The sequence below is a fragment of the Polypterus senegalus genome, chromosome 9, assembly GCF_016835505.1.
Source record: "Polypterus senegalus isolate Bchr_013 chromosome 9, ASM1683550v1, whole genome shotgun sequence".
NCBI classification, from domain to species: Eukaryota; Metazoa; Chordata; class Cladistia; order Polypteriformes; family Polypteridae; genus Polypterus; species Polypterus senegalus.
This window is the reverse complement of record NC_053162.1, coordinates 172,301,492-172,878,207: the sequence shown is the minus strand read 5'-3', so window position 1 is coordinate 172,878,207 and position 576,716 is coordinate 172,301,492. Positions and strand designations below refer to the sequence as shown.

At 43.1% G+C, this 576,716-nt stretch overlaps 3 protein-coding genes across 6 annotated transcripts; all 3 read right to left on the bottom strand.

Annotated features, from left to right (window-relative positions):
• Positions 1–80,434: 80,434 nt before the first annotated feature.
• ass1 (argininosuccinate synthase 1) lies at positions 80,435–228,164 on the bottom strand. Of its 3 annotated transcripts, none has more exons than XM_039764262.1 (15): positions 227,905–228,164; positions 224,675–224,787; positions 211,404–211,472; positions 209,410–209,598; positions 209,011–209,067; positions 196,069–196,143; positions 189,803–189,873; positions 188,718–188,748; positions 171,322–171,412; positions 162,010–162,094; positions 159,834–159,898; positions 127,724–127,855; positions 113,623–113,779; positions 85,340–85,405; positions 80,435–80,684 (listed from the first exon to the last, which is right to left on the bottom strand). In XM_039764262.1, the coding sequence occupies exons 2-15, from the start codon at positions 224,780–224,782 to the stop codon at positions 80,636–80,638; spliced, it is 1,245 nt and encodes a 414-aa protein (XP_039620196.1). In that variant the 5' UTR covers positions 224,783–224,787; positions 227,905–228,164; the 3' UTR covers positions 80,435–80,635. The 3 variants fall into 3 exon arrangements, with proteins under 3 accessions (XP_039620196.1, XP_039620194.1, XP_039620197.1); XM_039764260.1 differs by lacking the exon at positions 227,905–228,164 and adding an exon at positions 226,447–226,559; XM_039764263.1 differs by lacking the exons at positions 224,675–224,787; positions 227,905–228,164 and adding an exon at positions 216,743–216,876.
• Positions 228,165–258,661: 30,497 nt separating this feature from the next.
• On the bottom strand, positions 258,662–480,759 carry LOC120535995 (hemicentin-1-like). Its single transcript, XM_039764259.1, is given in 82 exon segments — positions 258,662–259,697; positions 260,637–260,763; positions 262,076–262,195; positions 263,405–263,719; positions 264,687–264,815; positions 266,530–266,655; positions 274,588–274,707; positions 274,812–274,946; positions 283,448–283,567; positions 283,718–283,777; positions 283,982–284,222; positions 289,773–289,894; positions 295,665–295,802; positions 296,026–296,178; positions 298,061–298,231; positions 298,725–298,806; positions 301,891–302,081; positions 302,204–302,338; positions 307,314–307,527; positions 311,252–311,442; positions 314,411–314,680; positions 316,779–316,913; positions 317,190–317,324; positions 317,438–317,545; positions 331,403–331,567; positions 332,547–332,668; positions 335,192–335,348; positions 335,551–335,678; positions 337,855–337,999; positions 343,966–344,107; positions 344,399–344,547; positions 349,914–349,995; positions 353,862–354,034; positions 354,652–354,930; positions 355,030–355,127; positions 362,269–362,452; positions 362,744–362,868; positions 363,174–363,333; positions 364,528–364,668; positions 366,385–366,516; positions 370,883–370,964; positions 371,234–371,430; positions 373,395–373,508; positions 375,754–375,915; positions 377,159–377,255; positions 377,888–378,075; positions 378,422–378,535; positions 379,130–379,281; positions 379,283–379,346; positions 379,858–380,008; positions 385,389–385,534; positions 386,515–386,793; positions 386,890–387,047; positions 387,475–387,601; positions 392,533–392,680; positions 393,219–393,349; positions 394,319–394,510; positions 396,026–396,109; positions 398,124–398,390; positions 398,526–398,653; positions 401,798–401,957; positions 405,392–405,551; positions 407,446–407,558; positions 411,914–412,058; positions 415,053–415,180; positions 415,260–415,355; positions 415,621–415,803; positions 417,731–417,889; positions 421,858–421,971; positions 423,429–423,556; positions 424,466–424,607; positions 426,466–426,738; positions 426,830–426,951; positions 431,558–431,702; positions 431,796–432,059; positions 436,317–436,437; positions 438,758–438,864; positions 438,968–439,139; positions 457,162–457,284; positions 461,958–462,116; positions 465,395–465,465; positions 480,029–480,759. Coding segments are annotated over 82 exon segments (12,627 nt in total). The 5' UTR covers positions 480,297–480,759; the 3' UTR covers positions 258,662–259,324.
• Positions 480,760–495,389: 14,630 nt separating this feature from the next.
• LOC120535994 (neuronal calcium sensor 1) lies at positions 495,390–563,726 on the bottom strand. Of its 2 annotated transcripts, none has more exons than XM_039764257.1 (9): positions 563,416–563,726; positions 546,569–546,975; positions 527,221–527,245; positions 504,121–504,259; positions 503,514–503,592; positions 501,873–501,961; positions 501,697–501,774; positions 501,187–501,306; positions 495,390–499,687 (listed from the first exon to the last, which is right to left on the bottom strand). In XM_039764257.1, the coding sequence occupies exons 2-8, from the start codon at positions 546,630–546,632 to the stop codon at positions 501,208–501,210; spliced, it is 573 nt and encodes a 190-aa protein (XP_039620191.1). In that variant the 5' UTR covers positions 546,633–546,975; positions 563,416–563,726; the 3' UTR covers positions 495,390–499,687; positions 501,187–501,207. The 2 variants fall into 2 exon arrangements, with proteins under 2 accessions (XP_039620191.1, XP_039620192.1); XM_039764258.1 differs by lacking the exon at positions 563,416–563,726 and adding an exon at positions 557,716–557,898.
• Positions 563,727–576,716: the final 12,990 nt, after the last annotated feature.

Sequence of the window (576,716 nt, the reverse complement as noted above, 5' to 3'; positions counted from 1 at the left end):
CCACCACCTACTCAAAGCATCATGATGCACCAACATTGATGGACTGAAAGCCAGAAGTCTATGTGACCATCATCATCAGGTCCTTCCATGAAAACCCTAAATACAAAGAGGACTGTTTGATTTATGTTAGGTAGATTGCCCAGAGGGGACTGGGCGGTCTCTTGGTCTGGAACCCCTACAGATTTTTTTTTTTTTCTCCAGATTTTGGAGTTTTCTTTTTGTTTTTTCTGTCCACCCTGGCCATCGGACCTTACTTATTCTATGTTAATTAATGTTGACTTATGTTTATTTTTTATTGTGTCTTCTATTTTTCTATTCTTCATTTTGTAAAGCACTTTGAGCTACATTTTTTGTATGAATATGTGCTATATAAATAAATGTTGATTGATTGATTGAACTCACAATGAAACAAATAGACGTACCCTTAGACAACAGCACTAATCAAGAGCTTAAATTGCTAACTGAATTAACTGTGAAGAAAACACCTGTTCCTGTGGTCTTCGATGAGACCCTTCTTTGGCAAGTACAAAACTTTGTGTGTGGGAGTAACAGCGTTCTTCCATCAGCCCCAGCTCCCTCCTGCTGCCTGATGGGAATTGTAATCCCTGCATTGGCGCTGGTTTTTGAGTTGTCCCAACACCATATAGCCTATACAGTATATTAAGTTTAACCAATGGCAACAAACACACATTTCCTGAAAATTGTTTCAGTAGACAAATTGATTACAGTTTTATTTACATAAATGCACCTTTTACAGTATGATAAAGAGCCTTTCAAAATAATCAACCTGTATTTTATATCTTTTACATTGGGCATTTCACAAAATTGCTTTATAATACCTAATAATTCATGTTTGTTTTATTTAGCACCACTTTTTGTTGTGCATGAGCATTGATGCTGGAAACAGTCAGACTTTATTTTATATAGTGCCTTTCACACATTAACTTCAGACATTCAGATCATTCGATCCTTTACACAGACAGTAATAACAGAGCAAAGAGAGAGAGAAAGACATGCACCAAGATCTCCCAGGTGATATAATTGGAACAGAAGAATCCATTTTGATTATATATGGATTATATATACAGACCTGAATATGATGGCAGAGTTGCTTCTCGGGCTGACACACCAGAGCAGTTGATGCTTTGAACTTCAGTGCAGTGCTTACTCGGACATTGTACAGACTGGGTTACTTGGCTATTAATTTGACCTTCTGGGACCACCTGACACTGTATGGGATGGCATTATTTTTCCTTTTTGCCCCTCATCTAGTGGTGGTCTTGGTCATTAGCTGCACAGTTTAGTCAGAAGATTGTGAACCTTCACCCTTATACCTACTCTAATCCTAAAGGGAGGCATGGGGTGCTTTCACAGAGATGTGATTCTACTAAACACGACATTGATGTTTAAAGCTGTCCGCCCACATAGCCCTCTCTGGTGCCAAGCCTTTTCTGCCAATTTGGCATGTGACACTTTAAGCCCCGTCACTACCTTTTAGGCTTGAGATGCCACTGTGCCAAAGGAGTCTAAGTGAAGAGACCGTGGCAACGCTGACGACAGTCTGTTTTCATACTGGTGAGTCTGTGAGCACCGTGCTGATGTCTCAGCTGGCTTTGACAGGCAGCCCAGTGCCACGGTTATTTTCCCTAATGGAATACACACAGGGGAGCTGGGGAGAGAGTGGCGGAAAGCTCTGCCATTGACAGCCCAGCCCACCCAGACACATATTGGTCTGACAGATGGGCAGGTTCAGCCAGAACCCTGTAATCCTTTCATATCTCCAGGCACTGGACGCATTTAAGGGTGTCATAACCCCTCTCTATTGATCCCTTCTGCTTCTCATCCAATCGAGAAGCAAAAGCAGAAAATTGCTGGGCTCTTTCTCTATTAAAGGGGCTGAACGTCAAACCTGCAAGAATAACAGGAACACTGTGGACCTGTCAGTGCAGGGTGCTTTCTGTGTCCATTCACCTGCCTCTCCCCCATCACCAAAGTCGGACACCAAGGGAGAAGAGAGGAAATATTTCATGGACATTTCTTGAAACCATGCTTATTCAGTGGTTCATTGCAAGCAAAAAATGTCCACAGACTTAGTCTGATCCAGTCAGATTTAAGAATCCTGTGCATCCTATTGGTCCTGTTGTCACACACGTGTGCATGGGAGGCAGCTGAAGGGCTTAGAGAGGACTGATGATACATCTGCCCCATTTGGGGTACGCTAACGCTCTTTCTGAGTTCTCTACAGGTCTTTCCCGGGAAATCCCACCAGGAGCCGACACATCGAAGCGGGACACATCACTTCCGGTCCCGGCCCCAAGGACGACATCACTTCCGGTTCCGGCACAGAGGACGACATCACTTCCGCCCTCCGTCCTATAAAGCCTCCTACCTTTGCTCTGGCAGGCAGTTCTGTTTTGGACTCTGTTGAGTAAACTTGACTCTGAATGAATCAATTATGTTTGTAGCCATTAAACGGGTGGCTGCCCCAAACCTTGCCATGCCTCAAGTCTCTTCTTTCTACACTGTTAAAGCATAATAAAGATAAGTGTTCCACCTTTGAGAGTGATCCTGACAATCTTCAGAAGCTTCAGTTTAATTGGCTTGGAGTAAGAATTTGTTGGGTTTACTACCATGGAATTTGACATGTCAGAAAATATAAACTTGTAGCTTGAAAGCTTTGGACTTTGAACCTGTTGGGTCTAAGAGACCTGCACAGCCATATTATGATGAAGGCTGAACTTTCCTAATGTTATGTAAATTTACATATTACTATTTTTGAGTGTGATCTTATTAAACTTGACAGATATGTCGTGTTACTGCTTTAGAGTCCAATCTTGTTGCATCTAAGAGGCCTCCACATCTATATTATGTTGGAGGCTGACCCTTTGCCAGCCACATCATGGAATCACAGCTTTCTTGTGCATTAATCAATTACTCTGATTACGTTAGGAGAATGGGACACTGCTGCAAATTGCCTTTTTCATGTTTGCAAAAACGTGTTGTTTTTGTATGTATACCCAAACCATACGAAAGTGCATGTAGTGCCTCACCAGTCGGTTAATGGCCTTAAGTACAAAAGGCAAGATGGAGTCAAGTGTGGCTGAGATACTGTTGATCTGTTGGCCAGTTCCCTGAGAAGTGACAACAGGTAGCCAATATAAACTGACTAAAAACCATAAAAATTCTTCAGTGCAAATATGTAGCATTGGCCTTCCTGAAAGGGAATTGAAGTAGAGTCTACACATCATATTCAAAGAGCTAGAAGAACTTTGACGTTGCCAATATTAAGGTACTGAAAAATAGGTCAGTGTGGGCATCAGGAGTTTCTGTGCCAACTTCCCTTGCAGCTTGGGGCTTAGGCATGACCATGTAATGTCTGCTTTGCTTTTAGGCCTAGTCACTCACTGGGTAATGCAATGCGCGGTTGACGATGAACCAACACACATCAGGTAGAGGTACTTTTCCTCCCTTGAAGACCTTGGTTTTGCTAATGGCCTTGTCTTGCTGTTGCATATGCACCATCATAAGCAAGGAAAAAAAAAAACACACGGTCTTAAAACAAATTGATGGAGGTCATGACAGGTCATGGATAGTCTAACAACTGTTAAGGTTGATGGAGAAAACCTATCTGGCTGACACTTTCACTTATCTGGGCAACATTGTAAGATAGGATGGAGGAGCAGGCAATGACATCCAGAGCCAGACTATAAAGCAAGCAACAGCTTCTGGACTCTCAACAGTGTGTAGAAATCCCAACAGTAGAGTACCCACAGTAAGCCGAGGCAGTACCAGAGCTGTGTCTTATAAGCTCAGGGTCGGAGTATTGGAGGATGGCAGGAGGTGTTATGACTAATCTGGCTGCATTCCACACAAAAAGCTTGAGAAGAATCCTGGTCAAGAAGGGTCCTGGCTAAGAATCATCTTGAATGTAGAAGTCCTCGCTGAATGCCATCCAAAAAGTATGACCTCCATTGGGATGAGGAGATGATGGAGATGGACTGGTCATACATCAGAAGCAAAGGCATCGTACGCTCCAAAACTGCCTTGCATTTGACTTCTGAAAGGAAATGAAAGAGAGGGTGGCCCAGGAATACATGGCAGTGCACTGTGAAAGTGGAGCTGACCCTTGAACCACAGTTAACGTACTACTGAAAAGCTGGCCCAGGCCAGACAGCAGAGAAAAGCCTTTGTTGATGCCCAACATGCCAAAGAGGCATGATGGACAGTATTAGTATGGATCAGGGCAAGAGTAACAAACCATTTCTAAAGCTTAGAGTGTTCTGAGGAGCACAGCAGCCTCAGGAATTGTGAAATGGAAGACATTTGGAACCAAACAGACTCTTTCCAGGGTTGGCAATTTGGTCAAACTGAGTAACCGAGGAAGTAGGGCCTAACACAGCTTCTGAAGTTGTCTGCTGAGATGGGAGAACCTGTCAGAAGGACAACCAACTCAGCAGCACTCCATCAGTTAGGCATTTATGGTAGAGGGGCTTGTTGGAAACCACCCTTAAATAAAAGACATCTGTCAGTTTAAAGGATCTGAGAGCATGAGGAAAAAAATAAATACTTGGGCAGAACTCCAAGGACCATGTCTAACAAAGACCAGACACTACTCATCACCTGTGTAACACCACCCCTATGGTCAAGCATTGCGATGGCAGCATCATGCTGTGGGGTGCTTCTCAGTAGCAGGTCAGAATTGAGGGAGTGATGAATGCATAAAAAATACAGAGGGGTCCTTGAAGATAACGTGCTCCAGAATGCATGCAGTCACAGACTGAGGTGAAACGCCAAGTCAATGCAGCAGTGGCATTGGGACAGGACTGTGTCTGTCCTTGAGTGGTCCTGCCAAGGCCCACACTTAAACCCCATAGAACAACTGTGGGAAAACATGAAGGTCATAGTTTACATCCAGTGTATTGGAGCTTCAGAGAATTTCTCAAGAAAAATGGGATCAACTGCCCAACTAACCCAAGAAGACTCAAAGCTGGAATTGCAGCCAATGGAACTTCTGCAAAGTACTGAATTAAAGGCCTGAATACTTCTATGAATGAGAGATTTCAGTGTTTAATTTTGAATAAATTTGCAAACCTTTCCGAAAACATGTTTTCACTTTGTCATTATGGGCTATTAAGTGTAGATTGATGGGCAAAAATGGTAAAATGGTCAGAATACTTTCTGTGTCCACTGTATATATAGTACAGTGTCACTGGGTAGGGGATCCAAGAGAGAGAGGAATGGACTTCACACTCGGACAATGCCTTCTTCTATGTTCACTCTGCACAGCCGCTTCAACGTCCTGTCCGCTCTGTCCGCTCTCAGCTGCCTCCTCCTGTGACAGCACATGCACTCACTTGGGGTCAGTGGCTGCACCATCTGTCACACTATTCCCAACTCCATGAGCTGATCCAAAGCTAGACATCACTTACTTCTGCTGTTAACATTGCTATCTGTGCCCAGTGAATCCACGATTATTGGCCAGCTTATACAGAAAGCCTCACCCCTTCGGATAGTCTGCTGCCACCTGAGAAACTTTTCACTCTCGGGTCCGGAAAAAGACCATTACATTATACTTTCTAAAAATCAATTTTCTCAGAGGTTTATCTAACTTGTAACTGCAGTCTACCCCCCTCGTCCTCTCAAAACTCTATGATTTAATCCCCCTCCACAAAATCTTGACTGATGACAGAATCTCTATCTAATTAAAGTATGATTAAGGCAGATATGCCCATGCGCAGTTTTAATGATGTCCATTTTTACATCTATCATCTGGTACCTTTTCTATCTATCCCTCATTTTGTAAAGGGTTTGATTGTTTCAGATTGTGATCATGTCAGACTGTGCAGATTTTGATCTTTTCTTGACTCTTTGGCACTTTTGCTGTTTGAAGGACTGATGGCCCAAGGCACTGCTACTCAGTTTGGCCTTGAATTATGAAGTTTGCATGTTCTCCCCATGTCAGTGTGGGTTTTCCCAGTCTATTCCAGTTTGAATGTTAGGTTAATGGGTAATTCTAAACTTGGCTAAGTGTGCACTGCCAGTCAAAAGTTTTAGAACACCTCAGTTTTTCTAATTTTTCTTAAAATGTAATCATTTTGAAATGCAACGAATGACCTAAAATGGTGAAAGGGTAAGCAGTAAACTGCTAGAGGTTTGAATTTAAAGTTTAGGATAGCAAATACTGGAAAAAAAGGAAATTTCGGGAATATTACATATGGGCCTTCTTCAGGGAACAACTCTTATGTTACAGTCCACAGATGTGCTGCAACAATTAAAGTACATTAAGCTTTGAAAGTTGAAGCAAACAATTAGCACAGGTGTCCCAACATCTGCATATTGCATAAAAACCCTCTGTCTGTCATAAAGCGGAGTTGGAAAAGACTGTTACTACACCCTCTGAAGTACAACTTGGACAATATTACACTGTGTAAAGTTGTAAATTCCTGTAATAATAGCAAAAAAATGTCAATTAAGAAATGAAATGAGACAGAGCCTTATTACCTTTAGAAGCAGCAGGCCTTTCATTAAGAGAAATTGTTAAAATCAAACTGTCAGTGAGTCCAGTGGCTTCCTACACAATCCAAAAGCAATTGGAAACTGGAGGAAACTCTGATAGGAGGAGACCTGGCAGACCCAAAGTTACCACCCAATCAGAAGACAGGTTTATGAGTATCACCAGCTTGTGTTATAGGCATTTAGAGCACAACAACTTCAAGCACAGCTTAGCAGTGCAGGTCGATAAAAGCAAATCTCAGTTTCCACTGTGAGGAGGAGGCTTTCTGCTGCAAGTTTGTCAGAGCGAGTGGCAGGAAGAAAGCCTTTCCTTAAAGGACAGAATAGGGCCTTGAAATACAAGCTGTGGACTACTGCAGACTGGAAGAAAGTCTTATTGACGGATGAATCCAAATTTTTAATCTTTGGTTCATCACACAGGGTGTTTTGTATGTTGTTGAGTTGGTGAAAGTTTGGTTCCTCAGTGCAAGTGTGATGGTCTGGTGTTCTTTTGCTGGCGGCAGAGTTGTTGACTTGCACAGAGGGACTGATTCTGAATCAAAAGGGTTACCACAGTCTGGCTGTTGGCAGCAAGCGTTGAATTTTAATAAACTTTTGTACACTTAATGGTTCCTTGACTTTTTTTTTGGTATTGTTCCCTGCCTTGATTTCCTGAAACATTAAGACATTAAACTGCATGCTTTCCCATTTAAAACTCAAAAAACTGAAACTGGTGTTTGAAAACTTTTGACCAGTAGTGTATGTGAGTGGACACTGCCATGGACTGGTGTCCTGTGCAGATCTGACTCCTGTCTTGAAGGTGCCAAGATATCTTTGAACTGGATTAGGGGTTTAATATTTAATTGAGAGATTGGTTATGATAGATCAGCAAGCTTCATCTTGGTAACTGGTGTCTTTTTAGTTTGTCTGGTCACTTTTGTGCTGAATGCACTTAGGGAAACCTTCATTATTCAGCATTTTAAAGCAGAGAAACCAAACGGGGAAAAAAAAATCTTTACACCATCAGAACACACAAAAAAAGAGAGAAGCATGTCTGGCTTGGTCAGTGTTTTGCCGATTCACAGACACTCCATAGTCAATGTTTCAATAAAAGTGAAATATTTAATTGTTAGGATCAGTTAGGGGGGACTGCGTCTGTGAATTACACTTACACCGCACAAGGCGTCAGACGAGAATAAATGTGCAGTGGTTTTGAGACGCTCGGATTCACACCTCCATAGGGATGGGGATTTCTTTATTTGTTTGGTGGGGACCCCAAGAATGTACCCAGCCTTGGCCCGACTTGCACCACTCACACACAGAGACATGAAATAACAGAATTAAACTAGTAAATCTGTATATTGCTTGAAGAAAAATATAAACAAATAAACATATAACCTTCCTGTTCCCCCACAACAATATTAAATCCCGACACAACAATAAACACCTAACAAGAAACACTCGTGACAAAGTCCTCAACACAGTCCAAATGCAGCAGTAACGTATGAAGTACAATGAAGGAAAAGATAACAATCCAGGGAACAGCTTTCTGTAAGTAATATACAGTGGTGTGAAAAACTATTTGCCCCTTCCTGATTTCTTATTCTTTTGCATGTTTGTCACACAAAATGTTTCTGATCATCAAACACATTTAACCATTAGTCAAATATAACACAATTAAACACAAAATGCAGTTTTTAAATGATGATTTTATTATTTAGGGAGAAAAAAAATCCAAACCTACATGGCCTTGTGTGAAAAAGTAATTGCCCCCTTGTTAAAAAATCACCTAACTGTGGTGTATCACACCTGAGTTCAATTTCCGTAGCCACCCCAGGCCTGATTACTGCCACACCTGTTTCAATCAAGAAATCACTTAAATAGGAGCTGCCTGACACAGAGAAGTAGACCAAAAGCACCTCAAAAGCTAGACATCATGCCAAGATCCAAAGAAATTCAGGAACAAATGAGAACAGAAGTCATTGAGATCTATCAGTCTGGTAAAGGTTATAAAGCCATTTCTAAAGCTTTGGGACTCCAGCGAACCACAGTGAGAGCCATTATCCACAAATGGCAAAAACATGGAACAGTGGTGAACCTTCCCAGGAGTGGCCGCCCACCAAAATTACCCCAAGAGCGCAGAGGCGACTCATCCGAGAGGTCACAAAAGACCCCAGGACAACGTCTAAAGAACTGCAGGCCTCACTTGCCTCAATTAAGGTCAGTGTTCACGACTCCACCATAAGAAAGAGACTGGGCAAAACGGCCTGCATGGCAGATTTCCAAGACACAAACCACTGTTAAGCAAAAGAACATTAGGGCTCGTCTCAATTTTGCTAAGAAACATCTCAATGATTGCCAAGACTTTTGGGAAAATACCTTGTGGACTGATGAGACAAAAGTTGAACTTTTGGAAGGCAAATGTCCCGTTACATCTGGCGTAAAAGGAACACAGCATTTCAGAAAAAGAACATCATACCAACAGTAAAATATGGTGGTGGTAGTGTGATGGTCTGGGGTTGTTTTGCTGCTTCAGGACCTGGAAGGCTTGCTGTGATAGATGGAACCATGAATTCTACTGTCTACCAAAAATCCTGAAGGAGAATGTCCGGCCATCTGTTCGTCAACTCAAGCTGAAGCGATCTTGGGTGCTGCAACAGGACAATGACCCAAAACACACCAGCAAATCCACCTCTGATTGGCTGAAGAAAAACAAAATGAAGACTTTGGAGTGGCCTAGTCAAAGTCCTGACCTGAAACCAATTGAGATGCTATGGCATGACCTTAAAAAGGCGGTTCATGCTAGAAAACCCTCAAATAAAGCTGAATTACAACAATTCTGCAAAGATGAGTGGGCCAAAATTCCTCCAGAGCGCTGTAAAAGACTCATTGCAAGTTATCGCAAACGCTTGATTGCAGTTATTGCTGCTAAGGGTGGCCCAACCAGTTATTAGGTTCAGGGGGCAATTGCTTTTTCACACAGGGCCATGTAGATTTGGATTTTTTTTTCCTTAATAATAAAACCATCATTTAAAAACTGCATTTTGTGTTTACTTGTGTTATATTTGACTAATGGTTAAATGTGTTTGATGATCAGAAACATTTTGTGTGACAAACATGCAAAAGAATAAGAAATCAGGAAGGGAAATAGTTTTTCACACCACTGTATTAAACAGTCCTCACCAGTAGTCCTGATGCGGCGAAGGGTGGCGTGATTAGGGAACGCTCCCTCCAATGATGGCGACAGTAAATCAGACACACTACTCACATGAAAGACAGGTAAAAGACAGTCCGTACATTCATACAGACCACGATCCACAAAAAAGCGATAGTCCAAGGCAGATGATGTAGATGGCAAAACAGACAGGTGAACACAAACACAAAAACTCACCTTTTTCCTACTGCTTAGTTGGCTCCCTTTTAAGATTCCAACTAGCCCCTCTTGTCCCCAGCAGCCCCTGCATTCTCCTCAGACGTCCAATTGGGGCCATACTCTTGGGGCAGCTGGGAAATGGAGTCCTTTCATTTGTAGGGCTACTTTTGGGGCTACAGGACCTCTTCTCATGGACTAAACAGATCAGCATCTGCCCGGGCTGATTTTTCCCTGTCTTCTTTTTGGCTGTTTTCTCTCCTTTTAAAACGGTGCGCTTTATGCAAATTGCTCCCAGAAAAAAGGAAAACCGGATGTCCCTCCTTTTGGGGGCACCGCTGTCAATCACAGTCTGTAAGTACTATCCACACAGGCAAACCTGATCGACAGCAGAAAAACACATTACTTCTATGTATGTGGCAGAGCTACAAATGTTATGCCATTATTTAAATCTGCACAGAAGCCCAAACGGAAACCCCTCTTGCTCATAGATTTTATATACAGGAATAACCATGCAGAACTATCACAAACAGGACTAAGACCCTGATATGTGCAAATCCTAGAAATGTCTCTGCACTGACGGACGTGAGGGGTCCCCTATGAGCTACTCCACTGGAATAGACATTTGCAACTACAGAGTTTGAAAGGGGACCCCCACCCCACCCTCTAAAATATTTACATTTAGAGCAAGAGTTCCAAAAGTGGTTGATATTGACTCCCACGGGTCGATTTGGTCTTTCTAGGGGTCGATAGTTTCAATTAAAAAATTTGGGGGTCGACGACAGCAAAAATAGACCCCCTTACTACTGCTATTTGTTTATTACTTCCAAATGTGTATGATTCCAATAGGTACCTAATTAAGAAGTAAAATAATTCAACAAAACACTTTTTTGATAAAAACACATTACATACCAAACTTGCGAACGAAAAGATAAAATGTGTCATTAAAAGAGTCACACGAAAGAATGCGTGAAAATACATGTAGCACAAACATGTCTGTGCATTGTCTTATCGAACATATCAAAGCGAGTGTGGACATGAAAAACCATTGCATGTGACTAGGGGGTCGACGGTTTTAAAGGTTTTTGGAAAAGGGGTCTGCGGCTGAAAAAAGTTTGGGAACTCTTGATTTAGAGGCATGGATGCTAACTATGAAAGGGGATGAATCCATCCATCCATTTCCTAACCCGCTGAATCCGAATACAGGGTCACGGGGGTCTGCCGGAGCCAATCCCAGCCAACACAGGGCACAAGGCAGGAACCAATCCTGGGCAGGACACACACAAACCAAGCACACACAAACAAAGCACACACTAGGGCCAATTTAGAATCGCCAATCCACCTAACCTGCATGTCTTTGGATTGTGGGAGGAAACCGGAGCACCCGGAGGAAACCCACAAGGACACGGGGAGAACATGCAAACTCCACGCAGGGAGGACCCGGGAAGCAAACCCGGGTCTCCTAACTGCGAGGCAGCAGCTCCACTGCGCCACCGTGCCGCCCGGGATGAATCCTGATCTCCAAAATTCTAATAATGAAGAGAATATATAATTTCCCATTATTATTCCTGATTACCCATTTCAATTCAAAAGAATGCACATTCCTTTAATAAAATTGCATCCATCCAATGACCATCAACAAAAGCCGAGTGACTAGGAAAAGCAAGAATTGCTCTATTGCAGGAATGTTTTACTCCTGGCCATTTGTGTATAGCATGTTCAAGAGTAATCAGCTCTAGTGACCCAATGATATAATTTTTACTTATCTCGCTGGCGCCATTATCCAATGTGGCTTACAACATGTTTCATTGAAATGAAAACACATTTGAAAGAAAATCACAAAATTGGGCAATAGAGAAAATGACTCCCCATACATGAGGCCCATCTCACCTGCCTGTGTACGCTAAAAGAATGAAGGAATTGTAAATGAGCTACAGATTATGATGACCCTCAGAGTGTCTGAAAGCAAGCAAGTACCTTGTCTACTACCATAATGGAATAGTCTTCATGTAGTAGAGCACCATACATACTGAGCTCTATACTGTATATATTTAGAGAGTGGTGTTGACAAATCATATTTAAAACAGAAAGGTGCACGTGAAATGTATATACTAGATAGATCAATATATACTTGTGAAAGGCACTCTATAATAGATAGATGTGAAAGGGATAGACGAGAAAAGCAATCAATAGATGTGAAAAGCACCAGTTTCAAGATCTAAAACAGGTAAAACGCACTATACTAAAATATACTGTTTTGCTTTACGGATACCTTTATTTTAAATTATTTAAACTACAATACATATTTAAGTATTTCTAACCTAATCTGCACATATTCTCCAGTTATAGTTTCCAAAATTTCTTCTTTAAGTGTCATGGCGTGTTACTGACTCCCAACGCCTCTCTGAACGTGTCAGTTTTAGTATGTAAATCCCACCTGTTTCCCCGTCATATGTGTTTTTATTTTCTTTTGTTCTTTATCGGCTCGTCAGTATCTATTACTTATGGAAATCGAAATGATTTGAAAGGTCTTTCAATGAAGGCCAGTAATTTAACAACGTTCAGAAAGCAAAGGTATTTTGTTTGTAGTTACGTTGGATCCTTGTAGGTAATTCAAACATGATCTAAGCCGTTCGTTCAGATATTCAGCGTGCTTAATTTAACGTTAGGCGGTAAATGCAAAGCTCGCTTTTCCGATTGAACTTTTTCGCTTTTCCCGATTTTGCACAATTATCACCACAGTAACAGAATTCACTGTGCATAGCGAGAGATCACAATTCACCTTTTTGCTACCTAATTGACTCGTATCTGCAGCGCTGTAATTGTGTTTCTTTTCCCCGAGGGTCTCTTCCACTTGAGCGACTCCACCATTAGACCTGAAAGCGACTAAACGCGGCGCCCGTCGGTTTGTCAAGTGTTGCCCTCATTACCGCAGCCGAGTCGTCCTCTCTTCTGTGGTGGACAAACTTTGGTTTAAATGTAGCAGACATGAAGCCACAGGTATGTAGATCAAGAATAAGAAATCACAGACCCGTATCCCCATACCCCGCGCCTCTTTGTCAGGAATACGAGAATTCACTCAATCGCGTGTTTTATTTGCATATAAGCGCTTGTCATTTTAAGGGTCCTACTCAAAGGTGTGTTTGTTGGTTCCTGCTGATTAGCCCCGACATTCATACGTGTACTCAAACACTACGCCTTTGGTCGCTATAACGCATTTCCTGTCTGCATCTTTCGGTAAGTCCGATCAGTTTTATATAGCGCCTTTCGTAACGCTTATGAGGAAAGCACCTGGAAACGACTTGACGTCGACTATGCGCGCTTTACGACCATGTTTATTAACACAACGAAATGCATACGAACTTGTTGAGCTTTGCTTATTTTCGACGTCCTAGCAGTTAATGAGTGAATAAATGATCGATGGTGACGAATTGCTGTGTTGTCGAACGGAGAGACATAAAAGAAAACGATGGCGAATCCATGTTTTAGTGTCCCATTTTGAAACAAAATAAACGAGTTCGCTAGTACACGCGGAATTACCTGAAGTGCAAAAACTGCCCTGCTATAAAATTGCTTCATGATGATGATGGGGATAAATCAGCTTAGGAGACGAACGCCCTGCACTCACTAACTGATGCATCTACAGGCGTTTTATTGGGTTGTGAGGTTTCTTGTGGATTCATTGCTTGACGAAGAGCGATTTTAATGTGAGAATGGTTCTTGGCATCTGAACTTGGTTCTTTGGGCTTTAAAACGGTTATGTGAACAAAACAGAGATCGTTAATGTATAGTAGGCACTCAACAGATCAAGAAACTTGAACTCAGCCTGAGTGTATACAGTGAGAGTTCTCTTAAAAGAAGGGAACCCTTTGGTATTTCACAAACACCTGTAATTCATTGTTATTGATGGAGCCTCTTCTTGGTTAAAGAAGTTTTTCTGGATCCTTCGGGTGTTGGTTCTTTTGAAAACCATAATAGTTCCAAAATGTCATCCCTATGAAGTATCGCTTTGGCACATTGATTTTGAAGAGTGTGGGGTGGGAGAAAATGAGCAGCTTGATGATCTCGCGCTCAATGATTCGGTGTGCTTGTCTCTTAATGCTGCTTTCCCGCTATACTAGTATGAATAATAATAATAAATTATAATAATAATAATAATAATAATAATAATAATAATAATGTGCATTTTATTGTTCATTTCGTATATCGATGCTATATTGCAATTGCGTTTGACTTTTCAATTATCCTACGATTTTTTTTTCATATACTTCAGTTTTCAGTGTCCATGATGAGTCTATTATTTTTATTATAATATATTAACGACGGTTATTTTATTAATTCTCAACAGCAGTACCTTCTTTTTTTATTATTTTTATCCGTTATTGTCCAAAGCTGCTTATCCAGAGCAGTGGCAGGGTAAGCTGGAGCATATCGAACCATCCGATTACTGGGTGCGCAGTTCATCATAAAGTGAACACACAACACACACATTATTATTATTATTAATTATTATTATTATTATTATTACAGTTTACTATGTTTTAGTGAACTCGATTTTTTCAATGTAAAGTCACGTGATATCAAAGCCAATGCTGGCACTGTCCATGTACAGGGCATAAACTAGCCTTGAACATCACGTTACCCTCAGAGACACAGCGGAACCTTCCGTTTAAAATCCCCAAGTACCCAGCATACACGGTAACCGGAGAACGTGCAGTACACTCAGAAAGTAACCGGGCAGGGCATGGAACTTGTAGACCACGGATGGTTTAAGGCAGGAGGCCCTACAAAAGTGGAGCCACGCTATATTATTATTATTATTATTATTATTATTATTATTATTATTATTATTATTATTATTATCCATTCAACCTGCCCCAGAAAACATCGGGCAGAAAGCGGGAACCATTCCTAGACGGAGAGTCAGACCATCGCAGTGTGAACATACACATTATTATTGCAGTGACTTGCATGCTTTAGTGAACTCGCTTTTTTAAGGGGTGCCGTGGTATCCTTACGGACTCCGTTTGGAGACTCCAATCACCTTACATTTGTTTTTTTTTTTTTTTTACCTTTTTTGAGTAGGAGGGGAAACAGCAGTACCTTGAGATAAGCAGTAGACCTTCACGTGGAGAAAGTGCACTCTGTATTCAGAAAATGACCAGGCAGGGAATCGAAGACGTGCTTCTGGTGGTTTAAGGCAGAGGAGCGTACAAAGGCACCAGCGTGGAGCCACATGATTATTATTATCCATCCATTTTCCTAACCTGTTTATCCAGGGCACAGGTCACGTGATAGCTCCAGCAAGCATCGGGCACAAGGCAGGGACATCTCCGGTTGACCAAACACAACCAGACACATACGGACACGTCGTTGTTGTTGTTGTTATTATTAGTATTATTTTCAAATTATGAAAAGCGATTTTAACGTATAACTACTTCATATAACCATAACAGAAGGGTCAGTTCTTTTAAGTTATTTAAATTAAAAAAAATGTTGACAAGAAACTCGACGTCCACAGGCTAATATTTAAATGAAAACAAGTTTGCGTAATGTCACAATAAAGTTTTGCAAAAATTTTCATTATTTTAATACATGCTTAGAAAAAAAATAAAGATCAATAAAATGCATTGACGGCTAAATGCATGTATAATGTGTATGGATGAATGGATGGATTAACGCTGTTAACGCTGCAAAGAACTGTCTTATATCAGTTAAATTAGTATGCGATTACGGTGTGTTTATGGCTAGAATAATGTAAAATATTTTAGTGTAAATGTATTTGATATCAGAAAGGCAGAATGAGACATTATGGTTGATAAATGAAGATGGAACAGCGGGGGACAATAAACCAACAATCAATATATTCATAATTCGTAAAAATTATTCCAAAATACTATAAGAAACCGGAGGAGTAAATGTCTGAAAATCATCCAATCCTGGACACGCACGTTTTACTTTATAAAGCGTCTTTCATGGCGCGAAAGATTTCAAGACATGAAAAAAATTTGGAGACTATGATATGCAAGAAGAAAAATCCTCTTGAGGAAAAGTTATAGGCTGGGAAAAAGGCCTGTACTCGACTGACAGTATTATGCCTTATTATACAACTGCCATCAGGTTAGGAGTGAATAAAGATATAAAAAAAACATTCAGATGCAATTCAGTAAGCCACGCGTATTGACACTTGACAAGGAGTTAAATACAAACAGTACGAGTGTCTGCTGCACCGATCGATTCGTTTCAAGCCCCTGATTTGTTGTGCGGGGCGCGCGCTCTCGACTCTCTTCAATTCGCTGCGCGACCCCCCACTGCAGTTCGACTTGCGGATTCGGGTTACTTACATCACGCATTTTGACGTGCGCCGGAGCTGAATGCCCAGACTCGATGGTTTTCCAAATCGAGGTGGCATCGCATATAGCCCAACAAATGAGGATCTTGAATGTAAATCAGTATAAAGCCACCCCATCCGCTCAGATGAGTTATATTGCCGTAAACATTCGCCTACGCCAAGGTAAATTCTGTTAAGAGGGTGTAGTAACTGGCTCTTGGCCGGTCCCATTTTTTTATGTGCGCTTTCATTCCAAGTTCCACAACAAAATTAGCATGCCTGGCAATACTGAATTGATCTGTTGTGAGTGGACTTCCCTTGCAAGCACCGTATGTATTTACGTAACTATCGAGTCACCCATTTAATTAATGTATTATCCAATTTGTTTTCCAGCTCATTCCATTAAACCTCATTGTCGCGGAAAGTAAAGCTCATCCTCTGACACTGTCCAGGGATGCTCACTACGTCGTGCCCACTGCCAGAGAGAATCCGTAAGCTTCCCGAGACTTTGATATTAGATAGAATGGGCTGGACAATGGGCAAATTCTATTATATAGGTGGGCACAGAAATACCGACACATTCATTGATAACATGTCACCCTCATCAGATAGTTCGTTTTCTGGCAAAATATTCTCTGTGGGAAATACGACTTCACGGAACTGATCGGAAGACATGAATGGCAATTTCGGCTTTCGCGTTAGTAATGGAGTCCTCGGACGGAGCGGTGCCTCGCAAGGGATGCTGCGGATACAACGAAGCGCAAACCGTAGCTGCATTTGATGATGATGATGATGATGATAATATCAGTAACGTTATCTATGGGCAACTTTCATAACTCTAGGACTTGTAAACTAGTTTGTTTTTAACAAGGCTAGCCAGTTTCTTTTAGTTAAATGCTTATTTTCTTGTTCTTTCATGTCTTTCTTGCCACACTCACACATTTGCAAACATTTTTAAGGAATAGACAGTGCATTATGAACTGCAACAACAACACCAATAATAATAATGATAATAATATTTTTTCGGTAATGTGCAAACAGAATATAAATTAACGACCTCTACGCGATCGTCCGGACTTGTGTAACATTCACTTACGCGTCAAGTTACATATGAAAGGAATAAGAAATAGATTAAAAGACATAGAAAAATGTTTGTTAAATGATTGATATTATTATTATTATTATACACATATACATGAAAAACCGTACATAACAAGGAGAATAAGATAGATAAATAGAAAATGCATTATTTAAAACATTGATAGAAAAAACACAACATAACAGATTAGGATAGATCTATAAATAGATAACGTGCATTTTAAAATATGAACCGATACATATAAAAGGCACTACATAACAGAGATTATATGTAATGGATTTCATATCTGTATAATTTATATATATTATTAATGTAAATATATAATATAGAGAGGCGCTGACATTTTCTATTAAGTGTCAAAGCTCCACGTGCTTCGTGAGCACTTGCAGAAAGACATACGCCCAGACATTATTACATTTTTGCTGTAAGATACGAATGTAAAGATTTTGTTTAATTTTTTTGCACTTTATTATGTATTTGTGACAGGGGGTCCGTGATCTGTTTAGTGTGTATATCCTATACATCTAAGAGCAGTGTGTCGTCAGGCTCCAGCCTTGGCTTTTATTCGCTTAAGCGCCATTGTGTTCGTCTGCCTGTGTATTCGTGTTTTTTTTTTCTGGGTAACTTTAGATCCATAACTCCATTTAAGGCACTAAGATGACCACTTTATGAACATTACTCCTTTATGTTTTTAAACATCGGTCCTTTTTGTCCTTGAATCCATTTATATTTCTTTACAATCGGAGTCGCTTTAGAATTCAAATGGCCTTTTAATGGATGTTTTGTTCTCGGGTTTTTCTCCCCAAACTCGTGTGGTCTACCGCTTGTGAACGCGCACACACTCTCACGCACGCACGCACGCACGGTTTTTGTGTGTTTTTGCACAGTTCTTAATTATCCGAGATTGTCTTTGAAGTCCCATCTGCTAATTGCCAAACACCTGAATTTTTCGAGCCATTAAGAGCACATTTGTCCATTCAGCGTATTGTTGTTATTCTTTTTTGTTATTCCTGAAAAAATTAAGTGCATCGGTTTGAATAAGCCCATGTCAGATGTGCATGCAAGAAGTGATAAGCCCCCTAATGCACTCTTGTATGTTTTTTTTCCTTGAATCCCTTTGGAGGGCTCTCCAAAACCCAACATTTTCCACTCAAACAGCCACTTAAAACACAATCCTCTACTGAGCGGCTCCTCGTAAGAAAGCAGCCTTGTCTGAGCAAGGAAAGGCAGTCGCGGCTCGCCGTTCTTGGCCGCACGCAGGCAATTTTCTGGATAGAAAAAAAAGTTTTCAACAAAACATAAAAACAAAAATGAAGAGGGCGATGTGCTCTTCCGTGTTTAACACACTCGGGATAACACGTAATGGTACTGCCCTTCCGCAGCCACAGGTGTAAAGGAAAGTTGCTTGGAACTAATTTCAGATATCGCCTGTCACGGTTTGTCGTGTCATAATGTGTAACTTACACGTTCATATTACAAGTCGCAATAATAAAGGTGACACGACGTGTCAAAATGTCCAATCAATTGTTAATCTAATGTTTAATGTTGTAGGTGGCTGAAAACTAGCAACGTTACAGATGTTTAAAACGAGGCCGGCAAAAAGAGAGAGAGAAAAAAAAATCAGTGTAGAAGAAGAAAACGGGGGTTCTGGGACTGTAGCGTCAGTTTGAAACTACTTGATGAGAAAAGGGGTGTGAATTAAATCTGTCACCCTGTACTGACATAAAATAGACGGGGAGGCGTCTTTCATACAGAGATAGTAGCAACATAACATCATGTCCTGCAACCTGTTTAAACCAATTCATGGTGGCAGATGGCCATTGCCTATCCCTACAGAAGTAGGTGCAAGGCAGGAGCAGGAGACCGTTAATCATCCCAGGGCACCTGCATGCAAACACTAAGACAGGGTCAATGAACTCACCCTGCACATCTTTGGTGAGGAGGCAGGAAAACAGGAATAACTGGAAGAAAGTCTACAGAAACCAAAGAGAACATGCAGAGTCCATGCAGATATCACAGCAGCACCGGACTCTAATTGGAGACACAAAAATGTGAAGCAAATAAAAGTACTGCTGGACAACAGGCACTCCTCATTTAAAGCACATTACGCAGCTCACTCTGAATGTGCAATTAAGTGTAATTAGGGCACCAACTGAAGAAGCATTGATAATACTTATAATGAGTCAGAGCTAAAGATAGAAGAAAAGGGTCAAAAGCAAGAAAAGCTAACCACAGGCAATTATCTATCTATCTATCTATCTATCTATCTATCTATCTATCTATCTATCTATCTATCTATCTATCTATCTATCTATCTATCTATCTATCTATCTATCTATCTATCTATTATATAGTGCCTTCTATCTATCTATCTATCTATCTATCTATCTATCTATCTATCTATCTATCTATTATATAGTGCCTTCTATCTATCTATCTATCTATCTATCTATCTATCTATCTATCTATCCTTCTATCTATCTATCTATCTATCTATCTATCTATCTATCTATCTATCTATCTATCTATCTATCTATCTATCTATCTATATAGTGCCTTCTATCTATCTATCTATCTATCTATCTATCTATCTATCTATCTATCTATCTATCTATCTATCTATTATATAGTGCCATCTATCTATCTATCTATCTATCTATCTATCTATCTATCTATAAGACGTGTCTTACCGACATAGCTTGTCAGCCAAAACTCATGCTGAGAGCAGCAGAGAGATCAGAGGACCTGAGTGGCACTCTTCACCATGTCCTCCTACTATGGCTGAGATCATTTCACACAAATGCAGTCCATGGCCTCGACTTGAATAAAGCACTTTTTAAAATGTGTGTATGAATGTATGTACCTGACATTATCCTTAAAAGCCTGCACATGCCAAGACATACAATTAAAGCCAATCTGATTTGCATTTCAAAAGACACCGAATGCCCAGGGCTGCTGCAGCAGCTTTACTTCAACACAGTTTCACTTTCCTTTCTATTTTTTCAGCCAGCTGAATCACTGAGTGGCCCTACTGGACATGGCACCCTTACTAAACTGTAGCTGTTGCTTGTGGGCCAATGTTTCTGAATCCATGTGCTTCTTTCTGCTTTGATTCTCTTTCTTTCAAGTTTTTTCTCTGCTTGTTCAAGTCCATTTTTGAGTCTTTTTGAGTATGGAATTTTGAATTTGACACCATTCATTCCTGCTGTTCTCCAAACTATTTGTTTTTATTCCTGAAATGTACATTATTTGTATGACTCTCTTGTCATGTATATGATTAAAGTTATGTGTATTTTATGTTTTACTGTTGTTTCTGCTAAGTTTGAATGATTATTTCTTGTGTGTTTCATATATGATTTTGTAATAGTGTACTGTCCCTTTAAATGCAGTTTTGTTCCTTGTTCTTTGAGGGTGGAGCCCCCCCAGGAGGCAGGTTCACCTGTCAGTACTCCTGAGTCCCCTCTCTGGCTATTTAAGTGAGCTGAGAAGGCCTAGAAGTGCGAATCACTTGTTGTTTTGGGGTATTACAAGAGTAATACTGTGTTATTGTGGTTGGATTTTCTCATTATTTTTCACCTCGTTTCAATGATTCTGATTACTGGATTGTTTTTTGAACTTTGCTGATTATTCCATTTTAGGCTGTTATGGTTTGTGTTTCTTATTAAAAATTCATTTCTGTTTTGTTTGCTTCTCTGCTGTTTACACGTGACATGCTTGTGAAATACACAGGACCTGTGCGTCATGAGAGCCATTTGTGTCTCGCTCTTTCAGTGGTGCTTCGGTGCCTTGTACTTCCTGCTTGGTGGAATTTTCTTGTGACTGTGGGTCAGGCCAATTACCTCTGGGATAAATACTGCCAATATCCAGTATCCCTCAGTGGATTAAAGCAAACGTTTGTTCATTAGTTAGTGGGGAATGTGGTGTGGAAATTGTGCAGTCAGATGGTAATTGGTTCTTTTTGGTTTATTGACTCTTCTTTTGTTTTACTGTTTACTTCTCATGGTTTTCCCCTTTTTTATTTCACTCTTTCCTTTAGACTTTTCTTTGGAAAAGTATTCTCAATCTTCTGGCAATTTTTAAGTTTGCAATAATTCCATACATTGTTGTCCCTTATCATAGACGACCCTCTTTTTGCTTGTTTTGCTCTGTTGAACTTTTTCTTTGTAACAAATCTTTAACTTATAAAAAAAATTATTTGTTGCCCTTTTTGTGCACAAGCCAAAGCTTGGAGGTTATCCTCCTCCTTGTGGTTAAAAGCAGAGTCCAAATAGGCCTGGTGTGGTTCAACAGCTTTTACAGTCCAATTCAAGTGATATAAAAATGGTGTCGACTGATCTGCCGTTGTTAGTTGTGTAAGGTCTGTGACTAATTGTAGTTCAAGTTTTTTGGCTGCCTCAGACTTTGAAGGAAAGCAGGTGTGGAGCTGTGCCTAAAAAGTTATAATGCCATAGAAATGTGCAGATAATGCAGCCATAAGGTTGTTTTTAGTGTAACAGAAACGCTGAGGACGCTCACAGACTTTCCTCTTACCTTAATTTCTTGTTAAGTGACTTCTTTTTTTATCTGATGTTACAGGTAACTTACTTCCAATAGCCAGAGAAGTGAGCAGGTGAAGCAGAGGTGTAGCTTGAAAGCCACTCCTGGCATTTGACTACATTTATATTGGAGATCCGTTTAAAGGAAGATCTGCAAAAATGTACAAGATGAGCTGACCCCTGTTAAGGTCAGCAACAAACACAACATTTATTTCTATAGCATATTTTCATACAAATAATGCAGCTCAAAGTGTTTTACATGATGAAGAAAGAGAAAAAAGGACAAAGCAAAAATTAAAATAAGAGAACACTAATTAACACATAATAAAAGTAAGGTCCAATGTCCAGGGAGGGAGGACGAAAAAAACCAAAAAAACTCAAGAAAAAAATAAAATCTGCAGGGGTTCCAGACCATGAGACCAGCCAGCCCCCTCTAGGCATTCTACCTAACATAAATGATCAGTCTTCATGGTAGTCAGGGTTCTCATGGAAGGACTTGATGATGACGGTCACGTGGACTTCTGGCCTTCAATCTATCAATGTAGGGATATCACGGTGCTTTGATCAGGTGGTGGTGGCACAGATCTCAACAACACAGAAAACCAGAAAAAGAACAGAAGAGAGAGTAGGGGTTTGTACGGATTTTGGAGCCACCATGAATAGTAATGATAATTAATTGAATATACAGAGCATCAGGATTAAACTAAGATGGAGTTGTGAGAAGGCCATGTTAAAGTAATGTGTTTTCAGCAGTGTTTTAAACTGCTCCACTGTATCAGCCTGGTGAATTCCTATTGGCAGGCTATTCCAGATTTTAGGTGCAGAACAGCAGAAGGCCGCCTCACCACTTCTTTTAAGTTTTGTTCTTGGAATTCTGAGGAGACACTCATTTGAGGATCTGAGGTTACGATTTGGAATATAAGGTGTCAGACATTCCGATATATATGATGGAGCGAGATTATTTAAGGCTTTATAAACCATAAGCAGTATTTTAAAGTCAATTCTGAATGACACAGGCAACCAGTGTAGTGACGTCAAAACTGGTGACATGTGTTTGGATTTTCTTTTCCTACTTAAGATTCTAGCAGCTGCATTCTGCACTTATTGCAATCGATTGATGTCTTTTTTGGATGGTCCTGAGAGGAGTACGTTACAGTAATCTAGTCGACTGAAAACAAACGCGTGAACTAAGTTCTCAGCCTCTTTCAGTGATATAAGAGGTCTAACTTTTACTATGTTTCTAAAGTGAAAAATGCTGTCCTAGTGATCTGATTAATATGCGATTAAAAATTCAGGTCAGAGTCAACAGTTACCCCTAAATTCTTTACCTCCGTCTTGACTTTTAATCCTAAAGCATCAAGTTTATTTCTAATAACCTCATTATATCCATTACTGCCAATCACTAAAATTTCATTTAAAAGTCACTAAAAGGTCAATATAAAATGGTAAATGAATCTTTAATTTAAGTTGCATTACACATTTTTCTGTTTAAAGCAGTTGGAAATTAAGATAGTGTTCACAAATTTGCCAACGGTTTTCAGTGAAAGATTTCAAATTTTCAGAAATGTGTACAGAGTTCTCTATTGCCGATATCTTAGTGAATTGTCCTAACCAATTACTATGTCGAAAAACTATAACCTGTAGGGAACATCAGTAAGCCCCAAACCCAAGATGCAGACTCAAGGTCTCGGCTCTAATAAATGGTTTATTATAACAAACTATCTTTAAACAGGTTTATCGTTGAGTTCCAAACACAAACACAACTCTCTTATCTCTGTCTTCTGCCACTCCTCCCAGATAATTTTGTTCTTTACTTTCTGAGTCCAACTCTCCTGGGTGTGGAAGAACATCTCCTTTTATACAGGACATAGGAGTATTTCTAATGGTAGGATGTTGTGTGTAGAAAGTACTACCTGGTCAGGTGTAAGCCCTGCAAAATACAGACTGCTAACCTCTGCTGCCCCCTGGCAGCACACATAGAACACAGCAGTGCTACCCCATGGGACTACAGCTCCTGCCTAAGCAGAGAACGTCTTGCTTTTCTTCTTGGTCACTTGTTATCTTGATCTCCCTGCCAGGTATGGAACTAGGAATCATCTTGGCAGAGATGCCAGCCCATGCCTGCAGTTCATTCATAAAGTGTGCCAAATCTCAACAAAATTGAACCATTGGGAACTGGAGGCAGACTGATATGACAACCACAATAGGTGCTTATATTCAAATGTCCCTAAAACCGTGACTGAGACTTTTCCTCTTAAAGGAGTAACGTTAACTTTTTTTCTTCTGGGGAGAAGTTGGAGGATGTTATTCTTGTTATGTTTCAGCCACTTCGTGGCTTATTTTATTTTAATTTTTTAAGTTTTCATTAATTCTGTAAATTTTGTTAATATTGTGTTTATTATTTAGTTTCTGTGTATCTTGTATGATTCCACCATGTCCCTTGTCAATCAATCAATCAACATTTATTTATATAGCACATATTCATACAAAAAAATGTAGCTCAAAGTGCTTTACAAAATGAATAGAAAAATAGAAGACACAATAAAAGATAAACATAAGTCAACATTAATTAACATAGAATAAGAGTAAGGTCCGATGGCCAGGGTGGACAGAAAAACAAAAAACTCCAAAGGCTGGAGAAAAAATAAAATCTGTAGGGTTCCAGACCAAGAGACCGCCCAGTCCCCTCTGGGCATCTACCTAACATAAATCAAACAGTCCTCTTTGTATTTAGGGTTTTCATGGAAGGACCTGATGATGATGGTCACGTAGACTTCTGGCTTTCAGTCCATCAATGTTGGTGCATCATGATGCTTTGAGTAGGTGGTGGTGGCGCAGGCCGCCACCACAAAGAAACCGGAAAAGAAACAGAAGAGAGAGTAGGGGTCAGTATGGATTTTAGAGCCACCATGAATAGTTATTATGAAGAATTGAACATACAGAGTATCAGGATTAAGTTAAAGTGAAGTTATAAAAGGCCATGTTAAAGTAATGTGTTTTCAGCAGTGTTTTAAAGTGCTCTACTGTATTTGCCTGGCGAATTCCTATTGGCAGGCTATTCCAGATTTTAGGTGCATAACAGCAGAAGGCCGCCTCACCACTTCTTTTAAGTTTAGCTTTTGGAATTATAAGGAGACACTCATTTGAAGATCTAAGGTTACGATTTGGAATATAAGGTGTCAGGCATTCCGATATATAAGATGGAGCGAGATTATTTAAGGCTTTATAAACCATAAGCAGTATTTTAAAGTCAATCCTGAATGACACAGGCAACCAGTGTAGTGACATCAAAACTGGAGAAATGTGTTCGGATTTTCTTTTCCCAGTTAGGATTCTAGCAGCTGCATTCTGCACTCGTTGCAAATGATTTATGTCTTTTTTGGGTAGTCCTGAGAGGAGTGCGTTACAGTAATCTAGTCTACTGAAAACAAAAGCGTGAATTAATTTCTCAGCATCTTTCAATGATATAAGAGGTCTAACTTTAGCTATGTTTCTTAAGTGAAAAATGCTGTCCTAGTGGTCTGATGAATATGCGATTTAAAATTCAGATTACAGTCAACGGTTACCCCTAAATTTTTTACTTCCGTCTTAACTTTTAATCCTAGTGCATTAAGTTTATTTCTGATAACCTCGCTGAATCCATTATTGCCAATTACTAAAATTTCAGTTTTCTCTTTATTTAGTTTGAGAAAATTACTATTCATCCATTCAGAAATACCAGTAAGACATTGTGTTAGTGTATCGAAAGAGTCGGAGTCATCAGGTGCTATTGATAAGTACAGCTGTGTGTCATCAGCATAGCTGTGGTAGCTCACGTTGTAACCTGAGATAATCTGACCTAACGGAAGCATGTAGATTGAGAATAACAGCGGACCCAGGATAGAGCCTTGTGGAACACCATATCGGATATCATGTGTCTTTGAGATTTGATTACCACAACTCACAAAGAATTTTCTCCTGCCAGGTAGGATTCAAACCAATTTAAGACACTGCCAGAGAGGCCCACCCATTGACTAAGGCGATTTCTAAGAATATTATGATCAATGGTGTCAAATGCAGCACTCAGATCTAAGAGGATGAGAACAGATAAATGGCCTCTGTCTGCATTTACCCAAGTCATTTACTACTTTAACAAGTGCAGTTTCTGTGCTGTGATTTGTTCTGAAGCCTGACTGAAAGTATCAAGAATAGCATGTTTATTTAGGTGGTCATTTAACTGCATAATGACTGCCTTCTCTAGAATTTTACTTAAGAAGGGCAGGTTAGAAATGGGTCTAAAATTTTCAAAGGCAGAGGGGTCAAGATTATGTTTCTTAAGAAGGGGTTTAACTACAGCAGTCTTAAGACAGTCTGGAAAGACCCCGTATCTAATGATGAATTTACTATGTCCAGAATATTGTCAATTAGCACGCCTGATATTTCTTTGAAAAACCTGGTTGGTATTGGGTCAAGGATGCAGGTGGAGGTTTCAGTTGAGAGATTATACTATGTAATTCAGGTAAATCTATCCTGGTGAAAGCATTTAATTTGTTTATAACGGAGTACCGGGCTTTGGAGGTTCTGCAGTGTTGGGGAGATATACTATGTTATCTCTAATATCATTAATTTTTGAGTGAAAAATACAGCAATGTTCTCACAGGTTTCACTGGAAGTATTCTGGGGGCATTCCTTTGTGTTACCTGGGTTTAACAGACGGTCAATTGTTGAAAATAAGACTCTGGGATTACTAGCATTGTTATTTATAATATTAGAGAAATAGCAGTGCCTCTCAAGACGGACAGTGTTATTGTATTCTGTTATTTTAACTTTTAATATTTCATAGTGGATAGTTAGTTTAGTTTTCCTCCATTTACGCTCAGCTCTACGACATGTTCTTTTTAAATCAGACACTCTTTGGGTCTTCCATGGAATAACAATACTAGAAGATTTTTTAACTGTCTTTTCAGGTGCAACTATGTCAACAGCAGTTCTTACTTTAGAATTAAAGTTTTCCACTTTACTATTTACATTATCCTCGCTATTATAGCTGGCATTATAAACGGACTGATTGCTTAGAATGTTTGTAAGTTTTAAAGCTGCTGATGAGTCAAAGAAGCGTTTTTTAACAAAATGCTTCTCATGAGCGTTTTCTATCTTTATTTCTATATTAAATAGTAGAAGGAAATGGTCTGATAGACCGATATCAGTGACCTGCTTTATATCAACTTTAAGTCCTTTAGTAATCACTAAGTCTAACGTATGACCTGCTTTATGTGTAGGCTGATTACGAGCTGCCTCAAATCAAAAGAGTCCAGGAGGTTCATGAATTCCTTTACTTTTGGTCACACTGATTGTCGACATGAAAGTTAAAGTCGCCACTATTAAGAGTGCATCATAGTTTGTAACTAAAATTGACATTAAGTCAGAGAATTCCTCAAGGAAAGACGCGTTATATTTAGGAGGTCTATACACGGATAATACGAGAACGTGAGAATCTCCATGAATAACAACGGCGAGATACTCAAAGGACTTAAATTTACCAAAACTAACATCTTTACATTTTAATCGCTCGAGTAAATGTTTGCCAAACCGCCCCTTTTTCCCTGGCGGTCGCACGAGTAAAACTGTAATCCGAGGCGCAGATTCGATTAAAACTGCCGCCCATTGAATTAAGCCATGTTTCATTTAGCGCAATAAAATCAATGTTTCTATCACTAATAAGATCGTTTATAAAAAATGTCTTGTTAGTTAAAGCTCTAACATTTAATAGTGCCATATTTAATGTTTCTGAAGGGCAGAGCTGAATTTTATGCGTGTTATTGGTAATCGGAACAAAAATTAAGTTATTTTTGTTAACGCCGCTCTGTGTGTACTTTTTATGTAATCTACAATCCGTTTTTATAGTCTTAATGCAGTGTTGATCTGAAGTAGTAATTTCAATTAAATTATTGGTGTTTTTGCCGCACTGCCTAGATTTTTTACGTGCGTTAAGATTTGTTATTAGATTATTAATGATGTGCACTTTAACGGAAGACTCTGTTAAGCCATTATGTCCTATCAAACCAGTAGCATTACGTAAGGGGTTAGCAGTAGAAGTAGACAGTCAAGATAGACGAATTACCTTAGCGATGTTTTCGGAGAGGACCCGGGCGCCAGATCTATTCGGATGCAGTCCATCCCGCTTGAAGAAGCGCAGCCTTTCCCAAAAAAGATCCCAGTTGTCTATAAACCCGATGTCTTGATTCTCGCAGAAGCCTCTCAGCCAGTTGTTTAAACCCAGCAGACGACTGTAGTATTCATGCGATCGTCTGACGAGAGGTAGTGGACCCGAGATGAAGATTTTTGCGGATGGGGTCCTCTCCTTCGTGTCTTCAACTAGTGCTGCGAAGTCAGCCTTGAGAACCTCTGACTCTCGGTGCCTTATGTCGTTTACGCCGGCATGTAGAATGATGGATCCAATTGCCCTCTTGTGCTTCTGGTAGAAGGTCGGCGCCCGCCTCATCACATCTCGAACTCGAGCACCGGGAAAACAAGAAACAAAGGATTTTTGATTAGGGCACGTGATATTCAGGTTTCGTACAATGGAATCACCTACCACGATTACATCACCCGGGGTTGAAGGCAGACTGGGGACGCGGAGAGGGTCGAATCGATTTTGGATTTGTGGGCAGAACCTGTCTTGACTTAAGAGCTCATAAAGCAAATAAGTCCCAAAAAGGCACCTCCAAAAATGGCCACTAAAACAGGCCTGTGTAGTAACAAGGGCAAAAACATAACCTTATCAAATAAAAATGGTTTCCACAAAAATGCTCTGTAATGTACATAAGTAATGCACATTACTTTAATATGGCCTTCTCATAACTTCACTTTAACTTAATCCTGATCTATACTAATAAAAGGCAAAGCCCTCACTCACTCACTCACTCACTCACTGACTCATCACTAATTCTCCAACTTCCCGTGTGGGTGGAAGGCTGAAATTTGGCAGGTTCATTCCTTACAGCTTCCTTACAAAAGTTGGGCAGGTTTTATATCGAAATTCTACGCGTAATGGTCATAACTGGAAGCAGTTTTTCTCCATTTACTGTAATGGAGATGAGCTTCAATGCCGTGGGGGCGGAGTTTCGTGTGACATCATCACGCCTCCCACGTAATCACGCAGTACATAGAAAACCAGGAAGACCTCCAAAAAGCGCTGAAGAAAACATGCATTATATAATTGAGAAGGCAGCGAAACAATAAGAAGCGAGCGAGTGACATATACAACCATATTCATGAGTTCTGCTACTTCGGAAACAAAGCACGATGTAAACCTACACTTTAAATTAAGTTCATAGACAGGCTGCCGCTGGCGTTTGTAATTTAGTGCCTGCCCATATAAGGCCGTCCGTCAGCGGCAATCCAATAGCAACTGCCACGGATAAATATTCACGGGTGAAGGACTGTGCTTATGGAGAGGAAGATGAGATGGTCAGGGTGGTGTTTGACACAAACTCAGCGAAACTGCGAGAGAAAGTTTTAAGTGCCAGGACTAAGGTAACATTAAATACAGCCATGGACATAGCACGAGATGGCACCAGCACAGCTGGGAACCTTCGATGCAAGTACACCGAGTGGCTCACGTGAACTGACGCAGTCAATGTCCCGCTAAAGGAAGACAGTGTAAAAAAAACCCGTGCATGCAGTGTGTCAGGTCTCAGATAAAGAAGAAGACGAGCTGTTTATTGATGCAGTAAGAAACGAATCGATGAATGAAACTTGTCATCTTTACAACGATTGACAAACACGGAATGTAACTTGAACACAACACATCCTACAAATACGAACCTGATTGAAAGAAATAATGATAATCAAATCCTTGATGACAGCAACACTCAGCAACACTCACAAAACAAATACTGTATATTGACAGTCATGTTATGTTATTTTCAAAATGTTTCCTTTTCTTTTTCATTGCTTCTTTAACACACTACTTCTCCGCTGCAAAGCGCGGGTATTTTGCTAGTACTCTATATGTTCAATTCATCATAATAACTATTCATGGTGGCTCTAAAATCCGTACTGACCCCAACTCTCTCTTCTGTTTCTTTTTCCGGTTTCTTTGTGGTGGCAGCCTGTGCCACCACCACCTACTCAAAGCATCATGATGCACCAACATTGATGGACTGAAAGCCAGAAGTCTACGTGACCATCATCATCAGGTCCTTCCATGAGAACCCTAAATACAAAGAGGACTGTTTGATTTATGTTAGGTAGATTGCCCAGAGGGGACTGGGTGGTCTCGTGGTCTGGAACCCCTACAGATTTTATTTTTTTCTCCAGCCTTTGGAGTTTTTTTTTTTGTTTTTTCTGTCCACCCTGGCCATCGGACCTTACTTATTCTATGTTAATTAATGTTGACTTATGTTGATTTTTTATTGTGTCTTCTATTTTTCTATTCTTCATTTTGTAAAGCACTTTGAGATACATTTTTTTGTATGAATATGTGCTATATAAATAAATGTTGATTGATTGATTGATTGAAACAAAACCAAGCTCCTTAGAGCACATAAGGCAAAATGGAGTTGCCTGAAACAAAAGACAACTTAGGTGAACAAGAGAGCAATCCAGAGCAAGGTCTAAAACAGCAAACTGGTCAAAAAGCCAGTCATTCACAAAAGCAAAGAAAATGGCATAAATAAAGTTACCACTCCCAGACAAGTTTGACATGAACCCCCAGGAACTGTGGGAGACCCTCTAAGTTTATAGGGCAGACATGCTTTTCTACTTTATTTCTGTTTTGCTGTGTCTGTTAAACAATGCAACCCAGCTGGTGCCCCAGCATTCATTTTTGGCTTTCCTCCATCTGCTCACCTGGTCAAAGGGGTTCTTCATATTTAACAGAGGAGGGAAGTAAATATTCACTTTCTGCTAACAGCACAGAAATACTAACATCAATTGAATTGAATCCAGTTCAGTTGTTTTTGAAAAGTACCCTTCACTTAGTTCAGGTGCAGACTACTGTGACATGTTTTCCGGAAAAATGCAATCAAACTTTACAAATTACCAAAAACTTAATGAGGACATTTAAAGAGACATAGTTGTTTAAATAGACAGGAAATCAAAGTTGTTTCAAACTGATTAAGACAAATGGAACCCAACAATGTCTGTCCATTAATTAATTATTGATGAATGGCCAGCTGACAACAGAGGAGAGAATAAGAAAGTCTTCAGTCAGCAGGATCAGTCTGGAAACTACACCTCTGTGTCTCCACTGTTATTTAGAGAAGAGAAAGTCAAGTAAAGTCACAGTGACGTAGACCTTGGCTAACTTGTCATCCATTTGACCTCAAAAACTTCAATAAAAGTCCTAAATCATTCAACTCTCAAAGAGAACTGAGGCCTACAACTATCACTTAACAAAACTATTAGTTGCTTAATTATCTTTATTAAATTAAGAAATATTCAAAAGCAAACCAGGACCCAAAAATGGTCAAAGCAATAAAATAATAAAATAATAACAACACCTGTGGTGGGTTGGCACCCTGCCCGGGGTTTGTTCCTGCCTTGCGCCCTGTGTTGGCTGGGATTGGCTCCAGCAGACCCCCGTGACCCTGTAATTCGAATGTAGTGGGTTGGATAATGAATGGATGGATGGAATAATAATAACACAATACTCCCAGACAAAGGAAGGCAATTTTTTATAAAAAGAACCAAGCCCACTTTTCAAAAATTAAAGTCAAACACCACATCAGACATGGTGACAGTCCTCGGGACCTCGGCAAATAGGCCTATACTGCACATACAATACACTAATGACATTATGGGTACTGATAATGCATAAATATTTAGGTCTGGAAACAACAAACTCGGACAAGTAAAACAATAATCCTGTATGTGAGCCCTAGAAGTCCACACACAAGAAGAAAAAATGGGAAACAATTTCAGTCACACCATAGGTGCAGTGGACAAATTGCCACAAATGAATGTATTAAGTAAATGTGTTTGAATTAACTGTCATATACTGTTTTATAAATTAACACAAGGACATTCAAATATAAACAGGAGTTTATGAGCTACACTTTATTTATTGAAAACAATGAAACGACTTGCACACCTTTTTTCTATGTAGGCTCCGGCCACTGCAGTACTCTTGTTCCAGCGCTCGGGAAGCTTCTTAATCTCAGAAGAGTGCAAGTCTTTTGACTTCATGTTGACCAATTCTTGCACAGCGTCAGTAACCTCCTCATTCGGCTTGAATTTGTTCCCTCCTAAAAATTCTTTAAGTGGACTGAAGAGATGACAGTCCCCCTCTGAATGACTTGCACCAATCATACACTCTAGGCTAATAGAGGCACTCATCCTCAAACTGAGTTTTAAGTCTCTAATAAATCTGAGATGGAATGACTCCTTCTTTTGTCAAAAATGTAAGAATAATCTGCTGTGCAACACTATTGTGTAACTTCTGCTCCGACGTGTTGATTACAACTGACAGGAAGGAGAGAAAGAGCAGCCAGCACTACTAACGACAAGTTCAAACATGCATGCACTCTTTATAAGAACAGAACATGAAAATTCCTGTTTATAATTGAACACCCCTTGTATTCCACTGTCACTCTGTAAATGGTTCATTGTGTGTGTGTGTGTGTATCTACAGTGGGATGCAAAGGTTTGGGCAACCTTGTTAATTGTCATTATTTTCCTGTATAAATCGTTGGTTGTTACGATAGAAAATGTCAGTTAAATATATCATGTAGGAGACACACACAGTGATATTTGAGAAGTGAAATGAAGTTTATTGGATTTACAGAAAGTGTGCAATAATTGTTCAAACGAAATCAGGCAGGTGCATAAATTTGGGCACCATTGTCATTTTATTGATTCCCAAACTTTTAGAACTAATTATTGGAACTCCAATTGGCTTGGTAAGCTCAGTGACCCCTGACCTACATACACAGGTGAATCCTATAATGAGAAAGAGTATTTAAGGGGGTCAATTGTAAGTTTCCCTCCTCCTTTAATTGTCTCTGAAGAGTAGCAACATGGGGGTCACAACACAACTCTCAAATGACCTGAAGACAAAGATTGTTCACCATCATGGTTTAGGGGAAGGATACAGAAAGCTGTCCCAGAGATTTAAGCTGTCTGTTTCCACAGTTAGGAACATATTGAGGAAATGGAAGACCACAGACTCAGTTCAAGTTAAGGCTCGAAGTGGCAGACCAAGAAAGATTTCGATAGACAGAAGCTGAATGGTGAGAACAGTCAGAGTCAACCCACAGACCAGCACCAAAGACCTACAACATCATCTTGCAGCAGATGGAGTCACTGTGCATCGTTCAGCCATTCGGCACACTTTACACAAGGAGATGCTGTATACGAGAGTGATGCAGAGGAAGCCTTTTCTCCACCCACAGCACAAACAGAGCCGCTTGAGGTATGCTCAACCACATTTGGACAAGCCAGCTTCATTTTGGAATAAGGTGCTGTGGACTGATGAAACTAAAATGGAGTTATTTGGGCATAACAAGGGGCGTTATACATGGAGGAAAAAGAACACAGCATTCCAAGAAAACACCGCTACCTACAGTAAAATATGGTGGTGGTTCCATCATGCTGTGGGCTGTGTGGCCAGTGCAGGGACTGGGAATCTTGTCAAAGTTGAGGGACGCATGGATTCCACTCAGTATCAGCAGATTCTGGAGACCAATGTCCAGGAATCAGTGACAAAGTTGAAGCTGCGCCGGGGCTGGATCTTTCAACAAGACAACGACCCGAAACACTGCTCAAAATCCACTAAGGCATTCATGCAGAGGAACAAGTACAACGTTCTGGAATGGCCATCTCAGTCCTCAGACCTGAATATAATTGAAAATCTGTGGTGTGAGTTAAAGAGAGTTGTCCATGCTCGGAAGCCATCAAACCTGAATGAACTAGAGATGTTTTGTAAAGAGGAATGGTCCAAAATACCTTCAACCACAATCCAGACTCTCATTGGAACCTACAGGAAGTGTTTAGAGGCTGTAATTTCTGCAAAAGGCGGATCTAATAAATATTGATGTCATTTCTTTTTTGTGGTGCCCAAATTGATGCACCTGCCTGATTTTGTTTGAACAATTATTGCACACTTTCTGCAAATCCAATAAACTTCATTTCACTTCTCAAATATCACTGTGTGTGTCTCCTATATGATATATTTAACTGACATTTTTTATCGTAACAACCAACGATTTATACAGGAAAATAATGACTATTAACAAGGTTGCCCAAACTTTTGCATCCCACTGTATGTATGTATAGTATGTGTATATAAATATAGTGACCAGGTAGACAGAAGAATTGTGATTCACAATTGTAATCATTTGGAAAGGGTCGAGTTAGGTTTGTGTAGTGTTTTGTGATGGGTCGTCTTGGGTATTTTAAGCAAATGCCATTGCACTATTATGACATGCATTGGCAATTACCCAGGATGAGCGTTGATGGTGATTTTTCAAGGGGGAAAGGGGATGATTCTGGGTCTCGAAGTGGCAAAAAAGGCAAAACTGGGTCATGAAAAGAAACATTAAAAAACCACTGCTTTAGACTGTGGAAAGTTGTTCTTTGTTCTGTGATAACAATATACCGTATATGAGTGCAATACTGTATATAGTGACTTCAGAAAGTATTCAGACCACTTCAAGTTTTATGTTGCAGCATTGTGTTAAAATAATTTTAATGTATTTTTCCTCTGATCAAGCAACACTTAACACCTAAAAATTATAAAGTGAAAACTAGACTTTAGAAAACTTTCAAAATTAAAAACAAATTCCTGAAATATCTCATTGACACAAATATTCTTTACTTTGACAAGTGAAATTTGGCTCACATGCATTATATTCTATTTATCATCTTTAAGATGTTTGGAATCTACCTGTGGTGAATTTAATTGATTGGACACAATTAGGAAAGGCTCATGGCTGTCAATAGAAGGTCCTACAGTTGACTAAAACCAAGGACGTGATGTTTAAGGAATTGCCCACAGAAGTTAGAGACAGGATTGTGTTGAGAAACAGATCTGGGGAAGACTACAAAACAAATCTACAGCATTGAAAAGAACAGTGGCCTCCATAATCCTTCTATGGAATAAGTTTGGAACAACCACAACTTCCTAGAGCTGGGACACTTGGCTAAACTGAGTATTTTTGGGAGAAGTGCCTGTGGTGTTATGGGTCCACAGCTCGTTGAGAAAAGGCCATTCATTTTAAATAATCACTGCACCCAGGCGCTTCGTGAGGGGCGTTGTTAGCGCAGCCGCTGGGCAGTCGCCGATGTGGGCGCTCACCGTGTGCACAGGTGAGGAACTGCCCACATTCGTGATTGCTCCCGTGGCTAATGCTACAGCTGTGATGGCCCCTCACGTTTTAAAAAGAAGCGCGAGTCGGTGTGGAGGGGGGAAAAAAAATGGAGAGAGAAAAAAGGAAAGGAGAGGACGGAGGTTACCGGGAGCAGGAGAGGAAGCAGGCGGTGCGTGAGTGTGGTGAGCGCTGATCGAGCCGTGGACAGCTGCGTGGAAGCTGGGTGTTAGGCCGACACCCAGGCGTTTGTGTTGATGTCGCTCCCGCTGAGCGATCAGGTAGCGGGAGTGACCAGGGAAGGCGACTGGCCGCAGAGAGGCCATTGAAAGGCAGCGAAGTCGGAGACTTGGTGGTGGGAATCCCCAACGTGAGCGACCTGGCCGTTGGTGGAAACCAAGTTCTCCGGGACTGGGATGAGTGCCATACCGGAGCCAGGGATCGGGAGGTCTCCAGTCTCGTGTGTGTGTCTAGAAGAGGGCAGCTGCAAAGAGCGTCTTGCCTGCTGCTTGGCCCAACCGGGATTAGCAGGCGAGACGCTACCAGAAAAGCACCGGATTTGTTAGTGTTTTAAGACTGCTTCCATAAGAAGATTTAACCTCTCGTTTTAAAGGATTGTCTTTTCTTATTGTTGTTTTAGCCTCCACGTTTTTTTCATTTTATGGATTTATTTATTGAAAAACTGCACTATTTATGGAACACTGTTTTGATTGTTTCTTTTAATAAAAGCACTATTGCACTTTTTGCACCACCCCTTGCTCAATTGTTTATTTGCCTCCATTGACTAGCTCACTCGGTAACATTATCGACGGTGTTGGGTTCAAGTGCTTCCAACAGCGAAGGGAGTGTGGAGCCAGAACCCACATCGTCACAGTGCCTTGTGAAGAGAAATGACCAAGAACCCAATGGTCATTTTGTTTGTGTTCCCAAGAACCTCGGTGGAGATGGGAGAAACTTCCAAGAGGACAACCATCGCTGCAACACTCCACTAATCTGGGCTTTATGACAGGATGTCTCTCCCCTGTAAATAACCCACTTGAAGCTTGAGAAAACAAGATTCTCTGCTCTGATGAGACCAAAATTAGCATAATGTCTGGAGGAAGCCAGGCACCATTCGATATGTATGCAAAACCATTCTAGAGGTGAAGCATGATGGTGACAGCATCAGGGACTGGGGAGACTAGTCAGAATTGAGGGAAGCTGAACAGAGGAAAGTACAAAGATATCCTTAATGAAAACCTACTTTGGAGTGCTGTGGACCTCAGTGTGAGCCAATGGTTCACCTTCCAACAGAACAATGGCTCTAAGCACAAAGCAAGGACAGCACAGGAGTGACTTAGGCAGAACTCTATGAATGTCCTTGAGTGGCCCAGCCAGAGCCCAGACTAGAACCCAATTGAACATCTCTGGAGAGACTTGAAAGTAACTGCCCACAGACATTCCCCATTAGTCCTGTCAGAGCCTGAAAAGATCTGAGAAGAATGGCAGAAAAGCTTGTCACGTTAGACCCAAGAAGACTCACGGCTGTAATCTCTGCCAAAGGGGCTTCAACAAAGTACTAAGTAAAAGGTCTGAATACCTGTATAAAAAGTCAAGGGGTCTGAATACTTTCTCAATGCACCGTATAAAGATATTTTTGTTTATCCGTGTCCTCTCAAGTCAAAGGTTTTACAGTTTTCCCTCCCTTGTATGTTATTTCTGCTCCCAATTTTTGAGCCTGCAGGTATTTGAAGCCTACCTTTTGAATCTGGCTGCCTGGGTTGAAGCCTGTTTTGGAGGCTACTTAGTGAAGTCCTGGTCAGGTTTTTCTTTAGTGTGAGTGCAGTTTGTCCCTTTTTACCATTTTGTGTGGTGCTTATGGCAATATATCACAGGCTTAGAATGAAAATGAAAGTAGCAAATAAATTCAAAAAATAACAGAACTCAACACATAATCATGATAGCAGCAACATTCAAATAATCATTATGGAGTTGAATGAAAGACCCCTTGAGAGACAAGTGTTTGAGTAAACAAACAAACAAGTAATTCTGATGACGTTTGCGGTTCAGACTTTTGCTTTGCTTCTATGTCGCTTTGGTTTTGTCTTTAAACTTTGATGATCATTTAGTGCAGTTTGTGTATTTTGACCTTTGTTTGTGTCAATCTCTGTGTCTCTGGGCCTAAATATGCTCTTTCAATACGTGACTATCACCAGGGTCTCGCTAAACTTTTTCCATTCTTCTGATGTTCGTTTTTAAAACTGTTGAAAATTCATGCTTCAGATGTTGTTCTCTGCCCCCACCCCTGTTTTACTCCCTGCCATGTCAACAGATCACCACAATTCATTTGCCGATATGGCACCACAGGGCAGGACTTTGTAGCTTCACATCTGCAGGAGAATCCGGATTAGCTTGGCCTGGAAGCTTCCATATGACTTTTTAATTACTGGTCAGGAAGGTCTGCTAATGGAGGCAGCCTAACAGATGAAGGGTCAGAGGTGGGGATTTAAAGGTCTGGCAAGGTGACACCCTGCTGCACTTGCTGGAGCGCCAATGGCCGTGTGATCCCATCAGAAGCCCCTGTGATGACTGGACATTGACGGACCCGAGAGTTGTACTGCCACATGCATGATGAGGAGACGGCACCTAATCCTCCTTAATCCTTGACCAAAGCCTCCAAACATGGTGGCAGCTGGCCTGTTGGGAGATCTGTCTCCTGTTTTAAGTTTCTGGTTCTTCTGAAAGCTTTTTTGGGCTCTCTGACAGAGAAAGCAGTATATTAGTAGTGCTGGCTGAACTTTCAATCTTATGAAATAGTGCTTTTTAAGGTATGAAATAGAAACTGTGGAGCTAATCCCAAGCACCAAAACAAATCACCAGACCAAAAAAGAATTCTAAGCAGTGCTTTATTGAGGTTAAAGGAGCACATGGTGAGAGGGATGAAGCAGACCATATTACAAAGCTCCCAGCTACCTGGCCTTCCATTCCACTCCATTACTATCCCAACAAACCTCTCACATCCTGGTATTCTGGACCTCCTTCACCTCCACTTGCCACCCCTCCCATCTCATAGCTCACCCATCTTAAGGTTGGAGTTCCTTTTCAAAGAGCAACCTAAAACCATTTCTTGGACGAAACCTAACCAACCTGTCATCTTTAACCCCTTATGAGACATGTAGTCTTCTCTTTAAAAAGTAAAGTGCTCACACCAGTGGCCAGACCATAGCTGCTGCCTCCTTCTGCTCCTGAGTGGAGTGGAGGACTCCAACCACCTTTAATACCCCATCTGGAACAGGACTTGCTGCAACTACCAGGTGACTTGTGGCATGTTGTCCAGTCAATCTCTTGAATAGCTCCTTGGCCTGCCATTCATGTGGTGTTCCATTCCAACTCCCAGATGGCTCTTTAGCTTCATGTCCAGGCAATACTCCTAAATGGCTCATTGTCCTCATTTAGGATATAGTCTAGTCCAGGTCACAGATGGCTCCTTGGTTCTAGTCCAACTACTGCATAGCTTCTTTGCCTCTTCCAGTCAATGTCTCAGTCCATCTCTCAGATGGCTTATTGGTCCAGCTCCTAGGTGACTCATTGGCCTCATCCAGGTGGTGGTCCAGTCCAGCTCCACCATAACTTGTTGGCCTCTCATAAAGATGATGGACAAGTCCAACTGTCAGATGGCTCCTTGGCCTTCCATCCATAGTGATGGTCCTGTCAAACTCCTGCATGGCTTTTTGGCCTCCCATCTTGGTAGCAGTCTAGTTCAACCTCCAGATGGCTCTTTAACGTCCTGCCAAGACAGTGGTCCAGCCCATCTCCTGCATGGATGTTAAAAACCCCCTGCAGTGTGTCACCACATCCTGACATCTTTGACCATCTATTTTCATTCATATTATCTTTTAATATAATACCTGATTGCTGATCCATGTCCTTCTGTCTCATGGAGGCATACGTAAATACACAGCCATACCCCATTGGTCAGCCATCCACATAAGTGAGATACATAAATAAAATTCAAGACAAATAGACATTGATCTTCATGCATGATGTCTCTAATAACAGCTACCTGCTTAAATAACCCCATTTTGAGCAAATATGAAGAAGCTTCTAACACTGGGGGCTGCTTGTGTTGCCTGCATGCATATAAAAGATGGTTCAAGTGGCAAGATCACAGATGGACAATTACAACAGATCCATGATTTATCCAAGTCTCAAAAGTACAAGAAGATGCCATGTCCATGCCAACAAACCACAGGGCAGAGTGGCCAGGATGAAACATCTGCAGCTCCACTGGTGTCAGACTGCCACTCAAAGTGGAACTCACTGAAGTGGTCACTGACCACAGAATTCGGCTTTGGCAGTGACTTACTGGCCAGCTCATTCCGGTATGATATGGTTGCTGGGTGGGCACCTATTTTCTGAAAATCATTAAACTTCAGTTTTGAAAATTCCTTCTTTATTGATATCCTAAAGCAGGGGTGTCAAAGTAGATGGCTGCAGTGACCACTTTCTTAATTTTAGCCAATTACTGCTGCTAATGGTGCAGGCTTCCACATTAATTAACTTGCTTTTTAAGATTAAAAGCTCTTAGTTTATTTTCCTTAACCTGCTTACTTTTGGGTCTCAAACTCAGCTCCTGGAAGACCACCATTTTCATTCCATCCACTTTCTTAATTAAAAGAAGCCAATTTTTCCAGTCCTGTTATTTAACAATATCTCATATGCTGACACTCCAAACATTCACCAAACTCAGCATTTTCTTTATTTATGAGACCACCGTCAAAATGTTTTGTTGACTAGGACGGATCAATATTTATCAACCCTTTACCGTTTTATTTTTCTTTAAATCCTTTATCGAGGCGTGTATGACGAGCCGAATCGTTCAAACGGGATCAGCGTGGCTGATCATCAGTTTGGCTTGTTTTGCATCCCATGCTGGTTAAAAAAAAAAACAACGAAGGGGTTTGAATGTTAAAATGGAACTTAATTAAAATGAAGAAGAAAGATGTCTGTGTGATTAGTAATTGGTAATTAAGTAACTGGTTATTAATTAGGGAAGGGGCCGCTGTATCTGACATTCTCCATGCTTATTTCGAGTCCCCAGCCCGAGGAGCAGATGATCGCAGCAGCCCTTCACAGTCGGCTCGGCTTGACTCTCCTTGTGTTTGCGTTGCCTTAAGCTGGTTTATCTTTAAATGGACACCCTGGCTGGGGCGAGTACCGCGCGATCATCCCCAGCATGGTCAAGGTGACTTCAATTTGCTAGGAATGAAAATGAACTTCTCAGTCTGCTCGTTGTACCCTGGCGTTTTGGCTGGCCGCACTTTCCTTGTCGCACTATCTGTGCTTTGAATTCACAGTTAGACGAGGCTCACGCGTGTGCGGTGACATGAAGATCTCACACTGACATCGGCCATAGTAAACTCGATCAGTAACTCAAAAGAAATTAACGGCAAACTGCAAACCTGGACCGCGGCATGGACGGGACGAACTACGAGGTTCAACAGACACTCGGAAGAGTTAAATGACCTGGGGCCACGTCTCGTTTTACAAGTAGACCCACTGTGCTTCAAATTTGAAGGGTATCTCCGTGTCAAGAGAGCTCGGGTGGGTTGACGAAGAACTCAATGGAACAGGAGCTCCCAGAGCGTTTGGATCAGTAGGATTTATAGGAGAGTCAGGAAAAGAAAACTCAGAAAATAATCTGCGATGGTCCATGCAGAAAAGCCGTGCGTTCTAAACGATGCTGACAGTCGTCGTGCAAAGTGATTCATGACCGCAAAGGTGACTTTGCCTAATCAATGCGCAGATAGTGACAGCTGGCCATTATTACTGCTGCAGAAATTACAAAATGGAAACGATAAACACTTATTTGTGTGCCTTTTTTTAATATATATATATATATATATATATATATATATATATATATATATATATATATACACCCACTCACACAGAGGTCTAAGTACGGATGCTAAATCTATTGAATATAGTGCCTATCGTAAGTAAAAAGAATCTCAAAACCCATTAAGCTCTTTATACAAGTGCATTAATGCAAAATAAATTAATTTTTTGAAGTTCAAAGTGTTTCAAAGCACTTGAAATGAGCATTCGATCTAAATAAATTTCTTTGTATACAGTGCCTTTCATAATTGAATCTAAAGGCATTCTAAATAGACACATGCGCTAAGCAAATTATTTTATATAGTGCCTTTCATAAATGAAAAGAATCTCAAAGCACTTTAAATAAGCAGTCATGCTAAATACATTAATTTTATATAGCGCCTTTTATTAGTTAAAAGATCCTCAAAGTATTATAAATAATCACTCATGCGAAATAAATGTATTTTATATAGTGCCTTTCATAAATGAACAGTATCTCAAATGATTACAAATAGGCAGCAATGCTAAATACATTAATTATATATAGTGCCTTCCTTAAGTGAAAAGAATCTCAAGGCTCTTTAAATAAGCACGAATGCTTCATTTACTTCGATACAGTGCCCTCCATAAATGTGAACAATTTAAGAGCACATTACGCTAAGATCCATTTAAAACCAATTTATATTTAAATGTAGTGAAAATAAAAAACAGATTTTGAAAGTCTTTATTTCATATAATTGCTTTAACAGGGTGAACACTCTGTAAGCATATTAAACATATTGTAATTAAAAAATTAAAATACATCAAAAATAAAAGGGATTGAAGGCAAATCAAATTATTTTCATAGTATAGTGCCTTCGACAGTGAGAAGAATTACACCGTGCTTAAGCAGGTAACTCAAGTTAAAATGTAAAGAATATCAAATTATATTTGAAAGCTCTAGAAAAGGGTAAGCACGGAAGCTAAATCAGATAATTTAATTTCTCAACAACTTGAAAGAACTTTACCAGGCCGCTCAAATCAAGTTACTTTTTAAAATATGCAGACAAGGGTAAGCACGAGCGTCTCAAAACACTTTAAGGAAGCACTGACGCTAAATATAGTGACATAGGGCGCTATGGGGTAATGCCTCCCACAGTGAGAATAGTTTAAATTAACTTACATTAAAATTCCAATAAAATTAATGTATATATTAAAATAGGTAGAAAAGAACAAGTACAAATACTAAACCGTTTTCTTTTCTATGTAGCGCCTTTCATGGTAAGAAGTATTTTAAAGTACTTAAACAGTTGCTCATGTTAAAATTCAGTGGTATTTTAAAAATGCTTGAAAGGGTGGTCGCAGGTGCTAAGCCTAGCTGTATTTTAAATAGCGCCTTTCATTTTCGACGTTGCAGACTGCAGCACATAATGAAAGCCAAGATGTTGGACGAGGGAACGAAATTTGTGCGGGATTTGCGAGATTCATCTTTACAAAAGCCGCATTTTAGAATTCCTCCCGTTATATAGCGCCTTTCAAGGGGACTTAACAAGACCGCCTGATAGCACAGTACTGCTGTTTCTTCTTTGACGCAGACATTGTCGGGGGCTCCCGGATGCGGCTTAACTCCTTATCATTAGAAGTCCCTCCTGAATCTCCTCGGCTGTTTATCGCTCTCACTCACCCGCATCAACGGCTGAGATTTGAGTTTATTTACTCAGGGAGCCGACGACAAATTCGAAGCCGGCTGATGGACCACATTGGAGGAGATTGTCTCAGGAAGCTTGATAACATATTTTGTTTTAAAACTCCAGTTTTACACTGCCTTTGCTGGTGAAGGAGGAGGAGGTGACGGCGGTTAAATTGGACTCCACGTTGACCCGAAAAGAGATCTGGCCATTTAAAAGCTATTACAGAAACAAATCGAAGACCTAATAAGCAGTGCTTGCAAACAAACAGTGAGGCCCCAGGGACGGGAGTCATTTGAAGAAGAAGAAAAAAAAAAGCTGCAAGTCTCTATTGATTAAGATGAGCGCGAAGTGCATTACCGCTCGCAGGGTCCACGGGACAGCTGGTTAGAGACCTCTGGGTGCAGATCTTTAAAAAGTTTGTCAGTTTTATTTCTGTTTAAAACGCAGCAGCAGCAGCAGCAGGCGGGACCCGAGGGGGATGTATGGGGGGGATGTTGCAGCCACTGAGAGCCGCAGCCCCCCCACCTTTTGTTTCACTCTGTCACTCTTACTTTGACCTTGGCGATGTTTCAAATCATCGAAGTCACGTCGCCCTGAAGTGGTTTGCTGTGATCTGACAAAAGTATGAAAATGTCACATCTGTTGTCTCTTTGTCTTTCAGAAGACCTATACATACACACGACATCAGTGGGATAGATGGTTATGTCAACCCTCCCACTTTCTCAGAAAATTATGTTGTGGGGTTTGCCTATAAATCCTGGATCAGAACCTCACTTCTGGTACTGTATTTATATCAGCTTGATAGAGTGAACTGTATACCAGACATAGAGGGCGTGGTTCTGAGTCAACTCTCAAATATAGAGCATTGGGCATAAGACTGGCATCAACTCTGGATGCCAGTCCCACCAGCCTGGAACAAGTGCCAGCCTAGACAGCAGGGCATGAAGCTAACATAACAGACTCTAATCTAATCCTTAATAATAATCTCATCCTTAATAAAAAGTATAAATTTGTGTTCGTCTATCTGAGTGTCCATCTGGTTACTATGTCACTTCAACAAATCACACATTTGTAGTATGTATTGCATTTGTTATTCCAACAGACGGCTCATCACATATATTAACACTGTTTTTACGAATCCCATATCAAGCAACATAAAACAGACACATAAGACACAAAAGACACAATTCATTGTTTTATATATATTTGTTTTACAAATGTTTGTGATGTACCTTCTGTTGGAAAGACAAAAGCAATGCATTTTATTACTACACGTATTACAAAATACATTCCAATAGGTAGTGCACTGCAAATTTGAACACTGAGGTTGACATTGATTACTTAGATTTCAACCCTTCTTAGACACATAGCACAGCTAGTAAAGTAATATAATATAATATAATATAATATAATATAATATAATATAATATAATATAATTAATTTAATATAATATAATATAATATAGTGGCACGGTGGCGCAGTGGGTAGCGCTGTTGCCTCGCAGTTAGGAGAACCGGGTTCGCTTCCCGGGTCCTCCCTGCGTGGAGTTTGCATGTTCTCCCCGTGTCTGCGTGGGTTTCCTCCCACAATCCAAAGACATGCAGCTTAGGTGGATTGGCAATTCTGAATTGGCCCTAGTGTTTGTGTGTGTCCTGCAGTGGGTTGGCACCCTGCCCAGGATTGGTTCCTGCCTTGTGCCCTGTGTTGGCTGGGATTGGCTTCAGCAGACCCCCGTGACCCTGTATTCGGATTCAGCGGGTTAGAAAATGGATGGATGGATAATATAATATAAGTGTTTGTGTATAGAGGGCGGCACGGTGGCGCAGTGGTAGCGCTGCTGCCTCGCAGTTAGGAGACCCAGGTTCGCTTCCCGGGTCCTCCCTGCGTGGAGTTTGCATGTTCTCCCCGTGTCTGCGTGGGTTTCCTCCGGGCGCTCCGTTTTCCTCCCACAGTCGACAGACATGCAGGTTAGGTGGATTGGTGATTCTAAATTGGCCCTAGTGTGTGTGGATGTGTTTGTGTGTGTCCTGCAGTGGGTTGGCACCCTGCCCAGGATTGGTTCCTGCCCTCTGTTGGCTGGAATTGGCTCCAGCAGACCCCCGTGACCCTGTGTTTGGATTCAGCGGGTTAGAAAATGGATGGATGGATAATATAATATAAGTGTTTGTGTATATGTGGGTCTATCTGATTGATATGTCTGTCATTCCAACAGATGATACATCACATCACAAACATTTGTAGTAATGCATTTTATTGCTGCATATGTTTGTGATGCACCATTTGTTAAAATGTCAAATGTGTTGAATTTTATCACTACATTCATTACAAAATACAGTTCACTGCAAACATTAATGTTGAAGTGTACTGTACATTGACTACTTAGATTGCACTCGGTCTTATATGGGTAGCACAGCTAATATAATATAATATAATATAATATAATTGCAGGGAAGCCAAAGCCTATCCCAGCAATAATACAAGACCATAATATAACTCAACAACTCCTGAGGATGCTGGAGCCAGCCCTAGCATCAGTGGGCATTTAAATGAATGAATAACTTGGTCCACTACAACAACAAATGCAGAGAGATTTGGATGGCACCTGATTGTGAATTTCATCCTCTATATTTCGCAGCACCACAGCCTTAAATAGCTGGAGGAAATTTAAACAGGAAAGTGCATTTCCAGACCTCCCCCAGTGGGGTCTCTTAAGGGCCTACTTACAATCTGTAGTATGTGTAAATTGAGAAGGAGCCCGGGAGGAAAGTCATTAACCTCCTCATTTGAGTAACACTCAACAGAAGGCCAAATATTTCTATTTTTACATCAATATTTTATCACCCCTATTTTGCTCCTCTGTGCCATGTCCTGGGCCACCATCTGTTGGTTGCCAAGGGGAAGAATAAATCAAGGTCTTATTTTTTAAATGTTCATAGAAGTCAGCAGTTCTACTAATCAGTGGATGAGTGTGCAAAAAATGGAAAAGGAATACACAGCCATGTCCTGTGCTAACTACATTAATATCCAGGTTACTGTCAATCAGTGGATGACCTATCTGGAAGACATTCAAGTGTGGATGTCTATTAATGTACAACACTGTTGTTTTGGGATGTCCAGCTTGTGCTTCTTAATCCCGGTGTGATGAATCCTTGTTTGGCCATCAATGCCAACCCAGACGTATTGAGATGGCAGCCAGCTTCCCTGTGTGAGGATGTGAAGCAGACCAGAAGTGAGCCCTGATTGACTTCTCACAGGTCACACAAGCTAGAAAATGTCAGCTTGGTGTAATGTTCAGGTGCATTTAGGGATTTAGTGAATTGATTTGAAAGTAGGACCTTATAAAAGGTATTAATGACTTTATCGAAGAGTCAGTTATCACATTTTTTATTTATAAAATGTTTTGCCTAACAGTAAGTTTCATACAAAAACAACAGCAATGACAGACTGTAATTTTGGTGTTAGTAGGCTACATTAAATTCACATTTTATAACAGTACTTTACAATGTCATGTAGATAAAAATGGAACTCAAATAGGCTTATGGTGGCTCAATAGCTTCGTAGACAGCAGAGTCCAACTCAAGTGATGTCAAAATGGCACTGAGTGATGTACTCTTGCTGCTTGTTGGCTGTTTAGGGTCCGGGTCTCATTGTAGTTGATGTTTCTTAAATGTAATATTTTTGAAAGAAGGACTGGATGAAGAATTAAAATCTGTCTTGAGGTAAAATTGTTGGCTGCGTTGGACTGTGATGGAGAGCAGCTCTGAAGTTTTGGCGATAAACAAAAGTGGCCGAAAAATGTTGAATTACTATGACGTGCAGATCATGAAGCTGTGAGGTTGTTTTTAGTGTAAGAGAAATACCAAGCATGTACGATGGATTCAATTTAATTTTAATTTCATTTACCATTTTTGCCCATCTACGAGGTGTGGCAGAGAAGTAATGAGACTGGCAACACTGCAAGCGATCTGGCAACGCTGCGCTGCTGTCCTTGATAGATCACACGTATCAGTCCCCTCCCATAGCTCAGTGCGAGTTTCAACTCCTTCCGTTAACTACGTGATTTTTGTGACTGCTATTAGCGAAGTTGTGTTTTTGGTTGTGCGTCACGCAAATTTGGAGCAACGTTGTGCCATTAAACGGCAAGTGTGACGTTTGAAAAGTTAAAACAGGCCTATGGGGAACATTCTTTATCCCGAGCTCAAGTTTTTCGCTGGCACAAATCATTTTTGGAAGGCAGAAAACACGTTGAAGATGAACACCGTTCAGGGAGGACTTCAACTTTGAAAACCAATGAAAACATCGAACGTGTGAACACTCTTGTGAGATCAGACCGTCGTTTAACATTAAGAATGTTGAGTGAACAATTAAATTTGAACAGATTTACCGTTCATCAAATTTTGACTGAACAATTGCACATGCGAAAGGTCCGTGCCAAAATGGTGCCGAAAAACCTCACAATTGAGCAGAAGGACAATCGAAAAAACGCATTCCTGTGGTTCCCCAGCCCCCTTATTCACCTGACCTCAGTCCGTGTGACTTTTTCTTTTTTCCTAAACTGAAAAATGTCCTCAAAGGACGTCATTTCGGGACTTTAGAAAACATCCAAAAGAGTGTAACGGACATGCTGAAGACCATACCGGTTGAAGACTTCCAGCGCTGCTACCAACAGTGGGAACAACGTCTCCATCGGTGTGTAGCTGCCCAAGGGAACTACTTTGAAGGGGATAACATTGATGTTTGAAAAAAATAAAAACTTTGGTAAATAAAAAAATCAGTCTCGTTACTTTTCTGCCACACCTCGTATCTATGCTCATGATGACAAAGTTAAACCATGTGCTCAGAAATGTTTGATATTTATTCAAAATCAGAACCTGAAATCTCTCATTCCCTTTGCTGTGAAAATCCAAATTGTGATCAGGTCCATTCTGTTTGTTTTAAATCTCCTTGAATTGAATGGACATTATTTAGGAAGGCAAGTGTGTACCAGAGTAGGGAAGAGCCCACAATTCATAATGCATGCCATGGCCAAAAACAAACTCATGAAGTTTAAGGAACTCTCTGTAGATCTCTGTGATCATATTGTGGTGAGTACCAGATCAGGACAAGAGATAAAACCATTTCTAAAGCTTTGTGTGTTCCCAGAAGCACAGTGTCCTCAAGACTTGTGAAATGAAAGAAGTTTGGAACCACTTCCTAGTGTTGGTCATCTTGCCAAACTGAGTATCCGAGGAAGAAGGGCCTGGGTTGGGAAGGTGACTAAGAACCCAGCAGTCAGTCTAACAGAGCTTCAGAAGTCCTCTGCTGAGATAGGAGAACGTATGGGAAGAACAGCCATCTTGGCAGCACTCCATCAATTAGTTATATGTGGTAGAGTGTCTAGGCAGAAGCCCATCTTGAGTAAAAGGCGTATGACGCCATTTAAACGACTCTGATTGCTTGAGGAAACATATTCTGTGAAGCTAATGAGACCATAATTTAACTTTTTGGGCAGAACACAAAACACCATGTCTGATGAAAACCAGGCACTGCTCATTTTCTGCCTAATACCATCCCTATGATGAAGCGTTGTGGTGGCCACCTCATACTATGGGTGGTGTTTCTCAGTGGCAGGGACAGGGAGAATGGTCAGAATTGAGGGAAGGATGAATGCAGGCAAATACATAGAGGTCATCAAAGAAAACCTGCTCCAGAGTGCACATCACTTCAGACTGGTATGAAGGTTCATCTTTCATTATGACCATGACCTGAAGTATGCAGCCAGGACAACACTGGAGTGGCTTCAGGACAAGTCTCTGAGTGTCATTGAGTGGCCCAGCCAAGGTCCAGACTTAAAACCCATAGAATATCTGTGGTGAGACCTGAAGATGGCAGTTTACAGATGCTTCCAATCCAATCTAATAAAGCTTGAGAGGATCTAGCAGGAAGAAATGGGATAAACTACCCAAGGCCAAGTGTGCAAAGCTTATAGAGAATTACCAAGAAGACTGGAAGCTGGAATTGCTGCCAAAGGGGCTTCTACAAAATACTGAATTGATTGAGGGTCTGAATACTTCTATGAATGAGAGATTTCAGGTGTTTATTTTTAATAAAATTGCAAACGTTTTGTAAAAAACACATTTCCACTTTGTCGTTATGGGTTATTGAAAGTAGACAGATGGGCAAAAATGGAAAATGACAAGTGTATGTAAACTTCTCACTACAACTACATATACTAATCCACCCAATAAAAAAAGCAAGCAAATAATAATAATAATAATAATAATAATAATACACATTTTTTACATTTTGCTTCCTGAAAAAATGTGGTGTTTATGATAGACTAGCATAATGCTGAGCACAAATATAATTTTATATCTAGTGTATCACATAGGAATACAGAGAAACTATTGAATGTAGTGTAATGATGCTTACACATTGCATTAGAAAACTTTGCCGGTGATGTTTGTTTGTGCTCATCATCTGTTGCTTCACATTTCAGTGTCCAACAATAGTCGGCCAGCATTAATGGATTCCACTTGTCCTCATACCACTTGTCCATCATTGGAGTGTCCTGCTGAAGCCTTTAGCAATGTTTGTCAAAGACTGCACCAAGATTAGCAGGAAGACGTCCGAGTGTGAATGCAGATGATGAATCTTTAGCGCCATGTTGTACTTTATGATTTCGTATGCTTGAAGCATGTTGTAGACCAGCTGGCCATGGTTTATTGCTTTGTAGATGCAAAGAAAATTTTCAACAATACCTTTAAATACCATCCATCCATTGTCTAACCCGCTGAATCCGAATACAGGGTCACGGGGGTCTGCTGGAGCCAATCCCAGCCAACACAGGGCACAAGGCAGGAACCAATCCTGGGCAGGGTGCCAACCCACCGCAGGACACCCACACAAACACACCCACACACCAAGGCCAATTTAGAATCGCCAATCACCTAACCTGCATGTCTTTGGACTGTGGGAGGAAACCCACGCAGACACGGGGAGAACATGCAAACTCCACGCAGGTAGGACCCGGGAAGCGAACCCGGGTCTCCTAACTGCGAGGCAGCAGCGCTACCACTGCGCCACCGTGCCGCCCTACCTTTAAATACCTTCCATGCAATTTCCAACGGCCCCACTACCAGATCTTCAGATTGTTTATCATGGATGAAGTGTCCGATATGTGGACCAATAAAAATGCCTTTCTTATTCTTGGCATCAGTTAATCCAGGAAATGTCTGTCTGAAATATTGAAATCCTTCACCTTCCTTGTTCACCCTTTTCATGTAATGTTTCAAAATGGCCTGTACAACAAATAAGGACTCATGATGCCATTAAAACTAGTGGGATGCTTTTTGTTGTTTGATCAAAAGTGAGGATGTCTGGACAGACAATGACTAAAATTACATAAATGACCTGATGTGTCAGGGGCATAGCCACAGCAAACAGTGTGAGTGTGACTACAGAAAAGCGATACAAAATGGTGTCAATGTGACATCACTAGCATAACAGTGAAGTTGAATGACTTCAGAAATAAATACAAAAATCAAAGTAAATAAATCAATAAAAAACTAAGAAACCTGATATCGCTAAGGCACAACAGTAATCTTGGTACTAACCACTACACCACCGTGTAGCTCCACTGTAAATTATGCCATATAAAATTAACAGTTTATGGAGGTTAGTATGTTTTTGATGCTCCATTCTCTTTGTTTTGGGCAGTGGGCTACTGTATGCAGGTGAGTTTTGATTCTTTTGCTCACAATCTTCCATTTGCTTCTTCCATGTTCATCTTTATTTCTACAGTACATTCCTTTGTGGAAGAAAGCCCTCATCCTTCTGTATGCCACTGTAGTTTCTGGGGTCCTGCAGCTCTGTTGGCCATTAGCCACTCAATCGGCTGCATTAAATCCTAAACTTCAGTTAAAATGTAAAGAGTCAAGCTGAATCATAGTGGAGGGGCTCTCTTGGGAGATAACGTCAGACATTGCAGAGGTCAACCCCCCGTTAACATGTCTAGTCCATTAGCCAGCTTGGGGGTCAGGGGGATAGATTTTATGATTTAGGGCCTTCCGTGCTCCTCAGCACAGCTTGCTGGGCACTGAGGGCAGGGCGCACAAACCAAAGTGCCAGAGTCTTAATACAATTACCACTAAAGACCTCTGGGCCTTGTTTACAAGCAAAACCACCCAGAGGTGTGTTAAAAAAAATAAATAATAATGTCTAGGAAGATGTTTTAGAATTGGAGGCTCAAAGCCCACCTAAGAGAGAGACGGTGAATCGGGAGCTGGGGACACAGATGGCAGCCTTCATATCACAGTGGCGGTGTCTGTCTGTGGATGGGGGGTTCTTAACAATTAAAGAGGCCCCTTCAGGTATGAACTCCTCCAGGTCATTAACTGCTTGAAACTAAGGAAGTCATAACATAACATAAAATATCATAACATAACAATGGAATGTATTATACTGTACAATATAATGCAGGATAACATAACATGTTGCGTAATATGTTACATTATGTTATGTAACATATTACAACATAACATACCATAATGCAATATAATGTAGCATAATGTAACATAACATGACAATGCATGATATAATTTACTGTGAAATGTAAAATAACATAATGTAGCATAGCATAACAAAATATAACATGACATGACATAACATAGCATAATGTTTAATGTAACACACATAACATAACATAGCATACTATAGTGTAACATAACATAATGTAATACAATATTTATATAATACAACACAATGTAGCATAATATAACATGATAGAATTTCAAATAACATGATGACATAACATAGCAAAGTTTAATGTAACATAATATAACATGGGTGGCATGGTGGCGCAGTGGTAGCGCTGCTGCCTCGCAGTTAGGAGACCCGGGTTCGCTTCCTGGGTTCTCCCCGTGTCTGCGTGGGTTTCCTCTGGGCGCTCCGGTTTCCTCCCACAATCCAAAGACATGCAGGTTAGGTGGATTGGCGATTCTAAATTGGCCCGGGTGTGTTTGTGTGTGCCCTGCGGTGGGTTGGCACGCTGCTCAGGATTGGTCCCTGCCTTGTGCCCTGTGTTGGCTGGGATTGGCCAATCTGTGACCCTGTGTTCGGATTCAGAGGGTTAGATAATGGATGGTTGAATAATATAACATATCATTTAATGTAACAAAATGTAATATAATACAACAAAGTATAGTGTGAAGTAGTGCTGGGCGATATGGAAAAATCATATATCACAATATGGACTATTTTATATCACAATAACGATATATATCACGATATACCACCCACAATAAAGTATGTTTCCAGTTATTCTCTGAAAAGTTTGACAAAAATATCATTGCATACTTTTTTTTGCAACTTTATTTTGAAGTGACATTTAACTGTACTGTCACAAAACCACAAGATGGAGTTTCTTCGCGAAAAAGTTCATTTTTATTCTTGATTATCACTTATATAAAGGGTAGAGTATGCATTGCATAGCGACAAGACATTATCATTCATTTGTCATAGCCTATTTAATGCAATATTTTCTTTAGTAATTGATAAAATTAGGTTAGAAACGATAGAAACGATAGAAGAGAAATAGGACGATAGACACTTTTCTATCGTCCCAACGATATATATCGTCATATCGCCCAGCACCAGTGTGAAGGTGGATGGTTTAGTCCTCAGACAGAAAGCCAGAGCGGTACCAGAAACGGATTGGCCGGCAAGACAAATAATGAACAGATCAACAGAAGCCAAGAGCCAGCAGCTGTTTCATCTCCCATACGCCTGAAGGCAGTGGTCCTTGTATGGTAGCCCAGCTGGGATACTCACATTAGTGCTTGGGAATTGAAGTCCGGAAGTGCAACCCTGTTGGGGTCCTTGCTGTCGTGGTAGGACTGTTCTACTTTCTTTATTGCCTGGAAGCATTCCCGGGTCCAGTTTATTAAACAGGCCGCTGCCTCACATCAATGAGTCAAAGTCGGCAGGTAGAGGGCAACAGTCATCTGGAGGATGAGAGGAGAAAGGATTGTTTTCTATTTTGTATTGTGGCTAATGTTTGTAATAGTGATTCTTGAAGAGGTGCTGTGGATAAATACATATCTTTTATTTTATTCTAAAGTGTGTTTGCCATTACTGTGTCTTGGGTTTGGGGCTCAGTGGCTCCCTCTGGTCGTTACTCACAGCATAACATAATAAATGACATGGTGTGATGCAAAATAATATTGGATAATGTTTAACATAGCATAATGTAATACAATATGTAATGCAACATAGCATAACATGGCATATCATATAATATAATGTAACATATTGTAAGATAACAAAAAGTAGCATAAAATGACATTGCATAATACAATCTCTATATATAATCTTCATTTGGATCTTGATCTTTGTTTGTCTGCGAATGAATTAGAAGACGAAGCACAAGGTGGCAGTAGAGAGACAGCTAAAACATAGGCATTGCATTAAGAATCTCCTCCAGGCTTATACTACTGAAGACTGTAGTACGCCAGTCACACCTCAAAACACAGACGTTCAAACTAAACAAATTGTTGTGCTTTAAATTAACTAAAGAGATCTTCATTTAGATCTTGATCTTTGTTTGTCCGCGAATGAATTAGAAGAAGAAGCACTAGATGGCAGTAGAGAGACAGCTAAAACATAGGCATTGCATTAAGAATCTCCTCCAGGCTTCTACTACTGAAGACTGTAGTCGCCAGTCACACCTCAAAACACAGACATTCAAACTAAACAAACTCTTGTGCTTTAACAACAATGTGCCAGAATAACGAAAGGGGTGGTGGACAGTGTTACGCTGGTTAGCTCCTGAGGCCTGGTTAGAGAATGAGATTGCCGAAGATAAAAGGTACGTGCCTATGTAACATATGAATGAAAGAAAGACAGTGGGGTAAAATGAATGACAACGTAACAGCACGTTCCAGAAATTATTATTGTTACGTTGTATCCGGCGAGTTGTACCGTGGCTTGCTCACATGTCAGTGAAGTGTTTCCTATTTATGCTTTAAAGAGCCTGGATACCTATGTGTCCCCCTTTTATAACCATTGCTCCGTGTATATTGCCTTACTCTTTGGATTGCCACAAAGCAACCTGCGAGATTGGAGAAAGGTTGAGAAGACATCGTGAGAGGAAACGACAGCGTTGTGAAAACGAGACGGACTGTGAACGGACAGAAGCAGAAATGCTCCTCCACCACCACATAATTACGATTCGGACAGTGATTACGAGTGGGCCGTTCCTATTGAATCAATGTCCAAGGGGTTTTCTTTTGTAGTTTTGTTTCCCTTATAAAAAATCATAATGCTGTGCGATGAAGGGCCCAGTTCACGACTGGCAGCCGCGTTTAAACAGGGAGCCCTTTACAGACAACTTTAACACGCGCAACGTAGTTGGGTGCACATGGCTAGTATAGTATAACATAAAATAATGAAACAATATAATGTAATATAACATGATGTAGAATAACATAAAAGAGCCTAATATTAGGTGATATAATGCAACATGGCATAACATAATGTAACTTAACTTTATGAGATAATATATTATCTATATATCTATATATCTATTATATATCTATATATATATATATCTATCTATATATATATATATAAACTCCAGCCTTTGGAGTTTTTTTTTTTTGTTTTTTCTGTCCACCCTGTTCATCAGACCTTACTTATTCTATGTTAATTAATGTTGACTTGTTTATTTTTTATTGTGTCTTCTATTTTTCTATTGTTCATTTTGTAAAGCACTTTGAGCTACATTTTTTTGTATATATAAATAAATGTTGATTGATTGATTGATTGATTCTAACATAACATACATACACACGTTCTTGAACCAAAAAAGAATGAAGCACAGAAACCGGTCCCAAAGAAGGGAAAAGTTCAAATGCTGTTGTGCTCCTATGAGAACGAGTGTGGGAACATATCAGTCCATGCAGCGTTTAGGTTTTACCATCTGCATTACTAGTCGTTGCACCTGCCAGCTGCATGCCAGGTGGCTTAGGCATGCGGGTGTTTGTGCTTATAGATTTATTGGGTCTCTAATGACATATGTTTTACCTGTACTTGTTTGTATTTCGCTCTTGCCTGCTTTGTAAACTGCCTTGTTAAAGTGGTGTTAAAGGTGCTATGAGCATCAAAGACTGGTAGATGGAGAAAGAGTTAGTGAGTGTGTGTGTGATAAGGACACCACAGCAAAAGTCTTTGCAGATTTACTCCTGTTTTGTATATATCTGGGGTTGCCACAAGGGGGAGCACTATTTCACTTACCACTCCCCTGTGGGCAAATGCTTCAGCAAGGGCTTAGTCAATAATCTTGAAAGTGTCCCTCAAATCTTCAGTCCCCTCTGCCTGCCCCCGACCTGTGGAAGGCTTTAATGGAAATGATGTCAGTGTAGCTGACTGACGACTGGGCCTCAGGGAGCTATACTGATCAATGCATATAAAACATGTGTTAACAGCCAGCCTGGGGTTGGCAGCCTGATACTAGGAGAGGAGGGGGCGTCCTGTGATGCCATGTCCAACATGGAAGAATTATTGTATACAGTGGATTCAGAAAGCATTCCGACCCTTTCACTTCCTGCACGCTTTATTGTTTGGTAGATTTCATTTTACATGAATATGGCCATTTTTGGCTCTCCATTTACACTCAATAACCCATCAAGACAAAGTAAAGACATGCTTTCAGAAAGGTTTACAAATGTGATAAACATTAAAAACTGACATCTCTCAATCATATAAGTGTTCAGACCCTTAATTCAGTACTTTGTAGAAGCCCCTTTGGCAGGAATTCCAGCTTCAAGTCTCATTGTATAATTCTCTACAGGCTTTGCACACCTGGATTTGGGCAGTTTGTCCTTTTCTTCCCGACAGATACTCTCAAATTCCATTAGACTGGATGGGAAGTGTCTGGAAACTGTCGAGGCTTTGACTGGGCCACACAAGTATGCTCATAGCCACTCCAGAAATGTCTTGACAGCTTTTGTTCATTGTCATGAGGAAAGGTGAACTGTTTCACCATTCTGAGGTGACATTCACTCTGGAGCAGGTTTTCCTTCAAGGACCTCTCTTTATGTAACTGAATTAATCTTTCCTTCAATTCCTACCAGTTTCCCTGTCACCTACATCCACAAAACATAATGCTGCTACCACCACGCTTCACAAGAGGGATTGTATTAAGCAGTGTCTGGTCTTCAGCACACATGGTGCTTGGAGTTCTGTCCAAAGGGTTCAGTTTCCATGTCATCAGACCTGAGAATCTTTTTCCTCATGCTCTCAGGATCCATTAAATGCCATTTTGTAAACTCCAAACAGGAGCTATGCACTCTGCTGTAAATGCCTGATTGATGGAGTACTGCTGTGATGATTGTCTTTCCGACAGGTTCTCCCATCTCAGCAGAGAACTTCTGAAGCTTTCTTAGAGTGACCACTGGGTTCTTGGTCACCTTCTTGCCCAGTTACTCAGTTTAGCCAGACAGCCAGCTCTAGGAAAGAGTCCTGGTGGTTCCAAATATCTTCTATTTCATAACTATTGACACCGTGCTGTTGGGAGCACTCAAAGCTTTAGAACGGATTTTACGCCATTGCTCTGATCAGTGCCTCACCACAGTTTCATCATTGAGGTCTCCTTGCACCTCATGGCTTGGTTTTTCTCTTGACAGCCAGTATGAGTTGTGGGACCATCTACACACAGGTACACATGTGATGACCAGTCAATTCATTTTGCCCATGTGGACTCCAATCAACAACAACAACAACAACATTTATTTATAGAGCACATTTTCATACAAACAGTAGCTCAAAGTGCTTTACATATTAAAGAATAGAAAAATAAAAGGCACAATAAGAAAACAAAATAAATCAACATTAATTAACATCGAATAAGAGTAAGGTCCAATGGCCAGGGGGGACAGAAAAAACAAAAAAACTCCAGACGGCTGGAGAAAAAATAAAATCTGTAGGGATTCCAGACCATGAGACCGCCCAGTCCCCTCTGGGCATTCTACCTAACATAAATGAAACAGTCCTCTTTGGATTTAGGATTCTCACGGAAGGACTTGATGTCCAAGTTCTGGACACATCTCAAGGAGAGCTAAAGCAAACAGGATTGACCTGAGCACAATTTGAAGTGCCACAATAAAGGGTCTCAATACTTCTAGGAATGAAAGATTTCAGTTTTTTGATGTTTCAATAAATTTGTAAATCTTCCTAAAACGACACTGCTATCGTGGGCTGCATCAGGAGTGGACAGGAGGAGGAGTATAGGAACCTAATCAAGGACATTGTTAAATGGTACGACTCAAACCACCTAGAACTGAACACCAGCAAATCCAAGGCGCTGGGGGTGGATTTTAGGAGGACCAGGCCCCTCCTGGACCCTGTGATTATCAGGGGTGACTGTGTGCAGAGGGTACAGACCTATAAATATCTGGGAGTGCAGCTGGATAATAAATTGGACTGGACTGCCAATACTGATGCTTTGTGAAAGAGAGGACAGAGCCGACTATACTTCCTTAGAAGGCTGGCGTCTTTCAACATCTGCAATAAGATGCTGCAGATGTTCTATCAAGACGGTTGTGGTGAGCGCCCTCTTCTACGCGGTGGTGTGCGGGGTAGGGAGCATAAAGAAGAGGGACACCTCACGCCTGGACAAACTGGTGAGGAAGGTAGGCTCTATTGTAGGCACGGAGCTGGACAGTCTGACATCCGTGGCAGAGCGACGGGCGCTGAGCAGACTCCTGTCAATCATGGAGAATCCACTGAACAGGATCATCTCCAGACAGAGGAGCAGCTTCAGCGACAGACTGCTGTCACCGTCCTGCTCCACTGACAGACTGAGGAGACCCCACACTATGCGACTCTTCAATTCCACCCAGGGGGGTAAACGTTAACATTATACAAAGTTATTGTCTGTTTTACCTGCATTTTTATCACTCTTTAATTTATATTGTTTTTAATCAGTATGCTGCTGCTGGAGTATGTGAATTTCCCCCTGGGATTAATAAAGTATCTATCTATCTATCTATCTATCTATCTATCTATCTATCTATCTATCTATCTATCTATCTATCTATCTATCTATCTATCTATCTATCTATCAGATAGTGCCCTTTACTCTATCTATCTATCTATCTATCTATCTATCTATCTATCTATCTATCTATCTATCTAAAACGCATGCTTTCCCTTTGTCGTTATAGGTGGTTGAGTCTAGATTGATGGGCAAAAGTGGCAAATGTATCTATTTAAAACTAAATCTGCAACACAAGAAAGTGTACAGAAACTGAAGGGGTCTGAAGACTTTCTGAATTCACTGCATGTGAAGGGGTCACCTTGAAAATGTTCTGGATCAGGTGCCACCTTGTGGCACCAGTAGTGATTGCAGTCTGGGCTAGCAGACTTGCTGTTGTGGCTCTCTGTCTCTGCAGCTCTTACCTAAACAACTCTTGTGAAAGGCGGTGATTAAATTGCACAAGGCCATGCAGTAAAAAAAAAACAAAAAAACAAAACTAATGTTTACTCTGTTTTATTTGTAATTTTTAAATTTGCAGAGCTCTGAGTCAAACTGTTGGGGAAGGTGCTATATAAAACACAGCAACTTGAGTTTTGCTTATAGGGAGAGCCATTCTAGCCTTAACCTAATAAGGGCTGAGATTATTCAGCCACCCCTCACCTTTATCTAGCCTAACCCTCTAAGGGTTTACCCCCTTATCACAGGTTTATTCATCTTCCACCTGCTCCCCCCAACCTCATGGACTTACCCCCAGGGTCTTAGATCATTTAGCCCTCTCAATCTGTTTTATTCAAGCCAGTCTGTCCAGTCTCGGGTTTATCCAATGCTCTAGTTTACTCAGCCCCACATGTCCCTCATCTCAGGTTGAGCTTAATCAGCCTCCCCTCCTCCATTTCAGGTTTATTAACCCCAGACGCCCAACAACTCCCACCTTCCACACACTGACATCTTTATTTTCTTTCAGTTCGATTGCATCTCCTCCTGGGACCAATGGATGTCTCAGTGACAGCAAACCTCCAAAGATCAGAGTAAAAGAACTCTCAAACAGTGATGTGACAGCCCATCCAGGTGAAAGGGGGTCCGAGTAACTGAGAGGGGTCAGGGAGGCTGCCCCCAGATAAGCATCTCATCGCTTCCATCAGGAGGACTTTTTTTTTTTTTCCCAGTCAGAGTTTTGAAGGCACAGAAATGTGAGCAGGGTCCCGGAGGGCAGATCCCCCGATGTGATAGAGCGAGGCTCCAAACACGGGGGTCAGCCATGCCGAAGCCACTCTGGCTTGACACAGGAACTTGAGTGACAAATCTAAAAACAGCCACCCACTGCCCCCACCAAGCAAACAAAGGCAACCCTAAATGGCCTGCTATTGTGTGGCTGAGATTTGAGCCGTATCTTTTTTTTATATTCATTATCCTCCGATTCCCAATGTGTCATGGGTGGGAGAGGAGGGGGCACCTCATGGGAACAAGAACAATTATGGTAGGTCTGCTTTGGCCTTGGAAGGTGGATCTCAATCCTGTTTTTTTTTTTGGGGTGGACACCAGTCCCATCCTCTAGAACTATTGTCCCCAGCCCTGTCCCACTGGGTGGTGGTCACTCATATCCTTAAACACCACTGCACCACAGATAGGGCTTAACTGCCCCCAGAAATAATCAACGGCCCTGATGGCACTGAACTTGTGTTCCCATCATCAACACCAGACAAGAGTTACTGTAATACTCCCCTTTTGAAAGCTAATCCTTCATAGAGAGTGTTGCTTCAGTGCCCTTCCAGGTGGTAGTCCCCATGATGGGGTGTCATTCTTCTCCCCAAGTATCATCACACTCTTCTCCTGCAAATATATACTACCTAGCAAAAAGTCTTCACCTGCTTAGAAGTTTTCACAGTGGATTGAATTTGGCTGTTTTAGCACGGATCAACAGAAAAAAACTCTTTAATGCCAAAGTGAAAACAGATCTCATCAAAGTGATCGAAATTAATGATGAATACAATCTCACAAGTGTTCCCCCCTTTCAAGTCAAACTTCAGTAGATGGCAACTATGACAGCCTTCAGTCCGTGTCCTCAGACCTTTCTCTTTCAGTTCTGCCATTTTTCTTTCATTCCTGTTGTCACCAGCTCTGTCAGGTGTCACAAAGGTCATGAGTGGGCAGATATTGTTATGTCCAGCCACAAGTTCCACATTGGATTGAGATCTGGATTCAGACTTTGCCACTCCAGGACGTTCACATTGTTGTCGTGAAGCTATTCCTGTGTAGCTAGGGCTCATTGTCTTGCTGCTATACAAATCTTCGCCCAAGTCACATGTTTCTTGCAGACACCTTCAGGTTTTCCTCCAGGATTTTTGCTGCATTCGTTTAACATTCACAAGCCTTCTGGAGGCATCCACAGCCTGATCTGCCACCACCATGCTTCATGGTGTTGTTGGTGTGTTTGTACATATTATGGCAGTGTAACGTGACATTTAAAGTGACTCAATTTTGGGTCTCTTAAGACTCCAGCTGACTCCAGAGTCTTTCATGTTTCCTCTCCCATAAAGCTGTGACTCCGGGCACAGTTGTTGTCCGCAAAGCCTCTCCAATCAAAGTCACTGTAGCTTGTCACTCCTTCAGAGTTCACAGAGGTCTCTTGGTGGCCTCCCTCACTCGTTTTCTTCAGTTTTTGTGGACAGCCTGCTCTAGTAGATTTCCGCCTCTGCCATACTCTTTCCCTTTCTTCATTATCGACTTAACTGGATATTCAGTCACTTGGAGATTTTCTTGTCTCCATCTCTCCTGACTTGTGATCTTTGAGAAATTCTTGCTTTTTTTTAAAATTTTTTCTTCATTGTGTGCAGTTTAGGCCGCTATATTGACTCACCACAAGTTGGCCCTTTGACATGCAGAAGCATTTAGCTGACAAACAACTGAAGCCTCCAGTGAACTAATCACATGTATTTGTGTGGCCATTATGGGGCACTTGTGTGTGGATCCCAAAGGTCCAGTGCAGACTGTAAAAAGTAGCACAGTCCTTTGTATAAGACACCCAACTGGGGTCCTGACTCTCAGTGGCCATGAAAGATCCCTGGGCATGTTTCAAAAAAGAGCAGGGTCTACCCTCATGTCCTAGCTAAGTTGCCTGCCATGGCCTGGTCATTCTGGCCCCCTAAACATCCCCTAACTATCCATCCATCCATCCATTTTCTAACCCGCTGAATCCGAATACAGGGTCACGGGGGTCTGCTGGAGCCAATCCCAGCCAACACAGAGCACAAGGCAGGAACCAATCCTGGGCAGGGTGCCAACCCACCGCAGGACACACACAAACACACCCACACACCAGGGCCAATTTAGAATCGCCGATCCACCTAACCTGCATGTCTTTGGATTGTGGGAGGAAACCGGGCGCCGGAGGAGACCCACGCAGACACGGGGAGAACATGCAAACTCCACGCAGGGAGGACCCGGGAAGCGAACCCACATCTCCTAACTGCGAGGCAGCAGCGCTACCACTGCGCCACCGTGCTGCCCCCCCTCCCCCTAACATGGTGAATGCACTGACACAAGAATGGCTGCCTTCCCATCATGCAGGCGGAAGCTGGACATTGGTGGTGGCTGAAGTGGCACCCCATTGTACTGTATATGTAAAGTGCTTTTAGTAGTTAGAAAGACAAACTCTGTATAAATGCAGTTAATGAACCATGTGACTTCTAAAACCAATCAGCTGCACCAATAAAGATTTGGGTGTGTCATATTAAGGGAGGGGCCGGCATGGTGGCGCAGTGGTAGCGCTGCTGCCACGCAGTTAGGAGATCCGGGTTCACTTTCCGGGTCCTCTCTGCGTGAAGTTTGCGTGTTCTCCCCGTGTCTGCATGGGTTTCCTCCCACAGTCCAAAGACATGCAGGTTAGGTGGATTGGCGATTCTAAATTGTCCCTAGTGTGTGTTTGGTGTGTGGGTGTGTTTGTGTGTGCCCTGTGGTGGGCTGGCGCCCTGCCCGGGGTTTGTTCCTGCCTTGTGCCCTGTGTTGGCTGGGATTGGCTCCAGAAGACCCCCCGTGACCCTGTAGTTAGGATATAGCGGGTTGGATACTGGATGGATGGATATTAAGGGAGGATGAATACTTATGAGATCCATTATTATATAATGTTATATTTGTAATTAACTGTGCATAGACCTGTCTTCACTTCTTTTTCAGTTGATGAGGTTGAAAACAGACAAATGAATTCCATCAGGATCAAATGTCGTGTTACATAAAATGTGAAAACTTCCAAGGATGTGAGTAATTGTATTAAACACTGCATTACAGGGACTTCACACCTATCTCTAACTGACACTGTCTCCTGGAGTGGTGGTAGTCACTCATTTTCCCAAAGGCCTCTGCACCACAGGTGGCACTTATCACTGAGGCTGGTCGGCTGTGTTCCCATGTGCCAGTGAGCCCTGGATGGGAGTCACCCTCAAGTGCTTCTGCCCCATGGATAAGGGTTATTCTGTGTCTCCTCAAATTGGTGAAATCCCTCAGGTGGTGCAAAGATGATTTCTGATGTCTTTAAAAATAAAAAAATATCTTCCAACTGGTGATGGGGTTCTATGGCGGCAGTTTCCAAACTTTTTCAGTCAGGGAACCCTTCAGAAAACTAACTCTATATCCCTGATTTTTACTAAGCATTGCGAACCCACACCATTCTTCTTTCTTTCATCTACTCATTGCCTGAGTGCTTTGCATAACATAGCCATAGTAGGTTTGGAAATAAAGTGAAAACATTTTAAATATAACCACAAACCATTATTTTGGTACATAAAAACATTGAATATAACTACAAACATTGATTTTAGTGTAAGGAATTATTGGACTTGCATCTAATGTGATGAATGAAATTGTTTCACTTTTGTACTTAAAATAGTTTTGAAATTGGACTTTATGTCCTAAGGCTGAATACATAAATCTGGGGCAGCATCCAACTTACTCCTACATTTGCTTTTGGTGTAAGCATAAGCCGAAAAGCCTGATTTGCATCGATAGGTAGACACGAAGGGGAGCAGAGCTCAGACAGCCTTGTTGGCTACTGATGGGTATATGTCTATCAGTTGTGGCACCAGGGCTTGTACCTCCTCCAGACCGCGAGGGGGCGTCCGTCCTGGTTACGCTGGTGGCCCAGCCCTGTAGGGGCCCGTGGCCACTGCCAGGCGGCGCCCCACTTCCAGACCATCATCTGCCACATCCGGCCGAGGCAGGAGCCCAGCCGGGACGCCCAGGAGGACCAGAGGAGGGCCTTTACCTCCTCCAGACCATGAGGGGGCGTCCGTCCTGATTACACTGGTGGCCTCGGGCAGGGGGCATGGAAGCCCAGCCTTGTAGGGGCCCGTGGCCACCGCCAGGCGGCGCCCCATTTCCAGACCATCATCTGCCACATCCGGCCGAGGCAGGAGCCCGGCCGGGACGCCCAGGAGGACCGGAGGGGGGCCTGTACCTCCACCAGACCACGAGGGTGTGTCCGCCCTGGTTATGTTGGTGGCCTCGGGCAGGGGGCATGGAAGCCCAGCCCTGTAGGGGCCCGTGGCCACCGCCAGGCAGCGCCCCGCTGCTTGAACAGCCCTGGAGCCCAGCACTTCCGCCACACCAGGAAGTGCTGGGAAGACAGGGGACACCGGACGGCTTCCGGGTGCGCAGCCGGCACTTCCGCCACACAAGGGCGTGTCTGCGGAGGAGTGCCGGGAAGCAGCTGGAGCCTATCCGGGTTCCCATAAAAGGGGCCGCCTCCCAGCAGTCGTGGCGAGAGTCGGGAGGAAGTGAGGACTGGAGGCGGCCAGGAGAGAAAGACAAAAGGACTGTGTGGCCTGGACTTTGGGGGATCGGTGCAGGAGGCACTGGGGTTGGTAGTGCACGATAAAGACTTGTAAATATTGTAAATTAACGGTGTGTTGGGCGATGAACAAGATGTCCGTCTGTCTGTGTCCAGGCCAGCGTTCACACAGTCTTACCCAAATGTCATTCAGTGGCACAGATTTAAATTTTGTTTTTAAAGCAGAGGTACATTGAATTTCAAAATGATCCTCATACTCTGGCACAGACATCACATGAGGTTTATTTCGGTTGACAAATGGGTTTTGCACCCACTCGATGTCTCTGTTGGTGTCTGAGAGGTACTCTCACAGGGATTTCACGAGGTTCATTAAATGCTCACAAATGTTTTTGTGCACATCAGTTTCCAGCTTGTTTTCCCTCAGAAACTGGACCAGTAGAGGAAAGCATTTGAAGTTTTCCTCATTTACACATTTGATCCAAAAGTTAAGCCTGGTTTTCAAGAATGTTATTTGATCTTTCACTGTGAACGTGGTTCTTTCCGTTGCAGAGATGTAGTACCTTCATAAAGTTTCCCGAATATGTTGGCGACGTAAGCACATTGCATGGGCTTCTTGTTTTGTAAAACGTTTGTAAAGCTCATTGCGCTTCTGCCAGCCAAGACTTTGCCTCTTGAAAGCCATCTGACGTCCGGGTGAATTAAAAGCGATTGATTTTGACTTTTGATCTGTTCACAAGCCTTTGCAAAAAGACTTGACTGGAGTGGGCGAGACTTTATGGAACCGAATGAACCCCAAAAGCTCACAAGTTCCAAAAGCACTTCCAAAAAAGCCTACTAGAGGTGGAAATGCCACTGAAAACCCTGGCTAGATACAAAAGGGGCCATGCAGAATCTATATAAAGTAAAAGATGTATTTTCAAAGGGCTCTGGTAAACAGTGGCACTCTGTAGAACTGAAAAAGTAGCTGCCAGCAAGACAATTCAAGGTGAACAAAAGTCCCAATAGAAAATTCCAAGAGTAGTCAAATACAGAGTGAGGTCAAAAATCCAGTAAAACACCAAGCGCGTGAAAATCACAAAAAGCACAAGAACTCATCACTGCTCAGCACATTCAAAAGAACTACAAGACCCTCCGGTTTCATAGGGCAGATGGCAGTTTGGTGATTGGCAAGTGGCCCCACCGCTTGGGGGACCACCCATAAAACACAAGGAACATAACACAGGCAGACAAGACACAGAAGATAAGTAACAAAGGTAACATTAACATAAATGAATGGCTCAACCAAGAAGAACAAGGACATGAAACAAGCATTCAAACACCAGCTTGGGGAGAACCCTGTATAAAATACAACGCCAAGGTGCACCTGGCAGCCAAAAATGAAGAGTAATATCTCATTGGAAATCTATAGAGCAGTTCCTGTGTTCCAATGAAGGAAGTCAGATGGCGTCTTGGACAAGAGTTAAAAATGAATCTGGTGTCTTTAGAAATATCAACCACTTCTGAATATCTAATAGGAATGTGAGGAACTCCAGAGGTGACTTCTGGGAACCTTAAATAAATGGTGTCTTCTGATATTCAGCAGAGATTCTAACACCCCAACAGCTAATGTCTTCCAATTGCAAATGAAAATCTAAAGAATATTTAAGAAAAGGGTAGCACCTGATGCCCCATCTGGAGCAGAGGGAGATTCTGAGACCTCAAAAGCTAAAGATGAATCCTGATGCCCTAAGCACAAGAATGCAGTAAAATATCTAATATGAATGTAAGGAACCCAAAAGGTGGCTTCTGAGAACCCTTAATGGTTGAGTGTCACCTGAGGTGGATTCCTGCACACCATGAGATAAAAATGAACTCGGTGACCCTAAAAATAAGAATGGCTTCCAATAGGGCAGCAGTAGCTCAGTCGGTAGAGTGGGTGGTCCAGCAATCGGAGGGTCGCAGGTTCGATCCTGGCATGAGAATGCAGCTGTTGTGTCCTTGGGCAAGACACTTAACCTACCTTGCCTGCTGGTGGTGGTCGGAAGGATTGGTGGCGCCAGTGTTCGGCAGCCTCACTTCTGTCAGTGTGCCCCAGGGCAGCTGTGGCTACATAGTAGCTTATCATCACCAGCGTGTGAATGGGTGAATGACTGTTGTGTTGTAAAGCGCCTAGGGGGGTTCTTGAACTCTAGTTAGGCGCTATATCAAATACAGGCCATTTACCATTTTACCATCTAATGAACATCTAAGAAACCCGCTAATGAAATGGTATGTGTCACCAGCCCAAAGGGAAAGGATCGTCCTTGGTGACGAAGCTGGAGCTGAGGAAAATTCTAAGCACCTGTCACACCCACGTTCTCAGGAATTATCTTCAGGGCCTCAATGCTAACTGTTATTCCACCCTGAGCTACGCTTTGGTGCTTTTGCTCACATCGTTCCCTGTTGTGTCCTTAGATCTGAAGACTATAGGCTGGAGGATCACCAATGCCAGCTTTGCTCATCCTCCGGAGGTCCTGCCTCTACCACCCTGGGACCCGTTTAGTTAGAAGCACAACCAAAAGGAGTCAATCATTTTGGGCTTGCCTCTGAACAAGAAGCCACACTAGATCAAAGGCCTGGCACCATTATTTATTTTGTATTTTTCTCTGGCACACCATCTGCCATTAAACAGGGTTCACTTTGTGGTGCCCCAACCCTTTTTACTTGGTGTTGTCTTTCTTACAAACAACAAAAAATGTAAGAGGAATCCTGAAGTCCCAAGAATCAATATTGGCTTGTAGCACATCAAGGTGGTTTCAAGGAACTAACCATGTTAAATGGTGGAGGGTGCACCTGAGAAAAAAAAGGTGCCAACTAAAACTCGAGAAAAAGAAAAAAACAACCCTAATGTCCCTTGAAACAAGAATGACTTCTAGCCCATAAGCAGTGGCACTTGGCCGGTTTGAGCTTTGTTTCTGATGTTCTTGACGCTGTAGACACCTGTTTCGTGATGATCCCAGGCCTCTTAGTTTGCCCTGAGGGCCGAGGAGGTCTTGTGTTACAGGTGAGGACACAATGCCAGTCTCTGTTGCTGCTTTTTTAACATCCTCACATACTAATTACTCTTTCTTTTGTGTGTAAGGGGGCCAGAGGTGGCATTTTGACATGAGCCCAGGTCAGTGGCCGCCAGTATTGAATGACCAGATGGACAACTGCCTCCCCTTATGTCAAAGGAGCTCATTTTGTCTTGTCTGCCTGCAAGGCAGGCCTTCATCTTCTTTCTCTAAGTGGCTCACCTTACTTCGATAAAACGGAACGCGTCATTGTTGGGGAGGTGATGGGGGGATGTAAATCCAACACAAGAGGTCCTTTCATTCTTTAAGAGACCCTCAAGAGCCAAACAAAAGCAAAGACAGCAGATGATCAGGAGAAAGTCTGTGTGCTTAACTTTGGCCTTTTTATTCAGGACCACCAAATCACCCCACCCCACCCAAGACAGCCTGAGTAACTTTCTAAAGGCCGGATAATTGACTTGGGTCAAGGATCATTAATTTCATCTTTTTTTATTTAGTCTTTTTTTTAAGAAGAAGGTGGTAAACAAAGGCGCTCCTTTTTTTGGTAACAGTTCTCACTGGCCTTTCGGGGACACAGAGCTATTGTGTTCAGGTCACTCTGATCCTGCTGTGTCACCAGATGAGAAAGTGCCCTTTAAAAATTGTAGATAGAGAATGTACAAGTATATCTGATGGTCTCATCCAGAATGTGGTAATTCTTAAAAAAGGTTATAAAAATAATTAATGTCTTGGAAAGGCTCATCCAATACTTGATTTGGCTCCTGTCACCCATGCAGAAATGGGCGATGCCAGCTGTTTTGTCATTGGGAGATGTTTCAACCAGGAGCAGAGGGGGATTCTAAAACCCCAAGAGATAAAGATGAATCTGCGTGTCCACAAAATGGCTTCTAAAATGTAAATGAAGTTATAAAGACCCCCATAAAGAAACGTCTTGGAACTCAGAAGGGAAGGGTGTCTCATGAGGTGAATTCTTACACACCATGAGATAAAAAATGAAACTGGTGTCTGTAAAAATAAAAATGTCTTCCAATATCTAATGAAGATCTATGAAACCACCCTAATGGAACTCTAAAGTGGTGTATGGCACCACAAAAGGAAAAGGTGGCACCTGGTGTCCATGAGGACCAGAGGGAGATTACAGCATCCCCAATGTTAATGATGAATCCTGATGTCCTGAGAGACGAGAATGGCTTTGAGCACATAATAAAGGCAATATAAGGAACCAATCACACTTTATCAGAAAAGGGGTGCGCCTTGGAGGACAATAGGTGCCATCTAACACCCTATGAGATAAAGGCCAACCCTGCTGTACCCTTGATACAAGAACAGAGCAGAGGAGTGGAGGTGGATTCTAACACCCCAAAGGGTAAAAATGAACCTGCTGTCCATAGAAATAAAAATGGCCTTTAATATCTAATAGGAATCCAAGGGACTACTAAGGAACTGCAAAGGTTGCTCGTTGGTAGTCTTAAAGGAAATTGTATATTCTGATGTCCCACTAGGACCAGAGGTGGATTCTGACACCCAAAAAGGTAAAAATGAACCTGGTGCCCCTACAAATAAGAATGGCCTCCAGCATCTAATGGGGAATCCAAGAAATCTCAAAGGTGGTTTCTGGCACCCCGAAAATTAAAATCGACCCCCGATAGTCTGTAAGCAGCAAGCTGAGGTGGACTCCAACACCCCAAAATTTCAAGATGTACCTGCTGTCCCTAGAAATAAGAATATCTTCCACGGGGAATCTGAGGAACACCCTAGGGGTGGCTTGAGGGAACTCTAAGGACTTTTAACCCTAAATAAATACTGAATATTAGTTGAGCCCCCTTTAAGACATCAGTAGCTGATGATTTCATTAATTATTGTAGTGGATTTTATGAAATACCTCTTTGCTTATAAATGGTACTTTTCATCTGGTGACAATGTAGAACAAGACTGACCTGAATATAATGGTCAGTAAAAATATGCCAAAAATAGTCAACTGACTAGTGCCAAAATATTAGGAAGTGGCCCTTGTGAGCCAATAAGAGAAGAGAACTCAATTATTTTTATAGCGCCTTGCTATAGATCATGCGACGGTACAAGACTACTAAATAAAGCTGCGGTGCTTCAAATATTGAGTACCTCAATGACACTTGACGTATAACACTGTCACAAAGCACTTGAAAGGCAATTACAGTATCAATATTTTTATAGTGTGTTTCACTGTATCAGTAATCACTGACTAGACTTTTATGTATCAATTTTCATAAAGAATCCTATCAAAATAGCTTTATATAGCCCCTTTCATATATAGCAGTGTGGTCAATGAACACGCTACAAACTTCTTACAGCTGTTACTTTTGTCGTTTCTCTGCTTTCACACCATGTGCCCAATACCAGAATTCCAGCTTTATCTCAAACACACAGGGGTTCAAGCAGTCGGAATGTTCTCATCATAATGAATTACTGTAAATAACTTTCTTTAGTGATTAAGCTAAACTTTTGGACAACAAACCCCATCAAAGTTCAAATAATCTCCTTATGGCACCTGTGTAGTTCCCGGTTGGCAGTGCCAAAATGATTCAGTCTGACCTTTCAGTACAAGCTGCCCACCCAAAGTAATCCATGTGCCACCGTTCTGATAGGTGCAGTTGGCCGATCTCTCATTATGACACCTACTTTTGAAGGTGCCCTCTGGTGGTGACACAGCATTTCAGCAGGTGAAGCAGTCAGTCAGAGACACATGGACAGCGGCATTTGGATTCCTGAAGTCTTTCCTGGTGAGTGTCATCATCAAGAGCCTTTTGCAGCACATACCATCACCAAAGCAGTGAATCTTTATCTTTCTCGATAATGCGCCACCCTGGCTATTTGTTTGTCTGTCCAGGGTTTGAAATCACCTGTAGCTCCACAAACCGTTTGACCTGTTGACCTGAAATTTGGTACACATATACTACATGGCGTCTACTATCCACTATCGGGGTGATGATTGACCTCCAAGGCTATTCCTCTTTTCATTTTTATTTTATTTTATTGTAGAATCAACTCTCGGCAGCGGCCAGCAGGGTGGCTGTGCGGCGCATGTGTACGGGTACCGTTCTCATCCCTACCACTTCACCGTCACTTACCCTACCTCTTCATACCATCATTCTTTAGGCAGATTGAAGACTTCAGTGCCAGCTTAGGTGAAAAATGAAAGAAAATGTACTAAGTAATTGCAACACAAACAGTGACTTAATCAGTTTTAACGCGAAAAGATGCCGACGGAAGAAGAGAAGCAGCGGGCCGCTAGGGTGGAGAAAAGAAGAGCTGCTCAGGAAGCAGGAAGCCATCAACCTCTGAGCAAACGAATGCTAAACGTCCAGAGAAAGAGGATGCAAACTAGGAATGCTCAAGTCAAGTGGATTCACTGGACGTTATCGTGCAGTGCGCTGTTACTGGTATTATATATTGCCTTTTGCAGCGGGCATTATCACAATGCACTCACAAATCAGGCATTCATTTGTTTTTTATATTAGGTTGCATGCTTTCAAAGCAGGTGGCACAGTGGCGCAGTGGCGCAGTGGTAGCGCTGCTGCCTCGCAGTTAGGAGACCCGGGTTCGGTTCCTGGGTCCTCCCTGCGTGGAGTTTTCATGTTCTCCCCGTGTCTGCGTGTGTTTCCTCCCACAGTCCAAAGACATGCAGGTTAGGTGCATTGGCGATTCTAAATTGGCCCTAGTGTGTGCTTGGTGTGTTTGTGTGTGTCCTGCGGTGGGTTGGCACCCTGCCCAGGATTGGTTCCTGCCTTGTGCCCTGTGTTGGCTGGGATTGGCTCCAGCAGACCCCCGTGACCCTGTATTCGGATTCAGCGGGTTAGAAAATGGATGGATGGATGGATGCTTTCAAAGCTAAAAGTGTGAGTAAATATAATGAAAATGACTTACCCAAGTTGTACTTTATATAGCACCTTTTATATGGAGCACTGTCGTAATGCACTTACAAAGCAATCAGGTGACATCGTACAGCCTTTCTTGTATACGGTACCTTTCTTCAGAGAGCACTATCACAAAGCAGTCACAAAGGAGTTGCACTAGCTTTCCTTTATATATTGCCTTTCATATGACGCTTTCTCATAATACTCTCACAAATTAGTCACATGTTCTTGATTTTAGGTTGTATTTTTCACAGCTTACAGTAACAACATGTTTTAGGGTTAGGGTTAGGGTTACATAATAATTACACAATCTTTGTTTTATATTGCATTCTTCCTAGGGAGGCCTATCACACAAGGCGGTCATTCATTCTTTATATTAGGTGATCTTTTTCACAGCTAACAGTATCTGCAAATACTTTAAGAATGAATTACAATGGCTATAGTTTATATTGCACCTTTCATATAAGCATCATCATAAAGCATTCATGAGGCAATCACTCCTTTATCAACTGTCAGTATTGAAGACTATTTTACAAAAGAGCTACACACATTTTATTATGTATATAGCACCCTTGCCACACACTTGCAGAGAAATGTTTTATATTTTGATATTAGGTGGCATTTTTCCCTGCTGACAAAGGAATTAAACAAGCTTCAATTTACATAGCACCATTCATGTAAAGTACTGTCATAATGCACTCGCAAAGCAAAGCGTCAACGGTTCTTTCTGTTAGGTGGCACCTACTCAAGCTTTATTCGATATAGTGCCTTTTATATGGAACACCATCACAATTCGCTCACTAAACAATCGCTTCTATTTTAGGCAACTTTTTTTTACAGCTAACAGGAGTCAGGTGATGGCAGCCTGCTTGCGAATTCTTGCTCTCTTGGTGACCTCTGGCCCTTGTGCCTGTCCTCTCAGGCCACGTGTCCTGGCACACCTGCTAAGATGAAGTACATCTGCACCAGATTAGCCTTTCCTTCCACAAGAGAGGAGCCATTTCACCTTTCAAATAGTCCCATCACTTCCGCTAGGACAGGCTGAAGATTGCATATCGACCGTCTCTGACCCCCCGGTACACCTCCGTCAGAAGCCCAGCGTGAAGCGCCTGCCTGAGTGGAGTACTGATGAGCCCCCTGCAGGCCGGCCGACCACCACTTAACAGCTGGCTCAGTTATGTTACGAAAGGTGAGCAGGGCCTTCATATCACTGTTGCCTTAAATGGTAAATATTTAATTTAATAAGCAAATGATTTAACTGCTAATTAATCTGGGGTATTGGACGGCTGGTGGGCCATACTGTCAAGACTATTATGAGCTGCTTGTCAAGCTTTTTAATGCTTTCTATTTTGAGTGGGATGTTCATTACTATTGAAGATGCTACACATCCTGAAAAGATGCGCCTCGCCGGGACCCCCAAGCACCAGTGGAGTTTTTTTTTTATTTTTTTTATTTAAACTACTTAAAATTTACAAGAATGAGGACTGAAGCATCTCTCGAATTTGATGATCCAATTGATTCAAAATCTGAGTAAAAGTTTGACGCTATGGTGTCAGCAGTGGGATGCTTTCTCTTTTTCTTTCAATTACACCTTTACCCATCTTTACTTAACTGTTTTAGTTTCTTTGTTTCTTACCCACACTTCTCCCTTTACTCATCCCTCCTTAAGTCTTTCTTTTCTTCTTTCTTACGTACATTTCTCTCTACTCATCTCATTTTAAGGCCTTTCTTTCTTACAGTTACATCTTTACTCATTCCTATGTAACTGTTTAAATGTCTTTGTTTCTTACCTACATTTCTCTCTTTACTCATTCCTCCTTTAGATTCTTCTCTATTTTTCTGTAATATTATCACATATCCAGAATGCAGTGGAATGTTTGCCTGTGCTAATCAACACACAACATGTCACAACAAACATTTGTGAATGATCTTTACCTCCTTCAGAATTCTTATTCATTTTTTAGCAAATGATTCAAATGAAAATGTCTAAATGCAGAAACAATAAACAAGTCCCTTTTTGTAACGTGCTGTCTGGTGGAGTGAGCACTATATGAACTACAGTACACTATACTATACATCTACAGCACGTTCAGCCACACTTTTTTTCTTTCTTCTTTCTTCCACCCTCTCGTGGCACATAAACTGCAAGACACCAGACAAACGTGCTTCTCTTCTGTTTGTGAGGTCCAAAGCCCCTGTGATTCTTATTCCTCATCACTGCATTCTGTGAATTGCCCTTCCAGCTGAGCGTTTATTGGTTGTCAGTTCTCTTGTACGCAGAGCTCACCGTCACAACGAAAGAAAAAAATCAAGCCTGTGGAGCAAGTCAAAGGCAATTTGGAGTGAGTCACTGGGTGTGTCACATTGTGTGAAGGACCTTCACTAGAGTGTGTCACCAACTGCCTCTGATTATGGAACTGAGGCTAGGACCCTCACATTTTTTACACTTAATAACACATGAGCTGGTACTTACCATTTGTGACTAATGTCTTCAATCAAGCAGGTGAAGTATCAGGCAGTGCGAAGCACCAATGCAAGGACGACAAGCGGGGGATTCCATCTTGTAGTTTCAGGAGCCATGGGTGCACCACCAAAGGGTGAGTGGCTGGATAACAGCTGTACATGCACGCACCCACACAACTTAGAGGGAACACTGGCAAGGTAATGTGACATGGCCTTCAGCAGACAGGTAGGTGCCTCGTTTTGATGATCCAGCACTGACACTGGATTCTCTCAGGTGCACCTCGTGGCATGCTGCTCTACCAAAAGATGGAAAATTGCAAGCCACGGTAATGACGAGATTAAAACAAGCATAGACGAAAGCAGCAAATCCAAACCAAACAGATGTCAAAAACTATCAATGTCACTACTCAGGTGTGTAAATGTGTTGCCTGGAATCTGTAACCTGGAACTCTTTAAGGCACAGTCAAGAATTAGTCAAAGTTGGATGATAAATGTACTGCTTCACCGGCTTATAAACCATCGCCTCAGTCACGTCACTCGGTGCCACCTCTGGGGCTGTCGCCTAGCAAGTGTTACGAGACTCATGGTGTCTTGTTTTACTGCAAGCAAAGCACGGACTGGAAAATGAAGAAGGTGAAACAAAAGTCACAGTTGAGGACAAGCAATTTTGCTTTTAGTTAACAGATTTGAGCAAGTGAGGCCTTTTCTTTGTCTTTCTTTTACTTTTATTTTTTATTATGTTTCAATGAAACCATTTCTTAAGATTCTTCATTGGCTTTTGTCATTTCAAGCCAGTGATTTAAGCAAAATTTTTTTTGTGTATTTGGAGCAGTTAAAAGTATTTTGATATATATATATATATATATATATATATATATATATATATATATATATATATATATATATATGTGACGGACAGCGGGTCCCATGCCCGGCAGGGACGCCTCCGTTGCATACGTCCCGGGGGAGCCATCATGGACATGGCAGTACCTCCCCCGGGGCGCTTGGGGGCAGTCTCCCTGGCCGTGGATCTCTCCTCAATCTCCCCCGTGGCTCCATGGGACATGTAGTCCACCACAGCAGCCCGGTTGGGAGATGGGGTGGCCGCTAGGGGGTGCTGCAGAGAACCAGTCACCACACTGGACAGTTTATCAGCCCCACCCGGAGGTGCAATTAAGACCAGCTGGTCAGGCACCTGGAACACTTCCGGGTGGGGTATAAAAGGGCCTGCCTCCCAGCAATCAAGGCCAGAATCGGGAGGAAGAGGACGAGGTTGCCTGGGAGGAGTGGCGGAGCAGAAAAGTTTGCATTGTGTTTGGGTTTTTGTGCTTGGACTGTGTTGGGCCTGTGGGACACGGGGAAGACGTGTGCCCACGGCTGAAGAAAATAAAAATAAAATTCTTGAGTGTGAACACATGCCTCTCGTGGTCTGTGCGGTCGGGCTATAAAGCGCCTTTTTCATAATATATATATATATATATACATACATATATACACAGGGAGTCCCCAGGTTACGTATGAGATAGGGACTGTAGGTTTGTACTTAAGTTGAATTTGTATGTCAGTCAGAACAGGTACATTATTTTAATAAATGCTATTGTTGACCGACTGTAAGCAAGTGCTCTGCCAGTGAATGATGGAGTTTCATCTCTCTGACCTTTTTATTATTTCTACTTTATTTTCCATGGTGATGGTTTTTCTTTTCTTTACTGTATCACCAGCACTTTCATCAGATTTGTGTTTCAGAGACATTCTTGAAGGATGAAGACAAAAGGTTAAGATGAGCTCTTCTACACAGCACTGTAGACGCCATCACAGCAGGCAGGCACCCGTCGTCAACACGTCTGATGTACTGACAAGAGACAACTTCCTGCTATGTGTGTAACAGTACAAGCAGGCTTGGTATTAAGAATGACTGGGGGTGTCGAAGGGCGATTCACCACCCGCCCACCACACGGTCACATTCACTACAGTATGCTGCCTGCAGCGTCTGCCCACCGAGAATGAACACGGTGCAGCCAAAGGCCGGAAGTGAATCGGCCACCACCGCCCCCATTCAACAGGCAGCCACCTGAGGCACAGTACAATGCTACCCCCTGCCGTCCTGTTCACCCTCAATGGCTTCTGTTCAGCCACAACCGGGCCACTGCTTGCAGCATTACCAGCCGCCCACCAAGAACGAACGGGGCAGCCATGCGTGGTGGGCAGGCAGTGAAACACCCTGCTCCGCTCCATCCAGCCTAAGTCCAGTCAGGAGCAGTAGCTGTGGCAGCATAGTGGCTGGGCAGCAAACCGCCCCATCAAGCTTTTATCCTGCACACGAGTGACAGGTGTGGCCCCGGTGACTATGGAACATGGATCACCGCTTGCTGCCAGGAGCTGCCCGAGGGACACTACACTGTGCGAGCAGCAAAATCGTCCCCCTCCAGCCACCACTTGCAGCGTCCTCAGGCTGAAGGTGACGGAGTGGCAGTTCTGAGGCGCATGTATCGCAGCTGTGGCCCCGTTCGTAAGTCGTAGGGGACTACCTGTATATATATATATATATATATATATATATATATATATATATATATATATATATATATATATATATATATATATATATATATATATACTAGCGACAGGGAGCCCGATTGAATTGGGCTACAAATTCAACGTTTGTGAAATCCATACTTTCTCTGCAAAGCATTATTTGTTTTGTTAAGTCATTGAAATGATTTTGTTATCATGGCACTGATTTGTGAGTAAAATAGACCTTTTCTTCCGCCGCAATGCATGGGCTGCTCGATTTCTTTCAACCTGTGCTGCATTTGCGGCTGCTCGAGCTTCTTCAGTCACTTGTGCACGGCTGGCACGATGTCTGTCAGCGTTAGTAGCATTCTGTAGCCGTACGCTGCTCATTCGTATGTTGTGCTCGTTGTGTACGTGTGGTCACATTAGCAAGTCTATGTTCCGCGTCAGTCATGTGAGTTTGTTTCCTACGCATCGTTTCTGTGGCTGCTGCTCTTGTGGCTGCTCAAGGTATTGCTGCGAACACCATACATACGGATAGTATCAAATTATATATAAGGATATGTATATACTGTATATATATATATATATACTAGACATTAAGCCCGTTACAATAATAGGCGCTAGAACAGCAGTCCATAAACATTAGTAGGAACAGTCTATATTAAATGGCAAGGGACCTTGTATGTGGCTGTAATATGTGTCACTGTATTGTGTGCCTTTAATTTTCTCTCTCGGTAACACTGGTTTGTATTTCCGTAAAATGCCTGTAATTTTCTCTAACAGTAATACAGTGGAACCTCGGTTCACGACCATAACTCCCAAAACTCTGGTTGTAACCCGATTTGGTCGTGAACCGAAGTCATTTCCCCCATAGGATTGTATGTAAATACAATTAATCCGTTCCAGACCATCTGAACTGTATGTAAATATATATTTTTTTAAGATTTTAAGCACAAATATAGTTAATTATACCATTGAATGCACAGCGTAATAGTAAACTAAATGTAAAAACATTGAATAACACTAAGAAAATCTTCAACAACAGAGAAAGTTAACACTGCAAGAGTTCGCGCTATAGCTTTATGACCCGCTCACTAAAAACACCTTTATTAATGAGTTTTAAGCACATGGAAAAAAAATGAACATTTGAAAAATCTGTAATTTAATAAAAAACCAAGAAAAGTAACATTGCAACAATGCACGCACCTGCCTGTGTGTGTGTGTCTGTCTCTGTCGCAGGCCTGCGTGTGTGTGTGTGTGTGTCTCTCTCTCTCTCTCTCTCTCTGTGCACACACAGGGAATGCACAGGAAGAGACTGAACACGTGCCGTGATGCCCCACGCATGCACACTTCACCAGAAGACACACACACACACACACACACACGGACACCTGGACACACACAGGGGTTTTATTAAAGAGGATGATTATATTTATATATATATATATATATACGGTGCATCTGGAAAGTATTTACAGCGCGTTACTTTTTCCACATTTTGTTATGTTACAGCCTTATTCCAAAATGGATTAAATTCATTTTTTTCCTCAGAATTCTACACACAACACCCCATAATGACTTGAGGTTTTTGCAAATGTATTAAAAATAAAAAAACTGAGAAATCACATGTACATAAGTATTCACAGCCTTTGCCATGAAGCTCCAAATTGAGCTCAGGTGCATCCTGTTTCCCTGATCATCCTTGAGATGTTTCTGCAGCTTCATTGGAGTCCACCTGTGGTAAATTCAGTTGATTGGACAGGATTTGGAAAGGCACACACCTGTCTATACAAGGTCCCACAGTTGACAGTTCATGTCAGAGCACAAACCAAGCATGAAGTCAAAGGAATTGTCAGTAGACCTCTGAGACAGGATTGTCTTGAGGCACAAATCTGGGGAAGGTTACAGAAAAACTTCTGCTGCTTTGAAGGTCCCAATGAGCACAGTGGCCTCCATCATCCGTAAGTGGAAGAAGTTCGAAATCACCAGGACTCTTCCTAGGGCTGGCCGGCCATCTAAACTGAGCGATCAGGGAGAAGGGCCTTAGTCAGGAGGTGACCAAGAACCCGATGGTCACTCTGTCAGAGCTCCAGAGGTCCTCTGTGGAGAGAGGAGAACCTTCCAGAAGGACAACCATCTCTGCAGCAATCCACCAATCAGGCCTGTATGGTAGAGTGGCCAGACGGAAGCCACTCCTTAGTAAAAGGCACATGGCAGCCCACCTGGAGTTTGCCAAAAGGCACCTGAAGGACTCTCAGACCATGAGAAACAAAATTCTCTGGTCTGATGAGACAAAGATTGAACTCTTTGTTGTGAATGCCAGGCGTCACATTTGGAGGAAACCAGGCACCACTCATCACCAGGCCAATACCATCCCTACAGTGAAGCATGGTGGTGGCAGCATCATGCTGTGGGGATGTTTTTAAGCAGCAGGAACTGGGAGACTAGTCAGGATAAAGAGAAAGATGACTGCAGCAATGTACAGAGACATCCTGGATGAAAACCTGCTCCAGAGCGCTCTTGACCTCAGACTGGGGTGACGGTTCATCTTTCAGCAGGACAACGACCCTAAGCACACAGCCAAGATATCAAAGGAGTGGCTTCAGGACAACTCTGTGAATGTCCTTGAGTGGCCCAAGCAGAGCCCAGACTTGAATCCGATTGAACATCTCTGGAGAGATCTTAAATGGCTGTGCACCGACGCTTCCCATCCAACCTGATGGAGCTTGAGAGGTGCTGCAAAGAGGAATGGGCGAAACTGGCCAAGGATAGATGTGCCAAGCTTGTGCCATCATATTCAAAAAGACTTGAGGCTGTAATTGCTGCCAAAGGTGCATCGACAAAGTATTGAGCAAAGGCTGTGAATACTTTATGTACATGTGATTTGTCAGTTTTTTTATTTTTAATAAATTTACAAAAACCTCAAACTGTTGTCATTATGGGTTGTTGTGTGTAGAATTCTGAGGAAAAAAATTAATTTAATCCATTTAAATCAATATATATTGTGAAACCTGGCCCGGACACAGACAGACGGACAGCATGTTTTGCACCCAACACACTTTATTTACACTATTTACAAGGTCTTTGCTTACGTGCACCCCCAGTGCCTTCTCGCACCGAATTCCCCAAAAGTCCAGGCCCACAGTCCTTTGTGCCTTCCTGGCCGCCTCCTGTCCTCGCTCTCCAGCTCAGTCTGCTTCCTCCCGACTTCCACCAATGACTGGAGGGAGGCGCCCTAAATAATGCCCCGGATGAGCCCCAGGTGTTTCCGTCCTTAGCCACGCCAAGCGTGGCGGAAGTATCGCCGTCTTCCTGGCAGCTCTCCGGTGCCACACAAAGTCTTCCCCGGCACTTCCTGGTGTGGCGGAAGTGCCGGGCTCCCGGATAATTAGGCACGGGCGCCGCCTGGCGGTGGCCACGGGTCCCTACAGGGCTGGGCTTCAAAGCCCTGTCCCCGAGGCCCCTGCCTAACCAGGACGGACGCCCCCACTCTGTCTGGAGGAGGCACTCGCCCTCCTCCGGTCCTCCAAGCGTCCCGCCGGGCTCCTGCCCGACCGGCAACCGCACGGGATAAACCGGCATCGGGGCGCCGCCTGGCGGTGACCACGGGCCCCTACAGGGAAGGGCTTCCATGCCCTCAACCCGTGGCCCCAACAGAACCAGGACGGACGCCTCGCGGTCTGGAGGAGGCACAAGCCCTCCTCACGTCCTCCTGGGCGTCCCGCCGGGTTCCAGCCCGGCCGGGGCCACTATATATATTGTGAACGCTGGCCCGGACACACACAGATGGACAACATAGTTCCACCCAACACACGTTTATTTATACAATATTTACAGTTCAGTGCACTCACAAACCCCAGTGCCTCCAGCACCGATTCCCCCAATGTCCAGGCCACACAGTCCTGTGCCTCTCTTTCTCCTGGCCGTCTCCAGTCCTCACTCCAGCTCCGTCCTCTTCCACCCGACTTCTGCCAATGACTGGAGGGAGGCGGCCCCTTATATACAGCTCCCGGATGAGCACCAGGTGTTCCCGGCATTCCTCCCTTGGCCACGCCCCAGCGTGCCGGAAGTGCCGGCTGTCCTCCCAGCAGCTCTCCGGGTGTCTCCCAAAGTCTTCCCCCCAGCACTTCCTGGTGTGGCGGAAGTGCTGGGCTCTCGGGATATTTAGGCAGCGGGGCGCTGGCGGTGGCCACGGGCCCCTACAGGGCTGGGCTTCCATGCCCTCTACCCGAGGCCACCAGAGTAACCAGGACGGACACCCCCTCACGGTCTGGAGGAGGTACAAGCCCTCCTCTGGTTCTCCTGGGCGTCCCGGCCGGGCTCCTGCCCCGTCCGGGTGCCACAATATATATATATATATATATTAAACCTGGGACCTATTTGGACCTGTGCTGGCCTTGAAGCCTGCCTTTTAAGTTTATGGCTAGGCTGCCATGGATGGGGCCTATTCAATCAGAATAGTTCTGGTCTGAGTTTTTTGCCATAGTATTTTAATATTGATAAGGCACACAGGGGGGCAGCGGTGGGATCGGTGAGGCATTCAGGGCACTTTCCTCTCATCAGTTCCAAACGTCATCCGCATTACCTGTCGCACACAAATCGATGGAATCCAGAACACCTTGAAGGTCACCCCAGTTCTTTTATTTTCCTTTCTAAACCCTAGCGGCAGGTATGTGTCAACTTTTAACAAAGCTCACCTGACAATGCAGCACTTCGACTCCACATATTCAGCAGCCAAAGCTGCCCCATCAGCCAAGCAGTGGCCTTAACCCGGTGGCCCGCTGCACGCCATTTAGGAAAACGTGAAAGAAACAAAAACACAAAAGTTAGTCTTTTCAGAAGGCGCCCCACTCAGCACCATGACTGGGAAAGAACGGCAGACAGAGAACCGCAGTTGTCTCTTTTATTGTGAAACGTTTTCCTTCTAAACTCACCCAGAAAAGGCGCCTCTTCAGTGCCCCCCCAACCCCACCAATGGCTGTTTGTCCTTCACATTCACTTAAACTTCTCCAAGCGCACAATAGGCAGCCAAGCTGAAGGGCCCTGAAGCAAAAGCTGTTACAAAGGAGACGCAGGGCCATTGGGGAGGGTTTCAGAACGTTTAATTTTTCAAAAACATTAATTGAATCCCCCTCTCTGCAAAGCAATTCTATTGCCAAGGACCCCTCTAATTACAGCAAGAAGAAGGCAGTGTTTTAAATCAACAATCGGTGAGGATAAAAAAAAAAAGAAAAAGATGCACACCCCAAAGGGGTGACCAAGACGAGGCGCAAAGTGCAGTACTCCTCATTGCTTCAGGTCAGCCATCTTCTGGAGGCGATGGAACTCCTTCAGTCTGCAAAATACAAAAACTGAATCAATTAGTGAGAACACGGAAACAAAAAGGACGGCCGCTGGTGCAACTGCCACCTGGCCGGCCGACACCTGCAGGAGGCAAAACAGCTGCAATATAGCGCCCTGTCAACAAAAAACATGACAGACTGCGAAAGGCACTATATACAACTGAAGATGTCATTCTGGTGGTAAAATGATTCAGAATGGCACAAAACACAAAGAAATCCACAACGAAATTCTGATTGGTGAAATGTTTCTGAAAGGCACTATATAAAAGTGAAGAAGACCAAAACATAATTCTGATTGCTTTGTAAAATATTTTGTGTAAGGCACTATATACAATACACCAAAAATACATATAATTCTGATTGCTTGGTGAAATGTTTAAGAAAGACACAATTAAGGAATACCAAATATAATTACAAATGGTAAAGGGTTTATGAAAGACAGTATTTTTTTTTTTTTTGTTCTTTATTTCGTCTTATACAATTTTGTGTATTAGGAATTTGTTAGTTTTTGCATATCCCTTGGGGTCAGAGCACAGGGTCAGCCATTGTACAGCACCCTGGAGCAATTGAAGGTTGAGGGTCTTGCTCAAGGGCCCAGCAGAGTAGGATCTCTTTTGTCAGTGACGGGCATTTGAACTGGCAACCTTCTGGATACCAGCACAGATCCTTAGCCTCAGAGCCACCACTCCGCCCCAAATATGCAAAAGATAAAAACAAAATCTGATTAGGGTTGGTAAAATGGGAAAAACACTATATACAGTACAACTAACAAAAAAACAATCTGTCTCTGATAGTCAGGTAAAATGTTTGTGAAAGGCACTATATACAATGAAAGAAGACCAAATATAATTCTGTTGGTAAAATGTTTGTGAAAGGCACTATATACAATGAAAGGATTCTGCAATGTATTTCTGACTTTGTGGTGACATATTTACAAAAGGCACTATATATACTCAGCAAAAAAAGAAACGTCCCTTTTTCAGGACTGTGTATTTCAACAATAATGTTTTAAAAATCCAAATAACTTTCCAGATCTTCATTGTAAAGGGTTTAAACAATGTTTTCCATGCATGTTCAATTAACCCTAATCAATGAATTAACATGCACCTGTGGAATGGTCGTTAAGACCTTAACAGCTTACAGAAAGTTGGCATTTAAGGTCACAGTTCTAAAAACGCAGGACACTAAAGAGACTTGTCTACCGACTGTGAAAGATGCCCAGGGTCCCTGCTCATCTGCGTGAACGTGCATTAGGCATGCTGCAGGGAGGCATGAGGACTGCTGATGTGGCTAGGGCAATAAATTGCCATGTCCGCACTGTGAGACGCCTAAGACAGCTACAGGGAGACAGGAAGGACAGCTGATCATCCTCGCAGTGGAAGACCACGTGTAACAACACCTGCACAGGATCGGTACATCCGAATATCACACCTGCGTGACAGGTACAGGATGGCCACAAGAACTGCCCGAGTCACACCAGGAACACACAATCCCTCCATCAGTGCTCAGACTGTCCGCAATAGGCTGAGAGAGGCTGGACTGAGGGCTTGTAGGCCTGTTGTAAGGCAGGTCCTTACCAGACATCACCAGCAACAACGCCGCCTATGGGCACAAACCCACCTTCGCTGGACCAGACAGGAGTGGCAAAAAGTGCTCTTCACTGATGAGTCACGGTTTTGTCTCACCAGGGGTGATGGATGGATTCGTGTTTATCGTCGAAGGAATGAGCGTTACACCGAGGCCTGTACCCTGCAGCGGGATCGATTTGGATCGATGGCTAGGGCCATTCCCCCCAGAAATGTCCAGAAACTTGCAGGTGCCTTGGTGGAAGAGTGGGGTAACATCTCACAGCAAGAACTGACAAATCTGGTCCAGTCAACGAGGAGGAGATGCACTGCAGTACTTCAAGCAGCTGGTGGCCACACCAGAGACTGACTGGTACTTTTGATTTTGAGCCTCCCTTCATTCAGGGACACATTGTGAAACATTTTTAGTTTATGTCTTATGGTGTTGACTCTTTTAGTGTTCATACAAATATTTACACATTAAGTTTACTGAAAGTAAAAACAGTTGAAAGTCAGAAAACGTTTCTTTTTTTGCTGAGTATATAATTAAGGAAAACCAAAATATAATTCCAATTTTTTCAACTCTATACACAATTATCCATCCATCCATCCATTATCCAACCTGCTACATCCTAACTACAGGGTCATGGGGGTCTGCTGGAGCCAATCCCAGACAACACAGGGTGCAAGGCAGGAGACAAACCCCGGGCAGGGCACACAATTAAAGAAAACCAAAACATAATTCTGAATACTAAAATGTTTGTGAAGGGCGATATGTACAATTAAAGAACACTGTAATACAATTTTGATTGTTTAGTACAATTGTTTAAGGAAGGTGCAACATACACTTAATGAAAGCCACCATATAATTGTGATTGTTAGGAAAATCGCAAGATGCAAGCAAAGACCAGCTGAATATTTGGCAGACTGCTTGACAAAGTGCTTTATGCCACTACTAACTGTGAAAGGAGCTATAAACAATAAAAAGAAAACACAATATAATGGGAATTTTTTACCAAAACATTTTTTCACTGTGGGTGTTATGAACATTCCTATAAACAGAAGATGGAGTAGCAGTGCAGATTTACAGGCTGGGTGAAGTAAAAGCACTAAAGACTGTGAAAGGTGCCACACACTGTGACCTCCATAAGAGGCTGATGACAGCACACAACCAATAGGCTTTCTAACTGTTTAAACGTTGTGCTGTATTTGCACATTAAGGCATTATATATTTCTAAACCCCTTGTCAAAGTGTTTTCTGATAGTGCTGACTAGAAATGGCACTATACACACAATAAGACCAAGTAGTATGTTTCCTGTTTATTTGAAAGCGTGTTTTATAAAAAAGGCACTAGACATCATTAGAAGCTCACTAAATGTTTTTCATACTTGCTTGCCAAAGTGCTTTGTGACTGCAAAAGTCACTATATATCACAAAAGCACACTTTTTGGTTACCTTGATTTTTTGTGGTAGTCAGGACTGTCAAAGGCACTTGAATTTTTTCATAAATCAGCATTTCTATGTATGACAGCCATTTCATTTTAGTGTCTGTGGTAGAATTCTAACACAAGCACACCTCATTTAACTTGACCTCATTTTACATGAGTTAGTGATTAGGTGATCATCTGAACCAAATCTGTCATCTTCTCTGGTGTGTCCATCACCTGGTCATCTAATGGTTACACAGAGACCTGGAGGGGCCTACAAGCCACAGGGTCTCAAAACCACTGTAAAACCTGGTGGAGAATCGGCGATGATCTGAGGTGGCTTCAGCAAGACTGGAATGGGGCAGTTGTGTGTTTGAGAAGGATGTACAGTAGGAATCAAGCCATGTACAAAGTTGGTCTGGAGGAAACATGGCTCCCTTTTGCTCTGACAGGGTACCCTAACTCTGAGCAGTGGGTTTTACGGCAGGACAATCGAGGTATACCACTAGAAAAAGACCCTGTCATGGCCAGTCCAATCTCCAGACCAGAGCCCCATTGAAAATGTCTGGAAAGGAATCAGGAGGAAGATAGATGGTTACAGCTGAGCTGATCGGATTTTTGTGCCAGGAGTGGCGTAAAGTCACCCAAGAGCAGCGTGAAAGACTGGCAGAGATCATGCCAAGATGTATGAAAGCTGTGATAAAATGTCAGGGTTATTTCACCTTTTTCTGAATTCTTCCCAAGTTCAAACATTAATATTGTATTCTTTAAAATTGAATATGATCTTCATATCTATGCATTATTCAAGGCCTGAAAAGACTGCATTTTTTTGTTATTCTGAGCAGTTTCAGCAATTAAATGTAGTATTTTTATGTGAAATTGGGGGAAATGTTTATCGAAAAAAAACAAAATTGTGTATATATTGTATATATATATATTTGATATATATATATATATTTGATATATATTTGATATATAGAGATATATATATTTGATATATATTTGATATATAGAGATATATATATATATATATATATATATATATATATATATATATATATATATATATATATATATCCATCCAAACTGCTATATGCTAACACAGGGTCACGCTGGAGCCAATCCTAGGCAACACTGGATGCAAAACAGGAACAAATCCCCGGGCAGGGTGCCAGTCCACCAAAGGGCACATGCAAACCCCCCACACACACTAGGGACAATTTAGGATCACCAATGCACCTAACCTGCATGTCTTTGGACTGTGGGAGGAAACCCATGCAGACACGGGGAGGACATGCAAACTCCACGCAGGGAGGACCCGGGAAGCAAACCCAGTCTCCTAACTGCTAGGCAGCAGCGCTACCCACTGCACCACCGTGCCGTCCTCTCTCTCTCTCTATTATATATATATATATATATATAATACACACACACAGTTGAGCCTAGACACTGTTTTAGAAAGCATTGGGGCAGTGAGCTCCTTGAAAGGCGCTATATACAGTCAACTTTCCCCATTGACTTTCCAGATCTGACTGTGACAACTGCACACTTACTGTTTGAAAGCCCCTCTGAATCCTTGTGCTGATTGCTTGACAAGGCGCTTTATGACAATTCTGACTTCATATAATACAAGGCACACGGACTTGTCTCCTCACCTGACAGCATTGATTTTGATAAATCCTGAGGCATCACAAGGGTCGTAGTCTCCTAGAACGTCCATACTGCAATAAAAAAAAGACAAGAAGTGTGACGGGGAAAATCAGAGACATCCAGAAAGCGGCGTCACCCACTGCCTCTGTCACCTTTGTATGCCATCTTCTCCAGAGACCGCCATTAGCTCTACCCATCTATAGCTGCATGGGATTTATATTGAGCGCTAATGGGCACCCCACCCTGATGCTTATCGTGAAAGACACTATATGAAATAAACACTAGTAATATAAAGAGGGAGTGAATTCCAAACAGATTCAGGTTCTCTTGTCATTGTGGGGGGTCGGCCCGCTTCCCCTGTAGTTGCCTATTCTTTACTTAATTTTTAAGTTAATCGATCAGTTCTTTGCCCTCCTGCTGTGTAGAAGCTGATGCCCACCCGGCATTGGTGAACGAAGTAACAAAGCACAGCTACTCAGTTACCGTACTTCATTATGTTTTGGGAATATTTCTGCTTTACTTGAGTATAAAATGTTGTGTCTACTTTCACTTCACGTCCCTACATTCACAAATGCAACTGGTTACTTTTACTTGAATATTTATTCATTTTTGCAGGACAAATTTGTGACTTCATTGTTAAACCAGAGCACTGAACAGCAAATGGCGTGCAGAGCTTGGCTCAGTTAGTTATCTACGTGCGCTAACTGGCTCTGATATCCCAATTTAGAGCCTCGAAGCCAAATGTCACAGCAGTTTCCTTGATTAGGGTAATTTATGGTTAGAGGTTTGTGTGGTCAGCTTGTAGCACAGACGTGAGGTAACATCACTTCCGCCGTGAAACGCTGCTCATTATATTCAGTGATTATATATTAATGTATATATAATATATATAATATATATTCATTATATTTGCAGCCTTTGTCGATTATCGTAAAGCGTTTGACTCAGTTGATCGAGCTGCTCTGTGGGACATCTTGAGGGTTCGCGTGATCCCCTCGAGGTTGCCGGCCTGTACACTGGTACTGCGAGTGCTGTGCAGAGTGGAGGCAGGACCTCTATGTTTTACCCAGTTTTTCTGGAGTTCGTCAGGGGTGTGTTCTGCTCCTACTCTGTTCAATGCTTGTATGGACTGGGTGGTGGGCAAGGTCGTGGGTCCGGCGGCTGTGGGGCATCTGTTGGTGAAGAAAGATTCACGGATCTTGACTTTGCTGACGATGCTGTGATCTTTGTGGAGTTAATGGAGGCTCTGATCGGGGCTCTCAAGAGACTACGTGAGGAGTGCGAGGGTCCTGATAAAAACCAAGATCCAGGCCTTTAATGACCTCTTGGGCACGGCCATCAGCATTGTGCCTGTCTGCGGAGAGAGTGTCGACCTCGTCGAGAGGTTTACTGACCTCGGCAGTGACATTCATGTCTCTGGTGACTTTTCCTGTGAAGTCAATAGACGGATTGGGAGAGCATGGGGGGTCATGAGGTCGCTGTAGAGGGGTGTGTGGCGCTCCAGATATCTCTGCAAAAGGACGAAGGCCCAAGTCTTTAGAGTTCTGGTGCTTCATGTCTTGCTATATGGTTGCGAGACATGGGACGATTTTTCCCATGACCTGAGATGAAGAATGGACTCCTTCAGTATTGTGCCTCTCTGGAAAATCCTTGGGTCCCGCTGGTTTGACTTTGTGTCCCGAATGAGGCTCATTACCTGCATTGTGAGGGAGCATCAGTTATGGCACTACGGCCATATGGCGTGTTTCCCTGAGGGTGATCCGGCTCATAAGATCCTCATTGTTGGGGACCCGAGTGGCTGGACCAGGCCAAGGGGTCGCCACGTAACACCTGACCTGAGGGTCATTTCCGGAGGGTGGGACTGGACCGCGTGTCTGTCTGGGGGGGTTGCCAACTGGCATCCCGAGTTGTTTCATCGTGTGGTGGGTACGGCGACCCGCTATACCAGTGCATGCTCCCCAACTTGACTTGACTTGACTTGTCAAGAAACTGCCAAGTATGCAGTGACGTAAGGCTCTGTGGTTTTAAAGTTTAAATGACAATATGTAAGCATAATAATTGATATCAGCGTGCTGTCATTGTAATGTGTGTTGATGTGACAAACAAACGAACTTGAAATGTAATGCATGTGCACATGGTGCATTTACTTTTGGCCTGGTTTTATCGGGTCATAGTCCAAGACATACCAACCAAATATGATCGGTTGCTTTTTCAGCAAAACACCCATTTTTCGTGCCAGTTAAAATGCAGTGCTAAAGTGCGTTGCATTTTAATTCATGTCCATAGTTTGGCTGTCATAACTTAAAGCAAAGCAGGTGTATTTCATTTCACTCAGCAGCTACTCTGCGTGCATTGCACTTTGACTGGACATTAATCGCGCCAAAAGTAAAACGTAACCAAATGACCAATCAGCGTCAAAAGGTGGAGCAAAGGGTGTCAACAGCTGGTTGGGGAGAGACGTTCCACTGCGAAACATTCCTGTGTTCCGGAAGTGTGCTTAATTTTCATCAATGTGGTCTATGGAGTGGTAAAAGGTTCGAGGTCTCGCCAAATAAAAAAGTTTACTCTTACGTAGTGCTGGGCAGTATGACCAAAATTCTATATCACGATATTTTTTGAAAATTCCATCGGTTTCACGGTATTCGACGGTATTTTTTTTCACCAAGCATGATTGGATGTTAACCACATTTTCCAGTGCAATTACTGCAGTAGACTGGCTAAGAATTGTCACGAGAATTGAACATTATACAAAAAAACATTTTAATGTGCACACAAGTATTAAGACTGGTTTGCCTGGCCCCATAAAGGGATTAGTGGCACTAATGGAGAGAAGGAATCACATTGCATGACAGTTGCGGTCAACATATAGAACCTTTTTATGGAACAAATTTTGCAGACAACTGCCGGTTAGATTCAGAATCGATTTTAAGATTCTCCTCCTCACCTATAAGGCACTAAACGGTCTAGCCCCCCGCCTATTTGAGTGTCTTGCTCCATTGTCACAATCCCCCTCGTGTTCTTAGATCCGCAGATCAGCTGCTCCTCACCGTTCCCAAGGCACGTTTTAAAGCTCGTGGTGAAAGGGCTTTCTCCGTCTGTGCATCCAGGCTCTGGAACTCCCTGCCCTTAGTGGTTAGGCGAGCCGCTTCAGTCGCCACATTCAAATCTCGCCTAAAAACGCACTTCTTCACATTGGCTTTTAATTCTTAACCTGTTTCATTTTCCACTTGCCTTTTGCTATTTTCTCTATTTTATTTGGTCCCCTGACCTGTTTTTAGTATCTCCGTTTTAATTCTCTCTTAATGTTTGTTTTTAACATTTTGCTTTTAGTCCTGCTTGTTGTAACTGTACAGCGCTTCTGTCAGTTGTAATGCTGTGTTTTTAAGCGCTCAACAAATAGATATGGTATGGTATGGTAAACTCTAATTTTGACAACATATTTTCAACCATCCAAAGAGGCATTTAGACTTAGTAAAATATCCAGAGGGCGGCACGGTGGCGCAGTGGTAGCGCTGCTGCCTCACAGTTAGGTTCGTTTCCCAGGTCCTCCCTGCGTGGAGTTTGCATGTTCTCCCCGTGTCTGCGTGGGTTTCCTCCGGCGCTCGGTTTCTTCCCCAATCCAAAGACATGCAGGTTAGGTGGATTGGCGATTCTAAATTGGCCCTAGTGTGTGCTTGGTGTGTTTGTGTGTGTCCTGCGGTGGGTTGGCACCCTGCCCAGGATTGGTTCCTGCCTTGTGCCCTGTGTTGGCTGGGATTGGCTCCAGCAGACCCCCGTGACCCTGTATTCGGATTCAGCGGGTTAGAAAATGGATGGATGGATGGATGGAAAATATCCAGAGGTGCTCGTCAAAAGTTGTATTGCACTGAACATGTCTTAGAAAAGGAATAAATAGTAAATATTTTTAGTAAACCAACCGCACTTTCTGTTAATGTTAACAATCTCTGTCCACTGACACGTCAGCTATATGGATTGTAATGGCGGTGGTTATCTCGATCCACCGCTTGCTTTTTTGGTCGCAGGCAGTACCTCCAGTAAAGGACGTCTGACTCGAGTGTCCTCCAGCTTTTCCAGTCTTACCCAAGGACGTGGAGTAGTTCCATACACTCATGGTACTCCAAGGCAGGTGTACGGCTAAGGTGGTGCAGCAAATTGCTCGTGTTGCCTACTCTGGCGCCACCTTTAGCTTGACAGCATTTGCAGTAAATAGTTGTTTGGTCCACATCCGACCTTTTAAAACCAAAGTATCTCCAGACAACAGACACGGCTCCTTTTTTCAGCAAAAGTTTTTCTGTGTCATCATGTTTTAGCGGTCCGATGCCGCTAAGATTCACACCGTCAAGATGACGGCGATTTATTTATTTTTATAGAGGATCCCAGGGATACTCCCTGCCTTGGCCCGACCCACACGCACTCACAAATAGAGACAACATAAAGCACACTGGGAACTAACAACAATTAAATAATATAATGAAATGAAATAATATAAATGAAAACAATAATACCACCCCAGTACCCCTACGGTGATATTACATTAAACACAAAAACACAACTCCACACAGCAAAGTCCATGGAATACCACACCAGATGTAATGAGAGATAGCGAGAGTTAAGTCCAGAGATCTGTATGTTGAAAAAAACAGTCCTACCGGTAGACACTGTAAGGGTGAAGACGGATGGATGGTTCAGGAGCGCTCCTACACTTGCAGGGAAGCCGTGTATCCACAATCAGTCCTCAGCACACAGGTAGACAGAAGACGATCCAGAGCCCAGCAACGAATACAATCCAGGACACAGCGACTAAATATGGCTTAATTAACAGAAGGCAGTCCGACAGGAAAACGACACACAAAATACAACAACAAAAAACACTTCTCCATCTTTCGGACACCTGCCCTCCTTTTAAACCCCTCTGACCACCTGTGACCCCAACAGCCCCTGCAGGGACTGCTGGGAGATGCAGTTTTAACTACTAGTAGCACCGCTACAATGTTCAACTTTATCGTCTGCTTTCTCTGTCCGTTTTCACTGCTTGATACCTCCACTAATGCATGTACTCCCATAGACATAGAACTACCAGACGCCGCATGACGCATGACGCATACATCAGCGTCGCCGCCATATTGCGAGTGGCACTGCTGTGGAGTGAAATAATGAATAATGCGCTGCTTGGGATTGTGCAAACTGCTGTACACTCCAAATCAGATCCTGGGGGGAATACATTTTATAGGTAAGGCTGAACAATTGTTTTGGTTATATTTGGCCATTAGAAAATCTTGTTTTATAATCTCAGCAATCAGGGTTACCTTACAATAAAATTAAACCATATTAGTAAAATTAAAACAAGAGAATGATAAATCAAAAAGTAATAATTAGCAAACAAACAAAGATAACTGACAGTAACAGTGCAAAATTCACAATTGGTATGCCAGATTGAAAAGATAAGTTTTGAGAGCAGTTTTAAAATGTGTTATTGAATCGAGCTGACGTATATGAGAGGAAAGAGAATTCCCGAGTTCAGGAGCACAATGAGAGACGCTCGAGCTCCAATAGCACAGAGTCTGACGTGTGGTACAGAAAGTCGAACTGCAGATGAGGATCTGAGTGCGCGAGAGGAGTGCAAGTCTGGAGGAGATCAGTGAGGTTGTGGAGAGCTTTAAATGTTCAGAGCGGTATTTAGTATTGTATTCTGTACTTAACAGGGAGCCAGTGAAGTTGAGAGAGAATCGGTGTAATATGTTCAGTGGATTTAGAACAGCAGGTTATTATCCTGGCAGCACAATTTTGAAGAAGTTGTAAGCGATGTATAAGTTTTTGTGGGATGCCAGATAGAATAGCATTACGGTAATCTATATGTGAGGTGACTCGGGCATTAACCAATACTTCAGTACTGTGTTGCGTAAGAACAGGATGAAGGCAGTCCGAGAAATGTTACTTATATGGGAGGAATTATTTAATATTTATAATAATAATAATTATTATTATTTAATAATTGCCATTATTAGTGTATAAATGGATATAAATAATTGCATTTAAACAATTCGCCAAAATCTGTTGTATGTAAACGATACTGTTTTAAACGTTATTGTTTTTTCATCAGAAAACCCGGTTTCCACGTCTACCTGTTTAAATGGCCACTCGCAATAGGGTGGACGCGCTGACGTATCGTGTCTACTGGGCGACACAGTGAATGCAGTGTCTATCTACATATTATGTCTATGTGTACTCCGTCGCATGTGTGTTTTAGCGGTGTAGCAGTGTAAAAGGTCCCCCCTTAAACAGTTTCCCGCTGTACCACGTTCTGAATGTTGTTTAGGCTATTTGAACCGGTGGTGTGGCATTAGAAAAATCCATATCATAACAAAAATTACAAACAGTTTTCGGTATGAACTGGTATACCTCCCAGCACTACTCTTGCATTAAGCTGGCTAAAATTGTTTTCTTCTTATACATGTTAAATTAAACAGTACGGTAACATCTGACGTGTGTGTTATTAGTGGTTTGACTGTAATATTGAATATGGTGAAACGTTTGTTAGCGTCACCAAGTTCGGTTTCTTCATAGCTTTTTTATTCATAGCCTCTGTAAAAAAAAACATATTTAATATTTTTCTGTTTTTTTCGACACGTAAGAGAATGAAGTCATGTAGGTCACCAGCTTCCACCCCTGCCTATCAACTCTCTGTTCAGCTTCCTTTCAAGTGCAACACACTCGTGATGGGAACGCCTCTTAGCCCAAGTGTTGACGCCCCTTGCCTGCCACGTTTTGATGCTGATTGGTCATTCTGATTAAAGCGCGGTCCCAAGTGCAATGCAGTACGTCTGCTTTGCTTTTAGCTATGACATGCGATCAATGAACATGACTGAAAATGGAATGCGCTTTTGTGTTGCATTTTAAACTGGCACAAACACTTTGGTTTGATATGTTTTTGACTATGACACGATAAAACCGGGCCAAAATGAAGTGCACCACGTACACATGCATTGAATTGTAATGTAGTGAATACGTTGAATTGCATTTCATTTAGGCACAAATAATCTTCCATTGATGATACTAGCTGTTCCCCGCGAAACAAAAAACAATAAAACAACGAAAAAAAAAACCGTAATTCTAGCCAGGTGGAAGGTAAGTACGTTCCAACATCAAACACTGGCACTGTATCTGATCGTGTTCAGCTCTGACAGTAGCTGTCATCTCTCTGTCAAAAACATCAAACGTTACTCCTTAACAGTCTCTAGATGATAATGAATGAATTGAATAAACAGAGTATCACTAGCCTAATGGGAGGCAAGGTGCGCTCCAACACGTGGCGAGAGGTAGACTGATTCAACGGAAGCTGGCACCACCCCCCTCCCCTTCGGCCCGCAGCGTCTCTCTCGGCTTTGCGAAAATAAAGCAGTACCGCAAGCGAACTAGGATACTTAGCACGATGACAGAAGTCGCTAAATGTTCAAGCTAAGAAAAAAACCCGATCTACATCCATTAAGTAGTTCTCTCGTGAAAAGTAAACAGACAGACAAATGCCGGATTTAATATATACATATTGTGGCCACTGGCCCGGACACAGACAGATAGACATTGTTAGTTCACCCAACACACGTTTATTTACAATATTTATAAATAAAGTGCCACACACAACCCCAACACTTCCCCAAAGTCCAGGCCTCTCACACAATGTCTCTTCCTTACTTCAGGCCACCTCCTTTCCTCTCCCGCGCTCCGTCTCTCTCCACTCCTGACTCAAGCCATCTAATGGAAGTACTCCGGGTGTCCCTGGTCTTCTTCCCCCCAGCACTTCCGGGTGTGGTGGAAGTGCTGAGGGCCAGGGCTCCTCAGGCATTGGGGCGCCCCCTGGCGGTGACCACGGGCCCCTATAGGGTTGAGCTTCCAAGTTCTGCTCCCGTGGTCCCCAAAGCCACCAGGGGCGGTCGCCCCCTTGTGGTCTGGAGGAGGCATAAGCCCTCCTCCGGTCCTCCTGGGTGTCCTGGCTGGGTACCACCCCAGCCACTCGCCACAATATATAGATATAGATGATGAACAAGACTGCATTTTAGTTCCATTTTAAGAATGCCAATGCTGCATATTTGCACTGAAGAACTCTTTTGGTTATTCCTCAGTTTATATCAACTGCCTGCTGTCAAGTCTCAAGGAACTGGCCAACAGTATGTCAGCCAATCTTTACTCCATCATGCCTGCAGTGCTGGAAGCCATTAACCGACTGGCAAGGCACTACATGCCGTCACTTTGTGCTGTAGCTGCACACATATATAACATGGCATGGTTTTGCCAACATAAAAACTAATTTGCAGCCATGTCCAGGTTTTCCTGACATAATCAGGGGAATTCACCGCACTCGTATTGCAATAAGGGCACCTAAGCGAGAACGACGCTGCTTTTGTTAACCATAGGCATAGTCAGTCTGTTAACACCCAACTCATCTGTGACATCATGATGTGGCAGGAAGTCGTCATGGCTTGGTGTTCTAGGTCAACTCACAATTCGTTTGAGGCCAAGTAACACTGGCAAACGACTTGTTGATGGTGCTGTATGCAGTGGCTGGCATAAAGTGACTCTCCGTACCCTCACTTTTTCATGTGGCCTGTACTATTTATTGTAACAGTGATCCCGTCATTACATGTGCCAGGTTGTAGTGGCTGCCAGCTCAAATGCTCACCCCTTATGCCTTTCTGTAACCCCCAGAGGCGCTATAATGCCACACATGCTCTAAGTGCTCAGTTGAGGAACGTGGCATTGAAGTCCTCAAGTGCAATTTGAGGTGGCGGGGCCTCGATGCATTAGGTGGAAGGCTGTTCTACCAGCCAATGAAGGTCTTCAGCATTGTGATTGCATATGTAGGAGGCCCATTAGCATACTCCATGTACGGTTGTATCCAACCAGGCAGGGTTCGAGGCACATTTACATACACATATTTACAAGATGATTGTGATTTATCGAGGGTAAATTGCACAGAAGTACTGTATGTGTATGTCAGGTTGTATAAATTGGAGTTTGTTTTCTATTGGCACACGCAAACGTTTTATAAATGAGACCACCGGTCATCTACAGAGTCACACCAAGGACACTTGGTTGTGGTCCCGAAAGTATGGGATGGACTTTGGTGACATACAATCTCAGTCTCAACCAATTTTTCAACTGCTGTTGCCACAATTCTGTCATCATGGCAGCCACTGAGGGGGTGGGGCTGGACATTGGTGACGTGCAATTGCAGTCTCAGCCAATCTTTGAGCAGTTGCTGCCACGTTTAGACACTGTTGTCATAGCGGCCACAGAAAGGGGTGGGACTTGTCATTGGTGACATGTATTTGCAGTCTCGGTCAATCTCTGAGCTGCTGCTGTCACATAACAACCAGCATCTTAGGAAAATGTGCCTGAAATATTCAATCCCTTCAGCAAGAAGTTTCTAGAGTTCTCAGTTTGCAGCTTGTAACATCTCAAGAAGGCCCTGCATTGTCAGTCAAATTCAAGAAGTTTCTCTTTCAGAATTATTCATCATGGAAGGTTTTTAAAAGAATCTTCATTTAACCAAACGTCACTGACTTAGGTTACCGTTTTTGGGTAACTACTTGAAGTGGGAGTTCAGGGTGATGTTTTTAGATGGGTACAGAATTGGCTCAGACACAGGAAGCTGAGGGTGATGGTGCGAGGAACCTCATCAGAACTGGCCGATGTTAAGAGTGGTGACCAGCAGAGGGCAGTTCAAGGGCCGCTGCTATTTTAATATATATAAATGATTTAGACAGGAATATAAGTAACAAGCTGGTTAAGTTTGCAGATGATACCAAGATAGGTGGATTGGCAGATAATTTGGAATCCGTCATATCATCACAGAAGGATTTGGATAGCAGACAGGCTTGGGCAGATCTGTGGTAGATGAAATTTAATGTCAGTAAATGTAAAGTAAAAATGTTAGGTTTGAATACACAATGGGCGGTCGAAAATCGAGATCCCAACTTATGAGAAGGATTTAGGAGTCGTAGTGGACTCTAAGCTATCGACTCTTTAGGAGTCATAATGGACTCTAAGCTATTGACTTCTCAGTGTTCAGAAGCCATTAAGAAGGCTAACAGACTGTCAGGTTATATAGCGCCTTGATGTGTGGGGTACAAGTCACAGGAGGTTCTGCTCAAGCTTTATAACACACTGGTGAGGCCTCATCTGGAGTACTGGGGGCAGTTTTGGTCTCCAGGCTACAAAAAGGACATAGCAGCACTAGAGAAGGTCCAGAGAAGAGCGACTCGACTGATTCAGGGCTTCAGAGGTTGAGTTATGAGGGAAGATTAAAAGAGCTGAGCCTTTACAGTTTAAGCAAAAGAAGATTAAGAGTCGACATGATTGAAGTGTTTAAAATTATGAAGGGAAATAGTCCAGTGGATCGAGACTGGGACTTTAAAATGATTTCATCAAGAACACGGGGACACAATTGGAAACTTGTGAAGGGGAAATTTCACATAAACATTAGGAAGTTTTTCTTTAAACAAAGAACGATAGACACTTGGAATAAGCGACCAAGTAGTGTGGTAGACAGTAAGGCTTTAGGAACTTTCAAAACTCGACTTGTGGATAGGACTGGAGAGCTTTGTTGGGCTGAATGGCCTGTTCTCATCTGGAGTGTTCTAATGTTTTTGTAATACGACTCACACAAAGAGAAGGGAGTTTGAATTATTTTAAGTTTGTAAGAACCTTTTCTCACTATACTGTATGCATAGACCCTACATTTACTTGGACTCTTCCTACCTAAGAACATCTAATAACAGAGTCTTGCAAACGTCTGAGTGTTTTCAGAAAGGTAATTCTACTTCTACTCAAACATGGCGGTCAGGTACTTTATTTAACATGACATGAAGAGAAAGCGATTTTGTTTTGGCCATTTCTGAAACTCATCACACATGCATGTCACCTTCTTGGCTCATCTTTAGTAAGCAATACCACCCTGTGATGAGAGGGGGCGCTGTTGCTAATGGTATCATCTCTTTCTGTTCCCACAGCATAGAGAAGATGCCCAAATGACTCCACCCCTTTCGGTTGGAGGACCACAGGATTAAAGGTGCTCACAGAAGGTGGCGTCTCATTGTGGACTGACGCTCGACAGAGACGGAGCTCCAATCCAGACTAGTAAACAGAGCAGCACGGATGATGCAGATCTGCTCAACAGGAAACACCCTGGCTGAAAGCTTCACCTAGCTGGAGGAGCCTCTTCCCATGCTGGGTTATGAGTTAATGTTGAAAAAATGAAATACACGTTTAAGAACTCATCGCAACAAGAGCCTCATGTTGTGAACAACAACGACTTTGAAAGAGTCACAAGCTTCAAATATCTGAGCTCCATTATCACAGAACATAGTAACGAGGACCGCCAGGAGATACAAGCATGCGGAAACACTGGCATTAGAAGCTATCTGAGCCTACAGCACCTCCTAAGGTCACAACTCTTGTCAAGAAGAAGGATACCTAAGAGCATCATTCATACAGTTGTACCCTCATGAATATAGGTGAGGAGGTCCAGGCTTGTTGGGAACGTAAAGTGCGATATGGGGCACAGTTGGAGACTTGTTCAGGGTAAATTTCACACAAACATTTGGAAGTTTTTTTTTCACACAGAGAACCATAGACACATGGAGTAAGAGAACAAGTAGTGTGGTAGACTAGGTAACCCTAACCCTAACTCAATTTGATGTTAATTGGATAGGACTGGTGAGCTTGGTTATGCTGAATGGCCTGTTCTCATCCAGATTGTTCTAACGTTCTAAAGGACAATGGCCGAACCAGTGCTGAACTGTACAACCTGTATAAAGATGTCCCTATTGTCATTGAGGAGAAGAGAGGGCGACTATGATGGATCAGCCATTCAGAATGCATGCCTAATGACAGGGCACCTGCAAAAGTCTTCCATCAAAAACCAGAAGGATACCCTAAGGTCAACCATCTCCGAGATGGATTGATGATGTGGAGGTGGATCTACGCAGGCTTGGCATGCGAGGCTGGAGATGTTGAGCCCAAAATCGGGTTGGTTGGCAAAGCTTGGCAGAGCAGGCCAGACCTCTTCAAGGGCGCCATAGTGCCACTGGGTACCCCAGGTAGCAAACTGAACTGTGCTTTACTGTATATGGTCCAAAATATGTGCAGTCAAGGATCATACGGGGCCCATATGTGTTGATGCACCATTACCGACTGCCAGGTACTGGCATGCAGGGCGAGAGGAAAAACCAGGAGGGGTTCCCAAGGACTCCCTCTTTTTTAGATAACATACACCTAAGCCTGAAGCAATCATTTAAAATAATGAACTTACATGGCTGATAACTTTACTCAAGGTGACGTAGAACATCTGAGATACGATTTGTTACATTTCTTTTTGGAGCATTGGCAAGTCAAGTGTCCCGCTCAGGGTCACACAGTGTCCGTAATAGGATTTGATCCCAGAGCTTTAGGGTTGGGAAGTCCAAAGCCTTAACCACGATGCCACACTGTTTAGCTAAAGAACATTTAACTTTGCTCAGACTCAAAATGTCATTTAAATTGCACCAAACTTTATACCAAGAAAAGCTCCTTAGCCTCCGTACTTTGCAGATTTGTTTGAAAGATACAGAATAACTGGTTTTAAAAACATCTTAGTTTATGTGTGGCCTAGCGGTTAAGACTTTGGACCTTGAAACCTTGAGGTTGGGGGTTCAGGTCCCATGCACTGTTGACACGCGGTGACCCAGGTCACGTCACCTGCCTCCTGTGCTCCAAATCAGAAAAACAAAAGAAATGGAGCCAATGGTAACTCAAATGGTGTAGGTTGTTTTGTATAAAGCTGTCAGCCAAATAAATAAATGCAAGTTAATAAATCTTACATTACTTTAAATGATTGTTTCAAGCGTAGGTGCAGGTTATCAGACCCCAAACTGTCATGGATTTTGCTCACTCCCAGTACACCTGCACCAGGCAATCAGTAAAAGTCCTAGTAACCCATATGAGCCCCTTATGATCCTTGGGGGCCCAATTTGATGCATCCCGTATAGGCCACCCATGCAAGACACAGTTGGGGTCCGTAAAGAACGTGTAACGCATGTGTAACGCACCGTTCATAGCCCAACAATAGCGGGTGATAACACCGGCTCTTCTACTACTTGGGGGTCCAACAAAAAGTTGCAAGTGAGAAACCCGCCTGAAATTAGCTAACCACCCCATCCCCACCACCCCCTCCACAATTCCAAAATAAAGGCAGACAAAAAAAAAAAAAAATAAGATTGGAAGGCCTTAAACAAAGTGTTTCCATTTCTTCGGAGAAAACAAAGGACTGCGCGCCGAAGGGTTAACATCAGTCAATATGCATTCAAAAAGAAACGCCACCATGCTTATCCATGCTAATCGTCTGGCTGCATGGAATTTAAGAAAAACAAGCAATTTGAAGTGAGTTTACAATAATTTTCTCCTGATCTCTCTCCCTCTTTATTCCTTTTTTTTCTCTCTAAACCCCATGCTTTTATTTTTGTGCATCGCCGAGGCTTTTTTCTTCTTTCTCTTCTTGCCTGTGCCTCCTCTCTATAATTACGGTACTTTCTACCTACTGCGCCAAAGCACTTCCACCCTCCGCTACCTCTCACCGGCATCTCAGCTGCTAATGTGACGCCGTCACTCAAAGGCTCTGCCAAGCAGCGGCAGAGAAGTCAAAAGAGAAGAGAGAGAAAGAAAGAGAGAACACGAAATAATAAAAAAGAAATAAATAAAATAAAGTAAAAAGTGAGAGGAGCTCGGGGAGCGCAGCACGAGGGCGATCGCTGGCACGAAGCTCGCCGTGTGGCCGCTTCGCTCAGCGCCCGCGCTGCTCTAACTTTCTATTATTCGCCTCCCCGTGTGTCGCGTGGCCATAGTGAAGCCTTAATAATCCCAAAAGAAAAAAAAAAAAAGAAAAAGCGAAAAAATGAAGAAGGCGACACCAGCTTGACGGAGTGACTGACAAAAAAGAGAAGAAGAAGAAGCAGCGGCGGTGGCAACGATATTGTGACATTTACCCCTCATGAGCTAAATCAATGCTGGCGTCTGCTGTCTATTTGCGGAGTTTAGAGAATAGGACTGGAGGGGGGGATAGCATGGGGGGTGCTTATCAATGAAAAAAGGGCCAATTTTAAGAAAAGGCGCATCCCTCCCGTTTTTATCGGCATCATCGTGTCTGAAATGACAGCCAGCGCTTGTGCCTTGTCATTGATGTGCCTGAGCTTGGCGCGGCTGGCACTTGGTGGCCCATGTTTGCGTTTGTGAGGGCATTAAACAGAACAATAGTGAGGAGAACTGGCCGTTCGGACCAACGAGCTCGTCCATCCTGCCGATGAGATTGTGCAAAATAACATCAAGTCGAATTAGGGGAAGGGGGAGAAAGAATAATAGCCTGGACTGGCGGCCACCTTCAGGACGAGTTCCTGCCAGAAGCACTATTCCCAAAAATGTGAGAAATGGAAACATTGATAAAGATACAGAAATAAACAGTTAGTGTGAAAGAGAAAGAGAGATGGGTTGGCTTCCCTACAGTATGAGTTCCATATTTAAACCCACTGCTCTAGTCATGTGTGTGGGACAAATGCAGTGGCGACAGGACCCTGGGCAAAGCAGTGCACTGGAGCCCCTACCTACACAACCACTCAGAAAGTCACAACATACATAGATTAGCATGGGGCCCCTATACCCGTGGGCACCGGGGCAACTGCCCAGTGTGCCCATGTATTAAGATGACCCTGGATAAATGGCTTTAAAACAGTGGGGTTAAAGCCCATTTGGAGTTCTAGGTGGGGCTGGCAGACGTTGCCCCTCGTTGTCCTTATCAGGTAGTCAGTATTATGAGGCTTCAATGACCTGTATGGAGAGGAGGGGTCCCCCTTGATGTACGGAGCATGCACACTTTTATAACTCATAATTCATAACATGACTTTCATAACTGGCATTCATTATTATTATAGTCTGATGACCAGTTAGGGGAAGGGGTGCCCCCCTCTGTGTCTTTAGTGTGTGCCCCTCCAATAGCACAAACTGCACCTCCTTTGTGCGTATACCACATACTTTAAGGAGCACGTCCCCACTGGTGTATGGAGCATGCTCACTTTGACTTTCATAAATGGCACCCAATTACTATCATAACAGTTTGATGACCAGGTGGTTGGAGGGGGCATCCACCTTGGTGTCCAGAGCATGTGCCTCTTAACTTTCTTAAATGGCGTCCCTCAGATGATGGCACCCTAGACAGCCACCTATGTTGCCTAATAGACTTCTTGAAAAAATGGATGGCTTTATACTGGCACATATTGTAAAGACGGGGGCCGCGAGAGATGGAGGAACGCACTTTGCAGTCTGGCCCTCAAAAGTCTCATTGGTTCCTTTGTGGATGAACCCACAGTCTCCTCCTCTCTGTGGCTACACACACTCCCGGCTGCCTCGCACCGCGCCCGCTCATAAGCACCAGTGGCTCCACCACACACCACTCACTTGAAGTCAGCCGTCACCATCTGCCACACTTTCTGCGACTCTGTGAAATTATCCAAAGCCAGGATCATAAATGAGATCCGCCAGTGGACACACATCCAGGCAGGTGGTTCTGTAGCATCAAGGAGACCCCCCTGAGCTCTTCTCTTAACATCTCTAACCTGTACAAGGGATCCACGGTTGGATCTAACCATGAAAGTAATGAAGCTTAAACTTCATGAAGCCCGAATCCTGAAGGGGCCCCAGAGTGGACTTTAGTCCACATTGCTTAAAAATTATGGGTATCTACAGTATGAGAAGGTTTTTAAATATAAATACATAAAATAATAATAATTAGTGCAATTCAATACAAATTAATAGTTAAATAAAAATAAAATGGTTATTAAGGTATCAAAAAAAGTTAGCAACCCCAGTGAAGAAGATAACATTACAGGTTACCCAAACCCCACTGCTGGCTGCAACAGTTCAGCCTTCAGGGCTCCAATACTGGACGCCCACCACTGCCTAGGGGCTGTTTTTATTGGCTGGCTTCTACAGGTACCCCCACACCTTCGTGTAGTCCATTGCCACCGGAGAAACATGTCACTCACAGCTCGGGGACAAGGATGTTATGAAATATAGACATACTATACAGGGTGGTCCAGATCTAATTATGCAGATCCCGATTGTCTGGATGACTTTGATTTATGCTGGGATGATTCCAGTTCGGCGCAAAGACGATTCTTCTCAATGGTCAGGGATTTTTCGGGTGATTTTCTATGTAATAAACTTAATAAGTTACAACGTAATGAAAATTGCATAATTAGATCTGGACCACCCTATATGTGTATGTGTGTGTGTGTGTCTGTGTATGCGTGTCATGGCACAGCCCTAGCTCAAAATAATTTCTTGTTCCTTTAGACTTCATATTGTTTAAATATAAATTTTCATATTTTGTTACCAGTTCAGTTTTGTTTTTTATTTGTCTTTTATTTAAGTAATATTATTCTTTTATTAATATGACATTGCTTGGTAATTGTTTTTCCATTTTGAATTGCATTAAGAGTACAGTAGTGCTGTGCATTGGTTTCAGCTGTCAGTGGAGCTTCAGGGGGCGGAGCTGCCTGATGACGCGTCAGGGGTGTGGTCTGAGCTGTTGGAACTGAGGCTTTGGCATTGCCAGATTTGACTCCGTATTTGGATTTATGGTTTTTGTTTGGATTTCCTGGTTGTGACCCAATTTTTGATTATAAGATATTGACTTTGGGTCACTGCTTGTGAGGTTTGTTTGCTTGTCAGTTTTTGCTTTACTGGCCAATCTGATTTTTTTCACTTTCTGCTGTTTTCTCTGGATTGCCTTTTTGTGTTCCTTTCTTTGAAATTCTTTATATGAAATACAAGTGTGAGGTCTTTTCGGTAGGCTCAGATGGGACAGTTTTTTTGAATGTGTATATGGTACATTGTGTAATGGATGGCAGGTAGGGACTGATATCCCTGCCAGAATGGACTCCCTTCTCATACCTGGCCAGAAGGTATAGGTGGCAAATAGGCATGAAAAATGGCAGGAGGTTCCCTGCCTACACAAGGATCTAGGCATAGGATGCCATCTGAAGAGTGGGTACGCTGGTATCCTGGCAAGATTAGACAGAGAAATCTGACCTGGCTGGGAGACCATCTTGAAGCAAGGACAGAGGGAGCTGCATTGTCCAAGATACATGCTTACCCAGAACTGCTAGGTGGTAGTTCACCCTAGATCCATGTACACCAGTGGACACCCACAGACAGGGCTGGCACCACCTTTGAGGCAAATTAAGCATTCGCCTACTAGGATGCACATAATAAGGGGGAAAAAACCCAGCCACACGGGTTAGCTACCGAACAGTCAGCTGGCATACTAATAAACTTGGCCTAGGGAGCAAAACAACCTAGCACCAACACTGCCCGCAGGGCATGCTGGTAGTTGTAGTGCCATAGAGCAGCCCTGTTGAGGTCCCTGGGTACTGCCAGGAGATGCTACTAGTTGCTGTGCTCCTTGGTGTTTGGGACTTATGCATGACCTGGAACTGCTGCTATTGGACCATGTCTTAGCCCCAGAAACACTTACAGGTCTTAGATAAAAGGAGCCGCTCTGCCACATCCAGACGGGACAGAGTCGGGTGGAAGGAGAACAAAGCTGACCTGGAGGTCTGGATGAGAAGAAAAAGAGAAACAAAGAGGAACTGTGCGTGTTGGGAAAAAAAACTTGCTAAATTAGTATTGTTAATAAATAACTTATTTGAATCCAGGACTTGTGTTTGTGTGGTGGCATCTGAGGATTGGGGTACTGCAATGGTCACAATAGTTATATACATATCTCTATATATGTAAAATCCAATATCTGTCTGTCTGTCTGTCCGCAAGAGAATTACTTAACAGATTTAGATTGTTTTTTTTATTTATTTGTGCGAATCTGAGAGACATGCAGTGGGCTGAGGGGAGGAGAGCGGGGCCCTCCTCACTCACGTGCCAGCTTCGTGGCATTCCCTACCTCCGCTTAGCTAGCGAACGAGAGAACTACTTAATGGATTTAGATCAGGTTTTTTTTGTATAATTTGCTTGAACATTCCAGTTGATTTTGTGACTTCTCTCATTGCGCTAAGAATCATAGTTCACTTGCAGAAGCGATATATTCACGCTAATCTGAGACAGAGGGAGCCGGGCAGGGCCATCCTCACTGTCCTTTTTCACTACTACATGGGCGGAGCCATTGGGGACAGCTAGTATATATATATATATATATATATATATATAGAGAGAGAGTATATAAATGTTTATATAATATATTTATTAATTTAATGTTTATATAATGTTTAGTATATACAGTATATATGCAGTACTTTCAGTATATAATTGTTTATATGTTATATATATGCAGTATGTACAGTATAAGTTTATTTATATTACACATATATACTATATCCATCTATCCATTATCCAACCCGCTATATCCTAACTACAGGGTTATGGGGGTCTGCTGGAGCCAAACCCAGCCAACACAGGGCACAAGGCAATAAACAAACCCCGGGCAGGGCACACAAATACACACCCACACACCATACACACACTAGGGATAATTTAGAATCTCCAATATACCTAACCTGCATGTTTTTGGACTGTGAGAGGAAACTGGAGTACCCGGAGGAACACCACGCAGACACGGGATATATATATATATATTTGTGGGTGGTACTGTGGCACTGCTACCTCACAGTAAGGAGACCAAGGTTCATATCCAGGGTGCCCCCTGTGTGGAGTTTACACATTCTCCCCGTGTCTGTCTGCATGGGTTTCCCCTGGGTGCTCCGCTTTCCTCCCACATTCCAAAGACTTACAGGTTTGGTCCTTGTGTGTGTGTGTGTGTGGTGTGTTTGTGTGTTTGTGTGTTTGTGTGTGTGTGTGGTGTGTGTGTGTGTGTGTGTGTTTGTGTGTTTGTGTGTGTGGTGTGTTTGTGTGTTTGTGTGTGTGTGTGTGTGGTGTGTTTGTGTGTTTGGTGTGTTTGTGTGTGTGGGTGTTTGTGTGTTTGTGTGTGTGGTGTGTGTGTGTGCCTGTGTGTGGTGTGTGCGTTCATCCTGTTCTGCCTTGTGCCCTGTCTGCCTTTATCAATATATCATTACTTTGATTTTATAATACAGCCATGACATCAACAGTGTTTATAATGATTATTACTGTTTGAAGTGTCTGATTTTAATTTATAATTCACATATGGCTGTAAAGCCCCATTTTTCAGCAGTCATTCCTTCAGTGTCCCGATGGCTTATTCGTATTCAGCCATCTGTAAATTGATTGGTTATTAGAGAAACATTTCTAACTGCATTAGCACTGCTGAAATCTGTTGTTCTGTTCACTTGGTCGGTAAGGTCCTGGCATTCCTAAAACTCAGTTCTGGGTTCAAAAATGGCCAAAATGAATCAGTCAGTATCCAACCCGCTATATCCTAACACAGGGGTCTGCTGGAGCCAGTCCCAGGGCGCAAGGCAGGAACAAATCCCTGGGCAGGGCGCCAGCCTACCGCAGGGCACACACCCAGGATAATTTCGGATCGCCAATGTACCTAACCTGCAAGTCTTTGGACTGTGGAGACAAGAGGAGAACATGCAAACTCCACACAGGGAGGACCCGGGAAGCAAACCCAGGTCTCCTTACTGCGAGGCAGCAGTGCTACCCACTGCACCACCGTGCCCAGAATGAATCCGATTTCTTCAAGATATGTCTGTCTATTTTGTTTTTGTCAGAGTGAAGGTTATTCAAAGTGACAGGCGGCCAAGAAACTAAAGATTTCATACAAAGGTGGGGGATCGGATTGGGACAGAAAAAGATGGGAAAGGCTGAGATGGACAACTGCATAGGAGGACAAGGACGTCAAAGTGTGTAGTCTGAGAAACAAATGCCTTACTGGTCCTCAGTTGACTTCTTTAAATGCATGCCAAATATCAGTGTCGTCTGGCTACAGTACAGAAGGTGAAACAGGGAGATGGCTTTCAGACCGATTCAGACAACGCATTTGAGCCGCTGAAGACCTTATAAAGCCCATTGCAGAACACTTCACGCCCCCTTGATCACAGCCACACTGATCGCTCTGTTTGTGTTCTTTCACAGGACTTCAAAGATACCTTTAAGAAAAAAACAGAAGTACTGTAGCTCAGCTCATTCTCAGCCTGGGATCCCACATTTCTCCAGGTCTCAGTGGCTAACTAACCTGTTGAATCTCTCATTTCATCTTCTTTAATGGCAGATTTTTGTGAGGGCATCTGGCGCCACCCATTCAGGTCAGAGAGCTATAAAGCCTGGGAAGAGGGAATCTACTGTTGGACTGAGACGACCACAGAGCAGAGGTCCATCTGACAAAGGCAAACACCAAGGAACAGCTAAACCTTTGCCTACCAAGGCTATTTCTTTGCATTTACCCGTTGCCGGTAAGATGGCGCCAGTGCACGATGTTTTTGTTTTCATTTTGATAGAATTACATAGGACATCACGGCTAGCATCCCAACTTTTCACATATCTGGGCTGTGACATTCTCCCACTCGATGACAACAGCAATATTGCTAGTGATAAGTCAGCACTTTAAGTGTATTTATATATAAGGGTCCACACTTTCCATATAAACACTTTTAAGGGCTACTTTTAACAGTTAATGTAATGCTGGTGGTTTTGCTCTAAGTGCTCTTTAACTGGACTTACGTCAGCCATTTCAATTCCCAAATATGCCTGAGCAACATGTCTCTTTGGCCGGGTGCAGAACTGAAATCTGCAATCCATACCCCCATAAAACATTAAACAAACAGCTTTTATTATTATTATTATTATTATTTTAAACTATACTATGTCATAGTCACAGTTGAAGGTTCCAGGACCTGCTTCAAACTTTTCTTTTAGCCACCCCTTTAAGAAGCAGGCCAGCATCTTCACGTTAACCGCCTCTTTGTGTACAAACTTAAATGGCTGAAGAGGATTGGAACACGCCAGCGCCCCCTACAGCACAGCTTTTTTTCTATGGGAAAGACCCCACCCTGTTCATTCGAGTATTCATTTTATTCATCCTAGGGACCCGACACAAATACAGCTCTCCAGTTAGGAGTCCACAGGCCAACTGACGGGACCTCGCCATGTGTGGGCATTTGCCACCCCAAATGGTGTGGATTATGTGTTTTGAAGTCAGTGGGTAGAAGGTAATCCTTTGCTTCCATATTTTAAAGGAGCTCATCCCATGCTGCCTGCAGATGGTGGGACTGCCCAGGATTTGCTTCTGGAAAAGATCCTGACCCGAGAGAGCCAATCAATACATTTGAATGGCTTATTAATGAGGTGCCATCTCCTGGACATCCAATCAGATTGAAGAGTTCAGCGCTCAGCTAATGAGGTGAGGACGTGAGGTTAAAGAGTATGACATCAGATAAGGACTCCACATCTTCCAGTCAGATTCAAGAATTCAGCATCAGGTGAGGTTTCTAGCAAGTCCAATCAGATCGAGTAATATCCAGGGTGAAATCAAACAGATTCAGGAATTTCATTGAAGGTAACTTAGAGTGGATTGGGCAGAAATGTATTTGTCTCCAGAGGGCACATTTGGCACCTCCCTTGTCCATTGTATCAGAGTTTAAAATTCAGTAGTAGGTCACATTTCTCCTCTCACAGCCCATTAGACTTAACAATTTAATTTCAAGAATCAGAATGAAGAATTCAGTGTAAGGTGTGGCAAGATGCCTCGCACGGCCAACCAGATTAGACGGTTTATAATGAGGTGAGGCTTCCTGTGCCTCCAATCAGGTGAAATCTCCAGAGCGACCAATCCGGATTAAAAGCAATCAAGACACAAGATCTCTTATGTATCTAATCAATTGGACCGGAGATATCCAATATTTTAATCAGATTTTTAAATAATTACAATGAGCTGTGGTCTCCCATGTGTTCAAACAGATTGAACAAATCATTTGTGGAACTGTCTCCAGTCTCCGTCCAATCAAATTCAAGAAATCATTATAATGTGCCCTCTCTATATTCATATAGCTTTAAGAATTAAATGTGAAGTGAGATCACAAACATATCCAATCAGATTTAAGAATTTATAATGATACTGGCCTCCTTCTTTCTTTGTCCAATCAGGTTCGAGAACTCGAGTTGTGCCAAATCTCTAGTACAGCCAATCAGATTCAAGAGGTCAATATAATGTAATATCTTTACCTTCAGCAAGCCCTTAAGCTGCAATTGTTTTGTCCTGGGTATGATGTTAATCTGCATCCAGGTTCTCCAACGTAGAGGGAAAACTTGGGGGTTGGTAGCAGGATTGGCACTCCAGCCACCATAATTAACCTCACGCTGTTGTAGTGTGGTACTGAGGTGTCACCCGCTGCATTTGGGTCCCAATCCAGGTGGCTCATTGTGTGATGGGTGTGCAACGCAAGATCAGCACAAGCTCCCATCCTGCTTTCAAGCAGCTTCAAGAATTCAATTGGAGGTGACATCACAAACATGGCCAATCAGATTTAAGAATTTATAATGAGGTGTTGGGGATGGTGGGTCCTATGTGTCCAATCAGATTTAAGAAGCCATTTTAAGGTGAACTTTTGTTAAATTTAAAAAGTTACAATGAGGTGAGATTTCCTGCCTGTTTAATCAGATTCAAGAATTCAGTTTAAGGTAACCTTTCCTGTACATCCAATCAAATTAAAAAAGTGAAAGTAAAATGAGGGAGTCCTTTAAATCCAATCAGATTGATGAAGTTATGGTGATGCATTGTCGCCTGCATACCCAATCAGATTTAACAATCCAGATTGAAATGAGGTGTCTGTTATGACCAATCAGATTTAACAATCCAGATTGAAATGTGGTGTGTGTTATGACCAATCAGATTTAACAATCCAGATTGAAATGAGGTGTCTGTCATAATCAGATTTCAGAAATCACAGTGGGATGCCCTCTCCTGTGAGGATTGCATTGTGTCCAATCACATTTAAGAACACTTGGTCTCAGGTAAGCTCTTCTGTGCAACCAATTAAATTAAAAGGTTATAATGAAGTGAGGTGTGCTGCATAACCAATCAAATTAAAGAATTCCAGTTTTAGCTCCCCTGCTGGTTCTATGTAATTATTTTTTATGTTGGGGAAATGCATAGCTTTGTAAGTGATGACAGTTTAATTAACAAAGTTACAAAGTAAGATCCACATCTGACTGCTAATATAGTGCCACCCAAAGTAATAACTTTGACAATAAATTTTACCATGAAATAAAGTTTTCACTGTGACCGACCAAATTCAAAATGTCATAAAGATTCAAGATCACCCGCATGTCCTGTTCACTCCAAAAGTTAAGTCTGAGATTCAACACGTCCAATTAGATGGAAGAAGTTATTATGAGGTGAGGTAGGGTCTCCCTCATATCCAATCAGATTTAGGAATTCACTTTAAAGTGACATCTTTAATGTGACCAATTAGATTTTAAGAATTTGACTTTAAGAGAGGCATTCACCGTGACTAATCAGATCCCAGAAGTCACCTCCGGCATATCTATTCCCATTTAAGGTGAGGGCTCCATCATGTCCAAGAGTTCTGGTTCAGCTGAGCTTCCCAGTGTGCCCCCTACTGATGTTTGGTTTCTCACATATCCAATCAGATTTGAGTAACGGCGAGGCGTGGCCTTCTGCTTATGTGATCAAGTTTATAAGTTTGACCAATCAGCTTCAAAGAATCAAAATGATGCGCGATCTCCCGCATGTCCACTTAAATAAACCACGAGATCCACATGCTGTCCAATCACATTCAAGAAGGAAGTTTGGAGGTTAACATCCTAGGCGTGTCAAATGACAATCAAGACGTTCTGATGAAAGGAGGCGCTTTTCATACCCCACCATATTCATGCGCACAAAGTTGTCCCGGTGAAGGACACGGCCGTGGAGATGCACCCGGTGACTTGTGAGAAGATGTCTTCACCGCTCGTGCCGAGCTGGCAGGAAGCCGCCTGAGGGTGTATTCACCAAACTCAGCACGGGCCCCTCGGTGGAAAGAAATGAAATTACCGGGCAATCGCCTCCCCGCGGGCGCCCAGATTACTGAAATGAAACTGAACTTTCCACACAGAGGAGAAGAAACAAAACACAAATCATCCCCCCCGTCCTCCTCCCGGGGTACGCGCGGCCAGAATTAAGGCAGCGCGCAACGACGGCTATTGATCTGTTTGTCAAATTTCTCCCCTTCGTTTACTCCAGTAATAGCTCTGGTGCTTAGAATATCGATCCGCTCTGCTTAGAATGAGCGCAGCTGTGCACAGAATAAACATGGAGCCGGCGAAGAGGAAGACGACGAAGGCTGGCGGGCCGGCCGGCCGAGCGAACGAACGAACAAACAAACAAGTGGACCGCAAAGCAAAACTTTACTGCGGCCTCGTGGTCCGCTACATCGTGTGCTCCGTGAAGAGGATCTGCTGCTGCCGGCTCAGTCAGCAGGCTCCATCATGAGCGCACCACGTCAAGGCGCTATAGGACACGACGATTCGAGCTGCTCTCACTAGGCTCCATCGTAAAAACACACTTTTCTTCATAAAACGTATTTTACCGGGTCTCCCATCCCGAGGCGTTGTAGTAAACGACGACTCGTTTATTTGTAACTACCGTTGTTACACCTTAGCTTTAAAAAAAAAACCCAATGAATATAGGCGCTATAAAAATTAAAACCGATCTATTTCTACTATTGCTAGATTTCACCATTAATTAATTGGATTTTAAATTTTATATAGCGAATACCATCAGAAGGCGCTATATAAAATAAAGCCTAATTTACTCTAGCTACCGCTAGACATAGGATTTATTCTAGGACTCTACCATCCCAAGGCACTATAGTTTATTTCTAACTGCTATTACTAGATTTATTATCAAAATATACTTTGTTTGGTATAATACATTTTTATAGTGAACATCATTCCAAGGTGCTACATAAAATAAAGATCTTTTTTTATCTACAGTTATGACATTCTGTTGTGAAAATGCACTTCATTTGATTGAGTGTTGTCTATGGCGAATACTATTCCAAGGCGCTATATAAAATTAAGACTGGTTTATTTCCAGCTGCTGTTACTAGATTTCATCATTAAAAAACGTACTTTTATATAGCACTGTTAAAACGTACTTTTATATAGCACTATATAGCAAATGATTTATTTCCAGCTACTCTTAAAAGACTCCATCATTTATAAAATGTATTCAGAACGGTAATTGTTATAGTGAACACCAATGCTATATAAAAATAAAGATTGATTTACTTCTGGCACCGTTACTAGAGTCGGTCAGTGACTGTCTAACCTGCTTCGTCCTGAAAAGGGTTTTGGGGGTCTGCTGGAGCCTATCCTAGTGAGTATAGTGTGCAAGGCAGGAACAAACCCTGGACAGGGCGCCAGTCCATCACAGGTGAGCACACACAGAAGCCAGGGCCAGTTTAGGATCGCCAGTCCACCTAACCTGCATGTCTGTGGACTGTGGGAGGAGACCCACACAGACACGAGGAGAACCTGCAAAGTTCACGCAGGGAGGACCTGAGACACAAACCCTGTGAGTCAGCAGTAGTGATGGGAAGTTCGGATCATTTTACTGACTCGGATCTTTGAGTCTCGTTCAGCAAAATGAACGAATCATTTTTCGAGTCATTTCGTTCAATTCTCTTTCCGGCTCAGACTGCATAGGTTAAGCTTATGGGGCTGTCACGTGATGAATGAACGACTCAAACCCGAAGACTCGAAACAGGTGAATCAATTCCAATACAGAAACTATAGAAAGTTGCGCAAATGCGCATGCGCGACTGAACGAATCACTCCCACGAGACGACTCGTTCTTCCCGAGTCACATTAAAGATTCGTTCAAAATGAACGAATCGTTCAAGAACGACCCATCACTAGTCAGCAGCACCCCCACTGCACCAAAGTGCCACCTAGAGTTCACCATCAATATATACTTTATTTGATTTAGCATCTTTCATAGTGCCATACCATCCCTAGGCGCTATATAAAATTATAATTCATTTATTTTTAACTGCTGTTGCTAGACTACAGAGGTAAGAAAAAGACCCTCAGTATGTGATTATGCTCTATAAAAATTAAGACCGATGTATGTGTAACTAATGCCACTAGACCCCAGGCTTAATTCACGAGGCGCTCTATGAAATGAAGATCACTTTATTACTAGCTGCTGTTAGTAGATTTTATTGTAAAAATCTGATACTGTATCTTCTATAGTGAACATCATTCTAAGGCGCTATATAAAACGAAGATCCATTTTTTATCTACTTTTATTACATTCTGTTTTAAAATCCACTTTATCTGCTACTGTACCTTCTATATTAAAGGCCTTCCAAGGCGCTATATAAAATGATGTCTACTTCATTTCAGCCACTGCACTAAACTGCACCACTTGCTGTTGTATCTTTTTATAGTGATCAGCAGCCCAAGGCGCTATAAAAATTACACACTGATTTATTTCCATCCATCCATTTTCTAACCCGCTGAATCCGAATACAGGGTCACGGGGGTCTGCTGGAGCCAATCCCAGCCAACACAGGGCACAAGGCAGGAACCAGTCCTGGGCAGGGTGCCAACCCACCGCAGGACACACACAAACACACACTAGGGCCAAGTTTAGAATCGCCAATCCACCTAACCTGCATGTCTTTGGATTGTCGGAGGAAACCCACGCAGACACGGGGAGAACATGCAAACTCCACGCAGGGAGGACCCGGGAAGCGAACCCGGGTCTCCTAACTGCGAGGCAGCAGCGCTACCACTGCGCCACCGTGCCGCCCTGATTTATTTCCAGTGGCTGCTATTAGATGTCCTCATTAACACTTAACTTTATATTCCACCTTTTTTGGGGCTTACCTAAATGAAGCGGCTACTGTTACCAGACGCCACATTTATGAAGTGTATTCCATGTGGTATCTAAGACAGTGAATGCCATCCCATTGCGCTATACAAATGGCTACGCCATGACCTCTGAAGCGCATTTGATTTAGTATTCGTTATGCTGTCTTATGCACTAACGGAGCCCACCTATGTTGAGGTCCTCAGGGGCTTCCCGTCTCCACCCTGTCACGGCGACATCCTTCTCTTTGAGTTTAACAGGATTTCTACGGAGTGTCTGTCTTCTGGAGGCCGACGGGCCGTCCCGTAGCCTGAGGCGTTCATTCCCAAGCTACAGCAGTGCGAAGCATGACGTGGTCCCCGTGTGAAAGGCTGAGCGCCATCACTGCCCACTGTTGCCCCCCAATCCAATCTTGACAGTCACTCCTCTTTAATTAAGGTGTGAGGTGCAGAGGAGAGGAAATCGTCCAAAACTACACATTTGGCCTGTGGCAGGAGAAGGGGTTATGGGGGTTAGTTGGTGGCTGTGGTGGTTGTTTTGGGGGGTTGCCGCTTTGTGGCATGTCTAAATTACTCTCTTCAAGCTCCTGCTACATCTTACAACTCTTCAAGTGACACTTTTGAAACTGAAGCCCGAGCCACTCTGGCATTTGGACTGCGTGATGCCTACCAGTGTCAATAGCAAATAGCCGCAGCCAGCCCCCCTACAGTGAGTGCAGTGCCACAGAGTCTGAATGGCGCCAAACAACATCCGCGTGTCCTAAAAAGAGGACCGCCGCACCGTTTTAGTGGCTGTCTGGAATTCTAACAAACAGACTTATCTTATATAGTGCCTTTCCATATTGAACACAATGGCAAGGTCATTATAAATGGGTTCATTTTGTGAAGACAAGTCCAGTCACAAATAGGTATCAACGGAAGGGACTGTGTGTTAAACTGTGACATTTCATGTGGCTCCTTTCCTTATTCACGGGACCTTCATGTGCTCTGGAGGTTCAATTCAATTATTTTCATAGTTGAGGAATGTGAGGGGCAGCAGGGTCTATTTTATTAAGAGGATGGGATTGAACCTCCAACCACGACCGTTTATATAGCGCCTTTACTGGGACACTACTCCTGGGATGAATTGATTTCTACAGTTCTACAATGGAAGACCCGTCAGGATAAACAATAAAGCTGATGGCAGAGGTGACAGAACCTGTGTGGCATTATAAAGCGCCTTTCACATCCTGAAAGTGACGATAAGAAACTAAAAACATTTATAGCATCTTTTGTTACCGTAGCACACTACAACAAATGCGATTACAGCACAGGAGTTCATTTTGTCGTTTATCCTGGAATGTGGTGGACCATCTCAGTCCGGATCGCTTGGCCCCCCTGAGACATTTCGGTCTCCAAATGCCATCCTGTGTACATAACTCCAGTTCAGCACCTTTTAAAACTTGACACAAAGGCTTACCTGACCAGCGTCTCGTTGTACAGGGACTTGGGAGACTCACGGCCCAGGATGGTGACGGCCCCCTTAAACACAGACAGCTGCACCTTGCCCTCCACGTTCTCCTGGGATCGAGTGATGCAGTGGCGCACAAAGTCGCACTCCGGGCTGTACCAGAAACCTGCCGGTGACAGGACACAGGAGAGAGAGTGAGCGTGCCCAGACCAGGAGGGTGACAACCCCACCCTGGGTAACCCCCACCCCAGCACCACCCTTTTACCCTCAATCATCATGTATTGGTGGGTCATCAGTGTCTACTGCTATGCTGTTCAATGCTTGTAAAGCACTATGAAAGGTGCTATAAAAAATGACAAACTCAGTCCCCAAAGAGAGATGTATGAGGATAACTGGAGACCCCCCAAATTCTTCACCTGTAAGCGGGTGAGTGTGTGGGTTGTGTAATTGGGGGCTGTGATGAACTGGCATCCCGTCCATGGGTTGGCACATGCAGCAGGACCCCAGGGACACTGAGCTGAGAATATAGAAAGCACTGGGTGACACGCTTCAGTGAGAAAGGCACCATACAGAGCGCTTCGTAAATGGGCTCAAAGACAGACTTCATTACGTCAAACACCTGAAAAGGCGCTATATCACATGCTTATAACAACTGGAATGATTGCTTTACAAAGCACCTTAAATAAAAGCTCAATATATAAGATAATGACTATCATATAAAGCACCTTGAGATGGCGCTTATCACAAAAGGCGCTATATTCAGACTGCAAAGACCACTTTATAAGCCAGTTTAAAGCAAAGTTGATTATATTGTATAAAATAACAGCTGTTATATAAAGCGCCTTGAGACAGTGCATATCATGAAAGGCTCTATAATCTGCATGTAAGAACTCTAATGATCGCTTTACAAAGCAACTTTAAGGTAGAGCTCATAACATTAAACAATGAGTGTTTATGTAGCGTGCCATGAAAGGCGCTATATTTTATATAATAAGGCTGGATTGCCCGCTTTGTAAAACAACTTAAGACAGAACTCATTACAGTATATAAAAATTACTTATATAAAGTGCCAGGACACAGTGGCTATCGTGAAAGGCGCTATATTCTGTACATAACAACTACTTTGTAAACTACCTATGACAACTGACGGCTGTCATATAAAGCGCCTTGAGACAGTGCTTATGATGAAAGGCACTATATTTTGTATATAAAAGCCGGAATGATGGCATTGTATAAGAACTTAGGACAAAGCTCGTAGTTTAAAATAACAAGTGTTTATATACAGTAGAGTGGCATGAGACAGTGCTTATCATGAAAGGCGCTATAATCTGCGTGTAAGAACTCTTAATGATCGCTTTACAAAGCAACTGAAGGTACAGCTCATAACATAAAACAATGAGTGTTTATACACTGTGCCCTAATGTTGTAAAAAGCTGGAATGCCCGCTTTGCAAAAAAAACAACAAGACAGAACTCCTTATATAAAAATCATCTACAGTATATAAAGTGCCTGGCCACAGTGGCTATCGTGAAAGGCGCTATATTCTGTACACAAGGACTACTATGTAAACAGCTTTAAACAGACACCATTACATAAAATGATGGCTGTCATATAAAGCGCCTTGAGACAGTGCTTATGATGAAAGGCGCTATATTTTGTATATAAAGCCTGGAATGATGGTTTTGTAAAGTAACTAATAATTTAAAATTACGAGTGTTTATATACAGTAGTGTGGAATGAGACGGCGCTTATCACGAAAGGTGCTATATTCAGACTGTAAAGACCACTTTATAAGGCAGCTTAAAGCAAAGTTGATTCTACTGTATAAAATAACAGCTGTTATAAAGTGTCTTGAGGCAGTGCTTATCATGAAAGGCGCTATAATCTGCAACTTACGCTAGAGCTCATAACATAAAACAATCACAGTTTATACATCCATTATCCAACCTGCTATATCCTAACTACAGGGTCACGGGGGTCTGCTGGAGCCAATCCCAGCCAACACAGGGCACAAGGCAGGAAACAAACCCCGGGCAGGGCGCCAGCCCAGCGCAGGTGTTTATACAGTGTGCCCTAATTTAGTATAAGGCTGGAACGCCCGCTTTGTAAAACAACTCGAGACAGAACTCATTGTATAAAATGACGTATATAAACTGCCTGGACACACAAGCTATCATGAAAGGCACTATATTCAAATACATAACGACTACTTTGTAAACTAACTTTGACAACTGATGGCTGTCATATAAAGTGCCATGAGACAGTGCTTATGATGAAAGGCGCTATATTTTGTATATAAAGCCTGGAATGACGGCTTTGTAAAGCAACTCATCTCTATAATAAAAAAATGTTGGGAACAGGGACGAGACGTGACTTTCTCAGAGAGGGTCGGAAATAAAAGACAAAGAGTAGATGACAAAGTAGAATGTTGTAAAGAATTCAAAAACATTGGTGTGATACACATGCAGAGCAGGCTAGAGCTAATGGAAGTACAAAAATATGAAAGTCTCAAAAAAAGGACAGAAAAAATCACATTAGTGCAAACAAATGGAAAATATTACAGCGAAAAGAGATTGAATATATTGTTGGGATTAGTCAGAGACTTGTAGATCGTCTAATTCATGTTGCCATCAGGGAGAAGTAGTGTTTCTTCCAAATGAAGTGGCCTACCCGTGAGAATTAAAAGATTTGTTGTTTGCGAGCAGCAGAGACACGAATTTGCTGGTGCGTAGCACAGGCAGGGGGGTTGGCGAGTGAAGCGAGCAGGGGGCAAAGCCCCCTAGTAACTTAAATTAACGAGTGTTTATGAACAGTAGAGTGGCACGAGGCAGTGCTTATCATTAAAAGGCAATATAATCTGCATGTAAGAGCTCTAATGATCGCTTTACAAAGCAACTTTAAGGTAGAGCTCATAACATTAAACAATGAGTGTTTATGTAGCGTGCCATGAAAGGCGCTATATTTTATATAATAAGGCTGGATTGCCCGCTTTGTAAAACAACTTAAGACAGAACTCATTACAGTATATAAAAATTACTTATATAAAGTGCCAGGACACAGTGGCTATCGTGAAAGGCGCTATATTCTGTACATAACAACTACTTTGTAAACTACCTATGACAACTGACGGCTGTCATATAAAGCGCCTTGAGACAGTGCTTATGATGAAAGGCACTATATTTTGTATATAAAAGCCGGAATGATGGCATTGTATAAGAACTTAGGACAAAGCTCGTAATTTAAAATAACAAGTGTTTATATACAGTAGAGTGGCATGAGACAGTGCTTATCATGAAAGGCACTATATTTTGTCTGTAAACACTGCTTTGAGAAGTAACTCAAGCTGGATGTCTCTGTAAGGCTGGTGAGGCTCGCAGAAGTGTCCCCAGTTCCGCCAATCCTTCCTTTATTTTACAGATCGCCATTGTCGGCGTACCACAGCACACCAGTGCACATCACAAACTAAACTCTGTCAGAGGAGTCTGAGACAAAGTGGAGGGGAACATCGGCCTGAACATTTGTCCCCAAAGGCCACACACACCAAAATGCTGGAAAGGACTTGGCAGGTGGTGGCCACCAGGAGGAGTTCTTAAGACTCCCACTGGGCATGAAAGGCGCTATATGCAGTAGGATGAACCTGATCATCCGAGGGCGAGGTCACCCTGAATGGTGTTCCATAAAATATCGATGCTGCATACTCACACTGAGACAGGGCTCAGTTTGTAAGGCACTATAAACAAAAAAGAAGGAATGACTGCTTTAGAAAGCGGTTTGAGTACGCAATCCCCTGACAGGCACTATACATCATGATAAGGGGATGCTTATTACCTGTGGGACCCTCCGTAAAACATAGTGACTGATGTCTGACAGACTTTTGAGATGGTGACTGCTGTGAAAGGCGCTATATACAGTCATTTTGGAATGATTTCCTTACAAAGCCCGTTCAGGCCATCCTCATCATACTCCTCGTCACTTTAAGTCATTGCATAAAATAAACTTGGTTTATTATTAGGGCTTGTTACACAAGGTGCTATGTACCATACAATAAAGATGGAACGACGGCTTTGGAAAGTGAATGAGCAAAGTGCTAACTGAGAAACTAGGTGGTCCGTTCTGCAGGTGGGCCGCAGGTCACCACACACACACACACACACACACACAGGCTGGCTCTCCTCTAAAATGTAATCCAAATCGAGGACAGAGTTCTCTTTTTCTCCATCTATGAAGGTTGAGCCCCCCAAACCCTACAGTGTTTCCTGGCCCCACTTGGACTCTCACCTCTGCTGGCCCATATGCTGATGGTTTCAGGAGGGCCTCACCGATCCTCGGCTGGACAGCTGTGGCCTCCTGCTCGTCTCTCGTGACATGAAAGGGTCCTTTATTTAACTCAGACCCCACATATCTGTCCACTTCACAGACTTCCCTTCATCTCTGCCCACCTTGGCTGCCACACCTGGGGGTCTCCCCTCGGTCAAACACTTGTGTCTGTGCCATGTGTAGTCAGCAGTCTTTGCACAAATGTAACCCAACGTTTTTCTTTTTTTTTTCTTTAATGGGGGATACTGTATATAGTGCCTTTCGTAGGCAGTGCTGTCTGGCTAATACGATCAGACTACACAATAGCAGACTAAATATAGGCAGCACAGTAAGTGAATGTATCTGGGGGTGTTTATAGCGCCTTTCAAATTTAGGAAAAACACATCAGATAGAAGTTAACTTTCTATGAAAAGAAACCAAGAAAATGAGAAAATATCGAGATGTGGAGATTAAAATCAAACGCATGTGGAGTACAAACATGAGAACAGTGCCAGCTGTCACTGCAGCACTCAGAATCCTGAAAAGGGGCTTGAGTGGCAACTGTGAAAGCCTGCTGAAAAAAAGTGACACCCTTAAGGGGTGGACACAAGAGTCTCATGAAAAGTGACACTTAGGAATCTTGATGAGACCTGCCACCTTGTAAACATGACCTAAAGGCCAGGAGTAGTAAAGAAGAAGAAGAATAAGAACAGTGCCCCCTCTGGCCAGTTTTGGAATTGCATTGCTCCATACTGGACCCTCTACAAGTCTGACATCAACACAGCAGATTGTCAGCCCCAAATTGTCTAACAGGCCCCCTGTCCCACCATCAACAATATGTTTCACCCCTCAAGACAATATATTAGGTGCCAGGCAGGGAACATTTTGGGTCTTTATCTCATCAGTTAAACTGCTGTAATAAGAACACACAAATCCTAACGTGGACCTTAAGTGGCACAGCTGGCAGCTCTGTGGTAAGCAAAGTGAGGGCAGAAAGGCAGGAAGACCATCAGCTTGGCCCGTCTAGGCTCAGTGCAGAAGCCAGGCCTATGTGGCAGACTGATCCTTGGGCAACTGTGTTTAGGGTGAGGAGACGGGCACACAGAGGTGCCAACGCCTTGACTTGGGCATTCCCAGGGAACTAAGGGCTGGACATTACGCAATTGAGAGCGCCTGAAAATGTGGTGTCTGTCAGATTGATGTTTATTATCCCGGAGGTCTGTGCCTTAGTGCTGTAGACTGTTGGTACTTTGGCTCACCGCAAAAGGCACTATATGAAATATTACTTACAGGACAAATCTAGACTTGCACACACACAAATACTTATATATATATACTGCACATACTGTGCATACTGTATATATATGATACATATAAACATTAAATATATATGTAGTACATACTGCATATATCTAACATATAAAAATGTACTGTTCGTACTGCATGTGTATAATATATAAGTATTAAATATATATGGTACATACTGTGTATATGTATAATATGAATAAATATACTGTACATGCTGTATATATATATAATATATAAACATATAAACTGTACATACTGCATACATATAGCATATACTGTATAAACATTTACATACTGTGCATACCATATATATACATACATATATGAGATACTGTATAATGTTTAATTATAAATATATAAGCACGGGTGGCACGGTGGCGCAGTGGGTAGCGCTGCTGCCTCGCAGTTAGGAGACCCGGGTTCGCTTCCCAGGTCCTCCCTGTGTGGAGTTTGCATGTTCTCGCCGTGTCTGCGTGGGTTTCCTCCCACAGTCCAAAGACATGCATGTTACGTGGATTGGCGATCCTAAATTGTCCCGTGTGTGTGTGCTTGGTGTGTGTGTGGTGCCCTGAGGTGGGCTGGCACCCTGCTCAGGGTTTCTTTCCTACCTTGCACCCTGTGTTGGCTGGGATTGGCTCCAGGTGACCCTGTGTTAGGATATAGCGGGTTGGATAATGGATAGATGGATGTAGTACATATGGTATATATGTGTAATATAAATAAACTTATACTGTACATACTGCATATATATAACATATAAACATTTATATACTGAAAGTACTGCATATATACTGTATATACTAAACATTATATAAACATTAAATTAATAAATATATTATATAAACATTTATATACTGAAAGTACTCTCTCTCTATATATATAATATATACAAACATTAAATATGTATACTGTTATATACTGTATATTTGTATAATATATAAACATTCTCGTATACTGTATACTGAAAGTACTGCATATATATAAAATATACACATTTATGTAAAAGAGTAAGTACACCCCATGATATTTTTTTTCTTTCTTAACATATGTGGACACATCAAGTTTTGATCTTCATTATCTTTAGATAAAGGTGATGTAATGAAAAAAAAACAAAACCAATGAACATTTGACTTTTCAATAAGTAAATCAATGAATGTATTGTCATTAATATTTACTAGCGTGCAGCTGTTGTCTACCATGGCAGCACTTGGCACAGAATGAGAGCCAACCCTGGCACCAGCTGATTGCAGAGCTTTGACATGTTCACCTTCTGATGTCCCCGTGTTCCTGTTTAAGAGCCTAGCAGTTCTATGCAGTATAGCACCTTTTAAGGGGGGCTCTCCCCTGAGCCATTTAAACTGACAGTCAATGACAGCTCTCAGAGGTTCCTCTTCATTTCTTTGCACAACACAACTCTGTTCTGATGCTGATGCTCAGACTAGAGATGGACCAGCTGTTAATCTTCCTTTATATAGCGCCTTTCATGGTGAATGTACAGTACAAGAAAACTTAAAGAGGTTCACCTTATTGTCCTGTGATACTAATGAAAAGACCAAATTTGGCCCATCACATATTATATAGTGCCTTTTATTGGATCCCCTTTACTGATGAAAGTACAAGCCCACTCAGAGCGACACACACACACACACACACACTTACCTGTGGAGTGTTGTAAGGATTTCAATCTTTAGCCCCTAGGCTAAAGGTACCATGATTTTCTGTGAAAAGTGATTTATGTACGTACTAGGCTTGAAAGGCACTATATAGCTGGTTAACTTTCTGCTGCCTGCCTGCTTAGCTCCCCTGTGTTCCCCACCTAAAAACACAATCACCAAACCCCCACCACACCCCAGCATATTGCTACAGGAAACTGTGTCACGTTGTATCAACATACTGCTAAATATCAGTGACTTGGTGACAGGTGCCAGCCTAGTAAGGGGGGAGGGGGGTATCTGAACAGATGTCGGCACTGTGAAGAAAAGTGTCAGCCCTGCTTTGGACAGCTGGTCGGGGAACAGCCCACCTGTCAAGCTAACCTGCACAGGTAAACCAGGACTTGATGGAAGGTGACTCCTTGGGGGGCTTCCAGTGGGGCAAACCGAGAGCTCCATGTGTGGGCAGAGGGGGTGTGTGCTGGCCAGGCTAATGAGCCCAGGCAGGTGGGACCTGGCCTTTGTTCTGCACCACCACAGGCTCACCTAATTACCAGGCTAACCACAGGCGGCTATCTCAGCCCCTTAATGGCCGCCTACCTCCCAACTGCCCCACCTCCTCATTAAGGGGCGGCTCCTGCACCGTTGTCTCCCGGAGAGTTAATTGTTTTAGAAAGTGAATGAGGGGCTGAGGCAGGACTCAAAAACAAATTGGACCCCCCAGTCTCAAACCTACCCACCCTCCATCTTTGCAAAAAATTGGCGGCCCCTTCAACACCTGACCCGCCCTCCTTTAAGCCCCTCTCAGCCGCTGTGGTGTCACTGAGGTTTGAACGTTCAGTCCTTGACAGTCACTAGTTGTGAATGGCAATTCTGTGACTTATCAAGAAAGAAAGGCGCTATATTGCACGCTTCAGATTCACTTCACTTCACTGCCACAGCGGATCATCTTCTTCCATATCTTTCTGTCCTCTCCATCTTGTTCTGTTACCCCCATCACATTCATGTCCCCTCTCACTATATCCATAAACCTTCTCTTAGGCCTTCCTCTTTCCCTCTTCCCTGGCAGCCCCATCCTCATCATCATTTTCCCAATATACCCAGCATCTCTCCTCTGCACATGTCCAAACCAACACAATCTCGCCTCTCTGACTTTGTCTCCAATCCGTCCCACTTGAGCTGACCCTCTAATGTCCTCATTTCTAATCCTGTCCATCCTCGTCACACCCAGTGCAAATCTTAGCATCTTTAACTCTGCCACCCCCAGCTCTGTCTCCTGTGCCACCCTCTCCAGCCTACATAACATAGCTGGTCTCACTGCCATCCTGTAGACCTTCCCTTTCACTCTTGCTGATACCCTTCTGTCACAAATCACTCCTGACACTCTTCTCCACCCACTCCACCCTGCCTGCACTCTCTTCTTCACTTCTCATCCTCAATCCCCATTACTTTATACTGTTGATCCCAAGTATTTTAACTCATCCACCAACTCTACTCCCTGTATCATCCTCACCATTCCACTGACCTCCCTCTCATTCACACACATGTATTCTGTTGTGGTGGTCCTACTGACCTTCATTCCTCTCCTCTCCAGAGCAGAACTCCACCTCTCCAGGGTCTCCTCAACCTGCTCCCTACTATCACTACAGATCACAATGTCATCAGCAAACATCTCAGTCCACAGGGACTCCTTTCTAATCTCGTCTGTCAATCTGTCCATCAAAATGTGCCCAATCCGGATGTGTCCATACATATACGCTATGGATGAGCAGTGTGGGCTCCTGCCTTGTGCCCAGTACTGCAGAGATGGGCTTCAGCTTCCTGTGACACCGAATTGACTTACGATGTTGTTGTGAGAATGTGATGTCACACGATCAGAGCATGCCTATGCATGAGGCAGTTTAGCTTAAATCGTTATGAATAATGCAATGTGAACCTCAGACAATATCACGAGAAAGGCGCTATATAAGATTGGATCATTATTCTGTTAGAACTATTAGTCCAATCATATTTAATTTATTTTTAAGCATATGATAGCCCAGTTAGGTTCCAATTGAATTTTATCTTAAAACATACATGCCCTGCGATAAGGACATTTAACAAAAGGCGCTATATAACATAGACCAGTTCATTATTATGTTAGCTCAATTGTATTATTAAGTTCGATGTATTGTTTTTTGTGATCAATTTTTGTAAAATTTCCATGTAGCTGATATCTTAGTTTGCTTCTTTTTGTACAATAAAATGCTAACTTATGGGAGAAGGCACTTTGAGAGGGGGCTTAGTGCAATAGAGCTATACAGTACAGCCGTGGGCAAAAGTTTTGAGAATGACACAAATATTAATTTTCACAAAGTTTGCGGCCTCCGTTTTTTATAATGCCAAGTTGCATCGACTCAAGTCTTGTGTCATTCTTGTTCAAGAATGTAATCTGAATTTTAAATCACATATTCATCAGACCACTAGGACAGCATTTTTTCACTTAAGAAACATAAGTAAAGTTAGACCTCTTATATCACTGAAAGATGCTGAGAAATTAGTTCACGCTTTTGTTTTCAGTCGACTAGATTACTGTAATGCACTCCTCTCAGGACCACCCAAAAAAGACATAAATCGTTTGCAACGAGTGCAGAATGCAGCTGCTAGAATCCTAACTAGGAAAAGAAAATCAGAACACATTACACCAGTCTTAGCGTCACTACACTGGTTACCTGTGTCATTCAGGATTGACTTTAAAATTCTGCTTATGGTTTATAAAGCCTTAAATAATCTCGCCCCATCTTATATATCGGAATGTCTGACACGTTATATTCCAAATCGTAACCTCAGATCCTCAAATGAGTGTCTCCTTAGAATTCCAAGAACAAAACTTAAAAGAAGTGGTGAGGCGGGCGGCCTTCTGCTGCTATGCACCTAAAATCTGGAATAGCCTGCCAATAGGAATTCACCAGGCTGATACAGTGGAGCAGTTTAAAACACTGCTGAAAACACATTACTTTAACATGGCCTTCTCATAACTTCATTTTAGTTTAATCCTGATGCTCTGTATATTCAATTTATTATAATAACTATTCATGGTGGCTCTAAAATCCGTACTGACCCCAACTCTCTCTTCTGTTTCTTTTTCCGGTTTCTTTGTGGTGGTGGCGCAGCCACCACCACCTACTCAAAGCTTCATGATGCTCCAACAATGATGGACGGATTAAAAGGCAGAAGTCTACGTGACCATCATCATCATCAAGCCCTTCCGTGAGAACCCTAAATCCAAAGAGGACTGTTTCATTTATGTTAGGTAGAATGCCCAGAGGGACTGGGTGGTCTCATTGTCTGGAATCCCTACAGATTTTATTTTTCTCCAGCCGTCTGGAGTTTTTTTGTTTTTCTGTCGCCCTGGCCATTGAACCTTACTCTTATTCGATGTTAATGTTGATTTATTTTGTTTTATAATTGTGTCTTTCATTTTTCTATTCTTTATTATGTAAAGCACTTTGAGCTACTGTTTGTATGAAAATGTGCTATATAAATAAATGTTGTTGTTGTTGTTGTTGTTCTGACGAGTGATCAGAGGAATTGCAATAAACTGCAAAGTCCCTCTTTGCCATGAAGAAGAACTTACTCCCAAAAAACCACTGCATGTCAGCCCTGCCACCAAAAGGACCTGCTGACGTCACTTCAGTGATCCTCTCATTCACACAGGTGAGAGTGTGACAAGGACAAGGCTGGAGGTCATTCTGTCACGCTGATCGAGTTACAATAGAGAGGTGAAGAAGGCTTCAGGGCGCCCAAGAAAGTCCAGCAAGCGCCAGGAGCGTCTCCTAAAGTCGATTCAGCTGCGGGCACCACCAGGGCAGAGCTCGCTCAGGAATGGCAGCAGGCGGGTGTGAGTGAGGCGAACACTTTTGGAGGGTGGCCTGGTGGGTATCAAGAAGGCCAGCAAAGAAGCCCAGAAAAACATCAGGGGCAGACTGATATTCTGGGATTGGACTGCTGAGGACTGCTGGGGTCAAGTCATTCTCTCTGATGAATCCCCTTTCTGATTGTTTGGGGCATCCAGAAAAAAGAAAAGGTGAGCGGCGCTACCATCAGTCCTGTGTCATGCCAACAGTAAAGCATCCTGAGACCATTCATGTGTGGCGTTGCTTCTCAGCCAAGGCAGTGGGCTCACTCACAATTTTTCCTAAGAACACAGCCATGAATAAAGAATGGGACCACAACATTCACCGAGAGCAACTTCTCCCAAACATCTAAGAACAGTTTGGTGACCAACAATGAGCACTGGGCCATAAGGCAAAAGTGACAATTAAGTGGCTCAGGGAACAAAACATCGAAATTTGGGTTCCATAGCCAGGAAACTCCCCATTGAGATCTGGTGGTCAATCCTCCTGAGATGGGTGGACAAACAAAACCCCCCCAATTCTGACAAACTCCAAGCATTGATTCTGCAAGAATGGGCGGCCATCAGTCAGGATTGGGCCCAGAAGTTGATGGACAGCCTGCCAGGGTGAATTGCAGACGTCTTGAAAAAGAAAGAAGGACCAACACTGCAAATATGGACTCGTTGTATAAACTTCATGTAATTGTCAGTAAAAGCCTTTGAAACTTCTGAAATGCTTGTCATTCTACTTCAGTCTACCATAGGAACATCTGACAAAAAGATCTAAAAACACTGAAGCGGCAAACTTTGTGAAAACCGACACCTGGGTCATTTTTCAAAGTTTTGGCCACAACTGTAGACACGTTTATTATTCAGTTATTTCTCTTATTCCTTCTGTGTTCAATTTAATTCTATGCATATAATCTTGTAGTTTGGTTCCTTTCCAATAAGAACATTTTTAGTTACCACATACAATATGTGAGATGAGGTTAATTAAGAAAGGCGCTATATAAGACATATCAGTTCATTATTCTGTTAGCTCGAAGGCTCCTATCATATTAAATTTATTTTTATACTTATGATAGCCCAGATAGGTTCCTACTGAATATTTAATTTGAACTTACCACATACATAGCCAGCCTTAAGGCTATTTAAGAAAGGCGCTATATACGATAGGCTGTTTCATTATTTTGTTAGCGCTGTTATTCTTATTTTATTCAATTAAGTTCTGTGCATATGATCACTTAGTTTAGTTCCTTTTTAATAATAAAATTTTGATTTACCATATATGGTGAGATAAGTCTAATGAAAAAAGGCGCTATATACGATATATCAATTCTTTATTCTGTTAGCTCTACTGCTCCTATAATATTAAATTTATTTGTATGCACGTAATAACCCAGTTAGGATTGTATTTTAAACTTTAACTTACCCCATACATGCCCTACAATAAGGCTATTTAAGAAAGGCGCTATATAATACGGGTATATTTCAGATCATTATTCTGTTAACTCTGTTATTCCCGTTGTATATAATTTCATTTAACAGCTTGGTTTGGTTCCCCTTTAATAATAACATTATAATAACATTAATATAATAATCTGATTAATATAATGCTGCAGGGATAAGGTTAATTAAGAAAGGCGCTGTACAAGATATATCAGTTCAGTTCATTATTCTGTTAGCTCTGTTGCTCCTATTGAATTATGTTTTGAGAAGGGACTTAATGAGATAGGCGCTATATAACATCACTTGTTGCATTCACTCAGTTACTAGGCACCCTGTCCACGGTTTGTTCCTGCTTTGCGCCCCATGCCACCTAGGTGGGCTCCAGCAGACCCCCGTGACCCTGTTCAGGACAAAGTGGGTTAGAAAACATCTGACTGTCTGCCCCACTCAGTCACTCTGCTTCTATTCAATGCTGATCGCTGTAGGCCTTGAGATAAGGCTCAGTAAGAACGGTGCTATATAAGGTAGATTGGTTCATTATTCCATGAACTCTGTTGAGTTAGTTTCTTGATAGCTCGGTTTGGTTCCTTTTGAACAATAAAATTGTAACTGAAGTCATAAAGCTTATTTTAGCACAGGGCTTACTAAGAAAGGCGCTATATAATATCAAGATTGATTCTTTATTCTGTTGGCTCTGCTGATCTGAGGCTCGTATTCGTTTCAGAGTGGCACAGCAGTTAGTGCTGCAGTCTCACACATCCAGTGGCCAAGGTTGAAATTTTCCGATGCTGAAATTGATCTGAACCTTAAGAGACCAAAGGGCCTTTCTTGGACACTTTCATGATAAAACAGGAATGGTAAAATGTAAATGTACCCCCAGAGTCCAGTAGGAAAAGCGCCATATACAGTAGTGTGGGTTCTGTTTGATTTCTATTCAGCGCCTATGGCACCCTTCTTCTAATTCTTCTGAGGATTGGCACTTTTTTTGCTCTTGTAGAATACTGGCACAAAGTTCTCCCTGAGAAAGGTGCTATATAAGTATATAAGACTAAGGTCAGCCATTTGTAATGTTGGCTCTTACTAGATAAAGATCAGATTAGCTGGTGGAGGAGAAAAGCAGTGGCCAGGGACACAAAGCAGGACGCTGCTCTGCCATCGCACGTTGTGTGACCAACATGAACAACACAACCAAGAGCTTTGGACAGGGGACCTCTAGCAGGCAAGGTGACGACTTGGGGGGTGACTAGTGACGTGGGGCTCTGACAAGACAGAGTGAGGACCAAGCTCTTGACTGTGGTGGGTGACACCAGTAGTTAGGAGTCCAAAAAGTAGCTGCTGAACACCAGCGGACCCCACTGTATGTGCTCTAAATGAGACCAGCGGGGGTCACTCCTGTCACACACTCCACCACTCTGAGGGTGTGACCCAAGTGTCACAGAACTTCTCAAATCTGCCAAATGTACAGAATGCCCACCCTGCATCATCCTAGGTCAGCACAGGAAACTGGGTGCAAGCCACAAAAAAGGCTTACCATTGTAGATCTGTTCGGAGAATTGCACTGCCAGGCTCTGCTTGATCTTCCTGACTTCACGGTCCAGCGTGAAGGCCTCAATGTCCAAGTGGGCCTGCCGCAGAATGGTGCTACCTGGGGTCTCGTATATACCTGGGGAGAGAGAAAGCGACAAAGTGACAAAGACATAAGTGATGCACCAGAGGCCCTAACACAAAGATTGTGCAACATGCCAGGCATGCGTATCCAGATTATTGCCCACTGTAAGGACTTTCTGCTGGTACAGTGCCACCTGAGTGCCCACTGTATTCATCTACTTACTGGCCACTGTGATTGAACCTGACACTGGCAACATGTCACATTCTTCCTGAATATTGTGGTTACAGTTCAAGCTAACAACCACAATGCCAGTGCCAATGTGATGCCCATTATACCACATAACTTGCAACTGTAATGCCACCCTACTAACTACTGTCATTACTGCCATTCTGTCCAGCATGCAGACTACAAAGCCACCTTGATGCCCACTCTGTTAATTTGGTAAAATAATTACAGTGCCAGCTTGATGCCCACTGTATTATTTTTCTTACTGACCAGCATATTTACCATTGTGTTGTTTAACAATAAAATAGAATGCCAGCTTGATGCCCAAAGTATTTAGATAATTATTGACTGCTGTGATAATTACCATGCAATTTATCCTGGCAACTGGAATACCACCCTGATGCCCACTCTGACCAATTTAGTCAACATCCTGCCATTTGGCATGCTAAGTATAATGCCACCTTGATGCCTGCTGTATTCATTTTCTTGCTGACCAGTGGTGCACTTATCATCATGTTGCTCACCATGCTATCTACAATGCCAGTTTGATGCCCTACTGACAGTAGTGATCACCAGCGTGCCTTTGACTCTGACGTTTAGAATGCCATCTCTATTTGTTTATCTTATTGACACTTGGCATACCCACTACAATGCCTACTGTGTTAACCTCTTACTGACCACGGTAGTTACTCCCATACTGCACAGCCTGAAAATGGCACCCTCATGCCCACAGCATTATTGTACCTTCCTGCCGCTCGGCGTGCCCACAGGGGTACAGTGCACAGCCCCTGAATCCGGCCCACCCTCTGAAATGCAGCCCCCACCCCCATCTGCTCCCCCTCCATTTTCTTCCTTCTGCTCTTAAGAGGCTCGTGTCATTATTTTCATGCTGAGGCTCAGACGAGTCCACTCTGCGGCCTGCGGAGAAAATTTTCAGATTCCCCGCCGCTGAGCAGCACTCCGAGCGGCTAAATGACAGGGTTGGGCCGCTCACACTCCGAATGCCGCGGGCCTGCAGGCCTGGCGCCTGAAAGACCCTGCAATTAGGCCACCGCTGTGAGGATGGGGGGAGGGGGGCACGGAAAGACAAAAAATCCGCAGTGAAAATGAAGCTGTCATTTAGCTGTCTGTGGCACTCCGACGGCACCCCCATCCCCCACCCCCTCCTCTGCCCACCAAGGTGAGAGGAGCCCCCACTTTGGGCTTTACGTCACCTGTAAAATGTCGGGTATTTGAAAGTCTGACCAGATTGGCACCTGACAGCACAAACTCGTGGCACAGATGGCATTTGCCGATCCCCTTAGATTGAAGGCTTAAAGCCCCTCCACCATTTTTTCCCAGTTGTTGTGCTGTGCTGTTTGTGGGATTCCAGGAACTGAAAAAACTTGGAGTATGTCTGAAGGAGATGCCAGTCTGTTTCACGTGGGCATTGCTGACCCACATACCACCAGAATCCAATGAACCGTGTCTACGGGTAATGCCATCATCTCAATGGCTATACAGATGGCACTCTTCTGGAGCCGGGCAGCTGGGTGACGACCTCTTGGTGCCTTTATATTCTCTAGTTTGTCTCCTAGTGATCAAGTAGGTAAACCACAGGGGGCCTGGGGGTCCCAACCCAAATGACCACATCGGCCTTGCCGCTCCAAATTTAGAAATGCACCAGGATGGGCAAACACTTGGCACAATGATATGGCAAACAAAAATAGTTAACCTGTTTTGAGGAGTTAAAAGGGTGGCGTTTGGAGGGGAGCACACCAAGGCAGCCCCCCTTAATGAAGTCCACAAGCCACCAGGTTCTGCCCACGTCAGGACAGGTGCCTAAACTGGGTCAGCACTAGGCTTCCCTGTAGACCTTAAGGGACGCTGGCATTGTGCCACCCACTGATGACTTACTAGGCTCCATGTTTATTATCATTATGCCAACAATAATGTCAACTTGCTGTCTACTATATTCATTTTCATACCACCCTTCACACCACTGGGTTTATTTCCACAATATTAAACATCCCACCAACATCATCCCTTATTACCCACTGTGGGAATATTCTGCCACCATACTAAATGCTTGCCAAAAGAAGTGCCACCTTTCTACCTATTGGGTGAACTTTAATGCCACTGGAGTGACCACCATGTTTATGAATTTGCTAACTTCAGTGCCCTGTTTTAGACCCCTGCGCCTTCATTTACAGAGCCCTGTTGAATGCAGTGCTGCGCTCACTTCAGTGCTACTATGTTAGTCAACATGCCAACCATAATGCCACCCTTCCACCCACTATACTGATTTGTATGGTAATCTCTTAACTGCTGGGTTTACTTACATGCTGCCACAAATACCAGCTAAAATAGCACCTTGCTGCTTCCTGCACCCATTTTCATGCCACACTTCTGACCAATAGGCTTATTAATGTGCTAGCACAAATGCCACCTAAAATGCTATTTTGCTGTGCACTGTAAACATTTTCATGTCAGATTTCAGATTGCTGGGTCTATTGACGTGCCAGAAGTCACCCTTGTTGCCCACTGTCCTAAAATTTCTGCCACCCTACTGAGCACACTTGTCATAACATGTACAATGCCACCTTACTGTCCATCTTTCTTGGTGCTTTGTTGAATTCTGTCATCATGACTAAACTATGACTTCACTGCCACCGTGGTGCCCACTGTATTAATTGTCATTCAATTATTCTGAACACTGTGGGCACTGCTATGCCACAGCCCTACACAACATGCAAACTACATTACAAGGTTGCTGCCCACTGTTTTAACCTTAATGCTTCTCTACTGACCACCAGTGCCCTAGTTTTGCCCGTGAGTTGAAACTGAGTCTTACAGTGTGACTGCCATCTGCCATACCACCTTGCAGCCCACTAATTTTCATGCCACTCCTCTGAACGAGTTGGTCACTAATATGCCGCCATGCTGCCAAAAAGGACAACTTCATTCCCACCTTGGTATTGTTATTTTTCATGTCACTCTTTTGATCGCTGTGAACACTGCTGTGGTATGCCAGCATGCCAACTATGGCACACTGCCACCTTTTTGTCCACTGTCTTAATTTTCTTGCAACTCTTCTGAATAGTGTGAACACCTCTTTGCTATCCCAACATGCATCTCAACATGCCAAATATGGTACATTGCCAACTTGTTGCCCACTGTCCTAAGTTTCATGCCAATGTTCTAAGCATTACCATGCTATGTCAACATGCCTCTCAGCATGCCAGCTACAGTACATTTCCTCCTTCTTGCCCACTTAAAGTACCTTTTATGCCACAAAGCATCTAAAAACACAAATTACAATGCCCTTTTCTGTTCTGTGCCACATTTCGAGTACTGTGGTCACTGCAGTGCCAACATGATGCCCATCACTCCTAAGAACTTTTGGAAGCTGTCCATTAAACCACGCTCATGATAATTAAACCACACTCACTCATGTGAGGTCCCCTCCCACAGCCCACTAATGGGTCACGCCTGCTATACTGCCATGCCACTGAACCACACAGTGTATCAGCCTCATGCTTTGATGCCACATGGATACCTACTGCCTACCCTGGCCTACTGCAGTGCCATCTTTCCTTAGACTTAAATATACTAAGATAATTAAAATGGCCAAAACCTCACTAGGACCAACAGTTTGCTGACAGTGTGCCCTGCTAAAGCCTGGTGACTACACCTTGGCATCCCCTTACGGCCTCCACAGTCTTCTGTGGAAACCCCGGACCCCAAACAAAGTGCACAAATATAAAGAGTGAAAAGTGGGCACAGTGGCATTCAGGGCAAAGTGGTGAGTGACTGACTGGCTGTTTGTCACCCTGGACCTGGCAGTGAGTCCCTGCCTGGCATAAATCCAGAGGTTTGTGTATTGGTTCCAGAAACTGGCAATTTGGAGGGCATAGTGGGTGATGTAGGCTTGTGCTGTGCTAAAGAATGAGTCAGTGTCTCACCTCATTTGCTCCTGTTGCTATCCAGCACCCACTAGCAGGTTTGCTGTTAACTGTCTAAATGGTGGACTCCATCTCTTATTTGGTAAGTAAAGACGCATTAAAAAATCTTGAAAAGCTAAGCAGACCCACCAGCTGCTCTGGGCCTGGGTGAACTCTTGGGGCTTCCTCTTCATTGCATTGCAAACAAATCATCATCATGTTCAGTTCCTTAACTTGAGGTCACTTTATGGATGCCACTCTTTGATGTTGTCTTCCCACCTCTTCCTCTGCCTGCCTCTTTTCCTTTGTGCTGGCGTGGTGCCCCCAAGACGTTTTTTGTGAGGTTGGATGTTCTAGTGCTGTGCTCGTACCACCAGAGCTTCTTCATCTTCTTTATAACTGACAGCAGATCTATGCTTGGCCCACTGGTCTCTTGAATTTGTCCACGCACGTCGTCACTGGTGATATGGACCTTGCAGGAGACATGTACCCCCTCACGATAACATCTCATCTCTAGGGCTTTGGTTGTTCTTAGGAGGTCTGCAGCCAGGGTCTGTGTTTCTCAAGCACAGAGAAGGACAGACGTTACAAGTGTTTGCGTCACTTTTGCTTGAGAGCCGAGAGTGACGTTCTTGTCATTCCAGGTGGTCTTGAGCTTTGCAGAAACTATCATTGCTTGTGCAGCTTTTGGGTCCTTTCATCTGTCACAAGTGAAGCGAGACCCTTTCGGTCAGGTCAGGGAATTACGCCCTGCTACTCATCACAAGTGGGCAGGTGGGGCTTGGCTGCCCCCCCATCTAGGAGAAGGCAACTCTAAAAATCAAACCCCTCGGCTGCCCTTTTCATGGGAAGCGCTTTGGGAGCAAACCTCGGAGAAGGAGGGAAAATGACCCTAAAATTCAACTCCCCTTTGGGTAACTAAAGCCCCCTTAACCCTCCAAACTGCCCTCCCCGTCCACGTGGCTACCTAAGGGTGGTCACGTCAGTAACTTGTGTGCAGTGATGCATGTCCTTGAGCAGCACCCTTTAGGGCTGGTGAACATGTGCACATGTGGGGGGACCCCAACTTGCTCCCCTGAGGCGGACCCCAACGTGGAAAGCACCAAAGCACAGCCCACTGGGCGCAGTGTCCAGCTTGTCTCTGTCGCACACAAAAACCTGACGGTCCAAAGACTCCATAAAAGACACAAGCCAACTACACGAGGGGTGGAAAGAGACCAACGTCCATTTCAGGGGGCTTATGGGGGCAGCCATGACTTCCCCGGCTTGCCAGTTCTAAAGCTTCGGCAGGCTCTGTCTAAAAATAAAGGTGAAGAGCAGACGGAGTGTATATTTTTCTTTAATTGCTCGCTTAGTCGCTTGACTCATCTGAAGTACTTGCCTTTTTATCGCAGCTCGCATGCAGCTCTGCGGGGGCTGTATAATGGAACAGGTAGGAAACGCATTTATTAAATTTGCCTTTATTAAAACGTGAATTTTAATGTGAGTCCTCACAGGGTGGCTTTGCTGCAGACCGACATTCGCTCGATTTCTTCTTCTTCTTTTTTTTTTTTTTCCTTCTAGAAATCAACAACTGTACACAGCTGGCTGCTGACACGGCCCCCTGAATACTGAGGGGGTTAAGGGGGGCACATGCACGTCATTGCTGCTGCTGCTGGCCACAAACCCAGCACTGGTGCCACTGGTCCCATTTCCTGATGCCACCCCCAGAGATAGACGTCATTTGATTTCTTGTCCTGGCTCGCTGGCGTACTGCGGATGGCTGCCTTGCTAAGCCCACTTCCTTTTACAGTTTCTATAGAGTGGTTGTGAAGTTTTTGGGGTTACCGTGGCACCTGGTGGTCTGCTTTGGGACCCCAGAGGGGTGCTGTTTGGGTTTGTTTCACGTATTTTGAGATTTTGATTACTTTTTGACTTTTGCAGTGGCGTCTCATCAGGTGAGTGTGCCGGCTTTGCCACTTGAGTAGAATGAGGCAGGCGGCGCCCCCTAGAGGCAGACACGGGCACTCTTTGTCCTTATTTCTTTTCCTTTATTTATTTTAACCCTTTGAGAAAGTCAGTCAGCTGGTAGGGATTATATAATGCCTGCTATAGACTACCCCTTGGCCAATTCCACAGGGGGATGGTTATTGTCAATCCAGCAACACAAAAAAGTCACAAATGGGGTGTCAGGTCTTGACAGACACCAACACTTAGGGGACACCGTCAGGGCCCAGAAGGGGGTACTGTCACCAGTACTTTGTCTACAGCCCCCTGCAGTCCTCAGTTGTCCCTCCTCTCCTGGAAGATGGCCTCCATTAAGGGGCCAGAGAGGACAGGAGGCGGAGCTTCTTCTGTGGGGCAGTGACATGCCTGGGCCCTTGTGTAAAGCGGCTGGGGCTGTTGAACTTTGACTTGAAATTCTTACTTTAACTTTTATTTATTTTTTTGCACCATTGAAATAAGGTTAATTGTATGCCTACCCCAAACCTTAACTGCGTCTCATTCCCTATGCAGCCTCAAAATGGCCACAAGGATCAGAGCCAGATGAGCGGACCTAAAAACAGGCCTCACTCCGGGCAGCCTGGTCCCAAACTCAAATGGCAGGCCTTCTGCCTGCTCAGGCCTAAAAACGAGGCTAAAGCCAGTCACAAAAACAGGGACAAAGGAAAACAAACTTACTTTATAATTAAGTGTTTTTATAATTGTAACTGGTAACGCCTGACGTTCGACAGGACCGCTGACTCCACATCGAGCTGCTCGGTGAGGTGCAGTGAGATTTCATCGGGTGAGACCTGCTGCTTAGCCACTGAAACAGCTCCCCCTATTGGCAGATGAAGGTAGTAACCGAATCCGACCACTTTGAGGAAGGAATGGACTAAAGCAAGCTTTTTTTTTTGTTCTTTATTTTGCCTTATGGGCGGCACGGTGGCGCAGTGGTAGCGCTGCTGCCTCGCAGTTAGGAGACCCGGATTCGCTTCCTGGGTCCTCCTTGCGTGGAGTTTGCATGTTCTCCCCGTGTCTGCGAGGGTTTCCTCCCACAGTCCAAAGACATGCAGGTTAGGTGGATTGGCGATTCTAAATTGGCGCGTGGGTGTGTTTGTGTGTGTGGTGGGTGTCCTGCGGTGGATTGGCACCCTGCCCAGGATTGGTTCCTGCCTTGTGCCCTGTGTTGGCTGGGATTGGCTCCAGCAGACCCCCGTGACCCTGTGTTCCAATTCAACGGGTTGGAAGATGGATGGATGGATTTTGCCTTATACAAATAGTTTTTGCATACCCCTTGGGGTCAGAGCGCATGGTCAGCCATTGTACAGCACCCCTGGAGCAATTACAGGTTAAGGGTCTTGTTCAAGGGCCCAGCAGAGTAGGATCTCTTTTGACGAGTGACGGGGATTCAAACTGGCAACCTTCTGGATACCAGCGCAGATCCTTAGCCTCACAGCCACCACTAGAGGCAGGTGAGGGTATTAACCTATGACAGACCCCCTAATACTAAGGTTTTCTTTTTTTAATTTATATTTCCTTTCATTCCCCCTCAAAGGCCGGTGTGGTGTAAATAATCCCCCCTACTGTAGAGCCCCTCAGTGCACCTTGTGCAGGTAACTGAGTTGCAGTGAGACGTCATCAGCTGAGTCCATCTGCTCAGCCAGTGATGCAGGACCCCCCTACAGGCAGAACCCCAGCACAAGGCTGAGCGCAGCCTGCCCGGCCGGATTTCATCTTTAATTTCTGTTGTCCCCATGGAAGGCTGTCAGCTGGAAGTGCTTCTGCCACGCCTGCCATGCTAAAGAGCTCCCCGTAGTCCCACCTTGTGTAGGTGATGAGGGATTTCACCGTCTGTGCTTTGGTTTACCAGGCCAGCTGCTTGTGTTGCATTCACATACAGGAAGGAAAAACCCGGGCAAAGCTTTACACGAACACCCAAGTCTGAGAGAACAAAGGTACCTGAATGATGAAGTAATGCTGACCGCCCACCAACCCACCTACCCACTAACCCACCCAACCATCTTCTAGATCTACAGGCTAACAGGATGGCTGGAGCCAATCAGCCATCATCAGAAACAACAGCGGGACGGAATGCCAGTCCATCACAGGATGAGCACACACACACACACACAGACACACACACACATAAATTCGCAAACACGCACATGTGCACACGCACACACACACGCAGACACACACGCAGACACACACAGGCCAACTCACCTTAACTGCATGGCATTCTCCTCAATACGTTATTTTCCTTCAACTTTTGCTGCAGTAATCCTCAGTGCTCACAGTTTCCCCTTCAAACAAGCAGATTTGAGAAGGGCACACCATGACAGTCACCAACTTGGTGGCAGCAGTGGGATGCCTCCTGTTTTTTTTTTTCTGCCTTGGAATGAAGCAGATTCACATGAACATTTAACTTGGGCTACACGGTGCAAACAATGACCGTCTAAATACATCAGTGCAACGGAAGGCCTAAGGCCACCAGCCCCAAGGCTAAAGGTTCAGATTCTACTGGCGCCTCCAAACTCACACGCAGACTCTAATAACGTCCATCTGCTTGAGCTGCTTTTTGTTTGGAGATGATACTTGGCAGGGGTTAACAGAAACACGCACACATCCACTCACACGCACACACATACACTCACACACACACATGCACACACATATGTGCACACACATACACTCACACGCACACACATGCACACACACATACACTCACATGCACACATGCACACACACACATACACATACATGCACACACACACACATACACTAACACGCACTAACACGCACACACACTCATGCATACACATGCACACAATATGTGCACACACATACACTCACATGCACACACACACATACACACACATACACTCACACGCACACACATACACTCACACACACACATGTGCACACACATACACTCACACACATACACACACACATACACACACACACAATAGGGCTAATTCAGTGTTCCACCTTCACGTCACTGGACTTTGGCAGCAAACCGGAGCACCAGGAGAACACACACACGCTCACAGACACACAGGGAGCATCTCCTTACCGCAGGACTACCACTGTGCCGCCATGCCAGTCCTGACCTTTGACTTCAGCTAATGATATAAAGTTAATAAAATAAACTGGTCAGGCAGACATCGTATTTTGATGGCTGAATTCTATTTGGAGTGACATGATGTACTTCCAATGTGTTTACTTTGCTCTTCACATTCAAACAAAAGCTTCTCTTTAAACACTTTTGGTGAAGACCAAGGTATAAATCAATAACAGTGACCTCGCGTTTCTGCCGAAAACCCAACTGGATATTCACGTGAATGCTGCAAAGTGGGAATAGGAGACATCAGGACTAGGAACTCCTGGGGTTAGTTAGCACAAGAAATCCCAAAGAAATACCTCAGAAAGTCCACTAGAGGGGGAAAGAACATCAAACCCTGGCTGGGAATGAAAGGGGCAAACGTAGAATCTTCATGAATAAAAACATTTATTTTTACAAAAATGTTCTCTGGTGCAGAAATAGGCTCTGAGGACCACCAGGAAGTTGCCTAAACCAACAAAGGCAATCCAAGATAAACAAATCCCAATACACAAATTACAAAAATGGTAAAAAAAAAACAAAAGCACAGAGGTCAATCTCAAAGATTCAGTGCAGTCAATGAACCGCAAGGGACTGTGGTCTTTCCCTCAGCCTTTATGGGAACGACTATCCCATGATGATCATGGGCACATAGCCCCGCCTCTTGGGGGACCACACACAATACACATGAAATGTAGGCAAAGACATAGCAATAAGGAAACAAAATACTGAATATTATTAGCATTAAACTGAACAAAACAGACAAAAAAGAGACATTTGAACCCAAGACCCTGGCTGTGATAGATCACCCATGGCTTGTGAATGCAGCATTAGCCTCCTTATACCGGGATGGAGTCACCGGTGATAAATCTCTCAGTTTCCCAACTCCTTCCATGTCATATCAACACAGAGAGTGTGAAACAACTTGGTGGGAGCCACATGTGGTGCCAGCGATGGGATGTCATGCAATGTCATTATGTATTTCCAAATCCAGTTATTTGGTTGCTTGCTGCTAGGAAGGAATGGACTGAAGCAGGCTCCCTCTGGTGGAAGAAAAGGGTACTGACTTAAACTTCTTTGTTTTATGTCTTTTATTCTCTTCTAATAATAAAAAATCTGGATGTGCGTTCGTCTGGACCATACATCCACACCATTGCCAAATTTTATACAAATTCCCCATTTGTACCAGGGACCACCACAGGCTATGGTTTCTTCAAACACACCCCTCCCCCCAGGGTAATTAATTTAGTGACCCCCACCTGCACTTTATTCCGCCCCGGTTAGTAATTTCTTATCAGTTAAAAGGCTTTATAGCGCCTGGCATGCCAAATTCCACTGCCGTCGGCACTTACAGTTTATTCAGAAACGGGACAAAGGCGACTGAAGCTGCTCAACGATCACAGCTTTATAAACCAGCGACTGGGAGTTGAACCCGTCGCCTTCCACAAATCTGACATTCAAAACCAACAAGCCCTGCGGGCGACGGTTCCAGAAAGGTCTCTAATTGTGGCACCCCCACTACATTCATCCGGCGCTGGCAACTCGTGGTGGTAGTGGGGGTGGGGGGCATACAACACCGTGCAAAAGGCTAGCGGCTGGCTAGAGCGAAGAGAGCGCCAATCCGCCCGCCCGAAGATCATTTGCCATTGTTGGGACGCCAGCTCTTCTGTGACGGCCTGACAGCCCCGTACGTGCGTGTGACAGTGGGAGCTGTCAGCTTCCCGTCTGACTCTTTGGCTTCTCTCTAAAAATAATGAGGCGTATATGAAACTTCCTTTCGGCGCTCTTTTCTCTGGCTTGTATTTCAATCGGCGCGATGAAAAGAATTCCTGTCATGCGGAGTCTATAGAGAGGGAAGGAGCGAGAGAAAAGCTCTAATCTGTTGAGCACTCAGAGAAAATTTCGACGCACATTTTCCAATTTGTACCTGCCACCGTCAAGCCGCAGACTGTTGTCGTACAGCGGGCGCGCCGTCCATTACCTCCTTTCAGCAATTTGCAAAGCCTGCTGACAAAACGGCTCTTCAAAACGAAATGGACCTGACCACTTAGCCATGCCGGGAGAAGAAAGTGGGGGCCGCCGGCCACCCCGTCCTACTGACGCATTCAGACGAGAACAGGAACCTTTCGAAACCCCCCACTGTCCCTACACCCCCACCTCTCTAGTGGAAACCCATGGTGACATCAATCCCACTGTCTGCAACCGTAACATGTCGGAGGGGGCAGTGACCTTAAATACGACCCCCTTTCCCCCGCCTGAAGCCATACCTTAGTGACAATGTCCTCACCCTAAATGACAAAAAAAAGTATAATGACGTGCACCCTACACCTCCAACGACAGCAGCCCCTCATCATGACATCAACGAGCAGCACTGCTGCCAGTGTGAAGCGCAGTAATAAAATAATTAGCCCGGCAGATAGAAGGAAAAAAAGACCCCAAAGTCAAGTTTAATGTCGCCGTACGGACAAGAAGTCAAAAGGAGGCAGCAAAAGGCGACGGAACCCTCACAATAAAGGTCATCCCTAACATCGGCTGAAGAGACATCAGCCGCGCCGGGATTTAAAGTGTCCCGTCAGGCACGTCACAAGCCCCGCCCCCTAGCAACCGGCGTCGGCAGATTTAGGAGAAGGCGGAGCCAACATACACAACTACAAGTAACACGAAATAAGAAAGATCAAAACATACAAATATGTGCCGGAAGGCAAGAAATGATTAATAAAATACAGACGGAATGTTCTGTGACACTCAGAAAATCCTCTAAATCTATGCGTCGGATTTTCCAGAAAAATTAAAATTACCTCCATAATAAAGTTCAAAGTGGCCTGACTGGAAACAGCCGCAGTCCCTGATGACTTCCACTTATGTCCCTAGCTGTGTGCTTTCAGAGGGCTCTAAAGTCCTGTTGCATGGGGGGCTTGTGTGACTGAGAGTGGTGACTACAATACCCACCACTTCCATTCAACAAAATAAAACCAAAACAACAAAAGGGAGAAGACGAACTTCATACAAAACACCCTGAGCGGTGCGCCAGTCACACTCACAATCACACAGAACGGCAATTCAACAAACTCTCTGAGAGCTCACAGTGCTTACTTTTATGTGCAAAACACTAGGACCCCAAAAACCTTCATGAGACCACCGGGTCAGGGTGTGCTGATGTTGCTTGTCTGAGTCCCTGGTTGTCTTTGAGGTCTGCTCTTCAAAAATCAGGGGGTCATGGTGGTCCTTCAGAGCAATGACATAGGAGAACCATTTTAGGTTCCCCAGAGACCCACCCATGTAAAGCTTCCAGAAAGACCCCTTAATTTATTTAGCACTGTAGCTGGCTCTATACAGTAAATCACCACAACCAGATGGTGACAGATTTGTGAAGTGCCAATCAATCACACAGGCCGAGTGCCCATTGTTCTTAATCTTGTTAGTGTCCTGCTAGGTAGCCCACCACGCATGGGAGATTACAGGGGTTCATTTTCTATATATTTGCAAGATTTTGAAAGCATAAAGGACCAACTTCATGTGCAAAGAACCTGTCCCAGAATGAAATGGCACTTGGTCAAGCAAGAGGAACCACATGGCCCAGTGACGGACCATTGAGTGCCATTAAAGAACCAGCAGTGCGCTTTCTTGGGTTCAATTTTTGAGTATTCCATCCTGTCGGTTCTGAACTCTTTCAGTTGTTTACAGCTGATTACACAGTCCAAGGGTTTGGGGCTTCCAGCAGTCCCCCTCATTGCCTGGAGTACGTGTCCTTTTGTGTGTATACCACAGAATGTGAGTACTGCGTGCCCCCCGTTGTATGGAGTGTGCCCACTTTTACTTTCATAAATGGCGCACAGTGGGTAAAAGCACCCAATCAGTACCATTAGAATTTAATGACCTTGGCTCCCTTGGTGTCTGGAGCTTGAAGCCCTTAAGCAGCACCAACAACCCCCCTGTGTGTATGTGCTGTAGACTTTAAGGAGTGTATGCCCCTTGGTGTCATCACAGTCTGATGACCTTGTCCCACTTAATGTTTGGAGAGTGTGCCCTTTCAGTAGCACAAATGGTTACAAGGGACGGCCTGCGTTCTCACCTGACTGGGACGCCCTCAGCATGGAACCACCAGGGGGAAGAGAGAGAGTGCACAGGGCATTATCTCCCCAGAGTGCTAGATGGCAGCCCCCCCTAGGTTGTAGCTGTGACTCGGATACCCACAGGGCAGCATGGGATGTTGAGTTCTTCAACTCAGCCCGACTGGGTTCAGTGGGTGCTGCAGGGACTAGGGAGTCCCACTTCATGGGGTGTCCATCTCAACCAGAAGTGCTTTTGGACCACATCTATGGAGCACCAGAACTACTCCCGGGTGGGAGATAAAAGTAGCTGCCTACCTCACATGGACAAGCCAGAGTCGGGAGGGAGGTGGACGAAGCTTGTAAGGAGGAGTGGAGGAAGCGGAGAAGAGAAAGAAGGAAGAAGAGAAAGTGCTGTACTGAGCGGATATCTGCTCTTATTGCATGTACTGTGCTTGTGGCTGTGGTGGGAAACACTTGAAAAAGAAGAGTTTCCCACAAATGAAGACTCTTTTAGCCTTTTACACTTGAGTCCACGCCTGCTTGTGTCAGGAGTTTGGGTGAGCTGGAGCACACCCCCCTCTGGTGTCCAGAGTGCACATACTGTTGGACTTCAAAGAGCACAGGCCCCTTGGTGTATGGAGCGTGCCCACTTTCACTTTTTTAAACGATGCCAGAGTTCGAGCACCTTGTCCAGCTCAGTGTGTGGAGCACATGGCCCTTTAGTGGCACAAATGGTACCCCTTTGTGTGTTAACTGCAGACTTTAAGGAGCACACATCCCTTGCTGTACAAAGCGTGCCCACTTTAACTTTCATAAATGATGCCCTGTGGGTAATATCGCCCATTCAGTATGATCAGAGTTTGACGACCTTGTCCACCTTGGTGTGCGGACGTCATGGCCCTTTAGTAGCACAACTGCGGACTTTAAGGAGCTTGCGCCCCTTGGTGTACGGAGCGTGCCCACTTTTACCTTCAAAAACAGTGCCCAGTAGGTAACAGTGCCCCCTTGATGTCATCAGAGTTCAACGACTTGAGGTTCTGCCCAGAGCACTTACTCATCAACTTTCATAAATGGTGCCCCACAGATGACAGCACCCTAGGTGGCTGCCTAATGGACTGAGCGGCCCTGATTTCCATCATCTGTATTCGATTCAATTCTATTCTCTACAAAAAGCTACTAATAGTAAATATTACAAAATATTGTCAATAAACAAGCCTTGTTGTAAGTGTTTTACGCTAAATCATCATTATTGATCTTGTTATCTTTTCCCTTTGCCGGTTCTTTAATGATTTGCAGGGCCACACTGCTTGGCCCTAAAGAGGGGACAGTGGGTCCCAAAAGGTGCAGGCTTTACTACTCGGTGGTGGGCTTTTTCATGAACTGCACAAAGCCTGAAAGTCTCCGAGGTGCCGTTTGGCTCAAGATGGCCCACCTCCGGCATGGGGATGGGGGTGGGCTGCTTGAACTTTACGGCCATTTGTTTAATTGTGAATGCAGTTGTTGGGCTTCTCAGTGTATTTTTGTGTTTTTCTGTAAAATTTAGGAGTGATGGAGGTTTCAGTGGGTGAGCTCTTCCTGAACCTCTCTCTCACGCGTGGTGGTCTCTCGGCTGTCCTGTCTTCCCCCAGCAGGTGGGTCCCCCCCTTCTTGAGACAGTTGCTGCCAGGAGTTTTGATGGTCAGAAGCAACCGTGGGATCTTGCACTTTTTTTAAGCATGGAGTGTGGTATAAGGTGAGTAACCTGATTTTTTATTATTTTATTACCACGCTTAATTTTCACTTCACCTGTTTGTTGTCGGGTGGCACAGCCGTAGCACTGCTGCCTTGCAGTTAGGAGACCTGGGCTCGCTTCCCGGGTCCTCTCTGTGTGGAGTTTGCATGTTCTCCCCGTGTCTGCGTGGGTTTCCTCCGGGTGCTCCAGTTTCCTCCCACAGTCCAAAGACATGCATGCTAGGTGCACTGGTGATCCTAAATTGTGCTTGGTGTGTGTGTGTGTCCTGCGGTGGGCTGGCGCCCTGCCCCGGGTTTGTGCCTGCCTTGCGCCCTGTGCTGGCTGGGATTGGCTCCAGTAGACCCCCATGACCCTGTGTTAGGATATAGCGGGTTGGAAAAAGGCCGTCTGACTGAATGTTTGTTGTCTGGTACAAATCTTGTCATCGATATTTAACCCACTTGCTATTGTCCAAATGACTTGAAATTTTGCACACTTACTTCTGATGACAATACATGAATCAATAATCAGTTTCACCAATTGATCAATCTATCCATGTTAATTAAGAAATGAAATTTTCATATGAAGAATAGTTAAAGATTTCACCAATAGATGGCGCTGCTAACGGATAGAATTATTAAAAGTGTTAAAATATTGATTACAAAATTATACTAAAACAAACTCGACTAAAAATTTGAATATTATATATATATATATAAAAATACCTGTAAAAACCACGCTTATATTAAGTTAAAAAGTGTACTAAAAAGTGAAAAATAAGTCGCTCATACATCACTCGTAAAATAAAATCAACATTCAAAAAACATTTCTTAAAATCTTAGCAAAAGCGCCCACGCTTTTATTTTACTAGTGATCTATGAGAGACTGAAAACAAGTCTGGGGGGCCTCCAGGGTGGAGAATGTTACTTTCAGTCACATTAACGCATTATTTAGAAATAAAGCACCTAAATATGTGACACAGTTAGTGATCATATCAAAGAGCGCACGACATTGCGCTGCGTTTTCTCCATCTGAGTGCCCACCATAGCCCACACATGACACTTCGTGAAACGAACCACAAGCACGTCAGTACGGTTTGTCCCGCATGTTGCGTGAAGTAAATCCCCTTCTCACATCCTCCACCTTAGCCCCCGATGGCTGGCGGTATATGAACACCGGCCGCCGCATCACAAGGTAGCGGACAGCTGGGTAAGAACTAAACGGACGCGTCTTTATTTATATTTACGTGCAGCTCGGCTGTGTAATTGAGCCCTACAGAGGGGGCGCCGTACCAGTAGGCGTGCTTCATGCCTCCCACCCGGCTGCGCAGGAATAATCAATTAAGAGCGCAGAAAGTTTTACTTCAGTAAGATGAAGGCTTGCGTTTGGTTACTCATTACTTTCATACGTTACTCGCGTCACTGCTCTCGAGATTGTGCTGCTGATTTAGGGGGAGACGGAGCCGTTCATTTGCAGCCAGCCGATAGTAGTGTTAGTCTTTTTTTTTTTGCTCATTTTAATCAGATTGTAAAAGCTAAAAACAGCCCAGGGATATATTTTGTTAAGTTTCATTGAACTGTGGACCTGAGAGGTGGGGAACACCGACACCCCCAGCCAATCAAATGGGACGCTCCAAAATCTAAAGGGCCTGCTCGGTTCTGTGAAGACCCTCAACAAATGTCATATTACAGCTAAATAGACCCTCACAGACGTGTTGGGTGAAAACCTTTTGTGGCCTCGGCCTTCACCGTAAAATCACAATGCAGTGGGCCACCCAAGATGGGGGTGACACTACCAGAGTACCTTCAGCTCACCGAATGAGCGACTTCTGAAATACCGAGGCAGGGAGATGGAAGGAGGCGACTTGCCTCAGGAAGCTGATTGGCGTGGACGGTTAGGGCCGCCAGCTCTCTTTCTCTGGAAATGAGGACATTTGGGTCATAAAATGAGGACTTTTGAGGACGCCTTTCTATAGGATGCTACAATATGCCCTTACTCTCTTATGGTTTTTAAAAATTATATAAACCTTAAGTAGCAGATTATTACTATAATTATGACATGATGGCCACGCACAATCACAGTCACTGGCAAACTAATAAGCTATTAAATATTTTGAATATGTCAAGCCTCTTAAATGACAGACTTTATTCCTTCCATTCTTATTTGGATAGACTGTCGCAAACCCATAAAAAACGATACACATGGTAAATTAAATTTACTTCTAGTGAAATAAAAATAATTTTACCCTTTTCAATTTAGTTGATTTGCATTTATCTACATTCTTTTATATTTTTCCACTGAAGCTATTTTTCCTCAGTAAATCTGGTTCTTGGATAAATAAGAATAGAAATCTTTACACGCTACTAATATTTCATTTTGTGAATTTTGTGAGCTTTAGCCCCTCAATTGAATCGAAAATGAGGATATCTGTGGTTCAAGTGGTCTATGGACTTGCACTTTCTTTTCGGCATAATGGATATTCCTGAATTCACGTAAATGAAAGAATTATGAAAATATTAAATTACTTGAAGAAGTGGCTTTCTACTTGATCAACTGATAACTAAAATGATATTGAATTTATATGACAGAATAAACGTGTGATTTTTGAAAAATTTAAACTGAAACTTTAATAGTTGACTCATTCATGTACAATTATAGATCCATTTTGAAACAACGGATGGTAATAACAACATTTTCCATTAAAATATTGCAAAGCAGTACTTACTCGCACTTAAATACGACGGACTGTCCCTGCAGGTATAAAAGTTCTTGTTTAACCAAAATCCTAAACGAAGAATCGAAAGTAAGATCTCACCTACGAGGGATGTTCAAAAAGTTTCCGCACTTTAATATTTTCGGTTTAAACGATGAGGGTGGGAGGAGTACGAATTGGGTACTAAAAAGTTGGTACGACGCTGGGAAAAATTGCATCGCAAGGGAAGGTGACTATGTAGAAGAGTGATATCATTTGTTTTTGAAATTCTTAATAAAATGAGTTTTAGAAAAGTGTGGAAACTTTTTGAACGACACTCGTAGAAAATATTAAATTGTAATTTACATTTTGAATAAATTCACTTAGTTACGGTGAATTAGGATTACAAATAATTAACGAAAGGAACAACATCAATAATGAGCTGTCTACTCGCCGAGAAGATAAAGCTGAATGGAAAAGATGAAGTGAGTAAAAAGATTACAATATGCAAGTTTTACAACACCCTAATACTAAAGAGGAAGTGAAAAAGCGCAGCTGGGCACACACATCGACTATTCTCGATTATTCTCTTCCGTATCTGCGCTGTTTACTACCAGAACGGAAGTGGAGATTCTGCTGTGCGCAGCGATTGCTGACTGGCTTTCAGTTTTTACTAATGATAACGATATGGAGGTTTCAAATTTTAGGAGCTAAAATTTCGGAGACTTTCAAACTTTTATAAATTCCCCCGGACAGTCCATGGCGCGTTAAAAAGGAGAACGGTTAGCAGCGATACCTGCGGCCGCTCCTGCCGTCTTCTAGCCGTGGCTGCTGGGAGTGCGCGCGAGGCTGACCTGCGTGAAGCTGTTCGACTTCACTGTAAGCCGCTTAACGATTTGCTGGCCACATCATCAGGATACCCGCGACGAAACGCGCTTCTCTGAGACCAACACCGCTGCTTCTTTAGGCTTACATGGCGCTTTAGAAAGTGTCTGTCTGTAAATGACACGCTTATTATAGTGCGCGATCTCCACCGGGTTTCGACTTCGCTTCCTTTGCCCTCCCGTTGAGCGTCGACCAGGACTCTACTGGGTAGCCGATTTGGGGGCATCCTGATTACCTGCCCCGGCTATCTTAGGTGGTCTCACTTGGTCGGCATACTCATAATGACACACGCCGGTTTAACGCAAATAACGTAGCACCCCCCACCCCCCAAATTATACAGATACTATTGACCCACAGTCATAAAGGACATCATCAATGACATGACCTCCCAGTGACAGCCACCTCAATGATAACAAGCCTTGTGACAGGAATCCCCATAATGATGGACCCACTACCCAAGTCCTGAAGGCCTTTCCAAATGACAACCACCACGCAATGACAACAGCCCCCCAATGATATCCACCACATTACCTATCATCCGATGACAAGAACCTCCAGCTCAGTGACAAACCTGCCCACCCCATCATCATGGTGGTAGGCCGCAGCCCAACTGCCAAAGACTGTCACACAAGAACATGTGGAGCCTGGCAAACAAGAGGAGGCCATTTGGCCCACCGAGTCGGTTTCTTTAGCTCATAGCTAAGCTGACCTCTCCTCCCCAATCTCCTCCAGAAACTTCTTCAAGGTTGGCAACGTGTTTGCTTCCACTTGATGTCCCCATAGTTCCATAGTTTGTTCCCGATTTCCCCAAGAGGGGACCCCCCCCCCTGCCTTTGGTCCTAAATTCACGCCCCGTTCATAACCCATGGTGTCCTCAAGTGTGTGGTCCACTGTTAAAATGGAGGAATTCTGCTGCTTCTGCTTTATCAATGCCTTTGAGGACTGAGAAGTCCCTCATTAGACCAACACACGCAGGCTCCTCTGCCAGTACACGACACAGGTTTCCTTCTTGGAGTGTGTCAGAGTGGGGGGGACATGTACTTCAGTCAAACCTCGGCTGAGCTTCAAGTGATGACAACAGCCCCCCCCCGCCCCATTGCCTATCACCCCAATGACAACAGACTTCCTTCACAATGACAGTCCTCCCACCCAAGTACTGAATGGCCTATCACTTTGATGTTCCCCCTCATGATGGCACTTGTCAAAGACCCTTACAGGCCAATGACAATACCCTCACAATCTCAAAAAATATAATGACAGCAACCCCATTATTTATTATCCCTGTGACATCAACCCCCACCCCCCAACATGACAGTGGCACTAAAGACAGACCCCTTCCACTATGACAACCCTCCCACCCAATGACAAGGACTGCAAAAGGCAGGTACCCCCCACTGATGATGCCACCACCCCAAATGACCACCTCCAACAACAGCAGCTCCCCCCATTTTGACAATCATCACCACGATAACAAAGACTCCAATGTAAATGACCAAACCCACCCCCATGACAGTGACCCTAAAGACAGAAGACCCACCCCACAAACCTCCAAAGTGTGACAGGCCCGCTGCCATAATGCCAAATGGCAAAGTCCTCACTCACTCCAACGACAAGCATCCTCCAGCTGCAATGAGAGCAAGCTCACCTTATGACCCTCCCCAATAATCAACCCCCCTTTAGTGATAAGCCACCACTACAATGAAAACAAGCCCCTGCACATGACAGTGACACCCCCTACCAGAGACCACCCAAACCAGACACGTTTACCTCTTGTCCCGTACAGCCACACCTCAGTGACCCCAACCACGTCCAATCCTAGCCCCCAGTCCAAAAGATGGACATCCTCCACCTGCCATATCATAAAATAATAAGAAACACAGGGGCGACCCCCACCTCAACCCCGGAGGGCTCCCCCAAGACAATACCAAGTCCCCCTCCATCCCAAATGATAATGAGCCTCCATGATGACACCAACCCAATTGGTATCACCCTAATGATGACAAGCCCCCACAACAGTGATCTCAAAACTGGCCATCCCCCTAGTGACCTCGGCACGCTGGTTGCCTTCCAGCTCTGCAGACCCGGGTTCAAATCTTGCCCTGGTGAGTCTCTGTGGAGTTGGCACTCTCTCCCCATGTCCTGGCAAATAAGCCCAGATTAGGAAAACTGGGAACTCGAAATGGCCCTGGCCCAGTGGGCATTGTTATGGCCTGGCATCCCAATCAGGACCAGCTCTTATGCTGTGCCCAGTGCCACTTGGGTAGGTCCTAGCTCCATGTGGCATTAAAGTGGGCCAGCTCTGCAGACCCGGGTTCAAATCCACGCCTGGCCACACATTCTCTCCGAGCCCTGATGAATTCTTCTTTGGGTTTCTCCAAGCCTACAGCGCTTTGCATCAGTGGGCACATGTGGAATGTGCCTTGTGATGGACTGGCTAGACTGATTGCTGCATTGTACCATAAACTGGATGAAATGGGCATGGCACCACCCTGAAGATGTGTGCATTAGGCAGTGAGAGAGTTAGTGTTATATAGTGCCTTTCACAATGTGTGTGTGTGTCATAAAAATGATTGAATTAGCAGCACTACGTTGAAGCCAACTGCGTGTGGGCATCCCATCCAGGCTTGGTTCCTACATTATGCCCATTGCTTCCTAGTATATTCTGCAATTCCTCACCATTGTGATCAGGATAACTGGGTACAAAAATGAATGGATGGTCTGGCCTATATTGCGCCTTTCACTGTAACCACTACAAAACAACTTTTTTAAATTTAAAGTGCCTTTCCCAATGTACAATGTTTTCTAAAACCAACATCCTTTCAGGGAAATATAGAAATTTACTTGAAAAGGGGTACAAAGGGGCAAATAGCAGCCAAAATTCAGGAGGCTCCATTCAAATCATCCTAAATTGAATGATTAATAAAGCAAAAAGTCCAACCGTATTTAGTATGGGGGGCCTAAATTATCAAGAAGCTTACTTTAACTGATCGACCTGAATTCAGTATAGCGCCTTTCAAAACAAGTGGACAAAGAGGGCAATGCCACCGTCTTCCTCCTTGAATGATAAATTTAATCGAAACGCTTCATATTACGGGTCAGGGGTGGGGGGATACGATCTTTAATCTTTAAAAAAAAAAAACATTAAAAAGATCCCCTCATGTACTCCACCACGACTTCAATTTTGTACACTTAATTGTCCCACCTCCTGGGCAAGAAGGCATAATTTGATAATGAGGGGGCGGTCTGGGCTGACAGGCAGGAAGGTGTGAGCGCTCAAAGCTCCGCTCGTCCCAGGCAGCGATTTCACACTCCGCGCAGCTCCAATTGTGCTCAATAATCACGGCGAGCCCACTCCACACCTGATATTAAAAAGGGGGGGAGCGCGCGCGAGAGAGACAGAGAGAGACGCCTGCCATCAATACAGAAAGCAGCGGCGGCAGCTCGGTGGGCCACGCAAAGTGACGGCTTTAATGAGTCTCACCGCTCCGCGCCTCTCGGTCCCCCTGCCAATTAGACATTAATCTGCATCAGAGGAAGAAAACACAGTTAAAACATCTCACGTGACTTCACATTATCCTAGGCTCCATTTAGCCCTCCATTGGTGGGGAACTGGGCTTTAATTATAACATCGGGATTAGAAAACAAGTAAAAAAGAAAGACATAGAAGGGGGGGGTTCGTGTAGGATGGGGGACCATGTGCCACTTACAAAAAAGTGACAGAAAAGCACGCTCGCATCTGACCTTCTCCTTTCCACCGGTCTGTTTTATGGGCATGTAGCGTAAAGGACCAGGAGATGACCGCAGCACTGAGTTAGTCAAAGGGGGTCCAGCACGGGTCCAAAAGCCAACTAAAAGAAGAGGGCAAGACAAGGGTCGAAATCACAAAGGAAACCAAGTTGAAAAGATAGAAACTTAGACGCGAATCTTAACATCCAGGGGTAACTTGATGTAATGCAGTGTCTGATACCAAAGGTGGGACGATCGCCGTTATGTCCCTCACTTTTCTGCCTCAGAGAGACCCCAAGGGTTTTTAAGGACGAGCCTTATGTGTGCATATATTTATCGAGCGTCTCTGAGCGACTTCCAGGAATTGCACTAAAAGTCCGATTAGAACACGAATTTGTCCCACCTCAAGAGTTATTAAGCGTCCTGCACCCCCTCTCGGCCACGAGTAGTGGGGTGACGTTTGAGAATGAATGACGTCGCGTTTTTTCTTTACAGCTCCCGGAGCTAGAAAGTGGAGCTAATGGAAGCGTTTTGTAGTTTCATTGGAAATCCTGATGACGTTTTGTAGTTTTCTGATACTAAAGCTTTATTCAAATAATAATATGCAAAGGCAAAGAAGGGCAGCATATTACAGCGGGATATTCCACAAAGCTACACGGAATTATTGCCGCGTCCCAACAATGAAGACCGAAATGGAAAAGCCGTTTGTCGTATTCTATTTCCCAAGAAGGTCGAAGCTGGGAATGACGTCACACGCGAATTCCAGAAAAACCAATATGGATTCCTCCAGGACAAGCTTTGTTGTGCTCGCCCTTTCGGAATTGAAAGCAGTTGATGAGAACGCATTGAAACAACTGAAGCAGCAGGTCGCTGGACAGCGCCGTGTGTGCGACTCATTTAATGAGACAGGAGCTGACAGAAGTGCTGGTATCCGGACTGTAGAAAATCCGACTCATGAGGGCGTTCCAGTTGAAAATTCCTAATAGGAACTCGAAAATTCTGACTTCCCAGTTCAAAAGGAACGCAGTCTGAGACACACACAGGCACACACACACCGAATGAGAGTTACGCTCGATAACGAGGATGTTTCTTTAACATTGAATGATCCACAGTCCCACTCTTCTGGCCACGTGGAACATCTCGTAATGTAACGGTTATGACAATTCTTGTGCTCGGTCTCCTTCTCCCTTCCACTGTTCCCGATGTTCTTCCCCAGTCGTTTGCCACATCTCTCTCCAAAATTCTCTGCCCGTGGAGTCTCCACCTGCCTTCTTGAACCTTCCCAGGGGTTCATGGACCATAGAGCTCTACCTGTGTGGCTGTCAATCACCCAGACAGCCCCGTCCACTGCAGGGTCATCTGCAGGCTACACCCCGGTGACCGCGGGCCTACTTCTTTACTTTGGGCGACGGCCTCATGGGGGCTTTGAGGTCAAGGCCTATATGGAGGCCTAGATTTGGTGGGGGGGGTTTAGGGCGGGGTTAACGTTTGGGGTGTGTGCCCCTTTTAGTTACCATAGTGGGGGTGAGGGAATTTGCAGGTTATGGTGTGTGTGGTTTTATAACTGATGCCCCCTGATGTCTATAGTGCGCTATCAGTGTTATTAGACTTTGGGGAGGACCCCCTTCATGTGTAATATGTGTAATGTAAAAGGACGCAATGGCACGGCCAGGAGATAGGAAATGAATGGGGGGGGGGTGTTTAGGGGGGTTAACAATTCATTGAAGCCCCTCACAGGGGAAGCGTCATGATTTTAAGGGTAGAACAGACTTTATGTCTGTAGTGTGCCCCCTGAGTTTCCAAAAGGTATGGAATGGGCACCCCTTGGTGCTTCAAAGATGGGGGTTGCGGGGGTCCTCATCCATGTCTGGAGGGTGTGCCCCTCAGTGTCTGTGGTCTGCATTCAGTATTATTAGACTCTGAGGACCTGGCGGAGGGTCCCCCTTGGTGTCCAGACACACGCACCCCCTTGACTGTCATCCTTAACTTTTCGTAATCCATCAGGTGCCTATGGGCAGGGTGGGCGGCATGTCGTTTTGTTGTGTCATAGATTGCTGTGGTCCGCACACGTGTAGTGGTACTCGATAAAGCCGTGACGACGACTTCCAGGCAATTTGTTCTAAATTCAGTTCAGTTTGCTGCAAATCATGAGGCCTCACTGGCAAGGAGCTCTGAAATGACATCTGCTTCGTCACAAGATGGATCTGAATAAATGTCTACCGCCAGGAAACTACAAGATACGCGTCCCACGGTAATTACTTTTACTCGCTCAAACACGGTGCCCTCAGATGTTAAATTTCTACCATCTCAGCAAAAGAAGAAAAAAAACGAAACTTCGTTGTGTTTCACTGTGGCTTGGCGATGGCGCGTAGTTTGGGTTTTCTTATCACACGAGTGAAAATCGCCTAAAGCTGAATGTTGATTGGCATTGAGAGTCTGCACGATGTATGATGTGCACGCAGGAGGACAAAGGCGCTCACTTGTGACAAGAATGTAAGGCCCTGCCCTGATAAACACCCACTGGACACTTTATTAGGTACACCTTGCTACTGCCAGGTTGGACCCCCTTTTGCCTTCAGAGCTGCCGTAATTCTTCATGGCGTCAATTCAACAAGGTGCTGGAGACATTCCTCCTTGATTTTGCTCCATATTGACATGATGGCATCACACAGTTGCTGCAGATTTGTCAACTGAACATCCATGATGTGAATCACCACATCCTAAAGGTGCTCTACTGGATTGAGATCTGGGGACTGTGGAGGCCATTTGAGTCCAGTGAACTCATTGTCAGGTTCAAGAAACCAGTTAAAGATGATCTGAGCTTTGTGACATGACGTGTTATCCTGCTGGAAGTGGCCATCAGAAGATGGGGACACTGCTGTCATTAAGAGATGGACGTGGTAAGCAACTATACTCAGGTAGGCCGGGGCATTTACTCGATGCTCAGTTGGTACTAAGGGGCCCAAAGTGTGGACCCCATTACACCACCAGCAGCCTGAATCGTTGATACAATGCAGGATGGATCCATGCTTTCATGTTGTTGACGCCAAATTCTGACCCCACCATCTGAATGTGGCAATAGAAATTGAAAATCATCAGACCAGGCGACATTTTTCAAATCTTCTCTTGTCCAATTTTGATGAGCCCATGTGAATTGTAGCCTCAGTTGTCTGTTCTTATCTGACAAGAGTGTCACTAGGTGGGGTCTGCTACTGCTATAGCCCACCTGCTTCAAGGTTTGACGTGTTGTGTGTTCAGAGATGCTCTTCAGTTATAAATGAGTGCTTATTTGAGTTACTGCTGCCTTTCTATCAGCTCAGACCAGTCTGGCCATTTTGGCCAGTCAAGGCATTTTCACCCAGAGAACGGCCCCTCGCTGGATATTTTTCTCTTTTTCAGACCACTCTCTGTAAACCCTAGAGATGGCTGTGTGTGGAAATCCCAATTCTCGGAGCAGCCTGTCTGGCACCAACAACCAGGCCACATTCAAAGTCACTTCAGTCTCCTTTCTTCACCATTATGATACTTGGTGGGATTTATTACCTGTACAGAAGGCCAGAGTGGAACATCAAACGAATTGGCCGGTGGGAGGGAGAAATAACTTATCATTTGTCGGACGGACAGACGGCTGCTCCATCCCCCATACACCAGGGGGCAGTAGTCCTTATATGGGATCCCAGGTGGGATACCTGCAGTGGTGCTTGGGATATGGAGTCTGGAAATGCAGCCCAGCTGGGGTTCCTACATACCAATAAGTGTGTGCTGTCGGAGAAGGACCTCCTTCCTTTTTCTGTGCATCCCAGAAGACATAGCGTGGCACCAGAAACATTCCCAGGTCTGGCGTAAAAGATAGTTGGGAGGCAGCGGGCAACACTCAATGGAGGTAGTCAGGAGGGTGAATTTTGCAGTCGTTGCTGATATTTGGAGAGAAGTGGCGTCTGCAAAAAAAAATCCTCTTGGGTTTGGGGCTCACTGGCACACCCTGGTGGTCACAATAGAAAAATCATGTGACATTTGTAAACAATGCACTGCACAGCCAAAGTATTCCATAAAAAAACAAAAAATCAGTGACTTTCATGTCCGTCTATAAGCCGATGTCACTCGATTTTCACTGCCTGACCTCGTGGAGAACTAGTGAGGACGTTACGCAACTTTACTTAAAGATTTATTTGACAATCGACGTAACGCTCTGCTCTCCTCGAAGGGTAAGCGTCCTTCCTGGCTTTGACCCTTGTTTGGTTTGTCACTTTGTCCTCACTTTCCTTTCCACCCTGGGGACAGAAAAATGGTGGCCAACTAACATCCCAGTAACAACAAGAAATTGAGCGACTCGGTCAAAAATACACAAAATAACATAAAGTCCGTTCTAGCTTTAAAATCATGACGCCACCCCTGCAAGGGGCTTCACTGAATAGTTAACACCCCCTACTCACTTGCTATCTCCTGGCCGTCCCATTGAGTCCTTTTACGTTACACGCACTTTAACGGTGACACCAGAATTTATTTCACATTACTGAATCTCAATTTACGGAGGTGAAGAATCCCCTCTAAAGGATCCCCCCCTTTCCCTCCCTCTCCTCGGTTGTTTTGTAAGCCTAATAAACATTTCAGGTGCTGTTGGTGTCTGATTAAAGACCCCTCATTGTCCCCAAGCCTGAAACCGAACCTTCCCTAAAATGAAATATCCTGCCCACAATAACGAATTGTTTGCACAAGTGAAGTGGCCGATTCAGCAAACCCTTGCTGGCCTTACAGCCTCAAAGAAGGTCACGCGTGTGTTCTGGAGCTCCTCCAGGAGGCTTTGTCAGGCAGCGACACTCGGCTACAAAAGGCGTTTAATTAGAGTCTTTGTTAGGGGAAAAACAATGGCGTGCACCTTGATGCGTTAATGTGCTTTTCTCGTTATTCCGATGTTATTTTTGTTAAGCGGCCCGATCGCATCTTTTTTTTTTTTATGGGGGCGCTTTGTTGGATGTTGCTTGATGTTTGAGGCTTTATTTCATTGTGCTCTAATTCATCACTTTATTACAATGTTTTTCCACACATTTAGACTGGGAGGAAGGATGTCTGTCGGTACAAAGGAGTAAAAGAAAAACAACAAATGGATGTTAATTAACTGGATGAGGAAGGGTTAGCACTCATCACCGGCCACAAAAAAAGAAGATGCACAGCTTCAATGAGTCGACCCTGAAAAAAAACGAAAGCTACTCGGGTCAGCATTGTGTAGTTTTGGTCATTTCTCTTTTGTAATGTTTTGTGGAGTTCTGAGGAGCAGCTTCACCTTTAATTTTGAACATTCATTTTGTTTTTGTTTAGTCGGTTTAGGTCAGGGGGGCCAAATATGCCAAATATCTCCATCCCTCGGCTGGACTGAAGACAACGTGAAAAGAGTTACAAAGTCCTGAGTGGTAGTCTTAGTTAGTCTCGGCTTAACTTCTTGTGTTGTCTTCTACCTCCATTGAGCTTTAGCAGGAGTTAGTTAGCTGTGGCTTCGACTTCTTGTCTTGTTTTTAGGTTTAGTTTAGTCCTCGTTAGCTTTGGCCTCGACTTCTTTAGTTCTCGTTAGCTGTGGCTTCAACTTCTTGTCTCGTTTTTAGGCTTAATTTAGTCCTCGTTAGCTTTGGTCTCGACTTCTTGTCTCATTTTTAGGTTTAATTTAGTCGTCGTTAGCTTTGGCCTCGACTTCTTTAGTCCTCGTTAGCTGTGGCTTCAACTTCTTGTCTCGTTTTTAGGCTTAATTTAGTCCTCGTTAGCTTTGGCCTCGACTTCTTGTCTCATTTTTAGGCTTAATTTAGTCCTCATTAGCTTTGTCCTCGACTTCTTTAGTCCTCGTTAGCTGTGGCTTCAACTTCTTGTCTCGTTTTTAGGTTTAATTAAGTCATTGTTAGCTTTGACCTTGACTTCTTGTCTCGTTGTTAGGGTTAATTTAGTTCTCGTTAGCTTTGGTTTTGAGTTGCTCTTTCATTTTCAACCTCAATTTAGTATTACGTAGTTTTGGGTTTGACTTATTTTATTTTCGATCTCAAGTTAGAATCAGTTAGCTTTAACTTTCTTGTTTTATATTCGGTCTCAAGTTAGAATCAGTTCGTTACGACGCTCGTTTTCAACTTCGATTCACACTTAGTTGGTTTTCCCTTTGCCTTTTTGTTTTGTTTTCAGCTTTGACTTAACGTAAGCGTTGACCTGGTCCGTGTACTTTTTGGTATTTGAAATTTCATTTTAGAAGCAAAAACGAAAATGAAAGGAATTTTCAGATTTAGATTTTTGATTAAAGAATAAAATGAGGAAAATAAAGTATTTTTTTAATTTTATGGTAACATACAGTAGTCATAAACTTAAAATTACGCATACTTTTCTGGATTTATTTTGTGATTCAGATAATGAAAGTGTTATAGCTCAAAAACAACAAAACAGGCGCATTTAAGTTGTCGGAAACCTGAAGTTCTTCATGTTCTGCGTGATGTTTGATGACACGTGTGATCAGTCCTCCTCACAACACATCGACCTACGGCCTTGAACTTACACTGGCATCAGCAGAGGAAGGACATTACGTTGTTTTGCGGAACAGTAAACGAGTGACACTCCGGGACTTATAAGCCTATATAGTGCCTTTCATACTTACTTTTATATCTACAGTGCATCCGGAAAGTATTCACAGCGCATCACTTTTTCCACATTTTGTTATGTTACAGCCTTATTCCAAAATGGATTAAATTCATTTTTTCCTCAGAATTCTACACACAACACCCCATAATGACAACGTGAAAAAAGTTTACTTGAGGTTTTTGCAAATTTATTAAAAATAAAAAATTGAGAAAGCACATGTACATAAGTATTCACAGCCTTTGCCATGAAGCTCAAATTGAGCTCAGGTGCATCCTGTTTCCCCTGATCATCCTTGAGATGTTTCTGCAGCTTCATTGGAGTCCACCTGTGGTAAATTCAGTTGATTGGACATGATTTGGAAAGGCACACACCTGTCTATAGAAGGTCCCACAGTTGACAGTTCATGTCAGAGCACAAACCAAGCATGAAGTCAAAGGAATTGTCTGTAGACCTCCAAGACAGGATTGTCTCGAGGCACAAATCTGGGGAAGGTTACAGAAAAATTCTGCTGCTTTGAAGGTCCCAATGAGCACAGTGGCCTCCATCATCCGTAAGTGGAAGAAGTTCAAAACCACCAGGACTCTTCCTAGAGCTGGCCGGCCATCTAAACTGAGCAATCGGGGGAGAAGGGCCTTAGTCAGGGAGGTGACCAAGAACCTGATGGTCACTCTGTCAGAGCTCCAGAGGTCCTCTGTGGAGAGAGAGAACCTTCCAGAAGGACAACCATCTCTGCAGCAATCCACCAATCAGGCCTGTATAGTAGAGTGGCCAGACGGAAGCCACTCCTTAGTAAAAGGCACATGGCAGCCCGCCTGGAGTTTGCCAAAAGGCACCTGAAGGACTCTCAGACCATGAGAAACAAAATTCTCTGGTCTGATGAGACAAAGATTGAACTCTTTGGTGTGAATGCCAGGCATCACGTTTGGAGGAAACCAGGCACCGCTCATCACCAGGCCAATACCATCCCTACAGTGAAGCATGGTGGTGGCAGCATCATGCTGTGGGGATGTTTTTCAGCGGCAGGAACTGGGAGACTAGTCAGGATAAAGAAAGATGACTGCAGCAATGTACAGAGACATCCTGGATGAAAACCTGCTCCAGAGCTCTTGACCTCAGACTGGGGTGACAGTTCATCTTTCAGCAGGACAACGACCCTAAGCACACAGCCAAGATATCAAAGGAGTGGCTTCAGGACAACTCTGTGAATGTCCTTGAGTGGCCCAGACTTGAATCTGATTGAACATCTCTGGAGAGATCTTAAAATGGCTGTGCACCGACGCTTCTCATCCAACCTGATGGAGCTTGAGAGGTGCTGCAAAGAGGAATGGGCGAGACTGGCCAAGGATAGGTGTGCCAAGCTTGTGGCATCATATTCAAAAAGACTTGAGGCTGTAATTGCTGCCAAAGGTGCATCGACAAAGTATTGAGCAAAGGCTGTGAATACTTATGTACATGTGATTTCTCAGTTTTTTTATTTTTAATAAATTTGCAAAAATCTCAAGTAAACTTTTTCATGTTGTCATTATGGGGTGTTGTGTGTAGAATTCTGAGGAAAAAAATGAATTTAATCCATTTTGGAATAAGGCTGTAACATAACAAAATGTGGAAAAAGTGATGCACTGTGAATACTTTCCGGATGCACTGTGTGTATTATATAGTGCATTGCATGTCCATCTACCACTCTGTCTATTATTCAATCCCTTTCACATTTTATCTATTATCTGACCATAATGACCTTATAAACCTATTATATAGTGCCTAATATTTACCTTCATATCTGTCTATTGATTGCATAGTGTATTTCATATCTATTTGTTTATCAGTCTATCATCTGTATATGTGAACATACTGATCTTATAAGCCTATATAGTGCCTTTCATACTTCTCTTCTTCATATATATCTTCTGTATATTGCCTTTCACATGTGTCTGTCTATTATACCCCACAGGTGTCCCGCAGTAAGGTGGTCTTGGGTTCATGTCACTGGTCCACTGTGTGTGGTAGTGCTTTGAGTAGTGAGAAAACTGCTATGTAATGAATTATTATATTATTATTATACTGTGTCTTTCAGATTTATCTTCATATCTGTCAATTATTAAAAAAGTGGCTGTATAGACCTGCATAGTGTCATTAATATTTACCTCTTTATCTATTTTATCTGTTTATTTCCTTCTTTATTATTCAGTACTTTCATGTTAGCCTGTCTGTATAAAATGTGGCCCCCTAGTGGTCACAGCACTGCAATATAAAGCCCAGGTTTTTTGCTCAGATTTCAGCGTTGGCTCACTGTGTGCCCCCCCACATTCTGTGAACACAGGGGCCATTGCACTGCTCAGCACCAAGTCATCTGCATCGAGATGCGTGGCACTGGAGAAAGGCGCTACATGAAATCCTCATCAGAGACTCACCGTTTGACTCACTCGGCAGGCTGCTGTTCCTTTTCTCTGAACAACATACATGACAAACTGCAGCTACTTAACCTGATTCAGGGTGACAGGGGACTGGGTCCATGGCGGGTAGCAGCACTGATTGGGGGTGCCAGTCCACCACAAGACCCTCTGACACACACACTTAAAATCACACTGGGCCAGCTGGGAATCAGCCATCAACCTAACCTGCACATCTTTGGTGACGTATAGGGGGGCACCCAGAGTACCAGGAAGGTCACAGGGAGGATATGCCAACTCCACATGGATAAGTAGAGAGCCACTATGCTGCTGTGCCAAGAAACATAAAACCACAGAGACCTGTTTCCTTGGCCTGTGGCTAATACGACATGCGACGCCATATGCAGGCTCTGCCATCCCACTACTGACACCAATGCAATCACGTAATTGGCCGGGGTTTGTGTTTGTCTCCTTCATTCATTCATTCACTTCTTCAGACCTGATTAGTCCAGTAAGTGGTCTCTGTGAACAGGCACAAGGCAAGACCCAGCTCTCAAAGGGGATGCCCAGTCATTGCAAGACCCGTCGAACAAATACAAGGTCAATTCAAGAAGCAGGAGTTCTCGGAGAAAACCCACCCTGGGCTGGACCTGCGAGGTGTCTACTGGTCCAACATGCCTCCCTGCTTTTAATAAAAACACTTACATGAATTTACTATGGAAAGGTGAACGGCTGAAGAGGGTGGGCCACTGCTTACCTCTCGACTTCATGCCAATGAAGCGGTTCTCCACAATGTCCATCCTGCCCACTCCATGTTTGCTCCTGCCAAGAAACGGAGAAACAAATGAATCATTCAGGTGAATGTGTACAGCGCCTTTGATTGGGAGCAGAATCCTAAACGACTTTACCAAGCAGTCAACAATTCAAAAAGGGCAGCGAGCTAGTGGGATTTATATAGCGCCTTTCACAGTGCACACATTACAACGTGTAAAGCATTCTGTGAAAAGATAAGAGTCAGTTTAACTGATTAGTACAATGGGTAAAGTCTGAAGGTGGGCTGCAGAGTCACCAGGGTGGCATGTCAGGAGATAAGGGCTTGCGCACCTCGGTACAGGTACCACCAGGGGGGCCGCAGATCGCCAATGCTGAGCAGCACATATTTCAAGTGTTGAACTGGAAGTGTATGCAGGGTGCGCATCCGTCCTTCTGTCTGTCCAGCTGTAGCAGTGCTACTGGGGAATGAAACTTCAACTCCCAGCAGTCCCTGCAGTGGCTGTGATTGGTGGTCTGCTGAGGGTGCAGAAGCTACTGGGGACAACATTTAAAAAGGGGGCCAGTTAGACAGAGAAGGGAGGAGAAGTCTTTTGTGTTTCGTGTCTGTTTGCCTTCACGTTTTGCTACCTGTGGATTCTAGTCTTGTCCTCGATCATCTCCTGTTTTGGGAGTATGGACTGTCTGGTGTCTTCCTGCTGCATGAGGACTGAGGATTTCAGAGCACTCCTGATCCCATTCATACGCCATCATCCCATCAGGAAATGCCGGTAGGACGGACCTTTACATTCACATACAACGAGCAGATCTACCGCCATCATTTCATTTCATCAGTTGCCGTTTTCATGGAGTTCATCGTGTGTGGTTTTTGTTTGTGGTTTGTAATTGTCGAACTCGTGTTTATTGTACATCGCCGTAAGGGGAACTTGGGTGGGGTTGTTGTTTCATTTATGATTGTTTAATACAGTCTTTAATTGCTGTTTTATTTCTGGTTTCTTTTGTGTCTTTGTAAGGGAGTGTGTGTGAGTCGGGCCAAGGCTGGGTGCATCCCTGGGATGACCACCAAAAAAATATTGACGGTGTGAATCTTAGCTGGGTTTTTAGTCCACTACACAGCTGTGCGTCCATTCTCTACTAATCAGGGACTAATACTTGACAAAGACCCCCCTCTGTGCTCAGTGCTGCCGTTCGCTGTGTGCCCATCATTGGGCTGATGTTGCATTTTTTAACTTGTGTATTTTCTCGATATTAGTTTAATTTCTGTTGATTTTGAATTATTATTATTTTTTTTGAGTTTTTGTAATAAATACATGATATTTAAATATTATTAATTAGGTATATATTGTGTTCATGTGTCTCCTGGCTACAGTTCTTGTGCTTTGTGGGTGGAGCCCTAGGAGGCGGGGCCACAGGGCAACACTGCTGACCGCCCCGCCCCTTTATTTGCTGACTTGATTTGCTTTTAGGTTTGATTTATTGTTTTAATTTAATAGACTAGGGGGCTCCGCCCCCTGCTTGCTTCGCTCGCCCACTCCTGGGTTTGGTTTTCCGGATATACAATGTAAAGAATTAATTAATTAATTATTTTCATGTGAATTGTTTTCGCTTTTACTTTAAAACTTTTGTAAAAACAATATTTGTCCTTTATTTCCTGCCCCGGGTGTGGTTAAATCTCTTTCTCGCAGGACGTATAATGCTGCTCGTGTTGTGAAGGTGGGGAGCTGAACGCATGCTAAGGAGATGCGGATGGATCAGCTGCTGTCTTGCTGCTGCTGCTGGCGAGCTGCGTGTTGTGCTTGTTGCGCTGCGCGTCGATCATTTAAAAGCCTGTGCAGCAGCTGTCCTTTTTTCTCACTGCCTTGTCTCGCGGGACGTCAAATTGTCTTCCGAGAAGATCATGTCTCGTCTCCCTGGTCTCCCTGCCAGGATTTTTTTTTTTATAATAGAGAGATGTGTGACAAGATAAAGGGGCTTTGGCTTTTGTCATTTGGGCCAGGGGTTTTTGTGATTCCCCTCTTCCTTTAAGCTTTGGCCTTTTTTAATTGTTTTGGCCTCACATCTGAGATGCTCGGCTCTCATTCCTGCCACTCACAAGCTGCAAGGAAATGAATGGGGATGAGGCAGGTGGACAGAAAGTTGGCCGTCATTGTGAAGGGACTCACCCGATATGATTGAGGAATGTTAAAATGTCCAGAGGTGACTGAGCGCTGGTCTGATCTGTCAGGCTTTTCACATTCACAGGTACCCCTGCAAGAAACAGAAAGGAGTTAGAGAAGCTGATAAGTGCAGTGGGCTCGAGTGCCACAGGTAGCTCAGGGCACAAGCACACTGATGGTGACCTGGCTAGGGGGAGTCCTAGTGGCTGTGAGGCTGGCTACCCAGAAGGATTTACAACACAAGGTAACTGGCAGCACTTTGGGGCAAAGCAGGGACCAGCCCTGGACAGGAAACCAGTCCATCACATCATCATCATTATGAAGATGGCTGGCACGGTGACATTATGTTAGCACTTCAGACCAGTACAATAATCAACAACTAAATACCATCACATCATGATTGGCCTAAAGACTAAAGACCACCATGTCAAGCTGCAGTTGGAGATCATCCACCCAAGCTTAAGCTGAAGACCACCTGACCAAATTCATATGATTATCAAGCCATGCACCAAGTGAAGGCTACCATGTAAAGTTCCAACTGAAGCCCATCTTATCAAGGATCTAACAAAAGACCATCAGTCCAACATGCAAAGCTTTAATTGAAGGTCATCATCCCAAATATCAATTGGAGACAACCAGGCCAAGCTCCAATCACCAAGTGAACACCACCATGTAAAGTTCCACTTGAAGCTCACCTGATCAGGGTTTAACTTAAGACCACCAGTATGTCTTCAAACTAAAGTCCCCATGCAAAGCTCCAATTGAAGACCACCTGACCAAGCTCAAACACCAAATGAAGGCCACCATGTGAGGTTCCAACTGAATCCCATCTCATCAAGGATCTAACTAAGGACCAACAGTCCAACATGCAAAGCTTCAATTGAAGACCAACATCCCAAATATCAGCTGAAGACCACCAGACCAAGATCCAAGCAGCAAGTGAAGATCAACATGTAAAGTTCCAACTGAAGCCCATCTCACACACCATCAGTCCATCATCAAACTAAGACCATCAAGCAAAGCTTCAATTGAAGACCATCATCTCAAATATCAACTGGAGACCACCAGACCAAGCTACAGTGAAAGACCATGAAGCCAAGCACCAAGTGAAGACCACCAGATTCAGGTCTAACAAAATACCTCAAGTCCACCATCAAACTAAGGGGATCATGCAGAGCTCCAACCTGAGACCATCATGCCAAGCTCTGACTGAAGACCACAGAGTGTTAACTAAGGACCACTTTGCCAACTGCCATTTGAAGACTACACTCCACCATCACGCAATGTCTAAAGTGAAAACTGCTGTGCCAAATACCAGCTAAAGACCACCACATCAAGCTCTGTCTGAAGATCACAACTCCACACTCCCGCTGAAGACGATCAGACAGACAAAGCACCAACTAAAGACCACCCCACACCACCTCACGATTATCACACCAAGTTTCAACTAAAGGCCACCGTGGAAAGCTCCATCAGCAGAACAGAATTCCAAAGGCCAACTCAAGACCCCCAGTCCAGCTTTCGACCGACCAACACTGCAGTAAGATGACCCCATGAGATGTCTAACCGAAACTTCTAGCTCATTTAATGACATTCTCAGTCAAGCCTCTAGTCCTTAACCAGCCTCATCGTAAGGCCGAAGACCCCAAGGGAGATCCCACTGAGGTTTTCCTAACTACCTTTCGTCCCCTGCAATCCCAGTGTGCCTTTTATGCTTCTCCAGACAGACGGGTGGCACTGTGCCCTCTGTTGGTGCTTTTTTTTTCACCAGCAGTGTTTCCATTTTGAGATTAAAGCTGAGACCTGACAGCCGCACCCCTGCCACACACACATCCCACCCCCCCAACATGTTTCAACTATAAACTTGACAGATATACATGAAGATGGGGGGACTAAAGAGCGGTGACTAAATGGCAGGGGACACAGAACTGTGGCTCCTGGAATTGAAGTGAAACCCAGTTAGGCTGCTCCGATGGTCTCAGTCACCTCACGGACCACCACACAGGCCCCGTCATTCTGGTGTGTCCACCATGGACAGTAATGAGACTTGTCCCTCAGGCCAGGCCTTTTATGAGAAGACACTGGCCACTGAGTGGACTCAGCAACTGCCTTTCAATTCTGAACACTATCAGCCTTAACAGTGCCCCCCACCCCACCTGACCCCACCTCCCCTACCGCTCAGACAGAGCAAGGTCTCCACTGCAGTTATGTTGGCTAAGCAGGATGTGTTGTGTAGTCTGCTTCCCCTCATGGCTGACGTCTGCCTTTCTCACGTCTCCTCACCCATACGGGCTTAAAAGAAAGTTGAGGAAGAAATGACAAGAATCAGAAAAAGGTGAAAACCCCCCACTCGTGTGCTTAATGTCCTCTGAAGGGCACTATATAGGGTCCTGTGAAGGGGAAATATGGCGCGGTAAGTGAGGTGAACTGTATGGTGTGTTATGAGGGGAGTGCACCATAGGGGGCTGTGCAGTGTGTTATGTGAGGCAAGCTATATGAGGTGCTATAAGGGGACCTTATTATGGGTGAACTAGGAGGTGGTATGTGGGGGCATTATATGATGGGTTATGAAAGGGGTGCACCATATGGAATGTTACATCAGACTGCTGAACGTGGGCACTCTGTGGTATGTTATGCGGTTGAATATGTGGTGGGTCAGGTTGCAATTCTGTATTGCGTATTATGTGGGAGATGCACAGTGTGTTATGTCAGGTGAGCTCTATGAGGTGTTATGGGGGGGCATTATACATTGTGTTACGTGGGGGCGCTCTATACATTGTGTTACGGGGCACTCTATACATTGTGTTACGTGGGGGCACTCTATACATTGTGTTACGTGGGGGCACTCTATACGGTGTGTTACATGTAGCCATCTACATGAGGTGCTACACAGGGATGTTATGTGGTGTGTTATGAGGGGGTGCACTATAGGGTGCTGTATAGTGTGCTATGTGAGGCAAGCTATAATGAGGTGCTACATGGGGGATGTTTTATGGTATGTTATGTGGGGGGCAATATGGTGTGTTAAGAGGGAGTTTGGTATGGGGGCACCATATGGTCTGGTTTTGTAGGCGAGTTTAATGAAGTATTACATGGGGGCTTTATATAGTTTGTTATGACGAAGCACTATAGGGAGCCATATGCTGTGTGTGGCAAGCTATATGAGGTGCTAAAAGGGGGGGTTGTTACGAGGAGGTGCTATATGGGGACACTATAAGGTTTGTAATGTAAAGTGGCCTATATGGAGTGTTAAGTGGAGACATTATATGGTGTCTCATGGGGGACACTACACGTTATTGTACAATGTGTCATGTGAGGCTGCGATATGAGGTGCTACAAGGGGGCCGTATGATATGGTAGGGTGCCATATGGTGCTGTGTGGGGTCTGTTGTGTGAGGTGAGCTATATGAAGTGTTAAGTGGGCCTTATCTGTGGTAATTCTACAATGTGTTACGTGTCGAGGCTGTGTGGTGTGCTCTGTGGAGTAAAATAAATGCTGTGTTATTTTAGGGGCACTATATGGTGTACTGAATAGGGGGCTACCATATGGCGTGTTAAGAGAGTGCATTGTGAGTTATGAGGGTGGTGCACTATATGGTGTGCTATGGGGGGCTACTATATGACATGTTATATGAGGCACACTGCATAGCGTTTTATGGTGGGCTGTGCTGGATGGACTATATGCTGGGTTGTTTTGGGGGCACTATATTGGGATGGTGTATTGTGAGCTCTGAGGTGGTGTGCTATATAGTGCTATCATAAAGGGGGTGTTAAGTGCTGTAACTACATGGCTCTTTGCTAGGCACACCACAGAGTGCATAAAGCAGGGGGTTTCTCTTTGGTGTGCTGTGTGCAGGCGCTATATAACAGGCAGGTAATCTAAAGTGCCATGCTGGTGTGTTATGTGAGGCGCTATATAATCTACAAAGCAAATAACTACGACTTCCTAGGAATGAAGTAAAACAAAGGAGTTTGATATGAGTGAAGTGGCCAATAGCAGGCAGAGTGAGGGGGGACAGACAGACGGGGTGGCGGGCAGGCCAGGGGGAGTGAGATTGGTGGTTAGGGCGTCCGCTCATAAAAAGCCCCAATAAATTAAAAGGCCTTCTTTCATTTGAAGGCTGTGAAATTGCGAGCAGGCCCTTTGCTAATTGAATTTCACGCTTGGGCTTTGTCTTTTGCCACTTTGCCTTCTGTCCCAGTAGCCTACCCAGGTGGACAGAAAGGAAGGGGCTGGGAAGAAGTGCGGCGTGAGGGGGGCACGGGGGTTCAAAGTTTCCTCAAAATAGCTTCCTTCTCCAAGTGTATAGACAGAGCAGCAGCCGCTCGCACTACCCCCCGCCCCCGTCACCACAATGCCAACCCTACCGGTCACATGCCTTCGATTGTCCGCCCTCCACCCGCCACCAAGGCTCAGATCAAGGGAGCAACCTCCATGAATTAATCATTGTCCCCCTTTGCCAATAAAAGGGAGATGTCACTCGCCCACTCATTAACAGTGTGAAATGAGCAGTAAAGGGGATGGGGATGTATGGCCGGGGGGGGGCAGAGAAACTTTGTCAACTGGACCGGCGGGGCTAATCTTCTCCCCATCTGTGTCTCATTAGCATGTATCACGCCTGTGGATGCCAATCACGGGTAAATAGGCTCATTCTGGAGCCCTTTCAGGGCGCCAATGTAAGCCCTGTTATAATGACACGTAAAGACCTGACAAATATTTTTGGACGAGGGCATTGTCCCCGAATATCCAAACTCCACCCATCCCACCCACTCCACTCGCTCCCCAGCTTTCCAGCCACCGGAGCTCTTCGAAGTCCTGAGCTTATCAAATCCTCAAAAGCCTCTTAGCGTCCAAGTAGTTAATAATTAGATTAAAACTTCAAATAAATGAAGTGGCAGGATGAATGTGGCGGACCAGGCTGAGCCTTTTAGTGTTGGGGGGTGGGGGGGGTGTGCGATCGCAGTCTATTAATATGGAGCAGAGGCCCCAACCAAACCAGCCTGCTTGGGACACAAAGGGGTGCAGACACAGTTGTAGGAAAAATTACAGCTTTTAATTCTTCTGGGGGTTGGGGGTATGGGATTTGTGTTGGGGGACACCAGCGAGAAAACACCTGTGGTTAAGAGGTTTAAATACTTCTTAAAATTCTTTTTAATTGCTAAAGCAAGATTTTTTTTTTGGGGGGGGGGGGGCCAGCCTGTTTTAAGGATTTTTTTTTTTAAAGGCAATGCTGTGAATCTTAATGGCCGATTCGGGGCTCCTCTGGGCCGCCTTGAGCTGCCGCTTTGTGTCCTCTACCTCGCGCTTTTCTCTCTCCGTCTCACTTGCGACTTTTAAAGCTTGCGACCAAATCCTTTGAATCACAGGTGGGATTTCAACTCAGCAAAAATGGCCTCAGCTGATCATTTTTTTAAAATCTCATACAAAATATTAACAATTGAAACAGTGGGTGTGGATGTTTTTGGAGTTCACTTTAATGCCCCCTTTCTCAGGATTCCCTCAGGCAAACCCAAAGAACAAACAACATCACACACACGGCCACCTACCCTAACAGGACCCACCGTTGCCCATGTAAGTCATTTTGAGGCACATCTACTGTGCCTCACTTCTAATGGGCAGCAGAAGACCCTTCAACATCTCCAGTGTATTTCTTAAATTTATTTTAGGGCTCAAAACCCTAACTTTGATATAAAAGTAACAAGGCACCCCTCCGGGTTCTAATTTGGGGCATTCTGGACAGATTATGTCTCTCAGCTGGCATGGAACACCTCGTACCCACCCAAGGGGAGTTGGAGGACCTGGTGGGAAAAATGGACATCTGGGCGATTGCTTAAACTGTGGGACGTGTGACTCAGACCCTGATAAGCGGCAGAAAATGGAAAGATGGATGGATGGAGTAGTTTGTCATCTCAGTTCTCACAAAGTGGCATATGAGTGCGGAAGTTTGTTGAGATTGGACCAGGGGTGTGGAATTGTATAAAGAACAAACGCACTTTACCGCTCACATTGAGCCTTATATATGGCATTATATTATAGCCTTATACTGTACACAGTCCTATGAAAAAGTTTGGGAACCCCTCGTAATTCTTTGGATTTTTGTTTCTCATTGGCTGAGCTTTCAAAGTAGCAACTTCCTTTAAATATCTCACATGCCTTATGGAAACGGCAGTAGGATTTCAGCAGTGACATTAAGTTTATTGGATTAACAGAAAATATGCAATATGCATCATAGCAAAATGAGACAGAGATATGACATCAATACTTAGTTGAGCCTCTAGACGCTATCCTCCTATAGCCTGTGATGAGTGTCTGGATTCTAGATGGAGGTATTTCTGACCATTTTTCATACAAAATCTCTCCAGTTCAGTTCAATTTGATGGCTGCCGAGCATGGACAGCCTGCTTCAAATCATCCCATAGATGTTCGAAGATATTCAAGTCAGAGGACTGAATTGGCCATTCCAGAACATTGTACTTCTCCCTCTGCATGAATGCCTTTGTAGATTTTGAACTGTTTTTTGGGTCATTGTCTTGTTGGAATATCCAACCCCTGCGTAACTTCACTCATTTCAAGACACCTTGCTCACCTCCTGTCCACTTTTTGACTACCGCCAATGGTAGACGGACCCCCGTAAATATATTGCAGATATTTACAATGCGCCATTAGTTGGAATGACAAATGCAATGCATTTTATGACTACAAATGTTCATGGTGCACCATCTTCTGGAATGTCAGAGGCATAGTAGGCATACATAATAATTACTCTTTAATTTAATATTGTTTATTGTTATCAGTATGCTGCTGCTGGAGTATGTGAGTTTTCATATCTATCTATCTATCTATCTAATAGTACCTTTCATATCTATCTATCTATCTATTATATAGTGCCTTTCACTATCTATCTATCTATCTATCTATCTATCTATCTATCTATCTAATAGTACCTTTCATATCTATCTATCTATCTATTATATAGTGCCTTTCACATATCTATCTAATAGTACCTTTCTCTATCTATCTATCTATCTATCTATAGTTGGACACACAGATACACAGGCACACAGACGCTCTCCTTTTATTAAAGTGGTTAATTTAATATAAACGTTAACTGGCACTTCTATATCGACCCTGTCTGTGTGTGAAGGTGCCTTTCAGTGGACTGTCACCCCAAGCATGGCTGGTTCCTGCCTTTTTCCAAACGCTGCCAGGAGGGGTTCTGGCCAACTGTGACCCTGAATGTGATTAACAGATTTGAGATTCTACATTCATATGAAAAAGTTTGGGAACCCCTCTGAGCCTGCATAATAATTGACTCTCCTTTCAACAATAAAGATAACAGTGGTATGTCTTTCATTTCCTAGGAACATCGGAGTACTGGGGTGTTTTCCGAACAAAGATTTTTAGTGAAGCAGTATTTAGTTTAGTATGAAATTAAATCAAATGTGAAAAACTGGCTGTGGGTCCCCTTGTCATTTTGCTGATTTGAATGCCTGTCACTGCTCAGTGCTGATTACTTACAACACCAAATTGGTTGGATGAGCTCATTAAGCCTTGAACTTCATAGACAGGAGTGTCCAATCATGAGAAAAGGATATTTAAGATGGTCAGTGCAAGTTGTGCTTCCCTTTGGCTCTCCTCTGAAGAGTGACAGACAGCTTGGGATCCTCAAAGCAACTCTCAAAAGATCTGAAAACAAAGATTGTTGAGTCTCCTGGTTTAGGTGAAGGCTACACAAAGCGATCTCAGAGGTTTAAACTGTCAGTTTCAACTGTAAGGAATGGCATCAGGAAATGGAAGGCCACAGGCACAGTTGCTGTTAAACCCAGCAGGTCTGGCAGGCCAAGTAAAATACAGGAGCGGCATATGAGCAGGATTGTGAGAATGGTTACAGACAACCCACAGATCACCTCCAAAGACCTGCAAGAACATCTCGCTGCAGATGGTGTATCTGTACATCGTTCTACAATTCAGTGCAATTTGCACAAAGAACATCTGTATGGCAGGGTGATGAGAAAGAAGCCCTTTCTGCACTCGCACCACAAACAGAGTCGCTTGTTGTATCAAATGCTCATTTAGACAAGCCAGATTCATTTTGGAACAAAGTGCTTTGGACTGATGAGACACAAATTTAGTTATTTGGTCATAACACAAAAGTGCTTTGCATGGCGGAAGAAGAACACCGCATTCCAAGAAAAACACCTGCTACCTACTGTCAAATGTGGTGGAGGTTCCATCATGCTGTGTGGCTGTGTGGCCAGTTCAGAGACTGGGGTCCTTGTTAAAGTCGAAGGTCGGATGAATTCAACCCAATATCAACAAATTCTTCAGGATAATGTTCAAGCATCAGTCACAAAGTTGAAGTTACGCAGGGGTTGGATATTCCAACAAGACAATGACCCAAAAAACAGTTGGAAATCTACAAAGGCATTCATGCAGAGGGAGAAGTACAATGTTCTGGAATGGCCGCCACAGTCCCCTGACTTGAATATCATCGAAAATCTATGGGATGATTTGAAGCAGGCTGTCCATGCTCGGCAGCCATCAAATTGAACTGAACTGGAGAGATTTTGTATGAAGAATGGTCAGAAATACCTCCATCCAGAATCCAGACACTCATCACAGGCTATAGGAGGACAGCGTCTTGAGCCTCAACTAAGTATTGATGTCATGTCTCTGTCTAATTTTGCTATGATGCATATTGCATATTTTCTGTTAATCCAATAAACTTAATGTCATTGCTGAAATCCTATTATTTCCATAAGGCATGTCAGATATTAAAAGGAAGTTGCTGACATTCCAGAAGATGGTGCACCATGAACATTTGTAGTCATAAAATGCATTGCATTTGTCATTCCAACTAATGGCGCATTGTAAATATCTGCAATATATTTACGGGGGTCCGTCTACCATTGGCGGTAGTCAAAAAGTGGACAGGAGGTGAGCAAGGTGTCTTGAAATGAGTGAATCTGAGATGCAGTCTTCACAGGAATGTGATTGTGCGAGAAAAGTCCGGCAAAGGTGGTTGAGACATGTGAGGAAAGGGGTAAGAGGAATACTGAGGGTACACATAAAGAAAGAGATATCAAATATCAAATTTTTTTAAGAAAAACAAAAACTAAAAAAAAATGGCCTATTACTGTTTGTCTGAAATCCCACCGCTGACTCAGCGCCAGTGTCCAAAAGGCTGACCACCGCTCCACCATACTGCCTAAACAACACTCAGCTGGTAGGAAATCAACATTTGCACATCTCAATGGCGGGTCTGCAGCATCACATGGAACTTTCCGGAAGGCGGCACAGATAAGTCTGACACAAACCTCGCTTGAACTCTATCTCCAGCGCGTCTGAAATGTTGGGAGACTTCTCGGGGTCTTTGGTCATCTGGTAAATGCCTTTAGGAGCGTGATTCTGGAAAAAGGCAAAATGAAGAAGTCAGTACATTCAGTGTAGCACTTAGACCCGGGCTCAGCTGCCAGCGGGGTACCCTCTGTGTGGAGCTGGCATGTCCTCCCCACTCACGAACTCTCATAAGTTTGCTGGAAAAGCATAAGTGTGCCCATCATCCCACCAATCTCCTGGAGTCTGACAAGATCACGGGCACATTTATTTATTTATTTATTTGGCTGACGCCTTTATCCAGGGGGGCTTACAACATTTATGATGCAATTGCTTCCATTTCTTTTGGTGTTCCAATTGCTCAGGGTCACACAGTGTGTCAGTAAAGGGATTTGAACCCACAGCCACCACACCGCACTGCCAGCCTTAAGTGACTGCATAAAATGTTCACCCCCTCGGACATTTTCACATACACAACATTGAACCACTGGGGATTGAATTAGCCTTTTTTGACGTTGATCAACAGAAAAAGACCCTTTCATGTTAAAGTGAAAAGTGGTCTCTGCAAAGTGGCCTAAATGAATGACTGATATAAAATGCAAAATGATTGGCCGCCTAAGTATTCATGTCAGCCTGTAGGCTCAGGGCTTTCTCTGTCATCTCTTTCATTTTCTCCATTCGTCTTCTTCTTCTTCTTCAAGCTCCTTCAGCTCTGTCAGGTGTCCTGGTGCCTCTGTCACGCCCGGCCACAAGTTCTCCATTAGACTCAGATGTGGGCACTGACTCGGCCACTCCAGGACAGTCACTTTGTTGTTATGAAGCCATTCCTGGGCAGCTTTGATTTTCTGATTTGGAAACAAATCGTCTTTCATTCTTGTGGGGTAGACGTTGACGTTTGTCGACACGTAACCCTGAGGGAGGATGTCATAGGGGTGGAGGGTGACAATCAGCTGTAAAAAACTCACCGTTATGTTTCAGGCAGACTCTCTTTGCTTGAAGAATGTTGGACCCGTTGACTTGACGTCGAATCCCTGCGTGTGCGAGGACAGCGTAGAGTAACATAGTGTCTAGAATGGCAAGGGGAAGCAAGTGCGCAAAGCAAAATGCTCCTTGCGCATTATTAATTCCATCCATCCATGATCCAACCCGCTATATCCTAACTACAGGGTCACGGGGGTCTGCTCGAGCCAATCCCAGCCAACACAGGGCGCAAGGCAGGAACAAACCCCAGGCAGGGCGCCAGCCCACCGCAGGGTACACAGACACAATTTAGGATCGCCAATCAACCTAACCTGCGTGTCCTTGGATTGTGGGAGGAAACCCACGCAGACACGGGGAGAACATGCAAACTCCACGCAGGGAGGACCCGGGAAGCGAACCCAGGTCTCCTTACTGCGAGGCAGCAGCGCTACCATTGTGCCACCATGCTGCCTGCATTACTAATTAATTTATTTATTGTGGACTCTAACTTATTGAACTCTGGTGCAAGCGATCTAAAGATCGAAAACGGAAGTCAGCTAGCCGCATCAGCTGACTGGTCCCGAGCTGACGCACCAGGCCAACGTTCATCCTGGGAGGACTACACAGACACATATCGAATTCTGATTTTGATACAAACGAAATGGAAATAAAAAACGAAAGTCGACTACGTGCATCAGCTGATCGTTCCCCAGCTGATCGTAGTGCCGAACATACTGGTGTACCTGACGCGCCTACGCCAACGTTCACCCTGAGGGGACTACAGAGACACTTATCGAACTCCGATTCTGATGTAAACGATGTGGAAGTCAGAAACGAAAGTCAGCTACCTGCATCAGCTTATCATAGTGCTGAGTGTGCTCGTGCAACTGACGTGCCTACGCCAAAGTTCACCCTGGTGGGACTACGAGCATCGATCAGCAAGCTGGCTACCGGACTTCATCAAACAACGCGGTGTGCTGGTGGGCTCTACAGATCACCAGCTCCTCGACTACTTTTTGGTTTTTTTTCCCCACAAAGTGCCTTTCAGCTTATGAGTGATGAGACAAACACGTACGTAATAAGGATGTGAATTCCCGTGCTGTAGTGGCTCATGGCACATAAAGCAGAGTGACATTTGTCATAAAGAAGTATTTTATGTTGATTTATGCGTGAAACCTTTGCATTGTGTGCTTTTTAGTTTTTTGGAAAAATATTCAGCCCTGGGACAAAAGGAAAAAAAAACTATTTAGCCTTAAAAGAGTTAAAGTTGAAGGTTTCTTGCAGACTCCTTCAGGGTTTCCTCCAGGATTGCCCCATACTTTGCTCCATTCATTTCTCCCTCACAAGCCTTCCAGGGCCTGCTGCAGAAAAAACATCTCCACAGCCCGATGCTACCAGCACCAAGCCTCAAAGTGGGGATGATGTGTTTGTGAGCAGATGCAGTGTTCAGACATGGCTCTTTGTCTACATTAATGGCCAAAAACCTCAACATTGATCTCAGAACCTTCTTCCAGCAGACATCAGAGTCTCCCATGTGCCTTCTGACGAGAAGTCCTCTGTGTGTGTGTTTTTCCTCTTTGCTTCTAGGAAACAGTTGTTGCCTCTCTAGTTTCAGTCACTGTAGCTTATCACTCAGAGTTCTTTTGGTGTCCTTCCTCACTCGTCGTTTTCGGTTTCTGTGGACGGCCTGCACTATTAGTTTTCTAGCTCTGCTGTACTCTTTCCAGTCCATCATGTCACACAAGTGCGCTTGGGAGACAGTTTAAGGGCTCAGATAATGGTGTTTCTTAGCCAGACCAGGGGTTGGTGCTGTCATCTGATGCTTTCTCCTATTTTCCCCTCTGCCGACCATTGGAATATTCCACATCTCAATGACATCACTTCCAGTCCTGGTCTCCCTGACCCCGCCTCTTAATGACATCACTTCCAGTCCTGGTCTCCCTGAACCCGCCTCTTAATGACATCACTTCCAGTCCTGGTCTCCCAGAGCCCACCTCCACATGATGTCCTTTCCAGTTATGTATGTACTCCATCTTGTGTTATACTCTGCAGTTCCATTCTGAACTCGTGTCTGTAAAGACTTATTTTTCTCTGTCGTATTTTCAAGTACAGTTGTGCTTGAAAGTTTGTGAACCCTTTAGAATTTTCTATATTTCTGCATAAATATGACCTAAAACATCATCAGATCTTCACTCAAGTCCTAAAAGTAGATAAAGAGAAACCAGTTAAACAAATAAGACAAAAATATTATACTTGGTCATTTATTTATTAAGGAAAATTATCGAATATTACATATTTGTGAGTGGCAAAAGTATGTGAACCTCACGGATGATCAGTTAGTTTGAAGGTGAAATTCAAGTCGGGTGTTTTCAACCAATGGGATGCCAATCAGATGTGAGTGGGCACCCTGTGTTATTTAAAGAACAGGATCTATCAAAGTCTGCTCTTCACAACACATGTTTGTGGAAGTGTATCATGGCACCAACAAAGGAGATTTCTGAGGACCTCACAAAAAGAGCTGTTGATACTCATCAGGCTGGAAAAGGTTACAAAACCATCTCTAAAGAGTTTGGACTCCACCAATCCACAGTCAGTCAGATTGTGTACAAATAGAGGAAATTCAAGACCATTGTTACTCTCCCAGGAGTGGTCGACCAACAAAGATCACTCCAAGAGCAAGGCGTGTAATAGTCGGCGAGGTCACAAAGGACCCCAGGGTAACTTCTAAGCAACTGAAGGCCTCTCTCACATTGGCTAATGTTCATGTTCATGAGTCCACCATCAGGAGAACACTGAACAACAATGGTGTGCATGGCAGGGTTGCAAGGAGAAAGCCACTGCTCTCCAAAAAACATTGCTGCTCGCCTACAGTTTGCTAAAGATCACGTGGACAAACCAGAAGGCTGTTGGAAGAATGTTTTGTGGACGGATGAGACCAAAATAGAATTTTTTGGTTTAAATGAAAAGCGTTATGTTTGGAGAAAGGAAAACACTGCATTCCAGCATAAGAACCTCATCCCATCTGTGAAACATGGTGGTGGTAGTATCATGGTTTGGGCCTGTTTTGCTGCATCTGGGCCAGGACGGCTTGCCTTCATTGATGGAACAATGAATTCTGAATTATATCAGAGAATTCTAAAGGAAAATGTCAGGACATCTGTCCATGAACTGAATCCCAAGAGAAGGTGGGTCGTGCAGCAAGACAAGACCCTAAGCACACAAGTCGTTCTACCAAAGAATGGTTAAAGAAGAATAAAGTGAATGTTTTGGAATGGCCAAGTCAAAGTCCTGACCTTAATCCAATGGAAATGTTGTGGAAGGACCAGAAGTGAGCAGTTCATGTGAGGAAACCCACCAACATCCCAGAGTTGAAGCTGTTCTGTACGGAGGAATGGGCTAAAATCCCTCTAAGCCGGTGTGCAGGAATGATCAGAAGTTACCGGAAACATTTAGTTGCAGTTATTGCTGCAAAGGGGGGTCACACCAGATACTGAAAGCAAAGGGTCACATACGTTTGCCACTCTCAAATACGTAATATTCGATCATTTTCCTTAATAAATAAATGACCAAGTATAATATTTCTGTCCCATTTGTTTAACTGGTTTCTCTTTAGGTCATATTTTTTATGTAGAAATATAGAAAATTCTAAAGGGTTCACAAACTTTCAAGCACAACTGTATGCAGGGTGGAATTCCCCAAATCTTGTGCTTTGTTACGCTGGGTATGCTGCACTTGGATGTTTTCTCGTCTTCATCTCCTGACTTGTGGTCTTCATGGAGCTGCTTGTTGTGTGCTTTTCTCATCATCGTGCAGGTTAGCCCACCATACTGATCTGAGACAAGCCGGACCTCCCAAAATTCACATGGATTTAGATGACAATCAATTGACACCCCAGACAGGTGACCTCCATTGAAGTACTGATGGGCCATCTAAAGCCCATGTGCTGCACCAGTGAGGATTTAGGGGTGTCACATTAAATGGGGGGGGGGATACTTACAAGATCAGTTATTTTGTCTTTTACATTTGTAATAAATTTAGCCCACTTTGCCGAGGTCTGTTTTCACTTTGACATTAAAGCGTCTTTTTCTGCTGATTGATGTCAAAAAGGCCAAATTGAATTGTTGTTGTGCAAAAAGAAAACCTGAACATTTCCGGTGTGAAGACTTTTTATAGGCGCTGTACCTCAGCAGCAGTCCGGGGAGGGGGTCCTGCAGAGTTGAGTTGCTGGTCCCCTTAACCTTAGAGCTGTGTTGGCCATCTAGGAAGGACACCCCCTACTGGCAGATAAAACTCACACAAACAACGGCAGGGAGATTGAGCTGGGGTCCTGGCACGGTAAGACAGCAGCAGCACATGCCAGTGTACACGCCCGCCTTATCTGTTACTCTGTTCATTATTCACTCTCGTCATCTGTGCTCACATTTTTGTGTATTTATGTCAATGTCACTACAATAATAAAGTGCCTTTGAACTGAGAATAGCAGAAAATGGGGGCACTGCGTGGGGAGTTGGGGGGTTAGGGGGGAATGAATAAAAAAAGGAGAAATGGTAAAAGTTTAAGGAGGAAAAAAACAAAAAGTTGAGAAAGTCATCAAAGAGCAAAGCAGATGCGCTGTGCCATTTTCTCCTGTAGCTGGTTTCATTTCCCCCTTGACCGGCTCCCAGCGGGCAGCAGAATTGTCACTCTCTGCGTCAAGTGAGGCAGCTAAGTGACTATCTGTCAGTCACATGGAGCGCCCGCCTGTCCCTTCCAGTGCGCGTGCATTGGCACACGGGGCAGGCTCTGTGCTGACAAGCCGGGCCATCTGGGAGGTGCATGGTGGCTCAGGACATGGCACTGTATACATGTGTGTGTGTTCATAACGCTACCCAGGGACCAAGTGGTGTGTCTAAAGGCCCGGGCATCAGGTGAAATTCAGCAAGTGAGAAAAAAAACAATTGTAAAATAAGGTGGGCACAAGATGGGCATGAGGCTGGGAGAGCCCCCTGAATGGCATGCTAATCTACTGCCCTGGCATATTTCTATGTAGTAAAGTCGCACCAATGCTGACAGCACCAGCCTGCACCTCATCTTACAAGTGAATTATGGAGGAGAGCCCACAGTGTCAGTCTTGATCGATTATATAGCGCCTTTTATAGCAAACCTCATCACAGGGTGCTCTGCAAAGAACACAAGAAGAAGACAAAAAAGCAAACCATACAGCACGTTCGCCAAGCCTTGGTATTCCTGTTCTAAAACCCCAGACTCCATTCTGCTATTTTCAGATTTCACTTTTTGTATTTTATAAACGTACCTGTCTGTTGTCACGCGTGTGCGCATAGGGGAGAGCCGAAGGGCTTTGGTGACTGCAATTCTACTTCAGCTCCAGGGGTTGGCGCTGTGTCTTAATGCCATGCTCTCTTCCTTCCTTTGCAGACTAGATGATTGACAGCTAGAACACCTCTGATGTCACTTCCTGTGTCTGTCCCTCCTCTCCCTTGGACCTGCCTCTCACTGCCGGAAGTACTCCAAGCTGGAAGCTCCGCCATCTTTGTTAGTTCTGTTTTGAACCTTTCTTTGTTTGTGGACAAACCTTCAGGGATACGAGGTCACCCAGCTGGTACCCTAAGTCTTTATCATTGTCTCGACCTTCTCTTGCACGGTCCTTGAATTTGATCATCTTTGGCATTTCAGTTTATTTTAAAATGAGACGGGCAACATGTTAAAGGGCCTGAACGTGTGTGTAAGGCTCAGTGTGTGTGTGTGTGTCTGTGCATGTGAGTGTTTACTAAAATACATGAAGGCTTAAGTGTGGAAGTGTGAACACGTAATGAAGGTGCACAGTGTCCACATGTCTGTGTCTATGAAGGTGCGTATGTGTAAATGCACTGTCTGTGGGTCTGCATGTGTATGCATGTGTGCCATGTACAGTATGGGTGGCATATACGAATATACATGAGACCACCTTCTATGGTGGGGGGACATGGACTGAAGTCCTGGCTGGGAGGGACGGCATTCCCTCGCCTATTCAGGACTGGGGGAGACAGTCTTCCAGAGCTGTATGGGTCCCCGATACACTAGGGTGCCAGCATCCGATGCACAAATGCACAGGGCATGCTGGGAACTGTAGTTCAGTTGGGCGGCCCTGTTGGGTCCCATGGGTGCCACCATTGCAGGGAATGGTCGCCTGTACTTTGAGGGGCCTCCGTCTTACCCTGTCATACAGTGCTGTGGCCCTGAAGGCACTTCTATGTCTGGAATAAAGAGGGACTCTGAGCTGGGAGGTGCAGGAGGAAGGGGAAGAGGAGGAGGAGGAGGACAACAATTGCTGGAGGAGATATGGGGGAAAGAAAAGGTAGGAAGGATCTGTGACTTGTGTGTTGAAGGTACAAACTTCGAATAAGAAGGACATTTTAATGCGTGACTGATGTAAATGTGTAGTGTCAAGGGTTTGGGGGTCCTGAGAACTGGCCACAGTATGTACACATGGGTTTATGTGCATGCATGTATATTTAGAGGCAGATATAGATATAATATACTCTCATTAACATGTACATGATGTTATGTCTGCCTGTATGGAGGAAGTGTGCGTGTGTGCTTTTTGTTTATTTGGATATCGTATGTACTATATGTATATATACTGTATGCATGAGTGTTCGCACACGTGAATGTATTGATAGGTAATACACAGGTGTTTACAGTAATTATGCATACTTGTTGTGGACGCCCTGACTATGGAAGGACAGTTTCTCCCCCGGACCGTCAGAGGGCAGCCCCCATAGTTTCTAGGGGGCCATGGGTCATGAACATAGAAACTCAACCCTTTTTTCAGGGCCCTATTGGGCAGCACCCAGAAGTGCTGTCAGAAGAAGCTCATTGGGCACCGGGAGTCCTACCAGGTGCCCTATAAAAAGGCGCCAGTCGCCAGAAGTCATTGGCCAGAGTCGGGAGGCAGAGGACAAAGCCTGTAGGGAGGACTGAAGGCGACGGTGGAAAGACTGCGCTTGCCTTGTGTGGAGTGCAGAGAAAAGCGCTCGTGACTAGGATGAGTGTCCTGCCTGTCTGTGTCGGGGTGGCAGTACGCACCCGGGCATCACATTGTATGTGAAATTTTGAATGCAAGAACAATATCTGTCCGTATGAAGCTGTGTGCGTGTGTGCGTGTATCTTATATTATGATATTCAGAACATGTATGTAGATTTTCAGATATGTATGTGTTTATGTATGTACAGGAGATATGCGCGTTTGTATGCATTAAGGTATTTATGTCAGTAGCTGTGTGTACAACACGTAGGGTGGCACAGCCGTACAGATGGTGGCAGCAGCACTGCTTCACATCTGCATGTGTGTATGTACGAGTATGTTCAGTATACACAGTATGTCATGATACACGTGTGCGTTTGTACGCCGTACACTCAGTGATGCACATATCCACGTAATGTCCGCGTATTTCAATGTAAGGGTAAGTGCTTGATGATGTGAATTACGTCATGTATGTACACACACACGCGTCTATACGCACACATCTGGCACCTTCAAATGCTCAGACGACGTCCGTTTCTCGTCCCGTTTCAGATGGACTCCTTAGGTGAGGCCCAGCCTGGGCCTGCGAATTTCTGCCTCCCTGCCCCGTGTTAACAGCGGACGCCACTTTGTTTCCCGTATTAACGAGTCAGCGAAGCTCCTTGAGCCGTCCTCGTGACAGACGCTACATTTCCATTTAGAGCCGGGCACCCCATTCCAATTGCCAGTGGGAGTCGGAGGCCAGCCCGCTCCCGTGAGCGCCGTGGCGGCCAATTACAGCGGCATTAGGAGCAAATCGCTGCCGATGTTTCCTGAGCTGAGCCAAATTGCAGAGGAACTATGCAAAATAACAACTGCGCGCATTTAAATGGAAACCTTTACCAGACAAATCATGATACAATAACTAATCTCGGCCCGCGGCTCTCCCCGGACCCCATCTTCTCTTCCTTTTAACTAAACACTGAAATTGACTTTGAGTTTGGAAGTTTCCGCCTCAGCGCTTTGTGCAAATGAATGAAGTGACAGCAAGAAGGTCCATTTGTGTTCCTTGATTACATCGATAACAAACATCGGCTTCGGGCGGCGCCTGACAGCTTTAGAGATTCAGCGCGTTAAAAGACAATAAACTCGGCGGGCTTCTGGAGACGTTCACCCACCGGGAGCTCCAGTGACCAGGCCCTGCTGTCCGCCAGCTGGACCTCCATAACATAAGAGCCCTGCCACCCAAAAGCAGGACCCTCACAAAATAACACCCTGCTGTCCGCCAGCTGGACCCTCACAACATGAGACATCTTGCTGCCAACCAGCTGGACCTCATAATACTGCTGTCCATAAGCTGGACCTCCAAAACATAAGAGGCCTGCTATACACAAGGTGGACCCCCATAAAACCACAAGCCTGCTGTCCACTAGCTGGCCCTTCATCACTGTGTAAATCCTAAGTATCCATCAGCTGAACCTCCATAACATAAAAGCCCACCTACTCAAAATTAAGACCCGCACAAAATAACAATGTGACGCCCATCATGACATGAGACCTCTGCTGCCCACCAGCTGGATCTTATAATACTGCTGTCCATCAGCTGGACCCTCACAACATGAGAGCCCTGCAGCCCACAAGCTGGACCTCCATAACATAAGAGGCCTGCTATACACAAGGTGGACCCCCATAAAAGCACAAGCCTACTGTCCACTTGGTAGATAATCACAACATGATGGCCATGCTGTCCACCAGCTGGACCTTCATTACTGTGTAAATCCTGCTGTCCAGTAGCTGGACCTCCTTAACATAAGAGCCCTGATACCCAAAAGCAGGACCCTCACAAAATAACACCTTGTCGTCCATCAGCTGGACCACCACAACATGAGAACCCTGGTGTTCTCAGCTGGACCTTATAATGCTGCTGTCCATAAGCTGGTCCTTCATAACTTGCAATACACAAACTGGACCCCATTTAATTATACTTCTGTCCACCAGATGGACCTTCATAACTTTATAAACGTGCTGTCTATCAACTAGCCCTCCATGACATAAGAGCTTTCCTGTCCACAAGCTGAAACTCCATAAAACAACAACCCTACTGTCCATCAGATAGACCATCACAACATGAGACCCCAGCTGTCCACCAGCTTGCACTTCATAACCTTATAACCCTGCTATCCATCAGCCAGTCCTTCACTCCATAGAAGCTCTGTTTTCCACAAGATGGACCCACATTTAGTAAGAATTCTGCTCTCCATCAGCTGCACCCCCACAACATAAGAACCACGCTGTCCTTGAGCTGGACCCTCGTAAAATAACAACCCCACCTTTCACTAGGTAGATTGTCACAACATGAAGGCCCTGGAGGGCCCTGCTGTCCACCAGCTGGTCCTTCATCACTGTGTAAATCCTAACAGTCCATCAGCTGGACCTCCATAATATACTGTACAATATGCTGCCTTCAACCTTCATAACATCTCATCTTACTGTACTTCTCTACCAGGTGTGATCACCAGACATGCTGATCTCTGAATTCTTTTAACTGGGCCACCCTATCTTTAATAAATGGACCACCAGTATGTAACCAACGTGAAAAACAACTAGTGGTCAATGCGCCACTGTGTTCCATTGGCCGAATGTACATCTCAGCGACAGGCATGTTATGGAGGGCTAGTTGATAGACAGCAGGGTTATAAGGTTATGAAGGTCCAGCTGGTGGACAGCAGGGAGTCTCATGTTGTGATGGTCCAGCTGATGGATATCATTGACGTCAGGTCTGTTTTCTGTGCTCGGGCGCATTTAGCGATCAAATTGTCCCTGAATGTTACTGGGCACACCACTTCCAAGGGGGCAAGGGCACAGAGCGATCACACTAGTCAAATGAAGTACACTTTTGGGCAGGGGAGGCCACATGGAGGACAAATGTGCCAGTGCCAGTGTGTGTACACCGAAAGTCCTGGGGTGTACCTGGTGGGTCTCTTCTGCACAGCTTCAAGTGCTTCTCTGTCCTTCTTGTTCTGTGATGACCAGAACTGCACACAACACTCTAGATGAGGTCTCACTAGTGTGTTATATGATCCCTTGAATGAATTTCAATAGTTTTAGGATATTCTGCTAACAACTGCTACCTACTCAATGAGTGTACTGCATTTTTAAAGACTGGCTGAAAGAGAGGTCCTATCCATCCATCCTTTTTCCAAACCCACTATCCCTTAATAGCATTGTATAGTCTAAGTATAACATCCCATAACATACACCTGGTTCCTGTCCTCTGCACAGCTTCAGGTGCTGCTATGTCTTTTTTGTGCCATGGTGACCAGAACTGCACACAACACTCGAGATGCTGTCTCACTAGTGCATTATATACCTTGAGTATAGCGTTTCTTCCATCCATGCATCCATCTTATCCATCAATTTTCCAAAGCTGCTATCCCTTGATAGTGTAAGCATAAGACCCCATAATGAATACTTGGTTGCTTTCTTCTACATAGCCGCAAGGGCTGCTCTGTCCTTCTTGTACTGTGGTGACCAGAACTGCACACAGTACTCCAGATGCAGTCTTACTAGTGTTTAATATAGTTTGAGTATAATTGTCCCATCCATCCATCCATCCATTTTCCAAAGCCGCTCTCCCTTCATAGAACTGTGCAGTCTAAGCATAACATCCCATAATGTATACTCGGATGCTCTCCCCTCTGCACAGTTTCAGGTGCTGCTCAGCTCTGTCTTCCTTGTGGCGCGGGGGCCAGATGTTCACAGAGTCCTCCAGATGTGGTCTCACCCTAACCCTGACCCTCTGCTGTTATTTCCTATCCCCCATAGTTTTCTAGGTTGTCACCTCACTTCTTATTTGTGCACGGATTAGACGATGACAACGTTGTGTCAACATGAACCCCCAAATCTATTTCAGAGTTTGCTTCATGTAGGCCAGCGTCTCCCATCTTGTACTGATAATCGATGTTCCTTTTCTCTAGGCCTGGACCATCAAGCCTCACTTGACGCATTGCATTTTCATAACATCAGATCCATGAAGTGAAACTCCAGACCCCAAAAACCCTGCTAGGTGGGTGTCTAAACGCTGCATGTCATTTGGGGTCCCACCATGAGATTACAATCCAGAACATCAGGATTTGGACAGTTGTATTTAAAGCCCAGACCATTATGGCCTAGACCATGAAAGACCTCATTTGATGAGCCGGACCACCATAAAACATCAGCAACCTGAAATCCATGAAGTGAAACTCCAGACCCCAGAAAGCCTGAAGTCTCCGAACTGAACTGAATGGAGGTCCGTGCTCGCCGTGACACGATTAACCGTGACATCCATACAGCAGGCCACCACAACATTCATAACTTGCAACCACATCAAGTGGCCCACCCTACCATTGCATCCATACATCCAGGCCACTTGGTTTAATGGCAGAGCACCTTAAATGTCATCAAGACCACTGCTGTAACGTTACACACCTGAGTGCAAATGTCCTAGGAGGACGACGGTGGGCAGTTATGACCATGAAAGCCTGGATTGTGGATAACCATGAAAGCCCTTATTGAACGAGATGGACCACCAGAGCGTCAGCATCCAAAAATAAACGAGGTGGCATTCCAATCCTGCATTCTTATAGAAGGTCCATCCTGTCCACCAAAATGACATCAAAACACAACCTGAGGGTCCCTCAGCGTCCAACTTGGTAAAACTATCAGGATCCTTCTAGCTGGATATGCCGGACGTTTCCATACACTCCAGCTCTCCATTTATTTATTTATTTGTTAAGAGGCATCAACAAGAGATTTTGGAACATCTTAGCTATTAGCCAAACAAATGGTCCTGATGCCCCTTTAGCTTTTCCTCTCACATGTCAAGTCTCTTGATCTTCGTATGCCACCCCGACATTAAGGCCTGGCAGAAACATAGGCCGCCATCACTGTAAAAAAATAAAGACCCTGAACCCCACAGCGGGGAAATCCAAAGCACCTCATTCAGCGAGTTGGAATGTCCCAGGAAATGGAATAACAAATATCCTAAGATGGTGGGTCACGCCAGGAATTGTGAATGGCTGACATTCCACCAGCAAGGTCGTCAGGGACCCTCTAAGGCCCATCCAGGAGCCTGCTGTCCACCTGATAGCATACAGAGAAGTCGTCAGTCCATCGAAATCTTTGTGCTGGTGCCGCTTATCCTGCCTACTACGCTATTCTTATATTGACCAATATCAGTGATGATTAGTGAAACCAAAGCCATCAATCAACAAAGCACAGAAAACTAAGGAAAAGTGTGCAGCGCCACACAAGCACGGTCATAGAGTCAGCTGACCGCCCCCCCAAGCCCCCCACCAAGGCCAGCATGGCTTTATCTGTATTCCTGATTAAACTGTACGACTTGCTCTCTCTCTCTCTCTCTTTTTAAATACAAGAAACAGTTGAAGAGACAAATTGTTTCTAGCGCTGTATCAATGCATTTCATTTAGACCTCCCCGCAGGAGGGCCCGGCCCCAAATGTCATCCTGAAAGAAACGAAAAGATAAAAATATGCCAGGGAGAAAAAGTAGAATATTGGAGGCAAATGGGCCGTGAACTGAAGCATCATGTTGAAACACAGAGCCGGCTTGCCGGCTTTATTCACTCGGCCGATATTGTTGTGCTCCGGGTGGCTGAATGCGCTCTTTGACGAAAGGCTGCAGCATGAACTTAAAGCAAGTAAATTTCTATCTTTCTGCACATTTGCTGCCTCACTGCTCCTGAATTGAGTCTCCAAGAGCAGGAAGAAAAGACAGAGAAGGACGTGGAAGAGAAAAAGACGGAGAGAGCGAGAGAGAGAGAGAGAGAGAGAGAGAGGGGCCAGACGAGCCCGGCCATCTGTTTCGGGAAATTACTGCGAGGAAGGAGCGTTGATTAAAAAAGGGGAAAAAAACGGCAAAGACGACTGTAGGAACAAGTGTGACAACGAAAGGGGAGAGGGGACGCGAGGGGACATGCGGAAAACCGCTCAATCCAATTCAAGGGAAAAAGAAGTGAAAAGGCTGCCTCAGAGTCCCGGGTACAAATCATAGCCTGGGTGTAATTGACATATTCCCGCCGTGTTCTTTGCTGGGGGCTCCAGCTTTTCTTGGTACAAAATCCAGACTGTGCCCTGCCAAGGACTGCTCGGTTTCTGTCTTGTGCCCAATGCTGCCAGGGTAGCCCCCAATCCCCCCAAATAACAGAGTGTGGCATAGTGGTTAAGGCTTTGGACCTCAAATCCCACTACTGACCCGGTGTGACCCTGAGCAAGTCACATGACCTGCCTGAGCTTCAAAGAAAAAGACAACAGAAGATAAACCAATTGTATGGCACCTTGAATGATTTATTAATAAAAGAGGACACAGAGTAGGGGGCACATCCTCATAACTCTGTAAGGGGATGTATGGTGAAAGGCACTATATAGAATAAGAACTGACAGAGAGGGATTTAACTTTATTCATGTGCCTCATGTTTACTTCATCAGGTTGACTTAACTGCCACCCACAACACTGAATACAGAGACACCCCCAAAAGACTCCAAAAGGGTCAGCCTGGCATAGTGGTGAAGGATCTGGACATCACAGTCTGAGGTTGTGAGTTCAGAGCCCACTACTGACACGGTGTGACCCCGAGCAAGTCACTTCACCTGCCTGTGCTCCAATTGAAAAAGAAAAAAACAAAACAAAAGGAATGGAAACAAATGTATCTTAAATGTTGTAAGTCGCCCTGGATAAGAATGGCAGTCAAATAATAAATAATAATAATAGATAAATGAATAAATCAAAGAATACAGAGTGTAGTGGGCATATCTTTAGACTGGTGCCTTAAAACACCTGAGCAACACTCGGTAAAAGATAATATAATATAATATAATATAATATAATATAATATAATATAATATAATATAATATAATATAATCCCCCTTCCACCTTAATAAAAGGATAATACATTTTAATCTTAACCTTAAAAAAGGATTCTAACAGATGGCACATCACAAACATTAATCCTGCTTATACAAAGCCCATACAAAATGGCATACAACAGAGCCTTATACATTGCATTTGTCATTCCAACAGATGGTGCACTGCAAATGTTAATGCTGAGGTCTACGTTGATTACTGAGATTTCAACCTGTCTTAGGTGGGTAGTACAGCTAATATAATATAATATAATATAATATAATATAATATAATATAATATAATATAATATAATATAATATAATATAATATAATAAAAGGAAAAGTGTCTGTGTGACTTTGTATCTGTGTATCCAGTTACTATATTCCTGTCATTCCAAGAAATTATGCATCACACATATTGACAGTGCTTTTATGAATCCCAAATTCCATATAACAGACACATACTCATTGAATTTGTTATACTCAATACAATCAACACCTAAAAAGTGTAAGAAAGAAAGAAAGAAAAAGTTAAAGGAGAAGAGCAAGAAAGAAAGAAAGAAAAAGTTAAATGAGAAGAGCAAGAAAGAAAGAAAATAAAGGGAGAAGTGTAAGAAAGAAAGAAAGAAAGAAAGAAAAAGAAAGAACGAGGAATGATTAAAGAAAGAAAGAAAGAAAGAAAGATAAGGAAAGAAAGAAAGAAATTACAGTCATTGCATGCTCTATAATAATGTCCAATAAAAAGACGCTATAAGAAAGAAAGAAAGCATAGGCTGGCAGCCACTTTCAGGGGCACCAGTTGCCCGCTGGGCCTCATCTGCCTAATTGACCCTTTGTAGAAGGTGACATTTTATGGTGTGGTGTCACGCCAAGATGTGTCCCCTCCCATGTTGCTCCCGCCGGCGATATTCTGAAACAAAGGGTCCTAAAAGCGAGGCGCGTTTGCCACCAGCTGAGCCTCGCCCGAGTGTTTTCTCCTCTCGCTCCCATGAAATTGGAAATTACGTGCCTCTCTAAGAGGGCCGCGGAGGACAAGCTGCCGTTTGTCATCTCGCGGACCTCCGCCATGCACTCCTGGCCAAGCGCTCCCACTCCAGTTGGGCTTGTGAACTTTAATGGTCGGCCACAACCCAAAGCTGTGATTAAATTTGGGGATATGGGTGGTGGTGGTGGTGGTGGGGGGAAGGGAACGGGGTCCATTGACATCCCCTCTAAACTGTGTTGCCCAGCGGCCAAATCTGATTTTAGTGCTATTGTTCACTTTCTGATGGTGGCAGGTGGTCCGAGCTGCTTATCCCAACCACTGGCATCCATGGAATCCATGGCTGTGGAATTTGGGGACATAAAAGCTCAGCATTATTTCACAAAAAATAAAATCAAATGTCACCAACTAATGACATCACTGGCCACGCCATACCACCCAAACAGTAACGGCAGACCACCACAACCCTTTAGGTTAAATGAGGAGGACAAAACCTGCTAAATGCAAACTACTGGAGCCCTTGAGAAATTTCTGGAATGGTGAAAGGTGCTATATAAGATTAAAAGTGTCCAGAGTGGACTGAAAGGCGCTATATAAATGAGAAGGCTGGGTGAGACTCAGTGAGCTCTGCAGTTGACAGTAGAGAGCAAAATATGGAGGACAAAACCTGCTAAGTGAAAGCTAGTGGAGCCATGAGAGGTTTGTGTAATGGTGAAAGGCGCTATATAAGATTGGTATGGCCAGTGTTGCATGTTCAAGTTTGATAAATACTTTTAATTAACATTACGACATTAAGAAGTTGACTGCAGAGTGGAAAGGTGCTTTGTAAATTCAGTTTTGTTTGTTCAGACCCCATCACTAATCCCCCAGTGTGTCAAATAATGCCCTGCTATACTATAAAACACCTTGTCATGGTGTTCACTGTGAAAAGGCGCTATATACTGTACAATAATCGTTATTCAATCCCCAATACTAAATTCCTGTGCGACCCCAACCGTGTCAGTTCACCCGCCACTGGAAAGGCACTATATACAATAGAGCTCATTCGTTCATATTTGTGTCACCCTGATGTCTCACTAAAATGCTGGCGGTTGACGCACGCTGCTGGGTCATATCCTTAATAACCGCTTCCTTCAGTTGACCTGTGGCACGTGATAAACTGACTGACCCAAATATATAAAGCACCCTGAGACTATTTTCAGTATAGAAAGGCGCTATATATAACATTTTGTTTGTATGTATAAATTTGTGCCACACTTCGTCAGGCACAAATGTCAATGTAGAAAAAATGTGCCATATACCCTGAAGGGCCCTGGGGTGGTGTTTGCTATGGAAAGGCGCCATGTCAAGTAATGTGGTCACTTTAGTCCCCAATGCTGTGTTACCATCAGACCCTAACTGAGTGAGCTCCCCTTCCAGCTGTGATCTGTGGGGCACTATAAACAGCACCAGGCATACCTGCCAGTGTAGGTTGAGGACCCCTTACTAACCAGTGGCCTTTTAAAGACACCGGTGGGATAAGAAATTAAGAAACAGCACGCTGTCTTACCTTGGGGTTTTCCAGAATTCCCGATTCATAGCTACAAAATAAAAGAAAGCAGCAATGTTAGTAAAGACTGGCACAGCTGGCATCAAGAGGTGACAAAGTCATGCCGGCAGAGAACAGGTGAAAGGTGCTATATAATATCAAGATGGATTAGTAGAGAGTGGCACTGGCAAATCATCAAGACCACCTAACGAGGTACGTGGAAGTTTCAATTGAAAGGGGAGACCATAAAGCCAATTGGGCACTCAATCAAGGAGGTGACGGTGTATATAGCGCCTTTCACGGCACCACAAACCTGTCCAACCACCCTATGGCAGTAAGACATCCTTAAGTCCTTACGTGTGGTTCCACTAGCTCTTACACTTCAAAATACTCAACCCCCAACTTTTAGTTTTAAACTAATGGGGGGCATAGAGGGTGGGCTTCATGAAAGTTCACTAAAGTGCCCTCCTGGTACTCAGATTGTGCTATGAGTGGTTGGCAAACTTCACAGTTTTGGTAACAGACACCTGGCAAAAACCTGTTACACCAACCTTGGCACACTATCACTGTGGCTAATACAGGCCTGCACAACATTGTCATGCCAATGGACCCGGGCAAACATGCCCCTCACATTGCGGATAATCAGCATTATCACTAATCAGTCTGTAGTTTATATAGTGCCTTTCAAATGTAGTCCCTGCCCTGACGTATGCCATTTCAGTTTATATAGCACATTAGTAGTTAACTCAACACCACTAATCCAGATGTTATATAGTGCCTTTCAGGCTCAATGTATAAACAGCATGCCAGTAATAAATCTGTACTTTATATAGTGCATTGCAGGTCTTACTCTGCCCTAGGGATATGCCATCTGAATTTTCTGCATTGCAATTAGTTATTCATTTTCTAATAAACTTCCATTAATCAGTCTTTATTATATAGTGCCTTTCAGGCATAATCTATTCCCCAAATCTTTGCCACCAATCAGTCCTTCTTTTAAATAAACATAACACTCTCAAACCCGTCGAATTAAATTTAGGGTGGCAAGCTGAAGCGCAGTGGGCACAACAACAATAAACAAACAAATGAATAAGAAAGGTGTTCACCTGATGTGCATTAAATTGGCATCCATACTCCACGGATCTTTAGGTGTGACTGGCACTGCGATGCCATGATTCTGTGAGCACAGAAAGAAAGAAAAGCAGGTAAATGAGCAGCACGTCCTTTCACAGCATACTCTTAGTGAATCTCCATATAGTGCCTTACACCTTACATGAGCAGCCATCCATTTACTAAATCAAACCTTAGGAGGGGTTCCAGTACACCATGAGACCCACACTTACACCCACAAGGACCACCTCTGCATGTTTTTGGGATGTAGGGGCAAAAATGATAAAAACAGGCTTGGCAGGGGAGACATGCAGCATACACAGATGGGTGAGAATGACAAAGGGGTCTCTGGGAGTTGGCAGCACATCTTTACTTTATATAGTGCCTTTCGTGCTAAAGCCCATTCCAGACTCCTTCAGCTCAGCAGCATCATTCATTCATTCAAATAGTGCCTTTCATGGATGAATTCAGCACACCGCTGAGCCGTCTGTATGCTTATATAGTTACACCAACCCAGGGGAGCCCAGACACGTATGGACAGTGTGCCATTCCTCAGTCGGTCCTTTATATAGCGCCTTTCAGATCTAAACCTGTGCAGTATTTAAAAGTCTTCACTTTATTGAGGCTTTTGAAATAACTGTGTTTGGAGAGCAAGTCATGGTCAGGTATGCTCATTGTACCCAACTGGCACTTAGGGCAGCAATAAAGTTCACCCTCCCATGTTTATCCTTGGCTGGCATCTCCACGGCTCCTTCAGCCTCGGCAGCTCCTTTCCAACTGTATGCCTCCATGTTGTTTTAGGGTGGTCCCTTCTTCTTCTGGTGTCTTCTGGTGTCCAGCGTAGAGCAGTTTTGGTGATGGAATCCCTACATGGCCTAACCCCCCATCGCCTTGTTTTCAGAATGGCACTGGGCAAGGAGTTCTTGGTTGGAAAAAGACTCAGTCCATACAGCAGCGCTGACGGGACACAACTCTTTTGGTGTGAATGGCATACTGAGCTCATCTGCACACCACCACCTCCCTCAAAGACCTAAAAGGCTTTGCTGATGGGAGCTACGTACAGTATGCGCTCCTGGAAGGACCACCCAAGCCTGGTTAGAGGGCCTTAGGCTTTGGGCCAACAACCCAGCCTTGTAAAAAAAACAATTATGTTCCAGAAACGGCCACAAAGGGTCCCTTTACACCCGCGTTTGGAGGGCACAGCACCCTTAGTCAGTCTTTACTTCACATAAGACCCAACAGGTTTCATTTCAGATGGATCACACAGTACTTCATATAGCGCCTTTTGTGTATACTGCCTTTGTAAAGTCTGTCATTCACCAGCCTTCAATTTATACAGCGCCCTCTGCAGTTAACGTTTGTCTAATCGGATTTCCATAAACGCAATGCCGCTTCTCAGTCTTGATGTTATATAGCGCCTTTCATGACACAATCTAATCACCAAGGAGCCCTCCACAATTTATATAGTGTCTTTGTATCTAATGCCGTTCTGAAGTACGCCATTTACTTAATATTCCATTTCCTTTTCTGTTAACGTTTCCCTGCACTCATTTCCATGAACACAGCGCCATCCAGCAGCCTATTTTAAAAGGCGCCTTTTGGGCTCAATTCACTAGAAGCCATTTTACACACATGCTATTCATGAATGTGTACTCCATATAGTGCCTTTCATGTCTAAAGTACATTATTTATCACTCTTCAATTTCTATAGCGCCTTTTGCTCTTATTGCTTTCAGTAAACACGGCACCAGTGCTCAGTCTTTATTTTTTTTTGCCCCTTTTAGGGTTAATCCATTATAAAAAGTTCTACAATGACAGCATTCCATTACTCGTGTTGTACTTTATATATAGTGCCTTTGCAGGTCTAACCCCGTCCACCATTAAGCAGCTGTTAATTTATATGGCATCCTTACCAGCTCATTTTCTTCTAAACTGCTTTCAGTGAGCAGAGCACCCTGTACCCACCTTTATTTTATTTGGCACCTTTGATGGCAAAGTGTTTGAGACAAAAGCCCATCATTAGCCAATCGGCACTCCATATAGTGCCTTTCATGTCCACTAACCAGTCATCAATGTACTTTACGCCGTTAGCAGTTGACTTTCTCTTAAACTCTCCTAAGTGAAGAGAATGTCACAAATGAATCTTAATTTATATAGCGCCTTTCAGGCTTAATGCCTTCCAAAGCCTATTGGCTGAACAGAATGCCACTAATCAGTCCTGATGTTCAGTATGCCTACCATAACATTCCCAAACTTGCGTAATCAATTTCATGGTGGAAGGGACTCAGAGACCACCTTGACAGCTTCAGGTGCAAGACAGGAGCCAATGCTGGATCTCCAGTGGACCCTCGCAAACACACAGCCATGGAGGGTCACTTGGTGATAAAGGAGGAACACAGAAAACCTGGAAGGAAAACCCAAGGACTCTGGAGAAGATAGCAGGAAGAGCAGAGCCCGGGGGGAAGGTGGTGGAAGTGCCATCAGGTTGGGAGTTCTCTGTGACTCTGAAAAGGCGCTATATAACAGGAAGAGAGCTAGAGACAGACAGATGTGGAAGAACCTGTATAATAATAGGAAAGGCATTACATGATAGAAAGATACATGGATGTGAAAGGCACTATATAATAGATAGATAGATAGATAGATAGATAGATAGATAGATAGATAGATAGATAGATAGATAGATAGATAGATAGATAGATAGATAGATAGATATGTGAAAGGTGATATATAATACTATATAGCACTATCATATAGCACCTTTCACATCTATCCATTTTAAAAGGCCATTCACATTTATCTATTATATAGTGCCTTTCATATATCCATCTATCTATCTACCTATTATATAGTGCCTTTCACATATCTATCTATCTATTATATAGTGCCTTTCATATATCTTTCTATTATATAGTGCCTTTCATATATCTATCTATCTACCTATTATATAGTGCCTTTCACATATCTATCTATCTATCTATATACTGTGTTGTCTTTCACATTTGCCTATCTATTGATATGAAAGGCAGTATATAATGAACAGATGGCTGTGTAAGGCACTATATATCACAGAGAGCTATGAAAGGTGCACTATCAATGGTCATAGGGACTGAACAGTAGGGTACGGCGCTCTGACCCTTTGCTGACCCAGGAGGTGCCCACTGGCACTTTGACCTGACGTGTTCCTGTAAACTCATTAAGCTGGTGGGGGTTAACAGGGGGCCTCCACTGGTTCTTCTTCCCTAAACACACCTGCCGGCAGACTTTTCTTTTTCTTTTCCTTTTTTTTTGGCCTCTCGGCTCATTAGTTTTTTGTCAGGCCTCAGAGGTCACTCAGTGGCCAGACCTTGAGCCTCTGGCCTGTAGCCCCCATCTTAAGGAGGCCAGTGGTCTCACTACTCTGCTCATTTAGATGAACATCGTACTAGATGTGGGAAGATGCTGATCACGAAAGGCACTTTATCAGTTTGTCTGCCTTGCTATTCTATGGCACATTTCTCAAACAGGTCCATCAGAAGCCCCCACCCCCCACTCACCCCAAGTCCAGTTGCCCTCCATTCCCAGCCGTTGGCTGTTGTCTTTTATTTGATTCTTATGATATGAAATGAAATGAAAGAAAGCAGAAAAAGTGTCAAAGCAGAGATGTGGGGGGCAGGAATAGGGGGTGTGGGTGGGGGGGGGTTAAAGAAAAAAAACGCAAAAGAAAAGAAAAGAGCAGAGCAGAGCTGTCCAGTGCCTCAGCGGGGGGCACTGTGATTGCAACATGTCTTAAATGGTCCTGCATAATCTGCGGCACAATATCAGAGTGAAAGGAGAGGAAACAATCTGCCCACCCGCCCGCCTGTCCACCTGGTGACTCCGGCCCACTCCGAGACGGGGGAGGTGGGGTGGGGGGGCGTATGTTCTATGATATGTCAACTGGCCAGCACACAGTAATCAGAGACCCCAATAATTATCAGGGAAAAAGGAAATGAGGCGTCCAACATGTGATGGCTGGGGAAACGAGTGCAGGTGAAATGAGAGAAAAAAACCTCAAAGGATCTGAGGGGTACTAAAAAGAAGACCCCATCTGAAAATGTCAGTGCTCTTGATGAAGAACTGCAGCTCCAACGTGTGCAAGATGAAATAAATTAAACTAAGTGGTGTGAAAGGCACTATACAACTGATGAAAGGGGGATAAGAAGGACAAAAAAGACACTAGATAGATAGATAGATAGATAGATAGATAGATAGATAGATAAGAAAGGCACCAAGTAATAGATAGATAGATAGATAGATAGATAGATAGATAGATAGATAGATAGATAGATAGATAGATGTGAAAGGCACTATATAATAGATAGATAGATAGATAGATAGATAGATAGATAGATAGATAGATAGATATGTGAAAGGCACTATATAATAGATAGATAGATAGATAGATAGATAGATAGATAGATAGATAGATAGATAGATAGATAGATAGATATGTGAAAGGCACTATATAATAGATAGATAGATAGATAGATAGATAGATAGATAGATAGATAGATAGATGTGAAAGGCACTATATAATAGATAGATAGATAGATAGATAGATAGATAGATAGATAGATGTGAAAGGCACTGTATAATAGATAGATAGATAGATAGATATGTGAAAGGCACTATATGATAGAAATACAGCTGAATTGCTGTGAAAGGCACTATATACAGTAGCAGATGGCACATGTGTTAGGTAAGATAGATTATATATCCTCTCAATAGACACTACATGCTATAGATGGATATGAAAGGCACCCTATAATGTGACACATAGATAAGGTTGTATACGGTACAACTAGTGGGATGGTATAAAAGGCTCCATTAAATATTAAAACGCTCAATGAACCAGTAGAAATGTAATAGAAACCCCGGCAGGTTAATGGGGGCCTCAAACGACATCTCTATATAGTCCAGTCGTCCATCAGCCCCTCAGGCCCGCGAGTGAAGCCGCCCTTGGCTGCTGCACACGGCCGCAGAGCTCGTCCACCGCTGGCCCGCAGCGCCCCTATCGACAGATGACGGTATGAGCCTCATCTCCACTTACTGTAACACACTCATGGTGCGATCCCAGCTCGTACTTGTGCGCCACACTTGAAAATGCGTCTTGCCCACCATGATAAAGATCACATCATTACGTAAATCGAGAACCTGGTGAAGACACTTTGGATGCCCCAAATGGTCCAGGTAGACCAGGTTACAACTCAGTACAATACCTTACACATCTTATATAGTGTCTTGGATTTCTATGTAATCTGCAGTTCTTTTTTGTTTGCATATCAGACATGTCTGTCTATCATTTATGGTGTCCTTCATGCCTATTTGATATCTATATATAATGCAGTACCTCTTAGATTTATAGAATTATTATTTATAGTGCCTATCTATTATTCAGTACCTTGTGGATGTCTCTGTCATACAGTTCATTTTTGATCTATCTTATATAGTGACTTTCATATCCCGTTTGGTGTACTTCATACCCTTAGATTGTGGGTTCAGATGCCACTACTGACCCTGAATAAGTCAGTTCATCTGCGTGTTCATAATTGAAAAAAAATACCAATTGTATTTCTCAGATGATGTAAGTCGCCTTGGAGAAAGGCATCAGCCAAATAGCCAAATGGAAATTATATAGTGCCTTTTAGGTCATCTGTCTACCGCATGTACTCTTTAGATTGATCTATTAAATATAGCGCTTTCTATTTATAGTATTTTTGATATCTGTTTACCATTTCCCTAAACTATTACACTTCATAGGGAACCAAAGATACGAGAAAAAATATTAAAATAAAGTCTTCATTTTATACAGCGCCCTTCAAGCAGACAAGGGAACAACTCAAAGTGAAGAGGCAGGGCTGGCAGTGGGATTAGTGAGTCCCCCGAATTTATCAACGGGGCATTATAGCACCCTCTATGCTCTCAGCACGCCGTCCATTGGTGCCCCCAAACCCAATCGTGCCCACTCTTCCACTGTATATAATAACAGTTTATTATACATGGGCAGGCAGGGTGGCATGGTGGTTAATGCTCTGCAATTCAAAGCCTGTGTGACCCTGAGCAAGTCACTTCGCTTACCTGTACTCCAAGCGGAAAAGCAAACCAAATAATATAGCGCCTTGTGGGACAGCATAGTGGTCATTTGGCTTGGATTTGATGTGTGTTCGTTCGTGTGTGGATATAGCGCCATAAATAACAAGCACCATCATGCAGCTGAGAGGCACCAAATGCAATGTCGTACCTTTGCGTACTCCATGAGGTCCTTGCGGCCCTGGAAGCGCTGGTAGAACTCCGGCATCCTCCATGGTGCGATGATCTGCAACCAAGAACGAAAGAGACGGGGGTTGATGATTGAATTTATTATTACTATTATTTATTTAGTTACTTAAGACATTAAATGCCTGCCAGCCCTGAGAGACCTATGAGACACAGAAGAGCGGGGGTGGCAGCCGCGTAACAAAAAAAGGTCTTTTTGTGTTTGCACAGCCAGTCCACACTGAAAAGAATTCAAAGAAACAACTAATATAATTCACTGCAAAGTCATTTTCTTACCAACTGCACCAGCAATCCCAGTCCCCCCACTCACACAAACACGCACACACCTCGGTGTCAGCTTGGAAAAGAAGCAACGAGCCGCAGCTTCCCACGACACGATTCACGCGTGCCCTCTAGTGACCAGAGAGTGAACACGCAGTTCAAAGTGTGGACTGCGCTGGCACAAGCGTTACATTCTAGCGGGTCACTGCCGAAGTTCATCACGTGAATGGACTTCTTGATCTCAGGGGCGAAGCTGGCCCACCTTAAATTATGAGACATTATTTTGCATCTGTTTAATTATCAGACGGTGCATCAAGATTTCGTGAAAACAGAAAGCACGTCAACTAAATCATAAAACGCTCATGTCCGCGTGTGTGTAAGTGCGTGTGTATGAGAGAGCAATGTGATTGCTCAGTCTGTCTTTGGCGATGCGATCGAAAGAGGAAGACGGACTCTGAGACACACCATTTGAAGTGAAGGCGTAGGAGGCGCGCTGACAGTCGCCTTCAAAGACCGCGCGTGTAAAATCGGACAGATCGCGACCCGGACAGAGTTTGAGAAGCTGGACAGATGAGCGCCGGACAAGAGAGGTTCGGATACACGAGGAAGCCGAGAAATAGAGTTGAAGGTACAGGTTGGGATAAAAATTGCAAATATTTTAAAATGGTTTGTATTATATAACGTGACTAGTAGGGGGCGGCACGGTGGCGCAGCTGCTGTCTCGCAGAAAGGAGACCTGGGTTCGCTTCCCGAGTCTCCAAAGACAGGCAGGTTAGGTGCATTGGCAATCCTAAATTGTCCCTAGTGTGTGTTTGGTGTGTGCGTGGGCTGGCAGCTTGCCCGGGGTTTGTTTCCTACCTTGCGCCCTATGTTGGACGGGATTGGCTCCAGCAGACCCCGTGACCCTGTAGTTAGAATATTGCAAGTTGGATAAAGGATGGATGACTAGTAGGTGACATCTTTTGAAAAGTTTTCGCGAACTCCCGCTTTCGGTGTTATTTTAGGCTTCCTCGTTTAGCGGTTTGCTGTCAATGCTTCCGACTCACTTTGGTTGGTCACATTCGCTCCATAATAAATTTTAGTGAATTTTCGAAACGCCATTAATGGCAAATCAAAACACATTTAACACGTTTTTCACCAAGAAAACTAAATCTGATGAGGCAAGCCCTACCGCGTGTCTCGCGCCTACGGTACAGCGGAATAAAAAGCGAGTCCGACGCCTTACCGACTGCAGAAACGCCGCAAACTCGACGAGTACCGCCAGAAAAGGCGATTAGCTCAACTCCGCCATCCGCTCGCGGTGTCAGGGCTGGGCGCAGAAACCCCCTCTGTGAAAGGTGGTCACATTTCAAATTAGCACAACATTCGTGCTGGAATACAGCGCCGTTAAAGTGGTCTGTAAATTATGCAGACATCTTTGCGAGTTACACATGCGGTCTGCAAACTAAACTCGTGAAAGACGCATTCGGAGAGGGGAGGCATCTCAGTCGAGACTGCTGTGAGCGGCAGGGCACAAACCCCCGAGCATGACGTGATTTGGGGCCTCGCCAATGATTCGATCTTTTTTTGATCGACTCTCTTCAGTGGATCAGACGAATCGATTCAGCGGCGGCGCAACGGGAGTGCAAAAGCGCATGCGTGCACAGACGGGCGCATAGTAACGAAGGAAAACGAACAATTTTAAATCATTTACGTTTATTTATTTGGCCAACGCCTTTATCCAAAGTGACTTACAAGGTTTGAGATACAATGAGTTACATTTCTTTTTCCAATTGGAACACGGGCGGGTGAAGTGACATACTCAGGGTCACACTGGGTCAGTGGCGGGATTTGAACCCACAACTTCAGCATTTGAAATCCACAGCCTTAACCACAGTGCCACGCTGCCCTAAAAGAACTCAACTGCCCAGCGTGGGACCCTGAGATTAAGAGTCTCTAACAACAGAGTGTCTCCACTTCCTTGAAATACTCCCGCCCCCCTCCCATTCTCACCACCTTCTTGTGAATTTCCCCTTGGGATTAATAAAGTATCTATCTATCTATCTATTTATCTATCTATCTTCTATCTACAGTAGTACCAGCCAGGACCATCTTAACGTATGAGCACTGGTCAGGGGGCACCAGGAGCATAGGGGCCCACAATGTTTTGGATGCCTACGTATGTTTCTGTTTTACTATCAAAACAGGGACCCCAGTCCATTACTTTGCCCGGGGGCCTATGATGCTGGTAAGATGGTCCTGATTACCACCAAGGGCGTTCTGACCAGCTGCAACACTGCCTGGTTTAGAAGCTTCGGGGTCTCTGACCGTAAGGTCCTATGATGGGCAGTGCACACGGCAGAGCAGATCATCAGGACCACTCTGTCCTCCATTAAAGACATCTTTATAAAGCGATGTGTCTGCTCCGCCTATAGGACCACTCCCAGCTCTCCCATGGTCTTTTTGTCCCACTGCCATCTGGCAGAAAGCTGTGTGGCATTCCAGATGAGTCCTGCCAGGTATTGCAACAGCTTGTACCCCTCGGCTGTCCGGAACCTGAACTCTGTGCCCCCCAACACCCTCAGAACTACTCCTAGCTGTTTATTTATATGCAGTGCATGTGTTACTGATGTGTTTTTAATTTCAGTTGTTTTCATTATCTATTTATTACTATCTCCTTCATATTATTACTATTTCTTTATTCACTTATCTATTTATTCATCTGTTTACAGCAGAGTTTCTCAACCTTTTTTCTTTTTCTCCTGATCTAATCTTGTCTTTGAGAGCCCGTCCATGTCTACATGAATAGAGGTGTGTGAGGGAGAGGAAGGAATTGGGGGTCGCTGGGGGTACAGCTGGGTGGGATCAGCAGTACAGAATAAGGGGGGAGTGGGGAGGAGAGGTGAGGAAGAGAGTGCAGGCTGGGCGAAGGAAGAAGAGTGTCAGGAGTGACTTATGACAGACGGCAAGAGGAAAGAGTGAAGGGTCTACAGGACAGCAGTGAGACCACCTGTGTTATATGGAATGGAGATGCTGGCACAGGAGACAGAGCTGGAGGTGGCAGAGTTAAAGATGCTAAGATGTGCATTGGGTGTGACGAGGATGGACAGGATTAGGAACGAGGACATTAGAGGGTCCGCTCAGGTGGGACGGTTTGGAGACAAAGACAGAGAGGCGAGATTGCATTGGTTTGGACATGTGCAGAGGAGAGATGCTGGGTATATTGAGAGAAGGATGATGAAGATGTAACTGCCAGAGAAGAGGAAAAGAGGAAGGCCTAAGTGAAGGTTTATGGATGTGGTGAGAGAAGACATGAATGTGATGGGGGTGACAGAGTGAGATGATGTGTAAGTCTGTGTGTGTGTGTGTGTGTTTCTGTCTGTCTGTCTTGTGTGTGTGTGTGTGTCAAGACTGGCAGAGATCATGCCAAGATGCTTGAAAGCTGGGATAAAATGTCCGGGTTATTTCATCTTTTTCTGAATTCTTCCCAAGTTCAAACATTAATATAGTGTTCTTTAAAATTAAATATGATCTTGATTTCTATGCATTATTCAAGGCCTGAAAAGACTGCATATTTTTTGTTATTTTGAGAAGTTGCCATTTTCACCAATTAAATGCATTATTTGTATGTGGAATTGGGGGAAATGTCAGTAGTTTATATATATATATAGCCATGAAGCCAACCAGCCGCCATGGAGCAACATCAGAGGCCTCACCTCAGGGGCGGGAAGCAAAGGGTGAACTCCATGTATTAATTGGCAAGTACTGTATCATATATATATATATATATATATATATATATATATATATATATATATATATATATATATATATATATATATATATATATTACTGTATATATTTATATATGGAAAATGTGGGAGGTAAGGAACACAATAATCCTAACAAACTATTAACTATTATTATTTCTGTTATTACTATTATATATTATTATTATTATTATTATAGCATTATTTTTGTGTGACCACACTTTAAGTGTGTGTCACCTATAGTATAGTAGAGTACAGTGTAGTAGAGTGTAGTGTAGTAGAGCACAGTACAGTATAGTAGAGTATAGTAGAGTGTAGTAGAGTGTAGTGTAGTAGAGTACAGTACAGTGTAGTAGAGTACAGAGAGTACAGTAGAGTATAGTACAGTATAGTAGAGTACAGTACAGTAGAGTGTAGTGTAGTAGAGTACAGTACAGTGTAATAGAGTACAGTACAGTAGAGTGTAGTGTAGTAGAGTACAGTACAGTGTGGTAGAGTACAGTACAGTATAGTAGAGTACAGTACAGTAGAGTGTAGTGTAGTAGAGTACAGTACAGTATAGTAGAGTGTAGTGTAGTAGAGTACAGTACAGTGTAGTAGAGTACAGTACAGTAGAGTGTAGTGTGGTAGAGTACAGTACAGTAGAGTGTAGTAGAGTACAGTACAGTATAGTAGAGTACAGTACAGTGTAGTAGAGTAGTAGTAGAGTACAGTATAGTAGAGTACAGTGTGGTAGAGTAGAGTACAGTGTAGTTTAGTAATCCAGTGTTTCCTAAACTCTGTCCCCGGGGGCCACTGTGTCTGCAGGTTTTTGTTCCAATCAGATTCCTAATCAGTGACAACAGATGATAATGCTGATCTCATTTAATTAGCTGGGATTATTTATCTTGTATTCTACATTCAGAAAAGCACAGCAGCGTGACTTTTACATTTAGAAATTTTAGAAAGACATTTAGAAATACTTCTGCTTATGCTATATATTTAAATGCTTAACTCTCTTTTGTTGATTTCATTATATTTTCCCCTTTGTTGTATCTTATTAATGACAATTAAAAATGAGCAGCGCAGACACACGCTGGCAAACAACACAGAATAATCCAAGGGTGCAACTACTTTAGTATCAGACCCACCAATTAGTAACTAATGGATTCAGTAAACAATTAGAACACACGGAAACATAGAATGAAAATCAAGATGAAAATATTGTTAAAAAGAAAAACCATACATTATTCCAATTTAACTGCTTGGCACATTTTAATATATATATATATATATATATATATATATATTGTGGCATCTGGCTGGGGCTGGAGCCCAGCCGGGACACCCAGGAGGACCGGAGGAGGGCTTGTACCTCCTCCAGAACGCGAGGGGGCGACCGCCCTGGTAACGTTGGGGGCCACAGGTAGAGGGCTTGGAAGCCCAGCCCTGTAGGGACCGTGGCCACCGCCAGGCGGTGTCCCGGTACCTGAACAACTCTGGAGCCCAGCACTTCCATCACACCAGGAAGTGCTGGGGGGAAGAAGACAGGGGACACCCGGAGGGCTTCCAGGTGCACAGCCGGCACTTCTGCCACACTGGGGTGTGTCTGCGGAGGAATCCCGGGCAGCGCCTGGAGCCCATCCGGGTTCCTATTTAATTGGCCGCCTCCCTTCAGTCAGGAGCAGAAGTCGGGTGGAAGAGAGACGGAGCTGGAGAGAGGACTGGAGGCGGCCAGGGGGAAGGCACAAAGGACTGTGAGGTCTGGACATTTGGGGGAATGGTGCAAGAGGCACTGGGGAGTGCGCAAACTGTAAATATTGTAAATAAACACGTGTGTTGGGTTAACTAACGATGTCCATCTGTCTGTGTCCGGGCCAGGTTCCACAATATATATATATATATATATATATATATATATTTATTTTTTTTTTTAACCAAACTTAGTTTTCTAATTTCTATATTGTTCCCAAAAAACACAAAACTTGGGAAATAACACATCACTTAATTAGCCCAGGAGTCCAATTAAAAATTGAAACTGGTGGGAACAATAACCAACAGCCATGGGGGGCACAGGACCGAGGCTGGGAAACACTGGAGTAGAGTACAGTATAGTAACATGGAGTATAGTATAGTGTAGTATGATACAGCATGGCAGAGTATAGTATAGTAGAGTATCGTGTGGTATAATACAGTATAGTAGAGTACATTATAGTATAGTGGAGTAGAGTATAACAGAATAGAGTATATACAGTTCACTTTAGCTCTGTCCCTGTCCTGCACGTGTCCCCCACTTATGGATTTGTTGCGTTGCTCTTTTGTGCCGCTGTCTGACTGGTGTGCCAGTAAAGTCACTTGACTTGGCTGGATTCATCTTTTACACAAATAAACTACGTGGATCCTGAGGAGGTTCATTCCAGGAATGAAAATGAAAGGCCTATCATCTCTATACGTATAAAATCCAGCGTCTGTCTGTCCGCTCTTCACAAGAGAACTACTTAATGGATTTAGATCGGGTTTTTTTTTTTGTATAATTTGTTTGAACATTCCGGTTGATTTTGCGACTTCTCTTATCGCTAAGTATCATAGTTCACTTGCAGGAGTGATTTAATCGCGCTAATCCGAGAGAGAGGCTGCGGGCGAGAGGAGGGGGGGCAGCGTGATGTCAGGAGTGGGCAGCCGGGCAGGGCCCTCCTCACTCACACGAGTCGCTGTGCCTCTCGCCATGTTTTGCCTGCTCTTAGTTAGCGATGCCCGTTTGTTTATTGACCTCACCCACTAGAGCAGGCGCCTGCACCCCAGCCTTGGCAAAGCTCATTCAGAACGGAATACCAAATAAAGCTGATTGATTTTAAAACTTTGTCCTGTTTCACTGCTATGCGGGGGGAGCCATGGGGGATGACTAGTTCTTAATATAACGCTAATCTATTATAATAGACACTAACTAACAAGGTGTAACAGTAACATAAAAAGAAACATGAAACACAAGATGTGCTTTTTGGATGTTGTCGGTGTGTGTTTTGTTTCCAACAGAAGTAGCCACGAGTCCTCTCTGAAAGACATTCAAGTGGTCCTCTTCTTCTTCTTCTTCTTCTTTGTGTGTATGGTGGTCCGTATCCCACTTTGAAGGTGCACTGGAGTGTGAGACAGCAGCGGCCAATTCATTGTCGTCCAGCCAGCCGTGTTCTGCAATTATCGCGCGCTTACCTTATTTGGCCCAAGTGAACTCCTAATATGTCTCACTCTCTCTCTCACTCCAAGTCTTTCTGTAGCCCCCCATTACTCACTTCAACAAGTCTGCTCTTTCTGGGTGTGCAGCCCATCCCTCCATCTAACGACTGTCTGATTTCCTAGTAGCCAGTGACAATCCCACTCGTTGGGTATGTCATATTAGACGACCATCTTCATGGGAGGGCACGCCACCCACCGCCTCCGACCGGCTAAGTGAAGGCTACCACACTCTTAAAATTCAAAGTGCCCGAGTGGTTCTTCAAAGCGATGCCATAGGGAAACCATTTTTGGTTCCCAAAAGACCACCCATCCACACAAAGGACCCAAAAAGAACCTTTAATGTATTTAGATCTGTGAGAGGCTCCTGACAGAAAACGATCCTGAACAGATCTGTGGACCACCAGCGGGTCGTGATGTCAAAAGGACTCTCACTGCATGCCCTAATGCAGGCTCAGTTCAGGGTCTCTTAATCTGTTTGTGACCTGCAAAGTCGCTTACCGCATGTTATGGTGTATAAAATCTGTACATTTTGGTTTAATTTTCCATTATATTTTGGTCAAGATAAGACAGCAGATAAACTACAGTACATTCAGAACAAATCAAAGCACGTCGTCTTCCCTTACACCTCACTTTTATAACAGTTGTTCACAGCATAGTGTTAAAATGGTATTACAGCCTGGAAAAGGAAGACTGAGCCATTCCTCAGGCTATTGATTACTTTACGGATTGGACATCTGGGACAACAATTTGGTTTACGGCATTGGAAAGGAGGACATGAGGCAAAATCAAAGAACGTTATTATCTGGGAAGAGTTTGAGCAAAATTCATCCATCATATTGACAGCCAGCCAATCAGGTGCATGTGTTGTGAAAGCACCGCATGACATTTCATAATAAATATGCCTCATTTTGAAAGAAACGTCAGAAGAAGAAAGTAAGGATGTAGGGACGTAAGGAAGGAAGGAGGAAAAAGAACGGATGAAGAAGTCACAAAGATGTCACTGGTCGTCAGAAAAGCATCATGAACATCAATTGCTAAATCAAACGCTGCCCTGGGACATTCATCCTTGTCATCTCTAATTTTTTTCGTAAGCTTTTAAGACTATATATATTCAGACTTTCCTATCAGTACCTATTTTCTACTATTCTTTGTCCCAGTGGTATTATTATTCTTGTAATAAACACCATGCTGCTTTTAACTTTCTATGCTTTGTCTTAATGTCTAGAGTGATTGAAGTAATCAGCTAGATTTCTTTGAGCACCTGGTGCAGCCGGACATTTGCCATTACCTCCGTGCTGCGAGGTTTATTAAGGCTGAGGGTGTGAGCTCCACTCAATAGTAGGAACAGGACATAAAGATGGTGTTCTTGGCTGATAAATGGCCTATAGTCAAGAGTGCTGAGTCTTTGTATGTTTAAATGTATTCTTGTAGACCAAAAGTAATATTTAGGTCTGAGATATCATTAATAATATCATATGTTGTTCGTGCCGATAATAAGTAAGTCTCTTGAAGTGCTGAGAGAGTGACAGGCTGTGTAATTCCTAAGGCACTTGTGTGGTTTAAAGTGCTAGAGATTAACCAGTGTGTGTGTGTCATTCATGGGGCAATGATGTGGTTAGGGTCTGTTTGTATGTGTGTGTTCATCTTAAAATGCAACAGTAGACCAACCCGATAACGAACTTGACGAGTACATGTACCATTGAGGGGAAAACGGGTAAAGGGTAAGTAGAGGGAAATACTACGATAATACACTGCACTTTAAAGATTTCAGTTTTCTTTTCTATACATTAGGAGGTTTTTCAAAGCACAAAGAGCCAACTTCATACGTAGAGACCCCGTCCCAGAATGCAGTGGAGCTACAAGGAGCCACACAGCCCAGTAAGGAACCATAAAATGCCATTAAAGAACCAGACTTCTTCAGAAAATCACTAGAAACGTCACATAAAGCCCACGTCACATGATGCAGTTGTGGCCTTCATTTACATAATTGTCACCTGGCAGACGCTCCTGTGTCATCTAATGTGACATACCCAATGAGTCTGCCACCGGCAGCAATAAAATGAAACTTGCTTCATTTTCCCGTTAGCAGCAGGGGCGGGTTGTGTACGCAGGATGACTGACAGCCAAACAAACCAATGAAGTACAAAGCAGAGAATGTAGCTGGCAGGAAAACTGTGAAGCTCACAAACAGAAGAGAAGCTCGTCTGTCTGACGCTTTGTGTTTTACCACCCTGATATAACAGAATGGAAGAAAAAAAAATCAAAGGGCTGAGATTGACGCTGAACTCGCTGCCGCTGTTAACCCTTCGTGGAGCAGCGGCTCTGTCACGCTATTGTTGTCAGAAAAAAGCGCAAGTGAGGCTGTGCTGGCAGATTGGCACCTGGTGGTTAAGTGTGATTGTTCAGTCGTGTGATTTGAGAAGTTCAGCGACCGCGATTGGCAGATTTGACTTACCCTGTGACCAAAAGTCTTGTAACCTGACATCAGTTTAATGGGCTTATGCAAGCAATTGAATGGTGTCACCTCCAGGTCCCCTTGGTCACCAAAGACTCTTAGGTGTAATCCTGGGGACATATCGCCTTCATAATTTGCCAAAAAATGTAAATTGATGTGCAAAACGATTTGATTGAGTCTGCTGCTTCCCTACTCAAAGAAAAATTATAATATAAAGAAAGAAATAAAAATTTGCACGCACACCCGAATAGCTATTATGCTACTATTTCAAAAAGAGAGCATGAGGTTGCGACATGGAGGCGTCGTTAAAGAAAGACCCCACTGTGTTTGTGGGGGGGGGGCACCAGACCCCATATGGACTTCTTGTTGCTGCCCGTTCGATCGGCGCATCAAAGTGTCCTCGTCAATAAGTGACACTGTTTGGTAAGTGTCGCATATCTTAACAATGTCACGGCAGAGGATGTGAGATTCAGCTGATGGAACAGTCGTGCCTGCTGTTACTGACTTTAACAGGAAGAAAAGGAGAAGGGGGAGGGGGTCAGACCTGTTGACCACCAGAGTATGGGGGGTCTACATGATGGGAAGATGCGGTTCAAATATTTTTGCGTGTCCTCCTTTGCTTTCTGATGAGCTGTTGCGTCTTGTCCCGCCCTTCGTTCGTCATTCTGGCTCTCACGTAAGCAGCCTCGCCATTTCGGACAGACGGCCACCGAGTCCGCGAATACTTGGCCTGAAACGTGGGCGTGTCTCCAAAATCTGACGTCATTTTAGGCGCACGGCAGTCACGTCAAGTATAAACGTGCCACTAAATGGGCACTAAATGGGCACTCTGTGCTTTATTTGGTATTCCGTTTTGAATGAGCCTTGGCAAGGCTGGGGTGCAGGCGCCTGCTCTAGTAGATGCTGTTTCTATTACTTAATGGAGGTGGTCGTACCCGAAAGTTATGCCGACTGTCTGTTTAATATTTGCATACTTAACACTGTAGATGAACGCGTTGTTGTTCATATCCTATTTTTTTATCTAATTTCATGATTTTTGTATCTCCAGATTATTCATACGAACTAACATTTCTGTTGTTTAGACTTGTGCCCACCCAGTTGTTTCCAGACTTTGCAATTTCTGACTTCGTTCTGCCTGATATAGCGCCTTACACGAAAAACATGTCGACTCCGTGTGTTCAGCCCCCGTTTTTTCCTTCCGTCTAATTGGTCGGCCTCGGGGATGCCACAATTACCGGCTTTGGATGAAATAATAATAGCGCGGGCTTCATATACATGCCATACATACACCCATGTGTGTGTTTTATACTTCTGCTACCTGCTCATTAAATTTCCAAAACTCCGGCCCCCTGCTTTATACCTTCGAGCTGGAGAATGAGAGTGTCGACCCTCTAATTAGGTGTTATTTAGCAAATGAAGGGATTAAGCAGGGATTATCATGGCCCCCCTATCGGAAGCCCCTTCTAAAATTAATCCCTCCAAAGAGGGTGACTTTACCTGGGAGGTAACCTGAGCTCAGGCAAGCTGCCACTAAATCACTGGGGGGGCGTGTCCCGCACACTTGGGGGGCATCCGGGAGCGCGTCTGCAGATGGGGGGGCAGATTAAAGCTGATACATTGTACACGCCTTGGGGGGCCGTGGGGGGGCTTGCGGGGGTCAAGGCGCTTTATTCGCCCCACGGTCTTCTAAAACTGCGCAGTTGTTACGCTTTCCGGCTTTCACAGGTTGAGGACACGTGGGAATTTCACCAGTGGGCTTTTTAATTTACTTATTAAGCGCGTTTTCTCGAGGGTGTAATTAGAGCCTCACACGAAAACGCACGTCGTCGGAGGGGCAGCGGAAATAATAAAGCGCCTTTCAGAATTAACGTCACCCCGAGGTGCGACACAAGAGCAGCGCCGAAGTCTCAGCTATGAGTCCAAGAAATTCGGGGTCGCTCGTGGTGATTAAACCTTGCGATTTTATATAGCGCCTTTCACAATCTCCAGCTCCTTAGGAAGAAAAAAAACAAAAAACAGCCAGTTGTTTTTATATTCATGTGATGTCAACTCTGGCAGATCAAATGACACACTCCGTAGTCACGAAGGTTAAACACTGTCAGTCAATATGGCGCCTTTTATTATCAACAACTCTCCGCGTCTGTCCACATTGGGGTCATAACGTGAGTGAGGTGTGATGATTAGACAATGTGATTTTATATAGCGCCTTGCACCATGAACGTGAGTCCAAGGGGCTCAACAGATACACTCGAACTGTTTCCATTTGTCCACATTGTGAACACCATTATACAAACTCAGGATCACAACGTTGTGATGATTAAACATTGCAATGTTATATAGCGCCTTTCATGAAGAACACCAGTCCAAAAGGCTTGCTAGACACAAGACAGCTTTCTCCACATTGTGAACTCCATCGTGCCAAACTCAACAACACAATCTGGAGAGCAAGACTGGGGGTAACCCGTTCAAAGTAACGCGCGTTCCGTAGTTCGATTGCTTTTTAAAGTAACGAGTAACCTCACGCAATACTCTTTTTATTGAAGTACAAACGTCTGCATTATTATTATTATTATTATTATTATTATTATTATTATTATTCCAGCAGGGCCGGGTGTAGGGCGAGATGCACACGTCCCAGGATGGCGATCCTTTGCTCAGTCGCACAGCCAATCAGAAGAGAGTGAGGCGCGTGTATTCCGGTAGCAGAAACCTATAAATCTGACTAAACAATATTTACAAAACACAAGAAAATGATCTCAGCTGTAAGGCTATTTTGGAGTTAACGGTTGCCGGTGACGACATTTAACTTTTTTTTTATTTTTTTTGCGCAGTTTAATGACGTCGGAGCGTTTACTCCGCTAGATTACTTGCACATGTAAACGCGCATTATTAAGAAACCAGGATTCTGCCTTTACCGGGATATTCTCATTTAGACCAGTTTTGCGTCGGCATGTACACGCACTAAATGTCACGTTTTTCCATGGTGACGGCTCGGAGGTTAGGGATCAGCACTGGACGGATCGTCACTGTCGCGCAAGGGGGTACTCAGGTAGACCCACGTGACAAAACACTCCCACACCGACCCACTCCATTTATTGAAAGGTCGCTGGCTTTGGAGGTCTGGAAATAAGGCGAGACCAAAATGTGTGCGGGATGCCAGCCAATCACAGGGAGGCCTCATAGCCAACGGAATTCGTTTTCACGCAGCGCAGATAATGCGGGACAGTCTTACCTTCACCTCCGGGTACAAGGCGTAGCAGGTCAGCTCAAAGCGTATCTGGTCATTACCCTGTTAAAAAATAAAGTAGGACAGGAGGTTACAAGAAAGAGTAACGGCAAGGCGCTAAATAAGTAAGTGTTCAGTTTCTGCAAAGCTATCTGAAAAGCTTGCATTGACGTTGTCATTATGGGTTATTGAGCGTAGTTTAATGGGAAAAAACTGTCAAATGTGTCCATTTAAAAAGGAATCTGCAACATAATAAAGTGAAGGGGTCTGCAAACTTGCTGAATCCACTGCATGTCGTCACTCGAGACCCAGAATCCATTCTCTGTTCTCTGTCGCCACCCAGTGGTTAGCCCTGGTAGTGCCGATCAACAGCGGTACTCGCGAACAAACGGGGTTTCAACTTGCCTTTCCGGTGGCCCCATGGGAGATGTAGTGCGCCCCCTCTTGTTTGGCGATCTCCACCTGACGACGAGCAATGCAAGGCCGGGCGATGGAGGTGCCCAACAAGTAGCGGTCCTCGTAGATGGCGTTAGCCTGCACCGCAGGCCAGATGAACTCCTCGACAAATTCTTTGCGCAGGTCCTCAATAAATATCTAGAGGACAAAAAAGGCAAGACGAGAGAAAGAAACATCAATGAAGGGTCTCTAAAAACTGAGTTACTTAACAAACAACTACCCACCGGTAACTACATGGGTGGGCTGGGGGGAAACACGAGGTGGTCGAGAATTGAGGGAAATAACGAGCATCTGGTGCTGGGGGGGCACAGACAGCAATTTGAGGAGGTGTTTATGGTGAAAAGCGCAATAACAGTAGATGCCCATGCAGCTGGGCATTTAGATTTACAGGCGAGCCCTTTCAGTTACCACCTTTAGACCCCATCGTTTAGACATCGACCACCTGTGATGCGGCTCCGTTAGCCCACCATTCAGACTTCAATTTGTGCAGCCCCTCAGATAAATGACTACAAACAACAAAGACCCCCTGCGACAGCAGCTGACCAACAGACGGAGGCGGCGAGTGCCAAGCGAGTTACTGCGCCCCCTTGTGGCCCTCGGTGGACCAGACGGAAGAAATCAGCGGCCATGTGTCCTCCTGGAGAAAGAAGGTGGAAGCGGGTGAGCCCCCAGTTCAGACCACGACCACCTGTGATGACCATGCTGCCATCACTAAGGCCACTCCGAACCACTTGGTGTTCAGATCAGAGAGTGACAGCCTGTGGTGAGCATGGGGTCCATTTGCTAGACCCCCACCCCCCCAAATTCAGACAAGGATGGTCTATAGTGGCTACAAGACCCAGTAGCTAAAAGCACTGACCACCAGTCACCCCCTAGGTTAGGCAGTGGCCACCTGTGACAGCCATGTGGCCACATCTTCAAAGGGACTGATAACCAGTCTAGGTCAGACAAGGACCACCTGTGGTGACTGCGTGGTCCAGTCATTGCCCCCAGTTCAGGCAGTGAACACCTGTAGTGACCATGTGGGCCAGTCACTTAAAGGCCTGACCACCAGTTAGCCCCCAATTTCAGACAATGACCTCTGTGGTGCACATGTGGCCAAATCTGCAAAAAGAGAGACGGATAATCATTCACTGCCAGGTCAGACAATGACCACCTCTGGTGACCATGTGGCCCAGTCACTAAACAGCCTGACCACCAGGTAGCCCCCAGTCTCAATCGATGACCTCTGTGGTGACCAGGTCACTAAGGACACTCATAACCGGTCAGCTCCCAGTTTGGCCATTGATACGCCATGTCACTCTGTGTGCAGGTGCCTAAAGACATTAGAGGCCCCCTATTAGGTCATCCCCCAGCTGGCCCTAGTGGTCTGCACTGAAGGGCAGGGGGTCCGATCAATAAGGACACTGAAAACAAGTCAGGCCAGCATTCAGAGCCTGTGGTGTCTGCTTACAGAGTGAAGGAGCAGCTCGGTCAGTGACAGCGAGAGGTCATTTGGTCAGGTGACAAAGGACACGTTCAGACACTGACCTCTTGTGCTTTCCTTGTGGTCCGTGCAGCTACAGAGCTAAAGCCCCCCCAAACTGCCACCCCCTTGTAGACCTCCAAGAAGGCCACATAGTCCAGTGACCAGAGGAACTGAAAACCAGTGTTGTCCCAAATGACTATCTGTGGTGACCTTGTGGCCATAAAGCCTAAAAGCCAGTTAGCTTCCAGTTCAGAAAGTGCCCCCCAGCCCCCCAGGTGTCTGTCAGAGAAGGCTGGTGACCCAGTGGCCAATCCAGTTAACTCCCAGTTCAAACTTGGGGGTATACGGGATCAGCCAGGTCAGTGTGCTGACCCTGAGGAGACACTGGTTGGTTGGTCGTGTCACCAGCAGGTGCCCATTTCCTGCCCCCAGAGAGCCACCTGTCAGGTCCCAGTTCAGTCGTCCTTTCCTTTACCTTTTTAGCTCCAAGCGTCTCTGCTTTCTTTCGGGCCTCCTCGAAATCCTCCTTCTGCCCGATGTTTGCCTGTGAGGGGACAGAAGATGTTCGGAGTTAGTCACACAGCTCCTCCACCAGGGGGGCACTGCCAGTGGTGCCCCCCTAGACCCCCCCCACCCTCCAACAGTCAGGTGTCTCAATCAGCAGGCCTCAGGATGGCTTCCTGCACAGAAAGACGCCGGCAACAGAATGGCGGGACCCCAAAACACAATTCAAAATTAGGAGTCAAAGGGCGCCCTCTAGTGGAGCACATCAGCGCCAGGCCAATGTCGGGTAATGGAGGGCACAAAAGACTTCAGAAAAGCACAGAAAAGATGAAATCTGGAGGGGCTGTCATGAAGTCATCAAATTATATCAAGCAAGGGACCCGGGCACATGGCACAAATGAATAAGACCCCAGAGCAGGACCTTCTTTCACACACGTAGGGTGAGATCCTTGGACACCCAGCCAGGCACGTGGAGGGCTCAACAACATGCCCAAAAGAAATCAGCCACCAGGGCACACACTTTAACAGGACATCTGGGCACATGCCCGCTTGGAATAAGACACATCATGGGCAGAGTATAATGAGACCCTCACTCTTTTTCCTTATATAGTGCTTTGCACACAGTCGCAATGTAATGTTGCACAAGGGATAATATGGCGCCTTTTCCTGACAAAAGTGACCACCCTTTTGTTTCTCCCGCCAGTGATTTCCTGAGTGATGCTTCACATACATGGCAGGAACCAACCCTGAGCGGGATGCCCATCCACCGGTGGGCACACTCTCTCATACTTGAGGGGGCTGCAGTCTGAAAGCAGGAACCTTACATGAAGATGCCACCCAAGCACATCAGCAAACAACCTCGGGCGGACATTGCAGGAATTTGGGGGGCAGATGACAAGTTAACCAAGTAGTTGATCTTTTATGGCACCTTTCAGAGAGACTACAGGAACTGGAGACCACCTGAGGAGAGACACAAAGTTGCTGGTCCATGCTGCCAAGTTCAGAAGGTGTCCACGTCACCCCATGAAAAGACGGGCAGCGCCAGCCAATTAAAGGTGCATTCAGAAGATGAAGCTTCACCCATCAGGTAAGGATCCTTGGATGGAGACATCAAGACATCCTGGACCATGAGCCCAGAGAGACCCCTAAGTACCCTGAGAACCCTGAATGGAGTAAAGCCAGCGTACCCCTGAAACACTGCAGCATTCCCAGAGTGGCACTGAGAAGACGTCCTACACCATGAAATACATGCAGAACAGCTGCCTTTGGGACCACTGGAGCCACGGCTCTGCTGAACTGGCGGCAGTAGTGCTGGACTCTCCACCAGGTACCCAGGAGGCACCGGACCCCACTCCACCAACCTCAATGCTGAAGTAGCACAGCCCATGATGAGGACAGCCCTCCAGTATACAGACGTGAAATCTGTCAACGTCAAAGAAGAGACCCCCGGCCCAGTGCCCTCCCCTCCCACAGTCCTCCTGCGGTGGATTCCTTCTCACTGAGATGCAGAAGACACCAAAGCCTTTGAGACTTCAGCAAATGGAGGGTCTACAGATGGGCAGGATGTCAGATCTACAATACCACCCTCCAAGAAGCCAAGACCACCATCAACCGAGTCACCCGGCAAAACAGCCGAACCGTGGCTTCTTTGAATTGTCTTTGCACAATGTCTTGTTTGTGTTTTAATTTTTAATTTTAATTGTAATTGTAATTTTAATTCTTTATTTGCACTTCACGTTGTTACACTGTGAACTCTGAACGTCACAATTTTATCTATCTGTATACTTGTACAGCATATGGTTGAGATGACAATAAAGTTCACTTTGACTTTGCTGGCCAGGTGGGCGCAGATGGCCATCTTCAGGCTGTGGACAGGTCACAACCCCTGTACACCAAACAGAGCGATGCCCATGCCAGGCAACCAGCAAGGGCATCCATACAGGTGCTTTAAGGCCATCCATTGGACAATGCCCTGAGGAACCAGATCTGGACGTAGAGGAGATGCCAGGGGAAGACGTGCAGTGTATAGTGGCATTCGCCAGACTGACCCGTGTGTTGATTTGAGTGAATGATGAGGAAAGTCTTCCTCAGTTTTACATACTGTACTGTATATCTTGTCATATATATATATATATATATATATATATATATATATATACACATCCCTCCAGTGTGGCACAGACATTTAGAAAGAGACCCACAAGCCTTCATGCCATCTTCATTCACAGAGGGGCAAATCCCAAAGCATCACACAGTGGCATCAAGCTTTACTTTACGTGGTGTTTTCTTTTATATAGTGCCTTTTCTAAGCAACTCACTGCCCAGAAGCAATGGAGAAAGAATCTGAGAAGCCCTGGTTTGCTATTCTTAATTTGGCATGCATTCAACTAGTCTGTTATATAGCGCCTTTCACCACAGCCACCACAGGTCACTAAACAAAGCAGTCACTTGGCCTTCATATTCTAATATGTGTATAATTTAGATTTTCTGGAGAAGGCACTGCCACACGGCACTCAGAAAGCACTGGAGCCTATCTCAGCAGCAGCAGCGGGCACAGATATGGCGCCAGTATTTGAAGTGTACACTCAGACACGAAGCTGATGGAAAGGCACCGGGTGGACAGGTAAAGTTTATATTATATAGCGCCTTACACCGTGGGCACTTTGTCAGTGTATTTTAGAAGGCAGTCCCTCAGGCTTTATTATATATAGCGCCTTTCATTGTGGGCAATTATGTCAATGCATTTTAAAAGGCCGTCACTCGTCCTTTATTATAGATAGTGACTATAATTGTGATTATTATTGCAGTGCATTTTGAAGGGCAGTCACTCATTCTTTATTTCATATACTGTAGTGCCTTTCACTGTGGCCATTATGTCAATGCATTTTAGAAGGCAGCAACCCAGTCTCTATTTCATTGTAAGCTCTGTAACAATGCATTTTGGATGCCAGTCACCCCTCCTTGTTGTGCCTTTTACTGTGGGCACCATCTCAAAGCCTTTACTTATATATAGCTCCTTTCCTGCCCCAGTGCTCTGGTTGTATGCGCCCTCTACTGGTTTCTTTAATTCAGGGCTATTGGCCATCATGCTGGCAGCGGGCACCGGGCAGCAGTCCTCTGTGGTGTGCCATTCACTGTCTCACTCAGAGGTGGTCCGCTTAGGGTGACCGGAGTGTCACTGGGATGTGGAAGGAAACTGACAGAAACGGAGTAGCCGGTGATTGATTGGCACTGAGCTTTTGCTGGGCGGGGGTTCAAAAGGCACTTTATGGGTCAAGATTTGTTCCAGAGGCCTGCAGTACTATAAATACAGTATGTATGCTCTATATGGATCTCTCCGTAATAATATCTTAATAAAAGGAATTCCCCTTTCGCTTTCGAGGTGACATTTGGGTTTGATCAATCCAGATAGTCAACGACGACGCCATCTTTGCTCATTGCGATGTATGAGTCAGGAGGTCGGAGAGCCCGTCTTGTCTTCAGACTCTCAAGTTCCTCACTCGGTTCAGCAGTTGCTGTTCATACCGGCAAAGTGGCGTCAATTGTCAGCCACCGACCGAGCCCATCCCAGCACCTCTTCATTCAGGAGAATGTCCTCTGACGGCGTGACTCTGTAATCCCCGAGTGTGCACAGCACACCAAAGGGCAGACATGGTTGCAGTAGTGGGATGTTGTGGGAGTGCAGCAGGACCTCGGAGAACTGCTGAGAGTGAATTGGACTCCGAGTCGGTCAGATGGAGTGAATGAGGACCAAGCGGATGGCCATTATGAACAGCGATGTCAGCACATCCTCTTTGAGATGCACACCCAGCACCGAGGACTTTTAGTCAGAGTTACTGTGTGTGTGTGGCAAGAAATGCTGCTGGGGCTCCTCACAGCGACAGCAATGCGCCTTCATGGTGCCTCGCTGTCCTCGGATCTTCAGCCAAGTCATTTGTTTTAATCTTTCTTTGTTATTCTTGTGTGTGTGTTGTTATTATCTTTATACTGTGTATAAAAAATGAAAGGAACTCAACAAGATCCTGCTGGCTACCTCTCCTGCTATGGACTGGCATGGTGATGCGTTAGGAACGAATGGGTGGCAGCCATATTGAGCTCTGCATTGGCGTTCTGGCACAGCCACTGCAGTGTTCTTGTACGACTGTTGTACATTTCAGCTTTGGTATAAGAATCTTTTGTATTTGTGTTGGTACGTATTGTTTTTACCAAATAAAACTAGTTTTAGAGTAAGCAAACCTGTTTATTTCTTATTAATAACGTGAACTAAAAAATGATACTGGAACAGGTCTAACTGGCAACCTAAACAGGCTATAGCTAAGTAACTCAGTGAGGTGCATTTTTTAAAAAGTTTATATAACAATTGTTAAAATGTTATGCTTCATGGGTGGCACGGTGGCGCAGTGGTAGGGCTGCTGCCTCGCAGTATTCGCTTCCCGGGTGGGTCCTCCCTGCGTGGAGTCTGCATGTTCTCCCCGTGTCTGCGTGGGTTTCCTCCCACAGTCCAAAGACATGCAGGTGAGGTGCGCTGGCGATCCTAAGGTGTGTGGGGGTATGTGGGTGCGTGTGCCCTGTGGTAGGCTGGCGCCCTGCCCGGGGTTTGTTTCCTGCCTTGCACCCTGTGTTGCCTGGGATTGGCTCCAGCAGACCCTTGGGATCCTGTGTTAGGATATAGCGAGGTGGGTAACGACTGACTGACAATGACTGATTATGTTTTATTGACATGTTTATTTAACATAAAATAATTAATTTAACAGCCAATAAAAAAGTTTCATTCATTTTATATAAAAATATCATGTTGTTTCGGGACATATTCATTTAGTGCATTAAGCATAATTAAATTATTTTTGATAAAAACAATTTTATTATTTGCAACCTGTAGTGGTCCGGTGCCGCTAAGATTCACACCGTTAAGAAGACGGCGATTTATTTATTTTTATGGCGGGACGCTCCCAGCCTCTGCCCGACCCGCACACACACACACACACACACTCGCACACACACACACACACACACACACACACACACACACACACACACACTCGCACACACACACACACACACACACACACTCGCACACACACACACTCACACACACACACACTCGCACACACGCACACACACACACACTCGCACACACACACTCGCACACACACAACAATTAAAGAATATAATGAGATCAATGAAAACAATACCACCCCACATAAACACAAACACCGCCCACAGCAAAGTCCATGGCAAACAGCACCGGATGTAAGGAAATGACAAGTCCAGCGATCTGCACGTTCAGAGGGAATGAACAGACAGTCCTACCGGTAGACACTGTAAAGGTGAAGAATCCACCATCAGTCCTCAGCACACAGGCAGACAGAAGACGATCGAGACCCCAACAACGAAACAATCCTGGACACGACGACTACGTACGGTTCATCAACAGAAGGCAGCCAGCCAGACAGGTACACAGAACACCGAATACGACCAAAAACAAACTCCTTTGACCCCAACAGCCCCTGCACCCCAGACAGAAGACCAATCAGAGCCTCTGCAGGGACTGCTGGGACATGCGGTTTTAACTAACAGTAGCACAGCTCCAAACCGAGGCGGCGCTCTGAAACGCTTCTGGCCGCTTGAGGTCATTTCGCAGTTTAGAAGCTCCTGTTTTTTGGCTGAACACCCCCTTAAAGTTCAGTACGGACTTTCGAAAGGGTGGACAGACAGCTAGGAGCAGATAAGCCGGCGAGACTCCAACAGAACCGAAAACACTTGAGCCACAGGAATACAAGCGAAGGGCCTGCCTGCCGTCTGCTGCTCTTTTAATACTGATAAATACGGATGAAGCTGAAACACGGCCAGTAATGATGAGATTTGCGGTGGCAGTAATAAGAAATTACAGTTATCACATCCCTTAAAAATGTATATTATGCAATCCACTGTATCCTAACTACAGGGGTCTGCTGGAGCCAATCCCAGCGCACAAGGCAGGAAACAAACCCCAGGCAGGGCGCCAGCCCACCACAGCGCGCACACACACACCAAGGACAATGTAGGATCGCCAATCCACCTAACCTGTATTTCTTTGGACTGTGAGAGGAAACCCACGCAGACACGGGGAGAACATGCAAACTCCACACAGGGAGGACCCGGGAAGCGAACCTGCGAGTCTCCTAAGTGCAAGGCAGCAGCACTACCCACTGCGCCACCATTCAGTCCATGACTCAGGCCCCGCTGCAAGTGGCAGCCTTTCCAGCAGCTCTGTGTGCGACTTTATTATTATTATTATTTACCATTTTCTCAATTTTACTGATCACTCCTATCACTTTCTTTTACTTGGACTTGTCCCCTGGACACTTTTTTACTACTTTTTACTACTATGTGAATTTCCCCTTGGGATTAATAAAGTATCTATCTATCTATCTATCTATCTATCTATCTATCTATCTATCTATCTATCTATCATGTAGTGCCTTTCCTATCTATCTATGTGCCCCCCCATACATTATCCTTATTCTCAAATGCATAGAAGTTTCAGGGAGGTTGCAGCTTTTGCAAAAATATGTTTTTGTCAATGTGGCTCCTGAATAGGGCAAGGCGAAGTACAGCTGGCATAGAGCATTAGAAATCTGACAAACGAGAAGAGGTCATTCAGTCCATCAGGCTAGTTTCTTTAGCTAATAGCTACGCTGGCAGAGCGACGGGCGCTGAGCAGGCTCCTGTCAATCATGGAGAATCCACTGCATCCACTGAACAGGATCATCTCCAGACAGAGGAGCAGCTTCAGTGACAGACTGAGGAGACCCCACACTATGCGACTCTTCAGTTCCACCCAGGGGGTAAATGTTAACATTATACAAAATTGTCTGTTTTACTTGCATTTTTTTCACTCTTTTAATTTAAAATTGTTCTTTATCAATATTCTGCTGCTGGAGTATGTGAATTTCCCCTTGGGATTAATAAAGTATCTATCTATCTTTCTTTCAGGTTACTTCTTGAAGGTTATCAAGGTTTCTTGACTGCACAAAGCCACCTGTGCATCGGACCTCAGAGCTTTATAATCACACAAAAGCACATAACAACCTGTGCTGAGGGTCAAGCAAATCGCAGAGAGTGGCAGGTACATACAGGTTACATCAACTCCTACAAAGTTATCGGGGTTCACGTGTTTGTTATGGCTGAACCTGCTGGTACTCACAAGTTACTGAGGGTAAAAGTTTGTTGCTGGTCTTCAGTGGAAAAGTTATGACCTGATAAATTAAAAAAAGTCAAAAGCCCATCTGTAAGCCCCCGTGACACGGTGCATACGTCTTTCACATTCATAATTATCTTTAACTGTTGTGTTTATGGGTGGCGCAGTGGTGGCGCTGCAGTCTCGCAGTTAGGAGACCCGGGTTCGCTTGCCTGGTCCTCCCTGCGTGGAGTTTGCATGTTCTCTCCGTGTCTGTGTAGGTTTCCTCCCACAGTCCAAAGACATGCAGGTTAGGTGGATTGGCGATTCTAAATTGGCCCTGGTGTGTGGATGGGTTTGTGTGTGCCCTGCGGTGGGTTGGCATGCTGCCCAGGATTAGTTCCTGCCCTGTGTTCAGATTCAGCGGCTTGGAAAATGGATGGATGTTGTGTTTATTGATTATCCACCATGACAAAGAACTCCAGAAGAGGAAGAAAGATTAAAGAAGAGCAGCAACATCTGCTAAGCGTCCATCACATCCCAGGAGGAGCTTAATGCAGGTTGTGGAAAGCAAGAATGAGAACAGAGATATGAATTTTCTTATTATTTGACAATGGGGGGGGGTCCATGTGTTTTTCTAGGTTGTTATATTTCTTGAGTTTCCATAAGAGCTCAGTTTCCTTTTGAATTAAATCAAGTGCTATTTGTCTGTTATATAGTGCCTTTCACATCAGTCTATCCATTACGATGTTAGGATGGCTACATAACCTGACAGCCGGGTTGGCCTGCTGGACCGTCCGTCACTTCATAATGTGTCCGTAAACAGCCCTTCAGACACTTTTGATGACGACTCAGTGCTGGGAGGATCCCGTCCGGTAAATATTCCAGCTGCCTGTTGCCGGCATCATGTTTCCATGACAACCGAGAGGGGAAAGGACGTTTCGGCGGGAAACTTTTTCTTTTTAAGGGGAATGGCGGGTCAAGGAGGAGGGAGAGATGTTGGGAATCGACTTGATGGGACCACTGCCATCTTCTACCACCAGGAAAACGATTTTGATGGTGGTAGTCGACTATTTTTCTAAATGGTGTGGAAACGACCCGGATACAGACAGGCGGACATGTTGTAATTCACCACCACACGTTTGTTTACACAATTATTTACAAATATGGTCACTTAGACCTAGTTCCTTAGTGCACAAACCCCAATAATCACACTCAGTCCTGGCCACAAATGCCTTCTTCGGGCCGCCTCCACACCTCTTCTGCCTTGTCCTCCTTCCACCCGACTCTAGCGCTGAATGAATGGAGACGGCCCCTTTTAAACAGTCCCCGGATGAGCCCCAGGTGTTCCCGGCATTCCTCCTCTGGCCACACCCCAGCGTGGCGGAAGTGCCGGCTGTTCTCCCGGCAGCTCTCCGGGTGGCGTCCTAATTCTTCCCCCCAGCACTTCCTGGTGTGGCGGAAGTGCTGGGGTAACAGGTCCCCAAGGCATTGGGGCGCCTCCTGGCGGTGACCACGGGCCCCTACAGGGTGGAGCTTCCATGCCCTGTACCCATGGCCCCCAGAGCAACCAGGAAGACGGCCCCCACGTGATCCAGGGTGGGCTCTGACCCTCTTCCGGTCCCTCACGGCGTCCTGGCTGGGTTGTTGCTCCTGGCATCCCTGACAATGGGTAGAGTTTTTTTGCTCTGCCCAATGCTAAGACTCACAGGATCTGCGCCCTCATAAAGAATGAGATTTTCACTCGGTGGGGGGTCCCCAAGTTCATTGTATCGGACTGTGGTCCTCAGTTCACCCGTGAAATAATGGTTATATTTAGCTTGGGGGGTAAAGTGAAGATTGACAGCAGCATACCATCCCCAGAGGAATCTAACTGAGAGGGTGAACCGGACCCTAAAAACGATGGTTGCATCCGACATTGGATTTTGTCATCAAGACTGGAACAAATGGCTTCCTGAATTACGGTTTGCCATTAACACAGCGGAGCACGAGGCTTTGGGTGAAACTCCTGCACTGGTTGCCCAGGGTCGTCAAATCAGAGGCCCACTTGATGGGTTACCAGAATCCGCCGCTTTGCCAGCTATCCCGTATCTGCAGTTGCTACAACGCAGTGCCGTTCATTATCTGCCTATCATGTCCTTAGGTGGATCAGGCAGCAAGTCAATGAACTCAAAACACAAACCCAACACACCAGAATGAAGTAAAACAAGTGAAACTGAAGCTTTGGAGCGGAGGAGTCACAGTCCACACCTAAACCCACCGGAGGGGCCGTGGCAGGACCTGAAACAACACATGAACATCGAAGGAAAGCACTCCTGCCAGGGAGAGTGGGTGACAATTCACAACAGCGATGCCCTCGACTGATGTGGAAGTGCAGCTAAAGGTGGTGCAAGCGCCAAGGTGAGATCAGGTTGGGGGGCATGCGCTGGTACAGCACATTGCTACACCCACCACAAAATGAAACAGCTCAGCAACCCACCAGACAGACACGTGGTCCGGTCCCACCCTCCAGAAATGACCCTCTATCTACCGCAGCCAGGTGTTATGTGGGCATCCCCTTGGCCTGGTCCAGCCGCTTGGGTCCTCAACAATGAGGGTCCTGTGAGCTGGATCACCCTCAGGGACTCGCGCCATGTGGCCGTAGTGCCATAACTGACGCTCCCTCACAATGCAGCTGATGTGCCTCACTGGGGACTCCATGAGCAACACAAAGTCAAACCAGCGGGACCCAAAGATTCATTGAAGTGACACCACAGGAGTCCAGTCTTCATCTCAGCTCACTGGATAGCGTCCATGTCTCGCAAACAGAAAGCACCAGGACTGTAAACACTTGGACCTTCGTCCTTTTGCAGATATCAGACACCCCTTTCTAGTGACCTCATGACCCCCCAAGCTCTCCCAATTCGTAGGAAGAGTCACCAGAGACATGCATGGCACGTAAGCCTCCCGACGAGGTGACACTCTCTCCGCAGACAGACACACTAAAACGCCAGGGGTTGCTGGATTGACGTGTTCAAGTAATAAATGGTTTGATGTGCCCTTTATTTAATACTAGCAAAATACCTGCGCTTCGCAGCGGTGAAGTACTGCCCTAAAAGTTTTATTAAGAAAAAAATTAAACCATTTTAAACTGAGGGAAAATATACCAATAATTATTTGTTAAGGATCTCTTTGTGTGTCACATTGTGAGTTCGGCCCTCCGGTTGTAATATGACCAAGCTGTGCGCTGAGCTCACTCTTGAGCATGTAACGTACAGTCGGCCATGTGAACAGTAATCTTGTCTCAAATCTCACAGCTTTGATTGCTGCTGTCATAATCGGTTTGAGTTTCATGGTTTATTTCAATTACGACAGTATTTGTAGGACTTGTTCTGTTGAAGTGACATTTGGCATCTGTCAAGCGTTGTAAGCATACGACCGGTTTCATCGACAACTTCACATCCAGCTTTTGAGAGTTTAAACATTCATAAACATCAAAGTGTCCACTACTGAAATCGTCACCTGGGAATCTAAGATGTTTAAGAGGCACTGGCGGTTGTCCAAAGGTGTAAAATATTTGGCCATTTCGGTACACTTGAAAGCGACAACCGAACAATTCAGCGGCAGCCATCAACTCACATGCAGATGCATAGGTGAAGGGCTTAAGCATTTCACTCTTCTAGTGCTCCTGTGTAGTCTAATTATCTCCTGTACCGTCATCAGTCCACACCTTGAACCTGTCCCAGTCATTCAATACATAAGACACAATGTTCCTCAAGAGTGAACCTGATATGGCCGTGCAATATGTCACAAAGAGAATGGAAAAGGCAGGCACCATCTCCGGGCATGGAAACCACTCGGTAAGTGACAGTTCTTTGATCGATGGTGATCACCTCGATAGACATGTTAATGGGGGTACGGTTGGAATGATAAAGGAAATGGGTACCTGAACAATGTAAAGTAAGTCTAAAATACCTACACAATAACTATAATCGTAATAAACGAACAATAAAACAGCGGAGAAGCCGTGGATTAAATTAAAAGGCTGTAGTTATCAGCAGGGAGACGTGAATCCTGTGGCGAAGCAAGGAAGGGAATGAAGAGACCGGAGTGACGGACGGCCTTATATAGGCGGGCAGCCAACAACGTGGGAGGTGTGGGGATGGGGGACTCAATGCCACCTCACAACGTGAAAGAGCTGCAGGCTATGGACGTATATATGTACGTAAGTAGGATTGAGTTAGCGTTGGGAACCCGCGTACCAAATTTCTTGAAGATAGGCCCATAAGTAACAAAGACTGTTGAAAAGTTCAATATGGCGGCTGACAGTGGCGTCATACCACCAAAAAAAGAATGTACATCGGTTTCGTTAGCGCAGGGAAGCCGCCTACCAAATTTCGTGAAGATGGGGCCATAAATAAGAAAGTTCAACATGGCGGACGTCGACCGTTATCGACCGTTATGTGTAGAATTTCAAAATGAAACCTGCTTAATTGTTGTAAGTAAGTTGTAAGGAATGAGCCTGCCAAATTTCAGCCTTCTACCTACATGGGAAGTTGGAGAATTAGTGATGAGACAGTCAGTCAGTCAGTCAGTCAGTCAGTGAGTCCGTCAGTCAGTCAGTCAGTCAGTGAGTCGCCTTTTATTAGTATAGATTAGAATCTGATGGAAGACCCAAACACATTCAGTGCCAGTTTTTTTTTTTTCCAATAGTAGAAGGCACTTGTAAGAGGGGCAAATTCTTTTTCATGGCTCTGGGACTGTTAAAAAAAAGTCAAAAGACATGGGGAGGTTGAGTTGAATACTTTTATTAGGCTTCTAGTTTCCCTCACGGGTTTCAGACTCGAGTGCCAAGATGCCGCAGCTGCCTCACAGCAAGGAGACCGGGGTTCAAGTCCTGGGGGCTTCCTGTGTGGAGTATGCATGTTCTCCCCATGTCCACGTGGGTGTCCTCCTACAGTCCAAAGGGTTAGGTGGATTGGCATTGTGTGTGCGATTTCACTCTGTGATTGACTGGCATCTACTCCAGAGATCGTTCCTGCCTGGCACATAATGATTGCTGGGATAGGCTCCCCCTTCCCTGTGATCCTGTGCTGGATAAGTGGGCTTAGAAAATGGATGGATGGATGGTTTCAAACCCCCAAGGCCACAATGTCACTCGCCACAATCAGAAAGGACTACAGGGGGCGCTCTAAGACGCACCAGACAGGAGGTTGAGCACCCTGTGCTTCACAGCGGCGCCACTCGCCCAGTAATATAGTTGCCCGAGTGAATGCCACAAATCCACTCCCATTGCTTATTTTTTATGTGCCAAGTTCTCTGCCACCCTATGACGCACCAAGCCATTAAGAGCAGCCACGCGGCAGACAAAAGTTGCTTAAGCGGCAGCTTCTGTACAAAACACCCAAGAGCAGGGGATGGCAGGCTGCTGACGCCTCATTAATCCCACTGTAAACACCACGTAGAGGGGGGCTTCATGGGAACAAGGAAGATTTAGTTGGTAGGGCATAATTTACAGATGCTTGCATCGTGGGTAGCACTAATATAAACACGGGGGGATGCCAAGCACAGACTGAGGGGATCAGACGTCCCTCATCGATCAATCCCCCTGCTTTGTTTTAGGGGATTCGAGGAAGCCTTTTATAGCTGACCACATCATCACGACATACTCATCAAAGCACAGAGACCACCAGACAGGCACTGTATACACCAAATCCTAAGGCTGATCCCAAAGGCTTACGCTCCACTAGCTGGTGCCCAAACACAAAAAGCATCCAGGGAGTGGGCACTTAATGTGCCAGCCTTCAGGGGGGTGTGCCCCACTGAAATGCTTTGCACGACTCTCTATGTTCACGGTCAGGACGTTTTAAGTTACTGAAAGATGACCCTGGGGTTTCGAATAAGCTGGCACCAATGAAGTTGACGCACGCTGGGGAAATCAGTCAACTGGCAGACGGAAAACACTGGAATCAGATCCGGACAGCAAGGCCCTTCTAGCCTGGTGCACTGTACAAGGCGCTATATAAAATAAACTCAGACAAATTAAAACCCTTGAAGTAGGCGAGCGCTGACCCGATGATGAAGAAGAGTGCAGGTGGGCTTACCAAGAAGACGACAACATCATAGCCTTGTTCCTTCAGCCACACAAGGATACAGGAGGTGTCCAGACCACCACTGTAAGCCAGGACCACTGTGCCTTTGGATTGGGACATAGTGTCTACAGAAAACAGAGAGTGGAAAGGTTAACAGCATGCCTGGCAAGGTGCTACATTCTAGTTAGTGAGGAAGGGGCGCCCACCCTACACCCTGCGGGCATAAATAAAGGGCATCTCTCAGGTGATGTGTCAAGCCAGTAGTGGGCCACCTGTGACTGGCACCCAATACAAAGCAAGCAACATGAAAGGAAGAGAAACGAGGATCTGAAGGGGTCCCCAGGAAAACAGAACCCACCAGAGGAGTGACAAAGAGACTTGAGCGCCACACATTCCACTCATACCCACCCGACCGAACCCGATGAGACTCTCCACCTGAAATGCCTCATTAATCCCAATGTTAACACCACGCAGAGATGCAGGGTGTCTTCAAGGGACCAGAGGAAGCTTTAGTAGATGGGGCATCATTTACAGAGACTTGCATCATGGGTGGTACTTCTTTAAATATGGGGCTACCAAGCACAGACTGAAGGGCTCAGCAGGTTGCTCATCAGTCCAATGGCACATGCCACACACAGTAACAATGCTCGTTATTAGGGGATTTGAGGAAGCTTAGATTGGGAGGGTCTTTAATAGTCGACTACATCATTATGAAATATTCATCCTCCACCGGAAAAAGAATGAATCATGAAGCAGAATCAGAAACAACTCTGCCAACCATGTCATCGCCAAGCAGCACCGTGCCAACCCTGCAATGTCATCCCCTCTGCTGGGGCCGCAAAAAGCTAAAGAGCTTCCACCTAATGTCTGCCGTATTCAATCCTGCAAACTCCAAGGGGCAGCCTGCCTGGGTGCTGCACTGAGAGGGCACCGTGGAACAGGTGGACACTACGGGTGCAGGTGGACTGTACCAGTCTGTGAGTCTGGTTAACTTTGGGTCCGACATACTGTGTCTACAGTTTGCAGGTCCAGGGACTGGCATTTGTCTTTCAGAAGGTTTGTGTCCCCCAATTCAGACCCCTGTGCTGCCAGGATGGGCTCCGGCGATCTCCAAACGTACAACGTGATTAAGGGGTGCAGACTGTGGACAGATGGTGTCTGCACTGGGGCATCGCGGACCACGCTTGCAAGTCCCAGCTGTGTGTCACTCGTGTCTCTCCCTCAGACACTCGTTTCTGTGACTGGACATTAGGGTGTCACCAGTTTCTGTGCCTGGACGATGCCCATTTATTATTAGGCGTTGCTTTCTCTGCCAGGTCATTGCGTGTCACTCGTTTATTCTTACTGATTGTGTTTGGCGTCGCCATGCGTTACTCGTTTCTTTGCCCAGAATTTTTGTCACTGGTTTCTGTGTCTGGACACTATGGGGCACCGCGGTTTGGTAGCACCCGACCTCTCTTGTCTCACTCCTCCCGGACTCTGCTGCGCTTTGTGAGTCCAGTTGGCATACACTGGGCACCGCTCGTTCCCAATTTATAATGATACTGGCTCTGATTATTTGATTCGAGTAGTCGTGTAATGTCCGATGCGGGCTTCCTGTGGTTAAAAACTACAAGACTGCAAATGAACACGGAAATCGAACTGACTGGCATGAACTGGGAGACTCCGCAATTCCTGCTGGCATCACGACCTGGGACCGGGGCCCGATGCCATATTCCTGCTCGGATGCCGCTCCCATCAATGCGTATCCATTGGGTGAGTGGACCCTCACGGACACGTCTTACCTTGTTGTGCCGCGCCGTCCAATTCGTCTTCGTCTCACGCGCTCTCAGAAGCCGCACTCCCGAAAGACAAGCGGCGTCTCCGCTGGGCGTGCAGCGCCCGGCTAAAGACCGCGTTACCGGTGGGCGGTGCCAGCCTCTCATCGGAACGCCTACGCAGCAACACGCGATTGTATTGGTTCATCGGGCTGGGAGGCGTTCCCTTCCCGTCGCGAATTGGAAGTCCCCTTGTATTCCCCAGCCCACTCCGGCCTCAGACAGTGACGTGTTGTGCTTGAAAAGGTGACGGGAACTGTCGCACGCGCAAGAATCGTCCAACAGCAGAAACGATATTGTTTTTCCATAAAAGTAGGTTTTTACATTAAAGGTGTGTCCATTGTTGGAAGAACTTTTTATTTTCCGTACTACTGTTTTTGCTTGTACTACTTTGAGCTAATCTTCCGTCAAAATGTCAGCCTTTATCATCAGTTCTGCCCTAATTAGTCATCAAAGCAGTCCAAGGTACTAAAGGGTTCCTTTGAAGATCATTCCTGCTTTTGCTTCAGAAGTTGGCAGCATGACTAGGGCCATCTTACCAGCATTACAGGCTCCTGGGCAAAGCAGTGCACTGGTGCTCCTACCTACACAACCACTCAGCAAGTCACAGCATACATAGATTAGCATGGGGCTCCTATGCTCGTGGGACCACCGGGCAACTGTCCAAAAGGCGTAACTGGCCGAACCACAAGCTCTCATCACACGTGCTTTCACACTGGCAGGTGCTGTCGGCTTTTCTTTATGGAGTCTACCTGACTTTCCTTTGGCTGATCCTGTTTACCTTCCTTTTCCCTCTGTGTGCCCAAGTGAGCCTGGCACTGGACTAGCCTTCCGTGCACTGCTGTCTTGTCCCCGGTAGGCTCTGCCAACCCCACCGACCAGGAAATAGTCGCTTACCATTAGTTTCAATACTGAGTTGAACAAAGTAAACCACGATAGGCATTTTGATTCACTTGAAAGATTTGATTCTTTCAAACTACCTGATTAAGAAAACTGATTAATTTGATTTGCTTGATCCAACCATATTAAAAAATAAAATGAATAGCAAATGAACTATTTATTCAATTTAAAGTATTTATTAGATTATATATTACACATGCAGTTCATTCATATTGTCAATCAGTGCTGTGCTGGCTGGGATTGGCCCCAGCAGACCCCCGTGACCCTGTGTTAGGCTATAGCAGGTTAGAAAATGACTGACTGACTTATTAATAACAGTACGTGCATTTCAGCTTATGGTTAAACCTTCACTTCTTTTGGCATGTGCCGTAAAGAAAAAAATAAACAGTTGTTTGCTATACACCTTGAAAAAGTTATACCAAAGACCAAAAAATACTGCCATCTTATATTTTACGGTAAAAGCCTAGCAACCGCAGCTACCAGTTTTTTAAATCGTAAATTTAAGTTTCTTTTTTCCTTTTTTACCGTGTAGTGTTCTTGGCTCAGTTCCCACGGCTGTGCTGTCTGCTTGGGTCTCCTTCTAGTCCTCCGCTTTCTCTTTCGCACCAGCAGAAAGGTGCAGGTAAGCGGCGACTCCGAATGAGCGAACCGCGAGACGCGTCCTGCGCCGACTCCGACTTTGTGTTCGTTGCTGTGAGAAAGTTATGTTCTGTCAAGCCCTTTGATCACACAGCCATTTTTCGATTTTCGAATAAGGGGTTCCTTATAATTCCAAGAGCTAAACTCAAAAGAAGTGGTGAGGTGTTGTTACGTACCTAAAACCTGGAATAGCTGACCAATAGAAATTCACCAGGCTGATACAGTGGAGCATTTAAAAAAAAAACTGAAACTAAAAACTCTTATTTTATCATGGCTTTCTCATTTTAGTGTAACCCTGATATTCCGTGTATGCGTTTAATTATCGGTATCATTCATGGTAGCTCTGCAATCCATACTAACCCCTGCTTTCTCTGCTGTTCTTTTACTGTTTTTCTGTGGTGACGATCTGCGCCACCACCACCTGATCAGGGCACCGTGCTGTCCCTACATTGATGGATTAAAGGTCAGAGGTCCACATGACCCTCATCTTCTAATTCTTCCACTCGGAGCCTGTAAACCATGAGGACTGATTGAGATCATTGATGTCAGGTACAATGCCTGGGGGGCTGGGTGGTCTGGTGACCTCGGAATCCCTGCAGATTTTTATTTTTTGTTCTTCAGACCCTGGAGGTTTTTTTTTTTTGTTTGTTTGTTGTTTCTGTCCTCCTGGTCATCGGACTTTACTTTATTCTTTGTTACTTAGTATCTCCCAATCTGATTTTAATTTTTTTATTTTTTCTGTCTTCACCTTGTAAAGCACTTTGACATCATTTGTATGAAAATGACATGTATATATATATATAATATTATTCAGTCGGTACCAGAAGAGAAGCCCCGCCCAGACACCGCACTCGGCCCCGACCTCTGAACCCTAATTTGATTTTTCTGCCTGCAGATTTCATCTTCTCTCCTGAAGCTTCTCGAAGGCTCAGATTTCCTTCTCGAATTCCGTATAAAAGTTGGCAGGCGGCTGGCACAGCCCTTCTTAGAAACGCCTGGTTGAGCTGACGAGACAACCCGCGAGCGCCACCCCGCTGTCACTGCTCACTCCCGTTGTGGTGGGCTGGGTGGGATCGGCGTAGGGGTCTCAGAAATACGCACCAAAGTTCGCACCCTTTCATAACATAAATTTTACCCCAGCTGACCCGGGACGCCGGGAATTCCGGGAACGCTGCCCTGCGGGAATGTAGCGAGCGTACAGGGTGCACGGCGTTTACTTCCTTCTTGTAATCACTCGGATAATCCGACCCCACGGCCCACGGAGCGCACTGAATGCAATTCCTGTAATATGGGAGCCTTGCGTAGTCACGTAGTCACGCACCTCAGACCCCGGTGGTCTTCATAGTGGCGCCCCTACAAGCACCTCGCGTGACAAAGTTTCATTGTATGCCCTTTTACATAAAAGAGCTACGCGATGGCCAAAATGCTCGGAAGCCCCCCGTGATGTTAGACGGAATGTGGCCAACCCCGTATGACGACACGCACTGCACGTGAAATTCCAGAATGGCCAGTCAGACAATATGGGCGGCTTGAGCAGATTTATGATGGGTGGACTGTCCAGCGGGGGGCTATCTAGTCTTTAGGCCCTGGAGCCAAGAGTTTTTAATTATCTTGTTCTCCTTGGCCGTCTGACCACAACATCTGATTTACTGATAGGAGACCCCAAAGGCGACTTTATTTACATAAAAGGGATTTAAGGCATGCTGACGGGGTCTTTTCTTGTTTGTTTTTCTGTATGGTGTACATTTTGTATTTATTTAATTATTCATATATATATTTCCTTTGTAACTGTAGTTTTGAGTTACATATTTTGTATGAAAACGGGCCACATAAATAAATGCTGTTATTTAATACACATTTAAACAGTGAACGCCAAGTTAATAAGGCCTAACTGATCCGTAGAAGAGCGAAGAAGTTGTCAAACTCGGGGTCACACTCCCATTACAGTAACTGTTCAGAGACAGAGTGAGAAAGAGAGAGAGAAAAAGAGAGAGAAAGAGAGAGAGAGAGTGAAGGACAGCACAAGAGAAAAAGAGAGGTGGGGAGAGTGAGAAAAAGTGCAAGAGAGGTGGGGGAGTGAGTGTGAGACAAAGTTTGAGGGAAAGAATGAGAGTGAGTGAGAAAGAAGGAGACACTGCGGGGTTCAGAGTGGCAGGAAGAGAGAAACAAAAAGGTAGAGAAAGAGAGAGGGTGGGAGGAGTGAGAGAGTGAAAGACAGAGTGAGAGAAGGTGGGAGGAGAAAATGACAGAGAAAAAGGCAGAGTGATAGAGAAAGAGTGAGAGTGAGTAACAGAGTGCTAGAGAGAGAGAGAGACCCCTGTGGTTGAAATGAATCCCACCCAAGCCCACCGGCTGCCCATTGCATGTGACCTTGAGCATGACAATGCAGATTTACAAAGTGATGGGTGAACAGAACATTTAAAAGTATGTGATGTGATGAAGAAAGAAGGAAGACGTAACAATCATCAGCACAGCATATCATTTGTTTAAAGTGGTTAATAATTTTGCTTTTGATCGCGTCTACCTGCCCACTTTATAGCGCCTTCTCTAGTGCCTTTTCTCTGTCTATGTGCTTGAGATGTCATCTAATTAATCACCCAGCCTGTTCTTTATAAAATCCCACTCCACTGAGGCTTACTTTTTTTTAAACCCATGATGTTCAGGGGTCCACATGGATGGCTCTGCTGTGCAGTGGGACCCCCCTGCTTTCTGCAGCCTCCACTATCCTGCTATCAGTTATGCATTCGCTTGCTCTTTTGTGTATCCCAAAAAAGTGTCTCAAGTTAACTCTTCTGGTCTCTTTCTCTAGTTCAGCGTCTCGGGGGGCCAGTATCCACCTAGAATAGGACCCCAGGCCATCCCTATGCTGATCACACAAAGACACTGAGCCAGTTAACTTAACCCACACACCTGGGGACCTGATAACAATCACTTTACTGAAGTAAGGAATTGTGAAGCAGCAGAGGACAAAGAAAAAATCCCCCCCGGAAAACCAGGAAAAATAGAAAAAGTCAGAGGCACAAAGTCCAAGAATATGAAAGAAAGAAAAAGAAAGGAAACAAAAGAGCGTCTTCTTCTTCTTCTTCCTTCTGGTAAGACAGGGAAGCACCTTGTGCTGATAAAGGGCGGGGCTTGTGCAGGTAAGGGGAGTGGCTAGTGCTGACAAGGGGAGGAGCTTGATGCTTGTGCATTCAAGACAAATCGAGACCGCCCTGACTAGGTGGCACACCCTTCACCCACCTGCAGCTGGGCAAGTTGTTGCTGGCCTCAAAGTCCCCAAACCACTCACATGGCAGGCAGCCCAGAAGTTCGGGGGTCTGCCCTTTGTAAAATTACATGATGCTAAAAACAGACTTGCTAATGGCTACAAGAGCAGCACCACCTTTAAAAGCCTTCTGCTCCTTTTACATTACAAAGTGAAAGTGAAAAGAGATCCCTGTAAAGAGGTCTAAATTATAAAACGCCAGCTAGCTGATCTCATAAGTATAATGTAACACCCCTAAATCTTCACGGGGGGCAGAAAACCCGCCACACAGTTCAACGTCACCTGTCTGGGGTGTCACTTGACTGTCATCTGAATGTGGAAGGGCCAACTTGTCTTGTGTCAGTATGGTGGGCTAACCTACACTGGTGGGCTAACCTACACCCGCTCTCCACAAGTATAACACACAGTCCAAAGCGCAGCACAATGCGCAAACCATTAATCCCTTCCTTCACTCCTCAGGTCAAGCTTTGTCTTCCTCCTCCCGACTCTGGCTCCCGAGTAGTGGCTGCTGGCTCCTATTATAACACACCCAGAAGTGCTGATGTGCTGGAAGTGCTCCCTGTTGGTGTGACATGGACGCTCTCCAGTGACCTGAGATGAAGACTGGACTCCTTCAGTACTGTGTCTCTTCAGAGAGTCTTTGGGTACCACTGGTTTGACTTTGTGTTGCTCACGGAGTCCCAAATGAGGCAGAGAGTGACGTTACGGCACTACAGCCGTGTGGTGCGATTCCCCGAGGGTGATCCGGCTCATTGTTGAGGACCCGAGTGGCTGGACCAGGCCAAGGGGACACCCAAGTAACACCTGGCTGCAGCAGATAGAGGGTCATTTCTGGAGGGTGGGACTGGACCGCATGTCTGCCTGGGGGCGGGGTTGCCAACCAGGATCCTAAGCTGTTTTGTCATGTGGTGGGTCCACGTATCCAGCAGGGGGCGCTAGCTCGCATGTCGGAATGAGTTCTTTTGTAATTGTGCCGTGTTACATAACCCAAATCTATATAGATATGATATTAAAAGGCGATACCCCTCCCATAGTGATATGATGGTAAGAAATCACAAAGGAGAAATAAGTTTTCTTTAATGACGGCTTACGCGGCATAACAGGTGAAGGAAGCCAATGGCAAGAACCCAGTTCGGGAGTGGGGGCCCGATGTGTAGAGTCTGACATTTTCGCCACTGTGTTGGAAGGATCTTCAGGATCGGATGACATTATCTCCCATCTGTCTGTCGGCTTCAAAAGGTGTGCCGGGCAATGTTCTAAGGCTTTATACTCTTTCTTCATGTGCAGGCCCCTACTTAGGTGAATCATGCCATTCCAAACAAGGCAAAGAGGATACAATTTCATGCTGACTGTGACAGACGAAAAATAGTGCGTGATGCCCATTCGGCAGTTGTGTCTATCTGTCTTGCCTTCTAATGCTTGCCTAGCAGTTCTAAATGATGAGCCCCCTGCGCTAAATCTGGCTCTGTGCATGTGAGTAGCAAGAAAGTAGATTTATAGAATATATTTGTACAGAGCACAGTGACATATTAAACATATACACTTATTATGGTGTGGCGATGTGTTGTACTAGTGCATGCCCCCCAACCTGACCTGACCAGACCTGAATGTCTCACTTTAACGCACTGTTCATTACTGGACAGAGCTCTTCATCTTCAGCCTGATAAACCTCGCAGCTCAGATCATATGGCACTTCCTCACTGCTCCAGGTGCTCTAAAGTTTTATCTTATTACTTCAGTCAGTCTACATATGAAGACAAAGTACAGAAAGTTAAAAGCAACGTGGTATGTGAATAATAATACTAGTGGAGAAAAGCAGAAGGGAAAATGCGGATAGCAAAGCCTGGATATTGTGACAGATTAAGTGCTTTCTTGCACCCTTGCACCCTCAGACACCACATCAGACACCAGGTAAAAGTCCAATAATGAAATTTATTATAACACTAATGTGCACAAAGCACCCTCCACTCCCAAATACTCCAATAACAATAATAACAAATCCTCCAAACTCCCAGACGCTTAGCCACCCTGCCTCCCAACTCAGCTCATTGCCTGGGAGTTCCCACAGTCCTTTTATATTCCTTGACCCGGAAGTGTTTGTCCCTCAGTCCATGTGACTTTCTATCACTTCCGGGTCAGGTAAAACAAAAGGACTCCTGGCGGCCCCCATGGTATCCAGTAGGGCACCTCTACGCTGCAAGGAGGGCTCCATCTGGCGGCCTGGAGGTATTGGCCGGGATACATAGCCGGCCATATCTTACAATATATACAGTCGTTAGAAAAGAGCTTACGAAAAGTTAGATGAATGTCCCAGGACGGCGTTGATTGAGCAATCGATCTCCACAATTGCTTCAGCTGACGATCAGATGGAAACGGCCACACGTGACTTCTGCCCTCGCCTGATGTTGCTCTGTCTTCTCCCACCTTATGTCACTTTCACCCTCGCCTCACGTCGCTACCTTCTCGTGGTTTAGCCCATCATTTTTATTTTGCAATTCCACGGGAGGTTCGCCACATGTGATTTCTTACGTACACCTGCCTGGCTGGCTGTCAATATGACGGATGAATTTGCTCAGACTCTTTAATCTGCTTGATGCGGAAGAATAATTTTAGGGTAACATGACATTCGTCATAAGAAATAGCACGAAGGGTTAATAAATGTCAGAAACCTGCTCAGGCCCACCAGGAAATCAGATAAAGGTCAAATGAAGAACAAAATGTACACGGAAACAGAAGAATTGGTTTAGGAAAAATGCTGAGGTGGTCAAGTAGATAAAGAATGTGCCAGAAGAAAATGTAATATACAAAAAGAACTGAAGATGACTAAAATCAGCAGATGTCCTGTAAAGGAGAATGGACAATCGTTACGTACACAGAAATGTCAAGGGTGGTGGTGCAGCTCAAAAGGTATAAGAAGAACCAGAATATAACATAACAGACTTTTATTTTATAGACTAGGGGGCTCCTCCCCCTGCTCGCTTCGCCCGCCCACCCCGGGTTTGGTTTACCGGATATACAATTTAATGAGATTGTAATTTTCATGGGAATTGTTACATATGCATTATTTTCATTTTTACTTTAAAACCTTTTGTAAAAACAATACTTGTCCTTTATTTCCGGCCCCGTTCGTGGTTACATCTCTTTCTCGCCAGACGTATAACGCTGCTCGCGTTGTCAAAGGGGGATTGGCTGAACGCACGCTAAGGAGATGCCGTCGGATCATCTGCTGTCTTTCTGCTGCTGGCTTGCTGCCTGTTCTGCTTGTCTCTTGTCGGCGCTTTAAGAGCTGGGAGCACATGACGCGTGTCTGTCAAAAGCAATCCAGCAACTGCTAGGTCAGATGTCCGTGGACTTGTTTTAAATGATGGCTCACTGCCTTGTCTCGCGTGACGTTGTACAAACAATTCTTGTCCTTTATTTCCGGCCCCGGGCAGAACATATAACGCTGCTCGCGTTGTGAAGGGTGGGCAGCGTCGATCATTTTAAAGCCTGTCCTTTTTGCCACTTCGTGTGTCTGCTGCTCGCGTTGTGCTTGCTTCTCCGTCATCATAAATATACACCTGACCGAATTGTGTTTTCTTTGAAATTAAACTTGTCGTTGCTTTAACTGTTGCGAGACCACAGGCTCTCATAGCGTGTGGTCCATTATTGTGCAAATCTACATTTTGTGTATTGAATGACGTGACAGCGAAAAGACTTTGTTTTCTGCTCTTTGCCTTTTATTTCTGACCTCGCTTTGTCCTGCTATTTTTGGTCCTGATGATTCTTTCCTTTTGTTTGCGCTAATGCGATCTTTACTATCTTTTGTTTTGATACTGTAGCGACTGACGTAATAAAGCGTCACACAACTTTAAATCAATTGCTGACTTTGTAACCCCAAACACAACTTTCTAGCACCTTCTCCAACCCCTCATGCCCCGCGTCTCGCCCCCCCCCTTACCATATCAATCAGTACCCCGCTATCAGTCTTCTGTGCTGCACTCCACCCTCCCTCAATCGGACCTAACAGTCACTTAAAACAAAAAAGGCTTCAACACTTTCGAATTTTACTGCTTTCATGTTCTGTACCTTTCTCGCGCCATCATTTGTCTGAACCTTTCCAATTCCACTGCTTTCATAATCTCTTATTTGCCTTTTTTTCTCTCCATCGCTTTTGGGTCTCTTTTCTCCACGCTGCTCTTTCTTCTTTGCTTAGTCGTTGACGTCCTTATACGCTTTATGTGTGCTGAGAGCACAGGATCTGTGTGTGCTACGTGCCTTTACATGACTGAGCGCTCTTATCTGATATTGTTTGTGTCTCGCGGGTCTTTTAAGTGTCTTCCGAGAAGATCACGTCTCGTCGCCCTGCTTTTCCTTTCCAGGATTTTATTTTATAATAGAGAGAAATCATTTGGGTGTTAACCAATGAACCAATCAGAGCAAAATGCATGCATTGATTGACACTGTTATGTAAATTCAGCAGGTTATAAAATGAACCTCGAATTCTTTCTTTTCTCTCATCAGGCTGTTTTTGATGAACGCTCCCTCTGAGGTATTTTGCCGAGGAGTCATTAAAAGACACCATGAACAGCTTTTCTCCTGCCTGATTACTGATCTGTCCCATTGGAGGATGAGTTTCTTTCTTTAATAAGACCAGGGGGCTTAGCCCCCCATTCACTTCGCTCGCCAACCCCCCTGCCTGCGCTGCGCACTGGCGTCATTGAGGTTCTGCCGCTCGCGTATGAGGAAGTGGATGTACAATTTAAACAGATTTCTATTTTCGTGAGAATTGTTACATATGCATCGGAGAGACAGAGACAGGCGTTACGAGCACGCACTGATACGGTGCATTGCCGCACAAGGCAACATATAACTGCCCGCGATTGAATTTCGTTTCTTTTTTTCTCTATTAAATAAAATGACTTTTTCAAATATTTGTCTCTGTGATTTGTTAATTGTCTTTGCAAAAGCTATTCTAACGGGAAACTGGTAACGTTTTAATACGTGTGGCATATCAAGATCTCCTTTGGTGTCTAATGTTATCCGCATTTGGACGTACGGATTTGTATCCATTATTGGCTGTAGAATTTTTAATTCATCCGATCGTTTAACTCTTGAGATTCTATGTTGCATTGCTTCTCTGTGATCATAAATATAAACCTGACTGAATTGTGTTGAAACTTGTTGTAGTTTTAACTGTTGTGGGACCACAGATTCTCATAGCGTATGGTCCTCCATCCATCCATCCATCCTTCCTCTTCCGCTTATCCGAGGTCGGGTCGCGGGGGCAGCAGCTTGAGCAGAGAGGCCCAGACTTCCCTCTCCCTGGCCACTTCTTCCAGCTCTTCGGGAGAATCCCAAAGGCGTTCCCAGGCCAGCCGGGAGACATAGTCCCTCCAGCGTGTCCTGGGTCTTCCCGGGCCTCCTCCCGGTTGGGCGTGCCGGAACACCTCACCAGGGGGCGTCCAGGAGGCATCCTGATCAGATGCCGAGCCACCTCATCTGACTCCTCTCAATATGGAGGAGCAGCGGCTCTACTCTGAGCCCCTCCCGGATGACTGAGCTTCTCACCCTATCTTTAAGGGAAAGCCCAGACACCCTGCGGAGGAAACTCATTTCAGCCGCTTGTATTCGCGATCTCGTTCTTTCGGTCACTACCCATAGCTCATGACCATAGGTGAGGGTAGGAACGCAGATCGATTGGTAAATTGAGATCTTTGCCTTACGGCTCAGCTCCTTTTTCACCACGACAGACCGATGCAGAGCCCGCATCACTGCAGACACCACACAGATCCGCCTGTCGATCTCACGCTCCATTCTTCCCTCACTTGTGAACAAGACCCCGAGATACTTGAACTACTCCACTTGGGGCAGGATCTCTCCCCCAACCCTGAGAGGGCACTCCACCCTTTTCCGGCTGAGGACCATGTCTCGGATTTGGAGGTGCTGATTCTCATCCCAGCCGCTTCACACTCAGCTGTGAACCGATCCAGAGAGAGCTGAAGATCACGGCCTGATGAAGCAAACAGGACAACATCATCTGCAAAAGCAGTGACCCAATCCTGAGTCCACCAAACCGACCCCTTCAACACCCTGGCTGGCCTAGAAATTCTGTCCATAAAAGTTATGAACAGAATCGGTGACAAAGGGCAGCCCTGGCGAGTCCAACTCTCACTGGAAACGGGCTCGACTTACTGCGGCAATGCGGACCAAGCTCTGACACCGGTTGTACAGGACCGAACAGCTCTTATCAGGGGTCCGGTACCCCATACTCCCGAGCACCCCCACAGGATTCCCGAGGGACACGGTCGAATGCCTTTTCCAAGTCCACAAAACACATGTAGACCGGTCGGGCAAACTCCCATGCACCCTCCAGGACTCTGCTAAGGGTGAAGAGCTGGTCCACTGTTCCGCGACCAGGAAAAACCACACTGTTCCTCCTGAATCCGAGGTTGACTATCCGACGGACCCTCCTCTCCAGAACCCCGAATAGACTTTTCCAGGGAGGCTGAGGAGTGTGATCCCTCTATAGTTGGAACACACCCTCCGGTCCCCCTTTTTAAAGAGGGGGACCACCACCCCGGTCTGCCAATCCAGAGGCACTGTCCCGATGTCCATGCGATGTTGCAGAGGCGTGTCAACCAAGACAGTCCTACAACATCCAGAGCCTTAAGGAACTCGGTATCTCATCCACCCGGGGCCCTGCCACCAAGGAGTTTTTTGACCACCTCGGTGACTTCAGTCCCAGAGATGGGAGAGCCCACCTCAGAGTCCCCAGGCTCTGCTTCCTCATTGGAAGGCATGTTAGTGGGATTGAGGAGGTCTTCGAAGTACTCCTCCCACCGACCCACAGCGTCCCGAGTGAGGTCAGCAGCGCACCATCCCCACTATATACGGTGTTGACACTGCACTGCTTCCCCCTCCTGAGACGCCGGACGGTGGACCAGAATCTCCTCGAAGCCGTCCGAAAGTCGTTCTCCATGGCCTCTCCAAACTCCTCCCATGCCCGAGTTTTGCCTCAGCAACAACCGGCCGCGTTCGCTTGGCCTGCCGGTACCTATCAGCTGCCTCCAGAGACCCACAGGACAAAAAAGTCCTATAGGACTCCTTCTTCAGCTTGACGGCATCCCTCACCGCGGTGTCCACCAGCGGGTTGGGGATTGCCGCCACGACAGGCACCGACCACCTTGCGGCCACAGCTCTGGTCAGCTGCCTCAACAATAGAGGCACGGAACATGGCCCATTCGACTCAATGTCCCCACCTCCCTCGGGGCGTGGTTGAAGTTCTGCTGGAGGTGGGAGTTGAAGCTACTTCTGACAGGGGACTCTGCCAGCCGTTCCCAGCAGACCCTCACAACATGTTTGGGCCTACCAGGCCTGACTGGCATCTTCCCCCAACATCGAAGCCAACTCACCACCAGGTGGTGATCAGTTGACAGCTCCACCCCTCTCTTCACCCGAGTGTCCAAGACATATGGCCGCAAGTCCGACGACACGACCACAAAGTCGATCATCGACCTGAGGCCTAGGGTGTGCTGGTGCCAAGTGCACATATGAACAACCCTATGCTTTAACATGGTGTTTGTTATGGACAATCCGTGATGAGCACAGAAGTCCAATAACAAAACACCGCTCGGTGTATGGTCCTGAATCGGGTAAACCTACGTTTTGAGCATTGAATGATGCGAACGCGAACAGGTTTGTGGATTTCACTTTCACCAAATAACAAATCTTTTAATTCTCATGGATACGTCTCTTCATTAGGAAGAAACACTACTTCCCCCTGATGGCAACACGAATTAGATGATCTACAAGTCTCCGACTTAAACTTTAAAGCCTTACAATATCTTCATACTTCTGTCATATCACCTATGTCCATATATTCGATTTCTTTTCACTGGTCCATTATTTCACTGAGTAGTAATTTCTGTTTGTTAGCACTAATACGATCTTTACTATCAGTTTTTGAGACTTTCGAATTTTCATACTTCAATAATCTCTAACCTGCTCTGCATGTGTATCACACCGACATTTTTGAATTCTTTAGGATGTTCTACTTTGCCTTCTACTCTGTGTCTTTTATTTCTGTCCCCGCTTCGACCAGCTAGGTTTTCAATTCCACTTGGTCCGGGCTGATTATAACTTCCCTTATTTTTCGAATTTGCAGTTAGATTATTATTATTCTGTTTTGAACTCTTTTCTCTGCGTTTTTGAACCTCTTTACGATGTTCTACTTTGTCTTCTACTCTTTGTCTTTTATTTCCGGCCCCACTTGGACCTGTTAGGCTTTCAATTCATCTCTTGGCACAAAGTCTCGGCTCGCAGAACTTGAAATTGTCTCTCTGATAAAGTCTCGTCTCGTCCCAAGATTTTTTTATATAAGAGAGAGATGTTAAATTTCTACCACATTGAGTATGTCCGTTTACCGATAAATGATAAAGTTGTCGATATTTTAAGAGCCTTCCTGCCTCAAGCTGTTTGGCAATTTCTCGTCCCACAGCTCCCCCTTCTGTTGGCAGGCTGTGAAGTAGTCAGATACATCGGGCCTTCCCTTCACAAGCTGTAAACCAATGTAGTAGGCGGGGCAGCAGATGTCACTGGGCCTTGATTAGTTCACGAGAACAAGATACTTTGATGTTAAGACTGCCCGGGCAAGCGTCCTGTATTTAAATTCATCTCGATGGGCTCAAACAAAATTTAATGGAAATATAGACAGAGAATTGCAGATTCTGCCCACCGGAACAATCGCCTTAGTCTTTGTCAATGGGTGGGCCTCTCCGGCTGTATCCTAAAGGGGTAAAAAAATACTTTGTCAGTTGTGGTGATTGTACTTCAGAGACCCCTGATATTGTATATGGTGGGTCGCCATGCTCCCCTTCGGTCAGATTATCTCAAAGCACAAGGTGAGCCACCACAGCCACACAGCTTTATGTATCGACAGCATCTGATGGCCCTGACGCTCGCTTAGCACCATCTGAACTAGTAGAAACTTTCTCAGACTAAGTAAGAAAAAAACGAAAATCCTACAAATATGGAAATAGTGAGGACATTAAACATAACGTTGATCCCTGTTTTGTCTTGGCAGAGCTCTCTATTACTCGACTTTCCCCATTTGCATTAATAACGTGTAGCCTTTGTCAGAATGCCTCAGATCTCACTCTTTATAAGGTATTGTACTTTATAACTAATTATTTCCCCTTGGGATTAATAAAGTATCTATCTATCTATCTATCTATCTATCTATCTATCTATCTATCTATCTATAGTAAACACAAAATGCAGTTTTTAAATGATGGCTTTTATTATTTAGGGAGAAAAACAAATCCAAACCTACATGGCCCTGTTTGAAAAAGTAATTGCCCCCTTGTTAATAAATAACCTAACTGTGGTGCATCACACCTGAGTTCAATTTCGTAGCCACCCCAGGCCTGATTACTGCCACACCTGTTTCAATCAAGAAATCACTTCAATAGGAGCTGCCTGACACAGAGAAGTAGACCAAAAGCACCTCAAAAGCTAGACATCATGCCAAGATCCAAAGAAATTCAGGAACAAATGAGAACAGAAGTAATTGAGATCTATCAGTCTGGTGAAGGTTATAAAGCCATTTCTAAAGCTTTGGGACTCCTGAACCACAGTGAGAGCCATTATCCACAAATGGCAAAAACATGGAACAGTGTTGAACCTTCCCAGGAGTGGCCGGCCGACCAAAATTACCCCAAGAGCGCAGAGACGACTCATCCGAGAGGTCACAAAAGACCCCAGGACAGCGTCTAAAGAACTGCAGGCCTCACTTGCCTCAATTAAGGTCAGTGTTCACGACTCCACCATAAGAAAGAGACTGGGCAAAAACGGCCTGCATGGCAGATTTCCAAGACGCAAACCACTGTTAAGCAAAAGAACATTAGGGCTCGTCTCAATTTTGCTAAGAAACATCTCAATGATTGCCAAGACTTTTGGGAAAATACCTTGTGGACTGATGAGAAAAAAGTTGAACTTTTCGGAAGGCAAATGTCCCGTTACATCTGGCGTAAAAGGAACACAGCATTTCAGAAAAAGAACATCATAGCAACAGTAAAATATGGTGGTGGTAGTGTGATGGTCTGGGGTTGGTTTGCTGCTTCAGGACCTGGAAGACTTGCTGTGATAGATGGAACCATGAATTCTACTGTCTACCAAAAAATCCTGAAGGAGAATGTCCGGCCATCTGTTCAACTCAAGCTGAAGCGATCTTGGGTGCTGCAACAGGACAATGACCCAAAATACACCAGCAAAATCTATCTATCTATCTACATTTATAACCTCAGGCAATTACATGGAGTAAAAGACAAGCAGGAGTTAAGTTAGAACTTTAAATAATGTATTATTGATAATATTCATAAAATAATAACAATAAGTAAAGTACAAGTGAATACTGGAAACCATACAACCTGATAAATGCTGATGTGTGGTTTCAGGCGGCACACAAAGTTGTTAGTTACTTAAAATGTCTCCAGTTAAGGCATCATTTGTGGTCGGCTTTCTTCAGGACGGGCCACATGTCTCTCTCAATATGGCTGCCGAGTTGTGCTTCTCAGTGGGGTCTTCTTTTCAGTCCATGGTGTGTGTGAGAGAGAGAGGGGGAGAGAGGGAGGGAGTGGTAAAGCAAGCCAATCGATAGACTCTCTGTCCAAACCCTACAGCCAATAGGACGTCATGGGACTTAATTGCTTCAGGCAACTTTAGACCAATGGGGGGCACACAGTACCTTTCACATGTGCCCACCAACACCATTTGCTGAGCTGATGTTTGCCAGCGTGGCAGTCTGGCTGAGAGGATCCTGCAGAGACTCACTTGCTAAACTGGTTTGGGGCGCCTCACCCGACCTGCTCTAAAATTACAAAGAGACTCAGTCCCTAGGGGGCTTGGGTGGGGTGGGCGAGTACTCAACCATACAAATAAAGACATATAAATATTTATCAGCAAATTTTCACACCACAACACTCCCTAAGGTGTACAAGTCAAAGCAGAGGTAAAGAGTTCAGGGCAGAATTCTGTGATATCATCTACTGTTGAATCCTGCTCTGTACTTGTAATATTTTTATTTTTATATTTATTGAGGATTACGTCTGCTCTGTTCTGTGTATTGTGTTGTATTGACCCCCTTCCTTTGACACCCACTGCACACCCAACCTACCTGGACAGGAGTCTCTCTGCCTTTCCCAAGGTTTCATCCATTTTTTTGGGGAGTTTTTCCTTGTCTTCTTAGAGAGTCAAGGATGGGGTTTTTGGGGGGTCTGGTGTTTTGTGGGGGGATGGGGCTCAGGTCTCAGCACTCCTTGTCTGATTTTTGGGCTATACAACAATAAAGTGCATTGTAATCATGGACTCTGACCTAAACTTTTTTAAATCACATATTAACCAGAACCAGGCATTTTTTATAGCAAAAGTTAGACCTTTAATAACTTAAGAAGATGCTGTTTTCAGTCAACTCATTTACTGTGCAGGACCACCTAAGAAAGGCGTCAGTCGGTTACAACTGGAGCAGAATGGCGCTGCCAGAGTCCTAACTAGAAAACATCACCCCAGTCCTAGCGTCGTTACTCTGGTTGCCCGTGTCCTTTAGAATGAACAGTTTCTAAAACCTTAAATGATTTGCTCCCTCCTATATTTCAGAATGCCTGTCCCCCTACACTCCTCGTTGTAACCTCACATCATCTAATGGTGGTCTGCTTATATCCAAGAGCCGAGCTTAAAAGCAGTGGTGGGACGGCCTTCTGCTGTTATGCACCTTCATAGCTTCATTTTAGGAGTATTTCCTGGTAAACCGTAAGGGTTTAAAATTCTCCTATGGGGGGCTGGGTGGTCTTTTGGCATTGGAGCCCCTGCAGATTTTGTTTTTATTCCCAGCCTTTTTGTCCTCCCCATATTTATTTTTGTTACTTATTCTTTACTATTATTGCCAATCTTAATTGTTTCCCATCCATCCATCCATTTTCTAACCCGCTGAATCCGAATACAGGGTCACGGGGGTCTGCTGGAGCCAATCCCAGCCAACACAGGGCACAAGGCAGGAACCAATCCTGGGCAGGGTGCCAACCCACCACAGAACGCACACAAACACACCAAGCACACACTAGGGCCAATTTAGAATCGCCAATCCACCTAACCTGCATGTCTTTGGATTGTGGGAGGAAACCCACGCAGAAACGGGGAGAACATGCAAACTCCACGCAGGGAGGACCCGGGAAGTGAACCTGCGGGTCTCCTAACTGCAAGGCAGCAGCGCTACCACTGCGCCACCGTGCCATAACTGTTTCCCTTTTCTTGTAATTTTCTTTTTGTTATTTTGTAAAGCCCTTTGAGCTACACTGTTGGATGAAAATGTTGCTGTTTCTCTTATATGCCATTTGGTATGGGGTTCATAAAAGCAGTGTTGGTGTTTGTGATGCACCATCTGTTGGAATGACAAATTCAACACATTTTTATTATTACAAATGTTTATAGTGTGGTGCTGAGGTGTCACCCATTGCATGGCATGGATTAGGGTCCTAATCTGGATCCTGAGTTGGTTTGTCGTGTGGTGGGTGCGGCAATGCACTGTATGAGCGTGTGCTCCTAACCTAAATGTTTATGATGTGTCATCTGTTGGAATGACAAAGACGCAGCAACTGGACGGACACAGATACACAGACACCTCTCCTTTTATTAACGGGGATTATACGAGGTCTGTCTGGAAAAAGTCCAGCCATTGTTAGTATAACGAGAACAGGTTAGGCAGCAAGTGGACTGAAATGTGAACAACGACGACTTCACTGGACCGGTCAGTGGGGGCGCTAGACGCTGTCGCGTGAGCACGTGTACCGCGTGGCCTGTGCGTTCAAAATGACTGCCCGTGGAAACTATCCGTATGATTCAAAAGGGCATTTCGGGGACGACGCAAAGATAAAAGTGTGGCACAAACACTTCAAAGATCCCCCCAGCGACTTGCGGCTTTTTCCCCAAAACTAAAGAAGAGAGATTTAAAACTGTCGGCGAGATTCAGTAAAATACGACGAGGTAGCTGATGGCGATTCCAACAAAGGATTTTGCGGAGTGTTTTGAACGGTGAAGGAGATGCTGAGTGAATTGTGTGGGGTCCCAAGGTGCCTACATTGAAGGTGACTGAGGCGTCATTGTCCTATGTGCGAAGTTCCTTATATCTCGTTTCTTCTTCAATACATGTACAAGTAGTCCTCAGGTTATGGACATCTGACCTACGACTTACGAACGGGGCTGCAGCTGTCCGCTCCGTCATCTTCAGCCTGGGGACGCTGCAAGCGGTGGCTGGATGAAGGCTGGAGGGGGACGATTTTGCTGCTCACGCAGTGTTGTGTCCCTCGGGCAGCTCCTGGTAGCAAGCGGTGACCCGTGGTCCATAGTCACCGGGGCCACAACTATCGCTCTTGTGCAGGACAGAGGCTTGATGGGGCGGTTCGCTGCCCACCCACTACGCCGCCGCAGCTGCTGCTCCTGACTGGGCGCAGGCTGGATGGAGCGGAGGGTGGCATTTCACTGCCCGCCCACCACACACGGCTGCCCTGTTCATTCTCGGTGATGCTGCAAGCGGTGAATTGGAGGCCACTGATGGTTAACAGGGCGGCGGGTGTTAGCATTGTAGGGTGGCTGCCTGTTGAATGGGGGCGTTGGTGGGTGATTCACTACCCGCCTTTGGCCACACCCTGTTCATTCTCGGTGGGCGGACGCAGCAGGCAGCATAATGTAGTGGAGGTGACTCTGTGGTGTTCACTACTCGCCCCTCGCCGCCCCCATTCATTCTCAATAGCAAGCCTGCTTATACTGTTACGTACATAGCAGGAAGTTGTCTCTCGACGTGCTGACGACGGGTGCCTTCCTGCTGTGATAACGTCTACAGTGCTGTGCAGAAGAGCTCATCTTAACCTTTTGTCTTCACCCTTCAGCAATGTCTCTGAAACACAAATCTGATGCAAGTGCTGGTGATACAGTAACAAAGAGAAAAACCATCACCATGGAAAATAAAGTAGAAATAATAAAAAGGTCAGAGAGAAGTGAAACTCCATCATTCACTGGCAGAGCACTTGGTTACAGTCGGTCAACAATAGCATTTATTAAAATAATGTACCTGTTCTGACTGACATACAAATTCAACTTAAGAACAAACCTACAGTCCCTGTCTCGTACGTAACCCGGGGACTGCCTGTATCTGTTTTCATATTTCATGGCTGGCAACTTTCCGCACAGACCCATAAGGTATACTGGGGACAGAGGGGTCAAGTTTATGCGTTTCACATTATCGTCTCTTGCACGGAGTCCACTGAAATTCTGACTTCCGTGGGCTAATCAGCATGCAACACGACACCACGATCGGTGATACTGTTACCTCATCTCAAAACTTCCCGCTTCCTTACCAGAAACAATCTTCGACTGGATCACCAAGTGCACGGGCGGTGCGCCTCCGCCACCTTGGAAAGCAAACAGAGAATCGGCTCTGAGAGAAAGACATGAGGAGAGGCCGCCGACGAGCAGGCTGCACCATCGCGCGTCACTCCTCTCGTGTTACAAGGAAGTTCTGCTCGCGACGAGCTGCCGGCACAATGGCAACCAGCCATGGGAGTGGAGATGATGGAGCCTCACAATGGGCTGGCAGGAGGAAACGCGTCTGTGTCATCAGATGAAAGGGTCCGGGGTGTCGCGAACACGTGAGTGCGGCGCGGTGGGGCTCCGAGCTTTCCTGAGATGTCATGCATTAGTTTGCTTTTTTGTTAATTGGTTTGTAATTGTTAAAGTACAAGATGGAGCCAGTCCTCACGTTCTTAAGGCCTCTTCAAATAGTGTATGTAAAAAGCACTTAGTTACTTACATGGCGCTTCTGAAACATCAGATGAACCGACGGCACGGTAATTAATTAGTATTAGGAAATGTCCTGGGCAAAGCCATGTAACACATGTGATTAATTACTGCAAATATTGTGTATATCAGCCTTAATAAAATGGACACGTCTGTGTGTCTGTATATCCGGGTGTCCATCTGGGGTTATGTCTCAGATATTTTTCATTTGTTATGGGATTTGTAAAAGCAGTACTAATGTTTGTGATACGGCATTTGTTGGAATGAGAAATGCAACGAATTGTATTATCACAAATGCCTCTCGATGCACCATCTGTTGGAATGAGAAATGCAATCCAGCCATCCATTATCCAACCCGCTACATCCTAACTACAGGGTCATGGGGGGCTGCTGGAGCCAATCCTGGCCCACACAGGGCACAAGGCAGGAAACAAACCCGCAGGGTGCCAGCCCATCACAGGAGAAATGCAATGAATTGTATTATCACAAATGCTTCTCGATGCACCATCTGTTGGAATGAGAAATGCAATCCAGCCATCCATTATCCAACCCGCTACATCCTAACTACAGGGTCATGGGGGGCTGCTGGAGCCAATCCTGGCCCACACAGGGCACAAGGCAGGAAACAAACCCGCAGGGTGCCAGCCCATCACAGGAGAAATGCAATGAATTGTATTATCACAAATGCTTCTCGATGCACCATCTGTTGGAATGAGAAATGCAATCCAGCCATCCATTATCCAACCCGCTACATCCTAACTACAGGGTCATGGGGGTCTGCTGGAGCCAATCCTGGCCAACACAGGGCACAAGGCAGGAAACAAACCAGCAGGGTGCCAGCCCATCACAGGAGAAATGCAATGAATTGTATTATCACAAATGCTTCTCGATGCACCATCTGTTGGAATAAGAAATGCAATTAATTTTATTCCAGAATATACAGAAATACATTCCAAAAGATGGTGCACTGCAAATATTAACACCTAAATGCTGATTTCTGTGTTAATTGCTTAGATTTTAACTAGAACAGCTGGTTTATGAATCTGCATATATACAACAGAATGCCTGTCTTTTTGTTCCCTCTACAATCCTACACCCTTTGAATGATTTGAACCAATTTGGCACAGTTGCTCTCTACGACCATATGGGCAAGATGGACCACTTTGGAGCTCAAAATTTGGACCGGGGATCCCACTGGCTATTTCTTTTTGTGTGTGTGTACAGTTTGCACATTACTGCCACCTAGTGGCTCAGTGCAAGTGAAACATCTGAACAGACTAAAGTGAGAAGTCAAGCAGAATGACATTTTAATAATAATAATAATACATATTATTTATATAGCGCCTTTCCCATGCTCAAGGCACTTACATAATATAAGAAAAAACGGCAGGGTATACAGCGTATAGCATTGTACAAACCAAATAAATAAATTAAGAAGATTAAGACAGTAAATTCATAGAAATCCTAACAGACAACAGAATTGATGGTCTGGCACACACACACAGGTTACATGAGCATCTTGACAAGGAGGTAAACTGAGAGAAGGGTAATAACGTCAAGTAGAGCTAAAAGCCTTCCTGAATAGATGTGTTTTGAGTTGTTTTTTAAAAGAATTCATGGAGTCAGCTGGCCTAAATTAATTTCGGTACGTCATTCCAGAGTCTGGGCGCTATACAGCTTAAGGCCCAGCTGTCACCCATGGAGTGTAGATTAGTGTGGGGCACAACAAGATGACCAGAATCAGAGGACCTCAGTGAGCGGGCAGGCACATAGTGATGGAGAAGGTCACTGATGTAGTTTGGCGTGAGGTCGTTTAAGGCTTTGTAGGTTATTAGTAGGATTTTATATTCGATTCTGTAAGACACGGGGAGCCAGTGAAGACGGAGCAGGATGGGTGTGATGTGCTCGCTGCTGCTGGTTCGAGTCAGGACTCTTGCAGCCGAATTTTGAATAAGCTGGAGCTGTGATATAAGATTAGAAGGGGTACCTGCCAGCAAGGAATTAGAATAATCAATGTGGGATGTGATAAAAGCAGGGACAAGTTTCTCAGCATTAGAAAAGGAGAGGAAGGAGCGAACACGGGATATGTTACGGGGGTGAAAGTAAGAAAGTTTCTTAATGTGATTTATGTGGGCAGAATAAGAGAGGGAGAAATCAAAAATGACACCAAGATTTTTGCAGTAGAGGCAGGACTGATGAGATCACCGCCAAGATGGACTGCGAAGGAGCTCATTTTATTAAGTTGCACTTTAGTCCTAATTTACAGGAGTTCAGTTTTGTTGCAGTTTAATTTTAAAGAGTTCTGCTCCATCCAGGTTTTAATTTCACTAAGGCAGGTTGTGAGCTGAGAAAGCTCTGATGAAGTTCCACTTTTAACATTGAAGTAGAGTTGAGTATCATCTGCATAAAAATGATAGCCCAGTCCATAGCTACGAATAATATGGCCAAGGGGAAGCATATAAATACAGAAGAGAAGAGAAGAGGGCCGAGGACACAGCCCTGAGGAGCTCCTTGTGTGAATGGCGCCAAACTGGATCTGCTGTTGCCAAGACTAACAAACTCTTGCCTATCAGTCAGATACAGTAGGACTTGAACCACTAGAGGGCAGTGTCAGAGATACCCAGCATGTTCTCCATTCTCGACAGTAGACTGTCATGTCTGACCTGAGTGTCAAATGCTGCACTGAGGTCTAATAGAATTAATATGCTGGTTTGTCCAGAGTCTGCTGCCATAAGCAAATCATTGGTTACCCGTAGCAGAGCAGTTTCACAGACTGAAAGGGTCCCATCAAGTTATTAGTGGTTAAGTAATTGGTGAGCTGGGAGGCTACAACACACTCAAGAGCTTTTGACAGTAAAGGTAAATGAGAAATAGGCTGGAAATTGTTAAGATTGTCAGCATCAAGACCAGACTTTTTTAACATGGGGGTTACAGAAGCGATTTTAAAAATGAGCGGCACAGAGCCAGTGTCAAGGGATGAGTTTATTATTGTTGTAGCAGTCGGGATTATGGCATGAAGGCAGGATTTAAGTAGTGTGCTAGGGATGGGGTCCAGGACACAAGTAGTCGGCCTCATCTTACAAAGCAGGTTATTAACAAACGCAGATGTGACTGGTGAGAACTTAGAGAAGGAGCTGGATGGAGTGGGAAAACAGGGAGGGATAGAAACAGATGGTGTGTTTATGTTAGATGAATTATCCATCCATCCATCCATCATCCAACCCGCTGTATCCTAACTACAGGGTCACGGGGGTCTGCTGGAGCCAATCCCAGGCAACACAGGGTGCAAGGCAGGAAACAAACCCTGGACAGGGCGCACACACACACACACACTTGGGACAATTTAGGATGTCCAATGCACCTAACCTGCATGTCTTTGGACTGTGGGAGGAAACCCACGCAGACACTGGGAGAACATGCAAACTCCATGCAGGGAGGACCTGGGAAGCCTAACTGTGAGGCAAGAGTGCTACCCACTGTGCCACTGTGCCACCGTGCCACCCTAGTTGAATTATTTAGATCTTTAATTTTGTTACAGAAAAAATGGAGGAATTCCTCACAGACTTCAGTAGAAGAGGTAGTTGGGCCAAATGCAGGTTCGAGTAGTTTATTAACTACAGAAAACAAAACCCTTGGGTTATCGTGGCCACTTTGTATTATTCTGCCATAGTGGGTGTTCGTAGCAGCAGTTAGTGCTTCTCTGTAAGCTCTTTGGTGGTCCGAGAAAGCCTGGATGTGCACGGTGAGGCCAGTCTTACATGACGTTCTCTCAAGGCGTCGGCCAGCGGCTGCTTTTATAGATCGCAGTTCTGATAGATCGCATGTTTTAAAGGAGCTGTTTTATCTACTGCTGAATGAAGGGCTGACTTATCGCGGTCAACAAGACTATCTAGTGTTGGTGGAGTAGGTGCAGACAGTAAAAGGTCAGAAATGGATCCAGAAAGAACAGAGGGGCAGACATTTTTAAGATTTCTGTAGAAATTAGTCGTTTACAGAGGTAAGAGGAGGTAAAGGCAGAGAGTCCCAAATCAGTGCTGTAAATGCTCGGAGGATTTCATCAGCAGTCGGGGTACTGTAGCCTGGCACGTGGGGGTCTGTGCGACCCTCCCCAGATATACCATCACTGACCCACCGCCATACCAGTCCCACTGGATGCTGTCACAGGCAGCATAACGTTCACCACAGCATCTCCGGACTCTTCCATGTCTGCCACATGTGCTCAGTATGAACCTGCTCTCATCTGTGAAAAGCACAGGGTGCCAGTGGTGGACCTGCCAATTCTGGTATTCCATGGCAAATGCCAATCAAGCTCCACAGTGCCCACTAGAGGACATCAGGCCCTCATGCCACCCTCATGGAGTCCGTCTGTGACAGTTTGGTCAGAGAGTTGCACACCAGTAGCTAGTGGGAGGTCATTTTGAGGGGCTCTGGCAGTCCTCCTCCTCTTCCTCGCACAAAGGAGCAGATGCCAGTCCTGCTGCTGCACTGATGCCCTTCTACGGCCCTGTCCAGCTCTCCTGGTTTCTCCTCCGTGCTCTTGAGACTGTGCTGGGAGACGCAGCAAACCTTCATATGAGGATATGTATGGATGTGCCATCCTGGAGGAGCTGGAATACCTGTGCCACCTGAATGGGCTGCAGGTGCCACCTCATGATACCAGTAGTGACAAGGACATAAGCAAAACAGAAAACTAGAGAAGAATCAGTCAGGAAAGATCAGCAGAGAGCAACTGTCTGTGGCCACCATTCCCGTTTTGAGGGGTGTCTTGCTGTTGCCTCTCCAATGCGTCTGTTGTCACCCTCATTGGCACCAAAGCAGGTGAAGTTGATTCAGAGTCACTTCTGCTTCCTAACTGGACAGACTGTCATCCCTGAAGCTTCACTGACTTGGTGTTAGACTGGGATGATTACGTGTCCCCTTCACTTTTTTCCAACAGTAAATAATATAAACTGCTCAAAAAAATGAAAGGACCCGTTTGTAATGAGAGTTTAGTATCAAGTCCGTGAAACTTCTGGACTGTCGGTCTGGTCAGTGAAGTAGCAGAGGGGCTTCTTCATCAGTTTCAGCTGCTTTGGTGCACTAGAGGGGCCACAATGAGACGACCTCCAAAACAGGAATGAATGGGTTAACAGGTGGAGGCCATTGACATTTCTCCGTCCTCATCTGTTTTGTCACTCGTTTTGTATTTGGCTACGGTCAGCTGTCACTACTGGTAGCATGAGGCCATACCTGGACCCTACAGAGCTGGCACAGGCAGTCCAACATCTCCAAGATTTTGCCAGAAGATTTGCTGTGTCTCAAGGGCATGGAGGAGATTCAAGAAGACGGGTAGTTACTCTCAGAGAGCTGGACAGGGCCCCTCGTAGAAGGTCCTTAACCCATCAGCAGGACCCACCGGTATCTACTCCTTTGGCCAAGGAGGAACAGGATGAGCACTGCCAGAGTCTATAAAATGACCTCCAGCAGGCCGCTGGTGTGAATGTCTCTGATCAAACAATCAAAAACAGACTTCATGAGGGTGGCCTGAGGGCCTGACGTCCACTAGTGGGCACCGTGGAGCTCGATTGGCATTTGCCATAGAATACCAGAATTGGCAGGTCCACCACTGGCGCCCTGTGCTTTTCACAGATGACAGCAGGTTCACCCTGAGCACATGTGACAGACGTGAAAGGGTCTGGAGAAGCTGTGGAGAACGTTACGCTGCGTGTAACATCGTTCAGCATGACTGGTCTGGTGGTGGGTCAGTGATGGTCAGTCTGGGGAGGCATAACCATGGAGGGACACACAGACCTCTACAGGCTAGACAACGCCACCTTGACTGTCATTAGGTATTGAGATGAAATCCTTGGCCCCATTGTCAGACCCTATAGTGGTGCAGGGAGGTCCTGGGTTCCTCCTGGTGCACGACAATTCCCAGCCTCGTGTGGCGAGAGTATGTAGGCAGTTCCTGATACCAATGACTGGTCCTCACACTCACTTGCCTGACCTCAATCCAATAAAACACCTCTGGGTGGGACAATATGTGTCGGTCCATCTGACCCCTCAGACTGTCCAGGAGCTCAGTGATGCACTGGTGCAGATCTGGGAGGAGATCCCCCACGACACCATCTGTCGCCTTATCAGGACGTTGTCAGTCATGCATACAAGCACGTGAGGGGAGGTGGTGGCATACAAACTACTGAGTACGATTTGGAGTTGCTGCAGTGACGTTTCGGCCAAATGGACTCGCCTGCCTGCCACATCATTGTTTCCCTTTGATTTTCGGGGTGTCTTTGAATTCAGCCCTCTGTAGGTTGAATTTTTTCATTTCCATCAAATGATGTGGCTGCCATCCTTTCGTTCCTAACACATCACCATACCAGTCCATATCAGCAGAGACAGCCAGCAGGATTTGTTTTCCCATTGAGATCTGATGTTTTTTAAAGTGTTCCTTTCATTTTTTTGTGCAGTTTCTATAGAGATATTCAGTGTATTCCCACTGCTGGCCCATCCTAAGTGAGTCCCTTCACCTGTCACTTTGTCCTCTGTCCCCTTGTGATTTGTAAATTCCTTTGCATTAAAGGCCTGAACTACATTAAGTAAATCATCAGGTCCAGTAAACCCACTAAGTATACCTGGCCACTGGCCCACTGGTCAGTTTCTCCTTAAGGATATGTGACCTCAGCCTGGCCTGCAGTGTAACCGGACGCTGCCGAGAGTCACCGAGTGATGCTAGCTGTTCATCTTGGCTGCTCAGTTTATTTCATTCGCCAGAGAGGTGTGACCTCCGTGTTGAGAAGCTCCTTCACGGGACTCCAGTCGGGTACTTTCTGTTTCTGGTGTTTCTGTCTGCATATTGAATTGGGCTCTTGGCCCCTGACATCTGCTGCCCCCTTGGTGCTTTTCTCCATTATATTTCGATCAGTGCACTTTTGGCACATTTAGGCTGAGGTTGGCTGAGGACTCTGCGCTCTTGGTAGTCAGCATGTTGTTCACGGGCCTCATGTTTCTGGCAAGTGTTGCCTGCTGTGAGGTCACAGACTTCTAAAAAGAGCCTGGGGCACCATCTGCATGGCAGCTGCGAGGAATCAAATGGGCAGAGGCCACATCCCTGAGAGCACAGCTGTTGACCTCCAGGGTACGGGCTGGAGTGACAGTCCTGGGTGTGGACCCTCTTACGATGGCGCTGTGGTGTTTCAAAGCTTCAGGTTCAAATCCTGACCTGGCCACGGTGTGTGTGTTGAGCCAACATCTTCTCTCCGTATCTGTGTGTCGTTATTCCCAAACACCAAAGACGTTCAGGGTAAGTTGATTGGTGACATCGTGTGCATCCTGCCCAGGGAAGATTCCTGCCTTATGCCCGGTTCTTGAAGTCAAGATGCCAGCTCTCTGCCACTCAGTACTGAAGCCCTGCTGTCAGGTGGTGGCCCAACACCACGTGACTCCAGACCAGTTTCACTTACTCAATGCCATCTCCAACACCCAAGTGAAAGATATCACAGCTACAGTTCAGAAGAATTTTAAAAAATGAAAAAACAAGAAATCTTGAGATTAATAAGGGACCCCCAAACTCAGTCAGGTGTCAGTGCCCACCATCTCCATTGCAGACCCTGGTCACTGGCTGTGCTCAGTTGTAATGAGTGGGATTAGTGAAGCTGTTCCTGGTCCATTCATCCCCTTGCTTGGCAGAGCAACTGACAGCTCACAACTGACTCTGGGTGGCCTGCCGCTTTCAAAAGATCTCAAGGATAGAGTTGTGGGCAGACATGAAGCAGGAGATGGAGACAAAAAAGTCTCATAGGCTTCATCAATCCACAGGAGCCCAGTAAAGTCCATCATAAAGAAGGACCCTCCCTGGATCCCCCAAACTGGATGGAAGAGCAAGAAGAATACTGGTAAGAGAGGCGACCAAGGGGAAAATGGCTACTTTGAAGGAGTTCCAGGATTTGATGGCAAAAAGTGGTCATTGTGTGCCTGTGACAACAATTTAACATGCGCTCCACAATGGTGGCTTGTTCAGGAGGGTCGCAAGGAAAAAGCCACTTCTCAAGAAAGGCCACATGAAGGCTCGTTTGATTCTTGTGGTTTCTGTTTCTTGGATTGTGATTTGGGACTTATCAGTTTTGGGTTGCCTTTTTAGGCAAAACCTTTTTTCCTCAATTTGCATTTTTCTATTTTACAAATGCATTTCTTCTTTAATAAAGATTCTTCTTTGGTCTTTTCACTCAAGACAGAGGTTTTGATGTTTCCTCTTCCTCGAGGAGCATGTTTGATCTGTTGTGGGACATTTAAATTATTTTTTAAAAAATGTCTCTAGTCAGGGCCTCAGTTTAGGTTGGTTCAAGCCAAAGCTTTAAAAGCCATAAAGCAGGTTTTGAGAGTATTATGCTGCAGACGGGTGAGTGTGCCCTTCAGATCTGCTCCTATTATTGATATGCAGTGCATTTGTTACACTTGTTACTACTGTTGTCTTATACAGTATTATTAGTTGTTGTTATTATTTATCACTTTTTCAAATTATTAGTATTTATTCATTTACCTACTGCATTATTTATGTATTTATCATATAGTATAGTATGGTATGGTATAGTACAGTACAGTATAGTATAGCACAGTATAGTATGACATGGTAGTATAGTATGGCATGGTATAGTACAGTATAGCATAGTATGGTACAGTACAGTATGATATAGTACGATATAGTATGACATAGTAGTATAGTATGGGATGGTATGGCATGGTATGGTATGGTATGGTATAGTTCAGTACAGTATGGTATAATATAGTATGATATGTTATAGTATAGTACAGTATAGTATGGCATGGTAATATAGTATAGTATGGTACAGTATAGAATAGTATGGTATGGTAGAGTAACCCAGCCACAGGGGATGCACAAAACAGTGTATTTCTTCATGCCAGTCCCAAGCCCGGATAAATGGGGAGGGTTAAGTCAGGAAGGGCATCCGGTGTAAAATTTTGGCAAATCAATATGCGGACAAGATGATCCGCTGTGGCAACCCCTGAAGGGAGCAGCCAAAAGAAGAAGAAGAAGTATGGTATGGTAGAGTACAGTACAGTATGGTATAGTACAGTTTAGTAGAGTATAGTATGGGATGGCATAGTATGGTATGGTATAGTACAGTACAGTATAGTATGAGATGGTAGTATAGTATGGGATGGCATAGTATAATATGGTAAAGTACAGTATAGTATGGAATTGTATGGTATGGTATGGTACAGTACAGTATAATATGGTATAGTATAGTATGGTATAGTACACTACAGTACAGTATAGTAAATAATACAGTAGGCTACAGTATAGCATAGTATTTTATGCTATAGTACACTACAGTACAGTAAAGTATGGTATGATATAGCACGGTATGGTTTAGTATAGTTTTTACCATCTTGCACCTGTCCTGCTGCTATGGGGAATGTTATTTCATGCCATATGGTGTATGAATGGTATGACTGGACTTAACTGGTACTGTTGAGAATTAAGATTAAGGTTCAATATGCTTTATTGTTAGTTTTAGTGCCATTAACTATGAAAAGTCTAATCCTAAGGCAGCTTTAAAAGGACACCATTTATTTTAGCTGAGGGACCCTGGCCTGCCTGTCTGCCTGCCTGCCTTTTCACCTGCTTTGTGTTGAACTTGTGCGAGTTCGGTTCGCTACGCTCTCTGAAGAAGCAAGCAGGCAGATTTTGCTTTGGAAACGCAGATGCTGAGCGTCTCAATGCCTGACAGAAGACGAAACAAACTGCGTGCAGGGCCTTTGCCTGTGTGAGTACTAGGCATGCTCTTAGGGTAGCACATGAAACATATAGGCGCTTAAATGGCATTTAGATTTATGGCTCATAAATGGCTCATCAATACTTTGGGCAAATGCATTGTGATACGTAGTTAGTCTGAGCTACATAGGGGCTGATTATTGAAGATTAGGGACCTTTCTCTTGTCACACACGTGCGCTTAGGAGACAGTCAACAAGCCCAGAGGTGAGCGAGTTGTTACCAAATGGAGGGCTGTATTGTGGTGTTGATGCCTCTCGCTGTAATTTTCTAGAAATAAAGAAGACAAATAAACAATTACCTTCAGAAAATGGCTCCTCATCCACTTCCTCATCGATGACACCGCGTCCGGTTCCCGATGATGACATCACTTCCGGTCCTCAATTGATGACATCACTTTCCATATTTCATCATTTCCTGTAGCCATTTCCTGATTGTATAAAAACGATGATCCACCATGCTTTGAGGTTGAATTTTTTGATATTTTCTCATCCTTTGACCAACAATATTGCACCACAGCAATATACGGGGCAATTCCCCAACTCTTTGAAAGTGTTTGTGAGTTTAATTAATCACACTCTGCACATAGGTGTCCGTGAAGTAAGCAGCAGCTTAGCCCTGTCAGACAAGTGTACAGCTGCACCGCTGTCTGCCTTCACAGGCCTTTAGATTGGCACACACAGATATATACTGTAAATATAGTTTAGGTTAGCATTTAAGTTTATATGCCAATGCTTCTTTGTATATCCTAATGATCATAAATAGTTACAGCAGAACATATTAGTTAGCTTATAGAATCAATTATTAAAGGCTCGGCTTCTCTCCTTCTTTCAAGCATGAAGCACCATGTCCACAGCTTGGCCCTCATCAGTGAAGCTGCCCACTGCTGCTCACTGGCACAGCTGCCTGCTATTTTAGCCTTACAGGGATGCTAGTGCAACAAGTAACCATTAACTGAATTACCAGGCAGTCCCCGGGTTACGTAGATAGACAGATAGGGACTGTAGGTTTGTACTTAAGTTGAATTTGTTTGTAAGTTGGAACAGGTACATTATTTTAATAAATGCTATTGTTGACTGACTGTAACCAAGTGCTCTGCCAGTGAATGATGGAGTTTCACTTCTCTCTGACCTTTTTATTATTTCTACTTTATTTTCAATGGTGATGGTTTTTCTCTTCTTTACTGTATCACCAGCACTTGCATCAGTTTGTGTTTCAGAGACATTGTTGTAGGGTGAAGACAAAAGATTAAGATGAGCTCTTCTGCGCAGCACTGTAGACGTTATCACAGCAGGAAGGCACCCGTCGTCAACACGTCGAGAGACAACTTCCTGCTATGTACGTAACATTACAAGCAGGCTTGCTATTGAGAATGAATGGGGGCATCGAGGGGCGATTCATCACCTGCCCACCACACGGTCACCTCCACTTGCATACAGTATGCTGCCTGCACCGTATGCCCACTGAGAACAAACAGGGTGCGGCCAAAGGCGGGTAGTGAATTGCCCACCACCGCCCCCATTCAACAGGCAGCCACCCGAGGCACACTACAATGCTGCCCCCTGCCGCCCCATTCACCCTCCATGGCCTGCATTCAACCACAACCCGGTCACTGCTTGCAGCATCACCAGCTGCTCAATGAGAATGAAAGGGGCAGCCATTTGAGGGACACTGCAAGGCCGTGTGGTGGGCAGGCAGTGAAACGCCCCCCTCCGCCCCATCCAGCATCCATCCAGTCAGGAGCAGTAGCTGCAGTGGCGTGGTGGGCGGGCAGCAAAATGCCCCGTAAAGCCCCCCGTCCTGCATACAAGCGGTAGCTGCAGCCCCGGTGACTATGGATCCCGGGTCACCGCTTGCCGCGCACCCAGTCGCCCACTGAGAATAAATGGGATGTGGCCCCCATCGGCCCATTTATCAACCAGAGCCGCCCGAGGGACACTACACAGCGTGATCAGTGGAATCGCCCCCTCCAGCCACCGCTTGCAGGGACCCCAAGCCGAAGATGACGGAGCGCCAGTTACTGAAGGAGCAGCTGCGGCCCCGTTCGTAAGTCGTACGTCCGTAACTTGGCGACTACCTGTCTATTAATTAGGTTGCCCACTTTTCGCGTGTGGGTCCTCCTGATTCCAACTTAATTGTAAGAATTGCTTAACCAAAAGGCCATCGATCTTTTAACAGCTCAGGATTAGGACGTGAGAGCGAAGGGAGGGGTAATCAGGTGACGCTCCCCTCCAGGTGGCAAATCTGTGGCCATTCGAGGCACAGTGGTTGTTATGAGAAGGCCTACTGTGGGGGGGAATGTCCACGGGGGGGCACAGGGGATTGCTATGAGAATGACTGCAGCATCAGGTGAGTGTTATGAATGAAGGGGCTGAGCGAGGTCTTCATCATGAGAAACCCTGTACAGTAGATGTTGGGAAACTGGTGTGAAGGGGGGACATTTTGTGATAAGAATTATAATAAATTTGGGGGCTCACTTCATGAACGGTGACGAGCTTTATGTGCCCTGCAATTGTTTCTACATTCTGACTGCCCTTCGATTTCTCCACAACAATACCTCATCCAGCATCGGCTCCTGCCTTGCACCCAGCGTTGCTGGTATAACCTCCAGTCCTCCGCGACTCTCAAAGTGGGTGAAATTGGCTGTAAGATAAATGGGTGCGTTTGTAGGATAAGTAAATGGACAGAAATGCCCTTCACGTTTACACGTTAAAATCAGTGCCTGCTGCCAGTGTGGCACACCACAACCTAAATGAGCAAAGATAAATAAATATGAAGGTGAAGTAAAAAGGGGAAATTTAATGGTATGGATAAGCCACGTCGTACAAAAATAATAGGAGCTTGAACGGTTCAGAGTGGTGGCATCTTGGATAACTTACAGAATCAGATAATAGAAATAAAAATCAAAATGACAATGAGGGCCGAGTTAGATTACATTACATGAAGGTATTAATCAATATTCACTGATGTAAAAAAAAGAAACCTGATAGAAAAAGACACAAAAGGAATTCTATACATATAATTAACCGTGAGTTTAAAAAATAACTTTACAAATAATTCCACATTCCTTACGTGCTCAGTAATCAAAAACATAAAAATACAAACTGTGTGTAAAAAAAAAAAGTTTTATTTAAATCCTGAAATGCAGACGGCCATGTGAGGTGCCACTCGCCCCTCTGTCGGCTCTAACAGCCCTCGCTTTACCATCTGTGCTTACAAAATGGGGCAGAGTTTATTATGTGGGTGGCACCATGCCAGCTGCAGTCCACTCCATTCCCCCTGAGTGGAGGTCACCGATGCCACACAGGGTGGCACTCAACCCTGAGCCATGCTGGCCACCTTGAGGTCCTGCATACTTTGTTTTAGTGGAATCGAGTGTCAGTTAATGATGTGGGACAGCACGAGGCACTGATCTGGGTGGCAGCGGGCACCCATCCCCTGTTTAGTAAGGGTAATGAGAAATCGCAATGTATATGACAAAAACACTCTGGTATTTGACCTGGCCACCATCACTGTGTGTCGTAGCCTGCACCCGGAGCTGAGCCAGGCCAGCGGTCTGAAGAAGACGTAGAGTGTAGATGATTCCTCGGCCGGCCTCATCTCGGATTCCAAACAACGCTCCTCCAACCCCGTGACCATCCTGCTCCAAGATCTGGAACGTTGTGCGCTCCTGCAGCAGCCCCGCTTCAGAAAAAGCAGAAAGCCGGATGACGTTGTGATTGGCCGGAACACCAAGGGGCAGGGTCAGCAGCTTGTACTGAAGGGTCATCGGCCCATCTTTGGCACAGTCCAGGGTGCAAGGTCTGAAGCAGGTCCTGTCAGATAAGCAGAGCGTTACACTGGCACTCCTGATGGGTTATTAAAAGGAGTGTGTCTTGGCTGATGTAACAACAGAACAAAGCCAAGGCAGATGCTAAGTCAGTTAATGCTAACTAGAGTTGTAGGCCACTTAATGCCATGCTTGGGTCTAAGATACCAGTTTACTGGCAAGCTAAATTCTAGGCCATGTAATTCCAGACTGGCACCTTGGCCACGTAATGTCTTCCCATTTTCTAAATTCCGTATTGTCATAACTCAAGTTCAGTTACATATGGCCAAAGTGGGCACAAAGTCACTTAATATAATATAAGTTACCTAATGTGTCCCCTAAGTCACTAAATGCTATCCCTGCTTCAAAGTTGCTTGCTATCAAGCTAAGTTCTAAGCCATCTTCTGCCAGTCAGGAACCTTAATTTCATAATGCTATCTCATGTTCTAAGTTCCTTATTTCTACCATTTGGATTCCAAGTGTTGTCTTAATTCTAAAACACTTAATGTCACCCAGAGTTCTGGAACACTGAATGCCATCTCATTTTCTAATCAATTACGGGCAACTTATAGGCAGGTCAAGGTCTAAGCCTTTTAGTGTCAGCTGGGAATCTAAACCACATAATGACACCCATTGTTGTAAGTTCATTATTCCTACAGTAAATGGTCCCAGTTACTCTTAGCACTTACTGCAAACCTAGAGACTTCTCTTTTTAGATGTTATCCTGTACATTTACTACATATTACAGTTTAGACAGCTGCAAAGTGCAAAGGGAGTGGCATCTAAGAAGCCCTCCATTATCACAGCCCAGGATATTCAGCAAGCCATCTTGGGTTGACACTTTTAAATTTTAAAGACATTACACTTTTAAACACCCACACTACAGAGTGAGGACAGCCTGGCAGGAGGTGTGTTACAACTAAGGACTGCTATAATAGTTCCTCACCCAGGACTGGAGCCCTTCTGGTAGGTGGCAGGACATGGAGTGTCTAGACATTGGTAGCTCCCCCGTGTGTTGAAGCACATCTGATTGGGACCGCACCTTACATCCTGCTCCAGACATTCATCAATATCTGTCAAAAATATGAAAAAGCTGTTTTATTATATCAACAATTCTGTACCACCTAACAAAAAAGGACACCATAAAACATATCAAGTGACTAAACGTCAAGAATTTATAGTAGATGAAGGTTGAGAACCCCTCCAAACAAAAGCATGAATTTATGTTTCACTAAACACATTCAGATACTCAGGATATCTGCACCCAACCTCAGGGGATTGAACTCTAGGTTGTTATGTATTGAAATAAATGTAACAATGATTGGTAGTATTCCCGGGCAGCAGGGGGCGCCAGAGTGGGGTTAAGAGATATCTTGGACAAGTGGTTACTGAAAACGTCCTTAATAAAAAAAAACTACTGTGCAGTAAACATAACTTCTGGCCTCAGTGTCTGTCATTGAATATCAGTCTCAAATTACCTAACATAGCAAAGGTGAAATGGACAGGAAACAATAGTCATAAAGCCCAAAACTCACAGTCTGTCAGATTTTGTCATTTTCATCTCCTCTTTAAATTTAGATTCATAATAATGAAAAATAGCCCAAGGATAAACATTGGATTCACATTTAGTGACCCCTGCAGTTTGTCTCCTACCTGTGGACTGATCCTGACCTTCTGAGCTCACAAATGACACGCAGAGGATTTATTTGGGGTCTCAATGTGATTCAGTTGGAACATCCAGTAACTGTGTTATCTCAGGACTCTGTGTAGTTAGTGCCTTTCTATATTGAACATCCTTCAAAAGCCCCTTACAAGCGCCACGCACCAGCTGTTTACACATTTCTGTGCAAACAGTGTGCAGTTTTGGTCTCCAGGCAACAAAAGGGACATAACAGCACAAGAGGGGGTCCAGAGAAGAGCGACGAGGCTGATTCAGGGCTACAGAGGTTGAATTATGAGGAAAGATGAAAAGAGCTGAGCCTTTACAGTTTAAGCAAAAGAAGATTAAGAGGTGACATGATTGAAGTGTTTAAAATTATGAAGGGAATTAGTCCAGTGGATTTAGACTTGTATTTTAAAATGAGTTCATTAAGAACACGGGGACGCAGTTGGAAACTTGTTAAGGGTAAATTTCACACAAACATTAGGAAGTTTTTCTTTACACAAAGAACGATAGACACTTGGAATAAGAGAACAAGTAGTGTGGTAGACAGTAAGACGTTAGGGACTTTCAAAACTCGACTTGATGTTTTCATGGAAGAAATAAGTGGACAGGACTGGTGAGCTTTATTGTGCTGAATGGCCTGTTCTCGTCTAGAGTGTTCTAATGTTCTAATATTGCAGCTAAAAGGTGTAGTTGACTGACAATAAACCAACTCTGCTTACCTTTGCAATTCCTGCCATTGGAGAGAAGTTGGTATCCTGGTGGGCATAGGCACTGGTAACTGCCCTGTGTATTCCTACACTCATGTTGGCAAGGTTTCCTTTGTAGGCACTCGTCCACATCTATAAAATGAACAACCAGGACTTCAAGAGTTCATCCTGACCAGTACATTTTACAGAATTAAAACAGTGAGATTTTTCTTTGATGAAATGGATCAAGAGATGAAATGTAGTCAAAAAGTCAAGCTGATGTTATTAAAAAATACTCTAATCAACCTGTTGGCAAGTTTAAGACAATAATCCAAAATAAAAGACCTTAGCACCAAAAGCAATTCTCTTAACCAGGAGCAGTTTTAACAAGAATCACACAAACATTTAACCTACTCTCAGACTTTCATTTTAGTCATTCATTTATTTATGTAATTATTGAGCTTCTGTGACAAGAAAGATTTAACCCAGGGGACAAATCAAGTTCATTCGTTTGTTCTATCTATCTATCTATTATATAGTGCCTTTCATATCTATCTACCTATCTATTATATAGTGCCTTTCACATCCATCCATCTATCTATCATATAGTACCTTTCACATGTCTATCTATCTATCTATCTATCTATCTATCTATCTATTATATAGTGCCTTTCATATCCATCTACCTATCTATTATATAGTGCCTTTCACATCCATCCATCTATCTATCATATAGTACCTTTCACATCTATCTATCTATCTATCTATCTATCTATCTATCTATCTATCTATCTATCTATCTATCTATCTATTATATAGTGCCTTTCATCTATCTATCTATCTATCTATCTATCTATCTATCTATCTATCTATCTATCTATCTATCTATCTATTATATAGCATGACATTTACCAGTGATTGATGTTTGTTAGTATAATGAGCCATGTTAGTTGAGTTAAGTTCTTTCAGGGGTAGTGAATCTTTTTAAAATGGTGCAGCATATTACTCTACAGCCAAGCTTTTGGACTGAACCTAGAATTTTTGGTGATTTTGATAGATTCAAATGTAAAAAGAATGACAGGTTTAAGACTTTCTGGTTTGGATTTCCTGAATTTGAATCTTAATTTGTGTTTTGAACTTTGACACATTCATTTTTGTTATTGCTTTCACTCTTAGCTTTTTAGTTTTGTTCTGTGGTTATTTTCCCACTGTTTAAGTATTTGGACTTTGCAATTTTAAATCTTGGAGGAGATTTGGTTTGAAGCCATCAGGAGTCTTTTCCCACACTTGATCCACTTCCTTAAGCAGATAACGTAGTCATAGGACAAAAATGTAAAGGCATGTTTGGTGCGTCCCACTTACCCACACAGACTCCACCTCTCTCTGTGTACCCCAAAGGACATGTCCTCCTTCTGCCTTCTAGCAAATCCTGACCATTTGGCTGAAACAACAAACTGGTGAACAAGGGGCCACCATGAGAAGATACCAGCTGGGGTCGCAGCCTGGTCAGCACCCCCGTACTGCTGTTTGAGCCTGCTGGCACCCTCTCCAGCCCAGCACATGAGCGTCCATCTCCCAGCAGGGCAGTGCCTGGTGGACAGAGACATCTGTAGCTGCCAGGAATGTTCTGGCACTGATGGGCACATGGCTTTGGTAGCTGCTGGCACTCATCAATATCTAAAAGAAAGAAAAATGTTGATATTGTCTGATATTCTGGAATTGGCAGGTGTCACGTCTGCACCCAAAGGAAGTTCTACGAAGTCCCGAAGGTGTGTCCTGCCAGATGAACTTAGACTACATCCACATTAGTACATTTATGTTCAAAAACTCATACATTAGTCTCGATTTTCACCTAATGTCCACACTATCCCAGGGTGTTTAACTTCCTGGAACAGAGGCTGTTGGAAACATTCTCCAGAGCCGCATACTTCTGAGAACACCAGGTTGGCATTGCAATGAGGAAGAGTAAAAAAGTGCTGATTTTTGAAAATGCGAATTCTAATTGCACCTGATTTTCTCATTCTTGTTATGATGCCCTTCCCTCATTGGGTCCTGCTTATTACAACATCTCAATCCCCGCTTGGTCACCCTTCACAGACGTAAACCATAATACAACACAGAGGACATTAGAGGAGTTGCTTTTTAAATGGCGTTTTCTACATTTTGAATGTAGCATACATGCCTGACATGTAAATAATTTGCTGGTTGCTACAGTTTTGTGATGAATTCCATGGCTGTCAGCATTACTATCCCTTCAAGGATTTTTCCAAGGATGTGTGCATGCCCAGTGTTGGCGAACATCTACCTCATATGTGTTTTCGGATGTTTTAATGTGGGAGGAGTTACTTTTGTAAAAGGATAAGGAAACACTAGATTGCTTTTGTTTAAAAACACCATTTTAAATGAACACATAGTAGTGTGGATGTAGCCTCAGAAGAAGTGAATGGATCAGTGGACAAAGTGCAGATAACCAAAGTGAGAGTAGCAGATTACAATTAGAATACTGCCATCTGGTGCCCTATAATGCAATGCCATGCACTGTAACACTGCACTCATTAGTGTGGGCCCCGTTGACCAACCCCTAGTGACTTCAACACCAAGTACCACTGCTACCATCATAAAAGTGAGTTCCATAGGATCTTACCAAGGCATGGTCTCCCTACACCCTGTGATCTGTACCCTCGTGGGCAGGTGCAGCGGTATCCTCCAATGCTATTCTCACAGACCTGATTGTAGCGGCAGTGATGGCTACCATCCTTGCATTCATCGATATCTGGAACACAAAACACAGGGAAGAATTCTTTGGATATATGTGCCGATGACAAGTACTCACACACGGGATCTGGTTTGGCTGGTGATCTTTCCAGCTAATTTCAGCATATCGACCCATCACAACAGACGCAGACCTGCGGGTTAACTGGTCTACCTTATGTCTATAACATCTGATAATAAGAGACTCTGAGGAATGTAAAGTGGGGTATACTGTGTGGGAGATGGCCGGCAGTTCAACCCGGCCGGGACACCCCAGAAATGGAAGGATGGAGGAAGGTGGCTACTTGTCAACACTGCCTCCCCCAAAACACTAGATGGCTGCTCCTCTGGAATGTAGCGGTGCCCTGGATTCCCACAGGGCATCCTGGGACTTGGAGTTTGGATTCTCAGTACCTGTTGGGTGGTGTTGGTACCACTAGGTGGAGCAGTCCAAGGACCTGGGGAGTCCTGCTTTCCCTATAGCCTGGACCTACTAGTGGATCAGGAAGACAGAAGCACCAAAGTACTTCCGGGCTGATTAAAAGAACCTGAATTCTCCGGCTGACCCAGAAGTGCTGGCAAGTCACCTGGAAGGAAGAACAGAAGCAGTTCCAGGTCAGGAACGATATAAAGGACTGCTGAAAACCCAGCAGGTGAGCCAGAGTTGGGTGGAGGTGAACGAAGCTTGCTGGGAGGTGTGGAGGAGAAAGACAATTGTATTGTGTTGATCATCCTTCCATTTTCCAAACTGCTATAAGCTAACTACAGGGTCATGGGGGTCTGCTGGAGCCAATCCCAGCCAACACAGTGCACAAGGCAGGAGACAAACCCCGGGCAGGGTGCCACCGCAGGGCGCACACACACACACCAAGGACAATTTAGAATCGTCAATGCACCTAACTGGCATGTCTTTGGACTGTGGGAGGAAACCCACACAGACACGGGGAGGACATGCAAACTCCACGCAGGGAGGACCCGGGAAGCGAACCCTGGTCTCCTTACCACAAGGCAGCAGCACTACCACTGTGCCACCGTGCCGCCCTGTGTTGATCATTGAATTGTTTATTGGTGGCTGTTGTGCTTGAGGGCACTGGTAATAAGAGGAAAAGCAATTACATTTTTCTTTTTGCTTCTACTTTTTGTCCTGAGCTTCTGTCTGCTGGGGTTAAAGGGGCAATAGTGACCCCCAGCATCTTACAACTGTATTAAATATTCCCGTACTCAGCTGGTATCAACATGATTATTGTCGCTTAATGAGCTCTGTTACACTTTATCAGAGGACAAACTCACCTGAAGATGCCAAGGGTGAAGATCTGGAGCAAAGATAAAGGTAAGGTGGAAAGGACTAAGAACTGGCCTGCTTCCACAAATGTGGACCATTTCATCGCTTTTAAATAACAGACAAAAAACACATGGAGAAAGCACCTGCATTAGTGTGTCTCTGCACACGTATAGGCGCAAGTTAGTATGTACTGTAAGTCGCCCCACTGCAATCAAACAACACCACATAACTAACAGAAGACAGAGAGGGATGAATTAACTAACAAAAAGAACTACAAGAACATCATTAATACATAATAATCAGCAGAAAATAAAATACTTACAAAAAAAGAGATGCAAAAAATCAAAATTCCAGGATGACAGCCACAGCATTAGGAAAACAGAATCCGGAGACATGTGTGGCCTTCAGTAACAAATTAGAATATTTGGCTGCGTCAGCAGATGTGGAGACTCACCTACGCAGGCTCCATTTTCAGCTGGCGTCATGCCAGCCGTGCAGCTGTCTAGGCACTGGTAGCCACCCTCTGTGTTCTGGCAGCGCTTGTGAGCTGGGCAACTGTTCATCGTGCACTCATCAATATCTGAAAAAAAGGGGAAAAGATTAAAAAAAAATAGTGGCAGACGACCAGGGATCCTGCCCCACCGGGACACCTGGAGCAGGGAAGGACCGGGAGAGGGGCAATCTATTTCCCAGGGCGCAAGAGGGCAATCCCCTTGGATTCCATCAGGGCCACAGATATGGAGCTGGGAAGCTCAACTATGTGGGGGTCAGTGGCCACCACCAGAGGGCGCCTGGATGATCTTGGAGCCCTGGAGGACAGCACTTTCATCACACCAGGAAGTGATCATCAGGGAGCACCTGGAGCACATCCGGGTGTGCCATAAAAGGGGACGCCTCACTCCATTCAGCGAGCCGGAGTCGGGTGGAAGAGGACAGAGCCTGCAGGAGAGGAGAGGAGAGGAGAGGAGAGGAGAGGAGAGGAGAGGAGAGGAGAGGAGAGGAGAGGAGAGGAGAGGAGTAGAGGCAGCAATAGCGAGAAGAAAATAAAGAAAGGAAAAGACTGAGTTATTGTGAGTCTTTGGGCACTGTGGTTGTGCTGTGTGAGCGGAGGAGAATAAAGCGTGTGTTTTGGACATCTGGATGTCTCGGTGTCTGTCTGTTTAAAAATACAGCGTGTGGAAACCTGGTTGTTTCATGCAATTACCAATTTTGGAGTCGGCACACAAATGTTTGTTTTAACTACAACGTACTCACGTATAAGTTAGGTCTTGAAACCAGAAAAATCGATCATAAAATTAGACCCCGACTTATACACCCGTTCAAAAATGCAATGCTTAATTCTTCTTGCTTACTCCAATCTAGCTCCAATTTCTCAGACACATCAAATTTTGCTGCAGCAGTGCAGTTACTAGGGAATCCATTAGCCCGGGATCACGGACATTTTTCATTCCCCCGAAACCAGGAACGGCAAAGCTTGCAAATATAGCATGTAAAAGTGTAAAAACTGATCAAGAAATAACAGAGTTATAGTTGAAAATAATTATGTGCCATAATTTTTGGCCCACGGTGTAGTGTTTTGCAGATTAATTTAGTCAACCAGCAGCAGTCGTCAGTCTCCCAGCTCCGACTAAGACTGAGCACAGTGGACTGGGAGGAGTCTGCACTCTGCAGCTCATGAATGCCGGGACAGGGCAGACTTCATTGACGTCTGTCAAACCAAAGGCTTTGAACAGCAAATTGAAATTGCAATGCGTCAGTCTGTTGAATCCGCATTATCTGTGCCAAGAAACTTAGCATCATAGAATGATGACAAGAAACTGGATGCATCAGTAAAAGCTGAAATGGCGGTGTTTCAGAGCAACGGCAAGCGCAGGCGTTGTCTAGAACAAGTGTATCAGTATCTGATCAGGTAGATCGCATTGCATTCAAAAAAATTTTTTTTTAAACGTTAATCTATCATATATCCTACCTGTGGCATTTGCCACTTGATTGACATACAGGGCGGCCAGTCTGAGATTTTTTCCTTCTAACACACTGGTCATCCCACATGTACATATACAATCAGATTGTGATTCAGACTACGAATGGTATGAATGTAATTACACCGATGTACATGCTGTCAAATAAACGAACCACACGCCGTGTCTTCGCCTCTGACGCTGACGTGCAGTGAGTGTGTACGCCTGATGAGCCCAGAATTAGGGCGAAACACGCGTCACGTACTCTTTGCATTATTTGACAGTAAAACTTTGCAACATTCTATGATCTGCTTTTCGCAACTAAAGAGGGCACCATGGCGGATGTTTGCCTACACAAGCGTTACCTGGTAGGTAACCACCCATACAATCAGATTGTGATTCAGACTACGAAAGCCATGAATGTAATTACCTCAATCTACATGCTGTCAAATAAACGAACCACATGCCGTGGCGCAACATAAAGGGTGAAACATGTGTCGCATACTCTTTGCATTATTTGACAGTAAAACTATGCAATATATATATATATACTAGCAGGATACCCGCGCTTCGCAGCGGAGAAGTAGTGTGTTTAAAGAAGTTATGAAAAAGAAAAGGAAACATTTTAAAATAACGTAAGATGATTGTTAATGTAATTGTTTTGTCATTGATATGAGTGTTGTTGTCATCTATCTATCTATCTATATATATATATATATATATATATATATATATATATATATATATATATATATATATGCTTATATATATATATATATAAATATATATATATATATATAGAAAAGGAAAAGAAAAGGAAAAGAAAACATTTTAATAATAACGTAACATGATTGACAATATAATTGTTTTGTCATTGTCATGAGTGTTGCTGGCATATATATATATATATATATATACAGTATATATATACAGTATATATATATTTATATATATACACACAGACACACACACACATATATAAACATATATATATACACATCATATATATATTTATATATATATATATACATATACATACATATATACATATACACACATACATATATATATATACACACACACACACACACATATATACATATAGATACATATACATATCTACATATATACTACATATATATACAAATCTACATATATCTACATATATATATATTAGGGGTGGGACTCGATTAAAAAAATCAATCCAATTAATTAGAGGCTGTGTAAGAATTAATCTTGATTAATCGTATGTAATCGCTCACGTAAATTTGCCCCAAATCTCAATTTTTTTTTTTAATTTAAAAGGGTTTTAGTGGGCGACATAATTCATGATGCAAAACCAGAACCAGTAATGGAAAATCTGTGCATAACTCATACCAGTATGGGAGCAAAAATGGAGAAGTAGGAGACAAGAACAATGCAGCCGAGGGAAGACTGTGTGAGGTTTAGATTTTCTGGCCCTTATTTTCTTACTTCTTTTTAACTTCCATTTACGATACGTCTTAAAGGAAAATGGTATCTTGCTATCCTCTCTAAGCTCTTTTCATCCAATCTTTTGTGTTTAGTGTCTCCAGATTTAAAGCCAGTAGTGGTCCTGACTGCAACTACACACAAGATGTCTGATACTCTGGTAAGAAATCTTTTTCTTTTGATTTTTTCGATTAAAGATATATAACCTGTAACTAATGAACTGGACCATCTAGGAAAGGGGTGTCCAACTTGGATCTTGGAGAGCTGCAATGGCTGCAGGTTTTTATTCTGGCCACTTTCTCTATTAATCATCAATTACTAATGCTAATGGCATATACTGCATTGCTTTGATTAATAATAATAATAATAATAAGTTTTATGTATATAGCACTTTTCATACACTCAAGGACACTTTACAATTCAATAAACACATTAACAAGACAATAGAAATTACATACAAGAAAATGAATAAGACTCATTAAAGAGATGTGTTTTTAACAGGAGTTTGAAATGAATAATAGAATTTTCCTCGCGAAGGCATTCCAAATTTTAGGGGCTATCACACTGAAAGCTCTGCCACCCATAGTCACTAACCTGTATTTACGTAAAGTGAGTAAGGGGGCGTCCGGTGATCTTAATGCATGGGCAGGAGTGTAAGGAAGCAGCAACTCAGACAGATAATGAGGGGCTAAACCATGAAGGGCTTTAAAGGTGAGAAGAATAATTTTATATTTGATTCTTGAAGAACCTGCGGTGGGCTGGCGTCCTGCCCAGGGTTGTTTTCCTGCCTTGCCCTCTGTGTTGGCTGGGATTGGCTTCAGCAGACCCTGTGACCCTGTGGTTGGGATATTGCGGGTTGGATAATGGATGGATGGATGGATTCTTGAAGAAACTGGTAACCAATGCTAATCATAGAGGACAGGAGTGATGTGAGCAGATTTTTCATTGTGTGTAAGTAAACGAGAAGCAGAATTCATAACATACTGTAATCTGTTGATATAGTAAGTCAGGAGGTCATAAAACAATGCACTGCAATAGTCCAGACGGGTGGTGATGATGAAAGTGTGAATGAGTGTTTCAGTATCCTTCACACTGAGGAAAGAAAGCTGATGAGCGATGTTACGAAGATGAAGAAAAGCTGTCTGTACAATTGAGCGAATGTGTGATTGAAAAGTAAAAAGCTGATCAAAGATGACACCCAAATTACGGACTGATGCTGAGGGTTCAACCAGGATGCCATCAACGTCAATTTTTATCCCATGAAGGGTAGAGAGGACGGATTTGGTACCAACTAATAAGATTTCTGTTTTATCAGGACTGAATTGTAAAAAATGATCTGTCATCCAATGATTGATTTTAATTGGCTTTCATTTTAACTGTTTCTTTTCATCTTTAACGAGTAGCTAATTGACTCCAAGCTGACTTAAATTTCATTTGGACCAGTGTCCCTCGTACAATATCTATCTCAATTAAATATCTGAAAAGTATATGATGAAGGTCTGAGAAGTACTCAGGTTAAGACCAAAGCAACAGAAAGGGTGGTACAGGCAAACCATGGAGGTATGAATGTGATTCAACATGGGGCCGATCCAACTACAAAAAACACTGTGCATTATGGGTGAAATTATATATGCTGTGGTAGTACTGTATTTCCCCAATGATAGGCCGCGTCTTATACGTTAATTTTACAAACCTGCGTATTGGGTGCGGCTTGCTTAAATGGGGCGGCCTATCTAAAAACATTTCAGTCGACATTCCTCATGCCTTCATTTTGATGGCTATTGTTGAAACTATCCGATTGTTCTCACCCTGCGCAAGAATCCATTTTTTAAGTCACTTCTCCAAGTTTGGCCAATTTGCTTCCCTTGTACACCTTGCATGCCTATGTGGCAGAAGCACATACAAAGCTTCCTCATCTTTCCACCAATTCCTCAATTGTTTTTCATCTACTTCAAAGTTGCGTCCAGCTGCACAATTGCCATTTTCCTTCGCGAAAGCAACGACCTGGAGCTTAAATTCTGCAGCAGAGGACTTGCGTTGCGGGACGATATCAATAAGTGTAAATTGTTATCGATTTAATTTTCCACACTCAACTATAATGTCACTATAGAGTTGGGACAGCCTATAATGTGGGGTGGCTTATCGTTGGGGAAATACGGTAAAGCTAAGTGTCTGCTGTTGGAAGTGAGAGCATTTCATTTACAGCACAGTCGAGGGTTAACATGGAACGTTAAAAACAATTAGAAGGCAAAAATCAACACGTACAAATATAACACAAATTGCATAAAACAACTTGCATGATTACCAGTCAATCAGAGCAAACCTAGAACGTGATGCATGCCCCTTACGTGTGCAATCAAAGGAAATAAAAAAAAGATGAAAATTCACTTGTGATTGGGTCAATGAAACACATACAGAGGAGGGCAGAAATAAGGAGCAGTGGCCTGTGGGACCGACAATCAAAACCCTCTAATCTTACACCACGAAAGCTGATGCATGAAGTTGGAGGCGTCCACTCAATGAAATCACTTTTTGGGTGCAATGTGGATACAGAGGCACAGTAACTTTGACACACGTAGCAAATGTTAATCAAACTTTATGAAATTAACACTATTAACACATCATTATAAGAGCTACAACATTTGACAGGTGAACCTAACTTGAGGTTACATGCATAGGGCTGGTACTGTAGAGAAAACGCGCAACATCACACATTTAAAAGAAACTTGCCGTTTGCTATGCCTACTGTCATTAACTCAGTGGTTCTCAAATTGTGGGGCGGGGGGCGCGAAGTAACAAAAGGGGGGCTGGAAGATGTGAAAAAAAGAAAACAAGATTCGAAAATATAAAAAAAAAACATCTATTGAAACCAAAAAAAATTAACTTTCTGATACTAGAAAAATAAATAGAGAGTTGGCTAAATGTCGATAAAAATTAAGTAGGTATAATAAAATATGCATCTATGATATATCATTAATTAAAAAAGAACACATTGATATTAGTGGGCTCCTTTCAAAAAACCGTTAGGTGGGCACGATTAAAACTGTTATGAAAACCTGGGTCGCAATAACTTAAAGGTTGAGAAACGCATGCATTAACTGAAGCACAGCGGCATGTGCCCTCAGCAGAGATTGCCTTCCTACTTTTGTACACTCAGCTATTTGAAAAATATTCTTTTTATCCATCCATCCATTATCCAACCCGCTATATCCTAACTACAGGGTCACGGGGGTCTGCTGGAGCCAATCCTAGCCAACACAGGGTGCAAGGAAACAAACCCGGGCAGGGCGCCAGCCCACCGCAGGTCACACACACACACACCCACAAACCAAGCACACACTAGGGACAATTTAGGATCGCCAATGCACCAAACCGGCATGTCTTTGGACTATGGAAGGAAACTTTTCTTTCATGAATAATTAGTGATAAACTGGGCTGAAGTATAAGAGTGAAGATAAAAGACAGTCCCAGTCAGTGAACCAGCCTGCCATTACAGGTGCCTAAGGTTGAATACAGACTGTAGTAGAGTGTTCTTGTAAGGGGGTCTGTTTTTCTAACTCTGGCCCTGTGTAGCTTTGCATTTTATAGAGAGGGGATCATGACATCTGAGAAAGTATCAAGGAATTCTTGAGAAGAACGTCAGCCCATCAGTTCAACAATCCAAAACTTTGAAGTAAGTCCACTAAATGATGTCTTACGAGGAAGAAGTTCCACATCCTGGAATGACCAAACAGATGCCCTGTTGTGATGTGGGATTTTGCATATAACTCGATAAATGTTTTGTATGCCTCTATTTATAATTTAGGCAAACCAATGTAATTTAGAGGTATTCATGTTTGCCTTCCCCCCACCCCCCTTTTTACAACTGTCTCTTTGTAATTTTATGACAGGATTTGGGGGGATGTCTTAAACCAGTTTTCCCCCACACAAAGCCAGGTTAGCTTAACATATGGTCTTGGGGGGTTGAGGTGTTAAAATGTACTATTTCTCCCATTGGTCTGAGATATGGCTGTTTGGAATTGGCTTGTCTCAGAGGCCTTTAAGTACCATGATGTCCTATTGGTTCTAGGAATTGGAGAGAACATCTATAAATGTACTTGCTCAACCACATTCTCTCTCTCTAACCAACATATGATGAAGAAGCATCTCTCTCTCTAACCAACATATGATAAAGAAGAAGTATCTTTCTCTTGCTAACAACTGATGAAGACCATCACACCATGAACTGAAGACAACACAATGAAGAGCACAGCTTCAGCCATTTTGAACAGACATGTGGTTGAAAGCTGAGCACCAACGATGCCTTAACTAGAGACATTTTAAGTAACTGCAAGTCTGTGTGCCACCTGAATTACACACCACCATTTTATCAGGTTGTATGGTTGCCAATATTCAAATGTACTTTGCATTTTGTTATTATTTATGAATATTATCAATAATACATTATTTTATGTGTAACTTAACTCCTGCTTGTCTTTTTACTACATCTAATCGCCTGAGGTTATAGATATAGAAGGGAAGGTGGGGATAAGTTATATACAGTGGTAAGTCTGTGAGATTAGGCATTCTAAGGCTACATATTAATAATACAATAGGGGAAAGTAGAGCAATATATATTACTCTACCAAGATAAAACATGCCCTAACTTGAATTCTTGAAGAAATGCTGTTCATACAAGGCATCTTTCAAACCACACAGAGCTGGTAGAGTTGTGTAAAGAGGAACGGGGAAAATCCTCCCAGCAAGATGTCAGAGACTGATAATTTGTCATACGAAGTGAGGTGTGAAATTACTGCTGCTAAAAGAAGGGCCTCAACTTATTGACTGAAAAGGGTTCATTTACTTTTTGTACACAGGAGTATCTGAAGATTTGTGAAGTATCACAGTCTAATAATCTAATAAAGTTGAAATCTGTTCTAGGGTTTGGGGAGTCTATTCATTTTATACATCACGAAGAATTCAGGTTCATAAAATATTTCTATAATATCTGAAATAACGACCACCTTGAAAGGCTCACAAACTAGAGAAGGTGGTTTTCTTCCAAACCCCTTTGCAATTCTTGAAGTTCTCAAGATATTCCTTACCTATGCAGCGTTTGCCAACCAGCTGATATCCAGCATTGCACGCACAGCGAAACGAGCCCAGAGTGTTCAGGCATCGCTGGTGGCAGGGAGAAATGGACGACTCCTCACATTCATTAATATCTGGAATACAGAGAGAGCAACAGCAGGTAAGGTGAAGCAGCGTGAGCCTATGGTATCAAAATGTCAAATCATAGGAAGGCATGCAGAGAGATCCTTGTACCCACCTTCACAGCTGCTTCCCTGACTGCTGGGTTTGAATCCGGGTCCGCACTGTGCGAGGCAGCGATAGGCCCCTGGGGTGTTGATACACTGCTGGTTGTAGTGGCACACATGCGAGCCCTGGGAGCACTCGTCAATATCTAGAAGGTAAAAGGCAGACTGAACTGTCAGATTCACTCAAAACAAAAAGAACAAAAAAAAAAAAAAGAAAATGGAAATCCAGGATTTTATATGTCAATGAACCAAATGTGACCAAAGAACAGTGGTTAACACGCGGAACTGTGGATCCATTATTAGCAGTGACTTAGAAGAGTCATAGGGGAGCGCCACTGTGCTGACAACAGGGGCTTCCCTCAGACTGAGGGTTGCACTATAAAGAAGGAGACACGCATGTAATGAGATATACACCAAGTGGCCAATTTTTAATTCCACCATCTAGTAAATTTGGCCATCTGTCTGGTTGTTCCCAGAGGGTCAGGCTGGGTGCCCACACCTCTACTGCTCTCAGCCTCAACACCGGGACGCCGCAGGGTTGTGTGCTCAGCCCACTCCTCTACACCCTCTACACATATGACTGTGTCCCACTCACCATAGCAACAAGATCATAAAGTTCGCGGATGACACTTCGGTGTTCGGACTCATCTCGGGCAAGGAGGGTGAGCTGGCATACAGGGACGAAGTAGAGCGGCTGTCAGAGAGTCAATAACCTGCTCCTCAACAGCACAAAAATGAAGGAGCTTGTTATTGACTTTAGCAAAAACAAAACTGACATCCAGCCACTCATCATTGGCGGGGCCTGTGTGGAGAGGGTCCGGGTGTTCAGGTTTCTGGGCAATGGGCTGGAGGATGACCTGACCTGGAGCGCCAACACCAAGAAGTTGCTGAAGAAGGCGCAGCAGAGACTGTTTTTTCCTGAGAATCCACAGAAAGAACCATCTCCCCAGAAATCTGCTCCTTGCCTTTAATCACTGTTCCATCGAGAGCGGGCTCACGTACGGACTGTGTGTGTGGTACAGCAGCTGCACTTCCTCAGAAAGGAAAGCACTCCACAGGGCCGTCAGGACAGCGGAGAGAACAATTAGTTGTAGCCTCCCCAAACAAATCTACACCTCCCGAAAAAAACAATAGATGCTAAATGTGTTGTTCACAAATATTGTACCATGCAGAAGTGAATGATTGCATTACACAGATTTCTACAAACTGGACAACTGTACAGTTTTGCTGTCAACAATCCTCACTACCTCATCCCGTAAAACCTTGACAGGGTTGAGATCAATGATTGTGCACGCCACTGAAGCAATGAAATCTAAACTAAAAATCAATGTCAGTTAAAGTGGAAGATCAGCTTTTGGAAATATGGACTAACCAGTAATGGCGAATCCCCTTGACTTGAGCACTCCTAGTTTTCTTACTCTTTCTTTGGACATTTACCATTTGATTGCTTAGAGGCTGATGTGCTTGCTGCTTCCTTGAGCTCTTCTTTTCTCCACCCTAGCGGCCCGCTTCTTCCCCTCTTTCGCTGGCATCTTTTCATGTTAAAACTGATTAAGTCATGTTTGTGTTGCAATTACTTAGTACGTTTTCTTTAATTTTTTACTTAAGCTGGCACTTAAGTCTTCAATCTGCCTCAAGAATGATTTAAGATTCGCAACTGAACTTTTTTCTAAAATAATCGGGGGCGACTTTAAAGCAGAATCTGAGATAGCAGCGGCTTACGCGTCTGCTGATCAAACACCGTCAGACCCGACCAAGATCTTTTATAGTCCGTTTTGAACGATTATCATTTAAGTTAGAGGTGATGGAACTCCTCAGGAAAAAAAAGGAAGATATTAAATATGAAGATTGCCAATTCGCGTCTTCCCTGACTTCTCTCCAGCAACAGCTATCAAACGCCGCCTTCTATAATATTAAACAGCTGCTACGGCAAGCCAATGTCAAATACGGCCTCCTGTATCCGGCAAAACTGAAAGTGGAATGGCAGGGGCATTTCTATGTTTTCGCTAGCAAGGAGGAGGCAGAAAACGAGTTAAGAAAGCTGATCCCGGGACTATTCTGATACATAATTGTGAGTCATGGCGGTAAATGATAAAGCTAGGATTAATAATCTACTGTCTGATCTATTTGTTTTTAAAATACGGGTTTTTTATCAGCATATATTCTCATATTCTTATATTATTATTACTTACTTTTTACTTATCATTACTTAGTATTACTAGGGCGCTAAATGTTTGTGTTTTATTGTGCTTAATTACGTTTTCCTCCTCTTTTTTTTTTTTTTTCTAATTATTTCATGTGTACCCTAAATGAGACTGTTCAATATCATACCCTTGGTTTGCTGTTATTGCTATTACTGCATTAAGACTTGTTATGCTTGTTTTGGACACATCTTTAACACCATCACCTGGGTTTATTATCTGGGGATATCATCTTAATGCACTAAAATTGATGAAGATTATATGTATGTATGTATGTATATATATATATATATATATATATGTATATGTGTATGTGTATATATATGTATATATATTAAGTGCAAAATTCTTTTCTTTTTTTTTTCCTCTTTTAAAGACTATATTGGTAACAGATATCTCTATCTTTTAACCTTAAAGCGCCACTGCATGGGGGCTTGATGTGCTTTGGGCGTGCTCTGTCTCTGGGTATGTCAGAGGACTGGGACTGCATGAAGTGGGTTTTAGCCTCACCTGGGGAGGCAAAAGGGAGGGTGGGGGTTAAGGGGGGAAGAGAAAGAGAGCAGGCTTGATCTATATCTAATCTATCATCTCAATCTTTATAATTATAACTATCAACGTAATAATAAGCTGCATGGCAACAACTCTTGGGGGAATAGGAAATTAAGACCTAAACTATTTCACTTCCAGTTAAGACTATAATATGACACCAAAAACTCAGAATCAGTGTCTCCATGATGGGACAGTTAACTTCGTAAGCTGGAATGTTAAAGGCCTGAATCACGAATTAAAGAGAAAGAAAGTACTTTCTCACCTAACAGGTCTAAATGCTAAAATAGTATTTTTACAGGAAACCCACTTACTAAGTAAGGATCAGTTCCGCTGCAAAAGACTGTACTGGCCAAATGTTCCATTCTAGTTTTACAAAGAAAACTAGAGGGGTGGGAATTCTCATACATAGAACAGTACCATTTGTAGCATCAGATGTAGTATTGGATCCTGAAGGGAGATATGTGATGGTCATGGGAGACTTATCTAACTGTAAAATGATTTTGATAAATGTTTATGCACCTAATGTTGATGATAAGGAATTTATACAAAATTTATTTGCATCCATTCCCAATCTGAACACTCATAAACTTATAATGGCTGGGGACTTTAATTGTGTTCTAAATCCACTTTTAGATAAGACTTCCTCCACAGGGGAACGCAACTAACACCGCAAAGATAATTACAAAGTTTATAACTGATCACAACTTATCAGATCCCTGGAGGTTTTTAAACCCAAATTCAAGAACATATTCTTTCTACTCACCAGTACATCATTGCTACTCAAGGATTGATTACTTCTTTATAGATAATAACTTCTTGCCTAAGATTAAATCTTGTAAATACGATGCTATTGTTATTTCAGACCATGCTCCGATGATCTTGGAGCTGAAATTACTAAGCCCCATACACTCACCCGCAGATGGCGTCTCAATCCGCTTCTATTAGCTGACGAGAATTGTACTGAATTTATATCCAAACAAATTGAATTCTTTCTAGAGACAAATACATCCCCTGAGATCTCTGCAGGAACACTCTGGGAAACTCTTAAGGCCTTCTTAAGAGGACAGATTATCTCATATCTTTCCCACAGAAATAAATCCGCGAAGAAAGTAGCAGAGATAAAAAGCGAAATTACTAAAATAGATGAAGAACATGCCAGACTACCAAGCGAGACTCTACATAAGAGGAGGCAGGCTCTACATTCAGAATTAAACCTCTTGACAACTAAAGAAACCGAACAACTAATTTACAAATCCAGACATCATTATTATGAACATGGAGAGAAAGCTAATAAGCTTTTAGCGCAACAAATTCACAAGCAAGAAGTGCAACGCAATCTCGTAATTACTAACACGAATGGAGATAAAATCATCGAACACAAAAATATAATGTACACTTTTAGAGACTACTATAAATCCCTATATACTACTGAGTTTAAAGAAGACAATATACAATCTAATGCATTTCTGGATAAATTACAGATACCACAAATTGACGCTATTAGTGTGGAGGAGCTCGATAAACCTCTGTCATTATCAGAATTACTGGATGCTATAAAGTCACTCCAAGGTGGAAAAGCAGCAGGCCCTGATGGCTACCCTGCAGAGTTTTACAAGAAATTCTCCGCTCAGCTAGCTCCCTCCTATTAGCAACATTTACAGAAGCCAGAGATAACCAATCTCTTCCACAAACCTTTCGCCAAGCACTAATCACTGTCTTTCCAAAACAAAATAAGGACTTATTACAATGTGCATCATACAGACCAATTTCACTTCTGAATAACGACGTTAAAATACTCTCTAAAATCATAGCTAGAAGGATGGAGAAAGTGCTCCCTCAATAATATCACAAGACCAAACTGGATTTATTAGGGGCCGACACTTATCTTCAAATCTTCGACGCCTGTTTAATGTAATATACTCACCAACTAAATCAAACACCCCAGAAATATTATTATCATTGGATGCAGAAAAAGCATTCGACATGATTGAATGGAAATACCTTTTTACTATTTTGGAGAAGTTTGGGTTTGGCCCGAACATTTGTGCATGGATTAAATTACTGTATACTAACCCAGAAGCTTCAGTTTGCATCAATAACATTTGCTCAGACTACTTTAAACTAGAACGTGGCACAAGACAAGGATGCCCTTTGTCACCACTGCTGTTTGCAATTGCCATTGAACCACTGGCAATACATTGTCGAAATACTGATCAGATAAAGGGGATTAGCAGAGAAGGACTGGAACAGAAAATCTCATTATATGCAGATGACATGGTACTGTATATATCGGACCCAGAAAATTCTGTGCCTGCAGTCTTAGCAGCACTCACAGAATTTCAAAAGCTCTCTGGTCTCAGAATTAATCTGAATAAAAGTGTACTCTTTCCGGTGAATTCGCAAGCATATAATATTAGATTAGACACCCTTCCTTTTATCATTGCAGAACAGTTTAAATACCTCGGGGTAAACATCACAAGTAAACATAAAGCTCTTTATCAACAAAATTTCGTTGTCTGTATGGAAAAAATTAAACAAGACTTGCATAGATGGTCAACCCTTCATCTCACACTAGCTGGAAGAATTAACACTGTTAAGATGAATATTCTTGCTAAGCTCCTTTTTTTTATTTCAAAACATACCAATATACATTAATAAATCGTTCTTTAAGCAATTAGATTCAACAATAACCTCATTTATTTGGAATTCTAAACATCCACGCATCAAAAGAGCGACCCTACAAAGACAAAAGGCAGAAGGCGGCATGGCTCTACCTAACTTCCAGTTTTATTACTGGGCGGCAAATATACAGTCGATAAGAACCTGGACACAAATAGAAGAACATACACAGGCATGGACCGCAATAGAAGTAAAATCCTGCAGTACTTCTTTGTATTCCTTGCTTTGTGCTCCAATAAACACACGTTATCGGCAATACACTAATAACCCAATTGTGCTCCACTCACTTAGAATCTGGAACCAATGTAGAAAGCATTTTAAGACGGAGAAGCTTCTTTCTGTGGCACCCTGCAAAAGAACCACCTCTTTCAACCCTCACAAACATATGCAGTTTTAATATCTGGAAAAATTTGGAATTAACTTGCTTAGAGATCTTTATATAGACAACGTCTTTGCATCCTATGAACAATTACGTTCCAAATTTAACATTCCAGCTACAAATTTCTTTCACTATCTTCAAATCAGGAACTTTGTTAAACAGAACCTTCCAGATTTTCCTCATCTTGCACCCTCATCCACGCTGGAAAAATTATTGCTCAATTTCAAGGAGTTAGACTCCATCTCTACAATATATAAAATCCTTTTACAATCCCTTCCTTTCAAAGATCCAAGAGGACACTGGGAAAATGACCTCTCAATTAATATATCAGAAAAGGAGTGGAAAGTAGCAATGCAGAGAATTCACTCAAGCTCCATATGCAAAGCATATAATTATACAACTCAAAATTATATATCGAGCACATCTGTCTCGACTAAAACTCTCCAAAATGTTTCCAGGGCATGATCCAACCTGCGAACGTTGCAACCAAGCCCCAGCCTCACTAGGTCACATGTTCTGGGCCTGCTCCAAATTAACATTATTCTGGACAAAAATTTTTAATTACCTCTCAGACAGTCTTGGACTCACAATCCCTCCTAACCCATTAACAGCTGTGTTTGGGGTTCTTCCAGAGGGTCTTAAAGTGGAGAAAGACAAACAAACTGTGATTGCATTCACTACACTGTTGGCACGCAGACTTATTCTGATAAACTGGAAGAACCCAAACTCTCCTCTTTAAGTCAGTGGGAAACTGATGTGTTATATTATTTAAAATTGGAAAAATCAAATACTCAGTTAGAGGATCTGTGCAGACTTTTTCAAAACATGGCAGGATCTAATCAGTAATATTTTGAAATGATTTTATAAAGCACAGAGAATTTGTTGATTTAGGTATTTTTAAAAGCCTTAAATTTTACACCGTTTGGCTTGCTCTCTCTCTCAAGGGTGGGGATCGATCTGTTCTTAGCATAATTCTTTTTTTTTGTAAAACTTGATTGCTATGTATTGATTGTAATAAAATTAATAAATAAATAAAAAAAAAAAAAAAAGAATGATTTAAGATATGAAGAGGTAGGGTAACTGATGGCAAAGGTGGCAGGGAATGAGAAAGGTGTCTGTACCCAGGCGCCACACGGCCACCCTGCTGGTCACTGCTGAGAGTTGATTCTACAACAACTACTACTATTACTATTATTATTACTAAGGTGTAGTGGTGCCAAAGTGATTACCACTGTCTCCTTATGGGTGCAACATCTTGGATAAGAATCCCACACCCATTGCTCTCTGTATGCAATTTCAGTGCTCTCCCATAATCTCAAAGACATGAAGGTTAACTGCTATCTCTAAACTAGCTCTATATGGGCAAATGCAGGTGCAGCAATGGAGTGGCATTCTGTCCTGGGTGAGGTCATTTGATGACTCTGTCATGCAAGTGCACATCATGGCCATCTTTTGGGCTCAGAATAGGTAAGCAATAACACCTAAGTCAAGTGGGGTGTGGTCCCCGGCCAGGGCTGGAGCCCGGCCGGGACGCCCAGGAGGACGTGAGGAGGGCTTGTGCCTCCTCCAGACCGTGAGGGGGCGTCCGTCCTGGTTCTGTTGGGAGCCACGGGTCGAGGGCATGGAAGCCCTACCCTGTAGGGGCCCGTGGTCACCGCCAGGCGGCGCCCCAATGCCGGTTCATCCCGTGTGGCCCTCGGCCGGGGATGGAGCCCGGCCGGGGCATAGAGGACCAGAGGAGGCGTGTGCCTCCTCCAGACTGAGTGTGGGCGTCCGTCCTGGTTATGCAGGGGGCCTCGGGTACAGGGCTTGGAAGCCCAGCCCTGTAGGGACCGTGGCCACCGCCAGCGCGCCCAGTGCCTGTTTATCCCAGGAGCCCGGCCCTTCCGCCACACCAGGAAGTGCCGGGGGGAAGACGACCGGGGAGACACAGATGGCTTCCGGGTGCACGGCCGGCACTTCCGCCGCACAGGGGTGTGGCCGCTGTTAAGTGCCGGGAAGCAGCTGGAGCCCATCCGGCTCCCCATAAAAGGAGCCGCCTCCCTCCAGTCATTGGTGGAAGTCGGGAGGCAGAAGGACTGAGCTTGTGGAAGGACTGGAGGCGGCCAGGAAGGCACAAGGACTGTGGGCCCTGGACTTGGGGGAATCAGTGCAAGAGGCACTGGGGTGTGTGAGTGCACGAGACTTTTATATTATTGTACATAGTGTAAATAAAAGTGTGTTGGGTGTGAAAATGTTGTCCGTCTGTCTGTGCTGGGGCCAGCGTTCACAGGGGCAACTCATCATCACCCACAGTTTAGAGGGATGTCACCTGGAGGACATCAAGACTCTGCCTTATTCAGGAGGCTATGATAAAGGCCAAGTATGTGATAATTCGAGGACCTGCGTCTCTAGATATCAGAGCTCTGTGAAGAGCCTTTAAAACCTTTGCATGTTTTGCTATCTTATTCTGGCTTATGCCAGTACTTTTACACCCTTGTGCATCTTTTCATTTAAACCTCTGTCCACTTATTAAACAGGACTTCCTGGTTGATGCCCCAGACTCTTTGGGCTGACTCTTCTCATTTATTTTACAACTTTAAATTTGCCTTGGTGTGACTGTGGGTGTTTGTGATGGGCCTTGCATTGAACTGGCACCTCATCCAAGGTGTTTCCTGTCTTGTGCTCTGTGCTGACAGGATGGGTCTCAGCACAGATGTGATTCTGAAATGAATTATTTAGATTTGGGAATGTCCGTATATGTGGATTATTATTACTGTTCTCCTTGTTTCTTTTAGTATCCATGTTAAAAGGGACATGCTGGCACAGAAGTACTCTGGACAAAAATAACCTTCCCCACCTTCACAGTTCCGACCATCGGCCGCGATAAGAAAGCCACTGGGACAGGAGCAGGAAAAGCCACCCATGAAATTGTGGCAGGAGTGTGAACAGGATGACAGGGCAGCACATTCATTCTCATCTGAGCAAGAAGTAGGAGAGAGAGAGAGAGAGAGAGAGAGAGAGTGTCATGAGTAGCCAAGAGCATCTGAAGAGTACAGAATCCAATTACCATCATGAACTTGACCCAGTGGCACATACTCAGACCTGAACTGGGAAGCACTTTTATTACCTGAACAGTAGGAGGCAGAGTCGAGGACAAAACCATCTGGGCACTGGTCTCCACGGCCATCTGTGGAGGCAAAGCACATTAATGTGAATGTTCTAATAGTCATGTCACTCACATTTAAACTGGGAGAATAACAATCTGAAGATGTTCCTCGCCATCATACATCAGACCTGTTCACTTTACACCACAATGCCAGCCTTTACTCATGTAGCACCTGGAATAACCACTAGGAGGATACCCATTTGGGTTTCTAATACCTAAACTGACCTGGAACATGAAGTGAGGTGCTAAACTGGAAGTGCACTTCCTGGCTCTGACGGTGATAGTTTGCAGAAATGCTGCGGACTCGCAAAGTCTGTAGCAGAGGACCCCGAAGTCCTACACTCTCCTCAAAGATGATGGAGTGATTGCAGCGCAGGGATAAGAAGCTGCGGTCCAGCAGGAGGCGCTGTGTTGACCAGGCATACAGCTGACCACTTCCAGTCTGGGTGTACGATTCGCTGAATTCCTGGAGGACAGAAAAAACAAATAAAAATTGAGATCAGGTAATTAAGCAGGGATTTGTTCTTTTTGGTGTGTCAGGAATCAATGGAGGCTCTGATCGGGGCGCTCAAGAGACTGAGTGAGGAGTCTGAGTGTCTGGTCTTGTGAGTGTTCTGATAAAAACCAACATCCAGGCCTTTAATGACCTCTTGGGCACGGCCATCAGCAGGGTGTCTGTCTGCGGAGAGAGTGTCGACCTCGTCGAGAGGTTTACTTACCTCGGCAGTGACATGCAGGTCTCTGGTGACTCTTCCTATGAAATCAGTAGATGGATTGGGAGAGCATGGAGGGGTCATGAGGTCACTTGGAAGGGGTGTGTGGTGCTCCCGATATCTATGTAAAAGGATGAAGGTCCAAGTCTTTAGAGTCTGGTGCTTCCTGTCTTGCTCTATGTTTGCAAGACATGGATGCTATCCAGTGACCTGAGATGAAGACTGGACTCGTTTGGTTACTGTGTCTCATCCCAGGAAAATCCTTGGGTACCGCTGGTTTGACTTTGTGTTGCTCATGGAGTCCCGAATGAGGCACAATACCTGCATTGTGAGGGAGCGTCAGTTACGGCACTAAGGCCATGTGGCGTGTTTCCCCGAGGCTGATCCAGCTTGTAGTATCCTCAATGTTGGGGATCCAAGTGGCTGGACCAGGCCAAGGGGTCGCTCACGTAAAACCTGGCTGTGGCAGATAGAGGGTCATTTCTGGAGGGTGGGACTGGACCACATGTCTGCCTGGGGGGTTGCCAACCGGGATCCCAAGCTGTTTTGTCGTGTGGTGGGTACGGCAATGCAATGTACCAGTGCATGCTCCCCAACTTGACCTGACTTGGTGTGTCAGGAACTTGGGGCAGATGTGATTATCATTCACCCCCCACTTTGTTCAAGGCAGTGAGGTGGAACCCAAGGTGGTACTATTTTGGCTTGCCGCCCATTAAACACATTTTTATCCCATTCTATTTGTCAAAATGTCTTTATTTAGCTGTAATAGTGACCTCCTGGCACAGAACCATATTCCACAAAGCAAGTTTAGAGAGAAATCGACAGACTGGGTATATTTCAGCATGGTTGGTAACCAAAGCAATTAAATGTCACCTCTTAGGTCACTCCATAACAGACTAAAGATGAAGCTTGGTGTAGTGTAATGTGATGATGAGATTTCATACAACTCACAATCAATGGGAAACTGAAGCTTTGGTAAAGTTTTTTTAGCATATCTAATGTAGTGGCATTATTAATTACACTGTTGTTTAAATTGATTTGATATGGTAATTGGAAAATGGTGAAACATTAAAAGCTATACTGTCCATTGAAAAGTGACAAGAATTAAAAATACATCACATTAAAATTATTATGGTATTGTTGGAGGCATTTCTAGAAGGAGCAAAACATTTCTTTTATCATTTAAAAAATGTACAAAGTGGAAAAAACTACCGTATATATTCGGGTATAAGTCGGGTCTTGAAACCTGAAAAATCGATTATAAAATCAGACCCCGACTTATACGCCCGTTCATAAATGAGACACTTACATTTTTTTTTTACATCTTATTTCTTCCTCCAATCTCACATCAGTTTCTCAGGCACATCAAATTTTGAAGCAGCAATGCAGTTACCAATTTCTTTCGCTACCTCAACAACTTTTCATTTAAAACCAGCTTCATATTTCCTTCTCATCAAATGCTCCAACGTAGATAAGGGATGCTCTTACGATAACCTTACATTAAAGATTACCCTTAGATCTTCAAATGAGTGTCTGCTTATTATTCCAAGAGCTAAACGTAAAAGAAGTGGTGAGGTGGCTTTCTGCTGTTCTGCACCTAAAATCTGGAATAGCCTGCCAATAGGAATTCGCCAGGCTGATACAGTGGAGCTCTTTAAAAAAAACTGCTAAAACCTCATTAGTTTAACATGGCTTTCTCATAGCTAAATTTTAGGTTAATCCTGATACTCTGTATATGCATTTAATTACCAATATCATTCCTGGAGGCTCCGTAATCCGTACTAACCCCTACTCTCTCTTCTGTTCTTTTTCCAGTATTCTGTGCTGTTTTGATCTGTGCCACCACCACCCGATCAAAGCACCGTGAGATCCCTACATTAATGGATTAAAGGCCAGAAGTCATCATCAAGTTCTTCCATGTGAACCCTGAAAACCATGAGGACTGATTGAGATCATTTATGTTAGGTAGAATGCCTAGAGGGGACTGGGCGGTCTCGTGGCCTTGGTACCCCTGCAGATTTTATTTTTTCTCTCCAGCTGTCTGGAGTTTTTTTGTTTTTTCTGTCCTCCCTGGCCATCAGACTTTACTCTTTATTCTATGTTAATTAGTGTTGTCTTATTCTACTTCTTACTTTGTCTATTATTTCTCTTTTCTTCATCATGTAAAGCACTTTGAGCTGCATTATATATATGAAGATGTGCTATAGAAATAAATGTTGCTGTTGTTGATAAAGGTGTATGACGGTGTGAGATGCAAAAAACACAAATCAGTGCAAACGTCGGTTCAGAATAGTTTGGGTAGTACCGTGTGGTCACGTAGGCACAATACATAGAAATAAAAGGCTGTGTGCTCTGTGGTGACTCTCTCAGATTGGCGTTAGCATATCATAATCTCTTGGACTAATAATGTGAGTTTTTCGCATTCGACTTATACGACCGACAATATAAAATACCAGAAATTATACGGAAAAATCAAGGCCCGACATATCCGCTGGAGAACTTATCTGCGAATATATATATGGTATGTGAAATGTGTAAGTGTAAGGTTTTGCTTAGCTATGAGTGTGTCGATAGGAGATGAGAACCATTTTAAATGAAATGTACAATGCAGATCTGTTACCATAATGCCTGTATGGTTTCTTGTACTGTTTCTAAGCTAAACAAGCATGCTGTGTTGTTGGCTTCCATTTATGATGTCAGAACTGTGAGCTAAAGCAGCTGGTTTTGGAAACAAGATTTCAGCTTTACAAACTTTGGAAAATGGCAAAGAGATTTATTAGATCAGTAATGAAGCTGATTAGAGGTGTTTCTGACGTGTTTCTGATCGGCATCTGCTTATAGAACTACAGGACAGTCTAGGCAGTACTGTATGGTGAAATGCCACATTCTATTTGATTTTGTTTATGACACCAGCTACTTGAAAAATGCTTAAAGATTACAAGATTACTGCCACAATATTAGTAAAATCTGTAAATGTCCAAAAGAAAAATGATTATCTATTGGAGTCAAAATCACAAAATTCTATAAATATGTAAAAGAAAAATGAATTATTATTTAATGGAGTACAAATCATGTAATGAGAATAAAACATTTACTCTCTTACCGATTGGAGTATTCCTGAGGTCCACTATGCTCGAGAGACTAAATAAACGATCTACTCATTTTAACTGACAAAAACCACGGCTTTCTTGATATTTTAGTTTATAATTTAAAAACAGAATAAGAATTTGAAAATCTAACAACATCATTAAAGTTCGATAAATTCTGAAAAGAATGATACCAAACATAGATATGTAGGTTTTAAAATTAGCCCGAATTAAAGCGTGACAAAAACATCACAAAAAATCATTGCACTTTTAGGCTTAGGATTTTATTAAATATACTAGACATTAAGCCCGTTACAATAAGGGCGCTAGAACAGTAGTGCATAAACATTATTAGGAACAGTCTATATTAAATGGCAAGGGACCTTGACCTCATTCTGTTTGTTGTCTTAATTTTTTTGTTAAAAATATTTTTGCAAGAAGCCTAAAGTAAAATAATATTAAAAATAAAATAGAACCGTATTTGACAATACAGTAAGTATAATTAATATTGCCTTAGTGTAAAACTTTATAACAATCTGTAATACACAATATCTGAAGAAGATATTTAGGAAAATGTTTTTATTTTTTTACCTCAGGAAATTTTTCAATAAAATTTCATTATAGACAACATTTTTTGTAAACACTCTTGTTCAGGACCATCTACAACGTTGACAACAACATCTGTAAAACTTCTAACTCTTGATAATGTAACATATAACTGACCGTGGCTGAATACTGGTTCTGGCAAGTAAATGGCAACTTTTTCTAAGGTTGTTATGGCAAAGGCTAATGTAACTGGAAATTGTCGCCTTCTTATGGTAAAGGGTAAATTAGTAGAGGATGGAGCCAAATCAATACGGGGAATATTCTGACGCTCATTTTCTTTTTTACAATCGATCTATTTGCTCGTATTTTTCTTTGTCTTTCAGCCTTTCTTTTGTTGATGTTTACTTGCTGAGCTGACCGTTCTTCCAGGAGATGTTACTTATATACGATTTGAGTGTCTGTGTCTTTTGTCCTACTTGATGTGTCCTTTTTTTTTGGGTGGCATGTTGTTAGTAGATAGTTAGTTAGTAAACATGCACGCAGCAGTATGTGTGGCGTCTCCCCAGCAATGGATTTTATGTGCGTGGCCGCGACTACCCAATCAGCACTCTCCCCAGCGATGCTGTCCTTTATTTGCTTATCATGCGAGGCCGCGGCTACGCCATTCACTGTGTGCCCAGCTTCTGGTGTGTTTGCGTCCACGGTCTCCCCAGCGATGCTGTCCTTTATTTGCTTATCATGCGAGGTCGCGGCTACGCCATTCACTGTGTGCCCAGCTTCACTGTGTGCTCACGGTCTCCCCAGCGATGCTGTCCTTTATTTGCCATCATGCCGGTGCTCACTGTGTGCTCAGGTGTGTGTGCATCCACACTGAGCGCACTGAGCCTTGCGCATGCGCACTTCACCAAAAGACACACACACACGGAGACCTGGACGCACACAGGGGTTTTATTAAAGAGGATATAGAGTAGATATGGTAAATAGATTATGAAAGGTGTGTTCCATGAAGTCGAAATCACTAATTATAAAAAGTACCAGCTTGTAAATCAGTAAACCTCTAACATTAATTGGCACCAAGATGTTCAAAGCAATTTAATGTAGACGGAAAAAAAGGCTTCACGTCAAGATCTTTTAGGATCACCCTGGTCTGCTGCTTCTCTTGAACGTCTCATTGAAGTAAGAGCTCAGATACTACATGCAGCTTTTAACATGCCAATAAATAATGATCATTCAATTGCACACCTCAATAATTCATTGCATTCAGCCTCTTATTTATTCCTATAGTGTTCGCTTTTCACTAGCAAGATACTAAAGATACAAAACATTTTGTAATTGAGATCTACCAGCCGAATAGAAACAGTTAGTATACAAATTGGCAAGTATGGTCTGGTACCCGTAAAGCTGATTTTCATACTGTAGCTTTGAAGTGAGATTTAATGCTTAAAAAGTCAGTTTGCCTTCAACAACCCTGTGGGATCATCCATGATGTGACCAGTCCTTGAACACCTGATGGATAAGGGAGCTCAGATTGTATGTTGGGTTTATTTACAGTATATACCAGCAACAAATACGACTACAGGACAGCACAGACTCTTGGCAGTTCTTTCCAAGAAATCTGAAAGAGTAGCAGTATGTATGAATACAGAAGAGCCATTATGGCAACAGACTAACCTGCAAGGCCAAATTGGCATCACTCAAAGTTTCTGAAACAAACCCATTCAGAACTACATCCACTAGAAGTACTCCATCTGAATCCAGGCCTCGAGCCACATGCGTCAACTTCAGGATCTCCCCTGTTTAGAAGAAATTACAAAAAAAAAATCAGAGCAGGGCACTTGAGCAACTCCTGTAGGATTATTAATGGTCAGTAGGAGGCGATGTTTAAGTCAAATTCTGTGACAAAAGGAGCCAGCAGTCCGGTAGAGGGATAACAACTGGTCAACTAGTAGGATGATATGGTGGTGTTGTGGTTAGTGTTCCTTGCCTTATAACGGTGTGGCTACATATCCAGATGCCCACCTCAGGATGACGTCCTATTAAAGCTGTTGCTTCCTTACAGTTCTGGAGTCCTGGATTCAAATCCTGGCCCGGTTGCTGTCTCTGTGTAGTTTGCTTGCACTACTCAGGCTTTCCCAGATTTACTCCTGGGAGATTTGTAACTCTAACTGGCCAGGTGTGGGAGTGCATGATGGGACCCTTCAGTCGACTGGTATCTTGTCCAAGTTTGGTTTCGTATCTGGGATGCTGAATCTGAAAGTGAATGAGTGACTGATCTTAAGGTGCAGTGTAGTACTGTTGTCTTACAGCCAGGGTTTATTCACTGGTTAGTATTTGTTTTCCTTTTATATTTACATTTTTTGAAGAATTTTTCATGTTTTTATGTATTTTTTAATAGTATTGTTATTTTTTACTGTTAAAAATGTATGTAATGTGTATTCAACATGTATTTACATTGCGTGTGTTTTATGGGAGGAACCCCAGGAGGTCTGACATCACTTTATATTGAGGGGGATGACCTCTGCAGTGGTTTATTAGCTTTATAGATGGAGCACATTGTAAGTACTGATTTTCTGGTTCTGGATTCTTCTCTTACTGTTTTTTGGAATTTAGTACTGGATTGTACTTTTTGACTTGTCCACCTTGAATTATTTCATTAAAAAAATCCTTTTTGTGCTTCTTTATATTTAATTTTAATAAATTCTCATACCATGAATACCTTCATCAGACTGTCAGAACTGCTTTGTACCCTTAATGCTGTCTCTTTTGATAACAACGTTTTTCACCAGGTCAATGGAGAGTGGTGGCTGTGAGGCTAGGGATCTGCACTGGCAATCGGAAGGTTGCCGGTTCGAATCTCGTAAATGCCAATAGGGACTCTGCTCTGTTGTGCCCTTCAGCAAGGCCCTTAACCTGCAATTGCTGAGCGCTTTGAGTAGTGAGAAAAGTGCTATATAAATGTGAAGAATTATTATTATTAATGGAGTTACAATGGGTAACTGAATGGGACCTACTGTAGCTATGGCAACACCTTTGTCAACTGGGTTGAAGAGTATGGCTTTTCTTCCTACATAGGTTTTGCACTGAATGTGTACAAAAAAATATATTGATGATTGTTTTGGTTCCATCTCCTGGTCCAGAAGCCGGCCAGCTATAGAAATTATTCATTAATCATTTTGGTAGGTTCTATCCATCTCTCAGGTTTACAGCAACCACAGCTCCATCATTTCTAGATATCAGTCTTTCCATCAGTTTTCCATGACTTCAAACGTCTGTCTATCACAAGCCAATTCACTCACAGTTCAGTTCCTTCCATCCCTGGCATACTGAAATCTCTCTACCCCTTTCACAGTTCAATAGACTCCACTGCCTCTGCAGTGGTGAGGTTGACGTCTGTAATAAAGGACTCAGTATGAGGGGTTTCTTCATTGACAGATGATACCCTTCTCATATTGTGTTTAGGGCCGTCAATTAAGCCAGGATTAGTTAGACCTTGTAACATCCACTCTAAGAAGATCCACAATAATGAAGCTCATCCTGTTGGTCCTTCCTTTCCAAACTAACACTATCTTTCTCCCACCAGTCATTACATGAGCCTTCCCCACTTCCCAGATTGATCCTTCCACAAGAGCTTTTTTTTAACCCTCCCTTGACCTAACCAACAAAAGCGCTTTGTCCAAATTTCACTTGACAGAGGAGAGCCACATTCCTCATCTGGCACTTTGAACTGTAACAGGAGCCATTGTGTCATTTGCAAATATGTCACTAAGAATGCCATTGTGTCTGGTCCCTTTGGTAAATTAAATATCACACAATGTACCTTGTGCCAGCCTGAAAACCTGACTTACTGCGTTTCTTGTAGAAAGTGTTCAATCATCTACAAAGGTGAAGCAGGGGGTCAGTTAACATACCGTTTCAGAGAAGTTCAAAGGTCTATTGTAGAACACTTCACATACAGTAGCTTGAATATAGCCTGATTGATCTCGTTTGTATTCCTTCACAGGGCTTCAAAGACACTTTCAAAGATAAGCAGAAGTAGCTCAGCTCATTCTCAGCCTGGGATCATATATTTCTCCAGGTCTTTATGACCGACTAACTTTTTAATGTGTCCCTTCTCTAATGGCAGCTTCATCTCATCTACTCTGACCTTTTCTCCTTTCATCGGCACTGACTCTGTTCTCCTTCCCCTTCTATATACTCTGTGTTACCTGTTTTTCCCTTTTCAGTTGCATACCCGATGAAGTCAAATGGTTGCGTCTTTTATTGTCTGTCCTTTTCAGCATGGAAATAACCTTTAACATTTGTTTTCCATTACAGGTGCAAACCGACGCACTAATTCCATAAATAAATTCTTGCATTCATAAGGATTGCTTGTTGTACTTGTCTTATCGAGCCAGAGGATTTACACTTCCTCTCCAATGAAAATAATTTTTGTATCTTTTTAAGGACATTTAAAATATTTTGAACTTTTAAAACCTCTTCAACATTTTGGGCTTGTGCAGGCAAAGAATATTAATGGTGGCTGGGGGCTGACTGCCTTGGTTGAGGCCTATCTTTGGCAGGCTAGTAAAGGTCCTGGCCTGGTTTGCGGATTCCCTCTTACACACCTTTTTTGTCATGTTTGTGACACCCATCTATAATAAGTACATTATGAAAAGTATGAAAAGCACAGATATACAATCAAGATAAAAAAGGCAATTGATAAGATAACATAGTGAAACCCACTTAATGTATTTCACTTTAGAACATTGGAGACCAGAGCCTAGCCCCACATCATCAGAGCCCACCCTGAAGTACATAGGAATCAAACGAAGCAACATATTACACATGGCAGGAAGAAACAAGTTAGATAATGTAGGCATGGAGTAACATTCCGGTGCATTCAGCGACAAACTTAACTGATATGAAAGTTGGACTATTTTACATTTATTGACTTCATCCAACAGTCAGTTATTACATTTTTGTTTATTAAACTAGGCCTGTTCGCTTCACTCGCCAACCCCTGGGTTTGGTTAACCAGACATACAATTTAAAGAGATTGTTATTTTCATGGGAATTGTTACAAATTCATTATTTTCATTTTTACTTTAAAACTCCAGTAAAAACAATATTTGGAATTATCTTTTCTTCAAGATCGCATTGAATTTTGATTCCATGTTTGGACTTACTGCGGTGGGCTGGCACCCTGCCCGGGGTTTGTTTCCTGCCTGGTGCCCTGTGTTGGCTGGGATTGGCTCCAGCAGACCCCCATGACCCTGTAGTTAGGATATAGCGGGTTGGATAATGGATAGATGGATGTTTGGACTTACATCGTGACAACGCAATGTATAACTGTCCATGAGCGAATATCGTTTCTTTCTCTCTAATAAATAAACCGAGCTTTTCGAATGTTTGTCCCTGTGCTTTGTTAATTGTCATAGTAAGAGCTATTCTCACAGGAAACTAACTGTAAATATTTTAATACAAATGGCATATCAAGATTTCCTTTGGTGTCTAATGTTATTTGCAGAATAGATGTATGCTACATTACCTTTCTTGTCACCTGTTAAAATGAAGTTCTGCTTTGTCTTTTATTTCTCACCCCGATTGGACCTGCAAGGTTTTCAATGACTGATTTTTACTTTCCTTATTTTCAGAATTTGCACTTATTACTGATTATTATTGTTCTTTAAGGCATTTCTTTCTCTCCATCTCTTTTGGGTCTCTTTTCGACATGCTGCTCTTTCTTCTTTGCTTAGTTGTTGACGTGTCATCTAAAACGTATAAAATTATTGTCCTGATAAAATTTATAAGAGCTGAGAGCGTAGGAAGTGTGTCTGCCAAAAGCATTCACGTCACTGAGAGGTTAGATGACCGTGGTCTTATTTGAAAATGGTTGTAAGTATGACGTGACTTGAAAGAACTGCATGTGAAAAGGCTCCGTCTCACGGGACCTCAAAAAGTTAGGTCTTGTCCCAAGATTTTTTATTATAATAGAGAGATAGTTTTGTGACAGTGATTCAGATTCAAAAGTAATAATGATGTGTTAGCAGACTACATTAAATATATTCTTTATAACTGCACTTTATAGTGGAGCTACTGTAAATATGGTGCATAAATAGTCTTGTGGTGGCTCAGTATTTTTTATAAACAGCAGACTGTAATTCAAGTGATGTGAAATGGCATCGATTGATGTGTGCTACTGGTGAAGGGTGTGGGTCTAATTGTTTCTCAGTTTTCTTAAACATTATATTTTTGAAATTATTCCCAATAGAGTCAGTCATTGTCCAACCGGCTATATCCTAACTACAGGGTCACGGGGGTCTGCTGGAGCCAATCCCAGCCAATACAGGGTGCATGGCAGGAACAAACCCCAGGCAGGGTGCCAACCCACTGCAGGGCACACACACAACAAGCACACACTAGGGACAATTTAGGATCGCCAATGCACCCAACCTGCATGTCTTTGGACTGTGGGAGGAAACCCACGTAGGGACACAGGGAGAACATGCAAACTCCACGCAGGGAGGACCCGGGAAGCGAACCCGGGTCTCCTAACTACGAGGCAGCAGCAGCGCTACCACTGCGCCACCGTGCCGCCCTTCCCAATAGAGTATTATCCAATAATTAAGAATTGAAAGATATCTATTAATACAGGCAACTGAATTAATTCTCTGTCTAGTTATTAATATTAGTTAAAACACAGTAGTTCACTAAAATTATATAAATAAGTAAGAACTTGAAAAGGAACTGATATATTGTATAATGGCAAGACAAATGGTACACGATGGGCAAGAAGATCAGGGGCTGGCTGCAGTTGTTGGTGTATATCATGAGGGGGGCTGAGTGCAAGAGATTAAGAGCTTAGGACACTGGAGCCTCCCACCTGCCGATGCCACTGCCGTTGTGTTTATATCATTTAGGGCAGCTGTGCCTTTCCCACGTTATTAATTAAGTCAAATGCCATTTAACTGCAGGTTGATAACGTCAGTTCTTTACAATAATAATCTGCAGATAATGTACTTATATAATTGCTTTCCCCTTTTTATCACCAGGGAAGTGACTTTTTTGTGCTCTATTCTAAAGCAGCATGAAAATGAATGGTGCTGCTGTGTGAGCTATTTGCATGTGCACACTTCCCGCCATTTGACTCACTTGCATCAGGCATCCAAGCAGATGTCAGCAGAGTAAAACAGAAAAATGTACAAAATATGTAAGTTCAGCCAACTGCTCTCAAGATCAAACTGAAACAGTAAAGTAATTTCTAGTTGAAGGCACACGGAATGTTTTTCCATTTTAAGATGGACAAGTTTACCAATTTGCCAATGCTTTTCAATAGGAAATTTTAAAACTTCACACAGTGCTGTCTGTTCAAGATATCTGAACCAGAACTGAACTCAAATCTCAAGAGGTTTCTCTGAAGAATAACTGTGCCACATCTCAACAGAAGTGGTCAACACGGGGCTGAGTTGTTTCATGTGGACAGACGGGCATTGGCTTTTCCAATAGGTGCTTTGCGCATTATATGCAAATGCACCTAAAAAAGCAAAAAATTGAAAACTGATACAAAGACATGTGCCCACCCACCTGTGCCAAACTCCACCTGAGACTCCTGTCGAAAGAAGCCTTTGGTGAGTGAGAAGCCGTTCCTAACATCACCAGCCTGGAATACTGTAGTCCAGTAGACCGGAGCAAGGACAGTCAGCAAAACCGGCATTAGGGGTCCTGAAAAAGAAAGTTCAAAAGATGAGGAGAACGCCAGATGGATCACTGTGAAATGAGTGAGTGTTTGGGGGAAGAGGTCGATCTAGGCCTCAGAATGGGCAAATTGCTCAGAGACTGGCACCCTCAAATTCCAAAAGGCTTAAATTGCATTTCAAAATGGATGTCTCTGTCTGATTAGATCAGCATCTGCCGAGAGTACAGCTGCTGTGCGCAAGATGCTCACCTACAGAGGGTGGGATGTTATTTATCGAGGCCCGCACAGTGCTGATGCCAGCTTCTGGATCCTCTGAGATGTTAGCACTAAGAAATGCCACGCCAAATTCCCTCTCATTGATCATCCCAATCATACTGACGCGAGCTCTTGTAGGGACAGAGCCTGAAAGAAAAAAAGGAGTCATGCATTAGAAACGCAAACATTAAATTACAAAGGTACTAGTTTAACATTTTAACGTGAAACAAGAACAAGAACTTAAAGGTTGTTAATAATTGTTAACAAAAGGATTTTCCATAAATGTTAATCAAAACGGTCAAACGTCTGTGATCTGGAAAAGTTTAAATTCAAAGAGCAAAACACTATTCAAAATCAACAACAACTAAGAAAAGTCACTAAATACTAGACATGACAGCTGAAAAACACCCGTGCAAAAAGCAACTAGTGGCACAGCAAAAAGGCCGTAGCAATAGGAGTCTTAAATAGCCCTCAGGTAACTGCAACCCTAACCACCACAGCACCTGAGGACTGTAAGTTTATAAGAGGTTCCATCCATCCATCCATTATCCAACCCACTATATCCCAACACAGGGTCGCGGGGGTCTGCTGGAGCCAATCAGGAAACAAACCCTGGGTAGGGTGCCAGCCCACCACAGGGCGTGCACACTCACACACCAGGGACAATTTAGAATCACCAATGCACCTAACCTGCATGTCTTTGGACTGTGGGCGGAAACTCCTGCAGACACGGAGAGAACATGCAAACTCCACGCAGGGAGGACCTGGGAAGCGAACCCGGGTCTCCTAACTGCAAGACAGCAGCGCTACCCACTGTGCCACTGTGCCACCGTGCCACCCTTCATTATCATTTTCATTATTATTATTATTATTGGTATTGTTTATTATACTTCCTACACTTCTGACTTTATACTTTTAGTGTTTTGAACATTTTACAGTAGAAAGATGAGATTTAATAAAAATGTAATTTTTTAAAATGTTTTTTGGAGAAAAAATGTAACGCTAAGGAGGTTAAAAACCCTAGAAAAAATGACATTTCGGGAGTCACGCCACATTACTATAACCAAACTGGTCGCCAGCTTCTAAAATAACACTAACAAAAGCCAGTGATAAATAAAATGATGGTGAAAATGAAAATAACAATAAACTGCATTAGAAAGGAAGAATAATAAAAACTACAACACCAAAGACCCAAAAATAATTTTATAAGGAGAAGGAAACAAATAAAATGATTTATAACAAAACTGTTAATTTTACAGTGATCCAAATCTAGCATGTCGACTTCTGGGTGCCACCCGTGTATATAGCTCTGGTATGACAACATCAATCATTGACATCATATGACTAGCAGGGGGCATGGCAACTGTAAATAATAAGATTGTAGCCGTTGTTGTGATTGCCTGACTATTTTCTGCAATATTTTTGTCTTGATTTTACTATTATGCCATTTCAAATCATTATTGGTGTCACTATCTTGTTGTATGATGAACATAATGCTGCCATTTTGTATATGGTTGATGGTCTCATGACCTGAGGGTGGCCATGTGCTGGACTGCATTATCACTTCCTGCCTAAAAAAGATGGTGGCGCAATACTGTGCAGATCCATGTCCCAGTAGTACTAGCGAATATACGACCATGCCACTTTGTACTCATTGATCACTAGGTAATTTCACAAGTAAGAGCAGAACGCATCTGGATTTAACGTACCGACTGGTCTTCTAAGGGGCAGTGCAGTGGTTATCACTGCTGCCTTACGGATCTACTGTGCGGAGTTCAGAGTCCAGATTGGTTGCTAACCGTAAGGTGCTACTCTGACTTTCCACAACAAGTCACCAGAAACTCTAAATTTGCCCTGTTTGAGTGTGTGTGTGCAAGTCATTAGGCCCTTTAATGGACTGGCATTTCATCTAGGTTTACACCCAAACTCCTGTAACCCTGAACTGGACTAAGGAAGTTAGAGAATCTATTTTAAATGATTAGGATGAGAAGATGCATTTTAAAAAACACAGATCCTATTGAGATCTCACCTGGGCACAATTTGCTGTGACACATCCGTGTCTCTGTGTCCTTCCCTTCACATGGCCGGCCACCGTTGGATGGAATAGGATTATTGCACAAGCGTGTTCTCTCCTGCACACCCTGTCCACAGGAGGCACTGCACGGGCCCCAGGCTGTCCAGTCAGAGTAGCCACCTGGGACTGCAAGAAGGATGAAGTGATTAAAAAATGCTGAACTAATTTCTTACTGGCATAGATTTCCACGTGGTGTGTCCATGGCCTGCCTATCTTCACGTGGATTACACTGCACAATTCAAAGAAATACTGGCTGGCTGACTCTTACATTTAAATTGTGCTGTGGAAGTGTATGTGGGGTTATGAGTGAGTGGCGCCACCTACAGGGCAGATTACTGCTTTGCACCACTGCTGTAAAGGAAACACCCCAACTTACAGCTTCCTTGAACTGTACAAGTGAGTTAGAAAATGGATGCATGGCAGGGAAAAACTACTTATACTGTGTAATAAACTGATGACAACAAATAACCAGAAACATTCCTACATCAATTTACTTCGGTTTTGCATCTTAAATTCTCCTCCTTCCTTTTGTGGAGTTACTTATTCAAAGAGCATATCTACTTGGTGGTCAAATCCTGTTTGAAGCATTAGATGACCACCTAAGCCAACTGCCACTTACTCTGAACCTTCAGGATGACTGTCCTCTCTGCCACACCGCCCTCATTCTCTGCCACACATTTGTACTCTCCGTCATCTCCACTCTGCGAAGAGAAAGGATTAAAGATATGTAAATAGGTAGGACACCACAGACAGACAAGACGTGAAGGGCACTATATGATAGAAAGACTGGCCCTGCTTACAGTGAAGGTGACATTTTACTGTATGTCGGTGATTCAATTTAAATGAAAGGGTCAAAAATGGCTATGTCTATTTTCATGAAATTTTGTATTTACATTATTGTGCATGCAATTTAAACTACAGGCTTCATGGAGTTTCAAAAATGTTATAGGGGAGTCATAAAGAGAGGGCCAACTCCGCCTGAACCGCACATTATCTCAAAACAGCTGAGTGGATGTTCATGAAATTCTGCATGCATATCATAGCTAACTGAGCTTAACATGGAGAGATTATATGGGGTTTTAAAAATATTATCATCCATAAAAGCCTAGTATTGTGAACAACACAAAAATCAGCAGTTTTGCCCAGCTTACATGTTGTATCAATGATTCACGTATTCAATAAGCCATCCCGTTTATTCATGTGGGACTAAACAGCAAAAAAGGAAATACAAAGAAGTAGCATTCATGATTCCAAACCAAGAAGGAATTGCAACAATCATGGAATCCGATTAGACACAAAAAGGACAAATTGACAACTGATGAGAACAAAGAAGTAGACTGTGAGGTAGTGGAGGTGCTGTAGATGAAGGATAGGACAGACAGCAATGACGAAAGGGTCAGCATTTAAAGAACACATAAACATTTACTTTCTTACCTTAACCCATTATACAAATACAAACTGGCAACACCAGATACTTTGACTAGTAAGGAAATTAACTGTTAGAAAGGAAATGTTATTAATAAGTAAGATCATTAGATATCAATAAAATGCATTGCATAACAGATAAAGACAGCTAGATTGAAAAGGCGCTTTAAAAGACAGATGGGGAGGTGCCATATAAAAGAGACAGCTAGAAACGGTTCTATATAAAAGACAGATGGGAAAGGTGGAATATAAAAAAAAGCTCAACAGACAGAAGGGGAATCTATACTGTGTATATGTGTATATATATATATATATATATATATATATATATATATATATATATATATATATATAAAAGTCAATGCATGTGTATGTATGTACTGTATGTTCCAGCATCACTTCTGATGTGAGTGAGTGATTTTCATGAAACTTGGTACACATGTTTCCTCATTTGTCGACTAAAAATGCTGTAGGGTGAAATCAACCCTAACCCACCCCCTTCTGGGTAGGCTTGGGGGGAGATCTTGCAGTCATGTATACATATTATCATTCAGTTGATACTCGGAATGACCACCAGAGGGCGAACTGGAGGCGACTGCCAGCATTCTTTATGTTTGAGCGCCACCGCACCCCCGCTGCTTTTGAAATTAAACAGAGTTGGCCGGTTCTGAGCGTCAACTGGATGATAGCATACATACAAGACCGCAAGACAAGCACATTAGTGAGTCTTCATTGTTTGTTAATTTATTTTTATTTTTAAAGTTGTGTTTTTTTAATTATATTTTTCTCAAACAATTAAAAAAACACTTTATTTTCTTCCCGGTAAATGCTGGGTATTTCAGCTAGTATATTAATAAATAGAAATTATACATAAAGATAGAAAAGAAAATATCCAAGATATTTTGCTAAACTGAAAAGAAAGACTACTATATAATAAAACACTTCAGTGTGTCTGTGTGTGTATGTAAGAGAGAGAGTGTCCAATCCCTCCAAGCAATCTAATTGGTTACTTTGGTTTTGGTTTGATAGGTCATTGGTTGCTCAGTGGTAGGAATAATGACACAATACTTTAGGGTGCAAAGTTCAATTGCCTATTGCAACAATTAAATGGGAGAACTTCAACAACAACAAATTGAATAATTTACTGAGCAACATTGGTTCCCTAAATACTAATGAGTTGCAACCAGAGTCGCCTTCAAAGGTGGGAAGTATTCGCAAGAATGATTTTATCACAGGGTTTAATGGAGAAAGTTGTCAAAAAGCAGACAAGAGGCAAGCAAGGCACCAGAGTCTGAAAAGCAGGCTTTATGGCAATGTGATTAAGAGATGAAGCACTGGGCAAGAGAGGTTCAGACACACAATGATACCAAGGAAAGGCATAGCAGGAATGCTGAGGGTACAAGTTAGGCAACAGACATCAAATATTTTTAAATTCTATTACCTGTCTTTGACATTTCAGCATAGCTAGTAATAATAATATAATAGATACAAAGGAATGTGCTTTACAAGAGACAGAGAAAAGAGTGAGATATTGACTGATAAATAGGGGAGGTTCTATATGAAAGAAAGAAAGAAAGAAAGAAAGAAAGAAAGAAAGAAAGAAAAGGCATTATATTATAAGTACCATATATATTTGCGGATAAGTTCTCCCATGGATAAGTCTGGACTTTTATTTTACAGTATAATTTTGGTATTTTATAATGTCAGTTGTATAAGTCAAATGTGAAAAACTCATGCTATTGGTCCAAGCGATTACGATCTGCTAACGCCCACCTGAGAGAGTCACCACGGGGGCACACTGCCTTTTTTTCTATGTAGGTGTGGCAATGCGCTGTATCAGCGTGTGCTCCTCACCTGTCTCTGTCTCTCTATTGTGCCTACGTCACCACACGGTACTACCCAAACTATTCCGAAGCTACGTTTGCACTGATTTGTGTTTTTTGTATCTCACACCCTCTTACACCTTTATTGTATGAGCATCCCATATCTACGATGAAACGTTCGATCAGAAGAAAATATGAAGCTGGTTTTAAATTAAATGTTATTGAAGTAGCGAAAGAAATTGGTAACTGTGCCGCTGCAACAAAATTTGATGTGTCTGAGAAACTGGTGTGAGATTGGAGGAGGCAAGAAGATGTAAAAAAAAAAAATGTCGTATTTTTGAACGGGTGTATAAGTCAGGGTCTGATTTTATAGTCAATTTTTCAGGTGACTTATACGTGAATATATACGGTAGATATGAGAATAGACAGAGAGGTGAATATGACTTTCGCAAAGAGCCAACATGGTGTAAAGATGAAAGGCAGTCAGTTTCTTCTACCCTAATGTCCCCCTCCCTGCTAGCCCCTTTGATATCTTACCCCAGTGTTATAGATGGTCAGTGATCCATTCTGCAGCTGCCAGAGCCTATGGGACGTAGTCAGCAGATGTCCATCCTTGTGCCAGCGTATTTGTGGAGTTGGATCTCCTCGGACTGCGCAATGCAACATTAATGTTCGTCCCAGTGGCTCTGTCTGCAGCACATGAGAGGTCCCTACTAGAATCGGAGGCTCTGGGGAGGAACAGTTAAACAGCATTACGGTCATCATGTTGACATTCAAGATTGGTTTATTACATTCTAGGCACATGTAGTTTAAGTTAGACGCAGAGTTTGAGAGACGCAGAGCTGCCTACCCCTAATGCGCACAAAGGAGATGGCCTTAATGACTCCGGCGACATTTTCAGCCTTACAGATGTAGGTGCCAGCGTCTTCCTTGGAGGCGTTTTCAATAACCAGGGAGCTTTGGCCTCCTTGGTGGGACTCAGCGGCTGCAAAAATAAGGAACAGAAGAAATCTGAAGAGTGCCAAACACAACACACTGAATAATCTGAACAGTTTATGGTGGAATGGGGCACAAATGTTTGTGCAGCTGCCTGACACCTTCAGGAATCTGGCTTCAATTGCTGGCCAGAGGATAATCTTTACGCAATGTACGTTCTGTCTGGATGCAAACCTTTGTTTCTCTGTATACTCCAGTTTCCAGCCACATCTCAAAAGACATGAAAAATAAATCAGACTGAGTCCCAAAATGAATAATCAAGTCATCATTTCCATCTGCTGGCATCTATTAATCCTTCTTCTCAAGCCACAAAGTACTGACACCCCTTTGACATCTGTGTGACAGTCCATAATAGTCAGAAACCAAACACACATCTTTCAAATGGCAAAATAATTAGGACAGCCGACGGCAACATATTCACAACTCACTGTTTAAATAACCAAAGAGGACGGTGTTTGTAAAGACCCCAAGGTCCATGGCGCTTGTCAAGCCTCACTAAATATTTTGATAAGGGAGTTGACTTATGAAAAATTGAAAATGTATCAATGGAAACATGAGGATTCATGCAGATTCCAGATTATTTTAATATGGGAACTGTGGCGTTTGAAAATGAGATGTAAAGGTAGGTAGTCAGTCAGGACGAGCAAACCAAATCTTCATTTTGTTATATCTCAAAGTTCATTATCATTACATCACAATCTGAGAACCCTTAATCCAAGACAAGGTCATGGGGGCTTTAGACTGTAATGGTGACATAAAAACAGCATGGATAAGGAAGGCATCAGTCCTTCACATGAGATCCTCACACCAACAATTGAAATTGACAAGTTAACCTAACACACTCACATCTCTGGGAAGGAAAAGCCCGTTCAGACATTTCCGTCATTTCAGTGATTCAGATGGGACTAAAGTTACAGAGGTTCCCTGGTAATAAATACTTTAATCAGTGCTTGAATTGGAAAAATTGATCTGGTAGTCTTTGGTGTAAGTACTGAATAATGAATTGTTGGGATGGAGTATCCCATCGGCGGTCTGAAGGCACAATGACATGCACAATTTACTTCAAGGTGCTTTCCCCCCCGGACATGTGAATGGACGTCTGTTGTTATAAATAAGGGTTGCTAATTTAGTCTGACAGTACACACTGGTATGCATATATTAACTAAATGTCAGTATGAAGTACCAGTATGTACTGGCCATCTTCAACCACTGACTTTACCCCAGCTCCTGGTGTAAAACTATCCATCCATCCCCGCTATATCCTAACTACAGGGTCACGGGGGTCTGCTGGAGCCAATCCCAGCCAACACAGGGTGCAAGGCAGGAAACCAGTCCACCACAGGGCATATACACACCCACACACCAAGCACACACTAGGGACAATTTAGGATCACCAGTGTACCTAACCTGCATGTCTTTGGACTGTGGGAGGAAACCCATGCAGGCACGGCGAGAACAAGCAAACTCCACGCAGGGAGGACATGGGAAGAGAACCCAGGTCTCCTAACTGTGAGGCAGCAGCGCTACCCACTGCGCCACCGTGATGCCCTAATACATCCATCCATTTTCCAACCCGCTGAATCCGAACACAGGGTCACGGGGGTCTGCTGGAGCCAATCCCAGCCAACACAGGGCACAAGGCAGGAACCAATCCCAGGCAGGCTGCCAACTCACCGCAGGACACACACAAACACACCCACACACCAAGAACACATTAGGGCCAATTTAGAATCACCAATCCACCTAACATGCATGTCTTTGGACTGTGGGAGGAAACCGGAGCATCCCACGCAGACACGGGGAGAACAAGCAAACTCCACGCAGGGAGGACATGGGAAGAGAACCTGGGTCTCCTAAGTGCGAGGCAGCAGTGCCACCCACTGCGCCACCGTGGTGCCTTAATACACAATCATTTAAATCAAATATCCATCCATTAATTATCCAACCCACTATATCCTAACTGCAGGGTCACGGGGGTCTGCTGGAGCCAATCCCAGCCAACACAGGGCGCAAGGCAGGAAACAAACCCTGGGCAGTGTGCCAGTCCAACGCAGGGTGTAAAACTAGTGTTGTCCAAATAAAGCTAAATGGTTTCATGCTTCAGATATATTCAGATATGGAAAATAAATGACTAAGTGAATGAATGTATGTATACATGATGAAATTAATTATTTGTATATATCATACATATCTATCCATTCCCTAAAGCTAAATGTCTAGTGGAAGGTTGCAAGGACCACTGGATCAGGATATGAACCCAGAACCTTTAAACTTTCCAACCATGCCACTGCCAATATAATTTGTGTTCCTAATACATGTAAATACATCCATCCATCCATTATCCAACCCGCTATATCCTAACTACAGGGTCACGGGGGTCTGCTGGAGTCAATCCCAGCCAACACAGGGCGCAGGGCAGGAAACAAACCCCGGGCAGGGCGCCAGCCCACCACAACATGTAAACACAACAGAGCATAATACATCATAATACAGAAAACCACAGCAATATAGAAAAAGATAATATAACACATCACCTTGCAACATAACACAATATGATTAAATACAACTCAACACAACACAATAGCATATCAGAACTCAACATAACACGACAGATGAACTGCGGTGGGCTGGCGCCCTGCCTGGGATTTGCTCATGCCTTACGCCCTGTGTTGGCTTCAACAGACCCCCGTGACCCTGTGTTAGGATATAGCAAGTTGGACAATGACTGACTGACTGACAATAGATCAAAACACATCAGAATACAGTACAGCACAGTATAGTATAAGTACATCACAATGCAACACAGCAAAACACAATACATCACAGCACAGGACAACTTAACATGCAATGCAACATAAAACATCACAATGAAACAAAGAATAACGCATTGCAGCACAACACTGCACAGCCCATCACGTCACAATACAACACAGCACGACAACAGAACTTGACACATCCACCATAACAAAACACAGCATAGCATAACCAACATAACATGACAAATGTAACATAGTAGTCTCCGACCTGATCAGTCCAATTCACAGTTGAGTGGGGGCTCAGATCCCATGCCAAGTTTAGGAACAGGCTGGGGACAGGCACCATTAGGTCAGCTTTTTTGGGATTGTTAACTCAGCTTTATTGACAGATGAACTTAACCTCAGCAACCTACTGATTGATTCCTGGGATACCCTGAGTGTGTGTAGGAAGCAGTTATCTAACCTTATTTCAAGTAAAGCTTTCTAACGGTTCTCATTTCTTTAGCTCAAGACTTTAAGCACAGTTCCATTTTAACTTCCTCCCATAATGCCACCTTTAAAGAGTGCTCAGCTGTCCGACCCTCGTTGAAGACATCGTTAAATTAACATTGATTCTTCCACTGTGCTGGTAAGGCAGACCCTGAATTTGACCAGTAGACTTTTGACACACAGGGATTTACCATAGAAAGTGGAAGAAAACAATAAGAAGAATACCCTTTCTGAACAACAAAAACAAAATCCAGTTGATACAACTGCTTTCAATAGTAAAAAATATTCTAATAAGGAGATACGGCACAATTCTGGGATCACTGGCAGTACTGAAGAATGAATCCTGCAATTTACTGTCAATGCTGCAGATGTTCTACCAGACGGTTGTGGTGAGCGCCCTCTTCTACGCAGTGGTGTGCTGGGGAGGCAGCATAAAGAAGAAGGACACCTCACACCTGGACAAACTGGTGAGGAAGGCAGGCTCTATTGTAGGAATGAAGCTGGACAGTTTGACATCCGTGGCAGAGCGACGGGCGCTGAGCAGGCTCCTGTCAATCATGAAGAGTCCACTGCATCCACTGAACAGGATCATCTCCAGACAGAGGAGCAGCTTCAGCGACAGACTGCTGTCACCGTCATGCTCCACTGACAGACTGAGGAGGTCATTTCTCCCCCACACTATGCGACTCGTCAATTCCACCCATAAACATTAACACTGTTTAAAGTTAGTGTCTGTTATACCTGCATTTTTATTACTCTTTAATTTAATATTGTTTTTTGTATCAGTATGCTGCTGCTGGATTATGTGAATTTCCCCTTGGGATTAATAAAGTATCTATCTATTTATCATAGTCAGCAGCATCTCAAGATACTTTATACATCAAAAAATCCATCATCATCATCTTACGTTATGAGTTATACAGACGAAATGAGATGTCAAAGACACTGGGAGCAAATGGCAGCTGTCACTTTTGGGATAGTCATGTGACTTTACAAAGCAGCAAAACATGATAAGTAACCCCAAAGAACATTATGAAAATAATTATTACTCGCCTCTGTTTTTCCATTGGGGGGTGGCCGCTCTGCTGAATTTAGAGAGCACCTTTCCAGAAGCATTGGCACAGTGGTTAGCCTCACATTGCCAAATTCCAAGGTTTGAATTCTAGCCCAGTCATTATCTGTATAAAGCTTGCGCATTCTTCCTGTGTCTGTGTCAATTTTCCTATGAATACTTTAATTTGCCTATGATATCCCAAAGATATTTTAGTAACATGTAACCTTTATATTCCCCAAAAGTGCAAATTTTACTAACTTGTAACCTTTATATTTGTTTAATAGGAATGAGTGTAGGTATGTGCGTCAATGAGACTGTACTTAGTTCGTCCTAGTGGAATGCCAGTGCATTTCCCAGGTCATCGCTAGTGTACTGTTTGTTCCCAACTTTTGTCCATCTTTGCCTATGACCACAAAATAGATCAAATAATAGATAAATGGATGGACCGCTCGTGCTGAATGGTAAGCCAAAACACTTTATGATCAAATTACTTTTATATATACATCTATCCTCGAGTCCTTTCACGTGCCAGCTGGTGTATTGCAGCCCCATGGTTTATTATCATGGGGGACATACTGTCTGCCAAACCCCTGTACATTTAGGGCTAAGAGTAAGTATTATTCACTGCCAAAACCTCAGCTTCATGGTTCTTTACTGGGTTGTACCTGGAATGGGCTTGTTATTGACTGTCCAGCTGACAGCTGGAGTCGGTGTCCCCCCTGCCAGGCATGACAGTGTGAGGCGCTGACCAGTGTTCAGCGTGACATCTCCAGGCAGTTCAATGAACGTGGGACGGACGTGAACTGAGAGGCGAATGTCCCGTCGCGCTGTTCCTGCCACATTTTCTGCCACACAGGTGTAGAGGCCAGCGTCGTCTGCCTGAAACAACAAAGAAAATAAAAGAAACACCGTTAGGTAGCAACATATGGGTCATCTAAATCAGGGTTCTGAAGATAACAGACTAGGGTTCTGTCCTCCTGTGTGGACTGGCCAGTGTGTCCATTACCTTCAGTGAGCGCAAGCAACTCTGCTCAGGTCACGTGGAGGTCTGGCATCACTTCAAATACTGAAGAGAAGAGCCAGCAAGAATGGTGTAACTGTTTGTGGGTGTAACGGTGTAAGAGTGCATTACACAAATCAGCAGATGAGTTAAATGCTAGCCAGACTTAGACAGCTGCGTTTGCACTCGAGGGAATCAAAACTCTTACACCATGTAATCTGATCTGAGGACACTTTCACACCAAACTTTTAAAAACTCACCATTGCAAAGAAAACTTTTATTTTAACAATGTAGATCAATATTCAAAATTGTAGGTAAGGACAATTACAAAATAATTATGTAAAATCGAATGTTACAGTGAAAGAGTTAAGGGCATTGTAGAGAAAAACTACTATGGCATGCTCCCTTGTGGTGCACTCCATTAATATGGTTAATGATGATGCTACGTTCCATTTACCACAAAAGTTGGATGTCAGAGAGCTGGGAAGGATGACACCCGAGTTGACCACCTTCCAGTAAAACATTTGGTAAACCAATATGGACACCTCCAGGACAACCTTTGTTATGCTTGCTCTTTTAGAAATACAGACAACTACTGAACAAGTTGATAACAACTTATGCAGTATTTTGTGCATCCAAACACTGAAGCAGCATGTCCACGGATAGAAGCTGAAGAGTGCTGTGTGGATGACTGATTTGGTGAGACACCGACAGACAGACAGACAAACAGACAGACAGAAGTGTTAATAAACAGTATAAAACTGCAGCTTTCATTAACTGTTGATACGCGGTGCACCCATCCTTCATTTTGAGGTTGGGGTTGGTGAGACTCTCCTGACTTTCCGAGTAGGAATTTCGACTTGTGAAGGGGAGGGTGGGAGTTCTTGTTGAAACTTTCTAATTGGAATTCTGAAATTCCAACTTCCCAGTTCATATTGAGGACACAAAATTAGACACATAGCCTTTTTAGGATAAAGTGTTTTGATATGCCTTCCGTATTAAAAAATAGCATTCATCTTTAAGGAAACTGCATAAAGGGTTAATAAATGTCAGAAACCTGTTCAGGCACATCAGGAAGCCAGATAAAGGTCAAGTGAACAACAAAGACCAAGATGTAATGCACAAAATGTACTGAGAGATTACTTATAAATCAGCAGATATCCTATAAACAACCAGAACGAACAGTTATTACTTACAGAAAGCTCAAGGGTAGTGGCCCATCCCAAAGGGTATAAGAAGATCCAGAATATAATAAAAGAGACGTCTATCTATTATATAAAAAAATCTTGGGTCGAGACGTGACCTTCTCAGAAAGACACTTTGACGTAACATGAGAACAACCAATTTAAAACAAGATCACGGACGTTTAACCTCTGAGTTGTTGGAATGCTTTTGGCAGACACACTTTATGTGCTCCCACCTCTTAACAATTTTATACTTTCTAGATGACACGTCAACGACTAAGTGAAGAAGAAAGAGCAGCTTGTCGAAAAGAGACCCAAAAGTGTTGGAGAGAAAGGAATACAAAAAAGAACAATAATAATCTATGTGCATCCATCCATTATCCAACCTGCTATATCCCAACACAGGGTCATGGGGATCTGCTGGAGCCAATCCCAGCCAGCACAGGGAGCAAGGCAGGGCCAAATCCCCGAGCAGGGCCCAGCCCACCACAGGGCACACACACCCACACACATACATACCAAGCACACACTAGGTATAATTTAGGATCACCAATGCACCTAACCTGCATGTGTTTGGACTGTGGGAGGAAACCCACGCAGACACGGGGAGAGTATGCAAGCTCCACGTAGGGAGGACCCAGGAGGTGAACCCGGGTCTCCTAGCTTTGAGGCAGCAGCACTACCACTGCACCACTGTGCCGCCCACCTCCATGGTTATTCTATTGTAGAATCAATTTTCAGCAGCCGCCGAGTGGCGCATGTGTGTGGCCGCTGTTCTCATCCCTACCACCTTTGCCGTCACTTCCCCTACCTCTTCATGTCTTAAATCATTCTCATGACAAAATTGAGACTTAAGTGCCAGCTTAAGTGAAAAATAAAGGAAATTGTACTAAGTAATTGCAACACAAACACTGACTTAATCAGTTTTAACGTGAAAAGATGCCGACGGAAGAAGAGAAGCAGCGGGCCGCTAGGGTGGAAAAAAGAGGAGCTGCTCAGGAAGCAGCAAGCGCATCAACCTCTGAACAAACGAATGCTAAATGTACAGAGAAAGAGGATGAAAACTACAAGTCAAGTGTATTCACTGCACGTTATCATGCAGTGCGCAGTTACTGGTGTACTAATAATTTTTGACCCAAATACATTTATACATTCTTTTTGCACCGTACCAGTAATTTATAACTTTAATGCACGTTTTGTTACTCAAGAAATTTATTGTGCTCTTAGTCTAAAACAGTCAATCAGTCTACAACTTAATGGGGGAAACAAATGGACACTTTTAGATATTGTACAGACACCTGCAAGATCAAACGTTTTGTGCTGAGCCACCAATCACTAGGACAATTAGCCAATGTATACGTGTGTAATGTCACATGTCCTGAAATCTCACGTGTAATTTTAACATACAGTACATATGGCTCATCTGAGGGACCAAAAGAGGAACGACATAGAAAGAGATGTCAGAGACTGAGACACATCAGAAAGAGAGACTGACCATTTCATGTGGATCAAAAAGAATAATTCAAGCATCACGCCAATGGCTGAATCAAAAATCCATCCAGAACAGACATTTGCTGTCTCTTTTAATCTCATTTTTATTTTCTTCTAGTGGTATTATGATACTTTAATTAATACCATGTTGCTTTTACATTTCTTTATTTTGTCTTTACATCTAGAGTGGTTGAAGTGACATAATAAATATCTGGGGATCTGGTGCAGGGGAGATTAATATATGCTCAACCTTGCAGGGTTTATCAAGGCTAAGAGGCTGCACCTCAATAGAAAGAACAAGCGCAGTACAAGTAAGACATCGTTGTTCATTAAGTGGCATATAACCTAAAGTGGTTTGAGCTCTCATGTGCCTTGGTGACACCCATACGTTTGTTAGTGCCGGAAACAGTGAGTCCCTATGTAGAGTACTGAGGAGTGACAGACATTGGATGCATCTCTCACATGTACTTTACTGTATGTGGAATCCTATGTGGAGTACTACATGAGTAATGAGTGACTGCCACTTCATTATTCATACGTAGCTGTGTCAATAGGATCTTTGTGTGGGTGACTGCACATCTGTGTGTGTTAATCCTAAACTGGTAGGTTAGACCAGCCTAGTATTGAACATGATGAGACTCACTCATCTTTTGATAATATGGTTTAAAATAGACGATTTCAGAAATCCTCTAGTTATTTTTTCAAATTTTAAAAGCATATACAGTGTGTTCTGTTTGACATATCTCAACAAAAATGAAACTGTTCTGGCAATTTTTCTAGAAAAATAAGTGTATCAAATTTCAATGAAATTGGGCCACTGGGAGCCAAGTTGCTTCATTCGGATAGACAGACACACATGACTACAGTAGGTGCTTTTGCATGTTGCCTATTACTGGTAAAAGGTCGGCGCCACATCATCATATCTCACCTCAGCATGCTCCACCACCAGCTGGCCGGATCGTAGCCTTGTGAACTTGCCTGGCAGATCGCGCACCACTGAGCCACCTTTTTCCCAAGAGATCCTCATTTCCGGAAAACCCTGAGCGGCACACGGTAAGAGGGCTTGATAGCCTTCAATAACAGACAGCTCAGTTCGGTCAGTCACTATAAGAGGAGGAACTGCAACAAAACAAAAAAAAGGGTGAGAAGTTGTATAAATGAATAGGTAAAATTAGGCACCCCAGCTTATATTCGGGTTGGCTTATACTCGAGTATATACGGTAGTTGAGCCTCCTTTTGCACATATAACAGCCTCTAGACACCTCCTATAGCCTTTGACATATACTTTATTAATCCCAAGGAGAAATTCACATACTCCAGCAGCAGCATACTGATACAAAACAATATTAAATTAAAGAGTGATAAAAATGTAGGTATAACAGACAATAACTTTTTATAATGTTAACGTTTACCCTCCCGGGTGGAATTGAAGAGCCGCATAGTGTGGGGTCTCCTTAGTCTGTCAGTGGAGCAGGATGGTGACAGCAGTCTGTCGCTGAAGCTGCTCCTCTGTCTGGAGATGATCCTGTTCAGTGGATGCAGTGAATTCTCCATGATTGACAGGAGCCTGCCTAGTGCCCGTCGCTCTTACACAGAGCATCAGTATTGGCAGTCCAATACAATTTATCATCCAGCTGCACTCCCAGGTATTTATAGGTCTGAACCCTCTGCACACAGTCGCCTCTGATGATCACGAGGTTCATGAGGGGCCTGGTCCTCCTAAAATCCACCACCAGCTCCTTGGTTTTGCTGGAGTTCAGATGTAAGTGGTTTGAGTCGCACCATTTAACAAAGTCCTTGATTAGATTCCTGTACTCCTCCTCCTGCCCACTCCTGATGCAGCCCACGATACCAGTGTTGTCAGCAAACTTTTGCACATGGCAGGACTCCAGTTGTATTAGAAGTCCGATGTATGTTGGCTAAACAGGACCGGAGAAAGCACAGTCCCCTGTGGCGTTCCTGTGTTGCTGACCACAATGTCAGACCTGCATTTCCCGAGACGCTCATGCTGAGGTCTGTCTTTAAGATAGTCTACAATCCATTAAGACTAAAATAAGCAATAAGGGTTTCTTATTAAGCAACTGGGTTGGAACAGAAACCTGCAGCCACTGCGGCCCTCAAGGAACGACTTTGCCCAGCCTTGACTTATACAGTCTGAGGTTTCAGGGAACTGGTGCCTATCATGGAACCACTTGACACAAAGCAGGAATCAAACCATGATGGGGTGCCACCCTATACATGGGCACACATTCACACACTTACACTCCCATTCCAGTTGCCAGTTAGCTTAACATGCAAACTACAGCAATTTAATAATTATGGGTAATAATTATCTGAGATTTCAAACATTTAGCCTTACAAAATAGTTTCTATTCTTTTAGTATAACACATTTTACAAAGCAAATCTCTAGGCACAATATATTAAGCTACTTTATGAGGAAAATATATTAGTAACATACAGTGGTGTGAAAAACTATTTGCCCCCTTCCTGATTTCTTATTCTTTTGCATGTTTGTCACACAAAATGTTTCTGATCATCAAACACATTTAACCATTAGTCAAATATAACACAAGTAAACACAAAATGCAGTTTTTAAATTATGGTTTTTATTATTTAGGGAGAAAAAAAATCCAAACCTACATGGCCCTGTGTGAAAAAGTAATTGCCCCCTGAACCTAATAACTGGTTGGGCCACCCTTAGCAGCAATAACTGCAATCAAGCGTTTGTGATAACTTGCAATGAGTCTTTTACAGCGCTCTGGAGGAATTTTGGCCCACTCATCTTTGCAGAATTGTTGTAATTCAGCTTTATTTGAGGGTTTTCTAGCATGAACCGCCTTTTTAAGGTCATGCCATAGCATCTGAATTGGATTCAGGTCAGGACTTTGACTAGGCCACTCCAAAGTCTTCATTTTGTTTTTCTTCAGCCATTCAGAGGTGGATTTGCTGGTGTGTTTTGGGTCATTGTCCTGTTGCAGCACCCAAGATCGCTTCAGCTTGAGTTGACGAACAGATGGCCGGACATTCTCCTTCAGGATTTTTGGTAGACAGTAGAATTCATGGTTCCATCTATCACAGCAAGCCTTCCAGGTCCTGAAGCAGCAAAACAACCCCAGACCATCACACTACCACCACCATATTTTACTGTTGGTATGATGTTCTTTTTCTGAAATTCTGTGTTCCTTTTCCGCCAGATGTAACGGGACATTTGCTTTCCAAAAAGTTCAACTTTTGTCTCATCAGTCCACAAGGTATTTTCCCAAAAGTCTTGGCAATCATTGTGACGAGCCCTAATGTTCTTTTTGCTTAACAGTGGTTTGCGTCTTGGAAATCTGCCATGCAGGCCGTTTTTGCCCAGTCTCTTTCTTATGGTGGAGTCGTGAACACTGACCTTAATTGAGGCAAGTGAGGCCTGCAGTTCTTTAGACGTTGTCCTGGGGTCTTTTGTGACCTCTCGGATGAGTCGTCTCTGCGCTCTTGGGGTAATTTTGGTCGGCCGGCCACTCCTGGGAAGGTTCACCACTGTTCCATGTTTTTGCCATTTGTGGATAATGGCTCTCACTGTGGTTCGCTGGAGTCCCAAAGCTTTAGAAATGGCTTTATAACCTTTACCAGACTGATAGATCTCAATTACTTCTGTTCTCATTTGTTCCTGAATTTCTTTGGATCTTGGCATGATGTCTAGCTTTTGAGGTGCTTTTGGTCTACTTCTCTGTGTCAGGCAGCTCCTATTTAAGTGATTTCTTGATTGAAACAGGTGTGGCAGTAATCAGGCCTGGGGGTGGCTACGGAAATTGAACTCAGGTGTGATACACCACAGTTAGGTGATTTTTTAACAAGGGGGCAATTACTTTTTCACACAGGGCCATGTAGGTTTGGATTTTTTCTCCCTAAATAATAAAAACCATCATTTAAAAACTGCATTTTGTGTTTACTTGTGTTATATTTGACTAATGGTTAAATGTGTTTGATAATCAGAAACATTTTGTGTGACAAACATGCAAAAGAATAAGAAATCAGGAAGGGGGCAAATAGTTTTTCACACCACTGTATCTGAGTGTAAGTGAAGCTTTGCTTTCCACTCACCATGGATGACAAGTCTGATGTCAAGGCTGGACATCCCTGCTGCGTTTACTGCTGAGCAGGTATAACGGCCAGCATCACCCCTCTGTGTCGGTTGGATCCAAATAGTTCCATTGGGCAGCACCTTGAGCCTCCCACCATCTCGGATTGGACGTCCATCTTTGAGCCAGCTGATTTCTATTTTAGGCTGACCTTCGACCTCACAGACCAAGCTGACTGATTGGTTGAGAACTGCAGTTCTTTCCTGGTTGGAAGCTCTCAGGACTGGGGGCACTGCGAAGGCCATGAGATAAGACATGAAAGAATTATAATAGAAAGAAAAACAGCAAAAACATAATTTTTACACAATACATTACCCCTCATCGAGGACTAGTCAGTGGAGGCCAATAAACCCAAACCAAGAACTAATAACCAGCAGAGTAAGTTAATAATAGAGTGCAGCTACTGCTAGACATGTTAGAATGCATACATCTCTACAAGTTAAACTACGTCATTCACCAGCAACCAAATTCAAATGTTTTAGGCCACACATGAAAAGGTGAAGCTACCAATGGGCACTTGGACTTTGCGATAGCTTGACAGCAGTTTGTAGGGCCTGATTTATCAGCAGGACCAAACACTGGGCCTTCTTAAAGATGATGGTGCTGTTTAATAACAAGGACACTCATGTAGGGGAAGATGAAGACTCAGGAGGGAACTGCTTGCTTCATCACAGTTACGAACCGTTAATGGATTTCTGAGCACGTTGAGGAACACCAAGGTCAAAGAAAAGGTCACTCAGGCTTACAGGAGCTTTGGGTATCCAAAGGTCAAAGATCAACCTTTATTCATGTATATGGCGTCTTTGTGTTGTATACAACATCCAAACGTACATTATACAGTAAGTACGGATTTACAACAGAGCTGCCATTCTTAAACCCTCTTAACTCTTTCAGGGCTGATGTCAACTTTTGTCAAAAGGAGGAGTAGATGACGGTAATCAACTGCACACTGTGAAAAAAGCAACTGATATGTTTTAGTTGGACTCTCGTTGCTAGAAGAAAAGTTAGCTTCCTTGGTCTGACCAAAATTTCCAGCGCTCGTGTGAGCAGTAAGGCGCAAACAACAGCAAAAATGGCACTGACATCTTGCAAGAGATCAAAGTGAAAACATAAAGCAAATTACTGCATGGATGACGTTTTGCTTATTATCTCTGAACTAGACTATGACTTGTCGGACTCCGATTTTGATACAAGTGATCGAAAATGAAGGTGAGGTTCCAGTTTCAGTTGATTGGTCCCCAGCTAATCGTGGTGCTGAACGGATTCATGTAGCTGATACACCTACGGCAAGGTTCGCCAGGGAGGAGTGCCACTTAACAATGATAAGAGGTAGAAACCAGATTGCAATGCACTGCGACTGTGACCGCTGCTGCTGCTGCTGCCTCAGCCATGTGAAGCCAGCTTGGCAGCAAGCCTGCCACACATTCATGTCAAACTGGCAGCAACAGATGTTTTATGTTGATTTCTGTGTGAAACCATCGCTTTTTTGGCAAAAATATTCAGCCTTCAAAGAGTTAATTCAATTCAGGGTCATGGGGGGCTGTAGCCTAACCCTGCAGTACAAGGTGCAAGATGAGGTTCCAGTCCCATCGCAGGGACCACTCACACCCCCACCCATACCGGGCGAACTAGATATATATTAATGCCTAACATGTATGTCTTTGGGAATGTGGGAGGAAAAGGCCAAGCAGACGCAGGGAGAAAATACAAATTCCCTCCTGGATTTCAAAGCCATCTGCAAATCAGCTGCACTAACTACTGCACCACCCCAGAACTGTTGAAGGGACATTTTACTCATTTAGAACCAGGAGGTGACATGACTTGCTCAAGGTCACTCAGTGAGTCAGAGGGGTAGATTGAACCAGCAACCCTGAGGTTTCTCAGCTTTGAAGACCTGTCATCTTGCCTGAAGCCTTATACCCTGGGAAGGTACACAGCTGGCCATCACCTGGACGTGGGCTGAATCAGATGGACCACACCTTTATCTGAACAGGGAAAATGGATGTTCTGAAAATTCACCTAAGGCAGAGATGTCGAACTCAGTTTTAGTGACGGCTACAAAAAACACTTCATATACCCACCGCAGGGCAGAAAATATCAACAAACAGCTAGTGCTGCTTTTAGGTTATTAACAGGAAACACAGGTGCCTCGCCACTCATTACAATTGCGTGTTATGCCTTATTTCTCTCTTGAACCTCTCTTCTCTCTTTATCGGCTTTTCTTTTCTTGGACAATATAAGAGGATAGGAAATCTGCCAGTAGCCATAGAACTGAAATTAGCACAGAATGGAAAGAAAAAATAACGATGTCTAATGGACACAATGCTCACCTTGCACAGTAAGTCGCGTCTCACCCAGCGTTTTGCCCGCTTCATTCTGGGCTATACACAGGTAAGTGCCAGCATCATCTGAGGTAACGCGAGAGATCCTGAGGGCTCCATTTGGCAGCACTGCCAATCTGGGACCTAGGAGAACCAAGGGATTAGCATATAAAAGGGAGATGAAGAAGGAAGAACAGAGAGAAGAGCAGACATTATAGAAATGAAGAAGTCGTCAAAAAGGAATAAAAGGAGCGGCGAGAGATGGAGCCTATAGAGGAAGTAAACAAAATGAGAAACAGAAGTCAGAAAAATAAGCATTAATTGAAAGAGGTGAAACACTGAAAATAGAATAAAGGGAAAAGACAAAGCTGAGCTGGAAATGGCCAGACAGTAGCCTAGAACCCAGCACCCCATTCTCACCAGATCCAATAGGAATGCCATCTTTATGCCAGCTAATGGTTGGCCGGGGGAAACCAATAACTTCACATGGGAGAACGACAACGTGGTTCAAGATGGCCTCAATAGACTCAGCCATTGATCTCAGCGTGGGCGGCTCTGAAAAGAATGTAGCACAAGTCACATGGAGAAAGACTCAGGTAGATCAACAGCCATGCTGCCCACAGGTCCAGTTATATAGTGCTTTTTAATTTTAGGGTATGCCAGCCTACCCAAAACACTGAGAGTGATGTGTTTGAAGGCCAGTCCTGCAGGATTTCGGGCTGAACAGGTGTATCTGCCTGCATGACTTGGAAGTGCTGCTGTGATCTCGAGAGCGCCTGAAAAGAAAGCAAAAGATGAAAAGGTAAAAGATGTCAGCGTCAGGTCAGAAATCAGTCAGGGAGAGCCAGGTAAATACAGAAAGGTGGCAATATAACCTGCAAAACATCCAGGAATAAACATTAATTACAAGAAAAGTGGCAAAATAACAAAAGATCTGAGCCTCTTTGGGCCCACCTAATACAACAGGTGCTATAATGTCTGGTCTGTGTGGTGGCCAGACCTCTGCCAACATGAGACAGTAAGATGACCATTTACTGACTCTTTGTCTGCAAGTGTTCAAGTGGCTGGGTCTGTTTAATGTTTAATTATTAAAAATTCCTTTTGGGAACTAAAGGTCTCTACTTACTGGTTCATATGTTTGAAATGGCACAGTTCTAATGTAAGCCATGAGGTTTACTGATTTAACTGTCAAAATACTGATATATGTATAAAGATGATCAGTCTCCTGCCTTTAAACTGAAATGTGCTGCTGTTTTTGCTGGCTTCCTCCAATTTCTAATCTCTCTATGTCTCTCATAAACCCATGATAATAAAGAACTGCTTTTGTTGCAGTGTGATGTCTTCCTTACCAACCTGCATTTTATAAATATAAAATGGACAAGCAGGGTCTCAGTAGAGGCCTGCATTTCCACGAGGGTTAGTTAGGGTGTGTGTGACATAAATGTCATCAGAACTTATACAGTAGCTCATGGACTGCAAGCCTTCAGAGTTTTGAGTTACAAGTCCTGTGTGCAACTGTGTGAATTCAGGACCGGATTTACACATTTCTACGCCCGAGGCTAAAGCACATAATTCTGTGCCATAAAAAAGTTGATTTATAATTTTCAATTTAATATGTAACAGTTTATTTTTGAAACATATAAGCACTTAATACAATCTTTATAATCTTTGAACCACATTATATTTTTAATTCATAACTACACTACTTTGCATAACATTAATCACCTACAAAAAAAACTTTCCATCAAATGTCTTCAATTCGCCTTAAATAGCTACTAGAATTTCTTCCTTTGCGCTTTTGTCCATGAAAAGGCTTCAATTGTTTCACTGAAGTCGCACAGATCTTGTTAAATCTGCTTCAATGCAAAGAAGTGTAAGGGCATTCAGCTTATTTTGCTGCATCGTAGATGTTAAATGATCCTCGATTCTTTTCAGAGAAGAAAAATTTGTCAACTGGCGTGCAGACAAACATTCATAATAAAATGTCAATGTTTGGATAAACTATTTGTAGTCCTTTTTCTCGTAGCCACTTCGAAGATTACTTCTTTGGTTAGTTCAAATTATTCACCCAGATGGCGTATTCGATACAAAAAAACAGCGAATAAAATTGACATAAAATGCAAAAGATTTACATCGAGTCTCATCTGACATTACAGAATTTTATTGAAATCTTTTGCATTTTGTGTCAAACTTACATTCCACCACATTTCAGGGCGGAGTGGTGGCTCTGAGGCTAAGGATCTGCGCTGGTATCCCGAAGGTTACTGGTTCGAATCCCTGTCACTGCCAAAAGAGATCCTACTCTGCTGGGCCCTTGAGCAAGACCCTTAACCTGTAATTGCTCCAGGGGTGCTGTACAATGGCTGACCCTGCGCTCTGACCCCAAGGGGTATGTGAAAGCTAACAGATTCCTAATACAAGAAATTGTATAAGGCAAAATAAAGAACAAAAAAAATAAATAAATGATGCTGCATAAACAAGCTATACTGTAAGTTGTGTATGGTTCATGTTTTGCAATAAAAATCTCAAACACCCCCACCCCCATTATTATTTGGCAAACACTCCTGTCAACTTTTTCTGATTACAGCTTTCAGGCTTATGGCCCTGAGTAAACTACACAGTATTTAAAAGTAGTAACGATATATTTCACGTACCTACTACCAATAGATATGTAGAAGTCAAGCGATATCAGCGTAATGAATCACTTGGAATCACTATTGTAACGCCAAATCTGGATTTTTCCTTTAACACGTACTTTACGCTGAGTGTATGAGAGAGAAATAGCAAATGCAAGACAACGCAAGCTGTAGAAATGGGCAACGTAAATGTACCGCTCAATTTATTTAATGTAAATTTAAAAAACAGCATTTTATATGGCCTTTTCAAAATAATACTGAAAAATGTGTAAATATTTGGTTGTTATTTTTTCTGTATATACGGCCCCCTAACCCAGGTTCGCTTCCCGAGTCCACCCTGCGTGGAGTTTGCATGTTCCCTCCGTGTCTGCGTGGGTTTCCTCCCACAGTCCAAAGACATGCAGGTTAGGTGCATTGGAGATCCTAAATTGTCCCTGGTGTGTGTGTGTGTGTGCGACCTGCGGTGGGCTGGCACCCTGCCCGGGGTTTGTTTCCTGCCTTGTGCTCTGTGTTAGCTGGGATTGGCTCCAGCAGACCCCCGTGACCCTGTAGTAAGGACATAGCAGGTTGGATAATGGATGGATGGATATGGCCCCCTGACTGCTGCACCCTAGGCCATGGCCTAGGTTGGCCTTATGGGAAATCTGACCCTGAGCGTATTGAATGTACATGGGTTATACACAGAAAACATGGCCTCATTCAAGGAACCGTTGTGTGATGTGATTCGTCACTATCCGCACCTATGCAATCCAACATTACAAGAAAACACAGAGATGGCCACAAATATATGGTAAGAAATTGTTCAGACTCCGGGAAAAGACGAACGTTTGTGTGGGCAGAAATGAAAATAATATGATAATATAGGCAAATATTTTAATTTTTCTGCCTGCACAGATGTTCATGATCATCCAATATTTGCAAGATTAATATGTAAAGGCAAAGAAAAAACTTTGTGGGGGTTCTGTAGCCGTGCAGTGATGCTCAATGAACGCTTGTACTATAAACAGAGGGTGCGCATTCTTCATGCACAACCGTGGCTGCAACTTAGTCCGAGTATAAAATGGCCTCAAGATGTGCCCTCATACTTGGTGATGAGCAAAAGAGTTTTGTTTCACATACGCTGCACAAATCCAACCATCCATCCATCATCCTATCCACTATATCTTAACTACAGGGTCACAGGGGTCTGCTGGAGCCAATCCCAGCCAACACAGGGCGCATGGCAGGAAACAAACCCCAGGCACAGCACCAGCCTACCGCAGGGCACGCGCACACACACACACACACCAAGCACACACTAGGGACAATTTAGAATCGCCAATGCACCTAACCAGCAGGTCTTTGGACTGTGGGAGGAAACCAGAGCACCCGGAGGGCACCCACGCAGACACGGGGAGTACATGCAAACTCCATGCAGGGAAGCGAACCCAGGTCTCCTAACTGCGAGGCAGCAGTGCTACCCACTGCGCCACTGTGCCGGCCGCCACACATATACAATGCAAAAAAAAAATTCAGTATGCGATTTCACAATCGTAAAAGTCACTCAAAAGACTCTTATGGGTTTTTAAAAGTTTTTCTCTGCATGGAAAAGAAGGAGTATTGCGTCTTAAAGTCCCATTCACACTTGAGAGTTAAGCTGCATTTTTCTTGCAGTCAGTGTAGCCAGCAGCACACTGGTACAGTCAGGTTCACGGCACTTACTCACATCCCCACACAGGAGCTCAGTGTGTTTAAAAATGCTGCGTGCTTTCTGCACAATGACACACCAAAACACACCATGGTGCACATTGTTTCATTTTCTCTACAGGAACATACACTGCATGGAAATCTCTCCCTTGCTGTTATCTTGCAATTGCACTTTCCTGTTTCTTGATTCCTGTATGTGAAATTGAGAATATCCACGCTCCAAGTACTCTCGAGCTTCAAATGTTGTTTCTGCTTTCAACAAAGCTTTCAGACTGCAATCGCCAAGATTGTCATCATAACAGGCAAAAGGCAAAACAACCACAACACACATTTCAGCAAATTTTCTACACCAGACAGGAAACGAGTCTGGTGATGTTTCCTCCTTAGAGATATTTGCCCATAACTCTTTTCATGCTTTGAAGATGACTGAGATTATGGGCCTCGTGGGATCATGGGTATGTGGCAGACGTGCTCGGCTACCAGGGTTCAACAGACTCCAGCAACCTGACCCTTGACCCAGAGCTCAATAAGTGTATTGAGAAAGCTGCTACTGCCGTAGCTAAGCTATCCAAGTATATGTAAGAAAACAGCAAGCCCACCAATATCTCTGTTCACGGCCTGTGTGAAAGGCATCCTCCTCTATAGCAGTGAGACCTGGTCCACCTACTGCATGTACAGTGGAACCTCGGGTCACGGACGTCTCAGAACACATACAAATCAGGTTACGACCAAAATGTTCGCCAAACTGTTCACGACCACACACTTGGGTGACGAACAAGCCAGTTTCCCTTCCGGTTCGTATGTGCTGATGATTTCCGCACATGTTCAGTCTCTCCCTGTACAGTACATTGTTCTCGGTCAGACGTGCATCGCACAGAGGGACTTTACCTCAAAACTGCAAATCTCCTCTCCACCCAGTTCCTCCTCACTTCCTTCATGCCAGAACTCGACTCATGCAAGGTTAGTTTTCTTGGTTGTTTATGGTTAGTTTTTGTATAAATTACAGATTTTTCAAATGTTAATTTTTTTCCCTGTGCTTAAAACTCATTAAAAAAAAAATGTTTACAGAGAGCGGTTCGTAAGGCTATAGCGTGAACTCTTGCAGTGTTAGTTTTCTCTGTTCAAGGTTTTCTCAGTGTTACTCAATGTTTTTACATTTAGTTTACTATTACACTGTGCATTCTACGGTATAATTAACTATTTTTGTGCTTAAAGATCTTAAAAAAAATATATTTACATACAGTTTGTATGGTCTGGAACAGATTAATTGTATTTACATACAATCCTATGGGGGAAATTACTTCGGGTCACGACCAAATCAGGTTGCGACCAGAGTTTTGGAACAAATTACGATCGTGACCCGAGGTTCCATTGTACACCAAGAGCACCACCTTAACACCTTCCACTTCCATTTCTGTGCCAGATCCTCTGCATCTTTTGGAAGGATCATGTACCAAACAAATATGTCCTGGAGGAGGCCACTATGCCAAGCATGACTGCCCTCCTCATACAGAGAAATTATGTTGGCATAGACATGTTTATTGCATGCAAGACAGTCCCAGCCATATCCTGTATGAAGACCTTGTTGTGGGTAGGACACCCAGTGCTGCACTACAAAGATGTCGGAAATTGTGACTTGAAAACTGCTGGCATCAGCGTGGACACATGAGAAGAAATGGTGACTGATCAATGTGCCTGGCAATTGCTATATGGACAGGCATCACCGCAGCAGAAGAGAAAAAACTCGAGAGTGGGCAAAAAGGAGGAAATAAGGAATGGTGGCCACCCAATCACAGCCATTACAAATTATATGGAGTAGCTAAACCTAGGACTGTCACTCGAGAATTCCTTGTTCAGCCAGGACTGATGCTGCTCCAAACCTAGCTGAGACCTCAACTGTGTGCATCCACTGTCTTATCTAGACATATGGAAACAAGAAAAAAAGATATTTATTTAAACAGTAGGCAACGGGCAGATGTATTTGGAAATACATCTTGAAAATGCTTCCAGATGGGAACTTAACATCTTTCTTTCGGTGTTAGTGGCACAGATTTTCTTGCAATGCTAACTCATTGTGAAATAAAGCTCTGTGCTTTTATCTCATCTTATTTACTAAACTCGCTGTTCCTGGTGAGGGTCAGGGGAGGCAGCAGGCCAAGCAGGTTAGCCTAGATTTCCCTGTCACCAACCTCAGATTTCAGCTCTTCTTGGAGAATTCCCAGGTGTTCCCAAGTCTACTGCGAGAAACAATCCCTACAAGCATGGCCTGGGTCAGCAGCAGGTATCTGTCTAGTGGGAATGCCCAAAGCAGCATAGGGGAGCCACCCAGGTGGCATCCTTTCAACATTCCAAAGGCATCTCAACTGGTTCCTCTTGATCCAGAAGAGCAGCAAGTCTACTCTGAGGCACTCCTGAATCACACAGCTTCTCACTCTTATCACAAAGTGTCACCCCAGCAAACCTGAGAAGAAACCTCATTTGTTCCACTTGTACTTGCGTTGTCTTTCTTTTGGTCATTACTCACAGCTTGGGACCATAGGTGAGGACAGGACTGTAGATTGACTGATAAACCAAGAGGTTTGTCTTTAGACTTAGACTTAGACTTTAGGGACTTTCAAAACTTGACTTGATGTTTTTTTGGAAGATTACGGGGCTTTGCTAACCAACCCCCGGGTCTGCCTCTTTGAGGTTCTCCCACTCGCTTATGGGGTTGCGGATGTACAATTTAAACAGATTGTTATTTTCATGAGAATTGTTACATATGCCTAATAGAAATAACTATTTTACATTACAGCGAGTAATTAACCATATTAAAAATAATAAAATGTAATAATTTGAAAGTAAATTATGTTTCATGTTGTGTTAAGAGTTATTCGTTGTGTAATACGATTTTGTTCTATTTGGCTTTGAAATTAACATGCAAATACTTTTTAAACTTACACTTTTACTGTAAAATTTCAGCAAAAAATCATTTTTTTAATTAAACTTTCGTCAATATCGCATTGAATTTTGATTCCGTGTTTGGACTTTCATCGTGACAACGCAACGTATAACTGCACGTGAGTGAATATCGTTTCTTTCTCTTTAATAAATTAAATAACTTTTTCGAATGTTTGTCTCTGAGATTTGTTAATTGTCTTTGCAAATGCTATTCTAAAGGCAAACTGTTAACGTTTTATTACGAATGACATATCAAGGTCTCCTTTGGTGTCTAATGTTATCCCTTGAAGATGTACAGTACTACATTACCTTTCTTGGATAAATTCTTCTTTCTACAGTAATTCATGCGGTGGAAGACAAGACGGTGTTAATGACTGTAGATATTCTTCGTGATATTGTAAATTGATGTTTTCATCTTCCACACTATCACCACCAACTGTCTCAGTACAGTCTATTGATATGCATTTAATCAAATGCCGTGTAACCGATCAATAGTTTTCGCATTAATTTGTTTGACTTCATTGTTTCTCAGTGCTAGAATTGCCCATGTACTTATTTCTTCTATTGATAACCCTTTGTAATGAAATTCTTCAATAAGTTTTAGACATACGTCTTCATTAATAGGGAACTTAGTGAGGAAAACGTAAAAATTTATAAGAGCTGAGAGATCAGGAAATGTGTCTGACAAAAGCATTCACACAAAAGAGAGGTGAGAGGACCGTGTGTGTGGATGAATATGGTGGAGAGGAGGGCGGGACTTGAAAAAATCTCATGGCCAATGTCTAGTCTTGCGGGACTTGAAAAAATCTCTTGAAAAAAGTCTTGTCTCAGGATTTTTTTTATATAATAGAGAGAAATAAGTGGATAGGACTGGCGAGCTTTGTTGGGCTGAATGGTCTATTCTCATCTAGATTGTTCTAGACTCAGCTCACACTTCACCACTATGGACCGGTGCAGTGCATGCAGAAAGCTGCCACTACTCCAATCTGCTTGTCAATCTCAGTTTCACTCACAAGATCTTGAGACACTTGAACTCCTTCACTAAAGACAGTTGTCCTCCCTCACTCTTTTCCAAGAGAGAACAATGACCTCAGACTATGAGGTGCTGATCCTCATCTCAGGTGATTCACATTTGGCAGCACATCAGCCAAGGGCATGCCGGGGGTCACAGTCAGATGAGTGAAAGAGGATAACATCATCTGGACAGAGTAAAGATGATACCCCTATCCTCTTCAACTAGACCCCTTCACATTCCTTGGCTGAGCCTTGATATCCTGTCCATGAAAACCACAAATGAGGCACAGCCTTGACGTAGCCAGAAACACATAGTGAATGAATTTGATACAGCGGCAAGAATAAACAAATCATTCAGCAAATCATTTCTCAAACATTTCATAATGAACAATGAATTGCATAGTCAATTATGAGATCCATTAATGCTTTTGTTATGTCTTGGGCAGACTCATAAATGTGTTCTAGATTCTGGAACACATGAAAAAAGGCATCTAGGCCCACCTTCACAACATCATCCTCAAAACAATTCTGCCATATCTGTTTATTGTCAATCCTGCTGTCCTGGTGGATAATGTAAGCTATTGTTTTGGGATCTTTCTTTGTTAAGCGTCCATTTCCATTCACTTTCTGGATGAAATGTGATTACAATGAAATGCATTATATCCTTATAAAGTTCCCCATGTACCAGGACTTATTTAAAACATGCCGGCAGTGGCTTTTATCTGTCACAAATTATGCTTTTTCCCCATACCTTACATGTATTGTAGTCTACCACCTGATTTTATTACTAAGAGGTAATTGTTCATAATTTGTTTTCTCTTTAAAATCTGAGATCTTGCAGCATGAATTCAGCACTGAACCCTCACTTGATTAGGATGAATGACACATTACAACTAAACATCAGCTCTTTTGAACAGTTCACTGTCCCGTAAAAATCTGTTTATTGTATTGGAAAGACTTCATGTGCCAGTATATTTACCATGAAAATGATAAGATTATATCTGTATAATATTCATCAACTGTGGTGTTTATATTGTCAGGCTTGGGTCACACAGTTGCACAGATTCATTCAGGCTTTTCTAGAAACATTTCTTCTGGGGGAGAAGAGAGACAAGGCAAAAAGACAAAAGACAAAAGGAGAGCTGCTGTACAGGCTTTTAAACGTTCGAAGTGCCGCACAAGAAGCAGATCATGTGGCACAACAGCAGCAGCAATCCAGCAGCTAATCAAGCAAAGAGGAGGTAAAAAAAACTGTATTTGTTTCCGATTGTATTGCCGTTTAAGAGGGCATTTTGGAGGAGCAACCGCATCCTCTAGGGGTGCGTTCAGCCCCCCCTCTTCACCATATATAAGAAGTTCCTACTTAATGATAAGATTTTGTTGTCAGACTTTTAATCCATCCAGATATTTTGTGTGGTGGACAGCCGGGACCCTTGCCTAGCCAGGATGCCTCCACGCTGGGAGCACCGGGGAGCAAGTATGGCCAGAGCATTACCTCCCCCGGAATGTTAGATGTCAGCCCCCCTGGGTTGTAGAGGTGCCTCAGATCCCCATAGTGCTTCATGGGAGTTGGAGTTTGGTACTGCCTTGTGGGGATCCGCGGGCACAGCCAGGGGTTGCTACAATTGCTGCTGAGCCCTGGAGAGCAGTTCTTCCTCCACAGCCAGAAGTGCTGCTGGAAATACATCATCAGACACCTGGAGCACTTCCGGGTGTGGAGGAAGAACTGCTCTCCAGGGCTCAGCATGAGAGCAGAGTTAGAGGAGGAGGAGGACAAAGATTGCTGAAGAGGAGTGGATGAGAAATAGACAAAAAGGACTGAGAGATAAAAGTAAAGAAGAAAGAGGCGTTAGAAAAACGGAAAGGAAAGTTTGTGTTTGGGCTGTTGGACAGTGTAAATAAATAAAATCACGTGTGCTTTTGGTATTTGCGCCACTAGTGCCTGTCTGTGTCGAGGTTGGCCTTTACATCTGGTACCTTGACTCTACTCCATTGGGCCCCTGAACAAGGCCCTTAACCTGCAGTTGCTCCGTCCTGCATTTGACGTTAATCTGCATCCAGCCCTGCAAGCAGGTCCTCCAACCTACAGGGCAAACTCGAGGGTTGGTGGCAGGAATGGCACTACAGCTACTGTAAAAAACCTCACACTGTTCAGTGTGGTGCTGAGGTGTCACCCGTTGCACGACTGCACTCAAATCTCAATCTGGGTGGTTCACTGAACGAATTGAGCTGCTCATACGTCATCCTACATCAGATCTGGTGTAATAAAGCATATCTGCTGGAACCACTGCAGTGGTGATCTGAGTTGTTATTTAAAGGAAACGGCTCCAACATTACCTAAATGTGTTAAAAATCCTGGCTCGTAACATACAGAGAAGAAAAAGAAAAGTGAAGTGACATTCATCAGATTGAATTACTGCGCAGTGTCATTTTGAATTATTCTCAATTCTACCATTGTGTGGTTTTTTTGAGCTCCTTGCCAACATTCTATTAAGTTTTGTATGGCTTTGGCCGTATTGTATATGGTTGCTATGCCAGTTGCTATTGTGACTCAAGGGTCGTGGGACATAGTAAGTCATCATTGCTGGATTACAAAAAGATTCATCCTGGCATTGAGATAAAAACAAAAAGCCTTACTTTTCTTATTGACCCCTTGCTTTGCATTTTTCAACCATGTTTTTGCCTCCCATTTGTCTCCGTTACTTTATGTTGCAAATACCTTGAACATAACTGGTGTTCAGAACTTATCTCTCTATTACTGTATATAAAGAAATCCTGGGACGTGATGAGACTTTTTCAGAGAGATAATTTCAAGTCCCACGAGACGAGGCTTTGTGCCAAGAGATTTAACTAGGCTTGGGGCCGGAAATAAAAGACAAAGAGTAGAAGACAAAGTAGAACGTCGTAAAGAGGTTCAAAATCGTTGGTGCAATACACATACAGACCAGGTTACAGATTATGTACCAAGATTCAAAAGTCTCAAAAACTGATAGTAAAGATCGTATTAGCGCTAACAAATGGAAATTATTACTCGGTGAAATAACGGAACAGCGAAAAGAGATTGAATATATGGACATGACAGAAGTATATAGATATTGTTCAGCTTTAAACTTTAAGTCAGAAACTTGTAGATCGTCTAATTTGTGTTGCCATGAGGGAAAAGTAGTGTTTCCTCCCAATGAAGAGGCGTATTCACAAGAAATAAAAGATTAGTTGTATGGTGAAAGTGAAACACCCGTGAGAGAGAATTTCAAGCTCCACGAGACAAGACTTTATGCAAAGAGATTTGGAAAAGTCCTCCCCACATCTAAAACATTTACAACCACGCACACAGTTCAATCATTTCTCAGTTGTGTGAATGCTATTGTCAGACATATTTGTTTTAGAGAGAAAGAAACGATATTCACTCACGGGCTGTTATACGTTGCGTTGTCACGATGTAATGCCGAACACGGAATCAAAATTCAATGCGATATTGACGAAAAGGTAAAAGTAAAAAGAGATAGAATATATGGACATAGGTGACATGACTGAAGTATGTAGATATTGTTCAGCTTTAAACTTTAAGTCAGAGACTTATGGATCCCAATGAAGGAGCGTATCCACAAGAATTAAAAGATTTTTTATTTGGTGAAAGTGAAATCCACAAACACTACAGGCAAAATATCAGAATCTACAATAATCTGTTCGCGTTCACAACATTCAATGCTCAAAACGTAGATTTACATGATTCAGGACCATACCCTATGAGAATCTCTAGTCCCGCAACAATTAAAGCTACAACAATCTTAATTTCAAAGAAACCACAATTCGGTCAGGTTTATATTTATGATCACGGAGAAGCAATGCAACATAGAAGCGAAAGAGTTAAATAATCAGATGTATTACAAATTCTACAATAATAGATACAAATCCATACGTCCAAAAGTGTCGCACTTTACATGAAATGTATCTGAAAAACACGGACAAAAAAGTTTTCTTGGATTCCTATATGATTCCGAAAAATCACCCTCGCATATGTAATAAACCAACATGTGACGAATTGTCAGCGATAATAGTTTCGAAAGACGGAGATAAAGACAGAGTTGATATTCGTGTTTATCCAAAAGCACAGCACAATTCGTTGCAAGCGGCAGATCCAGGAAATGACGAGCATATAGGGCCTGCACGGGGGTTGGCAAGCAAAGCGACAAGTGGGCAGAGCCCCCTAGTATCTAAGAAAACAAGGTGCAACAGGAGACTGAAAGCACTAAAGGGACTGGTAAAATCAAAAGCAGTCTGGGATTTCAGAACCAAAATGTTAACTTGATTTCTTTGCTCATTAACTATCCTAATTCTTCATGGAGTTTCTTTCGTCCTCTTTTTCTGAAACTGATCCGATACTAGGTAGTAGGTTGCTGTGTATAGTTGGAGCATGATGATCTCCATGTCACATGACTGGCAATTCACCAAGCAACAATATCTATCTATCTATCTAAAGAAGATGGCTATAGCCATCAAAACGAACAATTCTCAAAATGGCAGACCTGAGAAAATGAACAATTCTCAAAATGGTATTATAGCCAGAACATCCATCCATCCATCCATTTTCTAACCCGCTGAATCCGAATACAGGGTCACGGGGTCTGCTGGAGCCAATCCCAGCCAACACATGGCAGGAACCAATCCTGGGCAGGGTGCCAACCCACCGCAGGACACACACAAGCACACACTGGGGCCAATTTAGAATCGCCATTCCACCTAACCTGCATGTCTTTGGATTGTGGGAGGAAACCGGAGTGCCCGGAGGAAACCCACGCAGACACGGGGAGAACATGCAAACTCCACGCAGGGAGGACCCGGGAAGCGAACCCGGGTCTCCTAACTGCGAGGCAGCAGCGCTACCACTGCGCCACCGTGCCACCCTATAGCCAGAACAATAAAACTTAAAAACAAATGTTAAAAATAGACGAATATCCTCAGAAAGAGAATATATACGAAATTTTGATGGGTGATGTATTACACTTCATACTTTTTTGAACTTCTGGTTTAGAATTTGCATTGAGCTTTGAGTACTCTTTTGTCTTGTCCTTCATCTCCAGATGTTTTAACTCCCCTCTTCAGGGAACACCAGCCTTTTTTATAGCCCAGGTACAATAATCTTGGTTTCTGGATTTTTGTATTGGGTGTTTGTAGTTAGACTTTGGTTATCTTTTTGTCACACAAAAGCTCATGAACCACTGGACCTTGAACCTTGATCTTGGTCTTAATCAAGAGCATATGAGGTGATATGCATAATGTGACCCAAGAATGCCTTGCTGGTGCCTGCAGCTACCAAGGCCACATAATTCGTCATTAAGTCCATCTCGTAGCAAGCAGCGGTACAGTATTGTGCCCTGGTTGAAAGGAAAATAACAGAGGCACAGGCACGTGATGGTGCTGACTAAAAAATAACTACACCAAGCGCTGCTGACAGTGGTGCATTCTGTACAGGTCAGCTGATATTATTCATTGCAAATGCAATGACAGAAAGTCATAAACAACCAATGAATTGCAGGAGGGGGCTTCCTCTACTACATCAGGGGTGGGCAATGTCGGTCCTGGAGAGCTTCAGTGGCTACAGGTTTTCATTCCAATTCAATTGCTCAATTAGAAACCAATCCTTGCCAATCTCAGACCTTATTTAATTTCATGGCATGTTAATCTGCAATGCAAGGTTCTTATATCGTAGATTTTTTCCTTTCCAAGGATATCAGGAACCTTAAGAAGCAAGACCGCTAAAATGACACATTAAAATGTCACTTAAGCAAAATGTGCTTCATCAGCAATAATTGACTTCTCTTTAAGAGACTGGGTTGGAACAAAAACCTGCAGCCACTGCAGCGACCCTCCAGGACTGACATTGCTCACCCCTGAGCTACACCATAGGGCTTTAGGTCCTCCACACAGCGAGTGGCACTGCATGCTGTGATCACATGGCATGGCTGTCAGGAAAAGAACCACAGCAACATCTGATGGCAGTGAAGCACATTGCACAGGCCGACAAAGGTAGTGGCAGCCTAATCAGAATGTCATGGAGTGATGTGTTTCATGAGAGTGCAAAAAAAAAACAACACGTTTATGAGGACCAGAGGTCAGAATGTTCCTTAGTTTATTATATTTTCAAGTGCTGTCTTCCTGACTTTTGATTAGGTAGTTATTATTTCTTTTTTTCCTTTCTTCTAGACCTTTTGTATTTTTAATTTCTGTATTTTTTGCATTTTTGTACTTTTGATTTCTTGTTTTCTTTTGTTCTTTCTTATTTTGTTCAATAAATTAAAATCATTATAACTGAGGCGCCCAGACCCGAATGCCATTTCCTTTCACCCTTATGCTCACCTGTTGGCAGGACTCTGTAATCGGCTCCTCTGTTTCCCAGCCGGCCTCCTCCCATGGTCCAGGTAACCACAGGCTCTGGCTGACCTGTAGCATAGCAAGGAAGGACAACAGCTGCCATCTTGGTCACAGTGATATCAGGTGAGTCATCTATGATGGTTGGAGGCACTGTTTAGTAGAACCAAAGAGAACAAACTTGATGTATTCTTTCAATACGAGAGCCTTGCTATCTGAATGAATACATAGTGAGGACAATTGTTTCCGTTTAAAAAACCCACCCATTCATTTCTAATCCATTTATCTAGTTCAGGTTCATAGAGCTGGTATGAGTGCAAAGTGCAGCTGGATGATAAATTGGACTGGACTGCTAATACTGATGCTCTGTGTAAGAGAGGTCAGAGCCGACTATACTTCCTTAGAAGGCTGGCATCCTTCAACATCTGCAATAAGATGCTGCAGATGTTCTATCAGACGGTTGTGGTGAGTGCCCTCTTCTACACGGTGGTGTGCTGGGCAGGCAGCATAAAGGAGGACGCCTCACACCTGGACAAACTAGTGAGGAAGGCAGGCTCTGTTGTAGGCGTGGAGCTGGACAGTCTGACATCCGTGGCAGAGCGACGGGCGCTGAGCAGACTCCTGTCAGTCATGGAGAATTCACTGCATCCACTGAACAGGATCATCTCCAGACAGAGGAGCAGCTTCAGCGACAGACTGCTGTCACCGTCCTGCTCCAATGATAACTGAGGAGATCATTCATCCACCACACTATGCGACTCTTCAATTCCACCCGGGGGGGTAAACGTTAACATTATACAAAGTTATTGTCTGCTTTTACCTGCATTTTTATTACTCTTTAATTTAATATTGTTTTTTGTATCAGTATGCTGCTGCTGGATTATGTGAATTTCCCCTTGGGATTAATAAAGTATCTATCTATCTATCTATCTATCCCAGCAGGACTGGTATCCAAGGTAGGAAACAACCCTGTACAGGGTACGAGTCCATTTCAGGACACGCTTAGAAACATGTGCAATGTAACTGGCAAAATGTTGTCTCTTAATGTTGCTGTCCCAAACTACCAATAACCAGGGTCCACATGTCTTTCTCTCCCCTGTCTAAAATAAAAGCTTGCTGCACTCTGACTCACCCTGCACTGAAACATCAATGGTCCTGCGCTCCTCTCCAGCCTCATTGGTGGCCGTGCATTCAAACACCCCTTCATCTTCAATGGTGGGAGAGGTTATTATCAGGGAGCCAGAAGCAAGCAATCTGCGAAAAATACACAACATTTGAATGAGTTGTACAAATTATAAAACCACAATGTGGATGATAAGGAAGTGAGTAAGATTAGCCAGGAATTGATTAAAACAGCAAAGCCACTGTTCATACTGCAGCTCAGTTCTGATAGGTTCCCTTCATATGACAAAACATTTTAGAGAAGTGTAAACAGTAAAATATTAATTGGAAAAAAATCTTTTCAGATCATATTCAAACCACTTTGGTATGTGATGCTGTTATAAAAATATTGCAACTTGTGTTTGACCACTTGAATCAGAAGTGTCTGGAAATTTACTCTAATCAGCTGGACATCATGAAGATCATCTACTTGAGTCAGCCTGTTGTAGTCTGCACTTGCATAGCTGATGAACAAACAAACCTAGCAATGGCAACGAGGTTGGACAGTTTGTGCCAGCCAATACAGCCCAATTGCTGTGTATTGACTGGAGGAAATCACGTTCCTCAAGCAGGTATTTTTCTGAGGGATTCTTGAAAACAAGAATTGATGTAAGCAAACAAACAATCCCCTTGACATTTTGAAATTGTCCAACTATGGATTTGTTATACAATCCTCCACATCTCACTCCCACTAGTTCTGGGTCTTTTCTCAAGTCCACAGGTTTCTACCTACTGGTACAGCAGTGATAAACGAACTCAGTGTAAAGAAGTAGCACACAGCAGGAACACTGTTTGGTATTCATGGTGGTCTATTAGGTCACTTCTGCGTGATGAATTTGTGTCTACAAGTGTAAAGACGCAGGCCAGATATCTTTACACGCTCACTTGAAAAATTAGCTTGAACAACTGAAGAAAGGGGTGAATAAGAGCAAAATTCATAACTGAGTCACTTTTATCTGTAGTTGGAGTGTAGCCAAATGTATTGCATGTGTTAAGATTTTGTTAGAACTAAAAAATCTAAAAATCTCGCTCCAGTGACTGCTCACACTGCACAATAGAGTTGGTGCTCAAACTGTTGTGAGATATGGCCGGCCGTTCATCACGGCCAATACAATCACGCCGCTAGATGGAGCCCTTCCGGCAGCATGGAGGTGCCCCGAATTCCAGCAGGGCATCATGGATATTGGAGTTTTCCTTCACAGCCCTGCTGGATACCATGGAGGCTGCAAGGGGATGCTGCAGAGAGGCTCAGAGACTTTTATGTGCCCTATAACTCGGAAGTACATCCTGGTCACAGGGACAGAGGAAATGACGTACTTCTGGGATGAAAAAGAAAAGCTTTTGATCTGACCTGGAAGTGCTAGGAAGTCACATGGACTGAGGGTTCAGAGGCACTTCCGGGTCAAGGACTATAAAGGATTCTGGGAATTTCCATACAGCTGAGCTGAGCTGGGAAGAAGGGTGGCAACGCATCTGGGAGAGTGGAGGATTTATTGATTATTATTATTGTGGAATTATTGTATGAGTATTGTGGAGTGGAGGGTGCTTTGTGCACATTATTATTATAAAAGAAATAATATTTGGACTTTTGTCTGGCGTCTGGTTTGAGGGTTTAAGGGGACAAAAGCCCCCCCATCTGTCACACTGTCCATCACATCCAGTCCACCTGACATACCATGACATGGGTGATCAGAAATTTCTGACATGAAGAAAGTTCTTCCAGTCGTATGACAGCCCAATTGTAGCCTGTAATCGATCACTGCAACCGCTCTCATACAACATGTGAAACAATGACCGGGCCGGAAATTTGGGCTGCCTAAAAAAATGAGTTGGCAACTGCAAATTGTGCCAAAAATCATACAGTGTATGGCCAGCATAAGAGAAGGTAGCAACGTTAATAAGGAAACGAAAGGCAGAGGAGTCGTCAAATAACAGGCAATGCGTAAAATACCAGAAGCGGTCAGAAGATCATTTGGAAAAGCGCAAAACATGAAAGAACAATTAAGGTAAAACAATATTAACAAAAGGTCCTAATACTAATGGCATTTTAGAAGTGTTTTTGACTTTCACTAACACTAGATAGAAACGGTAGAGAAATTGAACAGAAAGATCTAATACCCCGATGGCAAAAACTGTACACAGGATCTTTTATAGGCAAGTTAAGTGCAACCTTTCGAGGCAACTCAGGCCCCTTCTTCAGGCAAGATTACATTCTGCATGAAGAAGGGGCCTGAGTTGCCTCCAAAGCTGGCATATTGTAATCTTTTCAGTTAGCCAATAAAAGGGGTCATTTTGCTTGACTTCTCACTACATGCATAATGGCTAACACGGTACAACACCCTAGTACTATAGGCAGGTTAAGGTAACACAATGTGTCACATGAATGGAATTGTCAAAGAAAATGGAGGTGACCAATCAATAAACAGAGCACAAAAGGGCAATGTCACAATAATAAAGTATCGATCTATCTATCTATCTATCTATCTATCTATCTATCTATCTATCTATCTAATGATAAAATCATGGAAAAAGTCCTAAAACAAAATATGAGTGTATAAAAAAAGTTCAAAATAGAGAATTAGAGCCCTTAGAAGAAAGATTACAACAGCATGTTACCTGTACTTATTCTGATAAGGGCTAAAATCAAGAGGAATTCCATTTTTCTTCCAGGTCACCTGTGGTCGAGGCATGCCAGTGGCCTCACAGCTCAGAGGAGACCGCAGGTTAGCAGTTAGGGTGACATTGACAGGCCCAGACAAGATGGATGGGCTAACTGGAAAGAAAAAAGAAGATTTTTAAAAACGCCTTCTTGAAGCAGCAGTGTGGAGGCTGATTGGTAGAGTGGCCTATGACTTAAGAAGCTGGAAGCTGCTTCTTGTAAAGAGACTGGTTACAGTGGCAGTCTGAGGTCATGAGGAAATGCTGGACCTCCATTGTCCAACCTGGGTGGGTTGAAGTGATTATTTTATAAGTACCATAAACACGAAGATCGACCCCATTATGGGCTGAGCCTGCTGCGTTCGAAGCGGTGCAGTAATATCGGCCCACGTCCAACAGCTGTACTTCCTTGATCCTCAGGGAGCCATCTGGCAGGAGGTCGAATCTGGATGGTCAAAAGACAAAAAGATTTGTGAGTTTTTTTTTTTTTTTGGTGCAATAACTCAATCTCCCTTTTAAGCTGTTCTTCACTTCTAGGACTACCAGGAGACATCTGAGCTTTTTTATACAATTAATATCTGCTTAGCTGAATTCAGGGTCATGTTTTGGGGGGTGAAGCCTATTTCAACAGCACCAGGTGCAAGGCATGAAATAAGCCTGTACTGGACACCAGCGCCAGCTCATACACATATACACTGACACTGGGCAGTTGAGAATCTCCAAGTAATCTAACATACACACCTTTGGGGTTGTGTAAAGAAAACAGGACCACCAGAAAAAAAAAAATAAAAAAACCCACATGGGCATGGGGATGGTGTGCAACTCACACAGACAATGAAAAGATATGGGATTTGAACTCATAATCTCTCTACAGTTATTGAGTATAACAAAAGGATCAGAACTGTGCATACTATCATCCATCCATCCATTATCCAACCCGCTGTATCCTAACTACAGGGTCACGGGGGTCTGCTGGAGCCAATCCCAGCCAACACAGGGCGCAAGGCGGGAAAAAAACCTCGGGCAAGGTGTCAGCCCACTGCAGGCATACTATCATGGACCCGTGATATACGAACAGCACAACATGCCAATTATTTTTTTACCTGATATATAAAACAGAAATCAGTTTAAAACTTTACCAGAGAGATCTAGGCATTCATTATGATGTTTAATAATGTGAGAATATGGTGTTGTATGGCATCAAATGCTGTGCTCAAGTCTGAGTGAACAAGAACAGATCAGTCAGTCAGTCAGTCATTGTCCAACCCACTATATCCTAACTACAGGGTCACGGGGGGTCTGCTGGAGCCAATCCCAGCCAACACAGGGCACAAGGCAGGAAACAAACAACAGGCAGGGTGCCAGCCCACCGCAGGACACACACACACACACACCAAGCACACACTAGGGCCAATTTAGAATCGCCAATGCACCTAACCTGCATGTCTTTGGACTGTGGGAGGAAACCCACGCAGACACAGGGAGAACATGCAAACTCCACGCAGGGAGGACCCGGGAAGTGAACCCAGGTCACCTAACTGTGAGGCAGCAGCACCACAAGAACAGATATATAGTATTGTTTGTGTTGGCATTAACAAATCATTAACCAGTTTAAGCAGCATGGTTTCTGGACTGTGATTCGTCTAAAATCTGAGTAAAACTTATCCTTTTATTCAAGTAATTATTTAACTGTGGAAAGACTTAAACATAACTTAATCCATCATTTTACTTAAAAGCCATAGGGCTAAGTTTACAATCGTCAAAGTTAATTTTTCATAAGCAGTAGTTTAACGATTTAAAGAATTTGGAAAAATAGCAGTTTCTAATGAGCAGGTAACTATTTAACTATTTCTAGTAGGCTGTCAATCAGTACCCCAGAAACTCCTTTGTGACTGAGTCAAGGTCTGTGAAGTTCAGGTGAACTTATTTTAGTAAAGGAATTTTATTCACTGTAATGAGCACTCTGAGGTTCAACACGGTTTGCTTTTGATGTCTCTATCATATCATATTTAAGATTGTTCATTTTGTTTCTCTAAGGAATGGTGCAAAAGATGCACTTTTTGGTCTTGAAGTTTTCAGGAGCCATTCCGACGGTGGAGCCGAGTTTAATAACTGAAGATATTTCCTGTATTTTCATTTATAATTTTAGAAATAGTAGGGTTGTCCTTCTATTCAGACAGCTGTGCTGTATTTGTGACTTTTAGGTATTTCATAATGGATTGTTAATTTAGTTTCCCCTCATTTTTGCTCAGCCTACTAACAGTCTGTTTTCACTTTAGAGAGTGTTTGCCTTTTCCATAGTGGCATATTTACTCACAGTTTTTTCAGGGGCTACTATGTCAACTGCTGCCCTCAGCTTAGCATTAACATTTTATACTTTACTGTTTATATTATTTGCTGTATTAGGATAAGCACTAAATTCAGAGTGTCTATTCAGAATAATTAGCAAAAGCAGAAGCAGCTGCAGCCCAAAAACAAAGTGCTGCTCTTTAGTTTTAGTCACAGATATTCCTACCTCACTTCATTTTCACTTTGAGTTCCTGGCCTCAAGTGTTAAAACAGACAAGTGATCCTCAATCTGGTCAATGATAACGTTAATGCTCTTGGTCTTCTGTACTCACCTTGTTCCCTCTAGAGAGATGAGGCCACCGTCTTTTCTCCAGGAGATGGTGGGAGCAGGCAATCCCTCTGCCACACAGGGTAACAACGCTGGCTGACTGACCACAGCTGTGACCAAAGAAGTGCCTGCCTTAATCACTGGGGTGACTGCAGTGTAAAGAAACAGTGCGAGAAGAAACAGCTGAGTGGAAGCATTATGTAAGAGCCATTTTCCTAGTTCTATAAGATTCATGAATATTTTACTAGATGACAATGCATAATCTATGGGAGGTTCCTATAACCTCCGTAAATAGAATTGTATTGGTATATTCCTGCCATTTTTCTAACAGCTTTGAGTGAACAATGTTCTTCAGTTAGTGACCAGCCTTGCCTTGAGTAAGGTTTGGAAGGCATAAGGTTTTAAACCGTGCCTGGGCACATGCCTTTATGCCAATCGGCCTACGGGCCCTTTGAGTGTGTGAAGTAAATATGTAAGAAAACAGCACTTAATTCACGTGCTGTGCCGTATGCTAAAGGCATACAGAAGAAGAAGCTAAGAATCTTAAAGTATATAAGAATTTAAGAATCTATAAGTACAGAAGAAGAAATAAAGAACTTTTAAGTACAGAAATAAAGTTTCTCAAGAAAAGCTAAGTTTAAGATAAGATACATTTTTTCCCTTTTTTTTGCCTTTTATTCTACGTGTGTAACTATTTTTTCTTTTACTCTTGTGTGGATTCTTTGCTTGTAACTTTTACTAAATATTTTTAAAACGAACTTTTGGACTGTGAGATTTCTTTAGACACGCGTTTTACCCGTGCCTGATTTCGCCTTACTCCAGCGGGTACACATTAGATCAGGGTGGGCAAAGTCATTCCTGGAGGGCCGCAGTGGCTGCAGGTTTTTGTTCCAACCCAGTTACTTAATCAGAAGCACTTATTGCTCAAGTAACACTTCTCAATTTTAGTTGTCTTGCTCATTAGGATTTTGAACCCTTATTGCCTATTTTAGACTTAAACAGCTGTATTCTTGGTTTTTAATTGCCCTTTATTAGCAATAAGATGCATAGGACAAAAGAAACTAGCATTTCTCCATTTAATTTGTTTCCACTTACACCTGTGTGTATTTAATGTGCACTATCTATATATATAATTCACTAAGGCAAGACACCCATGGAAAGCACGCCGGAAGGGGCGTGGATTCACTAAGCCGCCGACAAGGACACCTATGGCGCACGCAGGAAGGAGCAACGCCAGAGGTGAATCGCCATATGCAGCGTGTAAAACAGTTTGCGAGGGGTATCCCATGGGATCCTTAAAACCATCCTTTACAACTGAGGTTAAAACACAATGAAGTAAGCAGTCTTTAAAAAACGATTTTTCGGTCACGACGCACGACCGCGTGCACCATAGCAAATTGTTTTACACGCTACATACAGCAATTCTCATCCGTGACAAACCTGCATCTTCTTAGATGCTCCTGCAGGAACACGGAAAGTCTACGTGAGTCACAGGTGCATGTGGACTGTGCAAAGATGACAACGACTCAAGCGACGAGTTGGAGGTGGGCACATGAGCGATGGCGGTCCGCCAGTTTTCAATCATGGACGATTGTGTGTTGGTTCGTTCCGTGCATTGTTACAATGTTGCTTTTCTTGCTGATTTATTACATTACCGATTTTTCAAATGTTAATTTTCTCCCTGTGCTTAAAAATCATTAAAACACCGGCCTGATTATGCGGCGTATGGTACGCCGCGGGTTGGCAAGTTTGGTTTAATTAAATACTTAGAAGGAAAGTGAAGAGAAAAAAGTAAATGGCTGAGAATTACTCCTCAATTTTAGACTTCAAATAATTTGGATAATATCCTTAGAAATGAAAAAAAAAATCTAGAATATGAGAATAATCTGACTTGGCAGATTTAAAGCATTAACAAGTCATGAAATGAAATTATTGGCAAGGATTATTTTCTAATTAAGCAACTGGGTTGGAACAAAAACCTGCAGCCACTGCGGCCCTCCAGGACTGACTTTGCCCACCCCTGCATTAAATTGTTTCATTTTATTATTATTATTACTTTTTTTTTTCTCAATGGGCTTTGCAAGCATTTTCAGTTGTAGGCCTTACCGTATCACTTGAGAGTTTGGCTGGAATGAGCTGGCAGACACTGGCACAGTATAACCACATAAAAAGACTATTTAGTAGTACACAGGTGTGGAAGAAAATTATGAACACAGACACCCACCACTGGAATGGCCCGATTTAAGCAATAAAACACAGGCAGAAGAAAGCATTAATCATTATTCTTTATCTAAATCTCGCAAGAGGTAACAAGTGCATTACATGTTAGCCACATGTTACAAAGAAAAAAGTGTGTTTTGCGCTGTATTTATACAATTTATCGATTAGGTCACTACTCAAAAAAGGAATTCATTACATAATCAGAAAACTTTTAACATGATTGGTCACACATAGGTGCTAACAGGACGTGGCACATGTTGATACCTTAAGTCAAGTCAAGTCAAGTTGAGGAGCATGTACTGGTACAGCACGTTGCCGCACCCACCACACGACGAAACAACTCGGGATCCCAGTTGGCAACCCCCCAGGCAGATCCGCGGTTCAGTCCCACCCTCCAGAAATGACTCTCTATCTGCCACAGCCAGGTATTACGTGGGCGACCCCTTGGCCTGGTCCAGCCACTCGGGTTCCCAACAATGAGAATCTTACGAGCTGGGTCACCCTTGGGGGAAACGCGCCACATGACCATAGTGCTGTAACTGACGCTCCCTCACATTGCAGGTAATGTGCCTCATTCGGGACTCCATGAGCAACACAAAGTCAAACCAGCGGTACCCAAGGATTTTCCAGAGAGACACAGTACCAAAGGAGTCCAGTCTTCTCAGGTCTCAGGTCACTGGAAAGCATCCATGTCTCGCAACCATATAGCAAGACAGGTAGCACCAGGACTCTAAAGACTTGGCTCTTCGTCCTTTTGCAGAGACATCGGGAGCACCACACACCCCTGTACAGCGACCTCCTGACACCCCATGCTCTCCCAATCTGTCTACTGACTTCATAGGAATGGAAAGAAGCCATTCTGAAAATTGTTCAAACAACCTATTTGAAGTGAATTGTGCCTCTGAGACAAACTGTAATCTATATCTCTCTATTATAATAAAAAAATCCTAGGATGAGACGAGATGAGACTCTTTAGCCTGGGATGAGATGTGACTTTTTCAGAGAGATGCTTTCATGTCCCACGAGATGAGACTTTGTTCCAAGAGATTTAACCACGCCCAGGGCCAGAGATGACAAGGTAGAACGTCGTAAAGAATTCAAAAACGTTGGCGTGATACACATGCAGAACAGGTTAGAGATTATGAAAGTACTAAAATTCGAAAGTCTCAAAAAAATGATAGTAAAGATCGCATTAGTGCTAACAAATGGAAATTATTACTCGGTGAAAAAACGGAACAGTGAAAAGAGATCGAATATATCAATATAGGTGATATGACAGAATTATGAAGATATTGCTCGGATTAAAACTTTAAGTCATAGACTTGTAGATTGTCTAATTCGTGTTGCCATTAGGGAAAAGCAGTGTTTCTTCCCAATGAAGAGGCGTATTCACGAGAATGAAAAGATTTGTTGTTTGGTGAAAGTGAAATCCACATACGCGGGTGGAAGAGATGTGAAGTGGCTGGCGTTTAGTGGAGGCCGGGGGGGTTGGTAAGCAAAGCAAGCAGGGGGTGAAGCCCTCAAATATATATGAAATACTAAAGGTTATAGTATGTCTGTTTGTCATGCGATTACTCGTGTGCCACTGGGGCTAGAAACTTAATTAAAAGCTTATGATGTGATACGTGTTGCTGAAGCCAAAAAAATGTGTGTGGTAGCAAAATCCACAAAGTTATTGGGGTTCAAATCTTTCTTACAACAAACTACATTGGTAAACTGATCAAGAAAAAGAAAAGCAGAAGCCGATTACATGATTAAGAGAAGACAAATGACATTGCCATCTGTCACACACGTGCGCATGGGAGGCAGCTAAAGGGCTTGATTAAGGGCAATTCCGAGTCATACCGGGATGTGGCAGAGTGCGCTGACTCTTTTTCTCCCTTTCCTGCAGACCATTCACGGGAGATCCCACCTGGCCCTCTTGACATCACTTCCCGGGATCGAGTCTATGGAAGGAGACCTTGCCGGCTCCGGCCCCTGTGATGTCACATCCAGGCTCGAACCTATGGCCGAAGACCTTCATGAGCCCGACCCCTTTGGTCTCACTTCCTGTCTTCCCCTTTAAAAACCTCCACCTTTTCCCTATTCCCTCAATTCTGTTTTGGGCTCAGTTTTGTGCACATCAGTGCTGTATTTATTTAAACGACTTTGCAGCCAGGAAATCAATTATACGAGTAGCTGCCACAAACCTTTCTATGACTTTGAGTTGAGTTTGTGTCACATCTAAAATTGAAATACAGCAATTAAAATGAATGGTACATTGTTTAGACACTTAAAACACTACAGTGATCGTGTTTTACAACACAACTGTGTGCCAGCAGACGTGACATCTGATCATGTACTGGTGAGTCAGATGAGTGCTCGAGAAATGGAGGCACCATGTCACAAGTTATATCAGTGGCTGCAGCTAATATGCTGTACTTGTTGCACGTACACTTTACAGTTACAGGCATTTTAAACTCTGTAATGCCATTTGAAAAATCATAATGTGAGTATTCTAATATGTTTAGCATTACTTTCAATTGTATTTTTATTTCTTGATTTTTTTCTGGCCAGGTCACTGAATGTCATCTTTGAACTTCTGTATCCCACTGGATGTCTGTACCCAGTGGCACAGGTAGCTTGCCAAAGGCCCCTGTGCAGCGCCCTGAGGTAATTTATTAATTTATTAGCAAGTAGATCCTAGGGGCCAGCAGGGTAGTGGTGTCCAGGACCGTGTCACTATCGATCACACGCTAGTGACAAACAAATCAGCTCTCTAAATGAAATTTGTAATAACTTTTTAAATCGCTTTGTTACAGCCGCTGTAAGTTACCAAAAATAAAATAAATCGTGAGAATGGGCTGTGGGAGGTGTGGGTAATATTAGTTGTACATAAATATATGTAAAATGTGGACCTGCTTACTTTTCCAAGACAACTTTATGAAGGGAGATGATTAAAATGTAACATAAGCTAGAAAGCAGAAACTGTTCTGTACAATAAAATGAAACCATTTCAATTTGTAACAAATTAAAACGACAACGCCGGCTAACAGAGCTGGACTGGACTTAGCCATGGACTGGATCTGTGACTGAGGATTTGGATGCATTTTGTGATAGCTAAATGAACGAGCCACCTCATGGTATAGAGAGGTTAAAATCCCACAAAATCAGGAGAAGAAAGAGGTATCCACCACCCAAAGTGCACAGCCAGATCGGCCAGGAAACAATGGCATTCACCTCACTCAGGTGGTATCTATGGAGGATACCCAACCTCTCCCTCAAGACTAAAATCCACCTCTTCCAAACACATTTCCGGACCCTGCTCAAACAAAACCTGAACAAGCTTAAGGCCTTCCAAACACACAACGGAAGATCCTGGGTGTTTCCTTCTGTGGCCGTCTTCGAAGTGAAATGATACGGAGAACCTGCAATCACCAACCAATGGTTGAAGAGGTAATACAATTAAAAAGGCCAAAATGGTTCAGCCACGTCTGCACAATGAACACCTGCCGTATAACATACAAGCTACTTTGGCGGAAATGCCCCGAGGATTGAAAGGTTTAGAGATGGCGCCTACAAAAAGATGTGATCCAAACAAATTGAGGAGAGTCTAAGAAACCAGAAACTCAGCTTCAATGATGCCAAAGCCATAGCCATGGAGTGAATCGCATGGGAAGGTGTTATACGTATAATTCGAAATCCAGCGGCACTCACAGCAATGTATGGGCTCCGGAGGAAATCCCGTCTTATCACTGGCTAAGGATCAGAGAAAGACAGTGACAGAGAGAATGATGCAGGCAAGACCTTGGCTTACTATTGTTTATTTGATTGTATTTACTCCCAATATGCATTGCCCATTGTGGTCTAGATGATCTTTAGAAATTACCCTATTCTGAGATTTAGGGACACTTACTGTAAACCACAACATGAAAGATCAGACTGCTGCTCCCAGCGATATTGGTGACCACACAGCTATACTCGCCACTGTCTGAGGGGCTGACCTCTTGAATGTCCAGGTACTGACCACCTGCCAGGGTCTGAATGCGACTGTCCATCTGTATAGTCAAAAAGAGGGAGAAAACAAGCATGACGTGACATCAAGAGGAGCCATTTGTCTGATTAAACATTTTATCATGTCTCCCTAAGGATGGAACATAAAATAAATGACCAGTTAAAGCCAGATCATCTGTCTTTCAACATGGAGGTACTCAGGCACTGGTCAGCTTACTCCAGGCTCATTGTATTCAGGAGCCCCCTGACAACTGTCCAGCACTTCAATGTAAAGAAAAAAAAAGAGGAGCTCTCAATATGGACCATTATCAGCTGGCTCTCCTGGACACACTTACCAAAATCCGATTGTTGTCCTTAAACCATTCAATGGATGGAGGAGGTTCACCATCAGACCGGCATTCTAGAGTAAGTTGTCTGTTGGCCACAATGGTCACAGGCTTGGTGACAGGCTTCGAATCAGCAGATCCCAGGATATTTGGAGGAACTGAAGATGAAAGCAGATAAATTTTTCAGTCCCTGGAGCAGCCGTGTGGATAAACAAAGATTTAAAATGTCTATAAAAAAACGAATATAGGCTTCAATTGGCAGCATTAGTAGTAGTGAAGGAGGTACAATGACAGGCCTGAAGAGAGTGATCTAAAGAGTAGGAGGCATTCAGCAAAGAGAAGCCCGATGATAAGCCCACCATAAAGAGTCAAGCCGAGGGGTATAGTGTAAACATTCTGGAATACAAACTTACAAATAATAAAGATAAGGGGCATAAGAAGGCCTATGATTGCACTTCTGTTTTATAAATATCATCAAATGTCTTTAATAATCCACCTTGACCATGTTAAACTTAAACACTAGTTGTATCCTGAGCTCAGTTCACTTTACCGTCAATGCTTCTAGTGTCTTCATTAATGTAAGTCACACTTTTTAGTCCACAGACTTCTTTTCTATATATTGAGAGCACTTACTGTAAACTAGTTCCTTTCCTTTATTTTTATTTCATCTGGCATTCTGGGAAATCCTTGTCTTATCCTCATTATACAATATACTTAATAGATGTCCATTTTAGACTATAGATAGTCACTGAGGCAAAGGCCAAATCACATAATGTGACTTTTCCAGCTATCTTCATTCACAACCTTCATTTACATAACCTTAGTGAATTGGAGGCAACTGAGGACACACTATTGTTAAGCCGGTCGCCTAATGGGACATGTCCCAGATAACTAGTCCATAACTCGCCCCAACCAAACCAAACAGGTCTGATTTTGTGTTTACTCCTAAGGGCGGCACCCTGTGCATGAGAGCTGACGACCAAAGAAGGCTGATGGAAAAGTGAAAATGAATGTAATGCTGGGAAGAAGAATAAGAAATGTGTGTATTTAGGACCATTAAAAAAAAGAAGATAAGTTTGTGTGTCTTAATTACCACAACAGAACGAAAAAAAACAAATAAAGGCCTGAAATTGTGGCTGAAATCGCCATACCTGTTAACCCTTCATACAGCACCAGCTTCATCGGAAGGCATGCTACTGGTAGCACGTTGTCAGTACATGAGACATGGCTAGCGATTTTCAGTTATTTAAACTGATGTGGTCTGTTGACGAGATCAACAACTGCAGTCAACAATTTTGACATTCACAAATGTTGTGTAATGTGACATCAGATTAAGATAGGATTTTATATCCATCCATCCATCATCCAACCCACTACAGTGCATCCAGAAAGTATTCACAGCGCATCACTTTTTCCACATTTTGTTATGTTACAGCATTATTTCAAAATGGATTAAATTCATTTTTTTTCTCAGAATTCTACACCCCATAATGACAACGTGAAAAAAGTTTACTTGAGGTTTTTGCAAATTTATTGAAATTAAAAAAACTGAGAAATCACATGTACATAAGTATTCACAGCTTTTGCTCAATACTTTGTCGATGCACCTTTGGCAGCAATTACAGCCTCAAGTCTTTTTGAATATGATGCCACAAGCTTGGCACACCTATCCTTGGCCAGTTTCGCTCATTCCTCTTTGCAGCACCTCTCAAGCTCCATCAGGTTGGATGGGAAGCGTCGGTGCACAGCCATTTTAAGATCTCTCCAGAGATGATCAATCAGATTCAAGTCTGGGCTCTGGCTGGGCCACTCAAGGACATTCACAGAGTTGTCCTGAAGCCACTCCTTTGATATCTTGGCTGTGTGCTTAGGGTCGTTGTCCTGCTGAAAGATGAACCGTCACCTCAGTCTGAGGTCAAGAGCGCTCTGGAGCAGGTTTTCATCCAGGATGTCTCTGTCCATTGCTGCAGTCATCTTTCCCTTTATCCTGACTAGTCTCTCAGTTCCTGCCACTGAAAAACATCCCCACAGCATGATGTTGCCACCACCATGCTTCACTGTAGGGATGGTATTGGCCTGGTGATGAGCGGTGCCTTCTTTCCTCCAAATGTGACGCCTGGCATTCACACCAAAGAGTTCAATCTTTGTCTCATCAGACCAGAGAATTTTGTTTCTCATGGTCTGAGAGTCCTTCAGGTGCCTTTTGACAAAATCCAGGTGGGCTGCCATGTGCCTTTTACTAAGGAGTGGCTTCCGTCTGGCCACTCTACCATACAGGCCTGATTGGTGGATTGCTGCAGAGATGGTTGTCCTTCTGGAAGGTTCTCCTCTCTCCACAGAGGACTTTTGCAGCTCTGACAGAGTGACCATCGGGTTCTTGGTCACTTTCCTGACTAAGGCCCTTCTCTTGCTCAGTTTAGATGGCCGGCCAGCTCTAGGAAGAGTCTTGGTGGTTTAGAACTTCTTCCACTTACGGTTGATGGAGACCACTGTGCTCACTGGGACCTTCAAAGCAGCAGAAATTTTTCTGTAACCTTCCCCAGATTTGTGCCTCAAGACAATCCTGTCTCGGAGGTCTACAGACAATTCCTTTGACTTCATGCATGGTTTGTGCTCTGACATGAACTGTCAACTGTGGGACCTTCTATAGACAGGTGTGTGCCTTTCCACATCATGTCCAATCAACTGAATTTACCATAGGTGGACTCCAATGAAGCTGCAGAAACATCTCAAGGATGATCAGGAGAAACAGGATGAAGCTGAGCTCAATTTGGAGCTTCATGGCAAAGGCTGTGAATACTTATGTACATGTGCTTTCTTCATTTTTTTATTTTTAATAAATTTGCAAAAATCTCAAGTAAACTTTTTTCACGTTTTCATTTTGGGGTGTTGTGTGTAGAATTCTGAGGAAAAAAATGAATTTAATCCATTTTGGAATAAGGCTGTAACATAACAAAATGTGTAAAAAGTGATGCGCTGTGAATACGGTCTCACAGGGGTCTGCTGGAGCCAATCCCAGCCAGCATAGGGCGCAAGGCAGGAAACAAACCCTGGGCAGGGTGCCAGCCCACTGCAGTATGATTTTATATGCTTTTTGTAAATGTTACTATTAATTTTCTGTTTGAATTATTTTTTGGAGCACAGAAACATCATTTGTACCAAGATTGGTATGTGTAACTATGATCTATGAAAAAATGTGCAAGTTTCTTATTTTACATGCATTTACTTTTAAAAGCATTGTGTATAGTAACTCTTTCAATATTTATTTATCTTTTATGTAATTTGTTAGGCTCTGAAAAAGAGCATTGCTCAAAATGCATTGGATGGAAAAAGAATTTTACTATAAAACAAACAATTGCCATGTTTACTTGCTGTGGTGAAAACACCTTTTTGGAAGGAATATTTCCTGTATACAGACCTTTTGATTAGCCTATTGGACTGTCATTACAATAAATACTCACAGTATAAAGGTTTTGCCTTATGGTAATCTGTTATTTGGAATATACAGCAATTCTGTCTATTTTCTTTTCTTTCGGTATATCTACTGGTATAGCTTTACAAGATAGATAGATAGATAGATAGATAGATAGATAGATAGATAGATAGATAGATAGATAGATAGATAGATAATATGAAAGGCACTATATGATAGATAGATAGATAGATAGATAGATAGATAGATAGATAGATAGATAGATAGATAGATAGATAGATAGATAGATAGATAGATGTACTTAATCTGTCCCAAGGGGGAAATTTGTCTTTTTACAAAAGTTCAATAAATATATAGATATTATAATAAATAAACACCAGAATTACTAAAAAGAAAAAAAAAAACTTGGCTAAAGATCATGAGCAGTCCCAGTCAGGCATTACACAGACGTATGGCGCTGGTATAAAGGAGCCCCAGTAGTTTTTCCTGACACAACTCTCCTGAATAATTTGTTGGCTGAAAGTCCTTAGTAATAGTGCCTTCTAAAGAGGACGTACAACACTTTTCTAACTACTTAAATTTGATTGTTTTCATAATTTTTAATTTCATTTTTCCTTTGGGGAGGCATTGTGGCGCAGTGGGTTGCTGTGTGGGTCATCCCTGCGTGGAGTTTGCATGTTCTCCCCGTGTCTGCGTGGGTTTCCTCCGGGTGCTCCAGTTTCCTCCCACAGTCCAAAGACATGCAGGTTAGGTGCATTGGCGATCCTAAATTGTCCCTAGTGTGTGTGTGTGTGTGTGTGTGTGTGCGCAGTGTGGGTGCCCTGCCCGGGGTTTGTTTCCTGCCTTGCACCCTGTGTTGGCTGGGATTGGCTCCGGCAGACCCCCATAACCCTGTACTTAGGATATAGCGGGTTGGATAATGGATGGATGGATTTTTCCTTTGTGATAAAGTATAGCTGTGATAGGTTTTTGACTGAATTATTGTCTTCTTAAATAATACGCTATCGTGGCTGTCCATTTGTCTGTCCAGGATTTTAAATCACTTGTAGCTCGCAAACCGTTTGAACTATTGACCTGAAATGTGGTACACATATATTACGTGACCTCTACTGTCAGTTTTTGGGGTGATGATTTTTATTCCTCTTTTTATTTTTATTTAATTTTATTGTAGAATCAACTCTCGGCAGCAGCCAGCAGGGCAGCTGTGAGGCACATGCATACGGGCACCATTCTCATCCCTACCACCTTCGCCGTCACTTCCTCTACCTCTTCATATCTTAAATCATTCTTGAGGCACATTGTGTCAGCTTAAGTGAAAAATTAAGAAAAATGTACTAAGTAATTGCAACACAATCACTGACTTAATCAGTTTTAATGCGAAAAGATGCTGACGGAAGAAGAGAAGAAGCGGGCCGCTAGAATGGAGAAAATGAGCTGCTCAGGAAGCAGCAAGCGCATCATCCTCTGAGTAAACGAATGCTAAATGTACAAAGAAAGAGGATGAAAACTATAAGTCAGGTGTATTCTCTGCAGTACGCCGTTACTGGTTTAATATAATACCTATCTTTTCCATATAGCAAACAGTAATGGCAGATAATTTAAAATGCCGAAACCTCTAGCACTGTAAATAAATGATAAAACTCCTAATATGGTTTGACTTCAGGCCCGAAGGGTCCCGTGTTTGCCAAATTTAGTTGGGATCAGGAGTCAGGCACAGTGCTTGGGCTGCTCTAGTGTTATCTCAGTAATGCTGAACAGTTTGCACATTGGTGTGGGAAAAGGCCATAATTCATATACACACATTAATGGTAACCCCACCCTGCCCATTGTGTTTTTGTGGGAGAATGCTGGCTTGCCATAATTATGACTTTTCAATGAGACACCCACCACCACTCTTTAATCACTTAACTGTCATGTGACCATCTTTTGTTGACCCTGCATGGCAGTTGGAAGAGGGGGACATTGCTAGGGATGGGGGGTTTGGGTACAACTGAAAACTCTGTATAGCAAACACTACAAGTATGGAATGTTGAGCCTTTTGCCCACTTCTGGGGTGGGCTCCTTCATCTACTACAATAACTTTATGCTTACCTTGGACATGAACCCAGTGGTTTTTCCCATCTTCTCCTGCAGCACTGCTAGCCAGGCAGGTGTAAAGGCCAGCATCCTTTACCTAAAAAGATATATCTAGCAATTAAAAAAGCCTGTAGAAATGAACAGCTTCTACAAGAATCAACCCGTCAAGCAAAAAGCTCAGTTCACTGGAAAAGATGGATGGAGGTGGCCTCATACCCTGAAAAGACTAAGGGTGGAAAGGTAGGAATAAGAGAACAGACTCGCTTTCAGAAGAACCAGCACTACTGAGAGGATGCCAGCATTGGCACCTGGGGCTGTTGTGCATTGTGCTGTTAGTGCCCAGAAAATCATTTAATGTGGGAGGGGCTGAACAAAAAGAAGCATACTGGGGACTAGTGCTGGGTGGTATGCCAGTTCATACCAAAAACCATTTTTTATTTTTGTATGATATGGATTTTTCTTATACCGAACACCAGTTTAAATAGCCTAAACAACGTTTGGAACGTGGCGCAGCGGGAAACTGTTTAAAGGGGGACCTTTTTCACTGCTACACCGCTAAACACACATCCAACGAAGTACATGCATTAGTGGAGGTATGGAACGGTGAAAATGGACAGAGACAATTCCGAAACTGAAGCTGTAGCAGACGATAAAGTTGAACATGATGACACAGAAGAACTTTTACCGAAAAAAGGAGCCGTGTCTGTTGTCTGGAGATACTTTGGTTTTAAAAGGTCGGAAGTGGACCAGTATGTTCAAATGTTCAGTTGCGATACACATGCGATACACATACAGAGCAGGTTAGAGATAATGAAAGTACAAAAATTCTACAGTCTCCAAAAAATGATAGTAAAGATCACATTAGGCAAACAAATGGAAATTATTACTAGGTGAAATAATAGAACAGTGAAAAGAGATCGAATATATTGTTCGGATTTAAACTTTAAGTCGCAGACTTGTAGATCATCTAATTCGTGTTGCCATCAGGGAAAAGTAGTTTTTCTTCCCAATGAAGAGGCATATCTGCGAGAATTAAAAGATTTGTTTTTTGGTGAAAGTGAAATCCACATATGTGAGTGGAAGAGAGGTGAAGTGGCTGGCGCATAGCGTAGGCAAGGGGTTTGGCGAGCGAAGCAAGCATTGGGCAAAATTCCCTAGTTAACATAAAATAAAAGAAATGAATGAGAAGGGAGCCACTAGATGGCAGTGCCGTGCAAGTTACACTGGACTGATGAGGGTTTGTAAGTCCACTCAAGACCACATAAGGGCCAGTGTGCAATGGTCAACCCAGGCAGATAGGTGGGCAACCCAATAAGAGCTTAGGGAAGTTTTTGGTTGGGACTAAAAGAGAAGAAAGTAAATAAATGAAATTCTCTTGTATGCAAATTCAGCCTAAGCCATACTCATCTATTACATTTTTCAGTAAAAAAATACAAATATCCATACCGGATCGTTCGTGCCCCGGGTTAACAATGACCACCACCAGTACTGTTAGTCAACAGGGTTCTGGCAAAATTGGGCTACTGTTGGCCAAAGAAGAAGAAGGAGAAGAAGAGGGGGGAGACGTGTCCGGAGGCAGGAGGAGAGGAGGAAGGTAAAGAGAGTGGAACTGAGGGTAGGAACTTTGAATGTTGGCAGTATGACTGGTAAGGGGAGAGAGTTAGCAGATATGATGGAGAGAAGGACGGTTGATATATTGTGCGTGCAAGAGACTAAATGGAAGGGGAGTAAGGCCAGGTGGATCGGAGGGGGAGTCAAATTGTTCTATCATGGTGCGGATGGGAGGAGAAATGGAGTAGGGGTTATTCTGAAGGAACAGCACGTCAAGAGTGTTATGGAGGTGAAAAGAGTGTCAGACAGAGTAATGATTATGAAACTGGAAATTGGAGGTGTGATGATGTATGTTGTTAGTGCATATGTCCTGCAAGTTGGGTGTGCAATGGATGAGAAAGAAGATTTTTGGAGTGAGTTGGATGAAGTGATGAACAGTGTACCCAAGGGACAGAAAGTGGTGATTGGAGTGGATTTCAATGGGCATGTTGGTGAAGGGAACAGAGGAGACGAGGAGGTGATGGGTAGGTATGGTGTCAAGGAGAGGAATGAAGAAGGTCAGAGGATTTTAGATTTTGCCAAAATGATGGACATGGCTGTGGTGAATACATATTTTAAGAAGAGGGAGGAACACAGGGTTACGTACAAAAGTGGAGGAAGATGCACACAGGTAGATTACGTCCTATGCAGAAGAGTTGATCTGAAGGAGACTGAAGACTGCAAAATGGTGGCAGGGGAAATTGTAGTTAAGCAGCATAGGATGGTGGTCTGTAGGATGACGTTGGAGATCAAGAAGAGGAAGAGAGTGAAGACAGAGCCAAGGATCAAATGGTGGAATTTGAAAAAGGAAGACTGCAAGGTTGAATTTAGGGAGGAAGTGAGACAGGCACTGGGTGGTAGTGAAGAATTACCAGAAGGTGGGAAACTACAGCAGATGTAGTAAGGGTGACAGCAAGGAGGGTGCTTGGCGTGACATCTGGACAGAAGAAAGAGGAAACCTGGTGGTGGAATGAGGAAATACAGGAGAGTATACAGAGGAAGAGGATGGCAAAGAAGAAGTGGGATAGTCAGAGAGATGCAGAAAGTAGAGAAGAGTACAAGGAGATAAGGCGCAAGGTGAAGAGAGAGGTGGCGAAGGCTAAAGAAAAGGCATATGATGAGTTGTATGAGAGGTTAGACACTAAGTAGGGAGAAAAGGACCGGTGGGCTAGACAGAGGGAACGAGCTGGGAAAGATGTGCAGCAGGTTAGGGTGATAAAGGATAAAGATGGAAACGTACTCACAAGCGAGGAGAGTGTGTTGGGCAGATGGAAAGAGTACTTTGAGAGGCTTAAGAATGAAGAGAACGAGAGAGAGAAGAGGTTGGATGATGTGGAAATAGTGAATCAGGAAGTGCAACGGATTACCAAGGAGGAAGTATCGACAGCTATGAAGAGGATGAAAAATGGAAAAGCCATTGGTCCAGATGACATACCTGTGGAAGCATGGAGGTGTTTAGGAGAGATGGCAGTGGACTTTTTAACCAGATTGTTTAATGGAATCTTTGAAACCAGAGAAAAAGAAGGTGCTAATCAATTTGTAAAATGCAAGGAAGTTGGTAGACAGCAGACAAGAAGGAAAAGTGTTGTGAGCAGTGGAGCAGACGGCTTTTGTTAAAACCTTTCTTTAGAAACCCTCCCTAGTCAGGAGGAGGAGGTTGAGAGCATACCCGGATTGAGATTCAAGTGCAGCCATGCAATGGTTGAAACCTCAACACCACACTGAACAGTATGAAGTTTTTTACAGTGGCTGGAGTGCCAATCCTGCTACCAACCTTGCAAGTTGGAGGACCTGCTTGCAGGGCTGGATGCAGATTAACATCATTCCCAGGACGGAACAATTGCAGGTTAAGGGCCTTGTTTAAGGGCCCAGCAGAGTAGAGTCTCTTCTGGAATTTATGGGATGTGCACAGATCCCTAGCCTCACAGCCACCACTCCACCCTAGTCAGAGGACCAGGAAATATTACAGGCACTTTCTGGTGGTCTCTTTCTTCTCTAGCATAAACATAAAATCTGCCTAAGCCAGTCCAAGGGTCAATCAGGCCAGAACATAACCCAGCAGAATGAGATGTAAGGCAGGAACCTGCACTGGACAAGGCACTAGTTCATTGCTGGCCCTACACTCGCAAACGGTCACAGAGCTAATTTGGAAAGACAAACTAAATTAACACACACATCTTTGGGCAAGTTGCAGGAAATCAGTAGTAGCTGCAGCAATGATCACACAGACACAGGGAGAATTGCCAAAGTCTTAACGGACAGAGTGCTAAGCACTGCACCACACTCTATAAGAAAAGAAATAGGGAGCAATAGCTGAGAGACATCACCGGGGCACTAACGCGTTACCCAATGACATCAAGGACAAGGACTCACCTGCACCTGTTCAATCCTCAGCAGCCCTCCCTCTCTGTCCAAAGGGCGGCCATCCTTCAACCAGGTAATCCTAGGAGGAGGAATCCCAAAAGCAGTGCATTCGAGCTCCAGTGCATTGTTTACTGCCAAGGACACCCTCTCTGGAGAGCCGTCAGCAGATATCTTGGGAGGCTCTGTGGACGGAACAAGGGTCCATTAAAAAAGTCAACCTCAGCAGCATCAGGCATAAAGAACCAACTCTGGATTGGATGTCAATGCATTTCAGGGCACATTCACACACACGCACGCGTATTGACACTGGGTCAGTGCAGAGTGGGCTAATTTACTCAACCTGCCTTTCTCTGAGATGTAGGGGTAAACCAGAGTATCTGTAGAAAACTGATAGGAACACAGGGAAGGCGTGCAAACTCCACAGAGAGAGTAGTCCCTAGATTGGCAATTCATAGCACTAACCACAATGGGAGTATAGTGCTTATCAAGTAATAATATGAACCTGCATGTCCAGAGGTGTTGCGCACTATTGATAACCACTTTTTTAACCAATGTTCATAAATATGTACTAATTTCTGATATGAATATTCAAACCTCAATAGCTGCATCATTTGGCAGACCAAGTGGACACGGGTAAAGCAGATCAGCTTTTCCTCTATCAAGCTATATGACAGCTGTAAAGCACTGACGAGGGATTCTGGTAAGTGTGGTAAACTCTTCCCTGTGGTGCTGTTGGAGTAACATGATGTCCTTATCACAGTGTCCCTGCTTCATTACCATAAAACACAGAAGAGCTCACCCAGCACTGTCAGATTGAAATGCTTGGTGCTGCGTCCAGCCTGGTTGGAAGCCACACAGGTGTACTGGCCCGAGTCTGTCGTAGTAACGTCAGGGAGGCGCAGGCGAGTCTCCAGTCCATCTGAAAGCAAATTACTGTGTAGTGATAGGGATTGACCATCCTTAAACCAGGACAGGCGGGGAAGAGGAAACCCTCGGGCTTCACAAGTGAAGGTTACTGCTGAGCCCCGGATCACCGTTACTTGTTCAGAGGGCTCTGTCCTGTCAACACCTGGGGGCTCTGTGGGCAATAGAAAAAAATTCACTTAATTTAGACTGTAATATCATGAAAACAGCCATTAGATACACCCGGTGGTGAAACTGAATAACTCACACATACCCTGGACCTGCAGGCTGTAACTGCGCTCCGCTGTTCCAGCAGCACTTGTTGCCACACAGGTGTAAATACCAGAATCAGTGACTTGCGCTTGAGAGATTCTGCAAAAGTGATAGGGAAAAGGAAACAGTATAAGACAAGATGACAGAAAGAGTGTCAAACATCGCTTGAAGTTGATTAACTTGTGGTGCAGTGGTAGTGCTACTGCCTTGCAGTAAGGAGATCATGGGTTCGTATGCCAGGTCCTCCTTGCATGGAGTGCTTTGGTAGTGAGAATATATATATATATATATTGTGGAAAGCAGCCCAGACTCAGACAGGTGGACATCGTTTGAATCACCACAACACGTTTATTTACACTATTTACACAATGAGTGACACACACAACCCCAAAACTCCCCTAAAGTCTAGACCTCTATCACAATGATGCCTCTCTTCAGGCCGCCTCCTTTCCACTCCTCCCGAACTCCGTCCTTCTCTGCTCCCGATTAAAGCCACTGAACGGAGGGAGGTGGCCCATTTTATAATCACCCGGATTTGCTCCAGGTGCCTCCCGATAATCTTCCGCTGGCACTCCCCCCAGCACTTCCAGGTGTGGCGGAAGTACTGAGGGCCAGGGCTCTCCAGGCATTGGGGCGCCCCCAGGCGGTGACCACGGGCCCCTGTAGGGTTGAGCTTCCAAGCTCAGTTCCCGTGGTCCCAAAAGCCACCAGGGCGGTCGCCCCCTTGTGGTCTGGAGGAGGCATAATCCCCCTTCGGGTCCTTCTGGGCATCCTGGCTGGGTGCCACCCCCAGCCGCTTGCCACAGTATATACTGTATACTGTATATATATATATATATATATATATATATATATATATATATATATATATATATATATAGTATAGTGAAAGATCTATCCGGACACAGACAGACACTGAGGCTCACAATGTCCAAAACCATACACGTTTATTTTGCAACACAGCACAAGCACAGTGCACAAACCAGTACAATACTCAGTCCTTCTTTCCTTTTGCTGCCTCCACTCCTCTCCTGCAAGCTCTGTCCACTGCCACCCGACTCTGGCTCCCCGAGTGGAGTGAGGCAGCCTCTTTTATACAGCACCCGGAAATGCTCCATGTGCTCCCCAATTAACATCCGGCAGCACTTCCGGGTGTGGCAAAAGTGCTGCATGCCCACACTCCAGAGCTGTCCCCCACAGGGTTGAGCTGCCAAGCTCTACAGCCCCTATGCAATCAAGGAGGCTGCCCTCTTGCGTTCTGGGGAAGACACTGCCCCTCTTCCGGTCCTTCCCTTCTCCCGGTGTCCCAGTGGGGCAAGGTCCCCAGATGTCTATCACAATCAATATATATATTGGTTCTTGGTGCAGAACCAATTATCTGCAACTAAACATCAGCAAAACCAATGAACTGATGATTGATTTTCACTGCACCAAAGAGCCTCTTAGTGGACACGGGGTCCACTATTTGGTTCCTATTCAGGGAGGGATGCCCGGAAAGAAACTATTGACTGTAGTAGTAGGGACGAGCCAGACCAGCCACGAATTCTGGCTCATGGACATTAAAGACAAATGCATAATTGGGTTAGACTTGCTGGCCCACTGGGGAGCATGTGTTGATGTGTCCAGGGCCATCCTCCGCGTAGGTAATGAGACTGTGTCGCTCCAATCGGGCTGGAATCATCCTGGAAGGGCTGTTAGCTTGGATTTGCCTGGACACCACGGCTCACCGCTCCCGACCGTTGTTCGGAAGATGCAGGGACTGAAGAAGACCCCCAGGAGAGTATTGCAGCTCAGACCAGTGCTCCCCAACGGTTTTCCTCACACGACCACCCATCCACTGAGACGGTTGCTGCTGTGGAAGAATTGGGCCATCGTGGTGAACAGCTGAGCACGCCACAGCAGGAGCAACTCCAGAAAGTATTGAACGACTTTGTGGACATTTTTGCTCGAGAAGAGGACTGCACCAGAACCTCGTTAGTCAAACACCACATTGACACTGGCCACGCCGCCCCCATTCGGTTGCGCCCCCACAGATTGCCTCTTGCAAAACGCCAAGCTGCCGAAGAATTGATTCGCGAGATGGTAACCAACGACATCATTGAGCCTTCTGACAGTCCTGGGCCGCACCCATGGTCATGGTGCGGAAGAAAACGGGGTTGGCGCCTTGTGTGGACTTTCGTAAATTAAATGCAGTCACTCGAAAAGACTCTTACCCATTGCCTCGCATCGATGATGCATTGGACTATGTGGCTGGATCCCGTTGGTTCAGCACTTTGGACTTGCGCAGTGGATATTGGCAGGTAGAACTGGCAGCAGAGGACCGACCCAAAACTGCATTCACCATCGGACAAGGGCTGTGGCAGTTTAAGGTAATGCCGTTTGGACTTTGTAATGCGCCGGCCACGCTTTGAAAGACTAATGGAGCGGGTCCTAAAGACATTCCCGAACCCGTTGTGTGGTCTATTTAGATGACCTGCTGATTCATGCCAGAGACTTTGACCAGGCGGTGCACAATTTAAGGGAGGTCCTGACCGCCATTCAGCGCCGGGTTGCGGTTAAACCCTGAGAAATGCAATCTTCGCCCGACAGACTCAGTTTCTAGGGCACGTAATCAGCGAGAGTGGGGTGGCTACAGCCCCGGGAAGGTGACTGCCGTGAGCAACTGGCCCCCCCCAGCCAATATCACTGAACTGCGGAGCTTTTTGGGTTTAGCCTCCTACTACCGAAGATTCAGAAAAACTTTGCGACCATTGCCAGCCCTTTGCACCGACTAACGAGTAAGGGCCAACAGTTTGGGTGGACGGAGGATTGCACAGCCGCCTTCCAACAGTTAAAGGCTGCCCTCGCCAGCCCGTCCTGGCGTACCCTGACCCCAACCAACCTTTTGTGGTGGACACTGACGCTAGCAATGTGGGGATTGGGGCCGTGCTCTCACAGAAGGGGGAGGCTGGAGAAAGAGTGATAGCTTATTACAGCTGCAGCCTCAGTCGACCGGAGAGGAATTACTGTGTCACTCGGCGGGAACTGTTGGCAGTGATCCTAGCGGCACGGCACTTTCGGCCCTACCTATTGGGCACTAGGTTCACACTGCGGACTGACCATGCTAGCCTCACCTGGATGTTGAATTTCAGGCAACCAGAGGGCCAGGTGGCAAGGTGGATGGAGATTCTACAAGAATATGACTTTGAGATACAGCACCGACCGGACGGCAGCATGCCAACGCTGATGCCCTCTCCAGGCGCCCATGCCTCAGCAATGAATGTCGATATTGCCGACAGGAAGAAAGGGGCTGGGGCCATCGCCCGCATCCGCAAGGATAGATGACACTGTTGGAGTAGGGGAGCCGTACACTATTGACCAATTGAGGCAGTTACAGGCTAACGATCAAGCACTAGAAAAGGTAAAGGGCTGGTTGGAGACACAAGAACGTCCCGACTGGCAAACCGTGTCGTCACAGGGGCCTGAACTCAAAATACTCCACTCTCAGTTGGGCAACTTGGAGTTGCACGATGGCGTAATCTACAGGCGGTGGCACGCACCGGGAGGAATTGACCGGCTACAACTACTGGTTCCCCAGGCTTTGCGCGCCGAGGTCCTCCGATGGGTCCACGGAGCGGCTGGATCCGGACATTACGGAACGCTAAGACAGTGCGCCGACTACGGCAGCGGTTTTATTGGCCGGGTGTCGGCAAGACGCAGAGCTACACGCCCACTGCTGTGACGTCTGCACTGCACAAAAGGACCTGGTCAACGTTCTCACGCCATTGCAACGATACCTGGTCGGGCACCCATGGAGAGAATTGGCGTGGACATACTGGGTCCTTTTCCTGTAACGGAAGCCGGAAATCGCTACGCTTTGGTAGCAATGGACTACTTTACCAAATGGCCAGAGGCGTATGCAGTTCGGATCAGAGTGCCCCACAGCTGCCCAAAACTCGTGGATGAAATGTTCACTCGATTTGGAGTTCGGACGAGCTCCACAGCGATCAGGGCGGAACTTTGAGAGCCGTTTGTTCAGAGAGGTGTGTCAGCGACTGGGGTGAAAAGACCCGGACCACCCCTTCACCCACAAAGTGATGGATTGGTCGGCGGATTTAATCGCCCCCTGGCCACTCAACTGGCAATTCTGACCAGTCAACACCAGCGGGACTGGGACCAACATCTGCCTTTGGTCCTATTGGTGATGGTCTACTCCTACAAGGACTTTTAGGTCTGAGTCAATGACACGTTGGTCTGGTCTCTGAATACAAAGGAACTTCATAAGGAAGGGCAGACCAGACTTTTTTTTATTTTTTAGGTGACTGTCTTCCTTTAATGTGGGAAGTGACATAGTTCACATCTTCTGAAGCTCTGTGATGGCCAGCGAGGTGTGCTGGGCTGGTAACATCACTTCAAGAGAAGCCCACCGAATGAACAAGCTAATTAAAAAGGGCAGGCTCAGTTACGGGACACATTCTGGACTCCCTGGAGGTAGTAGCAGAGAAGAAAATGAAGACAAAACCAAGTGCCATTATGAATAATGCTGCACATACTCAGTGTGACACACTAAGCATTTGCAGCCAATGAATAATTCAGCAGACGTGTGTCAAGAAACACTAGGGGGGCTCCTTTACACAAACAGCAATACGCCAGTATAGCACTTCACTGGGACTGGGACTGACAAGTCAGAAATTCTCTTTTCAAAGTTTCTTTCTTTTTAGTGATTCTTGTGTGTGTTCAGAAAATATTGTGTGTATAATTATTTATTTATCTACCTCCAAATGCATTAATTTATTTAAAGACTACATTTCCCTATAAGGACAACTAAAGTTCCATCAAATCTTCTTGTTTATTACTTACTTCATCTTCATGATGTCAAACATTCCATTTTTTATGAGCATGCTAATCGAGCCTTTTTATTATTTTATTATTTCAGTTCATAATACATTTATTAGCATTTTTTTTTTATTTCGCCCAAAATATTCCTTTATACTGGCACACGGTTTGGTCTTCCAGCTTACTTTACCAACAGTTGAATGGTTGGTTCCTGGCGTCCGATAAAGATTAAAGATTTAGCGATTTTCACTCTCACACAGAGAACATTTGACAACACCTCAAACAAAACTGTCCCGCACTTTCTTACTTGACGGCGGCCATGGTTTCTTCCAAATGACAGCCGGGCACTTTTCCTCTTTTCCCGCCTGCGGATTCGAGAATGTTCCTTCCACCTTCTGACAGTCTGACACTCCGACCTGAAAAGCGCGCCCCTCGCAGTCTCGTGAGAGTTCGATTTTAAACAGGCGCGGTCGGTAACGTGAGTGCCGTTTAGCGCGTGTTTGCTTTAATAGGCACCCGTTTCACTTTCTGTCCCTGTGGTTAATTTCTCCACTTTTATTACCTCAACTATTGGACATGTCTTTAACCCACAGCAGCAAGGTAGGCTGCCGGCTGGAAGCGAATATCATTACCCACTGCCGTGGAAATCTCAACTCTGGACTGGATTAACAGCAATGTTTTTCAGTGCGGCCAGTCGGAGGTTTACACTTCAGTACTTTGGCGGTCCCTGCTGGCCATTTTTTTATTTGTTTGTTTCTGAACCCGGAGAGGCGCGCGGTGTTTTCACTTCAACTTAATGGCGGGAACTTCAGCCTGGCAGCGACGGCCGATCATTTCGTTACGGCGAGAGTCTTCCTTCTAATCGGAATTCATTTTCCTTTGGTATATCTTAACTGAGCAGGCTATTAACTGTAAGTATTGTTTTCATATAACGCTGTGTGTCTTGTCTGAACATTATTTTTTGATCAATACTAAAATAAATCATGGCCCCCCGTTTAGTCGTGTAACATGCGTGTTGGTTGTAGGTTGTAGACGGCTTTTTGATCATTTGGCGCATTGTGCACACGTTCATTTAGAGCCTTGTAGTCTTCGTCATATTACATTTGTGTCAAGCTGTTGACTTGAAGACTAAATGCAACTCAGACTTTACATACAGTGAGTTTCAGTCATTCTCAACAAAGTTCTGAAATGGGGGCTTAGCCATGGTGTACGTCACAAGCGCTGCAATCACAAACACGTGTGCCACTCTGTATAAAACACGGATTTTTTTTTGATTTCGATAGGTATGGAAAGCACTTTATAGTAGCTAAAGAGATGTGAAGCACACTGTATCATTATGAGGTAGATGTGAAAGTCATTATATAATAGACAGATACATGTGAGCAACACTGTATAGGAAAGGTAGATATGAAAGGCATCATACGATATCCATCCATCCATCTTTCAAACCACATATTCAGAGCACAGTCATTGGCTTTCTAGAGCCTGTCCTGGCAATCATTGGACACAAGGCAGGAATCCCTGAACAAGGTGCCAACCCATCACAGGGTGAATACACACACACACGGGTCAGCAATGCTAGTTCACCTAACCTGCTTGTCTTTGGACTGTTGGAGGAAACATGAGCACCTGGAGGAATAAAGATATGTGAAATTCACTAAATAATAGACAGATGACAGGTACAAAGAAAAGGGACCATTTAACAGATAGATACAGTAGATGTGAAAGCTGTTATATAATGGAAAGAAATATGTGAAATTTCCAAAATAATAGGTGCATCAGAGATTAAAATAAAATATATTTAATAGGTAGATTTAGATGTAAAATGCACTATATAATATACAAATTGTTGTCAAATGCATTATAAAATAGATATATGCTAAATAACACATTGATCATACATAGGGAATTAAAAGAAATCTTTAACACATAGCTAGATAGATTGAAAAAACATTATATAATATATACATAGCTAGCTAGTTAGATAGAAAAGGCACAATATAATAAATCGGTAGAAATGGCACTATATATTAGTTAGATAGATAGACAGATATGTGAAAGGCACTATATAATAGATAGATAGGTAGATAGATAGATAGATATGAAAGGCACTATATGATAGATAGGTAGACAGATAATGAAAGGCACTATATAATAGATAGATAGATAGATAGATATGAAAGTCACTATATAATAGATAGATAGATGGATAATGAAAGGCACTATATAATAGATAGATAATGAAAGGCACTATATAATAGATAGGTAGACAGATAATGAAAGGCACTATTAGATAGATAGATAGATAGAAAATGAAAGACACTAAATACTTGATAAGCATTACACATACAGGTATCCCTTTGCTCAGACATCACCTCTGCTCATCAGACAACATAAAAAACAGTAACAATGTGGGTCTACAGACCTTAGCATCTTGCCAGAAGTGAGGACCCGGGTTCGAGGGGAGAGCACCAGGGGCATTCCATTCTTTAGCCAGCTGAGATGTGGCGGGGGGCTGCCTACAGCCTGGCACTCCAGAGTGATAACTCCATCCTGATTCACAGTCACATTAGATGGGGATGCTGACTGGTTGGGAATTGAGGGAGGCTCTATAATGAATGACAAGAGATACAATGTAATTTGTGAAGAATGCCATTGCTGAAGATCGGGCTAGGTGAGCAACATAAGTGATGTCCTTCAGCAAGGACAGAATAGTTTTTAATCTTTATTTCCACAAGTAAAGTTTTTTTCTCATGAAGCAGTGTAGTGTAGGAACTAAAAAAAATTGAAGGCTTTTAAAGATAGATTTTTGATGGTTTTTCACATTTTTCCTATACCTTTACACAGGTAGAATGCTAGTACAAAAACAATGATTCTGAGGAAGACACAAAGACATTCACCCATTACAGTTACAGCATGGACCTTGGTCTCCCGGCCAGCAGCATTTTCAGCGAGACAGCTGTATGTCCCAGAGTCATGTGGTCGCAGCAGGTGAAAATGGAGTCTACTTCTGTCAAGTGACAGCCTAGATGGAGACAAAGATGCTTACAATTGTGGACAAGGGTTCATCTATTACACAAATTTGTCAGGTTGGAAAGCCTAACAGGGGGAGTTTCTGCTGATTAAACTGGAACCATTGCACTTACACTCTCTACATATGTCAGTTGCTATTGGGCATCATTTACAAAGTAGGCAAAAAGCTACTAATAATACTGTATTTCTAGGAACAAAGCACATTTGAACTAAATCAGCCTTTATTTTTTATGGCACTTTTCACTACAAAGTACCATAACAAGACACTCTGCAAATTTAGAAAGTTCTTCTACTCACGTCAGATGCTGAGTGTCACTGAGGTCAAGCAGCTTCCCATCTTTCAACCAGGTGAGCTCCGGCTTGGGGATGCCAGATGCAACACACTCCAGGGTCAGTTGATTGCCTTTGGACAAGCTGACCTCTGACAACAGACCTGATCCAGTAATGCTGGGGGGAACTGCAATTAAGAAATAAAAGGGATTGAGTAGAGAGGCATACCTCAATGTTAGGTCAATTCTTGGAGCCCATGCTAAAGATGAGCTAAATTTGCAAAAAATTGAAGTATAAGATAGAGAGGTAGGAAAATAGAGATGGGTACTGTGCATCACTATCTTAATCTGAAGGGCACTCATGTAGATTGACAGATAGATTTTCGTTCTTTAATTACTGTTTAATAAGGCAATATTTTATTGATATCTCTCTTTTATAAAAAGAAATCCTGGAAAGCAAAAGCAAGACTACGATACGTGATCTTTCTTGGAAGTTCTCAAAAGACATTTAAAAGACTTGCTTGACAAAAGAGACTTGTCATGGAGCGTCTCGTGGGGACTGTAAACATGAGACTTGATGCCAAAAGACTGTCCTAGGGCCATCTCGCGGGGATGTGGAACATGACATTCTTGCAAGACACACCCTTTTTACAACAGATATCATATAAGAGCACATCCATCAAAAAACAGTCAGTCGTGTAAAAGCACGTAGTGCACACAGATCATGTGCTCTCAATACATATAAAGCGTATAAGGACAATACGGAGAATAGACATCAAGATTTCTAGTTGGGCCACCATTAGTGACACAAGATCACTCTGTTCCAAAATGGATGTACGCTGGACTCCCCACATTAAATGCATAAAGAAATGCTCCTGAGAATGATGTGTACACTCCAAGATGGTATGACAAGCACTGGGACAGATCTACGCCAAGGTGGTAGTGCACAGTGCTCTTCTTAGCATTGTGTGTGAAGTGTGAACGCAGAATGTGCATTTCATACAGTCAATGTTTACAATCCAGAAGGGTATTTTTTAATCCTTGGTGTCCACTACATCAGTATCATGGTGCTGGGGGTTCTAAAGACACCTTATATTGTGTCCTACCTTTATTTAAAACTCTTCATTTGACAAAGTGTATGTCACATAAGAGAAAGCTCTAGATGGCTCATCAGGATATTCAAGATGGGGTAGTTGGCATTGAATATTTTGTCAAACAGGTTTTTGCTTGTTATTCTTTTATTTATGTATGTCCTTAAATGCACAGTACTGCCAGGTCTCCCTTTTTCAGAGGTGGTATACAAAAATAAAATAAAGAAAATTATGTTTGTTGTCACCAAGGTGGAGCTCAACTGCAGCCATCAGTCTCATCCTTTTCCTCACCTTGCACAGTAAGAGAGTAGAGTGTACGGGCCTCTCCCTCCGCATTTCTTGCCAGGCAGATATAGATGCCAGTGTCTAAAAGACGCAGAGGACCAATCTCCACTCTACTGCTACTGCTGCTGACACTTGAGGCTCTAGTCTCTGAGGATTGAAAAACATAGAGAAAGGGTTACTTGCCTGTCAGCCTTTCAATACTGTCTTGTGTCAATGGTTTAAGCTGCTGGTTGTAGTGTAATGGTGTTTTCTTAGCACATATTAAACCACTTAACTCTAACTGAGTGTCATTTGAATGCCAACGCATACCTAAGCATTGTTGCAGACTGTGTGCTGTCTTTTATAGCTTGAATCTACTCTTTCTAAAATGGCCCAATGTACCATAATGCAAAAGTGACATCATCTTAATCTAGTTTCACATGTGGGACAGTGATTTCAGTTTACACTAATGATCCACACCATTTCCAGATTACAGACAATTAGGGTACCTTATAGTGAAGCAGAAGAGAAGGTTAGCTCCAGTTTTTTTTAAGGAAACCACATGACATTTTTCAGTCACCCTACCAAAATCTTTATAGTGTCAGCACCTTAAAGAATTCATACCTGAAAGAATTCATGCTGTCCTAGAGGCAAAAGGGATTTCTATTCTACTTCTATTTCTATTCTAGTGAAATTTGAAGTTAACTATTATTTTTCAGTAGGAAAGTACTATTTTATCTATATAAATGTGTTTCTACCTTAGTACACTGACAGGGCTTTGAGTTATACTCAGTTGTGCCTCATAATGTTTACAGGCTTTAAAATCACTGCAAAGTGCAATACAGTAACTTATTGTAATGCAGCTAGTCAATCACTGAGGAATTGATCTTGTTAGTCTTCAGTAGGAAACTACTGTTTAAATTATGTAAAAGTGTTTTACCTTAATATATTTACAGGGCTTTAAAATATACTGAGTTGTAACAAACTGCAAGTACAGGCTGGAAATGCACCCCACAGTAGTGCGGTGTCATTATGGACAATGCTACACATCCTCTGGCTGACATACTAATACTGAAGGGCTTTCAGCCAATGACTTACTCAGCAGAAGTGTGTCAAGAAACACGATGAGCTCCTTCATACCATCAGCAACACACCTTTATAATGCTTCACTGTATTTGTGACTGTCGAATCAGAAGTTTTCAATTTCTTTAATTTTCTTTCCTTTTTGTCCCTGTTGTGTGCTCAGACAAGTGTGTGTAAATGTATTTATTTATTTAAAGAGCTTCTGTTAAAACCCAAAATTCCCCTGGGGACAAATTAAAGTTAAATCTATCTATCTATCTATCTATCTATCTATCTATCTATCTATCTATCTATCTATCTATCTATCTATCTATCTATCTATCTATCTATCTATCTAAATGCATTTAGGTACATTTGACTTTAACTCAAATCCCAGTAAATGTATTCTAAATAGTAGTTTCCTACTTGTACATAACCGTTTAATTTTTTTTTTTTATTGAAAGACCTGCTATATCACTCTAAGGAAGCATAAACCCAAATGGGGCTAATTTAAAGTCGCCAATTAACCTAGCATACACATCTTTAGGTACGTGATAGGGAAATTGGAGTAAATAAAAAACCCATATAGATACAGAGGAAAATATGCAAACTTCACATATATAAGGAGCAGGTGCAGGATTTGAACTCTGGACACAAGCTCCATGAGACATCTGCTCTAATTATTATGCTGTTCTGTAAACATGAGCATGTCATGTAAGCAATTGTATTCCAGCCCTTAACTTGTGAAGCACCTTGGGTTTGGTGTGGGTATGAGAATGTTATGTTATCTTGAACGTACCTTGCTGCCACATTTGCACTTACCTATTGATGTGCCATCCTTTAGCCAGCTGATGACTGGTGATGGTATACCTGTAGCCTCACAGTGAAGGAGGACAATGGAGCCCAAAGTGCCAGTTATATTTTGCTGTAGAGGACCGCTAATAACAGGAGGAACTGTGGATCAGAAAATAGTAAGATAAACAGCATAGTCAGAGAGGGGCAGAAGGATGTCAAACCAAAACAATGATCTTTAAGAAAAGAGGTCAATTTAGGGAAAAGTACTCCCTAGACCAGGGCGGAACAATTTTCAATGGCACTCTGATTGAATTGAAATATAGTAAAATAATATATTTTAATTACAGCGCATGCGTTTGCGCTCTGCGTCCACCCAAAACGTTTCGTGCATGCAACTCATAGAAATGGGAAACCATGTTTTCAGTGCAGATTGTGGTTATGTTAAAATGAACCTCATGCTATTATTAAGTAATTTACTGCCCTAAAATGACTCAAAAAAGACAAAAACTTGATGTTCACCCCTTTTCAAGACTCTTGGACGAATGACTATGAATTTGCACAACAAAAGGATCGTGCTGTCGTGCGTCAAGTGTACAAAGACGTTATGAAAACTAAATATCAGTCCACCTTTAAAATCTCTGATGAGAAAAGTGAAGCTATAAAAAGGGCTGTTTCTGGCTTTAAGAAACAAGCTACTTATTTTAGTCAAATAACTGGAACCAAAAATAAAGCCACCGAATGCAGTTATACAATTGCTTTGCATTAATTGATTAATAGCTCTGATTAATAATAAAAAAATGATTACAGTAATCATGTTAGAATTCTTGATAATTTTTTCTTATTCAAACTATGTACTTTGAATTAAAAAAACTTGGAATTTATAATTTGTAATACAAATTGTAATAAATGTGTTTAAAATTAAAATTTGACAAAACATTCTTTTCACATATGATCCTATGTATTTTAAAATATTGAAATGACCAACTGCCTCGCAGTTAGGAGACCTGGGTTCACTTCCCAGGTCCTCCCTGCATGAAGTTTGCATGTTCTCCCCGTGTCTGCGTTGTTTCCTCTGGGCGCTCCTGTTTCCTCCCACGGTCCAAAGACATGCAGGTTAGGTGGATTGGCGATTCTAAATTAGTCCTAGTGTGTGCTTGGTTTGTGTGTGTCCTGTGCTGGGTTGGCATCCTGCCCAGGATTGGTTCCTGCCCTGTGTTGGCTGGGATTGGCTCCAGCAGACCCCCGTGACCCTGTGTTCGGATTCAGCGGGTTGGAAAATGGATGGATGAATGACCAATAATATAAGATCCAGTTATAATGGGCTATACTTTTGAAGCCCATTATAACTGGACCAATTTTGTTACTATATATATCAAAAATGGTAGAATTATATCAGCATGTGGAATAACATTGTGACATAGGTTCGGCACGACACCTCTGAGAGGTTGCTGACCCCTGCCCTAGACCAAGATTCCTCAATTATGGTCCTGATGCAGTGGCTGCAAATTTTTGTTCCAACCAGTTTCTTAATTAGAAGCCAGGCCTAGCAGGTAATGAAACTTGGTATTTCATTTTATGGCATCTTAATGCTTTTTCATTCTTCCAAGGCAAATCTTTATCATGTTGTAGATTTGTTATTTTCTGAGAACATTATCCATATGCTGTGGTGGGCTGGCGCCCTGCCGGGGTTTGTTTCCTGCCTTGCCCCCTGTGTTAGCTGGGATTGGTTCCAGCAGACCCCCGTGACCCTGTAGTTAGGATATAGCGGGTTGGATAATGTATGGATGGATGGATTATCCATATGTTTTGGGTGCTGCAACAGATTTGTACCTCTTGGTCCCTCCCTTCTCACTCATTTGTTTTAAAACATTAACACAGATACATCTTGATGCATCAGGTTTAAATGGAAACATGCCATCTGGAGAGCTGGTGGCCTTTGTAATTTGCACCTCATTATTAACTGATGACTAGTTAAGAAAACAGGCAATATTTAAAACCTAAATGCAGTAGCATAAAACTAAAATAAGAAATGAAAGGTTCAGAATCATAACGAGGGAGTTAACTAAAACTGAGCACAAAAACATAGTGCTTAAGCAATAAATAAATGTGTTTTAATTAAGAAATTGGTTAAAGCAAAAGCCTGCAGTAACTATAGGAGCCCTGGCCTAGAGGATACAGTGACATACAATCTTGCTTACATTCATTGATTTTTTTCTGAAAACGACTAACCCCTTTGAGGTTTGTGGGGAGCCTAAGCCTACCGTGTCAAAGTCAAGCACAAGATAAGGTGCTACCTTGGGCACAGAAGTACATATGACTACGCTCACATTTAAAGTTGCTGGTTTCCTAATATAGACATCCTTGGAATGCAGTAGAAAGTGAAATAAATGGAGGAAACTCACACAGACATGGTGAGAACATTCACACACCACACAGACTATTTTCAAACATGCAATTCTAACCCAGGTCACAGCGCTAATCACTGTGCCAGTGTGCTGCCCTTGTCAGACAATTACTTAGATCTTTGGATTGACCTTGCTTTTAGAGGTACAGGTTTATAATGTTAATAATTTACACATCTCGGTGATCTTCAAGTATAATTGTTATTTATTTACTTATTTTGTATTTGAAACAATATTTAACTTTCAATTAACTCTACTCATTTAAAAAAAAAAACCTCCTTACAGTAAAACATGTAAGTGAATGAAACTCTGAAGGGGTTGGGATGTGTTTGAAAAAATGTGTAGAATCCTAACAGACTGGATGAGGTTAGATGTGTTTATCAAAATGTGTTAAATATTAGCAGGGTGGAGAAGAGAAATTAAATGATCTTACCAGTTGTGGAAAAACTTGATCGGCTAACTCAGGGACAAAGAACTGTCAAAAACTAAACTAAAACTGAAATTCAGAGGCCACTTCTGGCAGAAGAGAGAGCAGCACATTACTGTTCTTCATGGGCCTTTTCTCAGCTGTACTTTGTGATTGTCAGTATCAACACTAGATTTTTATTTTTCTTTATCTGTCACACTTAGAAAGTAAGTGAACTACTAGCTTAAAGAACTGTTTTCCACATTGAGTGGACATCCCCTGCTGGATTCACAAGGGGAGCACAGTGGGGGACAAGGGGTGAATGTAAGAACCAACCCAGTATCATTTCTCTTTAATTTAGATGGTTGTATGTTGCTTCTATATTTGTGGATAATGTTTCTTCTCATGTTATATGCTTTGTTTTGTAACTTATGACACATTTCCCCTTGGGATTAATGAAGTATCTATCTATCTATCTATCTATCTATCTATCTATCTATCTATCTATCTATCTATCTATCTATCTATCTATCTATCTATCTATCTATCTATCTCTATCATATATCTATATCTATCTATCTATCTATCTATCTATCTATCTATTACTAGCTGTGCACATTTGTCACTGTGTGCATTTTCTTTTCTGTGCATTTGTCACAGTACTCTTTTGTACAGTGCACTGTTATCATGTCACCCATGCAAAGAGCTAACATTAAAATCTGACACAAACAGTGACTAGAAACTGAATTCAAACCCATGTGTTCAGCAGTGGCAACCACTTTGCTATTCTGATGGACAGTTTTTTAATAATTGTACTGAGTGGCCCTGCCTTTAGCAGTAAAGATTCAGCGGGAGAGGGAGTGCAGTGGGTGGCAGTGGGTAAAATGTGACCCTTCCTTTAAAGGGCAACACTCTGGCGTAGGACACACCAACTCCCACTGGGCTAGATTAGAAATGCAGATCAGCCTAACAGCGTGTTTTTAGACTATTAAAGAAAGCAGGAACACCTGGAGAAATGAGAGACAAAATAAAAATTGAGTGCCCTCCAGCTAAGAATCTTAACAGGGATTCAAATACTGTGACCAGCTGTGCCTCACAGGTCAGATAAAAAATTATGAATGCTTTTCTTTTTCAATTGCTTCTTCATTTTGTAAACAACATACTCTAAAGAGGGTGGCACAGTGGCGCAGTGGTAGAGCTGCTGGCTCGCAGTAAGCAGCCCTGGGTTCCCTTCCCGGGTCCTCCCTGTGTGGAGTTTGCATGTTCTCCCCGTGTCTGCGTGGGTTTCCTCTCACAGTCCAAAGACATGCAGGTTAAGTGCATTGGCGACCCTAAATTGTCCCTAGTGTGTACTTGGTGTGTGGGTTTGTGTGTGTGTGTCCTGTGGTGGGCTGGCGCCCTGCCCAGGATTTGTTCTGGCCTTGCACCCTGTGCTGGCTGGGATTTGCTCCAGCAGACCTCCGTGACCCTGTATTAGGATATAGTGGGTTGGAGAATGACTGAGTTTCTAAAGAAACTCTCCAGACTCCAAATACAGCCCTGAATTTTAAGAGGGTTAGTTATAATGTTCGTTCAAGAAGGTAACCCTTTAAAAGCTGCCTATTAAATATACATTTCACTTTTGTCACTTCTAGAGTAACTTCTGAATCTTTGTGCCCTATAGAGCAGGAAAGTTGCTTTAGCTATTTCGATATTTTGTAGTACTAACTCTCCTTACCTGTCACCATGAGCTGAAAGGTCCTCTCTGTTTGCCCAGCAATATTTGAAATTTTGCAAGTGTACATACCACTGTCTGAAACCTGCAAACGTGGGATAAACATTATCAGTAGTGGAAATGCCCGCATTGTTTTGCTGTGCTTTAATCAATGGCATCCCTTACAATGGTTGTTCCCTTACAGAGTTAATGACATTTTAAACAAAATGGAAGCCATCAATTGGTGAGGTCGAACTCTTGGCCAATCAAAAAATATATAGACCTTCATCACATCCCAGGTTCAATGTGCATCTTAGAATGGGAATAAACCCAAATGGGCATCTGACAGGCATTTTCAGTTACAGCACACCATACCTTCACTCTTTCAATTTCTAATCCGTGCTGGTGAATCTGGAGGCCTCCTCCTGTAGAGAGTTGGACCCCATTCCGGTACCAGGTTACTTCTGGCTTAGGCTCCCCCTCAGCATCACAGTAAAAGCTAACCAAGGACCCAGCTCTCAAGGTCATGTGGTCCTGATCAATACCGGGCCGTTGCTTCAGTGTGGGTGGGTCTGGGAATGAGAGAGGATGAGGTAAGGATTGATAAAGAGCTCAAGACAGGCAGGAGATGTCCAAAGAGGTATGTTAGTCAGCATTGGGGCTGTGTTTAAAAATCAGATTTCTTCATTTAATAGGAACATGGCTCACACCACGTACAATTCAATTAAATTCAATTCAGTTCATTTCGTGTAGCACTCTTTAGTGGGTGCAGGCACATACCTCTGTGAATAGTTCTCAGGTAAAATGCAAATACAAGCTTTAGAAATTACTGATTACATAATGAGTACACATAAAGACACAGATTTTATTGTAAACACATAGGAAAACAAAGTGGTTTGAAACTGGTTAGCATTAACAGAATCCAAAGATTTCTGTCCATTAATGAATTGTTGAACTATGGCCAGTTGATGATGGAAAAGAGTAAAACAACAACTTCAGTTATCAGCATGCCTGGAGGAAGTAAACCTCTGGGGGGCCCAGGGTCAGTTATGACAGAGAAAGTCAATGACAGAGTCAAACGCAGTTCTGGAATCCTAGTCACCTACCCCACCCCAGGCCATTCTACAGGAGAGGCTGTGCTGGACCAGAATATTTCCATCTGTTGACTCCAGGGCTCCCAGTATTTCATATGTCTTTTCCAAGGCCAGAAAAAACATTTTGGAAGTAAAGCAGTGGCACTAAGTTCCACCACAGGATACTGAGGAGAGAAACGGGAGGGCAGAACTGCAAATTACAAAAACAAAACCTCCTCTCTTTCCAAGTCTGGCTAAAACAGCATGGTGTACTTGAAGTTTACTTATCCTGCCTGAAACCTTCTCCTCTTCTTCACTTCACAGCTGCTTATTTAGAAGTTTAGGGGATAGATTAGGCTGTATTGTTACCACCAAGGTACTGAAGCCCAAGGTAGGTTACTGACTTAACCCTCTCAGACTGACCTAATACAACTCTGTGTTATAATTGCCAGACCCAGCCCTGCCAGGATTGAGAACAAGTACAAGGCGGCAGTCATTACCAAACACTATGTTTCAAACTTGCCTAACCACATTTAAAGTGACAGGAGGTCAGAGTGACAATGACAATGTTAAAACTAAACTGGATGCCAATCATTTCTGAATACATAACATTTTCAGAATTGACTAATCCAGTTAAAGGTTTTAGTGGACCTGAATCTATCCCGCCAGGAATGGGCACAGGAAAGGAACAAGCCCTGCAGGGGACACTAGTTGTTTCTAAATACCTAACATTCTAAAAATCATAGCAGAATTTGGGGGGCACCAGAAGCTAAACCTGCTAGCACTGAGTGCAAAGTAGGATGCCAGTCATTTCCAAATAATAATGAAACATTCTCATACTGGCTTAATCCAGTTCAGGTTCACAAGAAGGCAGATCAAGCCAGATTCTAGTCTTGTGACATCAGGTGCAAATTAGGAATCAAAAGGGGACATCTTGGGGATGACATGTCAGTGCATCATAGGCCCAGCAAAGCATTTGAACACACGTGCACACACACACACACACACACACTGTAACATGGGGGAAGCTCAACATAAACCCAGGATGCTAGATATTGTACACGAGGTGCTAGCCACTGTGCCACAACCTCTGTTGAAAGGCCTCATATTAAAAGTAATGCACATTTATGGCAGAAAAGCAGGTATAAGGTGAATGAAAACAGAGATCATTGTAACAGTTGCTGCTCAGTGTGAAATACTTCAGAGGATTTCCTCTTTAGATTCTTTAGCGAACAAGTATCTTTTCAAGACCAACTTGTGACTGACCAGAGAACAATTCAAGATTGATTCCACTCAGTCTCTAGTCACCTAAACCCTTTGATATCTCGTTTTTCCTAGAACACATTCCAAATAGTAGTCAATAAAAGCCAGACAGTCCACGTTTTCTAAGAGTAAATCATCTGAAAAAGAAAGTTGACATCTGTGTCATATAAAAGTTGCCCTAGTGGCAATGTATCTCTTACAGTATACGCTCAGATGAATCTGCTTCTTGTCACGTCCAGCGGAATTCTCAGCAGAGCACATATATTCACCCGCATCAGAGAGTTTTGCACGAGGGATTTGAAGCACCCGTCCACCTGAAAAAAGGCAATAATGACAGCTCAGAGTCACAAAAGGGAGGTAAGCTGTGCTGGGGCAGGAAGCAAAAGGCAAAATGGCAGGGCAATTGGAATGAGAACAATATAGAAAATAACTAATCGGAACTAATGACCACCATCCATCCATCCCTCCATTATCCAACCCACTATATCCTAACTACAGGGTCATGGGGGTCTGCTGGAGCCAATCACAGCCAACACAGGGTGCAAAGCAGGAAACAAACCCTGGGCAGGGTGCCAATTGACACATGGGACAATTTAGGATCGGCAATGCGCCTAACCTGCTTGTCTTTGGACTATGGGTGGAAACCCACGCAGACACGGGGAGGACACGCAAACTCCATGCAACCCGTGAAGCAAACCCTGATGACCACCATTTAAAGGTGAATACAAATAGACTTCTATATTACATTTGTTTATTTTATTTTATTTTTTAAATCTGAGATCAGGTAAGTTAAGTGGGTCACAGAAGAGTACTAAAGTGGTTATGTTCATTTTATATATCACCAGTGCCAGTAATTTAAAGGTTGCCAGTTCAAATTGTATAAATGCCAGAAGTGATTCTACTCCATTGGGCCCTTGAGCAAAGCCCTTAATCTGCAATTGCTCCATCCTGGGCATGACGTTAATCTGCATCCAGCCCTGCAAGCAGGTCCTCCAATTTACAGGGAAAACCTGCATGTTGGTGGCAGGATTGGCACTCCAGCCACCGTCAAAAACCTCCCACCTCTCTCTATCTTTCTAAATGAAAACCATACCAATGAGCTCTAGTTGCACATACGACACAGACCTTTATTTTGTGTGGCATCTTTCTGTAGTGAACGCCATCCACCAGTGCACTGCACATACTCTACCAAACTATAACTGTTAATTAACTTTTTAAAAATTGGAACACAGGTAGGTTAAATTGGTCAGTCAATGTCCCAATCACACAGGTGATTGACGAGCTTACCATATATAATACCTTTCAATAAGTAAAATCATTCCAGGGTGTTCTGTAATTTGAGGGCTAATGGACCTGATTACACACATCTATTTAGTTTGAGCAGAGAGGGGTCAGGCGACTCACTCAGTGTCACACTGGTAGTCAATTAAAGTGATAAGCTTTATTTTATACAGAACTATTCTAGTAGACACCATCTAAAAGTTTTATAAGTACAGAGCTTAATCACAAATGATTACATATGTTTATTTAATTGGAGTACAGCCACATTAAATGACTCAGTTAAGGTCACTCAGGAGTTACAGGAGAGGATTAAAGTGGCATCTTTTATTGTGTAGTATTATAGCACCTTTCTATAGTAAACACCATTATAAACTGCTTTATTCAGTACATTGCTATATTCAGTTGATTACTTTTGTAAAACTGGAGCACAGGTGGATTATGTGGGTCACTCAGGTTCACAGTCATAAGAGTGAATTATATAGTAGCTACCTGTAATCAAAAACAAGGTATTCTCTAAGTAGAGGGCTTCAGTACTATTGAAAATATAAAGATGACACCCAGGGAGTTACAAGAGAGGATCTTTCAAACATTTTTAAGCCCAATTAATCCTAGACAGGGTAAGGCCAGAGCCTTTATCAGCAGTATTAGGTTCAAGGTAGAAATTAGTCAGGAATAGAGTGCCAGTCCGTCAAAGACTTCACTTCTACACACAGTCAATTACCATGCATATCCGTGAGGTGAAACACAGTGTGTCCTGAGCAGTCCCTACACAGAGGCCTGGATGCAGGATTCCATCCAAAAATATTGGAGCTGTGAGGTTGCCCAGGACCGAAGTGTCAACCTTTTTTTTTTCTGTAGTGAACAACTTCCCAAAGTGCAGAGGTGTTGTTAAACTGCAGCACAATCTCGCTGGGGTCACACACAGAGCGGTATGTAAGGATTGTACTGCTAACCTTGCAGTTTAAACTGGGACTAAATTAAGTGTGAATTAAAAAAGGTCAATTTAGAGTAGGAATGAAGGCATCTTATGTTGTTTTCATCTCTCCAGTGGAATTACTAGTATGAATACCATTGTGACTAGAGCTCCTGTGTCTTGAAACATTTTAAGAGAAGTAAGCATTTGTGCCTTTCATTGATAGGTTTCCAAAGAAATAAATCTGAATAAATTACAGGCTGATGGTGAGAACGACTAAAGGCCAAGACTATATGATCACTCAACTGGGTGGCATAGCAGCCACAGTTTATGTATTGCAGCGTGCACAGCAGAGGAGCACCCACCTGGCAGAACAAGCAGGTCTGAACTAAATTCCAAGAGGTTACCATCTCGGTACCAAGTGATTTCTGGAGCAGGGTATGCCTGGACATCACATGTCAGTGATGCCATGTGGCCCACAATCACACTGACCTTGTCATGTCTCTCACCCATAATCTTTGGAGGTGCTGAAAGAAAGAAACAGAACCATTAGTAAAGACAATACTGCATTTGAATTGGATGCCATAAAGGACAAAGGCGCTAACCATGGCACAGAAGTTCTTCTGGTTATATGTGTGTCTGGTATGGTGTGTTTTAAGAGCCTGACAGCCAGGTCACCTTGGTCACCTTGTGTGTAAGGTAAACTAGGGGGCTTCACCCCCTGCTCACTTCACTCACTACCCCCCACCCGGCCTGCGATATGCGCCAGCCACTTCACGTCTCTGCCGCTTGCATATGTGGATTTCACTTTCACCAAACAACAAATCTTTTAATTCTCGTGGATTTGCCTTTTCATTAGGAAGAAACACTACTTTTCCCTGATGGCAACACGAATTAGGCGATCTACAAGTCTCCGACTTAAAGTTTAAATCTGAACAATATATTCAATCTCTTTTTGCTGTTCCGTTATTTCACCGAGTAATAATTTCCGTTTGTTAGCGCTAATGTGATCTTTACTATAATTTTTTTGAGACTTTCGAATTTTAGTACTTTCATTATCTCTAAAATGCTCTGCATGTGTACCACGCCAACGTTTTTGAATCCTTTACGACGTTCTACTTTGTTATCTACTCTTTGTTTTTTATTTCCGGCCCCGGGTGTGGTTAAATCTCTTGGCACAAAGTCTCATCTCGCAGGACTTGAAAGTGTCTCTCTGAAAAAGTCACGTCTCGTCCCAGGTTAAAAAGTCTTGTCTTGTCCCAGGATTTTTTTATATAATGGCGAGAGATTAGCAGCTCTGAATTTACTACGTGTGGCTATGTGTGTGAGTAGGCCCTGTGATGGAAAGTTTCTATGTATGCACAGTAATTTTAATATTTAATTAAAGCATGTTAGAAGTTGGAATTGATGGGTGCATGTTCATATACAGCCATTTCCAGAACCCACATTTGTATTACAGAGTCATGGATTACATACAGCATATAATACAGTATATTTTATATGCTGTGTATTTCTTATATATTACCTATTAAATATTATGTTTTATGTACTCCATATAGTAGTATGATACATCTTCTGTATATAATGCTGACAGTTTCTTGTGAAGTCTCCTCCATATAGCTCCTTGATCTCAACAAAATAGAAAGTTTCTGTAATCTTCAGAACCCTATCTCATTTCTAACCCTAACAATAACCCTTTCAGAGCCAACAGACGAGCATGTGCCCATGAAGAAGTGTAATAAGAATAAAAGGGAAATCAGAGACACCCACCTTGGACGCTCACCCGGTACAGCCTCTCAGCGGACCCTGCTTTGTTCTCTGCTACACAAGTGTATCCAGCCATGTCACCAAGCTGCACCATGGACACCTGGAAAGTAAGGGAAGAAGGAGGTGGTATGCTTAGTGGTATTTTGCCTTTGGTGTATTTTCTCTGGCTGATGGGAGTTTCAGAATGTGTTCAGACCAACTGATGAGCAACAGATCAGCATTATATCAGACCAAGAAATGAATGCTCAGAAGCTCCAGAAATAACTTCTAATTCATTAATCGTCTCAATCTCAATGTCCTATAGCCTCACACTTACCTGATCTTTTATTTTTTATTCCATCCATTCATTTTCTAACACTGCCTATTTTATTATTGGATGACAGAGAAACAGAGCCTATCCCAGCTGCATCAGGTGCCAGGCAGGAAATACCCTGGATAGAACACATACAGTACATGCACACGTATTGGCCAGTTTAAAGTCACAAATTATTCTAACATGTATATGAGAAGTCTTTGCAGACTTTGGAGAGATATACAAAATCCACACAGACATCACTTGGACACAGGATTTGAACCCAGGGCACTAAACTCATGAGGAAGCAGTGCTAACCACTAGACCACCACACAACTGTGGATTGAGAGTGTTAGTTCTATTTGTAAATTCAAAAATGATCTTACTTCAGAAATGAAAACCACTGCCTGCATTTCATGATTTCTGATCTGCACACTCACCACTAGCATCTTCCCTTTCTCAGAGATATGATGGCGCAAGCTGTTGTGGAGGGCCCGTCCATCCTTTAGCCAGGAAATTGATGGACTCGGGTTCCCAGAGACCTCACACCTCAGCTCCAAGGTTCCATTGACCAGCACCTCCACCTCTTCCACAAGATGAAGTGTCTTCCCTTGAATGACAGGAGGCACTGCAGGCAAAAGAGAAAAGCAGGCAGGGCAGCATGTAGTGTTTCAGAATTACCAAATATAAGAGTTGAAATTCCATCACACTACAATCCACCATCTGAACACTAATACTAATCTACCCTGAGAGGTGCCACTCCATCATATGGCCACATTCACTAATGCTGAGTCAATGTGGAGTCACCTAACATTCTGACAGTATGAATGTGGAAACCAGAATTCTTTTTTGGAAACCAATATGAACAAAAGGAGAATATGGCAGCTGCACAAAGACGTTATTAACATCCATGGGAAGCAAGAAAGAGTGGGTATCCTTGTTTAACCTAGGCTTCCAAGGAACCTGGCACCTACCAAGAACCACCAGCTCGTAGTGCATCCGATCTGCTCCAGCCTCATTCACTGCCTGGCATGTGTACCTTCCAGCATCCTCCTCTCGCACTACTGGGATCTGGAGAACACTGCCACCTGGCACAAGAGAAAGGGTTTTAAAATTGAAAAAAAAAATTTTAAAAATTAAAAAGCCAGAAAATTTGGCACAGGGAGTCTCAGAGTCATCAAATGAATTTATTTATTTAAACCTCCACTAGAACATTGTTTTTAATTGAGATTATGTATTTATTCAATGAAGGACTGCACTACATTTTATTTATTGCTAGACGCTTTTTGTTTTATGAATATAAGCACATTTGTAAATTCCATTCCTGTATGTGTCCTCATTGCCCAGTCCATCCTCAATACATGACTATTGATGTTCTGGGTTCAAGAGAAGCACACAAGCTTTGGGCACCCTGGGAATCTGCCACACAGACAGCGACTTAGCCAGGATTCAAACCCGGGCAGCAGTGCTGTGTTATCTTTAAAAGGACTGCATGCTCAAAATTGAAAAACACAGCCATTTTCTAACCTCGAGAGATATGTGTGAGTCGGGTAGTTCAGCCTGGTAGTTTCCTTTAAAAACATTTGTATGATTTGGAATGGTGTTAGAATGGTGTCACCATTTTCAGAAATACAGCTTTGGATTTCCGTAAATTCTAAAACAGGGCCTTTTGTCATAGTCACCTGGGAGAAGGACCACTCCGTCACTGTTGGACAGCTCCTTGCCATTGTGGTACCAGCTGATTTGGGGCAGAGGGATGGCATTGCTTTCACAGGACAATGAGACAGGGTGGCTGAGCACCACCTCCACAAGTTCTGTTTTCTCTTCTCCTGCCATCTCCCGCACATTTGTCTCCCAAGGAGGCTGGGCCACCATTCACACGATGGAACACTGGAGGCACTGTAATACAGGAATACCGTCTTACTACAAGTACTAAGCTAGAGAAAAACGCCAATCAGGTTAAAGAAAACAAAGCAACATGTCTCCAAAGAGATTTCACCACTATAGAAAATGCCTATTCTAATATCAGTTTAAATTTGCATAACATTTCAAGAAGACCAGAACACATTTTGCTTATAAGTAACTGGTAACGACAGGCTTCATTTTACATAACATTTTAAAAGCTGAACTCTATGCAAAGAAGAAAAGCGCTAATGACAATGAATAAATATTTGTTTTTAAAAGCTAAGTGCTCACCAAGTATCCCTTAACGTTTGTCTCAATCTCTGGATGCTACAGCTCATGCCAAAAAAAATGTTCCCATTTGTATTGGCGGACAGTGCATTTCTGCCATCCATGCTACATCCATGCTTACTTTCTTACATGCAAATACCTTTTTTTGATACTGTATAGAAGGTTCAAAAACACCACTTCAGTCTGTCCTATAAGAAGGGTAGAGTATAGGGCTAACCTTGAACATAGACAACAAAGTCCTTCTTGTCTTCTCCAGCTTCATTCGAGGCCACACAGGTGTACTGTCCTTCATCGGATAAATGGGAGTTTTGAATTCTTAGTAGCTGGCCTCCCTTTTCAATATGAGTCCGATTATCACTCTTCAGAATCTACAAACAAATAAAAAATATAATAATAGAACAAAAATAATTTGCAAAAGCCTACCTCTTAACTTTAATTGATTGGCCCATTCAAGATGGTTTATCAAAGTTAACCCAGTCTTTTACTAGAACCCACTTCTTCCATTACAATTTGTGAGGCAGAAATCAGACTTGCCAGGGACGCCTATCACATAAACACTTGCACCAGCCAGTCCAGATTTGTCTTATAATCTCAAAATAGTAGAAAAGAATGGAAGACACTCTGGTGTATGTGAGACTAAGCACAGTGCAGATGTGATTATTTCAGAGATAGGAAACATTATAGTGAAATCATCAAAATGCTGTGACCTCCCCTGTTTTCATATCTCAGTCCAGTTAGACAGAAAGAAGTGTTTGGAAAAAAAGAAACATCAATAGTTCACATTGGAGCTGTTTTGGGACAGTGTCACTGGTGACACACTCACCTGCGTGACAGCAGTCTCAGTTGTGCATCCTGACTAAGAGCTGCTTGACATGAATTTAGGCTGGTAGACAGGGCTGGTACATTAAATAATGCCACCAGCATTATAGCATAAAATATATATATTCTTATTAGGAATGACTTGGTACATTTAGTCCACTGTTACGCACGCATGCTACGGGAGCATTTTGAGAGGTTTACACTGATAAATACCCGGGAGACTAATTTCGATGTCACTTCCAATCAACAAAACTGTGCAACCTCATCAAGTCATGAATGCATCAGCAGATGTTTGAGTGAGAGTTGGATTAACAAAATGGTTTAAAGTTCAGGGTTATGACAGGGATGTTTGTTGTCTCCAGCTTTGTTCAACATTTACGTACATTGATTGTGTTTTTAAAATGTTACAAGATATGACTGATAGAATCAAAACTGCTTACTCAATACCTGATGGAAGAATTCATATGAGTGTAAAGCTAGACGGTTTAGAGCAACTACTTGCTCTTTGGTATGCTGAGACGATTTGGTGTTGATCTGTGAAAGTGAAGAAGTGTTGAACCGATGCAAGATGAGATTAGAGGAATTCACAAAAGAGTGGGGCTTAACCATAAGTGTTAAAAAACAAATAAACTATCAGAATGTAAGCATCGTCTCAACAGATGGTGAAGAAGTAGAAATAAGAGGTGAGAGGGTCGAGAGAGTCTCGGGAGTTTGCATATTTGGGAAGTCTAATTACAGAAGATGGGAAGTGTATAAAAGAAATCAGTCATCAGATTGGATTAGGTGCAGTGAGGTTCCAGCAACTACAGAAATCTGTTTGGGATTAACCAAGGTAAGCTTTAAAACCAATGGAAGCATACTGTATACAGTATAAGTTGACAATGCTTTTTGGACATATATTCAAAATGAGTATTCAAAGCTTAATGCCTTCAACACAGTAGTCTGGTTGGGCGAAGGTGTACAGATATTGACAATGATGAACAGTACAGGATTACTGACATGTCATCACTGGATAGGATAATTAGGAAGTACTGTCTGAGGTGGGCAGGACATGTCAGAAGAAAGGATGATTATAGGCTACCAAAGAAGATATTGCTTGGAAAGTTTGTTGATGGAAAACAAAGGGCAGGAAAGCTTCCAAATGATCGGATGGAATATCTGAGAGAAGATTGTTGTCTTACTGACCTGACCCTCAGATACCATGTGAGCAGCAGGAAATTAAATCAAAGGACAGAGTCAAATGGTGTTCAGCTCTCTCGTCCCTAACTTCAAGAAAATGAAGAGATATGACTTCTGTTATTATTATTGTTCCAGTCTGCATCTGGAATCTATGCCCTTTCTGCCCAGTCCACTAAGAAAATTATCAACAAGCAGAAGTCACTATTTATTCATGGACCTACATCTGAAGGGGCCAGTAATGTGTGCTCAGCAGTGATTTAAACAGATCACAACAATCCCTTGTCCTTAATAAGAACTCTTCATTAGCTTTTCATTAAACAGGGATTGTGTCCTGGACCCCAACCCCATAATCCATGTTCTTCGTATTTTGTTACACCACATACAATACATATAACTACACTCATAATTCAATACTCCTACAATACAGTGCATCTTCAGAACAACAGGCATCATAATAAACCTTCTTATATAATATGCTACCCTGGCTGTTTGTTTGTCTGTCTAGGATTTTAAATCACCTGTAGCTCGCAAACTGAACGATTGGCCTGAAATTTGGTGCACATATACTACGTGACGCCTACTATCCGCTTTCGCGGTGATGATTGACCTCCAAGATTATTCCTCTTTTTATTTTTATTTTATTTTATTGTAGAATCAACTCTCGGCAGCAGGGCCGTGTGACGCATGCGTACGAGTGCCGTTCTCATCCCTACCACCTTCGCCATCACTTCCCCTACCCCTTCATATTTTAAATCATTCTTGAGTCAGATTGAAGACTTAAGTGCTAGCTTAAGTGAAAAATTAAGGAAAATGTACTAAGTAATTGCAACACAAACACTGGCTTAATCAGTTTTAATGCAAAAAGATGGCAGCGAAAGAAGAGAAGAAGAGGCCACTAGGGTGGAGAAAAGAAGAGCTGTTCAGGAAGCAGGAAGTGCATCAACCTCTGAGTAAACGAATGATAAACGTACAGAGTCAAGTGTATTTACTGCACGTTATCGTGCAGTGCGCCGTTACTGGTAAATAATATTTTGAAAAACAAAATTTGAACAAAAAGAAAAAGATTAGCCTGAAACCAATAAAACACATGAAAGAGGCCCAGGTATATATTTTTATTTAGTTTTTTTAGTTTTAAAATTGAATGCCAAATTAAACTCGACTGTTTCCCTAATCCTGCTCAGTTCTGTATGTTGAGATCTGTCCTGTAATGCTACAAGGCGCCTGCCCACCCTTTTTAATTAAACACATGCGATGCAAACTTCAAGACTTTATAACATTCTAGAAATTAGAAAACGTTTACAAAATGACAATTAATATAAACACAATAGGACATGTGAAAAAATTGGGATTTAGCTTCAAAACTCACAGTGTGGTGAAACAGTGTGAACTGCAGTACTGAGATATTGGAAACTTTCAAATAAAAATGTTCCTTACATATTTTAAAGGCAGTATATAAGTTAGGCACTTGATATGTATGTGAATCTGAACGGTTCATACTTAAGTCTCATTTTTTTATTATTATTTCATAATGTAAAAAAAAACCTCTAGTATGAAAATCAGTGATTGCCTCGTTGTCTCACTCCACACGTTGGCCCTTCTGTTTGATTCCGAGAACAAAGTTCAACCAGATTAGCTAGATGAAGTGCTGGAGAGCTCCTATCCCTCATTTGGGCTTTTGAAAGGGAGGACATTTTCTTTTCATAGCCAGCATCACTGTGCCACACTTACAACATCTTCTTGAAGCCAATGATTGATTAAATTCAGACCTTTACAAGAGCATAAGGGGCATTAGCTTGTTATTAGTTTGGTGGGTTTGAAAAGAGGATCATCACTGAATAGTACAACACTGTGTGCTCCCTCTCCCACCAGATGAATTTTGGGCCTTGTTTACTTTCTCAGTCACTGCTTCATTAGAAAGATTGATGAGGAAAGTGAGTGCTTTGAAAGTCCAGTAGAATGTAATATTTGCAGCCCTTCTTTGCCTCTATGACTGTGATTCAGACCCACTTAATCCAGTTGAGAGTGCTAGGAGAATGGAGCTCAGTAGCATCAGAAGCAAAGCAGAATCTAACTCTGGGTGTCAGTCCTTTACAAGACACAATAACACACTCACTAACACAGGACCAAATTAGTGTCATTGGAGTGTGGGATAAAAACCAGGGCAATTGGAGGAAAAGGCCACATGGACATGGATAGAATTTTCAGACATTGAACAGGCAATAAACAAACACAGGATACCATGGGGCTCATAATTATACATACGTGTCTTTGGGGCAGCATAGTGGTGTAGTAGTTAGAGATGCTACAGTATCTCATGTATCCAGTGCTCTGAGCTGGAATCCCATGTTTAGTCATTGTCTGTGAGGAGTTTGTACTTTCTTCCTGTGTCTCACTTGGTAGTATGTTTGCCAACCACACATTTCCAAAAAATAAAGGTGCTAGATCGATTTAAGTTTCAAAATTTTTCAAGTGCTGGTGAATGCATAATGTGATGGACTGTTGCTACATCTAGACCTGGATCTTGCCTTGCTCTTGATATTGTCAGAATAGGCACTGGCCCACGTACCATATATACTCACATATAAGTCGGGTCTTGAAACCCGAAAAATCGATCATGAAATCAGACCCCAACTTATACACCTGTTCAAAATGCAACACTTCATTTTTTTTTTTTTACATCTTCTTGCCTCCTCCAATCTCATATCACTTTCTCAGACACATTGAATTTTGTTGCAGCAGCGCAGTTAACAATTTCTTTTGCCGCTTTAATAACATTTCATTTAAAACCAGCTTCATATTTTCTTCTGATCGAAGGCTCCATCATAGATAAGGAATACTCTTATGATAAAGGTCTATGAGGGTGTGAGATACAAAAAACACAAAACAGTGCAAACGTCGATTCGGAATAGTTCAGGTATTGCCATGTGGCCACGTAGGCACAATAGAGAGACAATGAGAGGTGAGGAGCACACACTGATACAGCGCATTGTCACACCCACATAGAAGAAAAAGGCTGTGTGCTCCGTGGTCACTCTCTCAGGTGGGAATTGGCATATCGTAATCTCTTAGATGTGAGTTTTCCGTAATCAACTCCAAAATCAAGTCCCAACTTATCCATGGGAGAACTTATCCGTGGGTATATATACAGTGATTAAATTTGGGAGTGTTAAGTTATCAATGTCCTTGGCATGTACGCATGTTCCCCTGTCAAGTTCTCTTTTAGAAATCACAATGTTTGTGTGGGAAGTTGCCTTCTCATATTTCAGGCCTCTTTTTGTGCATATGTAAGCTTAATAAATGAGACCCTTGGTCTCAATACATCTCAATAAGAGTGTGTGAATAGAGTTTGCACTTTTCTGCCCGGTTATTTTAATTTTATAGTAATACTTGAACCTCAGTGCCATTATAATGAATGGTCCACTAAGGAGTGAGCTGCTCTTCTAAGGTGTTTATGAAAGGCCAAAATGGGTCAACAAGAACATGGAAGAGGGAGACTGAAAACACAAGAAGATGTACTGAAATCGATTATGTTTATATAATTATTAGGTGTAGTTTAAGACTTGGGTGTGATTTGGCTAGTGAGATCAGGCAACTGCCAGACACTTGTAATTGCAAACACACAGTGAGGTAGAGGGAAGCCAGACACAGAAAGAGCATCCAAAGATCAAGGATGTAAAAAAGGTGACAAGAGGACAGTGCTGGACTGTGGGACATGTTCTATCACATACTCTGTTTGACTTGTGCTCTTACCTGGCCATTCTTGAACCAAACCAAGTTGGGTTCAGGTTGGTTTTCAGTCATGCAGGTCAGAGACAGCGTATGGTTGATTCGCACCTTGATTTCTCTGGAATCCGCACCAACTGTGGTGAGCCGATGCTTCTCAATCTTTGGGGGAACTATTAAAAAAAGATACAAAATTAAAAAATGTAAACATGGAGTTTAATTCTTCATCCATTAATGCAAATGACCAATTTCAAGGCAGTCTCCCTTAAGACAAAATAAGTATGTTCTTGACAGAATTATTAATTTACATTTCTGGCGGTTAGAAACTTGATTCCTTGTTAGTAAGTAAATTTTCTCGTTTCAGTCTACTTCCATTAAGAAGTCAGTAAATACATCCATCCATCCATCCATTTCCTAAATCTTCTTATTCTAATGCAATGTCGCCAGGGACCAGACATTATTCAAAACACATTAGATGTGAGGCAGTAATCAACCCTGGATGGGATGTCAGGTTAGAGTCATTTCCTGATCTAAACATATGCAAATCAGGCTAAGTGGCAAGTGTAAATTGTCCTGCTGTGGGTGCGTCCTGTGATGGACTCATGAGGTTGGTTCTGATCATGTACCCGATGCTGTCAGAAATTGCTCTGGCACTGAAAAACAGTGTAAGCAAATGAAAGGCCACATAAATTTAGTAAAAACATGCAGACTCTACACAGATTTTGAGCATGTGTTCTCATCGATATGGTGAGGACGTAATAAAATGTATGAATTTGTACGCCTTACCAAGTTTGTAGTAGAAGTCGTGGCATGGTAACCAACATCAAGAGTCCAGTTTGTATTTTAAGGGATTCGAGGGTCTGCCTTAACAGTTGCCCCAGGTAAAGTTCTTTTACAGTTTGTCATACAGTATGCTTTATTTTTTATTTCATTGAGTTTAGTTAGAGTTGTCTGTCTCAAGAAAACCATTTGCATAAAGTACTTGAGTAAACGTTACAAGTTAAGTTAAAACCATAGAGTTCGATGCCTTAGAGTTCAGTTATTCTGATAACTGGTAGACGGGGTGCCTGCAATGATACCCTTCAGAACAATGCTATCAGCGGTTGACAGTCTGCCTCTAGAAATCAGGAAGCAAGAACCTCACCGAACTTACCAAGAACCCTCATCAAATAGCTCCTTTCAGATTTTCCAGCCACATTGACTGCACGGCAGGTATAGCGCCCTGCGTCGTCCCCTCTCACTCCTCCAATATATATTGCCTGTCCCCATTCACTGTAGCTCATTCGCTGTCCAGAAATGACAGGTCGGTCATCTTTTAGCCAGGTGATTCGAGGAGGTGGGACCCCTTCTGCTTCACAGGAGAGACTTGCCGAGTGGCCCAGTACCACAGACAGCTCCGTCAGTGATGTAGAGTTGTGAATACTGGGAGGAGCTTTTTGAAAAGATTTGGAAATGTCACATTATTATTGTCATATGGCTTCATTAGAGAAGATTGACAGACAAAGAGATAGATATAGATGAAATTTACAGTGAATTGTGAGTCTGAAGTCTCTGACTTGTCGTCCTGCTGAGTTGATGGCGACACATTGGTACCGGCCGTGGTCTTTCAGGTTGGCTGATTTCACTCTCATCACCTGGCCCTGTTCTAGAAAGACAACATGAGGGCTCCCTTGAGGAGGAATTGGCCTGAATGGAAAAAAACATCAAAGTGCAGATATCAATAAAGTGTTAGTGATCAGTGCAATTGCCTTTTAGATTCAGTATCCTGAGTATGATCCTGTGATGGGTCATTGTCTGTGTGTACATGGGTTTTCCTCCGGGTACCCCCATTTTCTTCCTAAGTCCTTAAAAGACATGCAGGTTAAGTTAATAGGTGACATTACGTTGGCCCTGTGTGCATAAGTGAGCTTGGGAATAAACTGGCATCCTTTGCATAATTTCTTACTTCTTGCCCATGCTCCCAGGAAATTCTCTGACCCCATATGACCTTCGATAATCTATCAATATCCTTGTGCAGATCTCAGGCAATTTTGGAGTTGTCAAGAACTACTGCTTCATAACATCTAAATATTCACACATCTTTCAAAAGGATCAGCAGTCAGAGCACACTCACTCTCCATTCTTGGTCCACTCAATGAGAGGCACTGGATAGCCAGTGACGCGACACTGGAATTCCACTTCATGTCCCACTGTAGCTGTGAAGTCCTGTGAATTTGATCCTCCTGAGATGATAGGTGGTTCTGCAGAAATAGAAGCACAGAGTTCAGTCAACCAGTTTGTCTTCATGTTATATCTGACTGTCACCGTCACATAGCCCATTAAGACGTAACGTAACCGACAAGATTATGAAACAAGATGAAGTCAGTGATGTGCAAAGGAGATGGTGGAAAATTGTTATCTGCAAGTAGGTGGAACATGGAATCCTGATATGGGCTCTTGGCTAACTAAAACTGTTGCTCATAATATTTTAAATTTTATTTTTATTGTTCACTTTTTGTTGTTAATGCTTTCCTGCTGCCTTTAGTATTTATTCTTTTGCATGTTGCCTCAATTGTCACAACAAGTGATTAAACAACCATCTGGTTCTGTACTGCAGGAGCGCACTGACACATCACCACAGTTCCACCTGATTTAAAATCTTCAAAACCCATCGGGCTGTGCTAACACTTTAGCACCTGACCTTCAAGGCCTGTAGCATGAAAGATCATTCTGGATCAGATCATGGCAGAAGACTCTGAGGTGCAACATTTAAAAGTGGAGCACAGGCTGGCGGGGAGTGGAGGGCACGGGAGGAGAGGACAGGAGGAAAGTGTTTTTTGTTTATTTGTTCTAAGTTGCAGCATCACATTCTCTTTTGGACTGCCATATGTGCTGTATTTTGTATGTATGACTAAATATATGATTAAAGCTTATGTCTGGGGGATTCTGTTCTTCACAGGAGTGATCATCTTGGTGGCAGCATTGGCAAGTCACATCATGAAGCACTTTTCAAGTATTTAAGGATATAACAACAAACAGATCAACCTAAATGGTAGGATAGAATCATTTCTCTTTCACATTATCTTCACTTTGATTTTGATCTACAATTAGGAATGTGTATTTGTGGTTGTGTTCAGTGTTTCTGTTATTAATGTATTTTTGCAAATATTGTGAATAGTTGTGTTATTTTGGATCCTATTTCCCTTCGCCTTTGTGGCATGTGTTACATTCAATTCTTGTTTACCTCATTTGGGAATTTCAGTTATTAGATTAGTAATCTATATATATACCTATATATATATATATATATATATATATATATATATATATATATATATATATATACACACTAGCCTTGTGCGCCCAACTACGTTGCGTGTATTAAAGTTGTCTGTAAAGGGCTCCCTATTTAAACGCGGCTGCCAGTCATGAGCTGGGCCCTACGTCGCACAGCATTATGATTTTTTATAAGGGAAAAAAACTTACAAAAGATAACGCTTGGATATTGATTCAATAGGAACAGCCTACTCGGAATCACTGTCCGAATAGTAATTATGTGGTGGTGTAGGAGCATTTGTGCTTCTGTTCGTTCACAGTCCGTCTCGTTTTCACAACGTTATTGTTTCCTCTCACGATGTCTTCTCAATCTTTCTCCAATCTCGCAGGTTGCTTTGTGGCAATCCAAAGAGTAAGGCAATATACACGGAGCAATGGTTGTAAAAGGGGGACACATAGGTATCCACGCTCTTTAAAGCATAAATGGGGATCACTTCACTGATATGTGAGCAAGCCACGGTACAACTGTGAGACGCGCAGCACTCGCCGGCTACAACGTAACAATAATAATTTCCAGAACGTGCTGTTACGTTGTCATTCATTTTACCCACTGTTTTCTTTCATTCATATGTTACATAGGCACGTACCTTTTATCTTCGGCAATCTCATTCTCTAACCAGGCCTCAGGAGCTAACCAGCGTAACACTGTCCACCACCCCTTTCGTTATTCCGGCACATTGTTGACATCCGTGAGTAACAACAACGTACTAAACTGGAAGGTGGTCTACGCATGCGTGGAATTCGCGGACAAACAAAGATCAAGATCTAAAGGAAGATCTCTTTAGTTAATTTCTCAGTTTTTTTTATTTTTAATAAATTTGCAAAAACCTCAAGTGAAGCCAAATGCCATTGACTCACTCATCACGAAATCTCCCTAACCATGAAGGCTTGGGACTTGAGATTTTGAATGCAGGTTACCTTTGGCCCATAGGTGCTCGCTAAGAAACGGTTTTAAAAATTACATGGTCCAAGCGCGAAATTTCTTATAGTATTCTCACAAGAGAACTACTTAACAGATTTGGATTGGCTTTTTTTCTATAATTTGCTTGAACATTCCATTGATTTTGCGACTTTCTTGTCATGCTAAGTATGATAGTTCGCTTGTGGTACCGATTTATTACAGTAGTGCGAATCTGAGAGAGACTCATCAGGCTGTGGGGAGGTGGGGCGGGTCCCTCGTCACTCACGCGTCTGCCTTGGGGCATAACCTTAACTCCGCTTAGTTAACGAACGAGAAAACTACTTAACGGATTTAGATCTTTTGTTTTATATAATTTACTTGAACATCCCAGTTGATTTTGCAACTTCTCTCATTGCGCTAAGAATCATAGTTCACTTGCAGGAGCGATATATTCGCGCTAATCCGAGACAGAGGCTGCGGGCCGAAGGGAGGGGGAAGCGTAACATCAGGAGTGGAGAGCTGTCATGTTTCACTAATACGTGGGTGGAGCCGCGGGGGATGACTAGATTTGAATATAAAGAGTTTTTAAGTTTACTTTGTGATACAGCCTCAGGATCATTTTTTTGGATTCCTTTAAAGTAAGAATGGAGATAGGCCAGGCGTAGTCTATAAACTATGCAAATTACAGGCCTAAAATAAATACTAATAGGGGTTGATGATATCTGGCACTGCTGTAATATTCTGAATGAGGCAGAGACACTGTAGGAAAGCTATCTGTGTTATGATTTTGGTTGATAAAACTGTAAGGAAGATGATGAGCTTGAAGAATGTCTTAATTTGTTTGTTGGCTATTTACCTAATCAAAATCAATCAAAAACTGCTCAAAATAATCAAGTGGATAGGCCAACAAACAAAAATACATTAAAGACAAAGGCAAAGTAATATAAAAACCAATTGTGGCAGATAGCTAGGGCTTGGGGGGGGCAACCCGACCGGGACGCCTTGGAGGACTAGAAGAGGGTGTACGCCCACCTCAGACCACAAGGAGGCGACCACCCTGGTTGCTATTGGGGAGACGGGTACAGAGCTTTGAAGCTCAACCCTGTGGGGGCCCGTGGTCACTGCCAGGGGTGCCCCAATGCCGTGGGAGCCCTGGACCTCAGCACTTCCTCCACACCCGGAAGTGCTGGGGGGAAGACGTGCAGGGACACCCGGAGTGCTTCCGGGGATACAGCCGGCACTTCCGCCACACTGGGGCGTGTCGTGGGAGATTGCCGGAGCACACCTGGAACACATCCGGGTGCTTATAAAAGGGGCCACCTCCCTCCATTCAAGGACTGGAGTCGGGTGGAAGAGGAAGACAAGGTCTGGGAGGAGGCAGCTTGAAGAAGTAAGGCATTTGTGTTGTGGCCAGGACTTTGGGGGTTTTGAGGTGCACTTGCAACTGTAAATATGTATAATAAACGTGTGTTGGGTGACGCCAATGTGTCCGCCTGTCTGGGTCCGGCCCAAGCTCCACACAAGATACAAAATACTGAAATAAAGAAAAGACCAAGCAATAAAAAATGACCAAAAATTAGTCATACAATAGAAAAGCAAACAATTCTAAAAGATCAGAAATTCTAATCAGAAATTTCATAAAAATCTGAGAAAAGCTCCAAGTTTGAAAACTGATTACTATGTCCCTGAACTTTGCCAAAACAGACTCCCTTACTGACTGCTATGGTTAAACCCACCCCCATAACCTGGGGGGTACAACGAAATGTGCCTAAGAAAACTTGGGCACATCAAGTTGAGAAGGACCTCAAACAACATTTACTCAGCCTAATGCAGGTCAAGGCAACAGTACAAGATAAAACCAGCTGGAAGAAAATCATGCGGGATGCCCAAATCCCATTGGCACCTACAGTAGCCTGCAGGCTTTGAGGACAGCCTTGTCCAGATGCCCGCTAAAGGATTGATGAATGAATACGTAAAGGATTTGATGTCATTTGAGCATGGTCACACAGTTTTGGTGGTCAAGACAATTCCCCTCAGGGATTAATAAATTATATCAAATCAAAAATCATAATTAAGAGCAAATCACAAGCTTAGAAATTGCCTGCACTTTATAAAAAGCTTCTTGAGCAATTGAATTTAGGGAATATTTCTTTTACTTTGTTTTTGTAATTTCCAAACTTTTATCCTTGCTTACTGTTTCATCTGTAAAAGCCATCAAGAAATATCTCTGCTATTCACTACAAAGAAGTGTTGCTATTATCTTTTCTCGGTCCTGACATATGTGATGCTTTGATTGGATGCAAGATTCAAAGCCAAAACGAACTACGTTAATATTGTAGCCAGAGATTTTAAAAGTGTCTTTTCCAAAGAAGCGGACAAACTCATAAGTATTATAAGGACTAGGAGAGAACCTTTAGAGCTGTACTAACAGACAGTCAATAAAGTAATCTTGATGTCCGTTACTAGGAAACATCTACTGTATGTGTGTCAAAACCAAAATGAAAATGAAAAAATAAAGTTAAAATATGATACCAGACCCCCGTGACCCTGTAGTAAGGATATAGCGGGTTGGATAATGGATGGAAGGAATATACGAGAAGTCCTTACCAATAGCTAAAATTCTTTTCTCTAAATGAACTATGTTGACAGGCTTGCCAGATTTGTTTTTATCTAAAAGTCTGGACACCATGTGCTTACGTGTCGCCATCCTAAATAAAGTGTGCAAGTCAGTGTCTCGTGTCACATCAATATCCAAACTCGTGACTTGCCAAAGAACATGGTTTCCATCAACAGTATGTCTATGACCACAGAAACAAAACAGCAGCACTCATGACACTAATAAAATAATGATGAAAATTAATACAAATCATACAATGATAATAACAAAATGACTCACTTTGCAGGGTGAATTCATAAAATAGCACTAAACCCACCTAAGGAGCATGCTCACCTTACCTTGTACCATTATGTAAAACGTTCGTTCAGCCTCTCCAACCTTGTTTTTGAAATGACAGGAAAATTGCCCAGAATCCTTCATCTGAACTCGGGGGATACGTAGAGTCTGACCACCATTCTGGATCCAAATCCTGGTAGCTTCTGAAATCTGGTTAACCAACAATGATTCAAATAAAATCACACTGCCATTAATGTAGTGGAGGCATCCTGTGACCATCTCACAGAGGGCTTTCATATTTCTCCCCCTTTCATTTAATTTCTAATACATTGTCCTGCATGCACATGGCAAGAACTTGAACTTGACAAGACATTTTCCACACAGAATTGGTGGAGTCTGGACTCTTGCAAGTAATACTTTCTGAAGGCAGCAAACAAATCATTTGCTGGAGACTATTTCTACAGTCTGAAAAAATGTTAAGTGTTGATTGTGAACTATATCATCCTTAGAAAAAGACGTAATAGGTCTAAGGGCATTCTCAATCAATTTTTACTAAAAATTAAAGTTACTGCACTAGAGGAGCTACAATGGATCTAATTTTACTGGGCTTCTGTTGTTCCTGGAACTCCTGTAGGTCAGATCCATAGAGTTCTTTACTTTCTACATTGTCACCCATTTTTCCATGCAGCCTGCAGAGGGCAGCAGAACAACACATTTTATTTTTTAAGAAGATCTGCATAATCTTTACCGGAAGGCCATTCTTGAGCCATGTGACTGATGGGGCTGGGATGGCATAGGCATCACAGGTGAGTGTTAAAGGATGATTCAGGGTCACAGTTCGGTTTTGAGGCTGGCCGTCCTCCTGGATTTCAGGAGCAGCTGCAATGGAGGAAAAATAAGCTAATTTTAGCAAACTTCATGGTTAACAGAAAACAAACTCCGTGGTCATCAGAGTGACTTAAGAGCAACAAATGACAGAACACTGAATGACAGCCTGGGCCTCTTTCATTTTACCATTCCTTCTAGCACAGTGACACAAAATTAAAAGATGGCCAAGCATGCTTTTGTTTTAGAAGACATCCATTCAATTTAAAAAATTACTGCTTTTAAATGAAATGCGACTAACATAGTCTTGTTACACATTAGGAAGCTATAAAAGGACATGTTGTGCAGCTTTGGCCCACACCCCTTCACAGTGCCAGCCTAGGCCACAAATCCTCCTACTACACCACTGTCTTCACTACACCTTGACCAAATCACACCCTATCCATGAATTATATTCCTCCTCCTCTTCTATATAAAGACACATCTCCGAGAACACAGTTAAAATAGCTGATCCTGCTCCAAACTGTTGATCATGTTTTCTTGCAAAATTGACAGGGGCATTTAGAGATGTATTTAGGACTCAGTAAACAGTCTGAAGCAACAGTGTCTTGCTCTCAAGTCAGTAATGGAGTGGACCTTTGACAAGCTTCCTTTTATGTTAGGTTGTTCATTTGCTATTGTGTCATTTCATTGAAGTTTCAGTTTGTCCAGTTATGCTAAAACGTCTTAAAGAAGGACTTTTACCTTCTAGTCAGCATTACCCTCATATATGCAGCCCTCATAAACTCCTTAGATAACACTGGCACTGCCTCTAGTTAACAGATAAGTAGCTAATATTATGAGCATAGGGGACATACATAGAAAACAAGCAATGAATTAATGGAGTAGTGTCCAAAGGAACTCTACACAGAGCAGCCTGTACTGGCAAACTGGAGAATTTGAGCAGCTCAAGGTTATGCAGAGAATTAAAGGGCACTGCAGAACATTAGCATGGACATCTGTGCCTTCTCTCATGCTACTTACCATTGACCTGTAGTCGGTATCTCTTCTCAGATGAGCCTGCCTCATTTGTTGCAATGCACTTATAGTCCCCACTATGTGTTGTCTGGATTGAGCCAATCACCAAGGAGCCGTTCTGCAAGTAGGAGAATCCTGATTGGCTATCAGAGATGTCAAGGCCATTCTTAAACCAGTGGATCTCAGGGGCTGGTGAGCCTGTAGAACAAAAGCAAAACATTCAGTGAGCCAGTGAGTTAAAGGAATTAACCTAATGCTCCAGATTTAGGCACATTTAGGAAATATCTTCAGGGGCCTGGTCCAGCCTATGGAAAACCTTGAGGATATGTCGATACGCACCATTTCATCCATTCTTACTTGGTTATGCAGTTCAAAGTTATAGGGGGTCAGTGCCTATCCCAACAGTACTGGGGCTAAGTAGTGCCAGTCATTCACACTCGTACACACTCCCTCAGGGTTTACCTCAAGGTAAACATTTAATGCCACACACGTGTGTTTAAGATGTCTGAGAAAAACCAAGACTGACATAGGAAGAACTTTTGTAACCACTGCATCACTTTATAATAACTGTTAAAGGATTTTAGGTTTATTGGCTTACAGTAAATAGTATATGTGTGTGATCTGTCCACAGGTGCCTTAATAATATTTAATTGGTTTAATTTTTGAAATATTCTTTAAAATTTTGATTAAATTAATTTATTTAATGCATACATTCAAAGCAGGTGTACAGTTTAATCATTACCAGATAACAGAGTCATACTGCTATCAGTTATAGTGATTTATTCAAGGTCACACAAGTAGTGGTAGAACCAGAAACCTTGCCAGTTTGTACAGTGCCCATCACAGCCAAGTCAATGCCAAATTGGCTTACATAATCATGTGACTGTTTGGCTCTCTGGTAGAAAAACTGGTAGTTAAAGCAACTTGCTCAGAATCACATAGGGACAAAGTGGTGAGGATTCAACAAATGACTTTGTATTTTAAACTCCAACACCTTATCCTCTAGGTCTGTCTGTTATGTTTCTGCACTAGAATTCATCTTACAGACTGAATCTTTTAAAATGTGCTTAAATTCTCAGGAAGATATTGCTGTTTTGTTACACGGTGTGGTGTTCTTGTCCTCTAAAATGTATGGATGTCTGGTGTAGTGACCATCTAGTAATTTGGTTGGCTCAGATATTGTTGGAATTTCACCAAAGGCTGTTGAGGACTCAATGAGTAGGTGGGTGGAATGTTAATTTGGTTATAGGGGACCATTTTCCTTTACTAAACTCTGGAATTTCTGGTCCAAAAGAGCCCATCAAAGGTTAACAGACACTCAGCATTACACATTTTACAGCCCCATTCCTGAAACTGTTAGCTAATTAGAAGGCACGTCTACTCACAAAGGAATGCAGCACTGGTGTCCTAGGCTATGGGGTTTAGGAACTAAATGAACATGCTTTTGACGTAACACAGCTAACACGTGGCCACCATGAAGAAAGGTACTCATCAACCCTTCACATCTGTAACACTCAGTCACCACATTATATAAGTAAGTATATTTTCATCTTTAAATTGCTGTGAGTGTTTAGCATTAGGCTGGCATTTATAAAGAGCTGGTTGCTACCAAGATAGACTCTACCTACACCCAATTCTTTGCTAATGTTTGGATGTCTTACAAATGAAGTATCATAGAGTCAAAGAAAAAAAGAGAACATTGTCATTCAGTACCTTGTGCAGGGCATGGCAGTGTCACCATCCGATTAAGAACTTCTTCTACAAGCACATCTTCGTGGCTGGCAAAGAATGGAGGCTCTGAAACAACAAAGAGTGTGCCAAGACATCAGTGACACAGCAACTGGTTAACCTGCAATTACTGCTGCACATCTGCTCTGCTAATTTCTTGTGTTTAATTACAGATGGAGATTGCCTGCAGCTCCACAGCCTCGCTCACTGGAAAGATTTGTGAGGAATTTTTATCTAAGAGATTCTGCCACTGCAGAAGGTTAGATAGCTCAGACTCACATTCACCGGAAAAGTTAAATTCGTATTTAGAAAGTCTTCAAACTTTGATGGATTGATATGCTGGGGAGGATGTTTTCACTGACATGGATGAATAATAGTAGCAAGAGGAAAAATGTATTTTGCATCCATTTTCATTTATACTATCATTTAATATTATTATTATTATTAATCATCATCATCATCATCATATTAATAATAGTCATTGGCAGAAATTCGGGCTCAAGCATTGCTTGTATGGAGTTTGCATGTTCTCCCTGTCTAAGTGAGTTTTCTGCAAGTTGATCTGTGTGAGCGGGTGTGTGTGCCCTGCACTGGCCTGGCAGTGCTATCAGAAACCATAACGGATGGATGGATGGATGGATAATAATATAATTCAAAGGCTCTGACAACTGAGAAATGGATTTCTCAGGTATGAAAATATTATGTTTTGTCACAGTGCTACCTCTAAACACTTTTGGAATTACATAGTTCTATAAGATGAGTAATGAATTTTGCTTTCTGTTTGGTTTTCAGGATTACCACAAATTAAAGTAATAGCAATAATAATAATAATATTAAAGCAGTTAGCATGTGTAGAAATGCCACAGTGACCTCTCTGACCACTTCTGGAACTGGACTGTACCATATGATGTATCATACATTTCACTTTCTGTCTTATTTGTGTAATCAGAACATAAGTTTAATATGACACTGTCCTCTGTACACATATATTTTATAAATCTACTTTTCCTTCTACTCATGTGCACAGAGCCAAAGTTAGAACAGGGGCTCATCATTTAGAACTGCTAGGCAAAGCATAAGACAAGACAGATAAAAGACAGCTGGGGAAACGTGCAGTCAGACTGATGACCATTGTATACTCTTTCTATCTGTCAAACTCCGCATGAAATTGTATCATCTTTGCCTTGTTTGGAATGGCATGATTCACCTAAGTAGGGGCCTGCACATGAAGAAAGAGTATAAAGCCTTAGAACATTACCCGGCTCATCTTTTGAAGCCGACGGACAGATGGGAGATAACGTCATCTGATCCTGAAAATCCTTCCAACACAGTGGCGAAAATGTCAGACTCTACACATCGGGCCCCCACTCCTGAACTGGGTTCTTGCCATTGGCTTCCTTCATCTGTTATGCCGCATATGTCGTCATTAAAGAAAGCTAAGTTATTTCTCCTATGTGATTTCTTACTGCCGTATCACTAAGGGAGGGGTATCGCCTTTTAATATCATATCTATATAGATTTGGGTTATGTAACACGGCACAATTACAAAAGAACTCATTCCAACAAAGGAGCTAACGTTATTTTTGGCTTTCAAGATTTCCACAGATTAAAGGTATCAAGTCCAAAATTCTTCCTGCCTTCTATAAACCAAATCTTCCAGGATGGGCACGTGGTTCTTGTCACCTTGAACTGGATAGGTGTGTTATCGAATAGATTGATACTTCTATTACTGCTACTGCTGTGACTAGTAGTACTGCATATACTGTATACTAATACTTCTAATAATAATGCCTTACTGAACACAATTATATTCAAATTTAAGTTGGTCCAGCTACCCTTTGTTTTTCCTGAAACTCATACACATAATACCTCATCTCTGATTCTTTTCTCTGTTTCTCAAGTTAACACTTCTTCCCACCTCTGCTCAACAGGGGTCAATTCCAGGGTCAATGCCAGAGTTTGTTCTGGGGTCAGAGGACATTTTTGTGATGACTAGGCACTTTAGCTTCCTGCATGGCCTCTGGGGAAGCATCTCATTTCCCCTTCCCATTAATGTCATAAATATCATAAATAAGATCCTTACCCAAGACCTCCAGTGTAATCTCTGCCATGTCCTCTCCACTGTGGCTGACTGCTACACAGCGATATTCTCCTGCATCAGAGGATTTCACACTCCTAATAAAAATGGACCCTCCATACTGGTCAGTGGATGCTATGTTTTCCAGTGGGTATCCATTCCGAAACCATTTCAGCTCAGGTACAGGGTCTCCATGAGCCAAACAGGGCAAAGTAACCAGCTGACCAACAAGAGCTTTGAGAAGACGTGGCCCAGGCTGAATTTTGGGTGGAACTTTAAGAAATAATAAAATAAACAGTGGTAGTTACTTTCACAATTGTAATCAATCATTTATCTAGAGAAGATGACTCATTTTTAATACAGATTCTAGAGGAGTGGCAGCACAGAACAACAGGCCACTTTACTTACTCTGGACCTGCAGCCTGTACAATATGGTGGTGTTCCCTGCAATGTTGACAACAAAACATCTGTAAAGTCCATTGTCAGTCTGCTGAGACCCACTGATCTTCAGTGACCCTTCGGGCAGAACCACAGCCCTGTAAAGAGACAAAAAAGCACATTAGCCTGAATCACTTGACTTGACATAAAGTTGACTGGAAAGCCTTTCAACACCACACAAAAAGGTCACGTCCACCTGAGGAGTGGGCAACAAACTTATGATCCACTGGGCAACTAGCGTTGATGGTCATCATAGGCAGACTAATGGCAAAAATTAGGCTTTGTGAAATGATGCCTTACCTCTCCTGAGAAATGGATAAGTCAAGAAGTATTCCATGTGAGACAGATAGAAAGATAAATGAAAGGCACTGTATAATAGATAGATAGATAGATAGATAGATAGATAGATAGATAGATAGATAGATAGATAGATAGATAGATAGATGTGAAATTTTGTACAGTTCAAACCAAGTGTAATGCAGTCAAATATGCTATTAAAGATATAATGTGCTAACATGACAGAGTTTTGATGTATGAAGGTGCAGATTCAAATGACTGCTGAAAATAAATATGCCTGACACTTTCTTATCTCAGAAATATTCCATTAGTCTGTTTCTTTAAAGCCTGTATTTGGATTAGGATGTTTTCCAAAAAAGTTGGAGTGGGAAAATGGAAGCAGGTAATGCAGAATGCTTTACCAGCTTGGGTGTCAGTAAATTTCCTGCACTGGCCCTTCACTCACACGAGTCAATTCCCTGTGGCCCTTGTTGAAAAACAGGCTAACATGCTGAATGGGAAAGCAGATGGTGGGAGAATAAAAAGCAAAATCAGCAGGAGGGTGAGCACAAGAACATAAGCATAAGCAGCACTCAGCTAAGTAACCAGACAACATGACAGCACCTATTCAGATAAGAGATTACTATATTTAATGTAGTCAATCAGTCCCTTTTTTGGGAAAGCACCTTTCACAGCGATCAACATGACAAAGTGCTGCATAATCAATCAGTCTTCATTTTACATAGCACCTTTCACAGAGAGCCCAATGTGCTTTATAATCAATCTTTATTTTATGTAGCTTCTTATACAGAGAGTTCCATCACTAGGTGCTTTATATTTAACTTTAATTAACATAACATTCTAAAACTGGGGACAGGGCCTAGCAAGCAAGCAAGGAAATTGTATTTATAACACATATTTAAAAACAAAACATAATGTTAACCAAAGTGCTGTACATTTAAGAGATAAAAGGCAAGGGAAATGACATAAAAGTTAAAAATCAGGAGTGGTCTCCCCTAGACTAGATGGATATTTGAGGAGTAAACAGCAAGACAATGATTATATTTTTATATTAAATGCATTAGACAAAGAACCATCAACAACAAATCAAATCAAGTTAATATATTGAACAATTATTATAAAAGTAAAGTTAAATAAATCAGACTCTGCAGCTGCATGAATAAAAAAGTACCACTTCCGGTTAGCAGAAATAACTCAAAAGTTGATAGAAATCTATGTTTTGTACCAAATACTTGTATACAAAATTTGGTTGACCAAAGTGAAAGTATACTCACGTTATCATGTTTACACACACACACACACACACAATTCCAAAAATGGTATTTACTGACTAAAGGAGGTCTAAAACATTGAAATTCATCAAAATCTTGAAATCTAATTTTTCGACGATTCCAATACTTTCCCTATGCTTCGTATACGAGAAAGTTAAAACCATATTATCATTAGTACAGACACATTACGACAAAAAACAAATATATAAATCTGCATCGACACAGACTTGAAAGCTCATGAAAAAAGGTGAGTTTTGAGTCTACTTTTAATAACAGTTAATAGAAGAAGAAGCTTTAACATTGAGGGGTAAGCTATCCGTCAGTCTTGGGGCAGTTACTGTAATCCCCTTAATGTTTTAACTGGGATTGAGGCACATGTAATAATAGCTGAGATGAAGATCTTAATGACCTGATGGTGGAATGGGGCAAAGCAAGTCAACAATACTATAAGGTGGGGCCAAGCCATTTAAAGCTTTAAAAACAAATGAATCCTAAATTAAACCGAGAGCCACTGAAGGAAAGCTAAAGCTGGAGTGATGTGATTTCTTTCTTTCGTGCCAGTCAGCAATGTCTCAGCATCATTCTGTACCAGTTGCAGATGTAGCAAAGATGACTGACTGACACCCATACGCAAAAATAATCTAAAGGGGAAAATATAAATGCCTGGAACACTTTCTCTAAATCAGAAAATGATCATATCGGCCACACTTCAGAGATCATTCTAGAGTGAAAAAAACTGATCTTGACAATCAAGTTTACTTGTTGTTCAAATTTCAGGTCTGGATCAAAAATCACTTCCCAGATTTGTAACCTGCGATTTCACTTAGTATTAGTACTAGAGTACATTGCAATACTTTTAGGTGGACCTAACAAGATCATCTCAGATTTACTTTCATTCAGCTTGTGAAAATTATTTGCCAACCAGCCTTTAATCTCCACCAAACAGTCACCACAAGGCCTTCAAAAATCAGGCATTATTATGTTTCATAGATTTCAAGCTGTATATAATCAGCATAAAAGTGAAAGGAAACATCAGCTTTCCTAATAATCTGACCTAAAGGTCTCATGTAAGTGGAAAAGAGAACAAACCCTAAAACTGAGTCTTGTGAGACTTCACATGAGGCAACAGTAGGAACCAACCCTATGTGGGACACCAGTCTATCCAAGGGGGTACCCACATAGGGGCAGCATACATACCATTTGGGATGGTAGTGGAAAACCATTGAACCCAGATGTAAAACCACACAAACAATGGGACTAGACAACATACAGATTATACACAGACAACGAGAAGGTTTGGGATCAGAATGCAGAATTCATTAGGCAGCAGCAATAACACCCTATCTTGTCATGCACATTATTATATTGTGTTCTTTTGTAATTTTCTTTACTTGGTAAAGACCTTTGTGATACTAGAAAAGGCAATAATAGTTTGATTTGTTATTGTGTGTTTTAATTTGTTAGGTCATTTGTTAGCTCATGTGGTAGATTGGATTTTGAAGATACTTTTGATGGTCCTTATTATGCTAGGCACTATATAAAATAAAGATATAAAGTGTTTACTAGTTTATCTTACAATAAAATGTCACTGGATAAGTTTGTAAAAAAACTGCAAAGTTTGAGAGGCAGGCCAATACTTGTCATTATGCCCAAAAGCCCTGGAGTTGCTCTTACCGTGCTGCAATTGCTGGGATGGGGTAGGAGTCTTTCTTCCAGGTCACAGTAGGTGTAGGGATTCCCTGGGCCTCGCACGGAAGGATCACCTCTGACCCAATAACTGCCGTTACTGTGTGGGGTTCATGCTGATCATTTGATCCCTTGACCGTGGGCTTGACTAGGGTACAGAAAGTACTGTGTTAAGTTAAAGCATCAATAAATTAAACATTAGACTTCTGTTTCTCTCATTCTGATAGTCTTGCTTTTCTACACTTTAATAGTCTTCAAAAGATCAAAATCAATTCAAAATAGAAGCCATTAAGTAAGGATGAGTAGAACTATTATGCACCAAACTGATGCCAATAAATTTTCTTTGTTAGAACCCATGGAACAAGTGTATCAGGCTTATCTCTTGGAGTCTCTGTTGGATTATCCTGGCGGTGTGCAGCATCCTCTGGATTCCAAATCTTCCTTCACTCTTCATCATAAAGCTCTTCATGCTTTTTTGACTGAATTTTGCTTTTATTAGGCTTCTAGTTTTCTTTTTTCCAAATGTTCATGTTCATATATACCTGACAGATTTTCATTTTTGTTTTAATTTCAAAAATATCATAATATAACATTATGAAAGGTGACCTAGTAGTGCTGGTACAGAGCCTCGTGCCTGCAGTGTTCTGTTTTCATCAGTCATGTCTATGTGTGTGTCATTTTAACTAGTGGCTCTAAAACTGGCCTATGTGAGTGTGTATGGGAGTGTGTGTGTAAGGGTGCCCTACAGTGGACTGGCACTCCATCCAGGGTTTGTTTCTGTGTCACACTCAATAATGCCAGGATAGGCTGTGCTTTCTTGTACCCCTAAACTAAATACGAAGTTAGAAAAATGCATGGGGCACTATATTCACTCTCATGTGTCTTCTTTGATTCTGCACAAAGAATCTTAGAATTCAATCTGATCATGAAGTACATCATATCCATGTCTACATGCATTTATCTCTGTCACAGAAATGTGTGGATTGTAGGGAACTACAGTATTTAAACTGTAATAATAAATGTGCCCACTAAAATTGAAATTTATAAAGACATTAAGTATTATGACCTTCTGTAATTCAGTTTTACTGTATTCATATTTGATTTATCTATTTTTCTAGTTGTTTGTTATTTTAATGGCTCTGATGGTGATTGCACCCTGATGCAAATTTGTATGTTTACTTATTGTAGGTGCCGCCATTTTGTTTCTCACAGCCATGTGTATGTGTAAATGTCCGAACAGTGGACTGGGGATCATTTAGTGTTTGTTTCTGCCTTATACCTAGTGATTCCAGGATAGGCTCCAAACGCTGGATTAGATTAACACTAGAATTACCAAAGCCTACGAAAAAAGTCATAAACCTGGCCCACCTTAAATCCGTTCGCACGTCTCCATTCAGTGTCTTTTGTCTTGTAAATCTGTCGATAAGCCCAAGCAGCAAGCAGCCTACTATCCCATCCTCCCACCGCTGCAGAAACGACAACCACGTTTGTCTTTTAGGTATGTGTTCAACATTTCTTGCATTTCCTGTCATCCTACATAGATCTTTGTAGACACGGAACACACATGAAATGCATGTGTTCCAAAAAAATGATATATTTTTTATATACAGCTCTAGGTATTACCTCACTTCCTGATAAACAAGTCTTGAGCTAGGAGAGGTTTTTGCCGTTTCTGCAGCTGTGGGAGGATGGGATAGTAGGCTGCTTGCTGCTTGGGCTTATTGACACATTTACAAGACAAAAGACGCTGAATGGAGAGGTACGAGCGGATTTAAGGTGGGCTGGGTTTACGAGTTTTTTCGTAGGCTTTGGTAATTTTAGTGTTAAGCAGGTCTGAAAAAGTTACACCATTTGTTTCATGATACTTAGCCTTTGGTAAGTATTCTGAATTTCCATTACCATGTAGCCCCAGCTGCACTAGTGAAAAAACAACAGGAGTCTGAGTTTATCCTTTAAGTAGCAAAGGGATTTGAACACACATAGCAAACAGTTACAGGTTTAAGTGTCTTCTGCTTCAAAATACATTCGTACCTGTACTTATTAAGTATCTCAGGATTTCTCGTAGGAATCACAATTAAAAGACTAAAGTAGAATGAGAAGAATAGAACATGGGAACTCCAAGGGTAGGTGTTTACATTTGAGAATGAATGACATCACAATTTTATGGCTCCCCGAGCCGCAAAATAGCACACATGAAGTTAGTTTGTACTTTACATGGTTAATCATGATGATGTTTTGTAGTTTTCTGATACTAATGCTAAGGATTCACCACAACAATAATAATAATAATAATAATAATAAATTCAAAGAAAAAGAAAGAAAACCTAATATTGACCACTTTGCAACAACATCAAGAATAATGCTGTGATGAGCACCAAGATTTAAAAACTAAGACACACACACACACCATATGAGAGTAAATCCATCCATCCATTATCCAACCCGCTATATTATAACTACAGGATCACGGGGGTCTGCTGGAGCCAATCCCAGCCAACACAGGGCACAAGGCAGTAAATAAACCCTGGGCGGGATACCAGCCCACCACAGGGCACGCACATACTAGGGACAATTTAGGATCGCTAATCCACCTAACCTGCATGTCTTTGGACTGTGGGAGGAAACTGGAGTACCCGGAGGAAACCCACGCAGACAGCATGCAAACTCCATGCATAGAGGACCTGGGAAGTGAACCCGGGTCACCTAACTGTGAGGCAGCAGCGTTACCCACTGTGCCACTGTGCCGCCTGAGGGTAAATCCTAATAGTATATTTAACAATGAATAATCCACAGCCATGCTTTCAGAATAGTCACCTTCCTGCAGTAATGGCCATCGCCTAGTAAAGTAACAGTTACTGAAACTAGCCACAGCTAATGTGGCACCATTTCTGAAGTCACCTTCACTCTTCTGGTGTTCCCAGTCAACTCCCAGAGTCATGTCACACTCCATGATCCTCTCTTATCTTCTGTGAGGCTCTATTTATCTAATGCCCCGGGCATCTTCACCTGCCTTTATTGAACCTTCCCAGGTTTGTAAAGTGTAATGCAAATGATCTACAGGTTCATGGAATGCAGGACTCAGAGTACCTGTGTGACATTTTGTTGTCAATCAACCATCTAGCCCCGCCTATCTTCAGGGTAATATGTTAGATACTACATTACAGTTTGAAATCATGTTCACCTTTGTGTTGATACTGTGATATTGCTTGTGATCCACATGTGCGTGCTCATCCACACTTGGCAATGATCTTTGTGTGTGTGCCGATTTGTACGCATGCAGCTTGCTTTAACATTACCTGGCATGGAGAGGTGGGGAAATGCATAAATTTGCATATTACCTCATGTGCTGTATAAAGGCATTCAAAGTTTGGTGGGTAATTCAAGAAAGGGTTGGTTGTGACATACCTAAATCATCACTTTGGCAAAGCTGCATATGCCCTGTGTCTAAAAATGTAATGTTACCAATACAAGTTTGTGTTTCTCTGAGACTGTTAAGCCAGTTAGGACCATTTTCTTACTCTCACACATTTGATAAATTACAATTCATGTACGTCTCTCCTCAACAAGATAAAAGGTTCTCACCATTGACCTGAAGTTCCATCTCCCTGCTGGCATAACCCACCGGGTTGGTGGCATTGCACACAAAAACCCCTGCATCTTCTGGCTTCGGCTCTGGTATAACTAGTGACCCTCGACTGTCCATCAAGTATCGGGTGGTCTGCCTGGGGATAAGTTCTTTTCCCTGTGTGAGACAAGTCATGGGATGATTCTGTTGATGTGAAGTCAGTAATTCATCTACTCAGTCAGCACATCTGCCTTAGCCTTCATTTTAAAATGACCACCTACGCCTTCTCTACTCTTCCACAAAACATATTTGTGTTTTATGTGTAATTTTTGATTTACTGCTCTGGGTATGCAAACACAGGCAACTTGGCTTCTTGTCCCAAGCTTGAATGTATTCATCTAGCAGACTTATTCTTTTTATCATTTTTACAGATTTTCTCCGCAAGTCACTAAATTACTCAGTGTATTTATTTTACATTGACTCGTTCTTGATGCGCACCATAAAGAAACACACTGCATATACAAGTGGAGTCAAAGACATTTGAGTGACATGCTAAATCAGTAGCTGATTCTGAGGCTGCAGTGTAGACTGTGATTTAGCTAGCAATGGGTGACAAGAGAAAAATGAGCAACAAAGCCAAGAGAAAGGGCAGTGAAGAGAAAATAGAATCTCTCTAAAGCCCAGTGTGTGTAAAAAGCAACCATATGGTGGCAGTATTTACTACACTTGCCCAGGGAACAGCAGAAGAAGATCCTTTAAGGAACGGGCAGAACTGAAGTCAAGACATTGTGTGCAGTGGCCTAAGGTATGGCATAGGCAATTAATGGGAGCCTGAGCTGAGTTTAAGCAGGGTCTCTTTAGACATATAGAATGAGGGGACCAATTGAGACATCTGCTGATTATCACCTATTGCTGGATGGGAGAAGGTAAGCCCAGTAAGGGATACCTGGAAGCAAAGACCCCGTTTGAAGTTCATAAATATAAAAGAAAAGGTTCAGATATGGAGTGGGGTGAGGAGTCAAAACAAGGTAGCCTACACTGGTCTAGGGCACTTTGAACTGCATTGTTTGTATGAAAATATGCTACATATTTAAATGTTGTTGTTGTAGAGGTGACTCTTCCTATGAAGTCAGCAGATGGATTGGAAGGGCATGGGGGGGTCATGAGGTTGCTGAAAAGGGGTGTGTGGCGCTCCTGATATCTATGCAAAGGGATGAAGGTCCAAGTCTTTAGAGTCCTGGTGCTTCCTGTCTTGCTATATGGTTGTGAGACATGGACACTATCCAGTGACCTGAGACGAAGACTGGACTCCTTTGGTCTCACCATGAAAATCCTTGGGTACCGTTGGTTTGACTTTGTGTTGCTCATGGAGTCCCGAATGAGGCACATTACCTGCACTGTGAGGGAGCGTCAGTTACGGTACTATGGCCATGTGGCGCGTTTCCCCGAGGGTGATCCAGCTCGTAAGATCCTCATTGTTGAGGACCCGAGTGGCTGGACCAGACCAAGGGGTCTGCCACGTAACACCTGGCTGCGGCAGAGGGTGGGACTGGACCACGTGTCTGCCTGGGGGGTTGCCAACTGGGACCCTGAGTTGTTTTATCGTGTAGTGGGTGCAGCAACGCACTGTACCAGTGCATGCTTTCCAACTTGACTTGACTTGTTGTAGAGGCCTTAGAATCTTGACACCAGGCATACCTATGGAATGGAGAACAAATGTCCACTCATTGCCAGGGCTCATTGAGTTTTAAGTCAAGAGCTCAGTCACAGTGAAGAAGGGTAGTGCGACCACATGGAAAAGGCAAATGGAGAAGCCAGCCCAGCCAGCCAACAGTGAGGGCTCATTTGGTATATCAGGCAAATTGTGTTGTTTGTGTATTACTGCCTGGGTTTATCTCTACCTTACATTTTGTTAAATTTAAAAAAATAAGCAGTTTGTGTAATTGAGAATGCTATCCAGTCTCTTTATTCCTAGGATGGGGAGATTTATTGCATAAATTAAAACATTGCTAGATTATCCTCCATTAGTGTGAATTCTACATTTTTTTCTAATAAGCAGAGAGGAATTCACCTTGGACCACAGCACTTCTGGCTCTGGTACTCCTTGGGTATCACACAACAATGTGACTGCCATGCCTTCATTGGTGACATAATGTGCAGGTCCAGTACTGATGGATGGGGGAACTAGAAAATAAAGAAAAGAAAACTGGATTAAACAGAAGTTTTAAAAAATGTAAATATTTTTTATATTTTCTACCAAAATAATTTATCTACTACTGTGGGTTAATATTAAGCAACATAGTGTCTTCTGCAATCTTTGCTAATGAAGCTTAATTTTGGGTTACATGCATGTGCACAGAGCCGGTGTCCTCTCCCTGTGTCTTTAAGAGTTATTCTTCATAGTTTAGTTAGTTAGTCAAAAGACAGGTGTATTAGGTTAACAGGTGACTGTAAGTTGATCAGGAACAATGTTGTGTCTGAGTTGTTTTAGCACAGTTTATAAATATAAATAAAAATGTTCTATTCTGGTTATTTAATTTTATGGTTATTTTTGTAAAGTGATCACAAAACCACTTTGAGTTTACTTTTCATGGCTGTGGCCATATTGATTATACCGATGGGTGTACATTGCCAGTCAAGGGACATCATTCCAAGAATGTGCTTAAGATGCACATCACATACACCAAAGCTTTGGATTGTCTCTCTATTCTGTAAAAAAAAAATCCTGGGATGAGACTTTTTCAGAGAGATACTTTCATGTCCCGTGAGACAAGACTTTGTGCCAAGAGATTTAACCACGACCGGGGCCAGAAATAAAAGACAAAGAGTAGATGACAAAGTAGAACGTCATAAAGAGGTTCAAAGATGTTGGCGCGATACACATGCAGAGTAGGTTAGAGATAATGGAAGTACTAAAATTTGAAAGTCTCAAAAAAGTGATAGTAAAGAGTACAAACAAACGCAAATTATTACTCGGTGAAATAACGGAACAGCGAAAAGAGATCGAATATATTGTTTGGATTTAAACTTTAAGTCAGAGACTTGTAGATCGTCTAATTCATGGTACCATCAGGGAAAAGTAGTGTTTTTTCCCAACGAAGAGGCGTATCCACAAAAATTTAAATATGTGTTGCTTGGTGAAAGTGAAATCCACATAAGCGAGTGGCAGAAATGAGAGTGGCTGGCACGTAGCGCAGGTCGGAGGGTTGGCAAGCGAAGCCCCCTAGTCTTCATTAAAACAAATAAAATTATAAGTATATTTAGGCAAAAGACATCAGATTAGTGGTAGGACCTCAGCTTTGTTGTATGACTTTGAATATCTGGGGTTTGTTTTCGATGTTGACAGTCTCTATATTGGTGACTTCCCCATCCTTTAATCATACTAGCTAAAAGACTTCTCCCTTTTGACTTTTCTGCCTTGGAATTTCTTCACTTCCCAAAGTTTTTTTCTACAAAAAATACCCTCATGGCTTACCTGCTCTAATCTCAGACATAGGGCTGTGTTTGCACTTCTGTGGAGCCCTGCTGTGTTTCAAAATTCTCATACTGGAGATAATCAAGAGCACGGCAGTAAAATTAATTCTATTCTTTTATCCCATTCATGTCACTGCCAAGTAGTGCACTGCAGTTTAAAAAATATGACATGCTGCGTATTTCTGTTACAATTTTTTTTGGATATGCAAAGTTTATTGTATGCATGCCTGTTGTAATTTTCTTTTCATTTTTAGGATATGATCATTTTTATTATCATTGTTATTAGTATTTCATTAACTTGGTCATTTTAAGTGTTTTTTGTATGGTTGCAGCCAAATTGTTGTGGGTTACTTGGCTCATCATGATGTCACAGGCCATTTCCTATTTCAGAAAGCAGCAATCTATGAGTAGTGTCCAAGTGTTTGGATAAACTCAGTGAAGCATTTAACTTGGTCAGAATATTTATAGAGAGTTACAACTTTGCTTGTCGTTTAGACTATAAATTCTGGCTTCTGTTTGGACTTAGTGATATGGTTTATTTTTGACCTTCTGGCTTTTTGACCTTGGCACGGTTAGACTTTTTTCCAGTCTTTCATCTCCTCATCCATTATTCCTTTTTAAATCATTGGCAGTACAACTTATGTACATTTTCCTGCTTGTAGATACAACCACACAAACATAAATCACACATTCTGAAGGAAAATCTGCATGATTATTAGCACAGAAAATGGGAGAAGTCTATTGCTTTTGAGAAAAATTGGTCCAGCAGAGTAACAGAATTCTTTCTAACGTGTCTCACCTTTTGGTTCTGCACATTATCAGTAGTCATACAAGATGGATTGGTTTGTATACCTGGGCAACTCCTATATTCCTGCATGCCATTTGGAACTTTATGAACAGCATTAAAGTTTGGCCAATGGCTAATCTTTTGGGACAGAAATTGCCAGTTTCTCTTTCAGTTCATGGTTATCTCTGCTCAGGAGTGATGTCCCCCACAATCATCTGACCTCCCAGATAACATCAGCCGTATTTCCTGACATAAGAGAGCTAAGCAATGCTTGCAGCAAAGTTACTGAATCAAATCAAATCAAATTTTATTTATCACATATAAATTATACATACAGTTCAATATACGATGGCTCTTCAGTCTATACAGTCATATGAAAAGTTTGGGAACCCCTCTCAGCCTGCATAATAATTGACTCGACTTTCAACAATAAAGATAACAGTGGTATGTCTTTCATTTCCTAGGAACATCTGAGTACTGGGGTGTTTTCCGAACAAAGATTTTTAGTGATGCAGTATTTAGTTGTATGAAATTAAATCAAATGTGAAAAACTGGCTGTGCAAAAAATGTGAGTCCCCTTGTCATTTTTTTGATTTGAATGCCTGTCACTGCTCAATGCTGATTTCTTACAACACCAAATTGGTTGGATTAACTTGTTAAGCCTTGAACTTCATAGACAGTTGTATCCAATCATGAGCAGTAAAAGGTATTTAAGGTGGTCAATTGCAAGTTGTGCTTCCCTTTGGCTCTCCTCTGAAGAGTGACAGACAGCATGGGATCCTCAAAGCAACTCTCAAAAGATCTGAAAACAAAGATTGTTGAGTCTCCTGGTTTAGGGGAAGGCTACACAAAGCCATCTCAGAGGTTTAAACTGTCAGTTTCAACTGTAAGGAATGGAATCAGGAAATGGAAGGCCACAGGCACAGTTGCTGTTAAACCCAGCAGGTCTGGCAGGCCAAGAAAAATACAGGAGCGGCATATGAGCAGGATTGTGAGAATGGTTACAGACAACCCACAGATCACCTCCAAAGACCTGCAAGAACATCTTGCTCCAGATGGTGTATCTGTACATCGTTCTACAATTCAGTGCAATTTGCACAAAGAACATCTGTATGGCAGGGTGATGAGAAAGAAGCCCTTTCTGCACTCGCGCCACAAAAAGAGTTGCTTGTTGTATGCAAATGCTCATTTAGACAAGCCAGATTCATTTTGGAACAAAGTGCTTTGGACTGATGAGACACAAATTTAGATATTTGGTCATAACAAAAAGTGCTTTGCATAGCGGAAGAAGAACACCGCATTCGAAGAAAAACACCGGCTACCTACTGTCAAATGTGGTGGAGGTTCCATCATGCTGTGGGGCTGTGTGGCTAGTTCAGGGACTGGGGCCCTTGTTAAAGTCAGGGGATGGATGAATTCAACCCAATATCAACAAATTCTTCAGGATAATGTTCAAGCATCAGTCACAAAGTTCAAGTTAAGCAGGGGTTGGATATTCTGACAAGACAATGACCCAAAACACAGTTCGAAATCTACAAAGGGTATTCATGCAGAGGGAGAAGTACAATGTTCTGGAATGGCCATCACAGTCCTCTGACTTGAATATCATTGAAAATCTATGGGGTGATTTGAAGCAGGCTGTCCATGCTTGGCAGTCATCAAATTGAACTGAACTGGAGAGATTTTGTATGGAAGAATGGTCAGAAATACCTCCATCCAGAATCCAGACACTCATCGAAGGCTATAGGAGGCGTCTAGAGGCTGTTATATTAGGTAAAAGGAGGCTCAACTAAGTATTGATGTCATATCTCTGTTGGGGTGCCCATATTTATGCACCTGTCTAATTTTGTTATGAAGCATATTGCATATTTTCTGTTAATCCAATAAACTGCTGAAATACTCCTGTTTCCATAAGGCATGTCATATATTAAAAGGAAGTTGCTACTTTGAAAGCTCAGCCAATGAGAAACAAAACTCCAAAGAAATAAGAGGGGTTCCCAAACTTCTTCATATGACTGTACAGGGAAAATGGTGTTTTAGCATTTCGGGCCAAAAAGTAGATATGTAAAAATATCTAGAAATGGTCCTCACACTGTCACCCAGTCCTTACACATAACTTGACTCAGTCACTTCACCTCACATCTCCAGTATGGCCAGAACTTGACCACATTATTTTTTGTTCATTTACAAGATGTAGGAGTGTTGTTGCCAGAAGAGAAAATTACTTTGAATGCATCATTGAAAGAGGAGACGCAAAAATATGCAATGTCGTCCTTACCATGGATATAAACAATTACAGATAAATCAGTGGAGCCAGCAAGATTGACAGCTGTGCAGACAAATATGCCAGCATCTTCCAGCTCTGCCCGCTGGACATGAAGGCTTCCATCACTATGAGTGGAGATCCTTGAGTCAAAGGACACCTGGAAGCAGACAGTGAGTAAGACACGTGGCACTCAATCCTTAAGTCCCTCATAAAAGCCAAAGAGACCAAAATTGTAAATAAGTGAGAAAACATACTCATGCTGTAACCTTAACATACATTCTGGGACTTGGTTAACTGTTGAGAATTGGAATATTCAAAATTTTTGTTTATTTATTTCATCACAGAGACAGAAATCACATTTTGGTTTATTAAGTATTTTTGTAGCAATGAATCATATTCAAGCTTAAAATGATAATATAATATACTTATGTGTATTAGCAGAGTACAAAAATATAAGTTTATAACAGTATTTTAATAACATAATGAAGTCAAAAAACTGAGCTGTGTTAGCCATTTGTTTTGTTGCCAGGAGCGACTATCGAACATGCAAGAAAGGAAAATACAGCAGGGAAAATAAGTATTGAATGTGTCAACATTATTCTCAGTAAAAATATTTCTAAAGGGTCTATTGACATAAATTTTCACCAGATGTCTATAACAACCCTAGTAATCCTCACATACAAAGAAATCAAAGCAATACTTATTTTCCTCGCTGTATATAAAATGCACAAATTGAAATAACTTCTCTTCTCTTTGAAACTGTAAATTCATCTATAACTGAAGTCGCACAGAGTGTTTCTCTGTTTTGAGAGAGACAGTTTTTAAATTTGTCAAAATTTTCAAATGACAGTTTTTTAAAATTTCACAAATTTGTAAAGCATGCACTTTTTGAGATATCTCCAAATTGAACATTTTTGACAATTTTCCCTTGATAAATCAGTGGAGAAAATTTCAACAAACTTATTCCACTAGGAGCTGACAAACAGGACTTTACAACTATTGTACTGTGGAGGCTTTTCACATTACATGTAAATGCTCCTAAAAAAGGTACATTTTTTTAAAACAAAAACAGTGACACCTGAAAGGGGTAAACACAGGAATAATTTGAATCACCAAATAAAAAGGAATAAACAATAAACCTGCTGGACCACTGGGATTGACTTATAGGTCTTGGACCCTTGTCTAAGGAGTTTGATGGTAATACCCATCACCATACCAGAACAAAACTCTATAGAGTAAGATCGCTGTCAAAAATAATGTGAAATGTAAATTTGATCTAATTTATTCCAAGTTATTTTTGACAGTGATCTCACTCCATAAAACGTTCCCATACTTCTCCAAATGTTCTTGAATGCATCCGAGTCAGGGTTAGGCAGGAGTCACCAGGCTTAAGCTCCACTCGGTAGCTCATAGTACCTTAATAATGGCCTTAAAGGGCCAGAATACCTTGGTAATACCTTAGCTATCTGCCTTTTGAAGGAGAATACAGTCCTGAATGATTATATTTAGGTTTGTGCAGTCTCTGGCATCTTGGTAAGTGTTCAGCACCTAACTGATATAACTGTAAAGTGATGGGTAACAGCCTTCAATTATATATGCAGCCATCCATTATAAGTGTATCCAGCAAACCCAGTGTTCGAACAATTTAGCAGATCTTTGAAACCAGGAATGCTTGTGTTTTCATTTTTAATCAGGTTTGGTCTATAACCCTTTTTTATTGGTTTCTTGGACCATTTTAGTTTGTCCCTCTGGGATGCCTAGAGCCACGTCTCTGAATGGTCTAATCTCTCCCAGAAATAAATGTTAAGCATAGCTCTTTTGTTTGCTTTCACACAAAAGGGGCTCCATTATTATCAAGTCCACAAACCCCAAGGACTCTGTTAGGTTCCCTCACATTCCCTGGTTGTTTCAGGGCTATGGCACATTCACTAACTTTCTTTGGAAAGAAGTGAACAAGCCCTGTGGCATCTGGCTTTCACCAGCCTCTTACAGTGGTCACAGCTGTGCTCTCTGGGATGAGATCAGATGTTTATGAATACTCTTGCTCGATGGAATGGTGCTTTAATAAATCTTTTTTTTATTGAAGTATGACACATTAGATCCGAAATGGGGGCGAAGGACAGTAATGCCGGGGTTGGGATGTGCATTGTATTGTTGCATAGAAGGCTTATAATATTTATAAAGTGATTTATTCTTTTTTCTCTGTTAGTATAGATGAAAATATGATTCGTAAAGAAGCAAAAATTGTCTGATTACATTTATGGTCAACATAGTGATCTCATGGTATGGTTTGCTGTTGGCTATTCTGCTGGTCTTTTCTGTGCCAATGTTACACTGTAAAGCACCTTCTGATGCTGCATTGTCTTAATGGTGCAATTGTAAATGAAGATTAATCATAAAAGGACACGTGTGTAGTGAACTGGTCATTCTGATACAGACTTATAATCCTTCATTCTATTTCCTGAAGAGGTATTTGGTTGGCAGAGTTGTATAAAACAAAGATTGATGGATTGATGGATCTTGCCCAGATCAGCACCATCACCAAAGTGCATGTAGCCAGCAGTATACCACATTGCCACCCTGCACTTCAGCTTTTCCTTCATTTTAAACTGGTGACGTGGGGCTGTGCTGAACGCGCTCCCACCTCTGTCAGCAAGTCTGGTCGATGTGCACCCAGGAATTGTGTTATGACTGACTGAGAAAGCTCCTCTGTGTGGTAATTTAGGTAGGGTTTTATATTCTTGGTAGTTGTTCAGTAGCTCAGTTTGTGAATTCTGCAAAATGAAGTTTGATTCATGGATTCATGGAACCGTGTGAAAAAAACACTTTTCGTTTCTTGTGGACACATCTTTTCACAGTTTTATGTGATTCAACATTTATGTGCATGTAGTGATAATTTAAGAGTCTCAACCAAGCAATTCATTACATAAAAGCTTTACCGTCACCCTTTAGTGTAGGCGCCACAGCTGTTTAGATATTTGATACATAGAAATGACCTGCGTGTGCAGTTTGGTGTAGAGGTAATTTCCCAGTAGGGAACACTATAAGTTAATGGACTGAGCAGCTGTCTTATTTCACATAGCAACTGTACCCAACACATGGACACAAGAGAAAGGGCAATAGAGAAGGACATGACAATGCTTTCCTTTACCGGCTTTCCATTGTGGGTCCAGTGTCTAATGGGTGAAGGCTTCCCATCCACTAGCATGCAGGGCAGGGTGAAAGGGCTGCCAATCAGGACGCTCACTGCTGGGGCTCCCTCGGACAAAACAGGAGGCTCTTTGGGAAAAGAAAAACAGAATGAGCAAAACAAATGAGGACTGTGAAAGTAACGTGCAAAGTGGTGGCAGTCACTTACCAAACCCTGTGACGGTGATTCGGACCTTGGTCTGGACTGACCCCAGGCTGTTTTTAGCTTCACAGATGTAAACACCTCCATCATCAAGCCAAACACCTACAGAAAATCCAATCAGTCAGTCAGCTGGTTTTGACATTTTAAACAGGCAGGCAGTATGGAGTAGTGACTAAAGCTGTGGACTTGTAGTTCAGTGCCTGGTTCAGCTCCTCAGTAAGTTGATAAGTCTGTACGATATTTACTCTGACATCACAGACAAAAATGTGACATGAAGTTATTGCTTTATTAAGTACAGAAAATGCCAAGTCAGATTATGGGACGGCTTGCCCCTCATGAGGCACAACAGAACCTCCTCTGTACTCACGCTCAATGTAGAGGCTGCCTTTCTCCAGCTGAATTGTGTCTGGTTTGGTGTACACTGGCTGTCCATCTTCCCTTCTCCAAATGACCTGTGGAGATGGGTAGCCTTGGGCAGTACAAGGTAGTGTCAAGTTTTCACCCACATCAACTATCATATCAGTTGGTGTGTCCAGAAATTTAGGTTTGGCTGAAGGAAGACAAGTCAACATTTATTTTCCACAAAGGTTAGGTTTATTTTATTTAAAAAAAACATTATTGAGTGCACAACACTGTCCACCATCTTTGGCACATATGGACAGTTACCATCACATAAATCAAGCAAGGTGCTGTAGAACTCCATTTAATGATTTACAGACAGACAGACCCCTAATTCAGTCTCCGAGATTGAAATGAGGTCAGATGCCACATAATTCAATGCAGAACTTTTCAATATTGAGATAGAATTGGTTCATTGTTAGCAAAATGAAAGGCTGCAAGCCCTAAATGGCAACAGCGTGAACAGGTACTGTAACTGTTTACATTAAAAGTGAATATCTGAGCTGTGGCAACCACAACAAAAGTGAACACTTACTTGTACTTTGATCAAAAGTGACAATTAATGGTGCTTGACTGAAAAATGGCAACCAAATATTACAGTGCAAGAACCGCTTCAAGGCCTCACTCCTGTCTGTGTTTTTGTTTTCTTACTGGTCCCTTAACTTAGATCTTAAATTTTGTCAAGATTATGAAAGGTTCTCACTCCTGGTTTCTCTTTTGTAGTTTTCCTTTATTCTATTTAATTTTTTTGTTTTGTTTTTGTCAAATACTCCTTTAATCATTTTTGCTTGTTTAATTCTTTTTCATTTGTTAATCATGTGTCTTTATTTGTTTGTGCTTGTTTATTTAATTGTTCCCTGTGTGTTAATCATATCAGTTGGTTTATTGATAGGTGTAGCTGTGAGACCCCTGATTAGGTAACAACTCTCAGGTACCACAGTTACTTTAGCTGCAATACCTGAGGGCTAACGTCTCACAGACCCTTTTAGGATTTTGAATTTTGGCTCTGTTGTGGATATCACGTTTTGAGATCACAGGTTTAGATTTAGTTTTATTAATTAAAGAGTAAATTATATATTATGTATTTTGACTTTGTCAATTTAGTTTTTGGGTTTTCTTTTTTTTTGGATATTGAACTTTGATTTTTTGGCTTTTTTTTGTTTTTCTTTCATAGTTTCCAACCCTTTCCATTTGTTTTTGCATTTTAAATTTTGAAATTAGAGATTATGTATTTTTTTTATTTTTGTATTCTTAATTTGAATAATAAGTTAACTGTTGCATTAAGTTCTGATTGTTGCCAGGGTTTTACTTCCTTATTCTAATTTGTTATACCCAAATCATATCTGAAGTTTGCATACATCCTCACAAATTAGGACTCTAAGGTTGTTATATTATATTATATTATATTATATTATATTATATTATATTATATTATATTATATTATATTATATTATATTTATTTATTTATCTATCTATTTATTTATCTCTTGTAAAAAGATAACTTCCTTTTAGGAAAAGCAAACCACTATCTTTCTATCTATCTATCTATCTATCTATCTATCTATCTATCTATCTATCTATCTATCATATAGTGTCTCTCCTATCTATCTATCTATCTATCTATCTATCTATCTATCTATCTATCTTTCTATCTATCGATCTATCTATTATATAGTGCCTTTCTATCTATCGATCTATCTATTATATAGTGTCTATCTATCTATCTATCTATCTATCTATCTATCTATCTATCTATCTATCTATCTATCTATCTATCAAAAACTCCTTGCTGTTTTACCTTAATTCCCATTTATTTGGTAGGCCCTTGCATTTTCCCCAAACAGCAGTACTAATCACTGAACCACCTACTTTCTCACAATCTTAACTACTCTTAGCTACCCAAAACCTTGCACATCTTTATAACCAAATCTATTATTCATTGCAGAAGATGAGCAGCTGATTCATCATCAAATCAGATTTAGACCAAATGACATATTGATTAAAAGAATAGTTGCAGTTTTCAGATAGCTTCTCTCTGCTATGCATTGTTAAGACATACCATTTGAAAGCTACTTACTACCAACGTTCAAGGCTACCACAGCTGAGGATGTCCCAGCCTGGCTGCTTGCCACGCAGCTGTAATCCCCTGCATCTCCAGCCTGGACTGTCCTAATGTGCAAAATCCCAGGTTCGTCACTCGTTCCTGCGAAGAGTTCACTGTCCAGCAGATGATCACCTGCAATAGTGAAAGAGAGACAAGAGAACTTCCAGTGGGATGTGTTGAAGTGCTGTCCAATAGTGTCCACTCCTGAAACACTGAACAATCCTGTACAATGGACTGTTTCACATGAAGAATTTTTCATTGTACTGTATATGACATAGCAGATAAAATACTTAAGCACTTGTGAAAAAAGCTATAAAGATGGAATGCTTTCAAAACTAACGACATGAATAGTTTTTATTACCGTAAATCCCGGAATATAAGCCGACTCGGTATATAAGCTGACCCCCTTTTCTACCTACTAAATTACATGTATTTGCCGATGACCGGTATTTAAGCCGACCCCCTTCTCCAAGCAAAATTTTCTAAATTTCCTTAAAAGTGTCTCTTCAGGTATATTTATCATGTTTATCAAAGAGAATTTGAGACTGCTGGCATTTTTGATGGAAACCAGGAAGTGATTGTGGAGAAGTTTGGTAAAATGAAACCTTTGTGTTGAAACTATATACGCAAATACGGTACATTGGCGGGTGGATTTTCGGAGACTCGTTATAAATTTGATTAACTTAAATACGCAATATATTGGATCCTTGACTTACGAACTTAATTTGTTCGCGAGGGCTGGTTGTAACTCAAGTTGGTTGTAAGTGAAGACTATTTTTCCCATAAGAAATAATGGAAATATGCATTCCGAACCTTCCACTGCAACACTTACTTAACCTTTTCATAATAAAAAAGGGTTGTATAATGTGCATTATTTACCAAAACATAAATAATTTTTCTAATGTACTAACCAAAAGTTATAAAATGTGCCTAGCCTACCAGAAGCAGGCTAGATTAAGCTAGGAGCATGGCGGCACGCATGGTCACAGCGGCTCAGGGCTCTCCTTCTCAGTGCACTTTTTTGTTGTTTTTGTACTTTTTTTTTTTTGCTTGTCTGTGCACGATCGGTTCAGCGAACATCCACTACACCCGTCCGAACCTTATAGACATCGGTGTCCAGAGCCAGACATCTGTTTCGAGTGTTTTTCATCACACGCACAACATCCCAGACAACATAGCGAGACCAGCGGGCTCTCCGTGGATTGTTGTCAGGTCTAGGAGACCGAGGAGGGAAAGAAAGCGGAAGCGGGGCCGCAGATCTGGTGTTATGCTAAGGCTAAAGAAACAACCATACAAGCCCTATACAGAACTTTTTTTTTTGCAACTTCTTTGCATCTTTTCGCACCATTTGTTTATTTGCTTATTTACTTGTTGTGTTCTACACATATGTCTGCACTGAAGGACCTGCTTTTAATCTCATTTTACATGTGTATAGTGACAATAAAAGGCATTCTATTCTATTCTAGAAACAACAATTTCATATTGTACTCACCATTTAATTTGACATCTTTGGGCTGCAGGAAGGGAGGAGGAGGAGAATGAAACGGAAGGTGGTTATTGTTTAGAAGGAGCCTCCTTATGCAAATCTTTTCTTTCTAAAATTGTCGAGATGGTGGATTTCGACTTGCTGTACATATTAGCGAGACACGAACAGCTCTCTCATATTTCCACACAATTTCCATCTTCGTTTTGATTGTGATTGCTTTCGTTACCTTCTCTTCCTTAGCAATTATGTGTCTTGCTTGCATGGTCTTAGTGAATTATATATATAGATAAATTACTGCAATGACCGAAATTCCATCCACAAACACATGTATCTGGGCTCCGACTGATGCTTACTAACGCTGTCGGTTGTTTGTTTACAATCGCGCAAGCGGATACACGTGACCGCATTCAGGTCGTAACGCAAGATGTTGGTCGTAAATCAAAACAACAGTATTTTATTTTAAACTTCCCGATAATTTATTATAAATTTTTTTAATAAAATCAACAACTAAAACACTTTTTTGAATAAATTCTTTATTTAATTTAAAGTACCGGCATGCAAAGTTACTTTTTCATCTGAAAGATGGCTCTGTGGTTTCATCATTAATTACTTCTGTATTCATCGGCAAAATCGGCATTGCGCTGAAATTTTAAATTTGAAACGTTACTCGTTGTATAAGTCGACTCCAAAACTCGAAGCCAAAAATCTAGGACGAAATTTTCGGCTTATATTCCGGAATCTACAGTATTATTATTCTAGAAAGTGCTTTAAACAAAACAAACATAAATCAACATTTGTTGTGACCACCCTTTGCCTTCCCTTAGGTCGACTGGCATACAGTTTCTAAAGATACTTACATGATCAGTTGTTCTATTCCTCTTGGTGAGTTTACCACAGCTGCACTGCAGTCTCTGACTGTCGTACTTGTAGTCCTAAACTGGCTCAGTGATGTATTAATCAGGGCTCTGTAAGCCATCTCATCAGTGCCAGGATTGCCTGTTCCTCTTATTATGATTTTGACTGTGTGTTTGGGATAATTTTCATGCTGCATAATAAAGTTTGGAACAATCAAATGCCTTCCTGATGGCATTGTATGATGGATAAGAATCTGCCTGTACTCTCAGGCGGCCATTATCAGATTATCAACTCTGTTTGCAGACTTGAATCCACAGCACCTGCTGCTATTTTTCTATACCCTAATCCTTGTGTTTTCATGCATAGTTGATTCTTTTTGCTTTGTTTCCATCTTATTGGAATGGCGTTTTGATCACAACACTTATGCAAAGACCACTTCTGATAAGACTTCTCTGGAATATAGATGGATGTACCAGAGTCTAGGTGGTTTCTAATAGCTGATAGTGGTGCTGGACATCTGATTTCAAAGGGAAGTAAGCCTGATGTATCTGTCATCTACTGTCTTCACTTTCCATGGTCAACCACTACTTTTCCTGCCCTCAACCTCACTTATCTAGAAACACTTGTCTGCTTGGTGAGACTTTGATGATGTAGAATGGCCACCTTCTGTCTTATTTGCTATAGTTATTTTTGCCATGGTAAATGTGTTCCAGGTTAAACTGAAACATTTACTGCAGACGCCCCAGCCCAGGTTTTATTCCCAGTACAAATCTGTTTCTGTTTCAGTTCCTCACTTTGGTTCAACTTACGCAATATGTCATTGATCATTAGCACTTTAATCAAGCACAGCGCTGCCTGCACACAAAAATCTCATGTTTTTTAACTTGAAAGTGGTCTATTACTATTTCAGTTTTTTACTTGAAGGACATTAAGATATCTGATTGTATTACTTCACTTTTTGCAGAAGGAGTGTTAGGAACCCTAAACTATACTACTTTCTACTAGCACACTAATACTGGAAATGTAAAAAATGTAATAAAACTGCCTAATACATTTTCAAAGTACTGTATAATATATGATAGATAGATAGATAGATAGATAGATAGATAGATAGATAGATAGATATGAAAGGTACTATTAGATAGATAGATAGATAGATAGATAGATAGATAGATAGATAGATAGATAGATAGATAGATAGATAGATAGATGTGTGTATGATGTCGTCAGGCACCCGTGTTCAAAGGGGTGGGCAGAAGCCCCCTGTGAGCAGTAGATCCACTTTATTTAAATGGTGTTGTAGTAGCAGGTACTGCTCAGTTTATTCATCAGCAGCAGAGCTTTCCCACAGGGGTATCAATACTGGCAAGAAGCTTGCATACTGCAAAGGCTGTCATACTTTTAAGTATAATTAGGGGCTCAGTCATTCAGGAATGCCTTGGATCAAGTGATAGTGCTCGGGTGGAATGACTCAAGGATTTTCAAGAGATATTATATTGTTTGTAACTCCAGGATGCAGTTTTCAATGTTCTTCCCTGCCAGGTACCCACTGAGCTTAGAGTTAAAAAGTGAGTTTTGGCAAAGGCTAACCTATTAAGTAGAAGCTAAATTGTGGCCCATGTTTTTGACTGCACAGAGTTTTCTGTGTGATTTCTATGTGAGTTCCTGTAATACATGTGGACTGACTAACTCCTAATGGTTCATCACATAATATATCCCCATTTCCTATCTTTGTTTATCTTAAGGAAGTATTAGTTACCTTTGTACCATCGGACCACTGGAGGTGGCACTCCTGTCGCAGAACATTCCAAGATGGCGTCTTTTCCCACTGCTACCAACACAGAGTGGCTTGCCACAGTGACACGTGGAGCCTCTGCTCAATGAAAATGAAATGTCAGAGAAAACGTTTCAACCTATTTTAAAGCAGACAAGTAAAGCGAGATAATGGGCACAAAGGGAGTATGAGCTGATGCCTCTTAAGACTGAGATCTGTCACCTGTTACAATTTGTCTTTGACTAAATATTGAGACCTCCCCATTGTCCTCATCAATTCTCTCTGGTGTTTGCCATGACTGCATTCATGAACATAACAAATCCAGGAGTTCTTTTTTTATCACTGTAACAAAGAATCTCTGTACAACTGTAATATCTAGAGCATACATGCAATACAGTGCCTGACAAATTAGTTAAAGACAGTCAGTTACTGCTTTTATCTTTTTAAAGTGTAAGAGGCATGAATCAACATCACAGGCAAGGGTGAAAAATTATATTGAGGTCAGTGGGGAATTGAGAGGAAAACAAAAACAGTCCTTAAAAAAACAACGAAAGCTGTGAAATAAACTTCTAAACCACACTTTATTCAACACCTTTCATTGTGCCTGTTTAATCAAGGAACTTGAATAAAAAATCTCATGGCTCCTCAGATGTTAAAGACATAGTCCTTATTATACAGCTCATCTGTGCTGTCCACCCAGTCCACTCTACTCTTCACTTACACAGCTGTCCTGCAGCAACTCTACCTCACCACATGATGGAGACTGACTGGTCGCCTCTCATTTGGAAACCTTGTTCCACTGGCCTAGCCGGTATCATCATGATCTACACCAGGGGTTCTCATTGTTGGTCCTGGGGACCCCCTGTTGCTGCGGGTTTTTGTTGCAACCAGCTTCTGTTTTTAATTAGTTTAACCTAGTTAAGTGAATTGTTATTGCCCAGATTCTGTGTTCTGGGAACAATAGAGAAATTAGAAGATTAAGTTTAGTAAAATAAATAAATAAAATGTACTAAAGCAGTTATATGGGAATAATGTATTTTTTTTTTCTTTTTAATGATATTTTCATTATGGTGTTCATTCTATTTTTCCGGATGTTCTAATTGTTTAATTAATCCATTATTTTCTAATTAGTTGGTCTAACGCTAAAGTGGTTGCAGCCTTTCATGATTCAGTGCCGTTTGCCAGCGTGTCTGCTCATCTTATTTGTAATTGTCATTATTAAGACACAATGAAGGGAGCAAACTGCACAGAGAAAGGGCAAAATATAACGAAAGCAGCAAAAGTGAGTTAAGCATTTAAATCTATATCAAAAATGGAAATATTTCTAAATGTCTTATAATAAACGTAAAAATAATGCCGCTGTGCTTTCTTAATGTAGAATACAAGAAGAGAAATAAAATGCCAGCTAATTAATTGAGATCAGTGTTAGCAGTTGCAACTGATTATGAATCTAATTAAAGTAAAAACCTGAAGTCACAGTGGGCCCCTAGGACCATCTTTGAGAACCCCTGATCTACACCAGTACCAATTGTTCTACCTGGACACCGTCTGCTCACCATTGTAGATCAGTGTTGCACGCTGCACATCCATGCCAATGTTGTTGATCCCCAGGCAGTTGTAGACTCCGGCATCCTCTAGAGCAGCAGGTTTAATAGTGAGGGTACCGTGTTCTGAAACAGATATCCTGAAAGAAGTGACAGGGTTAGTCAGACCAATGTCGTCAGTCCACCTGCTTGTGGCCTACATGACAAACCAGTAACCTCATGGCCCTATTTGTCATTGCTGTAACCTCAGCTCTGTGACCCCTGATTACTATTTTGATTAATTTCTAACAAGAGGGATCACATTTCCACCTACAGTACTCACAACACCAAGTTGATTGAACTGCTTCTTTCATTCTTTATAACGTCAATCCAGGAGCGCCCAGCAGTGAGATTGGTGTAGAAGACTCATTACAGCTATACACACAATCATTACATGGGCATTAATAACTGGGACTGCATATCAAGTGGTCAGATTAAAGTTTGGTTATTCATAGCACTAGCTGCTTCCTGACCCTTGACTGAGTCAACCTCACTTCAGAACCAGGCAGATGCTGACTTGCCTCTAACTTCCTTTGACCTGGTCTAAGGCCTACAAGATTAGCACTCCTACAGAGGTTTCTGTTCATTTTTATTTATTCTTATGTAGTCCCCAACAGGCTGACTGAGGTTGAGGCTACCAGAGGTGAGAGATGATTACTCATTCAGCAATGATTTTTTGTTCAAACTTTGTTCCATTATGTGGTCACAAGGCAGGAGTCATCCCTAGATGGGAAGCCAGTTTATTCTCGGCCAATCCCACACACGCTGAGTCAGTCAGTGCAAGTGACTTTCATAGGCATTACTTTAGCATGTCAGAGGAAGACCAAGAGGATGTGGAAAACCAGTACAGCATTTGAACCTAAGTCTCTAAAGCCGACTGAGAGCCTTTTAAAAGATTGTGCCACCCATAATCAATGCAAGAAAACTAATTTGATTACTACAGAAACCGACAAACAGCATAATTGTCAGGCCCAAAATGAGCTGATTTTCACCAGCAGAGCTTTCCATACCTGGAACTTTCCAAAACAATGCTGTTACCAAATCTCCAGGAAAGTTGAGGTGAAGGGTACCCTGATGCCATGCAGGATATCTTAACTACGGCCCCTGGCAAGAAGGTCTGTGTTACTGGGGAGACGGTTACTCGAGGATGTTCTGATGGGCAACAGGAGAATAAAAGAAGTTAATACATTAAGAATGACAGTCTTGGAATTACCTTTAAGGTACAGTACGCTACTGGTCAAAAGTTTCAGAACAACTCCGTTTTTTTCTAGTTTTTCTTCAAATGTAATCAGTTGAAATGCGGTGAATGACCTAAAATGGTGAAAAGGCAAGCAGTAAACTCCCAGAGGTTTAAATTTAATGGTTAAGTTAGTAAAAACTGAAAAAAGGTATTTTCAGAATATTACAATTGGGCCTTCTTCAGGGAACAGCTAATAGGTTACATCTTACAGATGTGCTGCAGCAATTAAAGTACTTTGTAAATGAAGCCTTGCAAGTTGAAGGAAACAATTTGCACAGGTGTCCCAACTTATGATGATTACTTAAAACCCTCTGTGTGTCTTAAAGCACAGCTGGAACAGACTTTGTTTTACAACACCCTCTGAAGTACAACTTGGACAATATTCCAGTGATAATGGCAAGAAAACGGCAATTAACAAATGAAATGAGACAGAGCCTTATTACCCTTAGAAGTGCAGGCCTTGGATTTAGAGAAATTGCAAAAAAAATAAAAGTGTCAGTGAGTCCAGTGGTGTCCTATACAATCCAAAGGTAATTGGAAACTGAAAGAAACTCTGATAGAAGGAGACCTGGCAGACCTAAAGTCACAAGCCAATCAGAAGACGAGTTTACCTGATAGGCTGCTCACAGCACAACAGCTTCAAGTACAGGTCGACATAAAGCAATTCTCAGTTTCCACTGTGAAGAGGAGACTTTGTGCTGCAGGTTTGACAGGCCGAGTGTCAGTAAGAAAACATTTAATTTAAGGACAAAACAGAGCCTTGAATTACCGGCTGTGGACTACTGCAGTCTTATGGACTGATTTTCAGTTCATCCTGCAGAGTACGCTGTCAAGTTGATGATGGTGATGGTTCCTCAGTGTGTGACACCAACTATCAAACATGGAGGAGGAAGTGTGATGGTCAGGGGTTTTTGCTGGAGACAGAGTTGGTGACTTGCACAAAGTCACTGGCATTCTGTATCAAAGGGTTATCACAGCATTATGCAGCACCACGCAGTACCCTCTGGTCTGCATCTAGTAGCTCAGGGGTTCATCCTACAGCAAGACACTGACCCAAAACATACCTCCAGGCTGTGTCAGAAGTAGAAATTAAAATGTGTGCATTTCCATAAAAACTTAAAAACAACTGAGGTGTTGTTAAACTTTTGACCAGTAGTGTATATCTTGCCTTTCACAGAGCCCATTCTTTTTATAGCATAACATAATATCCTCAAAACCACATAGTCCACTTTGGAACTGGGGTGGGGGGGATGAGTTTACCCCTACAGTTTTGGGCACAAGGCCAGAACCAATCCTCATATAGGATGTAACCAGTATTGTCCATTAATTTGCATCTCTTTTGGACCTGGGAGGTTTGTAGGGGGTCAAAGCCTATCCTGGCATTACTGGGCACAACACAGAAATCCACCATGGACAGGGCATCTGTCCATCTTGGAGTGTATCATGCACAATGACACAGCGCCAGTATGAAACTGCCCATTATCCTAACCTGTATGTCTTTAGGGATGAGGGAGAAACATTTAAATACCTGTGGACACCCACCTGGACACAGGAATAATGTACAGACTCCACATGGACAATAGCAAGGTGCAGAATTTGAAGTCTGGATGCTAAGCCCATGAGATAGCCATGCCAACCACTGTGTCAACCTCCAGGCCATTAGTCAATTTTCATTTTATATACAGTAGTTCCTTTCTCAGAGTGCATCATAACAAGGAATTTTACAAAAACACACAATAAATGCAGTACAAAGTAACACAACATCTTCACCTGGCACATGCAACCAAACAGCTGCACGACTGCTACCCTTGGTGTTACTTGCCACGCAGTCATACTGGCCAGCGTCTTCCATTGTCACATGTGGGATAACCAAGGATGAGTTCTGAAGGACCTTCATGCTGTCCTCGTTCCCAGAGATTTTATGTCCTGCTCTCTCCCAAGTTAGATTGTATCGCATGTTGCCTTCCACCCGGCAAGAAAGGACGGCAATCCCACCAGGAAACGCCGTCACGTTGTGTGGTGGTAACACAAGTGGCCTTGGCTCTGGGTAACAATTTCAAGAGAGGAATGCATTAACTGATTTTGCACTGTTCATGAAGCAGACAGATAATGGGGTGGCAAGAAAAGCTCTTACCGATAACAAATAGGTAGGCATTGGCTCGGCCCACTCCTGCATGGCTGCGGGCAATACATTCATAGTCACCCTCATCCTTTCCAGATATGTTGCTAATTTCCCAACTGGTGTTGGAAGAAATTCTGCAAGTAAATAAAGAAATCTTAAATCAATGCATTAGAAAGGGACATAAAATTGATTTTACTTCTTAATGTCATTCTTTGCGATTGTATTTTGGACTTCCTAACCAACAGACCTTAGCATGTATGGATTGACAGCATCACATCTTAAATGCTGACTCTCTACACAGACACCCCAACATCGTAGTGTACTGAGCCCCTTTCTCTAATTCTTATTCTCCTTTGACTGGGTGGACAGACACAACTCCAGCTCCATTGTTAAATTAGCTCATGACACCACCATTGTAGGAATGATCACCAATTATCACAAGATAGCTTACAGAGACAAGAGCTGGCTGCTGGCTCACTGGAGCAAAGGAAAACATTGACATCCTTAATATCAGCAAAACCAAGGAGCTGGTCATTGGCTTCTAAAATCAGAAGGGCACACTGACATTTACATCAGAGGGGATACTAGTGAAAAAGTGAGAAGCTTGAAATTTCCTGAGGTAACCATCAGTGAAGTTCTACAGTGACCAGCTCACCAATCTGTCTTTTTAGACTTTGAGAACAATTGTCATTCCTCCATCTGTTTTTAAAAATTTTAAAAATTTCTTGCTACATCACATCCTGACACAGCACCTGCTCATCTATAGAGCGTAAAGCACTGTAGAAGGTGGTGAAGGTGGCCGCCGCTTTGTGCAACCGCAACAGTGGCTAAATTTAAGACCGGTATAACCTGTGTCCACGGAGACATCCGCTGGTACAGGTCCGCCGCTGTGTCATCAGTTACGGAGGGTCAGTTCAGAAGCTCACCGTAGCGTCCTACCTGATCCTCCACACCCGGTGATACTAGGGCGGACTGGTCTAAAATCAAAAGCGGTGAGACACATACCACTCCGGGGTTAATTTGGGCCTCGTTATGGACGGAGATAACCCGTCTCAAGCTGCCTCCACGCCGTAATCAGCCGGCAGAGAGAGACGGCAGTCGCCTGACTGACGTGGCAACTCCGGGCGCCGCGGGCTAACACGCCATCCACCAACGCCGCGGCGGAGCGGAGGAAACCACGCCCATTGAGGTCGACGCTGACAAAGAAAATGCCTGGCACCCAGCTGCATTTTTGTTCATGGTATACACAACACTCCCTGCCATTAGGAAGACAAACAGTATAATTAATACCTCAGCCATCCAGCCCAATCATTTCCATAATTCCTCCCTTCAGGGCCATTGGCACTCACACCAGTAGATTTAGGGAAAGCTTCTACCTGCAAGTCTCAGTGCTTCTGAACAGTCAATCATAAAAGCCACTATTGCAACATAAAAATCAATGAATATGTATGTATATGTATATAAATATAAAATACCTGCATAAACACACATACTGTGTGAGGCGGGCTCGGATTAATCCCAAGAAATGCTTCTTGGATTAAGCGAGGCCAAATATTTAGGCTACCTGGTACCGTAAGGCCACAGTGCTCCAAAATTGATGCCATTCTGAAATGGCCCGTCCATGAACCAAGCGGCAAGTCCAAGCCTTTCGGTTATACTACCGCCGGTTTGTACCCGGTTTTCGGAGAGAGCGGCCTTGACTGATTTAACAAAGAAGAGGGCCCGAACATTGTGGTATGGACTGAAAAACAGGCGCTATTTGGTGACTTAAAGCAGGCCCTTACGCCCACACCTGTTTTGATGGCACCTAACTTTTCTTTGCCTTTCATCCTCCAGACGGACGCCGGACACAGGCCTGGGCCGTGCTGAGCCAAAGCGCCGATGGTGTGGAGCACCCCATCATGTTCCTGAGCCGGAAACTGTTGGACCGGAGACCAGGTATGCTGCGGTGGAGAGGGAGGCTCTGGCGATTAAATGGGCGATTACTCAGCTGAGGTACTACCTGTTGGGCCGGGAATTCACCCTTGTCACGGACCATGCACCCTACAGTGGATGGCCCTCCACAAGGAGTCGAATCAGCGGGTCACCCGGTGGTTTCTTGACCTGCAGCCGTACAAGTTTTCGCCGTTCATCGCCGGGCGCTCCACGCCAACGCTGATGCTCTTTCTCGGGTTCACGACCTCTCGGTTAGGTCGCCCGACCCGCCGGGTCTGGGCTAAGGGGGCCTTGTCACACGTGCGCATGGGAGGCAGCTAAAGGGCTTGAGTGAAGGCAGTTGGAGGCATGCCGGGTGTGGCAGAGTGCACTGACTCTTTTCTCCCTTGCCTGTAGACCATCCCCGGGGGATTTCACCTGGATCACCTGACATCACTTCGGGACTGAGCCAATGGAAGTCGGCCACACCAGCTCCAGTCCCTCTGATGTCACCTCCGCTCTGAGCCAATGGTGGAAGACCACGTGCCAGATCCATATCACTTCCTGTCTCCCCTTTAAAACCTGCCCCTTTTCCTTTGTTTCTTTAGTCTTGTTTTGGACTATATATACTATATATATCGCTAGAGGGCAGCTTTCCTGGGTGGATGAATGGATTCCCGCAGGGTATGCTGGGAGTTGGAGTTTGGCACAGCCCTGTTGGGTTCCATGAGGGCCACCAGGAGGAGCTGCAGGGACCTTCACTGGGCTCTCACCACACCTGGGAGTGATTCCAGATCCGATTAATGAGCCACACAGAACACTCTCAGGTCCATCATAAAAGGAGCTGCCTCACTCCATTCGGGGAACCAGAGTTGGGAGGTAGTGGATGAAGCTTGTCAGGAGAAGAGTGTATCCACACAAACATGCACATATAAACAGACAAACTCTCACTGGCCACTTTATTAGGTACACATTTCCAACTACTTTTTAATGTAAATATCTAATCAGCCAATTACATGGCAGCAACTCAACGCATTTAGGAATGTAGACAAGATGACCTGCTGAAATTCAAACAGAGCATCAGAACGGGGAAGAAAGGGGACTGAAGTGACTTTGAACGTGTCATGGTTGTTGGTGCCAGGTGGGCTGGTCTGAGTTTTCAGAAACTGCTGATCTACTGGGATTTTCACACAACCATCTTTAGGATTTACAGAGAGTGGTCTGAAAAAGGGAAAATATCCAGTGAGTGGCAGTTCTCTGGGTGAAAATGCCTTGTTGATGCCAGAGGTCAGAGAAGAATGGCCACACTGGTTCAAGCTGATAGAAAGGCAGCAGTAACTCAAATAAGCACTCATTACAACTGAGGTATGCAGAAGAGCATCTCTGACCACACAACATGTCAAACTTTGAAGGAGATGGGCGGCTACAGTGGCAGGAGACCACACTGGGTGCCATTCCTGTCAGCTCAGAAAAGGCAGCTGAGACTACAATTTGCATGGGCTTACTAAAACTGGACAACAGAAGATTATAAAAATGTTTCCTGGTCTGATGAGTCTCGATTTCTGCTGTGATATTCAAATGGTAGGGTCAGAATTTGGCATCAACAACATGAAAGCATGGATCCATCCTGCCTTGTATCAATGGTTCAGGCTGCTGGTGCTGGTGGTGTAATGGTGTGGTGGATATTTTCTTGGCACACTTTGGGCCCTTAGTACCAACTGAGCATCATTTAAATGCCACGGCCTACCTGAGTATTGTTGCTGACCATGTCCATCCCTATATGTCCACAGTGTACCCATCTTCTGATGGCTACTTATAACAGGATAATGTGCCATGTCACAAAGCTCAAATCATCTCAAACTGGTTTCTTGAACATGACAATGAGTTCACTGGACTCAAATGGCCTCCACAGTCAAAAGGTCTCAATTCAATAAAGTAGTGGTTCCCAAAGTGTGTGCCACGGCGCCCTGGGGAACTGCAGCTTCCTCACAGGGGCACTGCAAAATATTACAAAATTTTCATAATTTTATTTCCATTTTCAATTCAATGAGATAGGTGCAACATCTGGCGGACCTGAGGCAAACCAATAGCTTACTTGGTAATAACTGCATAAGCCTCTACAAATGGTTACTAGATGGCACTCTACAATAGTTAAGTTTCTCGATTGTTTTAGTAGTTTGTGGAACTTTCTCTGTACTTTGTGTTTATATATAAATAGCTGCTGGTTTCACGTGGTCTTAGTGTTGAATTTGTTTTCGGAGATTTTATTTTTATTTTTGTGATTAAGTCAAGTTAAGTATTTCTTCTTGTATGTGTTTTAAAAAATTTTTGTGCGCCTTGAGAAAACCTGGATTCAGCAAGGGTGCCAAGAATCAAAAAAGTCTGGGAACCACTGCAATAGAGCACTTTTGGGATGTGGTGGAATGGGAGATTCACATCATGGATATGCTGCCGACACATCTGCAGCAACTGCATGATGCCATCATGTCAATATGGACCAAAATCCATGAGGAATGGTTCCAGTACCTTGTTGAATCTATGCCACAAAGAATTACAGCAGCTCTGAAGGTAGCAAAAGGTCCAGCCAAGCACTAGAAAGGTGTACCTAAAAACATTGGCCGGTGAGGTAGCAGCACACATCCTTTCTGTATGAAATCTTCTTGGTGATGACGCTCACCATTACATTAGTGTTTAAAATATTGCTGTTACAAAGCATGCGGTAAGACAGTCAGAACATTGTATGAACGTCATTATCTAAAATAAGTATATGTTGATTATGACAGAAGGTACAAACCTAGACTGTTGTTCGCCATTAGGCAGACCTACCGAAAAGATCGTTCCTCTCCCAGCTGGGCTCCACTCTTCACGATTCTCACTCGGAATGGCACACTGCTGTCCACCTCACAGGTAACCACAACAGACTGCTCAAAATTTCCAGTGATTCTGCTGGGCATCCTTACAGTTGGAGGATCTGCAGCAAGACATCAATGAGATCCTACTAGATGAAAAAACAAAGGAGACTGGCTTCCCAAAATCCCCACTTCCCTTTAGCTGAAAGAGGTACCTGCGACTATATTGGTGTATGAGACAGTGGACAGTCTCTGAAAGGCATAGCCATCTTTGTCAAGGCCAGTGATTTTCAAGAAGAAACTCTCTCGAGGAGGTCGAAACTCGGGGACCGGCCACAGCCCACGGGCACCAGCGTCAATGGGGAGCGGTACGGCAAGTTTCCGGAGTGAATGACCAGCAGCAGATAGGAGCTCCATGTGCGTCAGATGACCAGGGAAGGTCAAGCCTGTACATTTCAGCAGGACATGAGTTGGGACCCCTGAAAACAGACAGTTATCATTGATGTGGACACAGTCTAAAGAAGCGGACCTCAAGACTGGGTGATTACATACATGGGTTTAAAAAATAATTGACATCAATGTGTGGTGTGAATATCTATAAAAATTAGCATGAGAAAACAGTACAGTGGATGACCATTTAGCAGGATCTACAGCACCAAAGGTAGAAGTGAGCTCCATCCATACAAAAGGCTGGTGGATGAACATGAAACAGTCATTTCAGCAATATCTATCCATCCAATCATTTTCTGAGCCTGCATTGTTCATTAAAGGTCTGCATGGATTTGATACAAGCACCAATGCATGGTTGCATTCATATGCAGTTTCCTAAACAGGCCAACTTAGAGTCAACAATTGATTTAATGAGAAGTGAAAGTGGAGTTCTTGGGGGGAAAAACACATAAACCACATGCATGTTCTATTCAGAATGTAACCCTCCAGATCGGGAATCCAACCTAACTCTTGGGAGCTATGAGGCAGCAATAAGACCCACTACAGGAGCATTTCCAACTGATTCATCAATAATATGACTCAGTCAGTGAGGCCAGGCCAGGTTGTGCATTGTGTAAAAGAAAGAGTGATTGTCTAGTGACCTGGACTGAAGTTACTTTAATCTTCGAGAGGTTTACTTACCTCAGGAGCAACATTTCTGTCTCTGGTGGCTCTTCCTATTAAGTCAGTGGATGGATTCGGAGAGCATGGTAGGTTATGAGGTCGGTGGAAAGAGGTGTGTGGCATTTCTTTGCAAAAGGATGAAGGTCTAAGTCTTTAGAATCGTGGTGCTTTTTGTCTTGCTTTATGGTTGTGTGACATGGACACTATCCAGTTACCTGAGACGAAGACTGGACTCCTTCAGTACAGTGTTTTTTCGGAGAATCCTTGAGTACAGCAGGTTTGACTTTGGAGTGGGATTTAGAAATGGAGTCCTGAATGAGGCATGTTAACTGCATTGTGAGGGAGCTTCAGTTATGGCTCTACGGCCATGTGGTGCGATTCCCCGTGGGTGGTCCGGTTCACAGGACTGTCATTATTGAGGAACAGAACAGTTGGACCTGGCCAAGAGGATACCCACGTAACACCTGTCTGCGGCAGTTAGATGATCATTTCCAGGGTCTGGGACTGGACTGCGTGTCTGCCTGGGGGAGTTGCCATCCGGGGTCCCGAGCTGTTTTGTCAAGTGGTGGGTATGGCAATGTGCTGTTCCAGTGCATGCACCCCAACCTGACCTGACCTAACCTTTGTACTCTAATGTACTTGTGTGGCAGGTAGGCTGGAAGGGCTGCAGGAAACCCTGAATTGAACATACCTAGATATTCTGAAACAGTGCTACTCCCTGAAGCTGCACTACTAAAGGTGACTCTTGTCATGGCTGCATTAGTGTCCCATCCCATCTTTGTTTTTTTTTTTTGTTCTTTTTGCTTTTTCTGCTTCTTTTAACTTATCTTTGCTAGATACGTCCAATTTAGATCTGAACCTGGGAGGATAAAAGACCCAAGTTTACTGTAGCTTTTTGTTTTCTGCACTTTTGGTTGCATTCTTCTTTGTTATAGATTCGTGGCTCTCATATTTTTACAGAAATTTACTTTTTTACTAATAGTAGTAATAATTAATTACATCTATATAGTGCTTTTTCTCGCTACTCAAAGCACTTTACATAGACAACCACCACTAATATGTAGCCCTGACTTGAATGATGTGATAGCAGCCATTATTATGCCAGTACACTTACCACATGTTAGCTATTAGGTAGTGAAGAGTTGAGACAGAGAGAGAGAGACAATTAGAGACAGTGGATGATTAGGGGGCCAAAACTGATGAGACCATGATGGGCAATTTAGCCAGGACATTGGGATACACTCTACCCTTTTTGAAAGATGCCCAGGGATCTTTAATGACCTGAGAGAATCAGGACCACAGTTTAACATCTCATCTGAAGGACAACACCATTTTTACAGCACACAGTGTCCTGGTCACTGCACTGGAGCATTGGGATCCACACACAGACCACAGGGTAAGCACCCACTGCTGGCTTCACCAATACCTCTCCAAGCTTTTCCTAGATGATCTCCCATCCAAGTCCCAACTGGGCCTGAACCTGCTTATCTTCAGGTGGATGACCTCTCCTGAAGCACAGGTGGACTGTTTTGAACAGAGGTGCTTAATATTTGAAGCACATTTTATATTAAAGATTCTTTTGGGTTTGACCGTTGCTTCTGTTGACCGGATTGCATCCTTTGGTCGTGCATTTTGTTTTACTTCAGCTTTATTTTTGTGTCTGTAGTTCTTGTCTCCTCTAGTATTACATTATTGTTTTTTTCATTTTGTTGTTTAGTTTTCTCAGTTTTAGGTGGTTTGGTTTCTTTGTTTTTTTCAGACTCATTATTTAGGTTTTTGCTTTCATTTATTGAATTGAATTCAGTTTTTGTTTTTGTATAGGGTTCCTGATGGATTAACATTACATTTGCAATTGAACTGTTTCATTAAATAAATAGGGACACTTTATTTAATTTAGAAGTGTTGTTTTCAGCTATGGCCTTTGTGTTCCTGAACTATATTATAACAAAATGTAAATATGTTGTATTGGTGCCAGAAGTAGAATGTAAGGACTCATAGTATGGCAACACAAGATGATTTAAGGAGTAAAAAGTCAATCAGTCATTGGTAAACTGGCAAAGGTTGGCTAATCTACTGTATGAAGAAGCGATCAGCTGTTTCCCGAGCTGCATTAATGGTCTTCTAGTGTTCTAAAAGTGTACAATTCTAATACAAACTATACACGGTGCAAGAAACCCAGGGATCACAACTGGACGTGTCCATTAGCTCAGTGTTGCCCTAAAGCTGAATTGATGAAAGTGACCTTTGTCGAAATGTCAAAGCAACTGATAATCTGTTACATTGATGTGGGAAGTGGGAAGGAATGATAATAAAGCTGCACAAGTTGATGCACAAATAGTCCAACTGAGTCATCTGTCAACTAACAGACAGCGTCTGGTCAAATTGTCCAACAACAAGGCCACTAACTGCATCCGGAAATACTAAAGTAGAGATCTAAAATGGGAACTGCAAGAGCTTGCAGGGTAATCAGAGTCTAGAGGTACATTAACACAGAGCTAACCCTGGAGTTGTACTGAAAACAGTGATGGTTGACCAAATCTGAAAGGAATTGTGAATATGTTACATTATTATTAAGAGTGGGATGTAAGGGATGCCTATCAATTAACCAGCAGTGGTTGCTTTATGGGTGGCATGGTGGCGCAGTGGTTCACTTCCCGGGTCCTCCCTGTGTGGAGTTTGCATGTTCTCCCTGTGTCTGCGTGGGTTTCCTCCGGGTGCTCCAGTTTCCTCCCACAGTCCAAAGACATGCAGGTTAGGTGCATTGGCGATCCTAAATTGTGCTTGGTGTGTGTTTGTGTGTGTGTGCCCTGCGGTGGGCGGGCACCATGCCTGGGGTTTGTTCCTACCTTGCGCCCTGTGCTTGGCTCCAGCAAACCCCTGTGTTAGGATATAGTGGGTTGGAGAATGACTGGTTGGTTGGTCAGAAGAGCCACTGACTGCATCCTGTGCTGGAATAATTGTCATTTACCTTAGCATTTAAATCTACTGATGATCCAGCCCAAAATTTACATTTAATACACTACAAGACCAGAAGGGGGCTTTACCTCAGTGCTGCCCCTAGAGGTTTAGCAATAAAGTGACATTTGTCTGCCCAGAGTATAAGTGTGACTGTGTTCGCTTACTTTTAAAAAGTGGGATTGTAAGGAGTCATAAGATAGATAATTAGCTGCAGATAGCTAATGGAGACTACTCAGAACAGCATTTTTAAAGTCATCTGAGAAGACACTGACCACATCCAAAGCTGGAGTAACACTGCCTTACATTAGAAAGCTAATTTACTTGTGCAACGGTGGAGATTTAGGAGGCAAATGAAACTTGAGATGCAGCAACTCCTGGAGTTATCTCTCAAACCCAATGTAACATGCATTATAATCTTAAACCCACATTATTTCATTCACGGCTTTCCAGGGGCTTTGTGGGGCAGAGCCTATGTCGACAGGACTGGTCATAAGCCAAGAAACAGCACTGGAGAAGGTGTCACACCCACAGACACCCATTGACTCACATAGCGTCACTTTAGAGTTGTTGCCATCGCACTAAATTTTAGTTAAAATAGAGGACAAGTGGATGGAATCTGGAACATCAGAAACAATTAAGCAATTTTTATGAGCATAACATATTACCTTGTATTGGTCGTTCCCTAGTCTGGCTGAAATCCTCCACGGGATGACTAGAAAAGCCTGCCCTGAAATCCAGGGCACTCACTCCAGTAATGCGCAAAGAGTGTCGGCCTGTGCAGCGAACCTAAAAGAAAGGAACAGAACTTTGGAGACAGGCACAAATAGATTCTGGTCAAGATTAACGTACCACACCATAGCACACCATTCTCAGAACCTTGCTTAATCTAAATCAGGGCTTTTCAGCAAAGAAAAAACACAGTAGGCCCTGTTTCTTTCTATTTCACATCCTCATACACAGTAACACGCCTTGAACTCAGGGCATCTGAATCACTAAGCAACAATTTATTTAATTGATTTAAAAGGAACATTCTCCCCTCTGCCCAAGGGACTTCTAAATACAGGGTGCCATATTACCCAGTGACAGGCTCTCCCTCTTTCAGCCTCGCTACCCCACCTTGCTACACTAGTGCCTTGCCAAAATGATCTTGGATGAGCTCACAAATCCCAGCATCGAGAAGTTCACATCCTCAGATGGAGAGGTTGGTTGCAAGCTCAGAAGCTCCACAATCAGTCAGTAAGCAGTAGCTAAAGGGAAGTGGACTTCAGAGGCAACTGTGTTGGTCTCATATTACACATCAGCACACTCTCTCTCCTTCTCTCTTAGCCTTTAAGCCCCCCACCCCAGTACAAGGTCATAGGGTATAAGATAGGAAATAATCCTGGACAGGACACTAATCTGCTGCAGGGTCACAGGTTAAAGGGAACTCCTAAAATTCATGTCAAGGTACATCACCGGAAAGTGGGTGATTAGTAGCTAATGAATTGGCCACTTCCAGTCTTTGTTGTATTATACAAAATAGACTGCATGATGGGTTGACTGTAAACAGGTAGTGTGGTGTAGTGGTTACGGCTTTGGACATCAGACCCTGAGGCTGTGGGTTCAAATCCCACTACTGACACTGTGTGACCATGAGCAAGTTACTTGACCTGCCTGTGCTCCAAACCAAAAGAAGTGTAACCAATTGTATCATAAATGTTGTAAGTTGCCTTGAATAAAGGTGTCGGCCAAATGAGTACATTTAAACTTACTTTGTAAGGTGACCCTAATGGTGCTCACTGTGGAAGGTGCTAAATAAATTAGCATGCTTAATGGTAAACTGCCTATTAATGTTATGGATTAATATGCTGTATAAAATATCCATTTTGAAGGACTGGTTATAAATTTGGCAGTTTGATTCATAAGACACCTTGCGGTATATGCAGTAAGGCCAATTGTAAGACTTCATTAAGGATTATGAGGATTACATTTTTTTTTATTTCTCCAATACCTTCAGTACCATCCACCTATCAGTGTTAAGGGGTCATCTCAGAGATATGCAGGTGGATGAGCCAATGGAGCCCTGGATAATGGACTATCGGCAGTTTGTGAGGGTCAGGGACAGTCTCTAGTATGGATGTAAACAACACTGGAGCACCACAAAGGAACAGTCCGTACACCTTGGATTATAAATATAACAGCAGGTCACGTCACTTTTAGAACTTCTCTGATGATTTTGCACTAATGGGGTGTGTTAACAAGGGGGTTAGACAGACAAGAGGAGTTAGTTAAAGAACTGTGAGAATTGTCTCTAACTTAACATCAGCAAAATCAAGGAAGTGGTTATTGATTTTCACTGCACCAAAGAGCCTCTCTACCCAGTCACTGTTAGGAAATGGATGTGCAGGTGGTGCAGTGCTATAAGTACTTGGGGGTTCACATCAGTGATGCGCTGGACTGGTCCAAGGAAAATAGAGAAGATAGTACAGAACAGACTCTTTTTTCCTTAGGTGTCTGCATTACGTTTATGTGAGTAGTGGCACCCTTTACATGTTCTGTAACAGTGAGATTTTCGACTAACGTCAATTCAACAGAGGCCCACCGAATCAACAACGTAGTTAAAAAGGCAAGTTAAGTTATGGGATGCATTCTGGACCCCCTGGAGGTAGTAGTGGAGGAGAGAATTAAAACAAAATCGAGTGCCATTATGAACAATGCTGCACATCCTCTCTGTGACACACTAACACTGAAGACTTTAAAGCCAACAAATCATTCAGCAGCAGTGTGTCAAGAAACACGAGGGGGCTCCTTCGTACCTACAGCAGTATGCCTTTATAGTGCGTCTCTGGAACTGCGACGGCTCTTTTTATCTTTAGCCTACTCAACAGTTTTCTTTCTTTTTAATTTTCTTTCATTTTAGTATGTATGTATGTATGTATATACTGTATTAATTTATTTAATGAGCTTTATAAAAAAAAATAAATTTACCTCAGGGGACAAATAAAGTGTTATCAGTCTATCTAAATAGCCATGTATGGGGTGCACCAAGCTGCACTATACATACATTGTCTACCACTTCCAGCTTTCTCTCTTTAAACAGCCTCTGGGAGGTCTTTGATCACCTTACTTTGATTGTCCAGGAGCCTGGAAGAGGGTGTTTCACGCTGACCACACGGGCCGAATTTGGGATATTCAGCAGTTCTGTCAGTCCGAGCTCTTGCCCAACACTTCTACCTATAGTATATAGAAAGAACAGAACTGCAAGTCAGCAAACAACAGAGTCCATGTCAGCAGCACCTTTGGGCACTGCAGAGATCTTGCTTAGAGTCTGCTTTACCAGTAGAGTCGTAGAGTTCAATCTCAGGACCAGGACCACTCAGAGAAATGGTGACTTCCTTCAGGCTGGGGTCAAAAGGAACGACCCATTCGTTTTCTTGGCCACTTTCATGGTTTGTGGAGACTAGGTGAACTTTAAGAGCCTGTACAGTCTGTTCTACCCATTTCAGCACCTGAAAAAAATAAAATAAAAGAAGTGTGACCCCCAGTCCCACACATCTGTAAGCTTTTTCAGGCAAAGTTTTATTTAGAAAGTGTTGACAGCAGGGTACCAGGTGGCCTGGTTATTAACTGTCTGGAAGCTGAATAAAAGCAGATGCCATCAAGGAAGCATTTGGCTCCTCACTGTCCGGAGAGCATTGACTGGGGGGCAGTCTTAATGGTTACAAACTTGAAATCCACAGATTATTAAAAAAGAAAAAAAAGTAGTGGATTTATTCTAGAAACCAGTAGCATCAGTTACTAGAATCAATGTTATTTATCACTAATCTTGAGGATAATTCACAGCACAGGCATAACAAAAGAAACTTTCAGTGAATTCTACCCAAAAGTGTAATCTTATGAAAGATGACATTTTTATGACAAATGACATTCCAAACGCTTTTCAAGTGCCTTCCCAAATGCATTTTAGAAAGTTGACCACAATTATGTCATACCACACCAGTCCCACAATCCCACAGCACCCTTACCTTATACATATTGTGCTTTTAAAGTGGATGCCATTGCAGGATGCTTTAACATTCTTTTAAATGACATCTTTACCTATTGGGAGGGTACAGTGGTTAGTTCTGCTGCAGTACAGGTCTGTGTCATGGGTATGAAGCTTCTGGGCCTGTCGGTACAGAGTGCGCACATTCTCCTCACGTTCGTGTGAATTTTGGGATGAGTACCCCAATGAGTGCCCCAGTTTACTACAGAGAACCAAAACAAATGTGTGTTAGCTTCATCTTGAGTGTGTGTGTGTCTGTGAGTACACCCAGTGCTGGATTAGTTACTACTGCTTTGTGTCTGGTGTTGCTGGGACTGGCTGTGTATCCCTGTGAACCCTGAACTGGATGTAACAAGTGTGAGAATATTAAGTTATGTATTTTTTTGAATATATTCAAAAACTGCTTTTACCCTATTTATATAGTGCCTTTCACAGTTAAGTTTGAAGCTTTGGGTCCACCTTTACTAGCCATTATCAATGGTTCTATTAGTGAGGGGTTGTGCCCTCATCTTTTAAACATGCTGCGGTGCATCCCTGTCTAAAAAAAGGCAGAATTAGATCCTGGAGTTTTAGCCAATTTTCACCCGACTTCCCAATTGCCATTTCTGGCTAAAATATTAGAAAGAATTATTTATAATCAATTAGTTGATCACCTTAACTGCAATAATTTATATGAGATCTAGCAATCTGGCTTTAGGCATTATCATGGTGTTGAGATGGCCCTCCTTAAAGTATTCAATGACATCTCTATTATTACTGACTCAGGTGATGCTGCAGTCCTTGACCTCCTTGACTTGTCTGCTGCCTTTGACACTATTGACCATGAGATATTGCTGTTGTGGCTTGAACATCTTGTTGGGCTTAAAGGGGCTGCTCTTAACTGGTTCAGGTCATATCTAACTGGTAGGCACTTTTCAGTGACTTTAAATTCCTTTTTTCGTCTATTGCTCCTCTTAAATATGGTGTTCCTCAGGGATCCATTTTGGGTCCTGTTTTGTTCTCTATATACCTTCACCCTATTGGAGCTATTTTTAAGAAATTTAACATTTCCTTTCACTGCTATGCTGATAATATACAGGTTTATATTCCCGTCTGCAACTCTGCAATGAATCAACTGCACAACTGTCTTTCAGAACTAAGATCCTGGATGGATAATAAGTTTCTTGATCTAAATCAAAATAAAACAGAGGTGCTTATAGTGGGTCTATCAGCTAAAGCCCAAATTGGTCTTGGACTTCTCGGCTCTTGCTCTGTCTTTTGCAAACATCAAGTCCACAATCTTGGTGTTATCTTTGACAGTAACCTCTCTTTTGAGAAAGAAGTAAATTCTGTAGTCAAGAGTTGCTTTTTCCAGCTTCGTAAGATCAAGCCTTTTTTATCTTCTAGGAATCTTGAGAAAGCTGCTCATGCTTTTATCTTCTCTCGCTTCATTACTGCAACTCGCTGTATTCTGGGATTAGCAAATCCCTGATATGCAGGTTACAGTTGGTCCGGAATGCTGCCATTCGCTTTCTGGTTGGGGCAAGAAAGTCTGATTCTGTTTCTCCAATATTAGCTTCCTTACACTGGCTGTCCGTCAGTTTTCAAATTGATTTTAAAATCTTATTGCTAGTTTTTAAATCTTTACATGGGCTTGCTTCGGCCTATTTATCTGAATTGTGTGCTTTACACCAGCCATCTAGAGTGCTTAGATCTTCTGGTCAGTTGTCTCTTGTTGTCCCTCATACCAAGTGTAAAACTAAGGGGGACAGACAGAGCATTTACAGCTGCTGCTAGGACATCGTAAAGAGGTTCAAAAACGTTGGTGTGATACACATGCAGAGCAGGTTAGAGATAATTAAAGTAATAAAATTCGAAAGTCTCAAAAAAATGATAGTAAAGATCATATTATCACAAACAAACAGAATTATTACTTAGTGAAATAACAGAACAGCAAAAAGATTGTTCGGATTTAAACTTTAAATCGGAGACTTGTAGATCGTCTAATCCGTGTTGCCTAGTATATAATATCATTCCAATGGGCTTTAATTATATGATTTTGCACAAGTGCTTCTAGGATGGGCTGTGGTCTCCTTAAGTTCTGAATTTGATTAAGTAGTTTTGTAATTTGTATGTTATTTTTCATAATGTTTGCTAAACCAATCTAGTGCATTGAACGTCTTTCTGTTTGGACAACATTTTAAAGTTACTTAATTGTACTGTATATTGTGTCTTTCCTAGTCCAGACTTGGTTTAGTATAATACTGCTATACCTAGCACTACTGTAAATATGGCTCATAGTAATGCACTTTGGGATAGTGCTTGACTCTGACAATGGTTTATTGTTGTAAGGTGCTGCATAAAGTAAAAGTGGGATGATTCCCTTCACAGAGCTGCCCACCACAGAGCTGCATGGGAACATAATTCTGCCAAACCATAATAGTTTACATATCAATTTAGAAGGACAGGATTTAGGTCATTTTCGCAAACTCATCTGTAATCTGCTGGAGTGCGAGAGGTCGCGTTCGCTGACGCAGTTTAGGCTTATTTTTGGCCTCTTAAACACTGCAATCAAATCTTCAATTATGAACGGCCCAAAGAATCCCAGGTTTCAGCCAACTCTACTGCCCACACCATCACAATCTTCAAAAATTCATCACCCTTCAAATTTTTTCCCACCACCACAGCTGCTTTGGAAATGGCCTGGAAAGCCTCCACCTGGATGATTGCCGCAGTTTAAGAGCCGCTGCACCCTCTGTCGAGGTTTCCCTTTGGTGCAGTAAAGTAAACAGGTAACAGATCAGATAACCCCACAGGCCCACTCCATCTAGATGACACCCTTTCCTTTTCCTTACTGCACACGACAGCTGGAGGGTCAGCCACACATCAGGCTGCCCTCAGAGAGCAGCGTGTAGAGGTTTTCAATTGACACCTCTGTCTCTTGGGCTGCACCAAGAAGAACCTGAAACTTGACCCAGCAGAAATGAGACAAAACATTTGCCTTGGCAGCTGCTGGTTAAGAAAAACAACTTATTTCATGTCCGTGTCAAATTCCACTTCAGCTCACCGTGTCCTCACTGTGTATTCAGTAATCACATGAAGAACTGTCCATTTTCTTAACCTTAGTAAACTGTGGTGGCAAAGAAAAGACAGTGGAGAAAAAGAGGGGGCACAGCAAGGACAGAAAAGAAAGTTTAAAGTAGAAGTGGTGACATAGGCTACCATGATGGAGGGTGTTAAGCTTGTGGTTTACATCTTATTGCCAGTCAGTGTTGCAGACTCCAAAAGGTGATTTAATTGCCACTGTAATCACAAATATATTTTTAACTGCTTTATTATTAACTATCCAAAGGGTATATTTGAACAGGTGCTATGCTAACCCAATTAACCATCACCACTATTGTGCAGTCTTTTATTTATTTTCTTGCATTTTATAATTAGTGGTTTGGTAACATAGCAGTTATACCTGCAACACACTAGGACAAGAAACAACACTGGAATATCTTTAAGTGAGACATCTTAAATATAAAAAATTAATAGACCTCTTCAGGCTAAAATTAATTTAACAAGAGAGAAGAACAATGTATGGTCAGTGTATGGTTATCTTATCCAAAAATCTTGACCATGCATTGTTCTTCTCTCTTATTAAATGAACCTTAGCCTGAAGAGCTCCATTAATTTTTTACATTTAAGATGTCTCATTTAAAGATTTAACAGTGTTGTTACTTGTCCTAGTGTGTATATAAGCACAGTGAACTCCAGTTTCTGTATCAAATCTTACCTGAAGAAGGGGCCTGAGTTGCCTCGAAAGCTCGCATATTGTAATCTTTTTAGTTAGCCAATAAAAGGTGTCATTTGCTTGACCTCTAACTGACATGGGCACTTTTATGGGGATTTCTCTCTGTTGCTGCTTAGCTGCTAGACACTTGTAAAGCAGCTTTGTCTTCAGTAAGAAATCATTTTCTTTTCATTTTTCAATTAAGTATGTACTGTGTAATCTGTATCTAAGGAACTGAGCCATCTGGGAACTGTCATCTACTGTAGAACTGAATGAAAACTGCATGAACCCACCTGTATTATGTGATTTTTTGAATTGCTTGTATTTTCTGCCATTGGTTTTTGAAGCAAACAAATATTTTTATGTGAATACTTAAATAAGTATCTTTGTGTGATCGTTACTAGCGAGCCAAGAAATTAGATCCCTAGGAATAAATATGTGGGATACAGTATGGACAGTGAGACAAGTGAGAGGTTACAGTTAACAGTTGTAGAACTGGTTTTGACATTTCTTCCTCTCCCTCAATAAAACAAGGGCCTAAGACGTTACTTGGTGCCTTTTGTGTTAGTTGAAACTGATAGTCTGATTAAACAGATGAGAACAATGTTTTTCACAAAAAAAAAATTAAGAAAATAACACTGTTGAGGGAAACATCTCTTTGCAGCTTGAAAATAAGAAGCCATATCATATATATTCATTCTAATATACAAATCAGATTACAAGCTTAAGAAAGAAGTTACAGATACTGTAAATGGAGAATGTACAGTTAGGGTGACATCATCAATGAAGTTCAACTAGGACCTGTATCAGGAATGCCATTTTTTTGAATATCTACAAACAATATAAATTCAAAATAGGGACCTCAGCATTATGAAATGTAAGGATGACGATGAGTATGTTATGAGGAGGCAGTATAAGTAATTCACATAAACCTTGGCAGCCTTTACACCCCTTACAAGCAAATGGCCATGCAGTTCAAAGCATAAAATTATAAACCTAAATGACAATGGGACACACTGAGTTTCTCAAGGAGTAAAAAGAATATAAAGCTTTATGCCAACACAAAGCTCTTCTTGTTAGGAATTTCTTAGGGATGTTAGGATGTGGCATAATCCTTTACACTTTAATCAATTGTTGTTTTTATTTTTGACTAGCTGTCCCTCACTGCTCCATCAGCATAGTAGTAAAACAGGACAAACTTTAAAAATCAATAAACAAACAGGTATCACTAGCTAAGCGGTGGCAGGGTACAAGGAGGGTCCTGCCCGGCTCCCCACTCCTGACGTCACGCTCCCAAAAACCTGCAGCCTCTTTCTCGGATTAGTGTGAAAATATCACTCCTCCAAGCGAACTGTGATACTTAGCGTGATGAGTGAAGTTGCAAAATCAACTGGAATGTTAAACAAATTATAGAAAAAAAGAAATCTAAATCAGTTAAGTAGTTCTGTTGTTTGCTAGCTAAGTGGATGTAAGATAGATAGATAGATAGATAGATAGATAGATAGATAGATAGATAGATAGATAGATAGATAGATAGATAGATAGATAGATAGATAGATAGATAGATAGATAGATAGATAGATGTAAAAGGCACTATATAATTGATAGATAGATAGATATGTGAAAGGCACTATATAATAGATAAGTGTTGCTTCAGTTTGTTCCCCCAAAAGCTGCTGCCCTGCCCAATTTTATCTGACTCTGCACTAATATATAGGCATACATCCTAACATTACTAAGAAAATATTTCTATCAATTTAACATAACTGAGCTAACTAACAAATGTCTCTTACAATCTTTATCTGTTTAAATTTTACATAATATCATTACAAAATTAACTTATATTTATTTAATGAAGTGATCTTGGAAGAAGGAGTATTTCCCCTGAAATGTTACTTTAGAGTAGTGAGAAAAGCACTATATAAATGCAAAGCATTATTATTATTATTATTATTATTATTATTATTATTATATAGTCATTTATAATGTTAAAAGTCTTTCAAAATGTCATCCAGAGCATCTGCAAAGGTAAATATTGTTCTATAGCAGTTTTATTTTATATAAAGTAATGCCATTCATATTTGTTTGTATATACTGTAGTTGTTTTTGTGTAGTAAATGCTATCATAGATAGCTTTAGCAGTGTTATATAACTCCCTATAAATAAATTTATAGTGAATACAGTACCACACCAAATCCTTCCATAGAAAATATTTAATATCTTCTTCTTTGTCTTGGGGCTGCTCTCATTAAGGGTTGCCACAGCAGATCATCTTTTTCCATATCCTCCTGTCCTCGTCATCTTGCTCTGTCACACCCATCACCTGCATGTCCTCTCTCACCACATCCATCATAAACTTTCTCTTAGGCCTTCCTCTGTTCCCCTTACCTGGTAGCTCTGTCCTAACCACTTTCTCCCAATTTACCTAGCACCTCTCCTCTGCACATGCAGTCTTGCCTCTCTGACTTTGTTACTGCTATTAATTGTGAATTCCATTCTGAAGTGCTTTAACAACATGCTTACCTAGTGCTTCAGAGTTTTACTTTAAGCATCGCTATTCTTAGTATAAACTATGAAAAAACACTTTACATTTTTTAATTAGTACCTTTCATATTTTATATAGAACATTTTAAAGTAAATAAAACAAAAAGACTTTTTAGTAAAGTTCCTACCATATTAAATTCTGTAAAATGGCCAAAAATTTCACATCGATGCTGCAGGGATAGGCTTTGCAGTCAACAATCCTGATTTTATGTAAACGATTTTGAAAATGTTATATGGTGTAATACTAAGCAACATGTATTATTAAGTTACCAGTAACGGCACACTGCACAATAACGTGCAGTGAATCCACTTGACTTGATCATTCATACTTTTCATCCTCTTTCTGTGTATGTTTATCATTCATTTGCTCAAAGGCTGATGTGCTTCCTGCTTCCTGAGCAGCTCTTCTTTTTTCCATCCTAGCGGTCCGCTTCTTCTCTTCTTTCGTCGGCATCTTTTCACGTTAAAACTGATTAAGTCAGTGTTTGTGTTGCAATTATTTAGTATGTTTTCCTTAATTTTTCACTTAAGCTGGCACTTTAGACTTCAATCTGCTACAAGAATGATTTAAGATATGAAGAGGTAGGGGAAGTGGACGCAAAGGTGGTAGGGATGAGAACGGCGCCCTTACACATGCACCACATGGCTGCTGCCGAGAGTTGATTGTATAGTAAAATAAAAATAAAAAGAGGAATAACCTTGGAGGTCAATCGGCACCCCAAAAGCGGATAGTAGAGTCTCAGTAGTATATGTGTACCAAATTTCAGGTCAATTGGTCAAACGGTTTGCGAGCTACAGGTGATTTAAAATCCTGGACAGACAAACGAACAGCCACGGTAGCGTATTATGTATAAAGATATTAAGTAACGTGCCATAACATGATATGTTATGTCATGCTGTGATAAATTATGCCTTTCAAATTTAAAGTGCACTCAGAATATGGTTTTCGCCTTTATGACCCTGGGCTGGATTAAACGATTCGAGAATTTTATGTTATTATAAAATAATCCATATTATATGAAGCCAACAAATAGAATTCTTACTTTGATCAATTGTGAAATAAGGCTGACAAAAATGTCAGTCATTTCCCAACCCGCCATATCCTAACTACAGGGTCACGGGGTCTGCTGGAGCCAATCCCAGGCAATGCAGGGTGCAAGGCAGGAACAAATCCCGGGCAGGGCACCAGCCCACTACAGGACACACACACACACCAAACACAAACTAGGGAGAATTTAGGATCGCCAATCCACCTAACCTACATGTCTTTGGACTGTGGGAGGAAACCGAGCACCTGGCTAAACCCACGCAGACACGGGAGAACATGCAAACTCCACGAAGGGAGAACCCAGGTCTCCGACTGTGAGGCAGTACTACTACTGTGCCACCATGCCGCCCAGACAAAAATGTCCAGCAGTGAAATTAAGACTTCTGCTTCTTCTTCTTCTTTATTCGTGCAGTGCATGCCAATGTGCTGAAGAAAGAACAATGGCTAATAAAGTGGAATGGCTTTATAGGAAAAGAAACATTAAACATAAACATAACAGAATGCATAAACTAACAGAGAGTTCTCAGATACCACACAGGCATATCCTTGCAGTAAAAAGACTACGCTGCATTCCAGTAAGGTCAACACATCTTAATTTCTTTGATACTGAGAGGAAAAGACGTAATGGAGACAGTGATAGATAGATAGATAGATAGATAGATAGATAGATAGATAGATAGATAGATAGATAGATAGATAGATAGATATGTGAAAGGCACTATATAATAGATAGATAGATAGATAGATAGATAGATAGATAGATAGATAGATAGAGACACTATATGATAGATAGATAGATAGATAGATGTGAAAGGCACTATATACTTGATAGATAGATAGATAGATATGTGAAAGGCACTATATAATAGATAGATAGATAGATAGATAGATAGAGACACTATATGATAGATAGATAGATAGATAGATGTGAAAGGCACTATATACTTGATAGATAGATAGATAGATATGTGAAAGGCACTATATAATAATAAGTGTTGCTTCAGTTTGTTCCCCCAAAAGCTGCTGCCCTGCCCAATTTTATCTGACTCTGCACTAATATATAGGCATACATCCTAACATTACTAAGAAAATATTTCTATCAATTTAACATAACTGAGCTAACTAACAAATGTCTCTTACAATCTTTATCTGTTTAAATTTTACATAATATAATTACAAAATTAACTTATATTTATTTAATGAAGTGATCTTGGAAGAAGGAGTATTTCCCCTAAAATGTTACTTTAGAGTAGTGAGAAAAGCACTATATAAATGCAAAGCATTATTATTATTATTATTATTATTATTATTATTATTATTATTATATAGTCATTTATAATGTTAAAAGTCTTTCAAAATGTCATCCAGAGCATCTGCAAAGGTAAATATTGTTCTATAGCAGTTTTATTTTATATAAAGTAATGCCATTCATATTTGTTTGTATATACTGTAGTTGTTTTTGTGTAGTAAATGCTATCATAGATAGCTTTAGCAGTGTTATATAACTCCCTATAAATAAATTTATAGTGAATACAGTACCACACCAAATCCTTCCATAGAAAATATTTAATATCTTCTTCTTTGTCTTGGGGCTGCTCTCATTAAGGGTTGCCACAGCAGATCATCTTTTTCCATATCCTCCTGTCCTCGTCATCTTACTCTGTCACACCCATCCCCTGCATGTCCTCTCTCACCACATCCATAAACTTTCTCTTAGGCCTTCCTCTGTTCCCCTTACCTGGTAGCTCTGTCCTTAACCACTTTCTCCCAATTTACCTAGCACCTCTCCTCTGCACATGCAGTCTTGCCTCTCTGACTTTGTTACTGCTATTAATTGTGAATTCCATTCTGAAGTGCTTTAACAACATGCTTACCTAGTGCTTCAGAGTTTTACTTTAAGCATCGCTATTCTTAGTATAAACTATGAAAAAACACTTTACATTTTTTAATTAGTACCTTTCATATTTTATATAGAACATTTTAAAGTAAATAAAACAAAAAGACTTTTTAGTAAAGTTCCTACCATATTAAATTCTGTAAAATGGCCAAAAATTTCACATCGATGCTGCAGGGATAGACTTTGCAGTCAACAATCCTGATTTTATGTAAACGATTTTGAAAATGTTATATGGTGTAATACTAAGAAACATGTATTATTAAGTTACCAGTAACGGCACACTGCACAATAACGTGCAGTGAATCCACTTGACTTGATCATTCATACTTTTCATCCTCTTTCTCTGTATGTTTATCATTCGTTTGCTCAAAGGCTGATGTGCTTCCTGCTTCATGAGCAGCTCTTCTTTTTTCCATCCTAGCGGTCCGCTTCTTCTCTTCTTCCGTCAGCATCTTTTCACGTTAAAACTGATTAAGTCAGTGTTTGTGTTGCAATTATTTAGTATGTTTTCCTTAATTTTTCACTTAAGCTGGCACTTTAGACTTCAATCTGCTACAAGAATGATTTAAGATATGAAGAGGTAGGGGAAGTGACGGCAAAGGTGGTAGGGATGAGAACGGCGCCCTTACACATGCACCACATGGCTGCTGCCGAGAGTTGATTGTATAGTAAAATAAAAATAAAAAGAGGAATAACCTTGGAGGTCAATCAGCACCCCAAAAGCGGATAGTAGAGTCTCGTAGTATATGTGTACCAAATTTCAGGTCAATTGGTCAAACGGTTTGCGAGCTACAGGTGATTTAAAATCCTGGACAGACAAACGAACAGCCACGGTAGCGTATTATGTATAAAGATAATATTAAGTAACGTGCCATAACATGATATGTTATGTCATGCTGTGATAAATTATGCCTTTCAAATTTAAAGTGCACTCAGAATATGGTTTTCGGCCTTTATGACCCTGGGCTGGATTAAACGCATTCGAGAATTTTATGTTATTATAAAATAATCCATATTATATGAAGCCAACAAATAGAATTCTTACTTTGATCAATTGTGAAATAAGGCTGACAAAAATGTCAGTCATTTCCCAACCCGCCATATCCTAACTACAGGGTCACGGGGTCTGCTGGAGCCAATCCCAGGCAATGCAGGGTGCAAGGCAGGAACAAATCCCGGGCAGGGCACCAGCCCACTACAGGACACACACACCCCAAACACAAACTAGGGAGAATTTAGGATCGCCAATCCACCTAACCTACATGTCTTTGGACTGTGGGAGGAAACCGGAGCACCTGACGAAACCCACGCAGACACGGGGAGAACATGCAAACTCCACGAAGGGAGAACCCAGGTCTCCGTACTGTGAGGCAGCAGTACTACTACTGTGCCACCATGCCGCCCAGACAAAAATGTCCAGCAGTGAAATTAAGACTTCTGCTTCTTCTTCTTCTTTATTCGTGCAGTGCATGCCAATGTGCTGAAGAAAGAACAATGGCTAATAAAGTGGAATGGCTTTATAGGAAAAGAAACATTAAACATAAACATAACAGAATGCATAAACTAACAGAGAGTTCTCAGATACCACACAGGCATATCCTTGCAGTAAAAAGACTACGCTGCATTCCAGTAAGGTCAACACATCTTAATTTCTTTGATACTGAGAGGAAAAGACGTAATGGAGACCTAATCCAGATGTTAAGCATTTTTAAAAGCATCAAAGAAAGTAAATCAGTATTCTTTCATTAAAACTAGGCTAAGGATGCTGGAGGACAGAGCTGGAAAGAGATTGGAAGAATGAAATTACAAAGCAGTTCTTTAAACAAAAGCGAATGAAAGCCTAACCTGTAAGTGAAACAATTACTTTTCCAGTCTTTGAGAAACAACTAAGACGGATACAAGGAATAAGCAATAGCAAGTCAATAGTCTCCCTCTCATTTGTAAATTTGTAAGTTTTAATTTAAAGCAAAGAAGTATTTAAGGAGCCCTCCGGCCCTGTGCTGCCAGACTCTACTCCACTCACCGAGTGGCAACACCCAATGATTAACATCTCATTTTCCAGAAAGCTTTTCCAGATGGTTTACAGAGGCTGAGGGCAGCCGGGGGGTAAGGGGAAAGTCATCGAAATTCTATTCGGGTTAAGATGCAAAATCTCAGACAGAGCTGTAACGATCAGTGTTCACAGGAGGAGCCCCACAATTAAGTGCAATTACCTCCAGATGGGGTGTAGTTATTTTAAAAAAAGACAGTCAAAACATCTGCCTTCTAGCAATAATTAGAAAAAATGACGAGGAAATCTCCAAAGTATTCTTCAGGCAACCTTTGTGCCATTAAAATTAATAAAGATACTTGTTTATTTTGTTTTACCTCCGGTATTCATTAGACAGTACTTCATATCAGCCTTCTTCTGTCCCCTTAAAGCCTGCCGTGGCCATGCAGCTACACAGCATACACCAGTAATTGGATGTGTGCCCATCGTTCTGTCACTTCTGTTAGGGAATGTGCCCTTCAGCAGTCCCAGTTCAGATTCAAAGCATATCCATCAAAACAACAGGGAACTGACATATGAGGAATGGAGATTAGTTAACCAATGGATAAAAGGACAGGGAGAATCCAAAAAAGGAGAAGAACCCAGGGGGCAAGTTTGTGCATTTGACATGTGGACCGGCAATCCTGCTAAGAAATGTAAATGGATGGCAAAAGGCATTCCAGCAGAAAAAACAGTCGCTAAGAAGCACGTCACAAGGCACTTTACAATAAAAGGCAATGCAAAGCAAGAAACTGTAAGGCATCCAACAAGATAAATAAGGCCTGGTGTGAAATTACAGTGCAATAGGGAGGGAACTCTGGAAGGACCAGTAAATGTTCTGGAATCAAATCAAAGCATAAAACCCATGAACAATACCAAACAATACCATAAAATATTGATCAAACAAATCAATGGACTCACAGCACATTAGTTTAAGAGGTGAAGAGCAAGACACATTAACTTCATTAGGAAAGCACATCAAATCACCCTTTGTTTTATATGTCCTCGTTATTCATAGTGTGTGCTTAAAAAAGCAATTAGTATGACAAGAACAACAGAATAATTCACCACTGGGTAAATACTCTGACTTGCACCTCGGCTCCTTTTAGCCACAGGTGACGAGCAGAGATGGCAGTCTGGACACACCGGGCCTACCACTGGTATGGCGCTTTATTAGGAGGTCTATCAATCAGCTTCTGGCCTGTGGGAGACTCTACAGTATGGGAGACTGGCAGCTTTCAGTTTATGTATTTTGTTGGCCAATGTAAAATTTAATTCTGTTATCATCTCTAAGGACCTGAGTTATAGTCAGAGAGGCTGAGAAAATAACCAGAAAATGGAGAGATCTAAAGGAGGCAGACAGGGACATTGTTAGAAAACAGGCTGTGATCAAAATACCAAAACAGCAAACACAATTAAAACAACATCATAGTCAAAACGTGTTAGGTTAGGGTTAGGTTAGGTAAACTTTGTTATCCCAGAAGGAAATTTGCAGCAGGAATGTACAGAAAACATTGTTCCAGAGATCCAATAGATAAACAAAGACACAACAATTGACAACCAATCTTATTGTATAAACACACACTCAAGATCAATACAAAGAAGAATAATGACTTTCATCAGTACATAAAACAATAATACAGAATTTAACATTTAGCAGCATCCCTCCAAGCAACAGCATTTAAAAAGCTCACAACTCTAGGAATACAAGAGGTCTTAAACCTGCTTCTCTTTAGAAACCAAAATCTTCAGCTTGAGGGCAAGAGCTGGAAATTAGAGAAAAGACGAATGCATCTGTCTGACAGAACTGAGCTGGCTTTCTTTCTAACTGGTTTGCCATTCATTTCAGTCATAGAGGTCTGCTGTGAGCCAATCATTTTACTGCTAATTTTTATAATCTTGTTAAGATGGTTTATACTGTATTCTTATTACTGAGGTTCCCAAACCAATAGACAGAAGTAAATGTAACAATGGATTCAATAAAGGACTTATAAAAAAAGGGCCTTTGATGGTTTTGTCCACTTTGAAACAGTTGAGCTTCCTAAGAAAGAGAAATCATGGCTGCCCCTTTTTTATAAACTTGCTCTGTGTCCAGATCAAAGTTTAGTTTGTTACAGTGATTGTTCCCAGATATTTGTATTCTTCTACCATCTCCACGGTCTCTCCTGTAATTAAAGCTGAGACAATGGATGGTGGGGAGCACCTAAAATCTACCACCATATCTTTTGTCTTATAAATATTCAGTAGTAAATAGGAGCGATCACACCATTGTACAAACTCATCTGTAAGAGTCATTTGTTAGTCATTTAGGTTATGTTAAATTGTTAAAATTAAGTGTTTTCTCAGTGATGTTAATATGTTTGCTTATATATTAATGCATAGCCTATGGGAGATTATATTATATTCCCCACAAGCTAAACTGAAATGGAATATTTAAATTATTTCTTGTCCCACTGACTACAGACAAGGCCCAGTTTATGATCTGCCTTGCAGTTGGTAAGACATAGAGGGAAAGCAGCTTTCAAACATATCCTGTAACGTAGCGTATTGACCATACTGAATGTGACATACGTATAGAATATAGTGAATGTAATAAGTAAAGCATATCAAAGTTTGCCATAGAGAAATAACACAGCCTTTAAGTATAGAAAGTAACTGAATTTCCACAAGAAAAAGCTGAGTTTGTAGACCCCCGTGACCCTGTAGTTAGGATATAGCAGGTTGGATAATGGATGGATGGATGTAGAAGAAACATTTTTCCTTTTTTGTCTTTTATGCTGTGTGTGTAAAAACCTGTTTTCAATTTTCACTAAACCTTTTTAAAACGAACTTTGTTGGACTGAGAAATTTCTTTTGTTCCGCATTTGACTCATTCTGGATCCTGCCTTTCCAACTCAGTTGCAGCTCGATTTTGGGAAACTGAAAAAGACGCAGCTACATCATCACTAAGCAAGTATTCTTCAGACTGACTAGTAGTTGTTGCCCCTAACTATCACTAATGCTTATGGTTTTTCTTTTGTTATTTAATTCAGCGTTCAAGCACAATAATAAATGCAGTGCACCCTCATCTTACATATACAGTGAGTGATGACTAATTTTGACATATGACGTCCATGTTACACGACAGACAGCAGACATGGCCAAAGCAAACAACATGTCCACAGCCATGCAAAGAAGCCACATAAAAGTACATAAAAAATGCAAAAGGTCCAAAAATGAAATGAATTTGTTTTACACCACTGCCAAAACGAGGGTCCATTGCAAGTTCTATGGTATGTAGGAAACAACCAAGGGGGCAGTGACCCCACTGGAGTAGAATCTAATGCTCACAGGTGATTTATTAAGAATAATCTCTATTAAGAAATAATCCATTTTAAAGGACTATGGCTTGCATTAGAATGCCGTGTGGAAGACAGCAGGAGTCTCAAAGTCCTTATTTTAAAGAAATATGGAAGCTGATTAGTGCATTGCTATTCTGACACTTTAATCATTCCTAATGTTACAAAGCTCCTTTCTTAATGAACACCTTCTTGAATTACTCTATGTGAACATTATGACATCAGGTTGCATTTTATATGACACTTTTTAAAGTGAAGGCTATCTCAGATTCTTCATATAAAAAGCACCATTCATATAATTCAAGTTTTACTTGAAGTAACATCTTTCATAATGATCATCATCCAAAGGTGTTTACATGAATTTACAAAGCACCTTAATCGTGTTGTATTTTATGCAATGCCTGTGATACTGGATGCTGTTTCAAAGCTCTTTACACAAACAGCAAATACAATAAATCATAGCAGGAAGTAGTGGTCCTGTGCAGAGAATGGAGCCCCACTCTGGTTTTAACATCAGCAGACATAGTCAGGTGAACCTTGGGGGACTTTAAACTAGTGTTTCATTTTGTTAGTTCTGTTATGTATGTGCTTACTGGAGAGAAGACATGCCACATTAATTGGACCAGTAGATTTCAATTATGTAGCAGTATACTGTGGGTTACAGTTAATAGTGGGTTAATAGTGGAATAACAGTCTGTAGAATGCACAATTCAGCAGTTGGTGAAGAGGTGGTGTATTACTGGTTCTCTGAGTAAGGTACCAAAACCAAGAAACCCTTCCATCAGTATCCACCAACATTATGGATCATATAGAAAGCCATCTCAATGAGTCAACTCAGCAATTGTCACAACAGAAAGGTTTGTGACAATGTCAAGTTAGCATGTCTGTTATGATTTGCAAGGCTATGTGCTCATGTGCCACTCGGCACAATTGATGTCACAATAAAGCACTTTATGTGAAAATACTATAGAGGATTAATCACACTATATTCAAATCCCGTTACAGCCAAAGGGGATCTCACTATGTTGGGCCCTTCAGAAAGGCCCTTAACCAGAAGGTGGGACTGAACAGTAGATGACCCTATGCTCTGACCTCCAAAACGTCATATGAAAAGACAAGCTCCACTTGGGGATTAATACAGTGTACCAAATACAAGATATATTTTATATTGTACCTTTCATGATGTTCACCTTCTCAAACTGTTTTACGTGAAGTGCATAAAACAGCTAAATAATCTACTTAGACATCTGTTATCTAATTGACATAATTTGTTTTAGGGGTTTGGGGCCAAAGCCTATTCAGGTGGCATCAGATCATAGGTAGAAATCATCTCTGAACGGGCAACTGGCGTATCGCAAGAGACATTCATTCATCCACCCACAATCACTCACAGTGTGGTCAGCAAGCCTAAGTTGCACATCTTCTTAATGTGACAGGAAAACCAACGTGCTGGAAAAAATAAAACAACACAGACAATGCGAGAACATAGAAACAACGCTGACAGAACTTGGGCCAAGATTTGAATCCTGGGTTATAACGCTGTGAGGCATCTAACTCATGCTTTCTTTATTTTTCAGTAATGCCTTTAATACTGAATATCATCTCAAAGGGCTTTTCAGTTACACCACAAGACAATTAAATCAGGCTTAATATTCTACAGTCACCTCCAGCTAGCTAACTCATGTCTGTATGGGCTTTCATCCTGGTACTTTGGTTCTCCTCCTAAGCTCCAAAGATGTACATTCTGGGTTACTGGGCAATTTCTGGGTGTACAAGTATAGGCTTTGTGATTGACTGGTATCCTGTAAACGATTAGGATCTTATGCCCAAATGCTGCTAATATAAGCCTACGCACCTCATGACCTTAAAATGGAATAAAAATGTTTGGGAATATTATCTCAATTCCAAGTGGGCACATTCCAAAATTTTTTTGTTTTATGTACATATGGCCTCCATAGTGATTACCACATTAGAGTGCTGAAACATCATTCTGTATCACATCTTTCACATACAGAACACATCAAGTGTATGTATATAGTGCCTTTCAGAGTGTTATGTTAAATCATTCTTTATTTTAGATATCACCTTCCATGCTTTTTATATGAAGAACTAACAAAGGAAAAACTTACTTTATATTTCTCAACAAACACTATTCCATACAGTTTTTTTACATTTTCTATAAATTTCTCATTGAATGCCATATGGAAGTGCTTAAGTTGAAAAGCAAAAGAGAGCCAAATCTTATTTTAATTTACCAAAATCATGTACATTTCATGGGTGGGATAGCTCATCCAGGACCCCCAATGAGTAAAGATTTGGAAATGAAACTTCATCTTTAAGTGTTGTAATCTATAACTATGAGGAGGCCCCAGTTGGCCCTTGCTAACTGTCACCATTAGACTGATTGTCAACTTTAAACTAACTTAATATAAGTAATTGGAGTAATTGAATGTGCCCTTGCAACGTGTGCCCCTGAATGTGCCCTCACTGGACTAGTGTCCTGTCCAGAGCTGGTTCTCACCTTGAGAGTCATTAGCTTTCTATGACCCTGAACTGAATATGTGAGTTAGACAATGGCTTGATGGATCCCAGGAATGCGCGCTCATACTGGGGCAGAGAACCAAGCCTTACAGTCTCCATTATCGTTAGGCCTTTAGTGTCACTTTCTACAAGATGCATTGACAAAAAGCCAATTGACTGATCATGTGACAACAGCAACAAGTTCACAAAATTAGAGAGTTTTACTACAAGGCAATCTGGCATAAAGCTTTGTTCATTTGTGGCACTTACCCACCACAGATGAGTGGCAAAGGTATGTCCAATTATGGGCACAGCTTTGTCAACATAATAAGAACCCTGCCTTCAAGTCTCACCTCATTCACTTGCTGTTTATCCAGGTGGAAGATCTGTCCAGAGCTGGTGGCCGCAATCTCTTCATAAGCTCTGTACCCTGGCTGGCTGCGGTCACCACAGTCTCCAGTTAGAACAAATACAACCTGCCAAAGTAACAAAAGATCATTTAAGATAGTGAGGGTGTTGGAGCAATAATGGAGCAAGTCTCATTAGGAAAACAGAAGAAGAATGTTTGAAATGGACTGGGGGATGGGGAGGAGATCAAAAAGGCAGTTGCAGGACCCAATTTAGGGCGAAGCTCAAGAAGACACAGTGAGCCAAATCGTAACTTCTCCAAAAGTCAAAGTGGAAAAGAAACTCCAACCAGGGGGCACATATTCCCATTCAAGTATATTGAAGAACAAGGGGGAAAATGGAATTCCTAGACGAATAGTTGGAGTTGTGAGGAAGTACCAGGAGCAGTGTCCCCTCAGGGGCATAGTAAACTCCAGGAGAGTCTGGACCTTAAAAACAAAGCTAGTTAGTGCCCCTGGATGCAATTAACCACTGGAAAACAGTGTGGCCACTGGGCCTTGGAACTTTGCTAGGCAAAGGGCATGGGAGCCTGAGAAGGTTAGCTACTGTGTGAAAATAATGTACTGAATAACAGAGAGGATGATCTTGCCAAATCAATTGTTTAGGTTTTTCTTTGAATAGGTAACTGGAATTGTTGACAAAAACACAAAATATGAAATTTTACTTAGACTTTTAAAAAGTCTTTGCTCCACATCACACCAAGAAATTCTGAAACTAGAAACTGTAGGAATCCAAGGAAACCTAAAAAAAACTGGATCTCAAGTTTGTTAATTCGGAATAGACAAAGAGCAAAGATAAGATGAGAATCCTTCATGTGGAGTGAGGTCATCAGTAGAGTCCCTCAGGGGTCTGTCCTTGGACCCTCACTACTTTTTCTGATTTATATTAATCACATTGATTATGGTATAGTCAGTTAGCTTGTGAAATTCACAGATGGCACTGGCACACACTAAGGAGGCAGCAATAAGAATTCAAAAGATCTGGACATACTCCAGAACTGGGCCAACACCTGGAAAGTGACATTTAATGTAGAAAAGTGCAAAGTGTTATACGTGAATTATAAATACACAATGGGAGATTACTGTCCTAAAGTAAGTGACAACTGAAAAGGATTTAGGGGGTTAGTGTTGACAAAACATTTTCATTATCTTAGTATCATGCAGAAATAACTACAAAAGGCAAATAAAATGTTAGGTTATATTATAAAAACTGTTGGATATAAATCGAGGAATGTAAAGCTCAGACTGTATAATGCACTAGTAATAACATTTGTATTTCCTCACTTACAGATCACAAGCCTTGCACATGGGTAAGCACTTCTCTTCATCCATAATACTAAACACTGCGGTACCACAGGGATGTGTGCTGAGCCCTCTCCTTTATCCCCTCTTCACAAACGACTGTAAATCTACCCATGATTCTAAGATCATAATAAAGTTTGCAGATGTCACTGCTGTGACAGGCCTGATCTCCAATAATGACAAAGTTGCCTGTAGAGAAGAGGTTGAGAATCTGGAGAATTGGAGCCAGAACATCAGCCTTGCTCTCAGTTCCAAGAAAACAAAAGAACTAATTCTGGACTTCAGAAGACTGAACTACAGTGGTCACCTTCGCATTAGCATAAAAAGTGAGAGGGTGGACAAAGGACAGAGTTACAGATTCTTGGGAGTCCATATCGGCCAAGACCTGTCATGGACAACCAACACGATAGCAATGGCCAAGAAAGGTCTTCAGAGGCTTCACTTTGTGAGGAGCCTGAAGAAAGCACAATTCCCACAACAGCTGCTGGTTAACTTCTACAGGTGCACCATAGAGTCTGTCATCATGTACTGCATTACAGCGTGGTACTCTGGCTGCCCCTCTGAGAACAGGAAGACCCCACAGTGTATCATCACGATGGCTCAGAGAATTGCTGGTACTCAGCTACCTATCAGTGGAAGATATCCTCACTACCTGCTACAGAAGGAGAATAAAGAACATTTGTAGAGATCCAACCCACCCCAGTCATAGCATTTTCACTCCTCTGCCCTCTGGCAGGTGTTTCAGAGCCCTGCATGCTGAGTGTTGTTGTATATATATATATTTACACACACACACATAAACATATATATATATACATATCTATACATATACACATATATACATACATATATATCTACATATATACACATACATATATATACACACACACATAAATACATACACACATACATACATACACACACATATATACACACAAATACATATATATATACATACATACACACACATATATAAACATATATATACATATACATACATATATACACACACAGCCTGCACTACCAGGCTGAAGATCAGCTTTTACCCCAAAGCAATCAGCCTATTAAATGCACAGCAATCACTGCCCCTTTCTATAACAGAAACCACCACTGATTGAACTGAACTTCTGCATCAACTACACACAATCACACACTTATACGAGACCCACATGGAGCCCATGGCCATTGCATGGACTGCAATTCTCGCTGTGACTTCATTTATTTATTTATTTATGCTTACTAGGGGGCTTTGCCCCCTGCTTGTTAATTTAAAGTGTAGGTTTACTGTGCTTTGCCAACCCCTGGCCAGCGCTACACACTAGCCTCTTTGCGGTTCTGCCACTCACGTATGGGGATGTGGATGTACAATTTAAACAGATTTTAATTTTCAATTGAAGTGTTACATTTGCATCCACACGACGTATAACTGCCCGTGATTGCATTTCGTTTCTCTCTCTCTATTAAATAAAACAACTTTTTTGAATGTTTGGCGCTGAGATTTGTTAATTGTCTTTGCAAAAGCTATTCTAACCAGAAACTGTTAATGTTTTAATTCGAATGGCATATCAAGATCTCCTTTGTTGTCTAATGTCATCCACGGAAGATGTACTACATTACCTTTCTTGGATACATCCTTCGTTCAACAGTAATTCGGCTGGTGGAAGACCAGATGGTGTTAACGGTCTGTTAATATTCTTCGTGATATTGTAAGTTGATGTTTTCATCTTCCGCACCATCACCACCAACTGTTTCAGCAGAGTCTATCAATACGCTTTTAACCATTTTGCCGTGTTACCGATCGATATTTTGGGCATAAATTTGTATGACTTCATCGGTTCTCGGTGCTAGGATTGCCCGTGTACTCATTTTTTCTGTTGATAACCCTTCGTGATTAAATTCTTCAATAAGATTTGGAAATAATAAGTCTTCTTTAATTGGGAACTTAAAGTGAGGAAAACGTTAAAAGTTATAAGAGCTGAGAGCGCAAGAAGTGTGTCTGACAAAAGCATTCACAAAACTCAGAGGTGACAGTATCCTGGTCTTGTTTGAAAATGGTTGCTAGGCATGACTTTTAAAAATATCATGGCAATATTCTTGTCTCGAGGGACTTAAAAAAATATTTTCAAAAAAGTCTTGTCTTGTCTCCTAAAAGGTCTTGTCGCGCTGAAAGATTTTTTTCTTTAATAGAGAGACTTTTAGTCTGTGTATATTTGGTACTGTTAACAGTAACGGTGCTTCTCCTAGTTTAATGTTTACTTTTAAATTTGTGCTTCTTGTAGTTTAATGTCTACTCTCATATACCTCTATCTAAGGCATCTACAGTACAGGCTTGCTCCAAAGATATCTCATTGTATTGTACTGTGACAATAAACGTATCTTATATCTTATATTATCTGGAGTATTGTGTGCAGTTCTGGTCACCACACTACAAGAAAGACAGAGCAGCACTTGAAGCTTTGCAAAGGAGAGCAAGCAGGTACATCTCAGGACATAAGGACATGAACCACTGTGACAAACTCAGCAGAGGAGACTACATGGGGACCTCATCCAGATCTTCAAAATAGTGAATCTTGTACAACAGAAGAAATTAAGGGAAAGTGCATTTAGGACTGAACCCAAAAAACACTTCTTTATGTAAAGCATTGTTGGGCAACTGGTGCGCCGCGGAATTTTCTACAGGCACCGCGAAAACTTTTGTAAAATATTTAAAATTGCTGGTGTTTTTGAACTTTTGGTTGATTAAAAAGATAATGTTTAAAAAAATATATTTTATGTTGGAAAAACAGATGACGGAACACTTACGGAAATTAAGTCTAAGAAACGTGAGAGACTTCAAATGATCGACGAGGAAATGCGCGTCTGTCTTTCGAAAATTGATCCTCGCATCAATCTCATATGTGCTGAAAAACAATCTCAACGTTCACATTAATTAAATATAAGATTTATCCTTTGATTCCTTTATTAATAAAATGTCTTTCAAACTTGTAAAATTAACTGTTTTTATTGGCGATTGTCCATAGATTGTGTTGTCACGACTTTATTTATGGGCAGTCCCTCAGGTGCGCCGCGAAAGAAAATTTTTGGACTTAGTGCGCCGCAACTGGAAAAAGGTTGCCTTTCACTGATTTAAACAGTCGTGGGAATCTGAAATAATCTACCAAGATGTGGAGTTGAAGCAGAAACATTGACAACCTTTAAGAAGGATCTGGATGAGATATCAGGGACAACTTAAGTAACAGCTAAACAAGCAAGCCTGGCGGACTGAATAGTGTACTCTAATTTGTCAAATTTAATGTGTTCTTATGTTCTTATAAGAGATGGAGGCATCTAAATAAATCTGTCCCTCTGTGTTATAGGTACTTGGTGAGGTCTGGCCTACTGTGGTTCTGTTCGAGTTCCACAACACTCCCCCTCCTCCTCCTCCTCCTCCTCCTCCTCACCTGAGACTGCTTGAGCTGTATCAGCTGTAGGACATCTTTCTTCAGGCGGTAGTCTTTTGCTCTGGCATCAGTGAACACATAGATAAATGATTCTGGGAGAGAGACCTCCAGGGCTTTCTTAATGGCTCCAATGCTCATCTCAGGGCAGTCCCCACCTCCCTGAAAAAAGAGAAAGACTGCTTGTTCAGAACTTAGGCTGTTTCCGGCTGGCTTTGAAGTTTCAATTGTGCAAACAAACGCAAATCCAGTAGAAGTCCCCCTCCCCCCATGCCCCCAACCTCCACAACAGTTTGGCCTTGGAAGGTCCAGTGGCTCTTCTGCAGCAATCCCTAATGAGGATGACAGACAGAGGTCAGTGACCTGCTCAGAGACTCCTCTCTTATTGTCAGGCCAGTCACCAATCGAACCCCCCCTCCCCCACCCCCCTCAGTTCCCATCAAGGGTGATGACTCACTCTTGAAAGCAGACAGACGCCACCTGGCACAAGACTCTTATGGCCAGAACAGAGTCAGAATGGCAGGGGTGATGTCACTACTCCTCTCAGTAATCATTACTAAGCAATATGATATCCATCCATCCATTATCCATCCATTCATCCATCCATTTTCCAACCCGTTGAATCCGAACACAGGGTCACGGGGGTCTGCTGGAACCAATCCCAGCCAATACAGGGCGCAAGGCAGGAAACAAACCCTGGGCAGGGTGCCACCTACCGCTGGGCGCACACACACACACACACACCAAGCACACACTAGGGACAATTTAGAATCGCCAATCCACCTAACCTGCATGTCTTTGGACTGTGGGAGGAAACCGGAGTACCCGGAGAAAACCCACGCAGACACGGGGAGAACATGCAAACTCAACACAGGGAGGAACCGGGAAGCAAACCCAGGTCTCCTAACTGCGAGGCATGCCGCCCATGCAATATGATATGAGTTGTTTAATATTCTAAAGGGAAGGAAAAGTGCATTTAAAATGAAAAATTCCAGCATTGTCAGGCCTGGACTCGTGTGCAACTTTCAGAAATATCAAATTAGAATCAGAATCCCAAGTCAGAAAATTATTCTGCCACACTAGAAGAAGGCAGAATTTTTAAGGAAAAGGACCAGAAGGTGAGACGTGATCAAAGTTTGTTACTGGAATACCAGTTTTATGTTTTATCTAAAACAAAACTATAAGCCAAAGATCAGTACACCAAAGCCAGACTGAAGAAAAGGACTCGCTAACTCTCAGAACATTAGAACAATTTGAACGAGAACAGACCATTTAGCCCAACAAAGCTCACCAGTCCTATCCACTTAATTTGTCCAAAAAAAACCTCAAGTCGAGTTTTGAAAGTCCTTAAAGTCTTACTGTTTACTATGCTACTTGATAGCTTAGTCCAAGTGTCTATGGTTCTTTGTGTAAACAAAAACTTCCTAACGTTTGTGAAAAATTTACCCTTAACAAGTTTCCATCTTGTTTTATCCAGTTTCAGATGGCCAGGCAGTGCATCACGCCAACCTTTAAACTGATGCAACTGAGTTACCTGCAGGTCCTGCAATGAAACTTTGGGGTTCCTGGAGACTTCTTTTTGTATCAAACGGTCAACTCATAGGCCAAATTATGCTGGGTCAGCCAGTGTTGGACAATCATTTGAGAACATTGCTACTTGTAGATGATTTTTTGGAAGAAGATGATCCACTGTGGCAACCCCTAACGGGAACAACCGAAAGAAGAAGAAGAAGAAGAAGAAGAAGAAGAAGAAGAAACTACTTGAAGATGATTTTCCTTATTGTGGAATGGCTGAGTTCAGATTATTTGGTGATCTTTTTAAATCCCTTGCCAGACTCTTAGGCATGAGAAGGCATTAGAGAGCTCTTTTGAGCCTGGCATTGTGACACCACACAGACACTTCAACAGCAGACAGAACAGACCCTCAATATCTGTGGGTTAAATCAGACAGGGTCCACCTGCAAACTCAAATAGGAGGTTCTAATCATTGGCACCTCCTCTGGAACACCTGAATCTGATTTTATAGACTGGAAGGGGTAGTAAATGGAGGGGTGGACTTACTTTTTCCATGTGACAAAACCACATTTTTGTTCCTTTAGCTTATGAGAATAAATATACCATGTCAGTTGTTTGTGCCATTTGTTCAAGTGTATCACCTTTATCTGTACGCACTGTTCAGATCTACTGTTTGCCTGTTTAAATATTTTGAAAATATCAACAATATCCATGCGGTGTACTTACTTTTTCACATGACTGTATTTTTAATGTTTTTAAATATACTTCCAGTAATTGTTAATTAAAAAATAGAACTCTGCATGTACACAAACTCCAAAAGGAGGAAAGTAAACAGAAAAAGGTCAGAAAAATATAAGAATAAGTATTTGGAACCAATAAAGTGAGCAGACTCCCTAGAAATTAATTAGAATGAATATGAATTATGAATTAGAAAGAATATGGTAGAAGAAAGTTACACATTTGAAGCTATTGAAAAATGCAAATATCTGAATTTCTTTGACATGTAAGGGTCATTCTGACACATTTTTCTGAATGCAAAATAACTGAAGAATACAAAAAATGGCAGCTAATTAAACAATGAGATCAGTTAGACAATAAGAGTGACCCAGTGATTTGTGTAACTGACTGGAATGAAACATGAAGCCACAAGGGTCCCCCAAGTCTGAACTGGAGAACCCCTGGTCTACAGCATGGCTAGGGAGGCACAGGGGTCTACAGCATACCAGGGGGGGCTGCCTCATGGGTTAAACTGCCCATCCTTGTGAAATTAATTTTTTCCCTCTGTTTTATTTTTACTTGTATTGTAGCTTTCCTCATTCACCCCATTGATGCACACATTAGTAGAATTTAGGGCTCTAAATTGTCCACATCCGTGCCTTGCACCCATATTGGCTTTAATTACTGCACTCAGCACTGATGGTACTGGAATAGGCGCAGACCTGCCACCCTCAGGTTCAATAAGCACGTTTGAAAATGTCATGTTATGGTTTTCAACTTTACAGTGCACTGGGATTGGGCTCTGACTCCCAGAAGCCCCTGACAAAAGTTAAAGTGGACTCCAGAACTTGGGTATGTAAGTACAGCCACGCTTCAAACTGCTCAGTCTTGCCAAGAAATAAGAAGAGCAGTCCGTGTGTCATACGTGTGTGCTGTCCAGGGCAGTTCCCCACTGTGTCAGGTAGCCACTTAGCCCTTCTTCTCAAAGCCATTTGCATGACTGCCATATTGGCGAGATTTACCTCAGTATGTCAAGGGTGGGTGTGCCTCAGCACTAAGACACATTAAAAATGAATTGGAGAAGCCCCGGCTTCCAGAGTGTGGATTCTTTGATCTGGAAACAGCTAGGTGGCCCAGTGAACACTTTCTCTGCAGACATGCAGCCCTCACTTCCCCATACATGAACATGGTGTGTGGCCATCACTCACCTGCACAAACAGATCCTTTAGGTCTTTCTGAAACTGAATGGGGTCCATGGTCATCGAAATGGGCCCAATATCTGAAAGTAGCCAACAGGAAAAAAGAAATGTAAAAAATACAATGGCAATGCATAGGCATGAGAAGTCATACAGAAAAAACATCCATCTATTTGTCAACACGTTTTCTGTTACAATATCACGGGGTACACAGTGGCCAACCATAGATGGGATGCCTCTCCATAATGTTGCTGTCCCTTGGGTTCAAATCCCTCAAAGTATTTTATCAAGATTACAGTTAAGGCTTCATTACAGAGAGCATTTCTCAGATTGAGGTGTGGTGGCACAGTGGTATAGGATTTTATATTTTTGTGTCCTGCCACAGAGTGACACTCCACCCTATGTTTGGGTCCCACCTTGCAACAAATGCTGCCTAGGAAAACCACTGCCTTCCAAAAACTAGAAATAGGTGAGGAAATAGATGGGTAGGGTGATATATGAGGTGTCGTCAGGCCAAACCTTTCCACATCAGAGTGAAGTGACATTTAACAGAAAAGACCAGAAAGACAACCCTTAAAAGGCTGTACCAATAGGCAGTGGAAGAACAGACGCTAATCTCTGTGTTAACCAATCAGAATGAGGAACACAACTTGAATAGAAAGTGACTGGTTTGTGGGTTTTGTATGAGGCAGAATGGCAAAGTGAGGCTCATCCAGGTGCAATCTTAGAAACGTTGTGTACTTGTAACTGGCATGCTAGGAACAAGACCCTCCTTGAAGCCATCAGTGTGAAGACGTTCAAACTGCTTGCCCTTAAGTGCTTGCTTGGTGTTTCAGTAAAGAAAATCTGCTTATTTATCATCCTTTGGAGTCTTATTAAAGTATGAAATACTGGGAGTTCTCTGGGTCTGGGAATTAAATTTCTAATTAAATAACCCTTTGAAAATATATTTTCCAAAACATGTTATTGCATCACAAATCACTCAGTGTCCATCACTGAGTTTGTGAAAAACTATTGTAGCAGACAGTTCCTCACAGCCTATGTATGATGACAGCTGCTTGTGAGCTCATACCAGAGTGCGTACAGCTACAAGCTTTGAATGGCAGAGAAGAGAAGCTTATCCTTAGGCAAGTCTTGGTAGGGTTTGAGAAAGACGTCAGAGACTTGTTGAAAAGAACACTACAAAGGAGCCTGACGCAGCCATTGATGTTTGTCTTGGACAGAATGATGCTGAAAGTTGTGATTTCGGATAGCAGAAAGTTACAAGAAATTGTCGATACTAACAGCGCTCATATTGCGGAAGCAATACCCTAAAGCTAGAGCTACCAGCCTGGTCTGTGGTAGGATGGCAAATTGATTCACAGCATGCAGTTACCTTTATCCGCATGATAAAATGTCCATTTTAGAGTTGCACACACAACATTTAAGTATGTATGAGTAATCAGAAGTACAAGATGGCATGGCTTTTGTTTGTAAATTGCGTATCCATTGTGGACTATGGCCGGAAATTCATCCCGGCCAATACCCCCAGGCCGCCAGAGGGAGCCATCCCTGTGACATGGAGATGCCCCGAATTCCAAGAGGGCATCATAGACATTGGAGTTTTCCTGTTCAGCCCTGCTGGATAACGTTGGGACCACCAGGGGACGCTGCAGGGAGGCTCAGAGACTTCTATTTTACCTCTAACCCAGAAGTACGTCTTAGTCACAGCGACAGAAGAAATGACTTACTTCCAGGACGAAAAGAAGAGTTTTGATCTGACCCGGAAGTGCTAGGAAGTCACATGGATTGAGGGTTCAGAAGCACTTCCAGGTCAAGGACTATATAAAGGACTGTGGGAGATCCCAGGGTTGAACTGAGTCGGGAGGAAGGGTGGCAAGGCGTCTGGGAGAATGGAGGATTATTGATTATTGTGGATTTATTGATTTGTATGAGTATTGTGGAGTGTAGGGTGCTTTGTGCACTGTATTATTTTCCGAATAAAAATTATTGGACTTTTATCTGATGTCTGGCATCTGATCTGATGGTTCAAGTGGACGACAGCGCCCCCTATCTGTCACACCATGTATGATGTGATTAATCTATTTCAGACATGAATATTGTAGCAGGACGAAAGAAGATGCAGCACAAAGTCAAATTCTTAGGGTGCCAACCATGCAAAAACCCCAATTAATTGGAACAAAAATATGAAAGGTAATGAAAGATATGTGCCTCAATGAGCCTTTTAGAGAACACTAGAGAGTTCTACTCAGGAACAACAAGTTATTGATTCTGGCTTAGGTCTGCGCAGAAGCTGTAATGATTTAGGCTGGAAATTGATGCTTTGCCTTTAAGAGATGCCATATTGTGTACTGTTGTCAGGGTCATAACCCACGTTTCTAGGGGCGGAGTCTATAAGATTGTGACTTTGATTTGATCAGCAGCCGGCATAAAATGTCAGCCTTGGACATGAACCTTATCCGATCTGCAGATAAATCCTTGCTTCGTTTTGATTTATTGTGTATTTAATCCTCTGGTTTTCGATTCATTGCCTGTTTTTTTTTTAATTCAATTTTGCTTATTCTCCAGATTACAGTTGCTACGGTTTATTTTTATTGTCTTTTGATATGCCTTTTGCCCATTTCTTCTCTTTTGCCGCCGAGTCAGGGCATTAAAATGAGACACCACCTTCTGGGAGTGTTCTCCTTTTAGATTGGGTGGACAGGAAGAGGCGGGGCTTCTTTTGCTTCCGTTCCTTCAAGACTGTTAGCGACAGCACCCTGTCTCGTCCTAAGGTACTACTACTTACTTTAGGTGAACCTGGAAGGTGACTCTGCGCGCATGTATGCCATTATCTTAATTCTTAGCATCATTCATAGTGTCACAGGTTTCTTTGAATTCACTCCTATCCAAACTAATTTGTACTTTTCTTCCTTTAAACCGCTGACCTATTGAAAAGGCCTGCTCGCTGAGTTGTCCTGTTGTGATTGGACCATCTGAGTTTTGTGGGAGGGATTTTTGATGTAAAAGAAACTTATTTGGGTTTGGGAAGACAAGGAAAGAGAAGGGGACTTGTGTTCAACCAAACAAGCAACGTATGGAGAGATAGGATTTTATGGTTTGGCTGTTGTATTTTTTGTAACTGTTTGCTTATTTTGTTATTAAGTCAGCCATGCAGGTTGTACACATATTTTAATTTGTAGTGGTGTACCTGTTATTTAGGTCATTTGAATAGTGGTGCCTATGGTCATCTGAATAGAATAGTTAGTGTTGTCCTACTGCCTTATTTTTGTTTTGTGTAATCGCTTTCACTTTTTCAGATTATTTTTCTTGAGTAAAATGGAGTTTTTATCTTTTTGATGCAGTTGCAGTGTGTGTTTTTCTGATCCTCTTTCTCATTTCTGTTTGGCCTACTTGTATACCTCTAAGCCTGTAGTAGGCTGTAATGTTTTGGGAGCTTGTCCGGGATAAATCTGAATATTTTGTACACTTTATGAGTAGCAACTGCACATGCTTTGGTTGAACTGCTTTTGGTTGTGTTGCTTTGTGTATTTATGAAGTGATGTTTGACTAATCAGCTCTTTGGCCTTTGGATATACAGTGGATTCAGAAAAAATTCAGACCACTTCACTTTCTGCACACTTTATTGTGTCATAGGTTTAATTTAAAATGGAAACATTTGTCATTTTTGCCCGTCAATCAACACTCAATAACTCATAATGAAAAGAGCGAAAACAAGTTTTCAGAAAAGTTTGCAAATGTATTAAAAATCAAAAACTGAAATCTGCCACATGGTGTTGTGGAAGGTGAGTGCAGATGGTATTTATTGCCTCTGACCCCCAGGTGAGCAGTGTGAAGTGGAGAAAGTGAAGTGAATGTGCAGAAAATGGACATGGCAGGGAACGATCATCATAGCTGCATGGTAGGAGCTGTAGATACGTGGAGCAAGGCGGCTGAAGATGGAGACACCCACCAGTGAACCTCGTGTGAGGGAGAAAATGACAGATAGGGCATCTGACAGTGCATTAGGCTACCAGCACCAGTGACAATAAAATATCAACTAAATAATGCCATACAAAGTCAACAAACATAAAGATCTACCAATATTTTGTCACATAGTTCAAGCACCAAAGGACAGAATAAGAGAGTTCCTGACATCAGCATCAATTTCTAAATACTGAAAGCAGAAATAAAAATGAACATTCATAAGTTTCCACATTTTCCTTAATGGGCAAAATGCTAAACTTTATTGTTGATAAGTCACTGACATGATTCGTAATAAAGATGAGGACTATAGTGAGATATGCAAGTTCTAACACCTTTTAAATTGTGTAAAAATACACAAAGCTGTCAAGTTTCAAGATGGAATTGAAAAAGCTAAGGCTGCACGTGTGCACACCTGAGCCAAAGTATACAGCAAGAATACTGCAGGGTCCAAGGATCTGCTCAAGTAACAAGAAAGAGGCCAACAGCGACAGGCATAAAGGAAATTTCACATCTCTCTATTATATAAAAGAATCCTGGGACGAGACAAGACTTTTTTTAAAGAGATTCTTTCAAGTCCCGAGAGAAAAGACTTTGGCCATGAGATTTTTTCAAGTCATGCCCTGCTTTCAATGATTTTCAACCATGCCCACGGTCCTCTCATCTCCCATTCGTGTGAATGCTTTTGTCAGACACGGTTCCTGCACTCTCAGCGCTTAAAAATTTGAACATTTTCCTCATTTTAAATTCCCCAATTAAAGAAGATGTATTATGTCCAAATCTTATTGAAGAATTTCATCCTGAAGGGTTGTGTTTAAATTGTTGATCCGTATCCCCATACACAAGCTGCAGAACCGCAAAGTGGATAGCGCATATTGCCAGCCCAGGGGTTGGCAAGCAAACTGAGCAGGGGGCAAAGCCCCCTAGTACTCCATAAAGAAAACTGGACAAAATGGACTATAACTAAGTTGATTTGCTGTAAACATTTTAGCAATATGTTAAAGTACCGAGGTGTGTTTACTGCTTCTTGTTTAATGTTTGCACAACAGCATCATCTGCTGGGAAAATGAGGGTAGTGCCCCACTTGCCCTTAATACAAAAATGTCGCTGCCACAAGACAAATTAAGTCTTAACTTCAGCATGGCTTAATAATTTTGAAGTTGTTGCTTGAAACTGAGGTTTCAGCATTGCTCATGGCATCTAGTGATTCTTTACTTGTAATGCTGTATGCTGATGAGGAATCTACATGACTTTCAGCGAAGACTGTTGTAACTTACACTGATATAATAATAATAATAATAATAATAATAATAATAATAATAATAATTCTTTAAATTTTTGTAACACTTTTCTCACTGCTCAAAGCACTCTCCATGCAAGCAGGACCCAGGACGCGAACCCACAATCTCCTTACTGCAGTTCAGCAGCGCTACCACTAGGAGGCACACAACCTGGTGGGGTGGTAGAGAATTTGATTTACCTAAGGGACCTTGACCATGAGGCAAAAATGGCAGGGGTTCAAATTACAGGAGCTTAGACCAGAAAAGTTGAAAGTCAGAGAATGTGAAAAAGTTGGCTGTGGAGTTAGATATTAAAAGGGTGAAATGTGAAACTCAGCAAGCTACCCGACTTCAGCCTGACATAGAGGCAATGAATATCATCATGATCTTTCCTAATGGCTTTGATGTTAGCAAATACATTTGCTTAATTTATCTTTTTAGAGAATCTTATGTTGATAAATATTTTACAGTATTAAAAACTGCATTACACTGGCCAGAAGATGCCAGGACATCAATGCTGGCCTGCCAAAAGTTATGCAGTCAGATCGAGGGTCAAATTTTATGTCTAAATTGTTTGCTCAAGCTTTACAGCAGATGGAAGTAAAGCATAAAATATTATCCAGAATCTCAAGAGGTTTTAAAAAAAAATCCATCAAACTTTGAAGTGCACGCTGCATTCTTACTATTTTTAAGTTTGAGAGAGACTGGGGTGAGGAAGGGTCCTTTACCGTATTATTTGCTGTCAGAGAAGTTGTTCAGGGCTCTCTTGGGTTTAACTCTTCAGAACCTGCATTTGGCCATAGAATAGTGAAGGAAGTAAAGTAACAGACGTTTGAAACTTTGTCAGATACTGAACATTTATTGGATTATGTTTGTGACTTATTATATATTCCATATTACAACATTAAGATTTCAATATTCAGCCAAAAATGGGGCATTAATGGGGATCCCCTAATTACCATGTGGTGTTCTGCACACAGGACAATTAATAGAGCCATAGTAGATTAGGGTGTGAGCAGCTGTTATTTAAGACAATACACTTATATAAATATGATATAAAAATCATATGGAAACTGCAGCTGTACTTTGTTACAGGCTTACTAGTTTAAAGTGTACAGGCCAAACTTGGAAAATAAAATTTGCTTCCTGTTCTGCACCCTACTGATGTGGATTTCAGGCTCTGACTTGTTGTGTTTATTGGTTTATTTGATTTTACAGAAGTCTCTTTGGGCCAATTGCAACATACGAAAAGTTGCATACTAACAAGAGTTCCTGCCATGGTTAGTGTGCAGCTGGGAGTTAAACTTGAACTCCACCTTAAGCTCAGTTGCCATGAATTTAGACACTCAGCTCATTCCGCTGCACAGTACTAAACCCGATCTCAGCTGAAACAAACCCAAAGCAATAGCCACTGTCCTCTACAAGTGACGAAGGTAGCAGGAGGCACACAGCCTGGTGGGATGGTAGAGAATAGCTTAAAGGAATACTCCATCCGAAAATGATATGTTTTATATGTTACATTTATGAGCAATGCTGGACCAACAGTAAACAATATCATCCCTCTATTATAGTAAAAAATCATCGGAAGAGAGACGAGACATGACTTTCTCAGAGAGACACTTTCATGTCCCACGAGATGAGACTTTATGCCAAGAGAATTAACCACGCCTGGGGCTGGAAATAAAAGACAAAGAGTAGATGACAAAGTAGAATGTCGTAAAGAATTCAAAAACGTTGGCACGATACACATGCAGAGCAGGTTAGAGATAATGAAAGTACGAAAATTCGAAAGTCTCAAAAAATGATAGTAAAGATCGCATTAGCGCAAACAAACAGAAATTATTACTCAGTGAACTAACGGTACAGCACAAAGAGATCAAATATATTGTCTGGCTTTAAACTATAAGTCGGAGACTTGTAGATCGTCTAATTCGTGTTGCCATCAAGGAAAAGCATTGTTTCTTCCCAACGAAGAGGCGTATCTTGAGAATTAAAAGATTTGTTCTTTAGTGAAAGTGAAATCCACATACACGAGCGGCAGAGATGCAAAGTTGCTGGCGCATAGCGCAGGATTGGCGAGCAAAGCCGCCTAGTATATCATGAAAAAATTTCCTAGTACTCGTGTCTCCTAATTTGTTTATCAAGTTATCCTGTATGCTCATAACATGCAAAATGCAATTTTTTCTTAAATATTGTTACATGAATACCTCCATAAAATGAACATACTCTACAAACAAAGAGGTCATTCACACATGAGTCGTGCTTTTGAATTGAAGGTAGGACTCTTGACCAATTAATGAGGGGGAGAGGCGGGCCTTCAAATCAAATCTAATTTATGTGAATCAACAAACATGTTTTTTTATTTTAATAATGAAGTTTAATGTCAATCTGTTTTAATAGAAATTAAATGCTTAGAAGGTTAGAGAAATGTTTTTGTTTTCCTACAGTTTTTTTTACAAATTTAGTTTCCAGTTCTGTTAAATTAAAAATTACAGTATTTTGACTGGTTATTAGTTTGTATCATTTGTAATGATTTTGCAATAATTGTTTGTTCATTTGTAAGTTTGTAGTATATTATTAAAGAAAGGAAATAAAAGCCACAACAATCTGATCATGTTCTGCTTCAAACTTGTAGCCATGGTTCTCATTTATTTTGTTACTAATTCCTACCAAATATCTCATTAGTTAATATCTACCTTCATTTTGTATATTTATACCTAAATACACTTGTTCAAATAAAAAGTAACATTAACTTATCAGTTATATATAAACAGAAAGTAAAGAAAAATGTAATTATATATCAATATGGACTCTGCTTTAACTTACTAATCACACTTATTGCAAATGAATCCCCTGTAGCTCATTTGATGAGAGGCTCACATCCCACTAACCAGACATTTATAGACAGAGTCCCACCATTCCAAAGCAAACATAGTTTGCTATTTACTAAGACGTATTTCACAATGATCCCCAAAATTCAGTCAGCTCCCTCCTTCAGTCCATACCCTACACCACATTTCTGTATGGCCTGCTGCACAGGCTGTTCAATTGATCCTGCAGAGGCACAGCAGGAAGGAGGAAATATTAACATTTGTTCACTCAGGCAGGCCTGCTGTTGCTTGATAAATGACAGGCACATTTCCTGTCTCTTACAATTGAGACAGAGAAATGTCCAACACAGACCGAGTTATCCCAGGGGGTGTGAAAACAAAAACAGGGTAACATGGAGCCAGTCGCAAAGCTATAGTTCCCTAATCTTTGGCTTCAGGTCCACAGGGTCACTGGTTTATATGCTAAGGGGGCTTTTGGACTTCCACAAAGGTCTCCTTCTCTCCCAACATACTAACATAGATAGATATGTAAACCACCATATAAATGAAAAGGGCTTCAAAAAATATATTGATAGGGAAGAAAGGAGCAATATGATAGATCAATATGAAAAGCACAATGAAACTAGAGAGATACATGTGAAAGGCATTACATAATAGATAGATAGATAGATAGATAGATAGATAGATAGATAGATAGATAGATAGATAGATAGATAGATAGATAGATTTGAAAGGCAGTATATGATAGATAGATAGATAGATAGATAGATAGATAGATAGATAGATAGATAGATAGATAGATAGATAGATAGATAGATAGATAGATAGATAGATCACATTAGACACATTAGCTATTAGGTGCTGATGGGGAGGGAGGGAGAGAGAGAGAGAGAGATAGCCTATTAGAGACAGGGGATGATTAGGGGGCCTGAGTGACTAGGTTATGGTGGGCAGTTTAGCCAGGACTTTAGGATACACCCTACTCTTTTTGAAAGATGCCCAGGGATTTTGATTGACCACAGAAAATCAGAATTTCAGGATAGTGCCATTTTTACAGGACAGTGTTCCTGTCACTGCACTGGGGTATTGGGGTCCACATTCAGACCACAGGGTAAGCACCCACTGTTGGCCTCACCAACACCTCTTCCGGCAGCAACCCAAGTTTTTCCTAGATGATCTCCCATCCAAGTACAGGCCGGGCCCAAACAAGTTTAACTTCAGGTGGATGAAGTGTTTGAAGTGCATGTGGTATGGTGACAAATGGCTCTATCATTTGCCCTTAATACAGTCCTAATTTTCTGAGGTATGCACTCATCAAGGTATCAAAGTAAGATACAAGATTGCTGCCCGTGTTTTTTGTAGACATCTGTCCTCAACAGCTCATTCCACAGGTGCCAGATTAGAATATTCAAACATTGCCTTCTTTGTATCAGGTGACACTGTTTCCCACTCCATTACAGCACCATCCCCAGCCTACTTTGCTGACTGTTTCATATATTCAGGTCCTCCAATCAGTTTTAACGTGTGGGATGAAGTAGCCAGATGAAGTTTATTGTAGTAATTTAGAATTGAGTGTCTGTGTTCTTTGCTCTTTTTTATAGAGAGGAGCTGAACTCAAAGCTCTAACCATCCTTGTGCTCACTTGAAACTGGACACACACACACACACACAAACACACACACATGCTGATACCTGCCTGCCTGCACATATTATGAGTCAGTGACGCGTCATCTAATTGACACAGAATGTGGACTGAAAAAAATGGATGCCTAGAGCAAGGAGGTATTTGAAATATAAAAACATGTGTGAGATGATGTAAATGTGTATACTGTAACTACTGATGTCACACAGTACTTGATGTGCTGGCAAAATCAACACATTGATAGCTTTCACGTCTTAACAAATGCCTTTTACTTAAACCCCACTTCTCTTCCTTAATTATCCAAAAATTAAATGCTAAAAGCTACCTATTTTTCCGTGGATTTTTGGAGGAATGTTTGCCATATTTACATCAGTTTTTGGTATCCATTATTGAGACATTGAACCTTCTAGATCCTCCACCACAATTGTCCTTCATTTTTATGATCAGGCATGCAGCACAACAGGCCAAATCTCAGTGAGAAGAACATGCGGGGAAAACAAGACGTCCTGGGGAGTTAAAGAAAACTCTCATATATCAAGCATCTTTTTAACGTTGTGGGAGGAAAAGCAACACATACAAAAGATGGCCAGGCTGACTCCATATAGTCAGTGAGCAGGGTCTGGTTTGAACCATAGGTGACTAATGACAGTGTGAGACGGTGAGCCCTATGATAGACTGGCACCCCTTGTGCTATGAGTTTCCACCTAACTGATAATCACTTAATATGTTCCTGTGACTAAGAAAGTGTAACTACACTGTTAAAAATAACAGTGCCACAGGGGAAACATTTTTGGTTCTTAAAACAATCATCCATATGACAGTTCCAAAAAGAACCTTTTATTTATTTAGATTCATGACAGACTGCACAATTAGATGATAACAGAGTTGTGAAATGCCAATGGCGTCCTGATTATCAAAGGACTCTCCTCTCACCGCATACAATCACACGGGTTCAGTTCAGGTTCTGTTGTATACTGCTAGACATTAAAGATTTCTGTTTTGTCCATGTATTAGGAATCTTTTTAAAGCCCAAAGAACCAAATTCATGTGCAAAGAACTACTTCCAGAATGAAACAGTCCTTATCAAGCAATGGTTCAATGAGGAAACACACAAGTTAGTAAAACACCACTAAGGACACGCTATGTGGAAGAGTGTAGCTTGGGTTTTGTTCTGTGCTCTGATTTTGAACCCTTGTCCTGTAGCATTTGTTCCTAAACAGACACACAGACTGATGTTTACTTGATTATGTTGACTCGTTTTGTAAGTCACTTTGGATAAACATGTCTGCTAATCAAGTAAATGTAAATGTGGGAGACATTAAAAAAAATGGAAAGGCTTATAAACTGCACTGGTGTTTGCTATGATACACAATGAACTTGACTGTGGCTGATGACAGTAAAGTGTCCAAAAATGATTTTTTTCTCCTTAATTTTGCTGATCTGTTGCCATACAAATGCTGGTTCTTTAATGTCACCTTATGATTCTTTACTGGGTTTATCGTGGCTCCTTTTGTAGCTCCATTGCTTGACCGAGTGCACTTGGTCAAGCAATGGAGCTACAAAAGGAGCCACAATAATTCTGAGACAGGTTTTTTTATATATGAATTTGGTTCTTTGTGCTTTGAAAAACTTCCTACTATGTATAGAAACAAAACCCTAAAATCTTGAATGTGTGGTAGGCTAAATAGCAGGACACTAACAGATTAAGAAAACCTGGACTTGACCTGTGTCACTGTGTGCAGCAAGAGTCCTTTAAAAATCAGGAACTCACTGGTACTTTACAAATCTAGTCATGTTTATTTACAGTATGGAGCCTGTTAGGGATCTAAATTAATAAAAGTTCTTATTGGAACCTTCATGTGCATGGGTCTTTTGGAACCCAAAAATAGTCCCCTTTGGCACTTCGATTTTTAAGAGTGTAAACAGGATCTCTATAAACTGGAATCACTTAACGGCAGGGAGTCAAAACGGTATGCGAACGGGGCGCTTGTCTTACGTAAAACTGCACCAAATCTTCACGGGGAACCTGTTCGGCACGGAGCTCACTCGCGCCCACTGCTGCAATCCCAAACTCCCTGGTCAGTGATCGGCAAGTGCAGACCGGGAGCAGGCGGTTCAGGAGTAAAACATGAAGGTGACCACCGAAAAGGAATCCTCGTTCGGCGACCAAGTGCTGCGAGGCAGACACTGTCTGTGCGGCATTTGATTACATTTGCTTTTCTAGAGGATTGTTAAATCGGTAACCAAACCTTAAGGGTAAAGGTGGCGAGCAAAAGAATGAATGAATTGAGCAGTACTTCCACAATGACGGAATAAAGAGAAATCCGGAGACACCGTTTTGACTTCATCAAGTTACGTGTTGTGATGAATGATAAACAAAAGAGCATGTAGGCAAAAGGACGTGTCTCTTTTAAACTTGTCAGCGAGTAAGTAGGCGGGTAGTGTGTTGTTATGTCTAACGGACTGAATGGCCTTTCAAGCGCAGTGTTGCCGAGCAGCTCCCCACTGTGTGATTCTGAACGAATCCGTAAACCTGCCGGTACATCAAATGTAGAAAAGCAACCACAAAGGCCAGTGAACAATTAAAGCGTATAGTGAACACGGGTGACCCTTTGGATAGACGTGTCAGCCAAATTTCACATAATAACGTTACCTATTACGTCACAGACCAGATGTCGCATAAAAGTACAAAGTTCATCCGCGTCAGGTTTAGGACAACCGATGGATTTATTGGAGTCTAAAACTTAAATACTGACTTCCGAATGTCATTATGTGCAAATGGATCTCCAGCTCATGCCTACTTAATGTTATGTTTGCAAATGTGTATATCACTCAGACCTTGTAAATAGAAGTGTGATGTTTAAATGAATTGTTTTTAAATAGACATACGAATTTCACTTTGCTCTGTTTACTTTTAAATTGCATATTGCATTGTTTCGAGGTCTTTTGTAAAGCGTCTTAAGATAGTGCTAATAGTTCGAGCACAGGAAATCAAACCGATCAACTAGGTGTTAATGAGTCTGCATTAGCTTACAATACGCGCTGGAAAGCCGTGGAGAAAACCTAATTAGTGAAGACGCTCGTCTGCGAACGCCGGTCACACAGAAGCGCACTGCTCGTGCTGCTCAAAGGGTTTCGATGAGATGTGGATGTTTAAAACGTTATGTCGCAAACCTTCACAGTTATTGCAAAGTATTTTTTTCGTCGAAACAATTAATAAAAATTATATACAGAATGACCGAACCAGTTATAAATGCCTGAAGATGACCGAACTAGCTGGACGCCTCTTTAGCACAGAAGTTTACACTCTTGTTCTTCCAATAGTTGCGATAGCCACTACTGTATCTACTGACAAAGGGCTGCGGAACCAAAAGACCAAATGATTAAAATGTATTAAGACTGTATTAAAATGGAAATTCCAGTGAGAGTCCACTTAGGTAAAAATCAAGGAAGAACACATGAACCAAGTTCCGACTGACCAAGGGGTTTTGTTGAGGCCAGCAGGGGGCGTTTACTCTGTGGTATGTGTGTGGATCTTAATGCCACATGGCTAAATTGTCCACCATGGCCTGGTCGTTCTGGCCCTTTAATCACCCTATGCACATTATTGGCTATCTCTCACCCCCTTTTACCAGCTAATGTGTGGTGATTGTACTGGCGCAAGAATGGCTGTCGTCGCAGCACCCAGGTGTATGTTACATGTTATTGGTGGCGGAAGTGGTCCTCTACTGTATCAATCAATCTGTAAGGCGCTTTGAATAGGTTAGAAAATGCTATATATAGGCAATCAATTATTATTATTATTATTATACAATAAATAATACACTTTTCTCGTGGCGCAAGGTCAAGTTTGGTTCTGCCTCGAGCCTAGGGCGTACAGGAAAGATTTTGACTTTCCTCAAGTTTATACCTGAACTAAGTTGAACCCCTGAAAGATGCTTTCAGTCTTGGCTCTGGTACTCTGGTCAATTAGCAACATAAAATGTTTGGAGCAGTAATAGTGGGTATGTGCTTGAACGTCCACTGTGATGAGCTGCCCCCCTGGACAGACTAGCTTCATGTTTTACTCCCAGTTATTTGAATAGGTCTCGCCAAATTGCAAAATTACATTGACCGGTTGAATCGATCGAGTATAGTGAACGGTCGCAATTAAAAAGGGAAAAAAGCAACGTTATTCCCAGGCTGAAAAGAAGAGGAGCATAATGCGCAAAGTTTTGGCTGTAGTTTACATCAGGTGTGTTCAGCTGTAGCCTTGACTTTTTCCCCCTTTTAATATCGAGTACTGTGGAGATTTTCCTCCCGCACCCCGAATGACGTACGCGCGTCACTTTAGTTGACCATCTTAAAGGTGACGCTGCGAGCGCAGGGTGTGTGTGCGTGAGTGGCGCTATGTCTTGGGTTTACTCTGCCGTCGGTCCAAAGTCTAGAGATGAGTGCTGGCCACTGTATTATGCTTAGAAATAAGATGCTCTTTTAAAGTTCTTAGAAAATGGGTTGCCTCAAAGGTGCCACATAAAGTGTAATTGATGAAGGACGTGCTGACTGTCGTGCATTTGCTACCCTAAATTGGATTAAGCAAACATGAAAATATTGTGTGTGTGTGTGTTTGTGTGTATAAACAATGGCGCCAGTGTCTTTAGTACAAATTGACGTGAAAGCCTTCAACAAAACACATTATATAACCGAAAGATAGAAATAATACAAAGAGAGACTGCATACTATATAATTAGAGGAAAACTATTCAAATGAGTTGAATACATCATATGTGATACCTCATGTACATTCACATATAGTTTGAGGTATGTATACAAAAAAGCCCATTATTTGTATGTATAAAGGTGTACGTTTATATACTGTGTGCGTTTATACTACAGCTCTGTACATACATAAACAGTGTGACTTCTTCGCGACCTCAAATGTTCTCACCGACCTGGGTCATGAAAGGGCACAAGGACGAAGTTCTGGATGGGTCTCCTTCTGCGACTCAGAGTTTTCTCGAGGATGCCAGAAGCTCCTTCCACCACCTGTTGGAGATCGTCGTACATGGAACCAGTCACGTCAAATACAAAAGCCAGGCTGGAGGCGCCTTCCGTCGAAGAGGGCTCGGGACCCAGATGGGGTAAAAAGTGTCCCGGACAAAACCAGGACAGCAGCAAGAGAAGGGTAAAGGGAAGGTAAAGCAGTCTGCTGTAAGCCATGGTGGCTTGTTCGTTATGTCTTTTAAATCAATCGAATTAGAGTGATGTTTTTTTAAAAAAAATCAATACATAAATCGAAGAAGAAAAGTGCAGATTTATAACAGTGCACAAGTTTAAATAAATTTTAAAAAATGACATTCAGGGGCTTTATAAAATGAACAAAAAAAATCTTTCTTTAAATGCAATTAATGATAAGAGGAAATTAAATCTAGGGGAAAATAAACGTAGTATGTTTTAGGAAGTTCCTAAAGCGTCGCGTACTCCTCGGCGATGTTAGTGGTCCTCTCTAATCCCAAAAGAGTCCGACCGATGATTTTCAGAGATTCTCACATGTGCGCACCTCCGTGTCGGGCAGATCTCGTTGATTTTCATCTGCATACCAAAAAACTTGTTGGGGGGAAAAGCGGAACCCGGCGCCGGAGATACGGAGTCACCGCAGTATTGTTCAAAGAGAACAGTAAGATTGTTGCCTTTCGAGAAATCCGGTGGTGTGCTGCGAGGGGCTTTCCTTTGGGGGAGGGGTATCGCTCTTCAAAGGCTTTGGGAGACCACCTTTCTTGTGTAACCCGAGCGCTTGTTCGCCCCGCCCACCCCATCTTCGGGTGCTCCCCACTGCTCTGGAGTCTGTGATGCGTGTCCAGATGCCAGCGCCACAGCTGGAAAAGAAGCGTCTGCTTTCTTTTGTGTCAACGAGCGACCCCGAGAGCTGTAATGTCCAAATCCTTAAGTGACATTTGTGTTGAGCACTGCCAGTGGAATTTCCTCACGGGTTTACTATTACTATTGCTAATATTTTTCACTCTTAGCCTCTTCATCTGCCATATTAAATCCATCATAAAAAAAGGCACATGACAGGCCAATTTTCCTGAAAAGAAACACTTGTGGGGTTGGAGCTTTGACTGATTGAATTTATTAAAGATGTTGTATCTGTGACACTTTTATTATTTCAGCTTTTTAATGATCATCTCACAGGAAAATTCTATCACCACGGTCTGAATGTACTCTCCTTTTATGAATCCTGACAAGACTGCTACCATTGTGAAAGAAAAAGAACAAACAATGACATGTCAGAATCGTCTGGCAGTGAGCCGCTGTGATTTTTTTATTTTTAATTTTTAATGTTTCACTTCAATGCAGGTTCTTCCATTTTAATTTGGCCAAATACAGAGTTAGGTACAGGATCAGTCTATTGATCATCAAATCAATCATTTAACCACCCAATTTTCTGAACCAATGTTTTTCATAAACAATCATTTTAGTTGAATTGCACATTATTGTATAAAATGCATAGCAAAGTGCTTTGCAAGTGACTAGGGTGTAGCAGTGGGGTGTTTTACCATGTTAGTCATTATGGATGCAATGAGAAATCAAGCAAAATAACATCTTTTATTGGCTAAATTACAATATGCAAGCTTTCAGGCAACTCAGACCCCTTTTTCAGGCAAGATGTAATGTATAGTGACTAAAAAAAAAAAAAAGGAACGTCTTAATAAAAGGATGTGTCTGTGTGTCTGTCTTGTTTCAATGTTCTTTTCATTCCAGTAGATGGTGCATTACAAACATTTGTATTAATACATTTAAATACTACATATTTTTGTAATGCGTCATCTGTTGGAATGTCAAATTTAGCAAACTTTTATTACTACATGCATTACAAAATACATTCTAACAGATGGTGCACTGCAAATGTTAACACAAAGGTCTACATTGATTACTTAGATTTCAGCACTTTTTAGATTGGAAGAACAGCTAGTATTAAATAAAAACATACAAATAGATGCAGCAATTAATAATGAATTGGCTCTGGAGATATTTTGGAAAAGTAAGAGCCCAATCTGATTACATAAGAAACTTACATGCAGTTGGGGCCTTTTGTTCAAAGTACCAGAAACCAATCCAGGATGTAATGCCAGTCATTAAGAGGGCACACTCATCAACAGTCAGAGTGAAAACAGAGCCATCAGGGAATCGAAAACGCATGTCTTTGGGCAGCAAGAGAACTCCAGAGTACCTGGAGAATAAGCAGGAGATAAAGGAAAAACCTCAGGTAGACAGTCAGTCAGTCAGCTTAATCCTGTGGTCTGCTGGAGCCTATCCCAGCTAGCATAGGATGCAAGGCAGGAAAAAAGCCTGGACAGGGTGCCAGTCCAAACACACACACACACACACACACACACATACAGACAGGGCCAGTGTCACCATTAAGGTGAATCAGACATTTGCCTAGGGCACAGATCTTGAGGGGAGAACAACCCAGACACACAAGTTGGCGCACTGATTAGCTTGGCCTATGGCACAAAATAACCTAGCAGCAGCACTGCCCACACCCCAGGGTCAATTTAGGATCACCAGTTCACCCAATCTGTGTGTCTTTGGACTGTGGAAGGAAACACTCGACAGAAACCCACACAGACACAGCAAGAACACACAAACTTCACACAGGGAGGACCCGGGATGCAAACTCTGGTCTCCTTACTGCGTGGCAGCACCACTACCACACTGTGCCACCCTGATAGACAATATGACGGTGTTAAAGTCGGAGCCCTGGATCCCTCAGATGTTAATATCCATTCTGTCCCTCTGCAAACAATTCTTGACTTCTGTAATGAGGCAGTTTGCAAAATACGACTTGTGATATTTAATTTGTTCGTTTTATTTTAGGATGATTTAGTTAATAATCTGTGTGTCCAGAGCTCATGGTGGAAAGCTGACATTGTGTGGTCAATGTGTTGTGTAAGTGGAACAGCAGGAAGGTGCACATGAGCTCAGAAGATCATAAGGGCCAAACGATTCACATGTTTTTCATGAGAGATAAAATACATTACAGATAATATGTTAACAAAGAGCATTGAACTGGGGAGTGCATGCAAACTACACAAGTAGATATTAAGAGTGTTCTTATTTAATCTGTGCATCTGCATGTAGGGAGATGAGAAGCAGGGCCTTGGGACTTTGCTGTTAACTTGTCTATCACAAGTACCTTAATGTCACCTCACTAAAGAGCAGCCGGACTTGGTAACTTACCAGCTGTCCATTTTCAATCAATGCAACATACAGTAGCCATGAAAGGAGCCCTACAAAGGAAAGGATTTGAAAAACATTTGGAGACACCACAGTTGCCAGAGAGGGAGTATGACCCTGTCAGATTTGCCAACTCCCATCCCTCCGCTGCCAAGCATCACAACTGGCCTAAGAAGACAACAAGTGCAACAACTAAAGCTGTAGGCCCCGATACAAAGCTGTCTGTATGACTCTGATTTGAACTGTTCAGTTGTATGATTTTCATATCTCACATTTATGTCTGGCTTTTCTACGAAATTAAAAAAAAAAATAATAAATGAAATGAAGTTTGTGTGTCAGCTCACTGAAACTGCCTTGTTGGCGGCCATTATCTGCCCCGTGGCACTCATTCAGGTGAGTCGTGCTGTATGCCTTGTAAGTAATTTGAATGTCTTCAGGTTCAAGTGATTCATTGTCTGGTCAGCTCTGTCAGAGGCAATGACACGGGTATCCTGGCAGCCTCTGTCAGATTATTTGTGCAGCCCTGTCAAAGGGTGATGGCGCACCTGGCATTTCATTAGCGGCCATTTTCCTGTTTCCTGATTTGGAATTACGAGGACTGCGGTGCTGTGTTGCTAAAACATAAAGAAATTCTTACAAGAAAAAATCTGGATTGCTCACTGATGGTTCGTGTAGGACACCTCTGCCTCTTTGGTCCTTCTCAGATGTCTGTTGACTGCTCTGCCCTGGAGCTTCACCATTATCCTACACAACACCCTTCCTTGACGGCCCATTCTTACAGTTGTTACCATTTCAATATACTGTATTAGTAGTGTAAACTCTTTTTTTTTTGACAGCAACAACATTTATTTATGCAGAACATTTTCATGCAAACAACGTAACTGAAACTGCTTTAGAAGATAAAAAGAGAAAGTTAAAAGAAAAGAAAGACAAGAATATTAATGAATAAGTAACAAAGGATAAAACAAATAAATCTGTACGATTTTACACAGTTGCAGTCAGAACTATTCAAAAAGATTGTAAGGATTCACCAATGAAAGCTTTTTTCACAGAGCTATTAGATTCTGTTTTGGATGACTTCTCTCTCAGTTGAGTTATACGTCAAATCAACAAAGAAAATGTATGATGTAGTATTCATGAGTAACAGGATATTTTATTACTATAGCTACTGTATGTCACAATTATTCATCCCCTATATACCGTAATGTTGCAGTTTTTAAAATCTTCTGCTAGTTTTTATGGCCTAAACATAAAAAAGCCTTTGGGAATTCAATAATGATCCTTAATTGGCTTTAAGTGTGATGCATATACTGTATAAAGCCCACCCATGAAGGTCTTCAAGGTGAGTTGCTATCATGGCTAAGACAAAGCAGCTCTCCCAAAGGCTAAGAGAGGAAATGATTTCATTGCACCTGCAGGGCATCAGGTGGACGAAGATCTCCCAAAAACTGAACATTCCAGGAGGCATCATTGGGAGCTTTATAAGCTTATGGCACATCTGCAAACCTACCTGGCCGATAGAGAAAGCCCAAAATGTCATCAAGAGCCTTGAACAACTTAGTCAGGACAACTAAGAAATCCATATCTAACCCATGTTGCTGCAAAACACCTAGAGGATGACCTGATGAAGGCCGGGACAAGCGATTCTGCAGCCACTATAAGACCAGCACCGAATAAACAAGGACTTCATGGCCACACTCCACTCTTGACCACACAGAACATCAAAGGTCGACTAGAATGTGCCAGGAGAAATTTGAGTAGGTCTGCAGAGTTTTGGGAAACAGTTCTGTGGACGGGTGAAACTAAACTGGAACTGTTTGGACACATGGACCAGCAGTATGTCTGGCACGAGAAAGGCCAGGCTGATGACCAAAAGAATACCACAGTCAAGCACGCAGGTGGGTCATTGATGATGAGGGGATTTTTTTTCTGCTGCAGGAACTGGCAACCTTGACTGTGTAACTGGCATTATGGATTTCAGAACTACCTGGCCAATTTCTTCTTTGAAAAAAATTGAAATTTTGAAAATTGAATCTTGATGATCATTGGACTTTCCAGTAAGACAATAATCTCAAGCACACTTTCAAGTTAGCCAAAGCTTGGATGAAAAGTCGATCCTGGAATGTCCTGGGGTGGCCTTCTCAGTCCCCAAATTTAAATCGCATTGAAAATCTTTAGTGGGATTTAAAGAAGGGTGTTTCAGCAGGGAGGCCATCAAACATCAATGAGCTGGAGGCTTTTGCATGTGAAGAATGGACAAAGATTTCAACAGAGAGGTAGAAGAAGCTTGTCAGTACTTACCGAAAATGGTAATTAGACGCTATAAAGGCTAAAGGATGGTCCGCAAAGCACTGAGGCCTGGGGGTTGAGTAACAGTTCACACTCACATTTAGGAAAAGAATTACATGTTTCACTTAAACTCCACCTTATGTCAATTTATCTTCTCAAAATAACTTTACAAATGTGTCAATAAGCACTTTTTTTTAGTTCAATTAGACTTTTTGTCAATATTTTCATTAATCTCTCTTTAATGTCTTTTACAGTGAGGGGGCTAAATACAGTAAATCGTATTCTGTGATATCATCTACTGTTGAATTGTGCTCTGTACTTGTAATGTTTCTATTGCACTATTGTATTGTTTTGAGGATCACTTGTGTTCTGTTCTGCATATTGTATTGTATTTATCTCCTTCTTTTTGACACCCACTGCATGCCCAGCCCACCTGGACAGGGGTCTCTCTTTGAACTGCCTTTCCCAAGGTTTCTTCCATTTTTTAAGGGGTTTTCCTTATCTTCTTAAAGAGTCAAGGCTGGGGGGCTGTCAAAAGGCAGGGCCTGTTAAAGCCCATTGCGGCCCTTCTTGTGTGATGTAAAAATCAATTGTATTGTAATATTTCTGATTGCAACTATAAAACAGACATATAACTTAAGCCTTTATCATCACCATATTCTGTTTCGACTTACTGGCTTAGGTTATTCCTGACCCTACACGCTTTGCTTAGTGTTGCTGCTTCCCCAATTCAGCATCCAGGGTTCAAATCCCAAAGACAGACACTGTTGGTGTGGCGCTTGCATGGCCTCCCTACATCTGTGTGGGGTTCCCTCTGGTTACCAGACATTTGCATTTAATCCAAAGCAGCTTAGAAAAGAGGTCACCATAATTAAGGAAACAAAATACAAGCGAGTCACAAACACCTAACAGCTAATATCAGCGGGACAGACGTTCACCAAACCAGAGAGTCTTCAAATGCTTCTTAAACACACTGAGGGACTCTGAATTTCAAATAATAATAATACATTGTATTTATACAAGACGCCTTTCTAAGCACTCAACGACACCGAACAAACAATAAATAAAAAACACATTATAAACAAAACTTAAATTGGTCTCAGTGTCTAAGTGGGCATGGAAGTGGACTGGTGCCTCATCCAGCATGGTTTCCAAGCTTGTGCTCAGTACTGCTGGGATAAGCTCTGGCTCCCCATGACTATGAATTTTCTATTTGTGCAAGAGTTGAGCACTCAGCTGGAAGTACAAAATATATAATGCAGTGACAAGGAGTAAAGAAAACACAAGTATTGGACCTTGCAAACCGAAAAGAGTCTCATCTGTCTGATGTCTTGGGTTTTATGTATCGTGAAAAATTGGTTTGGAAGGGCAGAGATTGTGGCTGAACTCCCCACACCTGTAACGTCTTTGTGATGCTCAGTCTCCTCCAGGCAGGATATTTGTTATTGTCTGGGAGGAAACAGAACACACTTGCAATAAGTTGTAATGCAGTTGAGTAATCTGAAATGCTCTGAAATTTCTAGTATAAAGTGACTCAAATGATGAGGTCAGCAAGTCTGACATGCCCTCCAGCCGCGAGTCGTGTAATGTGGCATTGGCTTTAATTGCACTGTGTTTGGAACGCCTTTACTTATGTGTTCTTTGCTTGTATTTTTTTGCGTGGATTTATTTTAATTTGAATTGACATTTCAGAGTTGTCCATTAATGTAACATTAGGAGAATGTACACACTCCACACAGACGCAGCACTAAGCACTACTCCACCCTGAGTAAGGACAAGGAATTCAATTTGTTTAGAGCAGCAGGCCTGACAAATGAACAGGCAGGAAGTGAGCCCCCTAGTGGCTACAATGATGAACTGCAACATGTATGTTAATGTCATAATGCCTACCATTGACAATTTTCAGTAACCTCCTTTGTGTCCACTCTGATAAAATAATTTTATTGTGCTATACCTGCCAGGGGATGATTTTAGAAAAGTGCTGTATAAAATGATTGGTTAAAAACAAAATGATAATCACTGCAGAGCAAATATAACCATTGTGTCAACTAGTTTGATTTAACAGATGAGCACAGCCCAGGCCAGCGACATTACAATACATAAACAAACTGAAAAACCCATTTATTAAATAATTGATTTATCACCTTCTTAACGACTGATTACTTTGGTTAGTTTTCATGTAGTGCAGACAGTGTGGTGAAGTGGTTAAGGCTTGGACGCCAAACCCTGAGGTTGTGGGTTCAAATCCCACCACGTAACCCTGAGCAAGTCACCTGACCCGTCTGTCCTCCAGTTGGAGAACCAAAAAAAATGTAACCAATTGTATCATAAATTAAAGTAAGCTGTCTTGGATAAAGTTGTCATCCAAATAAGTAAATGTGACAAATACACTTGGACCCAACGTTATTGTTTCAGTTTGCATGAAAATCAGAATACAGAGCACATTATGCACATCAGAACTGGAGTAAAGGACTGCTTCACTGCTTCAGACTGAAGCTGAACGTGGGGGTTTGAAGAAGGAGGGCTTTTTAGTTGACTCTGAACTCAGATATTTCCAAGGAGGAAAAGGTCAACTAAAATAAAAGGAATTTTATTACAAAAACAATAATACACAAACGGTTATGGGGTATTGAGACTAGCGTAACCAAAGGTGCACGGGCTACCCAACTTGCCTACTGTGTCCATCAATGGACACATCCTCCTGGTAACACGTGTGCTTGGAATTACAGCCATCATGTCCCTCTGCTGTAATCATGGCAGGACATAAAGTACTGAAGAAGTGTGAGCTTTAAGTTCATCTTTCACTCTCATATATAAACCGCTAAAGAAAGCCAGGCTTGATTCAGGCCACAAATATACCAAATGGGTCAAAAAACACCTCAGTACTTTACAAAGGGAACTAAGAGCTACAAACTCTAATAAAGACCTAAAGTCTCCAGAATAAGGGGCAAGGGAACTGCCAAAACCCTCTCCCATATAAACAAAACCATTTCATTTATTTAAAACAAACAGAATAATAAAAAGGACATAAAAATATTGTCCAACATTCCAAAGAAACAATATATCAAAAGTAAAAAAAAAAATGGTAAGATGAAAACAAAAAAATACTGTATATAATTCAGAAATATAATTCAACTACAAAACAAAGCTCCAAAAATGTAAATAACAGAGAAAACCAAATACAAAAAGAGAGATCGAAGGGAACGAGACAAAGGGGTAAAATTTACAAATGAAACAAATAATATAAGCAGAGGACCTTACTGACTGGGAAAAAAAATGTCAGTAAGACAGCGGTTCTCAAACTAGGGGGGCACGAAGTAACAAAAAGGGGGGCGCGAAGATGTGAAAAAAGAAAACAAGAATCAAAAATATGAAAAATACATCTATTGAAACCAAAACAAATTAACATAAACTACATTCTGATACTAGAAAAATAAATATAGAGTTAGCGAAATGTCGATAAAAGTTAAGTAGGTATAATAAAATATGCATCTATGATATATCATTAATTTAACAAGAACAAATTGGTATTAGTGGGCTCCTTTCAAAAAAAATGTTAGGGGGGCGCAATTAAAACTGTTATGAAAACTCGGGTCACAAATACTTAAAGGTTGAGAAACGCTGCAGTAAGCATTTTCATGAAAAAGGGCCAGGAGAGAAGATGTCAAAAAACAAAGCAAAGGTTAATACCTGGAGAGAAAATGATAAACATTAAGGCCACTAACACTAAACCAAAAAATCAAAGTCCTAATTACAAAGCAGAATTCCAATAGCAGGAGTCGCAAGGAGAATCACACGTGATCATTAAGAACTTTCCAAATCTCAGATGATCTAGGAAAGCACACAGTGACCTTTATACGGTCTCACCTAGGACATCACTTGTTGCACATTCCCGTTGAATCATGGGATACATTGTCATAGCGACATACCTCACTAAAGAAGGTCTAAAACGGCATTGAAAATGTCTGTACAAAATTAACAACTTTTAACTTGAAACTCCCTAGCAAAAAACAAATGTCAAAATGAAAATCCTTAGGTTAAAAAAAAAAGGACCCATACACAATTTTGCACAAAACTCAAGAAATATTAAATAAAAGTGCCAATTACAATAGGGACAAATAATGAAAGTAAAAAGCAAGGGAAAATTATAAAATGTACAAAAAATAAAAAATGCAAAATAAAGAGTTGTCAAAGCAGTTTAGCGTTACTAAAGGAAATGAAACAAGACGCATTAGGACCTTTGCTTTCTTTGAATTATTTTGGCAATGGTTTGGACCTTCGTTTTGTTTAACTCCTCTCACATTTTTGAACCCAGCCTGTGTAAAGATTGTCTGCTGCTCTTCTTCTCTCCATTTCGTGGCCATGTTTAATCTTTTTTCCCCTGAAAGCTGAGATCCGTTTCTCAGGTCAGGAATGGCCTTGGGAATTCCTCTTTGAACTCCCCCTAGTGGCCTCTGGTGTCTCTACAGTATTGTATATCCGTTATCTTTAACCCTTAAGCTGACTCAATGCTGTGCCTTATGGGTCTTTTTTGACCCAGTATTGATTATATAAACCCATACTATCAATGATTCTAAATTTTAGAGCAGAAGACGTTTAGCATGTTTTTACAAGTTTTAAACAAACATAGCACCCTAAAGTATATGGTGGGTTAAAACTGACCCAAAGGACATGGCAATATTCAAAATGTGTAGCAGCTTTATTCAAATGTGACATTTGGTTTTCTGTGAAGTTAGTGAATTTTATGCAGTGACTTCACATTTCTGAGATCTAATTGACATTCAGGATGTGCCCTGTTGTGCAGTGAGGAGTCCATTGATGTCAACGGAGTGTCGAAAACTCACCTGTAAATACATGGCAAGGTATAAAATATAAAAGCTTACAGAATGTGCTTCTTACTTTATTTTTGCACAGTTTTCTTATTATGGGAATGTATGTAAAGTCACAAAGTTTCTTCCTGAGGAAACAGAATTTACTGATTTCAAAAGCAAATTTGACCTGAATAAGTTGAATGGGTTACAAGGCCAGACAAACCCCAGATCATCTGTCCATCATAAGGAGGAGCAGGAGGCCACATGATAGCCAATGCATCTCCCTACTGCCACCACTCAGTCTGGAGGACTTCCATCACTCTCCCATGTCTAAAATTATACCCAGGCTGTACACAGTGGGCAAGTTCCAGCCGCCACAGTCGATTGTCGTTTTTTGTGGAGCACCTTGTGTCTGGCCATCTAGTGGCAGTCACAAGCAGAATAGGCACGGAAACTTAATTTTTAGCATTCATGGTCATTCTGATCTTAGGTCTTAGTCTTAGTTCCATCGAAGTAACTGGGCGCATCAGCCAACAAGCATTTTTGATTTGATTTCGTCAACAGCTGTGGTTTCTACATTGTCCCATGTGACGTTGATGGTTTTCAGATCATCTTGAAATGCTCCAAGCCAGGTTGTTTGGGGCCTGCCAGCTTTCCTTCTTCCCCTTGGGGATAACCCACTAGATCGTAGTCTCTGGGTGATGGCTGTCTAGCATCTGTTGGATATACCCAATAAATTGCATTCTGCACTGCGTGACGGTCATTTCCAGACTGTAGGAGTTGGCTCTTTTTAGAATTTTGATGTTGGTGATACGATTCAGTAGGTGACTCCCCGGATTCTTCTCTGGCACTGCTGCTGGAATACATTCTCTTCTGCATTTGTTTTTGTTGAAATACTCTTTTGATCGATTAGTATTAATAGTAAAATGTTAATCAAAAACAGGAGAATCATTGTGCATGAAGGAGCTTATCAATTGAGCCCATATCAAAGGGGTGAACTACCCAAAATTGCAAATAAATGACACATCACACTTCTGCGTTAATTTTTTTTTTTTTATTATTTTGATAAAATATTTCTGTATCAATTAACGCATTTACCTACAAGACATTCAATCAAGAGTTATGTGTCTGTGTTGTGCCATGTTGAATCAGAATGAGTGACACACGAGACAAAAAAAAAAAAAAAAAAAATAAAAATAAAAACAAAAACGACACCAACATGCACCTCAAACCACAGACAAGACATCCCAGGCAGGCATCCCTTTTGTTTCAATGGCTCCTACCCCCCAGGGTTCAGCCTGTAAATACAAAGGTGTGACAAATGGGACGTGACTCACACAGACAGCTCAGATATGAATCAGACAGACGCCTAGCATGTGGGAAGGATTTGGGGGGCGGTTGGGTTAGGGGGGGGAGTACCTTAAATCAGTGTTTTCCACCTTCTGACTTCAACAATGTACTCCGAGCACTTTATTAGTAGCCGAGCCTCTCCACCTAAAGTATTTTCAACGGGTTTTGCATTCTGTGTTCTTTAAAAAGAATCTGACATTTCCAATTCTCTAAGCAGTCCTCAGACGTTTCCTCCATAACAATTCATACGTGTGCATCGCAAGTCTGTGCTGTACAGAAAATGTGCATACAGCAGAAGGTATGAATGAATGCATACGGTGTACATTGGTGTCCACGTGTGTTTGTCTAGTGTCTACATGTACATTTCTCTGCAGTCACTCCATCACATCCATCAAGGTTATAATACGAGATCGTAGATGGCCGAAGAGTTTAGCATATCAGTACAGTTGTGAATGCTGACTTGAGCGCACTGGGAAAAGCATGGAAGAAAAGGACGAGGATCCCTAGGCGCTTCAAGAGCCTGGAAGTCACTAATGTTGGACGCAGCCTAGAAGGGAACCAGAAGTTGTAGCGTGTGGCCTTCTTAAGTGAAGTTAAAACCAAAAAGGACAAGAACTGCCTTGTCCAGTCACGTGACAAGAGTCGATTTGTAAAAAAGAAGAGCGTCAAGAGGAACGGGCCTCCCTTCAAATGCTGAACAACAGGTAGGCATAGAAACAAAAAATAAAATAATTTGAAGGGGGAAATCCCATCATAAATGACCACCAAGGAAATCAGGGAAGACTTTTGTTTGCCTGTTTAATATAAAGCTAAAAGTGGATGGGACTAAAAAACCAAACCAACCACCTCTGATAACATGGCAAGAACAGAGATTATTTTTACTTTACAGTAAAGCTGCTTCTTTGATTATTGTAAATTGCTTGCAAAAAGCTTACCATATGGCTGGGTTGTAAAATATATTCGTATAATAATGTGAGTTTTGCTCATTTTATGTATACAGTATAATAAGTATGTGTTCTGTGTGTGTATCAACTGTATCTATATACAGTTTGTGTGTGTTATGTACAGCATGTCTAATGTGATTAAGTAAATGCGTTGGGTGTGTGTGTGTATATATATATATAAAATTAAAATGTCACAAGTAACTCCATCTCCTAGTACAGAACTTTCTGGAAGCCCATGTGGAAACCAAAGAAATGGAGTTTTAGGACTTTTGCTTGTCTCTTCTGCTCTCTTTTCAGGAGATGTCTAACTTTGGACCTGCCTCAGAAGAGTGGAGGTGTCAGCCCAGCACCAGAAGATCAAGGAAAAGGTGAGAGAGCTGCCCTATCTGGTCGTACTAAATTAAGAGAATAACAGTTTGCTGCAGTTCTCCAAGGAAGTCAGAATTCGGTAAGAGAAGCTGCTCTGGTGGCCCTGGTGGGTTTAGATCCACCTGACTGACAAAAATCAAGTGTAGAGGGTCACTTTGCCAAGACCCAACCTTAAACGTCAAGAGCCTGGAATCTGGGTTTGCCAGCACCTCCTTGAGGTCACACTACGCAGTGAGTATGTGTCGAGTGTGTACAGGCAGGCCTGTCAGTGTATATACAGTATACGTATTATGTCCATGTTTGTCATAACCCATGTGACTGCAAATTCTTCTCTAGCTCCAATAAATGTTCATTTTGGTGACCCTGAGATGAGCCTGGTGGTGACTGACAGACAATGACATCACAAGTGTAACAAAAGCGTTACACGGCTCACAAAGCGTTACATCTGGACATGTATCGTGAGTGTTTCTCTCCATTAATGAGCAAAGAAGCCTTTAATTTCAGAACAATGCCAAGTGTGCCGCAGCTCCAGCCAGTGTGCGTGGATTGCTGTGTGTGCATACCAGTTTAGTATCGAAAACGGATATAAACGAGTGCCTGATTAACTCAATATGACACCAGGTGTTCTTCATTACATTTTATAATGTACCCTTTTGGCACACGATGTAGAAATATTCACTCCTAATCCTGCCTTTGGCTTGGTCTCCTGTCCAGTCACTTTTTCTTTAATCTTTCTACAATATTTTTGTATTTTTCTTTATTGGGTGCCACAAACTAACGCCAGCATCACTGGATGCCAGGTGGGAACTATTTCGGAAGGTGGCATCAGTCCACTTACACAAACATTCCTACATACCTCATGCCAAGTAAGATTACAAGTGCATGTATGGAGGGGAATGTGGGAGGAAACTGAAGAGAATAAAATCTGCTGCGACCGAAAACTGAACACAAGTCCCTAGTTGTGTACAGCACTAGTGCTAATCATTGAAACCACTACTGTTCATGAATATACCATTAGTAAATGTCATTTGCTATACAGAAGTTATTTCTTTTTTGGCATGAACTTGTTTCTCTGGTACCTACTGTATCAGGTGCTTAATAAAATGAGACTGGCGGTGGCTGCCAGCATGAGGACTGGCAGCCGATAAGGCAAAACTGAGAGACAGGAACTTAAAAGGAATGCACAGAGTTGGCTGAGCAGCATGGTGGGCCATATGAAGGTCCCACGCGAAATCATAAGTTGCTCATTAACTTTCCTTATTTAACATTAAAATGATAAAATAGTGATTATTATAACATGTTAACATTTCCATCACTATAAATACTGTAGGTAGCATCTGTCTCTAATTGTACATTTGTGTTTTTACTGTAAATTACAATAATTCTATGGCATAGGGTGCTATACTCCATGATAAACAGGTTCTGTCCCTTCAGTCCTAAAAAAAGACCAAGCGGTTTGTGAATGTTATATAGGCTCCTATAATAAACTAAACTCAATTAAATGGAATAGATTTAGCTTAACATTTCAAAGGTTTCAATTTATAAAGATTTAATATGAAGCTTGTCACGTTGGACACCACCTGAGAATGCTTTAGGTGTCCATTTTAAATTTTAGCAGCAGCAGCAAATACAACAGCTAGAGCGGCAGCGGCGGGATTCCTCACTCATATATTTGGCATTGACAGTAAGTTCAGTTGTTTAACCACTAGGGGGCAGGGCCTGCTTTATTTTTGGTTTCAATAAATGCCTCTTCCGCCTCAACATATTTTAACAAAATAGCTTTTCAAGACCTTGGCAAACATGTCCCTGCTGGCAGTCGCTACATAGTACAAGCTCTGTGACCTTTATCTGCGAGTGGTCACCTTATATGTTGCTTGTCCTAGTCATAGACAACTGGTGTGGATGTGCATGGCGGGCGGGCAGTCTGTCAGATTGTGTTGTGTGACATGAACATTAAAGGGACCTGTGGACCCTCGGATATCGAAAGGCTAACAGTTGGGGGGCTCGGCTGCCCTGCAGAGAGTCAAGAAGACCGAAAAAGGCAGCAAAGGAGCAGAAAAATCTCAGATTTACCATATGTATTGCCCAAGTTAGATGGGCTTCTGCCCCTCTCTTTGTCCGACTTCTTTAATTGATTTTTTTTCTGAATTGTCATCCTTTTAGTAAAGCCGCCTTTTATTGTTACTCTCTGTGAAAGATATAATGTAAAACAGGGACTATGGGATTGAATTTAGTAAAAGAGCCACATAATACAAGCCCTGGAGGTAATTTAAAGGTGGTGGGATGGCACGGTGGGTTTGAAGCCATAGGTATACGCCAGCTGACAGGTAGGAGTATCCTGGCACATACAAAAACTGGATGGACTGCAGGGTTTTGGTTAATTGAACATATCATGACTCGTATTGTATTGCAAGTTGTTTCTCCACCTTAATTGAATCAATTTAAATATATTATGAAGTGCCATTCGTCAAACACACCATCAAAGGGTGCTTTGCATGGCGAATAAGGATACGTTGGTAGCAACTGGTCTAAGACCACCAACCAAACCTGGCATTGACCCCAATATATCTGATACCACTGGACATCACATTCTGAGCAGACAAAGACAGAGAGAAACACGAATAAACAAGAACACCAACGCAATTGGCGGTTTACGTTTCTGCCATAACAGCACCGTTATATGAAATTTGATTAGTGAAAAAAAAAAATCACTGAAATAAAATATTCACTTTATGAGCATAAAATTGTGCCTCAGGTGATTGAGACAATTAACAGCCAACATGAGATTCATTTGATACACTAATAAGTAAACTAACATGTCATCTCATTTTCTAACCATTCAGAGCAGGGGTCTCAGGGGGAGTTGGGGTCTTTGCTGGAGCCTAGTAAGCATAAAGCGGCACAAGGCGAGAACAAACATTCTGTCTGTCGATGGGGAAATGTGAAAGCCCAAGAAGACAAACAAATACTGTTAATGGCGGCTTTGTACAAACTTGCAAAAAAAAAAAATCCTTTGCACAAACGTGACCAAACCGGTACAGGCAGGTAAAAAAATGAAACAGAGTGTATTAGGAGGGCAAAGTGGCACCTGCTGGATTTCGGTTCAAACCCATATGGGCTTCCTTACTGGGACGCTTTGCCTGTTTTTTTGTCTCAATTGGGCCCGCTGGGTGACGAGGGGGAGCAACGGCAAAACCCTAAAGTGGATTAAGTGAGAACACAAAAAGAGACGCATGTTAAAATTTCACTAATTTCCCTACAGAAGTGGCTTATTTACTTTTATTAAAGGAAAATTGTCTCTTTCCTTACTCAGTGTTAAATGCAGGCTGCATAAGGTATTTGTAACCATATTATTCTTTAAATGATTTTTGGTTGTAGTTGATCAGGCCTTTATAATATTTAAATACTGCTTCAGTGTTAGGAAGTAAAACACACACACAAATATTTAAAGATTCCTGAATAATATGTGCAAACATTCTGGCAAATCAAGCAAACTCATTCCATAACTTATTCTGTAAATGTTGTAAACACCCGGAATGCTCATGTGTCGTATTTGTTTGCTGTAAGCTCACCACAACTGCGAGGCGTATTGAAATTGAAATATCCAGGAGCCATCTTGGCCTTAGCAATGCATCCCGTACATTAATTTGAAAAATTGGAATTACCCCCAAACTTTACTCCAGTGTCCAAGGTAATGACCACTTCCTTATTTGTAAAGAATATTGTTAGACTGAGTAGCCATCACTCCATAGCTGGCATTTGAGTTCCCTGTCCTGATGGACCACACAATAATGTCCAGATTTGTCACTCCAAAAGATGCCAGGTTCTCAGAATTTGGGTACTAAAGATTAAACACCACACCCCCAATTTACATAAAGTCACATTTTACAGCAGGCCCCCAACATTCCGCGTAAAGTTCTTCTTGACACCATATAGCCTGGCACTCATTTTAAAACGTAAACTAATAATGTCAAAAATTCAAGAAATTTCATACTAAGGGAACACTAACGAGAATCATATCAATTTCTGCGTTAACCTGGACCAAATTTTTCTTAAGCTTGGAGAAGATATTTGGAATGAAGGCTGGCGGAACCGACTAGAAGAGCATGGAATGTTTTATAAGTGTCTCGATCATAAGGTAGTGAAATGCAGGCAACAGGATGACTAAAGCTACAGAGTGTTGAAAATAATGTTGTCTAAAAATGATCTGTAAGTGAAGTGTTCAACTGATCACTCAACGCTGCCTGTCATCATCTGTGAACGTTTCTCTGCCTGGTGGTCTAACCATGTGGCAAGTCTGTTCTGTGCAAAGGCTGTCATAAAATCAGAAATGGAACGGAACAAGAAGACAACACATCCGCGCTTTATTTCCTGCAGATAACATGTCAATGTGCCGGGTCCTTTAGTGGGAAGATCACAGGTTCAAGCCCTACCTCTGAGCTCACTGCTTTATCCTGAGCGACTTGTCACCATCATGGTGTTCACTATGAAAGAGCCAGCTGTGTATACACTGTGTGTAAAGTTTAACTGGAACAGTTTCAGGTGTTAAGGTTCCATTGGCTTATCATTGATCAGCCCTGCTTATTTATCTTCTGTTTGCAATAGCCTGGCCAAAGTCACCTCAGCTGGCTGCTGCTAGGGGAGATTCAAGGGTCTCCTTGAGTGTGGGTTCCTCAGCTGTAGCCATTTAAGACTCCCTCCCTTCCAGTTCATCTTCATTTACAAGATTGCTGCATTTCAAAGGGGGAAACAGACCCTCCACCAAAACGGAGCAATTGTTAGCACTCCTGTCTCACAGCTCTGGATTCACACCTCAGCCCAAGCGCTGCCAGTGTGGCGTTTGCATGGTTTCTCCACGTCTAAATACGTCAGCCGCCTACATCCAAATTGAAATGTCAGGTTAAATATGTGAGTAAGTGTGGCTGTGAAGGGTCCCCGATGATAGACTGGCACCCTATCTAGGGCTCATTCCCACCTTGAACTCGGTGCTACCACTTGAACTCGGTGCATGGCCGGGAACAAAATCAATAAATAAATTGATGTGAATATAAAAATGACGCCTTTTCATAATACTGTCTAGCTAGCAATGACGCCTGTTACTGTGTCCGCTGAAAACAGAAGTGACAAATGAGCAGCTATCATAAAAGCCAGGAGCTCTGAACTCTGGGCAGATGACACCACTCGCTTGGAGCTTCATGTTTGAAAGGGACGCCTATTGTCTTGTGGTATCCATGACCAGCAACCCCCCATAGCTAGCAAAAGGTATTATATGCAAATTCCGGCTAGTCAAAATGATCAAAAATATTTTATATAGTGTCTTTCAGTTTATATATGACGCTGGATTGCTTTACATAGAAAGTACAGTGAGCTCCATTCTTCATCCTCAGGGGTTCAAAAGGTGAGGTGACTCTCACAGTTTAGGAATTTTCATGCTCGCCAATGCCATTTTTCCAAAAATTAAGCTTGAAGTCCTCTCTGAGTGGACGACCTGATAACTCTAGGGAAGCAATTGGGGAATGTGGGGGTGGGGAGGTTGGGGGGTTTTGAGGGCGGGCAATCTGCCATAGAGAAATAGGCATGGCTGGTCCGACTAAGCTTGATGAACCGAACGTTCTCCAGTTCATTTATCTAATGTTCTTAAGACTGGGTAGCCAGTTCTCCTGGCTGCCATCACAGTGGTATGGAAAACAAGCAAGTGTCAAAAAGGCCATCACAAAAAATGAAAAAAGGCTCTTTGGGTGACCAAGCGGTACAGAAAAACAGAGAAAACAAACAGAAGCAGCACACTTGAGTAGCCAAGCAGTCCTCCTGAATAGCCATACCACCCACTGTCTGGGACATCATTTGTTCCGCTCTGCACAGGGGGCGGTAGTTTGGTTCCAATGAATAAAGCATGCCAGACGCACAAGTTTGCCTCCCACAAGTAGTCCACAAACATACAAAATGTGAATGTGTGCGCGCAAATATCAAATAAATACAGTCTTCTCTCTGCAACCACCTAGTAGCAGGCACCATGTCAGGCGCGGGTGGCCAAAGACAGTGAGACATAAAATCTTTCTGCCCGCCTTAGTAGCTGGAACAAGCAGGGTGACGGCAAAGTATAGAAGAATAAATACGCTTAGAAAAGCCCTTTCCTCCACCGGAAGGCCACAGCCGTGCCGTGCGCCTCGTTTCAAACTTCCAGTCCACGGGTGACCGAGAACATTGTACAAGTCCCGAAAAAAGGTCAAGTGAAACCTTCCATTTCAGCTCCTTCCCCTCGTGAATGCTGAAAAAAAAGATTTCAGTAAAAAGTGAGTTTGTATTCCCCTAGGATTTGCCTCTCGCCACAAGGCTAGAGAGGGAAAGCAAATAAGAGATAAAGAGGAGGAGGAGGAAGGGCAAAACAAGTTCCTCATTCATTTGTCCCTCTGTGGAGAAGGCTCCATCCCATTAATGGCAGGACAGCGGTGAATGGGGATTGGCTAAATGAGACTATAGTTGATGCTGCACGGTGCTCATCGGCGAAACAAGACATCCCCATCTCACTCCCTTGGTCGCAAGGAGTTGAGAGACACGCACATGGTTCTTCTGGCTGGACGGCACTGGACTGACCCACTCAGGGAATCTGCAAGAAAAAGAAGAGAAATGGACATGTTTATTTGGCTGGGTTACATCTGACAGAACGGTACATGTCGAGTGAAGGGGCAGTGCGACAGTAAATTGGCCAGGTGTGAACATAAGTGTGGGGTCTGCGCCCATCTCTGTAGGGCTTTCAAAGCTGCCATTCCTGGTGTTCTCTCCCAGTCACTTTGATGGATGCCATGGTTTTTGCAGACTGTGGATACTAGTGCCACACACCTTCCTTTTTCTTAATGATCAACTTCAAAATGCCTCTCAGCACTTTCAGAATCTTTTTATATCCCTCACCTGACAGGCACCTTTCCACAACTTTGTCAATGACTTCTTTTAATCAATATGTCATTTGGTCTAAATCTGATTTGATGATGAATCAGCTGCTCATCTTCTGCAATGAATAATAGATTTGGTTATAAAGATATGCAAGGTTTTGGGTAGCTAAGGGTAGTTAAGATTGTGAGAAAGTAGGTCGTTCAGTGATTAGTACTGCTGTTTGGGGAAAATGCAAGAGCCTACCAAATGAATGGGAATTAAGGTAAAACAGCAAGGAGTTTTTGATAGATAGATAGATAGATAGATAGATAGATAGATAGATAGATAGATAGATAGATAGATAGATAGATAGATAGATAGATAGATAGATAGATAGATAGATAGATAGATAGATAGATAGATAGATAGATAGGAGTTATTTAGATAAATAAATATGTAAATAGGTAAGTAAATAAACAGGTAATATTTAGGGCAGTTGGTTATTTTTGTGAAAGTTTAAGTGATGCAGTATTAAAGGGGGTGTATATCTATTTAACACAGATATTGCTGTTTATGTTTAATTAATGTAAGGTACTTTATAGAAATATTTTTTTGGAAATTGTTAAGTATTGTGTGTAGATTAGTAGGGAAAATTTACATTACTAGAATTTAAATGCTAGGCTTTAGGTTTGGAATATGTGCAAAAATGGCTGCCATCACATCATCCAGGTGGATGCTGCACATTAGTGGTAGTTGAAGTGGCTCCCCACTCACTGAAGCACTTTGAGTGGTGAGAAGAGTGCTATATAAATGGAAATAATAATTAAGTGCTGATTTCATGGTGTAAAGGGGCTTGTGCTGTGTTTAGCAATTTAAAATTATGAGAAAATCAACTAGTCACGTAATCCCCCATTTACAATTCTGGCAACCGCTGATGAGGATTTCTACAACACAGTGGAAGCAAAACTGTGCCCTGATTGGTCGACATATGAGAATGGCTATTGAATTTAAATCCAAGAGTGGGATATTATATACTGGAATTAACCTGCATACAGTATCTTCAGGTTGATACGTCATCTTCAGTATCTTCAGGGTGGCACCCTGGCTCAGTGGTTGGTGCAGCAAGTACAGCATCTAGGGTTCTAATCTCAGTTCACTGTCAATGTACACTTTGCATGTTTTCCCCTTTGTCTGCATGGGTACTCCCACAAGTCAGGTTAATTGAAGGAGACTTACCTCAACACTACATCCAGACGACTACACCAAGCCGTCGTATAATGACAGCGCCTGAACAATTGAGGGGTCTGCCTTGGAGCCCTCCTGGAATTCCTGCAGCGTGAGCTTCCCATCTGCATTCTGAAAGAAAAGCACAAGAGTGTCGGGAGACACAGTTATTGGAGGCACAGCAGCACATTGGCAATGGCACAAGCCGATTACAGGGGGAGTGTGGGCACACGTCAAGCCCCCTGTATCTAGTACCCCTCCCAAAACACTACAGGTGCAGGAAAATAGATTTGCACAGGGTCCCTATGGGTGTCATCCTTCCCAGCTTCTCGTGCAAGTGTAGCACCAGACTGGCAGTATTGTGCAGCAGAGTTGTGTTTAAATTACACTAAAGCCATTTTCATCGCTAGAGATGTAAAACTTTTGACATCTACTTGGCAACAGCAGAATTACATGAATAGAAAACAAAGTTTTCCCACTTTAGTATTTTAGCAGCTCAAGACAAGCAGATCCCAGCCTCACCTTGTCCATCATAGCAAAAATCCGATCTACTCGTTTTTCCGGTGTGTTCTCTTCCTCGGGAAGCTCCACAGTATTACCCTGCAATGGGCACAAAAAAATACCAGTATGCAAACCTTTCACAGGCTGGCATTTCCAAACTTAAAAAAAAATAAGAAGGAGATGTAAACCAAGCTTACCACCATCTGATAAATAGCATCCACAATGTTGAGCATCTCGTCTCGGGTTATGTAGCCATCATTATCCAGGTCGTAAAGCTTGAACGCCCCTACAAGAGAGATGACACACCGAGACTTCGGTCAAGTCATTTACATTTATTTATTTGGCCAAAGCCTTTATCCAAAGCAGCTTACAACATTTGAGACACAATTGGTTACATTTCTTTTCGTTTTCCCAATTGGAGCACAGGCGGGTGAAGTGACTTGCTCAGGGTCACACAGTGTCAGTGGTGAGATTTGAACTCAGGATTTGAAGCCCAAAGTCTTAACCATTACACCACACTGCCTGATAGACTAATTGTAGTTCCCAGCCTTGTGTTGTACTCAGGGATGGCACCACCATGAAGGCGAATTAGGCTTTCATCTAGGGCAGAGATCAAAAGGTGGGGGAGGACCCAGATGCATGGGCTAGCTACCAAACAGTCAGTTGGTGCACTAATTAGCCTGGCCTTGGTACAGAGTAATGGGGATTGTGGAAGAGAGGTGAAAAAGAGAGTGCAGGCAGGGTGAAGTGGGTAGAGAAGAGTGTCAGGAGTAATTTGTGACAGATGGGTATCAGCAAGAGTGAAAGGGAAGGTCTACAGGATGGCAGTGAGACCAGCAATGTTATATGGTTTGGAGACGGTGGCACTGACCAGAAAGCAGGAGACAGAGCTGGAGGTGGCAGAGTTAAAGATGCTAAGATTTGCATTGGGTGTGACGAGGATGGACAGGATTAGAAATGAGGACATTAGAGGGTCTGCTCAAGTTGGACGGTTGGGAGACAAAGTCAGAGAAGTGAGATTGTGTTGGTTTGGACATGTGCAGAGGAAAGATGCTGGGTATATTGGGAAAATGATGATGAGGATGGAGCTGCCAGGGAAGAGGGAAAGAGGAAGGCCTAACAGGAGGTTTATGGATGTGGTGAGAGAAGACATGAAGGGTGTGACAGAGCAAGATGGAGAGGACAGGAAGATATGGAGGAAGATGATCCGCTGTGGCAATCCCTAACGGGGGCAGCCGAAAGAAGAAGAAGGGCAGAAAATAACCTAGTGCTGGCACTGATTGGAGTACACTACTCTATGAGTTCATCTGTCTACATAAAGGGTGTCACAACAGCACACTGGTGAATATTGTTGTTTCATGGATCCATATTTTTGGTTTCAAATCCCACTTTGTTTATATGGATTTGGAATGCTCTTTCCACATCCGTGTGGGTTTTCCTCCCACCCTCTCAAAGACATACATATTAGGTTAATAAGATATTCCAAAATGGTTTCAGAATATTCTAGTGTTGTTAACTAGCTCATTGTGAGTGTGTGTGTGCCCTGGAATGGACTGGCACCACACCCTGGGTTAGTTCCTTCCTTCCACACAGTGCTGCTGAGATAGGCACCACACCCCAATGACCCTGAACTAGATTAAGAATGTTGTTATTTGTGAATTAGCCTCCCCTGGGATGAGCAAGCACCCCATCCAGGGTTGGCACTTGGCATACACCCAATGCTGTTGGCCAATTGCAACCCTGACAGAAAACCCTGGTTAGAAAATAAATGAATGGTTGTACTGTTGCATAAATATCTGTGACAGGAAACGATGGCCGACTGAATTGCATGTACTCACATCGCAGCTTCTCATCCAGCGTGCCTCGTGAAGTCACTGAAAGCGCCTGGATAAACTCGGAGAACTCAATCTGTCCATCCTAGAAGCAAAAAAACACAAAACACATGAGCTCTTCTGCAGGGATGACACCAGAGTGGCAGGAGAGGCTGCCAGGCCCACAATGCCAGCCTTCGAGGCCAATGTGAGCTGGAAAAAGGCTTCATTGAACACACAGGCTTCGGCATATTAATAACAAGTCTCTGCCAGATGGGAATTATAAGCAGATAATTAAAAGCAACAACTCAAGATGAATAAGGGGCACCAAAGATATCAACTACCAGCACCATCTGCAGACTAAAGGTGAACTAGAAGGAACAAAAAAACAGACAGCAGCAGCGTACTATAGAAATGGGAGCAGGAGGCTGACAATACATTCATGAACCTCCAGAAACGTGCCAAGTAATTCATGAAGATGCTGCAGGCCGTAAATAAATAAAGAAAACCCAAACCAAACTAATAAGCACCAAGTTTCTGAAAACAAAAATCGATCCCTCCATCTATTGCACTGTTGTCAACCTTTGAACAAGTAGCTTCAAAAAACATGGCGTCCCGGCCACAATACTCTCACCTTGTTCTCGTCAAAGACATTGAAGACAAATGTGGCAAATTTGGTGGGGTCTCCAAATGGGAAGAACTGCTTGTAAATCTTCTGGAAGCCGGCTGAATCTAGTTGACCGCTTGGGCAGTCCTTGATGAAGCCTTTATACCTGTGGGGGAAAAAGAAAAACAATTGTTTATTATAGAGTACTAGGGGGCTCCACCTTCTGCTCGCTTCGCTTGCCCACCCCCGGGTTTGGTTTACAGGATAAACAAATTAAAGAGATTGTTATTTTCATAGGAATTGTTACATATGCATTATTTTCACTTTTACTTTAAAACTTTTGTAAAAACAATATTTATCCTTTATTTCCTGCCCTGGGTGTGGTTAATCTCTTTCTCGTCGGACGTATAACGCTGCTCGCTGTGGGGGGGTGGGGGGTGGACTGAACGCACGCTAAGGAGATGTGGTTGGATCAGCTACTGTGTGTTCTGTTTGTCGCGCTTTGCGTTGATCATTTCAAAGCCTGTAAAGCAGCTGTCCTTTTGCCACTTCGCGTCTCTGACACTCGCATTGTGAAGGAGGGGGGCTGCTGAAATCATGCTAAGGAGATGCGCTCTGATCATCTGTTGGCTTGCTGCTGCTGGCGAGCTGCGTGTTCTGCTTGTCGTTGTTTTAGGAGCTAGGAGCACATGAAGTGTGCCTGCCAAAAGCATTCCAACAACTGCTAAGTTAGATGTCGGTGAACTTGTTTTAAATTGTTTGTAAGTAGGGTGTAACATGCAAAAGTCTCCATCTCACAGGTTTTATTTCCTAAGGTTGTAATGTCTAGTCTTGCGTGTCATCAAAGTGTCTCTCTGAGATGATCAGGCCTTGTTCACTTCGCTCAACCATCCCAAAGCAGGGGAGCTACGCTCCTGCCACTCCGCGTCTCTCCCGCTGACATTGTGAAGAAAGGGAGCTGAATGCACGCTAAGGAGATGCAGACAGATCAGCTGCTGGCTTTGTTCTCCAGGTGCTGAGCTGCGTGTTCTGCTTGTCGCGCTGTGCGTCAATCATTTAAAAGCCTGTACAGCAGCCGTCCTTCTGTCTCACTGCCTTGCCTCGCAGGACATCTTCCGAGAAGATCACGTCTCGTCTCCCTGCCAAGATTTTTTTTTTATAATAGAGAGACAACCCAACTTCCAAAAAGGGCTTTTGACGGTCTGTGCCCCTGTAATCTTCTGCACTTTGTGTAGCACCTTTCATTGTAACCCATTGTCAAAGTACTATTAAAGAATGAGAAAACTTTATATAAGTGCTTTCATCGTGAAGCTTGTTTCAGCGTGTGCTGCATAGATCAGGTAGCAGCAAACAATTAGCACGTACAGTTGAAGTCAGAACTTTATGTACACTTGGGCAAATTCTTTAAAACTCACTTAATAAGCCCTCCACAGATTTTATACTAACAAACTATACATTTTGCAGACCGTTTAAGACATCTACATTGTGCAGGGCTGAAGTAATTTTTTCCAACAATGTTCAAAGGCAGATTATTTCACTTTTTATTGACTATATCATAACTCCAATAGGTCACAAGTTTACATACACTTTGGTAATTAATATTAAATTAATATTAATCAATTTATAGACCCTTTCCAAAAGTGTTTTGACATCCAGGAAAGCTCTAATCATCTAAACAGGGTTGTGGAAAGCCAGTGCTAAGTATTTGGCTCATGGCATTAACCATCCCTGAATGAAATGCCAATCTAGCTGCTTGGCATAATCATGGCCACAAACTTGTTCACATGGGCATAACACAATTGTTAGTTAATGTAACAGGAACACATTTCAGGTGTGCAGAGAAAACAATACCATCGGGGAGGGGTGTGTTGGAGAATATAAGGATCCATGGAGAATATTCAAAACCTGCTGAGACCATGTTCAGGCTGAGACTCGAAATGGCACCCGGGGGCCATGAGACTATCTAATTAGAGCTGCTTTGCTGGGCTGAACGGCGCGTTCCTGTCAAAAGTTTTCTAATATTCAATCTTTAATCAACACTGTCAATAATGCCTTGCATACGGAAGGCCATTTCAATATGGATTAATTAAGTGCTTTAAATTGTAGGTCTGCCTCTTATATTTTCATTTTTTCTAACCTGCTTATTCAGTTGGGAGGTCACAGAGTGCCAGGTTATATCCTGCAAATATCAGGAGCAAACCATAAATCCAAACCCTAGATGGGGAGCCAGTCCACTACAAGGACAATGTAGAAACAGCAGTGACCCTAAGAGGTTGATCTTTGGGATGTGGGAAGAAAATCACAGAAGGCACAAGAAGAACTTGCAGACTTCAGCGATACTGGCTAGAATTCAAACCCCAGAACTCTGAAGCTGTGAAACCAGCACTAACCATTTCAAAGTGCTTGAAGTGGATAACAGAGGATTCACCAATTAACTTTTAACTTATAAGAACTTTGCTTTAGGAGTCAGAAAGTCATTCCTCAACTACTCATTGGATCTCAAAGACACAGCTGATAAACAAAAACCGAGCCGCATTGTACTTGTATAAAAATGATTTAGATACGAATATAAGTAACAGGCTGGTTAAGATTGCAGATGATACCAAGATAGGTGGATTAGCAGATAATTTGGAATTACAGAAGGACTTGGATAGCATACAGGCTTGGGCAGATTTGTGGCAGATGAAATTTAATGTCAGTAAATGTAAAGTATTACACATATTACACAGTAAAAATATTAGGTTTGAATACACAATGGGTGGTCGGAAAATCGAGAGTACACCTTATGAGAAGGATTTAGGAGTCATAGTGGACTCTAAGGTATCAACTTCCCGACAGTGTTCAGAAGCCATTAAGAAGGCTAACAGACTGTCTGGTTATATAGCACCTTGATGTGTGGAGTACAAGTCACAGGAGGTTCTACACAAGCTTTATAACACACTTGTGAGGCCTCATCTATAGTACAGGGTGCAGTTTTGGTCACCAGGCTACAAAAAGGACATAGCTGCACAAGAAAAGGTCCAGAGAAGAGCGGCTAGGCTGATTCAGGGCTACAGGGGTTGAGTTATGAGGAAAGATTAAAAGAGCTGAGCCTTTACAGTTTAAGTAAAAGAAGATTAAGAGGTGACCTGATTGAAGTATTTTAAATTATGAAGGGAATTAGTCCAGTGGATCAAGACTGTTATGTTAAAATGAGGTCATCAAGAACACAGAGACATAGCTGGAAACTTGTTAAGAGTAAATTTCGCACGAACATTAGGAAGTTTTTCTTTACACAAAGAACGACAGACACTTGGAATAAGCTACCAAATATTGTGGTAGACAGTAAGACTTTATTTAGGTACTTTCAAAACTCGACTTGATGTTTTTTGGAAGCATTAAGTGGACAGGACTGGTGAGCTTTGTTGGGAGGAATGTCCTATTCTCGTCTAGAGTGTTCTAATGTTCTAACAGAGAGGTGGGCAAAAGTAGGTACAGTTATTTGTACAGAAAAAGACATTCAGGGTATGATTGGCACATTCAGGCACACTATAATAATAAGAAGACAAATACAGGTAGTCCCCAGGTTACGGACATCCGACCTACGACTGACGAACAAGACCACAGCTGTGACACATGTGCCTCAGTAACAGCCGCTCCGTCATCTTCAGCCTGGGGATGCTGCAAGCAGCGGCTGGAGAGGGGCAATTTCGCTGCTTGCACAGTGTAGTGTCCCTCGGGTGGCTCCCAGCAGCAAGCGGTGACCCATGGTCCATAGTCACCGGGGCCAAATCTATCGCTCATGTGCAGGACGATGGTTCGCTGCCCGCCCACTACGCCGCCGCAGTTACTGCTCCTGACTGGATGCAGGCCAGATGGAGCAGAGGGAAGCGTTTCACTGCCCGCCCAGCACACACAGCTGGTGATGCTGCAAGCGGTGACCCGGTTGTGGCTGAACAGAGGCCAGGGGCGGAAGGGGTAGCATTGTAGTGTGCCTCGGATGGCTGCCTGTTGAATTGGGGTTGGCCGCACCGTGTTTGTTCTCAGTGGGCGGACGCTGCAGGCAGCATACTGTAGTGGAGGTGACTGTGTGGTGGGCAAGTGATGAACCACCCGTCGATGCCCCAAGTCATTCTCAATAGCAAGCCTGCTTGTACTGTTACACACACAGCAGGAAGTTGTCTCTTGTCAGTACATCAGACGTGTTGACGACGGGTGCCTTCCTGCTGTGATAGCGTCTACAGTGCTGTGCAGAAGAGCTCATCTTAATCTCTTGTCTTCACCCTACAAGAATGTCTCTGAAACACAAATCTGATGCAAGTGCTGGTGATACAGTAAAGAAGAGAAAAATCATTACCATGGAAAATAAATTAGAAATAATAAAAAGGTCAGAGAGAAGTGAAACTCCATCATTCACTGGCAGAGCATTTGCTTACAGTCGGTCAACAATAGCATTTATTAAAATAATGTACCTGTTCTGACTTACATACAAATTCAGCTTAAGTACAAACCTACAGTCCCTATCTCGTACGTAACCCGGGGACTCACTGAAATACAAATAAATAATGCATAATGAATAAATAAATAATAATACAAGAATAAACTCTGTGATTCACATACTCACAACTGAAAACCTACTCTTGCCCACCCCTGTACATTTGATTTTCTATTATAAGACTGTCACCTATTTTGCCCCTTCCATTATTTCATTGTAGTTACTGACTTTCACGGCACCAGAGAGCCTCTGTGTCCGGTCGCTATTCAGCGAGTGGATGTGGAGGTGGTGCACTCCTACCAACACACGGGGTCCACATCAATGACAGATTGGACTGGTCGCGGAACACGAAGGAGCTATGGAAAAAGGGCAGAGCAGACTCTTTTTCCTTAGGAGACTGCATTCATCCCTGAATAACGCGGCCAAGGAAAAATACCCCCTGAATAAGTTAGTTAATCTCTGTTTTAACTAACACTGCCTGACCTAGAAGGATCAACGCTCCTCCTTTCCAGCCTGCGACCCGTTTTATTCTGTCTTCCCAGTTCCTCTCCTCTATGCCACTCCTCATTTTCACACCATCTTCCAGCACCTAAACAGCGCCACTCCTCTTTGCCGTTTTGTTTTTCAGTCCTTAAAACAATGCTTAAGGTGTCATTACAATTTAAGCACACTAGGTGGGGCTGTGTGACCGAGTGTATAACTGGATCAATCCCATTTTCAACGCAGACGCCCAGTAGGTGTCACCCAAGAATACCTGATTCAATTTTTCTTTACCGACGGATGAAATAAAGGTGTCAAAGTCTTCTGAGCGATGCCACGAAAGAACTATTTTTGGATCCAAAAAGAACGATCCAAATGAAAGGTCCAGAAAGAACCTTTATTTATTTCGATCCAGTGAGAAGTCAAGCAAAATGACGCCTTTTATTGACTAACTAAAAAGATTACAATATGAAGGTTCCTTAAATAAGAGAATAAACAGATGATGAGTGGATTCCTGATTTTCAAAGGTCTCCTGTTGCATACAATAACAGACGCCGAGTTTAGGATGTCTTGACTTGTCAGTATCCAGGAAACATTTTCGTTTTGCCTTTATATTAGGAACCTTGCAAATAAGATCCCCTCCAAGAAAGAAATCGTTCTTTGTCAAGCAATCGTTTACGAGGAACCACACAACCCACTAAAGTGCATTTACGGAGCTGATATTTTTAAGAGTACAGTGTTCAATTTAAGCTCCAGTTTTAGACCCCAACTACTAGGATTGGTGTCCTTTCACTTGAGCGTTTGTGATGGCACCGAGTGCTCACGTAGGTAAGAGGAGTGAAACTGACACTTACATTAAGGCCAGATACAGACCCTAACCCTCCGTTTGTCCGTCGGGGAGTCACATCACCGTCTTCTTTACATGTGGCTGCATGATAATGGATGTACCGTTCTCTGTTTAGACAGCAGATTCCAGGACAGCCATATGACAAGACTCCCTTTTCCTGTTTTTCAGTTTTTGCCACTAACTTTGCGCCCAGTTCTAACTCCTGTTTTCTCAGTAGATCTCCGTGTGTCCTTTTAGTAAATCATTTCACCTTGATCACTTTAGGTGGCGCTGGGTGTCGAAGTAGGTAAGGGATGTGAAAAGAGCAAGTCCCCAATTCAGGCCTCAAGGTGGCCGTTTTACGAATCTAGCCGACCGTGTGTGAAAGTGAGTGTGCCCGTGATGGATTGGCGCTGTGACCCTGAATTAGATAAAGCGCCTCTGGCAGTAAATACACGAGTGTGTCACTGAGAGGACGGTGATGTGACTGGTGCCATACCAGTAACTTCGCCATTTAGATACCAACTCCCGGTTCCTTCACTGTAATAAGCTCCTCTACCTTGATTATCACTCATGAATCTCGTATTAGAAACAACTAAGCAAAAGATGGGGATGAATTCTGCACTTTCAGATCCCATTGCTTAAAGACTCTGAAGTCACATTATTATCATGGCCTTCCACAAAGGGAAGTTAAAAATAGACACCGGAATAAAGCGCGCGGGCCCTTTGTTAAGCCCGCTCCCCCGCTGCTCTCCAATTTCAGCATCGAGAAGACGCCTTCACACAGCCGGCTAACGACTCTATTAATATGCCAGGCAGCTGCTCCACATCCCAATTCCCATTCTCTTGACGGAATTATATTTTTCCAGCACATGCATTACAATGCGTCCTCGGAGCGGGCGCACCGTGGAGCACGAGTGCCAACACAGGGGCGATCACTCGGGAGCGGGGTGTTTACGCTGACGGGAAATTCATTATTACTAATTAATGAGGACACAATAGAAGCACATCCCAGACCACAGTCGGCCGCATCCATAATTCGATGTCGCCTTGCGCTCTTTTCGGAGACTCCTAGACGGGGAGCACGTTTACCACCTGCTGGAAACGCTGCCACTGCTCTCCTGGACTAGAATGTATGGGACATATGTTTAAACTGCGTATATCAAAGTGTGCGTAAAACGTAATACACAGTAATATATACACGGATAGTGTTAAATGAATACTCGAGTTTATTTATTTATATATATATCTTCTCTTCCATATATATAGTGTATATATATATATATATATATATATATATATATATATATATATATATATATATATATATATATATATATATATATATATATATATATATATATACTGCTCAAAAGAATTAAAGGAACACTTTTAATCAGAGTATAGCATAAAGTCAATGAAACTTATGGGATATTAATCTGGTCAGTTAAGTAGCAGAGGGGTTGTTAATCAGTTTCAGCTGCTGTGGTGTTAATGAAATTAACAACAGATGCACTAGAGGGCAACAATGAGATGACCCCCAAAACAGGAATGGTTTAACAGGTGGAGGCCACTGACATTTTTCCCTCCTCATCTTTTCTGACTGTTTCTTCACTAGTTTTGCATTTGGCTACAGTCAGTGTCACTACTGGTAGCATGAGGCGATACCTGGACCCTACAGAGGTTGCACAGGTAGTCCAACTTCTCCAGGATGGCACATCAATACGTGTCATTGCCAGAAGGTTTGCTGTGTCTCCCTGCACAGTCTCAAGGGCATGGAGGAGATTCTAGGAGACAAGCAGTTACTCTAGGAGAGCTGGAGAGGGCCATAGAAGGTCCATAACCCATCAGCAGGACCAGTATCTGCTCCTTTGGGCAAGGAGGAACAGGATGAGCACTGCCAGAGCCCTACAAAATGACCTCCAGCAGGCCACTGGTGTGAATGTCTCTGACCAAACAACCAGAAAGACTTCATGAGGGTGACCCAAGGGCCCCATGTCCTCTAATGGGCCCTGAGCTCACTGCCCAGCAGCATGCAGCTCGATTGGCATTCGCCATAGAATACCAGAATTGGCAGATGCACCACTGGTGCCCTGTGCTTTTTACAGATGAGAGCAGGTTCACCCTGAGCACGTGACAGAAGTGAAAGGGTCTGGAGAAGCCATGGAGAACATTATGCTGCCTGTAACATCATTCAGCATGAGCAGTTTGGTGGTGGGTTAATGATTGTCTGGGGAGGCATATCCATGGAGGGTCACACAGACCGCTACAGGCTTGACAAAGGCACCTTGGCTGCCATTAGGTATCAGGATGAAATCCTTGGACCCATTGTCAGACCCTATGCTGGTACAGTGGCTCCTGGTGCACAACAATTCCTGGCCTCATGTGGTGAGAGTATGCAGGCAGTTCCTGGAGGATGAAGGAATTGATACCATTGACTGGCCACCACACTTTCCTGACCTAAATCCAATAGAACACCTCTGGGACATTATGTTTTGGTCCATCCAATGCCACCAGGTTGCACCTCAGACTGTCCAGGAGCTCAGTGATGCCCTGGTCCAGATCTGGGAGGAGATCCCCCACAACACCATCTGTCATCTCATTAGAAGCATGCACCGATGTTGTCAGGCATGTATACAAGAACACAGGGGCCATACAAAGTGCTGCGTACAATTTTGAGTTGCTGCAATTAAATTTTGGCAAAATGGACTAGCCTGCCACATAATTTTTTCACTCTGATTTTTGGGGCGTCTTTGAATTCAGGGCTCTGTAGGTTGATCATTTTCATTTCCATCAAACGATGTGGCATCCTTTCTTTCCTAACACATTACCCAGTCTATATCAGTATAGATATCCAGGAGGATTTCTTTTTCCCATTGAGATCTGATGTGTTTTCAAAGTGTTCCTTTAATTTTTTTGAGCAGTTTATATACATATACACACACACACACACATACACTCACACTAGGGGGCTCCGCCCCCTGTTTGCCCACCCACCCCCGGGTTTGTTTTACCGGATATACAATTTAAAGAGATTGTTATTTTGATGGGAATTGTTACATATACATTATTTTCACTTTTATTATAAAACACAGATGTCGAAGTCCAGTCCTGGAGGGCCGCAGTGGCTGCATGTTTTCGTTCTAACATTGTTCACCATTAGTGAGCCATTTTTACTGCTAATTAACTTCCTTTGCATTTGTTTTAATTAACTTGACTCAGGCACCTTAGTTGTCTGTATTTCCTTAATTAGCAGCCAAACAATAATGAGACACAAAACAAGCTGCCACCTGACTAGCTCACCTGTGCTCATCACAAAATATCAGAAAATAAAGAAAGGTGAAGGTCTCAGTAAGATTGATCTCTCAGGTCACCCAAACATTTTAATGATCTCTCAGGTCACCCAAACATTTTAACAGTGTTCTTAGAAAAAACAGAAAAATCAACAGATTTGGAAATGTCTGCTGTGGCAGAATGAGAGCTGCAACAAGCCGTGAAATTAAATAACGTGTTTAATTAACTGCAAGAATCTGCTTCTCATTAAGAGATTGACTGGAGTGAAATTGGTTGGAGTTTGAAATCCCAGTTTAGCTGGTCATCTGTTGGCTCGTTTCACATCTCATTTCTGTTTGGCTGTCATTTAATGAAGAGAAGAATCAATTGAGAGGACTGAATCCTTAAAAACAGGGCTATGAAAACGAAGGGAAAAGAAGTTAATTAGCAGTGAAATGTGGTCACTGATTAGGAAAAGGGTTAGAATGAAAACCCGCAGCCACTGCGGCCCTCCAGGACTGGAGTTTGACACCCCTGCTTTAAAATTTTGCAAAATCAATACTTGTCCTTTATTTACGGGCCCGGTCGTGGTTAAATCTCTTTCTCGCAGGATTTATAACGCTGCTTGCGGGGTGGGGCGTTCTGAACGCACAAGATGCAATCGGATCATGTTGCCTTGCTGCTGCTGGCGAGCTGCGCGTCGAACATTTAAAAGACTGTACAGCAGCCGTCCTTTTGCCACTTTGTGGCAGGCTCGCGTTGTGTTGGTACACGGTGGCGCAGTAGTATCGCAGCAGCCTCCGGCAACAAGAAGACCGGCATAGAAATTAAATGTTCTCCACATGCTTTCTTCGCATAGTCCAAGGACTTGCGGATTGGCTATGCAAAACTAGCGCGCACGCGCGTGCATGTGTTCATACTGAGATGAGCCGATGTCCTGTCCAGGGACTGTTCCTGCCTTGCGCCGGATGCTTGGTCAGATAAGCTCTGGCTTCCCACAGGCCCGGTTTTAGGCATAGGCGACGTAGGCGACCGCCTAGGGTCCGGGGGGGGCCCCGGATCGACGGCGGCCAGGCCCCCGGCCCGCTCCGCATGTTTAAATCACGTGGGCCAGCGGGGGCGTGTCCGCGTGGGCGGCTGTCTATAAAAGCGGAGCGGTTTGAGTCAAGATCTCTATGGGTCGAACGGGCGAAAAAGGGACGCAGGGTGATGACCTCGTAACGTTACAAGAAAACGTCTCCTTGGTCTAATTTTCACGCATTTCGCAGAGCTTCCAGGGGGGCTCCTGGACCCCACTTTCGCCTAGGGCCCCATAATACCTAAGACCGGGTCTGCCCCCAGCGATATTACTTTAGATAAGCGAGATTGGAAGATCAACTGTGTGCACTGTTTTAAAGTGGTCGCTGTTACAAAGAAACATACAAAAACTGTCACAAAGTAATTAGAAGTTATGTTATGGTTTTCAAAGTGAGTGCCATCAAAAAGAACTTTACAACACAATCATTTTTGTAAACTTATATAGCGCCTTTCAAACTGAGCGGTGTAACGAGTGCATAAAGGAATCACCTTCATGCAACAGGTTCACAAAGAAATTTTAACTTATTCAGTGCCTTTCAAAGTGAGTCTTGTCACAATGAACTTTACAAAGCAATCAATCTTTATATAGCACGGTCTCAAAGCCAAATTTTTTATTTATACAATTATTTACAAAGTGATCACTGTGACAAAGAACACTGTGCAATTTTTATTTCATTATGGCACTCTTTCAATTGATTGCCATCTTAAAAGGCCTGCACAAACCAAACAATCTTTACTTTGCACAGCACTTTTCAATAATGAACATATTGTCTCAAAGTACCTTTCAACTCTACGGATCTATTATATAGCGCCTTTTACTTCTATTTATCTTGAGTGCGTTTAATTCTACCTCTCTATTATATAACGCATTTTACTTTTATGTGTCAACCTTATGTCATTTCAATTCTATTATATACTGCCTTTTACTTCTATTAGTTATATAGTGCCTTTTAGTTCTATCTATTCTATCTTCCATCTATATATCTTCCAGTAAATTGAATTCTGTTATATAGTGACTTTCACGTCTAGATGTATATCTTAAAATAATCTTTAATTCTACCTATCTATTATATAGTGCAGGGGTGGCCAATTCTGATCCCGGAGAGCCACAGTGGCTGCAGGTTTTTGTTCCCAGTTGCTTCATTCGATGCCCTAACCCTAACCCTCCCCAGTAACAGATCTTATTTAATTTCATGTCTGTTCATTCTTAAGTCATAGATGATTGTTTTTTCCTTTCTCATGATTCAGGTATCATCCAATGATTTGAAACCTAAAACGGAGGAGTAATTTTGAGTTCTTCACTTTCTCTTCAGTTTCCTTCTGAGCACTTCATTAAACCAAATTGTGAGTGATGAAAACACATGAGTAGAAATGGTGACAAGCTTGATGGAGAACTGCTGGTTCCTTTGTCATCTGCATCTTGTTGCTAATAAGGAGCAGTTAAAGCAACAAATACTGCTGTGTAAGACTACAATAAGCAATTAAGGGTTCAAAATCTTAACACGCGAGATCATGAAAACAAAGCAGAAAAATGTCACTTGAGCAATAAGCGCTTCATCATAAATGACTTCTCATGAAGCAGTAAGGTTGGAACAAAAACCTGAAGCCTCTGCAGCCCTCTAGGACCGACGTTGCTCAGCCCTGATTTAAAGGGTTCCAGCCTTAAATAGCAAATAAATTAAATGAAGATAATTAGTAGCAAGAACTGGTCACTTAAGAGTGAAAACCTGTAGCCACTGTGGGTCTCTTGGATCGGAGTCGGCTATCTATCTATTATATCAGTGTTTCCCAAACTCGGTCCTGGGGACCCCTGTGGCTGCAGGTTTTTGATCCAACTAGCTTCTTTTTTAAATTGAACTCCTGGGCTAATTAAGTGAACTGATATTTCCCAAGTTCTGTGTTTAGGGAACTAAATATAGAAATTAGAAAACTAAGTTTGCGAAAAAAAAATATTAAAATGTACCAAGTAGTTATATAGGAATGTTTTTTGTTTTCTTTTTAACAGTATTTTCATCTTGATTTTCATTCTACTTTTCTAGGTGTTCTAATTGTTTAATTAATCCATTATTTACTAATTAGTGGGTCTGACTCTAAAGTAGTTGTAGCCTTTGATTATTCAGTGTTGTTTGCCTGGGTGTCTGATCTGCTTGTTTTAAATTGTCATTATTAAGATACAACGAATGGGGAAAAACTGCACAGAGAAAGGGCAAAGTATAATGAAATCAACAAAAGAGAGTTAAGCATTTAAATCTATAGCAAAAGCACAAATATTTATAAATGTCTTATAAATGTAAAAATCATGCTGCTGTGCTTTTCTCAATGTTGAATAAAAGAAAAAAAATACCAGCTAATTAAATGAAATCAGTGTTATCAGGTGTTGTCACTGATTAAGAATCCGGTTGGAACAAAAACCTGCAGCCACAGGGGGTCCCCAGGACCGAGTTTGGGAAACACTGTATTATATAGTGCCTTTTCCATCAATATATCTATGCATCCATCTAGTTCAGGGGTGGGCAATGTCGGTCCTGGAGAGCCGCGGTGGCTACAGGTTTTAATTCCAACCCAATTGCTTAATTAGAAACCAATCCTTGCCAATCTCAGACCTTATTTAATTTTATGGCTTTTTAGTATGCACAATGTAAGGTTCTCTTATCGCAGATTTTTTTTCTTTTCAGGGATGTCATCCAAATGATTTGAAGGCTAACACGGATCAGTGTGTCACATTTTTCTATTAAGTGTTTTATTAAATCAAACATGCACGATAAACACACACAGATGTAAACAGAAAAAAAAAGCTAGATGTAGAACTGCTGGCTGCTTTGTCATTTACATCTTATTGCTAATAAGGAGCCATTAAAACACTGAATGCAGCAGTTTAAGATTGAAATAAGCAATGCAGGGTGGGAAACCTTAACAAGCGAGACCACTAAAATGAAGCATCAAAATAACACTTAAGCATTAAGTGCTTCAACAGCAGTAATTGACTTCTCATTAAAAAACTGGGTTGGAACAAAAACCTGCAGCCACTGCAGCGGCCCTCCAGGACCGACATTGCCCACCCTGCTCGAGTTTATAGTGCCTTCTGTCACAAGTCCGCACAGCAACCAGTCTCGTTGGTGTATCAGTAGCGTGTTTTGTAGCAGGTACACTCGAAGCACTTTCAGAAATGAGTTTTATATAGCGCCTTTTTGCAACCATATATTTGAAGTGCTTTCTTTTTAAATGTATACCGTACCATTCGTAGTATCCAGCATCGCACAAGCCTTAAGGAGATAGCCCTGATTATATTTGTCTTGCTTTTTGAAAGCAATTCGTTTCCGCTCTGTATAGCGTCTCTCTGATGTTTTACAAATGCTTTTCATAGTGTGTTTTATTGGATTATCACTGCTTTTTCTGTAAAGGAAATGGCAGAAACGCACTTTCAAAAGCCCCGACCGCCATTGTCTGGGGCGGCATTCAAAGTGGGCGGTGTCTCAAATCGGTGTCAGACTTTACACTCGCTTGCCTCCAATAGCTTTCACTTTTTATTGTCAATAGCACCTGTGAAAGCAGAGGCATCATGGTGAGTTAGTGGTGTGCGCTGTTGTCTCGGAGCTCGATTCCCAGAAGTGCAGAGAATGGAGTTTACATGTTCTCCGCCGTGCTGAGTTTCATCTCTAGCATCCTAAAGACCCTATTGAACGTTATCTCGTAAATGCTGAGATCGACAACACGCGGCTGTTTTGTCTTTAGTGAAACTTAACCTTCGCGCTGCAGCGATTGGAAAGTGAAAGGTACTTAGTGCCTTTGAATTCGTATAAGTGAGCCACTGGATCTCCCGGCATGTCCGCACGCACCACTATACTGTTACCGTGGCGTTGTGGTTAGGGACTTGGGCTTCAAACGCTGAGATTGTGGGTTTAAATCTCGCTGCTGACACTGTGTGATTACGAGCAAGTCACTTCACCTTCCTGTACTCTAATTGGAAAACTAAAAAGAAATAAAACCAACGATACATGTTGTAAGTCTCCTTGGATAAAGCCGTCAGACAAATAATAAAGAGTAATAATATTATGGTCCCGGTGTTATAGCTGGAACATGTAGTGAAAGGCGCTATAAGGAGACGCAGTTACTTGTCATCTCACATTGAGAAAGGGTCATTTTCATTTTGAGACCACTAAATACAGAGTTTGGAGCCCATTCTGGTTGGCACTGGGGGCTAGACAGAAACAAACATGGACTGGGCTCCAGTCCATTTCAGGCTAAACACACACAAGTTGCAATTTAGCGTTGCCAGTTCGCTTAACCTGCTTTTGGACATTGGGAGGATACGGGGAGACCTAGCAGCTCTACTACTGCATGCGCCACTGTGCTGTCCTCAGTGAGAAAGGTGCTATATTAAACAGTTATTACATTTTACAAATGTGATTTTTGGGACAAAAATCTTCTGTGTAATATCTGTTTTTACTCTTTAACAATTTTGCCATTAAGGCGCTATATAAATCAATGAATCGAATTTACGTGTTCCTGTGAACACACAATTCACTGTTGGATATTCCATTCCCGGTTCATCGTTTTTGTCGGGGCTGTACTTTTTTCCATAAAAGGCGCTATAATATCAAGTAAGGATTCCACTTTACTTGTTCCTATGGATACTCCGTTCACTGCTGGATTTTTATTGAATTCCCAGCTCTTCTTATCACCTGTTAAGATTTCACTTTCAGTCATAAAATGCACCATGCGAAGAAATAAAAGACGCGACTTGTTGCTACTCTCCATACAATGTTTCATTTTGTTTGTGTATACACACATACTGTATATACGAGGTGTGATCAAAAAATATGGTGAATGTTTGAATTGAAAAAGTAAACAGTAAAAGACAAATTGCCTCGAACCCCCCTTAAAATTCACCCCCTCGCTTTGAACACACTTTGTGTTGCCACTTTCTGAAGCAGTTCTGGAAGTCCTAATTCGTGAGTGTCTTTAGTCGCGCTGTCGTGGCTGCCTCGATGTCCTAATCGATTCGAAACGTTCACCTTTCATGGTCATTTTGACTTTAGGGAAGAGCCAGAAGTCGCACGGAGCCAGATCAGGTGACTAAGATGGACGAAGACACACCGTAATGTTTTTATCTGAGAGATATTGCTGTACCTGAGGCGATGTGTGACACACAGCATTGCCAATATTTCACGTTAATGCGTGGTTCGCGATCCATGATTTACGTCACACTTTAAAACACACCTTCTCTCAACCGGAGCTCACAACCGACTGATTGCACCAAAGAACTTGAAATTTGTCTCGCAATGTTACTAAGGTTCGACGTGCCGCTTCCCGTATTGAAGATCCCTGCCTTTCCATTGGATGACGCTCGGCAGCAGCAATCACCATATTTTTTGATCACACCTCGTATGTACTCCACTGTGTAATGTATATACACACACAAACACATATACACTTATAGGTGTATATATAAAGCGACAGAAATTCCATACCGGGGACACCGCAGCCTATCCCGACAGCACGCGCGCACTCCCTCATATTTTGGGGTCGCTTTCAGTCGTTTGCAGGTAGAAAATCAAAGCCCCCGGGCCACATACACAACAACCGGCCGCATGGATTCGAGACGCAGAGCCGTAATCTTCTCTGAATGTTGTTGCCGTTTCTCCGGATAATAAGGGGATTAGTGTTCCTTTCTGTGCACTTTTCCACTCATTCATCAGGCATCCGTTTTGGAACTTGCTTAACTCAGTTTAGACGTCGTGGGGGGCTGACCTCTCTACTTACGTCTGCGCATCATTTCTGCGTTTCTTTAATTACTGTACTTAACAGCAAATCAATATGGCTTTGCCAGTCCTTATTATGGAAGGCGCTACGTAAGCCATTGATTTCGTTTAGGGTCTGCATGTCTGTGCCACAAATTCCAACATTACATGAGTCGTTCAACTCCTTTTCTGGTTTGTTTTTTCTGATATGGTTTTTCTTTACCATATGCCAGCCGCATTAGGAGATTTCTTGATTGTGTGACAGAAAAGCCACCATTCAGAATAGGCAGCACTTGTGTTGCCAGCACGTCTGGATTCGTGTGCCGATGCTCATCCACCAAACATCTTTCAGGTGTGAAACCATCTGCAGGGCCATCAGCTGTCACGTTCTCTTTATAGTTTGAACAGTCACAAGAGACAAATAAATAAATAAATAAATCAATACTGGAACGCAATCAACCTCCTCCGTACCACCAAATCACAGTTCAGTCGGTATACTGAAGCGAGTTTATGAGGCAAGCAGAGATTGCAATTGAAGTTGGTGAAGTGACCGTGACTCGGGCCATATTAGAAATGGCTCCTGTCATGGCGCCGCTGATTGGACTTCACTCAAAGCCCCCGGTATCTCCGTTAAAGATCCGCTGTCCGCACACCCGTCCTCAAGGCTTGCGTATCGCCCACCACACAGACAGCAGGGCTCTGCTTCCTCGTGACACAATTCCCCCCACTCTGATCCGCCCCAGTAATTATACGCCATATGCCGCCACCTGCCTGCAGACTGCGCCGCTCTGGACTTCCTGATGGCACATTATGCAAGATGTTATGCAAAGTCGGAATTAAAAATAAAATCAAATAAATCATAGACACATGCCACTGTGATGCTCGGCATGGCAGATTAACAAGAAAACACAAACCCGTAATACCGAACAAAGGGGGCTCATCCCTTAAATTATTCCAAAAACGATTGTTTATACCGTATAAATGCCGAGCGGTCAGGCTAGACGGGCTGCAGAAGGAATGGAGGTGTGCAGGGATGCGCAGTACAGCTGAACGAACGGACACAACAACCGAAGAGAAGACAACCGAATAGCGTCGCGCAGAATGCCGTGTAAGATGGCACTCTCTGCCAGTCTGGACTTCCGGGGTGCGTGCTGTGCTTGTGGACGTGCGGCTTGGCACAAATCAGGCGGGACGGAGAGAGGAAAAAAATAAAACGAACTAAATTGTGTGAAGGCATGAAGGAGGAAATTGGAAGGGAAATGAGTGAGGCAGCAAGTGGAAATGAAAATGGATGAGCGAGTGGGTGAGTGAAAATGAAATGCAATGAAGAATGAATAAATAAACGAAATAACGACAACAGTAAAATAAATTAATGCAACGGAACGACCTGGCATGAAAGAATAAAAAGAATTAGGGAGTGTGACTTTAAAAGTAAAAGATGAGGGTGCGAAGGAGTGAATACAAATACAAGAAATTAAAGGGTGGATGAATATGAAATGATGAAGTGAAGATGACATTGAATTAAAAGGAAGAGCTGAACGGACGCGTATTCCATTGACTAGTGAATGAGTGAGTGAGTGAAAATGAAGTTAAACAAAACTTAAAAAAATAAATGCCTGATAAAGTTGAAAAATAAGGTATTGAACAAAATCATGAGGATTTATGAAACATTTTTAAATAAATTAATATGAAATTAAATATACAATATGAAAGAGTGAATAAAAATGCAATGGATCAATTAATGCATTGCTGTGCTACTGAATGAGTGAACAAAATGAAATGAGTGAATGAAAAATGGAGGAAAATAAAATAAAGTGAAGGAATCAGTGAAAGAGAGTGAAAATAAAATCAGATGAAGAATAAACGAATAAAAAGATGAATCAAACACTGCAGGATAGGGAGAAAAACAAAACAGTTTGAAAAGAAAAAATAAAATTAAATGAAAGTGAGTGAATGAGTGAAGCTATCTAGGTGCGTGCGTGTGTGCCCAAGGGTCCGTGACAGCAAGGGGCCTTATCACCAATCCCAAATGGAGTATCTTCAAGTCAAACAGATCAAGCCGTGTCGTCAAGTTCTTTAGAGGATCCTACCCAAGGGGACAATGAATCGATAAAGTCTCACACTGTAACAAAAGTGAAAAGTATGTGCACGCTGCATTGTTAAAAATATGATCAACTGTTTGTTAAGGAGCTAAGTCAGCCAGGCGCTGGTCGGGGTCTTAATCCAGCCTTGAGTAAACCAGTGAAAATGGAATGAAGTGAATTCTTATCGCTAATAAATGACCACCACCAGGTGTCACTGTATTGCGGGTGAACCTGAGTAAAATGGGCATGAAGGACAATGGATTAGCAGCTGGATTTTACTCTCATGTAGGAAGCTAAAGTGCCTTTCTTATACACACACACAAGTTTGCTTTTTTGTTCTTTATTTCGCCTTATACAATTTCTCGTATTAGGAATTTGTTAGTTTTCGCATACCTCTTGGGGTCAGAGTGCAGGGTCAGCCATCGTACAGCACCCCTGGAGCAATTGAAGGTTAAGGGCCTTGCTCAAGGGCCCAGCAGAGTAGGATCTCTTTTGGCAGTGATGGGGATGCGAACCGGCAACCTTCTCGATACCAGCGCAGATCCTTAGCCTCAGAGCCACCACTCCACCCAAGTTAGGCAAATGTTAGGCAAAGTGCTCCACAGATCTGATGGGCCACAATGATAAATCAGCCATTATCACAAGCACCAGGGGGTCTCCCGAGTGCCTGCACACTCCACAGATCCTCTTCTACTCTGACTGCACACCTCAGGCTGCTCATAAATGAAGAAATGAGCCACTGACCCCAAAACAGCATGGAACTCGTGCATGCGGCAGGTTTACACACATCTTTATCACCTTCACCCACCCAAACTCCACAGCATAGCAATGAATAACAAGAATCATCTGTTGGTGTCAACCCTCACCCTGCTCTCACTAACCAAGCAAGGGTGGACATGGAAACGCACACATACAAGCAAACACGCATACACACTCACATTCGTAGACCAGCTTAAACCAATTCAAATTTGAAGTGGCTGGAGCCCACCCTAACAGCATGAGGAGTACGGCCCACCCTAACAGCATGAGGAGTACGGCCCACCCTAACAGCATGAGGAGTGCGGCGAGGACCAACCTTGGACAGGGCGCTGGTCCATCACAATTAAAAACACACCACCACCCACCACCGTGTAGCACCATTTTGCTCCATTGTTCACCAATGAGTATTCACAATGCCCACCATAACAGTCAGTGCCACATGATGAGCCAAAGCTGCTACTCAAATGTGAGAGTCATAGGCCTCACACTTTTTTCCTCAGCCATGACACTGTTGTGCCAGCCTTCGATGGATTACGGGAAAAACCAGGAAGCATCAGAAAGACCTCATCATGTGTTTCATCGATTATTCAAAGGCGTTCAATGTTCTTGAGCACAACAAGCTCTGGACCTGCCTGAAGGCAGCGGGCACACCACCACACCTGACCGAGCTCAAAGAATTGCTCCAAAGTTACAGTCCAAACACCATATGGAGACACAGATTGGTTCAGGACCGGAAAGGATGTATCATGTCACCGGCAGTTTTCAACCTGTACACAGAAGCTGTCATGCGACAAGAAGGCCTGGATGAGTCAAAGACTGGCATGAAAACAGGCGGGAGAAACATCAACAACCTCCGATACACTGAGGACATTACCCGGCTGGCTGAAAACAAGTAGGATCTCATACATGTGATCATGAAAGTCAAAGAAGAAGTGAGAAGGTTGGACTGCACCTGAATATCAAGAAGACAGAGATCACGACGGGACAGCAAAAAATGTGAGCGTCAATATCAAGATCGACAATGAAGAAACTGAAGTGGTTGAAGATTTTGTCTCTCTTGGCTCTAAAAGTGACCACGATGACGACTGGAGCCCCGAGATCAAGAGACAGCTGGCACTTGGAAGAAATGTGACGGTCAGTATGAACAACATAAGGAAGAGCAAAGACATTAGGATGGCAACTACATGTGGACTGGTCAGTGCCACCTGGACACTGAGAAAGGCAGACAGGCAAAGGATCGATGCTTCTTGATGCCCGACCTACCTGGACAGGGGTCTCTCTGCATTTCCCAAGGAGTTTTTTCTTGTCTTCTTAGAGAGTCAAGGCTGGGGGGGCTGTCAAGAAGCAGGGCTTGTTAAGGCCCATTGCGGCACTCCTTGTGTGATTTTGGGCTACACAAAAAGAAATTGTATTGTATTTTGAGTTGTGGTGCTGGAGACGTCTGCTACACATTCTGTGGACAATCAGAACACCAGAACCAATCCGTTCAAACCGAAACTCTCACTGGAGTCCAAGATTACAAAGCAAAAGCTCTCCTACTTTGGTGGCATCATGTGGAGCAGGTCACCAGAAAAGGACATCATGCTTGGAATGGTCAGTGGCAAAAGAGGAAAAGGCCACCCAAGAACTCGCTGGATCGAAAACATCAAGGAAGATACTGGACTGAACGTAGCAGAACTGCAAGAAGCCACAAGAGATTGGAAGACATGGAGAGCATCAATCCATAGAACAGCCCAAGAGTCAACTGAACGGATAAACGGAAACAGACACAAGGGGTAACATCGCCCTCTATGGGACAAGAGTGGCAGGGCACCCCACACATGAAGCCTTGTGTAGCACTGCAGAAGAATCACCGAACCAACTTAGCCTGTTCAGATGGCAGCATCAGAGCACTGGGTTCAAATCCTGAGCCCTGGCACTGTACATGTCAAACTCTCAAAATGTCTGCACGAGTTTTCCTCCCACATTTCAATGACGCGCAGGTTAAGTGGACTGGTACCTCTAAAGTGGAGCTGAGCGAATGAGAGCATGTACTGTATGTGTGCATTGGATTGGCTCCAAAGCAGGGTGGTCTCAGACTTGTGCCCAGTACTTCTAGAATAGTCCGCATTTCTGTGTTCCTAAATGTGAATAAAGCAGACTGTAGTAAGCAGCGCTTAAATATTGGACGGTGTGACGCTAGAGCGGGTGGCCACACTCCCATGGGGCATCTCACTTGTGCTATCTAACAGAAACTGGGCCAGGAATTCTCATGAAAGCCTTGCTGGGCACCATGTCACACATCCCCTAGTTACATCCCTCGCAATACCTGGTCATGCCACAGACAATTTGAAGGAGTTATCAAGTGTGCCAATCTGGAGTGCACAGCACTGGCTAGAGGGTGTCACTTTGGCAGTTTAGAGGGTAGAATGACAATGGGCTCAGTGGAATGCCATTTAAAATCCAGAGTTCATTATGACGGATACCCCGATCGCTATGCCAGCCATCGCCCTCCACCCAGCACACCATACCTGTGCCAGATTTGCCATTTACTCAATACGGTCCTAGTGGCCATAAAAGCTACTGCATCTCACATTGTAAAAGTCTGTTGATTTCCTACACTTTTTACGGCTGTGTTGGCAGGTGTGACTTCGTGGGTGGCTGGGCACACGTTTGTGATCTCTTGTACTTCACAAGGCTTCTTTGTCATACAGAAAGGTTTGCGCCAAAAGGAGATAAAATATGCAAAAAGAAACCCGATACCTTCAGCCTTCCTGTGCCGGGAGCGCTTTGTTCTTTGGCTACTCTGATCCCGTGTGACCACATTCCTCAGACGGCATCCCAGGAAAAAAACTCTTTCCCTCCCCCCATACCCCCACCCTCACCCCCCAACCTGAAATCAAAGCACCTTCTCTACCATGCCCTAGAAAACTGGCATCTTCATCACCCTGCCCTGGTCCAAAGAGGGAATCAGCAGGGTAGAAAAGTAACCGCGCGCCAGGTCACAAGTGCCAATTCTCAAAGTGAGGTGGGTGGCACGTTTAGTCTGGTGGGGTGGGGGGGTCTGGCTGAAAGTAACTAGCAGAGAGGGAATCGGCCACCACTGGACAGGACATTCTGCTCGATGACCAAAGTGATGATGTGGCCAAGGAGCCCACAGATATATTAGGAGACTGCTGGCATCAAAGCCAGTGACTATTGGAACTGCCCACTCATCTCTGATGGACACTTCAAAAGTTGGAGTGAAGTGACAAAGGTCATCAGGAAGGAAGTAAACTGCAAAGCCATCATTTACTGGACCTCCTAATGTGAGGACAAAGTGACCAGGCTGAGAATATTCACTTGGAGTCATGGGCAGGGCTGGGAAATAAACTGGACACCTGTTGGTGTCACCGCTCTCATCCAGTGACCTCCTAATCATCTCTAATGGATAGATGAGCACAGGCTAACAGGGAAACAAAATGTGCAAACAAGAAACTTCTAAAGCCAATTTCCTGGTCCTCCTAACATGGATGCAATTGACCAGGTCTTTGACACTTAACTGGGAGTCAGGGGAACAAACTGGAAATAAAAACTGGGAGCTCACAAGCTTCAAAAGCCACCATTTACTGGCCCATCAATGACCTCTGGTGGACAACTGACTGTGAGGATGAAGTGACCAGCCTAGGAACTTTAACCAAGAGTCACTGGCCAAGCTGGGAAAATGAAACAGGAACCCACAGGTGTCAAAGCAAAGTCCACTAGACATTCTAAACTAATTAGCTCTGATGGGCAGCTCACCAGGAGGGTGAAGTAACCAAGTTCATCATCCTTGTAGAAGTCAATGGAAGAATTAGGAAACAAACAAGAAACCTGCTGATATCACAGCCATTGTCCTCAGATGGACAGGTGACAAGAGGGACAAAGCAGCCAGACATAGAATAGGACATACAGTAGGTATGAAATAAACTGGAAGTTCTGATGGACAGGCGGGCAAAGTGACCAACCTAATAATTTTAACAGTGAGACCAGACAAATGGCAGCTGACAGGCGTCAAAGGCACTGGACACCCATCTTTAACAGGAGGTGACCAAAGTCATCGCCTTCCAGGAAGTCGCAGGCAGGACTTGTAAATAAAAGTGTGAACCCACAGGTGTCACGGCCATCACCTCCATATCATTCAGCGGGCATGATGTGTGGGACGGCTCACAGCCTCACAGACCCCTCTGCTGTGTGCCCCCCACCTAATCTCAAAATATTTATGACCACCACACAAAGCCATGCCCCAGAAACTGTAATCAAAGCAAGGGTTTGCACACCCGCTGGCTCCACAGACACTGAAGAAATGCTTCACGATGGGCAGATCATGATAAAGTACCACCACCACCACCTCCATGTTGTACCAGGCAGTCACCAGAAAGATAAATCTGCGAGAAAAAATAAAGGACCACTTACCACTGCTGGACCTCCTTTTCCGTAACTGGAAAAAAAAAAAAGACAAAAGAATTCTTAATACTGGATTGATGTCATTCACCCTACCCGCTAGCGCCACCCACTGCCCACCACCTGTATCACATTATGTTACTCAGGGTGGGTGCCTATGGGCACTTTCAGTTACTGCACTAGCGTTATCACACCAGGGTCCAAATTCACTGGCACTCAATTGCTCTGCGCCACTCCTACCAGTGACTTGACCACAGACCAATGTGCCAGTCACCAACCCACCAGAGAGGCCTGCCAGGTATTCATTTTACTTCTAAGAAAAGTCTTTGGTTCAAATCGTGACAAATAATCTAGAGCAGGGGTGGGACAAGTCAGTCCTGGAGGGCCGCAGTGGCTGCAGGTTTTTGCTCCAACCCAGTTGCTTAATTAAAAAAAACATCCACCCATCATCCAACCCGCTATAGCCTAATTACAGGGTCACGGGGGTCTGCTAGAGCCAATCCCAGCCAGTACAGGGCGCAAGGCAGGAAACAAACCCCAGGCAGGGCGCCAGCCCACCGCAGGGCACGCACACCCACACCAGGGACAATTTAGGGTCGCCAATGCACCTAACCTGCATGTCATGGACTGTGGGAGGAAACCCACGCAGACACGGAGAGAACATGCAAACTCCACGCAGGGAGGACCCGGGAAGAGAACCCAAGTCTCGTAACTGTGAGGCAGCAGCGCTACCCACTGTGCCACCTAATTAAAAAACAATTCTCGCCAATAATTTAATTTCATAGCTTTAAATCATTCTCATATTCCAGATCTTTTTTACCTTTCCAAGGATATAATCCAAATGATAAAACAGACTAATAATCCTCAGTCCTTCACTTTTACTTCTTCATTTTCCCTCCAAGTATGTAATTAAACCAAATAGTGCAAGATAAATACACACGGGTGAAAATGGTAACAAGCTAAAAGGAGAAATGCTGGTTTCTTTTGTGATTTGCATCTTATTACTAATAAGGTGCCATTAAAAACTGAGAATACTGCTGTTTAAGACTAAAATAAGCCTTAAGGGTTCAAAATCTTAACGAGTCAGACAGCAATAAGGGCTTCTTATTAAGCAATTGGTTTGGACCAAAAACCTGCAGCCACTGCGGCCCTTCAGGAACGACTCTGCCCACCCCCAGGTCTAGAGAATTAACAAGGACCCTTCATTACTTTCTGGGACCCTTAAGAAAGGCACTATATAATAGACAGATAGAACATTATAAGAAAGAAAGAAAGAAAGAAAGAAAGAAAGAAAGAAAGAAAGAAAAAGAAAATTTTGATCCCTTTAGACCAAATGGTACTGAAGATGAATTCAGCTTCTCAGACTTGTTCAGGCCATTCTACCCTAAACAACGTGGCATATGCTGATCATCATCTGTGATGGCCAAAGCCTGACCTGCTACAACAACCCAAGTCAAAATTGCCCTCCAACAGTTGGCATCACATTTGCCATCCTGCCTGAAGCTTCTATGTGGCACTGGCTGTTTTGATTTTTGACGTCTCACATTCCCAAAGTGATGCCCGCCGGCAGTAACGTGGAGTCAGGCTGAAGTTCGCTCTGCCAGTTTTTAATTTTTTTTTCATATGACTGAGTTGGCATGTGGACCTCTGCCAGGTCTTGTTCAGTTGCCTTTGCCTGCACCCTGCCCATACAACGTCTAAATGACTACCCCCAGCACGAGAGCAGCCAGTGTGTCAGAGACAGAATGTGGGCTTTGAGTTAAACGATTTCCAATTGGATTATCGTGAATTTCCAAGCGAGGGCCACTTAGGATTAAGGATCAAGCTATGACTTAGCGCATTTATTTATTAAAAGAATTAGGAAGATTAACCCATCTAGTAAACCTAATCGCAGCTCCAATACCCCCAGCAGAACACAGTGCTAGGAGACCAAGCAGCCCGAGATTTCAGAGGCTGACCCCTTTGTAAACCTCATCTGCAGGCCCAAGTTCTCATCTACAAACAAATGATATTTAACAAAGACCCTTCAAGTTAGTCACATGGCCATTTCCTAGGGTCCTTCAGTCGGCCATCCCTAGAGCCCCCTCGATTAATAACATGGCAATTTTAAGAAAAACCTTAGTCAATAACATGGCAGGTGCTTTTCGAGGTCCCTCTGTTATTAACATGGCTGCTTTCAGATGCCCCCTCATTTAATAACACAGCTATTTTCAGGGGCCCATCGGGCTCTGACATGGATGCTTCAGGATGTCACTAATTTAACAATAAGACCATTCTGAGGGAGCATGCCCCCCAATCTGACCCGACCAGCTTGTCAGCTCTTTCAAATGTCCCTCGATGAACAACATGGATGCTTTCACAGGCCTTTCTGATATAAAAATGGTCATTTTTAGAAATTCCTAGTCTCTAATATAGCGACGATTTGTAACATGGCCATTTTTCTGGACCACCCATTTAATACGCTGACCATTTTTGAAGGGTTTTCCAGTTCCCAAAACAGCTGTTTTTAAGGGTCCCTCTGTCCCTAACATGGTCATTTCCAGAGGCACTGACGTCACCAACACAGCTCTGGGACCCCCAGACTGAAAACACAAGCGTTTGTCAGGGTCACTCATTTAGTAACAGTTGTTTTTAAGGACCCCTTGATCACCAACACAGCTGTCCTGAAAGGCCCTGTGGGCACCAATATGGCTTTTTTCCGGGCACCCTGCCCTGTATCTCTGACATTTTTTTTTTATTAATTGTATTACAATCCATACAAAGCAATCAAGATTTTACAAAGAGAAAAATTAAGTTAAGAACAGATCGATCCCCTGATCGATCTCTGACATTTTCAGCAGCCCCCATTTAATAACACATACACTCCCCCTTACTCTGAGCTCAAAGCATTTTAGAAGCAGCACTAAGCTCCCCCATCTTCCCCTCTAACCGCCTGACTCAGGCTGGCCACCTCCCTGACTGACAATGACACAAATCCGAATTGTCCAACTGCCTGGTGGTCCGTCACACTGCAAGCCCCCGTGTTTCTCACAGAGAGCCTGTCATGTTTAATCTGTTTGAAGCTGACAGCTTTGAGAAACAAAGTCAAATCCCTTTGCCACCCCATATCCTCCCCCCCTCGCCCCCCTGGCTCTCTCTCTCACCAATAAACCAAACTCATCCACTCCGAGGATTGATCCACGTGGTCGGCCAAAGTGTAGGGCTTTGGCACATGGGCACTTCCAGGCACACAGTTAATATTAAAACATACAGCAGTGTTTCAAGGTGCCAAGTAACAGAATAGTGACTTCGAACCGGGGTGTCCTCAAGCTGCTAACTAGCAAAGATTTGAGGTCACAGACACCGCACTGCCACCCCCCCCAAATGTGCTGATTTAACTGATTGCCATAATAAAAAAAAGCACAGCGCCCAGTGGTGCCCCCAACCATCGACACAAAGTCCACTTCTGGTTGCAGAAACTTACTCAGCAAAGTCTTGGTGAGTCACACAGTGACCCTGTGGTACTGACCAAGGCAACCAGCAAGGGTCAAAGGTCATGCACACCTCGGAGTGAGCTGGAATGTGGTGACCCCACGTGTATCCCATTGTGATAAGTGGTCCGTGGCATTGTGCCGGTTTTAAATAATTACATCCCGAGATCGTGCGGGCTCAGATCAGGTGCAGGTGGGTGCAGGATGGTGCTGCTCCAGGGTTGGTTGCAGTGCTTGGCTGATTGCCAAATGCGGGCACCTCATTCATACCTTAGAGTGGGTGGAGGGTCTCGTTTCCTCTACACCCTAGCAGGCAGCAGGAAGGGGGATTGAATGAAAGAGCGAGGAGGAGAACAAAAAAGAAAGGAGAGAAAAAGATTCGGAGCTCGAAAGGAGAAAAGATTAAGAGACGGCAGAATCAGGAGCCAGCGAGACGCAGAGAGAAAAAGGAGGCAGGCAGCTGGGAGGAGAGCCCCCTAAGAGTAGTGTAGGGCTGATGTTTGGGGGGCCGCTGCAGCTGAGTATTTCATGGAGTAGTTGGTGTGACCCGATGCTCATAGAGGGGCTCCTGCATAAGGCCAAGGAGTGGCAGCGGGAGACGAAGTAACGAGGGCTCAGAGTGGCACAATGCCAGGAGCCCGTGGTGCCAGCAGCTAAAGGGGAAAAGTTGGCTGTGCCAGTCGGAAGGACATCTTCTCTGACTGCAGGGTCCCATCTGGGATAAGCAGAGGAGACGCTGGACATTAGACAGGATGGACCGGAGACTATGTTTTTGGAATTGATTTCTGCCGATGGAATTTATAGGATTTATTTATTGGATTGTTTTAACCTCCACTTTCACTTGAATTTTTTTTTGATATAAATTTTAATAAAAGCACCGAGCACTTTTTGCACCTACCCATTGCTGCACGCGTGTGCCCTCATGTGCTTCGGCTCATCTCAGTTCATGACTATCGATGGTTCGGGTTCAAGAAGCTTCCAGATGCTACAGGGAGCATGGAGTCAAGCCGGACCGTCACCCCCATATATTGGGAGAAGTATAGATGCCCATAACTCCCCTCCCCCAACCACCACTGCCCACCTTCACCCCTGATCTGACCTGGCATCATCTTTCTAAAGCAGATGTCTCGTTATGTGACTTCAAGTCAGCAGGGCACGTCAGACTTGTCGACTGTGGTTACTGGTCTCGTCACCAGGCCATGCCAGTTTTTTATGACTGGGCATGTCACATTCATTGACCATGTGTCAGCCTTCCAGTACAATCGCACTCGCCCAGTGCTGTACAAAGGGTTGGCATGTACGGCGAGTTCATCCACAACCCTCAGCCCTTTCTTTTTTCCCCATTCTGTTGTGGTACGTGAAACACGAGGCATCAGACAAATGAGCTTCTCGTATGTTGGCGAGGTTCCTTTCACCTCGTCGCTCCATTATACGCGTCGTAGTATCGAGTGGGCGCTCATTGGCCGTACACAGGACTCACTCCAAGACTGAAGACCAAATCAGACCTGCTTGATCTTGTCAGGACGAGTCGTGGACTACATGGGGCGACTTGCCTCCGACTTGCTACAATGGGGCTGCCACTGAAAATTCATGATGTGACATGGCCTATAGGCCGACCACAAATAATGAGCCCCGAATGGCCCGCTCGTCCCCATAACCCAGATAAAGTGGCCATCAAGCCCAGTCCCCAGAATCCTGATTTGTCTGCAGTTCCGGTGAACGACTCAAGGCCACAATGAAGAGTTGATGACAGGCTAAGCAATCTCCCACACAGCCAAGGGGCACCTGAAAACCCGAAAGGTCACATCAACGGCCTCCTGATTGGCTCATTGATCCCCTGTTCATTACGAGATATTGGATTATTCTAAATGACTCTGATTGTTTTTTGTTTTTCCAGTCGATTTATTGATGTGAGCCCCCTGTAGAAAACACTTCTTAATCAGCTGACAGACGCTGGGTTGAGGGGTGGGGGTGCTAAAGGGTAATTTTGTGGACAAAGCAGCCAGACGCATTACATGTGTGTGTGTGTGTGAAGGTCGCAACATTCAGCTGGGCGCACAGGAAAGAGAGCAGGAATACAGGTAGGCAGACTGGCACACTGGATAGAGGGAGTGCAGTGCCAGCTGCGGCCAGCAGGGGACAGCAGCACATGCTGACTTGTGCCATTCTGGGTTGCTGTCTGTAGTCTGGACTCACTGGTCTTCCTTGCCTAAGGGGTGCATAAAAGTGGCCACTCTATGAGGGGACAGGGGGTCTGAAGAGGGTTCAACAGAGGGGGCCATGAGCCAAACCCTGAGGAACGCTTGTTCCAGTAGTGAAGCATGTGGGCAGAATCTACACAAAGAGGGCCTCGGTGGGAAGAGGGCCATTAGGTTCATTTGCACTGCTGTTGAACAGGAGAGTTTCTTGGATTTGATGGTATCAGGGTCTTAGCCCCCTTGTTGGCACCTTATTCCTCCTCGCAATGTGGTTTGCTAACACATATGTGATGTTGTGGGGGTTCTACTGGCATTTTAGTGGAAGGCACCTTGGGGTGTCATCACTCTCTGTCCCCCGTGGGATATCAGAATTTGTATGGTCCCCTGGTGGTCTTGAGATTGCTCTTGAATGTTTACTAATATATACAAAAAGAAAACGATAGGGGCTTAAGCATCTAAAGCAAACCACAAACCCCCCATGCCCCCCAACCACCGAATCTCAGCACCAGTGATTTTTAACATCTCAGCTCACGGCTCCCCAGGGAGTGGATGTGTTAACAGAGCCACACATGGAAAGAAACTCAATCACCTCAGCCTCAATGTGCTGTCCAGTCTGAGGCAGAGCAAAACTGCCTGGGGGTCTCAAATCATCCATACATCTTATTATGCAAAGCTGATTTTCACACATTAGAGTTGAGTGTGGGGGAGGCTGAAGCCCACCCTTTCAATAGTGGCCACAATGCTGAAACCAACCTTGAATGGGTCACCAGTTTACTATAAAAACCCCCTCACAAAAGATGAATTTACAGTCATCAATTAATTCTTATCACGACAGCCTGGTCATTCTGGCCCCCTAATCACCCCCCGTCTCTGGCTACCTGGCTGATTGTCTCACCCCTTCACCACCGAAGAGCTAATGTGTGGTGAGCAGACTGGCACAAAAATGGCTGCCGTCGCATCATCCCGGTGGGTGCTACACATTGGTGGTGGTTGAAGTGGCTCCCCGCTCACTGTGTAAAGTGCATTGAGTAGTGAGAAAGAAAAGTGCTATATAAATGGAAAGAATGATTATTATTATTATTATGATGATGATTATGATTATTATGTGGCTGACACCTTTATTCAAGGTACAATTGCTTCCATTTCTTCTGTTTATCCAGTTGGAGCTCAGGCAGGTCAAGTGACTCCTCGTGGTCACACAGCACCATTAGCGGGATTTGAACTCTCAACCTCAGAGTTTGAAGTCCAGAGCCAATATGTACAAAGTGTCCAGGCCAAAAACGGAAGGCATCTTTTAGGAATGGAACCCACTTGGGCACACATTGGGCACCCTGTGTGTGTGAGACACTTCACGTTGTTTTAGATAAAAAGTCTCAGGTTCAAACCAAAAAATATTCTCTTTGCTGGAGTGTCAGGCTGGGTGGTAAACCTGAGGCTTTGCGCTTGTATGTGGCACTCGGGTCTCTGTGGCCAGTGTTGCCCCCCTAATGTTGAAGGTGTTTGAACCGTAAAGCACACGGTCTGTTTGTTCTCCTCTGCTGGTTCACCACTATGGCCCTGAATGAGCCACGTCACCTGCCAGTACTCTTGTTATAAAAATGTGGAACTGGTGTAGTGAAGCCATGCCACCTGCACTTCAGAACAGGGCATCCACCAGAAGCTAAGCAGGTTTGGGCCCGGCCGTTACTTGGATGGGAGACCATCTTGGAAAAGCTTGGGTTGCTACTCAGAGAGGTGTTGGTGAGCCTTACTCTGTGGTCTGTGTGTGGACCCCAGTGAAGAGAAAGGGGACACTGTGCTGTGAAAACTGGCACTGTCCTTCAGAGGAGATGTAAAACCACCACTCTGTGGCACAGGTGGGTAGTAACGAGTTACATTTACTTGAGTAACTTTTAAAAAAAATTGTACTTGCAAGAGTAGTTTTACTGCACCATACTTTTTCCTTTTACTTGCGTACATTTGTGAAGAAGAAAAACGCTACTCTTGCTCCGCTACATTGGGCAACACTCGACTCGTTATTTTTTTCTATTTATACATTAAACTATATTTTTGCAAGAGAGAAGTTGCCAGTGGATCTACTGCATGACTGTTTCACCAATCAGACGTAGCCGCGCAGTCACATGACCACACACAAACGTCCTGCGTCTTGCAGCCTGTGAGAGACTTTTTAGTCATGCGGGGCTCCAGTTCACTGCTAAACGGTCAGAGCTTCACTGCAAGAACCAGATCGTCGTTCCCAAGCCTGCCTTTCATGTCTTTTAACCTCATGTCTCTTCTCCTTTTCCTTGATTCTCCCTTCTTTTTGTGCTGACCCGAGCGTGTTGTGGCTTCACAAATGCTTTGCTGCATACCTCGGTTGTAACGAGTGGTTATTTCAGTCAAAGTTGCTCTTCTATCAGCTTGAATCAGTCGGCCCATTCTCCTCTGACCTCTAGCATCAACAAGGCATTTTCGCCCACAGGACTGCCGCATACTGGATGTTTTTCCCTTTTCACACCATTCTTTGTAAACCCTAGAAATGGTTGTGCGTGAAAATCCCAGTAACTGAGCAGACTGTGAAATACTCAGACCGGCCCGTCTGGCACCAACAACCATGCCATGCTCAGAATTGCTTAAATCACCTTTCTGTGCCATTCTGACATTCAGTTTGGAGTTCAGGAGATTGTCTTGACCAGGACCACACCCCTAAATGCATTGAAGCAACTGCCCTGTGATTGGTTGATTAGATAATTGCATTAATGAGAAATTGAACAGGTGTTCCTAATAATCCTTTAGGTGAGATATATATATATATACACTCCCGTCTCCGTGGGCCTTAATCACACGCTGCAGGAAGCCAGTAAATCAATTGAGAATGATCGGACCCGCACGTGCAAGTGCGACTCGCTCCAACTACCTCATTAACTCCCCGCGGTCGTGCAGTTGTGCAGTTGTGCCCACGGAGAGTGGCACGGCTTTATGGATTTTTTTTTTTTTTTACACCACAAAGTGAATATGCAGTATCATACTGTCAGTGTACAGTAATACCTCGTCACTGTCAGTAGTTTGCACTGTTCAGACAGACATGTTACCTACCGTAGGCATTCGCTTCAAGAGCTTTGTTGTGAAAAACTGAGATTTGGAATTTTGTGTTATTTGTGCATCTTTATTTTGTAAAGATGTTATTTACTTTTACTCATTTTTTTATTTTGTGATTTGGAAATAGCAGAATTTGCATATTACTTGATGTTTTTGTCTGTTTTATTACAACATTTCTAAAAAATAAATCATTTATTATGATCAAACAGTTACTCGGTACTTGAGTAGTCTTTTCACCAAATACTTTTTTACTCTTACTTGAGTAAGTTTTTGGTGGACTACGTTTTACTTCTACTTGAGTAATATTATTTTGAAGTAACGCTACTCTTACTTGAGTACAATTTTTGCCTACTCTACACACCTCTGCTCTGTGGTCATAAAAGATCCGTGGGCATCCTTTGTTAAAGAGTAGGGTGTATCCCAATGTCCAGGCTAAATTGTCATTGTGGCCCCCTAATCATCCCCGAAAACTAAACAACAAAATGAATAAACAATAATGTAATAATAGAGGAGACAAGAACTACAGACACAAAAAATAAAGCTGAAGTAAAACAAAATGCACGACCAAAAGATGCAATCCGGTCAACAGAAGCAACGGTCAAACCCAAAAGAATCTTTAATATAAAATGTGCTTCAAATAACAAGTATGTCTGTTCAAAACAGTCCACCTGTGCTTCAGGAGAGAAGATAAGCAGGTTCAGGCCCAGTTGGGACTTGGATGGTAAAGCTTGGAGAGGTGTTGGTGAAGCCAGCAGTGGGTGCTTACCCTGTGGTCTGTGTGTGGATCCCAATGCTCCAGTGCAGTGACCGGGACACTGTGTGCTGTAAAAATGGTGTTGTCCTTCAGATGAGATGTTAAACTGAGGTCCTGACTCTCTGAGGTCATTAAAGATCCCTGGGCATCTTTCGAAAAGGTTAGGGTGTATCCTGATGTCCTGGCTAAACTGTCATTCTGGCCCCCTAATCATCCCCGGTCTCTAATCGTCTCTCTCTCACCCCTTTACCACCTAATAGCTAATGTGTGGTGAGCGTACTGGTGCATAAATGGCTGGCGTCACATCATCCAGGTGGATGCTACACATTAGTGGTGGCTGCCCACTGTTTAAGTAAAGCACTTTGAGCAGTTTAGAAAGGTGCTATATAAATATAACTATCCAACCTAAAAAAGGGTTAGGGTTGGGGCAATAGTGCACTGGGGTCCCTGTTTTGATAGCAAAACAGAAACACACACAGGCATCAGAAACATGGGGGGCTCCGGGCCAGTGCCCACACGTTAAGACAGCCCTGCTGTCAATGAGAAGGCAATATACAAGTTCACGCGAGTCGAAATTCACTGGGGGTGGACTGTGTGACCCTAATCAGGTTATTTAGGGCCGGTTTCTGGTTCAGTCCCAACCACTGACTCACCACATGGCCAAGTCGATGATATGTGAAAAACAAATGAAACACCTCAGCAGGGTCTTCACTGAGAATAGGCGCTATATCAAATACCATTTGTTGTTCAATTTGGCCTAGCAGCTTGAGGTGATGGGCTGAAGACCACTGGTGCAGGCGTCAACACTCACCATGTGACGCAGACTGCAGTTAGTCACTTCACCTGCTAGCAGCCATGTTGTTCAGCCAACCATCTATCCATTATCTGACTTACTTCTTCCAAATAAAGGCGACAAGCTGGAATCCCAGACAGGACAACAGAGTCCACTCGGCAACACCTTGTTGTCAGGTAGACATGTCTTTAGGATGTTCAAGTAGAACTAGAGTATCCAAAGAAATCATCAAGTAGGCACAGCAGCGCTTGACAAAGTCCAGGGGTGAGCGACTAGGCCGATTCTGAGATGAGAGGCGCAGTATGAGGAGGGACTGAAGGAATTAAGCAAGCGGAGTTTGAGAGGGGACACGCCTGACATGTTTAAAATTACAAAAGGAATGACAGTGCATGAGTGGCACGGTGGCGCAGTGGTAGCGCTGCTGCCTCACAGTAAGGAGACCCGGGTTCGCATGTTCTCCCCGTGTCTGCGTTGGTTTCCTCCCACGGTCCAAAGACATGCAGGTTAGGTGCATTGGCGATCCTAAAATTGTCCCTAGTGTGCTTGGTGTGTGTGTGTGTGTGTGTACCCTGCGGTGGCTTGGCACCCTGCCTTGCGCCCTGTGCTGGCTGGGATTGGCTCCAACAGACCCCCGTGACCCTGTGGGTTGGGAAATGACCGACTGATTACAGTGCCAAATAAACACTGCAACAAGAACACGGGTACCTGGTTGGAAACTTGTGAAAGGCAGATTTCACACAAATGCTAGAAAGTTTGACTTCACCCAACAAACTACAGATACGTGGAATAAACGACAAAGGAGTGTGGTGAGGCGGAGGACTTGATGTTACTTTGGGCAATTCCAGTGGAGAGAATGGATGAGCTCCTTGGACTGAATGTTCTAAGATTCAGAATTCACACAGATGGTGTCCGGGCTTGGATTCAAACCCAGAGGTAGGAGTCAGCAGCACAAACAATGGCGCCATCAAGATCCCATTTGCTGGTTTACTGTTTCGGTAAGTAAGTACCTGAAAGTCACTTCAGAGATGGCATTTATGATACGATAAAAAAAGTGCTGCATCCGATACGTGTGGCTTGCAGGGGAGTGTGGCTTAGTGGTAATGCCAACAGACTTGGTATTGCTGGTTTGGTCCCCCCCACCACTGAGTAGCCACAGAAAAAAGACGACGTGTGTTCATGATTTGTATGTCGCTTTGGCAAACAGCATCAGCAGCTAAACCAGCAAAGCAAAGCTGGGCTAGTGACTGGCTGGCCGCTAAATGTAACCCCACCGCCCTGCAGTTGGCCTGTTGTCGGGTTATTGAAGCCAAACACTGATGTCATTTGAGAATTTGGAGATGTTAAGATAATGAAATGGGCAACACTTCTAGACTTTATTGGACACCTGCAGTTTACATGTTGTCAGGTTAAGCAGTCCATCGTTTTCATTATTAATAATAAATCCCTATGGTATTATTAAATTCATTTTACAGTTAATTTACCTTCAGGGGTCGGGACTGAGGCCATGACAGATAAGAGAAAAGATGGATAACAGAACAGCTACTTTAAAAATGATATACGGTAGATTAGTTTAGCGACAAGTCCTTCTGGATGCCACATGGGCTGGACCCGGCATTGCAGGCAGAAGAGGGAACCATCTCTTTACCTGGACGGGAGGCTCCTCGAAGGCAGAAAGGAACCAGACGGCCAGAATAAATGGACAGACAGCCCACCGAAAATAGAAGAGATCATAGGGGACTTACTAATCCCCCCAGACGATAAATGGCAGCAGTCCTCCATGAAAGTGCCCATTTGGGAACCAGCAGGGAATGCTGGGAGATGTAGTCTGGCAATACAGCCCTGCTGGGGACCATAGATGCCACAAGGGGGCGCTGTAGGGAGATGCACTCCCCAATTTGTGGGACTCCTGTGTGACCCGGAAGTGCTTTGATCTGGTAATTGCCCTGGGACCGGAAGTACTCCCACGTCGTAATAAAAGGGAGCGTCCTCTCTTATCCAGGCGAGACGGCGCTGGGAGGACGTAGAGCAACACTTGACTGGAGGAGGGCAGTGCGGTGGTGAGAGACATTGTGAGGAGAGGTACTGTGGGAAGAAATAAGTTTGAAGGAGTTCCTGAATAAACCATCCTTTATTTGAACCCGGGACTCTATGTGTGTTCATGTTAGGGCCAAAAGAAATGCATGGGTACACTTGGTGCAGGCATAAACAATTTATTTATTTCAAAAAAGACCCCTAAACTATTCCAAGTTAAAAAGTAATTATAAGCCGTTAACAAATCAATCCTCCATCATCCAATCCCAACTACTATGTATGACCTTAACTGTAGTTTGTACGCTGACACCCCAGGTTCCATCACATCCCATTTATTTACAAAACTATTTTAACAAAATATAATAAAGTTTTTAACGAAATTCATTTATTCATATAAATATTGTATCGACCAGCATAATAAGCAAACACAGCTCAGCAGTACTGGAGTTTCCTACGTTTTACTTGGAGTCTCTGTTCTGTAACAACTGGTGCCCTGCCTTATATGCCACCATCTGGGTTACGGAGCCCACCTCAAAAATGATCAAAGAAAGCTTTCCCTATCAATCAGTTAACCTCCTGCCATTACACTCTCTCTTTTCTCTCAGTATTGCAAACACTCCTGCTTATTGTCTCCGGACTCTTTACTCAAAACCTCCTTCTGCGCCCCTTCCTTTATCTCCAAATCTCTCCTAACAGACGTGTCAGCCCCTTACAGAGCAGAAGCCCCTCACTTACAGTACACAGCATTCATTCGACCCTTTTCTGCTCCCCTACAGCACATCACAAGCTGCCTGCCCGTCACAATCTATTAGCAAAACATACTAAGAAAATTGAAAAAGAAAATTACGACACAGAACAACATTAACATCAATGCAGAATAATAGGACCGTTAGTGGTTTCCATTTTCGACACATTTTGTTGGCATCGCACTTTATATCGTTCACTGTTCTTCCTACTCCGTAAACTGAAGCAATACTTGAAACACTTTTGCCATAACAATTTAAGTTGGTGTGACAATTTCGACACCACACACATATGTTTATCTGCCATAACAATGAATGGTAGATTAATTATAACAAAGGAGAAAAGAAACTGAAGGTACGTAACTGACACCATGGTGCTGGGGAAGAACACTATGTGCTGGCACAAGGGAGAGTTGTTCCAATGTGTAAAGCTGGCAGCGTACTGCATGGCAGTAGTAGTCCAGTAACAGGTAGGCACTGGCGTGCTTGATGGGTTTTTGTTTTTTTTAGGCCCTGATGGTTAATTGAGGTTTTAGTGTATTATTAATTCTATACTTGCATTGGCTGAATAAAGTTAACCAGACCTGTGTCTGCGGTCACGGGGGACCTGACACTGTGGGACAAGTGCAAGGGAACACTTCAGTAATCAAGACTGGTGACTGATTTGATAAAAAGAAAAAATATCTAATCAAAGTACTTGTGTTGTATAGCACCTATTCAAATGGAGCCCCCCATCCTATGTCATGCTACTCAAACATTACAGTTATGTATTTATACGATAACTCAATCAAGACAAGCATTAAAATGGAGCCATTAGCCAGGAGTCAGCCAACCACCTAATGCTTTACAGAGCAAGGCCTTGGCCTATAGGGGCCACACTGCCCGTAGTGTTCGTCTTCCATCCATCTACAGTATATTCTCAGCCGTTTTAGCAATGAAAGGCCCTGGGAGTGGAGTGGGAGTCTGACCCAAACTAGATCCATACAAGCATGGTTATCATGGCCCCGGAGAGTGGCAATGTCGCTACTACATGGGCACACTCATCACTTAATCGGACATGCAAATCATCTTTGGATGCCCTCATTAAGTGTGCACTAATGCTAATTGAGGAAGCATGGAAAGAAGCTGATTGGTCAGAACCAAACGGTTTGGTGTGCCTGATTGAAATAATACTAAAATAATGATAATAGCTTTCATTCAAATAGCACATTAAATAACATCTCAAAGTACTTCATAAAGTAAGAACAGTAAGCAACAATGTTTATGTTATATCTCTCTATTATAATAAAAAAAATCTTGGGACAAGACGTGACTTTCTCAGAGAGACACTTTCACGTCCCGCGAGAAGAGAATTTGTGCCAAGAGATTTAACCATGCCCAGGGCCGGAAACAAAAGACAAAGAGTAGATGACAAAGTAGAACGTCGTAAAGAATTCAAAAACGTTGGCGCAATACACATGCAGAGCAGGTTAGAGATAATTGAAGTACGAAAATTCAAGTGTCTCGAAAAACTGAAAGATCGCATTAGCGCAAACAAACGGAAATTATTACTCGGTGAAATAACGGAACGGCAAAAAGAGATTGAATATACTGTTCAGATTTAAACTTCAACTCAGAGACTTCTAGATCGTCTAATTCATGTTGCCATCAGGGAGAAGTAGTGTTTCTTCCTAATGAAGAGGCGTATCCACGAGAATTAAAAGATTTGATGTTTGGTGAAAGGGAAATCCCGCGAGAGAAAATTTCAAGCCCCGTGAGACAAGACTTTATGCAAAGAGATTTGGAAAAGTCCTCCCCACATATAAAACATTTACAACCACGCACACAGTTCAATCATCTCTCATTTGTGCGAATGCTATTGTCAGACATGTTTCTTGGAGAGAGAAAGAAACGATATTCACTCACAGGCAGTTATACGTTGCGTTGTCACGATGTAATTCCGAACACGGAATCAAAATTCAATGCGATATTGACGAAAAGGTAAAAGCGAGAAGAGATTGAATATATGGACATAGGTGACATGACAGAAGTATGTAGATATTGTTCGGTTTTAAACTTTACGTCGGAGACTTGTAGATCGTCTAATTCATGTTGCCATCAGGGAAAAGTAGTGTGTCTTCCCAATGAAGAGGCGTATCTGCGAGAAATAAAAGATTCGTTATTTGGTGAAAGTGGCACGTAGCGCAGGCAGGGGGGTTGGCAAGCGAATCGAGCAGGGGGCAAAGCTCCCTAGTTAATTAGATGGCACAGGTTGATGTAGCAGTGAGGTGTGTTCAGTTGAGGGATTAAAGTTAAGAAAAGACACTGATTGGTAGTCAGAAGGAGCAGCTGGCTGCACCTGATTGGTACATTTAGAACTAAGAGGTGTGTCCGTGGGTGTGTGTGTCTGATTGGTGCAGATCAGAGCAGCAGGAGCGGCTAGGTATATCTGATTGGAGAGCTACAAATGAACGCGAGGGTTGGACTGGTGGAGAGCAGGACCACCTGGGAGTATCTGAATGGAAGATCTTCTGCTAACAGGAGAAGCAGGGTGTGACTAAATGGTGGACTCAAGAAGAAAGTGTTCAGATGGGTACATCAAACTGGGGGATTCAGGCCAGTAGTCTTCATGGGTCAAACACGTAGTCCAGGGGTGATGTAAACTTGTATTGTTTGTTCATTTCTTACAAGCTGCCAGATCGTACCAGAGACAGATTGAGAAGTTAAAAACAGTAGAGGGTGGGCCATTTGTCAGAGAGGGCCTTAGGTTCAAAACGCAGTATCACCTGATTGGAGCTAATCTGGCACGGACAGCAGCTCAAGTCGGTCAATGGCAGAATGGTGACACGATTGCTACTAAGCAAACAGGACGGGGTTGGCATTTAACCTTCCAGGATGCAATGGGCAGACCAAAAGTGAGAGCCACACAGCAAGCTGGGGTTCACTTGCTGCCCCGTCAGGGTCAGGTAGACATTTCCACCATGTGAAGCCATTGACCCAAAAGTGAAGTGAAGCGTTCGGAGCAGTGGTCACCATATACGGAGAGCGACTTGTCGTGACAGTCAGGGCCACATATAAGGATGTGTTTACACAGCCAGAGGGCTTTCTGCAAACAGTGGCTGACAACGCTGTGTAAACACACTCAGGACAGGCACCACCACCGAAATCCTCGGCAATGAGGCAGCGAGACCAAGCAAGCCAGCGATGTAAGGAATGAAGGAGCAGCAGAATAACAGGAGACATGGTGGGGGGCTGCAGAAGACATCCCTAAATACACAACTGGAGGTCTGTAGATAAGTGACAGGCCGACTCCATTAGCACCACACGCTGTTCTTGGCATGATGCCCACACCATCCTCTGCTTAACTGCTGCCACCCTCCTTCTGAGATCGGTGGGGGTGGCTGCTGGCAGATATCGCAAATTGACTGGCAACGAGGAAGGAGATGGAAGAGGAAAGGGGCTGCTGATCTGCGGACTGAAGGAGGCCATTTCAGGTCAACAGGCAAAGAGAGTCCGACAGAGTGACTGACAGGCTGGGAAATCCAACTGAACAGACAAGCTGAAGTGGAGCAGCCCCCCCATCACAACCCCAAACATCAACCACGGGGGGAAAGGATGACTAGAATGGAAGAAGGAAACTGAGCTTTGTCCATGAGATCCACTGCAGCTGGCCAGTGTGTCGGAGATGCGAGCAAAGGACACAACTGTGACACTGAGAGCTACAGGACTGAGTGGCCATCTGGACAACCACTGACCAATGCTTATGTATTCAAGAGTGACCTTCAGGGCCGATGACGGACATATCCAGAAGAACCAATTCAAACCCACAAGACTGGCCACCTAGCAATGGACACAGAATAGGCCGATCCAAAATAGATATTACAAATGACTGACCAGCAAACAAATGTAATTTAAAGTGGCCTGCAGGACTGAGCAGCCATTCCTAGAATAACCCTTACAAATGTAGTCTAGAGTGACCTTCTGGACCACAGAAGAGAGAGACCTGCAGGATTGACCAGCTAGCAGGAGAAACCAGGATGGAGGGTCCTGACCAGTTAGTCCAACAAATAATCCTACAGCAGGGATTCCCAACTCAGTCCTGGAAGTTTTCCTTCCAACCCTTTTCTTAACTAGTGACCTGTTTTTGCTGCTAATGAACTTCTTTTTCATCCATCCATTCATTAATTGACTTGTTTTTTTTTTTAAGATTTGTTCCCCTTAATTTCTTCATCATTCCTCTGAATTGCTTCAGTTCTTTCCTTAAACAGAAAGTATGCTGCTGCTGGATTATGTGAATTTCCCCTTGGGGTTAATAAAGTATCTATCTATCTATCTAAAGTGAAGTGAAGTGAAGTGAGTGAGTGAGCCAACAGAAGAGCAACTCATTCAGGGTCTCAAACTCCAAACAGTTGCTTCACTAGGCGCCGATTCTTGTCGTTAATTAAACTCGTTCTTTAACTCCATGGCTTGTTGCTGCTCTCATTGTGTAATAGCAGACTTTTCTGACATTATTGATTTTCTGTTTTCTAATGTTTAGGGGACCTGAGCAGACCAACATTCCTGAGACCTCCATCTTTCTTTATTTTCAGATATTGTATGATGGACATCAGTTGTTTTGGCTCATTTTGTATCTCATTATTGTTTGGCTGCTAATTAAGGAAAAAGGAACAATTAAGGGGTCTGAGTCTTCAAGAGCAAGTCAATGAAAATGAATTCAAAAGAAGTGAATTAGCAGCAAAAACAGGTCACTAATTAAGAAAAGGGTTAGAATGAAAACCTGCAGCCGCTGCGGCCCTCCAGGACCAGAGTTGGAGACCCCTGGCCTCGAGTAACTATAGGGTGGTCCAGATCTAATTATGCAATTTTGATTACGCTATAACTTCATCCATCCATTATCCAACCTGATATATCCTAACTACAGGGTCACGGGGGTCTGCTGGAGCCAATCCCAGCCAACACAGGGCGCAAGGCAGGAACAAATCCTGGGCAGGGCGCCAGCCCACCGCAGACGCTATAACTTAAGTTTATCACACAGAAAATCACCCAAAAAATCCCAGACCATCAAGAAGTGTGCGAACTGATGACGTGAAGAATCGTCTTCGCACCGAACTGGAATCGTTCCCGCATAAATCAAAGTCATCCAGACGATCTGGATCTGCATAATTAGATCTGGACCACCTTGTATTACAACTGACCAGCCAGTAAATAAATGTCATCTACAGTGACCAGGAGGACAGAGCAGCAAGCAGGGTGGCCACGTGTAAATTAACCATCACAAGTGACTAGCCACTAAATAAACATAATTAAGAGTGACCTGCAGGAATGACCACCATGCCAGACAGACTCCCACCAGTTCCTGATGAAGCATTGCAGCTGAGTGACCGCTAATCAAATGTCATTTTCAGCAATCTACTGGACACACCTGCCAACTGGACAGCCACACCCAGAGTAGCTCTTTTACGTTTGCCTGGCTGAAAAATAAACCTAATTCAGAGTGACCTGCTAGAATGACCAGCCAAACCATAAACCCCAAAGTAGCCATTTATAATACTGCCAGCAAAAAAAAAAAATCTAACCTAGAATGACCCACACGGCCAACTCCACCAGTTACAATACCAGGGACCTTCAGTGACCCACAGATAAGAAAATAAGATGTGAGCACACAAGTGACCAGGAGTAATCCGACCACATGGAATATCTTAGGCTAAGGACATGCAGTCCACCGCGGCTGAACAGACCAAAGACCTAGCAGGAGACTCCAACTAACCGTAGCTGCACATAGCAGACTTGTGCCAGTGACCAGACTCAGCCCTGATTGACCAGTCAGCTGGACATACATTAATGAGCCACCACCGGGTATTTTATTTACAATGTGGTATGTGGTTGCAAATAGCCAGTTGCCAGGTGGACCAGCAGCACATGCATGCGCAGACGGTCAGCAGCCGAACTCGACAGTCAGCGTAACGAGTGACTTTTGTCCACCACATCTGTTGTGTAGTTTAATCAAATCATCTAGTCAGTGCATCCCTAACTTGTTACCCTTTTGCAATGGTCGAAAGGTCCCACTGCCATATTCATTCCCCTCTAAATTATGCCAGCCTCTCAGATTCTCCCTCTCTGCCATCCTCTCCTTGGCACTTTTGCCCTCTTTGTCATGGTGTCATTAAAGACCTGAACATAGCATGCAACTGTCAAGTATTCACAATGGCACACTCCACCCTGTGTCCACCTTAGCAACTCTTAAGCTACCCACCAGGACACGCCCCAACCCGCGCTTTTGCTATGCCATTTCTGGGCACGGCTCTCGTACTCACAGTAGGTCTTGCGGGTGAGCTCCTCCACCACCTCTTGCTTCAGTTTGCTGTTGGACTTCCCCATAGCCGAAGAAGTGGCACCGCGGCCTCCGAGTCACATGGAGGGAGGAGAGCTGGGGGCTCGCCTCCAGTCTGAGGGTCCACAGGGGCCGCAGGGCCAGGCGCTTCACGCAGGTACTTGGAGCTCCTCAAGCTTGACGCGCCTCGCTCTGTTACTCCCGGTCTCCTTGGCAACAGACGGCGCTGCGTGACACGCACACACAGGCTCGCCCGCCCGCACACACGCACGCACACCTGAAGGCTTCACTTTCACTCTTCTGAGGTCGTCTCTCCGCTCAGTTGGCCGAGGAGGAAATCACAGCTGCGGCGACAGCAACGACGAAGACAGCGGCTGACTTCGAGTAGCTCTGCAAAACACAAAACACGGCAGATAGCAGTTAGGAGAGCAACAGTGGGAGTGGCAGCAGCCGCCACACGGACATGTGGGCGTGTACCCCCTTAGAGCCCTCGCCCGCACACTATGCAAAGGGCACAGAAAAAAAACTGCAAATATACGCACGCAATGCGCCTACAATCCTAAAACACACAACAACAAACAGTAACTGCATAAACACCCATCCCGCTATTTAAAAATATTAAGAAAGACGCGTCATGGCAAACCGGTCACATACCTCACAGACACAAGTACAACAGGACACACCGCACCCGTAAACCCAGAGACCCGCATAAAGGACAACAGCAAACCGGCGACACAAAGGAGTCAATGCGTGTATTATTCCTAATTATTTGGCTGACGCATTTAGCCAAGACGACCCCACTACACGTGAGATACAAAGGGTTCCGTTTCTTTGCTTTTTCATGTTGGAGCAAAGGCAGGTGAGGTGACTTGCTCAGGGTCACACAGGGTCAGCAGCCTGAATTCGAACCCCCAACCAAAGACATAACACCATGCCACACTACATTATACTTCACCATTTTCTAAGCCTGCTTAATCCTAAGCAGGGTCCCATTTGGGGTTGCCAACCTATCCCTGCAAGCATAGGGCGCAATGAAGGAAGAATCCCTGGATAGCATTCCAGTCTATCACAAGAACAAACACACACAAGGGTTAATTTGGCATTGCCAATCTATCAAACCTGCGTGTCCTCGAACTGTGGGAGAAAACCAAACCACCCAGCGGAAACTCATGCAGACCTGAGGAGAACATGCAGACTCCATACTGGGAGAACCCGGGAGGCGAACCCTTGTCTCCTTATTGCGAGGCAGGAGTGCTGTCCCTGTATTATATATTATATTCAATTCTATTATATTATATCATGAGGGTGGCACGGTGGTAGCGCTGCTGCCTCGCAGTTAGGAGACCCAGGTTCGCTTCCTGGGTCCTCCCTGCGTGGAGTTTGCATGTTCTCCCCGTGTCTGCGTGGGTTTCCTCCCACAGTCCAAAGACATGCAGGTTAAGTGGATTGGCGATTCTAAAATTGGCCCTAGTGTGTGGGTGTGTTTGTGTGTGTCCTGCGGTGAGTGGGCACCCTGCCCGGGATTGGCACCCTGCCCAGGGATTGGCTCCAGCAGAGCCCCGTGACCCTGTGTTCGAATTCAGCGGGTTGGAAAATGGATGGATGGATATATCATGAGACGGTGGTGCCTTATATGTTATGTGAGTGCCATCACAACAAATGTTACAAAACAATCATTTTTGTAAATATAGGTATATAGCTCCTTTCAAATTTTCCACTGTAACAAAGAAACTGTACAAAGCAATGGGTCTTCACACAACACCATCACAAGTTTGTAGTGCTCTGTAAAGTTCATTGTTGAGTGTGGTCACCATGAATTTCACAAAGCAATCAATCTTTATATCCTGTAGCACCACCTCAACACAAAACGTTTTAAATTCATGTAGTACCTTTCAAAGTGAGCCTTGTGACAAAGAGCATTGTACATTAGGACACTCTTTAAATGAGTGCCACCTTAAAAGACCTTTTCAAATCAAGCCATCTTCGTTTTGCTCAGCACTTTTCAAAATAACCCCCCCTAGTCTCAAAGTGGCTTTAAAAGTCGCGTTTTCTTTAGCTTTATTCAGCATATTTCAAGGTAAATTTGGTTACAAGTCAGCTGGCACCCTGTTCAGGGATTGTTCCTGCCTTGCACCTGATGTCTGCTGGAATAGGCTCCAACTTCTCTGGATACGCAGGTTTACAATATGGATGGAAGGACATTTACGCCTGGCATTAAATTTATCCACGTGACTCCCTGACCAAAAAAAAAACAAAAACAAAAAGCAGCCACCTTCCCCATGCAAAATTCAGGTGATCCTCTGCCCATTTGGTTGTTGCATATGGATAGGCAGTGCCAGTGCTGGGTTATTTTGCGCCCAAGGCCAGGCTTATTTATTAGTGTGCCAATGCCTAATTCATCTTAATGAAGGGTGCCGGCCCTGTGGATAAGAAATACGTTTGCATTTTCAATTGTCTTTAGTGTGCCTGCTGCCTGTTGCTGTGGTCCTGGTGGTCGGATCCCAGCTGCATTCCACCCTGTTTTTTATGTACCGTACTTAGATGTTAGATTTGAGAATGTTCTGGTCATTGAAACATCATATAAATAATAGCTGTGCTACCCGTCTAAGGTGGGTTAAAATGTACTCATTGCAGATCTCAGTGTTAACATTTGCAGTGCACCATGCAATGTGTTTACCTCTGTTATATGACATTTGATAGGAGATTCTTGAAAGTAGTTAGTGATGCACCATCTGTTGGAATGACAAATTCAATGCATAGGTCTCTGGTATATGCCATTTGGCATGGGAGTCACAAAAGCAGTGTTAATGTTTGTGATGTGCCATTTGTTACAGAGACATAGTAACCAGTTGGACACACAAGGTGCAGACATAAATATATACTGTTTATAAATAGTGTGGTGAAGTGGTTAAGGCTTTGTTCAAAGCACACTACTGACACTGTGTGACCCTGAGCAAGTCACTTGACCTTTCTGCGCTCCAAATGGAAAAACCAAAAAGTAATGAAACCAATTGTATCATAAATGTTGTAAGTCACCTTGGATAAAAGTGTCAGCCAAATGTGCAGTATACATATACTGTATGTATATATATATCTCACAAACCCAATCTTACAGTACAAAGACACACCACACTTGACCAGTGAAGTTCTACAGGTACGCGCACACTGTATCTTCTACAATGACACTACATTACAGTTACTTTCCTATCCTACATGACTACAAGCCTGTCACCACATACTGTACTGTACATGTTCGGACACACACACTGCCTGCTATGCCACGATTTACAATGTCATGGCACAGATGCACCCACACAGCGTGCTCTCATACAAGGACACCCATGCAACACCAGGCCCCTTGTCACACACTTTACAGTGTCACTTTACTAAGATGTGCGGTTCTTTGCAGAGCCATTGCCTGACACATCACCACTTCATTTTTTGAAGGGATCTTTGCACATGAAGTTGGCTCTTTGGCCTTTGAAAAGGTTCCTAATATGTGGACAACCCCAAAATTTTTAACGCCAATAGCAGGATACTACTAATCTGATCTGAGCTCGTGTAATTGTATGCAGTGAGAGTCCTTTTAAAAAATCAGGAACCCACCGGCATTTCACAAATCTGTTATTGTCTATTCATGGTTATTTATTATGGCTCTAAATGCATTAAGGTTTCTCTTTCTGGCCATTTCATGTGGACGGTTTTTTTTTTTAAGAACCACTTTGTCACCTTGATTTTTCAGAGTGTGCAGGAGCACCGACCAGTAAACATGTTGTCACCACAGATGTGCGCGCACACACAGAAAGAGGTGCCCAGGCGGCCATGCAGCACTCTGCGTGCACAGAAATGAAAAGCAGTCGCTACATAAGCACGGAGGCACGTCTACCACACACAGCAGCAGACCTGCCACTTCATACCTGCATGCACACCCGTCACCTTCTAGAAACACACACACGTGTAACACCAGCCATTAAACATAGGCGCGCACACGCCGTCTACTATACTAAGTGGGACACATAATCCTTGAAATACAACCAAACTGTAGCTCACATGCATGGCCAAGATGACCTCCAGCCCCCCATCCCCATTGTTTACTAGTTTCTCACGGACAGACAAACGATTCCCTTTTCTCGTCAGTACACAAACACACAAATGCACTCCGGCCACCAATACTAAAAAGCTGCAAACACACGCGGTAATGGTGTCCGTCCTTGCACAAGTTCGAGCACACCTCCACACGCAAAGTACTCACATACAGAAGACACACACAATGTTGCCACCCCACACACTTCTACGCACACAGTCTGCTGTGCCACGACAGGCAGGTGCGCGCAGACCACAACAGCGCACACACGCGCGCGGTCACGCTAATTGACAATCACGTCGCCGCCCAGTGTCCAGCGGCGCGCGCACGGGCTGTTTTAAAGGAGCACCCCGCCCCACTTTCATTCTCATTTATTCGCCCTTCACAGATTTGGGTCCGGCGGGATCACGAGCGATTCTTGTATGAACTTGACGAGGAAGCGAACTGAGGGAAGCGACTGCACTGCGGGAAGATGAGGTCCCCTCGGCCGGGCGTCTGTCACTTTAGAGAAATCACAGAATAAATGACGCACTTGGCACGTGGACAGCGACATCAGGAACAGTGAAAACAATGCCGCTCACGCAGCCGACCGACCGCCCGCGCTTTTTATTTGGATCTTTGCGAGCCCACCAGTAATAAAAGGCGGGTGGTCTAGTGCTGCCAGCGCAGAAGACTGAACCACGCAAGAAGAGGTCGGTGTGCGGAAATGTGCTTATTGGGGTCTAATTAAGACACGTACAAGAACAATCAGCGAAACCAAAACCAAACTCTCTGGCACACTGAGCCGGGTTGAGGGGGCAGCATATAAAAATAATTCTGGGGGATTAGTAAAAGGGTCCTCAAATTCCTCCAAAAACTTCGGGATCTTCTTCAGGCCCCCCGGTGACCTCACTCAGTCATCATCTGATTTTAGAATTGGCCATTAAAGCAAAACACGCGTCGCAGTGACTTGGAAAAACGCGTAAAAACAAGCCCCCTCGATTGATCGGTGTGTGTTAGTGATATTCACGGGACAGGACCTCAGACTGGACTTGGGTGCTATAAAAACATAACATCCTCAATGACAGGTTGAGCGGATAGAAGGAACCAACTGCGGACGAGCGCCATAGCAGGGCACCCCCTCCGTCAGACACGGCCAGCTAACGACGCTTATGAACGTAGGAGGAATACGTGCAGGGGGCTGCTTGACAGAAGATAATCTATTTACGGATTACAACTCGGACTGAAAGGCGCTATATCAAATAAACACAGATTAATGTGGCATTCTTCGTGTTATGCACTAGGGGAGCGTTTCTCAAAGAAGTATTTGCGACCCGAGTTTTCATAACAGTTGTAATCGCGCCCCCCTAACGTTTTTTTTTTCTTTCAAAGGAGCCCTTTTTTAATTAATGACAGATGCATACTTTATCATACCTACTTAACTTTTATCGACATTTATCTAACTCTAGATTTATTTTTCTACTATCAGAATGTAGTTTGTTAATTTGTTTTGGTTTCAATTGATGTATTTTTCATATTTTCGATTCTTTTTTTTCCACGTCTTCGTGTCCCCCTTTTTGTTATTTAGCGCCCCCACTCCACTGTATGAGAACCACTGACCTAGGGAATTGTTTTTTACCTTGAAAGATGGTGTATAAAACAACGACTGGCGTACTGATGTGGCTGAGCCCACACATCCATTTTTCTCTCTTTTCCTGAGTTAAAAAAGGTAAAAGACTGCCGTGGGTGGAGAATTTAGTAAGCACTGAGGCAGGACCGAGGAACACCAACAGGACAGCGCCGCTTAGTCGGAGATCTGCACACGGAGGAGCGTTCAGGGACGGCGCCCATCGCTTAAGACGGGTGAAGCGAATTAAAAGCACGCTGAGGATGGCATGAGGGGCTTCAAACTGCACAGCACATTTAATATTGCGCCTTTCTCCCTTCATCAGGTACCACCTAAAAGAGCTGTGATGTCCTTCGTCCAGAAATGAAAGGTGCTGTTCACAGTCTACTTTGATATGGTATCGTTCACACAGATCATCTACTGCACTATCTGTGTTAAGGACTTTTTGAGTGAAACCCAAGAGATGTTGAACCTCATATATAACAAAAGTCTTAATTCGTACGGTCCCTTTCATAGTCATCGTCCTCCTGAAAGACCATCGCACCTACACAGCAATCCGCCCCTTTAATACCAGTATAGCGCCTTTCAAGCTGAGCACCTCCCAATGAACGTTAAATCTCCAGAAGATCTCTCTGATGGGGGCAACTGTCCCCAAGAACGCGACTTGTGCTGTACATTCGCACACAGCCATGTCTCTTTGTCATCTTGTAGGACTCTGAGCGCAGTCTTTGTATGAAGTGTCAATCGTTGTCTAAGCCGATCAGCCCTGAACGGGGTCATCGGGGGTGCTGGAGCCAACCTAAGCGCGCAGGAAGCGAGGCATGTCCGAAAATGTGCCATTTAAAGAAATGATGTTGATGATGACGTCCGAATTAAACCGATTACAGCATTTACTTATTTTAGTTGTATTGTCACATGGACGACCCAGAAATTCTGGCTTGCAGCACATCGCCACTCGGTGGCATTATACGAAACGAGAATGTGCTAAAATATGAGGGGACGGCATTTGAATTAAAAGAAAACACAAATCGCCTGCATGGGAGCCCCTCTGCTGCCACACCCAGGCCCACCCATAAATGCTGTTAGGACTCAAGCACACTCCATCATCTTTGAGGCTTTGATTTGTGTTTATATGCAGAGATAACGCTGCAGAGACCCTCAAATCCATTCATTCAATAAAGACGCCATCAGTCAACCTTGTGTTTAGCACTTTTAAAACCTATGTGTCTATTATATAGTGCCTTTGCTATCAACTAAGAACATTTTGTATATTAGTTAGCGCATGCTAATAAGAATGTCAGTGCCCACCTGACAATAATGACCCTGTTACACCTGTTATACTGTATATACAAGGTGCATCCTATTCATTTCTATTATATAGTGCCACTCTAATCTATGTATGTGTTATGCAGTGTCTTTCTTCTGTTATTGATTAACATTTCTCATCTATTTTTCTATTATATATTGCCTTTCTTATCTATGATGCAATAACTTTTCTGTCTTTAAATATATAGTGCCTTTCATATCTACATTTACCTATCATATAATGCCTTGCCTATCCAACTGTTATGTACTAACATTTTCATCTGTTTCTATTATAAAGTGCCTTTCCTGTCCGTTTATTCTGTAACACCTCCCCTATATGTTAAACAATGACTTTCCTATCTACCTTTCTAATATGCAGCGCCTTTCCTGTTTTTGTTTTTGTAGTGCCTTTTCTGTCCATCTATCATTTATTAACTCTTTTCATCTTTTTCTATTACATATTGCCTTTCCCATCTATTATGCACTGCCTTTCTAATATGCAGTGCCCTCCTCGTCTGTCTATGTATTTGCAGTGTCTCTTCTATCCATCTATTATTTATTAACTTCTCGTAGGTCTCTTTATTTATTATACAGTCTTTCCTATATATTATGCAATGACCTTCCTGGTCATCATTCTCATGTATGTACAGTATAATAACAGCACTGATTTCTACGACACATTTTCATACAAGATAAGCAGCTCAAGGCGCTTTACAATAAGTTAAGAAAAAATACAATTCCAATGGATGAGTAATTAAATAACAGTACAAATAATGAATCAAATAATAATAATATTTCAAAAAATACAAACCTAATAGTAAACAAGTAATAGAAATAGAAGAATCCTTAAATGGGCATTTTTTAAAGTTCATATAGTGCCTTTCTTATCCATCTATTACATATAAGTGCCTACAGCATGGGAAAGGCGCTATACAGTATAAATAAAATGTATTATTATTACCTATCCATCCATTATCCAACCCGCTATATCCTAACTACAAGGGTCATGGGGGTCTGCTGGAGCCAATACCGTAAACAAACCCCGGGCAGGGTGCCAGCCCACCGCAGGGCACACACACACACACACACACACACACATCCATCAAAGACAATTTAGGATTGCCAATCCACCTAACCTGCATGTCTTTGGACTGTGGGAGGAAACCCACGCAGACACGGGGAGAACATGCAAACTCCACACAGGGAGGACCCAGGAAGTGAACCCAGGTTTCCTAACTGTGAGGCAGCAGCGCTACCACTGCGCCACCATGCCGCCCTTATCCAACTATTTTCTAGCATATAGCGCCTTTCCTATTGGTTATACAAAGATTTTTCTGTCTGTCCATCCTCTCATTTTCTTAACCAGCTTATTCAGGGCAGGGTGGCACAGGCAGGAACAATTCCAGATGAGTGCCAGTGTTGGGCATTGATCTGCCTCGAGTGTTTACTAAGCACAATGCACACACAAATGGGTCAGTTTAGCAGTGCCAATCCACCTGACCGGTGTCTTTGGATTGTGTCGGATCCCTCATGGACACGGGGAGAACATGCAAACTCCACACAGGGAGGACCCGGGAGGTGACCCCCAAATCACCTCAAGGCAGCAGCGCTATCACTGCCCCAGCATGCCGCCCACTTTTCTATCTATCTTTCGATGTATTGTCTAAGTTATCTATGTAATATGTACAGTAGTGTCTTTTTATTTGTCTATTATATATTAAGCTTTTATTTCTCTTTTTTTTTTACCACATATCTGCCTTTCTACTTTATGGTGCCCCTCCTCTTCCATCCTTCTGTCTGACTGTCTGTCTGTCACCTAACGCAGTACCAACCTGTCGTCTTATAAAATCTCCTTTTTTATCGTCAAACCACAATCAAAGCCCAGGTGGCAGAAGTGGTAATGCTGGGAGCCAGCAGTGGGATTTGATCTGCCTTGTGAATTTAAAAAGCACCCCCTCAAACACACACACCCACCCGCACAAAGCTTTTGACAAAGGCCAGGATAAGCTCTTGTGGTGCTAATTATTAACTATTAGAAGAGCGCTGAGCAGCGAGAAGAGCAACAGAGCGGCCCCTCACCCAAGCCCCCAAGGGTGCACAGTTGGGCGGTTGAAATCTACACCTGGGGGGGCACATATTGTATAAGACAGCCCAGTAGCTTAGCTGTCACCACCTCCACACTCAGACTGGGGAGTGTGCCCACGAGAGAGGCTGAAAGTCAGGCATGCCACTCGCCGGACCACCTAAAGAATGTGCCAAAGACTCCTGGGCCTCCAGCAGTTTGAGAAGGCCTTCTAATGAGGTCTCGGGAGGAGCTTCAGGTGCCACCCATGGTGCTGTGTGCAGCCCCCAGTGACTGGCGTCACCTCCCGTGGGTTGGAACAGTAAACTAGGAGGCTTCCATGCAGAACTTGTAAAGCGCCTTGGGGTGATGTTTACTAGGAAAGGCACTATATAAAACCACCATTTTTTTTATATTTATTTTGCTTTATGCGATTTCTTGTGTTAGCAATTTCTTAGTTTTCGCATACCCTTTGGGGTCAGAGCGCAGGGTCAGCCATTGTACAGCACCCCAGGAGGATCCCCTTTGGAAGTAACTGGAATTCGAACTGGCATCCTCCCAGATACCAGCGCAGATCCTTAGCCTCAGAGCCACCCCTCCGCCCATGGCACAGTTTCAGTTTCCCCCACTAAGTCACTTGTCCTTTCACCTCACCGTCTTCCTAATGCTTATCAGGAGTATCAGGATGGCACTGTGGGCAGTGGCTAGTGCTTCTGCCTCAGTACCCCATGCCCAGTCATGGTCTGGTCTGTGTGGAGCCTGCATGTTCTCCTGGTGTCCATATGGGTTTTGTTCACACACTCAGGTTTTACTCCGTCATTCCCAAACATTTGTGTGTCACATTAACTGGTCACTCATACATTGGCACCCTAACCATGGCTGCTTCCTGGATTATAACCACTGTCCCTCCGAATTGAGTTTGTTATGTCGTGCAGCAAAGCATCTTGGGATGGCATTCGTGATGGAACAGCAACTAAAATCTCAAAGCACAGATTCAGTTCCCTCCCCAGAATAAAAGCCATTTCAGCTGCCTGTTCTCACTTAATAAAAAATACATCTCACCACATCTTGGGCTTTGAATTGGCATTGGAAAGAAATTCACCATGAAAGACGCTATATAAAAACCACACGTCACACACTCCGTCCTCTCTACTGACTCACCAGGTTAATTGGACTCTTCGGGTGTCCCTAAATGAATCACAAAATCTGACGGCTGTCAGGAGTACATCAAACCATCATGAAAAGACGCTCCATAAACTCAAAATCACAGGCCGAACTTCACCAGGCGAGTAAATCATTTCATCTGCAGCTAATTTCATGTCATGGTAAATATTCTTGGGATTTTGTTCACTGTAAAAGGCACTATATAAGCCCACAAAGTGGCAGGTTCACTTAATTTTACTGAATCAGTGTGAAGTCATAAGTGAGTTAATTCACCTCTCATAAACAAGAAAACATCTGCATCGATCACGCAAAGGACTTTGGGCTGGTGTTCATCATGAAAGGCGCTATATAAAGCCACAAGTCCCACTTTATTGATTCAACGTGTCGCCATGAGTGAGTCATTTCACATTCCCGTTTCCTTACTGTAGAAATCTGAAAACATCAGCACTGAACGCACTAAAATTTTGGGGTGATGTTCACCAAGAAAGGCGCTAAATAAAGCCACAAGTCACACTTTGTTGACTCACTGCGCTCCCATTATGGAGTCATCTCAAGTCCCAGTATCCCTACTATGGAAATATGACATTTGCACTGAATACACTAAGAACTTTGGGATCGTATTCTCTATGAAAGGCACTATATAAAACTGCAAGTCTAAGGATTAGTTTCTCCAGCTGCCTGTTCTCGCACTGTGTCAAACGCCCAAGTAAGTAAGTTTCCATCTTGGTGTTATAAATCCGCTTCACGAAGCTGTTTACACTTAAAAGGCACCAAAAACAAAATAAAAGGTTTTGTGTTTCTGAACCGAATAAACACATCTGATAAAACGAGGGCACCGAGACGCCTGTCTGCCGTGTGTTCTCCCGTCGTGAGGTCCCGAGCGCCTTACTTAGCAATTCCCAGGTTTACCTTAGCAACCAAATTCCTGTTCATCGGGGCGTAACGGCGCCTTCAGCAGGCAGCGTCACGAAGAGCCACGCGCATGAGAACGAGGGCTTCCACTGCAGGTCCGCACTATTCCGAGGGGCTTTGTATCGGCCCCCTTTCCAGCCAAGCGAAGTGGGAACAATGACGACCCGCACACGCGCGGACCCGCCCGCCCGCTCATCTCCACCTCCGCCTGGCGCTTCTGTTAACTGTCTGAAGAAGGCGGGGCGCTGCGCGGGGTGGGAGGAGATGCGCGGACTGTCCTTAACTAGCCATGTGTGTCGCAAGATGGGAGAGCGGAATTCGAGATGGGGACACAGTGGAGAAACGCACACGGGAGACAAAAGAGCGCAGTGAGCCGCCTGAGGAGATCCTCCGAGAGTGCCAGTGTGTGTTTGTGTAGAGCTTAGCGCATGCGCGCGAGGGCGCGGGCGCACGCACACACGTCATCTAATTATCTAGAAGACGGCGGTGAGCGAATCGCCGTCACGCGCTCCGTTTTCATCTCGGGTCCAAATGCGCCCCGCCTAATTGCTGCTTAGGGCGCCCAGCAGTCGGGCACCGCACCATCTGATAGCCCTGCTGGTCAATCAATAAACACAACAGGTGGAGTTCTCCCTGTTAAATTAGGGTTGGCTTCATTTCGCACGTTCATATTGGTGGCTGCCGTTTCCTCTGAACTGCCTCAGAGGTAATGTTATGTTCACATGCAACTCTTCGGTGACCCCCGAATTGTGTGCCATCACAACAGATGTCCATCTTGCACCTAAAGGTCCCAGATTGCAGGATTTTAATGTGAAGGTACAACATTTGGACCATTCCTATGTATGAAGAGGTCATCCACATGAAGCTAAGCGTGTTTGGGCCCGGCCAGTACTTGGATGGGAGACCAACTAAAGAAAACAAGCATGGGCTGCTGCTGGAAGAGGTGATGGTGAGGCCAGCAGGGGGCGCTTACCCTGTGGTCTGTGTGTGACTCCCAATACCCCAGTGCAGTGACTGGGACACTGAGCTGTAAATATGGCACCGCACCCCTAATGGAGGCTTAAAACGGAGGTCCCGACTCTCTGCGGTCATTAAAGATCCCTGGGCAACTTTCAAAAGGAGTAGGGTGTTTTCAAATGTCCTGGCGAAATTGTCACCTCAGCCTAGTCACCTCCTAAAAGCACATATGTGGTGAGTGGACTGGTGCAAAAATGGCTGCCGTCACATCAGCCAGAGGATGCAACCAATTAGTGGTCGTTCAAGTAGCCTGCCAATCGCTACGTAAAACGCTTTGAGTAGTGAGAAAAGCAAAATGTAAAGAATTATTATTATAACAGATTATGGGATTATGGGATGGAGACAAAGAGATGACATGACTGAAGTGTTTAAAATTGTAAAGGGAATTAGTCCAATGGATTGAGACGGTGACTGTGAGTCCAGCAACAACAAGGGGACACAACTGAAAAGTTAAGAGTGGCGGAGTGGTGGCTCTGAGGTTAGGGATCTGCACTGGCAATCAGAAGGTTCGAATCCCGTAAATGCCAATAGTGACTCTGCTCTGCTGGGCCCTTCAGCAAGGCCTTTAACCTGCAATTGCTGAGCGCTCTGAGTAGTGAGAAAAGAGCTATATCAATGCAAAGAAGTTTTTTTTTTAAGTGTGAATTTCGCACAAACATTAGGAATAATTTCTTCACACAGAGAACCACAGACACGTCGAATAAGTGACCGAGTAGTGAGGCGGGCAGGAGGACTTTACGGACCTTCAAAACTCGACCCGATGTGATTTTAGAGGAGTTAAGTGGACGGGACTGGTGAGCTTTGTCGGGCTGAGCAGGCCGTCCTCGTCCAGATTCCTCCAATGACATTTCAGACACAACATGAAAACACGCTAAATCCACGTGTGTGTGTGTGTGTGTGTGTGTGGGTACATACACTGGGTATTCAGTGCGTCATGTCCACTGCTAGTTCCTGCCTTGTGCCCAGTGCCTGCTGGACAGGCTCCAACTTACCTGCAATGGCTACTCAGGGTAGGTGGGTTTGAAAAATGGCTGGATGAATACGAGAATATTTAAGATGTACACGGGCCCAAAGAATATCGGACTGACTATGACACGTGTGCACACGCATGACCGTCACACGCAGACGGGCTCACCAAATGGCACTTCTGATCTCACGAGTCTCAGCGCTACAGAAATGTGAACTGAATTGGAGCTGAAGAGCCATGCGGGTTGGGGGGCTCAATGGCTAATCATTCAACTGCTCTTATATCCGTGTGGTGGGATTACAAACATATCATCTACAAAAAAAAGGTGAACATCCAGAGCAGAGAGCGTATCTGCAATTCTCTCTGCACACTGCATTTCCAGCTATAAGCCCAACATGCTGTGCAACATAAAAACACGAGGGTGGCACAAGGACACTGGCATTCACATGTGCCTCCTGCGTGGGGTGTGCATGACCTTCTCTTACAGTCAGGCAGATGGGTGAGGCTAAGTTGGCCCCCGCGTGTGTGTGATTGTGTGAGTGAGAGTGTGAGAGTGTGTGAGTGAGAGTGTGTGTGTGAGAGTGTGTGAGTGAGAGTGTGTGTGATTGTGAGTGTGTGAGTATGTGAGTGTGATTGTGTGTGTGAGGAGAGTGGTGTGATTGTGAGTGTGAGTGAGAGTGTGTGATTGTGTGTGTGAGAGTATGTGAGTGTGATTGTGTGTGTGAGAGTGTGTGTGAGTGAGAGTGTGTGAGTGAGAGTGTGTGTGATTGTGAGTGTGTGAGTATGTGAGTGAGATTGTGTGTGTGAGAGTGTGTGTGATTGTGTGTGTGAGTGAGAGTGTGTGATTGTGAGTGTGAGTGAGTGTGTGTGAGTGTGTTTGTGAGTATGTGAGTGTGATTGTGAGTGTGTGAGTGTGAGTGAGAGTGTGTGATTGTGAGTGTGTGAGTATGTGAGTGTGATTGTGTGTGTGAGAGTGTGTGTGATTGTGTGTGTGAGTGAGGTGTGTGTGTGACTGTGAGTTTGTGTGTGAGTGAGAGTGTGTGATTGTGAGTGTGAGAGTGTGTGAGCATGTGTGTGTGTGAGGATTCCAGCTGAGGGTTTTCAGATTTCCTCCCATCCTGCACTCTTAGGAATCAAGGCCTCCTAAAGTGGTCCTTCAATGCAGTGCCATACGGGGAACCTGTTTTGGTTCCTAAAAGACCCATCCACATGAAGGCAGCCATTTTTGCACCAGTATGCTCACCACACGTTAGTGATTAGGTGGTGAAGTCATGTGTGAGATAGTTAAGGGGTGATTAAGGGACCCAGAACGGACAAGGCAATGGTGGGCATTTTAGCCTCACCATTCTTGAAAGATGCCCAGGGACCTTTAATGGCCACAGAGAGTCAGGGCCTCATTTTTACATCTCTTCCAAAAGATTTTTCTAACACACTGTCATTGGGATCCACACACAGACCATAGGGTTAGACTCGCCAACACCTCTTCCAGGAGCAACCCAATGTTTTCCAAGGTGGTCTCCCATCCAAGTAACACCCAGGCCCAAACTTGCTAAGCTTCATGTGGATGGCCTGTTCTGAAGTGCAGCTGGCATGGCTTCACTACACCAGTTCCACATGTCCACAGTGAGAGTACTGGCAGGTGACATGACTCACTCTGAGCCATGGGGTGAACCAGGGGTGAGGAATAAGTAGACTTTGTGCTTTACACTTCAAACACCTTCAGCATATAGGTGGGCAACACTGGCCACAGAGACCTGAGCCCCACAGAGAAGCACAAAGCCACCCCTGCATAGCTTCAGGTGGATGGCCTGCTCTGCAGTGCAGCTGGTGGTGATAACAGATGATGAGAGATTTGTGACATACCAGTGGGCTCCCGATTTAAGAAAGGACTCTCCTTGAATACAAGCTACATCCGGTTTTCTCGATCTGTTTGTGTCCTGCTAGGTCACCTGCTAGACAATTAAATATTTCTGTTTTGTCCAAATGTATTCAAAACCCAAAGAACCAACTTCATATGTAAAAAGCTCTTTCCAGACTGAGATATGCTCCCTGTCCAGTGATGCTTCTACAAGGAACCATACAACCCAGTAAAGAACCATCAGAGCACCAGGATGTTTAGGAAAGTGATTGGGTTTACTTGGCACTGGCACAATATGAGTGGGTGCGGGTGTGCCCGGGTGATCTGCTTTTTCACTGAAGGCAGCTGGGATGGGAGTAGGCCACCTGATTGGACTGAATGCGTAAAGCCAAGTCGATTACGTTTAATTCAGTTTCCACCCGTTTTTTATACGTTCAACATAACAGGACAGCGTTTGCATGTTGCAGAATAGAATAACAGGAGTTCAATAATTAGTTCAACAGACGTGCGACGGAGGGAATTTTAATATGAAATACAAATATACGAGGAGACAGCGAAGCACCACAGACGACAAAAGAGGGAGCCACAATGGCACGGAAGGCCTGGCATTGTCGGTCGTTCGCTGTCTGTTTTGTGTTTTTTTTTTCCCCTTAACCGGTAAACTTCTCTGAAGCTTCAGTCGTTCTGCATGTAACCAAATAGCACAACGGGTTGAAAACAAAAACAGTTCGTTTACACGTCGAGACACAGCGGGCGGAGGGAGGCGGAGGCAGGGGGCGATCCCCGGGGGGATCCACGCCGATCGAAGTCTAAAGTGCCTGCGAGACGCCGCCGCTAGTCACTCATCGCCTGCTCGTAACGGCGACGTTCACTAGATAGATAGATAGATAGTTAGATAGATAGATAGATAGATAGATAGATAGATAGATAGATAGATAGATAGATAGATAGATAGATAGATAGATACTTTATTAAACCCCAAGGGGAAATTCACAAAATCCAGCAGCAGCTTCACTACACGGAGAGCAAAGGCGGTGCAAAGTAAGCTCCATAATAAAGCAAAGCAAAGCTCGTCCCAGCCGCTCGGGCGCTGATCCGCCCATTGTAATAATAATTCTTGTCGGTCACTGTCACCGGCGCATCGTCCAGTGCACTCCCAGGACGCCGTCTCTTCCTTTTCTTTCTTTCTTTCCTTCTTCGCCCCGCACAGAAACGTGAAGCTATTCGCTAGCGCCTCGACTCTCCGTGCCTGTCTTTAAAGCGACCTGTCAGGCGGAACACGTAGCGACAGTGCGTGCGCAATCCGCACTACCAGACGCAACAATTGCGCATTCTAACGTGACACGCGTTTCATTCTGCTTGATGTCCGCCGAGCAGTTTTGTCGTGTTTAGCCCCCCACACCAGCATTTTCTTTTGGTCACGTGTTTCAGGTAGTCGTTTAGCACAAGAGCAAATCTCGGAGGTCAGAAAAATACGAATAAATAAATAAATAAATAATAACAATAAACACATGAAAGCAAAGATGCACGCAAAGATGCAAGCGCGCACACATCCACATTTCCAGTTATCGTCTTCCCTGTCCGGCATGCCCCCTTCTGTATAGTACTGGCCCCGGGGTCGATCCCCCTCCTCTATTCGTGCCACGTCCAGCTCTTGCGTATTCAGTGCCAGCCTTCCCGAAAAGGAAGTTTTAACAGGCGGCAGAATCACCGAATGGCAGGCGATACCCTCCTCCAGACTCCCCAGCTCCCCGGACCTGTAGCTCAGCACCCCCAAAACGCACAACAAACCCAACCCCCCCATACCGTGTCCCACGTACTCGGCCCGTGAGCGGAAATTAATGTTAATAATTACCAAGTTTGACAAAGCGGGTTTCTTAATCCAAGCAGGCAGCTTCTTCCCTTTTTTGCGACGCTCCTTTAATTTATCATTATTGCGATCTCACCAGATTCCCCAGCGCCGACCCTCTGCGCCGGTCGCTCTCTCTCTCTCGCTCTCGCTCTCTCACTCTGAGTGCGGGTGTCCGCGCGCCTCGGGCGGAGCGCCGTCCTGACATCACGCGGGGAGGGAGCAGGCGCTTAACCCTTCGCTGACCGGGCTGCTCACGCACTAATTTCATTTCATTCGAGGCGGCATTTCAGGACCGACCCGTGGACAGAGCCGCCAGCGGTGACACCCCGATTGGGGGATGTTGACGGGACTCAGATTTCCACGTGCCGCCTCCAAACCCATGTGAAAGTGTGGGTGGGCTGGAAGGAGTGTTTTAGCGCGGGGTCGCCGTTAAAGTGCACGCGTGTGTGGGGAGGTGGGGCATGGCAGGGTGGGATACCAAGCAGCCACCGGCGGCTGTGTCCAGTGGCAGAGCAATGAAGAAGACAAAAAACGCCCCTGCCCGAAATCCACGCTCAGTTTGTTTCGCTTCCAGCTGCTCGGCGGTGAAACATGGATTCTGGATCACAACCAAACCAAAGAACCTGTCAGCGGCATGGAATACTAAAAATGGACCGCAGAGCAAACCCTAAGGATAGAATAGGAGGAACGGGGCGCCTTGGCCGTTAGCTAAACAAACGAGCTTGATGGGCAGAACGGTCAAGTTTCTTTTAGCGGTGCGTAAACCTGGCGTCAACCTATTATCATACAGCGCTTTTATGTTTTAATGGCGGGGGCAGCTGATGCCCAACGGACTACACAATCAATCAGTCAAAGGCAAGTGTAGTGAGTACCTCGAAATGGGAGAAGACAACAGTGCTTTAAGCGTGGAGATCACAGAAACAAGTGGAGCTTCTTTAAAGCTCCTCCGCGGTTAAACTGCACGAGACATTGCAGGGCACGCCCATGTAACTCGGCATCTGCCAACGTCCTGGGTTTACTAATTAAAAGTCTCCTCGGGTACAGCAGGTAGGCTAGTCGACTGACTGGACAGAGATGGTGGTGTGTGTGTGTGTGTGTGTGTTAACGGGAGGACTGCTGTGGGGACACGGGGACAACGTGCAGACGGCGCACAGATGAGTGGCGCTAAGATAGGTGAATATGACTTACTACATTACAGATAGATATGAAAGGCACTGTAATAATTATGAAATACACTATATAATAGATAGATAGATAGATAGATAGATAGATATAAGGCACTATATGATAGATAGATAGATATGAAAGGTACTATAATAATTATGAAAGGCACTATATAATAGATAGATAGATAGATAGATAGATAGATAGATAGATAGATATGAAAGGCACTATATAATAGATAGATATGATAGACGCTATATGACAGATTGATAGATGTATAGATGTGAAAGGCACTATATGATAAGTAACTGAACCACAGTCACTCTGCATATAGCGCCTTTCATGGCTTTTGTTTTCCTCCTCTGTTGACAGACTATACCTCAGGTGCAGTGCACCATTTAACGCCCTTAATGACAAGAGAACTAATGCGTATGTAATAATAAAATCGCTCGCTATTTGTTGCCGCTCAGTCTTTTGCATGCTTTCAAACTACATGGAGATGGACTCATTAAATGGCATGTTTGAGTAGATGGCATATAGCGGCGCTTTGCCTGACGAGACCCTTAAACATTAAATGTAAGAATAGAAGTCACATCAGTGGTGTTTATCATACACGCCTCCAGAATTCAATACCCACGTATGTTTTCCTGTAGGTTGTTGTTTAACTTCCACTCTCCTTGTTTCAATACGTATACGCGATTTGCCCCCCGCCGGCTCATGGTGGCGCAGTGAGTAGCACACTCAAGTCATAGGGGCATGGAGATTCTGCACGCCCAAGCCCCCCGTAGATTTGTTCACCTTAAGCTGGTGGTTGATACCAGTTTGGCCGAGTGCACGTGCGGCTTGTGACAGACTGGCTTCTCGTCCTGGGCAGTTTCCTGCCTTGCACCCCATGCTGCTAGGCTCGACTCCGAACCCTCGCGACACTGGATTGCAAAAGTGAGTGAGAGGTGGGATATAATAAAAATGTGTTTAGAATGCAAACTTGTTTCTTGCATTTGTTTTTTTCACATCTCTTACTACTTCTATATCGCCGATCTCCGTTTTTCTTTCCATTGCTAGTTTATGCCGTCTGCTGATTTTACTTTCGAAATCAAAGGCTGCCCTCCCCACTCGTAGCTCGGAGGTGCCAGGGGATGACTGGTACGTTTGTTCGGATGGGCTGCTCGGAGGAGTGTCCACCCTGCTATCTAATGTACACGGTACGACGGTCGCGCTTTCACAGCTGTGACTACTTCGTTTATATAAATGCAAATTAATGGCCACGACTTCACTTTTGAAAAGCACAAAGGGAGACGTTCTAACGGTCATCATTGCCATGGTACCCGGGGGCTGCACAAATAGCTGAGTCCATATCCGTATCTTTCGGTTTCCACCTTTTTAACGCAAACAAAAACTTTTCCTTTGGTGTATTTCATTGGGGTCCATTCTGCCTGCGATCCCCTTCAGATTGCTGTGTCGGACGTGTTTGGCACGGCGGCGTGGTTGCCAGCGCGGTCTCACAGCTCCAGTGCTCCTTTTAGACTGGCAGCTCAAACTGGGGGTGGCCCACGGCATCCCCCTCATTCATTGTACTCGAAGAAAAACAAATTGCTTGTACCGCAGAAAAATATCCGAGGTTGACATATTCGGGTGGAGTGTTTGGCTCGTCCTGCAGTGACGTCATCTGAGCGGGTGCGCGCCCGTGGCGGGGTCTTCAGTCGGGTCTTGTGTTGTGCTTGCGTGGTGGCGCAGCCGTCAGGGCAGCAGGTCCTGTGGTTGGCTTTTCCAGAAGATTGCCAACGTGCCAGATTGTCTACGTGCCGACCTGCTCAACGGGCAATGTAAGCCGGACCAAGAAGAAGACAGGCAGGGTGAAGACAAGAAAGTCGCTAATAACCGAGCGGTGCGAGGACCGGACGATTATTAAATAAATACTCAAATAAATAAATGTATGATGTAATATGACGATAAATACATTAACAAATGATGATATGTGTAAGAATAACGCATGCGCAGTTTCAGTAGACGCAGCTCCTGTTGCTCCCTCGCCGCACGGCTCGGCTCTCTAAACTGTCGGACCCTCCCTGCGAAGCACGAAAAACATCATCACCATCTCCCGCATGGGGCTGAGATTTATTTTCTCCTCTGAAAGTCTCTGACTGAATTTTTGAATCTTCCTATTATTGCAGGATGGTGCTGCGAACCTTCCCAAGAGCTTTGATTGACACCTGCCAATCAGACATCCAGCTCCGCCCATCTTTGACAGGGGTGGGGGGTGTACGGACTGCTGCAATACTAGAATATTTCTGTCAGATGATGTCACAATCTTGCATCTACAACTACATAATGTTAAGTGAGATGGGGTCTGGTCCTGCAGCTTTAACAGCCTCAGGGGGGTCTGCCATTGAAGTTTTGTAGCATCCCATGCCAATCACTTCCTAAGCACGGGTTATGAAAATATGAAGCTGCCTTACTTAACAAGGCCAGTTTTAAACTGGAGCAATGAGTGAAGGAAAATTATAATAATATTTACATGTATTATATTCAGGAGAATTACTTGTGAACGAGTTGAAGTCACGTCAGGTTTTATTTGTCCGCAGCCTCCTTACTCACAGGTACAAGAAAGCTGCCACATGTGGTACCCTGGTGGACGCGTCTTCATGTCTAATTATGAAAGACATCCATGGGTTTGACCTGGAAAACCCCTCATTGAAGCCCATTTCTGGACCCTACTTGGTGCAGGAAATGACACCCTTATGATACAAGAATGAATCAACAGGAAAGAGCTGAAAATGTGCAGGCCACATCAACAGACCCCCCTTATGTGACACGAGGGGTCGAAGTTACTCCTTTTCAAAAACTTAAAAAAAACCAAAAAAAAAAAAAAAAACGAGGCGCAGTAATACAGACACGTGCAGTGTCATTGTATGTATGCTTTGATATTTTTAATATCTGATTGTTGACTGGTGGTCCTAAGCGCCACCCCCAGTAGGTTAAAATGACAGATTTCAAACATAAGCATGTGGGGTATCATGTTGGACTATTTTAAGGTCTCTGGTTATGAATATGATGTGATTTTTCATTTTCGATCTATCACTAGTGATGTAGACCCCAATCAGAGGGGGGAAATCTCTATTACAATCAAAGCTATTTCATTGAAGCACACACTTTAAAATTTCAAATATCGGACATAACTCTTATTTATCACAAACTTGTGCCTCATGAAGTAAACAATTACATTTTTATGAACGCCCCAAATTAGGGGGGCTTACACTAATTCAGACTTTTATATCTGATCTCACCTCATGGAAATAAAAGTTCAATCTACGATGCAGTACATTTATCAGATTCAGCTGGTTAGACGCACACACTACTGTAGTTTCTAGGAGATTTCCGCTGCGGTACAAACATACAAAGAGTAAACTCGCTCTTGTTATTCATTTACGATGTTAGGTTTTCTTAGTGAAACGCAGACACGTTTTTTAAAATTCATTTATTTGCGTATTTATGCTCAGTATCCATATCTTCCTATACCCGCGCACGTCACCCTGTGCCAGCCTCGCCACTTCACACCTGCAGTCACTGGCCCCCCAAACGATGTCACAGGGTCCTGGGGTCTGCTGTTGGGTGTCTGTAGCCGGACCCTACTCGACACTGTCATTTTCAGCTGTCCAAGGTGAGAGGGTGGGCTCTAGCGAGTACCGTATTTCGATTGGTGATTCGCTAGCAAAGCTTTGAGGTCCAGGAGCTGTAAGGCTCAAAGTTGTCACTGTGTGCGTCTGTGGCAGACACGGGTGCAAGAGAAGTCTGGGCAGAAATTACTGCAGGAACCCGTTTACGTTAATCCAAGAAGCCATGAAGTCATCGTCCAGTCACGTGACGTGGTGCCTGACGGCCAGAGCCTCGTGTGCCCTCCACGCAGAAGCCGCCAATCACAACACAGTATTCGTTAGAGCCCGCCCTCCCAGCTTTGACGGTTCAAAATGACAGTTTCATTTCAACGTACGTATAGAGCAATGCTGAGCGGACCACACTGTGAGTTTATTTAGTCCCACCGCTGGCTCCCTGTGTCGCCAATTCTGCCACATGGGCTTTTGTGACAGAACAAAATAATAAAAAAAGCCATAATTATAAAATGCCTTCAGTCAATGGCCATCAAAACAAAAGTCAGTGTGTGAAATGGGATGGATTGTGCAGTAAGGGGACAGCCTTTGGGTCAGCGTCCATAAAGGGGGCGATTTAACAGCTGTTAGGGTGGCAGTCACTACAAAGAGATGTAGTAAGACGATAAATGGATACTCTGTTATATGACAGATAGATAGGAAAGGCACTATATGATAGGCAGATAGAATTATAGGCAAGGCACAATACAAAAATAGGAAAGTCATTAGAAAATAAACGAATAGGAAAGGTGCTATATAACTGAAAAATAGATGAAAAACGTCAAAATATAAGAGATGGAAGGTTAGACAGAAAAGGAAGTGGCGCAGTGGTGGCGCTCCTGCCGGGATTGCTGCTCCCTGCATGGCGTTTGCATGTTCTCCCCGTGTCCACGTGAGTCTCCTCACACACTCCAAACACATGCAGGTTTGCTGGAATGGCATTGCTAAACTGGTCAGGTGTCTGGTGAGGCTGATCAAATCCCACCGCTGGCACAGGTTGGCGTCCCATCCAGGGATTATTCCTGTTTTGCACTGGATGTTTGCTGGGTATACTGACCTTTCTAAAGTGATGGGACATTTACGCCTGGCTTTAAAATTATAACGAAAACCCAAGGTTAGACCCCCGCAAACTACAAATGAGCATCTGCTTTACTTGGGTGTTGCATGCAAACAGAAAACGCATTTGCGTTTCTAATCGTCTGCTATATGCTGTGGTCTTGGTGATCAGACCCCATCTGCTTTTTAATGTGGTCATGTCATCCGAATGACTTCTGGTCACCAATACTGCACGTTAATGGCAGGTGTGAAGGAGGCCCGGACCTCAGAAGACCAGCACCGCTGCAGCTGTACTGGGACTGTCGATCACGGGGTCCCTCACAATTAAGATTCTCCAAATTCACCAAACCTGCACTTATTTGGGAACGCTGGAGGAAGACCCTCACAGATGTGGATTCGAACGGAGTCCATGGAGCAACCGAGCTACCCACTGCGCCACCCTGCTTTTGAGTGCTGAGTTATCATTTCCGATCGAAGCTGAATACAGTATACCCGTTGGTATATCGGAAGTACATAACTTAAGAAATTGATCTGATGTCTAACAGATGAAAAATATGGCAGCAAGTCTGCAAGTTTTAGACTTGTATAGCGCCATGCACGGTGAGAAATGCTGTGGCCTGAAGCCGTATGGCCCGCCACTTACAGCACAGTGCAGTGTCGGCGATTCTTTGCGACTTTTAGTTTCAACCTAGCGCGTCCAAAAAAAAAAAAAAATAAGAACGAACCGGTGCTAAGAAAGAGCTCGGCGGCTTCAGCTTTTTGCTTCAATTAGTCCACCACGAACAGCTGATACTAAATATCAATCCAAAGTCTTTATTATTTATAGCACCTTTCCTATTGAGCCCATCACAAGATGCTCCGCGAGGTAATTAAAAACATTAATGTCGCCTACAAGCAGCGGGCCGCCCGCCAGGTCTGGTGTCTCATCTTTAATTTATCCGCTGTCAGGTGCGCAGCTGCTCCGGTGTGCCCCTCATGTCAGACGCGGCTACTCCTTCGCGTCTCTTTTGTTCTCTTTTGACGGGCTGGGCGAGGAGAACCCGCGCACGCGCACCAGTGGGAAGGGGGAGGAGCCAAGCCGTCGTTGTCCGGCGCACGCGGCCCGCCGTGATCGGCGCAGTAGGGCGACTGGCCCTGAGATGATGGCGGGCTGGTGGGTGGCATCCGCACGAAAAATTGAACACTAAATCCAAGATGCAAGCTGCCTTTACACATCTGCGTTCGCCATTTTAAATAAAATGAAACAAAAGCTCTTGCAACTAAATGAGTACCCGAAGTATTCACGTGGGGGCCGCCGTCCTAAGCACCCGCTTTATTATGGCAAGCCTGCGGTGGCGCCACATGAGACAATGAAACCGACGGGCGCCCGCGTAGTGCAAGGGTCCTTAACCTGTGGGCACTTGAACTCCAGTACTGAGTCTAATACCAGAGACCCTCAATTTGGAAATTAAGGCCATAGATACCAGTCTTTTGTAAGTTTATTTAATCCAATAACTGGGTTGTTACATTTTTTGGATGTACAGTATATTGAATTTGACTTTGTGTGTGGATGTGGGCACAGGACGCTGCTGATACCCGGGGACACTGTACAATCCTAATCCAGTCCTGATTGAAGTTCTTACCTGCATATCCCCCACAAACTACCAACATGTCCATCAAATAAAACCCCAGACGCTGGCCAGAAGCAGCAGACATCGCTGGGCACAGATTAGCTTTACACAAACCAGTCTTGCCATTTTAAACCGCTTCACCGTTGATGGAAGCCAGTGCCAGTCCCGACAGCTTTGAGTGCAATGCAACAACAGACCTAGAAAGGCTGCCAGGGAAAATTCACACATATGCCAAACCCTCACTCTTATGGGCAAATTTAGGACCCCGGGTACCCTGACAGTGTGTTTGGGACGTGCGAGGCAAGCTGGGTGTGCCCGGAGAAAATGGCACACAAACCCATGAGGAGGAGAGTGTCAGGGCTGGCGGAGGTCACATCAGCCAGAAGAATCAAGCCAACCAGGAGTTCAGTCAAACCAAAGAGCTGCGTAGCCAATCTGGGGAGTGTCAGCCTGCCAGGCACCGGGCACCAAACGGCTGCCCTAAACGTTTAAAGGTTGTGCTTTTCTCTCACGTGCCCACTGACTGCCCATGAACTACACATGTAAACCTCATTTTAATGAAATTCCAAATTCATCCAACAGTGGAATGATAAAAACAAAGAAGAGTTGGAGATGCCAGCAATGCCAAGAGAGGACTGTGAGTGGGCGACAGAGAACTTGAGTGTTGAAGAGTTCACATTTTCACTTTTGTTATATTCTTTCTTCTGTATATTTTTGTCATGTATTTCACAACACACCCAGAAGCTAAGAGACACCCCCCTATACCCACCCCCCAGCCTTTGTGCCCTTCAGGTGGTCCAATCAGCTCAGAGGAGGGGGATTGTATTTGTGCCCTTACAGATGCGGGTGGTCAGGTTTCTGCATTTATTCAACACCACATTTCATGAAAAAACGTCTAAGGGGTCTCGGACGTCATTTAAGATGTGGGAGTCGAGGACTGCGGAGTTGACCGGTGCCTTGTGCCGCATGCCATCTGTACCTCATACTGTCTGCAGGTGGTGGGAAGTCCACTTTGATTTGAATATTCAGTAGAGATGTGGATCAAGTTGGTGGGCAGCAGCACTGAAGCAGTGGGGACCGCCCGTCTCCGAATGAAGCCATTAATCTTCTCTTTTAGAAAGCGTCCATCACAGATCACATGGCTGGTAACCTAAAAGGTGCCAACTTCACCATATCAGAATTCCGGGTTTAACAATCACCCCCTGGTGCTTGGTGGAGTGGTCGGGAGGTTCCTTCTGACTGTCACGTCAATTTATAACCCACTTAACCAAGGCTATGGGGGGATTGTAGAGTGGGTGGAGCCTATCCCAGTAGGTATAGGGCACAAGGCAGGAACAAACCCCGGTCAGTGTGCCAGTCCATTGCAGGGTGAAAACACACACACACACACACACACACAGGGCCTCATTCACCTGATCTGTATGACTCTGGGAGGAAACACACATATCCAGCATGCAGACCCCACACAGGGAGGACCCACAACATAAACCCTGGTGTCCTGACTGCAGCGCCACCGTGCCACCCACAGTAATGTCACAAAAAGCTGGCTGCTCCGACACATCTTAGAATAAGCTGAGACATCAAGAAGAACCGTCCAATATGCCCACCCAACAAGCAAAGCCTGTGTGTCCACGCTGAACTGAGGGTCCACTAAGATAGGCTACAGAGGAAAACCCCAGAAAATTAAAAGTTTTTAATTTCTTTTTAGCACTGGAGGTGGACACCCAAAGGTTCTTTTTTGTACAAAAATAATGTGAAGTGAAACAAATTAAAATGGTGATCCGAGTTTGGAAAATGCCAATGGAGAAGGCAGTGAGGGGCCCACGTTTCTGTGGCTTATGGGTAATAACTGAGTGCAGAGTCAAAAGGGGTGGAGCCACAAAGCTGACCTTCTAATGGGAGACACCAGACACTGTGATCACAGCCACAGGAGAGAGTGGGTGGAGCCACACAAGCCCTCCCCCTGAAACACAGCAAGCCAATGAATGAACAGCAACTCGAATCCGGACTGGGAAGATATGGAAACAAGTTAAGGAAACGCTCAGGTGGTCCTAAGTAACCATCCGACCGGAGGGGGCATTGGTAGGTGTGTTCAGGTGCCATCGCCATGTCTGTCTGTCTGTCTGTCACCACTCAGGTGCTCGGTGGGTTGACATTGGACACTCCACTCCATGCAGCTGCTACTTGTGGACAAGAAAAAATTCCAAATCTCATGTTTTCATGCAGAGCAAGAGGAAAAAAAATGATGATATAAAAGAATTCAATGGTGACCAGAGCTGTGCAAAGACAGGCAAACGACGGAGAAAGAAAGAAAATCCTCAAGTTACTCGGGGTGCGTAATCCACATGTCCGTCATATCCAGTCGGATGCTCAAAACGCGCAAAATGCTTGCATTTTTTTGCTCAAATTTATCAACAGTTACTTCCGGAAAAATCCGCATACAGTGTAAACAGGAAAGGCACCACCATGATGCTGTGCGTCTGGACGGAGGACACGTCTCTAGGGCCTCCAGGGCGGCATTCGTTTATCCCTCACTAGCATCTCCACAGCCCGGGGTCAAGGCGTGCTTGTGGTGGGTGTCGTGTTTCAGCCAGGTCGAGATTTTACGTTCCTTTCCTGCATATCCGAGTCATTTATCCGTGTTAGTGTTACGTGTTTTGTAGGTGGAACCCAAGGAGGCGGGACCACCTGCCAAAGACCACCAGGGGCCCCTCTGCCCAATAAATCTGTCTCAGGTGGGTCATTTCGAATGTGCCTGGGAGTAGCGAGTTTACCTGCGTCCTCTAAACATTCATTTATTGGAGTTCTGGACTTTTTGAAAATTACTGCTCTGTTTTAGGATCTGCATTGGGACTTCATGTGCTCAGGATTGCTGCTGTGTTTTAGTGAAATTCCTTTGTTTCTTGTGCTCCACAGAGCTTCACTGTATTGAAGAGCATTTCTATTAATGTACATTGCGCATTGGGGTAGACGGCCAGGGTCCCTGCCCAGCCGAGACGCCCCCATCTCCCATGAAGCCCTGCTGGAGTCTGAGGCACCACTGCAACCCATGGGGGCTGCCATCGAGCGTCCCGGGGGAGATAATGTTCGGCCCAGGCTCGCTCCCCCAGTCCGCCACAACACAGACTGTCTATTTCTAAGATTCTTCAAGCCGCTGTGTGTGTCTAGACAGGGATTCTGGCTGTGTTTTCCCCCTCTAGTGGCCATTCTTGGAAGTGCTTCTAGGAAATTTGGGGACTTGTGTGCTTTGGCACTCCTCGTTCATGACAATAGGATGTGGGGTAACATGGCATTCAGTCCGATGACCCATAACCTTCATTTTGGTCTCGTCAAACCCCAGGACCTTCTTCCAGCTGACCTCAGAGTCTTCCCATGATCCATTTGCCAAGATGTCCGCTGGGTTTCTTTTTTCTCTTTGCCCCTCTCACATAAAGCTGTAACTAGTGAAGCCCCCTGGGCCTGCACAGCCTCTCCAGCCTCAGTTGCTGTAGCTTGTCACTCCATCAGTGGTCTCTTGATGGCCTCCCACACTCGTCTTCATCAGTTTTCATGGAGGACCTGCTCTGCCGAACTCTTTCCATTTCTTCCCGTCTCGTCTCCGTCCCCTGGCTTGTGCTCTTCATCGAGTTGCTTGTTGTGTTCTTGTGTCTCCATTGTGTAGGTTAGCCCACCATACTGACTCGAGACATGTTGGCTCTTCCACATTCAGATGACAATCAAGTGCCACCCCAGACAGGTGACCGCCCGCCCCTGAACTAATGCCGGGACTTCTAGCCCCCGTCATGATGTAGGGGTGACACGTTAAAGGGAGGACTCTTCTGCCGTTTTACACCTGACACTAATGTAGACCACCCTGCACACAGCGGGTTTCAGGTCTTTTTCAGTTGAGTGTCACAAAGCCCAGATTACCAAATCCCCTGTGATTGAATGTTTTATGAAAATACGACGGCAAACCTTCTGAGGGGGTGAATACTTCTCGGAGGCGCTGTATGTATTTGGAGTTTGAGATTCTTCTTTCTTTTCTCTCTCTGACTGTTTTGTCACATACATGGCTGTCCCCTGCTGTGTCCCCAGTTCTGTTTTCAAATACGCCCACTCGCCTCATCCCTGACTCGCTCTTTCCTACCGTGGGCGCCTGCCCGCTCGCTGCTGTGGTGGCGCCTGGCGTCTCTGCTGCCAGCTTTGTTTTGGCACCAGTGGCTGTGGTCGAAGGTTTTGTGAATGAAATGTTTGGTTTTTCCCCAGGAAGACCTCCCTGTGTGTTTAGCTGTGGAGAAGTTGAAGCTGCCATCTCGGTGATTGCGGCGAGGCAGCAGAAAAACGCCTTTGAGACCCGAGCGGTGGCACCAGTTTAACTCCTCAGCCTAGAAGGGTCGAGTGCCCCTCCTGTAAAGCTGATCTAAAGGGCCCCCCAACTGGATGGCAGCTTTGAATGATCTGTTTTCACATTTAGATCCTATTTGTATTAAATGTGTTTGTCTGCTGCCCCCTGAAGTTCTGGTGGACCACCCCGTGGCTGTTTAAAGCCCAGAGAAGTGGTTCACAGCAGGGCCGCATTGAGGTTATGAAGGAGTTCAAGTGCTTTATGTTTGCTGGTTCTCTGGTTTCCAGATTATTTGGCTTGTGGGTTTTGGATTTTGCTCCTTGGATTGTGGTTTGGGACTTTTAGACAAATCTCACTTTGCTCCTCTGAGCATTTTTCCCTTTTCTTTAATACAAAAGATTCCTTTGTTTGGCCTGTCTGTACAAACCAAACGATGCTGGTTCTCTCCCTTGTGTGTCATATTTTTAACTTACTGTATAAAGGCAGCTCCTGGTTTTTTGGGCCTGTGTAGGCCGAAGCCACTAGCTGATAGTTAGGGACTGGCTGATTTAAGGTGAGCCTCTTCTGGCCTGGCCTCTGTAATGGACTCCTGGGATCTGCTCAGCCTCCTGTGGGAGGAGCCTAAGGGGGCAGGGCCACCGAATTATGCGGCAGGAGTGCCAAACCCAACAGCGTTGAATCCAAAGCCTCAGCGTCTTACAAGAGCTTCGGCTTACAGCTTGTGATTTGCTTCTGTTTCTCTGTGTTTGGCTCCTGCCTTTAACCCCTGCATTTGCTTTAAGGTATCAATGGTTTGTGTTTGGTGTTTATTGGATTTGTTTTCTTTTAGGCCAGGGGTCCCCAACTCTGGTCCTGGAGGGCCACAGTGGCTGCAGGTTTTCATTCTCACTCTTTTCTTAATGAGGGACCTGTTTTTGCTGCTCATTAACTTCTTTTGAATTCATTTTAATTGACCTGCTCTTGAAGACTCAGACCCCTGAATTGTTTCTTTTTCCTTAATTAGCAGCCAAACCATAATGAGATACAAAATTGGCCAAAAACAACTGGTGTCCATCATACAATATCTGAAAATAAAGAAAGATGAAAGAATGACGATCAGCTCAGGTCCCCTAAACATCTGACCAGCACTCTTAGAAAAGAGAAAAATCAACAACGTCAGAAATGTCTTCTATTACACAATGAGAGCAGCAACAAGCCATGGAGTTAAAGAACGAGTTTAATTAATGACAAGACTCTGCGCCTGATTAAAGAAATTGGTTGGAGTTTGAGACCCTGACTTGGTTGGTCTTCTGTTGGCTCTCTCACTTCACACTTCATTTCTGTTTGGGTGCCATTTAAGTAAAGAAATGAAGCAATACAGTGGAACGATCAGGGGAACAAATCTTTAAAAACAAGTCAATTAAAATGAAAGGAAAAGGAGTTAATTAGCAGCAAAAACAGGTCACTGATTAAGAAAAGGGTGTGAATGAAAACCTGCAGCACTGCGGCCCTCCAGGACTGGAGATG

What these genes read in the sequence shown, in the direction of transcription:
- ass1 (XM_039764262.1), bottom strand. Translation starts at nt 224,782, where the DNA reads ATGTCCCAATCCAAAGGCACAGTGGTCCTGGCTTACAGTGGTGGTCTG. An exon ending in ACCTCATGGAGTACGCAAAG is followed by an intron (nt 189,874 to 196,068) that starts GTACGACATTGC and finishes CTGTGCTCACAG; the next exon opens with AATCATGGCATCGCAGTGCC. An exon ending in GAATTCTGGAAAACCCCAAG is followed by an intron (nt 171,413 to 188,717) that starts GTAAGACAGCGT and finishes GCCTTTTTCCAG; the next exon opens with AATCACGCTCCTAAAGGCAT.
- LOC120535994 (XM_039764257.1), bottom strand. Translation starts at nt 546,632, where the DNA reads ATGGGGAAGTCCAACAGCAAACTGAAGCAAGAGGTGGTGGAGGAGCTC. An exon ending in GCTGGATGAGAAGCTGCGAT is followed by an intron (nt 501,962 to 503,513) that starts GTGAGTACATGC and finishes TCTCTCTTGTAG; the next exon opens with GGGCGTTCAAGCTTTACGAC. An exon ending in ATGCTATTTATCAGATGGTG is followed by an intron (nt 501,775 to 501,872) that starts GTAAGCTTGGTT and finishes TGCCCATTGCAG; the next exon opens with GGTAATACTGTGGAGCTTCC.